Consider the following 576,716-nt stretch of genomic DNA (forward strand, 5'->3'; position numbering starts at 1 on the left):
TGTGTTTGTGCCTAGTTTCCATCTAAATGTCTATCATGAGAATAGCTGAAATACTGTGGTATTTGTAGTCTGTGGAATACTCTGCTGCCTAGAGTAGTTTGCTAGGGCTGCCATGACAAAGAACCACAGACTGGGTGGCTTAAACTACAGACATTAATTTTCTGACAGTTCTGAAATCTTGAAGGCTGTGGTCAAGGTGTCAGCAGGGCTGGTTTCTTCTGAGGCCTCTCTCCTTGTCGTACACATGGCCACATTTTCCGTGTTCTCACGTGGTCTTCCCTCTGCATGTATCTGTGTCTTAATCTGCCCTTCTTATAAAGATACCAGTTATATTGGGTTACAGCCCACCCTTGTGACCTCATTTTAACCTAATTGCCTCTTTAAAGACCCTGTCTCCAAATACAGTCACATTCTGAAGTACTGTGAGGTTAGGACTTCTACATACAAATTTTGAGGGGGACACAGTCTAGCTCATACACTGCCCCTACAAGCAATGAGTGAGATCCACGTGGAACAATGTGTCTCCATCTCAGAAAGCAACGTTGAAAGTGCATGAGGCATAACGGTACATGCCATATGATACCACTTCCCGCTTACAGGCATGAAACACACATCACACACACAAACCCACACGTATAAACATTTAACTGCTCTGAAAGGATCAATTCAAACTCATTAGAGATTGCTTCTATGTTGGCTGGTTCGACAAGACTTTAGCTATAGTGTTATTTCTTTTAAAAAAAATTGGAAGCAAATACAGTGAAATGTGAATGGTTTCTAATTTTGAGAAGTAGAATACGCAACTTTGTTTATAATATTTTTTGTATTTTTCTGTATATCTTAAATTTTTAAAGAAGTTATGAAAGCCAACTCACCCACTCTGGGAGATACTTTAAATTTACTTTGGGGTGAAGTCAAACCATGAAAGAGCTGCACAGTGGGGCTTCATTTCACCTTGATCTTCCTAGAAAACTGTTGCTCCTTCTTGCTGCATTTTGGGTTCATGCACCTTTGGGATGCTATATGGATCAACTCTATTCCCTTTGAATTTGTTATAGAAAAGTGGTCGATGATCTTGTCTACTACCTCACACTATTTCTCCCTTTCCAGCACTAATTTATTCTGGAGGTATTTTTATGAGCTGACTAAAATCCTTTTAGAATGAGGAGGAGCATAAATAAATAAATGAGCATAATATCAAAAGCAATAAACATTTCTCTGCTGGTGGATAACAGGCTTGTGCCTATGAAGGATGAAAGCAACTTTTACTGAATTCCTACCCTACACCAGGCCCTCTGCTAGAGGCTTTAGACATTGTCGTCTGAACTTTATTTTATTTTATTTTATTTTAATTTTATTTTTTAGAGACAAGGTCTTGCTCTGTCACCCAGGCTGGAGTGCAGTGACATGATCATAGCTCACTGCAACCTCAAACTCCTGGGCTCAAGAGATCCTCCTGCCCCAGCATGGCTGTGTTTTTTTGTTTGTTTGTTTGTTTGTTTGTCTGTTAGGAGACTGGGTCTCACTATGTTGCCCAGGCTGCGAATTTTAATTTTCACAATCTTATGAAACAGGCTGTGAGAAGGTTAGACAACTGAAGCCACAGTATTTTATGATTGTACAGAGAATGGAAGAGGGAAGGAGAGAAGTTTGTGTTAATTTGTTGAGAATCTACTTCCAGTGCAACAATACCATGAACCAAGTATTTTCCAATCCAATTTAGAAATGAGGAGACTAAAGCCCAGGGAAGTTAAAAAAAATTATTTATTTGCTCAAGATGACCTAATGGATGAATCTAATAGGTAGGTCTACTTCTAGAATGAGAGGAACATTCAAGAAAAGTAGCTTCCATGGGAAATCCATAAGCTGGCCCTAATTCTTTTGCCCCACTGTATTAGTTTGCTAGGGCTGCTATAACAAAGTACCACAGACTGGGTGGGTTAAACAACAGAAATTTATTTTCTCACTATTCTGTAGCCAGAAGTCTGAGTTCAAGGTGTGAGCAGGATTGGCTTCTGAAGACTCCCTCCTTGGCTTGGAGATGGCTCCTCTGTGTGTGTGTCTATGTCCTAATATTCTCTTCTTATAAGGATACCAGTCATATTGGATTAGGACCCACCCATATGCCTTTAACTTAATTACCTCTTTAAAGACCCTGCCTCTGAATACTGTCACATTATGAGGCACTAAGGGGTTAGGATTCCAACATATGAATTTTGGGGAGACAAAATTCAGCCTGTAATATTCATTGTTTACAGCTAGGCTCACTCCCTGCTCACCCCAAGCTACTCAAGAGCTTGATGTTTTTAGGAAGCTTCTGTGATCTGGAAAGGTACCTGGTAGTCAAGAATAAAAAGAGCCCTAAGTCATAGGTTCCAGAGGAATGATTAGGAAAAGAGCTGCCCTTTTCATGATGAATAATTCCTTATGGACTAGTCTCCATTTCATTCGATTCAAGTTGCATCTTACTTCAGTTATCCCACTGTTAAAACGTTCAAACACAGCTGAGAATAGAGAACCTATTTCTTCACTGCGTGAATGAAATTATGGAGCACCCAGATGAAAGCAACTTGTTTCCTGCCCAAATTTAACACCAGACTTGAAAAGGACAATCAAGTGTCAGCTTGAATTGGTGGTTCTCTTAGATATTATTTACTAACGTGATCTATTGGTGGTGGTGGTGGGGTCTTCCACAAAGTAAATGGAATAACTTCCTATTTCTTTGTAATACAAATCTCACAGAAAAACCACTCTTTGTTCAACACTCGGGCCCCTCTGTGACTATCCACAGAGGATGTGAGCCTTTCTTGCAAGTGATCTTTATCTGTTTTTGAGATCATTCAGCAGGAAAGAAAATCTCGCCCCCACCACCTTAAAAAAAAAATAAATCTCCATTTCAGAAGTAACACGTGGCTTGGGACACTGTTGTTCTTCATTTTTATTGACTTTCTCTCTTGGCACGTATTGAGTCTCACAGCTTTAATTATCACTTATATACAGATGATATTCAAATTTACACTTCATTTCCAGCCCTTTCAGATGATGTCACCCTCGCCCCAAATTTTGGCTCACGTCTTGTCTTGGATAAGCCACAATTTTCTCTGATTGAATATGGATGAGATCGAGGCTTTGCAGTTTAGTTGTAAATAAACTCTAAATGCATTGGAGTTAATTTACCTCATTGATATCCTGCCACCACCCCCCAAGCTATGAGCAAGGGCGTTCAGTGTCTCCGAGTTATTCTCCTCCATTCATCAGAGACTACTCAGCCAAGGGATTAATCTTCACAAAATATCTAAAGACATTTGACAGTTTCCATCACTCCCAATTTTGGCCAGAATTCTGGTTATCTCACGGCTGAAATTTGGCCATGATCTTTGGAAAGGCCTCAAATATACCTCCTGTTTATTGTCTACTTGGAATGTGGCTGCCCTTTGGCCTTGCGCTGTGTACACAATCCCAAGACCTTATTTTCCTTCAGGCAGCTGTGCTAGTTTCTTGTGCACTGAATAAAATGCAATTTGTTAAGATCTTGGCCAGATTCTCCGCCTTCACATAAACTAGCTTTTGAAATAACTTAAAATGATGGTCTCTCTCTTTCAAGAGTTGCTTGCTGTTTTGTTTCATCCTGTGGTTGGAAATATACTCTGCTAACACTTGGATACCCATAGAACATGCTGTCTGAAACAAAAATGTATATTTGAAAACACTAGGATGATTTCATCACAGGCATTAGTCCGTGAGAGCCTGACACGTAATAAACGGTCAGCACTCAATAAATACTTGTTGAATAAAGACAGAGAAAATGAATTTATAATCCTTTGACCCATTTGTGGTTTTTGCTGCTATAGTAATTTATATTTTTATCTACCTCTTAGATGATTATGTAACTGTGTCATTATTATTTCAGCTAGAACATATTGGAAATCTCCATTAACATAACTGAAGGGTATAAAATAGAATGTTTGGAGTTGTCAATTAGCCGATTTGTCTTGTGTTGCTTTTCTTCATTATTTCAGTGCTGCTAACGGTTCATTCAGCACATTTTAATTAAAAACAAACATATGTGGGTCTGCTAAGAACTCTAGTGTCTACGAGCGTAGTTAGGCAGGGCTGGCAAATATTTCTAGCAGTGACCATATGATATCTTCTATTCATCTCAGCAATAATCCTCCAAATCTAATTATTGGGAGGATGGCAGCTGCACTCGGTTAGGCTTTTCTTTATTTTTACAGAGATGTATTTTTTTCAGCCTGTTATATTGTAGAAAATCAGCTGCCGCTGGGGTCCTTTCCAATGCTTAAACCCCACCATCTACAGGACTTTCTCCCAGTTGTCTTCCATTTTTCCACTACCCATTTGTTCCTGCCTACATGCTTCTGGCCTGAAGTTGTTCTTAGGCAATGCATAGTCTTCCGACAAAATCTCTGTCTCTGTTTATATGAATACGTCAGGTGTATTATTGTGGCTTGAAGGAATAACCCTGGAGCAGGTGTCAGCAGAGAGGCTTTGTTGGTGGGTTGGCATTACCTGCATGAAGTTACTATGTATTAGGGTCTGGTCTTCAGCTTTGTAGACTCAGAGGCATGATTCTGTCAGTGTTAAAAAAATAGCATAGTCTCTTACTAACTGAAGACACAGAGGAGAATGTATTCACCTAAAATGAAAATTGTAGCTACTGAAAAATATTCACTCACACTGAGTGGCCCAATGTTGTACTAACTGAGAAGGAGGACTCTGGAGTCAGACTGCTTGGGGTCAAATCCTGTTTGTGCTGCTCACTAGCTATGTGACCTGGAGCAACACTGCTTCATTTTACTAAGTATGGCAGACAGACTTTCAGGTGGCTCCCATAGTCCCTGCTTCTTTCTATTCACCCCTTGTGTCACAAGTGTGGGTGGGACCTGTGACTTGCTTCCAAGCAATGGAAGGCAGCAAAGGTGATGGGAAGTACATGACTGTGTAAGAGCATAGCACCCACCTTGTTAGAGCCTCTCTCTCTCTCTCTTTCTGTGTCTCTCTCCTAGGACACATGCCTTCGGAGCCCTGAGCTGCCATGTAAGAGTCCAGCTACACTGAAGCCACCATATTGAAGTGACCACATGGAGAGACCAAACAGAAACAGAGAGAGATACCCAAGGAGCCACCTCACTTCCCGCTCCAGCCCCCAACTATTTGAGTCTTCCTGGTCCAGACCCTAGACATGTGTGTGAAAGAGGCTTTCCAGTTGATTCTAGCATCACCCATGTGTTGACTGCAACCATAGAAAGACCCCTGTGAGAACAGCCTAGCTAAGCTCAGTCAATTCCTAGAAATGTGTGCAAGAAGAAGATGAAATGATTGTTGTCTTAAGCCATTGTTTTGAGGTTGCGTCTTATTTATTAGCAAGGGAGAATGTGAAAATATATACATATCCAAACTCACATTTGTAAACGTGTATTATATGTGCATACAGACAGATATTCTGCTTTATACACACATGGTCACATGGGCTTGGCAAATAGTAGGATCAATGCTATTGTCACATTTACCTATTATATCATAGACACTTGCCTTCCCTAGGATCAGCATGCATGGTTTTGATTATTTGCAAATTCAAGATCTGCAATATACAGTCATTTGTAATTTTGCTGAGCCATGAATTAGAGTCACAGGCTTGTGGGTGGGAGTGAGTTTCTCAGCTAGTGAGTGATCCTAGCTGACTACCAGCATAAACAGAATTTTGTTCTCTTCTTATACTTCCTTATGCAGTAAATTTTATGATATGATTTTTTTAAATAGATTGAGTCTTTCTGTGTTGCACAAGCTGGATTTGAACTCCTGGGCTCTCAAGTGATCCTCCCACCGCAGCTTCCTGATTAGCTGGGACTACAGGCACGTGCCACCATGCCCAGCTTGATGTGATTTTTTTTTAAATGCTTTGTTCCTTTGTCAAAAAAAAAAACAAAACAGTTCTGCTAGTCCTAGTATTAGAAATAAAGAGAAAATAAAGAGGCCTGAGAAAGACAGATTTCCAGCCTAATAGCAATTTTAAAGAACAGAATGTCAAAAGTGATGGTGACTTGATTTTATGGTGTGAGAACAATTGGAGGATGTGATCCCAGAACAAGGAAGCATAATTCATTAAGCCATTTTGGTAAGAATCTGACCAGAATATGGTAGCTTTTAAAGTCAGTAGAAGCTTCAAGGCATCATGCATATTTTTCAGTTAAAATATACCAGATTTGGGGAGGAAATGACATTCTGTAGTTATTTAATATATTCACAAATGTGTGGGGTATTTGAAGGTGTAGGGACATACAGCTCTTGAATGTCAACAGAATGTAGTTCTTAAATTTTATAAATGAGATGCTCTCCTAGGCTTGTGCAGCATCGAGAAAAGTATGTCATTGTCCTTGCCCTTGAGATGCGTGCAGTTTGTCCAGGTGATGGGTGTGGGGAAGGAGAGACAATAAACAAACGACACGTGAAATAATACCACATGCCACATATGGTGGTAAGCATAGCCTGTGATTACTTGGTGCAGAAAACAGGGCTGTTAGTTGAGAGAAGAAAGAGAAAGAACCTGAGATCTCACAAAGGATAAAGTCCAAGCTCTTTGGCCTGGCATTTGAAGGCCTTCTGACAACCTGGTCCCAACTTTATCTCCAACCTTCTCTTTTAATATCTGTGTAAAACAGCTCTTCGAAAGGGTTCTTTCAGAGACAGAGAACCAAAAGGATATCTATTTATCAATATACATACACACACACACATATATTTTTAAAAAGAGAGAGGGCGAGCAATTGGCTCATATGATTGTGAAGACTTGGCAAAATCTGCTGGGGGTGGCTGGCAGCCTGGAGGCCCAGGAAAGAGTCAAAATTCAAGTCCAAAAGCTGGCTGCTGGTGAACCAGGAAGGGCTGATGCTGCAGATGGAGTCCGAAGGCCGTCTGCTGGCAGAATCTCCTCTTGCTTGGGGGAGGTCATCCTGTTGTTCTATTCAGGCCTTCTCCTGATTGGATGGGGGCCACCCACAGTATGGAGGACAATCGGCTTTACTCAACGTCTAATGACTTAAATGTAAATCTCATCCAAAAACACTCTCACAGAAACATCCAAAATATCTGGACATCGAGCCCAGCCAAGTTGATGCATGAAAGTAACCATCACAGGAAGTTACTCAATCTCTTAGTGCTTTAGTTCCCAACAGAACCTTCCTACTGGGTGAAAATGAAGATGAAATGAGTCACTGAGTATGTTTAGAGCAGTGCCTGCACGGAGCACTCAGGGTTTGCTCTTAATTACTATGATCATTGAGATCTTTGGCTGTAGGCTTTCCCCCTGATGAAAATGCTAAGAACAAATTTAAGCAGGGCCAGCAAGAATGACAGGGGTGTTCGGCTGGGAGCACCACTAATATGATGACAGACTTCATACATTCGAATTCTCGTAGTGTAGCAAATGGAGACTTGCATACCACTGTTTGCAGGATATACTGGCCAATGCTCCATCAGTCAGTGGCTATTTTTTTCTTGTTGGTATTCCATGAATAAATTTTAATATATTCAATTTTCTCCATAAACTGTTTATTTACTGCACATATTAATGCAATATGGCAAAATAATTTACATGACTGGAATCTTTTGCAACTTACTCGAGCATTTCTCCTGCTTTGCTTTCCCTTCATTTCTTGTGAGAAAATTCATTTTTGCTGTACATGTTTTTGAATTAACTAGCACTTCTCAGGAATGTAACATCAGCATAAATCAAGAGGCTGATGTAGAGTAGAGGGATTAAGAATCTGGTTGAGTTTGGCTAGAATGGGCTGTGAACCTTTCTGGGACCTGGCTCCTTTGCCCAGGGTCATTGTAAGGAATGAATGGGGACCCTCCACACATCACCTGCTGCTCAGGATGTACTCAATGAATGCAGACTAGGGTGATGCCTTCTGTCATAATTCCCTATATCGTTGTTAAATTTCCTTCTTGCTCTGGGGAGACCTAGCAGCCTGGGTCCCTGAATGACTGTGGAGGAAGTCATCTAGCAACCAAGATCACCCCTTTCAAACTGTTATATAGGCAAGAAGTAAACTTTTGTGGTTAGCCTTTGACATTTGGGGTTTGTTATTCCAGCACCGAGCTTCTTAGATATTTTGTGTCGCCCTAACCAATATAGTCAGTTAGTGTTGCAGATGCAAGAGAACGTCACTGGCCATTTGTTATGTCCTCTCCACCTCCACAGGCTTCAGAGGCTCTGACTTCAGAGGTGCTTTCCTTTAGAAAGTGTCTGCTACACAGTTTGTTCACCTTCAGTCTCTATTAGCCTATGTCAACACTTCTCTTTTTAAGGAAATGTCCAACCGCCGCAATTAGACAATACCATGGGTATTGATTTCAGGATGTAAGAAATGTATTTATTGAATTTCTTTCTTGAGTTCCTTTGCCACTAGGATAGCAGAAAAGAAATTCTAGTTAATTTGGGGGTTCCCAATTTTTTTGATTTTGAACCTTGGTTCTGGGTTGTGGGATGAGCAACTGGTCTTCAGTGTCATGGTCTGACGGTGACATCCTCATTTCTGTTTGATATTTCATTGTCAGTTGACTGTGAAATTTTCGCTCAATCTTGATTCTAAGGCTTTCCTCCATTAGTTCAGGTCTCAGCTACCTCCATGCCCTTTATAGGTGTATGCAAGTATAAAGCGGCTTATGTGAGAGTCCATAATGTGTAACAATCTGTCTGTGGGTCAATGGGTAGAGGAAAGGACTAAGGACAAAAAAAATTAGTTAAAATTTTTGTGTTTCAAAAATATAATCCCACCACAAAAAGTAAGCACCTTAAGGCAAGAACTGTATCCTGACTATATCCTGGTACCTCGTCCCACAAATCAAGTTTATCTTATTAAATATTTGCTGCTGCTATTAAATAAGAAAGAACAGTCAATGGGCCATGAAAACAGAAGAAAAGACTCCTGATCTTTTTTACATGAAATAGTAACTTCAAGTATGAAAAGGCACCATTATGGGCTAAATTGTGTCCCTCTAAAATTCCTATGTTGAAGGACCCCCAGTATCTCAAAATGTGACTATATTTGGAGATAGCATCTTTAAAGAAGTAATTAAGTTAAAATGAGCTCATTGGGTGGGCACTAAACCAGTATATAATAACTGGTGTCCTTAAAAGAAGAGATTGATACTCAGACACACATGGAGGGAAGGCCGTGTGAAGACATAAGGAATTCCTTTTATCATCAGTGGTGGCTGCCGAGACCAAAAGAGGGCAGTGCTATAACTGGGCAGGGTAGAACTGAGATGAGTCCTTGGCTCTGTGTTGAAGGAAGTTTTTTAAAAAGTCATACTCTATAAATTTATTTCTCAATATGCAAAATTGAACATATTACTTCTGCTTCTAGCAATGCTGGAATAACCAGTACCACTTGTTTCCTTCCTGGCTGTAAACAACTAGACAACTGAAAAAAAGACATGATACAATTGTTTTCTGACATGGGACGTCAGAACTATTATCCCTGAGAGAAAGGAAACAAAACAGAGTGAAAGAACCAGCAAAGAGCTCTACACTGGAGCATTCTCAGCATCCACAATGGTCTGGGAAATAATTCAGTCCACCCAGTCAGTGTGGAGAAATCTCACTGACCACTGTATGGCTGCTGTAATAAATTACCATCAATTTAGTAGTTTAAAACAACACAAATTTATTATCTCACAGTTCTATAGATCAGAAGTCTGACACAGATATCACTGGGCTAAGATCAAGGTGTTGCCATGGTGCATTCCTTTTTGGAAGATCTAGGGAAGAGTCCATTTCTACTCCTTTTTCACCTTCCAGAGGCTACTTACTCTCCTTAACTCATGGCCTCCTTCCCCAATCTTCAAATCCAACAACACCGAGCCAAGTTCTTCTCATGCTACTTTCTGTCTGATTCTCTCTTCTACCTCCCCCTTCTGCTTTTAAGGACCCTTGGGCCCACTTGGACAATCCAGCATAAATTCTCTATTTTAAGGTCATCTGATTAGCAACATTATTTCCAGTTGCTACTTTAATTCCCCACTGTTATGTAACCTGACAGATTCTCAGGTTCTGGGGATTAGGATAAACATCTTTCGGGGGTGGGGGATGTGGTGTGATAATTTTGCTTACTATAACCACTGAGACATTTATTAGAGACCTCAGAACAGTCATGCCATAGTAATAACAATAAACTAGTCCTAAAGTAATGGCTACTAACCCTAACCCTAACCCAACCTAAGGAAGTTTAAAAACAAGCTCAAAAGGATTAAACTGATCCACAAGTAAATTAATGCTCACCAAAATAAACTTCAATACTCTTTAAAGAAAGACAACAAAATCCAGACACAAAACAATGTGATGTTTATAATCACAAGGAATGGAATTTCAATGGAACCAAATGAAATGAAAAATTAACTGGAAAACTTTAATAAGAGATTGGACACTGCAGAAGAAAATGTCAGTGAACTTGAAGAAATCGTGAAAGAAACTGTCTAGACTGAAGCATATAGCAAAAAGAAAACTCTGGCAGTAGGGCGGCGGGGTGGCGGGGAGCTTTAGTGAGCAGTGGGAGAATAGTAAATGTGTTAATGTATATAAAATAAGAGTCCCAGAAAAGGGAGAACAAAAAATCTATTTGAAGAAATAATGGCTAAAATTTCCCCAAATTTAATGGAAACTGTAAACATACAAATCCAAGAAGCTTAATGTACCCCAAGCAGAAAAAAAGCAAATGAAACACATCATAGTACATCATAATCAAATTGCTGAAAGCCAGTGATAAAAAAAGGAGGCAATTCACAATACTAAAAGGATTGATTCATTAAGAAAACATAACAGTCCTACATGTGTATGCACCTGTTCATAGAGCTTCAAAATACACAAAGCAAACACTAAAAAAGAACTTCAAAGAGAAAAATTTTAAAGCCACAGTTATAGGCAATTTCCAAACTCAACATTCCTCCCCCAAGGTCATTAAATATTAAATATCCAATTTTGAATCAAAAGTGTTGTTTATTATATGTCAAACAAGAAGCAGTACAATTAATCAAAGTATGTGCCTAAACTATCGACACAGTTTTACCATCTTAACGCTAGCTTGTTTACACCAGCAGCGAAGAAGCTAGAGAGTGAATGGCAGTGAAATCACAAAAGGCATTTTCCACAGCTTGTGGAGAATTGAGTATTTTCCCTTGCAAGAAGTGATCCAAAGCCTGGAAGAAGTGGTAGTTAGTTGGTGCAGTCTGGCAAATACAGTGGATGACAGAGAGTTTCCAAGTCCAGCTGCTGTAATTTGAGCAGCATATGGTCGAGCGTTGTCTTGCAAGAGGATTGGCCTGTCTCTGTTGACCAATCTTGGCTGCTTAATCACAAGCATCCTCATCATTTCGTCCAGTTAGTCGCAGGAGACATCCGCTGTAGTCGATTGACCAGGTTTCATGAAGCTGTAGTTGATAATACCAGCACTGGACCACCAAACAAACACCATTAGCTTTTTTTTGATGAATATTTGGTTTTAGACTGTGTTTTGGCACTTCACTTTATCCAACCATTGTGCCAAACACTTGGGATTGTCAAAAGGAATCCATTTTTCATAACATGTAATAATACAATGTAGAAATGGTTCGCTTTTATGTTGTGACAGCAAAGAAAGGCAAGCTTTCAGACGATTTCTCTGCTAATGCTCATTTAATTCATGTGGTACCCATCTATCCAGCTTCTTTACCTTGCCAATTTGTTTCAAATTGTCCAATATTGTTGGAATAGTAATGTCAAACCTTGCTGCTAATTCACACATAGGTTAAGACGGATTCGCTTCCACTACAGCTTTTAGCTCATCCTTATCTACCTTAGTCTCGGGTCACCTATGTGGCTTATTTTCAAGATTAAAATAACCAGAATGGAACTTCTCAAATCATCAGCATACTGTGCATTCATTAGCCACATCCTTCCCAAACACTTCACTGATATTTTGAGCTGTCTGCGCTGCCTTGGTTCCATGATGGAACTCATATTTGAAAATATCACGAATGTTTTACTTATCCATGGTTTCACAAAAATTGCTCTAAAAAAAATTTGAAAGATAATCACAAGCCAAAACGTGTGTTTGAAAGACTGAGTATGTACCTTCACAATAAACATAAAACAAGAAGTGTTACACTTAGTACTTAAGGAAATCAGACATTTTATATTTAATAACCTAAATAGCATTGGAAAACTGGCTATCCACATGCAAAAGAAAGACGTTGGACCCTTACCTTACACCATCTGCAAAAATTAACTCAAAGTGGATCAAAGACCTAAATATAAGAGCTAAAATTATAAAACTCTTAGAAGAAAGCATAGAGAAAAAGCTTCATGACATTGGATTTGACAAAGATTTCTTGGACATTCCATCAAAAGTATAGGCAACAAGAGAAAAAAATCGATAATTTGAACTACATCAAAATTAAAAATTTCTGTTTATGAAGATACACTATTAAGAGAGTGAAAAGGCAACCCATAGAATGGGAGAAAATATTTGCAAATCATATATCTGATAAGGTATTAATATCCAGACTCTATAAAGAACTACAACTCAAGGATTAAAAAAACCAAACAACCTAATTAAAAAATAGGCAAAGGACTTGAATAGACATTTCGCCAAAGAAGATATGCGAATGGCCAAGAAAAGCAGAAAAAGATGCTCAAAACCACTAATCATTAGGGAAATGCAAATCAAAACCACAATTACCTCATACCCATTCAGATGGCCATTACCAAAAACACAGAAAATAACAAGTGTTGGTGAGGGTGTGGAGAAATTGGGAGCCTTGTGCTCTGCTGGTGGGAATGTAAAATGGAGCAGCTACTGTGGAAAAAAGTATGACAGTTCTTCAATAATGAAACGTAGGATTAGCACATGATCCAGCAAATCCACTTCTGGGTGTAGCCCCAGAAGAACTGAAAGCAGAGACTTGAGCAGATATTTGTGCACCCTTGTGCACAGCGGCATTATTTGCAATGGCCAAAAGGTGGAACAACCCAAGTGCCCCCTGATGGTTGAATGAATGAACAAGATTTAGTATAGACATACAATGGAATATTCTCCAGTATTATAAAGGAATACAATTTTAATACATGCTAAACACAGATAGACCTCAAAAACATTATGCTAAGGTAAATAAGCCAGTCACAAAAGAACAAATACTGTGTGACTCCTTTCATACAAGTTTCCTGGAGTAGTCAGATTTATAAAAACAGGAAATAGAATGCTGGCTGCCAGGCACTTGGGGGAGGAGGGGAAGGGGCTTAATGGGTACAGAGTTTCAGTTGGAGACGATGAAAAAATTCCAGAGATGGGCCGGGTGCGGTGGCTCACGCCTGTAATCCTAGCCCTCTGGGAGGCCGAGGCGGGTGGATTGCTCGAGGTCAGGGGTTCGAGACCAGCCTCAGCAAGACCAAGATCCCGTCTCTACTAAAAATAGAAAAAAATTATCTGGCCAACTAAAATATATATATAGAAAAAAAATTAGCCGGGCATGGTGGCGCATGTCTGTAGTCCCAGCTACTGGGGAGGCTGAGGCAGTAGGATCGCTTAAGCCCAGGAGTTTGAGGTTGCTGTGAGCTAGGCTGGCGCCACGGCACTCACTCTAGCCCGGGCAACACAGTGAGACTCTGTCTCAAAAAAAAAAAAAAAAAAAAATTCCAGAGATGGACGGTGGCAATGGTTGCGCAACAATGTGAATGTATTAATATTTAACATCACTGAAGTGTATACTTAAAAATGGCTATAGTGATAAATTTTATGTTATGTATATTTTACCCAGGGGAAAAGAAGAGAGAAAATAGGAGGAGGGGGAGAAGAAATAATAATAAACATATCTTTGACCAAGATGATTCAATTTCTTTTTATTTTTTCCCACATCAGAGGGAAATTCTTAAGTTGCAGCCTGGCCCGGTTTCCCAGTTCCCTCTAAGAGAACTCCTTCCTGTGTGCTAGAAATCTGTGGCCAAGTGGGCCTGTGGGGCTGTGTGCTGGCATGTGAACTAGGTTTTTCTTACTTCCCAGTTTAATTTAAGGGAAGGCACTTCACCAAAGTGCTTAAACAGGAAGGAGAAATTACAAACACTGTTATTTTCCCTTCTGACAGCCTCAAGATTCAAGCTAAAGCTACCATTATCCTTTTCCCTCAGTTCCTCTAAAAATACTCATCTCCCTGTTGGATTCCACGGAGGAGGGAACTTTGGCTGGTTCTACAGGTGTGGATGCTGCCACAGGTCCCCTGGTCCTGTGCCGTGATAAGGTGTATCTTGTTTGTCCAGGGGTGCTCCCTGTGGATTAAGGTGTCAGCCCAGATCCTAGACTGGGATATGGACTTCCTTTTTGAATGACTGAATGAATAATCAATTTATCCAGTAAGGAATAGATCTCATGGGCAGTTATTTCAACTTGGTACCAATTCAAATCTGATGCCAATGTGATACCCTCACATAGAGCAACAGAACTCTGACACTGACATCATAATTTTTAAAATGGGAATAACTAACAATAATAACAACAACATTGGCTAACATTTGGGGTAATTTTCATATATATTTATATATGTATTTAAAAAAAAAGAAAAAACAGGATCTCACTCTGTTGCCCCAGCTAGAGTGCAATGGTGTCATCATAGCTTACTGCAACCTCAAACTCCTGAGCTGAAGCGATCCCCCTGCCTCAGCCTCCTCAGTAGCTGGGACTACAGCCACACGCCACCACACTCACCTAATTTTTTATTTTTAGTAGAGATGGGGTCTCGCCCTTGCTCAGGCTGGTCTTGAACTCCTGACATCAAGTGGTCCTCCTGCCTCAGCCTCCCAGAATGCTAGGATTACAGGCATGAGCCACCTCACCCAGCCTGATTTTCATATATTGACTTGTTTAATCATCGCAATAAGCTATAAGGCAGGTTTTATTATTATCCCCATTTCACAGATGGAGAAACTCAGGTGCAGAAATTTAAGGTAACTAATCAGTTACAGGCTCATCCATAAATTTTGACTCCTTTTTCTTGACAACTATTTTCATCATGGGATGTTCCACTGAGAAGCAGACTAATTTGAGGCTGGCTCTGTGTTGCTGCATCATTCAGATTATTTTGCTAGCATGCCACAGGAAACCAGCTCAAATCTGCTGAAGCAAGTACAGGCAATTATTGGTGATTAACCAAGATGATTGGGTGTGTCCAGTTTCAGGCATGGCTGTATTCAAATGACCAAATGGTAGTTCTCTTTTATTCTGTCTTCTCTCTCTCTCTCTCTCTCTCTCTCTCTCTCTCTCACACACACACACACACACACACACACACACACACACACAAACACACACACACACAGGCACTTTCTCCACCCCGAGTCTGCTGACATCTCTGCTGACATGGTTAAACTGAGTAACATCAGGCCCACATCCAAAAGTTTAAAATCCTGTAGAAAGAGAGGGCTTTCCTCCCACCCCCTAAAGTCCCAGCACAAGTCCTGGATTGAGTCTTACGGCCCTGATACCTAATACCCCTAAGCCAATCCCTGTGGTCAAGAGGAAAGAAACCTCAGCCCGGCCTGGCCTCTGCCACTTCCCATCTTCATGCTTGGGGGTGGGGAAGGGGTTTGGCTCCACCTACACTGTGTGAACCAAGAACGTGGAAAATTGAGGTGCTATTACCCGAAGAAGGAGACAGCCAGGAAGACAAACATAACAGACATTCCTTGCTGTTGCCAGACACTGGATATTATCCATGTCAAGGTTGAATGTGAGGAATCCTGTGTCATTGGATTGGATGTCCCGTAGCCTGTTTTTCCCCTACAAAGCTTGCTAACCAAGTCCTCTTAAAGATTTTAACAGCTCTGAATTCACGATTCATGGATCACTTAAGAAACTGAGCCATGGGTGTTACATTTCTGGAGTGCTGCCATATGTTTATTTTTATTTTGATATTTTTCTGTTCATTCAAAAAATATTAATGGAGCACTAACTATATGTAAGGATTTTGAAATACAGGGGGAGTCAGTGCCATGGCCCTAGATGACATTCCAGCCAGAGGCTGAATGTCCAATGCCATTTAATATAGATTTGCTTGTATATAATGTTGGATTTTCATATAACACCATGGATAAAATTTCAAGTAGTAGCAGGTAGTCAATACATACTTGCTGATTTATTATACAATAGTAAAGATTCATCCTTCTGTATCATTTTTAATTTTTCTCTATTGTTTATCTACTCCTAGACCAATCAGATCATGAGTGATGGAAGCTACCAGCTATATTTCCAAGAACAGTGATGTAATGCTATTCCTTATCGCTGTGGGAAATGGAAATTATTTGCTATGGGAGCCCCTTGTCTATTCATCATTTGCATGGTGTTAAACGTGTGTGGGAATGCGAAGTCTTAGAATTGCCTTTCTTCTCTTTCTTTATTTTTGCTACCTTTGATCTGGAATTTTAATCTTATTTGGTTAAATTATTTCTAGTGAGGTGTTCAAAGACTTTAAAGTATCTCTGCCTTTTGAACGTTAGCTTCTTTGTGGTTTCTTTTCCTAATTATTCCAAATATAGTATAATGACCATGAAAGCAGAAAAAATATTATATTCTTGAACTTGATTTCATATTCACAGCTTCCACTTAGTGCCTCTCTACTTATTAGGTTTATTTCAATGTCATTTACGAGGTACCTGCCAGGATTATAGTCATTTCAATACAAGTTACTATACATTTAGGAAACAAGTTGGTTCATTTGATTTAAACTTCAATATCTGTGTTTATACGCTGCTCAAAGCTCTCATTATAGTTATTGTAGAGCCGGCTACTGTGCATTGTTTAATATATATTTAGTAATGCGTTAATCAAATATTTATTGAACACCTACTATGTGTTGGGTACTACTTTAGACATCGGGAATACAACAGCGAACAAGACAAAGTGCCTGCTCTCAAAGAGCTTCCATTGCAGAGGGGAGATAGATAATAAATGTACAAATAAATAGCTACATATTGTCATAGGCTATGAAGAGACATACAGAGGATACAGGGTAGAATCAGGGCAGGGATTCTTAGGTTGGGAGGGTGTGTTTGTTTCTTAGCTCAGGTAGCTTAAACCACAGAAATTTATTTTCTCACAGTTCTGGAGTCTAGAAGTCCAAGATCAAGGTGTTGGCAGGATTGGTTCTTTCTGACGCCTCCCTCCTTGGCAGAAGGCTGCCTCCTTGTTGTGTGTTTACTTGGCTGTTGTCTCCCTGTGTGTGCATGTGTCTCCTGTCTCTGTGTTCTAATTTCTTCTTCTTGAAAGGGCACCAGTCTTACTGGATTAGGGCCCACCCCAACGAACCCATCAGGGTTCATTCTTAGGTGGGGGTGAGTGGGTTAGGACTTCAGCATATGAATTTGTGGGGGACATGATTTAGCCCTAACAGGGAGTCAGGGAAGACCTCTCTGAGGAGGAAAGACATCTGAGCAGAGCCCTGAATAAGGGAAGAGTCATGGTGACAGGGCTAGTCATTTGGGGAAGACGTCCCCGGCAGGGGGACAGTGAGTGCACAGGCTCTAGGCTGGATTGAGGGAGCCCAGCCAGAGAGGGCAAGGATGCTACAGGTTAAGGATCTTGGAGGCATGGTGAGGACTGTATTTTCCTCTGAATGTCATAGAAAGTCATTGAGTGTTTTCAGCAGGGCAGAGAAATAATCTCATATTTTTTTAAAGAATAATTTTTAAATTTACAATAGATTTTCTATAGACTCCCAAGAATTCAGCAGGCAAAATCACACTGATCATGAAACCCAGAAACATTTCTTAGAATAGTTAAGATGCAGGCCACAGAGGTTACTCTCTGTTTTCTAGGAAACGGTTAAGATACCAGCTAATATTAATGGTTATTTGGAATACTGGATTACTGCTGAAGTTTCTCCTCCACATTCAATGATGCTGAGTCTATGACAAGAGGAATACCTGGTTCAATTTACGTATACTGAAGAGCACTCTTTTCTTGAAGAATATCTTTGGTTATGATGATCTGGTCTGTAGTAATTTATTTATAAGGAGTAGAGTTAAATTGACATCACTTGGGACAGCTGGGGTCAGGGAAAACTCTGAAATGTCTTTTCCACTTGTGACAAATGCCATGTCTAGATTACTTGAAGTAATAAGAGGGTGAATAACAAATAGTCTGGAAGCTTTGAGCAATTTGTTCCAAAAGGTAAGGGATCTCCACAAAGCCATACGCACACATCATACCTAGACCCTGTTCAGAATGAACTGAGGACTTAGCATTCTAAAGCCCCAGAAACAGGAAGGCTGCCTGACACTGACCGGATCAGACCACAGACCATCAGTATGTTTTGCAAGTTGCTTAAAATGGTTATGTCCATTTTTACAGAGTATTTATGTGGTGTTCAGATACAAGCACTAGCCCCAACATAAAACCCATTCCTTGACTAGACTGGTAGGCATTTTCATGGGAACTTGTAAATACGTACAAGCCATCAATTTTCCCTGTGTATCTCCTTTAAACTTCGTGATTGAGGACTGCTTTCTAGGACCTATAAAAAGCTTCATCGTATAGAAGAGTATAATGGTATCAGACACAGACACAGACACACACACACTCACACATATATACACACAGAAATTTCAACTGTAATGTCCTGATTAGAGTTAGTAAGATTTTAGGTGAGATCAGTTACATTTCAGAAATAAAAATAGGTCACTTTTTTAGTCTTTATTTTTTAAACACAGTATGTGTTTTCATGATTTGCCATGGAAATCATTTGGAGATCATCAGAAACAACTTTATTTTATTTTATTTTATTTTATTTTTTTGACACAGAGTCTCACTCTGTTGCCCAGGCTAGAGTGCCACGGTGTCATCATAGTTCATAGCAACCTCAAACTCCTGGCTCAAGCAATCCTTCTGCCTCAGCCTCCCAAGTAGCTGGGATTACAGGCATGCGTCACCACGCCTGGCTAATTTTTGTATATATTTTTAGTTGTTCAGCTAATTTCTATTTTTAGTAGAGACGGGGTCTCGCTCTTGCTGAGGCTGGTCTCGAACTCCTGACCTCAAGCAATCCACCCGCCTCGGCCTTCCAGAGTGCTAGGATTACAGGTGTGAGCCAACGTGCAGAAACTTTAACATGAATATGAAATCTTCCCTTGCTCCCACAGGGAGACAAAATGGACTAACCAATTCTGCCCAAATAAGTAGACTTATATATATGTGAATAAAGTCCTTAGAAACAATCTAATATGGATTTTGGATATCTGTATCCAAAGCATGTGTAGAACATTCCTCTAAATATTGTCTTCAGACACCTGAAGAAACCAAATGCCGTAGGACACAACACATTTTTCATAGAATCTTGACACTGAAGGATAAAATGCAAAGCTGAACCCAGAATGTCTCAGCCAGATGTTTCATATTTTGAGACTATGCTTGGTGGCTGAATTAAAAAGGATAGCGTGGTGTTAAAGTAATGTTGCATTTACTTTAATAAGCAAAGTTAGAGATTATTTATGATAACACAGTCATCAGTGGGATGTGTTGCCGTGCATTCTGAAAACAGGAAGCCTCACTTTGAGTCTTACCATTAAGTCCTTGCTGTGAAGGGGTGGCAAGTGTTATTAAGTTGTTAGATTAGCGAGGTTCTACTGCATTTTCGCTCTAAGCCAGAGTGCTTTCACAGCTGAGCTGTAATGCTCTGAAAATGCCTACATAACAAGATCCAGACGTGGAGTGGAATCCCAAATGGTAAGCGGCCAATGGCATTTATACACTATTACCTTGCTGAAGCCGTAAAAAGTCAGCACATCTGAGAAGACACTATGCCTAGATCCAAAAGCAGAGAGGAAGCCAGTGCAGGAAATAGGTGGCTCTTTCAATAGTAACATACTTCTACAGGGTGGGAAGGTAGTTCCGTTTTCCAGAGAATACCAGCGTGAACTCCAATCCCTTCTTAAGAAGGCAAGTGGAAGGAATGAACCTAAATTATCCTATTGATGACTAAATGTTGCATTTAGGTCCCCAGAGTTCATCCTTGGAACAGAATTTCAAGGAATCACATTGAGCCTTCTGGCCAGCTGGGACTTGCTGCATACTTGAGTAAACACAGGGTTTCCTAATAAACTGCCTTTCTTAGAAACCTAAAGTACTAAAACCTTAAGTTCAGGAAAACTTGAATTTCTCAGGGAGGCAGGAAAAGGGATCACGTTGCAGAACAGCAGAATTATAAAGGAAACCCAAATGCACCATAGGGCAGACAGTTAAAGAAGTTTGAGAAATTACATTTCAGAAAATTGCATTTCAGTTGCCAATTTAGGCTCTCGTTTGCGAAGATACTTGGACCTATGAATAGGTTGAATCTGGTACAAACCCTGTTTGCCTGGCTTGATTCAAAGTCGTCTGTGACTTTTACTTCCCATGTGACTGATGGATTTGACAGGTTTGCCCCTGGCCCTGTACAGAGCACTAGAGGCACAAAGAACTAGAAGACCCGGAATGGGGCTTGGGGTGGGGGGTGGGGTAGGGAGTAAACGGGCACAGCGGTAGCAAAGGTGGCAGCTTGACGTTGGGGTTTTAGGGAGAGGTTTTAATAAAGTTAGGTAAAGTTCAGTGATGTGTGATCTGGGACAGAAGGGTCATTTTCTCCTTTGCTTAGACTCAAGATAGTCTATGAGAGAGCTTGGGGCAAGGCCAGTGATGTGGAAGCATTCTTGAGCTACAATATCAAGAATGCAGGATCTAGAAGGATGAATGAAATCCATCCCTAACTCCCTTGGCAGCATCCAAAGTCACACAGAGGAAAGGGACTCCTGTTTGCCAGGAGGATGAATGATGACATTTAATTTGTAATCTAGATAAATAAAAATAAGTTTCTGACTATGTATCTATCATCACATCCCCTGAGAAGGGCTGGGTGGATTTTCACTGTATTGGAGGACACATTTGTACTTAAAAAACGGACCTTAAATATGAACTGGTGGGTGGGTGGGGGGGGGGTGGTGATGGTGGTGGGGGTGGAGAAACTACCAATGAAGGGACACACCGTATATATTACCCTATCTGAGGTTCTCCCAGAAACAGGCTTGGAGACGAGGATTCCCGTGCAAGGGTTTATTAAGGAAGTGCACTAGGGAAATCAGTCGGGGAGTGGGGTGGAGGGGAAAGGAGCAGCAGCCCAGCCAGGGAGCTACTTTAGACCACGTCCCAGCCTCAGCCTGACCCCTGGAAAGCAGTGGGGTGTAAGGTATGTCTCAGACTTTGTTTCAACTCCAGGCAGAGAGCTGGGCTTTCTTATTCTGCACGCGTTCTTGACTCCCCCAGGGAAGACCTAAGCTGCCAGGTGCATCTGGCTCCAGTTTTCTGAAGGGTCACTGGTGCCGGCCACCGGAAGCAAACATAGAAGCCAAGGGAAGCACACCTGCAAAAGGAAAAAGGGTTTTGAGGGGACGGTGCAGAACCGCAACAGTGTTCCTCATACGTGTTAAGACTGGTGGGCAGAACAAGAAATAGATGTTTCAGATATCAGTCCGAATTCCGAGGACAGACCCTTCAAATTGCAGAAGCTGGTTTACAGTTGAGCTACTTTCTCACACGGGCAACTAACTCCATGCAGCTGGCAGCAGAGGTTTGTAACACTTTGTAATGTTTTTAAGCAGGCGAGTGATTCCCCCTGGCAGTGCCAGCTTCTGTGCGGCCGGCAGGTGCCTGCTGAGCTGGTCTGTCCTCCTGCTGCCCTCAGAGGAGCCCAGGGTGCGGGACTGCTCTGCCCTGAGCAGCTAACAAGTCCCTTCCTCGTGCAACCCGCTGACCGATGACCGGGGAGACTGAGACAGCTCTTATCCAGAAGACTTCACAATCAAAGGCTATTTTCTGTGCTACAAATTCTCTAAGAGTGTCATGAAAATGGAGGTTAATTAGGACTAGAGGCACCATGGAAGGCTTTTTGGAGGACATGTGACTTCATTTTGGCCTTGAAAAGCAGCAGAGCTAGGGTAGGTGGAACAGAGAAGCCAGGGCGTCCTGGCAGAGGAGAACAAATTGAGCAAAGGCACAGGGGTGACACGTGACGTGGACTTTTACCGCAGGAGTTGAAGACTGGCGTCGCCGAAGTGAAGAATCGCACGCGGAAGGCTGACTGTTGGTCACCCTGGCTCTGAAAACTGGGTCATGGTCTTCCACCGTCTCCCCGCTCCTGCTCGCTTCAGCCTCTTCCCGACTCCCGCGCAGACTGGCTCCCCACCAAGCTGTGGGGCGCTCTGAACCAGCCTCCTAATTAATACATGCCAGGTCCCCTGAGTTGACAAGCTTTCAATACAAAGAAACAAGTGATACCAGCCAGGGCGAAAAGCAGAACAAAATAAAGATAGCAGGGGGTGTTTTGAGTGAACAGTATCATGGAACGGGCACATTTCAGAGACTTTTCGGAAAAGCAGAAACCTGATGTGTTAATTAGAAGTCTATTTCCATAATGAGCCTGCTCAAAGGAAGGTAATGTGAGAAACAAAAGGGGCAGTGGAGAGGATTATCCAGGTGGAATAGAAGTGACAGCATAAGACGGGGGAGAGAGTTTCTTATTCTCTGTTGTCTTCTGTATGTCTGCGGTCTGTTGGCTCCATAAGACTGGGGACTGTCCCTTTTGTGTTTTGTGAAGCACCATGAATAAAGAGCCTCTAGTATAAATGACAATGTGGTTTCTGCCCCCAGGACCCAATTCAACAGGAAGTTTTGCAACCTTACCAGCTCCAGCTGGTGGTGGATTTTGACTTTTCGTGCATATTCTATTCAGAGGAACTGTCTGCTGCTGAGCTGAGCCAATGTAGGGGTTCAAAACAAGAGGAAGTGCAGCAAGGAAATGAGGCCCCAAAGCACCCACAGGGAAGAAAGGGAGCTGGTGGAGGTGAAAGCCTCCATCCGGCATCAGGCAGCCGGGCTGCGGGGGTCTGAGCACGAGCAAACAGCCATGGGTTCTAACCCCAGCTCTGCCACTGGTGACTCTGTGGTCAGGCCTTCCAACTGGTGCTGCTGAGCTGAGAAAAGACAGTCTATCTTCTTCACTGCTTCCAGGTTGATTTTCCAAAAGCACCGCTTTGAACATACCTTTGTGTGGTTTAGAAATGGCAATGGAGGTGGGCGAGGTGGTTCACACCTGTAATCCCAGCACTTTGGGAGGTCAAGGTGGGAGGATTGCTTGAGGCCAGAAGTTCGAGGCCAGATGGGGCAACATAGTGAGACCCCATCTCTAGAAAAAATTTTAAAATTTAGCTGGACAAGATCAAGGAAGCTGAGGGGTAGGAGCGAAGGGCCAGAGAACAGCCAGCTGAGTCCGAGTGGAGGGAAGGAACTCGGTCATGTAAGGGAGGAGCAGACAGCACAAGGCGATGACACTGGTTACGGTGCATACGGATGAGGACCTACATAACCTTCTATGTGGTGGCACAAATTTGGTAAATCACTACTTAGCTGTGCTGAGCCAATTAAATAAAAACTACTCAAAGTATCTCAATCATAAAGGGCAGTGTCAGCTTTGGATTCACACAGCCCTGGGCTCAGGGCCAGCTTTGGGACATTCTATAAGAGCTGAGTGACAGTAAGAGAGTTATTTGACATCTCTGAGCCTAAGTTTCCATTTCTGAACCATAGGAATAAATTATTATTCCTCACATAATAGGTGATGATGCTACTATTTTATTCAAGTGAGAGAATGCAAAAACACCAGCAGCTCCGTGCCAAAAGTACAAAACACATTGGACGTGTGCACAAAGAATCAGACATAGAAGAAAAAACATTTGCGAATGTGTGTTGTCTATAAAAAAGTGTTGGCTTACACGCATGTTATTGAAACCATGGGAACACAAATCCTGAAAACTGTCCAGGTAGTGAAAAGTGGGAAATGGAAAAATATGCAGTGCTTTTTATTACTAATTTTCAACCTATAAAATATTCATACTATTTTTATTTATTTTGCAATTTTTGTGCTCTTATTTTAGTAAAAATGTTTTAAGAAGTTTTATGAGAGTACTTTTTCCTGCTAGGCATTCTGCCTCTCTGTCATATATTAGCTGCTTCGGGGCTCTAGCTAGCAAGTGGGACCCAGAGTCGAGGGTGGTGGTCTTCTCTCATTTCCTTCCCAGGACAGTGCAGTGGTCTGATGGGGACTGGGAAGTAGCAACACCGTTGTGGCCACTAGAGTATCAAGAAAACAAGGTCCTCTGGGTTGGCGCTAACAGTGATGGTTAAGTCTTCTCCTGTGTTAGTCGGAGGTCTCCAGAGAAACAGAGCCGATAGGATGTGCACAGAGGTGGGAGAGATTGATTTTAGGGAATTGGCCCATGTGATTGCACAGGCTGGCAAGTCCAAGTCCAAAACCCGTAGAGTAGGCTGGCTGGGTGGGGACCCGGGGAAGAGTGGCAGTTAGAGTGTGAAGGCCAAGTCTACTGCCAGAATTTCTTCTTCCTCCGGACAGGTCAGCCTTTCTCTCCATTAAGGCCTTCACTTGAGCAGGTGAGGCCCTCATTAAGGAGGGTGATCTGCTTTGCTCAAAGTCTACTGATCTCAATGCTAATCTTACCTAAAAAAAAATCTTCACAGAAACATCCACAATAATGTTTGACCAAATAGTGGAGTTGACATTTATAATTAACCATCACACCTCCTCAAATGGAGGGTTGTTGACTTTCCAAATAGGCCCCGTGAGGAACATGAGCAGAACTGCTGCTGAGTAAAGATAACCACCAGCGAACTCCAAACTCTTACATCTCTGTCTTGGGACTCCCTGAGATATTCAGGGGGAAATTTGTGAGGTTGTTGAAATTCCAGGACAGCAGCTGAGAACTCCCATCATGGAGAACTGGATCTTTATATTAAAATGGCCTCATCTGCATGCACAACCTGGCTAGGCCTGGGACATTTAGATTGCAGTCTCTGCTTATCTAGGAAGCATCCCGAAGATGTACCATAAAGATCCGTCTTTATGTACCCAGTGACCAGCGTGATGCCTGGGACAGGGAACAGATTTTTTGTAATGGTTTTATGAATGTCGTACATCTAGTAGTGGCTAGATAAATGGCTTACTCCTTAGAAATTGAACTGGAAATAGACACAATAGACACTATAACTTGTGTTAGTCCAGTGGTCCCTGCACAAGACCTTGACAGCAGCCACCTGCAGTAATGGAGGAAGCCCCACCTAGGAAATGCAATTCCTAGGGTTTGGTCTCAGCTCTACTTCTGTCCATGGGGCCTTGGAGAGATGTTCCCCTCTCTAGGGTTTGTAAGGAGGTTAGGCCAGATGATCTGTGTGGTTTCTTTCAGCTCTCACATCTACGATTTGGTAAGATCATCCAGACAGTGGCCAAACCCTAGGACATGGCATGTGAAAGTTGTAGTGATAAAGGGAGATTCAGGGAAAAATGCCAGCTGACTCCTGTCCCAACTCCTCTACTTGACTCAAAGCAAGTGCCTCTTGGAAAGACCAGACCTAGGTGAACAATCGTTTGACTAACTGGGTGCTATGGTCTGAATGTTTGTGTCTCTGAAAAGCTTATATGTTGAAACCTAATCACCAACATGCAGGTATTAGGAGGTGATAGGCCCATTGGGAGGTGATTAGGTTATGAGGACACACCCCTCATTAATGGGATGAGTGCCCTTATAAAAGAGGCCCTTGGCCAGGTACAGTGACTCAATCCTGTAATCCTAGCACTTTGGGAGCCGAGGCTAGAAGATTGCTTGAAGGTAGGAGTTCGAGTCCAGCCTGGGCAACATAGTGAGACGCTGTATCTACCAAAAAAGAAAATTAACCAGGTGTGGTGGTATGCACCTGTAGTCCCAGCTGCTTGGGAGGCTGAGAAGGAGGATCGCTTGAGCCCAGGAATATGAGGTTGCAGTGAGCTATGATGACACCACTGTTTTCTAGTCTGGACAACAAAGTGAGACCCTGTCTCAAAAAAATAAATACAATAAATTTAAAAATAAAAATAAATAAATAAAAGAGGCCCTAGGGGGCTGCTTTGCCTCTGCTGTCTTGTGAGGACACAGCAAAAGGCACCATCTATGAAGCAGAGAGTGAGCCTTCACCAGACACCAAATCCGTTAGCACCTTGACCTCAGGCTTCCGGCCTCCAGAACTGTGAGAAGTAAGTTTCTGTTGTTTAAAAGCCACCCAATTATGGTATTTTGTTAAAGTAGCCCAAATAGACTAAGACACCAGGATTTTATTATCTTTTAATAAGCAATTGGTTCTAGTGTTTAAAGAGATGTATTTAAATTACATAAAATTAGAAAATATAAATACATATAAAGAAGGAATTTAAGATCCCATAATCCCCAAACCCAGTGGTTTACCTCTGTTAACTTTTTGGTATATATCTTTCCAACATTTTCTATAAACTTATATGCAATTTTAAAATTTTTTGTCAAAAATGAGTTGATGTCATATATACATCACTTGTTTCATATTTTGATCTTTTTGGATTTTAAGACCCATTTTCCTTCCTTGTTTATTGGTTATTTTTCTCTTTTTCAGTCTCCAGCAATATCTCAGAGTCTGGTTTTAATGCAAACATCCCCAGAAGCAGGGGATTGCCTCAGTGGTTAGAGGAGAAAGTTCAGAAGGTCAAAGCATGGAGAGTTCTGGGAAACATCAAAGCAGAAAGGATTTTTTACCTAGGTGAACTCTCCTGCTGTAGTGGGTTCAGTTATGTTAACTCTCCACCCCCCAAAAAAGACATGTCCATGTCCTAGCCTCTGGTACCTGTGAATGTGACCTTGTTTGGAAATAGAGTACTTGCTGATGTAATTAAGGATCTTGAAATAAGGTCATCCTGGATTTAGGGTAAGGACAGATGTCCTTACAAGAGAAAGGGGAGGGAGACTGGAGACATGCAGGGGGGTCGTGTGAAGACAGAGGTGAGGCAGAGAGCAGAGTAATGCCTCTACAAGCCAAAGCATGACAATGACCAGAAGCAGGAAAGAGGTATAGAATGAATTCTCCCTCATAATCTCCCAAAGGAACCGATTCTGCCAACACTTTGATTTTGGACTTCTGGCCTGCAAAACTATGAGAGAATAGGTTTCTCTTGTTGTAAATACCAAGTCTGTGGTCATTTGTTATGGCAGCCCTAGGAAGCTAATACACCCTTTCTATGTCTGTGTGCCCCCAAAATTTATATGTTGAAAGCTAACCCCCACAGTGATGGTATTAAGAGGTGAAGCATGTGGGAAGTGACTAAGTCATGGGATTAGTGCCATTGTAAGAGGCCCAAGGGAGCTTGTTTGCCCCTTTTGGCATGTGAGGACACATAGAAAGCACCATCCATGAGGACTGAGCCCTCACCAGACACCAGATCTGCTGGCACCGCGATCTTGGACTTCCCAGCCTTCAGAACTGTGAGCAATAAATTTCTATTGTTGCTAAGTCAACCAGTTATGGTATTTGGTTATAGCAGCCTGAACAGAGTAAAATACCCTTTTCATCTTATGCTCTCTTTTTTTCTTGTTTTGTTGATGTTTCCTGACTTGCCTGGTGAACCACTGAATGTCTTTTCAGCAGACCTAAAAAGTTATTCCTGGTAAGTCAAGTCAGGCCTACATCACTTTACTGAACAGAATGTCATTGGAGTTTTTCCCAGAATAAGAACTATATGACATACACTAATAGCAAACTGAGCCCCCTGGCTCTAAAAATTCAAACTGATAAAGGCAGCTTAAGACTCTAAGCCAAATTCCAATAGTGATTTAGTTTACAAAGTGTTTAGAACAAAGTCCATCAGAACCTTTAAAATAAAAATAAAGCCATGACTCCATCGACTTCCAGTATCAGTTTCATACGCAACTCCACACAGGAGATCACTGGGGTCTAATTAGGAACACTCCTAAATTGTTAAAGTCCCTCCTCTTTGATCCAGCTGTTATTGCTGCTGATAATACCTGGGGAGATACCAAAGACAGCAGTGTGCACTGCACAGAGAAAATTCTGTTCTAAATAAATATCAATTTGTTCATAAACACCCTATTTTAGAAGAATTCTTTAGGCCTTCTTAGCTATTTTTCTGTTCTATCCTAGCACTACATGAAGCAAAATCTTACTATATTTACCCTTCCTTTTATTATTATGCCAGCAGAAAAAAAATGCGTGTCACACTTTCTAAGAAAAGTTGCGAGGGAGGGTGAGAGGCAGCATCGCTGTGTGGGCTCATTCCCATACAATGATGGAAGTCTGTAAGAATTGAAAATAGATTGACTTAAAAGCAGTACTAGGGTTTAAGACTTGAGAAACTGGTTTCCAAATTTATGTTTTAAATTATAGAAATTAACTTCATGTGATTTAAATTTCAAAAGTTAATTTAATTTTGTTTTCAGGAAATTTTCTATTGTGCTAACAGCTTTTGTTTTACTTAAACTGTCATTCATTCTGAATGAAATTTACAAACTTTCCAAACTATACTAATTGCAGTTTAGATCTACCCGAAATGAAGGTTATAGGAAAGTAATGTAAACATTCATTCAACGGATTTTTCTTTTACGTTTTTTTCATTTCTTCCATGAACTAGACTCCTGTGCTGGGTGCTGAGACACCAGAGACAAAGAGTGCAGGGTCCCAGTGAGCTCCTAGAGGAGTCAGACAATGCTAATGCAATGGGACCTTCATGGGGTGTGTGCTGGGAGCCACTGAGGAGGGCACCCAGCCTCAGCTACGGTAATGCTTCAGAGGCAGCAGCAGCGACATCTTAGCAGGAAGCTCAAGAGTGAGTCAGGGCCAGGGGAGTGGACAAGAAAGGTAAACAAGTCAGAGGGAACTGCATATGCAAAGGTTTAGAGGCTTTGGAGAGCACAGAAAATTTAAGGAACTGAAACTAGGGCAGAAGGGTGGTAATGTGGAGGCTGGGAAGTGGGTGAAATCTTTGGGAGATGTAGTTCATGAGAGGAGCATGGGCTACATGACAAAGGCCATGGATGTCAGGCCAAGGAGCGTGCCCTTTCTCTTAAGGGGACCAGGAGATTAGTAAAAGGTTTTAACAAGAGTATGACCAGCTCTGTGTGTGTAGCTAGGATTGCAATAAAAGAGCAGATAGAGAAGAGCAAAAGAAAGACTAAGAACATGCAGCTCAGTCGCACCTCGTCTTCTTAGGGAGCAGAATGTGCCACCTAAGCCATCAGAGTCCACTTTTACTGAGTAAAGGATGACCACATAGTTAGTGGAACTCTACCGTACATACTGTGTCTGTATTAAGCAACCAAAGCACCTTAATCATATAAATTGTTAATAAATAAAATTATGATCCTAACTCTAGTACCTGAAATAGGAATGAAATATGAGATAAGACTTTAGTTTCTTCCCTTACTCTAAAATCATCGTGTGGCTAAGGGACCTGGCATTGAAAGGAACCATCTTTCATTTCACATACTTGTAGGCAGGCCTAATGAGAGGTGATGTTTAAACGTTTCAAACCAAATTCCCTCAGTGTAAGGTGTTAAGTAACTTGTTATTTTAAGCAATTTAAACAGGTATTTGCATATACAAGCAAGCATATTCTTTGAACTAGCCCATTATATAACCTCACTTATCCCTGCAGGTAATAAACGACTATGAATGCAGAATCAGATATATCCAGGGTTCTCAGTGTGTGCACATGTGTCTAGACCAATAAGAAACAGACACACTTGTTAGGGACAATAACTGCCTTCCACTTCACTTACCTCTCATGAATTATTTCTGCTCTCAATTTCAAATTAAGAAAAATGCATCATATTTCCTAACTCATGCCATCAGATAAGTACTAGGAGAGCTAATATTGATAACAGCTGTACAGGAATGTGTAGGAGTGAGCCATGTGATTCTGCTGCTGTAATATCTGGAAACAGAGCATTCAATCTGTTCCCTTTTCTTTTCACCCCACATCCTACTAGAGGCATCTCATTCATTCATTCATTCACTCATTCAACCAACTTGTTAAGGCTCCCAATATATCCATGTTTTGAATATTCATGGTGGGCTTTCATGTCAAATAAGGTACAATCCTGCCCTCCAACAGCTGTCAAGTGGCTGAGGACTTGAAATTCTTAATGGTGCTTCAGAAAAGGACGATGTTTGTGTTCTAAGAGGCTGCATGGCCTCTGAAGCTGGGCTCTCCAGGCCTTAAATCCCAGCTCAGCCGTGCACAATGTCAGACCTTGGCAAGTTCTTTGTCTACTATGAGCCTTATGTTTCTCATCAAAATGGAAATCCTAATAGCATCTACCTAATATGATTGTTGTGAGGATTAAAATAAATTAAGATTTGTAAAGGGCTTGAAACAAGACTTGGCAGATAGTAGGGGCTCAGTCAATTTGTATTATTATTATCATCATCATCATTATTATTTTTTAAGACAAGATCTCACTCTGTTGCCTGGAGTGCAATGGCGTCATCATAGCTCACTGCAACCTCAAACTCCTGAGCTCAAGCCATCCTCCTGCCTCAGCCTCTTGAGTAGCTGGAACTACAGGTGCATGCCACTGTGCCCAGCTAATTTTTCTATTTTTTGTAAAGACGGGGTCTCACTCTTGCTCAGGCTGGTCTCAAACTCCTGACCTCAAGCAATCCTCCTGCCTTGGCCTCTTAAAATGTTAGGATTACAGGCATGAGCTACCATGCCCAGCCTGTTATTATTATTATTATTATTACAAATGCCTGGTATTTAGGCCTGGAGTTCCTTGTCAGAAATGACTTCAAAGGAATCCTTTATTGTGTGCCTACTATGTTCAGGATAACACTCTCACTGCTACAGGGGGACCCAAAGGTGGGCATTATATTCTAGCAGGTAGATAAGACCTTCACACTGATAACCACACACAGGGTGGATGTGCTCAGTCCTACAGGTCAGCTGATTATCTTGTAGTTCCTCCGTATAGATCAGAGATCTGAGCATGGTTTAGCTAGATTCTCTGCTTCACAGTCTCTCACAGGCTGAAGTCAAGTTATTGACCACGGCTGTTTTCTCATTTGAAGCCTCAAATGGAAGAGGATCCTCTTCCAAACTCATGTTGGCAGAATTCCATTTCCTGAGGGTTGTTGGACCGAGGGCCTCAGTTCCTTGCGGGCTATTGGCTGGAGGCCTCTCGCAGTGCTTTGCCATGTGGGCCTCCCCAACATGGCAGCTCACTTTATCAAAGCATGCTACTCCAATAACGCCATAACCAGATTTTGAAGGGATAGCTAGGCACTAACTTAGAAATGACACCCTGTGAAGTTGGGTGCTGTATCTTTCAGGATATGGCATATGCCTTAAACCAGTGGCTATTATACTGTATTGTGTCTCCAGTGAGTTGAATACATGGGTCTGGGGGTGGAAATAGGAGTAGCCTGGCTCATCGTCAACTCTCAGAGACCCTCTTGGGGGAATGTATGCTTCTTGTCCTCACAAATGTAGGACACTGGGTCTAGAGGTTCTAGTTCCCAGAGGGAGAATGCTTTGCACCAGGGGACACAAGAAGAGTCACACTAAACTTAAAGCCACAGCTGTGGTCCTATCATTTTGGACTCCACGATGGCAAAAAAAGCAATTGCCATACTGGCAGGGGTAACCAACTCTTGTCATCACGAGCAGGCAGGGCTGCTGCTTCGTAAAGAGGCCCGGAGGAGTACGTTTGCACTCAGCAGATTCACTGGAGTGTCTCTTGCTGCTCCCATGCCCAGTTGTTACTGAAAATCATCAATTACGGCAACCACTAGATGATAAAGACATGGTAGTAAGGAGTTTAGATCCCTCAACGATGAAGATTTGGGTCACTTCATCAGACAAACTGCCTAGACTGGCAAAAGGGCTAATTGATGAAGAGAATCTAGAATGGATGGTAGAGAAAAGAGATAATGAATATTAGCTATTGTTGGGACCAGGTATGGTAGCTCATGCCTATAATCCCAGCACTTTGGGAGGCTGAGAGGAGAGGATCACTTGAGGCCAGGAGTTCGAGACCAGCCTCGGCAACATAGTGACACCTCATCTCTACAAAAAATTTTTAAAAATCAGACAGTTGTGTATACTTGTAATCATAGCTACTTGGGAGGCTGAGGTGGGAGGATTGCTTGAGGCCAGGAGTTCAAGGTTACAGGGAGCAGTGATCACACCATTGCACTCCAGCCTGGGTGAGACAGAGTGAGCCTCTGTCTCTTAAAAAAAAACAAAATTAGTCCTTGCTGTGGTTTGTCCCACTAGATCTGTGAACAATTAGAATCTTGAATAATCTGTGACAGGATGAAGTGGGCTTAATGGGAGAAGCATGTGAATCCGTCCTGGGTGCTGTTGGGACTCTGCCCAGATCCCTTTGGATCCCCCTTTCCAGGTCACTGCCCCCTGCCCTGGATTATAGGTGGTTTACAACTAAAGGTTCATGCCTCCTACTTCCTTCAGAGAACTTCTTTCCCTCAATCTACAGGAGCCGCTTCACCTAGACTCACCTCAGAACCAGAAGTGCTCGTTGTTTATGTCCTCCTACCCTTTCCAGGAAGGACCATTGCCAATGACTAACTGATACAGGGGTATAAAAAAAAAAACCCAGCTTCCTTGCCTCAAGGTGGGATAAACTCTGTGTAATTTATGCTCCGGAGCTACTCTGGGTCAAGCTGGGGCTGGAACCTCACTTTAAATTGCTCCCTTGGCTTCTTGTCCTTCCCTATTCTGCTCCCCTTTCTCCCTTCCTAGTTTCTCCTGGAAGCACTTCCTTAATAAATTGCTTGCACACAAGTCCTTGGCAACCCAAGACAGTTCCCTAGTTAGAAAATAAACTCTTAGTGAACCAATCCTGTAGACGAGAAAAATTTTTTTAATCTTTCACAGTATCTAGCCCACCATGGGATACCTACCATGAGTCAATACAAGTGGTTTAGATTTTATTTAGTAAGATTTGATGATCCTAAGTGGTGGTTCTGGTAGTACATTGCAGAGTGGGACATCTGTAAATTATCAGTGATATGTGAACGTATGGCCCAGATTTTTTGGACAACCCTATTTCGTTTTCAATCCCCTTGTCAGACCATGTTCCAGACAGTGTGTCCCAGTTGGTGTGGGAGTGGGTGTGTTTGGACAGTGGAAGGGATGATGTGCTGGCCCAGAGTCAGCTGAGAGGAGGGAACGAGCATTATAAAAAGTCAAGGACCTTGAAGTTAAGCAAAACTGGACCTTAAGTCTTGGCTGCATCCCAACCAGCTGTACGACCTTGGCCGCATTGTATTCGTGTTAAAATGAAGTTCCCAGCTCGTGCCTCACAGGATTGAAAGTGAGATGGTGTGTACAAAGTGCTTAGCATTGCTCCTGGATATAGTAAAGTTCAAGAAATGTTTCCTTTCGGAGAGAGGAAGAGCCCTCGGTGGAGTTTGGGGACTTTACTGTCCTTATAGAGCCAGCAGGCGCAATGGGGACGAGGAGAGAGACTATGTTGAAGCGTTTTCGTTCATTTAAATTTGCTGAGCGCTGTTTTCCTCCCAGGGCACAGGACACAGTCCTTTGTGCGCCAAAGGGAAAAGGGACATTATTTCGACCCGGAAGGGACAGCGCAGCGCATAACGATCCCTGAGCCCCTGGGCCACCATGTGGCTTCCGACCGCCTCTCTCGACCCTCCCCCACCGCCATCTTCGCGGGGCAGAAGTAGGTGAAGGGTGGAAGCCGGGAGACCGCGCCGCGGAGGCGGACGCCCGCCGCCGGTTTCCTAGCAACGCCCGCCCCGCCCCGCCCTGCTGGCGCGCCGGCGCCGGGGAGCGGGGCTGGGGGCAGTGGGCGGGCCGCCGTTGCCATGGCAGCGCGGCCGCCGCGCCCGACGCCGGTGGCGCCTGAGGGAAGCATCGGCCCCAGTCCCGCGTGGGCGGCCGGGTGGCGTCTACGCCTGGTTCCCGCTCCCGCCGGGACAAAACCTCGCTCCCGCGGAGGAACCGAGTCGCCCCTTAACGTGGCCGGGCCGCATGGCCGCTTTGCTCCGACTCAGTCCCTCGCGGACTGTGGCCGGCTGACGGCTTGGAGACTTTCCAGTTTGTCTCGCGGGGACCGAGGTGGTTAGTCGTCGGGGCTGGGTGCAAGCTGAGGGCCTTTTTTTGGTTTTGGAACGTCGTCGGCCTTTTTTCCCCCCAGCCTACGCAGGAGTGTGCGCGTGTGCACGCACACACGTCTGCGGCCCGGTGGCCCGTCCTTTTCCCTGGAATGGTCTCACCTGAAGGATCTTTAATCTTGGAACAAGAATATGCAGAAAACTGAGCGGCTTCCAAAATCTGCCTTTTAAAACAACACTGAAAATAAGTATCATATTTCTCAAGGGCCATTTTAAACTGAAAACGTCCATGCCTGGAAGGGTATTTTGGATTCTGGACTCGAATTTGCATTCTTCTAAACCCCTTTTTGCAGTGAGCTGCAATTGGAGAAATCCGTTGTGGTGCATTAAATTTAAGCGTATTCCCCTCTAGCTAAGGTCAGTGATCTCTCTGCCCGAGGACCCCCTCCCAAAGACAAAGCCACGCGCTTCTCAGTCATTCTCAGGCTTGAGAGTATTTTTAACAGAGGCAGAGTCTGTCACGTGTTTGTGAGTTTAATCAAATTGACAAGGGCTCTGAGCGAGAAAAGCTTGCTATCTAATTCGAAGAAAACATTAGGTACCTAGAGATGCATTTTCTTTGGACTTATTTGAATCAGAGCTTCTCAAATGGAATCTTCTGCATATATTTTTCTCGATCTGATGCAACTGGAAAATTTAAATCAAAATCCTATCTCTCATATATGGCAAATGTGCTGGTAAATGTATCTGGGCTGAGATTATGCCTTTTCTTGATCAACAAGAAAATGCGCAGCAATCACTGTGAATTGAGCACCTTGCTGATTGAGCAACACTTGAACCTAGAGGCATGAACGACCATAATCTTAGAATGAGAATACTCCATAGTATATTTCAAAAGCATATTCACAGCTAACCTTTTTCCGCTCCAAAGGATCATTTGCTTGGAACTACTTACTACTCCTTCACTTTGCCAGGGTATTTAATGTCTTCCCAAACCACTTTCACACACTTTTTAGTTTGAAAATGTGATTGTGGTTGGGCAAGTGACCGTATGAAAGTTATATATGTATTTATTTATTTATTTATGTACATATATATCCCTTTACTCTGAGATCAATTTTTGCCCAGTATCAAAGAGAACTTTTAATTTGCGTAGAACCTTTAATTTGCGTAGACCTTTTAATTTGAGAGTAAATTCTGAAAGCTGAATCAAGAGTCTGAAAATAATAGTTTCATGTTTAGCACTATTGAAAAATAGAAAAGAACCTATAAAACTATCTCTAATGACTTTTTTGTGTAAAGGGCAAATCACTAAATTAATTTGCTTGAGATGGAGTTTAAATGTTATAATAGCAGAAAACAACAGTAAATTTTATAATAAAATATTAACATTTGAAACGTTAATTTTCACAATCTCTCTGATTATTCATTCGTTATCCTAAAGTTCTTTCCACAGAGCTTATTATCAGTTTGAGCCCAGAGCAACTTGACTCCAGGACACTGTTAAGGGCCCACAGTGTCTGGCAAACAGAACTGTCCAGATCAGCTATTTAACTGGTTGGTCTCTCTAGTTAGAGGTTTAGTTATGCACATGAGTTAGCCCAAACTTCACTCATTACACGTCCTTGACTACTTCGAAGAGTTAAATAGACACCAGAGCAGCCCATAGGATTTATGCATCCCCTACTTTATTGATAATGTTGGAATGCTGAGAACCTCACTAGATTTTCCACATAATTTCCTGATGTGAAATGATCTCCATACAGCCATTCCAGTTAGTTTCCAAGATTACAAGGTTTCTGCCTTATCATTTATGGTTATTGTTACCTCGGGAACCTAATATTTATCAAACACGAGATCCATTTTGCATGCTCACCTTTTCCTCTTTTTCAAATAATCAGTGACCTTAAGCTTTAAGCATCTTATCGTTATTTCAGACTACCAGCCTCTTATCTAATCCTGCATTAAACTCGATTTAGTGCTTTATCTATACCACTTTAATCTTTTAGAAGCTTATCATAATATGGACTCTTTAATGAAATATTTTTATCATAAGAATAAACTAACCTTTCTCCATCTTTCCAGACTTCTCTACTTTTGTTCATTTACCTATATGCCTTTATCCTTCTTTAAATATTCATGTTTCCCCGTTTCATTTTGTATATGCAGTGAAATAAACCAAAATGCTTATCTTGTTACCACAGAAATGGTTGTTACCGGAAAATATGGAATCTTTTTGTTTAACTCTTAATGTGTTATATTTAGCTCTTCTGATCTCAGTAAAATATAAATGCTTCTGTTGGTAGAAGACTCCCCCATCCTGAAATCTTAAAATTTTTTTTTCCATCTAGCTGTAAGTCCACCTAACATTATCAGATCATTCCTTTGCATTCAAAGGGGCAATATTGTGTGGTAGTTAAGAGACTAGACTCTGAACACAGCCCTGGATTCAAGTCCTGGTTCTAACACTTACTAGTTGTGTGACTTGAATCATGGTTTTTAACCTCTCTAGACCTCAGTTTTCTTATCTGTAAAATGGGGATAACAACACTTGTTGAGTTTGGGTATTTTTAAGGATTATAGTAGATAGTTCTTATAAATTGCTTGGCATGCAGTCAACACTTCATAAATGTCTGCAGTGGCTGTCATCATCATTATTATCATCAATATTAAAACAGTACTTCCACGGTCACCAATTAACTCAGGCTGCATTCGTTTATTAGATTAGACTATCTACAGAGGAACAGGATTCGGACAGGACATAAAACATACATTCTGATGAAGGAGAGAAGGGGTACAAGGAGAAGGGAGGAGTCCGGAGCGTGGGCCAGCAGCTAGAGGGGAGTGCACGTGGATATCTTGGGAAGCGAAAGCACAGTCATTGGGCACCTGAGATGATACAGTGCTGACAGTGGAATAATGTTTATAAAATTAGTCTTGACATAGATAAAGCTGTGAGAGATAAGATTTTTAAATACATGTAAGATAGTGAGACCTATTATATAGGAAAAACATGACAAAATGGAGGAGTCTGATGAATTCAAAAGACTAAGACCTAGATGGGAAGATGGTTTTCATCGGTTGGGGTCCCCTGGCAGAGATGAGAAGCTACTCCAGGGAATTTAAGCAGAGGGAAATTTGTTATAGGGTGATAAATGGCTTCCAGACTTGTTTTTAGGGTTGAAGAAACACTCTAGGGGACCAAACCATCACAAAGAACCAGGTCAGTGCAGGAGCTGCTGGCTTTTGTGCAACAGGAAACTACCTGCCAAGTTGTGAAGCTGCCACTATAGCAGTTGGCTTGGGAGCCACACTGCCGCGGCCATGATCAGAAATCTGCCACCATTAGAAATCTACCAACATTAGGAAGGCACTGTAATGGGGAAGTCTCCAGTGCAACTGCCAGCTTCAGAGCTATGGCACCCTCATGAAATCTACAGCAGCAAAACAGGTGCCTCATGTCCTCCTTTGCACCTGCCAGGCTGGTGACTCCACACTAGAACCTTTGAAGAAACACTCAATGACTCCTTGACCATCCTTGCCAGTAGAAACAGCAGAAGCAGCCGAAGTGAAGCTGGAACCAAGCTAGTGCATCGTGAGAACCGAAATTATATTCAGAACTTTGTTTCAAGGAAGTGTGAAAAGTGAGTGTGTGGTGTTCCACCTCCGCAGTAGAGGGAGTCATACTGAAAGGAGGTTGGAATGGCTATTGGGCACAAATCCACCTTGTCTGCTACAGACCACACCTTTGGCTGTTAAATGTTCATATACACTCTTTTTCCTAAACTTAAGTTTCCAGGTAATAGCAAGAACAACAGGCCCTCACTGACATCCCAGTGCACTTGCCTTCTCCCCAAGGAGTGCCCAGCTCTTCTCCGTATCCATCTCTGGGTAATGTTTATTTTTTTTTTTTAGCCCAGTCAAAACCCAGTCTTGATGTTCCACAACCTGTGGGCTGAAAGATCAAGTAAATCATGACCAAAAAACACTTTATGAAATATTAGGGCAATGGAGAAGGAATAAAAAGGAAAGGAGTTAATATGTGTAAATAACACATGGAGAGCAAGGAAAAAATACTAGTAGCCACTGCAATCCTCATTTTTGCTATTGATCACAAGTCAAAGTTGATATTTGTAACTTCCTTCCTCTGCTACACATTCCCTGTAGTCTTTGCTCCCAGCCAATTGCTCAGCAGGTCAGATTTCTTTGCCTGGTGACAGGCCTGAAACCTTCCTTCCTGAGGTGTCTGAGTTCTAGGGTTGCTAGAGTCTTCTCTAACGTTGGCCACTGGTTGTGGCAGTACCAGGAGGCCCTCCGGAGAATGTACTGGCCCTCACTGTGTAGCAGCACCTTTAATTCTCCCTGACGTGAGGAGCCCAGTGATCAGAGGGTAAGCCCCAACTTCCATCCTCGTGCAACCACGTGTTCCCTCATGGAAACATGCCTCCCTTGGGTTCAGAAACTTCTAAATCAACCTAAACCCAAAGTTTGAGATGAATTAAATTTAAGCATAGAAACACATTAGAAGATCAAGCCTATAATGTTTATATTGTATGTCGAGAAGGAACCTGTATATATTGGTTAATTTTGGTTTAAGAGAATTTTAACATCTTGGCTAAACAGGTCAGTTGTTATGCTGAATAAAAATTATAATTGATTTAGGTTTGTGATTTCTAAATTGAAGTCTTCCCACATTTATACAAAGTACTGGAACACTTGAGAGATCTTAAGACTCAAAATAGTTATAAAATTATAGTTATAAATTATATATATAGTTATAAGATTCAACATGGCTTATTCAATTTACGAGAATAATACAAGTAATTGGGAGGGGTTTTTTTGCTGTTGTTAAGAAAGACACCTGAGTTATGTTAAAAGGAAATCTAATACATCAAATATATAAATGTAGTTAAAAATGTTTAAAGGAGCTTTAACTGAATTTATAAAAGCCTCCTTACACATGATTGTCAAATTTTGCTGTCTTTACACGTAGAATAATAAGATCTATAAGCTGAATCTAAGACAGGGGTTGGCAGATTTTTTTTATGAAGAGCCAGATATTAGTAAATATCGTAAGCTTTGTGGGCTCTGTGGTCTCTGTTGTAAACGCTCTGCTCAGCCACCGTACCACAGAAACAACCAGAGACAATATGTAAATGAACAGATGTGGCTGTGTTCTAATAAAACTTTATTTACACAAACAGGCAGCCAGCCAGATTCGGCCCACAGGCAGTTTGCCAACCTCTGATCGAAAAGACTGAAGATTTTTAAATGTGTAAGTTTTTAAATTTATAACTTCAATAAGTCAAATATTAAATATAATAACCACGGAATAATCTTTGCTGTACACAAAAGCCACCCTCAAGGGTATCTAAAAACTCGAGTTTAAATGAGCTTCATGGCCTTGGAGACAATGTTATGTAGCAGAAAGAAGACGAGTTTTGGAGTTTGAGACCTAGTTTCCAGTCCTGGCTCTTCTACTCAAGTAACTACACTATTTGGGGAAAATAGTTTAGTCTTTGATCTTTGCAAAGAGAAGAATATAATCAAACATACACTCATAGATTTGTTGTGCTATTCAAATGAGGCATAAAAATGTACATTGAAACTAGAAAGTGTCTCAAAAATAGAGTACTATTATTGCAACCCAAGTATAAATGCATTTGTACAAATTGTAGGTCCACAAAAAGTAACAAGAATTTTGAATAGTTTCTTACCATACTTATCACTTGGATAATTTAAATCTTGGTTATAACCAATCTATGATGTTCTGGTAATCAGAATTTGAATTAATATACCACTCAGCAATTTGTCTCTTTAACATTGAAATATTAACGTAGGCATTTTATCATTTTAACAGTTTCAATATAGATTCTTATTTTTTTTTTTTTTGAGACAGAGTCTCACTTTGTTGCCCAGGCTAGAGTGAGTGCCATGGCGTCAGCCTAGCTCACAGCAACCTCAAACTCCTGGGCTTAAGTGATCCTACTGCCTCAGCCTCCCAAGTAGCTGGGACTACAGGCATGCGCCACCATGCCCGGCTAATTTTTTTTTATATATATATATTTTTAGTTGTCCAGATAATTTTTATTTCTATTTTTAGTAGAGACGGAGTCTCACTCAGGCTGGTCTCGAACTCCTGACCTCGAGCGATCCACCCGCCTCGGCCTCCCAGAGGGCTAGGATTACAGGCGTGAGCTCCCGCGCCCAGCCTCAATATAGATTCTTAATAAGGCTAACTTCTTTCCAAGGAAAAGCCCAATTTTTAAAATTTAATTCATGTTTTTGTGCCATAGTTTGCTGTATAGCTTTAGAGTTAGGAAGAGTCTTAGAAATCATTCCATTCAATCCTACATGTTTACAAATGAGTATATTGAGGATTTAATAGTTTAAGTGACTTGTCCAAAGAGCATGTTATTTGGAACACTTTTATAATTTATGTTATAAATTAAAGCACAAAAACAATAATGATGGATTCTTTATATTTGTAGAACCTGTTGACGTGTATGTTCTGAATCTTTCACAAGTAATGTATAACTAGAAAGAATAGGTAGGTGACTTACAGCTGAGAATGCATCCTGCAGTCTTTTCAAAGTCTGTTAGAGTGAACTATTTGGAATCATATGGGTAGGATTGTGAACACTCACTCCTTTGTGTTCTTTATTTTTCTCATTTGTACTATAATTCCTCTGTAGGTTTCCTAAGATATATTGATAGAGGAAAATAGTAAACAAATCAACTCTAACATTCTTTTCCAGTGTTTGTCCATGGAGGGTTTGCCTATTTAGTTTACTACTTTATTTTATTTACTCTAATCAGCTCCCCATAAGAAATACCACTGAGGACGATTGTCTAAGGTATATGTTTTCATGCTGGCATTGAAAAGCATTAATAGAAGTTAAATATGGAAGTCCTAACATGCTGAGATAAACTTACAACTATAAAATATAATTTCCTTTCACGTCTTTTCAAACCTAGAAGGTAGAGAATGGCTTGTTAAACTCAAATACTTATGTCATTTTGATAGTATCAGAAAAAGGAACCAATTTTTATTCTTTCTTTTATCTTAATCTTGTTATAGAGTTTACAACACAATCCACTGAACTGGTTTTTCCTCTGTTTAGGGGACAGGGATTTCCCAGAGACATGCATGGATTTATGTTGGAAGTCCTGTCCTTCCTTCCCACCAAATTGCCATCTAGTACTTTCTAGATGTATGGAATACATACATGTATATGTTTTATTATAAAATTGGCATTATGCTTACATATTGCTGTGTAACTTGCTTTTGTCACTCGGTATGGATGTTTTCTCAGATGATTAAGTGTTCTTTTGCAGCATGATATTTAATGGCAACACAGTATTCCATCAACCAGATGAACCATCATTTATTTACCCATCCATTGTTGGACGTTTGCGTTTACAATTTTTCACTATTATAAATAATGTTCTGATGAATATCCATGTCCATAAATCTTTGTGCCCAGTTCTGATCATTTCTGTAAGATAAATTCCTGGACATGAAATTACTGGGCCAATGAATGTGAATATTTGTAAAACTGTTTATATATAATTATCATGATAATACTGTTTATTGGACTCTCTATAATGTGGGCACTGTGCTAAAGGCTCTATAAACATAATCTCATTTAATCCTTACAGCAAATTTATGAGGTAAGTGCTATTAGTATCCACAATTTCCAGAGGAAACCGAGACTTGTGCCCAGAAAATGGTTAATAAGTGACAGAAGTTGACAGAACTAGCATTTAAACCTGAGTGTATCTGACCTCAAGGCTGATGTTCTTAACTACTCTACTATATTGCCACTTCCATATTGCCAAAATATCTTCCACGAAAGATTATTAAATTTAGGTTTCTCCCAGCCGTACATGAGTGGGAGAAATGTATATTCCCCAATGCTATTGAGGATTCTTTGATTATGAGCGAAGTGGAACAAAATTTTTTCATGTTTGTTAGCTGTTTGTACTTCCTTTGTGGATTGTCTATTCATGTCCTCTGCATGTCTGAAATGTTTCCTTTTGAGCTTGAGAGTCAGATGATCTGAATTCTAATCACAGCTCTATCCCTAATTAGCTATGCGATGTCAGGAAAAATCACTGTGGAGTTCTGGGTCTCCATTTCCTCTTGTGGAAAATTAGATGGTTAAATTAAATAACCCCATGGCCCATCCCTACAATTTTTTTGATTCCATCCATCAGCCAATTTACCCATTGTCAATCTTTTTCACCAGGCAATGTGGGAGGAAGTAGGTAGTCACCTATTTGAGTCCTTAAGAGATGCTCCAAAACATCTCTCCCAGCTCTTGGGATCCATGTGTCTGAAATCCCACCCTCCACTGCCTGGGGGCTTGAAGGCTTCCCTTCTTCATTCTGCTAAGTCTTTCCTTCCTGCTTGAAGGTTTCCTATCCTTGGCTTCAATGGCATCCCTTTTTTGTGATTTGGGCCTACTCAGATTCCTTCTCAGGCACCTCTTTGCCCCTTTACCCCAAATGTTGGGATTCCTTGGGCTTGCCCTTGGCCCCCTGCTCTTTCCTGTAGACCACTCCACCATATATTGTAGGTGGGGTTCCTTGAACACACCATGACTCTTGCCTCTGAACCCTTGAACATACTTTTCCTCCACATGGAATGCTATTCCTCCCTTTATCTACTGAACTGAGTTTGATACAGGCCAAAACTTGACATATGGGTTTGGAGTCAGCCAGGTAAGGATTCAAGTCCAGGTTCTACCCTGTACAAACCAGGTGACCTTGGGTTAGTTATGTATCCTTCCTCACCTCTATTTCCTCATCTGTGTAATGGGAGTAATGATATTATCCACCTCTTAGGATTGTTGAGAGAAGGAAATGAGATAATGCATGCAAAGCTTGGCACAAAATACTTAATCTTTTTAGCTTTCGTGGCACCTCAGGCGTACACATCCACCATAGCATTAACATGCTGTATTCTGAACATTGTTTCATTTTTATTAATCAGCACCATGTCTCACACTGTGGGCACTCAGCAGCCATTTACTGAAGGAATAAATGAATCACGTTGCAAATACCTTTAGGAGACTTTTTTTTTTGTATGGTAGTGGTTTTGATTTTTTGTTCTTACTGTAGTTTGTTATTTGTTTGTTTTACCAGCACCCTATCAGGAATTCGTTTCCAGACTGACATGTAAGGAAACAAAATTAGCTCTCTGAAACAGTTAGATGTTTAGGCTTGGAGAATGAGGATGCCCACCCCAAAGAGACAGAATGGCATCCAAGAGGGAGGTGCAACTGTGTTGAAGACAAATTTACTTCTTTGTAATTTCACTGTGGATATTCTAAGAAGACATCCTAACTGCCCTGCTTTTCTCCCTAATTCTAGCAGAAACTTTGGTCATCTTAGCTAATCACTATGGGCAGGTTCAGGTCTACTACTATACAGAGATAGCTGATGTTACCTGTTTATCCCTGGATGTCTCCAATTCAATATCACAGAGCAACTGGGCAATAAAATATCTCAAACCAGTTATTGTCACTACAATAAAAGAACATACATGTTTGGAAAATGGACTGTCTGGGAAGGTGGCCAGAGGGCAGAGAGAGCAGAGAAAGCAAGGAGAAGATTGTATGGTAAGAGGGAGGTCTCGAGGCTTATTGAAAATTGAGATGTCTTTGGGGGAAGAAAAATCAATATGGGCTATGAATCTTTTAGCATAGGCTGATGGTGAAAAGCATCACAACAGTTTTTTTTTTAAGGATTTAAAAATAATTATCCAGGTACATTAGCTGGTGTTTCTATAAAGAAAAAAACCTCACAAGTACTATATTTCAAAAAAATTTTTAAAAGAGCAAAGTTGCCTCTCGTGCAAACCAAAGCCTAAAGTGCTGCATGAGTTTATCGTTACTTCTAAGAGACTTCAACACAGGGTTCTCATTAAGATCAATTCTGGAACTCACTAACAGTAAATGCCTAGTCAGGTTTGCAAAAATAACATCTACCTTTCCTCCACGGCCCTTCACACCTTCCCAGAAACCCAACCAATCTTTCTAATGCCGCTAAAGATTGGTTTTGTTGGATTGTAGAAATGCAATGCCCTTTTGTTATCTGTGGCCTTCCTGTCTCCCTCATGGTTTCCATTAGGTCTTCATTGTCACATTACCAATACCTTGAATGGTAACTCAAGACATTCACGGAAGATAGAGAACAAAGAGAGTACGATGGCAGAGGCAGGTCATCTACTGTGCACATAGTACGTAAATTTCTGGATTGAGAAATGAGAACTCATTACCGCATGGTGTAGAAAAACACAGCCCAGGCTTCCTCAGACACACGTTCTTTATCAGTGCACATAGAGGTACAAATTCTTTTGGCATTGGACAAAAGCATTTTCAAAAATACTTTTTTTTGCTACTTTCTGTTGTTTCTCCCTCCACATTTATCCAGTTTGGAGGAACAATTTTTTAAAAGCTAAATATAATTGATGGGGGTGGCAGAAAAGAGTTTGAAAGGGACAAGAGGAAATGTATCTCCTTGCCTCTGCCTAGAATTCCCTCTTCTTGATGTTCCGAGCATTGACTCATCTTTAAGACCCAGCTCCGGTACCAGTTCCCCTGGGAATTGCTGCCGAGTCCTCTGAATTTCTGCGGCCCCCTCCCTGCCTCCATCACATCCTCTCCCCGACTAGACTGTGCTGGACCTTTCCTGTCTCTGTCCCCAGTACAGCACCTGGCATACGGTACACCTGCACCACCACGGGTTACACAAACAACTGAACGAATGAATGAATGAATGAATGTGTCAAATGGATATTCAAAGAAGGAAAGGAAAGAAGGTGGCAGGTGGTAAGCAGGTTTCAGGAAGTAAGAAACAAGAGCTAATACTCATGCAAACAATGTAAACAGGGAGAAATCCTGGAGTGAAATCTATTTTTCAGCCTTCACTGAGAGATCTGCTGTAAGATTCTTGCCCAAAATATATGTCAATTTTGAGTGGATCCCATCCCAGTAAAAACTGAAATGTGGAGAATCTGAGAGCCACATTGAAGCATACAGTTATAGCAACTTGATTTAAATACAGTAAAAGTTATGTTTTCCAGAGATTTGCCCCAGAAAAAAAAGTTGTTATTTTTAAATGCAAACTTCAAGTGAGCACCCTATCCCATACAGCAGCGAATCTACCTGCGGGATCTGTAGCAGTGAAAGACTACCTGGATGGCAACAGCAAAGGCTGACTTACTTGGTGGTGGCTTTGGCACAAAATGTTTTCCTTGCCCCCAAAATGTTTTCTCCTCCTTCCCCTCTCCTAGAACTTGAAACATCCTCCTTAAGAAAGCTAGTTTTTTGGAGGGTCGTCATTACATTTCTAGGGACTATTCAATTCAATTGAAGTTTAATTAAATTGACTTTTATTAGTGACTAGGTATAAATCACTAAGATGCCCATTATAATGCATATCACCCTTGGATGGATTAAAGGAAAGTAGGTAAGTTTTGTTGAGATAACACATGTGAATGGTCTAAACCTTCCTTCCTATTACTATTGAAATTCTCTTAAATTACAAAACTGATCAAATCACACCCCACTCAATTGCTTTTGATGACTCTTATTTCCTACAGAATAAATATAAAATTCCCTAATATAAGGGATATTTGTCTGGCTTACCCGAACAGGAATGCCCCCTGCCCTACCTCACCTTGCCCCCACCCGCTGCTTAGAAGGCAAATTCTTTCAAGCATTTTTACCAGGACAAGAAGATGGAGACCATACTGGTCGATTAGATATCTCTTCTTTAAAAATCTGAAAGAATTCATAAAGAGAATTATTCAGAGAGATAATAAACAGGGATTATTTCAAAATTTCTAAAGAAATACTATGGCTGATCTCTGTACATAATCACTGAACAGCGTGTTAACAAGCACACACTGGAAGAAAGCATGTTACTAACATGGTCTATGGGTGCCCAGTAATGCCACGCCATGCTGACACCTTCAGCAACTTCAGCCAGCAGTGGACACGGGAGTGACCACTGGATCCTCTAATTATGTGGTCATTCTTCTTCACTCTCATCATTCAACACCGTCTATAGCTCACTTCTGGAAACTTACATGTCCCCATGAAATTCACTACCCCCTTTTGTACTCATGTTGAAATGAACCTATTCGTTGAGAGCTTTCAAACTATCTTGTCTGCAGGTTCTAAGATCTCAGTTCTTAACATACAGTCTTTCTTCCTCAACTACGGAGGGTTCATCAAGCACCATTAACATATCTGTATAATGTGCTCCTACTTTTTATTGTTCTTGATTCTGACAAATCCTGAGAGGCCCTGAAACAGTGGGTTCTGCCTTCCAGGCTCCTGGGAAATGGAGGACTTGGCTAAGATTTTGCTGTTTGACAGTTTTGTGCCCACTGCACGTGGGCTGCCTGGACAAGGCCTGCAATGTTCTACTCCTCCTGCTGTTCCATCCTGTCTCCAGCTACCCCCTCTTCATCCAACAGCCCTTGGGCACGTAGGCATGATAATTGTTGGTGTTCCACATTTATATCTATAATAACAGCCACTTATTAAAGGCTTATTTTATGCCCTCTGCTTTCAGGTAGGCTACTCAGGGGTAGATGTAGACTTGGATTTGAAATTGGGCTCTGTTACCTAATATCCTAGTGACCTTGGGCAAGCCTTTCAGTGCTTTCAGTTTCACCTTTCAGAGGTCCCATATTCTTGCCTGAAAAGCTCAAATAACAACTACCTCATGGTATTGGGATATGTGTGTGTGCGTGTGTGTGCACACATGTGTATGTGTCATAATTGTGCATCTCTTCCCTTCATGTTTAGAGTCTTTGCTTTTACTGTTTCTTCTTCCTTCTGGAATGCAGTTTGCCTCCATCCTCCACCTGCCAAAACCCTACTCATATTTCAAAGCTCAGTTAAAATGCTACCTTTTCTAAGATGCCTTCCCAGGTCTCAAAAGTCAGATTCCCATGGGCTCCCACGGCTCCCTGTTTATGTATTTTGCAACCTAGGTTTTCCAGGGCATGCAGACTTGGAGTAATGGCACTGAGCCCCCCAAAACAGTCACAACCAGCTTTTTCTCCAGTCCTGTCCTCTACCTGTGACTGGAGAGACTTCTCCATCTAACTCCCTTTGCCTGGGAAAATAGCTCCTCAGACTACCTTGCCACTTACTTCTTCATACTTTCCCAGTCTTGTACCTTTCCTTCATAGCACTTCCCCAGTGAAATAATCATTTATGCAAGTATGAGTTAACCTCTGTTTGCACTGAGCAGACCAAAGTCACTTGAAGCAGGGGCCAGTGTCTGGCTGGTTGGTCGTTGTGTCTCCAGTGTGTAGCCCAGGGCCCAACACATAGGTGATGCCCAAAAAACATCTGGGCCAGCAGTGAACACAGGCTCCATGAGGTGCCTCCGGTTTGTTCATCCGCAGAAGCCCTGTGCCACTGTGTCTCTCCTTTCCCTCCCTCTCATCCCGCTACCTGTGACGCCTCCTGTGGCTGTGAGGGTGATATAGTTGACACCTACCACACAGAAGCCTTTCAAATGAGCTTCCAGCTGCTGAGGCTGCCCAGACGCCACTGGTGATCACCATGGCAGACATACGGGGTCCTCGCATACATCTCCTTTGATCCTACTTCTGGTTGGACTGTCCCGCTGACTAGAACACTGCGTCAGAGCCATATTCTCATGGGCTCCAAAAATAACCCAAAGGGAGATGAACCTGTTCCACCAGCAAGGAAACAGTGTGACCTTAGGTGCTGGATGCCCGTGGGCATGATATTGCTGGAAGGATTTTGTCCATCTGGGCCTCCCCCCTTAAGACTCAGGGATGTGGCTGAATCTGTCTCTTCTACTCTGACCTAGAAACACCAAATTAGCAACCATCTTATGCATCTCTACTGTCTCCCCTGTCAGGATTACCGCTTTCCAAAACGCATTGACTTACACCGGGCATCCCCTACAGGACCTCCCAGCACTCGGAGACAAAGCCTGTCCTAAAGACATTATTCTGGTTTTATGCCACACTATCGAAACACTCGATACACTCAGTATTTTATGACAACCGTCACATCCATCTCCCTAGACCTTAAATTCCTTTGGAAAGTTCTTGTGTCTTGTTTGCCTTTGCATCTCTCTCTCTCTCTTTCTCCTGCCATGGGCTCTGTCCCCCAGCACCTAGCTCAGACTTGCACATTTTAGTTACTTAATAAATATGTGTTGTGTGGATCAATGAATCAGGGGATGAGAAGTTAGCAGAGATGTGCAGAGTCCCCATGGAACCTCGAGAGGGACATGGTAAGAGGGGAGGGCAGGGAGCAAAGGTGCAGACTGAGGAGATGCTCTCCTACTGATAGTTGTGTCTGTCAGAATGTTTTTCTCATTCCTCTTGTTTCTGGGAATGAAAAGGAAGGAAGGAAGCGGTAGATTTGTGCCTCACAGGGCTTCTGCAAAAACCGATACTTTCTGTTTCCAAATTATTTCCCTTCCATTTTTATATAGGTCTTACAAAGAGAAAAGGAAGTAAAAAGGGAGAGAAATCACTTGAGACTTACAGCTGAAGAGAGGTCAAGGGGAATGAGCCCGATCTGTTGGCCAGATTTTGGGACTAGCCAATGTCCCCCCATTTCCCCGAAATCAGGGAGCAAAGCTTTTACTCCACTCATGTAGCCACATATTTTTCTTTCTGCTGAATATTTAAAAAATAAATTTGTCTGGAATGGTAGCTATTTTTTTCATTTTATGTTTGCATGCATAGTCATTCTGTTCTAGTAGACACAGTTTACCACCGTTATGCAATAAGTCTTTCACTTCTTCAGAAACATATAGTCTATTTTTACAGTTCCCACTGTCTGCAGTGAATGTTAAAGTCCCAGAAGGAGCGTGCAGAGAAAGTAAGGATTTATGTACCAGCCACGCTTGCTCCCTCTCCGGGGCTCACAGTGTGCTTCCTTCTTTATGGCTTTGCAGGTGACGTGGGTGGTGGAAACTTCTTTAACTTATGCTTGATCTGAGCTTTCTAATTAGAACATGGTCTTTATCTCCTTCACCAAGAGGATGCTAATAAAGTGGGCAGTTAAAGGCTTGGAGGTTTGGATTTCTACACAGTAGAAAAAATAAATTTCTCTCTCCCCTCCTTTTTTTTTTTTTAATATTGAAATCATTTTTTCCCACTGGTTGCAGCCGTTGCCCTTAATGAGTTGCATTTGATGACTGCTTTAGAAGCCAAGCCTATTTCTTCTGAAAGATGGGTAAAAAAATACATTTTCAACATTGAGTGCATTTGAATTATTGTGTTGTTTTTTAACCTTCTTGAGAAACTGAAGACCTGAAATTAAAATGACGAAATTTGAGTCCCATACAGCCTTAGCCAGCCTTCTGATTTACTGGGGTGCTTATACCTTAATCTATACTTTATGGCTCTCCACCTGAAAAAAGGTGCTGGATTTCAAGGTAGGTAGTGATCTCACATAAATTCTCAAGCACAATAATGTTCTTTTTCTTCTTGGGGCTAGAAATAGCAAGTATATATTGGAAGCAGGACTAAAAATTTGACCCAGAATTCCGTAGTGCCGTCTCAAACAGTGTCATAATCCTACATACCAGAGGGAGAAGGTTTGAGGAAGAGATAGATTATCCTTGAGATTCAGATTGGCAGCTCACGGTTTCAAGTAGTTGGGTGTGTTCCCCTCCACCTATGCAACATGGTGGCGATTTGTTGTGCATTTTCCTGGCATTCTGGACCTCAGTGTGGAACAGGAGGTTGCGTTACAAAATTTGTCTCATGAACTCTGCAAAATTTTGATGTGTTTGTAGCTTGCCCACCTCTTCTCATTCCCTGTACCCTTTTCCCTTCTCCAGCACCTGATTTAGAACTTCATGATCTAGCCCAGAGGTTTCCAATAAAAATACAATGTGTGCCACATATGTCATTTTCAATTTTCTAGTAGCCACATTAAAAACAGTACAAACAGGTCAAATTAATTTTAATAATATATACTATTGAATAATTAGTATATCTGAAAGATGATCATTTCAACAGGTAATCAATATAAACATGTTACGTGATATTTTACATTCTTTTGTTTGGACTAAGTCTTGGAAATCTGCTGTGTATTTTACTCTTACAGCACATCTCAATTCAGGTTACCTACCTTTCAAGTGTTGAATAGCAGCATGGGACTAGTTGCTACCTCACTGGACAGCAGAAATAGGGAACATTTTCATCACTGTGGAAAGTTCTATCAGATAGCACATATCTAGCTCATTCATGAGGATTTTTATCTAGAAATTTGTCTTTCTGAAGAAGGCATCACCTGTCATCTTTACTTTCCAAAGAGCCTTAGGCAATGTCTTTGTAGTCAGCAGAGTAACAAGAAAGCCCATTTCTGCCTATTTGGACCTGTTTTTCCTCGGAGTTCAAATTCTATTAGAGTCCCCAGAAAACAAACACAGCCAAATGCTTTCCACATTCCATGGCTTATCTGCTCCCTAGAGCTCCTGGGATGCCTCTCTGTTGCTCCCCTGTGAAGCTTTCTGCTGGTATAAATGTTAATTTGCATATCATTCCTTAAAGTTCCCAAGCCTCTTTTAAAAAGGGCTTGCCTTCTATCCACCCTTAAAACTTCTCAGAGAAGTGGTGTGCTAGCAAATGTTTAACAAGCAACTCTCTAGAGGAAGAAACCCTGATTTGCAGCATTAGCCAATTTCTGTGGTGTAAATATTCCCATTGTGGCCAATGATTTTGAGCAACCAACGTGAAGTCTCTGAACGAGGAGGTAGAAAGAGAAGCTACAATCTGGTAGAGATGGCTCCAACACATTACTGGAGCATGTGTGGATTTTGGTTTCTATTTCCAGGAACCTACAGAATGTATCATAGAATATCTTTCGCAATACAAAGCAAAAATGTCCAAAGGCCTCAGTGTGTTGGGTAAAAATGTTATTTTGAGCATAGTTGAATTTAGTAACAAGGCACACATGTTAGCTTTATAGATGATTATAAATTTACCTTTTTTTTTTTTTTTTTTTTTTTTAGAGACATGGTCTTGCTGTTACCCAGGCTGGAGTGCACTGGTGCAATCACAGCTCACTGCAACCTCCAACCCCCAGGCTCAAGTGATCCTCCTGCCTCACCCTCCCAAGTAGCTGGGACTATAGGCATGTGCCACCAGGCCCAACTAACTTTTCTCTTTTTTGTAGAAATGAGGTCTCACTATTTTGTTCAGGCTGGTCTTGAACTTCTGGGCTCAAGTGATCCTGCCACCTTAGCCTCCCAAAGTGCTGGGATTACAGGCATGAATCACTGCACCCTGGCCAAATTTATCATTCTTATATTCCACATCTCTCCCTATAATTAACAATGCAGATCTAATCAATATTACTCTGTTTAAATATAGCTGAAAATGAGATCAGCTTTCATTAGCACCTTTTTATTCTGGTCAGATGACAACTGTACCACCATCATTCCATAAAAAGAAACAACATTAAATACACAAATAGCTTGAGAATTCTTCTGAATTTTCCCATTGATCCATACTTCTGGGAAAAAGCCCATATGCTTTGTGAGGCTGAAGGCAAGATGGACGATCCTAACTGCAATACATAGAGTGTGGGACTCTAAGTTATAGAGTCTGTTCTACCCCTGACAAGCCGTAGGATCTTGGGTAAACCTTTAAAACTACTCAGGGCCTCATTTTCCTCACCTACAAAATTTGGGGTTGGGCTAGGTCAATATTTTCTAAATTTTAGTCCTTCTTATATACAACCATCACCATTTTTGTCATTTCCTTAAGCTACCTGCTCTATTATTTTCTTAATATTTTTTTAATCAACTCACTTTTAACTTAACCATTTGAGCCTTTTCTTAAATAACATCCATGAAATCATAACTTTCAATATGCTTATTGTGTTGTTCTAATGCCCATTGATATACAAACAAAACTATACATTTAAGCAGCGTGTGTGTACTTCCCAAAATTATCTTGTATACCACACAGAGCTAGCTAGCATCCTACCTTCTGGGAAACATCAGGCAAGGTGATCTCTGAGGGTCCCACGGCACTGTTGGTCTGAGAGCTGTCATTATCTCAGCCACTTTAGTGCTTACTGTGGAAATTTCAGGATAGATTCACGTTGCAGTGATACTTGTCAGTCAGGATGAGTGAAACTAATGGATCATCTAGCCATACTGTGGTACAGATGAACTTGGCTTGAGACTTCTATTCTGAAATGTATCTGCTCCTAGACCGATATAACTTGCTTGCTCCATCAAGCAGCAGAAAGATCTGATCAAAAATTCAAATGAACGCATTTTGCATATAATATTTTGTCTCTTACTATTAAGCTCGGTAAATAGGTTGAAATCTGCATATAAATCACTTATATTTGCCTAGTTGTCTCTATGGGGTTGCAGCGATGGTGCTTTAAAGATCATGTGAAATTTTTAAGAGATTGCTGGGCATGGGAGAGAATATGGAATTATTTTTATTAAAAAAAATTAGGACTTAGTGTGCAGGACTTTCTTTAGAGTTGATGTGGCTTAAATAATTTCAACCAGATGAACCGTTGTCAACAATTTGCATTTAAAATATAATTAATTATGTTAGTGGGCCTGCTATTATACTAGGAAATTAAGATACCATACATGTTTATAATAGGAAATTTCTCAATTGTCTTTTTTAATCCACTATAAAGCTGCATATTTATTTCCACCAGAGGAAAGAAAAACATATTATGCTGCCAAAGTAATACCAGTCTTTTCTAGGATTAGGAATCAGTGGATGGTTTGTGGGATTTGTGATTTCTATTCTCAAATAGAAACCAGATGGGCTAACCCAACAGCATAAACAGTTGAGGAAAAAAAATTGGCAGAAAAAGTCACATTTGATAATTAAATTTTTTGTTACACCTTCTCTTATTTAATAAGACAGGCAGAGACTTCGTTTGCAAGATAATGTAACTCCAAGCTCTGATGTAACCTAATAAAAGTTCAAGCTCTATTTTGTTCCAGGATAATTAGGTAACAATATGATAATCAAGTGGATCTTTTTATTAGAAACAGAAAATTCTTCCCCATAAAAAACTTTCAGGAAATGTTCATACTGTTGTTCATTTAAATGTAGACAAAGGTGTACATTTGGTATATATTTATACATAAAAAATGAGGTAAACAAATTTAGTGTATATCCTTTATTATACATGTATTAGGAATATCTCTGTAATTACTAACTGCGTTTTAGTAATATTTGGTGTTGTAGCACAGATTCAAGGAACTAATTTACATCTGCTTTATGAAGTAGAGAGCAGAAATGGTTATGTTGATCACTCAGTATTTTAGAGAACATGATACCAAAGACATAATGCGCATTTTGCTATCTAATCTAGGCAATTTGTCTAGCATCCTGGAAACATTAGTTCATACATTCATCCACATTCCAGGAGAGCTGTGGCTCTGTGTTCAACTCTTTGCAAACATCATCTCATTATCACCCCCACTTTTCAGAGGAGGAAACTGAGGCTCTGAGGGATTAAGGTAATTGTCCAGGTTTGTACAGCCAACAAGGTGCACAGCTGGGTTTGAGTGTAGAAACCCCACAGCAGGGCTGCATTCCTGAGTTCCCGTTGCTTTCCAAACCATGGGCTGGGTGCTGGAAACACAAAGATGAACAAGATGCAGGTGCTGAGTGTAAGGAGGTCAGGCTGCCCATTACATAGAACCTCAGAAACTTAGAGTTAAAAGACATCATGGGGCCGGGCGCCAGGGCTCACGCCTGTAATCCTAGCCCTCTGGGAGGCCGAGGCAGGTGGATCGTTTGAGCTCAGGAGTTCGAGACCACCTGAGTAAGAGTGAGACCCCCGTCTCTACTAAAAAAAATAGAAAGAAATTAGCTGGACAACTAAAAATACATAGAAAAAAAAATTAGCCAGGCATGGTGGCGCATGCCTGTAGTCCCAGCTACTCGGGAGGCTGAGGCAGAAGGATCGCTTGAGCCCAGGAGTTTGAGGTTGCTGTGAGCTAGGCTGATGCCACGGCACTCTAGCCTGGGCCACAGAGTGAGACTCTGTCTTAAAAAAAAATAAAAGGCACCATGGAAACTGTCTGGCCAACCTCCCTTTCATTACAGATAAGAAAACAGTGGCCTAAATGCCTTATCCTAGTGTATATGGTAGATAAGAATATAGATAAAAATGTAAAGATAAAAATGATGAATTGGTTATTTAAAATGCTGATAATGTCATTTACTAAATATGGCTGTATCTTTGTGGCTGGAATATGTGTCAGTTAGTACTTAGGCCTAGTCTTTGCTCAAACGTGGTAAGAATATGTATGGATGTCAGCGAATATTATAACTATGGCTAAAATAGAGATTAAGAAAATAAAATAACAATTCTGGTTAATTCAGTTCAACAAATATTAATCCCACGCCTGTGTGCCAGGCGAAGATAAGTGCTGGATAAATGAGGCTGCACAGGACGTGCAGGGTCATTACCAGGTGCTGAGAGAGAAGATAACTCACGTCATTACTCTACAGCGTGACACCGGGAGGTTCGGGGTATTGCTGGCACAAGCAGGGACGCCTAACTCAACGCAGAGCACATCAGAGTTGGAGGGAGTGTTGGGAAATGTCAGAAAGGAGAAATGTGATCCACACAGAAGGAAGTTCATGTGCCAAGCCCCTGAGAGATAGCCGGGTCTGTCGCAGGCACCTGTGCCAGGTCCTTTCATTTGCTCCTCAAGGTCTACTGTCTACCGTCTCCCTCCCCTGCTCCCTGTGGATGGGGATGGAGAGAGGCAGGTGGGATAGATTCAGAAGGAGGTTTCTAATCTAGGGTTAACAGAGTCTGCAATGTAGCTCGAGGGTAGCTAGGGCCTAGATCAAGGGGAACCTTGTGGGCAGAGGAGGACATTGGATTTTATTCCTCATGGACTGGAAGGACACTGGAGGATCTTCAACAGGGGAGTGACAAGATCTGAGTTATGTTTTTTAAATATCACTCTGGCTGGATGGAGAATGGACTGTAGGAACCAGGATAGAGCCCATGAGACCACATGGGAGGTTATAGTCATGGCCTTGATGCCAGATTGGGACGCAACTGGTAAGGTCACAAGAAAAGGTTAGATCCTGGGTCTGTGTGGGGGTCCAGCTGGCAGGGCATCCTTTTAGATCAGATGTGGTGTTGGGTGCTAGGGATGTGGCAACCTAAAATAGACCTGACTGTTGCCTTAATGGAGCTTTTATTATAGTCGTGTGTCAGACGTTTGTCAAATAATCACTCACATAGATGTAAAGTTCTGTTTAAGTGCTCGGAAGAAAAACACACCAGGCCTAATTGGGTGTCTGAAGTGATCCCACACGGACAGGGGATGGGTGTTGTCGAGAGAAAGTTCCCTGTGGGTGCAAAGGATCCACGTGCCTGACAGGCTGGCTGTGAGGTGGGAGGAGAGCAAACAGCATGTGTGGATGTCCCAGGGATGGCGGAGGATGACTTGGGGCATCTAACACAAGTCCGGGCAGGACAGTCAAAGGGAACCTGGCGGAGCCTAGCCTGTGAGAAAGAGCAGTTAAACTCCCGGGCAGTGCTCCTGAGAAATGGAGGTCACACGGAGACTGAGATAACAGCCTATCTAAATAATTCACAGCTCGCCTAATGCGGAACTAGCAGTGGGTCGTGGGCAGGAGGCGTGAGACTCAGTTTTCGCTATTGGTAAACCACCAATACCATTGCGTCGACTCTGTATTGATGACATTGCTTTCAATGAGCATGCTTTACTTGTTAGAAAAAAAAAGGAGAACATTTAAAGACAAACTGATGTTAAAATGAAGCAGTTTTGACAAGGAGGCTTGTTTGCCTGTGAGTTGTAGAGTCATCTCAAGAGGATGCTGATGGGATGGTGGATGGGGTCCACTCTGAGGCCCTGTCTCCTCCCCTGGGTGGGTTGTGTTGTTGCCCTCCCTCCCGTTAAGAGGTCACTCGGTGCGGTTGGTGCTGCTGATGTCCACCACATCCTTATGGCTTCTTCCCACTTCCAGGCTCTGCACCCCCTTGCTGAGGACTTTCTTTGGCCACTAAAGCCCACTCTTCCTCAGGAGGCTGGAAGTGCCCTCCCTGCCCCCCAGAGCCCTGCTCTGCAATGACTGGAGTCTCTCTGGGGATGCGGGTTCTCCGCTGGCCCCCTAAGTTCCCAGCCGTCCACAGTGGTAACCTGCTTGGCAAGACTCCTCTTGCTGGCTTCCTTCCCTTCCCTGCACCGCCTGCCCACACCCCTGCCGGGCCTCCTGCATGTCCGTATAAGCCACTTGGCCCTGAATCTGAATCCTTGCTTCAGCTTCTGCTTTTGGGGTCCCAAACTAAGACAGCGTGATGGATAACTGCTTTTTTCTTTCTTTCTTTTTTTAAACTCCATGTAGCTGAAGAAGTGATGGTTAATTTCATGTGTCAAGTTGTCTGGGCCACGATGTCCAGATATTTCAGATATTTGGTCAAACATTACTCTGGGTTTTTCTGTAAAAGTGTTTTTTTTTGTTTGTTTGTTTGTTTTTGGGGTTTTTTTTTTTTTTTGATGAGAATAACATTTAAATCAGCAGATTTTGAGAAAAAACATATTATCCTGGATGGGCCTCATTCAATTCACTGAAGGCCTTAATAGAACAAAGACTGACCTGTCCCCCAGCAGATGGCCTTTGGACTTGAACTGTAACTCTTCGCTGGGTCTCCAGCCTGCCAGCCTACCCCGTAGATTTGGGACTTAACAAACCTTCACAGTCACATGAGCCAATTCCTTAAAAGAAATCTCTTTGTGTTTGTATATATGTCTGTGTGTGTGTGTGTGTGTGTGTATGTGTTTGTGTGTGTGTATGGTGTGTGTGTACAGGGAAGTGGGATGAATAGGGTTTAAAATTGAGCCTATTGAATTTGCAGTATTTATGGGAAACCTAAATAATACTATACAAGGGAACTCCACATTGAGATATAGGCTGGAAACATAGATGCTAATAAAAGCAGCTAACATTTCAATGTGTTGCCCCATGCGCCAGACACTGTACTAAGCATGTTACATGCATGATTTCATTCAATCATTAAATAGTCCTGTGCTATCAGTCCTTTTATTATACCCTTTCCCAAGATTCTACAGCTAGAATGTGGTTCATGTGGGGTTGCAACCCAAACAGGCTGGCTGAAAGTTTTCAGTTTATAGGCAACAAATAAAAGGACAGGGATAAGTAACCTTGCTTAGGCAGAGTGTGTAGTTTACGCAGAGGGCAGACAGTGGAACTCTAGGGAACAAGAACATTTACCTGTAAAGCATGAGCAGAGATTTCCTTGGAAAAGATGGAAAGGGAGAGTTCAGAGAGTGAAGGAAAGCCGCATAGAAGTTGGGTTGGTGATTCCAAGGGAGAAGCATGTTTCCAGAGGAGGAGCGGTTAGAAGCCCAGTGCAAGAGAGTGATGAATGTATTAATATGTTGGAGTTTGCATTAGAGGCGGGGGTGGGGCACCGACTACTGCAAGAAGAGCTTCCGCAGGTGAGTAGCTGTGTAAGGGATTCAGGCTCAGGAGGAGTGATGGGCTTTAACCTGGCCAGGGTCACCTGAACTCTCCCGGGCTGAAGGAGAGTATCACACCGCATCCCCTGATTTCCCTGATAAAGGAATTTTGCCACTAGTTCATTTTTTTTTTCTGAGCAATCTGTCATTTGCTTTGTTTGGTTTTGCCAGCTTCCCATTTCCTCTGCAATAATGTGACGTGGCTCTGACATGTGCGACTCTGAATGATGTTTCTGTATTTCTTCCTACTTTCAGTAACTTTCATTTGATGCTAGACAGAAGAGGTAATGCAGATAAATCTAAGAGTGGATATCAGGAAATTGAGGCAGTTCTCAATCTGTTTATCTTTGGAAATTATTATATAGTGGAAAAGTTTTTCATTGTTGGTGGTTGCTGCATATATCCCAATATAATTCAAAGTGTTTCTCTATCCGTCTCCTACTCTGATATAGTCTCTCAGAAAAGTTGTTGACTTAAGTTAGAATCTTTACAAAGTCATTCATATTACACGGTGCCCTCTTAGTTATTTTATTTAGAACAATAAATACCATTGGGAGAAGACATTACTGCTTTTATATTCTTAGAATGGTAAGTTATGGCTTACCAAGGTTAAAAAAAAAGGAAGAAAACTTTAATGTAGATTTAGTAATTATTAATGGGACGATGATCTCCAATTACAGATGCTAAAAATTGTTGAGAATAAGTCTTTTAAAAACGTTTTAAGGCTGGCACGAGTGCAATAGTGTTTACAAGTAATTGATCACAACCAGTTACAGATTGCTTGGTTCCTTCCCCACTCCCACTGCTTCACTCGACCAGCCTGTAGGAGAAAAACACAGTTTAAGATGCAATAAAATAAGTGATTATATTGTGGGGTTCACAAATAGCTTAAGATACAATTTCCAAGGTCATCATGATAGAGAGATTCCAAAATTGCTATATCTTAAACAACTTAGGCGAAAATAAAGATGACGTGTTCTGAAAAACTCCAGAAGAGTTAAAAAGTGGTTCTGATGATGACTGATATGATAAAACATATGAAGACTGAATAAAATTATTGCATGAAATCTGAGTTTATAACATGAGATTCTAAATATATATAATTCAGTGAATATTTTAAGTAGACATTTGGCTATTTCATCTACATTCCAAAAAATAAATAAATAAATATTTAAATTGTCCAAAAGGCTTTTGTTTTATATTTTCTCTTGAGGGTATTATCTTTTATTAATATATATGCTTGCCTTATGTTCGGGCATATAAGACACTCCAGAAGCCATGATGTGGACGGACTGGGAAAGGTAGTCTAGGCTCAGTAGTTGTAGATCACCTCCTATAATTATGCTAAGGAAAGAGTTGGACTACTCGGTTAAAAGAAGTTCCTAAAGGCTAGTTCAAGTGCTGCTGTACCCAGAGAGCACAGCGCACGATGAGTGACAAGAATCAAACCTCTGGAACTTGATGCATTTGCTGGAGCTGCTGCGCCCCATTGCCCAGATACCCCCCTTTAAGACCGAAGGATCTTTCTCCCAGCTGCCGGGAAGGTTGTTGGCCGACAGCTCTCAGCTGTCAGTCCTCTTTGAGAATGGCCTAGCCTTAGGCTGAAGACAGCTACCTTGCCCAAGGTTATACCCCTTCTCCAGAACAGTTCACAACCAATGACTGGTCACCATTGTGTAGAGGCCCAACCCAATGCCCCAATTCAGAGCAATCCTGAATGAACTCCCTGCAGGGTAGACCTTGTAGAGATACGCTGCAGCTCAGTTTTCCGTCTTCCCATTCTTCCATCCTTCTCTTCCCTCTACAGGTGTTAATCTCAAGAGCACTGCCCACATAAATCCCACACATGTCAATTTCTGCCTCAAAGGAGCAAGGGAACTCTATTGCAGTTTTGATTAATCTTTCAAAACCCAATTCACCTATAATTAAAATCCACATGAACCAGATAGCCATAAAGTTGTTTGTAGATATCAAAATTCAGAGAAACACTGAGGAAGATGCTTTAATAGGGAGAAAGGTAAAGACATTCAAGAACTGATTGGGAATGAACTTTAAGAACTCTTAAATTTTTAGAAAGTATAGTGCTGTAGGTGTTGTGCAACTTAGTACACTCGTGAGCGTGGACCTAACAGCCACTGGAATAGAGGTGTGAGAAAAAGGCAAGGATTGTAAACAGGTTACCCACTTAGGAACTGAAGACCCTTAAAATGACTCTGGGACCAGTGATGGAGGCGAAAGCTGAACCATCTCTGATGAATACAGGAAATGAGTAAGAATCATATTGATTATTTTATGAATTTTTTTTTACTATTTATGAAGTGCTCCTACCATGCTGCCTCTGTAGATGACAGCCACGAGAAGCAGTAAGATGGTGTGGTTGAATGGTACATGGCTCAGAGAGGAAGGGAAGTCCACACGAAGGTAAAGAAGTGATGATTTGGAGCCCTCACTCCAACTCCAGCTCCTTTGAGGGTCCCCTAAAGAGCATCCATGTCCTCGAGGGAGAGCAGTTTTCAGTTATAACTAGGAGGCAGGAGGGACATTTTGTAAAGCTACAGAATATGTTAGGAAATTTGCTTAGCATTAGACAGGGATTCTGGAGGATGAAATGGAGGGTTTGGGAGAGAAAAGGGTACCCTTAAGAACACTTCCCTGCTATGTGAAGAATGTGCTGGTGAAGTTAGGGCTGACATATTCTAGCAATCAATATTGAGACCAGTGATGTTTATTCATATTAGTGTGACAGTAACCTGAAAAATGGTTGCTGACAATCCAGCATTCTTCAGATGACTTAGAGCCAAAGAGATCTGCAGATGGACCTAACCCAATTAGGAAAATGAGTGACACGATAGCAGGCATAATTTTTATGAAGTAAGCACACTGATAGGAATGACTGAGAGTATAATGATTTACTTATTCAACTTGAATTGCTGTAAGAGTAGCCCTTTAAAGAAAAGGATACCGTTATAACATTTGTCATGATGCGACACTATGGTGTTATGAGACTCAAGTATTGAAGACAAATGACAGACCAAGCTAAAAAGAGAAACTACAGTATTACAAACATTCTGAACTCCATTAGACAAAAATGGATGACATTTCCATCTCTAGTAAGTAACAAATAGGAAAACAAGAAAGGACAAGACAATGAAGATACTAGGGTAACATTAAGAGAGAGAAAGTTTTCAAAAAAAAAAAACTATTGTTAAATGAAAATGTAGCATTGAGCAAGAAGTATGTTTGGAAAAAGTGATCACCTTTAGGAAGTTTCTAATGGATGGGATCTTATTTAAGTAGACATTCTCAAGCTTAAGACCATCACTTTGCCTTTGAAATGCCAAGGGCCAAAATGGTGTCTCTAGAACAGATGTGATACATGAATACAAAAATATAAAAAGTGTAATGCATCGTTACATTTTTCCCCTATCTTTGTATACCATCAAATTGGTAATTTTCAGGGTAATAAGTCATAGCTGAGAGTGGACACAGAGTGGACACATAAAAGCTATCTTGATAACATTTTACATATTCTATGCATAGAATATTCTAGCATATTCTATGCATAGAATATTCTAGCATATTCTATGATTTTTTTCTTTTTTTACTTTTTAGATCATGCTTCAACTTTTATTCCTAGAATTTTTTTTGCCCCTGTGCAAGTTATCTTTAAATAATAAAATTCCTTTTCTTCCTAGTATGCAATGCTTGTAATGACTTCAATGAAACATTTAGGTCATTTGGAGCACAGGACTGTTTTGTGATTCACATCATTACAAAATATGTCCCATTAAGATGATGCACAAGCTGAACTGGAGTTAATGAACCTGCATTCTTGCAGGATAATTCAAACTTTAAGGGTGATATTAACTTAAATAAAATAAGAAAGGGAAGAAAAATCAGGTTCATTGTACACTAGAGATCATGATCTTTATCCTCTCAGTTCATAAAAGTATTGCTCAGTTACTCTCATACCATTATTAGAGGGATTATAGAGCACATATATATGTATAATTAAGTACCCCTCTGTGGCCATTAAAGGACTACATGTGTTTCCACAGGAAGTGCATGTGGAACTTGATTCTCAAGCCTAAAGAGAGCATCAGTGCCTTTAACCTTTTTGGTTTGCTGCATGGAAATGTGTGGCATCTTCCACTTAGTATCCAAAGCAAGGGTGGGGGAACTATGACCACGGCCAAATCCAGCCCACCACCTGTTTTGTAAATAAAGTTTTATTGGAACAGAGCCACATCCATTTATTATTTGCATACTGTCTATGGCTGTTTTAGCCCTGCAACAGCAGAACTGAGTAATTGCAGTGGAGATTGTAAATGGTCCACAAAGCCTACAATATTTACTATCTTGCTTTTTAAAGAAAAGTTTTCACCGCCTTTTGAGCTAAAGGAAAACCTTTGTTCCATACCTGTTGACCGTAATACGTGATTGATTGTAAAATGAGTAAAACAGATATTAAATTAGTCAAATATTATTTCAGAGCACACTCTTTATATTACTTACAATAGCAAGGTTCTAGGAGTCACTTGACCTACTTAGGAATATGTCTTTTTTAAAAAGCTTACATTTGGTATTTTAAGCTCTTTTTCCGTTGTCGAGAAATTAAATAAATAAATAAAAACAATAGCCACGGGTTTAGTAAACCCTCCTGAAACACAATGTCTCGTGTTCCCCTTCTGGCTCCGTGGCAGCTGTTAACTATCAAATACTATTTCTAGAACTGTGCTGACATCAGTCGATGATCATACACAAAGCTGTTTGGCATGACACACACTGTGCAAGTTGAGGCTGTTAAAATGAAACAGCTCTGTTAAAATTAACTCTATTCACATCACAGGGAAAATATCTAAGTTTGCCAAATCAATTCCTTCCTATACCAGTGGGGAAGAACCGTTTTCCAACCTCTAAAAAGGTGATTCAGACACAGGAGAGCTAAAAAAAAAAAAAAACCCTCTGAAATTAAAATGATAAAACAAAAATTTGCTTGACAGCAAAAGTACTTCCAAATGGATGAAATTGAATCCAAAACTGAGCCTGCAACAAATTTAACTGACAAGAAACTCTGCATAATGGACTTGGTTTTATTATTAATGCTAATATGGGTACATTTTCATTCTATTGTGCTGATGGCAAGAAGATAAATGCCCACCGAAGGCACTAAAATATCTCCACTACGTTGAAACACTGATTATAGCTAGAATGCAAACACTTATTCTTCACTTGTAAGAAAAAAAAACCATTTTTTAAAGGAAGTACTACTATAGAGGCCATTTCAGAATCAAGTATAGCTCTGAAATAGAATTTCTTAAAATAATTAAATGCAACACTTAAAAAACAGTTTCTTCGTGGAACTTAAAATTATGTAGATACAAATTTATCACAATGATAAAAATATTCCTTACATGATTTTAAATTAGCACATCTTTAAAATTAATAATTAGCCTCACAGAGGCCTCCTAATCAGTGGCTGAAGTTTACACTCAGGGCAACCAAGTCAAATGGTGTAAATGATTTTTTTTCTGCCAGCTCACCTCCCCTTGAAAATTAGTACTTAAGGTCCTCTCCTTCCCTGAACCCAAGTCATGGGCAGCAGCCAAACAGGGATTGTGAGAGGCAGAGACTGTACCCAAGAGTATCTGGCCCTTTTCAGGTTCAAGTGCCAAGAGCTGAAGCTCCACAGTTGTTTGCAATCATGATGGCCAAGGGTCTGGAAGTCAGCGAGTTCGGACCAAAGCCAGGGTGTGTCAAGCCAGTAAATCAGTTAATCTGAGAAGCAGCAATTGGGTTTTGGAGATCAAGACTAGCATAAGATCAGAAACTCCAGGAGGTTAGTAACAGCAAGCAAATAGAACAGAAGAATGTCAGCCCTTAAGGTAATGTCTATTTGTGTTTGCTTTTAAGGGTTTTGTTTATCCTCTTGCATGGTGGCATGCAGAGGAGTGGTTGCAGCTACTTTGAGAGTGAAACTACTGTATTATAGATAAACTTTGATCCTAGCTGAAGCCAGCCATCAATGACAAGGAGGCTGTTACAGACCTCAGTAATATAGAGATTATTTCAATAGCAATTACCCTGTGATCTAAGCCCATACTAATCATTCTAAATTCTCCCACCACTTGCCTTCTCCATTTATTAGTTCATTGAACCTTTTTCTACTTTCTAGATCGGCGCTGTCTATGGTAGACAGAATTTTAGGATGGGCTGCAAGACCCCCTGGTGTGTGGGTCCTGAATAATCCCTTACCCTTGAGTGTGGGTGGGACCAATCAATGTGATGGGCTGCCACTCCCTTGATTAGGTCACCCATCAGTTGACTTTGAGTTAATCAAAAGGGAATTTATCCCAGCTGGACCTGATCTTATCAGGCAAGCCCTTTAGAAGAAGGTGAAGGTCAGAATCTATCTTGCTGGCCTCAAGTGAAATGAAGCAAACTATCATGTTGTGAGAAGGGGCCACATGGGAAGGACACGAAGGCAGCCTCTAGGAGTTGCAAGCTGTCGCTTGGTCATACCCATGCAAGAAAATGAATTCTGCCAACAGCTAGTGAGCTTGGAAAAGGACCCCAACCCTCAGAGGAGACCCCCCAGTCTACCCCTTGATTTCAGCTTGCTGAGACGGTGTACCCAGGTGACCTGTACCCAGACTCCTGACCTATGGACACTGAGATAATACGTTTATGCTATTTGAAGCCACTAAGGTTGTAGTAATTCACTGTGCAGTAATCAGAAATGAATGCACTGTCCAACAGAACTTTCTGTGATAAAGGAAAAGTTCTATATTTGCTTGCTAATATGGTAGCCACTAGCCATGTGGGGCTACTGAGCATTTAAAATGAAGCCAGTGCAACTAAGGAACTGAATTTTTAATTTAGTTTTAATTAATTTAAACTTAGGTAGCTATATATGTGGCTAGTGTCTACCCTATGGGACAGCACAATTCTAGATTAATATTAATGATAATGAAGATGACTGTCCTTTGATTTTAATGTTCCTAATCACAGATAGCTGTCCTCTGAGTTCAATTTTTGAAGTTTAACCTTAAATAAAATCTCTAACAGGACGATATGAGAAGCCATGCGTGATCTTAGCCCTGCTTTCATTCCAGCTTCAGCTCGTTCCCGTCTCCAAACCACAGAGCTTCTTCCAGTCACCTGAATGTATCAAGTTCTTTCTCACCTGAAGTCTTTCACACAGCCCTTTCCTTCCATCAGGACACTCTTCCCTTCATTCTTCAGCTGTCTCATACCTACTTGATGTTTTAGTCTCAGCCCAAATGTTACTTTCTTGGAAAAGAATTTCCTGATGCCCTGGTGCCCTGCATCAGTTAGCTATTGCTGTGTAACAAACTATGCCAAAACTCTGTGGCTCAGAACAATAATTATATATTATTGGAGTTCATGCATCTAGTGGACAGCTGGATTGTCTGATAGAAGCCTGGCTCATACCTGGGCCTGTGGATGTATGGGATGGCTGGAGGCTCTGCTTTTTTTTTTTAAGAGAAAGGTCTTGCTATGTTGCCCAGGCTGCATTTGAACACCTGGGCTCAACATATCCTCCTGCCTCAACCTTCCAAGAAGCTGGGACTACAAGGCATGCACCACCATCATTTAACCCAGGATCAGCTGGAGCATATTAGCAGGGACAGGTCAGTCCTGTATGTCTCTCATCCTCCCCGAGAGCAGCAGGCTAGCCTAGACAGATTCTTCTAAGGGCAATAGCAAAAGTGCAATAGGCAGGTATAAACACACATGCACTCTTGAGGCCTAGGCTCAAGATGGGCCCAACATCATTTTTGCCATTTTTTATCAGTCAAATCAAGCCACAAGGCCAAAGCCAGAGTTAAAGGGCAGGGATAGATACTCCACCCTTTTTGTGGGAGGGACTGCAGCACTCACATGGCAAACTTGGACACAGGGGAGGGTGAAGAATTGGGGTCAGTGGTAGAATCTTTCATGTTTCCTTCATTCAAATGAGATCCCTCATTCCTAATATCTCATAGGAAAGACTTTTCTTTCAAGGCACTTGTACATGGTAATTACGTATTTATTGTGGAGATTACTTGTTTAGTGACTGTTTCTTCCACAAGGCTGTGAGTTCAGTGAGGTCAGGAATCACATTTATTTTGTTCTGTGCTGTGTCACCAGTACGTATGACACTCAATTATTAAATAAATGAGTGAATAAGATGTCTGAAGAACATTTTTTAAAGCTGAATGTGTTCTGATGAACAGGATCTGATGACAGATTGTTAAAGGTTGAGCAAAATTTGGGAGCTATTATCAGAGCATGAGGAGGTATCATTTAACAAATTAATTTATGAAAGTCAAGAGAAGTAGTTGAAGAATGGGAGGATGTGTATGTGTACACGTATTAAAAAATTTGTATTAATATATGAAGGCAGGGGAGTTGGAAGAAAGGAAGGAAGAGAGAGAGTGAAGGGAGAGAAGGGAGAGGAGGAGGGAGGGAGGGGGGTGCAGGAATTGACAGCTTATAGCAATGGTAGATCAGGTATCTTAAGACCTATCCTTAGAACTATAATACAAAAATCTTTTAATAGTCAATGAGTATCAACCAGAATATACCTCACGTGGGAGCCAATAATAGAATGATAGACTCTGTATGTAGAATACGGTATTGTTTACATTTGAAGATGCTGCTTTTCGACTTTGCAGGTATCTCTCTGGAGGCCGCTATATGACAAATAGTCTGGTACACATGAAGTCCACCTTTTACTTGCAGTTACATCAGATGATCTTAAAGACTCTCCTTTTTCTCTTTACCTCATGGGCTATGCAAAATCTCCAAAATGTAAAAAACCCATCCTTATTGCCAACTCCAATTACCCTGTTATTTGGGAATTCTCAGCTGTGTTTGTAAAACACGTATGGAAAGCATAACTGAAATCTTGTTGCCCTTGCTTTAATGCTGTGTTGATGGGATAAATGTGGAACCATCTTTGATTGTCACTGAACCATATGGGATTTCAGAGACAAACAAAAGTTTTTGGTTTGTTGTCAGTCTAGTTAGCACTGGATTCCAATTAAGATTTTCTATGTTTCTTAATTTTATTTGCATGTTTGACATATGTAGACATACGTCCTCTAAAGCAGGATCACAAAGAGCTGCAGGGTGCTAACAACATATTACTTTCTTTGCTACAAGCAGCATCTTGAACTGACAGCACTGTAATCCTAGGGATATGAGCCAACAGGGTGCAAGGTTTCCAACTGCCTTAGAGACATTGTCTTTAAAAGTCATACACTTGCTATTTATATGGATTGAAAAGCATGTGGAAATGAGTACTGAAAGCCTGGTATATTCTGGTAGTGGGAACACTAAGAGGGATGACTAGATCCTTGTCTTCATGGAGCACGCATCTAGTGGGCAAGGCAGATGTGTGTAAGCGAGTGATTACAAACAGAAGGGAAGGCATGCTGTAAGAGAAAGATGGGTCCTAAGTCAGTGGGAACATGAAAGATGGCTTAATTAATTTTCCTGGAGGGTGCTCTGAGAGAAGGGTGGTGCTTAAGCTTAGGATGAGTAGAAATTTGACAAGTGATTAAGGGGTAAAGGGCAAATCAGGCAGGAGACAAAATTTGAGAGACGTCAGGATCCAAACCATGAAGCACCTACTTTATGTTAGACTAAGAAGTCTGGGTTTTATGCTCTAGGACAGTGGTTCTCAAAGTGGGGTCCCTAGACCAGCACCATCACCTTCACCCACAAACTTGTTAGAAAGGCAAATCTTTAGTCCCTACCTCAGACTTACTGAGTCAGAAATGCTAGGAATGGAGCCCCATAATCTGCATTTTAACAAGTCTTCCGAGGCAGTCTGATGCATGCTCAAGTTTGAGAAGGCTGCCCTCGGTGATGAGAAACCATGGACGAGTTTGAGTGGGGAAGTGGCTTGGGCAGATGTAGATCTAGAACGGTGACTCTGCCATGACGTGGAGGATGAATTAGAATTGGGAGAGGGAGTGGAGATGAGTGGAGATAGTGAGGCCAGTTGGAAAGCCATGATAAGTAATGGAGGCGTGCGGCCCCGCCTAGCCGTGGGATCCAGAGGGAGGAGCTTGCATTTGCTGTAAGATGCAGAGTCCTTTAAAGAGTATAGGGGCCAGACACAGTTGCTCACGCCTGTAATCCCAGCACTTTGGGAGGCCAAGGCAGGAGGATCACTTGAGGCCATGAGTTCAAGACTAGTCTGGGCAACATAGTGGGACTCTATTTCTACAAAAAATAGTAGAATATAAAATAAATTAGCCAGGCGTGGTGGCATGCACTTGTAGTCCCAGCTACTCAGGAGGCTGAGGCAGGAGGATCACTTGAGCCCAGGAGTTTGAGGGTGCAGTGAGCTATGATCACACCACTGTACTCCATCATGGGCAGCAGAGTGAGACCCTGTCTCTAAAACAACAACAGAAAAAAAGAGTATAGGTTGTTGAGAGTCTTCACATCCCATTATCTAAATCAGTGCTAAAAAGCCTGATGCTATCAAGGAATTACTACAAGGGGCTTATGAATCCATGTATACACCAAGACTAAATTAATCGTAGAGCTCACACATATATGAGCTCTCAACCTATGCAGTTTTTTAAATGAGTAATACATTATGCATTCATTTAAAATAACTTCCAAATTTTATTACTTTTTCTCATTAAGTATTTTTGCATCAGATACTAAAGTATAGCTGCCACTCTATAGGGGATCCTGGAAACTCTGAAAATATTATAAGGGGGTCCTCATACTTGAAAAAGTTCAAAACTATTGATCTGGTGCCTTGAATGACACTTTGTTATATTTATCGTTAACGTTTGACAGTGTCAGGAGATTCACTACCACATTTGAAGTTCATACACATATGAAAATTTTAATACTGCTATTTCTTTCTCTTTACTGGGGTTGAATTTGTAAGCTCAGCACTCAGGAGATTGTCTGTTTCCTCTGTGAACTTTGCACAGAATTAGGGTAGTGGCCACCAAGTAAGTGACAATTCTCACATTAGAGCTTTTCCGTCTAAAAAGCCTGGCTCTTCCAAAGGTATGATTAGTTGAAAGATTAATTTATTTTACAATCTAATTATAATTTCTGTTACAAAGGCAAGATCTCTTTATTAAAGCAGATAACAAACATTAAAAGCAAAGCAGATAGCCCCACAGAGCCCATTACTAAAGAAAATACGCACCTAAGCACATTTGCTACGTTTCTCACCCATCCTTAAATCTTATCAATCATTGTTTAAGCTTTGCTTTTCCTTAAAGCTGTGTAGAAAATTTCTTTTTGGTCATTGGAATCGTTATACTTGCAATCACACCCCTGGCTGCTCCGTCTGGCTGGAGCTGCGACTTTGCCACCATCTCCTGGCTCTCTGGGTGGCCAGGATGGGACCCGCTTGTGTGGCTGGTGGGGTCAACTACAGAAAGGGACTTTCCGGTACAGAGGGCTCCTCTGCTCCCACTTACCCACTGCAAGGCTGAGACCATCAGGTTCATCTCTCCTTTGACTAAAACTCTAAAACCCATCGTGAATTTTCTTCCGTAAGGGGATGGGATGCCACTTACAAGGAGGGCCTTTCCTCTGACTGCTGCACCCACCAGACGCCCGGCTGGTCCTCAAGCTTTGAGTGGCACCATCTTTCTTTCCCTGTAACAACAGTGCTTTATAAAGAGCACTTATGGACTGGTGGGATGTGTTTGTATCAGCACCACAATGTGACTTTATTTTGTGTTTGTATCAATCAGGGTTCTCCAGAGAAACAGAACTGATAGCATGTGTATGTACATATACACATACACACACACATATAGATGAGATACGTGTGTGTGTGTGTGTGTGTGTGTGTGTGTGTGTGTGTGTGTGGAAGGAGAGAGAGAGATTTTAGAGAATCGGCTTAAGTGACTGCGGACATTGGCAAATCCAAAATCAAATCTGCAGGGTGAGCCTGCAGGCGGGCGCCCCAAGGGAGAGGTGACATTGCAGCTTGAGTCCAAAACAGTTTAGAGGCAAAAGTCCCTCTTCCTTGGAGGACCTCTGTCATTTTTTTTTAAAAAAAACAGGCTTTATTTTTTAGAGCAGTTTTGAGTTCACAGCAAAACTGAGTGGAAAGTACAGAGAGTCCCCACAAATCTCCTGCCCCCACACGTGAACGGCTTCCGCAGTACCCACATCCTGCGCCAGAGTGTACACTTGTTACGACTAATGAACCTCCACTGACATGTCATCATCACCCAGAGTCCTGGTTTATGTTAGTGTTCACTCCTAGTGTTATACGTTCTACGGGTTTGGACAAATGTCCAGTGACATGCACCCACCACTGCAGTATCACACAGAAGAGTTTCACTGTCCTAAAAACCCTCTGTGCTCCACCTGTTCATCCCTCCCTTTCCCCCAATCCCTGGCAACAACTGATCTTTTTACTGTCTCCATAGCTTTGCCTTTTCCATAATGTCTTATAGTTGGAATCACACAGCATGTAGCTTTTTCAGATTGGCTTCCTTCACTTAATAGCATGCATTTAAGATTCCTCTGTGTCTTTTCCTGGCTTGATAACTCATTTCTTTTTAGTACTGAATAATATCCCATTGTCTGGATGTACCACGACCTCAGTCTTTTTTCTCTTAAGGCCTTCCACTGATTGCACGGGGCCCACCCACACCTGCTTTACTCAAAGTCTATTGACTTAAATGTTAGACTTATCTGAAAAGTACTTTCACAGCAACATCTACACTGGTGTTTGACCAAATATCCAGGCGCTGTGGCCTAGCCAAGTTGATATATAAAATTAACCACCACAAGTTCACCCCTTGTCAGCTTGGCACCCATGCACATCTCCTTAAAGTATACTTAATCTATGAATAAAGATGGTAACAGGTTATGCTTCATCTACCTAAATGATGCAATTATCCTGCATACAACTGAAAACGTACTAACTCTTCCCCCAGAAGAGGATGCAAAGTCCTTGGGTGATGTTTATTTTTTTTTCTCTTTGATATCCTGTAACTTAAATACTATAACATAAAGTTAACAATACTGAGATACTATGATATAAGTCAATACATCTTATGTTACATGATAAAGGGATAACAGAGGGAAGAAAACAAATATATTTGATATATATATATGCATACATATACATACACAAACATATTGATAACAAAATAAGGAAAAAATACTCATGACAATTATAGTCCTTGTTTGTGGCACTGGTCACCCGGTTGCAGTTGTATTTATGATGACCCTGTCCCACTACTCAGTCCATATTCCCTTTGCTCTCAGCAAGCACCTTGGCTGGTCATGGCTTTTTACCCCAACTTGTGACCCCAACTTTCATTGCCGATGGGCCATGAGTAGCCTGTCTGAATTGGGTTGTTGTAGTTTCTCTTTGAGTTTAGTTATGGCACGTGGTAATATTTAGAGATACCCAAAGGGATCTCCTGTGTTTCAAACATGCTCTTCCTCACCTCTGTTGTGGAATACCAGTTCAATATCCCTTTGATGGCCAGACTGAGGTTCAGTCACCCCAGACAGCACACTCCCTCTGCCTGCTGCATCTGAGGAGTCCAGAGTGGCCAGGCGACAGTCTTAACTTCCAATTCAATGGATTCATAGTTGCGTCTCCTGGTGGAAGCATTTCTCTCTTTGGAACCAAGATCTCTAGGCCAGCAGAACACAAGCATGTTGGTGGAGAAAGCAAAATTTTGCTAGTGGGTTACTAGGGATAATAGTGAGTGGTGACACTCACATTTCCACCTCTTGATAACTGGACTCTTGAATTCTGGCTATGAGAAAAAAAAAAAGCATCACTGGACACTCATTCAGTGCATATAAAACCTTCTGGAGAACCTTCCCCAGCCCTGCAAGGTATTGCCACCTAGCTGGGGCTGTAACTGAGTTTTCCAAAGGCCATTCCACCGTTCTATTAAGCCAGCTGCTTCAAGGTGGTGGAGAACATGGTAAGATCAGTGAATTCCATGAACATGGGCCCTTGCTGCACTTCCTTTGCTGTGAATCGAGTTCCTTGGTCAGAAGCAATGCTGCATGGAATGCCATGATGGTGGGTGAGGCATTCTGTAAGTCTGTAGATGACAGTTTGGGCAGAAACATTGCATGTAGGGAAGGCAAATCTGTATCCAGAGTAAGTGTCTACTAGAGTATGAACACAATACACTGCCCTCCCATGATGGAAGTGGTTCAAGCTGCTACAGGTAGCTGGCTGATCACCTGGGGCATTGGTGCCATATTGGGGGCTCAGTGTTGGTCTCTCCTGCTGGCAGAATAGGCACACAGTAGTGGCTGTAGCCAGATCAACCTTGGTGAGTAGAAGTCCATGTTGCTGAGCCCATGCATAACCTCTATCCCTGCCACCATGGCCACTTTGTTCATGAGTCCATTGGGCAGTAACAGAGGTGGCTGGTGAAAGAGGCTGACTGCTATCCATAGAACAGGTCATCCTATCCACTTGGTATTAAAGTCTGCTGAGGTCACCCTTTGGTGAGATTTCATATGAGACAAAATATCTTCAGATTTTTCACCCATTCAGACAGATATATCCACATACCTCTTCCCTAGACTTCTTGTGACCAATTTTTCAGTCATGTTTCTTCCAAGTCTCTGGCCATCCAGCCAAACCATTGGCTATAGCTCATGAATTGGTATATAATCGCAGGTCTGGCTGTTTCTCCTCCTAAACGAAATGAACAACCAGGAGCAACCAGGCTCAAAGTTGTGCCCACTGGAAGGATTTCCCTTCACCACTGGCCTTCAACGGTGCCCCCAAAAGGGGTGTCTACTTCTGGGTGGTGCCTGCATATCCCACAAAACCACAGCAATCCAGTTTGAGTTTTCTCTTCCTCCAACTGATCATAAGAAATGTCCCATGAGGTCATAGGTGTCAGCTGGAGAGAGAAGGTATTAATAGTATAGCAGGAGTGGGGACCCAGGGAAGAGCTGATGCTACAGTTTGACTCCAAAGCCAGTTTTCTGGCAGAATTCCCTCTTCCTAGGAGGAGGTCAGTTTTTTTCTATTAGGGCTTCAACTGCTTGGCTAAAGCCCACCTACACTACGGGGAGTAATCTGTTTTACTCAGTCTACTAATTTAAATGTTAATTTCATCTCAAAAATACCTTCACAGAAACACCCAGAACAATATTTGAGCAAATATCTGGGTACAGTGGTCTACTCAAGTTAACCCATAAAATTAACCATCACAATATTTTTTCCTAAGAAGAGAAAGTCTGTCCTTCCTCCCCTCCTTCCTTTCATCTTTCCTTTTTTCTTTCTTTCCTTCTTTTTCCTTCTACAAATATTTCCTGAGAGCCCACTATATTCCCGATCCTAGAAGCCTACCGATGAAGTTGAGTGGTCTCCTTGGTAACCATCTCTAACCCAGAATGGAATACAAACTGCTTTCTGAAGCAGACTATCTTCTCTAAAGGGATCATATATCCCTTTCCAATTTTAAACCCTAACTTACAAGAACATAATTTTTACTATCTCTTTTAAACAGAAAAATAAGTTTTACAAAGAGATTAATGACAGATGCTGCTGTTTAGCTGGTGGGTGCTCTAATTTAGATGGTGCCGATTTAGAATTTGTCATGATTTGGTCAGAGATTGGCGGAGAGATTACTTCTGTATTACAGGGTTTGTCATGGAAATGAATGGTTTAAACATACTTCAGAGGAAAAGATTAAACCCACTTTAGAAAATAACCTGTTTTCAAGATATTTAGATGGTTGAATATATAATGCATGAGACTTGTAAGTTATACTACATGTAAAAATAGGTTTATTAAAACAGGGCCAACGATTTCCTATTTATCAAAACAAACTGGGAGAAAAGTCTCATTTGCATTACTGTATTGCACATAACTTATTTATCATGGGAGATGCATTTCTAGAAATGGGACCACTACCCAAGCCAATACTGCAGTGGCCTGTTAAAGGCCAGTCCTTGTGGAGTGGTGTGCACGGCATCCACTTGCCATGTTGCCAGTGTCGTGTCTATTTTCAATTCCCCAGAAAGGGCGCAAGCCTCTCACTGCTGTTGCTCCCCAGCCCGGGCTGCAGAGGGGTTAGTTTTGCCCTTCACAGTATCCGAGGATTCCTGCGAATCCCAATCATCTGCTGATTTTCACTCTTCTCAACTATGTCCATGCAGGTGAGAGCGATCATAAAACTTTTAAAACCTCTTGTGATACTCTTCCCTTGAAGTCAAGTCCACTCTTATCACACGTACACTTTTGTCAGTCATTTATGGGTCAGAACTGTTAGCCAGAACACAAAATACGTGTGGAAAAGAGAGGCCATTGCAAACTAAACAATACATTACAAACCCACTTAAATAACACAGCAGAGAGCTGATTGGTTGAGAGTGTATGCTTTGTAGTACAGTAATGCTCATTGGACAGCAGCACACAGCACAGTCTGTCACATTCTCTCTCATTGGCTGAGAGCACATGATCTCAAAGTTTGGGGAAAACAGACATTTCGGTAGACTGCAATGGATTATGTACAGAGATAGTTGTTTTTCTTTAAAAATTATACATAGTAAATGACTTTAGAGACAAGTAGCTTTATATAACAAATTAATGCTACATGGGGTGGTACAAAATGTAGTGTACATAAACTTGAAAAATTATTTTGTATTAAAATATTAACCTTTTTAAATACAGACTTTTCATGGTTTTAGGCCTAGTGTCTCTCCTATGGCAAATTAGTCCTATAATTGGTAAATATGACAATGTATGTTTTTGAACGGGATTTGACCACTTGTGTCAAATTTACCATTTGCGTCAACTTTTCTTATCTTTTGGGGTATTTTTGTCCTATCTATATAACTGTGTACTAAGAAATTCCTAGTGTCTGATTGCATGGCCACCTGATTTTATAAATAAAGTTTTATTGGAAAACAGTCACACTCCTAGGTCTTGGCTGTGGCTGCTTTCACACTGTGAAAATAGAGTTGAATGTACTTATTATCTGTCCCTGTAGAGGAAAAGTTTGTGACCCACCTGCTGTAGACAGTCACACTTTGTGTCCTTTCAGAAAGATAGAGGGGGATTTTCTGGGCTCAAAGCATGAATAAACTATGCTACCATCCATCTTGAATGTTTGAAGGAAAGAATTGCCTAGAGCAGCGCTATTCTATAAAAGTATAATGCACGCCACTTAGGTGATTTTAATTTATCTGGTAGCCACACTAAAAGGGTAAAAAGAAACAGGTAAAATTAATTTTAATAAGATATTTTGTTTAGCCCATACAGCAAAAATTATCATTTCAACATGTAATCAATAGCATATTTTATGTTCTCTCTTTTGTTTTTCTTTTAGAGACGGTGTCTCGCTCTGTCAACCAAGGTAGAGTGCAGTGGCATGATCAGAGCTCACTGCAAGCCTTGAAATCCTGGGCTCAAGCAATCCTCCTGCCTCAGCCTCCTGAGTCACTGGTACTACAGGTGTGTGCCACCAGGCCCAGAGGACTTTATTATTTTTCATAGAAATAGGGTCTGGATATGTTGCCCAGGCTTGTCTCAAACTTCTGGCCTCAAGCAGTCCTCCCACCTCAGGCTCCCAAAGTGCTGGGATTACAGGCATGAGCCACTGTGCCCAGCTCTTTTTGTTCTAAGCGTTCAAAATCCAAGGTGTATTTTATATTTATAGCACACCTCAATTCAGACTAGCCACATTTCCAGTGCTCAGTAGACACATGTTGCTAGTTGCTATTGTATCGGACAGTGCAGGCCTGAAGTGAAGGAAAAGCCCATGACCACCTTCATTCTTTTTAATTTGTTTCCATTTCTTCATTCATCTATCATTCAACTTTAAAAATTACATAAATCATACAAAGGTAATACAGAGACTCTGTTCTGAAGGAGTTTATTTTTCTTAAATATTTATATACTTGTGTAGTTATTTTGTACTTTTCTGAGTATCCAAAGGTGTGATGATAGTAGACATTAGGAACAGTTGCTGGCTAGACTTCTAGAGGAACTTCCACTCATCAGAACATAGATAAGATTATGAACGGGACTACCAAAGAAGGTAGCAGGAGATTTCAATCTTAAAACAACTGTGTTTGCCTGTTCGTTTTTTTTTTTTTAACCAGAAAAAGTCAACATCCACTAGCTGGTAGTTCTTCACATGTGGCCCAGATACATGTATGCACAATCTAAATTATTATTTTTTTTTTTTTTGAGACAGAGTCTCACTTTGTTGCCCGGGCTAGAGTGAGTGCCCTGGCGTCTGCCTGGCTCACAGCAACCTCAGACTCCTGGGCTTAAGCGATCCTCCTGCCTCAGCCTCCTGAGTAGCTGGGACTACAGGCATGCGCCACCATGCCCGGCTAATTTTTTGCTATATATATTTTTAGTTGACCAGATAATTTCTTTCTATTTTTAGTAGAGATGGGGTCTCACTCAGGCTGGTCTCGAACTCCTGACCTCGAGCGATCCACCCGCCTCGGCCTCCTAGAGGGCTAGGATTGTAGGCGTGAGCCACCGTGCCGGCCTCAATCTAAATTATTTTTTTTCTTTTATTTCAGCATATTGCAGGGGTACAAGTGATTATGTTATGTATATTGCCCTTGCAACCCCACCCATTCAAGCGTGTCCATCCCCCAACGGTGCACAATCTAAATTACACCGTAAGCTCTTCGAGGGAGGAGCCCAACATTCCTTGAATGACTGAATATCTGAATGTAACATTTCTTCTTCTTTCTCTTTCTTTCCTCCTCTGATTTATTCTAAAGAGCTTCCCCCCTTCCATTTACTTCTCAGTAAAAATACCTTCAAGTTTATTAAATTATATAATAATTTGTGACTATGCCCTGAATCATAGTATTTCCTGTCGATCAATGTTGTCAATCTTTTGCCTTCTAGATAATCGGGTTAAAAACTTGCTTTCTTTTGCTTAATTTTTAAAAAATAGAAGAAAGAGATTCTGACTATATCAGGAGCTAGGTTAAGAAAAGCCTTTATTGGGAGATAATTTTTTGTTCTCTCTCTGCTACAGTGTGTGTGGGGGGGGGGGGTGGGGTTGATCATAGTGAAAGCATGTTTGTGTTAAATACTCTTCAAACACCTTAAATTATTTCCATAATTCAAATAACCCACTCACCCAGTAGGCAACAAACAAATCCATACACACTCCATACTTTTCAAATACAGAAAGAAAATACTTGGATATTCCACACGCAGGTATTGGATACAGGTAGCAGAGCCAGTGCCAAAGAAAGAAATTTAGCAGGACCCAGGTGTCTCTTGATTCACTGCAGGCAGGATGTAGGAGAGGGATGGTAATTTTCTGGCGTACATATTTCCATCACCTCTCTCCTGCCCATGGCAGACATTGTTGATCATCTTCCTGCCAAGCACAAATGTGAGTTCAGAAGCGTTCTAAACACAACACTCTAGGAAGGCACAATCAAATGACAGGAGCTGGCACACGAGATAAAACCTCCTTAACACCTCTGGTGTGCAAACTAGGGTTAGAGTCCAAGATAGTGTTTAAAAGATAAGAAGGCGCTTATATTCGTCAATAAAATATCCTTTATCCTTTATGGCTGCCTGAAGATAGTCTTAAGAAGCTCTGAAGGGCAGGGGAAAAGGAGATACGTTGTCAGGAGGCAGATGACGAATGGAAAGCATTAGAACCAGATAAAGGCCCTTAAATCTTTATTAAACAATTATCGGCCGGGCGTGGTGGCTCACGCCTGTAATCCTAGCACTCTGGGAGGCCGAGGTGGGCGGATGGCTCGAGGTCAAGAGTTTGAGACCAGCCTGAGCAAGAGCGAGACCCTGTCTCTACTAAAAATAGAAAGAAATTATCTGGCCAACTAAAATATATATGGAAAAAATTAGCCGGGCATGGTGGCGCATGCCTGTAGTCCCAGCTACTCGGGAGGCTGAGGCAGTAGGATCGCTGAAGCCCAGGAGTTTGAGGTTGCTGTGAGCTAGGCTGACGCCACGGCACTCACTCTAGCCCGGGCAACAAAGTGACACTCTGTCTCACAAAAAAAAAAAAAAATCTTTATTAAACAATTATCAAGAGTATAAAGATCTGAGTTTTTAAGAGGTTCCCCCCCACCATTTTGGTGTTCTAAATATTTTTGCCAGCAGTTTCCATTTTCAAATTCCTAAACTTTAAACTGCAGAATTTATGTAAATATTGGGACCTACTCAGCATAAAGGAGCCCCCCACTTATCCTCTCCATTAATAAGCTATTGATGTTTCATGAATACGTTTTACAAATCTATTTGTACACCATTTGTTCACCTGCAGATGGGACCCTGTAGGCATTGTGTTTACTGCTCTTGCTTTGTTTTGCCTGGGTGTTGTTTTTTAATTACCAAGGGCACCTAAATGAATATTGGCCCTGTTGCTTTGACGTTCATTTGCTGCTTATTGACTTTTCAGTGTTATAAGCAAAACAACATTTATTTTCCTATCAACTGAACTATTCATATAATGTGACTCACTTTAGGCCTTCTTTCCTAGAGTATATTGCTCCACCTTTTTTTTATTGTTGGGCTTTCTGTTCCCTTGTTTTTAAACAAAGAATTCATTCTACAAAGAACAAGGGATACAGTATTAGCTGCCATTCTTATTCATTTTAAAGGAAACAATGCCTTTTTTGCAGCAATAACTCACCTACCCAGAGGTCATTTTTCCAATCATCTCAGCTGTAGGAAACATAGCTCAAAGAAAAAGGCCTCTGAGAAGTTAAAATAAATGCCAGAGAGCTCATTCACTAAGCTCACGCACTTTATTGCCATCAACTTTGTCATTCAGCAACTGTCTTCGCCCATTTTACACACAATCCTAATAAATCTGGTTAGCTGGTTTCTCAGCCCACAGAAGATTAGGAACAACTAATTCAGAGGAAAGCAAGAGCTTGCAAGAAATTGACAAGAAGGCTGGCAATGAAGAAGACAAAAAAAAAAAAAAAAAGAAACAGATACAAGGATTCAAAAATCGTAGCGTCTAGGGGCCGTTTTGTGTTGGGTCAAACAGTCCTACGTGCTGTATAATCTCCATTTCTCTGGATATCACATTCCTCGTGACGTTTCTGGAACGAGGTTCTTCCATGTTCAGTCTTTTCTATCTGAGAAGAGGTGAGGATAACATTTACTTTAGGAAGCTTCTGGATGATGAGGAGAGGATAGGATGAAATGGACAGAGGACAGGCTTTCCTACTCTTTTCTACTTCCTGTGGGACCCGGCATGTCTTAGTCTAATTTTCTTTACTTATAAATAAAATAGAGAAAATAATTAATGAGATAATGTTCATAGAACACCTGCCTGGATACAGGTGGGCTCTAGAATCCCCCAAACAGTTTGAAATACCAGGTCTAAAGCTGTGAGTAGAGAGGAAAGAGCAGAATCCAAAGAAGGGTTGTGACAACAGAAGGGTGAGATGCAGTGGTGGTTGCAGAGGGAAAGCGATGGGAGAGTGTTGAAAGGCCACGATGCACAAGAGGCGGAGGAGGAGCTCCTGGAACCAGAGGGAACAAATAGGGGCACTGGCCAGCAAGAAGATTTTCAAGTGAACTAAATGCAGTCCCCACCCCCCCCACCCCCTGCCCCACGTTCAGGTCACATGAAGTTCCTCACCATACTATAAGGGTGTCTGGTCACTCATTCACTTGCTCAGCTGTCAGCAAAGACTGTGCCTACTACCTATCAGGCTATTATGCACTGAGCTAGTTGCTGGGGATACAATAGTAAAGTAACTGTGGTTGTTATAATAATAATAATAGTAATAGTAATAATAATAATATCAGGACTGTTTCCTGTTCTACCACCACCCAAATCCTAAAATCCTGGAAAATATGGAAGCTCCCCATTATAACAGGTGTCAAACTTGAGTTGACATTAAATTGAGTCAATACTTGGTGGCAATAGAGGGTTGATTGAGGGTGGCTGTTGAGTTGAAATTTTTCCCAAATGCAGAGAATCCGCTGAACTAAGGAAGATACGGGAAGAGAGGCCTTAGCCTGGAGTGGGCAGTCAGCCAGCAGCAGGCTTCACTGATGTGGCATCATCTCCTGCAAAGACCTCACAGTCTGGTATTAGGCCAAGGGGAGATAGAGGACCCCTCTCTGAAAAGGGGGCACTTGTCTGCTGACCTAATATTAGACAAGGTGTTTACATTAGGCTAGTCTTCTACCATCTCTTAAGAATTCATCTGAGATCACATTTGAAAGATCGATTTATATCGATCATCGGTCATAGTTACTAGAGAAGATGACTTTTATTTATAAAATGGTGCTTACTACTGACTGCTTTAAAGATTCAATAGAATGCCAAAGATAAGATACTTTAATATGGGGCAGAAAGAAAGGGGGTCCGAGTCCTATATAGGTTCTAGGTGGCCGGGCACAGCTCTGCCCAAGCATAGAAAAAAAAAAAAAGTTAGTCTCGCTTTATCTTAAAATGTATTTTCTTCTTTTTATTGATTTGGGCTTTGGAAAATCTTAGAATTATGATTTCAAAGACTGTGGTGATTCAAGTGATCACTTGCTTCATTTTACTGATCAGGAAATCGAGGCTCCAAGAGGTGAAATGATGCTTACAGTTGTCTAGCATTATAGCAGGGAGTTTAATGGACACGGGCACAGCTGTTGCTTCTTTTTCAGAAAAGACTCGCATGCAGAACAACATCTGGAATATGATATTTGGAATATCTTTTAATGCTATCAAGAGTTTCATAAACAAGTCAGCAATACTTTCATAAAAGGAATTATCGATCAGTTATTGCCACATCCTTTTATTTGCAGTACCTAGATTAGCTCTTTTCTGCTAAATCTGATAGTAGTCTTAATATCAGTTTCAACCTTTGCCTCTTCCACGTTACTCTGTGCCAACGTAAAAAGCACAGGGTTGTTTCCTCGACTCTCACAGCTTCCTCCTGTACCACTTTGCTTTAGCAGCAGGACACCCACTTGCTGTTTATCTAACAAAATCGTAAATGTGTGCATGCGTGTGTGTGTGTGTGTGTGTGTGTGTGTGTGTGTGTGTGTGTGTGTAAAACCCAGGTCTAGGGAATTTTACTACCCTATTTAACAACTCGGTAAATGAGATTTTACATTACGCTTTTTTTCCCCTCTATATGATTAAGAAACGATTGGTCTTTTAATTTAAAACATTCTTTTGAAAAGATGGTTGCATCAGCTACAATAAATTCTGGATAAAAATGTTTCTGTTAATTCATTTTTCACTGAGCCAACCAGTCTGCCAATAAAGCTGCTTCTTTATTTGAGTTCAAATTGATAGTGAAATATTTTTAAGCAATGCATTTGCTTAAATACTTCTTTTACTTTTTTGATCACTTAAAATCCAATATTGCACAGGGTGTAATTATTTCTTTCAACAAATATTTACTATAACTTTGAAGCTAAGTTGTACTATTTTAGAAGCAGAAGGTAGATGGGAATGCACCAAACCAAGTAAGGAAATCCTAGATTCTGATGGACTATATGAAGAAAGCATTTAGCCTCAGTAGGCCTCAATTTCCCTATTTAGAAAAAAAATGGATTGAACTAGATAATCTTTAATTTCTCTTCCAGTTCCAAGGTGTCATGTTTCTATATATTTGACTTGGCCAAAAAATACAGAGTCTTATTTAGTCCCAAGGCTCCAAATAGCATCTACATGCCAATGATTTCCAAACCTAGAGGTTCACTACCATTACCCTCATCCAGGCTCTCACCATCCTTCTCCTGGACCTACAATTAACACCTCACTTGTCTCTCAGCTTCCAATGTTGTCCTTCTGCAAACCAATTTCCACACAAAAGCTAAAGTGATGTTTTAAAAATAGAAACCAGACCCTGTTCCTCTCTTGCTTAAAATGCTTCAGTGGCTTCTTATCACACTTAGGATAAATCTGAACTCCTTACTCTGACTTATAAAGCCCTAAATAATCAGATCCCTCTCTCTGCCTATTGCCTCACTTCTTTTGCTCTTAATCTCCTTGATCCAGCAGCTCTGAACTTGTTTCCTTTCCTTTAACCTTATAACCTTATTCCTCTCTTAGGGCTTTGCACTAGTTCTCCCTTCTGTCTCAATTGCTCTTCCCGTAATCACATGGCTAATTCCTTCTTGTTATTCAATTATCACCTTAGTAGTCACCTTCCCTGAAAGAATCCTTCCCCAACAATCCAATGTAAAGTAGTCATCAAGTTACTCTTCGTCATGTTGTTCTATTTTAATTATTAGCACAGCACTCATGACTACTTGATAGTTTTCTTGCTACTTGTTTGTTTATTCTTTGCTGTCTTTCCCCAAGCAAATGCAAGTTGCATTAGGATAGAGACCTTATCTTGATCAGAATAGTGCTGACACAAAATAGGATCTCAAATACTCATTGAATGAATGCCGAATGAAGTAAATCCCTCAGAGTCTAAAGAACCTCAGATGGTGTAAACTAGATACTGATTTTTCCCCTTATAAATTTGTTCATAAGTAAATATCTTCGTGATTTTGGAAAGAAACATCTTCCTTATGGACATATTATAAATACCTGGAGATCTCTTAAGGATTTTCTAATTGAGTTGGTCTCAAAATGATACAGCTATTACACACCTTATATGAAGTACCATATGATTGGAAACCAAGAGAAAAAATAGGCAATAGAAACAGACCCATGGGTAGTTCAGACATTGGAAATAATAGGCATTTTTAAATGACTATGACTAATACATCCAAGAAAATAGAAAACAGATGGATATTTTTACCAGAGACTTGGAATCTACAAAAAAGAGTAATATGGAAATTCTAGAATGGAAAACCCTGCTATCTGGTATTAAGAACCTATTAAATGAGTTTAATAGCAGATTAAATGCAGAAGAAGACAAGTTAGTGACTGAAAGACAAGTTAATAGAAAATTGTTCAATGAAGCACAGGTAAAAGAATAGGAAAAAATAGAAAAGAGGATAAAATACATGTGAGACAGTGAAAAGATCTAATTAGGCACTTGGAGAGGAGAGAGATAATAAGGCAGAAGAAATATATGAGGAGTGGTGGCCAAGTATTTTCCGAAACTGTTGAAAAACATCAACCCACAGATTCAAGAAGTTCAGTGAACCCCAAACGAGATAAATACAAAGAAATCACACCTAGGAATAGCATATTAAACTACTGAAAACTGAAAACCCAAGAAAAATGAAAAAATACTAAAATCTGTCAGGGTTGTGAAACTGGAGATGAAGTTGTAAAGGACTCAGATAACACAGAAACTGGGGAGTTTGTTCTTGAATAACCTAGGACACAATAGGAATCCATTTTAGTTGTAGATATAGCTATAATCTTATGTTTTGCGTTTAAGTTTTTTTACATTAGGATTCACTCTTGGTGTTGCACATTTTATGGGTTTGGACAAATGTATAATGACATGTGTTCACCGTTGTAGTATCCTACAGAACAGTTTCACTGTCTTAAAAATTGCCTGTGCTCTGCCTATTCAGCCCTCCCTTTGCTCTAACCCCCAGAGACCACTGATCTTTCTACTGACTCCATAGTTTTGCCTTTTTCAAAAGGTCATATAATTGGAGTCATGTAGCAAGTAGTTTTGTCAGATTGGCTTCTTTCGCTTAATGATAGGCACTTAAGGTTCTTCCATTTCTTTGCAGGGCTTGATAGCTTATTTATTTTTAGGGATGAATAATATTACATTGTCTAAATGTACCGGAGCTTATACACTCACTTACTGAAGGATATCTTAGCAACTTCCCAAGTTTGGGCAATTATGAATAAAGCTGCTACGAACATTTGTGTGTAGGTTTTTGTGTGGACATAGGTTTTCGATTCCTTTGGGTAAATACTAAGGAGCATGATTACTGGATTTGATGGTAAGAATATGTTTAGTTTTGTAAGAATGTGTTTAGTTTTGTAAGAAACTGCCAAACTGTCTTCCAAAATGACTGCACCATTTTGCCTTCCCACCAGCAATAAATGAGAGTTCCTGTTGCTCCACGTCCTCACCAGCATTTGGTGGTGTTAGCATTCTGGATTTTGGCCATTGTAATAGGTATGTACTGGCATCTCATTGTTATTTTAATTTATATTAATATTTCCCTGATGACATATGATGGGGAACATCTTTTCATATGCTTGTTTGCCATCTGTATATCTTCTTTGGTCAGGTGTCTGGGATGGTCTTTGGCCCATTTTTAATTGGATTTTTTTTTCTTGTTGATTTTTAAGAGTTCTCTGTGTATTTGGGGTAACAGTCCTTTATCAGATATGTGTTTTGAAAATATTTTCTCCCAGTCTGTGGTTTATCTTTTCATTCTCTTGATACAATTTGATTTTATAACAATATGTTTGAAAAAAGAAATTGTATATTGCCACACATCAGATTCATCATTATTGTCTACTCAGCAGTTTTTTACTCACTCACTCATTCATTCATTCATTCAACCATTCTTGCAGATATTTATCAAGCACCTGGTATGTGCCAGCTCCTGGGTTATGCTCTTGAGACGTGGTAGCAAAAAAGAGAGATGTAGTTTTGCCTTATAGGCACTGCCTCAGGTACTTTTAAAAAATTATCTAATTTATTACTCCTATCCATTCTATAAAAATGCCCATTTTACAGACAATGAATCTGAAAGTCAGGGATAGTAAATAAATTTAGCATGGTTACACAGCCTCTAAGGGACAGAGTGGTGATTCAGACCCAGATGTACCAGATGTTGAAGCTCATATTCTCTCTCCTGAATCATGTTGTCTTAGTGGAATGTTATCACATTTCCCTTCTGTTTATCTAAGTCCCAGCGATCCCTTCAAGTACAAATGAAATCCTTCTTTATGAAATTTTCTTTAACTAAACCATTGACTCACCTCTCCTGAAGGCCTGCAACACTCTTCATCTATAGCACACAATTTAGCACTAAACTCTGCACTATCTTGTTTAAAATTACCCTGCGGGAGTTGTGTAGTCTTCCTCAAAGCCCTGGAGGGCAGGGATGAGCTCTTATAATTTTTCTGGGTTCTTCTGTACCTAGCACAAACTGAGCATAATTATAGTTGACCTTTGAACAATGGGAGGATTAGGGGTACAGGCCCCCTGTTCAGTTGAAAATCTGCATATAACTTTTGACTCCCCCAAAACTTAACTACTAATAGCCTACCGTTGACCGGAAGCCTTATGGATAACATAAATAGTCAATTAACACATATTTTGTATGTTATATGTACTATATATACTGTATTCTTACAATAAAGCAAGCTAAAGAAAGAAAATATTAAAATCCTAAGGAAGAGAAAATATATTTACTATTCATTAAGTGGAAGTGGAGCATCATAAAGGTCTTCATCCTCATCATCTTCACACTGAGTGGGCTGAGGAGGAGGAGGAAGAGGAAAAGGAGGGGTTGGTCTTGCTGTCTCAGGGGGGGCAGAGGCAGAAGAAAATCCACATACAGATGGACCATGGAGTTCAAACCTGTGTTGTTCAAGGATCAACAGTGTATATTTGCTGTTTCATTGGAATCTAAATTCCATCCATTTATTCTAACTTCTGAATTAAGTTTGAACCCAAAGGATGGAGAAAACACTTTAATGACCCCATAGGATTTCTTAACTCGAGGGCCATGCAATGCACAATTCCCCTAAAATAGTTGCCGTATTCTGTATGTCTTTGTGTATATGTGTGTTTGCCTCAAGTTCTCTCAACGGAGTGTGAGATCCACCAGAGGTTAAGAAGCACTCGAAGCAGACCTAGAGGTCCGCTCATGAATTCTCCATCTCACTTTGCTCCCCATCTTCCTTTTCATCTAGAAAATTAGAATTTACATTTTACAAGGCATCGCAGGTCATTTCCCCTTTGACACCCAGCCTTGCAGCCTGGCAGAGAAAAATTGCCTTTCTTCACGTAGGAACAGCAACCACCACCACAACAAAGTTCAATCCTAATCATTCCAAGGCAATTATGAGACGTAAGACACGCACCACTACATTTCTGACAGGCTTTTACAATCTAGTTTTATTATTCAGCTCTTACTCAAATGCTAATCCCCTGAGAGAGAGAGGGAAAAAAAAATCTCTGTATGAGTTCTTCAGCATAAACAAATATCTTAAAGGAAATGGGAAGCAAATACCACATTGATATAATTTCAAAGATACAGTAGGGAAAGGAACAACTAGAAACCTCTATTGTCACTGTGCAGGGAAGGGGCGACGGGAGTGGGTGACTTATGTAAACCAGGGTGAGCAGAATGGCCAGTGGGAAGGTAGGCCTACCTTCCTAAATCCATGGGCCATGTGACAACACAGTATGCCACCAAAGAGAGCTGATGCTGGGCTTTTCAGGTGATATCGACCCTAGCGTGATAGCCCAGCAATAATTTTTAGAGCAATATTAGAATACATCCACCCAAATAAATTAACATTCCTCCCTCATGTTAACAAAAGCAAATCCCACCACCCGATCTAGCCTGTATGACCTCCTGCCAATAAAACATAGAAAGCATATCGTGGGGTTTTCATCGATAACGTCCAGGAAATGATGAGCTTTTTCTATTTTTAATTTTCCTTGGAAATATCAGTAGACCTGCCCCTACCTAGAATTCCTTTCTAGAAATTAAAATAATGGCTTCTATAGCATCCTAGCTAACATCAGTGAGATGGACTAGAAGAGTGGTTCTAAAGGTTCTCACCTCCACTAAATTCCTGTAAAAAACAAACATTAACTTTGTTTCTAATCCCATTTCCCCATTTTGTTTAGCAGGTATTCTGAAGAGGCTCACACAGTGATTAATTCCAGTTTTTAGATCGCATAAACCAGGACACGTGAGTATGCAGAAGGATGCCATTTGTATAGTAAAGAGATGTTGTAATGTTTAAGGCCATGGTTGACCTTTGGCCCAGGAGAGTCCTCAGGGCTGCCTGGGTTACCCTCTCTGGGTTTTACATCAGCCCTGGGATGGGGCATTGTTTACCCATCTGAATCCTATAAAGAGAATCACAGAAGGGGGTGATTTCCGGAGCCCATCTCCAAACCTCAGCTCTCTTCCTTCTAGTTTTTTTCAAATGTCAAAACTTGTTCTGCTCAGAAGCCATAGTATGTTCCTTGACCTACAGATCTGATAACTGCATTCTTGTTTTGCTTCCCTATTCTGCTAAATCAGCCAGCGGCACAGTCCCTCTAAGGAAAGGTCCTCACACTCAGCCCAGGGACTAGAGACTCTTCATGCGCCAATGGACTGTCTTAATTCTGTCTGACTGTATCTCTGGGTCCCTGCTGCTTTGCTTGGTCCGTACCTGAGCACGGACTAGGGCATGCGGGCATGTCCTGTGATGATGGCACCTGCTGCAGTAGGCGCCATCACAGCACCTGTGACTCGTTGGGCTCTGTCCTTGTCCACTTCTGGGTCCAACTTTACATCTGGCTCTGGGTCCCGATGCTTTCCAACCTTCCCTGTCCTGTCACAGTCACTAGGCTGCATCCCATTGGGTCCTGAACTATAAAATATGCCTTATTCAAAACCAGATTCTTTGCCCAAGATTTGGACTTGTTCTAGACCCTAGAACAAGAACTTTCTAGAATGTAAAAATTGGAGGAGACCTAATGCCACACAGAGTTGGTGGTTTCAGCTGTGCGGAGAGGCTGCTGCAAAAGCTGGGGAAGGAGAACTCTCAGGGAGTAGCAAATAAGAGAGAGCAGTAGTCCTAGTTTAAATTTCCTCTTTTATTCTCTTCCAGTGATTCCAGGCCCAACTAGGACTCAGGTTTGCTGTCTGGTCTGGGAAATACAACCGTGTAGTTTGTAACAACCCGTGGCCCAGGGCATGCAGCCTCACAGGGGCAGTTAAGCTCATACCTAGAAAAGGATCCAGTCCGAGCAGAGAGAGGGCAGGCCCAAACCCACGTGGTGGGGACCTGCATCTCAGTACGGCAGCTCCAGGGTGGTGCCTGAGGTCCTGTCGCCTTCTCAGGCAGGTGCTGTCAGACACGGTGCCCTGGTGGAGGCTGCATGCAAGGAAGGCAGACTTCTCCAGCCAGGAATCTCGGGATCCTTGGCCTTCCCCCTCCATTTTCATGAAAAGCCACTAAAAACACCTGTTCGAAAGAATGGTTTGTCACAGCTGTTCTGCAGGAGATCAGATCTGACTTTAAAGAACACTATCCTTGAAGGCCCAATGGTGCCTTTCCAAAACATTTACTTAGCATCCTGTGGGTGCAGCCATAGCATCCCTGAGCTGGTCTCTGCTGCAGGCCCCCATCTTCACTGCCCCACGTGAGGGGCGTGGGACTCTGGGACACAACAGCAACCACCACGCCCTTGTCACTGGTACCTCTTAGCCTCTCAGCAGCATGTTCTCAGATCAATCTCTCTTTTTTTGAAAAAAAAAAAAGAAAAGAAAGAAAAGGTAAATTGTGACAGTAATATGCAGTTATAAGTATTTAAAACCCAAAAATGACTATATTAAAATAGTTAAGGAGTTTTTAAGCCATACATGAAAGCATGGAGACTACAAGGAAGTATCCATACGTTGCACAATGAATGCTTCAGCAATGTTTTTTCTGTTCTTTCTTTCTTTCTTTTTTTGTTTTTTTGAGACAGAGTCTCACTCTGTTGCTCGGGCTGGAATGATCATAGCTCACTGTAACCTCAAACTCCTGTGTTCAAGCGATCCTCCTGCCTCAGCTTACTGAGTAACTGGGACTACAGGCACGTGCCACCACACCTGGCTAATTTTTCTTATTTTTTGTAGAGGTGGGGTCTCACTATGTTGCCCAGGCTGGTCTCAAACTCCTGGGCTCAAATGATCCTTTTGCCTTGGCCTCCTGAAGCGCTGGGATTACAGGCATGAGGCAATGGGCCTGGCCAGCAATGTTTTTCCAAGTGTGACCTGTAGCCCTATTTTATTAGAATCACTGAGGGGTTTATTAAAAATATTTATTCCTAGGCCTGAGCCCAGACCTACTGAATCAGAATATCTGGAACTGAAACCTTGGAAAGTGTGAGATAAAGAAGCACCGCAGATTAATCTTTGCACTTGATCTTAGCTGAACGGCTGAGAAGTGATCCAGATGAATCTTTGCATAACAAATTTGAGGACCATAGCCTTGGAGCTTTCAGAAGACAGGAAATGGTTCCTCTGTAAGTTAATGAGAACATCCCTATGATGATGAGATTTGAGAGATTCCCTGACAGTTGTTCCAGGGACATTATATGGTAGCACCATTGTAGAACTTATCACATTGTAATGCAAATTCCTTTTCCTCGTTCATCTTTTCCAGTGGATTAGGTACTCCTCACAGGAAGAGATCTAGTCTTCTCTGCTGGAATTCACTTGGCCCCTTGTTGGCTCATAATAAATGTTAGTTGAACAAATGAAAAGTCATGTAGGACCTAAACAAACTGGTTTGAAGAATTATAGGACAGGGTTCTTGGAGGAGAAAAGGCATGGGCGAAGTTTCAGAGATCAGGAAAGCAAGGTCAGGACTTAAGTGTGACAGAGGAGAAAGGCTGATTTAGGCGAGTAAGCAGAGGGCAAATCTGTGTGAGCAGTTACAGGGTCTTAGAATGCTCACTGGGGGCAGAAACTGTACTCTGAGGAGTCTGCTGCCAGGCGCAGTGGCTTATGCCTGTAATCCTAGCACTCTGGGAGGCCGAGGTGGAAGGATCCCTTGAGCTCAGGAGTTTGAGACCAGCCTGAGCAAGAGTGAGACCTCGTCTCTACTAAAAATAAAAAAATTATCCGGGCGTGGTGGTGCACCTGTAGTCCCAGCTACTCGGGAGGTTGAGGCAGAAGGATCACTTGAGCCCAGGAGTTTGAGGTTGCAGTGAGCTATGATCACTCCATTGCACTCTACCCCAGGCAACAGAGCAAGACTCTGTCTCAAAAAAAAAAAAAAGTCTGCAGATTATAGGGAGTCACCAGAGATTGGGGACTGGGAAGTGATGGAATCAAAGTGGCATTTTAGGCCAACTAATTCTATGGCTATGGGCAGCTCCTCCCGGAGTAGGAAATGAGTGGCGGCCGGCAGCCACGTGCAAATCCTCAGGGTAGCTAGGCATCCGCTTGGTTGCTGTCAGAGGCCGGACTTGCTGAGACCCCATGACTGCATCTTCCATTCAAGCCTCAGAGTCATCCAGGGTCCTGACCCCCAGTGAGCCCTTTGTTCTCTCCCTGGCTCCCATCTGCTTGGAGTCCCAGGTCTGATTGACTTTGCTCCCTTGGCTGCCCAAGCGGTCTGCGTCATCTGGCGCAGGACAACTGGGCAGCAGTGTGGGACACGTGCTGGGGGCAGCGGCCTGAAGAGAGGAAGGGACTTCCCTGAGACAGAGGCCACGGGGATGGAGAGGGGGCCCGGCTTGAAAACAGTCTCTGAGAAGGAATCTAGAGTTTTGTGCATGAAGGTAGAGCCAGAGGGAGGGGCGTGCTGAGGATGCCTTTGAGCTTTCTGGGCAGTGAATATGGGTTTGGAGAAGGGCACTAAGAAATTCCGATTGGGCCATAGTGAATTTGAATTTGAGGTGACAGCAAAATACCCAGGTGGAGGGGTCCAGGAGCTCGCTGGAGATAGGGACTGGGAACTCAGGAGGTACGTGGGTGGTAGTTATTGGTTACTGGCAATCATTAGAAGGCAAGAAGAGGACGTGATCCCAGAGAGAGAACACATGGAATGCAAAGAGAAAAGAGCTGATGGCAGAACCCAGCAGCAGTGCGGGGTGGAGGAGGGCGGCCAGCGGCAGAGACTGAGGACTGGCCTGAAAGGAAGGCGGAAAACCGGAACAAGGCAGAGCTCCCTGAAGGCAAGAGTTTCAAGCAAACGACAGTCGCTGTGCTCCACTGCGTAGACAGGTAGATTAAGCTGTTGAGGATTGACTGATTTCGTACCTTCTCCCCATGGTTGCAAGAGCCTCCTCTTCTGGCTGAAATGACTTCCGAGGGATTATTTGTTTTTAATTTTTCAGTTTCACAAGATGAAAAGAGGAATGGGGGTGGATGGCTGTGATGGTGGCCCAGCACGGTGAGTGTATTGAATAACAGCGAACAGTTTACTTGAAAATCGTTAAGACGGCAAATGTTATGTGTATTTTACTAAGACTAATGAAAAATTGAAAAAAATAACAGATGAAAGATATCAGTATATAAGGATCCATGAACTAAGGCGTTTCTTGCAGCCATAGGTGTAGTGGTAAAGTAGCTGGTCACGACCTCAAAATGTCTAAACACAAGTTAATGTTTGAATGGATTATGGCACTTCTGCACTAAAGTTGAAAAAAAATATTGGTGCCTTAGTAGTCATAGAATGTCCCCAAAATGAATTGGGTTTTCCTAGGGAGAGGGCACGGCCCCCAGCAGCTCTGGTCCTGTAGGCTGTCCATCCCCACCCCTCCTCCCCCCTCCCCCCAGGCCAGGGTCAAGGTGGAAAGGGCCAGAAGGAAGGTGCCCCTAGAACAAGTCTCATCTATCCCCACATAATCTCGCCACTGAGACCGCTTTGCCCAAGATGCCAAATCGTGCCTCTCCCTCACATGAGTCCCAGCGGACTCAGAGCCTAGCTCGCTGCGCAGGAGAAAACCCCCAGCCTCGGTCCCCCTGGGGATTTTTAGTGCATTAGTAAAAGCAATTTTGGTGGAAGCCAGATTGACAAAGACAGGGGAGGAAAGGAGGTGGAAACCGCGGCCCCACTCTTTACAGCCATGTGCCGGATGGCCACCCTCTTCACTGAGTCGCAGAGTCTCTGGATAACTGGCAGAAACATTCAGAATGAAAGGCAGAGGGCTTTTCGCTGTGACCTCCGCTGCAATTCTTTTAAACCCAACTCCGCTTTCATTTAAGACCCTGAGCATTTGTTCCTGGGCTTATTCTCGTGGCTGCTAAAAGTAGTGTAATTGAAAGGATTAATGATATCTTTGCCTTCCTGTTTTGTAAGAAATTGTTCCACTTCCATGTTTAACTTGCTAGGAGAAGAATATGAAAAACCTGAATTCCTGGTTTTTATCAATGGAAGTTCATGTTTTCTCAATCTTTTCAGGAATCAGTTCTTTGCTCTTTGAAACAAGATGATCCTTCTCACATTGAAAGTTCCTTATTGTCAAGTTCAATGCTGTCAAGAAAAGCCAATGCATGAATTATAATTTATTTACCACAATGGGATTTCTACAAGACAAAGAGAGGAGGCTGAATAAAGAAGATGAACTGAATATTGAAATTGTTTCTTTTCTTTAAAAAAAATAGCAAAAATGGTGGTTCCTCTGTAACTGTGGAGGTTTTTGTTTGTTTGTTTGTTTTTTTGTTGCTGTTGTCCTTGTTCTTTCTTTGGGCCAAAACTCTAGTGTATTAATCACATCATTTAGTGTCACAGAAAAGACCCTATTCTGCTGGTGGTACCAGAAACATGTATACAACACATTTTACCCATGCAGAAAGGTATCCGAGGTTAAATTTGTTTACATTTCTGGTTGATTCACTTAGCACCAGTAGCCAAGGCAACTAGTTAAATCTTATTCCATGGCCACAGACGGCCCTTTACCTAAGTGTGTGTTGTGATGACAAGTGGAGTCTGGCGAGAGAGTGAGGGGTCAAGGTGAACCCAATGCTACTGCTAGAAAAACAATGGCCGGTTGGTAGAACTGGTATCCAAGAAGACGACCACAGGACAAGGCTCATGTGTCAGCCAACAGAAGCCGACCCTGGCTGATCTAAGCAGAAAGGGCATTTATTCATAGGATGGTGAGTGGCTCACAAGAATCCTCAGGAAACCTGGGGGAGCAGCTCCGAGGCAATGCAGCTTGGATCAAGGCCTAAAGTCATGATGGAGACAGGTCAGGTGAGGGCTCTGCTGTGGACACCAATGAAGCTGCTATGCTGTAGAAGCTGCTGTGCTCCGGGTTCTACACTGTCCCACTCCTTCCTATTACTAGCTGCTGTGGGGGCGGGGTGACCTAGGGTATGCCCCTCCCCACAACTATGAGATAGGCTGGGCAGGTGGTCTCTGGTGTTTCCAGGTTGTTTTTCTCTTTGGAGACAGGGTCTCATTCTGTCACCCAAGCTGGAGTGCAACGGCATCATCACAGCTCACTGCAACCTCAAACTCCTGGGCTCAAGCAATCCTCCTGCCTCAGCCTCCTGAGTAGCTGGGACTACAGGTACATGCCACCACACCAGAATAATTTTTCTTTCTTGCTCTTGCTCAGGCTGGTCTGGAACTCCTGAGCTCACGTGATCCCCCTGTCTTGGCCTCCCAGAATGCTGGGATTACAGGCCTGAGCCACCTCGTCCAGCCTCCGTTTCTAGTCGGCTTTGGTGATACCCTGGGCAACTAAAAAGAATGACAAATGTCATTCTCACACTTAAGAACTGGAACTATGTCTTAATCTTTATAGGCTGAGACCCAGTAAAATGCCCCTGCAAGTAGTAGCTGCCAACCAGACTTCTGATTATGAATGCTCTGCCAGCGTACCTTCAGGAGTTACAACTGACAGATTAATGACCACCTGGAGAGCTGAGCAACTTGACCAGACAGAGTCTTTACTTTTTAAAATTGTGGCTCTTTTTAAAACCCATTGTAACGCAGCCATATTATATTCACGTTCGTTGATGAGATCTATGTCAAGGCTCTTAACAAAACTCACCATCCACTCAATGAAAATCTCCTCCTGACCTCCATGAGTACAATTTGCATGGTATAAAAAAAATAAGGGCAAAAAGCATTTAAATCCTTTGTTCTCTATTAAGTTAGAGAGAGAAAGGATATCCTCAGCATTTTAAGATGAACATCTTGAAAACTGTACTCAGAGTGGCAAGCAGGTATAATCTAGTGCTATTTGACAAGATTGTTCTTCCTAGTGACTACCCACCAAAAGGGAAAGCTTGGAACTGATTGACTAGCAAGCTATCCATTTACTGTGAAATAAGGAAAGCTCTGGGGCTTAAATGGTAAGGTTATCAAATATCTTACATCCAAACAACCACCTTAAAATGACTGCCACACAGGCAAAGGTTTTCTCCCAGTGGTAGTGTTTGCTATTTTAACGTACAATATGGTGCCTTGCAGACACTGGAAACTCAATGAATTTTTCTTGGTGGTGATAACAGCTACAGATAACATAAATTGCCTCTTACTTTGGTAACAAAGGCTTGGTATGTTTTTGGCCAGTGTGGAGGTATTTTAACATAGTACAGTAAAAATACAGGTGAAGTATTACAGCTACTGTGTAGCCATTGTGAATTTTGATGCATTTTAATAAGATTATTATTATTCTTAGATGAGCATTTGTTGTAAAGATGGAACAGAGGAGTTCCTGTAAACCATTTACCTACCTTCTTGTAATGTTAATATCTCAAATAACCATGACACATTTATCAAAACTAAGAAATTTACACTGGTACAAACTATTAACTAAACTACAGACTTCATTTGGATTTCCCTGCCATTTCTTGTGAGTGAGAGACTTTAGCACCAATTTGAGCTAGAGTGTCCATAAGGCCATAGCTGAACTACATGAATATGAACTCACAGGGACTAGACATAGAGATGGCTGAGAAAGACTATGACATCTACCACTGATTGTGCTCAAAATACTTTGCATGCATGATCTGATTTCATCCTCCCTAGAAATCAGTGGAGGAGGGGCATAGTGGATACTATCGTATCCACTTTACAGATGAGAAAGTGGGGCTTAGGAAACCATGCAATATTCACAAGACAGTTGAGTTGGGAAGTGGCAGAGCCAGGATGCGAACTCAAGCTTCTCTGATTCCAAAGCCCGAGACCGTGACCATGTGTGACCATGATCACAACAGCCCAGACTGAAGCACACCTGTCACAGGTACAATGGAGATACTGCCACTCTCCATCAGCAGCCTTGCCCAGGATGCACCTTCCAAAGCTCACCTGGACCAACTGTGGCAGGTGACCCCAATGTGGGAGGTTGTCCTGTAGCAATGACATGTGACTCTACATGGAACGGGGTTTTCTGTGGTGTATGGAATCAGTTTCGACCCTGGACACTCGAACTCTGCCTGAGGGTAGGAGACATTCTCCCCATCTGTGGCCACCTCTGCCGCTCTTCTGCCTTGTGGGGCGAGCTTGGGGACCCCCGCTGCTGGCCTGGGAAGAGCACAGTGCAAACATCCCCACACGCCTTTTGCTCTGCTTTCCTGAGTGGTTTAAGGCTTCATTAACGTGTGTAAAGTGACCTGAAATGTGGGAATGAAAAGAGCTGGGGAATTCAGAGTGTGGATGACTATCTGAGGTGAGACAGCTGAGAAAGGGGGGCTGAGGCAGACAAAGGGGGTCCGGAAAGGCTGGGGAGGCCCTTGTCTCTGCAGCCAGCTGCCTGGCCCACAGCCAGATGGGGCTGTTTCTGGCAGCATTCTGCCCTGCGCCTCCCTCTCAAGGCCTGCGTCGCAGCTCCGCTCAGGGGCCAGACCCCAGGGTAAATAATTCCTAAAAGGCCTGGGCAGGAGCTGAGGAACAGGCCTGAGGACACAAACTGTGGCCAGTCCCATGACTGGCCCTATGGAGAAGGGAATGAGACGCCATCCATTATCCACTTTCGCCAAAGCAAAACCATCTGCAAATGACTGGGTTTGGTCAATGAAGGAATAAATGGGATGGATATTTAATGGCAAAGATACGAATGAATCAGAACGAGTTTTGTTCATTCCTTTTGACAAGCATGGATTCATCGTAGTGATTTAGTACTGTCACTTGTGGGAAGCAATAAATCCTTTATAAAATGGTGGGTAAAGGTAATGACATCCAGGTCACGTGCTATTTCACCATCTCCTCAGTGTGTGTTAGTAAAAGGGTGAGGCTATCGGTTTCATGGAGAATGTTAAAGCTTCTGACTCCATAGGGTGAAGGCGGGTGGCATTTTATTGCAATTTGAAGCATACAGAGAAGCAAGTGGAAAATCTTTCAGTATAACCTGATACCACCTATATCTAGCAAGTTAGCATTACGGGGTTGTTTCCAGCACAGTGAGGATTTCTGTGCATCTCTATGTGTATATAAACGGTGGCTATATATACAGCCTATTCTAAACTGTTTATGATGATGGAGAGGGAAAAAGTTTGTTTAGATAATCTGAAGTTTATATGGGGCTTTCATCATGTTTTAACATCCTGCTTGGGCTAATAGTTACATGGTTATCCATCCCCTGAGCCCACAGACTGAGGATGTGGCTGCTGGCTGCACCCTACAGCTTGAGTGAGCATCAGTTAGAGAATTCCAGAGACTCTAATCAGCCTGGCATGGGGCCAGGTGCCCACCCTGGGGCCAATCCTCTGGTCACACTGTAAGATGCTTGTTCCCGAAATGGAACGTCAGCTCTTCCTGCATCCCAAGCCTGCTGGCCCCAAATGACAGTTTCTTTTGACTGGTACCTCTTCTGGTGTGCTCTGGCTTTGAGAAATTGCTCACCACCAGCATTTCTTTTCAGCTTCTCATCGCCTCCTCTTGGTGCTAAGATTGCTTTGAGCCTAGCACATGCAACATTTGAAGGCCACATGCATGGTGTGACTATAAAGTAATTAGACCAGTTTTCAACAAAGGGATCAAATGAATTCATCAAGTAAGTTTTGCACGAGTCCTTCCAAGTATTTCCCCAGGAAGGTCGTACCATTTTCCAATTTTATTGCCATACCTGGCCCCTTTCCTTATGAATTGCACAAGAAAAGGAATGAATCACTTTTTGGAATACAATGTTTTTGTCTTTTCAGTTAAATGTCACCCAGCCCTTCATCTGGTGGAATTTCGGTGGGTTGGGAGGCATCAGAGAAGTTATGTTTCCTTTCGGCAGAGAGGAGGAGGGAAAGGATGGCCACAAACAGAACTGAGTGGTGACTCTACCATGGGTGCAGGAGGGCTGAGACCCTTCAGAGCTCCCATGGTCACGAGGTCTAGACAGAGACTCCATGGATCAGGCCCATCCTATATTTGAAATGCCTTGAGTTTCCAGGGTTTTCAGGGCTTTTAAGCACTGGGGCTGCACATAAAAACCCAAGTTCAACTTGAGAAAACCTTACTCCTCCATGTGTAAAGTTCTTAATCTCTGATAAAAAGCAAAAAGGTGTATGTGTGGCAGGGGCATTGCTCAGCCTCAGAGTTTTACGTCTTCTGCCTGCCAGGGGGCCCTGGACGGCCCCAGGACAGAAACCTGACCCGTTTGTGTCTCACTCGCCATCTTTCTCATTTCATGGAGATTAAAATTTTTTCCAACAAACTTCATATTTCTATGCTGATGACTTGCTGCTGAAGAAACCTACCTGCATTTTTGTTTTGGATACTTCACTTTCCACAATACTTACAGAGAAATAGTTGGGAGGCCAGGTGGTGTACTCAAAAAAGCAGGGCTTGTTGCGAGTGGAGAACAAGGTAGGGATTCCAGCTGCTCTGCTCATCAGCTGTGCGATTCTGCACAAGTCACTTCACCTTTCAGGACCTCCACTTTCCCATCTGAAAATTGGGAATATGTATTTCCTCACAGACGTGGTGTAGAGATCACATGAGATGTATGTGTGAGTGCTTGGAAGATTGACAAGTATAGCATATTACAACTAGTCCTTTGCATGGATAAAAGGCATCAGACAAGGTGCCTTTGATGTTTAATTAATACTAAAAATCTTCCATTACATTTATTTAGCTAAAATTGGAAAGGGGGAGAGCAAGGGTACTTTTCAAAGGGACTTTTTCTGCTCCAAAAATAGAATTCAGAAAGCACATATTTGATTTTCCTTTTGGTGTAAACCACAGCACCATTGTCATTAGCAGTTTTACAGAATTGTGACCTTCAAACTTGGTGATATCAAAGACTGAGAGAACGCTCCCAGTCTTGAAGCCTTTCAAACAGGCTTTTCAAACTCAAGCACTTTTATTTTGAATTAAGAGCTAATAGAATTGTCCTCTTAATTGAGCACTTGCAAGATTAAAAGTTGCTTTCCAGGTGGGCTGCAGTAAATGAACGTGCCAAGAGGTTGCTGAAAGCCCTTTTGGGGGCAAAGGAGGGAGAGACTGATCCAAGTCCTTGTAACAAACACCCTTTGCTCTGTTGTGAAAGAGAAACCTAGAACATACAGTCTTCCTAATTGTACACGAGCTGATTTGTGTATAAATCTGAGATCATAATTTACTTTCACTTTACTGATTTTGTGAATTTTCGCATTTGTTTTAATTTGTAATTAAGTTTTCTCTATGAGGCACACCATATGCCACCATTAATTCTTTCTCGTTGATTTCTTAGGCGATACATGAGTGCATATTTTGATGCAATTTTTGAGGTCTTTTGAAAATCAAATGACGACGTGTTTAGCCATATGGGGCTTTGTTATTTAAAATAGCATATTATAATGTAAGAGAAAGCAAAATGCAAAAGGACCTGTCAACAGGGGGGGAAATATTGGAAAACTGTTTAAAACATTGTTTTGAACCCACAAATTTTCAACCCTTTTTTCTTTTCCTGTGTTCTAATTTTGAGATCTGTCTTTACTGATCCCATACGGTGCCTTAACCTCCCGCGAACGGCCAGTATCCCAAGTGCACCGGGCAGGGCTGTGTGTGCCAGTGACTCCCTGCGTTACACACTGGGGCTGCACCTCCTAACATCTGCCTTCTGAGTTCAGTTGTAGCCAGTGGCTTTCTTTTCATACCTTGTGCAAGGATTTGCAATCAAGCTCCAGTTCCCCCGCGCAAATCGTGGCCGCTTTTGAAAGGGACCGACGGGTGTGCCGGCGTGCCCGGGGCTTCGCGCGGCTCCCGCGCTGCCGGCCGTACGTGCGGGCTGCAGACCGGGCCGCGGGGCGGGCGCGCGGCGCGCACTAGGACCCAGCAGGGCTCCGGGCCCGGGTGGGAGCCGCGCCGCCGACCCCGGGCGGGCGCCGGGCGCAGGAGCCGGGGTTCCGGCCGCGATCGGCTGCAGCTCGGCCGGGAGACGGCGCGACCCGGCGGCGGGGCCACTCGCGAGTCCAGCGTCGCTGCAGCCCCCCAATGCGGCCGCGAGAAGCAGCGGGGGGGGCAGGCGATCGAAGGTAACGAAAATGGGGCTCATTTCCTGCCTCCCGATCCGCTCTTGTTTAGCATTGTCATGAGAAGCCCTCCGCGTTCAGCCTGCTGCATTTGGGGGCACCCTTTGATTTTTTTTAAGGTGTCCGCCCCCTTATTTCCACCTGGTTTCAGATTGATTTATAGCCTGCAGCCCAAATGAGAAAGCTCCAGGAATGGCAAGTTGCTTATTTTCATTAGTTTTGTCTCAAAAGTAAGTTCATTAAAAAAAAAAAAAAAGTTTCTCAGGAATTTGTGGGTAGTTGTTTTTTTAAAAAAATTTTTTTTTAAAATTGCAGACAAATGGATATTTATAAAAATTATCAAATAATTGATGTAATTCTGTTAATTACTTCTAGGGAAGCCCACTTTTGTGGGCTGCCCAGGCGTTACTTTTATTTTCAAGGAAGAAACGTGTTAAATGTGGAGTTTGGGTGGGCAGAGTTTACAGCATTGCTGTCGCAACTGTTTTGCTATCAATTATAAACAGAGTGTCAAATCTACAGGCAGTTTAAACCTCTTTTCAAATTCGTAACTGGTTATCCTGATATGACATATACAGATGAGAGTTTCTGTTGAGGGCAGTAAGAATATTTCTCTTTTTGGAGAAACATTGTTTTGAGGAGAAAACCGTGATTACCGGCTGGGAAGGCTAAAGAGACTATTTTTCATGCTTTGTTTATACTCCGGGAATGACATTTGGGGAAGGGAAACGTAATCTTTCTCAGGAGCTTTTAATTGTGGGGTTATTCATTTATTTAATTTATTAGTTTCAATTGGTTGGGCTCAGGGAGCCCTTCGTCACAGGCTGTGCTTAAGGTGACACATTTGCTAGCAGTTGGGACACATGATTGCAAATGTAAAATGTGCCTCAGCTGAAAGGACTGGTCTGCTGGAAGCTCCCATGTGGAGCTGTTGTAGGCAGGGTGCGACCGGCTCATTGAGGAAAAAGGGAATCGTTCTCCTTAGCTAAGGAAGACATCCTGTTATATTCCTTTTGTTCCCTGTTTTTCATTGATCGCCAGCTCTGCCTTAGAGAGGAGAGCAGCTCAGAGGGTGCAGAGCTCTGAAGACTGCACAAATGCCTAGAGCCCACTTTAACTCTCCTACTGATTGGTCAGTTAGATTGAGACTTACGAAAACAGTCTCCCAAACCCTTTTTAAAAAATTGTGCTGTAATTTCACATTAGCCTTCTCGTGCACAGATTTCTTCAAGGTCGATTTTTAATTCTGGTGCAGTTGGCTCGAGATATCTTTATGTTTAATTTTTTTGTTGTTGTTTCTATCCAGATAAAGTAGGCCATTTTGGTGACAAATTTCTTTGCAGATGTCAGCTACTAGCTTACATGTATAGACCTATCACTTCACAATACATTCTCAATGATTTCTGCTCTTAAGTTGTAGAATGCAAAGTTGTTCAACTTAGAATAATTTTTCCTAACCATTTTTTGATCTGAGTATTTAAATAGCACCATCAGCAGATGGATGCTTAACTGTATCATTACTTTGATAATTTAAGTGCCTTGTGCATTAGCATGTTTCATGCACTAAATCTAAGTGTGTGACAGAGATAGAACAAGACAATAAAGAGCAAACAATCAAAATCAGCTTGCACACTATTACAAGAAATTGTGGCATCTGCTTTGAGGAGAATGCATTTTACATCCAAGAAAAAGGGCATTTTCACCATGTAAGAATATGAATTAGTAAACATTTTGAAATGTTATATCTATAAGACAAAATATAAAGCCCGTGAACATTTTCATTTGAGCCTTTAAAGTGCTTTCATTAAAGAAGCACTGTCCCAGAAGTTGTTAAATGTATAAACACTTTTCTGATTGGCTTAAAAATTTAGACACAGGAAGTGGATTGTATCTAATAACCCTGGAGTGGAGACATGGTTGTCATGGAAACCGAGAGGAGTAACCCCACCCCCCCACCACACATACATACTCTACCATGACCACCACTTAAAAAAAAAAAGCAAAAACAAAACCTGCATGTCATCACAGATGCCTGGAGAACATGTTGGCTTCTGTAAGCTTTCCCGCAGCATCTGTTGAAACCTGAGACCGTGCCTGTCAAATCAAGGTCATTTTACAACAACAACCAAAAATGTAGTCTCTTGGATTTCATAACTGTATTTGTGTTGAAAATGTTTGAGGAAAGAGCCTTAAAGCAAGGATGAACACCCTTGCTTACTTTGCATTTTGCAACCTCTGAGTTTGTGCGAGGGAAGGCTTAGATGAATGTATTTGAGCACTTAATTGTGGAATCAAACTGACTAGTATGTCTGCTGGTAGAACAAAACTCTTCTTAGGGCCATAAAGAATAGAATGTTACCTGTGGATGAAGAGTCATCAGGGGAAGGTATAATGAGGCATTTCTGTTTGTAAGAAGGTTCAAAGTTGAACTGAAGCAATTGAACTTAAGCACTTGCGCATTTTGGAACCCTGCTCTGAGGCTGCAAGTGTGGGGAAAACTGAAGACTGGTGCTTTGGGAAGTCTAAGGCAGGGTGTTTTCAGTAGCTGAGCAGGGAAAGGAAAAACTCCTAAATGGAAATAAGAGCTGTTTCAAAACTGCAATTTTTCTTATTATTCAGTTGACTTAGAAAAGTTTCCTCTTTCGTGGATGAGGAAGAGTGCTTTAGTTTTTAGAATAATCGAGAGGTTTCCAAAATCAAAGTTGCAAATATTTCCACTATTTTGGTAATGGTTTCCCTCAGGAATGTAAAGAAAGAAGAAAAGTTTGGAGGCCGCCCCACCCCCACCCCATTCATTTTACTAACTGGAAAGTAACCAGAGGCCCTGTCCTAGATTTTGACTTTAAGGATCAACATTGAACCTTGTAAATATAAAGCAAATGCATTTCTTACACTTACTTTTCTAATCTTGTCAATAGCAATCTTCAAATTTTAAGTTCTTGATATTTATTTAGAAATGTCTTCCTTCCAACCCTGGTGATTTCTAGCATTGTATTGCTTTATCTTAATTGAAAATGGTCAGTTTTAAAACTTATTCAATTAACAGTTTGATCTTTCTTAAAAGCAGCAAATTTCCCTTGTTTTCATCAACTAATTGCATGGGGATGGGGAGGAGTCCTAACTATTTTAATGTTTATTTAATAACCTGCATCTACATCATAGGAAATATAGACTTAGAGGCTACATAGCATTGTTCGGATGATTTAGCATATATTTCATTATCCCATGTTGTCAAATATTTAACTGATTGGGACTTGGTGAAGAAGATAAGTTTAATGGCATACTGGTCTCTTTTAGCAAAGGATTTCCTGTAGGGAGCTTTCTTATCTGCAAGTGTGTTCATTGGCAGGAAATATGTCAGTTGCTTGTTTTTACAAACCGAAGGAAATGAATGGGATTTGTTGGTTTCTAGAATCTACCCTCATTCTCTATTGTCTTTCAGATAATTTGCTCAGAAAATTTTGTTTCTAAAGGGACTTTTTTGGAGTGCAATTAATTCACTCTAAATCTTTGGCATTGCTGTTTATTTCTTTTTGACTTTGGGATTAGGAAAACTTATTGTTATACTACCATGTACAACTTATTTTACCAATGCAAATTAACAAGATGTTCAATAAAATTCCAATTCATTTTCACTTGTCAGATGGTTACTCACATATTTACCGAAGCTGGCATTTTTGGATGGCTATGCCAAATTTCTAATAATTGTTCTGGAATACTAACCAAATGTCAGTGTCGATTTTGGATTAGCATGGAGAAGTAAAGGGAGAGAGGCAGCTTTATTCTTCTCTTTGCTTGTAACAAAAGGTCCATAAAGAATACATGTCAGGTATATACCAACCTTGCTGAGGGCAAAAATAAATGAATGAATGAATGCATGAATAAATAAATCAAAATTGGGGGTGAGTAGGCTAACACCACTTTAGAGTACATATGAGAAAAAGAAATCTTAACTTTGAAAGGATTTACTGTGCAAAAGTCTGGATTATTTTTTGGATGTTGAAGATAAGTGTATTTAATTGCTTCAATTCATGTATGTTTCAAAACCAGGAAGAGGGAAAAAGGGCAAGCTTCTTTAAAGAAAAATAAGTACATAAACTTCCATTTGCAGGGAACCCTGGTTAGAGCGGTTAGGAGTGCCTGAGGGAGAGAGAACCATTTATTGCAATGGTTTTCACACATTTTTGTAGACATCGTTTTTGTTTTATACTTAGCACCAAATGAAATCTTATGCAAGACCCTAATATGTGAGTCAAATAAAAACAGAACTTCTCTGGAGGAGCTAGGAGCCTACAGCCTGCTCTATTTCCCTGGGCTGTGCCTGGGGCACACCCTAGAACCCCGGTACCCCTGTGAGCACAGTCTGAAAACCTTTGCTTTAAAAATATTCTCTAAAGAAGACCCGAGGGAATTGCTTGCAGAGTCCTGGAGCCTCTTAGCTAAAGAGAGAACTTTTGCCTTGACGATTTATGAGGACACTTGTGCTCATAGTGAGTAGGAAAAAGGTAGCAATTAGGTATATAATGCAGTGTACCCTAAGAAGCTGATATGCATATAGAAAAAGATATGTCCACTTACAAGTGTGAAAAAGCCCTGGTCCAGTCCATAATGGGAAAAGGAGAAAGGGTATTTTTAGGGGTTACTTATAAACCAGGACTCTGTTTCCTTATAAATTATAGGAACATCACATGGCCGTGTTTGAGATTAGTTGGCCACAATCTTACTGGAATGCACCACCTTAGGATCTGTTCTATCACTGTTTTTCTATTAGTCAGTGAAAATAATTTCATATTAAGTATCGTTTGTAAAATGAAAGTGTGCCAAGCTATATAAATCTGCTTGGCAGACTCAGTAGTGTTTTGAGTGTTGAGTAAAATGATAACACACAGATGATATTTGAATGTCATCAAATATATTCACATTATCTCCTCTGTTACAAGATCGTACTGAAATGGCAGTATTGAGATTGTGCCCGGTTCTTCTCTTTACATCTCAGAAGCTACCAGTATTAAGGATTTCTAGGGGTGGCAGACAGAGGAATCCCATTTAGTTCCACTCTTGATTTTCATGATCACTAGATTCATGTATGCATGAGTATGGAGATAAGCAACAGAGACTTCAGGCAAACTGTGGAGAATTATGCTGCTTATGGCCACAGCCAAACTCCCTGCATTGTTTCTTGGAGGCTGCCCGGTTGAGAAGTCTATGGAAGTAGAAAGGATAGACCCCTGTCTACATTCTCCTACTGCTTTCATTGTGCTTGCTGTGTTTCCACTACCTGCATGGGGTTAGAGACGGAGATTAGAATAGTATAATAAGTATTCCAGGAAGCCACAGATCCTGCAATGATTTGTGCTGAGGCTGAAACTTCTATAAGCACAAAATAGTTGTGATAGTAGATGAAAATGATTATGGTTAACTTTATTTATTGAATTGTGTAGACTGAAGCTTTTCATGTTTAGGCTGTGTAAAGCTATCTCATTCCTCCTCCCGCCTGCATTTCAAAGAACAAGTGTGTACAGCCATAGAAAGCCAACAGAACCATCCCAAGGCATATTCAGGATAATAGAGCAGCATTTCTTTGGGAGTGAGCATTAAACGCCCATGTTCTTGGGGACTGTCTTTTTGAACTGAAGGGCACATGCCAGTTACCAGGACATTGCTGAAGTTGCTAATGGAGGACTTCTCCACATGTTGTACAGTGTGTGCCCAGTACCTTTGCAGAGATTCAGAGAGTAGCAAGTCCCACTTGGAGAGGGATTTTAGTATATTATGCAAGTTTAGATTTTAGATAATCTAAGAGTGCAATTTCTTTGCACTCTGAAATGTTCTGATTCAGCAGACTTAATACTTTTGTAGCCTTTAAAATGAAAACAATTACTATATAATGACTACTTAATAAATGTCTCTAAATTAAGACCATCATATTGTTTCTTATGACCATAATAGATTTAGCACTTAGAATGGTCTCTTGAAAAAGAAATTAAGTTGCTCTGAGTAAGTTTGGCAATGTTGGGTGATATAGACAAATCACATCTTACATTATTTTATTTGATTCTCAATTTAATAATATTACTGATAATAACTATGATAATTTACATTAATGTCCCATTCTACAGTTAAAGAAATCGAGGTAACCACGTTCCTAGAGCCACACATTCCTTGGTAGCTGACTAGTTCTCACCCTCAAGTCCCCTGACTCCAAATTCCAGGCATTTTCTACCCCACTTACCACCTCATGACTGTTCCTCTGCCTGTGTGTATTCTAGGGTTGGACACTTCCCCTTCCACATTGGAAATGGAGTACCCTCCTGGGAAAATCGCAGGGTGGCATGGGAAATATTTGCTGTGATTCTGGCCAGGAATAGGATTTTGCTTCTTGACATTCTGTGTCCCCCATCAGGCTATTAGTGATGACAGGGACTTTTTGGTCCCTTGTCAGTGATTGTTGTACTTCATTTGTCTTCATCTTTTGAATTTCCCTTCATCCACCTCTGAGCACATTCACCTACTTGGTAAATGAAAGGTCCTAACCACAGGGATATGATTTTCCTGAATTACCCAAATATTATACTAAGTCTAACTGTTGGTGGCATCGCTAACTCACAAACACGGATTTCCTAGACAACATTCACTTTTATAATTGGTATGAACTACTCAACAAACTCAAGCGTGCAATTACAGTGACATCTCCTTGATTTCTTTCAGAATAAAAACAACTGTCTTAACTCATCAGATTAGCAGGATGTCCAGGATCTCCCTTTGGGGCCTCTCATAGCCCTAAACCACAAATCCCATATGGGTTTATAGCAACCAAGTTGGGGAGGGCTTCAGTTTACTTCCACATCTAGGCAGGGAGCTCTGCTCTTGCACTAGTGTGGGAGGAGATTCTGAGTTAAATCATCAGCTGGGCATCCCACTCTGCCTAGTACATACAACCAGTTGGAACTAGCAATGGAACAGATGTAGACCCATTCTGTGAAGTATGCCTGGTACTTTCTAATTCTCTTGAGGAGTTCAGGTGAATGATGAACTTGATGGAACTAATTCATATTTCATGGGTATGATTTCACATATTTCACATGTATGAAATCATTTTAAAGAATTGAGTGAAGGAAGTGCTAAAGACATATGTACAAATTTGGGAAAACAAATCCTCCACGCATTCATTCAGTGAACAGTTATTGACCACCTACTGTATACCAGGAACTGGTGATAGGGATACAAGGATGAAGAAATCACTCCCAGGCAGCCTACCACCTGTTCTGTAACTCCAACTGGCTTCTTGACTGGAAATATCCCCGAATGTGACTCTTTTGAAGTTCATATTCTAAGTGGATATAGACAGATTAAAGTGACACCCTCCTGAGCTCCTTCCTGGGAGTATTATGTTTTGTTTTAGTTGGGAAGCAGACCCTGCAAGGAGGATTCAAGGGTGGATAGTTTAATTGGGTTGAGGGTCCTAGGAAGATACCAGTAGGGGGATAGGGTGGGAGATGAGGAAGAGAAGTCAGCCGGTAGTGTGTTGTCCTGCCAGATATCACTGTGGGTAGCAGAGCTCAGCCCCACTAGGACGTGTCAATTGTAGTCACTGGTTGAGGACTGCTCACTGAGGGCATTGATCCTAGTACTTGAGGTCTGCATGTGAGCTGGTAGAGCAGATTTCAGCCAGAGAAGGTTCTTGGCGACTTCTTGATGTCCTTGGTGGCAGTTGGGGGTTGGGCTGGTGTGCACTTTCAGGCAAGGCCTGAAAGCGACGTGGCCAGGGCATCAGCAGCTTCTGCTGCCACTCTGTGTTCTTTAGGTCCTTCTACAGTCTGGGAGCTATGTATGTTTTAGAATAATCATCATCTTTTAATAATTCTTTTAGCCTCAAAACGAATGAAGAGTGGTTTTTCAGTCTAAAAAAATATGGGCGTAAGTTCAGAAGTCGAAATACTCAAGCACAAATTTTCAATAAGGGCACTCACTTTTTGTTTTTTTTCTCCATCTTTGTTACAACCATTACCCCTGTTTCCCAGGTTAGAAAACTTGGACACCCAATAGTTTTACATCCCACGTATCTAATTTTTCAGCAGGGCTCCTTGTTATTTTTTGAAATCCACCTTATTTTCATCTTGATTCTGAAGCTTCACTCCAAGAATACTGCAAGTGACCTTGAGGCTGCTCTGTCCCCTCTGGCTCCTTTCCTCTATATCCCTGAAGACTTCTGTCCCTAAAACATGCTCACAATATGGGCTTGGAAGCTGGACTTCCTGTTTTCAAATGCTGCCCATGCCATTTACAGCTGTGTGACTTTAGGCGAGTTACTTAAGCTAAGACTTGAGTCTTAGGTAATATTTCCATAAGTACTGTGGAAATAAAACTCAGTAATGTGGAAATCCTGAAAGGATTATTGGGAGGGCTAAATCATAGAGTCCCTGAAAAGCACTTGGCACAGAGCCTGGCATGTAGTTACAGCTCAGATTGTTGTAGCTATTTTTATTGTTGTTAGTGTTGTTATGTCCCTCATCTACTAAGAACCTAGGACGGCTCCCTGTTGCCCACCTTACCAAGTCTGCCCGTCTCTGCCTAAGTTGCAAGTTCTTTTATAACCTGGTCCTACTCATTCCTGCTTAGGGAATGCCCCAGAATCTGCTCAGGGTTTATTCACCCCTGAACTTGCCAGGGCCCTTCCGGCTCCCCTGCCTTTGTGTGTATTGTCCCCTGGCCACAACCTTCTTCCTCCATGTTGTGGAGTCACTCCTTTCATCCACTTAAAAACTATTTGTTTATTTTGTCTACCTGCTGACCCGGAGTCACCTCAGCTTGCATTGGCAGCAAACCGAGTGGTAGCCACTGCCTCCGTCAAGCTGCTGGCCTGGTGGCCTCTGGGTGCGGTCCCCTCCACTGGCCACAGCAGATCCTGAGGCAGGCTCACTTCTCCCCAGCATCCTCATGCTTTTTGTTGTTTCCAAAACTGACTGTTCCAATTTATACTCTCATGTGTAGTGAATAAATGTTTCGTTTCATATTCTTACTGATGTTTAATATTGTCAGACTTTAACATTTTTGTCAATTAAGTGTGAAATAATCTCATTCTTATTTTCATTTTTCCTTTTCTTGGTTATTCATAAGCTTGAGTACCTCTTCATATGTTTACTGGCCATACACGTTTGTTCATTTGTGAAGTGTCTGTTTGCCTGTTACATTGTAGTCTGGAGTCCACTAAGAATTGTTTTTTGTGTATAGTGTGACGTAGGTGTGCAGTTATTTTTTATACTACACATACCCCCCAAATATAATACATGTGTTATAGATGCACGTATTATAGCTATACAAATATTGTATTAATATATATACATCTATTATGTATGTATATGTATTATGTATATATGTATCTCTATAGATATCTATATGTAGGCCTATAGCTACATCTATGTTCTTGGAGAATTGAATCTTTTTATTTTTGTGAAGTCATGCTCTTCAACTCTTACAATACTTTTTGTCTTATGGTATATTTTGCCTAATGTGAATATAACTAACAATATTAGACAACAGTAGGACATAATCAGCTTCCCTTTGATTAGTTTTTGATGGTATTTGTTGGTTTTTTTTTTGTCCCCACCCCTCGGTATTTGTTTTTTCATCGTTTGTTTTTTTCAAGCTGTTTGTATCTTACTATTTAAGGGGTGTCTTTTACATATGACATACAGCTGGATATTGTTTTTATGCAGTCTATAAATAATTATCTTTTAAATGAAATATGTAATGCATTTATATTTATTATAATTACAGATATAATTTGATTTATACCTTCATTTTAGTTTTCCTTTCTATTTTTCCTGCCTCTTCCATCTTTCTTTTCCTTTTATTTCTTGCTTTATTTTGAACTGATTAGTTTATTTTTCCTCATTTCATATATTATTCTGTAGTAGTTTAGAAATTTTACACTCTATTACGATTCTTTTAGTGGCTCTCTAGAAATTTTATTTATAGATTCTTTTCTACCATCCAAGTACTAACCAGCCTGACCCTGCTTAGCTTTCGAGATCAGACGAGATTGGACATGTTCAGGGTGGTATGGCTGTAGACTATTTCTAGATCCTTTTCTAGTGGTTCTCTAGAAATTTTAGCATGCATACTTATCTAAGCCTAAAGCTAATTAACATCTTTCCTCTCCTCCTCAACAATGTAATGACCTTAGACCACTTAATTCCAATCACAGCTCCCTTGACTTAGGTATCATTTTTGCCTACTGTGTTAGTTCTATCTTCTTGATTTTTTTTTCATACCACAGATTAAACATCATCATTATCATTTTAAACTGGAAGTGTTTATTCAGATTTACCCATATATTTACTACATTATTTGTTTATAATTCCTCCCCACCCACCCCTCTTCATTACTTCTCCTCTTAAGACTTCATTTAGTGGGGATAAATTGATGGAGAAAACTTTCAGTTACTGTTAATTGGAAAATTTCTACTTTCCCTTTGTTCTTAAAAAAGAATCTTGCTAAGTATAAAATATATTTTTGCTAGGTATAAAATTGTAGTTATTTTCTCTCAGCATATTAAAGATATTCAATTGTTTTCTGACTTCTGCTGCTGAAAAATCAATGCTAAGTTTTTTTTTTAATTGTCATTTGTATTGAAGGTACTCTTTCTTCAAGTGTACTTTATCACTATTTTAAGATATTCTCTTTAGTTTTGGTTTTTTGCAATTTTATTATAGAATGTCCAGATGTCAATTTCTTTTTATATATTTATTTTGGTTGGGAGTTTAGGGCTTTGTGAATTGGCTTTTTCATTAGTTCTGGGAGATTCTCAGACTATTGTCTCTGCTCTATAGTCTTTCTCTTCTAATTCTGGATTTCAGATTAAGCATATGTTAGATTTTTGTTCTTGTCTTCTCTATGTTTTAACCTCTCTTTCATGTTTTCTGTCTCTCTATATCACTATGTGCTACAATCTTGATAATTTATTGAGTCTTCTCTCTGGTTTCCTGTGTCTACTCTGTCTAATTTCACTCCTTATATAATTGTTTCCTATTACTTAAACATTTATCTTATATTCTGTCTGATAATTTTAAAATTTGAAGTCTTTTTTGGTTTAGTTCTACTATCATTTCTGCTGGTTGTTGTTCATGGTGCTTTGTTTCTTTGTGTGTGTATGTGTCTCTTGTTTTCCCTTGTTTTATTTTACTGTGACTTTTTTTTGGAGACTTTATCAGTGGGTTTGAGTTGAAGGTGAGTTTCTCTAGAAGTTGCATTTGTTTTTGCCAGGTTCCTGGGATCATTACCAACCTGCAAAGCCAGGACTTAAAATTATCAGCTTGAGGTTTGGGGGACAAAATAGGCAATCAATCCATCCTCCAAACCCCTGTGAAGGCTGCCATGTGATTATAAACTTTTTTTTTTGAGACACAGTCTCACTTTGTTGCCCGGGCTAGAGTGAGTGCCGTAGCATCAGCCTAGCTCACAGCAACCTCAAACTCCTGGGCTTAAGCGATCCTTCTGCCTCAGCCTCCCGAGTAGCTGGGACTACAGGCATGTGCCACCATGCCCAGCTAATTTTTTCTATGTATACTTTTAGTTGTCCAGATAACTTCTTTCTATTTTTAGTAGAGACGGGGTCTCACTCAGGCTGGTCTCAAACTCCTGACCTCGAGCGATCCACCCGCCTCGGCCTCCCAGAGGGCTAGGATTACAGGCGTGAGCCACCGCGCCCGGCCGATTATAAACTTTTAGTAAAGACTTTCCCCATTTTACTTAGCACTAATGTTTGAGACAGGCAGTTTTGGCAGCCTTTTAGAGTCCTGTCTTTACCTGGGTGCCTCTTACGGTACACTCTACCTTGGTGTGTCCTGGCTTTGTCAGTTTCACCAAGTTTGTCTGCTGTCCTCCATGTCCTGCTAAGTTGTATAAACAGAAGCTCACCTTCTCCCAGTTTGTTAAATGCCTTCAAGGTGAAAACTGCTGTGAGTGTTCTGTTCTGAGTATGCCTTATTTTCTTATTGGCTCATGAATACATTTCAAACTGTTTTTGAGGAAATATTTTGTCTAGCATTTTTGGTTGTTTTCAGTGGGAGGACTTGGACAGGTATTTATTCTGCCATACTGCCAGAAAAGGAACTTCGATCCTTCTTTAGTAATATTAATATTCCCTGAAACACATGAATGCCTTTGGCCATCTAGAGTAAAGATCGTATGTGCAGAAAGCAATAGAGAAAAAGCATAATCATTATTTTCAAAATATCACTTCCTTCCACACATATTCAGGGGTATTTTCAGTCCTTACTTATGTTAGTTAAGGTAACACTAGCTGCTTCAACAAACCCAAAATAGTGCAGTGAATCAAAACAATAGTTTATTTCTTACATATCCAAAGTGGGTGACCTGATTAGTGGATGCCTCTCTTTCAGGTGATGATTTAGGGAACCAAGCACTTTCCATTTTAGGACTCTGTTATTTGCAACCCATGGCTCCAAGGTCACTGTGCTTGTTTGGATCATACCAGCAAAAAAGGCCAAGGACATGGAGACCCGTGAGTAGCTGGTTTTTATTGGCCAGGCTCAGATGCAGCGTGGTTCACTTCCCTTCCTGTTCCATCTGCTGGCACCTGGAAAGGCGGCCACATCTGACTGCAGTGACGGGTGCCGGGAAGGTGGTCTAAGTGTTTGCCCAGGAAGAAAAAACAGGTCTGATGAATAGCCAGTCAGTCTCCGCCATAGATTTCTTCTCCGAAACTTCAGCCTACCCTGGCTTCTCACTTCTCTGAACTCCTGCTTCACTTACAATCAGCACCATCAAGTTTAGGACTTAATTATCCTGAATTAGTTCATGTTTGTACACTCTAAATCACTAACTGCATAATAAATTCCTTGAAGGTGTGAATGTTGTGCTGGACTTTTGAAAATGTCACCTACCACTCAGTTTTGAATGCACAGTATAGTCTAAAAAATAATTCAATCTCTGAATGAAGGAGACTATTCTTGTTCTAAAGAGATACCTGCTAACATATTGAGGGGTGCAGTGTTACAGTCTGCCACGTATTCATTGTATTATTGTTTCAGCTTTTCTTTAGGTTTGAAATTTGCCAAAATAAAAATTTGGAAGGAAAAGCTAAATCTCTGAAGCGGATCAGAGGGGGCCCTACGAACAATATTGGCATCTCCACAAGGGATCAGATGAACACGTCTCAGTTGTCTCTTCTGAAATGTTGTGTTGAAGTGAGCTCTTTCTGCTGTCTCTGGGTCGTTAAGAGAATTCATTCAGCCAGTCTGGAAATATTTGTTGAGGTCTACAGAGTGCTAGTGCTGTTGAGGGGCTGGGTGCAGGGAGTTGAGCAACACAGATAACACCCTGCCCTTGAGAGGATTAGGTGAGGCAGTGTAGACAAACTACTCTGAGTGGGCAAAGACCTTTGTAGTTGACTTTGTGACTGATACAGTGGTAGTGTGGCTCTAGGTTATTTGTATGATATGAAAGAAAAAGGTGAGGTGCTGTGTCTAAAATCCTTCAGTAGAGACCTTGCACTTATTGTGTGTGTGTGTGTGTGTGTGTGTGTGTGTTTTAGGCCTCACGTGAGGAGGCTGACCTATCTGTAGGCCAGTGTTGAGCAAATCAACAGGCAGAGGAGTTTAGCTCTTGAATATTCCCCAGGGCTATACGTAATCTCAGCTGAACTGGACCCTAGGTTACTGGCCTTGGTATCACCCTGTGCTTGAGTTTAACTCATTACTCTGTTGCTAGGCTCAATGTTTTCAATGTTCCATTTTTATTTTCTGTTGCTGTTGATCTCAGTAAATGACAATGACATATGGACCTAAGTTAAATTGTTGGGATCATATTATGTTTTTTTTCTCATTGAGTAGTTTTCTTTCTCTACTGCAGTGTACTGTGGATGGGAAAATACACTGACATAATCTGTTATCCACCTGCTGGGATGCAAACACAATGCATGTGGCAAATTACTTTATATGCTGATAAAGACTGTGTTTTGGAAAAATGTTGGACTGTTTGTATCCAAAACATTGTTTTGAATCAAGCCATCTCAAATATGCAGATTAAGAATAGGAAGTGGGATCCTGAATAGCATCATCAAAATTCCAGGAAGGGTCAGGCTGCAAAATGCAAGACGTGGTGAGTCTATAATTAGGCATCAACGCTGCTTTATTTGATTGAGCATCTCCTTGGGCTTAGCTCTGGCATCAATCAGAGAACATTTTGCCAACCCAGAGGAGTTCACTTGAGAAGATGACCCAGGAGGCAAATCCTCTCTCAAAAGCCAAGACAGAGCAAGCCCTTCACTTATTATGTTGTTTCCTTCATGGAATGAGGGATAGATGAGAGCAAAACACAGCACATCGGCCGGGCGCGGTGGTTCATACCTGTAATCCTAGCCCTCTGGGAGGCCGAGGCGGGTGGATCGCTCGAGGTCAGGAGTTCGAGACCAGCCTGAGCGAGACCCCGTCTCTACTAAAAAAATAGAAATAAAAATTATCTGGACAACTAAAAATATATATAGAAAAAATTAGCCAGGCATGGTGGTACATGCCTGTAGTCCCAGCTACTCGGGAGGCTGAGGCAGGAGGATCGCTTAAGCCCAGGAGTTTGAGGTTGCTGTGAGCTAGGCTGATGCCACGGCACTCACTGTAGCCAGGGCAACAAAGTGAGACTCTGTCTCAAAAACAAAACAAAACAAAACAAAACAAAAAAAACCCCACAGCACATCTAATGAAATAGATGAAGGGAATGGAATTTACTCTTCTTGCAAATGGTGCTCACTTTCAAGTCTAAGGCTTCGCTCTCATATATTTTAGAAAAAATTTCTCTCTTACTTGAAAGGTTTCCCAAACTCTGCTAAGGCACTAAGTTTTACCCAAGGGCATTAATAAGATATAGGGTCCTGTTCCACCTGGCAGGCTGGGTGTAGTAGTTAACTCCCTCTGTCGATGCAGTGAGCTGCAGTAGTGTCTTCCCACAATGAGTAAGGGTTCATTTCTGTCCTTAATACCAAATATGCAGTCACCACAAAGGCAAGAGACAAAACCTTCATATTCTTGATATGGCTAATGTGAGTTTGAAATTAATTTCTATTTTTAGCAAAGTACTCCATGTGTTATTATTAGGGTGACCATACAATCTGACTTGTTTATTTGGGTTTATGCCTACTGCCCCAATGTAATCACTAATAGGGCCTATTTTTATTTTCAAGAGCATTTGGTTTATATGATAAATTGTGGTCACTTAGCTTACAATAGTAGTCAATATGTTCAGCAGTAGTAGATCAGGTTTGTTCTGATCAACTCTTCTGTTGAGAAAAGCTGCTCAAAATTAAAAAGAAAAAAAAAATTCAACTTGGACACACCTGGGAGCCATTAAGGCAATAAGGAAATGCAGAACCAACATCTGGGGTGGTGTGCTGAGGAGGGTGTGGCAGAAAGCCCAGAGAGGTTGGCTGAGCTTTGGGGTCATCTTTTTGAGAAAGTGTTCAGTTCTAAAAGTAGAGGTTAAGAGATTGAGAAACTTAGCAGAGCTTTCAACAAACTCATGGGGTTGAGGGCGTGGTAATTTTATTCAGGTTCCACCAAGGAGTAGAAGCCCTGGTAAACAACCTAGGCTTTCATTTGGAGTCTAGGTAAACCATAAATAGAACGACTTTCATAGGTACAGAAGCCAAAACCCAAATAATTTCAGATCAATGCCCCTAACCTAGGAGCCAAAGCAAAAAAATCCTCTTTGGAGGAGATACATATTCCAGAACCTCATGTTATCACTATAGTTTTTCATGTATTATATCTGTCACTCAGTGAAAAATAATTGGACATATAAGAAGACAAGACATGATCAAAAACCAAGAGAAAAAATACGCAAATGAGATATACCTACAAGGGATCTAGATAGTGGATTAATCAGATATGGTCTCTATAATAACTGTGATTAATATGTTTAAAGAATTTAAAAATAAGATTGAAAAATTTGCCAGAGAACTAAAATTATAAGTAAGAACCAAATGGACCTTCTAGAACTGAAAAATAGTTAAAACCTAAATAGGAGAATTTTTGAGAATGATGGAAATGCTCAGAGATTGGATTGTGGTGATGGTTATGGTTGCACAACTGAATTAATTACTAAAACCGTTGAATGCACACTTACAATGAGTGAATTTTATGGAATATAATGGTATGTAAATTATACTTTAATAAAATTGTTTGAAAAGCCAAATGGATAGAGTCAACAGAGTAGATGCAGTTGAGGAGACAGTTAGTGAACTAGAAGATAGAGCAGAAGAAAATAACAAAAATAAAGCATGTAGAGGTAAAAGGATGAAAAGTAAATACCTGATTGTGAAAGACATACGAAATATGATAAATGGCTTAATATACATGTAATTGGAGGTTCCATAGGAAAGGAGAGAAAAAAATGGGACAGCAAAAATAATTGGAAAGAATGAGAATGTTCCAAAACTAACACATGACACAAAGCCATAGACTCAGAAAGCCCTGGGGCACCGAGCAGAATAAGTGCAAAGATTCAACATAGCAAAATTTCTGAAAACAAAAATAAAGAGAGAAGCAGAAAAGCAGTTAGGGTTGGGGGAATGGATGCCTCTTGTCTTTAAAGGAGCAACAATAAGATAGACAACTGACTCCTCTGAAACAATAGACATGAGAAGAAAGTGGAATGCTATCTTCAAATTGCTGAAGGAAAATTACTGTGAACCAATAAATTCTATATTGACCAAAAAGATTTCTCAGAAATGAAGATGAATCAGAGGTATTAAAAATTATCATTTGCAGATCTGTACTTAAGGAAATACTAAAAGGTATTCTTTGAACAGAAGGAAAATTACCCCAGATGAAAGCTCAGAGATGCAGGGAGGATTGAAGAGTAATAGAAATAATAATTAGATGGCTAAATATAAATAAATATTGGCTGTATAAGATAATAATAATAATTATGTCCTGTGGAGTTTAAGATATATAGGAAATAAAATAAGTGATAAAAGTAGAAAATAAGTCTGAATTGGATTTAAAAACCTATATACTACCATAAAGAGGCATACCTTACTTGCTGTAAAGATACAGAAGGGCCAGATTAAAAGGATATGGAAAGATATACCATGCAAAAGAAAGACTGTATAGCTATACTAACAATCAGATAAAGTAGACTCTAAGGCAAGAAACGCTGTTAGAGATAAAGAGATATTTAGTAAAGATAGACATTTTAAAACACCTCTCTCAGTATCTGCCACAACCTGCAGACAATTAAAATCGGTAAGGATATAGAAAATTTGAACAAAGTTAATTGACAAACATCATCTAATTATAAAATATTGCAGTAGCAAATATAGAATAGACATTCCTTCCAAGTGCACATAGAATATGTGCCAATGTTTTCTGTTTGCTGAGTCATAAAGCAACTCTTACCACACTTCAAAGAATTGATATCGTACAGAGTATATTTTCTGACCACAGTGACCTTAAGCTAGAAATCGATAACAAAAAAGATAACTGAAAAATCTCCATGTTTAAAAATTAAGCAGTCATGAGTCAAAGAAGAAATGGCAATGAAAAGTAGAAAATGTTTAGAAATTAATGACAGTGAAAACATGACTTACCAAAAATTGTGGAATGCATCTAAAGCAATGCTTAGAGGGATATTTATAGCCTCAAATAAATATATTAGAAAAGAAGAGAGGCTTCAAAATAAATAATCCAGCATTAATTTCGAGAAGTTAAACAAAGAACACCAATTAAATTTTTTTAAAAGATGGAAGGAAGGAAATAATAAAGATAAAGGGAGAAGAGAGTAATGAAATAGAAAACAAACAGAATCAATAGAGCCAAAGGACAAATAAAATCAATAAATCCTGGTGAGACTCATCAAGAACAGCACAAGTGACTAAGATCAGGAATGAAAAGGGGGTAAAACTATATTTAAAAGATAGTAAGGGAATAGTGTGAAAAATCTTATGATAGTATATTTGAAATTTTAGAGGAAATGGACAAATTTTTTAAGTGCTACTTACCAAACTGCTATAAGGAAAATGACAGTCTGAGTAGCTCTGTATCTACTCATATAAACATGTAATTAAAAACCTTCCTATAAGGAAAACTTCAGACCCAAATAGTTTTACTGTTGAATTCACCAAATATTTAAGGAATAAAGAACATACATTTTCCATAAACTCTCCCAGAGAATAGAGAAAGACGGAACATTGCCCACTTGTTTCAGTGGGCCAGCAGAATTTTGATACTAAAGCCTGACAAAAATGTTACAAGAAAGGAAAATTCCAGGCCAATTTCACTCATGAATATAAATTCAGAAATCCTGAACAAAATACTGGCATTGTGAATGCATCAATAAATTACTACATTATGATCAAGTTGGCAATCTTCCAGAAATGAAAGGTTAGGGTAATATATTTGAAATTAGTCAATATAACTTAGTTTATTAAGAGAATAAAGAAAAAAGTTATATAATCATCTCAGTAGATACAGAAAATATATGTGATATAATCTAATGTTTATTCTTGATTTTTTAAAAAAAGACTCTTAGCAAACTAAGAAGAAATTTTTTTTACTCTAAAAAAGAGTTTATACAAAAAATAGCTCACATCATTAAAAAGTAAGAAATGCTATACTTAATGGGTAAAATGGTCAAACTTTACCTTCTGAGAGGAGGGGAATAGACAAGTCTGCCATCTCCCACCACTTCTGTTCATCATTGCATAGCAGGCCTGAGCTAGTGTAATGAGGCAAGCCAGAGAAATAAGGGTATTAGGATTAGAAAGGAATAAATGAAACTATAATTATTGGGAGATCAAATTACTGTGTATGCAGAAAATTCAAAAGAAATTTCAATTAAATTGTTAGAACTAAAAAATGAATTTAGCAAGTTTGCTGGATACAAGGTAAACATTAAAAAATAAATTGTGTTTCTCTGTATCACTAATAAACATAAAAGGAATTTACATTAGAATAAAAAGAATCAAATACCCAGGAATAAATCTAACAAAAGGCATGAAGACCTCTATATTTAAAACCATTGAGCATTATTGAGAGAAATTAAAGACCTAAATAAATGGAGGGATATATCATGTTCATGGAACAGAAGACTCAATTTTTAAAAGATATCAGTTCATCTCAAAGTGATATATAGAGTCAATGCAATCGCAATCAAAACAGCAAGAGGATTTTTGTGAAAATTGACAAGCTGATCCTAAAATTTATATAGAAACACAAAGGGCCAAAATAGACAACGTACTGTTGAAGGAGAATAAGGTAAGAGCACTGGCTCCACCAGATGCTGAGATTTGTTGCTATGTTAGGATAACTACGGCAGGATAGCTTTGGTGCAAGGATAGATAAATAGACTAGTGGAAAAGAGTAGAGTCCAAAACCAGACTTGTACATACACAAACACACTATTAAGACAAAAATGACACTGCAGAGGAGTGAGAATAGGATAATTTTTTAAGTAAACTGGGACAATTGGATGTCAATATAGAAAAATAATAAAACTTGACCCTAAGCTTACACTATACACCAAAACTCATTCCAGGTGAATTCTAGATCTCAATGTGAAAAACAAAATAATAAAATATCCAGAAGACAATATAGGATAATATACTCATGACTTTGGTTAGGCGAATTCCTACACAGGACCCAAAAGAACCAATTAAAAAGGAAAAGACAGATAAAATTGTACTATGTTAAAATAAAGAAATTTTGTTCATCAAAACACACAATTAAGAGAGTGAAAGGCAAATTAAGAGATATTTACAACATCTATAATTTACCAAAGGCATATATGGAGAAAATACAAATAATTCCTACAAATCAGTAAAATAAAGGCAAAATAGCCTAATAGAAAAATGGACAAGAGGCTTAAACAGGGACTTCACTAAAGAGACTATCCAAATGTTGAATAAACAGGTGAAAAGTTGCTCAACTTTATATGTCTTGAGGGAAATATAAATTGGAAACCACATGAAACGTGAGTGCATGTCCACCACAATGCCTAAAATTAAAAGTGACTTACAATAACAGGATTTGCTGAGGATTTGGAGAAATGAGAATTCTCATACTCTGGTGGTGGGAGCATAAATTCATGTAACCACTATGGAAAACTAGTTAGCATTATCTAATAAAATTGAGCATACGTGTATTCTGTGAGTCAGCAGTTCTTTCCTGATGTGTAGACACAATGGAAAGGTAAATATGTACACACCCAAAATTATGGATAGAAACGTTCGTAGCAGCATTATTCATAATAGCTCAAAGCTGAAAACTACCCAGTGTCCGTCAGGAGTATAGTATAATGTGCATGTTTGTGCTTGTGCGCATGCGGGAACACACACACACACACACACACACACACACACACACACCCCTTATAAGTGTATTTATATAAATGAAAAAGGATATACCTATAAAAACAAACTATAGCTACACAACCTGGATGTCTCATTAACATTGATGTGTGAGAGAAGCCTCTCCGTCCCCCCCAAATACCTGAATTCCATTTATTGATACATAAAGCTGAAAAAACAAGCCTATGAAACTGTAGTCTTTAGGCATGCATGCTTAGGTAGTGAAACTATAAGGAAAGTGATTACTGTAGAAGTTAGGGTAATAGTGGTGGGGGAGAACAGAAATGTTAACGGAGAGAAAACGGTGAGGGTTTCACAGGTGCTGCCGATGTTCTCCTTTTTGACTCGAGTGGTGATTACGTGGATGTCTGCTTTGTGATAGGTCACTGAGCAGTCCATTTTTGTTTTGTGCACTTTATGCATGTTACATTTTACAATGTATACATTTTATAAGTTAAAAATCACCCCTTAGACTATTTTCTTGATTTTTTTAATCAATTTAAAATTATCCATTGACTTACTATTGTAAGAATTTAGACCTTTCCCCATTCACTTCCTTTGAATTGACTCTCTGTTTATATGATGTGAACACTGTTCATCCGTGAGCCAAAGCTATGCTATGATTACAGACCCTTTCTTGTGCAACTTTTAGTTTTTTTCCTATTAATAAACATTCTCTCTTTTTGATTTGTGTATATATGTATGTAAGCGTACCTCTGCCTGCCTGCTTTCTCTTCCTGTGCTTCCCAACCAACACTCAGTCCAATTTTGCTTTTGCCCAATATGTCAGATAATGCACAACTTCCATTTTATTTTCCCTGTTCTAATTTGGCCTGGTTGCTCTGTAAGCCTATTCTGGCACAGCTTTTGTACAAGGATTTCTTTTCATCTGTTTTCTGTAATGTTCCCATTTCCTGGATCTCATGTTTTCTTCTGTTTTGATTTGCTGCTTTTGGTGTTTCGGTAGAGAACACCCTCTAATAGTTTATCAGGTAAGCACTGGAAGTCAATTTTCCAAGAACTTCATCTCTGAAAATATTATTATCTTTAATCTATGTCCCTCCCTTGGTCAGTAGTTTGGTTAGGTATATAATTATAGGTTGCAGATAATTTTTCCTCAGTATTCCAAGGCAATACTCAATGGACTTCTAGCTTCTGTTGCTGCTGTTGAGAAGTCCTATGCCATTTGGTAGTTCATCTTTTCTATGTGAATATATATATTTTTTCCTCTCTGGAAGCTTTTAGAATTTTAATTTTATCCCTGGTGTGAAATTTTATGATATGATGCCTTTGTTGTGTCTTTATATATCATTCTGCTGTGGATTTCATCAGATCTTTCAATCAGAAGATTTATGCTCCTGCTCTTGTGGATTTTGTGGTTTTGGGTGTTTATTTGCTTGTTTTTATGATTGCTTTTAATCATTTTCTCTGAACACTTAGAAACTCTATTAGCTGAACATTGGGCTGATCCTTTTGTTTTCTTACTTATTTATTTATTTTTCTTTTCTTGATCATCTCTTTGTCTTATTGCCTTACTTTCTGGATGGGTTTCTTCAGTGTATTTCCAAATCCTCTATTGAGGTTTTTTTCTTCATGTTTTTTATTTCCAAGAGCTTTTAATTTTATCCTGAGTATTTCTTTTCACAGCATCTTGTTCTTTTAACAAAAGTAATGCCTTCTCTTCTCCTATAGGGAATATTAATTAGATTTTTTGATAGTTTCTTCTGTTTCCTGCATTATCTGTTTCCTCCTTGTTTTTCCTATTTGTTTGGAGGTCTGACTTTCACAGTGTAGATTTGCCTCAAATTCCTGGTGACGCTTGGGTGTCCTTTCATATTGAATGAGCCTTCCAAGGCTCAGAAGAGCCTACCGGAAGCCTCCTGCTTGAGTAGGCCCCAGGAGCCTTCCCTGCGGAGGGCTTGGGTGGTTGAGCAAGCAGTTCCCTCAAATTTCAGTATCTCCCGGGAGATTGTCCTCTGGGGCCACTCCATCGCTTCAGAGAAGGATCTCCTAATCTGCTGTGTAAAGAACAGAGGACATAAACCTGGGTGCTGGTATTCTGAGAGCCACGTGCGCAAGGGAGCAAAGGCCCTCAGTGTTCGGTTAGCAGAGCTTAGCTTTTGCCCTCTGCTGCTGGTCCGATGTCTTATCTCTGCTGTCTCCTGAGCTGTGGCTCCCAGGCCTGAGCTTCTCCTTTTAACCCTGACTCCTGTGGGGGAACGGAACGGGGAATTGCCTGGAAGCGGTGAGAACATGAGGGTCTCACTTTTCCTTGTACAGTCTGCAGGGGTGGAGAGGGGTGATCCCTTTCCTTCCCATTGTGAGGGTCACGGCCAACACCCCTATAACAAAAGACAGATTCACAGGAGAAAACTGTAACAAATTTATTTAATCATAGTTCTATGTGATACAAGAAACTTTGGATTGAAGACCCAAAGATAGAGGGAAAAGCATCCATTTTTATGCTTAGGTTCAAGGAAGAAAGGACAGCCTTTTGTTTGGACACAAGGGAGTGATCTAATAGTAATAGACTGGGGGGGGACCCAGCAAGGCCTGTCTGTTCAGATTCTTCTCGGTCTCCCTGTGTGGCATTCTTTCAGCCCGGGTGTGGGCCAGGACCTTTTCCGGAATGAGGGTCTCCTGACCTACTATCAGACAAGGCAGGTCAGAGAATTTCTTTGTGGCCAGCTCTTACACAGAAAGGTGGCGGCAGGTTAGAGTAATATTTGTAGGTTTTATGGCTGCTTTGGGGACAGAGGGCTTCTGGTATCTATTACCGGCCTTGGGGAAGAATGATTCTAATTTCTCTGGCTTGCCCGGAGGAGAGTGAGGGGCGAGAGACAGGAGAACAGGGGAAGATGAGAGAGACTTTGCTTCTGAGGCCTTCACTCTGGGGTATTGTTTTCTGAGCCCCAACAAGTCTAACTAAGTGCCCACACCTCATTCCGACCTTTCACTGTATCTGATGCCCCTAATACCTGAGCCTTGCTAGGATTCCATGGGGCTGTCATACTTGCCGCTGATCCTCTGCTGCAATTCACGTGTCACCTTTCTTCCTTATGTCCAAGCTCAGCTATTGCTCCTCCATATGCCCTCAATGTTCCAGAAATTGCTTGGTATCTTTCATCTGTTGTCTTCTCTCCTTCTCATTGTCCTTGGGGGTTTATGTTAACTCTGTGAGGGCAGAAATGATGACTGGCACATCTTCAGTTTACTTACAGGGTCAAGCATGAGGGCTTAAGAAGCATTTCTTGATTGACGCCCACCTCCATAATCTTTGAACTACTCTGCCCTTCTTCCTTTCATGAACTTTTAAAATAGTCTCTATCATTTGCCATTTGCAGATGGGTAGGTCCAAACAGTAACATCTACTTGGGTGCTAGATCCAACTCTTGGTGGGTTCCCTCTCCTTTCTGCTGCTTCGGTGCCCAGCAAACCTGGCCTCTGCCAGGCATCGGCCCATCCCCTGTGCCAAGCAGCCTGCCCCCTTTGGCCAAGCTGCCTTGCTTCCAAATTGTCCGGCAAGGAGGAGAAGGGAGGGGAGAGGGGACATCTCTGAGGTGCCTGAAGGGGCTGAGTTTCTCTTCCTCTCCTGAGCAGAAGCAGGATGCTCTCAAAATAGCCATTGGAGCTTTGTGATGTGAATATAGTCACACAGCCCTTCGCAGGATTGGCTTATTGTGGAAAATAAAAATCTCCAGGAATATGCACCCCCCACTTCATTCTCATGGCAGAGTTTAAGAAGCTGCATCTTGACTGCTGTTGCTAAGTGGTTTCAAGGTAGAAAGCAGCCAACTTCCAGCCCTAGGCGGCTTTCCCTGCATCTCTGATTTATGCTGCATGGTGCTGCGACTGTTTGCTGTGGACCTCAGCTGAGTCTGTTTTCTCCCTACTCCTCTCATGCGTTCGAAGCTGGGACCATGACACATTCCTAAGGCCTGCGTGGGCCCCGGGATCCTGGAACACGAGGGGTACAAAGACCATGCTCAGGGGTCAATAGAGCCCTTCTCCCTCTCCGTCCTCCTCAGTAACCAGAAAATTCTTCAAGCATGGTCAGTTTCTTTTGCCATCTTGAGATTTGTTTTTTTTTTTTAATGAGACTTATTTGACTTTTATTAGTAATTTGATTCTAGCATTACTAAAGGTTCTGACAAGATTATTGTGTTTTTAAGTGGCCCGTACCTGTAGGTAAACTTGAAATGCTTCAGCAAGTCTGATTTCACAGTGGTCTGCAGAGAAGAGTGCATCTTCTCTAGAGACTAGAATGTCGTCTTATATGAAGACAGTATCATTGTAGTCTCATGATTTGGGAGTGCACGTGGTAAACAGTTCTGCTACTTAGTTATTACCAGGAAAAAAATGGCTGCAATTCAAATATTCTTAGACTATTTAAATTTTTTTTTTTTTTGGTAGATGTTTCCCAACCTTACACTGGTTTATAGTTAATAATACCGTACGGCAGGTCACTGAATTTGTGGCACGTTTCGCAACTGCTGTACATAGTTAATCTTGGAGGGCACGCTAAGAAGTCGCATGATTGGAAGCTAGGCATTGTATACCTTTTCAAAGATGTATGTTTGCTTATGTTTTGCAAAATTCCAGGCTAGAAGCATTTCAGTTGTGGACACTTGATGGCCCGGTTGTCTGTGTATTACAGTGTCCTGAAATCATTGTTTATTCAGAGGAGTGTTGGCTTGGCCCGTGGGTACTGAATGCCTTTTATGTGGGCTTACGTCCTTGCCAAGCCCGTCTTCGTGAAGACAGCAGCCCTGCTCCTGCCGTCCTAAATCACATGTCTTCATACTTAACTAGCAACGCAGGGCAGCTACGTGACAGGTGTCCACCAGGAGTTTAACCTCAAGCATACTGCCACCCAATACCGATGGGACGTTTGGTTGAGCAAGGCAATGTCTGTGAGGGGTTGCTGGTTGTCCGAACGGTTCCTGCATTTAACCGACCGTTAGGGAGCTCTGATGTAGCACGATGTTAGCTTGGAGCTTTCACTGAATTGCGCTTTATCTTGGTGCCTTCGGGCAGTGTTGATGGATGCCCGAAACAGCCCCCAAGCGCCCATTGCTGTATTTGGTACTTTACTCAAACCATAATTTCTGGGCTTTTTTTTTTTGGCCAGACCATGAAGATTGCTTCTCCCAAACAGTAGTTTAAAAATTTTGAATTGGATTGTCCTGAGAGGAGGCACACACCCTCTAGTCGAACCCAGTCCCTACTGTTCTTTGTCATCTGCCGGCTGGCTTTACTCAGTTACTTTTCCTGCCTGGGGGCATTTGAGTTTGCAAACTGTGTTTTACACAGTGTGTTGGTTAATTTTGTGTGTCCACTTGGCTAGGCCACAACACTCAGATATTTGGTCAAACGCCAGTCTAGATGTCTCTGCAAATTTATTTTCTAGATGAGATGAGCATTTGAATTGGTAGACTTTGAAAAAGCAGATTACCCTCCATAATGTGGGTGGGCCTTCCCTAATCAGTGAAAGATCTTAAGGGAAGAAGACAGAGGTGCCCTGAGAAGGAGGAATTCTGCCTTCACACAGCCTCTGGAATTGAACTGGATCGTCAGCTCTTCCCTGGGTCTCCAGCCTGCCAGAGTACCTTACAGGTTTTGGAGTTGCCAGCCCCCATAACTGTGTGAGCCAAATACTTAAAATAAATCTCACTATATGTCTGTATATCCCTTGGTTCTGTTTCTCTGGAGAACCCTGACTAATACATATAATGAGCTCTTTATAGAGATTTTTCAGGAGCAAATCGCTGAGTCACGTAATCGACAATGTTTCCCCCTTTGTGTTGACTTTAAAAGCTTAGAACCAAATCTGTGTCTTCGGTAGTTAGAGGGACGCTAAAGCAATGATGGTAGGGAACACCAGAATCCGGGGCTATGCCAGGGAGAGCTTTGGCTAGGGTATTTAGTTCAAACCTACCACCCTGCACCACCTGCATTTGGTAAGTCATCTTAAATAGTAAATATTTTCTAAGATAGAGGCATAAGCAAATAAAAAATAGTATAAGTTTTCATCCGTCTATTTCAAGATAGCACGTACTTTTTGAATCAATTGCAACCCTAGTGTAGTTGCAATTGAGCAGTTTAATAGCTTGTTGCTGGAGATAGTATCAAGTCCTCAATAGCCTTGATCCATCCTAAGCATGGTGGACCACATCGTCTTCTGACACCGGTTTGGAATCAGAAACCTAAAACCTCCAAGGAGTCTGTAATAAGGTTTCCACTGTGAGAGGGGTTTTGGTAGCTTTTTCTTTGTTTTTTTCCTTTTTAACCTCAGCTTTTTACATCTTGTTTCTCATATTAACCTTTCTCTTCTCTTTTCTTACATCTTGCTTTTGCTTTATTTTTCATGTTTGGATATTTTTCCAGTGGATTTGAAGCCTGTCCATTCATTCATTCATTCATTCACCATACAACAGATACTTTTGACCTTCTTTGCTGGGCCAGACATTGGTGCTAGGTAATTTGAGAGGGAAGACAACAAGCAGGATCAGATAGAGATTCTGCCTCGAGACCTGTAGTCTGTAGACTAGAGGAAGATTATAAGGCATGAAAAACAAGTAAGTAGCCCCAGGTAGCCTCATGGCTGCTATCTCATATCACTCAAGCTTTTGCTTAAATGTTACTTCTCATTGAAACCTACCCTGACCACCCTGTTTGAAATTTCTACCAGCTCTACCCCCACAGGTCTCCCTCAGCCCGCTCTACCTTTTCTTTCTGCCAGCCACTCTTCATTTGTTAGCATACCATATAATTTATGTATTTGTTATGTCTTCCTTTCTTCCCTCTTTTGGCTAGCGAGTGAAGCAGTGGGAATGGAGAAGAAACAAAGAAATCTGTAAATGGTTGTGATCAGTTAGTTGTAAACATCACTGCACTCTTATTTCTTTACTATTATTGTTTTCTGTCTCCCTCTGCTAGAACGTCAACTCTGCAAAGGCAGGGAGCTTTTTGTATCTTTTTTCCTCATTGATGTACGTACGCCAAGGGCCTTGAATAATTCCTGGCCCTTGAATCAGCTGGATAGACACCATGCAGGTAGCCCTGGGAGCTGAAGACCGCCCACCCTTCCCCTATTCTCCGGGTACCGTGTAAGCCCTCAAGATGTTCCTCTGACCCTAGAAAGGGAGAAAGGTCCCTAAAAACATAATTGAAATTAAATTTCCATTAAGTGAGGCCTTGGGATCCAGATTTAATTGGATTTAGAAGACATAAAGTAATGTGATGTCCCTTGCACTCAACTTGCATCAATTATGGAGCAAATGTATTCCCACTGAAATAAAACCAGCTCAAGATCCTTAAGGACCACATATTTGAGGGAGATATGTCTTAGTTCTGGAGGGTGGTCAGGTGTTTGTTAGTACAAAGAACCGCACCGGTGGGGATTGGCATGGAGGTGAGGGCCTATCTAGAAATCACATCTTTCCTTCGTTTGCCTAAAATTTTCCAATAGGATGAGATCATATCTCCTTTAAAGAGTTTGAGGAAAGTGAATCCATATTTGGCATTATTATGTGGTCCTTAACTCTTGAGGACTGCATTTATACAATTACCCAGTTTGACTGCAAGATGGTTTCCTTTGAGCACAGAATGGGTTTTGGTTAGAGTTACTTGGCATCATGGTCCTACAAAGCCATCTTCTGAGAGTTTACAAAACATTTTGTAATCTGGAAGGAAATTATTTCTCCTGACACCTCTGTTAGAAACTAATTTTGGGCTGGGCATGGTGGCTCACACCTGTAATCCTAGCACTTTGGGAGGCCAAAGCCGGAGGATTGCTTCAGCCCAGCGGTTTGAGACCAGCCTGAGCAACAGAGGGAGACCCTGTCTCTACAACAAATAAAAAAAGTAGCCAGGCATGGTGGTACGTACCTGTAGTGCCAGTTACTTGGGAGGCTGAGGCAGGAGGATCGCTTGAGCCCAGGAGTTTGAGGTTGCAGTGAGCTAGGCTGATGCCACTGTACTCTACCTGGGGCGACAGAGCGAGACTCTGTCTAAAAAATAAAGAAAACTCATTTTGTTCACTCATTTTATAGATGAGAAAACTGTGGATGAAGAAGAAATGCTGAGCCTAATACAAGTTCCCAGCAATTTGTTTCTGGAAAATCTTAGGAGCAGAGTTACTATACTTGATTGATTTTTCTAGACCCTGGTAAAAATATCAATCTGGTGTTTGGAAGGATGAGTGCTGGAGTCAAATAGATTCAGGTTCAAATTCTGGCTTTGTCTCCAATTACCTGATGACTTTGCATTTAACCCTGGGAACCTTAATTTTTCCTCTTCGGGATAGGAATAATCTACCTTATACAGTTAGAAAAAATATAGGAAAATAAATTGATGTATTCCTTTATGTAGCTATTGAGTAAATATTATTGGGCATCTTACTTTGTAGCAGTAAGATGGTTATAGTTCCTGCTACTGTTTGATTGAAGGGACAAGGAAATAATAAACAGCTAACAAAACTAAATACACAAGGTACTGTTGGGTATGAAATAAGCATACAGGGTAAAAATGATAAAGAATGACAATGGGACCGCCTGGATAAGGGTGGCTAGAGCAAAGTCTCTCCAGAGAAGGGGTGACCTTAAGGGCACGGTACATGCAGAGGCCCCGCAGGAAGGACCAGTGTGGCTGCAGTTGGTGGGTTGTGGAGTGACCGGGAGATGAAATGGCAGGGCCCCATCACCTCAGGTCCTATGGGCAAGAGAAGGACAGGTTTTACTCCAGGTATCATGGGAAACTGCTAGAAGATTTAAGCAAATAAGTCACTGAGTTAGATTTATATTTTTAAAAGAACATTCTGGCTACCATGTGGAGGATGGAAGCAGAGCGGAGAGACCAGTTACGTGGTATGACAGTGTCTGGGAGAGAAGAAGGGGACTTCGGCTGGAGTGGTGACGTGGGATGGTGAGAAGTAGAAAGATTCAGGGTGTGTTTTGGCAGCAGAGCCAACAGGACTTGCTGAGGGATGGGAAGCGGGGGGTGAGAGAAAGGGAGCGATGGAGGATTATTTTAAGATTTTGGAAGGTGGTGTCATTTCCTGAGATTGGAAAGACTTGGGGTGAACAGATTTGGGGTGGGGGAGTGGAGACCAAGAGTCCCATGTCAGACAGCTCACGTTGGAGATGCCTGTTGCACAAGTCAGGAGGGCAGCTGGATGTTTCTGGAGCTCAGGGGGAGAGTCAGGAATTTGAGTCATCAGCATGTAGGTGGCATCTGCAGCTACAATGCTGGGTAAGAGAGAAGGGCAGAGAAGAGAGATGGCCCCAGACAGTGTCCCCAGCACTAAAATGTAAAGATTGGACCAAAGAAGATGAGCTAGCAAAAATAATTGAGAAGGAGTTCATTGAAGTTGAAGGAGAATTGGGCAGAAGCCAAGAAAAGAATCACATTGACTATGGACGCGCGGTAGACACTCAATGAGTGTCAGTCTCCCCTTTAATGGAAATAGTATCATTCATTCATTTTTAGGTCTTTCAGAGGATATAATATTACCTTTCATCCCAGCGTAAATTCAATTTGCAATGGCATTTTTTTCCCCTTTCATATGTCTTTCAAGGTTGAAATATAGAGCCCCGAAGAGCCATGGGTTGGTCACCTCTCTTCAAAAGCATACATTACACTAGTCTGCAAATCCACCAAGGGAAGACTCCTCTTTTTCCTCCGTAAGTTCATATGATTTAATTTGCCTGAGTAACCTGCTGTCATAGGTTTTCATAGAGTCCTGACATCTAACAGAGTAATTAATGCTTTAGGCTTTTAGGAACTGTTTCAGGTTTTTATTAATCACCGTTGTGATTGCACATATGAATTATGAAAGAGTTATTTTGGTAGTTGAATTTCCCCCTCAGAAAAATTTCCATATTTGTTCATTATGAACTGATAGCCCGAAGAAGAAGAAGAAGAAAATGGAGACTGTTCCCTGGGTCCTAGGCAGACGTTCCAAATCACCCACAGTAAGGATTGTTTCATAGTAAACAGGAGTGTGAGTCGTTTGTATTGGCAGTTAAATGTCGTCTCTTTCCCTCACCATAATTTAATTAGAAATTCTCTGTGGCTGCCCCCAAATATATGGATTTTGTGAACTTTGTAAAAACGCGTGAGCATCAAAAGGAACTGGTGGGTTTTGCTCCATCCCTCTAGGATTTTGCCATTAGAGGAATCACTCCCAGGACCTTCATGATTCTTATGCTGGTCTTTCTGGGGTTTTCCAGGAGAGAGAGGTGTCTAGGTAACAGGAAAGAAATAGAAAAACCTATCCATACAATTTTATTTAGGGACCATATCATGGATTTTCAGAATTACGCGATTGTGTTTGAGATCAGTGTTTGAAAAGGGAATGTGATGGGTGGAGTCTAGTCTTTAAGATTCAATTCTGAAGTGTGAAAAAATGAAACACAATAACTGTTTTCCTGACAACTCCTCCCTTCAGGCGTCCATCACACCCCAGACATCTGCAGGTTCTCGGCATAAATGCCGGTGTGGCTGCCTGTGGCTCCTGCTAGCCATTTTCCTTGGCAAGGGGGTAAATGTAGGTTTCCCTGTGTTTACAGGAAATTTTACTACAAGCCTTTTACTCTGACAAGGGAAGACTTGCTGCTTTACTTGGCACAGGGCTCTTTTCAATGATTAGAGTGATTTTCCGTGATTCTACTATTCTTGGGGAAGACTTTTGAGACTGCAAATAAAAGACAAGGTAGTTATATCAGTGTATGGATGGAGGCAGCCACTCTGCTGGTATCCGGTGCCTTGACTATTGAGTGAAAATACCTGTTATTGCTCTAACTGCCATTTTTACTCTTGTAAGTGGCCAGTTGGGAGGGGTAGGGGAGGAAGGGAAGGAGCTGGGTTGGGTGGAGGAGGTCCATTTGCAAAGCCAGCGGCGGAAGTGTTCGGGCTTAGCCTCAGACATCTGATCTTAATTCTGTATAGATAAGGGAAGGATCCGATACCCAGCAGATGGGCCACCCTTCTAATTCTGCAGTAGCTTGCTGTGACAGACTTCTAATCTGATGGTATTTTCATCTTAATTTACTTGCAACCTGTTTTTTGTAGGTAACAGCATTTCTGACAAAGGTGATAAATTTGCTAAAGCTTAACATTCAAATTCTTTCCTCATATGAGTGTTATGTAATTATATATACATTTGGGCTCAAAGGTCCCAGTCTAACAAATTCCCTCCACAGGAATACCATTTGAGGGCCCATTCTCTCATTAATTTTATTTGACATTTATGTCAACATTACATTCCTAGCCTAAAAGGAGAAATCACATGAGTACGCAGGGGTGTATTTTAAAGTGGAGTATTTAGTTTGGCGGTGAAAAGCAGCCAGCTAAGTCTGCTAAAGCGAAATTTTCTAAATTAGCTAATATAAAGTGGTCTAAATGCACTAAATTTAAATTGTTCTACAAAGTGCCAAATGCTGGAGCACGTGGCTGTTTTGATATTTCTAACGTTTTTTCCTCGGGGGCTCCCAGAGTTGCCTAAAATGGGTGTCTCTGGAAAATTAACTTGGGAGCCATCAGAGGTGTCAGAAAACAAGTCGCTCATGGTGTCAGGAGTGGAATTTGCTTCCTTGAGACCTTGTGTAAAAATCAAAGACCTGATTCTTCTTCTCCCACTTACCCTGACTTCAGAGCGACCCCATCGGTTCAACGTGGGAGCGCCCAGTCCCGGTTCTGCCGAATGAAGTTTCCCCAACTCGGCAGTGAAGGTGGGAGGGCAGTTGGGAGCATCCTGAGCTACATTGTTTCTCTGACCAGTTGATCACATGGCCAGGGTATTGCGTAGTGCTTCGGAAAGGAGACGGAAGCATGCATGGATAAATAAGAAACAATTGTTAGATAACATCGCTGTATTCTCTGACTTCGTGGTGTAGGTTGGATTTTGAATCAGTAGATGCCACGAGAGAGGAAAGGAGCTATCCCTAAGCAGCCCCCAGGGGCCTGAGCGTGGCAGTTTCTTTTGGTTCTAAACTGCTGACTTTTACATACTTTGTGGTTTGTACGCTCTGGAACTGTGCTTTGTGTTTGGCTCTAACGATGAGTTGCAGACTGGGCTTCTGTTTTGCAGAGAACTCAGCAGCATTGGAGAGGACCTGCCTTTAGCAAAAGTGGGGAGTGGGCAGCTTGTCCAGCCCCCGCACCCATGTTTATTCTAATGTTCACCCCTACTCCCCACAGCCCCCCACCCCAGCCAAGTCCCCTTCATGCCATCTTCATCGTGAATCTGAAGTGTCAAGTGGTTGGGTACCAGCTGGCCTGTGTGCCTATGCCGATGGCAAGATCCTTTAAGGTCATCACTAGAGTGATTTTAACTATGACCTTCTGGAGTCGGTATAGCTTAAGGGTCCCCTTGGTGGGCTGGCAGATAGGTGGGGGTTTTATCAGGGAAAATAGAGAAGGAAGGATGATTGCAGTTTATGAAGAAGAAACTGAGTCTGGATTAGCTTTCCTCGAAGCCAGTGTAGACAACCTCGTTCTCACACCTCACTTTGGCTTAGAGGACTTTGTGATTTTTCTTAGCTGACCTCATCTTCTTAAGCTTCCTGCTGGCTTTGTCAGGTGTGATTATGGACAGGGTTGGTTGGTGGGGCTAGTGGCAGGGTGTTTTGTTTCAGAGTTCCAGTACACCCTTCCTGTACCATAAGGGTGCAATATGCAGAAGACGAGAAATTCATGGTTTTTTTAAGCTGTAGAGGCAATTCTGAGTATTTTAGGGAAGAGACTTTGAGAGCTGGAAGAGCCTCAGAGGCCTTTGCATGTAGAGATAAGCCCAGAGAGATTGAGAGCCAGGTCTCCTGACAGCCACCCAGTCCTCTCTTCCTGTTCCAGCCACTGCCTGCGGGTTGGTCAGGGAAGCTGCCCATCGAGCTGCCGGTGTGGGGATGGAAAGTGGTAGGAAATCCCTCTGCTGAGACCTGATAACAGTTACGTTCCAGCATCTTGGACTAGAAGGGCCTTCCAGACGGTGGAGGCGAATCCTGGGGCCATAGCTCGGGGTGGCAGAGCTGGGCTGGCACCAAGCTCTCAGTTCCATTATCCCTTCACCGTTTCCTGGCTGGAAGACGATTAGAGGCACTTGTTGGTTCTCTCGCTCTGCCCTCTCCCTGCCAGCCACCAGTGTATCCCTGCGGGGCTTTTATCACCCCCAAAAGAAGGCCCAAAGCCTTATTTGGGATGTGTCTACCATGGAACTAATCTGTCCTTATGAGGCCACGCCTGTGTTTTTAACTCACTTACGTGAACTTCCATTGTCTTAGAAAACATCTATTCTCTAGAACCCTTGTTGCCGGCGCCTGCTGCCCAGGGGTGACACTTTTCAGCCAAATGAGGAGCAGTTCTGCTTTGGAGTAGACTGAATGAATGATTGAGTAGGGGCTGAAGGGGGACTGGCTCAGACTAACACTAATTGCAGACAGTGGCCATGAGGATCATTCCCTTTGCCTCCTAATACCTTAAAAAATGACTCCTTTTTGCTATTAAAGACTTGGATTTAATCATACGCCCCCTTTTCTTGTGACCTTCAAGCCCAGCATGCACAGTCTGGTGGGGACCTAATTCTCACCTCCGGTACTTATGCAAGTGGAATCGGACACGTTGCTTGGCCTGGGAATGGGGGCTCAGGTAATGTCTGTATGCAAACTTTCTTCTCCAGCGCGGTCTGGCAATCGCTAGTGGGCCAGCTCTGTGGGTGGAGGCCCTGTCCCTTCTTTAATGGAATATTCGGAAAGCAACAAGCGCAGCTAGTCCTCTAAGTGCAGCTTTATTGGCATTTGGCTTCTTGCAATATATTTTTAATATACTATGTATGCCGTATCTGAGTAAATCAGTAGGTATGTTTTGAAATTAAATATTTGCTAAGGGCTAGGCCCATCTCGTGTTAAATTATTGATAACAAACTTCACACTGTATGAGACTTGATGATATATGATTTTTGAGTGACCTGCCATTTATTAGACTTTATCTGCCCATGAAATCTATTTCCAATTCAGACCATATCTACTTGGGGATTGCTTGCCAGAAATCTATTCCCAGGTTTCTCCTTATTTCAGTGAAATGTCTCTGGCTCAGCACCTTTCCCAAGGTGGCTGATCTAATCGGGGCCTTATCACTTATCGCTGCTCATTTCCTTCAGCAGGACTGTCACACTAGAAGTGCATCCCGGGGACACTCAGGAGACCCACCCCTTCTCCCTTTTCCTGTATGGCAGAAGGTGGGAAGAGGTGAACTCCCCACGCCAGAGCCCTGCTCTAGGGGACTCTAAATGGAAACAGGCCACCTTCGTGGTCAGACTGGCAGAGGTAGTCTCCCTGCCTTCCCCTCTGCCAGGAGCTGTCAGGAACCACTCCACACTGAACCCTGTTCAATGACCCCGAGCAATTTGAGCTCATTTGCATGGCATGGAAGGCCAGGGGGCCCCAGTGGCTTTTCTAGCTCCCCCTTCCTCCCTGACTCCTCTGTAGACAGGTGCATGCTTCTGGCTTTGCAAGGGCCAGCTGGCAGGAGGACTCTAACTTGTCATCACAGAAATAAAATGTGTCACCTCTGTGTTCCCAACCTCTGTTCTTTCATGTTTAACCAGCACTCTGAATCTTTATAAACATGTCAGGGTTTCTATTTTTATTTCCTAATTAATTCAGAAAAGGAGCAAAAGGCATTGCTAATGATAGAAAAGAGAAAGGGACAGGTAGGACCGAGGGTGGCTTTTGGTTTTCAGTTGGATAACGCAGTTGAATGAATACGGGGCCTCCAGCAATTGAAAAATTACTTAGGGCAGCCAAGGTCTGGGTGACTCTTGGGCTGCCCTGAGACTGGGCAGAATTTATGAACATGTCCAAACTTATCAGATATAATGGCAAGCTTTTCTTCTCATGCTAATAGACAGTGATACCTCATTTTCCCACATAAGAGGGAGAATAAGAATTTCCACATATATTAACTTTTTAATTAGTTGAAATTTATTTTTTTTAGTAGTACTTCTAAAATTATATTCTCTGAGTACATTAAACCTAATTTAACCTTTGTCCTCATGATTCAAAATCATCGTTATAAATATCTGGAACTATGTACTTTACTGATTCCAGAATGTTAACAATCTCAAGGGTGTAGTGTTTTCATTAAATGAGCATTTCCTCCATTCCATTGTTACTGAAAAGGATAAAATAATAGACATGGAATAATGGAAAGAGTTCTAAGTTTAGAATGAAAACTCTAGTTCTAATTTAAGTTTAATCATTAATTAGCTGCGTGACCTTTAGCAAACCTCTTAACCTCTCTGAGCAATTATTTCTTTATAAAAAGGACTCATTGGACCCATAAGACTCCTAATGTTGTTTAGATTTCTAAAATTCTATAATTTTATGATCAAAACCATGCTACTGAGTAATACCAGATGTCCTAAGGACTTTTGAGGTTAGGATTATTTGTTTCTTAATGATATGGCTCCAAATTATTAACATCGTGTTGGCTTTGAAGCTTTCCTGTATTTCGTGGGTAGACAAACTATAGCCTGTGGGCCAAATCTGGCTCTCCACGGTTTTTGTAAATAAAGTTATATTGGCACGGAGCCCCACGCATTTGTTTACATATTGCCTATGGCTGCTTTTGAGCTACAATGATAGAGTTGAGTTCTTGCAACAAAGCTGGGGTGGTACATGATGCCTAAAATATTTACTCTCCGATCTTCATCTTTACAGAAAAATCTTGCCAACCTCTACTTTATTCTTTTTAAAAATTCTCAGTCTATTACTTTTCATGCAATCACTCTCTCTCCCTCCAGGAATCCATTTTAACTTATTGCGTCTACCTTACTAGGGCTAAGAAGCCAGACAGCACAACTAATTAGAATCATGTTCAAAGTCAGTCAGTAGGTTTGAAACAAAAGTTTAAGGGGGACAGTCTTTGAGTGTAGTGCTGAGTACATGGGCTTTTAGCTACTTAGTGGTCCTTCTTTCTTATTTAAATCTCTGGGTCATTCTGGATAGTTATAGTTGAAATCTTTTTATAATTTGAAATGTCTAGAAACACTTGCTTTGATTTTGCTGACAGTGGTTATGGATTTGCTATAAAATCCACTTCCTCCATGTGGGATTGCGTACATGGTTATGCTGAAGGCAAAGGTAGTGAACTTGAGATCAAAAGAAGTGGGTTTAGATCCTACTCAGTTGTCCCAGGGCTGTATGACCTTAGGCAATCTAATCCTCCCATTTTCCCAAGCCTGTTTCTTCATCTGTAAAATGGGAGAGATAGTGCATCATAGGGTTTACTACAAGGGACACCATGTATTTCAGATCTACCCCTCAACTGCCATCCACGCCACTTGGGTGGAACAGTTGTGAAACTGATCTGCCAAATTATAGAACACGAAACGGGCCACCAACAATGGTGGGCAAGATCACCGTGCCTTGAAAATTACCCTGTGACTCTATACGTGTTTCCTTTCTTCACTATGGCCTGGTGAGCAAGCCTTGCCAGAGCTCTATACTTGGCTCAGCTCTTGGTAAAGTCAAACTTTGATTCCTATACCGAGGGGAAAGGGGGAGAAGTTAGGGTGATGGGTAGGAGCAAGATGCAGATACCTACAGGTTCCTGGTCATAATAGCATCAACCCCAACTCCTATCAGTTATTTATTGATCATGGCGCTACTTGGCAGGCATGGATCTGAGGCCATGTATGTATAGATGTTGTTGCATAGATGACTGCCTCTCACTGTGGTCTGTAAGTCCCTTAAAGGCAGGAACTATCTTTTAATTTTAGCTGTAATTCTCCATTGCCTAGAACAATGTCTGTATTCAACAAATATATGTTGAATTGGTTTGTCATAACCAAGATTTTCTGGTGGCTTCAAGGTTTCTTTGAGGTTGACTGTCGATGCTAACTGTGTGTCTAGGTATAGACCTCTATAGTAGGCATACATTTTAAATTGGTTCACTGTACAGCATTCAGGGAAAAAAGACAGGCACCTCGTGGAGGAAGTAGTCCTTCCTTTAGGAGATGAAAATAGAAGGCAGGCAGCAGCTGCAGCTCAGCAGAGCTGGGCTAAAATGTTACTGGCAAGACTTAGCCCACTGTTGCCCGAGAGCACCATGGCTTTCTACCACCTGTGTACTTCCCCTGTCGGAGACGGGCACCCACCCCTCACTTCCATCCTTTCTGCCCTTCTGTTGTCGGTAGGTAATCTGAGTCAGATAGTGGGAATCGAAAAAAATGCCAAATCAAAGGATGGCATATTTTAAACATAAGGTGCAACTCAACCTGAAGGTTATCGAAGAAAGGGCCAAAGCATCCAAGATACAAACCATGTGTAAATACATACAGGAGTTTCCTCCTCTTGCATATACTTTCTTGGGAAATAAATAACAAATCCTCTATTCATTCAATTTTTAAAATATTGAATTTCTCATTTGTGTTGGACATTATTCTATTTGTTGGGGTTCCAGGAGCAAGGACAGAGGGGGCCCTTGCCAGCAAGGAATTTCTATATAATTAGCAAGTAAACAAACAAGTGAAATAATTGCAAATTGTGAAAAGAAGCAATGAAGGACGCAAATGCTAGGGGTCAGCCCTGAGGAAGTGACATTTACAGAGTCCTAAAAACCCAGAAGGAGCTCACTGTGCAGATGGTGGAAAGACCCATGCTAAGGACAGGGCCTGTGCAAAGGCCCTGAGGCTGTTGGAGAGAAGGAATGTGTGGGTAAGTGTGGCCCAGATGGAGGCCCAGGAAGTGGTCAGGGGCAGGCTGCTCTTAGAGGAAGAGGGAGGATGAGGATGGGGAGGAGGAAAGGGAAAGGCAGAGGGAGGAGAAGGGGAAGGATACAGGCTTCATTCAAGTGTCATAGCAGCAGGAGGTGTTTGAAGTATGTATTTGCTGTCAGACAGGAACACGAATGAGTCCCTAGTAACCTCATCTCCCAAAAACCAGCACAATGAACATAATTTTCACTTTGTAGTTTCAGTGTCCTGGAAGATTGAAGCTAGCGATTGTAGTACCATTTATATTAGCCTAAAAGTGCATTTCCTTGATATGTGCAACGTCCTGAATTAGTAATTTTTGACAAAGCAAAATAATAAAGGCAGAATCTTGTGACTTTAAAAGCTAAGCATTTGTTGCATTTAAAAAAAAAAATTTAAGTTTTTTCTTCCCTGTAGGAAAGTAAAGAAATCCATGATAAAATAATAATTAAATGCTGACAGTGCTAAATTTCTACCCAGTGTGAGCTGGCAGCCCCGTTTCATACCAAAACATTAGGTCATTTGAAGAAAAAAATCTGATTAAATACCTCTGTAGGCTTTTCTGATTAGCCGTTCTTAAAAGACTCAGTGACAGTAATGAAAGGGTGTAATTTGACAGCCACAATTTACTTTTGAAGAAAAGGTAAAATAGTGTAGCATGTATGGGTGAGGTTTTCGCAGGAATTTCTTGTTGGTCTTTACTAGCAGGGTTTGTTTTACTAATCATCAGTTTCTAGCCGTTCCGAAGAGCCCACCAGCCAGGAATTATGTGAGATGAAAAGTATGTTATGTGCTGCGGTGAGAGTGACGGGGAGGCCTTAAGTGCCAGGCTTTCTTTCCTTTCTTTTTTCTCCTTCTCCACACAGCGGGTCTCGTATTTCCGGGGTTAAATGACCTTGACACAGGCAGGTTTGGGCAATGAAGTGCGGTTGCAGAGACTCTCCTCGCATCCCATGTATTCATTTTCTGCATTTGGCAGCTCCCAGCGTCTCTTTGTATTAACTCGCGGTGGCACGAGGGCTGCAGGCCAGACTTGACGTGAAGATGGAATGATCGTGTGGCACGCGGTAAACGCAGCCGCCACCACTAATTACTCTTTCTTTTCAGTTTCTCCTTCACTTCTGCGTGTGAGCGGAGGTTGCTTGAGTTTGCAAGTGTTTTCCCTTTTTCAGCTCCAGGAGGGCTTCCCCTTCAGTAGATAGGCGAGCACACAACTATTTTGGCAATAGTGTGATGGAATCGTGGAGTCTCAAACCTGAAAGAGGCCTGAGGAATCATCCAGCCCAAGTACTTCTTGTCTAAGATGAGGACAGTGGGTCCAGCCTGGGAGGGGGCCGCAGAACGGAGCCTGGGATGCAATCGCGTCGCCCAAGTCCCAGATGAGCCTGTGATTTTTCTTCTGTCTCCTCCCTCTGGAAAGTGGAAATGAAGCCAGTGGATTTGTTTCCTAGGGCTGCCATAACAAAGCACCCTGAGCTGGGTGGCTCATTCTCTTACATGTTCTGGAGGCAAGAAAGCCAAAATCAAGGTGTTGGCAGGGTGTGCAGACTGAAGGCTCTGCGGGAGGATCTGGTCTGTGCCTTGCTCTCGGCATCTGGTGTTGCTGGCCATCCTTGGCGTTCCCTGGCTTGCAGCCGCATAACTCCAATCTCTGCTGCCATCGTCACATGACGTTCTGCCTGCATGTTTCTATCTGTGTCTCTTCTCCTCTTCTTATAAGGACACCAGTCATGTTGGATTTAGGGCCCACCTTACTCCAGGATGACTTCCTCTTAACATACTGTATCTGCAAGGTCCTGTTTCCGAATAAGGTCACATTCTGAGGTTCTGGGAGTTAAGACTTCAACACGTCTTTTTGGGGGACACAACGCAATGCATAACAGGCGATGTGGGGTAAGGTTTTTCACGAAGGGTTTTGGAGACATTTTACTGCGATGAGTCACTGCCACCTTCAACTGTACCTTGAGAGCTAGCGCTGTCCTCACGCCTTTCCTGTCAAGTGAGGAACCTGAGTCCCTTCCATTCATTATTCATGATGATGGTGTGTAGCTTCCCCTTTTAGCTCGGAGCGAGAGCATGTGTGCCGATCTGAGGAATAGCCATAAGAAAAAAAAAAAACGTGAGTTAGAGATAATTCGGAGACAAGATTCGAGTTGTAGACATTTATTTGAAGAGGTTCTCTGGGTCCTCACAAAAGCGTTAAAGCCTTTGAACTTGGAGAGTTGATTCTATTTATTTTTATATTTATTCTATAATTTAGAAAAATTGTAATTTAGGTCATTCTATATTATTTATTCTATAGCTTATTCAGCAATCCAGCGGTCCTACTGTTCTCCTTAACTATTACTTTTTTACCACCCCTGCACTCTAAATTGGCCTTCTGGGAAGCACAACCATTCTAGTTTCTTTGGTGCTGTCCCACTCTGTGCAAAGTCCCCAATGCCACCCCATTTCTTGGCACTGTTGTCTCCTGCAGCTGCCCCGAGGAGCCCCCCTCAAACCAAGCAGACCTACTTCCTGACCCCCACATGCACCTTGCGCCTACCCACCTCCGTGCTCGCTCTGGCTTCTCTTGCCATCTGAGATGGGGTCCCTTTCCCTCTCTGCCCATCTGATGCGCCTACCCTGGGGGGCTTGCATCTGTCACCTCTCCTCCCTTCTTCCCTCTTTCCTGGGTGCCGCTCGGACAACCCAAATAGGAAGCGATCTCCTCCCCAGTGAAGTTCTGTAGAATTCCTTGTCTGCACCTCGTTCAGATCCCACCACACTGCCTTTTAATGCCACCTGTAGAAGCCTTCTACTCGTGGTCTGCTGTTGTCATTTTGTGTGCCTGTCTCACTGTGGTGCTGAGAAGCAGAGGAGATAGAGTATCACAATTATTTGAAATTCATCTATGAGAAGTACTATCCAAATATTTATTATTTAATTGCCTTTATTTACTCACCTGTTAAATGGGCCTATTAATAATAGTACTTGGTGAGGATTAATTTCGTTAAGCACATAGAACAGTACCTGGCTTACAGTAAGTCATCAATAATAGTTGGTTGTCATCACCGTATCATTAACTTCATTGTCAGTGTCTTTGCAGAGAGGGTTGTAAGCCTCCTTAGGACAGGCTGTGTTTTGGAATCTCCTCCATGCATAGGATGGAACCTTATAGTAGCTGCTCGGTATACACTTGCTGGATGAATGAAGAGTTCCATTCTTGTTGCCGTGTGCAGTATTTAGACTCTCTGTTTTCTCCCTTTTCCTAAGACATTAAATTTTTAGTGATCACTCTTTAGCCTGGAAGTTCCTAAATGAATAGAAATAAACTCTCTGACAGCGTGTTGATTTTGGCTCTAAACCTAAATTAGTCTGATAGGTGAATCGCTGCAGTAATGCAGATGGCATCATTCAAAAGTGGTCCAAATTCATTTTCTTTTGATATCTCCTCATCAGCATGTAACATGGGCATGTTTTGAAATGGAACATCCTCTATTAGTTTAATTGAGAATAGTTTTGACAGCATCAAGGTTTGTGTAATATGCTCATAATAACCCTTGAAGGTGTGCATGAGGGCAGAATTGTGCTACAGGTGCCAGGGCGATACCTTTCTGATGTAGCTTTCTGTTCCACCCCGCTGGGTAGGGTAGCTGGGTAAACGAGAGTGGATAATGAGAAGAAACAGGAAAACCCTGTATGACAACTTGGAAGCCAAATTTTAATATTAATATATTGCCTAAAATACTTGGCACAATCTGCTTACACACATCCCCAAATTTGCCAATTATATGCTGTTTGATACTAGCACAATTTTTTAATTCCTTTTGACTTTGGTCTATTCCTTTTGACTTTGGGCAATACTTACCAGTACACTTACGTCACCAAGTCCAAGTCTACCCATCCCTCTTTTTGACATGGATATGGAGATAGAGATCTTTTTTGAGGATAATATGAGTATGTATTAGTGCATTTGCATTGCTATAAAGAAAATACCCGCAGCTGAGTAATTTGTAAAGAAAAGAGGTTTATTTGGCCCACGGTTCTGCAGACTGTACAAGAAGTGTGGCATCAGCATCTGCCTCAGTGAGGGCTTCAGGGAGCTTCCAGTTAAGGTGGAAGGTGAAGGGGGAGCAGGTGTGTTGCATGGCAAGAGCAGGAGAGAAGAGGGAGGAGGTGGTGCCAGGCTCCTTCCAACAACCAGCTCTCGTGTGAACTAATAAAGCAAGAACCCCCTTGTTATCACAGGGAGGGCACCAGGCCATCCACGAGGGATCCCATCGTGACCCAGACCCCTCCCCTCAGACCCCACGTTCAACACTGGGATCAAATTTCAACATGAGATTTGGAGGGGCCAAACATCCAAACCACATCGAATATTATTTCTTTTCTCTCCAGATGCCAGTCTGATGCCCAGAATGGCACTGATGCTCAAATTCTGTTGACAACTGACTCTCTTCCTAGGACATGTGATTTGGGTAATTTTACTGAGAATTGATGATATGGCAGCAAAATTAGTGATGTTTATTTAGGAGTAGTTTTCATGTAAGAGGTCGAATGGGGAAATGTAAAACTCCTACTTCCTAGATACAAGTTGAGAAAGGGAAGTAGTATAGATACAGCTACAGAGAGGAGACAAAATAACAAAGTCTTGTCATTTTGATGTGATTGTAAATTAACATTATCACACAAGGAACCCCTTTCTCTACACACACACACACACACACACACACACACACACACACACACACACACACACACACACACACACGTTCCTTCCTCAGGGTCATGCCAACCTAAAGGTAAAACCAGAGCAATAGATAACTGACCGTCTTTCTCACAAATGCCACTGTTCACAATTGCACATGTAAGTCTGTGTCAGGCGTTTTTGGAAGACCTCCCCACCTCCCACATTTCCCTAATGCCTGTGAAACTAGGCGTTGCCTTTGAAAGTGCCCAAAGCCATCAGGGCTACTCGAGGCCGCTGCAAGTCCTCACAGCTTCATCACGGGGACCACTCCTTGGCGATGTCACCAGCCATGCGTCTTCCTTCACTTTCTCTCCAGGGCCGGAGTAGAGCCCTGTCTTCTGTCAAGCTGGGGTGGCCATTCTGCATTCCCAGTAATCTCAGCCGAGCCCACACCTGCAGAAGGCCCCCAAACTCCCTCACCTGTCCTTGACTGCCAGCCACCTTTCCAATTGGTCTAGGTGTGGGTATGGTGGGTATTACCTGTTTTAAATAATCTGGAGCACATTTCTGGGAAATGTTGGACCTGGGGCTACACGTAGAGGCCGTAAAGCAGAATTACCAAAGGGAGACCTGCTGTCCAACGTCAGCTTGTTTACCGACTGGTAGATTTCTAGAGAGTGTGAGTGACCTCCTCTGAGAGCCACATGGATGTATGTCCAGTGCTCAAATTCTTTGGTAACCAATTCCACTTCTTGACATTTGTCCTACAGATATACTTGCACTTGTACAGAATAAGGCAGCTCAATAGGTACTGACATGGAATGATTTCAAAGATATGGTAAGTGAAAAATGCAAAGTGCATAACAGTTACAAAAAACATTGTTTTAAACAAAGGAATGAAATGCTAGTATTTGCATAGGTTATATTTGAAAGAATATGCCAGATTTAGGTAATTGTTTTAGTTTTTTTCTCTTTATTTTGGATATTATTTATTGTTTGTTCTTTTTTTGCTGTTGAGGAGTGGAACTCAGTGGCTGGTGGGGATGAGAGACTTTTCATTGCATATCCTTGTGAGCTTTTTGATTTTTGTTCCATATGCAGATATTACCAATTTTTTAAAAAGAATTAAAACAGCAAAAGTAAATAAAAAACCAAAGTGAACAAGAAAAAAAAAGCCCTACTCCCCTTCTTCCCTCCCATTTGGGAGGGAAGATAAAAATGAAGGAAAGTCACTTTAGTGTAATTATGCAGTATTTTCTTTTTGTTCTCTATCTTGCCTTTTTGTTTGTTAGAGTATTTTTCTTTTAGTATTTCAGCCCTGGAAAACTAACTTGACTTGACTCCTTACAACTGCAAAAAGTGGTTTTATTTTCTCCATTCTAATGAACCAAACAGTCATGAATGTGCTTTTCCCTTGATCTGCCAATCTTTATCCCTGAGATCTGAGTAACCCTTGAAAAGTTGTGAGCATCAGACTTAACTGAGACACTCATTTTCCCTGACTTCCCGATGAGCAACAGAGTTGGTTGGAAAGGACCCATGGGGCCTGCCGCCCAGGGAATTAATCTCTGGGGTAATTAGATGGTTGTTCAGGGGCTGCCGATCCTAATTGGGGTATTGAACATCTTGAGATGTGACTCGGGTTCTGCCTTCCTGCTTTATTAGAAATTAAAAATTAGTGTTTGGCGATTTTACCTCCCGAGTTGTGCTTTCTAAATTTATTTTACTCTTTCCACTTTCATATTATTTAAGGCAAGGGCTCATTCTATTAGACTTGTCTTTTAACTCGATTAACCCACAAGCACTGCTTTATAGTTTTTACCAAATTGTCCTCTTTCTGTAATTTGGGGGAACTGCGTGGCTTTTTTGCTAGGAAGGCCAAATACAGCCCCAGACCAGGCGTGGTTTCTTGACAATTTTCAAATGAAGAGGTCCACTATGAACGCATGCCCAGTGGGGCATTTGAGAGAGCCCATTCCTGCTGACTCACGATCGCCTGCCATTAGGAGAATTCACCACAGCCTGTGTAGGTAGAGACACCCTCCCAGCCCTAGCAGAGAGTCTGTTTTATTCTACATATAGACAATTTGGAGTGAAAGGCCAACTTAAACCAAGGGTCATGTTTATGCTTCTATTGTGAACTGAAATCACTTGCTTGTTTGAATGGGGCTCAGTTTGTTTATACATTATTCATACCTGTAAGTCAGAGATAATGCACGTGATTGTGACACGTGTGTGACTCGCATGCTCGTGTTTGCTGGTGGAGACTTGAGTTGAGCTGACATTTCCACAGAACTTTTCTAGCAATCCTTGCAGCCTCACTTAAGCAAACAAATAGTTATAGCCTTCGCAAAACAACCGAACGCACACTTCTGAGTGGTTTTTCAGATGCTCTTTACAATGATTGGCCCAAGGCCTATCTTAACATCATGTACTGTAGAAGCAACCGTGAAGTTCTTCTTTGAAGAAGGAATATAAATCTCAAGGCAACAGATTTCCTTCTGTTTTCCTTCAAGTGTTTGGCTCCAAGTCAGTAATTAGTTTGACGGAGATCATCAAATCAGGATAATAACAGCATATAGTAGTCTTACTTTTTCTTAGGTGATCATTGCTGGGTTCCCAGAATCTCAGCTTTTTGGAGTATTGCACATGAACTTTTGCTGTGACGTGAGATGAAAACAAAAACAAGCAAACCAAACAGCACTGGCAAGACAGAGTTGTGGTGTCTAGGATTGAGTCATAGACTCGTACACTCCATAGAAATGGAGTGTACCCCCAGATGGGAAGATATCTAGCAGAAAGGAAAGAGAAAGGGAGGTGGAGGTGACCAGGCCTTTGTTCCACAAGCATGTCGTGAGTACCCAATGTATACTCAACACTGTGCTGGCTGGGGACACAGTGTGCAGGGATAGAGTGGTGCACCAGATAGACAGGACTACCCAGAGAACTGTGTGGAGGCAGTAGCTGGCACAACGACCCCTCTGTCCCCCTGTTCCTTGTGGAAAATGACACCGGCACCATGAACTGCCTGGAGCTGAGTGTGGTGCCTTTTGTTGGAAGGACTGAGATGGATTACGGAGATACAGTGGTGTTGGTAGAAAGGACAGGTGTTGGTAAGACAGGTTGGATCAGGGATGGGATGGAGGGAGAGTGGAAGCGACAGAACCTACTTCTGCTTCTAGGACTTTGGCTTCAGTCCCACAAAACTGATGTGATCGCGCAGAAGATTTACAGCAAAGGAGATTAGCCCCCGAAGTCAGACCCACAGCTCTTGAGCGTCTTAGCACAGAGAGGTGCCCCATATAAAGGATGTCTTCCTCCACCTCACCGTCTTATCACTTGAGGTTTAAAAAATCAGCTCTTTTGCTTTGTGCTGCAGTGAAAACATTTCTACAATTCTTAGTAAGTAAATGGAGTCTTAAAGCTTAAACCTCTGCCCCGGGCAAGGAACCAAAGGATGTCATTGTGCATAACTTCAAAGGCTGATAAGATGTTTAAGGTCTCTGCTCTTTGAAAGGGTTTCTTTCTTTTAAGGCCAGCCAGAAACATTCCTGTGCGTGTCCCACCATTATTCCAATGAGAAGTGGAAGACTGTTTCTTCCCTGTGTGTCCGTGGAGGCTCCAGTGTGCATGTCCCTACCCCGTAGAACAGAGTCTCTCTCTGCCTTGCAGCGACCGCATTGTGTTTTGGAGGATGGATGTCCAGCAAGCATGGTATTAAAAGCAGTACCTTTTCCGTCTGGAGGAGACAAAGAACAGTGGACTCAAATGCATCATTTCTGTGTTTGCATGAAGCAGTCTGCCCAGGACTCAGGAGTTCCTGATTTCTTTTGGATTAGGACCCATGTGATACGAGCTGGTGAAAAATAAGCGAGTTGCTTTCTCTCCCTCTCTGATCATCTGCTGTTGAAGACGTCTTGGTGACAAGTCACACAGGTGTAGTGCCGAGACTGCTGTTTGTCAAGGACACCTCTGTCTCTTTTTTTCAAGTTTATCCCTTGGCAATGCAGAAGCTGTTTGTTTTTCTCTGTCGCCAGCAATTTGGCCCAGAAGATACCCTCAACCTATGAAAGAATGAGTGGAAGATTTTCAGTAGATTGTTCGGGATGTAGGGAAATACTGGCAGGGCTGCCGGAAATGTTTGCTATTGACTGCACGTTCTGCCATGCAGAGTGTCTTGCAGCTATAAGTTTTTTATACATTTTGATTTTGAAAATGAAGGCCTGCCCTGTCCAGTCTAGGAGGAGAGGCCTTGGAATAGAGAGGCATGGGGTCCTTGAAAGGAGTCATTTACCCCAGTGATGGGTGGTAGACCGAGGATGTTTTTGCTGGCTAAAGACCATGGAGCTTTCTTTGTGTCTCACAGCATGGTGTTTGGAACTCACAGGTGCGCAGTCGATGTCTGTGGGCTGCTTAATGAAAGTATAATTTAGGGTATTGGTGTTTGCTTGTAGTTTCTTGTCCTTCACTTGAGTGCATGGCCTGGAGGTTGGAGACAAAGCTCTCTAGTCCTGCCGTGTGATGGCTCAAGGCATCACACCAAAGGAACAGTAGCCAGCTTGCCAGAAATAAATGCAATGTGAATGAAGACCTGGGAACCTCACAGTGTGAAGCTCCCATCCTCGCATTCCAGACTGACGCCCTCGGGCAAACTGGAGATAGCTTAATACAAGCATATTTGTAACACTCTGGTTCCATCCAGATCAAAGGGCAGAGAGCCCGCCTGGGTTGCAGCCTCCAAGATGAAAACTGGACCCTGAAGTGAGCCTGCGCAGCTCGGCCACCCCTTGAATCCAAAAAGAAATACCAATTCTGTTATGGATGTTTGAACCATCAGATGCAGACTTTGAAGTCTCTTTGCCTCTAATACATTGGATTCGATTCCTCCCTCACCCTGCCCCCACCTTGGTCTCATTTAAGATTTGAAGTTTTTTCTAAAGTGGCACTTCTTGTGGGGACTGTTGGAAAAATGACGCGAACACATAGAAGCCCATAGGTGCCAGGGAGGGCTCTGCTCAGGGGATGGATCCTTCGGGGGTTTCTCAATGTCATTGTCATTGGGATTGCTAACGGTGAAGAGGAGCCTTGCTTTCTTTCCTCAAACAGAATATGGACATGGCACTTTTGTTGCCTGATTTAGCTTTTCCAGACTTAGATTCCATGGATTAGTTATCATTTAAAAAAAAATAATTCCTTTTTTTCTTTTTCTGGCAAATAAGGACTTTAAAAATCACCATTTGTTATCACGATAATTTCATAAAACAAAGAAAACATTAGTAAGAATTTAATTTCAGAATAAAGAGCATTTTAAAAAATATAATCAATTCAAGGCCGGGCGCGGTGGCTCATGCCTGTAATCTTAGCGCTCTGGGAGGCTGAGGCAGGAGGATCGCTTGAGCTCAGGAGTTGGAGACCAGCCTGAGCAAGAGTGAGACCTCTCTCTACCAAAAATAGAAAAACCAGCTGGGCATCAGGGCTTGCACCTGTAGTCCCAGCTACTCCAGAGGCTGAGGCAGGAGGATTGCTTGAGCCAAAGAGTGTGAGGTTGTAGTGAGCTACCCAAGGTGACAGAGCGGGACTCTGTCTGAAAAAAAAAAAAAAAATATATATATATATATATAAATCAATTTAGTGTTATAGAAAACTTAACACATTATTCTGATATTTCTCATTTTGCAAACTTTGTCATTGACCAGTATTGGGCTGTGAACAGGTGTTTGAAAACTATTGTGTTAGACTATATAGATTATGTATAGATATACGTACATACATATATATTTAAATTGAAAAGAAAAACCATAATTATTATGGTAATAACTTACATTTACATCAGGCTTTTAATCATAGAACACTTTTACATACATTATCTCATAAGATTAGTTAGTATATGCCTTTGAAACATAAATTAGTCTTAATAGCCTAAGCTAAATAGAATTAAGACTGGAAGGGAAGTGTAGTGTTTAAATAAACTGTTAGTGTCCTAGAGTCAAATAGGACTAATTTTTTAAATTATCTACCGCTTTGATTTTTCCTTGTCTGTGTTACCCTGCTATATTAGCAAGAGTAAATAAACAGATAACATGGTGACGGTAGGCACACACCTTTACAACCATATATATAGCCTAGCTGCATACATGCATATATTTATGATTTTTTTTTCTGAATAAAAAATCAAGGCATATATTCTGGAAAACATGCATGTGGGGAATAATATGGAAATTATTTGGAATACAGTATGAGAAAAACTTAGGAATGTGTAGGGCAGGGATTAAGGGTGGGGGAGAGAGAGAGCACTCGAGAGTGAGCAAGTGAGAGAATTTATACTCTAAGTGAGTGGGGTGTTTCCTGTCCCAAACCTGTATTTAGAAACACATATATGTGTTCGACTTTAACTCAAGTGTCCTATCATGAATATTGAACTATGTCCAACTTTGAATGTTCTCTTCAAACAAGAAAATAACAAAGTATTTTCCGTTTGCCACTTCCTCCTTCCACGTCCCATCCACCTCCTGCTTTCTTTCCTAGGGTTAAAGGCTGCTTCCCTGAGACTCCCTATCTGGCTTCTGTATTCTGGTTCACAAAGTTTCTCTGAAACAAAATCCCTTGCAAGACCAGCAAAATCTACTGCAAGTGGCTAAATTGCCAGCCTTATTTTAAAGACACTCAACCAAGCTAGAACTCCAATTAAGTATTAATTAATGAACCAATTAATAAATTCAGGCAGTGATCATTCAACAAGTATTTACTGGCTGTCTCATCCCTATTAGCCTTGACACTGGGCACTGGGGATTCAGGAGAGGGGAAGATAGAAATAGTTGCTACCCATGGAGAACTCATAGTCTTCAGGGAGACAAACAATGTAATAACAAATAATTAATTATAAAAATGATGCATCTGGGTAGGAAACAAATGGGGTGCTATTATTGATAAACCAGAAAGAAGCAATCTTGCAAACTCATCAGACAAAAAGAAAATTCATTTGTTAATCAACAGTTGGCAATTGACATTGTGTATGTATGTGTATGTATGTGTGTGGTGTTTGTGTGCATATGTAGATACATGTGTGAATATACATGTATATGAAAAGGGCAAAGGTTACATAAGAAATATGTTTTGCTTTTGTAACGCTATGGAAAAAATCATTAGCTCTTAATTTTCTCATGGCCTCTACTTACAGGAATCATTATTCCTCTGCAAAATAACTATTTGGTGGATTATTTACAGGGAGCAAAGGGCACTCCGGTAGGAAGAGTAAAGCTGTTTGGCTGACTTAACACTCGTACCAAAGACTCTTCCTTCCATGTCCTGGAGCTAACAATTTGACCAGATAGCCCCGATCATCCAGGAACTGAAAAAGTTTTAGTTTTTCAGGGATTATGTTTATATGCCATTTTATTCTCCTCCAGTGAAAAACAAAATCATCTGACATTAACCAAGCATCTATTCTGTGAACAGGACCCTGAGCCTGCACCCAGGAGCATGGACTTGGTAGAAGAGAGGACAGTTATATGCAAAGAGTTACTTTAAAGTAGAAAAGGTTCAGTGCAGAGACAGAGCTACAGGTAGCAGGCAGGAGATTAGTTTGGGAAGAAGGGGTTCAGCAAAGGATTTCTGGGTGGCGTTTGGACTAGACCTTGAAGGGCAGCAAGTGTTAGACTTGAGACTGGCTGTGCCATGCACCTCATGGGTTACCCTTACAAGTTCCTGAGAATACCCATGGAGCCTCTTTTTCTTATTAAAACTAACAACTGTTTGTTTCCTGAGGGCATATGTCTTGTTAGGGAGCAATAATAATATATCAATTTCCATCAAGTTGCATTTTATCATCATAGTGGTTTCAGAGGAGGCTGCTTTTAGCTCCTGCAGTGCATTTTAATGTGTTGCAGGAAACACGGAAACTGACTAAAGGCATAATGGATCCATAATGGACGGGGAGCTGGCGAGGCCACAAATGGGACATGCCACGGCTGGAATGTGAAAGTGCTTCTCCAGAAACTGTATGCATTCTCCGCAGGAGAAGGAGCTAAGAGGCACACTTTGGCCTCACCTGACACTCCTAGATGTGTGGGCACAATTGTCTCCTTGATCTGGTTGCATTTGTCCTCAGTCTCCCCTCTGGTGGCCCGTATCTGCTAGGGATCACAGGTTCAGGGGTGCACGAGAGGAGGAAGTGTCCTGTCAGTGGAAGTGTGTGCAGTTTCTGAAAAGGCTACCACTGGAGGCGATGATTCATTATGAATGCGGTAAAGGATGTTTTCCTCAAAGAGAAAGAGAAGTTAGAGATCGGGCGTGCGTGCACCTGTGGCACTCAGAGCCCTGGCAGGTAGGCCGTCTTCACTCCAGAGCCCTGGGGGGAGAGGAGGGCTCAGCGTTTCCCCGTCAACCCAACCACATTCGGAGTCCAGTGAGTTCAGTCAGTATCTCTTAGAGGAGGCGGCCTTCGTAAATGAACACAATAAATGCCAAACTAACCTTTTGAGGAGGAACTTACAGGAGTCCCCTTTAGTCACAGTTTCAGTTACCCAAGGTCAACCACAGTCTGAAAATATTAAACGGAACATTCCAGAAATAATCATAAGTTTCAAATTGCACTCTGTTCTGAGTATTGTGATGAAATCTCACACCATCCTGCTCTGTCCTGCCCAGGGTGTGAAACGTGCCTTTGTCCAGCATCTCCGTGCTGTGCATGCTACTCCCCGCTTTAGTCACTCAGTACCCATCTCCTTATCACATGGAAAAATACATAGTAAATATAGGGTTTGGTACTATCTGTGGTTTTGGGCATCTGCTGGGGGTCTTGGAATGTATCCCCCGAGGATAAGGGGGGACTACTTGAGAAGAAGCCATTTTACTTTATGTTCTGGTAGTAAATGTATTCGAAATGAGGCCTGGCCCAAATACTTAACCTTTTCCTATAGCCCCTACCACATAAGGATGGGACCTCAGTAAGGGCATGCTGATTATTGACTAATGTCCTCAGATGTTTGCAGAAGGCGTTGCTAAAGAATTTTGGCAAAAAAAAAAAAAAATTGTGCCAGCCATAAAGATGCATTAGAATCCAGAACTCCTCATACTGTAGAGCCTTCATCTTTATAACACTAATATTTTTCCAAAATGTTCTTAAATGCTATTTTTTCCCATTGCCTTTGGATAGTCAGGTCTTAAAACAAAGTCATTTTGTACACTAGAACGCATAAGATATTTATCAGCCAGTAGAACAAACTTTAGTGAATCCTGGTATTGCTGATAAGTTAGTGTTTAGTTGGATGTTGGGATATTTTCTGTCTCTCCCTGATTTCTGAATTGGGAAGTGAGTGAGGTGCAGTACATTTTGATTCAGTTTTAATCCATCAAAATCAAGTTAGTTGTAAGTGATGGAAGAGCTTACTTTGTGGAGTCCGGGCTGCCTGGAGACATCAGCCACATGCCAAAAGCTTGCTCGTTGCCCAGCAACCTTGCCGGAGGAATAGATTTTCTGCCACTGCCTCCCTTTTTAGTCGAGGCAGAATCTATTAACACTACTATTCTAGCTCAGGGAACCGGAGCCAGAGTTTAGCTGAAAAGAATGGTTGGGGGTTTTTTGTTTTTGTTTTTTTAATAACCCAGTACCATGTTTCTGGCTTCTAAACCCTACTGCTAATTTCATTGACTTCTACATAAGGACTTAGAGCTTATTAATATTACTTAAAACTGTTGAAGCTAAAGAAGTCAGTCTTGTGCCTCCTTGTCTCCGAAAGAAGCTCACTGTTTCATTTCTGGAGAAACTACCACAGAGGGAATGGGTAGGGACCATGACCATTCAAGTTGAAGGTGGAGCAGATAAGAATGACCTCATTTGTCCCCAAACTTTTTCTGAGTCCTCACTCACCAGGTGCACTTGCCGGCTCGTGCTTTCCAGAGGCAAACTTATCATCTGGCTGTTGAGGCTAGTGTTTCTTCAAGTATATGCGATCCAGCTCTGATTGAAAAGTGCCTGTGTATGCCTTCCTCTTATCCTTCAATCAAAGAATGTCTTTTCTCCTTTTGTAGCTAAATACTTCACCGCCAGGATTGATGGTTTCCTTCTACCATGGGAGTTGCGCTGCTGTCAGCCCTATTGTTTTGCTCATGCTCTTAATGTAATAGCTTTCGGTTGTAGCAAAGGAAGCCCAGCATCAGGTGGCGGGAGTTATTCGCCACTGCTGAAATGCAATTTTAATAATGGACTGTATCAGCTAAATGTGTTTCCTTGCCCCTTTGTAAAACAAAGGAAGATTGCAGCACATTAACCCATTGATGGCAGGGAAAAAAAAATCAAAATCTTCAAGAATGCCATTTACTTAATTAGAAATCTGTTTACCAGGCTTCAGAAATTCTCTGGATAGGAAAGGAAGGGGTTGCTCCTGTTTTAGTGAATGGACACTAGCCACCTCCCACTCTTTCTAAAGCCTAAAAGAAGAAAAATAGTCTGTGATTTGGTAGAGAGATGATCTACTTGACAAAACCATGACTAACTTGATAAAACAACCTCAAAATGCATTTGTTGATTTGTTCTGTTCAATCGGAACCTTCTTAATGGTGATAACTCAGATAGTTGGGGATATGTTTTCCTAAGTAATCTTAGAATCTATTGCTGATGCAAGGGACCTTTGAGATTGTAGTTTAAGTATCCAGTTTTACATATAAGGAAACCTGAGAATGAGAAAGTTTGCTCAAGGATGTACAGTTATGGTCGAGTGTGGCAGAGCAAGGACCAGAATCCCAGCCAGCTGAGTCTTAATCACAGTGACAGTCAAGGAGTCTTTGAAATGAACTGAGGAAGGAAAACCACCTGCTTCCACAGCTCTGATTTCATTTGTATAGCCAACAAATATTTAATGCACACGTATCTCGTGTGTGTGTGTGTGTGTGTGTGTGTGTGTGTGTGCAGATCTTTACCTTCATGAAGTTACATCTTGGAGGTGGGACAACCCCAGTCAACAATGAGATGAGTAAAAAAATCACAGGTTGTGACGAGTACTTAGCTAAGATGTACGGTGAACACAGGAATATTAGTGAAAATTAGATAACAAAGTGTTATCTGCTAAAGTCCTGGAGTTATCTCTTGGAATACTTGCATTCTTATTGCTAACAGAAAAAATGTTGGACAAATTGAAGCCTCTGAAAGTGATTCATTGTTACCCATAAAGTTGCATTACAATGGAGAGGGATTTGTCTGGTGAGGTGGTGAGCTTCCGAAGACATAGCGTACAAACTAAAATCTAAATTGGTAGGAATCGTAGAACTTTTCCAATTCTGAGATACTGTGGCTCAGCCACTTCATTCATTCGTTTGTTCATGCAATTTGTCCGTGTTGCAAATACTTATTAGACATTTCCTATTTACTTTTTTTTTTTTTAAGACAGTGTCTCCCTCTGTTGCCCTCGGTAGAGTGCAGTGGTGTCATCATAGCTCACTGCAACCTCAAACTCTGGGCTCAAGTGATCCTCCTGCCTCAGCCTCCCGAGTTGCTGAGACTACAGGTGCCTGCCACCATGCCCGGCCAATTTTTCTATTTTTAGTAGAGACTGGGTCTCGTTCTTGCTCAGGCTGATCTCCTGCACTCAAGCAATCCTCCCACCTCTGCCTCCCAGAATGCTAGGATTACAGGCGTGAGCCAGCTCCTATTTAGTATGGAAAGTCTTTACTTACACAACAAAGGTATTTCCAAGACCCAATTTGACTCACTTGTATTGAGGAATATTACATACAAGACTGTTAGCAGCAGTCTTTGGGTATTTTATCCTAACAAAATTTGATATTTAAAGTCATATGGTTCATTCTTTTTCTTTCTCACTGGTTGCTTTAGGTCCTCAGGCAACTTTACGTGTAACTTTTTTTTTTTTTTTTTTTTACTGTGTACTATGAAACCCTAGTGCGAGGATTTGCTTTTGTTTTAGATCTGTATTAAGCAAATTTTTTTAGAGGATAGTGGTAAAATTGATTTACTTGGCTGGGTGGAGCATCTGTTTTCAAGGTCTTGATCTATCCATATACCCCATGGTCACTGGCTTTGCTACTGCCTCTATATATTTGCTCAGAAAAATCCCAAATCTGCCGTAAATTTAACATGGATGTTGTATTTCCTTCCACCACCATGCTGCAAACACCAATTTGAAGGAATGGAGGGAGAAAACAACTAAAAGTATTTATCCTGCTGTTCTTGGCATTTTCCTTGTTCTCCTGATACATTGTGCTATCTGGATATCAGATTGCATAGAAAAGTAGAAACAGCCGAAGGCACTGTTTTTGTAATTTCATATTAAACTCATTTCCTTGAAAATCTGGCTTGAGATGAGTTTTCTTCAGACTTTTCTTCCATTTTGGTGTGTTTCTTTTTTCTTTTTCCACATGGCCTACATTGAGTCTTTTAATTGTGTTTCAGTGGAGTATATTTTTGTTTTAGCGTAAGAAGACATAGCTTCAATGGACTAACCCTAATGAGCTTCCCTCTGTCTCATGCAGTGATTCCTGAACATCAAAATTGTGCTCTGTGCTAAGTACTCTGTTGGATGACTTGACTTGCGTTTCTCAATAAATATTCCCACTCACCCCAAGAGGGAGGTGATGCCATTATTCCCATTTGACTGATGTGAAAACTGAAGCCGAAAAGGTTTAAGCAATTTTTAAGCCAAGGTCACATGGTGTAAGGGGTGAGCAGGACCCAAAGTTAGGTTTATATAATTTTAAAATCCGTCTATTGCTATAGGTGCTAGTTATAACATACCTTTTATTTCTCCATTATAGGCAGCCTCTTTTTTTCCTTTAAACTGTAACAAAGACCTTAAAATGAGAAAGGAGAGTGATTTATTTATCATTTTCACTGAACTAATACTTTCTTTTTTGTTTGTTTTTTGAGATAGGGTCTTGCTCTGTCACCCAGGCTAGAGTGTAGTGGCATCATCATAGCTCACTACAACCTCCAACTCCTGGGCTCAAGTGATCCTCCTGCCTCAGCCTCCTGAGTAGCTCAGACCACAGGTGCATGCCACCACACCTGGTTAATTTATCTATTTTTTGTAGAGAGGAGGTCTTGCTCTTGTTCAAGCTGGTCTCCAACTCCTGAGCTTGAGCAATCCTTCTGCCTTGGCCTTCCATAGTGCTAGGATTATAGGTGTGAGCCCCCATGCCTGGCCTGGACTAGTATTTCCTATATGTTTTTCAGAACCCTAGCCAGCAAGATGTTCCTAAAAAACAAACATTAAATTAATTTGGTTAAAACTGCACATTATATTCCCTTCTAGGAGATTCTGAATTCACCTTAGCATATTAAGAGATCTGAGCTGTCTTTTAGCAAAAAAAAAAAAAAAAAAAATTATGAGCATTCTTATTAAAGAATTTTCTATTTTAATTTTTAATTTAATTTTAATTTTTATTTAATTTTCCCAAATTTCCATTTGATCACAGAAGCTTTTCCCCCCCCCCGAGTCCCTTTAAAAGCACAGTTTGGAAAAAGGCTTTGATTAAAAGACAAGTGAAGAACTTGGTGCCTTCCACTACACAACTGAATTTTTAAAAAGAAAAGAAAATGGAATGTTCTCAGCCCCCTAGAGAAGGCAGCCTCCTGCTTTGTCCTGCCTCCACTTTAAGATTCTGTTTTTATGTTTTATGCAGACTCCTGCAAGATAGGAACTGAGTCCCCTGTTTCTTATCTCCTCCCCTCAGACTTCTGTTTATTTATCCAAGTCATGACTACTAAGTTTTAAGTTTTGCGCCATCTGTGCACTTCTCCGCCCACCTGGGGGCACTAAGCTCATTGAGGGAAGGAACTGAGTTTGATCATCTTTGTGGCCTTATAGTGGCCAAGTAACTACTTAGAAAATACATGAATTAACTGCATTTTGAATAAAAGAACAAATGCATTATGTGGATCTGTTTTTCTGACTTAACTCCAGCTAAGTGAATAACCTCCTCTTTGGGTGACAGTGAGGAATTTGAGAAGCTGCAGTAACTCATTTATATCACTAGGGTTCCATTTGGAAAATGATACCTCCTGTTGTCTAATTTAATTAGTAATTGTGTTTTCAGTTCCAATTGAAAGCCTCCGAAGAAAGGATTGTAATAAACTGTGGAATATGGTATTATTATTGTTATCTAATTATATTTACTATTGTGACAATTTTAGATTAAGGCACTTTTTGAGAAGGAACCTGTCAATATTATCTAATAGGTTTCTCTCTTGTTCCTCCCTCACCTCTCATGTATTCTGAAGTTCAGTATTAAGTATGAGCCTCTTTTATAGGCATGTAAATTGATATACACAGTTCTGTCATTGTTTGTTTATGGTTTTTAAACCCATAGCCTAAGGTTGTTTGGCAAGTCCATTCTGGATCCAGAGGTTGACTTCTTTTCTGAGATGTCACCCACACATTGGCAAAGGCAGTGGGGGAACCAAGGGAACGATGGCCCGATAAGAAGCTGGAAGATGTGGGGTCTGCATTGGCTCTGCCATTTACTTGTTGCATAGCTTTGGACAATCCATTCATTCACCCATCAGCATTTTATGGGATCCACCAGGAATCCTCCATTTTATGGAGTCTCACCAGGTTAGATGCTGGGACTACAAAGATAAATGGGACGTTGTCCTTGTTCGCAAGGAACTTCCTGTTTAGAGTGTGGAGTCAGACACATAAACCAACACCCTCAGAGAAATGCCGTGGGTGCTTTGTTAGACGTGAGCAATGCTACTGGTGGCACTGTGCAAAGGCTTTGTGGTGAAATTGACTTTGGGTTGAGTTTTGGGGGTAAAAGAAGATATCATCGAGGGACTATGCCATGATAAGAATTTAGACTTGATGCTTCTTTGTAATTTCCTGATGATGGGAGCCACTGAAAAATAAAACAGGGAACAGTGCAGTCATTTTTATGTTTTTCGAAGTATAATCTGGGTAAGCCTCACTTTTCTCACCTGTAAGATAGACACAAATAATACATACCCACTCTTCTTGCTCATGGGTTTGGGTTGCATTTGACTAACATGCATTCATTACTTTCTAAATACTTCAATCCTCCCAGCAACCTCATGAAGGTAACTATTGCTATTACTTGCATTTTAAGAGATGCGGATAGTAGTTACAGAGGCTGAATATCTGACCTAAGGATACACAGCTAGGACTAGTGACACAGTCAGGATTTGAACCCAGATCTACCAGATTCTGGAGCCCTCATGCCTATAGCCATCATACAGTGCTATTGATATGTTGGCAGGTCTTTTCATCTGCCCCTCATTTCTCACCTGAAACATCTCGGCTGGTGGCTTTGTTTTGCCTCCAGTGACCTTTGCAGAGAGTGTTGATGTATTGGCAAGACTCAAGATCAGCACCAAAACATGTGTCAGTATTTACAACTATTTAACCTTTGTCTTTAATAATATTGCCTTTTATCATTAAATAGAATGAAATTTATGGATTAGAATATATAACTTTAATTCTTTTGTACTCACTAGGTGTTACAAACAACATATGTTTCTATGGGCATATACATAAATCTTCTTTCCAACATTAACAGAAAATCAATTGTGACTCTGACTCCATCCTTTTTGGGAGTTCCTTTGAAGATCCATATTATGAATAGGTAAGTGTGAAATTGAAGAGGACGTAATGAGATGGATTAGAGCAGGGGAAAGATCTTGAATGGGGTAGGCTTGTTAAGAGGAGTTGCCAAAGAACAGAATAGACAAAGGTGAGGAAGTAGGTTTGGCAAACTCAGCAAGCTCTGCTTGTTGAAAAGACAGTCTGGAAAATATTCTAGAAGTTCACACACAGGCAGTTGCGATCCAAGGACAAGTTAACAGCACTTCTTTGGTAAAAAGTTTATTCACTGTATTTTCTCTGTACTAGGTCACTGCAGGGTGAAAAAAGGCTGCATTATCTGCTCACCATGAATGGGTGTCTTTAAGGATTGCTGCTTGGCGATTCAGGAGGCTCAAGAATAATAATTAAAATAAAATTTTGTTCCATGTCTTGACCTGTGTTCAGTGTGCCAAAAAATAGTCCCGAAAAATGCCAGGGTTACACATTTTGTGGCTTGGGAGGAACGTTTTGATCAGCCTTCAGCTGCTCATAAGAAATAAATACTGCCGTGTTCTTATATGGATTGTTTCTTGAAGATCTTTTAGAGTAGATTTCCTGCTGAAATTCCACAGTAACTTTAAAAAAGAGGGGGAAGAAAAGGAAGGCTGTGCCTTATTTAAGACATTAGGCATGTCATGCCAGAGTGAAATAATGGAATCATAGACAATGCTCCATTGAGATAAAACATCTGTCCTTTAGAGTCACTGCTTAAGTTTAATTCATCTGCTGTTTGTAGGTTATGCCTTCATGGGAAGGAATATTAAGGGAATGAGAAAAAAATTTTTTATTAAATGGAAGAGCATTGCAGAAAAAAAAAAATGTATCCCCAATTGAAGCAGCTGTTTTAGCAGAGCAGATTCTGAGATGTGGGCAGAAATATATCCCCCCGAGATTCTGCTCTGGCATGCAGGAAAAATGGTGTAAGCGTAGGATCAGTGGAGCCATGGATAGAACTGGCCTCAGGGCACTGGTGTGAGATTTAGTGGGGGTCGTCACCTAGCTTATTGGTTCTCATACCTGGGTGCACGTTGGCATCGCCTGGGGAGTTCGGAAAAGTTCGACGCCTGATTCCATACCCAGAAATTTTGACTTAATTGTTCTGTGGTGTCACCTGGCCATAGGGAGTTTTAAAAGCTCCGCAGGGGATTCTAATGTACAGCAAAATTTGAGCATTGGCCTAGACAATGACTAATTTCTTTCTTTTCACGTGTTCTTTGCAGCTAGGACAGTTTGCAGTAGGGACTGAGGTTGGGAGGCTCCAACTACATGTGCCAGGAGGCTGGTGCAGAAACCTAAGCCAGACTTGGAGAGCCCTGGACTCAGTCTAGTTAGAAAGCTTCCTCTCTTGAAGGGCTTTAAAGTAAGATTCCAGTGTTTCTTTGAAAAATGAGTGCCGAGATTTTTTTCCATCAAAAAGAAAACATGGGTATATTCTATCTAAATTCCATAGTAGGGGGAAAAAAGAAAAGAAAGAAAACATTCATGTGCAGGCAACATTCCCAGTAAGGGGATGATGAGTGAGGTGATACTTATCAAAGCATTTTGGGGAATGTGAGCGGTTGTAAAAATCAAAACCCAAAACCAACGGAATAAAAAACAATGCGGCAAAAGAAGAAAAAAAAAACTAGAGCTCCATTCTGGGTTCTAGGTCTGAGCCACACAGCGTACCAGAGAGCTTTCCTCTTTCCTTTCCAGGATTTCCAAGGAAGGCTGGACAGACAGCGTGGTGTCCCATAAATAAGAAGAAATGTGGCTTGTAGTCAGGACTTTGCTGATAATAAGCTTTGACCTTAAATAATTCAGTTAACTTTCATGAGACTGGCTTTTTTTCTCAATGTGTGAACCGGGAGTAGTACCGTCCCTTCCACCTTCGTCTCCAAAATAAGGTACAATTTGATAAAAGGACGTTAAATTCCTTGGAAGGAACTTCTTCCCAAGCCACTGTGTCAGCTGGGGGTGACTTAGAGTGAGTGTCTGCAGCTCAGCATCACATCCGTGGAGCAGCAAAGCCCAGCCAGGGAGATGGCTCCCGGTTCAAAGGGCCAGAACCCAAGTTGGGAAGCCCGAGGGGTGCGGGGTCCTCCAGGCGCATCCAGGAGACACAAGGCAGGCCTGAGCAGTGCTGCTCAAGCTGCACGTGCCCGCAGATCTCCTGGACTTGTTAAAATGCAGATTCTGATTCCATAGGCACAGGGTGGGGCCCAAGAGAGCCTGCGTTTCTGACAAAGTGCATCTCCAGGTACGTGTGCTGGTCCTTGGAGAGGCAGGGCAGTGAATCGGTACCCTCTGCTGGTTTCATGGTTTTCTTAGGTCAGCTGGGAGAGAGTCCAGGGGAGAGAGGGCATGGACAGAGGGGACTGGCGGGGGGCTTTCCTCTGTGCACGACATGAATGAAGCCAAAGCAAAAATAGTAATTGTTTGGCTTTGAGTTTATGTGGCCCCAAGCAACTTGATATGATCAGTGTCTCTTTACATTCTCAACTGCCCTTTTCGATAGAGACCAATTTTTATATACTGTCCATTCTCTGCATGACCTCTGGGGGAGCCTGAGTATAAAAATGTAGTTTTTCCCTATCAATTTCTTTCCACTTTTATTGAATTCTAGCATGTCAGCCTCTTCCCTTTCTCTGTTTGTGATTCAATTGAACGTATCTCTTGAGTCTTTGTTACCTACATAGATAGCTATACAGACCTCTTTTATCTGGTGCCTGCAATAGTGGTTTTTTTTTTTTCATCTCTACATTAAGTGGCAAAATTATTCAAAATAATCGTCTGGTTGACCTCATTCTCATCGGGTGATCAGTGGAAAATGTTGGTTAAACTTGGGGTGAAATCAACTTGCCAACATCATTCTCAATAGGATCCTCTAATTATACTGTTTGCCCAACTGATAGTTTTTTTTTTTGCCACTATAAATCCGTGGCTGTGTTGTGTTTTTCTGATCATTCTGTAATGTTCTCACACATTATTTAAGGTTTGTAAAGTTTAAGAATAGATGTAGTTTTATGTGTTCTCATTTAAACAGTTTGGAGAGGAAAGAGGTTTTAAAAAATATGGTTGTGACATGTTTATTATAAACATGTGAAAATGGAGCCCGTGATTATGCTGGTGGCATATATATTGTACCTTGTCAACAAGAAAGCTTTTATGTTTGTGTATTTACTGTGGTATTTTCTTTCTTTTTTAAAAAAAATTAGAACTGATGATGTCTCTTGGAAGACTTAAATACATTCTGGTTAAAATAGTCCTCCATAACTAGGCTTCTTCCTGAAGTTTCCATGGCTCTCTCTTAGAACTGCGTACCTTTGGAAATCGAGCTGTTTTTCAGCAGCTGCAGTCAGTTATTCCTCATTCTCTAAGCCAGTGGTTCTTGAATATCAGTGTGCATCAGAATCACCTGGAAGGCTTTTTTAACACATAGCCTGCTGGGCTCTACCAACACAGATTGGGCCCGAAAACTTACCATTTCTCCCAAGTTCCCAAGTGATGCTGTGCTGCTGGTCCGGGTACCACACTTTGAGACCCACTGCAGTTTAAGCCTATGCTAAGTGTGGTTTAGAACCAGCAGCATATATACCGTACCTTGCTCATGCATCGCTGGGGAGCCTGTCAGACATGCAGAATCTTAGGCTCCAGTTCAGACCTACTGAATACGAATCTGCATTTTAACAAGATCCCCCATGTGATTTGTTTGCACATTGAAGTTTGAGACACCTTGCTTTAAACTACTTGCAGCATCTTGAATGCTCCAAAGATAGCATTGAGATTTCACAAGTGCACAAGAGTTCCTAAAGAAATTAGAACTCTTAAGTACTTACTTAATCTTTCGGACAACAACCTCTCTGGTAAGCTGAGGTCAATTTGGCCTTATTTGAACTTTCTTAGATGAGTTAAATTCTGTACTATTCAAAAAGTAATTTTTTAATTAGTTCCTTAATTCTGGAGACAATGAAATGTATATGTATTTATTTTAAACCACTTACCTATAAAATTGCAAATTGTTTATCAAAGTAGCAGATTTATAATCCTGAAGCATTGTATAATCCAGTGGAAAAGAAATAAGAAAAAAAGATTTTCTGTAATATCTAGAATATTCAATTAATAAGGACCAAAAATGCCCCCTTCCTGGATAAAAGAAGAGTCTAATGCATTTTTTGTTTGTTTTAGATCATTTAAATGTCAAACATTGGGAATTCTTAAGTGTTGCTTCCTTAAAATAGGAGAGTAGTGTCTAATGTTGACAAATATATTTTCTGCCCCATTTTTCCAGTAATTACAAGTAGAAAAAAAATAGAGTGGGGAGAGAGAAACACAGGAAGATAGTAAAAGCATTTAGACTTGCAATTTTACCACTAAAATGTTTTTATACTCCTCTTAGTTGTATGCCTGGGGTAAGCAAAGCCACAGAGAAAACAGGGAATGTCCTCTTGTGCTATCTATTCAACCTAAAATTTTGTGGGGAAAAATGTTATACAGTTTAATTAATAATTAATATTAAACTATATATCTCTCTTTTTCATGAGACTTAAAGAAATTTGGGTTTTGTGACATTGTGGCTGGTGGCTTATATCCTAAGACCTCTAGAGTTTTATTCCTGTTATTCAGCAGGGATACTTTGGTGGAAAACTTTAAGAAGCATGTGTTAAGATATCAGGTAATCTTTTTAAAAAAATACCTTTATTGATATATAATGCACTGTACATATTCAAAGTGTGCAATTTGGTAAGTTCTGACGTATGTATACACCTGTGACTCCATTATAACAATCAAAGTAATGAAGATATCTATCACCTGCAAAAGCTTCTTCATTCCTGCTTTGCAAACTCTCCCTTCATTCCTTCTCACCCTCTAACAAGCAGACAAGTAACCTCTGTTCTGCCTCTGTTACTATAGATTACTTTGCACCATCTAGAATTTTATGTAATAGAATCATATAGTATGTACTTTTTTGAGGGGTGTGTGTGTCTAGCTTCCTTTTTTCAGCATAATTTTCAAAGATTCATCTATGTTGTAGTACGGGTTGACACTTCGATCCTCTTTATGGCTGAGTAGTAATTCATTGTATGGATATATCACAATTTGTTTTTTCTGTTCACCTTTTGATGGACGTTTGAATTATTTCCAGTTTATGGCTAGCACAAATAAAGCTGCTGTGAACATTTGTGTACAAATCTCTGTATGGATATATGCTTTCATTTCTCTTGGATAAATACCTATGACTGGAATGGCTGGGTCATATAGTCGGTGTATATTTCACTTTTTTAGAAACTGCCAAAATGTTTCTCACAATATTTTTACTATTATGCATTCCTACCAGCAGTATATAAGAGTTCCAGTTGTATCATATCATTGCCAAAACTTGGTAAAATCAGGCTTTTAAAATTCTAGCGATTGTAATAGGTATGTAGTGGTAGTATCTCACTGTAGACTTAATTGGCATTTCCTTAATGGCTATTGTTATTGAGGAGCTTTTTACGTTCTTATTTGCCGTTAATATACCTTCTTTAGTGAAGTGCCTGCTCAAGCCTTTTGCCTGTTATATTGTTGGTTTGGTTATTTACTCATTCGGTTTTATATATTCTAGATAAAAGTTCTTTGTCAGATGTGCGTTATAAAAACACTTTATCACAATCTGTGATTTGTCTTTGTATTCTCTTAACAGTGTCTTTCGAAGAGCAGACATTCTTAATTTTGAAGTCAAATTTATCCATTTTTTTTTTTAAATTTATGGATTGTACTTTTGGTGTTTTACCTAAGATGTATTTGCCTTATACAAGCTCACAACAATTTTCTCCTATATTTTCCTCTTAATAGTTTCATAGTTTTACATTTAGTTCTGTGGTCCATTTTGAATTAATTTTTGTATATGTTACAAGGTATGTATTGAAGTTCTTTCTTTCTTTTTTTTTTTTTTGCATCAGGATTTCAAATTCTTACAGAGCCATTTGTTGAAAAAACTTCCTTTCTTCTCTAAATTACTTTCGTACTTTTGTTTAAAATCAGCTGACCAAATATAAGTGAGTCTGTTTCTGGACTCTATTTTGTTCCATTAATCTATTTGTCTATATTGATGCCTATACTGCACTGTCTTGATTGCTGCAGTGTTATAATAAGTCTTAGAGTCCTGTAGTATAAGTCCTCTAATTTTATTCTTTTTGAAGTTGTTTTGACTATTCTGGGTCCTTTGTATTTACATATGAATTGTTAGCTTGGCAAGAGGAAAGCCTGATGGGATTTTTATTGGGATAACTTTGAATCTTTAGATCAATTTGAGGAAAATTAACATCTTAACGATACTGAGTCTTCCAATCCATGAACATGGTGTATCTCTCCACTTATTTAGGTCTTTAATTTCTCTCAGTAATATTTTGCAGTTTTTAGCATACAGGTTGTGCATATCTTTTGTCTGATTTATCTCTCAGTATTTCATTTGGTTATGTTATTATAAATTGTATTTTTTATTTTAATTTCTGATTGTTATTTGCCAAGATATAGAAACATTATACTACTGATTTTTGTGTATTGATGTTGTTTCTTGCAATCTTGCTGAACTCACTTGTTAGTTCTAAGATCTTTTCTGTATATTCTCTGGGATTTTCTACAAAGATATTGACATAATCTGCAAATACAGTTTTGCTTCTTCCTATCCAATTTGATTAACTTTTATTTCTTTTTCTTGCCTGATTGAGTGACTAGAACTTGCAATACAATGTCAAATAGAAGTGGTAAGAGCAAAGAACCTTGTCTTGTTCCTAATCTTAGGGGGAAAGCATTCAGGCTTGATATGATGTTAATAATAACTGTAGTGGTTTTTCTTGTAAATGCTCATTATCAAGTTGAAGAAGTTCCTTTCTATTCCTCATTTGCTGACAGAGTTTACCAAGAACAGGTGTTGTATTTTGTCACATGTGTTTTCTGTGTCTATTGAGATAATCATATGATGTTTCTTTTTTAGTTGTTAATATGGTGAATTATATTTATTGATTTTTTTAATGTTAAATCAACCCTGCATTCCTGGAATAAACCTCTCTTGGTCGTGTTTTATCTTTTACATTTATTATTGGATTGGATTTGCTAAACTCTTTTTGTTAAGAATTTTTACCTGTGTATTTATGAGGGATATTGGTCTTTAGTTTTCTTGTATATCTTTGTCTGGTTTGGTATTGGTATGATCCTGGTCTCATAGATAAAGTGGAAAGCACTCTGTCTTCTTCAATTTCCTGGAAGCATTTGTGTAGAATTAGTATTATTTGTCCTTAAATGTTTGGTAGAATCCAGCATTGAAACTGTCTGGGCCTGGAGTCTTCTTTGTGTGAAGGTGTTTATCTACAAATTCAATTTTTTTTAATAGATGTAAGCCTATTTAGAGTATCTATTTCTTTTTTGATTGATCTTTACTAGTTTTTTTCTTTCAGATGAGATCAGGCACTTTCATGTGGTATGGTTGTAGACTCGTTTGTGTCTTTCAGAGAATTTGTCAACTTAATTTAAATATTGAGTTTATTAGCATAAAGTTGTTTATAATGTCCCCTTATACTTTAATATCTGTAGATTATAGTGACATCACTTTTCTCATTCCTGATAGTTGTAATTTTTCCTCTTCTTTTTTCCTAATAATACTTACTGACTAGAGTTTTATCAGTTTTATTGATCTTCTCAAAAAACTAGCTTTTGATTTCATTGACTTTTTCCCCTATTTTTGTCTTATATTTACTTGATTTCCACTGTATTATTTCCTTCTGCTTGCTTTGGATTTCATTTGCTATTCTTTTTCTAATTTCTTAAGGTGAAAGAAACTGAAGTTATTGATTTAAGACCTTTTTTCTTTTTGAATATAGGCATTTAAATTTTCCTCTAAGTCTGCTTTAGTACTGCCCCACAAATTTGAATATGTTGTGTTTTCATTTTAATCCTGTTAAAATTACTTTCTAATTTTCCTTTTGAGTTCTTCTTTGTCCCATTGATTATTTGGAGATATGTTATTTAGTTTTCAAATATTGAAGAATTTTCTAATATCATGCCGTTATTGATTTCTAATTTAATTCCACTGTGTTTAGAGAACATCCTTTGTATGCCTTGAAAACCTTTTTTTTTTTTTTTTGAGACAGAGTCTCGCTGTGTTGCCCGGGCTAGAGTGAGTGCCGTGGCATCAGCCTAGCTCACAGCAACCTCAAACTCCTGGGCTTAAGCGATCCTACTGCCTCAGCCTCCCCAGTAGCTGGGACTATAGGCATGTACCACCATGCCCGGCTAATTTTTTTCTGTATATATATTTTAGTTGGCCAGATAATTTCTTTCTATTTTTTAGTAGAGACAGGGTCTCGCTCTTGCTGAGGCTGGTCTCAAACTCCTGACCTCGAGCAATCCACCTGCCTCAGCCTCCCAGAGTGCTAGGATTACAGGCGTGAGCCACTGTGCCCCGGCCTTAGAGTAATTTTTTTGTAAGCAGCATATGGTTTGGTCTTGTGTTTTTAATCTCATCTGATAATCTATGCCTTTTAATTGAGATATTTAGGGCATTTACATATAATGTGATTATTGATTTGGTTGAGTTTATACTGACTAACTTATTTGTTTTATTAATATATTGGCTCAATCTATCTTCTGTTACCTTTCTTTTCTGCCTCCTTTTGGATTGAATATTCTTTTTTTACTCTATTTTATCTCTTTTATTTACTTAATAGCTATATACCTTTGTGGTTGCTTTAGCATTTATTGTATACATCTTTAACTTATCACTGTCTATCTACCTTCAAATTATATTAGTTAATGTATACTAAAAGAATCTTAAAAGAATATACTGCTATTTTTCTGCCATTCATGCTGTTGTTGTCATACATCTTACTTCTATATTTCTTATAACTTCTATGATTCATGCTATTATTTGTACTTTAAACAGCCAATTGTCTTTTAAAGTGACTTAAATAATAAGAAAGAAAAATCTTTTATATTAACGTACATAGTTATTTCTCATGCTTTTCATTCTTTTGTGTACATGCAGATTTCCATCTGGTATCTGTTTCTTTTTGCCTGAAGGACTTCTTTTAACATTTTTCATAGTGCAGGTCTACTGGTGATTAATTCGTTTAGCTTTTGTGTGTTGAAAATATTTATTTCACTTTGTTTTTGAAAGCTATTTTCACTAGGTATAAAATTCTAATTTTACAGATTTTTCTCAGCACTTTAAAGATACAGCTCCACTTTCTTTTGATTTACATTGTTTCTGATGAGAAATCTGCTGTCGTCTTTGTCTTTGGTCTTCCCATTCATAATGTTTCTATCCCCTCTGGGTGCATTCATCATGGTTTTGTTTTGATTTTTAACCTTTGTTTTTCAGAAGTTTGACTCTGATGTGGTTAGGTATATTTTTCTTTGTATGTATGTGTCTTGCTTAGTGTTTAAAGAGCTTCTTAAACATGAAAATGTCTTTAAATTGGGGAAGTTTGTGGTCATTATTTCTTCACATAATCTTGGTATCTCATTCTTTCCCTTTCTGTCCTCTTTCCTCTTCTTCTCAGACTTTAATTGCTGTATGTTGATAGCCAGATAGTCTGTCTCATGGATTCGTAAGGTTCTTATTTTTTCCAGACTTTATTTTTCTGTTTTAAAGATTGGGTAAGTCTTTGTTTAGTCTTCAAGTTTGTAGACTCTCTTCTGTCCTTTCCATTATGTTCTTAAACCCATTCAAGAAATTTTAAAATTTCAGCTTTTTATATTTCAATTCAGATTTTCCAGTTACTTCTTGTTTATTATGACCATTTTTTAATGTCATATGCAGTTTTTTTGTGTGTGGTAAAAATATCATGTGCACGGTTTTAATGGGTTTTTAAAATTCTTGTCTGTTAATTATAATATTTGGGTCATCTTGGCATTAATCTTTCTGATTGCTTCTGGCTTTTCTCTTGAGTACAGGCTGTTTTTTCCTAATTTTTTACACGTCTAGTCATTTTGCATAGTAACTTGGATGTTGTGAATGATACATTGTAAAGATTCTGGATTCTGTTATTCTTGAAAAATATTGATTTGTTTTGTTTCAGCAGGCAGATATGTTTAGTAAACTCTAATTCCAAGCCCCATCTTTCTTGCAGTGGGAAGCTGCTAAATCTCTTTTTAGTTTTTTTAGCCTTTGCTTGTAATCTTCCCTACATGTGTATAGCCCAATTTGAGCAATTTTTACACAAAACTGGGGCTTTCCCCTCTCAGACTCTCCTTTCTGGGATTTTACCTTTCACTTTCTAGCTTTTGTGGTTGCCTCAAAGTCTGTCTTTTGGTTCTTCAAGCCAGTGAGACCTTGGGTTTCTACCCAAATCTTAAATGCCCCATGTGGCACTGACTATTGAAAAATCTTAAAAACAAAAAACCCAGATATTTCACCCATTGCTTTTCCTTTCTTTTGACTCCTCTATAGTTTTTGCTGCTTTTGTGCGCCTCACTGCCTTCAGGTATTAATGTTTGTTTATTTACTCATTTGACTATTTTTAAAACTAAGTTGGTAGTTATCTGTAAAAGGAGTGGTCTATGAGAAACTACTCTGCTATTACCAGAAGGAAAACTCTCCTCTCTCCTAACTTTTAAAATTTTAGCCCTGGCCCTAAGTTCTTAAATCTCCCTCAGCTTCACCCCTAGAGTCTGAAGGCATTGCTGTCCCCTGCCACCCTAGTCAGTCCCAGCCTGACTCCTCTTTCTCCTTGAGGGACTGTGGGCACTAGTCTCTTTCTTCCCATTGGTGACATCATCATCTCAGGCTTTTGTCCCTCCACACCTGACCTTGTGGTCTGGACTCTACTCCTCCAAACCATCTTGAACACCTTTGCCCAAAACTTCCTAAAATACCACCTCGCTCAGACAGCTTCGGTGGCTCTCCATTGACTATGATGGGGGGGGAGGGTGTCCTCATTTATAAATGATGATACATCAGTATTTACAGAAGCCAGCCGCCCTCATGCTACTTTTCACAACCCTTCCCCCACAGCTTCCCAGCCTCCCCAGAGGTAAGGGAGGCAGCATGAACAGAGGTGTGTCGCCTCAGCTCCACTCCAGGACTTTACTTTCAGCATGTACCACAAATACCTCAGAACGTCAGAGAAATGGAAACCATGGTTTCCTTCAGCTATATTGGGATCCCACAGGCAGCCACGGTTGGGCCTCAGCCTACCTGTGTGACCTCTGTCTCTCCTCACCCCTCTAGCGTGACCATGTCTGGCTCAGCTTCCCTGTGAGCAGGCACGCCACGCTTGCTCACTCCTCTGTGGATGGGTGCTTGTGAAGAACTCGGCGTTTAAGGGCCAATTCCAATTCCTAGTTCCTTTCTTACATGAAATCTTCCCTCATCACCAGTGGTTGAAATGCCTCTCTCCCTATGCTGAGCCCTTTTATTTAACTTTTTAAATTAGTTAACATGGTTTTCTTGCAGGTAACAGAGACCCCTCCAAACAAACTTAGTGTTTCTTGACAGGGGTGGGGAGGGAGGAGGGAGAACATATTCGAGGATACTGGGATGTCTAACTTGCTGTTAACACTCTCTACATCTCAATTCGATATTCCCAAGAAAGATAATCTGGCCTAGCTTGGGTCGGATGTATACCTCCTCCTCCAGTCAGCCTCGCCAGCAAGGTCACATGACTATAAACATGGCAGCCTGGTGTAGGGGGTTCGAGAGATGTGGGGGCTGATCAAAGAAAAGATGTGACCACAAAGTGGCAGAAGCACATGGAAGCTTTGTTGGGTGATGCTCTTTGACAGATTTGTACTCGGGAAAGTCCCTCATGGCAGGAGTCTGACAAAAGTCACAGGGAGGACAAGGGAACTCCCAGGGAAGAGGGGGATTGTGCCGGGGGGCTTATGTACGTGTGTCTGGGTGATGTCTGTCGCTCAGCAGCATGGCAGGGAGTCTCCGGGTCAGACTGCTCAGGAGGCAGTAACTGCTTAGGGTCGTGTAAACACAAGGCTCTACCTTGTCAATGGCCAGCAGATGCTGGTGGTAGTTTTGTGGGATGTGCAAAGCAGGCAGCCTCTAAATGGCTAAAGATCTGATTGCTTTGACTATTTTAAAAATAACTGGACTTGTAAAAATTTGAGTTTGGCACCAGCAGAGCTGACATGTTTCAGCATTCAGTGAATAAATAAACAGCACAGGGGCCAAATACATGGGCCGTCTTTGGCTCACTTGTATAACACCTGGGTTCACCCCTGTTGATCTTGGCAGCAGGGAGGGGAGTTGAAAGGAGGAGGAGACAATTTCCACAGAAAGTTGGGGCTTCTACACTCGCTCTTCTGGCCCTCATCAGAATCGTCTAAGCACTATAGATGCTGGTGTGTGTGCCATCTCCTATCAGCTCCTGGGTGTCCATGTTTATCCTGTATTACCCAAAGTGCCCTGTACCTTACTGCACGTGGTAAATGTGAAATCGTGTTTGCAAAATGCATGAATGTGTTTCTTCTCTCGGAAACGCCCTGCACCTGTCTAGAACCCACCCAGGCAAGATCCTCTCTTCGTGTGCTCTTCCTGACCGCTCTGCACCTTCTTCTCCTCCGGCTCCAGTGCACTCCTTCATGTGACTCCTTTGACATGTGCCATCTTATGTGGCTATGATTGTAGCCCTACCAAGATCATCAACTTCTGGAAGGCTTGGGACATGACATCCATTTCTTTAACCTTTTGCATCTTTAGAGTCCTGTGCTGTCCGGGGAGTGGGGAGCGGTAACCCATTTGGTTGGAGAGCATGCTAGGTGGGAGAGCCCGGTCCTCAGGTTGAGCAGAGTATAGAACTGCAGTCACTTTCCAGGAAAGTCTTGGTTGTGGGTAAGAAGACAACCAAATGTGACCAATCCTAGAGACACAGTGCACAGAGGAGGTCGCATGATCAAGTCAGCCCTGGGGAGAGTGTGGAGGAGAGAAGCCAAGCTTTTTTGGACAGAGGGGTCAAAGTGAGAAGTTCAGGACTGAGGCTAAGAACAGTGACTATTGGCTAGAGCATCTTTTCCACAGGATGTTTCCTTTAAAAAGCTACTGGAACCCTGACACTGGGTGCCTAGCACAGAGCTTTGCATGCACTGGGAAGTCACTGAATATCATGTGTTTTCCTGAGTCCTAAGTGACCTTTTAATCACGGAAGTCAGAACTTATGTTACAGCAGAAAGACAAATTATTGCATGTAGAATACTGTGTGTATCCATCCCTAAAGTTTTGTTGGTTTATTTACTTCTACACCTTAGATGAGTAGAAGCTTCCATTTCCATCTGGCCTATGTAAGGACATAAAAGATTAAAGCAACAGAGAGAGCAGAGAGAGGGAGAAACTTTAGCCAGATCCCATTTTTCTAAAGCTCAAAGTCCCTGAAGCATTTATCTGCCCAGATAGCCATCTCTGCACGTAGAGTGTCTGCACGCAAATAAAATGCCCTTCTGTGTGTTGGTGCTTCACAAACAATAATGCTGTGTACTCTGCTTCCCCGAGACACACGACTTGTTGATGAAATAAACTATTATTCTTTAACAATTTGGATGTTTAATTGCTGGGTTTTTTTTCTGCACCTGGTGGCATTTTGAAAACCCTACGGCCATTTCAAGTGGTGTGGCTTATGACCAAGGCTCTGGCGGAGATGAGGAACGCACCTGCTCCTGGGTTCCAAAGGCAACCACGCTGTCACAATTGGTCCTTTAAATGCTCCTCAGGTACCGAGGGCTGCAGGACTGGTTCATGCTGCAGCTGGGCACCGTCAGCAGTTATTATTTGGCAGTCTGAAAACCGAGCCTTCAACTTTTCATTACACATGTTATTTTAACAATTGTGCATATTTGAATACATTCTGACTGGTTGGTTTCCATCCCCCCAAACAGTCTTAACTGTATTTAAAGCACTTCTGAAAAGTAAAACCTAATACTTTTCTAAATGACGGTGTGTGCTACAAGTTGACAATGGTGGCCTTATTCTTCATGGCTGTAAATCCTTTTTGTGCCCTTGCGCAAGGTGGAGTGTAGATCTGGAACCGGCCCTTCAGAAGAAGATGGAGCACTCTCAGCTGTAGATGTTTCAGCTGCCGCTATGCTGTCAAGATGACAAACAGATGGCCATCAGTTTAAACTCTTGGACCTCTCCTCTTCTTTTGAGGACGGTGCACCAGATCCATGGGAAGCACCGAATAAAGTAAAGCTAGTGGAATGGCAAGATGCACAGATGGAGTGGGGACTATAAAATTCCTCGAAAGCGCAAGCTGAATGTGTGATGAGCTAAAATTAAATGTAGTTGTGCTAGGCAGCGCGAGTAGCGGAAAGAGTGCGTCCTCACGCTTGGTGCAAGCTCTGCTCCTAATAATGTACCTGACCTTGACCAACCTCGCTGGGCCTCAGTTTCCGTATCAGTCAAGTCTGGTGACAGTGGAGGATGTCTGTTTCTAAGATCGAAGACTGTAGCTGTAAGGTTCTGTGATAAGGAACATTCCTTGGCAATTTAATTGCACGTAACCGAGGTAGCATTGCTGTTGTCTTGGCGTGTGGTGCACACCGAGGCTCACCCCGGGGAGAAGCTGAGGACAGACATCAGTTTACAGTCGCAGACGCCAAGGTCTCCTGACGTCTGACTGATGCTGAGGCCAAGGGCAAATCCATTTACAATAGCCGGTTGCCTTTGAGACCCGCAGCAGAAAAGCACAATGAGGAGCGGGATGTCGCTCCATTGTTCTGGCGCGCTCTGGGCTGTGCCAGCCGTTAGGACAGCTTCTCCCCACTCTCCACCCTCCCTTTCCCTCACTCACCACTTTCTTCTTTTTCTGGCGTCTCCTCTGCTCTAGCTTGTCCCGTCATTATCTTGTCTTTCGTGATCAGCGTCATCACCTAGTTCTCGGCAGCCCTTCTACTTTAGCCACTTGCATCCTGCAAGAAACAAAGACGGAGCCACGTTTCCCTTCCCTTCCAGGTCACATGGAAATACTGTCGGCTTTTCTCTAAGTGTAGGAGAGGGCTCGTGTGTGTGTGTGTGTGTGTGTGTGTGTGTGTGTGTGTGTGTGTGTGTGCGCGCGCGCGTGTGTAAGAAAGAGAGAGAAGGAAGGAGAAAGAGAGAGACTGTTAGAGTTGGTGTAACCATGCATAGGGCTTTGAGATTAAAAACAAACTCAGAAATGCTAGTATTAGAAACAGGATGAGACATTGGGAGCCACGTTTGGGAAGTAGTTTGGGAAAGCTGTGACTGCTTAGTTTCCTTCTTACATTTATTTCATTCTGATCACTCTTGACGTGTGGAAGTGTTTTCCCCGTGCCACCTGACAGTGCTTGCTTCACAGTCCTGAAAGGGAACAGAACATGCCACCCCAAAACATGTCATTTTGGGCATTTTGATTGTTTTGAGCTGAAGTTGAGAAACAGCAGATGCACGAAGCGGAAGGGCTCTCTGCCCTCCTCCTCTCTACCTAAAAGCGAGGCGTCAATTTCCCATGGGAAAGGTACCTTGTCTGTACCAGGAAGAGAACATTCTTATGACTGGAGACAGGGAGTGGATGCAGATGAGTCTGTACAAACAAACCTTACTGGAATAACCCTTATCTTCCATAGGTTTCTCTCCTATATTTCCTAGTAACTGTCCCACAATTTTCCACCCCAAATCCAAACCACCTTCTCCTTTGTCTTGTCCAGTCTCCACAATGTATTGCTCTTTGTTAAAATGGTATATTTAATTAACTTCTTTTTGGGGTTCTCACTTCTTTCCATGAAGCACCCCAAGCCATGTAAAAATATTAACATCAAATAAAAAAAATTTTTTTTTTCTTTTCAGTTCACAGGCCCCAGGCACAGAACCCAGAGGAACAGTCTTTCTTCCCCTTCAATTCCCAAGCAGCTGGTCATACTGCCACTCACTATGGCTTCATGCCCTGCTCTGAAGGGATGCAGACAAAGTGACTGTGTTCATGGCTCCTTGGGAGCCAAGGTGGAGCTGCCTGTGTCCCCACACTGGTTCTGTGTGTGATTGCAGGCGTGCACTGGTGCCGTGCACGGTCAGGGTAGAGGCGGCTTACAGTGGGCACACAGTCCCCTCTGCTTAGCTGTCGCCACCCTCAGCGCATAGCAGGACTGGCTCCTGGGAAGGTCACACTTCCTCTGGTTCTGTGGATATCATGAGACGTATTCAGGATCCCCGTCGTGAGTTTTGGAGCTGAAGCCATTCTCAAATCAGAACCTGGATTCTTGCAAAGAGTGTTGGCAGTTAGCAGCCAGGGCTGGTGTGGGAACCAGCAATTGGCAGTGACACTCTGTGCAAGTCACTTAACTTCTCTGAGCCTTCGGGTCTCCATGTGCACACTAAGGAATTCCCCAATCTGTGTCCTGCTTTTCTCAAATCATTCCCACTGTGCATAGGAGAGGGAGGCCCCTCTTGGAGGGATCAGCCCGCTGAGTCCGATCTGCTCGTCTGTGGGGTCCCATGAGGGGGCAGGAGCAGGAATCCCGTCGGGCTGAATGGTGAATGAGCGCTGGAACACCTGGGGAGTGCCTTTCTCCACGGAGCCCTTACTTACATGATGGGATAAAAATATCTCCTGCAATCTGCAACAACGGATCCTTTTGATATCTTAAAGAAATAGTTTCTTCGGATGAAAAAAATACTATTCCTATCAGACATAAGCAAACAATTCATTGGAGTCCTTGAGGGTGATGGTTGGCACTTTGAAAATTTCATTAAAAATTAAATTCTTTATTCAATAAATATTTAAGTGCCTATCATGTGCCACACATTGGGATATGGCCGTGAACAAGGCAGACACAATCCTTGCCTTCTTGGGGCCGACATGCTAGTGGGGCGGTGGACAAGGAGCAGAATGAATAATGCGTGTAATTTGCAAACAGGCGTGAGTGCCGTGGAGACAGATGAAGCTGAGAAGGACGTCCTGAAGAGGCAAGGGTGGGTGCTATAACTGTAAACCAGAGGGGCAGGGCAGGCTTCCCGCACCGAAGGAGGGAGGGCTAGTTGATATTTAACGAGCAGGAATAGAGCCAGGAGGCTGGGGTGGGTGGAAGAGAGTGAGCGAGGGGAGAGAAGCAGGGGGTGAGCTCAGAGCAGTAACACTGGTGCCGGGGTGGACAGCAGATGATGCGAAACCTGGTGAGAGGGTCCTGAGGGACATGATGTGACATCCTTCGATAGGGCCAATCAATAGCCAATATCTTATTCCTTGCCACGTGCAGACCCTCTCGTTTGGAAGGGGGAAAAGCCTAAACTCATAAGGGCCCAGAATGTCATGATGCTCTGGATTCTGCTGTTCAGTGTGTGGTCCAGGGGCCGGCAGCGTGGGCGTCCCCTGGGCACCTGTTAGAAATGCAGAGTCTCGGCCCCACCCCAGGCCTGCTGGCTCAGAGCCTGCCTCTCACAGGGCCCGCAGGTGCTCCGCGGCATGTGGACGTTTGAGACACACTGATCCACAGTTGGCTGTGGCTTTGGGTAAAAGAAACCCTAGGGGCTGCTCAGAGCAAGTCCATTTATAATCTGGGTGACCTTGGGCAGGTGCTTCACTGCCCGTTGCCCTCAGTTTTCTCATAGCTTTACCTGCAAGGAGATCAGAATGATGCTGACATTCTCTGCTCTGCCCGAGCTCTTCTGTTTTTCTGGGCGCCACCTTCAACGTCACTGTCCCCGTTCATCAGGCCTGACTCTCTGTGTTGCTGCGCAGATCTGGAAGGTACATCTGGGAGCCGACACTCTGGGCTCTGTGGAATTTCTAGGCTACCTCTTCAGTGTGCTCAGAGATGTTCTTTCCTCTTAGCAGAGTATTTCAAAGGCACAAAGTGTGTATCACAACAGGGAACAGTGCTGCCTTCCCTGTGTTCATGTGATGCTACTCACCCAGCTTCAGCAGGGGAGATGCTTTGAGCTGAGCCACAAGCCTGGTGACTCACCCATAGACCAAGCTCCTAATATATTTTGCCAGGTCCCTTATGGGCCCAGGGGTTCCAGATACAGGAAGGCTGATTGCTTTGAGGGTACATGGAAATGTCAGCCATGACGAATATAGACATTGCATTGGATTGACCGGTCCGTGCTAGGATTGCGCATCAAATACTCAGCCTACCCTTCCTAAACAAAGCACACAGCTCTGTGGCCCGGGTACAGAGCCCGGAGTCTCCACGTCTAGTTTTGGCTTAACTATTATTAACTTCTGAGGGACTTTGGGCGAATCACTTCAAATGCATGAATATTAGGCTGTTTATTGGTAAAATGGAGTTATAGTCATTGCTACTTCACAGGCAGGTTATTGAGGCTTCGTTATCTAAATGCTTTTGAGAGCTGTCCTTACCCGTGTGCTTCGCAGCCTTACTTCCCTACACACTAGCACACCTTTGCTTTTTTTTTTTTAATGAGTGTGAAACCATCTCCCTCCTTCTGTTCATTTAACGACTGCAGCAGTGGGAAGCAGATCGAGGCAAATGCCGATTCACGGTACTCACGCACGGATTACCGTGGGTTAAGAAATAAGCGAGGCATTGACCTTTCCTTGCTGTTTCTGAATGAGTCACACTCTTCCCATTGTTTGTGGATGTCAATGGCACGACCTAAATAAAGTTAGGGTTGATCCCTTTCAGAATACGTTTTGAATTTCTCCTTACAATAAAGTTAAGGCAAGTTGATGTATGGTTTGCAATCAAATAGAAAGACCTTTTTAGCAAAGCCCTTGCTCAACTGTGGAGTTATTATTGAACACTGGTTTCTGGATGTGGTCAAATTCTCAAATTTCTCAAGTGTTACCTAGCCTGCTAAGGACTCCCGTAGGAAGCAGTCTCCATTTGTCACTGCCACTTTCCATTGGTGGGGCAACCTGGTAGCTCCAATTGCCTGCTTCTTACCTTACCATCTTAGAATTCTGGGTTAGCCTGGTGCCTGCCGGGCTCAGGTATTTTTCAGATCTTTGCCATTGTGCTGTTACGTGGCTTTCTGGGCTAAACTGACCCCACTGCTTAATTAGCTGCAGTTCATGCTGTGAAGAGCAGGTGGATTCAGAGACAGTGTTTCATTAGCTGTGTCATTTTAGGCAACCTACAGACTAAAGGAAACATACAACCACAACAGCAACCAAAACCGCTTTGGTCGTGCTGTAGCTCTGATCTAGTTTATGCTGCAGAGATAAGATTTGATCGTCACAACTCAGCCAGGCAGAAAGCACATAGGGAGCTAATCCACGGAGCTTGTGTCTTTTCCAACTCTTGTCCCACCTTATATTTATTGTATTTCACTGCCAGGGAGGGAGATCATCCTAGACCTCTGGGATGCATGAAATTCTGTTGAGGAAGAAAGTGCTTCATGACAAGCTCATGTCTGGTTCAGAAGCTGCTGGGGTGAGTGAGGGCTGGGTCCAAGAGCCCTGGTGTCAGGTCTCTAGATGGGCTAATTGGGTTAGGGAAGTGGTAACGACCTGTCCTATGGGCCATGGTTGTTGTTAGAGGGAGTTGGCTTTGGTAATGGTGGTAAGATTGTGATGTGTCATCTTACAAACAGTCTATACCAAGAAAAGGGCCTCTCCTAACCGTGTGAAGCCATTCCTTAGAGATTTCGCCCAGACCTGGGGTTTTGATGAAGGTTAAGGTCTGGACTTGGGTGGTGGGGGACGAGGGTAGAGACATGGGTTCCTGGACACTCCAGTGCTCTCCTCGGCAGCACTGTGGCTCTTGGCCCAACTCTGGCCCTCTCTGATGCCCCTGGGAAGAACACAAATCTATACAAACTGGGGCAGACTGAGGGATGAGTCCACTGTGAATTCTTGCTAGGACAGATCCAGAAGAAATGCTATTGCTTCGTTCTCCCATCTTACCCCAGGGAGGTCAAAGATTGCTCACTTCTCTCACAAGTCTTGCCATCCACTTCCCATTGCCAAATGCGTAGGAATCAGCACGTTCGGGATTTGGACGTAGCCATCCTGCAAACACATGGGCTGGATTCCTGACGCGTGGCTTGGAAAGCGAGCTAGCATAATGCTACAGATTTCAGTCTGCTGCGGGTTGGTGTCCCCTGAATGCACGTGACCACTTGGTTTGTATATTCTCTGACTGAGTGACCCAGTTAGAGTCCTGGCCCAGAGGCAGGGTGAGAAAAGCTGGCTGGGCACTGTCAGGGAACTCTCTCCTAGCTGGGGCACAGGGCCTCCTGCCTTCCTAGGTGGGGGGGCAAACAAGTGTCAGAGTGAGGGGGAAGAGTCCGCACTGTTGGTCTGGCTCTGGTCATTTCCTTGCTGGCCGTGTAGATAAATAGAAGGAAGCAAGGAGCAAATCGGATGGGCTTGACATTAGAGCTGCTTTCACCGTGTTGCACGTATCTTTTGGGAGCAGCCATTATGCAGGGTCTTTTGGCTTTTCATCCAATTGCCAACCAAACGTGAATATTTTAGAAACTCTCTTATGGGTTAATATGCCTGGTGAGGCATGAGTTATTATTTCTCCCTCCCCGGTGACCAAACAGAGCTGCAGAGTTGTCCGGTGACCTAGTGAAAACCACACACTCGTAACTAGTCCCTGACTCTGCCCTACTATTGTCTCTCGGAGGGGGAAGTGGCTCTGTCTATAAAACGTGTGGTTGCTATGAATTACTGTTGTTGGTAAGGAAAATTGGAAGCATTCTCATTTCTAGATTACCTTTCAAATATTCAAATTCATGCACCAGGAGCATATGGCTAGAACTTTTATTTTTTCACTCAGATGTCTTCCAATGTGCTTCATTGAATTCCAAATCCACATCAGGTTTTGAATTTTGAAAATGCCAACTGTATACTAACCGAATGTGAGAAAGGAAGAAAACTTTTACAAATGTTTTTTTTAAAAATAAATGGCGATTTATTTTTATTTGTTCAGATAAACCAGCTGTAGGGATTTATTTATTTATTTATTTTCATTTGGGTTCATTTGCATCTTGATACTATCGAGGGAACAATGTTACCAGTTCTTCCTAGCTGATTTTCTACGAGAGAGTTCCACAATAGCATGGATCAGACATCAGAGGACAGTGGCTCACGGGGGTCTTTCTGGTCACTTCTGCTGGCCAGGATCATGACTTAGCTCTGGGTAGGGGGAGAAGCCCGTGTCATCCTCAGATAGCTGTATCTGCTGCGTTTTCTCAGCCTGTGCAAAATTTTGGTCCAGAAATTATCTGACTCCATTTTTTTCCACTTCGGGGTGGGTTGAGTTTGACAGTACCATTCATTGCTTTTGTTTCTTCCCAGGTAAGAGATTCTCAAGCACTTTAGAACTAATAAAAGAGGGCTTTTATCTGCTCTGTTTTCCTCAGTTGCAAAGAAAATAAGTCTGAGTGTGGGTGCTCTACATGATCTCATCAGAGGCACCGACACAGTGGAAAGGACATTGGCCTGGAAGTCAGACAACCGCCCAGTGGGGGAAGGCCCTTTCCCTGGGTCACTTGAAGCTCTAAGAGCTTCAGCAGCCTTGGGATGCCCCGTTGTGAGACACCTCTCCCCTGCCCCCATACACATTGCAATACACGACCATCCACATGAAATACGATTTATACATTGTACATCTTCAAATCTAAGTCACCATCAGTTGTAAAATATAATATTATTTTTTGTACCCGCGTGAGAAAAAAATGCTGCCTAATATAATTAGATGCACTCATTTCAGAGAGTTCATATGTAGAAAAATGTGCATTTTAGAATTGGTGACATACACTTTTACGATGAGTTGAGTTGCACTTGGGTAGTTGAGATAATGCCAAATGTTGTTGATTTTAAAAAAGTGATCTATTTCTAACATAGGAAAAGCTACAATGCCCATGTACCTGCTACCCAGCTTTGGCAGAGCTCAACATCTTGCTATGTTTGCTTCAAATATTTTTAAAAAATAAAACATTGAAGATACAATGGAAGGTCCCTGTGCACTTCCCTAATCCCGGGACTCATCTCTCCCTCGTGTTCCCACGGAAATAACTTCTTCAATTGGGTGCTTAACATTCCCAAGCATGTTTGTAAAGTTTCACTGTGTATCTTTGTATCCATAAATATATATTTAGTGTTTTTAAAACACTGCTGGTTGTCCACCAGTGTCCAGTCCCTGCTTCTTCATTTCAACAGTGGAGCCCCCGAGCTTTGTGTGGACAGCGTTGGCCAGCGATGGCCTGGTGGCTTAACTGCTAGCTCGTAGATGGACATGGACCCGTTGGGTACAGCTTCTGGATTTTGTCTTTAAAATGAAGGAGCAAGTCTATCATGTCCTCCCTCCTCCTTGCTTGTGATTAGGACAGGGACAAGGTTGTTGTGAGCTACTTATGATCATACACATGTGGGAAACACTAGGGGATAGCAGAGCAACAAGATAGAAAAATCTTTGGTTTCTGCCTTCACTGTGCCCACAACACCCCCACCTGACCACCTATCATCACAAGCTATTACAGGAGAGATAAACAAACAAACGTATTTTTATTTAAGCCAGTATTACTTGGTTTCTATTAAAACAGCAAAAAAACAAAAAACAAAAAACAAAACAAAAAAACAAACTAATACAAATGGTTTACATTTTGATCATGCACATTACCAGTGACTTCCTGTATTTAAAAAACTTACATTTTTCCTAAGTAGGGAAGATTAGGACAAAATATATTTGTATAGTTCATCACATCCTCAGATTTAGAAAAAGGAAAAAGGAAAGAATACATTTTACAGCTTCCTCAATGCCTCGGTCTTCGTGTCCAGTCCTCCAGGGGACATGGCCGCATTGAGGGCATATTGATTTGAGCCCATGCATCGCCCTCCATACAGAGATAGAGGAAAGTCATACCCATGAGGACAGTTTGCTGCTCTGTCCCCAATGGGAGACATTGAAGGCAAACTTCACAATGATAATTTCAGGATGAAAAGGAGAAGTTTCCATTCCCAGAATTTTCTTCCTGAATCCAGATTGAGCATTCATGTGAACATCACAAGAGTGAGGCCTTCCTGGTTATTTCCTTTCTCTGAGAGCTGGGCCAGTGACTCCCCAGTCTGCTGACAAACAGCAGGACCGCTGCTCCAGGGAGAAAGCCCCCCTCACCGGCTGGCAGACCTTCTTGCTAGGTCAGGGTACCAGGCTGGCTGCAGTACTTGCTCCCTGTGGAGTGGTTAAGTGGCTCAGGGCCTCTTCCCAGAGGGACAGCATCTGGGTCAGAGCCACTGGTGGGAAACCAGGATCATCTCCAATTTTTTTCCTGTCCCACTTTACAGCCCCGGTGCTGTTGGATAGGAGCATACCCCTAGCTTGGTCCTGGTCTCACAGGTCAATGGCTTCTGGCTTAAAGGTGGGCCTGGTCCTTGGTTTCCCTCTCAAAGGGCACTTGGAACAGAGTGCAGTAAGGTACCTGAATGAGGCTGATGTCATCGGTCCCAATCATGCTGGATACTCCTTGACCTTGGGCCTTCCCCCACCCCCCTGCCTTAAGAATTGGGTTTTCCGGTGAGTGGTCCTCAGACTCTGCAGTCCGTGCATTGCTTTGGTGCAAAGGATCATGGGAGCCTGTTAGGCCAACTGTGCCGACTACTTCTAAACTTGCAATGGAGGCTCCTGGAAGGAGTGGGAAGGTGAGCACGGCTCTGGGTGAGACTCAGCAAGCTGAGCTTTGCTCAGTAGTGCCCATAAATTGAATTCATGGTGGAAAAATACAAAGCCAAACAGTGCAAAGTGACTTCCCTTCAGAGAAGGCTGCAACCTCAACTGGGAGAGTCTTGAGCAATCATAAGACAAGAAAGAGAAAGAGACATAGGCACCGTGAAATCCAGCAGGTGCATTCTAGTCTGACTAGATATCACATTTCCCCTGGCAGTTTTTAGGTTTTGTAACCTAAAAAGTGAAAATTAGCTGTAAAAGTTTCCTTAAAGCCAGTTCTCGTATTGATTTGCCTAATAACCGGTTCATCAGAAATTCACTTCTATTTTGAGTGTTTTTTTTACATTCCTTGTCAGTATCTCAAAAATTAATTTAGAAATTAAAATTAAGCATAAACTAAATCTTAAAAACAAGCTGGGTGTGTCCTTAGAAGGCTTGATTTTAAAACCTTATACTGCCAATGAGATGATAAAAAAAAATTAAAGGCTATTGCCCATGTAAAAACACTCAAAAAGGTTTTAAATTATAGGCAAATTGCTCATTAGGTGACTGGCTTTAGGCTAATTGACCTAAAGTCAGTGGCATCCAAAAGTCGGCACTTTAGCGCTCAGGGACACTTTCTCAGGCCTGTATTCATCTTATTTCAGACAAAATTCTAATCAACTCTATTATTTGGTTTCTCAGCCCCTGGCATATTAGATGTGAATCAAAACAGGAGGGAACTGTGTGCGCCAGGCCACTCTGTGCAGCGAGAAGACCAGCTGATACCCTGACAGCCAGGGAGGAGCAGGAGGAGGCCAGAGGAAATTAAAATGTAAATACGATGATTAGAAAATCACCCTAGTGTGGGGCCTTTTCCTGTACCAGTGACCTCTTCTCCCTCCTGCCCTACGCTTCCACGGCTTCTGAGAGCACCTCTCTGTCATAATGGGCAGAGGTTCATGACACCAGCCAAGTGGTGAAAAATATTTACAACAGGCTAAATCATGAGCCATGGACTTTGCCCAGTTGTGGTTTTCTTATACAATCCATTTTGGAAAGCTTTTTACCAAAGGGGATCAAATCATGGAGTCTTGAGTTGGAGCATCCTTTTGAAGGCACTCGGTTCCCCTCTGCCGTGTGAAGCCTGCCCTGAACACTGCCCACAGGCTGCCTCTGCTGCTCCAAGAACCCCCTAGACCAACTTAGAAATGATTCTGTGGTCTGGAAAAATTCGCTTCTAGGAAGTCTTCTTTCACCAAAATGTAGCTTGACCAAATCCATGTAATTCTTGATATTTGGGGTAATTTGGGGAGGAGGTCGTGAATAACCCAAATCATGATGAAATCCACTTTCCATTATCTGGTGGGTGTAAGTGTGGTTAAGAAGCAACCAGGGGCTGGGCACAGTGGCTCATGCCTGTAATCCTAGCACTTTGGGAGGTTGAGGCAGGAGGATGGCTTGAGCCCAGGAGTTTGCGGTTACAGTAAGCTGTGATGACACCACTGCATTCTAGCCCAGGTGACAGAGTGAGACCCTGTCTCAAGAAAAAGGAAAAGCAACCACAACCAGGTAAAAAGGCAACCCAGAGAATAGGAGAGAGTATTTGGAAATCAAATATCTGATGAGATTAATATCCAGAATATATAGAGAACTAAAATGTGACCCCAAAAAAACCTGATTCAAAAATGGGCAAAGAACTTGAACAGATATTTCTCAAAAGAAGATATAAAAATGGCCAAGTGCATGAAAAGTGCTCCACATCACTAATCGTTAGGGACATGCATATCAAAATTATAAGGAGATACTACCTCAAACCCATTAGGATTGCTGCTATTTAAAAAACCTAGAAAATAACAAGTGTTGGTGAGGATGTGGAGAAATTGGAACCCTTACACACTCTTGGTGGGAATGTAAAATGGTACAGCTGCTGTGAAAATAGTATGACAGTTCCTAAAAAACCTAAAAATGGAATTACCATATGATCCAGCAATTCTACCCAAAAGAATTGAAAGCAGGGTCTTGTAGAGATATTTATACACTCATGTTTATAGCAGTATCATTTACAGTAGCTAAAACATGGAGGCAACCCAAGCGTCCACTGACAGATGAATGGATAAAGAAAATGTGGTATATTCATACCGTGGAATATTACCCAGCCTTAAAAAGAAAGAAAATTCTGACACATGCCACGACACAGATGAACCTTGAGGACATTATGCTAAGTGAAATAAGCCTGTCACAAAAAGACAAATACCATATGATTCCACTTACATTTGGTAGAGTAGTTAAAATCATAGAGACACAAAGTAGAATCATGCATTGCCAGGGATTGGGAGCTGAGGGAGGTGAGAATGGGGAGTGATTGTGTAATGGGTATAGAGTTTAGTTGGAGAAGATGAAAAGAGTTTTGGAGAGGGATGGTGGTGCACAGCATTATGAGTATTTTAATACCACTGAACTTAATACCACTTAAAAGTGATTAAGATGGTCAATTTTAGGTCAATAATTGGGGTGGGGGGATAGGCAGCCAGGATCTGGAATGGCTCCCTTCCTTGGGGAAGCTAATTACTGCCTCTTCTTGCTGTTCCCAATCCCCCTTTCACCTCCAAAGCCCAAGGACCTCCCAACCATCTCTCTACTCCAAGCCCGCCTTTGAGGGTGTGTCCCAGGGCTGGGACGCCTGGGAAGGAAGGGGGCTCGGGGTCTTGTGAGTAGGCTGAGATGATCTGCTCTGGGGCAGGTGCTAAACTCAGCCCAAAGGCTGGGCCCTGTTCTCCCATCCTTGGGAGAAGAGAATGGGTGCAGGAGAACAAGGAGGAGCATCAGCCTAACCTCAACCAGCAGCCATAATTAATCCCCACACCAACTAATCTGATTTTTAGTACCTGTCCTTTTTGAGTGTTGATGCTATAGTTATTTTAAGTCCTTTATAACCAACTACACTTAGGGGCAGCATGACACATGGAAGAGCATTAGACCAGGTGACAGAGACAAGGTTCAGACACTTAATGTATGACCTTGCACCAGTTGCTGATTTTTCAGAGCCTCAGAAGTGTGTCTTCTGTGAGATGAGATTGGTGACACCTGCCAAGCTAATTCATGGAATGCTTGTGATAGTCAGATGTGAAAATGCTGGGAAATGCTAGGGGAATGTGGAGACAGAACTGCCACGTTAATGGGAGGGACTCCCATTTTCACTGCTGTGGTTCTGCTCCGGAAGTTCCTAAGTACTGGTCACCATGAGTTAAAAGGTAACCTCTATCTGCCCTACTCATACTTGAACACTAGACTTTATGCTGGACCCTAATGTCATCTTGAGATTGCTTTTAAAAAATGACATCTTTTCTTAGCCAGTAAGGTGTATGTATCTGTTTTCTGTTTTGCTTTATCTTAGGGATGAGTTGGTTATTATTATCACAGTAAATAGCTGAGAATGATTCAATTTAGAAAAATAACAGAAAGGTTTTGCTCATCTTTTGTAGGATAATTTTGCCATAATCTCCACAGATAAAGTAGTGGTTTCTTTAAAACATGCCAGTTCAGGGTCACGGATCTGCACTTTTAAAGCCTACAATTGATTGTTTAGTGCGGAAATTGTATTCAAGTAAAGCACATCAGCATGCAGATCTACAATGTGGCCATTTTCATCCAGATTGAGTATTATTAACCAGCCCAAGGGATATGATGTAATTAAGATTTTAAACAGCTTACGTTTGTCTACTGTGATGAGTATAACACCAATATTTAAAGTGGCTTACTGGTTTGAATAATGGGAAGATGGCCCAATGTGCCAATAACCACACATTTTAGGTGCAATGAAAGGGTTTGACATTTCTCCACAGGTCCAAGACATTTATAAGGGCAGAGATTTGAACTTGAAGCAAATAAGAATATGTTCAGATTCCAGGAAAATCACATTTCTTCCCGAATGATGGCAGATTTCCATCTCATTACCTACTCATTCATTCTAATATCTTCTTGCCTGGGTTTGGAAACAAAGACCAAGTAGGGACAGATGAAGCACTTGTTGAGGGTTTATGCTTTTGCCTAATTAAAACTGTTGGCTTTACAGCCTGTTAATGCAGCCTAGTTGGAAGGGAGAACAATTCGTAGCTTGCATCCACTTCAGAAAGTTTGCAAGGCCTCCCTCTGCCTTTCAAAGAACTGGTAAGACTCATCTCTGGCAGGGTCTTTATTCCAGTGCAATTCCATGATAACTGTTCTTAGGTGAGACAAGGTGCTCACCTTTTCTGTCCTACCCACACCATTTTAAAAGAAAGACAAAGTTCTCCATTTCTCCCAGGAGAAGTTAGTAAAAGGATCCATTGCAGAGCTGCACCACCTTAAGCAGACACCCGGCAGGCTAGGTTGGTACCACGGCTCATTTCAGCTGTCCGTATTTTCAGGTGTACCATATGTATTTAGTACATCATTTGATAATGCTAAAAAAATATTAAAGCAGTGTGAGACTAAAGGAGAAAGAAGATGAATGTTAGCATTCCCCTGGGGTTCATGGGTGAAGGAATTAACACAGCGTGGCACTCTACCCTAGCTGTGTTTGTTTCCATGGCAACAGCTACGTACATGTTTCAGACTATCTACAGTGACACAGTTGCAGAAATAGTAGCTTGCAGGTTTCTGATATCGCATCAGTGGACAGGCGGCACGCACTATATTAAGTAAATGTAAAAGAATTTAAAATATAGCTCCGGATTCAGATGTGTATTAGCTCAGCTGAGCGATGTATTGGGGTTGCGGCATTCCCCTTCTGCACGACAGCAAAATCTGGGCAAAGTTGAAAGTTGCAAGATTCCAATCAAACAATTGTCCTTGCTTGGGTAAATATCATCAAATGAAACAAATGTGAGTGAGTTACAAAGGTAAGAAAATGGCCTTGGCAGATGACATATTGAAGAAGGATATTGTCAGTGAAGCTAATTTTTTGGAGGGGGGGGGTAGTGGTGGGTAAGGAATGAAAGCTTTGGTTGAAAATAGCTGAGTCTTAAAGCAAATCTAATGTGCAACAGAATCTTTAACAGCTGCTGAGTTTATGGCAACTAAGGTCTTTGAATGTATCGTTGTAGAAATTGCTTTTATATAAAAATGATCAGGTGAGGAGCAGAGAGGTTGATTAGGTGTGCAGTTAAAGGGAAATTGGGGCTCCATTGTCTTTTCTGAATGCTTATGTAAATATCTCTCTTCTCTCCACGATGACCCTGGCTTGTCTTTGACATTTGCTGCTACTTTTTAGTACCATTTGCTGATGTCTGCGTTTATGTTATGCCGCTACATTGTAGCCTTACATGACTTCAGTGTTGGTTAGGAAGCAACCAAGTAAAGATGATAGACTTTGTAAGTGTGTGACTTTGCAACCAAATTGTACAGTAATTTAGGAGGAGTGTTCAAATGGGCATTTATTTGCGTGCTAGATCCCTACTTTTGAATAGCAGCCTAGGTATTAGGTTAATGGATTTCAGTGTGCACATTGTGATTGTGGGAGCTTTCAAGTATGTTGTAGTCCAATTTATACTGAGTTTTTAATGTCAAAATATTTTTATTTGTGCCCATTATTCAGTTTAAGCCTACATTTACCTTATAGTTTTATTATTCATGTATCAGTGAAGAGAATGTAAAATGGCATCGTGATTTAAGCTAATCTATTCATTTGAAGCAAATTAGTTTTCTGACCATAGGTGGACTTTTACAAAAAGTGATGTATACAACTCTTTTGGTCTCTATGAGACTATTTTTTTTTTTATGTGCACAGGGAACTATCTACAGCACCTACTGCATATTATTCTTTGTAGTAATTATTTGATTAGATGTTAAGAGAACACCTCTGGGAGGCTCACAGCTCCTGAACACCTGGGCTTGTGGAGGGCTGGGACAGCTTTTGAATTATGCATCAGGGACTTGAACCCTGGAATGTTACCCCAGTGAGTAAATACAATGTGCCTTTCTAAATAAGGTGATCCAAAATGAAGCTAATGTTGAAGTTTCTCGTTTATGCCCATGTGTAGTCTGAGCAATCCAGAGAGGGGAAGTGTTTATCCTCTATGAGCATTTTGTTTTGTTTTGTTTTTTGTTTTTGAGACAGAGTGTCACTCTGTTGCCCAGGCTAGAGTGCTGTGGTGTCAGCTTAGCTGAACAACCTCAAACTCCTGGCTCAAGCAATCCTCCTGCCTCAGCCTCCTGAGGAGCTGGGACTACTGGTCGGTGCTCGTCACAATGCCCGGCTAATTTTTTTTTTTTTTGAGACAGAGTGTCGCTTTGTTGCCTGGGCTAGAGTGAGTGCCGTGGCGTCAGCCTAGCTCACAGCAACCTCAAACTCCTGGGCTTAAGCGATCCTACTGCCTCAGCCTCCCGAGTAGCTGGGACTACAGGCATGCGCCACCATGCCCGGCTAATTTTTTTTTTCTATATATATTTTAGTTGGCCAGATAATTTGCTTCTATTTTTAGTAGAGACGGGGTCTCACTCTTGCTCAGGCTGGTCTCGAACTCCTGACCTCAAGCGATCCACCCACCTCGGCCTCCCAGAGTGCTAGGATTACAGGCGTGAGCCACCGCGCCCGGCCCCGGCTAATTTTTTGTTTCTATTTTTAGTTGCCCAGCTTATTTTTTCTATTTTTGCTAGAGAAGGGGTCTTGTTCTTGCTCAGGCTGGTCTGGAACTCCTGACTTCAAGCAATCTTTCCACTTTGGCCTCCCAGAGTGCTAGGATTACAGGCGTGAGCCATGGCACCTGGCCTATGGGCAATTTTTTTAATGGTGGTTCATATCAAAGGCAGCTCCTTTCACGGAGGATGAGCTCTGCCGCCCACTCCCACCCTCACTTTGGTGGAGTCTCAAAACACCAGCTCGTCTGGGGGCTGATGGGAGGCAGATTTGCAGCCCCCCATTCCCCATGCCCTGGCTTGCCTGGTACAAGCCCCACATATCGTGGTGGGCAGCTTCTTCCTGTGATAGCTGCATGATGCTCCCGGCACTTGCCCTGCCAAGGCCAAGGGACCAAATGCCGTTGGTAAGAGAGTCCACGTGATGTTCTGTTATTGCATTTGAGAGACCCTGGAAACCTTGAGCTCATTGACGTGGGACTCTGAAACTGGAAATCAAAAAGTTGTTTCAGTGCACAATTCGGATGACTAGTTCAACTTTTGTCTGTTTGGGAATGCTAGAGCAGGCCCTTCCAACAGGTGGAATGTTTGTGTATTTTTTTCATCATCCAGAAGTATTTTCCAGTGTAGAAACAAACCAAAACAAAACACCAGTCTATGTCATGTTATTGTAACTCTTTCATAAGAATAGAAAAACACATAAACCTAAATGTAAAGCTCCAAGCCCAGCCAGTCACTGGAATGTAAAATCTTGGCAGTACTTATAGGAAAGTTCATTGCTTCCATTCAAAGGGCCAGGAAATTGATTTAGAAAAAAAAAAAACTAATTTGAGAGATTCCCAAATAGTGGCAGTGTGGAATGAATAAGAGAAAAATGAAGGTACAGACTGATCTTATTCCCAGTCTTAAATGGTAATAGAATTGTCAGAATAAACTTCCTGAAGCTGAGCTCATTTGGAGTCTCCACTGCCCAGTAACTTCCGAAGGTTCCCGGTGACCACTGACTGGCGGTCAGGGCTTTCCACCATTAGTCCCTTTCCAGCCTCCCCTCTCACTACGTCTTTTCTTCCTTGGCCTCCTGTGCCCTGCCCTAGGCTCCTGAATGCTGTGTCCCAACCACACTTGGAAGCTTCTAAGCCTTTGCCCTTGAGATTGCCTCTGCCGGATGCCTTTGTTCCCATCGCTACTTTGCAAGGCCCGGCTTAAATGACGATTCCTCCAGAAAACCGTGCAGATCTCCCCTTCTCACTAGAATGGTTTCTCCACCCTCCATGTTCTTATAACTGCTTCTTTGTGTTTGATTATAGCACACATTTCATTCCATTAAGAGTAGCCGTGTATCTCCTTAACCAAGATGTAAGTGTACTAAAGGCAAGGGTCATGACTTTGGTAGGTTTGCCATACCTAGAACGATACTATGATCAAACTGTTGTATCTAACTGAATTCTTAAAACCCTGTAAAGATACGTATTGTTGAGCAATCCTCAAACGCTTATGTTCTTTGCTTGAAGAGAATGTATTGGCCACTGAGATTCCTAAGGCATCTGTATCTGTCACAGCACCTGGACCACGTCAGCCTCTTTCAGATGCTTCAAAACTTCCTGCTGTTTGGCATTGGCCAAATGCAGTAACCAGGTGAATGGCTGATTTTTTTTTCATATTCGTAGAATCATAAGATTTTAGAGCCAGAAGGACCCTTAGAGAGTTAAACTATTACAAAGAAGGGAATTTTGAACGTCAGTGGTTAATGGTTAAGTGACTTTTCCAAAGCCACATAGTTGGTCAGTGCCTCAAGTGTGTGATATCTCTACATGGGCCTGTCTGCAGAGCCTTCCCGGCAGTGGCCCTGGGTTCCACCTAAGGCGTCACCGATCAGGGGGTGCTTTCTCCCCGTGTTTGGATTGGCTCGCTTTCTACATGTAAACACTGCTGTCCAACCACAATTCCATTAACCACTTCTTACTAAAGGCTGCTATCCCTGGGATAGAATTAAAAACAAAAGTGGCCTGAGAGTTGAGCTCAGGGGAACTGGGAGCTAAGCTAACAAACAATTCATTAGCCATCGCCTCGCTGGGGACACGGCAGCTGCTGAATTCAGTCAAGTTCAGACCCTTAAAAAGAGTGGAAAAAAGAAAGCACATACTTTCCAGTGCCCGGGCACCGCATAGTCGGGCCAGCTGGGCGCAGCACTGTGGCAAAAAGATCTCTTCAGCTTCAGAAATCCGAGCCCCCGACCTTGCAGACAGGGAGGGGAACGGGGCTGCGGCTGTACCTGATTTGGCCTTATGTTTCTGAGCTCACTCCTGCCTGCAGTTGTGTCTGACACGGGGCCTATGTGAAGTCTATGAGGACATAAAGAACCAGCCCTCTAAGTTGACATAAGGAGCAAGCCGTCTCAAGAAAGGGGTGTGTGTTTGTGTGTGTGCGTGTGTGCGCGTGCAAGAGGCTTATGTCTGAGGCTGACAGGCTTTTTAACAGGAGCTCTTGGTTTCTGTGTAAACGTCGTGAGCTTCCTTTTGCCCAGAGTTAGCCTGTTAAGGCAAGAAAGCACAAGTCAGGTTGCTGAGTTGGAAGCCTGATTAATCTCTCTTCCGGTTACATATGGAAATAAATTAGTAAATGGTTCATCTGGGACTACACTACTGCAGAGATGATAAATTATTGCCATCGTATATGTCGGTGTTGCTGAAGACTGAGTTGTGCTCACCAGGACCTGCTGAAAGATAACCGGATGCTCTATCGTGGTCAGAGGAATAACATTAAAAAAAAAAAAATTTACAAGTAAAAGATTTACCTTGAAATGTTTCTTGGGAGAATGATTTGGTTGATGCCAAGTTTGTTCCTCAGAACTGCTGTCTCTGCAGATATTTTAAGAGGAGAGTGTCAAGGGCATTGGAAACATTTCACTTTTATATTTTCAGAGGCCAGTCAGGTGACAAGTGTTCATGAGCACCCCAAAGTCTCAATGACGGGGATAATTCCGTGCCTTTGGATAGTTTTGCACTTTATAATTTTCACAGCAATTTCGCCTCTGTTTTCTTACTTAAATTTCAAAGAAGGTGGGGCAGGCCGGTGCCTCTTTTTCTTGATAGATGGAAAACTGATATTTAAGGGGTCGAGGGCATTGCCCGAGTGACTCAGGCAGAGCTGGGACAGGCAAACAGATAGTGAGTCTGGAATCCAGCGTCATCCAATCGGAGCCTTGCTATGCCATCCAAAACAGTTTCGGCTCCCATTATTCACCTACCCACATCAGGAAATAAAGCCTTCTATTTATGTCTGCTTTCTAGAAGCAAAAGCCATACCTTCTTGGTCATGAAAGGAATTTTTTCTGTAATTGGAGATGTGGAGTATTAAATTAACCTTTTTTGTGGCTAAGTCACACCGCTATCAACTTGAGGCACAGTATCTTCCAAAGCTAAAAATCAGAGATGTCCTCAGGGGCTTTTGAGGTGTGGTAACATTTTGCCCTTTTGCAGAATGGCCTGAGGCTACTGTGACTTCCAGTTTCTTATGCCTACTTTAAAAATTTTTTGTGTGTTCTTCCTCCTGGGCAAACCTTCAACCGTTTGTTGAAGCTGCTGAGGCTCTCCCCTCGGGAAAATGCAGTGCAGAAAGTACAGGAAAGTAAATGGGATGTAGAAATCTTTAAGTCACCTAGTTTATCAGAGATCAGTTTCTAAACATAAGCCATGGGTGCCGGCTGGGTAGTTTTTACACAAGAAAGAGGAGCCCTAGCTTTTACCTGTCTGGAAGTAACCTCGTCTCACCCAGATCACCTTGAAGTTTCTCTTGTAGCAGACCCAGTTGCTCGGTGCCCCTGAATAGCCCTCTTGCTCCCTCACCTCCCGGCCTTTCGCTTTGGCTGTTACTTGTTTCTTCCCGTCAAAGTCCTGTCCCAATCTCAAGGCCCGTTATTATTGTCATTGCCTTCAGGATGCTGTCCCTTACTGGCGTCCCCACCCCTGACCCCAACTAGAAACAAGCGTCACCTCTGAAACCCCTCTAACCATTAGAAGAAACAACACAGTTCTGGTCTGTGGGTTGCTTGCGCAGTGTCTTATCTTCCGTAGTGGATGATACGCTTCTTGAGGGTGGGGACTTCATCACCTTTCTTCTCTGACTCTTCAGCCTTCCCCGGTCCCTAGCACAATGCTTTGTCCTTCACTGGAGCTTAAATGTGAAGTAGAGTAGGGTAATTTTGTTTTATGACAATAGAACAAATATCTTTCTATGGGGGGATAAATTAATGACCTGAGGTGTATCAGAATCACACAGAGGGCTTGTTGAAACACGGATTCCTGGCCCCACCTCCAGACATAGTAGATTTGGGGTTAGGGCAAAGCATTTGCAAACTCTCGGGTGATGCTGATGCTGCTATTCCAGGGACTGCAGTTTGGGAACCACTGCTCCATAGTTCCTAACATTGTCACACTAAAGCTCAGAGGACAATACCATTCTTTTCATTAGAGAGTTTATTGATTTATCATCCCTGAGGCCTGGGCTAAAAAAAGTGTCTTCCATCAGAAGTTATTATGCAATCTATCTCGCGTACCAACTTTCGTATTTTGCAAGATTATTGGTTCATTGTGCCCCAATAACTTGCAGTCCATTTAGTGAATGAGGCCCCAGGACTAGAGCCAGAGGAATTTCATTTTACGACAGCAGGATAGAGAGGTATGGACTTTGCGGCCTGTGCTCTCGGTCTACCCCGTGGGTCAAGGCTGGTCTGTGGGGTGGAACGCCGGCCTCCAACGCTCGTTGGAGCTCTGATGTTTTTCCTTTATGGAGACAAGTGTTTGAGCAGCAGCTGTAGGAAGAGAAAATGATCTCAATGTCAGTTGCGGTAAAATAAATGAATCCCACAATGTCTATGGCATGTATTTTCAAATTTCTGGCTCCTCATATGCCCTGCGAGGCAGTTTCAAAAACACTCCATCATGAAAGACTCAGTCTTTTATTAATGATCCAAGAAAGAAAGAGGTACTGTTACAATTGGCTTTTTCACTGAAGTGCGTCATTTTCTAGAGTCAGGCCAGAGATGACACCCATGGTGGTTGCGAGGGCTCTCTCTGCTGCTTCTGCCTGGATTCTGACTTCACTGCTCTTCCCCGCCAGCCTCGAGGAGACCAGCGTGATGATGGGGGCCCCTCTGTCGTGCCTGTGACGGAGCGATGCTGACCGCGGTTTCCTGGACCCATTCCGACTCAGGTAATCACACTGCCTTCCCCAGCCCGCCACACCTTGCCTAGATTGCATTGGATACAGGAAATGCCAAAGCTATATTTAAATGCAAATGCTAAATTGATTGTTTCTCCATCAACTCGGACCCTCCCCGCCTTCTCCCAATCTTCTTAATGATCAATTTGTGCAGCTGATCAGACTTGACAATGTGGTCAATCCAATTTAGGCATTAAGATGATTGAAAACATTGAATCACATCTTTATTTAAAATTCTAGTGAGAGTCGGAGACACACAAAGCCACCGGGAACATTGCTGGGAGTTTTCATGTACAAACTCGCTTCTACCGTAGTGCCTCTACATTATTTTCTTTTCCAGAATCCCATATTTTTCCTCAATTGTATTAATCTTTCTAGTGATGTACCTTTTAGTTGAGCTCAATAAGTACTACTGAGTATCTGTTATGTGTTCTCCTGCCCTCTGGGAGCTCACAGTTTAGCCAAAGATCAGGACTCACTCACAAGAGAATGGCAGATGGTGGCACCAGGCTTAGGACCAGGTCTGAGTACTAATGGTAGTTCTCCAGTTCAGGGAATGGAGAGACTTTGAGGATTGGGATTGAAATAATTAGGGAAGAATCCATGGACCAGAAAGGGCCTCAGCTGGGCTTTGTTGCTGTGGATCGATTGGCCAGGCAGAGGGCAGAGGGGTGGCATGGCGCCTTGACAAGAAGGCGGAATGAGCCCACTGTGAGCCCGTGCAGTGGGGGTCTGGCTGCCCAGGTTCGGAGGACCCTGAGCCCCTGTCCCACCCAGAGCCAGACTCTCCCTCAGGGATCCCTTAAGGATCCTGGAGTAGAGCCAGTTGGGGAGGCCCCACCTGCCCTGTCACCAAGGGACCTTGGCTGGCAGTGTCTTTCTGAGGGCAGTGGTCACTGCTGCTCTGCCCTGGCTGGGATTCCTGCTTCTCTGGGCCTGGCCGCATCCTGTTTCTACCTGTCTACCCGATTCTTTACTCTTCTCTTACACACCTGCTATCTTCCCCTCTGAGCTCTGCCTGGCTTTGGTGGCTTGTGAAGGTCCCGGGATGAGCCAGAGGCTTTGTGAGGTCAGTACCTGGTGATTCCCGAGGTGCGATTCTGAGAAGTGGAGTTGAAGGGAGGAAACATAAGCCAAGAACATGAGTTTGTAAGTTGATACCAGGAGCAGATCAAGACAGTTCCGAAAGCCGGAATTCAGGGAGGGTCTCAGGGCTGAAGCTGAGGCTGCAGACAGGGGTGGGGGCCCCAGGGCCCTGATTCAGTTGGGGATGACCCAGCAAATCCTGCCCACCCCCGGCTCTTTTCCTGCTCAGCCTTTTATCAAGCTGGATAAAGTTATGTGGCTCTTGCTGCCCCAGAGTCTTAAAGGTGCTACTGAGAGTTGCCAGGCAGGGCTCCTGCTCTTCCTGTCGGGCCGTGCCCTGGCCACATGCCACCTGCCTCAGCATGCTTCATGCACAGGAGCTGAGGCCCTCGCCAACTGTGGAGCTCGGGCCTTCTGGAATCATAGCCCTGGATCACCAGCCACCAGGAAGTGAAGAACTACAACAACAGTATTTGTGTTCTCCTCCCACTGCAGTAATTGCCTAATATGTTGTCGCCACCTCTGCTAAGCCCAGGCCAGGGGTCAGTAAACTACAGAGGGCCTGTGGGCCAAGTCCAGCCTGCTGCCCGTTTGTGTACCACAAACTAGCTAAGAATGGTTTTTACATTTTTAAAGGTTAGGAAAAAATTAAAAGAAAAATTAAATTTTGTACCTTATGAAATTTATATGGAATTCCAATTTCACTGTCCCTCAATAAAGTTTTATTGGGACAGAGCCACATTCATTCATTTCGGGATTATCTATGGCTGTTTTGGCCCTTGCAGTGGCAGAGCTGAGGAGGTACGATGGAGACCATGAAATATTTGCTCTATGGCATTTTAAAGAAAAAGTTTGCCAACCCCTGGCCTAAGCAATCTTGTGACCCACGTGTTTGCAAAATTTGATGTGTGCAGCTTTTCCCCCATTAAGAAAATAAGATTGATGGATGAGTAGGATTAGAATAGGAAAGAAAGGGAGAAATGGATTTTCTAGGTTGAGATAGCAAACTAGTCACACTCTACTTGGATTTTTCCATTTGTCCCTTTAACTTTCAATTAAATCTAGATGCAACATCAAGGCAATTTCATGTTAGGATTGTCTTTAAAATGAGGCCTTCAGACTTCGTGCATTAACCTAAATATTGGAACAAATCAGCACCCAATTAAAACAAACCTTGCATTTTGGAACTTTTTTATTTTTACTTGGCTCTGGGTGTGAACTGTTTTATTTTAAACCAAATAAATATTTTGTTTTAAATCCAGTTAAGCATTGAAGGCTGACCATGAGTAAGCTATGGCATTTAATCTTGGATATCTTTTTTCCCAATCTGGTAGGATTATACGATACTGTTGAATAAAAACTACAGTAAAAGTTGGCGATGTGGGTTCTAGTCTTACTAACTGGCTGAGCCAGGGCAGGCTGTAGTATACTAGGGTGAAACGTACACCCCAAATCTCAGGGGCTTAGTACAACAAAAGTGTCTCATTCGCCCAGAGTTGACTTGGGCCAGTGTGTCTCTCCTGCATCCAGTGTTTGAGGTTCCGGGCATCTTCCATCTTGTGATACCTGCATCTCAAAACACGGCTTCCTGATTGCTGCAACATGTGAGGAAAAGGGTTGAGAACTCACAGCCATTGTTAAGTGCCTTAGACTAGAAGTGACTCAGGCTACTTCCACACCCACAGTCCATTGGCCAGAACTAGTCACATGACCCTGCCTCTCTGCCAGCAGGCTGGGACGTATGGAGGAGCTCACAGGGTTCTTGGAGTCCCCGTCACCCTGCCACACTGGGTCACTATGGGAAAGTTTGTAGTTTCCTGTGCCTTTGTTTGCTCATTATTAAAGAGTAATTGATGCAGTCCTACATTTTCCCACATAACTTTATGAAAAGTTCAAATAAGTGATATGGAGACTTTAAAAGGTATAATGAATTGTAAAATAGGTAAGATATAATTGTTACCTAAAAATTAATTTCTTTATTGAGTCTTGGATGGTGATGGGCTGGAGGCAGGGTTGTCACACAGGTCCCAGTGTGCCTGGGACAGTCCTGGCATACGCCAGTGGACCCGACGTGATTATCACACAGTTCTCTCTTTCACACCGGAGATGTCCTGGGTTGGGCCATCCATGATATCATCACCCTGGTTTGACCCCAGTGGTCACCCTTTAAGGTAAATTTTAGCGGCTGTTTCTTGAGCCTTTTGTAAGACTCACATGTTGCTCTAAGATGTTTTTCACATTGCTTCATTTAATCTCCAAAAGAAGCTTGCAAGGGAGGTACACATAATCTCTTCCTTGTAAGATGAGGTAACAGAGACACAGAAAGGTTTGGCTTCTTCACAATCACACTGCCAAGCAAGTGGCTTTGCCTTGGCGTGTTGATTTGAACCTGGTCTGTGCGACTCTGTGCTCTGAGGCGCTCCATGGGGCTGCCTCGCTCCACCTTTGCGAGTATTGCACCCTTGACCACGTGGGGCCCAACTTCCTTGACATAGGCCTGGGAATCTGTTCTCCGACCGCACATTGGTAGAAAGTGGCAGCCCTGAGTGGTGAGTCCAGCCCTTGGTGACACCAGTGAGAAGGCGAGGCTCAGAGTCACCATGCGCTTCTCCAGAGCCAGCAAGTAGCAGGCCCAGGGCTGACTGCACGTCTCCGGGCTTCCCGTTCAGTCCCTTCCCACCTCCCTCTACCGTGACGTTGACAAGTACAGCTTGTTTTAAAACTGGGCACTGTATTTTACATAGGGAGAAATGATTTTATTTTGCAATCTAGGGTGGAGTAAAACTCTAGCCAGTGAAGACTTGCCATGTGCTGTGCAGTTAATCCAAACAGGCACCTTCCCAACACAAACAGCCAGGAGAAACTGAGTTCAGGGAGTTTATTTGCAAATTTGTTTATTTTTTTTTTTTTTAAAAGTTTGACCACAATCAAAGAACAGTTTGCTCGTGGAATATTATCCAACAAAAAGCCATCTACTCATGAGGCTGTATCGTGACTTCCCTGGTTCCTGGCCTTCCTAATCAGTGTTTAAAACCAAACCCACGAAATCAAAGGGACGGTCACTGAAAAATGAAGCGAACATGGCACAGTCATCTCTTGTGTGGCTTGCTTCAGGAAACCCCCTGGAAAATTATATATGTGGTTTCCAAATGTACAAAGAAAAGCTAAAGGAATTCCATTATGAAAGAAAAATTAGATGGAAATTTCTAATCCTGTCTCATAAACAATATAGGAATAACTTTAAAATATTCTGCTTTAAGCATGCATTTAATTTGTGCTCTGGGAACCAAATAATGTTGCCAAGATAAAACATTCTAATAATGATTTATGTAAATTTATTTGTACAAAGTAATGGTGTAGTTGCCTATAGCAAATTGCTTGGAATATGAAATGACATTTATGAGCTCTTTTTTTCCCTCTGAATGAATACAATGGAGAAAATGAGAGACTCCAGAAAGGAAAAAAGAAATTCACGTTCAAAATGGAGTCTGATGCCCTGCACGTCAGAGACGGCTGGACAGGTGACAGGGTGTCAACAGTCAACAAACTCAATTCACTATGGTTTCCTGTAATGTTTTCATTATTGAAGTCATTTTCAAGGACAAGAGAGTCTTAGAAGGCTAGAACCCTGTATTTTAGTGATCATAAACAGCTCCGACACCAAAGCTTTTTCAGAATGGCCAGTGACAGATCCTGTTCTTACAGTGCCCTGATGGGGAGCTTACCACATGGTCTGCAGACAAGCCAAATGTAATTAAAAATTGGGCAATTAATCTCAGTTCCTAGTTACTTAAGCCAAGGAAAGTTATGCTTGAGTCATAAGTGGGGCCCACATATTAAAAGACAAAACAAAACAAAAAATTCTCCCAAGGCCTGATTCATAGACCCACAGGGAGTTTTCCTGTCGGCTGCCCAGTTAGCACCTTGGATAATGGCTCTAGGTGTTTCCCGGAAACATTTAATTAAATGAAAATCCCCATATATGTGACAGACAGAGTTTCTGGATCCATGCTTTGGCCTTGTAAATGCTCAGTAGAATTTTCCATAACCTGTACTATTTGGGAAAAGTATAATGTTAATATCTTAGGTTTAGGAGGCATTTCGGTTTTTTTTTCCGCAAAGTATTTTTACTGTCCCGCTTGGTTGTCACAAGCATTTTTGTGAGGTAGGTGAGAGTTTGTATTCTAAATAGAGGGAAACTGAGGACGCAGAGGTCACAGAGCAAGACATCGGCTGAATGGGAGGACAGCTTCCACCCCAGTGTTTGTCCCACTGTCACCACCAACCGCAGTGGACGAGAGGGCTTTGTGATTCCAGAGAGCTTGCTTTATTAGAAACAAGTTCAGCATTTTGGCCCATCCTGTGCCATTTTGGAATTGCACTAACTACCCTGAGAGAAATGGGTTTGTCTAATTGAGCAGAATGACTGTGCAGTTGCTTCCTCAGCTGCAGTGGGGCCAAGGCCCGAGGGCTGAAGTTAGAGCTTTTCAGAGAGAAAGTATAAAGGCTGAGCAGGACTTTAAAACTGAATGAAAACAACACAGACTTCTTGGAAAGAGGGAAGGCCTGGGTTTGCAGCAGCACCGGTTCCAGCGCGTGTCCCTTCAAAGCTGTAGCTTATGGCAGGGCTGGTTTCAATGAAGTGGCCCAGGCCCCCTGGCTGAGGCAGAGGATGGCAGGGGAGGCCATCAGCTGTAGTTTCAGACCTCAGCCCTTCCTCTCCCTAGTTGCCTGACTTCAGCATGATTTCTAAGCTGCAGATTCTTAGAAAATAATGTAACGTATCTGAGCCTCCATTTCCCCATCTGTAAAATAGGGATAAAGAATATTTACCTTCATAGAGGTGGTGTGAGCATTAAACAAAATAATCCTTATAAAGTACTTGGCATAGTGCTTGGCAGATTGTAAACAGTCTATGGCAGCTCTTAAAATTATTAGTCTAGTTGTTATTCCCTAAGAATGTCTGGTCCTGACTGATAATTGAAAGTGAGATTCAGATCTCCCTTTGATTTAAGTGAGCATTAATCTAAAAGATTTCTAACTCAGTTGTTTTTGTGCACCAAGATAACAAGGTGAGTGGAAGATTTCATTCATTGCTCATTCAACAAACAGCTCTTGGTGTCAAAGACCCTTTGTAAGCTGTGAGGGTGGAGGGGGTGGAGTTCGAGACACACTCTCTTCTTAAGGGATAAGGGAGTTTGGTTATTTCTTGTCTGTTTCAGGATTTTTTTTTTCTCTCATTGTTTTTTTCAACATTATCATGATTGCCATAAAAAATCAACTAGACACCGATTTACACATGGCAAATAAGCACTGTGCGGGCCACTTTAATATACATGGTCTTTGTCTTCCAAGGATTCAGAAATTAAGCTGGTCTCAATCCTTATTTGTTGCTGAAAGCCCAGAGCCTGCGAGTTGATCCCTCGGACCAGTCCTGCCGGCTGGCTGTAGGGTAGGTTCAGGGCAGGATGAATGGATGGAAAGTCTTTGGTCTCAAGGCCTTTTCTTCTGCTGTGTTCTTGGCTGTTGTAGGTCAGGCCTCCAGGCTGAAAGTGTGAATGCTCCCTTTTGTTAGAATTTATTTCCATTAGAAGCATTTATAGGACTTTCTTATCAAGGGTTGAAATGAATCCTATGTAGAATGTGTTCATTTTTTTTTTTTTTTTTGAGATGGCTAGAAAAGGTGTTTCACAGAAATTCTCTGAAGGAAGATAAGGAAATGTAAAACATTCTCAAGTAAAAGGAGAAAGAAGTAATAATTCTCGGACTGTGGATCCAGTCTGGTGTGTTTCAGTGGTTTCTGGACACCCTCTGTGCGGGCGGCAGAGGGAATCCCGAGTGCCGGAGCTCACCGTCTACTGGGGACAGGCGTTACACAAATATGCACAAGTAAGTGTTCAGAGATGAACTTGTCCCCGGTATAAGGCCAAATGAGAAAAGTAAGCTCCAGATAGTGATTCAGTACCCTTATTTGGCAAAACGAAAAGTTGGCAATGTACCCCTGTCCTGAAACTATTTTTGAAATTTTACTGCTATGTGAAACCGGGATCCAGGAGGCTCCTTGCCTCGGGTCCCCTCGCCCCTCTCCTTGGCGCTGTCCTCCCCTGGTGGAAATCTGGCAGACCCCAGCCCTGCAAGGGCAGAGGGTGAGCTGTTCTCAGTCGACACAGAAAATGCGATACTGGGATGTTCCCTGCAGTGGATATATTTCTGTGTCCACGATGGTTTCACCGTGACTCTGGCGTGTGCACATGAACTCCCAAAATGGATATTTGAGCGTTAACTGGGATTAGGTCATTTGGGCCCAAACTCCTAACTGTGCTCAAAGCCCATAGCTCATCAAGGATGGTATCAACATAGCACACGTGAGAGCCTTTTGGTTTCATCGGGCAGAATCAGGCTCCGAGGAACCACTGGGCGTCAGAGCAGGGGCATAGACCCGGGCATCGGGGGAGGACGAGCTGTTCTGAAGTTGATACCTATTGAAAGAGAGTGGCATTCAGGTTGGCCCGGTCTGTAGGACAAATGTGTCAGCTCACAGCGAAGGAGGGGAGAGGCTTCTGGAAAGGACATGATTTCACCCCACAGCCCGGCCAGATGACCTGTGAGCAGCTGGACTTGCACCTAGCAGGCAGGGCCCGGCACCGCAGGCGTGTGTTTGTGAGAGGAACACGTCCAACAGCAGATAGTTTAAGCCGTTCTTCAGCCTGACTTTATTCCTGCTGGAAGCTGAGGAGACTGCACTGCTCTTGCCTCTTTTTCCTCCTCTGAATTCCAGAGGAAATCCTTACCCACAGTGATATGTAGTTTTGCAGGTGAACACAAAGAGGCAGGAAGTTGCTCATAGCGGCTATTGGAAGGTCCGAATTACTTACCAGTTGGAGTTTAATAGATTTTCTCTCTGATGAGTTTGATCTGGTGAATGGACACATTCTTTCTGGAATCAGTCTTGGGTAAACTGATAGGGAATGGGGCAATACAGAGTTGAGGACTGTGTGATTCTAGAGTGTCCCAACAGGGACCCTGTAAGGCAAAAGCGATTGTTCATTTACAGAGTGGGGTGAGGCTGTGCCGTAGGTACCTAGGTGCTTAATAACTGCTTATGATAATAATAGCGATGGCCTATTATTATAGCATATAACTTTATTCCTCACATGAATGTAACTGAAACCTTATAGTGGTTACAATCGTCCATTGTTTTATGTCTATACATGTCTATTCACGTAATGCGTATGTGTCTGTAAATATATGAGTCTAATGTATAGCATGCGTGTATAAATAAATAAATTCTGTCATTTGATCCTGGGGCACTTTATGGGATTCATAAGGTTTCCTTAAGATATGTAAATATCTAAATTACCACCATTAGAACTAGTTCCACTTCTATATCATTGGGTCTCACTCCTTTCTTAGCTCTTCCGCCCAGGACACATAAGTAGCCTCTGGATGTCTGTGTGCTTAACTGAACAAAAATGTCAACAAGCTGCTATTTATTTTATTAAACAGCTTGAGCAGAGATGTTTGGTCTGATTGCTGCAAATTGTTAGCTTATCACCAAACTGTCCTGATGATTCTTATTATTCAATTTGCATTGCTTACGATAATAATTATTACTACATAAAAGAGCATGATGCTTTTATTTGTACAGTTCTTTCATTAATAATTTAATTGACTATTACATCCAAGTGGTTCTGCCACGTACACATCAAGGTGCTCAGAGATTGGCCCTCGGCACCTTGGGAAATCAGGATGTAGGTGTAAATTGGAAGGCGTGAGGTGAGGTGGGAGGTGGGTCCTTTAGCCTTGACATCCAGTTGGTTGGCTATACCTTTCCTCCCATGTTTATTTCCAAGCGTTTTATGGATTCACCAGCAGTGACTCTGATCTGGTCATTTTAACAACCTAAGTAACTGGATCATGACATAGTTATTTTGGCTGCTAAAATGGCTAGATTGGTACTAGTTTCTAGTAACGATGACTAAAACAGTAAATCTGACCCAAAATGATTGAATCAGTAGGTTTGCGTAAACAGCATCTGTGTCTATGGGGTCTGTTCTGTAGAAATGGTGAAGATTTTATCGGTCACAGCTTAGCTGACTCTCTCAGACTGCATTGCAACTGTGTAAGACATATGTGTTTTGATATATTTTGCTATAGAAAAACTTAGTTTGTGGATTTTTTTTTTTTTTAGTGTAGGAGAGTACTACCAGTTTTGCCCTGAATTCATGTTTTATATATTAAATGAAATGAACTGAAATATGCCTTTGGAGAAATGAGATAATGGTGCTGAACTTGACTCTGGTGGGTGCCAACCCATAGTGATGTTCAAGGAGATGCATTTTAAAACTTTGGATTCAACAGGGAAAATAAAATGACCAAAAGAACTCCCATTTGACCAGGCCCATCCTAACTTCTGGAAGGATGAACGCATCTGTTAGTCAAGAGTGTCACGGAGTCAATCTTCCAGATCAGAATCGGAGGTTATTAAGATGATTGCCTTTCCCTCCGCTGGTGGATGGTCCATTTGGAGCAGTTTACGAGGTCCAGCCTTTGCACCTGGGAACGTGTTCCCTGGGCTCAGGAAAGGAATGAGTGGGGGTAAATTAACCTCACAGAGGGGTTATGGAAATTGGTAGAGAGCTCAGTTTTATAATTTACCTTTTAGAAAGAAGTTTGTTCTGTCATAATTAAAAATTCTGTCTACACCTGTGATGACCGACTGAGTTCCTAGTACTATGAACTCTATGGGTGCCCAGTGTATTTTAATACAATGGAACACTTGGCAATGAATTACCAGTTGGGAAGAAAAAGGTCACATCCTGGTGGCTAAGTTGTGTACATATATATATATATATATATATATATATATATATATATACACATATATATATACATATATATATATATGTATATATATATCGCTCAGAGTTGGCTAGGTTATGGGATAACAGACAACCCCTAAAACTCAGTGGTATAAAATAGTGATGTTTTATTTCTTGTTCACTCAACATGTCCGTTGGAGATCGGCTGGGACTCCCCTCTGTGTCGTCTTTGTCCCCATTCCTGGTTGAGGATGATGGGATATTTCCCATCACCAAGGCTGAGGGAAAGGAGAACATGGCAAAGCAGGTGTTGGCTCTTAAGGTTGTCCAGTAGTGACACAGGTCACTTCCACTCACATTTCATTGGCCAAAGCTAGTCGCATGGCCACACCTAACTTTGGGTAGGTGGGGAAATGTAATACCACTGTGTACTTGAAGGAGAGAGCTCTGAAATATTTATAAATAGCCCTATGATGTCTGCTGCGTATGCCTTCAATATAATAGATCAAACTCTGGATGCCTAACGAAACAGAAGCAAGTGAGTAGAATTTATGAGAATTCTTTATGTCTTTCTGAGGAAGACAGACTCATCTCCTGAAGTAGGGTTGCTTCATCTCTGCAGTACTGTACCTTCTAGGGGCTGAACCAAGGGGTGGGTTGGGGCTCTAGGCCTCCAAATCTGCATCTCAGTCCCAGATCCGAGCCACTCGGTGTGCTTGCTGTGCAGGTGCTGCACCACCTGGCATCCCCCGGCCTTCTGCTTTCTGGCCAGCCAGAGGGCCCCTTTTCACACATTACCTGCCATGTGAGTTGTATTTAACTCACACTAGTTTTGAGCCTGGGGCCTGGTGAAGCTTATGAAGACTCAATTCTCCAAAGCAAATTCAATAAGTGTGTCGTGAGTCACCTACAACCCAAGTGACATGCAGCATAAAAATTGATTCTAGCACCTCATGAGTTGCACATAGCTCACGTGTAGAAAACAATAAAAAAATAACAAATTTTTCATTAAATTGGATCGTTTTGTTTTCGAAGTTTTTATTCTACTTTCATAATAAAACACTGTGGCCCCAGGAAAAAAATTTTTTTCAAGTGTGGCAGTCAATGTGTTAAGCTCCTTCCAGATGGAAATCTGGAACAGGCATGGTTCCTTAGTTTCCCCTTCTGAGTGTTCACTGTGGACTGTCCCAGTGTTTTAAGTCATCGTGTATGTGTCATCTTCTAAGTGGGCAGCTGTACATTTCATTTCTTCTTACAAGGACAAACCCCAGTTGGTTTGGGCATCAGTCTCTGCTTGCTGCTAGCCGGTAGAGAAAGTTTCCCTCAATCATGAAGGTCAAGGTAGCGTCTGTTTTCCTTGGCTGGGTCCTCTCTGTTCACTTCTGTTAGTCTCTACTGGGCTGCTCCAAGGCACTTGCTGAAGTCTCCCTGCTTGGAACAGAATACATAGGTCCGGGCTCAGGTTCTGTCAGGGCCTCGGTTATATTCTTCAAGGCCCCAAAAGGAACTTACGTCCACACAAGAGAGTCTCACTTTGCTGGCAAATTCAGCTATCTGGAATGTAGCCAGGAGTTGGATAGGAACAAAAAATATCTCGGAGGACAAAACAGTTATCTCCAAATCCACGTGCTAAACTTTAAGTAGATCCTTGCTGGGTTTGTGTTCTTAATGCAGCCACCCTCCTAATTAACTCAGTTTTCTGAGCCTCTTTTATAGATGAGAAAACTGAGGCACAAAGAGGCTAAATGATTTGCCTAGAGTCTCGGAAGGCATGAGTGGTAGAACAGGTTCCTGTGATTCTAAACTCAGTAGGATAATCAGTGTTTATGGTGGCAGTGAGATAAGGAAGAAGGTTGAACTGTCCTTAATGCTGTCTCCTTTTTGGAAAGTAGGAGAGAAATATGTAATAATAGTAGGACGATTGCCTTCAAAATAGCCAGTTTTGTTTTTTTAATTCTAATGCGTGATGAGTATCAGTTGGCTGAGAAATTCCACTAAGTGGAACTGTGCTCCCAGATTCTGCCAAAGAATGAGGAGTTGCTGAACATCGGGTTTAGCTAGTGTATAAATAGACGCTTATGAAATGCTTTTATGCACAATAAAGATGAAACCACGACTCAGTCTGTGTCATGATGATCAGCTTGGTGCCGGCATGCTTGGGTGGGAGGTGGAGGGCTTCAGGAATATCTCAAAACAGGGGCAGGCCCCGCCTGCGCAACCGAGGACGGCTGCTTCGGAAAGGGACATACCCACGTGGACGCCGACGGTGACCAGCTCGCCGATGTTCACCCAGATCCTCCATCTGGACCCACCTCGCAGTTTTCAAAGCACACTCGTGTGCTCAGAACAGTCCTGCATGTCGGGCAAGGCAGGTCTCAGTGCCATTTCTGTCGTTCAGGTGAGGACAGTGAGACTTGGTGGGATTTACCCAAGGCCACAGCTCCAGGGAGTAGCAGAGGCAGGTGGAGCTCCTCACCTACACCTCGTTCTCTTCCCGGCAGTGCTCTCTGTCAGCTCCCGCTCTGTTCGTACATTGGAGGAAGGCACCCAAAGCTGATCTCTTCCGTACTCCGAGAGTTTTCTTTCCTAGTTAAAAATGTCCAGGTCCACAAAGAAGGTAGAGAAGGAAAGCGAAGGCCTAGTCACAACATGAACTAGAGAAAACACACCCTTGGACCTCAGGCAGTTTGGAGACAAGGCTTTCTTTATCTGCTTGTTGCAGGCAGCAGCCTTCACTGCCTGGGCCCAGGACGGGCCTAAGACGTCCCCAAGCCTTGGGACTGCTGGTCACCCTAACCCAGGCAGTGGAGCGACCCACATCCTCCCCAGCCTGGATGTGCCCTGGAGAGGGGAAGAGGAGGGGGTTGGCTGATGGACAGACACTCCTCCTGGAGCTGTGGTTCTGGGCACCTTGGGGTGGTCCCAGACAGCAGCTCTGACCTCAGGCTTGACTGTGCTACTAACTAGCTCAGGGCCAGGCTTGAAGCCAGTTAGGGGAACCCTGGGTCTCAATTTTTCTCATCTGCAAATTAAAGAGTTCACACCCTCACTCATAATGAAAGAGGTTCAAATCAAAACAAGGAGTACTGTTTGTCACTTGTCTGACTGGTAAATATTTAAAAATTTGAGACTATCCAGTTTTGGAGAGGGGCTGGAGAAAGGCATCCTCACTCACTCAGCTTTTGGGTTAGGGCACTAGCAGAGCGTCTTGGGAGGGCATTTGGCATTATCTATCAAAGTTTATGATGCACAGACCCAGAAAATTCACCCTTAGGAATATGGATTTTCTCACCAACGTATTAACAACTGGTGCATAAGGCTATCTTAATATTGTTAGTAATAGCAGTAACTAACTGCTCAATATCTATCCTCAATATCTATCACCACAGGGGACCGGTTCCATGCACAGATGGTATGTTCTGACGCACTGGAAAGCATTTAAACAGGAAGATATGGAAAGGGTGCAAAGATATAACAGTAATAAGTAATAACAGTACATGTTTATGAGTGCCATCTACATTCTAAGAAGTTTGCATGTATTAATTCATCTATCCCCATCATACAGATGAAAAAATCAAGGCACAGCGAGGTTATATAACCTGCTCAAGGTCATAATGTAGTTAGAAGGTGGCATGGGGGTGGCGGGGGCACACCAAGTATTCTGGCTTCAGAACTTTGCTCATTGCCTTACTAAGTAAAAACAGCAAGTTGCAGAATAATGGGGTCCTATTTATGTAAAAAACTCAAATAACATGTGTATCTGTATATGTAGATATATGCTCATATTTTTATAATTTTGGCAGGATACACAAGAAGAAAGTAGGAAGGACTGGGGGTTCAAGGCAGGAGGGAAAGAAATTTTTTCCTTTGTTTTTGTACCTTCCTGTGATGTTTTGCCTTTTTTTTAAAAGAGTATATTTATCACTTTTTAAAATTTTCTTAAACATTTACATCTGTTTAGGTGGTTAAGAACTAGGGACCATTTAAATTTTCTTTAAATCTTTCATGTTTAAAAAATAGCTAGTAAATAAATGTATTTTTAAATGGAAAAAGTTGGACAATGCCCCTCTCCAAGAGCCCCTTCCAGATTAGAAATTTCCCGTGTACTCTGCCCTGTTTCTCTAACATGTAATGAAACCATGTTCCCTGCCCACAAGGCACTCGAGTTAGGGCAGGTGGTGGTGGACAGTGACATGCACCTCAGGAGATGAAGCTCGGGGGTCACACCACTGTCTGCGGGAGGTGGCCTTGTCTTGCTGGGCTGGCCCTCACTTGCTTCTCCAGTGGACAGTTGTGTGTGAGTCCCGGGTGCTGAGAGCTGCTGGGAGAAGGGGCGAGTGATGTGCAGCTGCCTGTGCTTGGGAGTCCCGGGCAGGTTCCAGCAGGTTCCATTGGGCCTGGATCTTTCTGAGTTCCTGGTTATTACCATGGCCAGCCGTGGTGAGTACCAACAACGAAAGCTGACACTTCTTCTGTGCCAGGCACTGTGACTGTCTCTTCATGGGAAGGCAGTGTGCCCCCACCATGCTGTATGCCCTGGGGATCAGCGTGGTGACTGGAACAGTGATTGAACTGAGAAGACCCCTAAGAGAAGGGAAACACTCAAAGGGAATGGTCAAGGTTTCTGGTCAGCTGCCCCAAGCCCCCCTAAAATTTTCTACGCCTTGTTAAAGGTTTGCTTTAGTGAGGGAGGCCTTGTGTCTTGCAATCCCTTATGAAAGTGTGTTCGTACTTAGAGCACTCACCCCACCGCATTGTCACTGCTGCTATGGTGTGTCCATCACTCGGCTGGGGGCTCCTGGTGGGCAGGGTCTTGGTTCATCTCTCTAATCCAAGTGGCTAGAACTGGCCCTTAATTCGGACTCCAGGTATGTTTCCAACATGGATTGGGTTTGTGCTCATGGGCAAAACAGTTATCTGGGCAGTCAAGAGGCAGTAGAAAGCAAATGGCACAAAAAACATATCCCCTGCACTTGCCATCACTTGGAAGAGAGATGAGAAAGAGGAGAAACCAGTGGAGCTCCATTTTAGTTGTATTTGGTAGCAAAATGGCAGCCCCCGGGAGGGCTGGATGTACTGGTTACTCACATCTCGGTTTGCTTTCAGCAGATTAATTCGTATGCCTTAGTCAATTAAGTTGTAATTTAGGAGGGGACAGATACTAATGGAAAAGAGCTGGAAAGGAAGAAAAATAAGTGGAAGTGATAGAGCAGAGGCACTCGGAAGTCGCTGGAGGCTGGAGCACCGGGAGGTTCCTGGAGGGTCAGCCCTGTGTTTGCTCACCGGCTTCTCCCTGCACTGATCACACTGTGACTCACTGGGGGGCAGCTGGTAGAAACTTGTGGTGTGTGTGTGTGTGTGTGTGTGTGTGTGTGTGTGTGTGTGTGTGCACGCGTGTGTTTGTGTGTGTGAGTGCATAATTTATACAAGTGAATACAGCTAATGAGATGGAGGTGGGAATGACCCTAATATTCTGTACAAATAATCAGCTTGGAAAAGAATACTGTTCACCTAATCCTGAAAACTGGAATAAACATTTCAATTAATTTTACAATACAGTCCAGAATGATGTCCTAGCTTACTGTATTTCGACAGTTCCAGAGTTGAGATTTAAGTGGAAAATTCTAGGAGTGTCTTCCCCCTCAGTCAGTGGCAGCAACAAATCTTCATCTCCTGGAGAGAATGTAATGTGCCTCTCAGTACCTGGAATGATAAATCGCTCAGGTTGGAGGTGTTAGATCGCTCTTCATCTTCTTTGCAGTGCTTAAACCTGCAGGTTTCAGGGAGTCCCTTTTGCACGTGGTAAATGGTACAGAACGCAACTTGTGTAGTATGTATGGCCGTGTTGAAAACTCCCTGCCAGATATTACTGATGAGTGAAACAGAAGGATAGAGCCCACTTCATAAACTAAGTTAAGGAAGTTTTCACAGCAAAGGTTTCAGAGAAGGGAGAGTCATTGAAAAGTTTTCCAGCTGTTGCTGGAAAGGTCGGTTGACACTATAGCGGTGTGTATATGACACCAGGACTACTTCTCCGTGGGCTACAGAGGATGGATGCTCTTGGCCATGATCCTGAGGAAGGCTATCTCCAGGAGGAGTAGGCACTTCTGCTCCCTCTGTACTCCAGGTTGGCTTAGGGAGTCCCAGGAAATGGGGCACGTCTGGGAAACAGTAAGAAGGTTGGAGCATCGCGTGGCCCCTCCCCCATACATGACACCTCTTTATTCCTTTGTGCCACATCACTGAACTGATGAATCTGGAAAAGACTGGGATCTGCTCCCTCTTACAACCTTGGCAGGGGATAGTGGGCTGGGAGACAAGCACCCCTGTGTATCTCTGATGCCCCAGGTATTGGTGCACAGCCAGGCCATCAGGGGAGCCCCAACATCTTATGGCCCTGCAGCAATGATGTCATGTCTGGGGCACCCCGGCTGAGGCGGTAATGCAGGGGCATCAGGGTCCAGATGCATCTGTGGGATAAAGATTTTTTTTTTGAAATACACTTTATCCCTGCTCTAGAAGAACCAAAGGCAATGGGAGTAACTTGAACCCAGTGCACTTGGCTAGGAAGACCTGTTGTGGGTAAGAAAGAATGAGTTGTGTCAAAATTGCCCAGTCTGCAGCCTTGTGAATCTTTACTTTTAAGCTGATTGCTGTGGTTTGAAGGTGTCCCCCAAATTCCATGTGTTGGAAACTTAATCCCCAGTGTGGCAGTATTGAAAGGTGGGGCCTTTAAGAGCTGATTGGATCATGAGGGCTCTGCCCCTATGTATGTATTAATGTATTCGTGGATTAATAGGTTATCTCAGGGGTGGAACTGGCGGCTTTGTAAGAAGAGGAAGAGAGACCTGAGAAAGCGTGTTAGCATACTCAGCCCCTCACCTTCTCCCTGCACTCACTGCCTTGGGGCTCTGTAGAGAGTCCCCACCAGGAAGGAGCCCTCACCAGATGTGGCCCATCAACCTTGGACTTTCCGGCCCTTATAACTGTAAGAAGTAAATTCCTTTTCCTTATAATTTACCCAGTTTCAGGTATTCTGTTATAAGCAACAGAAAATGGAGAAAGATATCTATACTCCTAGAATTTCCTAATAACTTGCTCAGTTAGGTGGGGGCACAATAGATAAAAGAAATTGCATAGGAATGTGCCCCTGGTGAGATGGCTTTTGACAGCATTAGCCAGAGTCCTTATGTCTTGCAGTCTGATGTGTTTAACCTTCGATGACTTTACCAATATCAGGGGTTCCCCTAAGGAAGAGGAGGAGGAATTTGACTTTTATCTGCACGATCAGGAGAGCTCACCAAAGTGACCCTTCCTACAATAGAGAGGTTGACCCCAAAGGCAGATTTCTACTTTCTCCTTAAAGTCCACTTTCTCATCAATTTTTAAATAGCTTTCTGGACTTTCTTCCAGCCAGCAAGAATTCAGAGCTCCCACCGTATAATCAGGAAACGTTTATTAACGCAAAAGTCAACATTTACAGATCTTATTTTACTAGCCAGAAAGCTAATTATGGAGAGCGGAGGCTCCCGTGGGATGGTCCTGTTGCATTCACTGCCATGACCCGGTGCCCAGCACTGCCCCTGAGGGACGGTCACCAGCTTCCTAGGAATGCGGATGCCTGGGTGCCATCAAGGTTTTCTTCCATACTGGTCCTTAGGTTCTGGAACATCTTTTCTCTCCTTCCCTAGTTTGCCCTCTGTTTGAATCCTACCTGTCTTTCAATGTCTGTCAAGACAGTTGCCACTAGATGCTCTCCCCAAGGGTGTCATCTTCCTTCTGCCTTCTACCCCAAATAGCATGTTGCATATTTCAAGTAATTTCCTACAAATCATAGTTAATGTGCTATATTTTGCAAAGGACTTGCTTTTTGTTATTGTGTTTCAAATTGGAACAGACTCAAGGATGCTTCTCTCGGCACTAGTGTTCTGATACATTGCCCTCATTTGTTAATTCGTTAATGTATTTGTTATTCATTCAAAAAAATATTCTTTAAGTGTCATGGGCTGGGATATGCCCTAGTGGGATGCGGTGTGAAACAAGCAGCTGAGGTCCCTCCCCTCGTGGTGTCTGCGTGCTGGTGGGGGAAGACAGACAGCAAACAGAGGTTTCTGATGGTGGATCATGGACTGCAGGGAGTGGATAAACTGTGCAAGCAAGTGCCCGGGTGCGGGTGATCTGGGAAGACATCACAGAGGGGAGGATGTTTCGCTGAGACCCGAGGACGCAAAGGCAGTGGGAAGGAAAGCTTGGGAGTCACCCCTCACCTGGGAGTGTGGTGGGTATGTGAACACAGCGGGGGTCTCCACAGTGGGGAAGCTGAATATCCCTTCCCTGGGCTGCTCATTTGGCATCGGGAACATCTTGCTTTTTTGGTTTGTTTGTTTTATTTGTCTTTTGAAACTTTTAATTTTGACTCAGAAGTTGCAAAAATAGTACAGAGAGGACCCTGTACTATTTCCTGGGTTTCCTGCAGCTTCCTCCAATGATAACATCTTATGTAACTGTAGTACGTGGTCAAAACCTGGAGATTGACACTGATTGACACTAGTACGATACTAGTAAGTAGACTACAGACCTTACGTAGAGGACTTCACCAGTTTTTATGTGCCCCCATCACGTGTGTGTGAGTATGGTTGGTACATTTTTAGTGTGTACATTTCTTCATCTCTCTTAAACTTAGTTTGCAAATTGTTTCAGGAATGTCTGAGTTATTTATCCCACACATGTTAATTGAATAGCTACTACATAGCCATGCTGTGTTGCAGATACAAGGATGGTTAATAATGACAAAGGTGTATTTATTTATTTAACCAAAGAGATGCCTTTGGTGGATTCCCCAATGCCTGGCCAAGGTAGGAGTGTGTAGAGTAATTGATTGATTGATTGATTGATTGATAACTCTACTGAATTTATTTTCTCCACGTTCCATCCTTTCAAGTGATAAAGGTAGTGCCTCCTATGTGCAGATCTGACCTGGGAGCAACTCCTGGATTTAGCCAAACAGTGTTCCTTCTCCCAGGCAGAGTGAGAGTTACAAGAAGCAAGAAAAGTGGAAGCCAGGGGGCTGGGTAAACTCACAACTAATGGAGATGGGACGATTCTAGCCCTGGTTTGGGTGAGGCAAAGCTGTTACATGCAAACAAAATGTTTGTACCCCCATACTATTCTGAAATAAAAAAAAAGCGGAGCCCGCTCACCATGCACTCTGACAAACCAGTGTTTCACTGCCAAGTGCCTGTGTTTGCATATCATTGGCATTTGTTATACAGGAGGAAAGCTAGGTGTGGGATGTTATTTAGATGTTTCCTTCAGTTTTCTGAAGAGAGGGATTCCTGTTGGTTACTTGATCCCATACAGATTAAATAGCACCCATGCACCAAAAAAGGAATGTTCACATTTAATCGAAGCACTTAGTATTTGGTTCTGACCTTTCGAGAATGTCGTTTTGGGGCAGCAGCCCTGTTAGACACAGCCTGCAAGGCTTCACTGGAACGCTCAGGAAAAGAGATGTAACTGGGATGTCCCTGTCTTTTAGAACAAAATGCAAGAAAAAGAAGCTCTTCTCTTCCCCCACATGGAGGAGTAGCTTGGCTTTCTAGAGAAAGGAAAGTGAATAGCGGATTCCAGATACGTGTGTTGCGCTATCCCGGGAGGATTCTGGCACAGACTGAGCTGCCAGGGGCACGTCATGGTGTTCCTGTTCCTTAGCAGCTGTTGGGCAGGGTTTATATTTTCTTCCCCTCTAGCTGTCCTGAGCTCTTGTTGTCCCGTGCAGATGTGCACCTCACTGTCCCCTTTGAGCTGCTCCAGGCACCCATGGTGAGAATGCAGCCCTCGGTAGGCAATTGCCTTCCTAGCACAGGGTTCTGGGTTTCATCATGCACCTGGCTTCTAAATCCACTTGTCACTTGCAAAGGCAGGGGAGGCAGGGAAAGCCGTGGCTGAAGGGACTGAGGATGGACGTACTCCCAGCTGTCACACAGCCTCTTCTGTGGGAACATCCCCCTTGCCCTGCTGGATGAGAGAGAAGCCAGTTGCATTAGCAAAAGTACTCATTCTCCGCTGCTGCCTAGACAGGGGGTGTGCTGTATTCTAGTCTTGACTCTGCCAAGTCCACTAAATGTGCTAGATCAACTCCTTTAATCTCACTGGACCTCATTTTTCCCATCTGTAAAGCAACCTCTATGGACTAGGTGATGCTAAGGTTCCTTCTAATGCTAATATGTTGTCCTTGTACCCAAATGGCTAATGGTTTGGGTGCAGATTGAAATTCACTCTGCTTCCAAGGGCTTTTTTAATGACCCAGCTCCTCAGTGGATTGTCAAAAAATAGTGTGACCTTTTAGTTGTTCTCTTTCTAAGATTTCCCAAGCCTCTGCTGAAGTAGTAACAGTGTCATAATGTTGTCATTTTAAGTCATTATAAAGTCATATATATTTTTTTTTGAGACAAAGTCTCACTCTGTTGCCCAGACTAGCATACAGTGGCGTCATCATAGCTCACTGCAACCTCTAACTACTAGGCTCAAGTGATCCTCCTGCCTCAGCCTCCCAAGTGTAATAGCTGGGACTATAGGCCTGTGTCACCACATCTGGCTAATTTTTCTACTTTTTGTAGAGATGCGGTTTCATTATGTTGCTCAAGCTGATCTCGAACTCCTGCCTCAAGCGATCCTTCTACGTCAGCCTCCCAAAGTGCTGGGATAACAGGCATGAGCCACTGTGCCTGGCCCATTATAAAGTCATTGAAAATGGCCCTATTTCTTTATTAAAGGATGCATGCTGCACTTCTCTCTGAACACCTTATTCGGTGAGCCAACTGCTAGTTTGTGATTCAGAGACCAAAGTGTTGAGATTCTCTCAAAATAAGGACATATTAGCTTAACCTTCTTACAAGAGGACGGGGTAAACAGTAGAGAATTACTTTTTCTAGTTTGTTTGGAGAGCTTGCAAACGAATTTGTTTCCTTTTGTCCTTTTCCACTCAGCAAATATCGACTTTGACTCTTGGCCAGAGTCAAAGGGAGTGGAGCTGGACTGAACGTGGCGAATCTTTATTTAAGGGCTTTATCTTCCCCAGTGCAGGACCAGCCAAACCTGTGGCTGCAGTCCTTGACCGGGACCTTTAGGGGGTCTCGATTGCTCCATTCGCTGGGGCGCACATGGAACCAGCAGAGAGGGCTCCGCACCCAAGACAAAGTAGCAGGGGGAGTTGGGAGGGCAGCTGGATAACTTTTTGGTAATCATTTGTTTTCAGGCATGGCAAGACTACACTTGAAACCCAAATTATTCACAAGCATAATAGCCAGGCTCCCAGTTCACATCGTACCTCCCTGCCGAGTACAGAAGGAATGGGGTCATTTTCCTGAGAACGGCATCGTAAAATACTGGGTAAAGGGCATTGCAGAGACAGGTGGTATCCACAGATTATCCACATGCTGCATTTTGGAGGAGAACAATGTGCTAATCCCAGGAAAGGAAAGCCCTTCACTAGAGAGCCCAGGGCACACAAGGAGGGGATGCTCAAGTGGCTGTCTCCAAAAGCGTACCTTGTGTGTTTCTGATATAAGGGTAAGGCAGGTGGAGCTGAGCTCGCGAGGTCCCGAGAGCAGAAGCCCTGGGCAGGGCCGAGGGAAATGATTCAGATGACAAGAGACAGAGAAGGTGATGGATTTTTTTTAAAGGGAAAAAACCTTGGAAGTCCTGGGTGAGAAATGCTAGGAGCCCACTCCTCTCTCATCTGGTGTTTGACCCACTGCCTTCCTTCCTCCAATCTCCTGATCACTCTGACGTCAACAGCCACGTTCACGCAGACAAGGCCGATGCCCTGGTTTAGCTACACAGCCCTCCACAAACCATATCCACTTCTTATTCCTCCCAGCCCTCCCAAATGATTGTGTGAGTAATAAAAATGGAAAAACACGGGAAGGATGGTCTTCATGGCAAGGATTCCTCCTGGCAGGGTTTCTGCAGATGGGCTGGTCCATGTCTGTGATTGCCCACAAAACAGGAGAAACACAATCTCCTGCTTCCTTGCCTCCCTTCCTCAGGTAGGTGCTTATTGTTGGCCCCATTTTCCAGATGAGAACACTGAGGCTTAAGTGGTTAAGTAACTTGCCCCACGTCACACTAAGAGTGATAGAGCCAGGATTTGAACGTAGGCATTTGGCTACAGATTCCGCGTTTGCAGCCACGATACCATATTGGATTTTCCTAAGTAAACAGGCCCAGGCAGCAGGAAGCTGAATCAGAATCAACCCTCAGCAGTTTGGGCCAGGGCTGAACCAGCTGCTTGTGAACCCGCTGGTTCTCCACGGCTGGTCTTCACGTCCTTCCGCCACACACACCTTTGCATGCACTTGATGAAGGTCTCTGAAAACAGTGAACCGACTGGTAATGTTCTGAGTAAATCTGCTTTGAAGGAGAAACAGGAGTACCACTGTGTTTAAAGAAGAGGCTATTACAATGTTGGTTATTAACTTGTAGCTTCCAAAGGGCAAGTTGTAGACTCGAATTGTGGAACTTTATGTGACACTTGTGATTAGAAGACATGAATGGGCTCCAGTGTGGGTTTGAGTTATTAATAATGATGATACAAATTTACCTCCTGTTTTCTGTGGATAAGGTAGCCCATGGCAGGTGTTTCTCATACTTTATTCCAGTCTTCCCCAAAGCCCTGGAAGGTGGTGGGTTTTCTTGTTTGTTTGTTTGTTTTCTTCATAGATGGAGAACCAGGGCTCAGAAAGGGTAAGTGACCTGCCCAGGGCCACGTAAGTTAACCCAGTTCTGACCAGCTCTTCAGCCTAGCTTCTTTCCTCTACACCTTCCATTCATTTATTCATTCAAAAACTACTTACTGAGCACCTACTATGTGCCAGACATTGTTCTTGTTGCTGAAGATGCTGTGGGGAATACTGTAGATGAGGTCTCTGTTTTCTGGAGTTTACACCTGGTAACAGTGGCCTGCTGCAGCCTGGGACACCCACTTACGCTGGGAGAGTGGGAGCACATGCCTGAGACCCCAAGTTGGAAGCCTTGAACCTGCGGGGCGCAGAGCCTCTTTTGTGGATTTAATCAGGCATGTAACTGTAGAGATTTGGATCCTTTAAGGAAGTTTAATTATTTATCAGTGTTTGTTAAAGGTAAAGTATGATTATAGCAGAAGATCCAGAATGGGCCATGTGGGGGTTAGGCAATGGCACTTTCAAGACTCGGGATGACTTGGGGGCAGGCTGCAGAGTGGGCTGTGTCCCTGAGATCCTGGTGGTCTTGCCTCCTTGCCTACCTTCGCCTTCCACCCAGCCAGCCCCCAGCCCCCAGCCCAGGCCCCGTCCTGCTCTCAGATAAGGAAGCCCTGACTGCCCAGACTGTGTGCCACCTGCCGTGCTACCTGCCCAGCTCACTCAGCTGGCTGTTAATCTAGTGGGCGTCCGGGACTTGTGTGCAACCTACCCGTTCTCTGAGGCAAGTTTAACATCTCTGTCCCCACCCATTAGACGGTGGTGCATCTGCACCCCGCTCCTTCCCAGCCATCCCTGGATGACAGACATTCAGTTCCCTGCATTTTCCCTTCCATTGAAATCCCCTGTGTTCTTTTTTTTTCTTTTTTCCTGAGACAGAGTCTTGCTCTGTTGCTTGGGCTAGAGTGAGTGGCTCACAGCAACCCCAAACTCCTGGGCTCAAGCGATCCTCCTGCCTCAGCCTCCCAAGTAGCTGGGACTACAGGCATGTGCCACCATGCCCAGCTAATTTTTTCTATATATTTTTAGTTGTCCAGCTAGTTTCTTTCTATTTTTAGTAGAGACGGGGTCTCGCTCTTGCTCAGGCTGGTCTCGAACTCCTGACCTCGAGCAATCCACCCACCTCGGCCTCCCAGAGTGCTAGGATTATAGGTGTGAGCCACTGTGCCTGGCCAAACCCCTTTTGCTTTTTCCCCCTGGCTGACGCTGACTCAGGACTAGTCCTGGTAGGGGCTTTTCTTAAATTTTCCTTTCTCGCCGTTTCCAACTTCGGGCCTGTCTCTACCTCCAGGATTTCAACAAATGCCGACTGAGTAGCCCTGCCATGGGGGCCTTGGTGAGGAGGGGTTGGGGTCTTCTCTGAAGAACTGGGGAGATGATTTCCATTAGGCCCTTAATCTCACTGATGTGGAAACTGGAACACAGGAAGAAAACATGCTCCAGATGACACTCCAGAGTCACCGTCCTGCATTCTGTCCACCACGCTGGCCGCTTCTCAGGCACAAAATACCTTTAGTGTGGGGTGTTTGAAGAGTTGGGATTTTGAGCCATTTATCAAATGGAATTACTGGGATTAAATACACAGCCCATAGCCACTATTCTCTAGAACGTGTAAGAACCAGATCTCCACCGTTTCTCCAAGAGAAGGGCAAAGAATTACCTTGGGTCAGGGATGGGTTGGAAGGTAATGAAACAACATGAAGTTGGAGGAGTTCATTTTTTTCCTTCTGATTACAAGTTGTTGTTTAATGTTAAAAATAAAACCATTAAAATATTAACCAATGTAGAAGTACTTATTGTGGAAAGTTTAAAGTCTGTAATGATCTACCCATCAAAGATTTTTTTATGCATGTGTTAACACATCTAATACTATTTTAGAAAAAAAAACAGACTCTGTATATAGTTCTGCAACCTATTTTTCTCCCTAAACGCCTTTCCCCATCAGCAGCTCAGTTTACCTTGTTCTCATAAAAGCTGCTGAGTTTCCATTATATGAATGGACCAGGATTTAGCTAACCGATCTCTTGTTGACGGACATGGAGTCCCTTCCAGTTTTTCTCTCTTATGCTGAAATAAGCCTTATCGATGCATATTTTTGCACAACTGTGTATATCTTAGCTCAGGCTGCCATAACAAAATAGCATAAATGGGTGGCTTGAGCAACAAACATATATTTCTCATAGTTCTGGAAGCTGGGAAGTCCAAGATCAAAGTGCCAGACAATTTGCTTCCTGGTGAGGGCTCTCTCCCTGGTTTGCTGATGTCACAGCCACCTTCCTGTCTTCTTAGAGGACACTAATCCCCTCACGGCGGCTGATCTAAACCTAATTACCTCTCAGAAGCCCCACCTCCAAATTACATCACACTGGGCTTCCACATATGAATTTTGGGGGACACAAACATTCAATCTGTAACAGCATATTTCTGGGCAATGAATGCCGGCGAGGGGAATTGCTGGGTCAAAGCTGATGTGCATTTTAAATTTTAATAGACATTGTCAAATATGCCCCCAAAATGATGGGACCCACTAACCTTCCCATTAATACTGAAAAGAGTGCCTATTTCTTTACACTTCACCCATACTGGGTTTTTAGCCATCTTTTAAATTTTATAGCTAATTACTTTTTTAAAGAGTCAACCTTATTGTTTGGTACAATTTAAGTTTGTTTTTGAATGTTAGTTGTCTACATAGGGCACAAAGAATTTAAAGGTATGGTGGTTGCACTTTTAGATAGACATGTTTTAAAAGGTTTTATTTCTGGTTTATAGTTTTTGGTTTTTGGGAACTCGAAACTAAAATCTAGACCCCTTCCCAACATTTTTTTCCAGTGTTTCCTGTTGGAGCCGATTTATTTCCTGGACCCTTGCCCATACGCTTTTGGGTGGATGCATCAGTTTTCTCAGGGCTGCATAAGGGGAAATAGCAAATTTCCAAAGCCCCCATCTTAGTGGGGGCCAGGGCTGAGGAAACTTCTGGAAGGTAGCTGATTTTAAGCTAAGCTCCCATCAAAACGAGCTTCCCCCAGCAGGCTTTACAGCACGCACTTCCTAACCCAGATGGCCTCGCCAGCCTGGACACCTGGCTGGGAGAATGAGCCTGCACCTCCTGTGTCCGCATTAGTGCCGCTCCCGTGATGGCCGATGACGGTCTCAGCTGTGCTCATTCCGGCCCTCCCCTGGAATGCCGGGGAGATGGGGATGGACTTGGCGAGGGAGCCTTTCCACAGCGGCTCCAGTCAGGTACCAGGAAAGCCAAGGGTGGATAAAGCGTCCTTCCTTGGAAGGACATGCACGTTAGTTCCAAACCAAATTAGGAAGCACCAAGATCATCTCAGGGAAGATGGCGCTGGGGCCTGCGGAATCTTAGTGCCCTCTGCTTCGTCTTTCTGCCCCTTAGGACACACCCCGGCAATACACCTTTACATCCTGGGGCACAGGGATCCCTGCCTTTCCTCCAGCCTGTTCTAGGGAGTGACGCTGGTATCAGTCATTTACACACTAGTGTGAATATAGGATACTGTGTTTTAGACTCCAGGAAATAGTGGGTGACAATGAGCTTCAGATAGGGGCTTTTAAGTTGTGGTTCCTTCTCAGTCTCTGAATTCACCCCATGACATGATCCTCTCCTGATGTGGACCCAGGGAGCTGAGACATTTAGACAGGGCAGGAGGCAGAATAATAGTGTCCCCCTCTGGGATCCAAATGATTCTGGAAACTTTGCAGTCCCCTATCACCAATGTTGGAGTGATGGCTTTCAAAAGTATGCTTGGTGTCTTTCAAAAGCTTTTAAAATTTAAACTATATAATACACACACACACACGTCCAAAAATTTTCAAATGGGGAGTGAGTGAATACAGTCGAAGATGAAAAAGGGAATCTGCAGTGTTAAGACAGGCAGGCAGGGGTGATGAAGATTTAACTTGTGGGGCTGTCACCCTCAAGCTACAGTAATTCTTCAGAATGAACACAGAGACATGGCAGTGTCCCCGTCATCCTGACCAGTTCTCAGGCTGACATCTGCAAGGTGACAAGTTACTGACAGGTAACACGAAGAACTGGAAACATATCAATCCAGGGGCCAGCCCAAGGAAAGCCTTCGTAAATTTTAACATGCTCGGGAAACTCCGTTTCCAGAATGGTTGACTGAAGGGCAGTATGCAGGTAGCCAGCAGGCAATTTTAGGCCCAGGGCCCTGGTTCAAGGAATTACGTTTCCTGACAATCATGTTAGCAAACTGTCTTGGTCTTACCTGATGGTAACTGGTCCCATCAGGTGTCCCCGGGGCTGGGTTGAGGGTCGAGAACTGACTAACTAAGCCCACACCTCTATGGGTGTCATCAACGTCCTTGAATCAGTAGCAAAATGAGCAGCAGCTAAAGTATGTTTCTGATTTGAGGTGTTTAATCGACGCTGGCTTTTCTTTCTTCCTTCCCTGGTCCTTGCTGGTTAGCGTGAGAGTTCTACTTTCAGAGTCCTGGGCTCTTCACTCTGAAAGAGACCTTAGGATTCATCCATTCTGCCTTACTGATTGCAGACGGGGAAACTGAGGCCATCGTTATTTAAACCAATGGTGCAAGGATGTTACCTCCAGGCTGTGCAATGTCCCATGGATACCTAGGAAGGAAGGGCTAGCCCTGGGGGACTTCCCTGGCATGCTCCATGTTTCAGATTAGTTTGACAGGCAGGCCTTAAAGTTTTTTCTGTCCAAGGCACAGGGAACAAAGTTTTAAGAAGATAAAGTCAAGAATATTAATTTTCTGACCTGGAAGGGACTTTAGAGAAGAGCTACTCCTGCCCCTCGTTGACAGATGAAGACACTGAAGTCCAGAGTGGTTCCAGGGCTCCTCCAGTGGAATTGAGCTCCATGGCAGACTTACAGTGGGTTGTCAGGCTCCGGGGTGTTGCTGAAGGTTCAGGAAAGGGTGCCAAGCAAGACCTGGAGGAAAGAGGAAATGGGATAGAAAACAGACTCCATCAGGAACTCCCACAGGTGGGAGCAGAGGCAGGCAACTGTCTCAGCACAGTGGTCCCCTTGCTGCCCATCCCCAGCTCAGTAATGCAAAAGTGGAGGGTGTCAAGAGCTGCAGGGTGACTCCAGTGACCCCCGCTAGGTCCACTGCAACTGCGCCTACAGGGTAGAAAATGGAGTGGACAGGAGCCATCAGCTCTGCCCCCATGTAACAATTGGGTCCTGCTATCGAGGTAGCACCATCAGTGGCTTAGGAGCAAGGAGACGTGGCTAGTGAGACTTGAGTGACAGGGATGCCCTTGTCTTCCTTTTCTGCTGTGTCCTCTTGCTGGACCACCCACTCCCACCCCTAGTCCCCGTTGTCTGTTCCACTTAACTCGAGTAATCTGACCTCAGGCCAACTGGGTTTCTTTAGAGGGCAGGCTTTCTGGCTCTCCCGTGAGCTCACCTCCCCGAGAGGCTGGCTGAGAGCAAGCTCCCCTTCAGTTGCTCAGGGAGGGAGGCGAAGCTGTCAGACCTCCGTGGTGAGTTGGCTGAATTGTATGCACAGGGGCTTGTGGACCTGGCAAGGCTACCCAGCCAGCGCTCCAAAAGGGAATGCAAAATGTCCTATAAGTTGGCCTCCTGCCCCCCACAAACGTGGTAATTCCAAATGTCACCTTGGCATTTTCTTCTCAAATAAATTCTGTCTTGTTCATATCACAAGAAAACGGGAAACATGGACTTCAGAACTTCTTCTGTGTTTACTTCTCAGCCCTCTGATTGACTTGCTGTGTGACATGTTGAACTATTAAATTTCTTTCATGGATAAATGTGAACATAGGCTTTGAGATTTTTATCTTTTGAGTACTGGAGACTTGGGATTTATTTTGAGTCAAAGTAAAGAATTTGAACCTCCATATTGTGTGAGAGTGCATGTGTGTATAGATAGGAAGGGATACAAGGTAAGGGGTAGCTAATATTAATTGATTTTGAAGAGCCATATGGGTTTTCAAAACATCACAGATGGTTCAAAAGGTCAGGAGATACCCTGCTAACATTGCCATCAGAAACCCAGGTATGGGGAAGATTTGGCTAGAAGAGCTGTGTTCCATCAGTAATTCCAGAAGGCAGACCTTGTTAACAAAGGGTATTGAATGTAGAGAGGCGCTTTGCCTCAAGAACACATGAAAGAGTGCCTTGTAAAGTTCTAGTAAAACACACAAGAGAGATGCAGAAATCACCTTGTTTTGAAAACAGAGAAGTGAAGACCTGGGCAGTAACGTTGCCACAATAATTTTGGGACAGAGGTGGGATTTGAATCCAGGGTTTCTTGTGTAGAGAATATAAATAACTTTCCATCCTTTGCTCTGTCTGACGGGGCCTTGGAGGGAGGGAGGCCAGTGATTTCCCCGGGGCAGTCAACTCTCAGCCTTGTGGGAGGCGGGAGGGAGGCCCAGGGAGGGAGGAAGATCAAGCTCATTACCATCATCACATTGGTGTCTTGGTGTACAGTGTGGCGCGGTGCAAGGAGAGAGAGTGTGTGGATGTTGGAGCCTCTGCCTCACCCAGATGGTTCTGCCGGCTTCCCAGGGGACACCAGCCGTGCAGGTGGCATGGGCTGGAGGCTTTCTGGACCGGAATCTACACAGCTCCTTACAAATGACCTCCTTGACCTATAGGAAAAAAAATCAATTAGAACCCTTTGATAGATATATTCATTGGGAATTTATGTAGCTGATTTTATATGAGGAAGAACCAAAGTTTTTCTAGGAAACAAATATGGAAAGTGTGTTTTTGAGGTTAGCAGTGTATCTTTAATGTGTACGTGTAAGAAAAAAGACACCGGGAAACCGCTGTGGGTATTTACTTTTGACTGCAGATATTTATAGATGAGACTTGGTGCCAGAGAGACACAGATTTGGTGCGGGTCACTGTTTATTTGGAAAGGTTGGGTTTTCTGTGCTGGGCCCTGGGGAACCCACTACTGAGCTCCTGCGACATGGGAGTATGTATGTGCTATATATAGTACAGTACGTACTGCGGTGGTGGGAGTTGGTGCTTCTCCTTGTGGCAATATTAGGTATTTTTCAACAGAGGGGGTGTCGGAGGGAGGCTGGTGAAGTTCAGAAAGACACTTTATACTCCATGGGGCTGTTAGATGTCAGAGTGAGCTTTAAGTCCAGCCCTCCATTTTTCACTAAAACACCTACTGAAGAATTCTACAATTTCCTCCCTAACTCAAATACTCATCTCTATGGAGAAAACTAGGCTTTTTGCTCTCATGTATCATCGTGGAGGATATAAATGAGAATTACCTTTCTGGAGAGCAATTTGGCATTAGGTGTCCAAGGCCTTATCGCATGAGTACTCTTGGACCCGGCAATTCTGCTTTTAGGAATTTCATTTTAAAGAAATAGAGGTCGGCACACGGCGTATGGATCTGGCTATCCATCTGGCCTCATTCACAGTGGCAGGAAACTGGGAGTAACCTAAACATGCAAAAGGGAAAGGGTAGCCAAGTCATTGGTCCTAGCACGCGGTACTGTGCAATCGTTGATTCACTCTGCGCTCTGCTAAGAGCCTACTACGTACTAGGCACGTGGTAGGTGTGACGTGGATAGTGCCAACCAAGACTGATACGGCCTCTGCCCACCTGGAGCACACAATTTTGTTGTAGGAATAGGTTTCATACCATGAGACATGGAAAAAAGCAGAGTACTGAGTGTATTTATGGTGTGATACCATTTTTTTGTTATGAAAATAGAAAAACCCTAGAAGAGAGTTTGAATTGTTAACAGAGGTCTAGAAGCTTTGGGCAATGAGAATATATGTTAATACATGCTCCCCTACTCTATCTTTTTTTTTTTTCTTTTTTTTTACCTTTTTATAGTTTCCAAGTTTTCCACAATGGCCGTTATGATTTTTGTAATTAAAAAAAAAAAGGCTTTCACGAAAAAGAGAAAAAAAAAGTCATCAGACCTGGGTTCTCGACCCAACTCTTCCTTAAGCTTGTGGGGAGACCCTGAGTGAGTCAGAGGACCACCCTGAGTCTCCTCCGCACGGTGGGGGAGAGGTCTCTGGGTTTCTAACTCATATTTTTGAGATCTCAAGCTCTGGTCTTTTCGGAGGCCCCCGGGGATTTTGCTGCAGCAGGAAAAGGCCTGGAGCTTTTCCCGGGAGGCAGGAGGCCTGCCACACTGAAGCCCCAATCTCTGGGCACTTTTGGTCCCCAGGGCCCTGGTACTCCAGGAATCTGGGGATGTGCACAAAAGGGGAAATGAGTTTCTGTATTAGGCATGTGATAATTAAATTAAGGAAGTGCCTCTTACCTAACAAATAAAAACAAGTCGTGATTGATTTACCTGGACTAACTGGGCCAAATCTCACTGCACCCCAAGCAAACAAAATGACGGCCGCTCCATTGATCGAGCCTTACAGGGGGGCCTGTCGCAGTATTTTGCAGTCATTTTCCTAGTTAAGGCTCACGACACTCTGAAGTAGGTCCTCATCATCCCCATATCACAGGAGGGGAACCTGAGCTCAGCAGTCAGGTAACCTGAGGAGGTCACGCAGGCAGGAGAGGCTGGAATTCAAACCCTCATCCGTCTTCCCTGCTCTGCCTCCCAGTCCAAGAAGCAAGCTCTACTGTAACCTAAAAACAGATGTCTGTATCCAGGGAACGTGCGAGGGACACAGGAATCCATCAGGTGTCAGAACATTGGGAACCTGAGGAATTCAGGGATTTTTAGGACCAGCGGAATCTTATTTCTGATAAAACCCGTCATAGAGAAAGGTACTTCAGCTGCCTTTCTGGGAGGTCGTAAATGATAAAATTGGGTTTTGACGGAGAGAAACAACCACCTTCATGCTCACTATAATAACCTTTTCTCCTGCTTGTGATCTGAAATCAGAGGCCAACTATTACACTTTATAAACCTGCATCTCTCGGAAGAGTGATAACTTACATGAGGACCTGACTTTGTTGTTTGACTTTTTTTTTTCTTGAAATATTTTACTTGATGGGCTCCAGTTTTGCTTATTTAGCAGGTAGTAACTGGTAGTAAGACATATAGGAAATGCCAGGGATACATAGGAAAATTTAAGTTAAAATAAAGATGAAGAATTCTTTCTGGCTGGGTGAGGTGGCTCATGTCTGTAATCCTAGTATTTTGGGAGGCCAGGAGTTCCCAGACCAGCCTGAGCAAGGGAGAGACCCCTTCTCTACAAAAACTAGAAAATTTAGCCAGGTGTGGTGGCACATACCTGTAGTCCCAGCTACTCCAGAGGCTGAGGCAGGAGGATCTCGTGAGCCCAGGAATTTGAGGCTGCAGTGAACTATGACAATGCCACTGCACTCTAGACCTGATGACAGAGCGAGACCCTGTCTCCAAAAAAAAAAAAAAAAGAAAAGAAAAGAAAGAAAAAAAAACCAACAAATTGTTTCATTTCCCCATTGAAAGACTGTCCCAATATGACAGCTACTATTTCCCGTGTTTCAATTCCAGTTGCTCTATATGTCAGTTTCTTCTGATGCAGCTTCTATAGGATGGCCAGATTAATCTGTCTAAAATACCCCTTTCATGATGTCATCTCCTACATTCCCTGGAACATTCAAGTGCTCCCCATTGTCTAGGATGAAATACAAACTTGTCGATTTGGAATTCAGATTCCTTCCGAGTCTGGCTCCAGCTTTACCTTTCCAGGTCGTCTTCCCACGAGGGACCCTTTTGCTCAGATGATTGGTCTATTCCATGGTTCTCTGAATACGCTCTTGACTTTCCTCACCCCGAGCACTTGCTTTACTGCACCTTCTAGTAAAGAACAAAGTGGAATGTTCTCCCTTCTCCTTTCCTTTTTCCAAAGTTCTGACCCATTTTCTCAGGTACTGTTCCTTTTTTAAAAAACCAAAACATTCCTTGAATATCTCAGCCTGTGGCGATGATCTCAGTTTTCCCCACCACACACTATCTTCAGCTGGAGTCCCGTGTCGTGTAGGGCTATAACTAGCTCGGTGCATTGCCTCTCACAGGGCTCAAGAATGAACTGAAATGAAAACAACATGCACAGTGCAGCTGGCTGAGAAGGAGCACTTCCTGTTCCAGCCCTAGAATACTGCTATACCAAGAGGACCTCTTACCCTTCAGAAAACAAATAGCCGGTTCTTCCTGTTGAACGTTTAAATGCATATTCTGGTGTATTAGCTAATTATTTGTCATGCAGTTGCCACCCATGACTAATCCTATTTTATGAATGGAAGCGGAGAGATGGAAGTACTTGCATGGCCTCACAAAGCTGAGCCGTTGGTAGCAACAGCACTTGAACCCAAGTTTCCTTCTGCTATTGTTACCCTCTCTTCTTTAGAGCAGGGGTCGGGAAACCTTTTCTGTAATCAGAGAGTAACTATTTTAGGCTTCACAGGCTCTGTGGTCTCTGTTGCAACCACAGTACTCAACTCTGCCACGGTAGTGCAAAAGCAGCCGTAGACAATGCCCAAATGAAGGGGTGTGGCTGTGCTCCCGTAAAATGTTATTTACAAAAACAGGCAGTGGGCTGGGTTTGGCCTGAAGATTGGAGCTTGCTGACCCCCTACTTTAGAGGGTTCCCTCCTCTCTGTCCCTCACGTTGGGTTGGAAAGCCACGTTAGCCATAAGACTATTGGCCATTTTCAGTCTCAACACTGAGCAGGCCCTCTAGGTGGGTGTAGGCTAATGTATAAATTATTTCCATGGCTGGGAAAGACTGGCTGGTTGTGATAAAATTGGGAAGTTGTGGATCTTCAAGCAATAGACTGTGTACCTGAACAAGCAATAGACAGGACAGTCATCCTGTGAACATGGGCCTTGGTTACAAAGGAGACATGGAGACATATTGGGGAGACTCTGTAGAACTCAGCGATCTATTGCTTCCCAGAGCAGACCGATCACTCCCTCCCTTGGCAAAGATTTCTAAGGCTCACTGGCTGCTGGGCAGACTATGCCTGTTCAGCTTGCTGAGAAGATAGGGGTGTTTCACAGTGGGTCTGTGGCCAACGGCAGCGTTGGGTGCAGTGAAGGAGACCTCCCCATGTGACATTCTTTTTTTTTTTTTTTTTTTTTTTTTGAGACAGAGTCTCACTTTGTTGCCCGGGCTAGAGTGAGTGCCGTGGCATTAGCCTAGCTCACAGCAACCTCAGACTCCTGGGCTTAAGCGATCCTACTGCCTCAGCCTCCCGAGTAGCTGGGACTACAGGCATGAGCCACCATGCCCGGCTAATTTTTTTGTATATATATTTTTAGTTGGCCAGATAATTTCTTTCTATTTTTAGTAGAGACGGGGGTCTCACTCTTGCTCAGGCTAGTCTCGAACTCCTGACCTCGAGCGATCCACCCGCCTCGGCCTCCCAGAGCTAGGATTACAGGCGTGAGCCACCGCGCCCGGCCCCCATGTGACATTCATCTCCATGAACTGTCTTCAGCCCAGAGAGCACACCTGTTTCCTAAGGGAAACTAAGTTCAGGGCAGGTGTAGCCAATCAGAAAGCCCGCACATTAATTTATAGTGAGAACTGTTACTGCCTCACCGTGAGCATGGCAGTAGGGAAGGAAGGTTGAATGTTGAGTGGTCTCAGCACCAGCGTAACTAGATACCCTTGTTGCTAAGACCCCAACCTCAAAGCCAGAGTTAATGCTGCTCTCACCTGTGTGGAATCTGCTGGGACCCCCCCAGGATCTAGACCACCTACCCGTTTCCACCCACCTCTTCCTTTCAGGAGGACCCTTTATTTCTTTAAATATGTTAACACAATCCACCTTGCTGGTTGGGTAGAAGCTGGGTGTGTGTTTCTCTCTCTCCCTCCCTCCCTTTCTCTTTCTCTCTCTCTCTGCATATCTATACCTCAGTTGGGTACCTGTTGGTCTATCCTGGAGCAGGATGCTGGCCTTTTGTATTCAAGCTAGTGGGGAGTCTAGGGTGGAGCCAAGACCCTGAGAGAGATTAAGAGCACCAGTAAGCATCAGTGATGCTATTTTAATAGTAAAGACAAAGGCCACGTGTTCCATTGGTTCCCTGTGTTCCTCTTGGCTCAACTAATCACTGCCCCAGGAAGGTAAATCACAACCCGCCTGCCTTTCAATTTCATCACTTTTTACATGAGTGGTACAAAAAAATAGCAGGTCCAGTCCTCTGCAGGGAAGATGGATAGCCAAGGGTTCAGGAAGTTGGGAAGGCAGGCCTCTGAGAAGGGACTGGCTCTGGTGAATTGAGTCCCTGGGGAGTTCTCTAGCCTCCAGGCGTTATGCAGATACAGTCGTTGTTATTCTGAATGGAGGCACAAAGGAGGGTCGGCGCCTCTGGGGGAGGGTCCTGGAGGCTGGGATCAGCCCCTGGGGAAGGCAGGGGTGGGAGGAGGGGAAGCTGGAGCCCCAGCCACACCCCCACACTGGATTCGGGGACTAGTGCCTGGTCTTGTCTCCCTGTGTTCCTCCTAAACAGTTCATCATCCAGCCCTTACCATGGCTCAAACATGTGGACCCATTGTCACCATGGTGTCTGTCTTGCTGCAGCCTAATCAGCATAACCCGAACCATAAATAACATCAAAGGAAAGAGCCTGTCCCTGACCAAGAGGCTGTGGCTTACAGGTGTTGCCCACTGACAGGGGGTGAACGCTCAGCTTTGCAGTGAACTGAAACGGGTCTCTGCTCCATCGGTCTGCGATGTCCCCTTATTCCCAAGGCCTATGTGTGCTACCAGGACGCTGCTGCAGCAGCCAGAGGCATCCGACATCAGGGAAGGAGTGGTGCTTTCCTTTCTTGCCTTAGTGGGGTGGCAGGCCAAGATGCAGAACTGGTGTGAGAGGATGACTCCCTGGCTCTGCCTCTTAGCTGGGTAGCCTTGGCAGGTCATTTTAACCTGCTTGAAGCCCAGATCCCTCACCTGTAAAATGGGGATAGTACTACTCACCTCAAAGAGCTATTGGCAGAGTTAGTGGAGACAGTCCATGTGAAGCTCTGAGCCCAGCACAGGGGTGGATGCAGGCTCTGGTGGCCTGAAGCCTATTCAGCTGGGGAGCGGAGGATGGGGGGGCTCTTTAAGAGAAGAATGTAAATTTACAAATACAAAACCAGACATAGGAGTGAGCAATTATTTCAAATGATGAAAGAAAATACAAAAAAGTATATGTTTAAAAAAATCTGACAACCCTAACATCACAAAACCCAGATACAATAACAATACTGTTACTAATCAGCTGTTTTATATATGTCTATTATTCTTTTTCTTACATTTTTTAGGCTGCGTACTCTCATCATTACTTCATATGGATCTGGATAATGATCTGGAATGCCATTATCTCTAGAGAGAATAGCAAGATAATTTGCTCATTCCTCTAGCATGGTTGGTTGGGATTTGTTTTTCTTTATTGATAGCTTAGGAAAAAATGTCTTAGCTTTACAACTGGTTATTGGTAATGTCATGTAAATCTTTAGAACAATTGTCAAATTTGGGAAAACCTTTCTCAAGTTTCTCTCACATATAAGCAGTGAGGTTTGATGGCATTTTAAGTGTTCTTGCCCAGTGACTAATCTTACACCCTGAAGATCTCATTCAGCACATTGCTGGGGCCCCACCCAGGGCCGCACAAGGGGCCTGTGAGGGTGACAGGCCCTGAGCCTTAAGCGTCAGCGTTTCATGGTAAATCCTCCTGTGAGTGCTCAATAAATGTTAACTAGTCTGCATTTTACTTATTGACACTCATCTTTATAATTTTCTAATTTTGGAATTGTTGAAGAATGTGTTCTCATTCACATGAAATATAACTTTTGTTAAGTTTGTACAACAGTCATTCATTTGATATCATTTGTTACCTGTCTACTTTGATCCACCCACCTCACACTGATCGTTGGGAGCTTCCTATGACATGAAGCAGGTAAAACACCTTGCTCATGGTCATGTAGTAACTGTCCAGTAAACTTGGCCATTATGACTGGCATCCCCCTCCTGTAGCAGCTGCTCTCGGACTGGGCACTTGGGCATATAAAGTGATACTGTTCCCCCCAGGAGGAAGGAAGGGGCCCAGCTTTGGGTTACGCTCTGAGACCTCAGTGGGAATCTTGTTTTGCGTCAGGTTCTACATAGAGCTGTTCTCCTCCATTAACCGTGGGTTCCCTGCAATTAATCTCCGTTCATGAATTCGTCACTCATCAGTAATACTCTATTAACATGGCCACGTTCGTGCAGGAAGCCATACTTTTAGAGTGCTCAATGATAATGTATAATTTAGTACTTTTCTCCCAGATGTTTTTATTCCTGTCAAGTCCAGCTACTAAACTTGTCAAAATATGGTTTTCTCAATTTTTTTTATGTTAGTGGCTTTGTTATGGTAGAAACATACGTGGGCAGAAAGTGAAGAAACTGAATCGACCACTAACTCTCCATGGGTATCTCTTGGGATGGTTTGGTTGCAAGTGACAGAAGAGCCAACTCCAGCTGTGTCAACAACAGAGCAAATGTGTTGGGCGGAGCACAGAGTCATAGATGGACCTGCCCATTCGTCAGCTGATCCAGCGCCTCTGGAGCGGAGGATGGGGTCAGTCTAACCCACACCACAAGGCTGGGAAATTTGGGGTGCTGTTGGCAAGAGAGAGGATAGACATGGGAGATGAAATGACAACATGCATTCCAACACGTGGCCCTAAGTCACTTCACTTCCCTGGACCTCCGTTGGTTCATTAAATTGGGGGCCTGTGTGACACTATTATTAAAAGTCTTCCTAAGACGAACCTCTTAGATTTTATTTTCTTTTCAAATTAACTGGTTTTTGTAATGAATAAACACAAGTTTTCTGGCCAGTGCTATAAAGCTAAGAATGTCATTAGTAAATAAATAGGTCTGTTTAGATTAAATGATAAGTCAGGACAGTCGCCATTAGTAACTTTCTTCCTACCCATGAGTTTGTAGATGTTGATCAAGAAAAATGAGTGATAGAGGGTGTGAGGGGACGTGCCCTGGAAAACAGAGTCTGTAAAACCTGCTGTGCTTAGTAAACGTGCCTTCTGCTCAGCCGGCCCAACTTGGTTGTGTGTTCAGAGGAGACCCAGGGAGGCCTGAGCAGAGCTCGTCTTTGTTGCCATAACCATCGGGGGCTTTGCTGTCAGGCTGGTGTCACACGGAACCCGTGAGAGGTTTAATTTGGATTCAGAGGGAGCTGGCGTTGGCAGAGGCCGGAGTTACTCTAAATGGCAGTGGAATCAGATCCCTGTGGATAGCTGAGGGTTTCTCAAGAGTGAAACCACAGACCTCAGCCTTCTCCTTCGTCCACTTTTTATGGAGCCTTTGGCTGGTCTTGAGATGAGATTCTAGAACTGGCACCAGGAAAGCTTTCAAGGAAGCATCTAGGGGTGGTTCGTGGGGGAATGAACGCTTTGGCCGTGGTGCTGGTGTCTATATGGGAGTGTGACAGACGTGAAGGTGACGTGGGTGCGGGAGGTGGCAGGGAGCTAAGGGGGCACATTGCCATGTCCTGTATAGAGCGCTGGGGCCAAGCCTCCCAGGGCCTGTGGGCTGGGCTGCCGCAGTGAGCCAGTCACGCCCCCCTGTCTAGGATGCAGGGGGGAAGTTAGCCTGAGTAGTAGTATCATCGGTGCCTTTTCATCATGGTCAGCCAATTTTTGAATGTGTTATATTTACAGAACTGGCAATGGTTGAACTGTGCCTTTATTTAATTCTCTGTAGTATGGCTTTTGGAAAATAGTTCTGCTGTGGTCAATAGTGTTTCTAAACTGGCAGACAATAGCCGCCTAATTGAGTGCAAAGAACAAGAGAAATAGTTTGAAAATGGTTTCTAGTCAAATGTCTGTGCTTTGGAGGTATTGGCTTAAGTGAAACCATCAGACCTTTGTCCTTGCGGTAGTGAGATATTGAGAGAGGGTTTATTTGGTGGATTGCAGGGTAGAGCGAGGATTGGAGAAACAGTAGATTGTTCTGTGAGTTGCCAAACCGGGCACTTTTACAGCTGCTCCTTCCTTCTGAGGATCCAGATGGGAGGTGGGGACAGGCATGGAGTTTCAGGCCTGTCCTCTGGAGTTGTCCATTCTCATGAGCTTTTAAAAAAATCTTTGTGTTTTCAGGTTCTGATAAGAACACAGTGCCCTGGATATTTTGGTGTCTTGTAGACATGTTTGTCCATGCAATGAATGTGTCCATTTTTACATGAACCTCAGCAGCTGAGAGAGCAGAAAGGATGTGTATGTTTAGTAGCCCGTTGAAAAATGCTATGCAAAACCCAAACCAGGCAAATGCAGAAAAAAAACCAACAAAACAACCTGTGAAGAAGCAGCCTTTTAAGGTAGATTGCCAGCAGCAAGTTACATTCTACAGTCTGCAATCTTGGAGAGTATCAATAGAGAAGAGGTTGTAAAGTCAAGAGGGTGGGCTCTGCAGGCCAAAGAGACTTGGGGTCTTAACTTTTCATCTCTCCTCTGGCAAATGACTTAACTTCTTAAGCCTCAGTGTCCTCATCTGTAAATGAGGATGACAGCACCTACCTTGTAAGGGTACTGGAAGGATGAAATAAATAATGCAGGTAAAGCTCTTGGCACGGTGCCTGGCCTGTGGGAAGCATTTGAGCACTTTTGTTGTTATGTATGTTTTATAAGTCTTTGGATTGCAGTAATTGGGTACTTGGCGTTCATTGTTTTCACTGTTGTTGTTCTGGTGCCTTGAATATCCTCGGGCAAGATTGACATCACCTTTGGTCCTCCTTAGGCACATTAGGAGCAGAGTGGTGTTTGGACTATCTCTGGACATGCCGGGTCTTCCAGCGATAAAGGGAGAGGTGAACTCTGCCTGTCAGACACATTGCTAGGAAAGGCTGGATGCACGGCTCAGTTTCAAAGTATGTTCTGTCCACATCCTTCCACAGAGAGGTGACAGAAATCCAGTTAGTGGAGAGTTCCAGAATAGCTGAAACTTCAGCGTGATGCCATTTAAGTCTCTTCCATTTCTGTGGTTGGAATTGGGTTTTTACATCACACATTTGATTAAAACGTGTGCACACACACACACATACCCCATCATGCATAGGTAGAGGCAGGAGGTAGATAGGAAATCTCTGTACCCTCTGCTCAATTTTGCTATGAACCTAGAACTGCTCTCAAAAATAAACTCTACCAAAGCAAAACAACTGCAAGGATCCTGCACAGAGGATTGAAAAAATGGCTTCTTACTAGGTACAGAAACATGGATAAAAAACGTGCTAAACACGTGGAGACCAACCAGATTGCTGTCGGTAGGTGGCAAAGTACTTTCCTATAAATATTGCAAGACTCCTCTTTCTCTACTTAAAAAAAAAAATTGCTTTGCATTTCAGACAACAGAAATGGCTGGACAAGCCTTTAGTTCATGTGCAAGAAACTGTGAAAACAATGTGAAAGATTCTCCTTAAATGGAGATGGAGCTTGGCCCAGTCTCAGGATGAAGTTAACGCCGGGGTCTTAATTTGCCTTCCACGCATTAGTTCTCAGACCTTTACCAAGATCCCCGGCCCAAGATCATTCATTTCCCCCCACAGGCTCGAGGTGTGTGCCCCGCACCATTCAGCTTCAAACTTTTCTGCTTTCACTTTTGGTTAGTCAGAACCTCCATCTGGTGTTATTTGAATATGAGTGTTTTCTGTGGCTTTTCTGTGGCTCCTTTTCAAAGTATTCAAAGTAATTTAAAAATACATAATGTTCAGCGATCTGACCAAGAGTTAATGTAAGTACTTACTCGGGGACAATTTTTAAAGAAAATCTATTAAACAGATTTAAAAGTCTTAACTCTTACAATGTCTTGGAAATAGATACTGATTTTAAAAAAAAGATTTAAAATATATGGGACTACTTACCACCCCATCATAACGCTTTTAGTAGCGACAGTCGTAGCAAATAGCACAGTTTAGGAAAACAGAAGAGCTAAAATTCTTTATTTAATATTAAACAGGAAACTGAAAGTAGTCTGCAGCAACGTGGTGGGTTTTCAACAAACCTGCTGCTGTGTTTATCTGTGCCGAAAAAGCCTAACCGAGACAGTCCTTCTTTTATTGGCATAGGACTGTAAGTTTTACTGAAAATCTTAACCAAAACATGACCACTGTAAGCAGGTTCTGTATTGTAAGGTTTTGAAGCAACCTGTTTCCACTAGAACCAAAGAAAATTTGGAAGCAAATTGCAAAGCTCTCAAAGAGCAGAAAATGCTTTGCACTTTTATTTTGCCTGTGTGCATTGCTGTCACTCGTCCAGCACGTGCATATGAATGTTCTTGCTGAAGACCTGGGCTTCATTTTAAGGTCAGCCTTCAATTTCTAGAGAATATAATTTGCTGCTATTTTTAGAGCCTCATGATTGCTCGTAATAACTAATGGAAAAAAACTCAAAAGAGAAATAAATGTGTAACAGCTGTGTCTGCTTAAACTTGATTAAAGGCAGTAAAAAAAAGTAAACAGAAGAATGAATGTGACAATGGACGAGGGAGAGACAAGTATCCCTCTCATTGTGAAAAGTTTTACAGACATAACCCGCTCCACTTTGGAAGGCTGGCGATGTCTGTGTTTAAAGTTTACTTTACTGTTTGTCTTGAGTGGGATCAGTGTTGTAGTGAATAATTTATAGCCAGCATGAATGAGCTCATTAGTCACCTTTTCAGACTTTAAATGAGTTTTGTGGTTGTCATTACTCGAGCTTTCTGTTCAGCCACTGAGCAAAATGACAGTTTGGCAGTTGGCTGCCTTGTTGTCGGGGCGCCTGTTCCCCTTCAGGTCTGTGTTGGCTTTTGTGTTTCATTGAAACCTTCCCTTGCTAACCCTGTGCTGGTCCAGGAATTCTCACACTTCAGCTGCCTTTTGCACCCCAAGTTTACATGAGAAGTTTTTCAAGGATTTAAAAAAAATCTTTCACTTGTGTCTGCCAGAGAAAATGAAGTGTATGACATGAATGTTTTCCAGCAACTCCTGGGTATTATTCCCTTTGTGCTTGGTTTGATATTCAAGTTACTCAAAAGCAAAAGGCAAGCTAGGGAACTGTGAAGGGGCTGAACCAGACTCTCTGTGGTGGGAGGCATTTTAGGCGGGGGACGCCGTTGGAGTCTGGAGGGAGATGCATGTTTCCGAGTAGATTTGTGTTGTTTCGATTCTGAACATCAATATGATGTGCATGAAGAAACTCGCTATGGCAAATCTCCAGGGCCAAAGAAAACCACATTGTTTGCACAAAGGGGTTGACAAGATGACGGTTCAAGATCCCAGCCAACAAACTGAGGTCCAGGATCAATGGGAATGGCCATTACCTCTTCCCGCTCTCTCCTTCTCCCCAGTCTGAATCATTAAGAGAAAGTGAACTGTTGCAGCTGCCTCCTCACCGTGCCCTTGGAGACTTGCCTGGGAGGCTGGTATGTGGGGAAGACGAGCCTGCACATGCCAGTAGCAGGTGGGATTTCTTTGGAACGGATGTCATGAAGTTCATCTCTCCCTTTGAACCTGGCCTAGACAGGCTCCGGAGAGCTCTGACATTCACTCGCTGGGGCTGGACTCCATCCGGAAGTCCAGGACACTGTGGCATGCCCACCTTGGTCCTTGGGTAGCCTCTGCAGGCACTCATGGTGCATGGATGCTTGCCCGGGCTGTCTCAGCCAAGTGCCTGGACCCCTGCTCTGAGGTCTCTCTGACGTTTGCTATGAGCAACAGGCACTCATGGCTGCCGTCACCAACGTGGGCAGCACCCCCTTCCGGGATCCATATTGTTAGACAGCTGGGCCAGCACCGTGTGAGGCATGTAGGAAAGATGCTCCGTTATTCCTCTCTGGAAGAAATGCCAACTTAAAAAGGATGCCTGGTTGTTTGGGGGCCAAGTCTTTGAAACCAGTCAGAGTCACATGTCTTTGAGTACAGAGAAATGAAATGCAGTTGAACGTACCCACAGACAGAGCTTTAGCAACTCATTTGGCTACTTCCTTTCCAGCCCCCACTCCTTGTGCGATCGAGCACTCGCGTGCAGTCATAGGTTGAATAAGTTGCTAATCTCCAAAAAATAACTTTGTATGGCAGGGAAGTATGTTGGTCATATTTTCATCCCTGTACTGTTTCCCACAGAGTTCATCAAATTCGGAGCTTTTATTTGTTTTAAAAAGACCATAATAGAGAGAAGAATTGATTGTTTTCTTTCACATCTGTCTGAAAAAGTAAAATGAGAAAAGTTATTTCTTGGCATGGGGAGGACTTTGGCAGACTTAGCCACCAAAACCCATGAGACTGTGGGACTTGGTGTACTCACTGATGAGAAGAAAACAATAAAATCTCTTAAAAGCTTTGGAGGAAGAAAATGTTGATGGTGCTACTTTTCTTTGACTAATCTGTAGAGTTAGGAGATACCAGCTTGAGAGAGGGACAAAAAGGAGCATTTTTTTCCGCATTAAGCAATCAATATTTTTGATTACCACAGTGCCACATGCTATGAGCAGAAGAGAAGTATATGACAAGGTCCTGCCTCTCAAGGCACTTACAGTCTGTTTGCCGTTCAGTATCTAGTTGATTTATTTTTTATTACAAAGATACACCATACTGTATTGATTATGACATAGAAGCTGAACTTTGGCTTTTTGCAAGTCGTGCCTTTTCATTGAGTTTACAAGTCCCCCTTTCCTTCCTCCTCCTTTATTTTCTGGTCACAATTTTTTTGTCCCTTGAGCCCTCCTGCTCTTATCCTTCATAGCCCTTGACCCCAAAGAGGTTCTCTAAAAAGAAGCCAAATATTCTGGATTGATGTGAAGTTTTCCTTGGTTCCTACCTGGAACATGGCTCCAAATTCTGTGGACTGTGTGGATTCAAATCCCAGCCCCATCACTTACCATCTGTGTGACCTTAGGCAGGTAGCCAAACATCTCTGTGCCTCAGGTTCCTCATTTTTATAAAATGGGAATAATAGCACCTACCTCACATGATTAATGTCACACTGAAATGAGTGAATATTTTCAGAATTTTAGGGTACCTGCACTGTGTTAAGTGCTATGTAAGTATTTGTTAAATACAGTCAATTCTCATTATTGGTAGATTTTGTATTTATGAATTCGTCTACTTGCTAAAATTTATTTATCATCCCCAAATCAATACTCCTGGTGCTTTTTGTGGTCATTCGTGGACATGTGCACAGATGAGTCACCTAACATGCACTTTCACAGCTGAGATGGCCTTCTCGTTTCAGCTCTCATCCGTACACGAGAGTCCTTTTCATGATCTATTGAGTGCCACATTTTTGCAGTTTTGTGCTTTTTGTTGATTTCGCTGTTTAAAATGGTGCCCAAGCACAATGCTGAAGCGCTATCTAGTATTCCTAAGAGCAAGACTTCTGTGATGTGCCTTATGGAGAAAATCGGCGTGTTAGACACACTTCATTCAAGCAAGAGTCATAACGCTGTTGGCCGTGAGTTCATTGTTAATGAATCAATAATATGTATTCAATAAGGTTACTTTAAATGGAAACACAGGTAAAATAATGTGTCAATAAAATTATGTATTGATTGGTTGATGAAAATGTGACCAGAGGCTGGCAGGAACCTAACCCTGTATTTTTCCTAGGAGCAATGGTTCAGGATTTGCTGAGTGTTTGTGGTACATTACAGAACATAACTACCATGAATAACAAGAATCCACTGTGCATCCATGAAGTCCAGGAACTCAGAGAGGCAGCCTCTCTTGGACAAGCTCCCAACTACGGGGAGCATCCCTGAGTGGGGGGCAGGAAAAGTCTCAGCTGGGTACAGATTTTCTACAAGATCTAGAAAAAAAGAAAAAGTTGTAACCACATTTGGTTTCTTATAAGCATAAATTGTTACAGAAGATCAATCGAGAAATACAGAGCAAATGTTCTCCCTCCCCCACAAACTCTAAATTCGAGGGTATTTTGAACTCTTGAATCTTGGAGCCTACGTAAGAGTTTGTAGAGAAAGTTTGTTATTCCAAACCTAGGAACCAAAAGCCTTCCCACCGCCAGAGGACAGGCCTCAAAACGCAGGATGTCATGTTTGTTATACTGAGCGATGCTCCTCTTTGCTCAGAGTACCAGCCTTTTCAGAGGGGGATCATTTTATCCCTCCTGATTGGAAAGATCACAAAATGTTTTAATTTGGTGAAAACCTCTGCCAACATATTTATTTTCCCCTACACTCCTACTTTATGAAGTATTTGCAAATTGTTTCACACATACAGTCTATGAGAATGTGAAAATGATTCAGAAAAGGGAAAGCTTCACTTAAAACTGCCGGAAAATGCAAACAGAAGCCAACAAAAGAAACATGGGGCCTTTGTAGCCCACAGACTGTAGCAATATGTCTCTAGCCTCTTCAGCAATTTCCAAGTTTTCTTGATCTTAAACAATGTCCCAGCAAAACCTTTCTAAATACATTGTTGCATCCTTCAGTTAATTTATTTGATACATACTTATGGAGTGTCTTCTGTGCGTGGCAGGCGCTGGCATAAATGCCAGGTGTATGCTGCTGAGTAGAATAGACATGAGTCCTGCTTTCACGGAGCTAATTGCCTATGGGGGTTGGCAGTCTGGTGGGGAAGTTAACCGTCTTGTTATGGTATCTCCCTAGGATAAAATCCTGGAAGTTGGAAATTTAGGATCCATGGCTGTGCTCACTTAAATTTTAATTCATTTTGTCACACTGCCCTCTTGAAAAGCTGCACCAAGCCACATTCCCACCGACACCTGCACCAACATCAGCACGGTTATTCCTTTTAAGCCTGTGCCAATCTGATAGATGAAATATTACCATTGCATTAATTTGTGTTTCTTTCATTTTGACTGAGGTGGCACATCTTTTCATGGGGATAGTCCCATTTTTGTTTCTCTTTTTGTGAATTTGCTCCTTTTCTTATTAAGGTGAGAAGTTTTCTCCTCATTGAGTTGTAAGAGTTACAAATTAAAAATATTAACCCTTTTTCACATGTATGGCAAATATTTCCTCATTTTTTGATCTTTTAATTTTATGATCCCTGATACTATACATACATTCTAAATTGTTATGTAGTCAAACATGTCAATATTTTCATTTTTATTTATTTACTTAACAAAAATAGCACTTGCTGGGTGCCAGGGCACCATTTTATGTTCGTTACAAATATTATTTCATTTAATCTTCATCACAGCCCTATAAAGTGGGTATTACTATATTCCCTTTCCTTTTCTTTCTTTCTTTTTTTTTTTTAAAGATGAGGAAACTAGATAGAAAGAAGTTAAGTGCCTTAACTGAAGTTAACACCCTAGTAAGAGTGGTAAAGTCAGAGTATGAACCTAGTCTGTGTCTAACCACTATGCAACACCACCTCTGGGCTTGGAATGAAGCTCTGTGTGTGTTTATTTGTGGTTGCTTCATACATGCTTGCAGACCTCCTCCCATCCTTCAGGGCAGGTGCCTCATTTTTTATTTCCCCTGGTTCCTTCCCAGTCCCCTCCACTCAGTACAGGGCATAGAGTAGCTAGATACTTAATACATACCATTGACTGAATGAATTGACTAAAATCGGGATTCTGCATCATCAGCTCACACTTGTATTTATGCTCGAAGAGGAGTTGACAGGTCCTATATTTTCATTTTGCCTCCAGTTGGCGACTTGACAAGCGCAGGTTTGGCTGGGGCACCTGAGCTAATGAACTTCACTCCACCGGTTCAGCTGTACTCTTCATTACCACACACCCCTCCTCCCCCCCCCTCAAGTGAGCCTCCTGGCTCTGTTCCCTGCTGGAGACATTTTAATAAGCCTTTTCCCAGGCTCCACCCTTCAGAATCTGTCGCGTAAACACCAAGAATGCACAGGAGGAAAGCTCCAAGAGAAGATGACCAGAACGCTCACATGATGCTTCATCAAGCCTTTAAACTCACCAACAGGTTAAGGGTCTTCCCGCTGAGGGGCTCTCTCTTCTCCGCAGAAGAAAAGGAAGCGAGGAGCTGTCTTACTACTACAAATGGCATTCTCATACGTTATCTCAAAGAGACTCTTAGTCAACCCACGATTAAGGAGTTATCTTCGACCATAATCTCTCTCCCTCTTCTCATATTCAATCATTTGACAAATCCTCTTGGTTCCTCCTTTGAAGACTCCCATGCATTCATTTTTTCCAGCCTCATTGACTGCTCTCTAATTCAGTGGGTCTCAAAGTGTGGTCCCCAGCCCAGCAGCAGAACCATCACCTGGGAACTTGCTAGAGAAGCACATTCTCAGGCCCAGCCCACACCTCTTGAACCAGGAACTCTGGGGGTGGAGGCCAGCAAGCTGCATTTTAATAAGCGCTTCAGGTAATTCTAATGCACACTGAAGTTTGCAAACCACTGCCCCAATGGAACCCTCTCCCTCTTATCATTAGAACATTATAAATGTGATGGGTATTTGTTATAGAACATTTGGAAAATACAGACAAGTATGGAAGAAGCAGGTGGCAAAAAAGTACTCTATAACCCCAACGCTCAGAGGGAACCACTATTTTAACATTTTTCTCCAATTTTTAAAAACACATTTATTCTTTATTCCCTTTTGTATGGATTATTGCAATGATTTCTGAGTTGTGCTGGCTTTTGGTCTTCCATTTTCTGCCGCCTTCTCCCAAAATTCATCCTGGATCCACCATCCCTCTCATCTTTTTAACTGTATCTCTGACAGTGCACCTTTTGGGCTCAAAAATATCCAGTGACCCACCTTTGCCCCCTGAACTTAGTGCATATAAACTGTTTATCCTGGTATTGAGGAATTCTGTGATCTGGTGCCTGTACTCTTATCCACTGACATGTATGCTTCTTAGGGACAAAGACCTTGTATTTCTGGCACCTAACCTAATGCCATGTATTTGGTAGGCACTCAGTAAATACTCATTCAGTGAACGAGTGCATCTTCCAATATAGTCAAGTCATATTTGATAAATCTGTCTGTGTCTTCATTTCTCCTGCCTAGAACAGCAGTTTGTGAGCAGAATCATCCCATGGTGCTTTCTCAAAATGCACCGGCCCGGGCACCACTTAGGAGAGCCTGATTTATCAGGTGTGGCTTCCTGGGTGGTTTTGATGGGCATCCCCAGTTGAGAAGCTCGGGTCCAGAACACCCCTTTCCCATTTCCACAGGTTAAGCACAGACTTATCTTTATTAGATATCCTCCTTCCAGAGTCATTGCCTGTCCCTTCCCCAGGCCTGTTGTACCAGATGTTTCACCTTGTCTCCGCTGTCCACAGTGGGTAGTGACAGACGAGGAGTCATCTGACTCAGACCAGGCCAGTCAGATTATTTCCCTGAGAATTTGAAGACAGTCTAAAGGTGGTGGGTGCTAAAAGTCAGAAGGCCTCAGGACTGGGTGCTGGCAGCCATGTGTGGCCATCAGCGAGCAGAGGAAGCCAACGTGCAGGGGGGAAAGTGGAGCAGACATATTGAGGGAAGCGGGATAGACATGTGGCCTCAGAGGGAAGGAGAGATGGAAAGAAAAACTGCCCGATGCCTCTCCAGTTCCGTGCAGCCCAGCTTTGCTGCCTGCCCGGGCTTATGCTAGTTTCCTCGTATGTGTCCTCTTTACTGGAGTTTGTTTGAAGGATCCCTGACCAGGAGACCATTTCCAGGCCTGCCTCAGACTTTTCCTTATTTTTGAAAGTCTCTCTGGTCTTCCCACCTGCACCTGCTCACCTACTCAAGTTGTTACAGCCTTGAGGGGGAGTATTGGGCTTTACACTTCACTGTTCCATAAATAAATAGTCATGTTGCTCTAATAACCAACGGTGTTCCTGACCAGAGAAACATTTGGCAGAAGAATGCACAAAACACCAAGGGAGGGGCATTCCCAGGGAGGAACTAAGGGCGCACACTGACAGGGCTGATGGGCCTAGAATTCAGGCCTTCCAGCTCCCAGATACTGATAACGTGCTCTCCTGCCCATGCCCAGATGGGGCTGTGGAATGGTCCCCTAAGGTCCCCAATCAGGAAATATTAATAAGTGTTTCCCAAAATGAGTTCTAGGGCACACATAGGATTCTGCTATCAAATATGTTTTGTAAAACAATGTGAACAAGACAGTGCTCTAAAGAGTTCAACTTATTTCTTTGAGACCCTCAGGGTCTATGATGTAAGGGTCCTTTTGGAATGTTCATGAGGAGAACTGAGTATGGAGTTGTTTCTAAATGAATCTTCCCCTGAACCCTTATGTTGGGGAGCATGTCCCAGAGCTGAGGTTTTTTATGGAATAACAAGGTGGAAAAGGCCACACTAAGCCCTCCTTTGGCTTTCAGCAAAGGTCTGGATCCCCCATTTCAGACGGACAGACAGGCAAACGTGTACCCTGCTCTCCATGTCGGGCAGGCTGATCCGCCACTTCCTCTTCAGGGTGACACCTTTTTACATCTCTTGCCTTATCTGTAATGGAACAGAGAAACTAAGAAATATATCTGAGAATGCAAGAAACCAAAAACACACAGAGAGAAAGAAAGGCAAGCTAATAAAAGGCAGACTTCCTTCACCAAACTCCCATACTTCCCCCTCTGCTTCTGGCATCTTCTGACCAAGGCTGGCTATGTCTTTCCATTTTTGTTCACCTAGGATGACTGGTTCAGACACTGGAGGCTAAGAGCTTGCAGCTTTAAGAATGACGTAGTTCATGTGCAATAACCTTCCGCTCACATTCCCTCTTTTTGAACTCTGAGGGGGAAAGAAAGGGCTGGGTGAAAATAATGTGCCACCTCTACTTAATGTTAAGAGATTTCTAGCTATGGTGTGAATGTGGCTGGGGAACTGGGAGGGCTGGGAGCTGGTGATGGAAGGGAAGGTGGAAAGGGATGGCTCCTTCCTTTCCAGGCCAGCAAGGGGCTTAGCCAAAGGTCTCTGGCCCTGGTGAGAGTAAGTACCAGGCTGATGGACGGGCTGGACCTGCACTAGCCTGAGCCACAGGACACCAAGCTTGTCTTGCTCTGGCTTTATTACCAGTTCTGACCCTGACAGTCTCTGGTGTGAGACTTCAGAGATGATCTAATTTGTCCGTGCCCTTGTACCTTTTGCTTAGTGACTTTGGGTAGGTCCCATCAAGTGCTCAGTAATAGAAGGGGTGGGGCTGGATGACCTCAGGCTACCCCTGTGGCTCCCACCTCTGAACTGTCTCCTGAGTGGGAGATGCCATACAACCTGGAGGTAGTAAGGTCTCCAGTGAGTCTGAAAGGCTTGTCCTTGCTGATGAGTGGCCACTCACCATCTTGAAGCTTTGTTAAAAGGAATGACTCTCAGATGTCGGGGGAGGGTGAGGGATAGGGAGGGTCCTTATATTTTAAAATAGAAAAAATTATCAGAACCCCAGCGTGGGGTTTCCGTTCACTCCTCTCTTTGACTAAGTTAAAAGGTACTTCGTGCTAGAGGGGTTTCCCTCCAGGCCTTCTGGCTGGTTTTCCTGCCGTGTTCAAATAGCTCACCACGGCCTGTCCATTGGCTCAGGTGGGGGTGGCAGGAAGAGTGCTCTAGGCCCCCCCTCTGTAGAGGAACCCACCGATGTGGCGACCTGGGAGTGTTGTGCAATTAGATTTTTATTTTTGTCATCACTGGCGTGTCCTGTTGGACTCTCTCCTTTCCTCCTCTCCAAAGGCAGCTGGTTGGTGTGGCTTCAGCAGTGGGTGCCTGTTCTTTGGAGGTGCCTGGAGACCTGGAGTGGTGGCTGCAGCATTCGCTGGGTGGCTGGGGAATTGTCAGGTCCGGTTCCCGAGAGCTCAAACTGCGAAGGAGATGAGACTTGCTTTCGGCCGCGGCGTTCAGCACAGTGCACTGCCACTGGCGAAGCCCCACTGGCGTGGCCTCTAGGACGTCGCTCTTGCTCTGTAATGGCCACCCTCCCTCCTTTGGCAGAGGCGCGGCCACCTGGGCGGGAGGCTGCCGTGCCTTCCCTCCCCGGGCACGAGGTGGGCACTGGGGGTTGGCCAGACGGCCCTGGGAGTCCCGCCAGGACGCAGTAGTTGGGGAGAAGTGGAATCTCCTTTTCTCACCCTCACAAGCCTCACCCGCATCGTAATTCTTTTTATTTTTACTTTCGAGCCATGTAAGGCATGCGGATGGGGTTAGAGCGTTCCCGCGACACGTTGCCAGCGGCGCAGCGCCGGCCCGCCCGCGTGGCCGGAGCCCGGGGAGGGGACAGGCCACGCGCCGCCCGCCCCACCTGCCCCGCCGCCCCCGGTCGCGGCCGCCTCGGGTCGCGGGGCCCGCGCCGGCCCCCCTGCCCCGCGGTGCCGCAGGAGGCGAGTCCGCGCTGCCCACCCGGCCTCGGCCCCGCTGCGCCTCCGGAGCGCCCGGGCCGGGGCGCGGGGCAGGCCAGGGCGGGGGGCGCGGGCAGGGGCCGCCCCGGCGGGTCCGCGCCCGGCGCCGCAGGCCGCCGGCGGCCAGGCCCACGTTTTCCCTCTCTCCGGCTCCCTCCGCCCCCTCCGCTCCGTCCCTCCCCTCCGCTCTCCTCCCTCCCCGCGCTTCCCCTCCTCCTGCCTGGTCATGTGTCGCCTTTTTTTGTTTGCAGTGGAAACAATTTCTCGCCGCTCGGCGCGCCCCGGCCCGACGCGCCGCGGCGGAGGCGAGCGGGAGGCGGGACGGGGCGGGGAGAGCGGCGGGGCCGGCGGGAGGACGCGCGGCGCGCCCGGCGGACGCCGCAGGTCCCATGCCGCGCCGCGACCCCCGCGCCCCTGCCGCCCGCGCCCGCGGCCGCCCCCCGCCCGCCGCTCCGGGCTCGCCGCGCCGCGCCCGCGCGTCCCTCGCCGGGCCACCAAGCGATGTCCGCTGGGCGCCCGCGAAAGTTTGTCTGCTCCCGCTGAAGGGCAGCGGCGCCCCCGCGCTCCCGCGCCCCGCTCCGGCCAGGTGAGTTTGCGCCCCGCGCCCGCCAGCTCCGAGTGGGCCGGGGGCGACTCGCGGCGAGGGATCGTCCCGGCGGCCCCGGAGACGACCTCGCCGCTCTCGGACGACGCGGGGCTCGCGGCTCCCGGGGGAGGGTCCGGGGTGGGCGCCACGGGGGCCCCGAGCGGGGAAGTTGCAGGTCCGAAGAGTTTCCTGCCCCGACGTGCGGGCTGTTCCCCGGTGCCTCGATTTCCGAAGAGACGCCCGAGAGGAACAGAGTTGGTATTGTCCGCGGAGGACGGATCCCCGCCGTTCTGGGACGAGGGAGGGGTGCCGATCTGGTGAGACCCCAAGATGAGAAACAGGCTCCTAACAAAGATCCGCCCCCCCCCCCCCAAACTGTGCAGACTTGGCACCGGCATTGAACGTCTCCTGAGACCCCCGAGGCCCGACCCCTCCTCACCCCGACCCTCTTTGAAACCCTCCCTGGGCCCTGGATAAGTTGGGGGACGGCGGGCTTTTATTGATTTGTTTTTAAGCCTCGCCGCGGTGCGGCCAATAAAAGGTTTATGACATCTGACCGGCAGTGAAGGTATGCGAGCTCCCAATTGCCCTGTATACGCGGAGAAGAGCAGTTTCCCCGTTGCCCGGCAACGCCGCTGATTGACGCGGGGCGCAGCCAATCGCCGCTCCCACAGGTCCCCTTGAAATGTTTTTGACAAGTACAGTAGACGGGAGTGGGGCGCGTGCGTGTGCGCGCGCGCGTGCAGGGGGAGGGTTACCCGGCCCCCCAGACTCGCGGCTGCCGTGCTCGGCTTGGGGAGGATTTCCCAACTTTCCGAAGTTCACATCGAACATCTGTTCAGAGCTGCCAGTCATGTCCTTGTCAGTTATTTGGAGACCTGAGACTACACAAGAAACTAAGCTTTCCTGCAGCATTTTCTCCGTTTAAAAAGAAAAAGAAAAATAACAAAACAGTGCAAGTCATAAAAAAACAAAAAGAGGTGTGTGTGTGTGTGTGTGTGTGTGTGTGTAGGGAACATAACCAATAACAAACCGAGAAGTTGTAAGGAGGTCACCAGTTAATAACTATTTGCGTCTCTGGTGGAGCAACCTTGTTGGCAGCAGATTAAAAATGTTTGCTTAACTGCGGGCTCACATGATGCAGATTCTTTTTTTCCCCTCTAAAACAGGAGGAAAAAAAGATTTGGCGGATTCTGTCGAGTATAATAATGGAAAACTCCTCAGCTGTGGTTTCTGGGAACTGCTTTTTTAAATGGAACTGTAGTGATCAGCAGCTCTTCATACTGTTGCCATAAAATGCAGGGTTTGTCGGGATGCAGTTAGCGGAAAGCATGGGGGACCGAGGCACAAAGCAGATGCAGGAGCCAAGGGTGCTGAACCCCCATAACCCTCTTTTCTGGACAGTGTCATTTTCCCAATAAAACCATATTGCTCGCAGTGTTTGTTTAAAACAAAAGAAAACATGGAGAATAGCGTGTTAGTTCCTTTGGGAAGCTACTGACAAATAAGCAAATTAAAAAGAAAGAGAGCAGCATGTTGTCATAGCAACAGTGCAATTAAATTACTTTACTGTCAGCCATGATATAATTTTCCTGTTTGGAAGCTCAGGAGACATAAAACTTTCATTTGGAGCTAAAGTTGACTTTAGTGGCTGGGTAGTTCTCTTTTGTATTCTACTGTATGGATCTGTTGGTAGCTGAGCAAATTTTCTGATGCGATGGGAGGAAACTTTGAGACAAGCCTAGCTTTGATTTATTCACGAAGTGAAAAGCAGTATCAGTCTGTACTCGGTCATATCCCCACACTTAAAGACACTAGGTTGTTTTTTCTTGTAAATATGTCATGTACTACTCAGGGGTAACTTCCTCACTGGACAGGAAGAAATATTCCTTGTGCATGAACCTGAGGCATCGAGATTGTCCTGCTTGGGTTGGACTGTGATGCCCCATGGAAGTTTTCTCTACTTAGGGTTGGGCATCTCACAGGAGCTCATGAGAGCACCCCTTCAGGCCTTGTGTCCAGCAGGTTCTATCTGTTTCCTTTTGGAAGAGGGAAAGTGCTGCAGTCCACTGGCACCCTTGGCTGGCTATTTAGGGCCCCACATTATGCTTTCTAGAAGCCCATTCTAGAGCTTCCCCAGATGCAATGGTGGTTGTTTTAGATGTAGTGTTTATGGACGTTAGGAGACTTAGAAAGATCATGTCTCTGCTTCTGATGTGTTTGTTCATTTTTCTAGGTAGATTGCTTGGTCTTTTTTACTGGGGCAGGGGGATTAAAACCGGACACACTTAACCTAAGCACATTGTTTTAGGACTGCAAATGGAGAGTGGGAGACCCTTTTCCTTATCTTTACTGTTCTTTCTGTCTTACATTGCATGCTGGAGAGTCGAACATGGTTTGTATCTGTAGGGGACATTCTGTTTGTGGACTTGACACTGCCTCCTTTTCTCAACAGATATTATTTTACTCCCTGTTCTAGGTCATTGATAAAAATGAAGATGGTATTGGGAGGGGGATAAAATTTTGTGGCAATTTTTGTTGAATTTGTCTTCCTGTCTTGAAGCTGGCGGTTGCTCTCTTGACTCTTTTGACCAATTCTGATTACAGTTAATGCCTTATCTTACATTCCCATTTACTTGTGCGGTGCATGAAGTTACTTGCTTTTTCTTTCTGGATATAGTGTCACAGTCAAATTTAACATACTTCTTCCTCCAGTTTGAATCCACAGGACTCCTTGTCGCTCATTAGAATTCCAGGTGGAATTAAAGTTGCACAGTTTTGGGTCATGATTTTTGTGGGAAAAAATCAACTAAAATATTATAACCAAATTGATGACGTTCACTGGGGTCACATCACACTGAGGTCCTTGTGATGGTCCTGATATGGAAACACCTGAATTTAATGTGAAACAATTGGCTGTAAACTTACAGGTATTTTGTGTTTTTGAGAAGGATAAACAATGAGACAAATAATACAATGTGATACGAGTTCTGCATTGTGCTTATTTTGTAGTGTTTGTCATGAAGCTTGAAAGAATTTTACATGTGTATTCATGTATTACAGAGAAACTGAGGCACCAAGAAACAACTGATTTTTCTCAGGGTCACACTGAGAGTCTTCGTAGATCTAGGAAGGAGGCATTGTGAAGTTTCCCATTCTTTTAATAATGCATTTGCACATTAAAGGTGCTGTAAATATTTGCAGTCTTGTTTTATTTAAGGGGCATCAGTTCACCTCGCTGTATGAATAGCAGACTGATTTCTCTTATTAGCGTATCTGTATGTGGTGAAATTGTGGGCTTGTGTTGCTCAGTGTGGGAGTCATCTGGTGGTGTTCCTGTGTAGCAGGGGGTCTGTAGAGGTGGCAGGGGGAGGTGAGAGAATTAAGGGGGCAGCAGCTGCCTTTCTGCTTTGGGGTGCACTAGCTGATCAATTTCTTTGTGATGTCTTTACTAGGAGCCTTCACGTAAATGGGTCCAGTCATGCCTCCCAGTAAGAAGCCAGAAAGCTCAGGAATCAGTGTCTCCAGTGGACTGAGTCAGTGTTACCGGGGCAGCGGTTTCTCCAAGGCCCTTCAGGAAGACGATGACCTCGACTTTTCTCTGCCTGACATCAGATTAGAAGAGGGGGCCATGGAAGATGAAGAGCTGACCAACCTGAACTGGCTGCACGAGAGCAAGAACTTGCTGAAGAGCTTTGGGGAGTCAGTCCTCAGGAGTGTCAGCCCCGTCCAGGACCTGGACGATGACACCCCCCCGTCCCCTGCCCACTCTGACATGCCCTATGATGCCAGGCAGAACCCCAACTGCAAACCCCCATACTCCTTTAGCTGCCTCATATTTATGGCCATCGAGGACTCTCCAAGCAAGCGTCTGCCAGTAAAGGATATCTACAACTGGATCTTGGAACATTTTCCATATTTTGCAAATGCACCTACTGGGTGGAAAAACTCAGTGAGACATAATTTGTCATTGAATAAGTGTTTTAAGAAAGTGGACAAAGAGAGGAGTCAGGTAAGCCTCTGTGTCTGGAACTCAAGTTTGTTTTAATTTTTAATTTTTCACCATTAAAAAATGAATTTCTAGTTTCCATACTGAAGTAGCAGTTGTAAATGGATTTTATTCTGTTTAATTCATTTACATAATTGTAAAGAACTTCCTTTTCCTAAGTGTGTTGGGTATGTACTATTTTTAACGCTTGTGCTGTTTGAGGATTTCCCACTGATGGGGTTTCCCTAATCACATGATGGTGGTTTGCAGGCTCGATTGTTCCCAGTATCATCCCTCAATGTGGGTGGACCACTTTGGTTTTAGAGTTCAAACAAAGATCTGTATTCCAAGGGCATCCATTAACCATGAGCGGAGTGTGTGTATTTATATATATTTATATATTTGAGGAAAATTGCCACCAAGGGGTAAAGAAAAATGCCATTTCTTTTCTTTCTGATTATTAACTTGGAGAAAGGCAACTTCTCCAGTGTTCTGGAATAAATGGACAGCAATGGCCGTTGGGTAGCATACGTACATATATATGCCAAGACCAAATAGACGAGTTGCCCCGGTGACTTTCATGAAACCTGGTGTGGCTATGTAAGCGTTTGACAACTTTGGAACTCCCTGAGTATGAAAAATTGGCTTAGGGTAAGTTTTTCATTAGAGACTAACTTTAAAAATTTTGAATTTTGACTCTCAAGAGTTAGTTCATACTTCAAGGTTGACTAAGACAGTTTTAATAATTTGCTTTACCTTTCTTTTAAGGCATTCTAGGCACAGTAGAATAGGGTCGACTGTTAGAGGTGGAAAACAAAATTGTGATCTGACTCTGCGTTCTGAAAAGTAGCACAGTCACAGTTAAAATTGCCAAAAAATGTTCCCTCCACCAAGATTTCGTGTGCCTGTGTTTTCCAGCTTTGTTTTTCTTATTAATAATGCTGCTGTGTGCAGCTGGAGTTCTGTTTTAAACTCTTTTTGAAGTTCAGGTTTGGGTGCAGGACCACTGTTGTGTGAGGTCAGAGGCTATGCAGGGTTGGGGCCTTTAACTTCTTTCTGCCCAGAAACATGTTTCTGTTTTAAGTAGAATCTTGAGCCTGAGAATATTCGACTTGTCACCGGCATGGAAGAATATGCGTGAGGAGGTGGCGAAGCCATATTTCTCCTTGCTCGAACTGGACATACTTATCTGCAAATGCTGTTCCCCCTTATGAAGATAAGGGGTGGGGATGTGGGGTTTGGGGAGGGGTGTTGCCTGGGAAGAGGACTAAGGAGCTTTACTTTGATCTCTGGTGCAGATGATGCCTGGACCAAGTGTGCAAATGTGAATGTTCATAAGTTTCTGGGCCTCTCCTTACTTCTGTGTAGCTATGACAATCAAAGTGTGCCACTTTTAATCAGGAAGGGGGAGTTCCATGACAGTTAAGCTGTTGTCTCTGTACTACCCTTTCTCCTTCCCTCCACATTTCAGTTTGGGCATTTGGAGACCAACCTCTGTACTTGGCTCAGTTGAGGGCTTTAAGATCATCCTTTGAGCTTGGAGGAGATTCGTTACTTGCCAGTAGAGACCCATGTCTGTGGTATTAAAAGCTTCTGTATAGGTGGGTCCTTGTGGCAAGAAAAGGAAGGTCTTAGAAAGCAATTGCAGACTTAGAATGTGGAGAAGAAAGTGCTGTTCAGGTCCCTCAAAGCCACATGTCACAGATAAAGCAACAAACAGGGCATTTAGTTTGGCATGCATGGAGTCTGCAAGTTGCCGCATGCCTGAGTCTCGGTGTTTGACATAATGCTGGTGCACATAAAAGTAATTTAGCAAATGCACACTCTGAAATGTTAGACAAGACCAACTGTAAAGGGTGCAGCAAGACTTGGGAGGATTATTCATCAGTCAGCCTTGGGGGGTGACAAGTGGGTGTTGGGTGCTGTGTGCTAAGGCCCACTGGGGCCCCCCACCACTGGATTCTGGGAGTCGTGTTTTCCAGGGGTGAAAGTTGTCAGTCTGGATAAACACGGATATTGCCTGTCGAAAGAGAATGGTTTTAAGGATTTGAGATCGTTAATCTTATGAAATGTTGAGTTCTGGCTTCCTAGCCATCCTGACCTGTACTGACATGTTTCGGATCAAATGCCAGTCAGTTTTGTGGTGGGGAGTTTGTTCCCAGTGTTTATGATGCTGTGGGAACAAAGGCAAAGGGTATGAGTTTTTCCTCTTTTCTCCTCTTTCCTTGGGTGACCCTGGGGCCGGCTGGGGGCTGCTGTGGGAGGCATAGACTCCCCGGTATGCCCAGATGCTTCCACCCTGCTGGCCTGGCCCAGTCACTTGGGGTTTTCTGCTATGGCTGGCTGAGTAAAAGGAAGGCATTTCCTCTGATACTTTGCCCAGTGAAAGCCCCTTTGGCTCTACAGGTAAACTTGTTTTTTTCCCAGGGGATTTTATTTGGCAGTAGCTCCCACAGAGGTTGGCCTCAACACAATGACTAAATGCACCTGAGTGTTGTTGAGAAATACATGAGATGAAGGCCCTGCAAGTTCATGCACTGAGTTAGCCATTCCACTTTTTGTTTCTTCTGAAAGTGTAGAATACCACTAGGCTTGACATAGCAGTGAGAATGCGGAATGCTGTGTGATCTTGTCCCTGAGGGCTTGGAACTATACCCTGTTAGGCGGGGATGTTGGAGAGTTAATGTACTTGACTGCATCAGAATCACCTGTGGCACTTAAACATAATTACCATTTCTGGGGCCCTCCTTGGAGAATCTGATTTGGTAGGTCTGAGGTGGGTTGGGGGAAACTGGTAGTTCTGATAAGCTTCATAGGAGTTTCTGACATGCAGCCAGCTTTGAGAATCCCTGAACTAGGTGCCCTTTTGGGTTCTTTCCAACTGCTGAGATTTCATCAAGAACACATTCTCATGAATGAGTAAGTCAGGGGAAAGAGACAGTTTTGCTTCCGTTTTATCTCTTAAAGGACTTCAAAAGATAAGAGCTTTATTTTTATTTTCTAATCATGGAAATTTTCAAACCTACCCGGAAGTAGAGAACAGTATAATGAATCTATATACCCATCACCCCTGTGACCCACATCCAGATTCAGTAGTTGACAAAGGTTCGCTTCGCTTACTTCATTCATTCATTTTTGTTGTTGCTAATGCTGAAGTATTTAGAAGCAAATCCTAGATCTCGTCATTTTATTCCAACCTACTTCAGTGTGCATCAGACTAGTTGATAATTTCTTATATAACCACCATGCCAGTGTCCCCACTAGCAAAATGAATAGTTTTTTGGTGTCACCTAATACGGGGTCCATGTCCCTGATTGTTTACAAAATGTTTGTTTGAATTAGAATCCAAACATGGCTCATGTGTTGCATTTTGTTGTGATATTTCTTAAGTCTGTTTTAATCTATAGCACTGCTCTGCCCTCTTCCCAGTTTCATGCCTTTCGCTGTTAAAGAGACACCTCCGCTGGGCTCAAGAGTGCCCCACATTCTGTTTGCCTCCTGCTGATTTCATTTAACATGTTTCTCTCCCTCCTCACGTACCCTGTCAAATGGAAGTAAGCACTAAAGTCTAGATCACATTTTGGAGTGTCGTGTGTCCTTCCTGACACATCACTTTGAGAAGCCTGGTTGACCCACTGTTGGGGACACTGTGATTGAGCCATGTGGGGTCAGATGTACCCTACTCTGTAATGTTCCTCATTAGCCTTTGCTTTGACGGTTTCATCTATTGATGATCTTTGCCTTACTCAATTAAGGTGCAGTTTTAAAGCCCGGGATTAAGTTTTATACCTCTGAAATATAGGTCTTAAGTTTAGGACTGTAAGATTAGCATGTGCTAACCTCCCTGAGTATTTGTAAATGAGAAGTACAGTACAGTTATTTTTTTATAGATTGGATTATAGTGGCCCAGATATGTGTGTTTCTATTTCTGTGCCTTTTTTTTTTTTATAACTTCCCCTCTTACTACTTTACCAAAAAACATTGCCCTAAGAGGGTTTACAAAGGAAACACTGTACAAAAGTATGTTTATTATATCCATAGCTGAGTGGTGCTTTGAATACAATTTCAGCTTATAAATCTAGACAACTTGACTTGGTTGAAAGAAGACTGCATTGGAAGGCAGGATACCTGGTTCTAGTTTTGATGCTGGCAATCCTTGGATGTCTTAGCAAGAGTTTGTAGTTAACCTGGTAGTCTTTTCATATCAGGGGCTCTGTGGACCACCTAAAATTATTGATAACCTGTCATGTGACTATGCATATTGCATTCTTCTAGGGAGAGGATCCCAATGTTTTGTTTGTTGACTTTCTAGATTCTTCTTCTTCTTTTTTTTTTTTTTTAAGAGGTGAGGGTCTTGCTATGTTGCCCAGCCTCCTCTTGAACTCCTGGGCTGAAGTGTTCCTCCCTCCTCAGCTCCTCGAGTAGCTGGGACTACAGGTGTGTGCCACCATACCTGGCTGAGTTTCTAGATTCTTAATGGGAACGGTGAGAACCACTGGTATTTTATAATAACAACAGTGAACATGTATGGGATACTTGCTTTGTGCTTTCCATTTGCAGTGTCCCATTTCTTCCTCACCTCAACCCTATGAATAAAGCCCTGTTATTTTCCTTCATAAAATAGAAGAGGAGTTAAGCTCTGGGTAGCTAAGTAACTTGCTGGAAGTCACACAGCCTTCCCTGTTGGGCTGAAGAGGCTTTGAGATTTCCCTCTGAAATCACTTTAGTTGCAGGATAATTCTCTGCCGTGAATAATATGGGAAGCTGGCACACTGACTTTCTGTTTGAAAGTTATGGGTTTTGCTTTTTCACAAAAAGTGATGGGTTGTTCGGATTAATCGTACTCTTTCATGGAGCCCTGGCTCATCTTAATGCTCTTTAGCTTGGGCAAGATGGTGCGACATTTTAGAAACTTCCACCACTTTTCCAATGGACTTTTTTTGCACTTGAAACAGAAGATGCACACACACACACACACACATTTATTTAAAGGCTAATATAATGATTATTTTGGTGCCACTTTGTTTATTAGGTGTGTCTTGTTGATAGATTTTGGTTTCATGGACCCCTTGAAGTGTTTTATTCCTGTTACCCACCCTTGTCACTTTTAACCTATTCGCCACTTCATTTCAGTGAATGTATCTAAATAACCCCGTAAGGACTTACTAACCCTTGGCCACATTGGCTTCAACACTGACCTGAAGTTTTCAGACCATAGGAATGTGTTCAAGGTGTTCCTGTGGAATGCCTTCTTATTAATAGGCCATCAATGTCTCGTTTCCTATAATTTTGGGGACTTTGAGGTTCCTTTGCTTATTAGTTAGTGTATCTAATAGAATTATTAATATTTGATGATGTCAAAAGTTAAAATGAAATGTGAGATTTGGTTCTTGCCTTCTAGGAGCTTACATTCTAGGGAAACAAAATGAAAAAAGAATAAGCCACCATTAAGTATTGGAAGTATGCCTGATCAATGAGTGACTGGAATCGTTGGCAGTTCGCCAGGGAGGCCTCCCTTCCCCAGAGAGGGGCATTCGGAGCTGAGGGAAAAGATAATGATGAGCAAGTTTTGAATGTTGTTTGTATTTGTTTGAATAAATTAACAAAGTATTCTTTGTGGGAATGAACATGCGACCCCCAAAATGGATTAGTCAGAATGAGGCTTAACTGTTGATTATAGAAAACCAAATAACATCACGAGAAATAGGTCTTGAGGAACTGGACAGAGACACACGTTCTGTCTGTCTTTCTGCCCTACCGTTCTTGTTCTTAGGGCATTGCTGGTTTCCGTTCTGGGTCGTTTTGTGGTCCAAGATGGCATCCACTAGCATGTCTCATTTTAGAAAGCAGGAAGGGGTGTGCAGGGAAGGACAATAGGGGCTTTCCCAAAAACCCCATACTCTGCTTCCATCTCACTGGCTAGAGCCTGGTCACCTGACCTTTTTGCTGCAAGGAAGGCTGGGAAATGTGGTCTTTTGCTGGGCCCATTGCAACCCCAAATAAAATGTTGATTCTGTTACTAAGCAAGCATGGAATTTTCTGCCACAAAGTTCTAGATGCTTAGGAGACAAATGTTGCTGGACCCAGGAGATGTGTTGGAGAAGTGTCAGAGAAAAGGGAGGAGAGAGATAGTGTTTGGAGGATTATGTAAATAAGAATGAGGACTTGTAGGAGCTGGGATGCCAAGAAGAAAACTTTAAATTGCTGTAGTAACTGAAGTAAAGCAGAGATGCGAACCCATTTTTTAAACATTCCAGTTAACCAAGGTTTTGCTTCAAGATATTCTGGTTAGATTGCATTTAATATCTTCAGAACCAATAGCTTGATTGAGGTGAAGATGTAGTCTGTGCCAAGTACGATAAGAAGAAAAGCAAGGAAATATATGGTTGAAGATAGAGAGTAGTGTGAAGTTGTCCTTTTAGTAATGACTTGATGGGTTGCTCTGTAAGATTACAGACATTTCTATGAACAGAATGAAGTGTTTGATTTTTGTGTGTGTGTGCGCTCATGCTTGTTTGAGTACCTTTGCTTGTGAACTCAGCAGGAGACAGTAAATACAGGCAGAGTGACTATGCTGCTTCTCAGGGGGAAAGGCTTTCCAATTACCCTTCTTTCTCTTCCTTTCATCCTCATGGGGTGTGTGGGATTTCCCTCTGGGCCCCATGGGGTTGAGTTCATTGTCTCCTTCCATTTATTGAAGTTCTGTGAAGTGCCTCATAGAAGGCTGTGACTGTCCTCCTCTAGGGACAGGACCGATAAGTGACTTAACTAATGTCATTAGACAGAAAACATCCAGCTAGCAGAACGTTTGCACGTGCTTTGTTTTTTAGAAGTAAAGGCCAAGTTATGTGAGCACCGAGGCTAATCATGGCTCTAGTAGAGGGGAAAAGTCCAGAGTTTCCGGGAATTGGAGTACAGGCAGCCTGGCACCGAGTGGAGGCACAGTCCCACTAGGTACTTCCAGAATACTTCACCAAATGCTGAGTTCCTACAGACCTCATAGATGGAGTCATGTAAAGTGAGAACTGGCATTTGCCGCCAGGGTTCTGAGGCCTTGCAGAATACCTAGTTTGAACAGTAAAGATTAGACCCTGCACTTACAAAAGGAAGTGGCATCAGTCATTTTAGAAGCATTTTTAGCAGTGGTTCATTCATGCTACACATGTTTGTGGAGTGCCAGGCACTGTTCTGGGTGCTGGGGATACAGCGGTGACCTGTGACAAGTCCCTGGCTATTTTCCTGGACCATCTATAAGGTGGGGGTGGGGTTGGGGGTGGATGATGAGGAGGCACATGTTAAACAGTAGTTCCATATATGGACAGGGTAGGTAATGTATCAGATCATGATACATGCAGTGAACAAAATAAAACAGGATGGTGTAGTAGAGAGGGGTGGGGAGGAGGATGGGAGGTTTCCAAGAGGAATCAACTATGGCAAGAGGGATGCAGCCATGCAAAGTTCTGGGCAGAGAGAAAAGCAAGTGCCAGGGCCCTAAGGTGGCAAGGGTTTGAAATATATCCAAGGAACAGAACAAAGATCAGCAGGAAGTGTATTAAAAAGGGGAGAATGATGTGCGTAAAAATACAGGAGGAGAAAATATCTATCTGGGGCTTGTTCTGATGGTACAAGTGAGAGATGCTGGAAATGATGCTGGCATGGACCAGGGTCAGGGGTTGCAGATGAAGGTGTGTGGTCAGATTTGGGTTGGGAGGTGGGATGGGGGTTAGAGCAAAAATTCTGGTTTTTTGTTTTGTTTTGTTTTGTTTTTTTAAGACACAGGGTCTTGCCATGTTGCCCAGGCTGCTCTTGAACTCTTGGCTTCAAGTAATCCTCCTGCCTTGGCCTGCCAAAGCACTGGGATTACAGGCATGAGCCACCGCTCTCAGCCCTAAAAATTTCTTTTTGATCATGTTAAATTTGAGATGGGTTTTGGACACCTAAGTGAAACTATGAAGTAGGAAGTTTGATACGTGAGTTTCAAGCTCAGTGGAGAAATTAGGGTGGAGGTATAAGTCTGGGACACATTAATGCATGAGTGGTAGAAACTAATAAGCAGATTTCTGGATTACCTCTCAATCAGAAAGGAGGAGAAATCAAACCTCTATTTTAGTTCTTCTAGGAAATTGTATTTCCATCAGTGTTTGACTAGAGAATTCATATATTTTTACTCAGCATAGTGAATAAAAACAAAAGAGGTTGACATTTGGAGGGAGAAACTCTCAGAATTATTTCAACAATGACTTGCCTGTAGTTATTGGCTGTAGTTTTGCAGGCAAAATAGAACACACCTTCGCTTTTGGACCAAGGATGCCACTTCCAAATGTGTTCAGGGACAGTCACATCTCTGATATGACGAGAGAAATGTACTCCAGTAACGTCTCACTTAGCAAAGCACCCCTAACCCATGGCTTCTGCGAGTTCCCTGCCATCTGGTCCCTGGCTAGAAAGAGGAATTTTTCTTGTATATGTGTCTCCATAGCAACGAGTTTGCAGTTGATATGGAAAGTAAGCAGTTGCCCTAGCAACGGAGTTACTGATGTGGTGGCTCCCTTGCTCTCAGGGAATGGGTAAGCTGACCGAACTGGTTTAGATGCATCGTGTAAGGCGCTGTAATGTAGGGCTGCACACGCTGGCCCTGCCAGTGTAAAATCAGTCCAGCTTTAAAAGAGATCGCAGCCCTCCCCCCTTCCAGAAGGAAGGGCTTGCAGCAGTAATAAATCAGACAAAAGTAGTTGCTGTCAGTTGAAATCGATTATAAGAGGGATCTCCTGGCGGAAGTTATTTAGTTTAGCTTAAAGAAGAATGTCGTAGTCAGGGAACATTTGGTTGCAAGGACAAGAAAGCCACCTGAGTTGGCTTAAGTAAACGAGTGCTTGTCCCAAGGACATAATAATCAGTCCTTTGGAGCAGTGACAAAGAGCAACAAAGCACATCTCAGGTCCACGGCAATTGCAAATGCTCCTTCTGTCCCTCTGCCACCACATGGACTCTCATCTCTGCCTGTCTCTGGGGAGGTGTTTCAGTCTCCTCTTTGCACCTGGCTTCCTCTATGTGGCTCTTGAGTTCAGCCTCCTCACACTGTTGGCTTGCTCTGCTGGCATGTTGGTGCCAGCCCCTGTGATGTGATCAGCGCCGTGCCCAGCAGCGTCGACACTGTGTCTCTGTGCAGTGTCTTTGTCATCGTTCCAGACACTTGGGCTTGTTCTCTTCCTGGGTCACGTGTTCAGCCCTGGTCCAAACAGGGGCAGGTCTCCCCAATGAAGATCACTGCTCGGACCTTCCCTTCATCCCTTGGGGCTGGGCAGGGGCTGGGCTTGAAACATACCTGCAACAAAAACATTTCTGGAAAGCCTTGGATCTTTTGAAAACATTTTACTAATGAAAATAAAAAGGAACTTTGGAGTATTTTGTGCTTTTGTCTTCTCTTTGTGCCCCCTCAAAATATCTCTTACAGGTGATGGGGGATTAACATGCCAGGGAACTTCGATTCTGTCCTGAGTCCTTTTTCTGTTCTTTGTCATCACCACGATGCCTTCATCTTTCTTTCATTTCCATAGATTTGGGGCTGGCAGTTCCCAAACTAGCAAAGTTTTTCTTTGGTGGCTACTTCTTCCTGCCAGCTGCCCTCAAATTGCCTGTAATCACAGGGTTGAGTGATTACCAGAAATTATGAACTCTAGCCCTCCGATCCAGACAGGAATGAATGTCAGCTATCCAACACAAGTTGTCCTAATTTTCAAGATCAAGAGATTGAGTAATAGTTCTTGCTAAGCATTGGGTACCAGCCCATGTCATCGCACTGATATTTTGAAAGTGGGGGGGGGGGATGTAATTACTCTATGCCAAGGACTGGAGATGTGAAGAGGCTATAAAACTCTGGTGGAGGACCCTGGGCAAGAATAAAAAGAGACCAGGAAAGCTACAAAATGGCTTTTGCTAGTTGCCCAGGGATTGGCCAGTGGCCAGAATTACACGGTTCAGGAATCCAAAGGAGAAAATGATCCCTAAAGGTTAGCTGTGCCACCGGGGGAATCCTGGAGAGAAGACAGTTTTATTAGCTGGTTCCTTCAGGATGGCCAGGACTGGGGCTGGTGGCAGGGAGAGAAGAGGTCCCTTGGGTCATCAGAGTTGGCTTGGACACAGAGGTGAAGATGCATATGGTGGAAGACTGAGAAATGGGAACTGACATAGTCACAGGGACTGTTGGGTGCTGTTGGGAATTGTGCAAGGCATTTGTATCCATGGCCTTATAGCTCTCCAGCAACTGTAAAGTAGACATTATGTGCTTTCTACAGATGAGGAAACTGAGGCTCAAAGTTTAGTGGTTTGCTCAGATGACACAGCCAGGTGTTGAGCCAAGGTCTGAGACCTCTTTGCTTTTCCTTTACGCCGATTGGCTGAAGCAGAGGGTCACTGTGGGATCGAGAGGGAAGTAGGTTTGGGGAGCTAGACTGTGGGATCTTGAATGCCAAGGAGCTTTGCTCCAGAGGTGATAGGGAGCCCTTAGACATTTCTGAGCCCAGGCATGACACACAGAAAGTGTGAGTCAAGTGACTCTTTCTGATACCTTAGAGTTTCTTGCATCAGCAGCCCTGGTCTCTACAGCAGAAATTCTTGCTCTCTACAGATATATGGAGAAAAATTCTCAGCCGAAACTAAATGACATTCCATAGATTTAACTGACTTGGACCAGATTTGTGCACTGACAGACAAGCAAAGGGGAAAAAAAAAGCCTACTGCAGCATATTTCTCATTTTAAGCGTTTTGCTCTTATTTTTATTTAATGACTCTTGTTTTAATTGACCATGGTGTTTATTTGTTGGTGCCACCAATTCCTGTTAACATCTTGACTCTTCCAGAATTTGAACAGTTTGCAGAGAAATAATGAAATGAGTGATGCCCCCCCTCGGCGCGGCCCTTTGGATTTGGTAATGTTTTGGCGTTGGGGTGTGTTTTTCCCTCTTCCTGTTTGAAATGGTGACTGAGGTCTTTTTTCCTTTGGCATTGTCGAAGCACAGTGATATTCACCCTTTTCTGTAGGAAACAGAGTCAAGGAGGTGGTTTCACTCATTCCTTTGTTTGCTCAACCCCATTTATCGAGTTCTTGGAATGTAGACGCTTTTGCGCCAGGTGCTGTGGGAACACAAAGAGGCATAAAGGTGGGTCCCTGGGGGACACTTTGGGATTGTTCCTGATGCTTCTGTCTTCAACCTCAGACCTGGTCAGTTACAAAGGTTCTTTGATTCTGCCCCCAAATGACTCTCCATCTGTCCCTTCTTCTATGACACCACTGCCACTGATGTAGGGAGACTCGCCATGGTCTGCCGAGTGGTGCAGGGGCCTCCTGCCCCCTTCCTGCTTTCATTTCCCTGTCGTCTTCTCCAGTGCTGCCAGAGAGGTAATACACACATGGGTTTTGTCACAGGCCTCAGTGGTTCCTATTGCCTGAGGTGGTTTATCTCAAAGGGGGGCTCTAACCACCAGCTTTAGAATAATCTAGAGTGTTTATTAGAATGCAGATTTCAGGGTCTCAGTCCAGACTTACTGAATGAGAATTTCTGGTGATGCTACCTGGCAATCTGCATTTTAGCAAACTCCCCAAATAATTCTTCTTTACACTGAAATTTGAGAAGTGAGGCTTAGAGGATCCAGTATAAAACCTTCACCAGGGCATATAAAATTTTTTTATTATGGAAGATTTCAGTGGTGCAGTATAATGGACTATAATGTACAATGTCACCATCACAAGTATATACAATGTGTAAGTGTGATAGAACCATCACGGGAGTCCACATATCATATGTATCATTAACATGTCATCCTTCTTGTTTCATTCTGTCTCCCCCTGCCTTTCCTCACCCTCCTGGCTGGATTATTTTGAAGTAAATCCCAGGCATCATTGTATCTATAAATACTTCAAAAATGTATCTCTAATACATATGGACTCCTAAAGACACACGCAAACACATAATACCACAAAACCATTATAACACCTAAAAGCAAATTAATCATAATTCCTTATTATCATCTAAAATCCAGTTAGTGCTAGAATTTTTCTGATTTAAAAAAAATCTCTCAATTGTTTGGTCAAATTAGAATCCAGGGAAGGTCTGTCTGCAGCATTTGATTGATGTATCTCTTAATCTCTTTTTGATCTATGCCCCTTGCTCTTTCTGCTTCCTTTGTTTTCCCCAGACCGTTTAAAGGAAGCCGCGTTCCCTTTCATCCTCTGCCCCAGTCATTATTCAGATGCTCCAATCCTGCAGCTACGTCCCAGGACTCGCAGTTCTGCCGAAAGGCCATATGCGATGATACTGACCTTCACTTGCATATCATTCCGTCTGCCTAGAATGCTCTTCTTTTCTCCTGGATGCTGCATCTCAACTTGCAAAACCCAGCCAACCTGCATCTCTGCAAAACCTTCCCCAAACCATCCCTTCCTATTTAAATTTTTGTTCCCCAAACACTTTGCTCATTATTTTACAACACTGTTTTGCAGTATAATTAGCTCTTTCGTATCTATCCCTGCCCAATGTCCTCCCTTCACTTGTCTTGTCACCCTGAGATTGAGGGCGTGGACCACGTCTAATCCATTTTGCATTCCTTGAGACTGGCATGTTGCCTGGCATATGGTAGGTACTCACGAAACATCTTAGAACAGACAAGCAAGCCGTAAGCCACCAATTCAACTATTTTATAATAAACTTAGGTTTGGAATTTTTGGAACACTTATTTACTGTTAATAAGGTTTGTGTACGCTGTATGAATAGCTTTCTGTAAAGAACACTCCTTCCTACATTTTTTCCAGTCCACCGTAATACTGTGAGTTTGCCCAGATAACTACCTCTCTCTACCTTGAGTGGCAGCAGCTGCCTTCCTTCCTGTTGCTTTCACTCCCACCAAAAGGAAGAGAGGACACCTGAGTCTTAGTATCACGTGCTCACCAAGGAGTCTTTTCCAGCTGGGAGACAAAGAGGCGGTTCAAGTGATACACGCTGTGGGAGATTTAGCCCCTGCCTTATGCAACTTTCCTAATTGGAGGTAACCCCGATTGTGTGTAACTTTTGTCAAAGTGGACTTGAGCACAGCGTCTTAGCTTCGTCGCTGATGTGTTACATGGCTAGCGTTCTTCTCCCTGGGGTCCTGGAAGATGATGTTGGTTTTCAGATGAAGAGTATAGGGTCCAGACAGTGAAAGTGACTTTCTAAAACCTGCATGTCTGTGTGGAAATCTCAGTTTGTGCCTCTTGGCTGGATACACTTTTATCTGCATCAGTTAATTGCTTCACCCCTTCCTCAAGGACTCTGATTAATGGGAAATGGACATGAACTTGTGTTATTTACATGGGATTTGTTTTCCTTCATTACGTCTTATTTTGAGTCATTGAACGTACTTTGTTTTTTTAATAAGCGATTTATCATTTCTGTTTGCGACCCCTGAAAATGTGCTTAAATCTTTCAAAATATGCTTAAATCTTTGAAAATATGCTAAAACCTACCAAATGTTTTGTTTCATTAATTACGCAGAATGTCCTTGAGTTTTAGTCTTTGAATGAGTCTGTTGACACTATTTTGCATTTCCTGCTAATTAGTGTTAGCCACTGCTGAAATCCAGGCAGGTCTTTCCTGGTGAGCAAAAGACCCAATCCTGTTTGTTGGTTCTGAGACTATGTGTAGAGTTTGCACATTGCCCAGAAGCAGTGACAAATATGACCAGAACACTCTTAGAGGATTTGCTACTTAAGTATCTGTCTTGATAAAATCTATGTTTACTATCTTTGGTTTTTTGACTTATTTTAAAGGTTTCCCTCCCATCCTTAGATATCAGTTCATATTGGAGGGGGAAGGTTATTTCTCAGAAATAATAATATTTAATAAGTAATAATGTAATGATACCACTCCTTTATGGTACCCTAAACTTTCTCATAACTTGTTTATTCATGTTGATAATATTGATTATCAATAGCCAATGAGCCAGTGTTGATTCCATGCTTATCAACAGGCTTGTGCTGGGCACTAGGGAAACCGGATGATGAAGACATAGTTCCTGCCCTCGAGGAATTTCCAGTCTGGTGGGAGAGGGAACATAGAAAGAAATACTGGCTGTGCAATGTGGCATATGCCGTATATACAAGGTGCTATGGAAGGGCAGAAGAGGGAGTTACTGTCTGTTGGTTTTTGTACATGTTGGTGAGAGAGAAAGCTTGGATGGTGTACAGAACACTAATCCAGGTGTTAGGAGATCTGGGTTCCGGAGCTAACTTGGTTACTCACCAGCTCCGTGACCTTCGGCAAGTCTCTGCACCTCTCTGAACCTTAGATTCCTCCACTGAATTCAATAAACCTTCTCTTGTGGGCCCACTGTTGTCTATTAAATATGTTCATCTGTAAGCTGAGTTGGCCCAGACCCATGGTTCCCAAACTACCTGCCACAGGGGACTCTTGTATTGTCCTCCTCACTGCATGCCTTCGTTAGACACACAGGCTGAGCGTCAGTCACAGGCTCTGGCCAGCATCAGCTAACCAGTGTCAACATGGTCTGCCCAAAGCAAAGGAGCCGCGTGTGGCAGCTTACACAACAGTGTTGTTCAGAAATGTATGATTTCCAAAAGGCTCTGGGGAAATGTTAGAATAAAATCCTGTCTTCAAAATACTAACTCTGCAGAAGACCCTTTCCATATGGGAACAATGCGAATGGGCTGTGTGTGATCTCCAAAGCCCTATCTGTGCCATTGTTAAAATCCTAGGAGGTCACTTAGCTGGGGAGCCACTAACTAGGCTTCAGGTGGGTCTGTTCTCCCTGGAGTCTGCTGGGGCCCTTGTTCTCTCCTGGGTCTCCCGGCAGCAATTGGATCCAGCTCTCCTGACCATTTCCCCAGTTCTCCTGGAACCCCAGGATTAGAGAGCAGTAACTTCAAGTACCCTGTTCCTGCTGCAGTGGCATTCTAGGTGTGTGCGTGGCTATGTGGCACCTTTGGTCCACACATGTATCTGGCTGGGTGTCTTAGGTCAGGCGTGTCCACTTTGAGCTGTTGGTTTTTTCCTTTCTTTCTGTACATTTCTCTGGGCAGTGCCATCTCCTTTATCAAAAAGCTTTAATAAATTCCTGCTGTGGTTTGGACGTGTCTCCTAAAGTTCATATGTTGGAAACTCGACCCCCAGTGTGGTAGTGTTTGGAGGTGAGGCCCAGGTAGAGAGTTTCTTGGGTCCCGGGGGGCACTGCCCTCATGGATCGATTAATGCTGTTATCACAGGAGTGGGTTCCTTATTATAGAAAGACGAGTTCAGCATCCTTCTCCCTCCCTCTCTCTTGCCCTCTCTTTGCCCTTCCACCTCCCACTGTGAGATCACATGGCAAGAAGGCCCTCGCAAGATGCCAGCCCTTTGATCTTGGACTTCTCAGCCTCCAGAACTGTGAGGAAATACATTTCTGTTCTTTATAAATTGCCTACAACTTGCAACGAAGTCGAGGCGGTGAAGAGTACTCGTGATCGTCCCTGTCTTCCTTCCCCAGTTTCCTAGACCACTTGTGGGGTGGGCTCGTTCCCCTCCAGCCTCACCCCTCCGTGGCTGCCACTGTCATTTCTGCCTCACTCTGGATAAGCCTGCTGCCTCTGCAGGTGTGATTTGGTGCCAGATGGTTATTTTGTTAGCAGTGGTTGAGTCTTACGAAATGTAATTCCAACTGATCTTTTTTCCCCCTGTGTAAAATGTGTGGCTTACGTACTTTGTGCCGTTTGTTTACTCTGGTGCTGAGGTGTGGCAGTTTACCCAGAGCTCTGTTCACGGCTGCCTCGTGGCCACAGCCGATTGAGGGCAATGCTCACTCTCAGCGATTCAGAGACAGCGTGAACGTTTTCAGATAATCTGTTCAGAAATGGCAGCTTATCCACAGTCTCATTGTTGGATTTCTCATGGCGCCCTGTACATTTAGCTGTTCAAGCAAGCGTCATCGGCTGAACTTTGCCCCTTAAGAAGATATGTTGAAGTTCTAATCTCTGGTATTGTGAATGTGACCTTATTTGGAAAAGATGTAATCAGGTTAAAATGAGGTCATACTGGATTAGGGTGGCCCCTAATTCAGTATGACTGGTGTCCTTGTAAGAAGAAAAGAGACAAAGACACTCGCAAGGGGACACCACGTGAAGATGAAGAGAGAGGTTGGAGTGATATGTCTACAAGCCAAGGACCACCAAGGATTGCTGGCAGTCCCCAGAAGCTAGGAGCAAGGCATGGAACAGATTCTCTTTCGGAACTTCCAAAAGGAACCAACCTTGCTGACACCTGGATTTCAGACTTCAAGCCTCCAGAATCCTGCAAGAATAAATTTCCGTGGTTTTAAGCCATCCAGTTTGTGTTACTTTGTTACAATAGCCCTGGGAAACAAACAGAGCATCATAAGCAGTAGTAGCGAGTGATGATTTTCTGCCTACACTGAGAGGCTTCAAGAATAAAACCTAATGAAAGGTACTTAGGGATTATGTTGTGGGACCATGTCCTTTTACGGAGGAGGAAACTGAGCCTTAAAGGAGTCCTCACGGCCGACCACACAGCAGGGGCTGGAAATAGATTTGGATCCAGAACCTGGGTCTCCTGATCTTAGAACTTCCCTCACTCCTAATATACCTACTGGAGTACATGTGAAACCTGATTGCATTTGCATTAAAGAAAAAGAAGCCATAAAGTTAGGGGGCAAATTGGCTTGGATTGTTGTTTTCTTCCCCACTTTTTTTTTTTTTTTTTTTTTAAGAGCCAAGGTCTCACTGTGTCACCCCGGCTGGAGTGCATTGGTGCAATCATTGTTCACTATGGCCTCAAACTCCTGGGCTCCAGTGATTCTCCCACCTCAGCCTCCTGAGTAGCTGGGACTACAGGCACACGCCACTATGCCCATCTAATTTGTTATTGTAGAGACGGTGGTTCTCTCTAGTTGCCCAGGCTGGTCTTAAACTCCTGGCCTCAAGCAATCCTCCCACCTTGGCCTCCCAAAGAGCTGGGATTATAGGTGTCAGCCACCACGCCCTGTTCCTCTCCATTTTTTGATGGTGAATGAAGGGACCACAGATCTCGACAACAAAATGGGGATGGTTTGTAGGGTTCCGGTTGTTTTTGCTACACAGCCTGCAAGTGGAGCATGGACCAGTGGGGCTCTATTTGGGGACCTTTGCTTATTTATCATGCACTTGAACTTTTCCTTTCTTCGTTGGAAGTGATTTGTAATAAGTGCCTGTGTGCTCCTTTCCTTCTTCCCTTCTCTCATCTCCTCTCTCCCCTTCTTTTCTCTAAAGGAAAGCATTTTATAAAAGGCTCTTCTCATTGTTTCTATTAGGTGAAGGTGGTCTGGGATGGTGAGTGGGGGAAAGGCTTGGCTTTTTAGATTTATGTGAAAAATTTAAAAGGAGTCATCCTATTTTAAACTCCTGAAACTCATCACAAAATCTGACTTATTCTTCGGAAGGTGCCCTTCCTAAGAGCAATTGACTTTCTTGGCTTTCCACTCCTTACTTCGAGTTTGAGCTGTTTATGGGCCTAGCCTAGTCCTTCTCCCCAGTCCTCTGGTGCTGAGGCTTGAGTTGGCACAACTATGTGTAATACTTGCCTGGTATTTCTTACTCAGGGCTGATCGAAAACCTTGATCCAGGAAGGGGCAGCTCCATGCTCTTCAGCAGAATATCCTTTTTGCTGAAACATGAAATCGTGAGACTCATTATGCACACCTGTGAATGCCCAAGTTAGACAAGTTCTTGCTGCAGGCAGAAACTGGATGGATCTCTTTGAAATTATTAATGCACTGGCCACTGTGTTCACGATGACTCAATGTTTGTATGACCTTGGTTTTACTAAACATCTGAAGGTGCTTTTGTCGAGTGTCTTCCATTTGCCCAATGTAGCAACGTTTTATTTCTGGGAAGCAGTGGTGCCCTTTAACTTGGGCTGCTTTCCGAGGAGGACGTGCTCACTGCCCTTGAAATTGAGGTCAGTCTGGGACTGGTGATGGGCAGTTGGGCTGCTCCTTGGGCTCAAGGTCATTCATTCTCTCTCTCAAAGTTTGCACCCTCTGTAATTGGCCCCAGAAGACCAAACATCAACAGGTAAATAAGTACCTGTTTCCTGTATACCAGTCCTCTTCAGCTCTGGACTCTGGCAGGCTGGAACCACTGTTAACCTTAGCTGCTGGGGAGAGAACTTTCTGGAGATACCTCCTGCATCCACTGTCTTCAGCTTATCCATCCGAGGCTCCAGCTTCCTTCTTCAGTGACCTTGTTTTCTAAGTAACAAGGTGTAAGAACTGTTGAGAGAAACTGGACTGAATGTAAGTCTGGACTTGGCCTTTGCAGTCCCCCTCTTTGCAAGCTGGGGACGGCTCCCTTCCGAGAGGACTTTAGCGGTGATGCCTCGGGGCACTGACCAGAGAGGGTGAGGGACTCCTCCGGAAGGGTTTCTGAAGATTTTGGTCATACGAGTAGATTCAATTACTTTGGCACTTCCTTGGGCCATTTTTATTTTCTTTAATACCTGGTATTTTATTTTGCTAGGCTTTTCCCCCCTAGAATAAAGACACATTCAATAATAAGAATTCTCTAGTATCCAATATAAAATGATACTGCTTGTCAGTTTGAAGAAAAAGCAAATTGTCTGCCCTGTGGGTTGGGATTTCCTTTTTTTTTTTTTTTTTTAAAAGCAGCTTAGAGAAAATCCCTGAACATAGTCTCCTGATTGAAAAATATATTAGTGGATTTCACTGCTTTATCATTTTCTTAAAGTAACAGTTTTCCTTACTTTTAAAAAACTATATTTATGTAGGTATATATATAGCTATCCATTGAAACATATGGCTGAAAACATTCCCAGTGCAGAATTTTTTTATGGTTTACACAACTGAAAAAAAAAATAAGTCTTTATGTCATAAAATTGTGTAGTTGGAAAGAGCCTTGTTGTGCCTTGAGTCCAACCCTCTGCTGTGGGTCATAGGGCAGCAGCCTCCCCTGTAGCCATGGCCAGCTTGGGTCATTTCTGTTAGCCCTCCATGGTGGATTTGCTACAATCCTGTATTGACACCTCCAGACCCCCTTTGTGTGGTGAATTCGGCGACCTACACATCATCCAGTGAATATTTCTAGCCATCCCATCATGGCCTGCCAGCCAACAGATCAATTTCAATCTTTAAAAATTTCAATCATTTTCCATCTTTGTCTTTCATGGCATGCTTTCTTTGTGCAGTCATTTGAATTGTTTATGTACTTTGTCCTTGTTTTATCCAAGTGAAAACGACAAATTTAAAAGATTAATGATAAGAGTTATCAAGAGCATAATTCTCTGGTAACCACATCAATTGAGAAAGAGACGGAAGTCACAGAGCACGAATCTTCCATCTTGTTTGGGTACCAGTAGGGGCCCACGTTGTGAAGGGTAAGGATCAAACAGAAGGACATTGGTGACATGCTGTGAAAGAACTGTGGATGCTTGAGTCTAAAAGTTTAGGTATTTAGAGCTTTTACAATCTTTCTTGTTTTTTTGTTTTAAGCACTTTGTATTTATGAGGTGTGCATCATAACATATAAGTGCGTTGACTTTCATACATTTTATTTTCAAACTCATTTTCAGAAGAGTATTAAAGATGGGAGAAAAAGGATTGTCTGTAAGAGCCCAAAAAGACCTGTGAGCCCCCACCGGCCTCTTCCTGCCCACTGGAATCTGTCTGGATAAAAGCGTTTCCTTTTCAAAAAATAAGCCCTTGGTCTTCAACATCAGCCCTCATGGTATTTCCTCAGGTGTCCCAGTTTCCCCATAGTTTTCTCTTTCTGAACCACCTGACAGGGGACCCCCCATTTCTCTGGGATCGCTTGGTCTCCTGCTGGTGTCGAGGACACTCAGGAGCCAGTGCTCTGCTGAGCCTGGGGAGCTGCTGGTAGCAGCCCTGTCCCTCAGTGTCTCGATGCCTCCAGTTCCATCTCGTCTTCCCGCCTCGCAGGCTTTGCCGTTGGCTTCTGAAGCATCTTATTCTTGATTTTCCCACTTCTAACCCAATCTGGCACCTTACTTTTCAGGTTCCAACTTTAATGACACCTCTCAGAGAGATTTCCTCTGAGCCCTCTGACTGGCCTCCAGCAGGACATTTTCCTCCACAGTGCACTTCGCTCCAGGTGTGTTTGTACGCTTGTTCCTGTCTGTCCCCTCTCCACGTAGGCGTCACAGTCCGTCCATCCCAGTGCTTAGCTCAGCACCGTGCACGGGGGGCTCCAGAGGTTCTGCAGAGTGAGTGAGTGGCGTCTTCATTCTCCTGGTTTTCTAGGCACCGACCCTGAGAGTCGGTGAGAGCAGAGCCGTGGACCACACCCAGCAGCACCCCACACCTTGCTTGTGGTGGCCCTGCCTCCCCCATTCCCGAGTTGCAGGTGCAGCTTTCCATCTCCAGGCTATGTCCCCTGTAGCCTGAGCATTGTCATTATTCCGTCCTCTGCTCAAATGTCCTCACTGGTTGCTGCCACCCGTGGAAGTGAGTCCCCATGTCCTCCCTGACTTTCCAGACCCTGTGGAGTCTGTCTTCTCCCATTTAGCTGTCTTACTTCACGTTGCCTCTCTGCACAGGCCACTGCTGGAGGCAGGTGGGTCCCTGCCCTGCTCTGCAGAATGCACCTTGCACGGTGTATACCCCAAACTGACTCTTTCTTAAGAGCTCGGAACAAGCCCATCTCCTTAATGGAATCTACTGATCTTATTAATCTCTCTCTCTCTCTCTGTCCCTTGGCATGTACAGTCTGTCTATGTGGTTTATAATAAACTTTATAATAAAGTCTGCCATCTAATGAAATAAGGAGCGGAGCAGATGATTTTCGAGAGCATGGAGGTTGGAGTCAGAGAGACCTAGGTCTGAATCTTTGTTTTGCCACTTGCTAGCTGTGTGTCCTTCAGTAAATTAATTACTGTTAATGAGCTTTATGTCCTTGTCTGCGAGATGAGAATAATAATGCCATTCTCACATGGTTGTTTAAAGATTAAATAATGATAATGATAATACAACTCCTGGGATATAGTAGACACTCGTCAATATTATACTGATGGTCATTTCTCTTTTGTCAGTGCTATGGATTGAATTGTGTCTCCCCAAAATTCCTGTGTTGAAGCCCTTACTCGCCCAGGAGACGGTATTTGGAGATTGAGCTTTTAGGAGATGATTAAAGTTAAATGAGACCACAAGGATGGGGTCCTAATCTGATTGGACTGGTGGCCTTATAGGAGGAGGAAGAGAGAGAGATCGCTGTCAATACAGGGCATGCAGAGAGAAGGCAGCCATCTTCATGCCAGGAAGAGAATCCTCACCAGGAACTGAATCTGCTGGCACCTTGGTCTTGGACTTCCCAGCCTCCAAAGCTGTGAAAAATAAATTTTTGTTGTGTTAGCCACTTGTATTTTGTTATGGCAGCCTGATCTGACTAATATAATGTACTTTTGCTCTAATTAGATAACAGTTTGCTAAGCTGATGTTGATTGAGTGCTTATTAGATGTCTGACACTATCTCATTTGACCTTGTGTCTAATCTCTCAATTCTCATAACCACTTTAGAGATTGGTTAAGTAACTTGCTGAGATTCCCATAGGCTAGCAGTGCTAGGATTAGAACTATGACTTCATATTGGAATGGCGCCTCCTGGAGTTGTGCAGTGCACGCCTCTGTGATTGTCCATGACAACCCTGATGGGTGGGAGACCATGTGTCTCCAATTCTAGTGTCCCTGTTTTTCACCAGGGACCAGAGGATGCATTCCTTGGTGTCAGAGGATATATTTTATCTCTAGGGGCACTTAACAAGTGCTGTGTGCACAGGAAACAATTAAAAAATAATTTTTGGTTCGTTAATTTTCCCCAAACACTTAGGTCCTCCTGCATCTGGGTAAAGAGTGAAAATTTCCACCCAGCCACCCCAGCTCCCCAGCGTGCATTCCCTGAGCTGTCTGCTGGCAACTCAGCCATTGGTGTGTCAAACCTACCCATGAACTTGCCGAGCTGAGGAAAGCAAAGGGAGATCGAATTTTCAGTTGTTCGATATTAAACCTTTGCAAGCCTGAGCCTTCAATTCTTTTATTCCCTCTGTGAGTAAAAATGAGTCTTTGTGAGAATGGCCTTAAGGAAGCATCTTTACACATCGCTTATATAAGTAGTTCTGTCTTGTTCTCTTTCTCTTTCACTTTCTTCTGCCTCTCATATACACTGAATTTAAGAGGCCAGAGAGAAAATTAACCACCACTCCCCTTTTGTCCCCCTCAGTTTTTGGAATTCAGAGAGAAATTTGCTTCACCCACTTCAGGATGCAGATGGCTTTACGAATAATTAATTAAGTCCTTTCCTCTGAGAAGTCCATGGGTTTGGGCTTTTGAAAAAGATTAGCCATGTGGAGTCAAACTTAGGTTCCAGGTGATGCAGTTATAGACTTCCAGGACCCCACATGTAGACATTGGCCAATATTCCTTATTAGTGTGTTCATAATTTATACCTAACTTCCTTTTAATAAGAATTACCATAAGACATAGACGTTAAAGGGGAAAGCCAATATTCCAAATTTTTAAGCTAACGTATTTGTTGAGACTGAGTGCCCTGACAGCCAAGGCAAAAATGGAAACTCAGCAGATTCCATAATTCTACTTCTCTGGTAAAATGCCAGCTCAGGTGAGAGACACAGTCCTTAGGTGTCAGTTTCTGAAAAGAATTCATTGTAGGGCTGTTTTTCCACAGGACATAAAACCACATAATTTACAACATGTACAGCAACCTTAGCTCCAGTTCAGGAAGTGAGCAAGGCTTTTGCTCACATCATTAGTCGTGACCTTATCCTTGTCTGCCCCTGGCTAACTCCTGTTCATCCTATAGACTTTGACAGTAGTCACCTCCTCCAAGAAGTCTTCCATGATGCTCCCTTCCTAGGCTGGGTTGTGTCCTTCTTGGCAGTAGAACCATAAGACGGGGCTTATCTTTATCTGTGCGCCTCCATATTGCTTTATATTGGCTTTTAAAACTAGACTTTGTGTTCTTAGGACTCACTCCTGGTATTGTGGTACGTGGGTGGGGGGGGCTAATGTTTGTTGAAGGAAGGAAGTTTTTTGATCTAGGTTAGAGAAATAGTTTTCCAAGTGAATGAAACCATTTTTGTGAAAGTCATCAGCTGATTTTTGGTGTCTGCTCACAGTAAGTAGCTTGGCTGTGACTTAGGAACGTTGTACATCTCATTGTTCCTGTTGCAAGAGCTGGTTGTCAGGTGAGGACTCAGGAGACCCGAGATCTGGTCCTGATTCCGCCAGAGTGGAGGTTCGACTGGAGCGTGGCACAGGCGTGTTGAAGCAGACCAGGGAGGGAGAGCCACGGGCTCACCTCCAGTCCCACGTCCCGCCCAGGGCCATGGCTCCATCCTTCCCTGCTTCTTTGAGCTTCACTCCCAGAAGCCACCACCAGTCCCCTGGGGCTGGTGTCAGAGACGAAACCTGTTTAACATCGTAGAGAAGGTTACCTTCGAGGTTCTTTTAGCTCTAGTGATTTTATAGAAAATTCCCTGATTTTCCTCTGTTATCACTGTGAGGGGACAAAGAGTGTCCCCCACAAAACTCATGTCCACATGGAGCCTTATTTGGTGACCTTATTTGGAAACAGGGTCTTTGCAGATGTGATTAGTTAAGATGAAGTCATACTGGACTAGGTTGGGCACTAAATTCAGTGACTAGTGTCCCTACACGAAGAGGAGAGGACACAGATATGCAGCGAGGAGGCCGTATGACGACTGAGGCAGAGATTGGGCTGATGCAACCACAAGCCAAGCCACGCTACGAGTTGCTGGGAGCCACCAGAAGCCAGAAAGAGGCAAGGAAGGATGTCCCCTAGGCCCTGTGAGCTCTTTGGTTTCGGACTGTGAGAGAATAAATTGCTGTCAGTTTAAGTCACCAAGTTTGTGGTAATTTGTTACGGCAGCCTTAAGAAACTAGTATGCACTCACCTCTTATTTTTATTTAAGTCATCCATCGGGCCTGGCACGGTGGCTCACACCTGTAATCCTAGCACTCTGGGGGGCGGAGGCGGGAGGATCACTTGAGGTCAGGAGTTCGAGATCAGCCTGAGCAAGAGTGAGATCCCGTCTCTACTAAAAATAGAAAAATTAGCCGGGCATGGTGGCGCGTGCCTGTAGTCCCAGCTACTCGGGAGGCTGAGGCAGGAGGATCATTGAGCCCAGGACTTTGAGGTTGCTGTGAGCTAGGCTGACGCCTCTGCACTCTACCCAGGGCAACAGAGTGAGACTCTGTCTCAAAAAACAAAAAAACCAAAAACAAACAAACCCCCACCCCCAAATCATCTATCACGTTTACTCTCTCTGATCATAGTATGTCCCTCACGTCTGTCTAGAGAAGCCTTGCATGTTGAAGAGGTCTTTTTGCCATGCTGTGTATAGTGGAACCTGACATTTCTCTGACTGTTGTAAAAATTTAGACATTGATGAAAAGCTCCTTTTCCCAATTAATAGATGAAAGCATATGAATTACTTTATATTTTTGTGGGACATATGTTTAGTTCAGACTCCCTGAGGTCTGATTCAAATTATCGAAAACCTGGCCTCTGCAGTGTAATTCACAGATGGTACTGACTCTAGCCAAAAATGAAAAAGACAAAAAAAAAAAAAAAAAGACTGTGTTCCAAACACAAAACTACTCGAGTGTTCTGAGCGGTAGGGTGCCAAGGGAACGGTGCTGGTCAAGGCCCTGCTGGGGAGCCTGTGCCCACGTCTCCCACCCGGGATCGGGCAGGGCACCTTCCCTCCAGGCCGACGGTCTTCACTGTCCCTTTCGCATATCTTGCTCAAGGGGCCTCCAAGCTTTTCTCCATGCTTGCCCCGCCTCAGACACCAGCCCCTCTTTGTCAAGTGTTTTCATGTTATTTGTTATTTAATGATCTCAGTGCCCTGTGAAGTAGGAGGTTATTGTCCCATTTTATAGATGAGGAAACTGAGAGACAATTAAGTGGCCTGTCACAGGTGACACAGGTAAGCAGCAGAGCAGAATCTGAACTCAGATCCTTGTGATTCCCAAGCTCAGGTGCCTCCCACCCCACCTCGGAGGGTGTGTATGGGGGGCAGGTAGGGATGGTGGCTGGAGTGGGCAGAGATGCGGCTAGAGAAGAAACCAGTGGAAGAAGACAGCATGAGGGAACAGGTAAGGGAATGACATGAGACAAGGCTGGGAGGATAGGAGAGTGTTGGGCAGAGCTTGGCTTTCAGGCGTACAAGTGAGGATGTTTTCTGTCTATGCCAGGGAGTGGCTAAAGGCTTGGGGCACAGAGAGGGGCACAGTGTGGGAGGGGTGGGCCCTGGGGGAGCAGGAAGCAGAGTGGTGGGTTAGAGTCCGGGCAAGGGCCAGTGGTCCGGCCAGGGCATAATGAGTGATGGCATTAGGTTGGCAGCAGTGGGAAAGGTGTACACCTGGTGACACCAGACCCACTGTCTTAGAGGTAGAATCCACAGGCTCTGACGACAGTTGTGGGGTCGTGAGGTGGGGGCAGACAGGGAAGGGGAGGAGGCGTTCAGGGTTAAGTCTGCCTAGAGGAGGGTAGTGAGATCATGCACTGTGGTAGGGGACGGGGAGGAGAGTGGACTTGATTTGGGGGGCTGTGGAGGAAGGTGATGCGTTATGGTCTGGTCATGGTGGACTCAAGGGACCGAAGGGTCATCTAGACAGGATGACCAGCAGACAGCTGGACATGTGGGCTCCAGACGCACCAGGCAGAGCTTTGGAGTAGTCGAGAGGGCCAAGCACAGGCCTGGGGCAGTGCTGGCCTTACTTTCATTTAAGCCAACATTTCGAGGCCTTTCCTGGGCTGCCGGCTCTGGGCCCGGCTAGAGTAGGCGGCGCCTGTTCCGCGGCCAGGGTGTTGGGCAATGTTAGAATTAGTTGGGGGAGGGCTCTTATGGTCATGTCACCAGATGTTGTTGGAAAGGCTTTAAAAAATTAAAAACAAACCTATAATCCGTGTGGTTTTGTAGGCCTAGGCCTCGGTTCGAGGCCTAATCCTTCTGTGAGTCACCTCAGGATTATTGGCAGTAAATAATCCACAGTGGAGACTTACTGCTGTTGTCAGTAGTACTCGGAGACAACAGTTCAGTTACCTTTGCGGTGATTCTTTTAGGAGGCGGCTTTTCTCCTGGGGTTGCTGAGTTTGATTTCTGCCGTCCGCATAGAGCTCTGGGCATCCCAGGGCTGGGTTTGCTCTCGTTCACGTGGCTGAGTGTCTTCTTGCAGCGATTCTGAATGTGCTTCAGGGACTGTCCATGGTCCTCTTTGTAGGGGGTGGCTGCGGGCACCCTGGCGTGTGGCCTCAGTGTGCTGAGTGAGAGCAGGTGACCGCCTTGTTCATGGGATAGGACTCGTCAGGGATGTGGTTTTGTCACCCTCGCACTGGGTGCCCCGGGAGGGACAGGTGCACGGGCTCACTGCACTGCCCTGTCCATACCGGGCTCTTTCTGAATTGTGCAAAACAGTCTCGGGAAGTTCAACTGCTTTTTGACTAACGCGAGTGAGGCGTTTAGGCTTGGCTGAAGTCCTTCTGTGTCCCTGGAAAATGGGACCTGAACAGGGAGAAGGCTGTGAAGACAGGCCTTGGTCATCTGCAAGGGGTAAGGTCAGTGACGTGGGAAAAGGTATTTGAATTGAGCTTGTGTTTAGGGATTCCCGTTTCTGCGAAAACTTAGTAGTTTATTATGCTCTGCTCTAGTGGTTCTTAACTAGAGGTGATTTTGCCCCACAAGGGACACTTGGCAGGGTGTGGAAACACTTTTGGTTGTCAGATGTTGGGGGATGGGTTCTACTGGCATCTGGTGGGTAGAGGCCAGGGACACTGCTGCACGTCCTAGAGTACACAACACAGCTCCCACACAACCAAGAATTATCCCAAATGCCAATCGGGCCGAGGCTGAGAAACCATGCACAGGGTTCCAGCAGAATCTTTCCATCCTGACCACTGTCTGCCGGGGAGGCTGCAGCACAACCCATGAAGCTATCCGTGGCTCTCAGCACAGCCGGGGAAGGTCGCTGAGTGAAGGTCAGGTGGAGAGAGGCCCGTGTGGCTGGCAGGGAGGAGACGTGTGCCAGGCCCACAGCCGTGTGCTCCCGGGCAAGCTCTTCCCAGTAGCTTCGTTAATGAAGAGAGCCCACCAGGAGATTGCTAAGACCCTTTCCAGAACTCACACTCCAAGATTCTAGAACTGACCCTCTCTTCTCACAACCCGGGCATGTTTCAAGTAATGTGAGAAAGGAAATTTGATGAGAACTCAATATTCTTTGCCTTTCTTCTTAGTTTTTATTTGCCTTTTTTTTTGTTCCAAAAAGGTGGAGATTGCACACTGTGAAAGGAATACTCAGAGTATCCCCTCTCCTGATGATAAGCCTGAGTATGTTTCTTTTATTTCGAGGAGAAATGACTTTAATATATTTGAAACATTTCTGCTCAGTGATGAAAAAGCCGATGTCAAATCACTTACAGCAGACAGACGTGGGTGTTTGAAGTGTCTCTCCCAGGGTACCACGCAGGCTGCAAGGGCTGTCCCCAGACACGTCTGGCTCTGAGAGGAGTCCTGTGGGTGCAGGAGAGAGGGCCCGGGATTCCAGCGTGTCTGGGTGTTCCCCAGCTAATGCTGCAGACGTGAGGTCACCCTGGGTAGCTACCCCAGCTCCCACCGCCTAAACACACTCACACACTCTCTCTCTCCCCCTCCCTCCCTGCCTCCCTCCCCCTCCCTCCCTGCCTCCCTCCCCCTCCCTCCCCCTCCCTCCCTCTCCCTCCTTCTCCTGGGAGCTCTGGATTTTCCATATCAATGAATAGCTAATGTGTACGAGGTAGCAAGTGAAAGCTGTTCCTCCATTTGGATTAGGGGAACAGTCTCTCCTTTTCCTGGAACCCTTTAGTGATGTAACTATTACATTAGTTTCCTGGGACAGACTTAAAAAAAAAAAAAAAAAAAGAGGTACCACAGACTAGGGTGGCTTAAACAACAGGAATCTATTTTCTCACATTTCTGGAGGCCAGATGTCCAGGATCCAAGGTGTCAGCAGGGCTGGTTTCTGTCAGGCCTCTCCCCTTAGCCTGAAGATGGCCACCTTCTCCCTGTGTCTTCACCTGGTCTCCCTGTGTGTGTCTGTGTCCACATTTACCCTTCTTTTTTTTTTTTTTTTTTTTTTTGTTTTTTTTTTTTTTTGAGACAGAGTGTCACTTTGTTGCCCGGGCTAGAGTGAGTGCCGTGGCATCAGCCTAGCTCACAGCAACCTCAGACTCCTGGGCTTAAGTGATCCTACTGCCTCAGCCTCCCTAGTAGCTGGGACTACAGGCATGAGCCACCATGCCCGGCTAATTTTTTTGTATATATATTTTTAGTTGGCCAGATAATTTCTTTCTATTTTTAGTAGAGACGGGGTCTCACTCTTGCTCAGGCTGGTCTCGAACTTCTGACCTCGAGCGATCCACCCGCCTCGGCCTCCCAGAGTGCTAGGATTACAGGCGTGAGCCACCGCGCCCGGCCTACCCTTCTTAAAAGGACACCAGTCATATTGGATTAGGGCCCACCCTCATGACCTCATTTTAACCTAATGACCTCCTTAAGACCACCTGTGAAGGTATGTAGCCTACCGGTTCTGTCTGGGATGAGGCTTCACAGATGGTCATTACGTTATTAATACTTTACCTTCTTTCTTTTCTCTTCTCTTTTTTTAATTATGAAAAAATTCAGACATACCAAAAAGCTGAAAGAATAGTACAGTGACCACCTGTATGTCCACATCTAGAAAATCAGTAATTGTTAACATGTTGTTATAGTTGCTTCTTCCTTAGTGTAGATTCCGTGAGCCATTGGAAAGCACGTTGTCGGCATCGTGACACCTCACCTTTCAAAACTTCAGTGTGAGTCTCCAAAATAAAAACATTCTTCGTATAAACATAACACTATCCTCCATCCAAGAAAATTTAAAATCGTTCTGTCTAGCATCTAGTATCCACTCCATAGTCAGATTTCTCTAGTTGTTCCCCAGAGTCTTCTACAACTTTCTGAATTTTTTCAGCCAGGATCCAGCAAAGATGTGGGCGCTGTAACTGTCTTTCTTATGCCTCCTCAGTCTCTTCAGTCTGGAGTGATCTTCCCATTCTCTCCCCAACGACGCCCCACCCCCCACCCCCATGACTTCCTCCTGATCTTATTCAGTTCGCCCCGTGTCCCCTGGAACTAAGATCCTAATGCTCACGTAGGTTCAGGCTTATTTGAACAGTTGCCTGGCAGTGCCAGGTGCTACTTAAACTGTCACATCCACCAGGTTGTCCCACCAGTGGTGATGTTAAGTCTTATCACTGGCCTAAGGTGGTGATGCCAGGTCTCCACATTAGATGGTCCTTTTTTGGTGCAATTAGCACATAATCTCTGGAGACAGAATTTGGCACTGTGCATGTCCATTGATGATTCTTGCCTGAATTATTTCATTAGGGGTTGCAAAATGGTGATTTTTCTAATTCTATAGTTAGTTGATATTCCTAAAAAGATACTGTAATGACCAATTTTTACAGAAAAGGGTTGGTATAATAATTGCCTCTACTGGTGTTAAACAGATCTACCACTATGGTCTCACAGGTTTTTATTTAATCAGTGTTTTATAGTTAATTACAATCATTGTTTTGATGCTCAGATAATCTCAAATTTGGTCATTGAGACCAAGCTGTCTTTTATGTCCTTTGAACATGTCCCTTTTAGTCTTTAAGTACTTTCTTGCTTTCTTGCACAGAAAATGTCCTAGGGCTCCAGACAGGGGTGCATCCATTTCTGCAGAAAGCCCAGACTCCTTGTAGTGGAGAATGGTATTTAGAAACTGGATCTGGACATTGGGTGTGTTCATTGTGGCTAGAGTGTTGCTATTTTCATGAATTTATATTGATATTTCCAATTTACATTTAATATGACTGCATTTTTTCTTAACCATCTTTGATTTTGTATTTATATCTCTTTGCTTGGTTCCTAATACTGTTACTGCTATGAACGCATTTACTATTTGTTCTATTCTACAATAGACAAAGTAGTTTCAAAATTGTACTATTACTTTAATAATACAATTCTGATTGAAGCATAGTATTTCTTTGTGGTTCATTTTTGTCTTTGTAGTATATGGGTATACATTTACTAGGATATAAAGTCAGTGTTGAGTTCAAGTGCCATGTGAAAGAATTCTTTTTCCTGAGAGGTTCTGTGGCCAACTTACTCCTAGATAGGTTATTTTGTTTCCTTTCTAAATTAATCTTAAATTTATGGTTTGCTCTTTTTTAAAGAAATCAACTGTATTGAGGCATAATTTACATATAATAAAATCCACCCACTGAAAGTATCTTGACTAATACGTGTACACCTGTGTAACCACCACTGTCGTCAAGGTAGGGAACGTTTCCATCACCACAAAAAGTCTCCTTGAGCCCCTGTGTGGTCAGTTTCCTCCCCCTGCCTTCGCCCAAACCCTCAGGCAACCACAGATGTACTTTCTTTCTCTGTAGATTAGTCTTACCTTTTATGAAATTTCAAATTAATGAAATTACAAAATAGTACGCTTTTATATCTAGCGTCTTTTACTCAGCATAGTGTTTTTGAGAATCATGACTGTTGTGCAAATCAGTAGTTCATTCCTTCTTATTGCTGAGTAGTATTCCATCCTACGGACATACTGTAATCTGTCTATCCAGTCACCTTCTGATGCGTTTTGGATTATTTCCAGTTTGGGGATTTTTGGATGTTATGAATAAAGCTGCTTTGCGCATTCTTATACAAGTCTTTGTGTGGATACACAATTCATTTCTCTTGGAGGAAACACCTAGGAGTGGGATTGGTGGCTCACATGATATGTGTGTGTATGACTTTATAAGAAACTGCCAAACCGTTTTCCAAAGTGGTTGTATGAGTTTATATTCTTACCAACAATTTGTGGAGTGTTTCAGTTGCTTCACCTTCTGAACAGCACTTCGTAAAGTGTTCTAATTTCAGACATTCTGATGGGCGTGTAGTCATATCTTTTGTTATTTTATTTTGTATTGTTTACCTTCGACTTGATTTTTAGTTTGAATAATATAACACTTACTAGTTCCAAAGTCAAAATTCTATGAAAAAATAATATATAGTGAGGAATCAAACTTTTGTTTTTCCTCAAAGCTACTATTCAAGGTGTGGTTTAAAAGATTGGAGAATCTATTAATCACCTACTGTGTGCCAGGTACTGTTAGGCTCTGGGTCATAAGGAGAAATGGAGACAGCTTCTCCCTTTGTAGAGCTGATGTATTAGCAAGAAGAGATAGACATTAATCACATAGCCTCACAAGTAAATGTAAAATGGCAACTTTGTGCTGTGTAGGAAAGCTATAGGGAGAGGGCTAAGGCGGTTGTATCTGGATCTCATCATGGTTTCCCAAGAAAAGACATTCTGCTTATGTGCTCCCTCCCTTAATACTTGTTGCAAAATACTTGTTCTAAAATGCTGTAACTCCAGGACCTGTAGCAACAGGCTAAACCCTGGGAAAGTAACCAACACCCCGTGAGAGGAGCCCAGGTCTCTTTGGAAAGCTGGGATAAGCCTTCACTTGATCATTTGGCCTTAGATGAAGTTTTGTAGACTGGTTCCTTACAGAGCCCTGACTGAAACACACACATACTTTTCAGTGTCTTTTAAACATATATTATTATAGTAATACATGGTTTATATTTAATTTGTTGAAAGCCATTTTTAATTTTGTTTTTAACACTGTTATTTGAATAATTCCTTAAGTGATTAAAAAAATCAGTGCATGTTATTAGTGTGGGTTTTTTTTTTTTTTCAGTATCTTGTAGGTTTCTTGGAAATTTTTTTTTCTTTTTTACCCCATGAGACAGTTTATAGTTTTTAAATTGGAAACTTTGGTTCCTGTTTTAATTTCCTGTGTGTTACCTTGACCTCATACAAAACAGCAGTGGTCTTCAGGATGAGGTTGACAGTTAAGTCTTCAATTCTTAGAAAGTTTGATTGCATGGTATTCTTATTATAATAAATGAATTCATAGCATGTAGTTAATGTCCACTCTACACAGTGTCTCAGATAAGATGTAATGTCAATCAGCTGTTGTAAAATTGGAACACTCACTGACACTGTTGTCCTGTTTACAACTTTTGCATGTGGTTAGAGTGACTCCGAAACATAGTCGTAATCATTGATGATGCACTTATAAGGAATTCTACAGAGAATATTTTTAGTAACAACATACTTTCCTAATACTGTAATCGGGTTTTCATGTTTCAAAGCTTACTTCACTTTTTTTAAGAAGACAAATTGTGCTCTTGCAAGGTATGCAATACAGTAAATTATTATGGTTGTATCGGTGGCATAATTTTTCCCCTGATTGTTATCCTCTATGACTTGGGGAAATTGCAAGGAAATTTTTATGCACATGTTGTGGCATGTAAAGTGCAAGTATGAAATTCTAGGGTAATCAATTCTTTTTTTTATTTTGTCACTCACGGCCCTGGCAGGAGACAGATGGCACACTCAAAGAGAAGTTACCAAGGACAGTTTGATAAAGGACTAGTTCACAGTGGTGGACAGGGATAAAAGAAACCAGCAAGGGATGATGCACTCCCCTCCCCTGGTGGGATGTGGGATGGGGTTGGCAGGCCACGCCATGGAACTTTCTTCCCCACCATGTCTGAAGGGGTAAAGGACAGGAGCAGATACTGGATACTGGAGGAGAAAGTAGCTGAGCGTATGGGTGCTTAGTAGGGGCATGGCCTTTGGTAGCAGGCTGCAGCTAACTCACTGCACCCCAGCAGGGAGGAAGCCAGGCATAAATCCCCATCCTCCTTTTCCTCTTCTACCCCTTCATACGCTGGTGCTTCCCTGTGGGGGAACTATACAGGAAGTTAGTGGGCCCGGGAGCCGGTAGGTGCCTCCACAATGTCAGTCTCCTAGGGCTGGGAGCAGGGCGGAGGAGGCAGAGAGGGGCTGTGCAGTGTAAGTGGACTGTATCCAGCACACTTACATAATATGGAATGGGGAGGACCAAGAGCTGGTGCAGTGGTTCCCATGCGCCTTGAATATCTAGCAGATTTATGTGCTTAGCCCTGGCTCATGCGAGATGAGGCTACTGCTGGTCAAGTGGACCACAATGGGAGATGGGACACTTTTTTTTTTTAAATATCTAAAGATCTTTCTTTAATTAAAAAACCTAAACAGAACCCAAAACTCCTTTCAGCTGGGTTTCAATAGTCTTTAGTTTGAAGCCTTTGATAATTACTTTCCCATCCTTGGAAGAGGGTCCAAAATCAGGGAGATCTCTCACAAAGAGGAGCCTCCCTTTTTCGCAGGGTCACCTTTGGGGATAAAGAGGACAGAGCTGGCCTTTCCGGGCACTGGGCATCTTCACACCCCTCCTTGTATATGTAAAGAGCCTCTCTGTGCTGGGTGACCCTTGGGTGCCACGGTCCCGATTCACCAAAGCTTAAATGATCAGAATAAGCTTTTTTATCCCCCCAAACATTGTAAGAAAGCTGCTCACCATCCGGGAATACAGCAAGCTGTAAATTATCCTTAGGGTTACCACATGGGGGAAGAAAGTGCTACTGAAACAGATGCACTGTTTTGTTGTTACTGTTGTCATTTTGGGGAACAGCTGCATACTTGAAACACCCAAAGTAGAACATTTCTTTCCATTGTATCGGAAGGTTGATAACGGTGCCTCATATATACACTTATATGTACTTATTATGCACTTCTAAGGACATAACTTATCAGAAAAGTAAGTCAGGTCCTCACTCTGGTGTTGGACCCCACAGGCCACGTAGACCCTCTCCCAAGAGTTGAATGTAATTTAGGGCTGTGTTTGTTTTGCCAAACAAATCCAGTGCACATAATTCCAAAAGAATGACCATTGGGCTTTAGCTTTCACTCATTTTGGAACACATCCATTAGACCAAAGCTCTTTCTCTGCTTATTGTCTTTAAAAGTTTCTCTAAAGTAACACACAATTATATAGAATCTTTTATTTTTTTCCAAGTGAATTCAGAAACCTTGGGTTGGCTGTGTGTGGTGGCTGAAGCCTGTAATCCTAGCACTTTGAGAGGCCAAGGCAGGAGGATCACTTGAGGTCAGGAGTTCAAGACCAGCCTGAGCAAAAGCGAGACCCAGTCTCTACCAAAAATAGAAAAATTACCTGGGCATTGTGGCGTCACGCACCTATAGTCCCAGCTACTTAGGAGGCTGAGGCGGGATTGCTTAAGCCCAGGACTTTGAGGCTGCAGTGAGCTATGATGACACCACTGCACACTACTCAGGGTGACAGAGCAACACCTTATCTCAAATAAAAAAAAAAAAAAAAAGGAATGTTGGGTCCCACTGGGAGGTGAGAATGTAAGCATTGGCAGAAACGTAGTTGTCCCCACTTTGTGGGATTCTGTCTATCTTGGTACAGCCCTTGGTGCAGATGCGGGAACCCTCTGAATCATACACACGTATTTGAAAGCACTGCGAGAAGGCTGGATTTTCTCATGGAGGCAAACCGGAAGACCCAGGTTAGAATCCTGATTCTGCCTCTTGCTGATTGTAATCCAGGGCAAGCGCCTGTCCTTTTAGAGCCTAGTTTTGTGGCTATAAACGGCCTTAATAATAATATTCTCGGATTCCTTCGCTGAGTTGTTTAATGCCACCTAAGATACTTGATCACCCTTTGAAATTTGCTATTCAGAGGGAAAGGTGTTGTTTTATCAGCAGATGGTCACATGCCAGCAACACAAATCTAAAGTTGTAATAACGAAGCAGCTTTTGACTTTGATTTTTACCTGAAATGATTAAAGAAAATGCATGTATCAGAAAGCATTTGTGTGACACTCCCATTCAAGGATGTACATTACTTAGTACAGTGGGCGATCTAAAAATTTGTGATTTGGCTTGGAAATGTGTCATATGGTTTTTGTTGGAGCTGCCTACCTATTCAATGGTGTTTGTCACGGATGTGTTTTGATGGTGAGACTACTAAGTTCCTGCGTTAAACTGCTTGCATTTGACCTCAAGCAAGTTCAGTAAGCTGCCTGAACCTTACTTCTTTACCTACAGGTCATAATACTGCCTACCTTCTGGGCTTGTTGGGAGAATTAAATAGAATGATGTTTGTAAGATGCTTAGGATGATGACTGGCATGTGGTTGGTTCTCAGTGACCGTTAATGGTTATTGCTGCTGCTGCTTCTACTATCACTACTACTAAAATGTTTGCATATACTCTGAGTTCCAAGCTCGACTGACTTTTAGGCCAGGTGACTCAGCAATATCTTGCATATAAAATTTTCACGGATAATCAACTAATCAACGCCTGGCTGTTTTTGGAAGTCTTATTCACTAATTGAAGCATGGTCTGCGAGTGTGGTTGGTGAGTATCTCTGTGTGTTCCTGGACAACATACCCAGCTTCCCTGTCCCCCCTCCCCCACGGGAGACAGGTGCACTGGCTGTAGGAGTCCTTCCGGAGCTCCAATGACATGGTGATCAGAGAGCACTTGTACCCTGTCAGATGAAACCCACTGTGGTACGGTGTTTGCTAAGCCGAAATCTTGTCCCTTACCCTGGTAATCAGGTAACTCTTAACCCTTGGTGGAGTTTCTCTCTGACAGCCCTCTTGTTGGCCATCACGTTGCCCTGTGTAATTGTCCCTTATTAATCAACTGGGCTCTCGGGAGGACTGTTCTTTGCGTTCTGTGCCTCAGGTTGCAGTACGTTCTCATGCAGCTGAGAAATGTCCAGAAACAGGTGTGCTGTCCTGGTGCCCCACAACCCTGTATAAATCTTCTAGATCACTGTGCTCGTAGCCCAGGTGAATTCCTGAAGTGACCAGAGTTTCGTTTTTGACGTTCAACGCAGCAGTCTGTGGGATAGATGCGCGATGCTGGGGCTGTCAGCTCCTATCTTTTGACTCCACAGGAACATAATTTGTGAGGAGCATGTGCTGATGGGATTGAATAATCACCTTTTCAATTCTCTGTAATGGGCCTCCAGGAGGCTGAGGGTGAGGCCCAGAGGGCAGGTTTCCGAGGCCGGCTGGCCTGCCGTGCCCGGGCTCTCTGCACAGCGCCGGGCTGGGTAGCGCGGGCGTCACTGCCTTCCTACCTGGCTGCTGCAGCTGCTCCAGGGGCCAGCATAGCCGGCCTGTTTGGGTGGACTCTGTTTCTTTGTCTTTTTCCTCAGCCCCCTTGCCCATTTATGGCAGGATTAATTCATTCTCTGTCTCCATCTTCCTTTCCCCCTCTCCCTTCCCACCCTCTGTTTGCCTCGCCCTTGATAAGCCTGTGTCCCCCCTGGAGTTCTAGATTAGCTGCCTCCTACGGCCACGCCCTCTGGCCCCGTGGCCACGCCCCTGCCCCCGTGGCCACGCCCCCTGGCCCCGTGACGCTTTGTCCTTGTCTTAAGAATGTTAAAGGAATCAATAACACAGTTTTGCTTCGTCCTTGCAGCTTCTCGCATTTGGGTCGGGGACGGTTTCAGATTTGTCTTTGGAGCGCGGTGCCATGATATCAGGGGTGCAGTGTGTGCACAAACACCATTTGTTGAAAGGGTCTCCTCTGCTGTTGTAATGCTTGTGCTAGAATTTAGAGGCACCAGAAGGGCAATGTCTCCTTAAAAGCGGAATGAGTCACTTAGGCAGACGCTGTGGCTAAAAGCTGGATTCACCCACCCAGGAACTCCCAGGAAGGTTCCCCGTTGACCACCAGGGAGAGTGGCTGACTGGCGGGACCCCTGACCAATGGCCACTCCTTAAAAAACAAACAATCCAGTGTCCATGTTTGAGAGAGAGAGAGAGAGACTCATGATTTTTTTTTTTTTTTTTTTAAAACCAAAAACCAAAAGGCCATAATTGTGAAGCTGTCTGGCTTAGTACACACACCCTGCAAATGGAACTTTTACCTGGCCAGGTACTTTCAATAACTTTTAGTTATGGAAATACGGTGATCAAATTATATGTGCCAATTAGATAAGATCATATTGGAACACTTAAAAATAGATGAGTAACTACAGACAACCAGAAGATAAAGTAGCACTAGGTGGGCCAGCTGTGATCCAACCAAGGGTGTCTGCGTGCGGCAGACCCACATGTGCCTTTATTACCCCCCATAAAACGTTACTGCATTCGTTATCGTGCGCAGCGTTTGAGCACCTGAACGTAGAGGTGCGGGAAAGAGCCCGAATTCAGTCCCGTGCTAGAGCTGGCCGCCGGCTCTTCCCCTCCCCACCCCACATAATATGTTGAGAAAGTCTCTTACTGGGTCTTGCACTTTTAAAAAGTAAATATTTATTTACTTAAATAAAAATTTATTTATATAGATGTAAAGAAGGGTGAATTTTATTTCCCTTCGTATCTATGAGCTTTAAGTCAGGTTGCCTTTTAAACTTAAAAAGGCATGAAAAAGACAATTTAATAGGCCTTTTATTTTGCCATTTATCTTTGTAATTTGGTTATGCAGTTTTAGCTTTAACATTGTGGGTGTGATACAAACAACTATTACTAAAAAAAAAAAAAAGGAATGTACCCACATTCCAGACAAGTTTATCTCACCATTATACACTCTTGTTTCATATCAGGTGGCAAATAAAACCTTGAATATTTGCATATCTTTTTTCTTTGATAAAGTTATTAGTTAAATCATCATGTAGAATTTTTTATCTATCCATATATCCTGAGTGTGTGCATGTGAATATATGGTTTGATGTTACATGGTATTTTGAATTCATCTGATTAATAGTTTGATTCTTTACAGTGGTATAGTGTGGCTAGTATCAGAAGTATATGAAACAGCCAGCTTTTTATACTTCCTGTGTGTTTTGCCAGCATTTGAAAATTTTTAAAACCCTTCTGTGTCTGTACTATTTTTTTCAGCCTGCCTCTGTAATACTGTGAGGTTTCAGACAGGGGAGAGTAGTTAACCCACATGGATACATAAGATCTAGCTAGATAGTGATTTTAAAGATGCCAACGCTTTGGCCTTCTGACTTGGAGTATAAGAGAGAGAGAGTGTGTGTGTTTTCTTTATTAGAATTTACCAATGTGGAGATTGACAGCATTTCTAAGTAAATATATTTGGATGTTTTAGTGGTCATTTTATTATTGATTGGTGTTAGCATACTAGCTCTTGACTGCTTTTGGTAGTCAGAAAAAATAGTCTAGAGCAGCGGCCCCCAACCTTTTTTGGCACCAGGGACTGGTTTCGTGGAAGATGGTTGGGGGGTGAGGTGAGGGATGGTTTCAGGATGATTCAAGCACATTACATTTACTGTGCAGTCAAACCTCTCTGCTAATGATAATCTGTATTTGCAGCTGCTCCCCAGTGCTAGCCAGCATCACCACCTCAGATCATCAGGCATTAGATTCTTATGTAGGAGCACACAACCTAGATCCCGCACATGCGAGGTTTACAGTAGGGTTCATGCTCTATGAGAATCTAATGCCACCACTGATCTGACAGGAGGCAGAGCTCAGGCGGTGATGCGAGCGATGGGGAGCAGCTGTAAATACAGATGAAGCTTTGCTCAGTTGCCCTCCACTCACCTCCTGCTGTGCAGCCCCGTTTCTAACAGGCTATGAACCAGTAATGGCCTGTGGCCCAGAGTAGTTAAAAAAATAACTCTTTTTCAACCCAAACAAACACTTGCTAGGTCTATCAGGCTCGAGAGGCGACATGCTTTAGAAGAGTGCATCCGATAGCCTCCCCTCTGTGAAGATGACATTGATGTCGATGGAGAGAAGGAGAAAGAAACAGGCTCTATCACTTAGTAACAATGGAGAGATCTGGCAGAGCAGCGGCTTGGGGAGATTCTGATAAATGGGTCTTTTGTGATTCCCACCCCCATCAACTCCACCACAGCAAGTTTCTCCTAGAGATTAACTTGGCTTTAGGCAAATCTTGGGGTTATTTTAGTTTTATATTTAGGTGTTAATGTAAGCAGATTATTGTTTGTTTTCACATAGATTGAAACACATGCACACATATACACAGTCCAACTTCTCCACCATAGGTGAGGTATTTACCAGGGCCCTTATCATTCTACCATATGTCTAAAAAATTCCTTCCCCACCTGTCTCACCCGAGTTCCCTTGTCCCCATGTCCACAGACACTCAGAGGACAGAGGAGCACTCAGAGATGCACTTCTGAAAGACCAGTGGGGCATTAAAATCATCACAGAGCTCATGTATGTGAATATTACACAAATGACGTTAATTGTGATTTCCATCTTTATAGCTTTTAGAACATGTCTGTAAAATAATAGCAAGACTGTTGCAAGAGCAGAGGACTAAATATTGCAATATTTAGAGAACATGCTGTTAGTGGGTTTGAAATAGTCCGTGTCTGGGATTACCAGGGACTCCATGCAGCTCCTAGAAGCAGACGCTGGAGTTGTATGCGAGGCCTTGGGGCCTGTCCTGTCCTCCTGCAGGGGCTGCTCCCAGGAACTGGAGCCACACTGAGGCTGAGGGGCTTGGGTCTTGAAAGAGAAATTATAATTTTTCTTTTCCATCATTTCTGCTGTTTTTGCGGGGGAAAAACCTCTTAGAGAGCAAGGTTGGACATTTAAAACACTGTACATGGTTGTTAGGGAAATCTTTTTTTTTTTTTTTTTTTTTTAATCTTAAACTTCTGGAGTAATTGTCTATTTTGTTTTGGGAATGGACAATGATGTTATCTAGAAAAATTCTTTGTAATCAGTTTTATGCTTTCTTCCTCTCTTCTTCCCTCTTTTGTGTACCTGGTTAGCTCCTTGGATTGTTTTCTTTTTAAACTTTTGAAGTTTAAAAATTTCCCCTGACATTTTTAGACTATAAATGATAGCGTTTGGGCCTTTAGGAATCACTCACTTGCTAAACATTTATTTTGTTGTGGTTCTAATCATAAATTTTCAGGGAGAGGCCATGATGCCGTCTGTGGTCATTTGTTACAATATCTTCTCTCTGTTCTATCTTTTCCCCCCCAGTATCAGCTAACTTCTGTGACTTTCTTTGGTAGAGAGAATTAAGTGGGTGTGGTGTCCGGCGTGTTCCATACGTCATCATCCCATTTAAGCCCAGTGTGACTTTTGGGGAAGATAGTATTATCTCTAATGTGCAGATGAACAAACTGTGAATCTTAGAGAACACTTGATTTGTCCCCAGTAGCACAGCAGGGTAACAGTGCAGACGAGAACCACACAGGTCAGTCCCCTCCTTGGGAGCCATGCGTGGGGATGCTTTCTGGAATGTTCTGGGGGAAAGCCCTGGCATTGCCTGTGGTCCCCCCAAGCATGTAGGCATGAGTTAGTTTGTAATATTTGCTTCTCACCCTCTTGAAAGACAGAAAGAATGAAAGTAAGGGCTGAGACTCCATGCAGGGGGCCTTGGTGGGAAGGTTAGAGGTATGGTGAGAACCCAATCTCTAAGAAGCTGGGGGTATTCCAGCGGGGGTAGCCCAGGTGGGAGCTGGAAGGGCCCCCTGAGTAGGGGGCGTGGACATCAAGTGGGTTCCCAGAATGAGCTGGCACAAGGATGCGTGTGTGTGTGTGTGTGTGTGTGTGTGTGTGTGTGTGCGCGCGCGCGCGCGCGCGCGCAGTTTTAACACCTTCTTCCCCAAGGGGGCTTGTCTTTCTGCTCCTCTGTTGTCTGGTAGCCTTCTGGCCAGCTTATGTAATCCTTCACAATTGCTTCTTGTCTGACTTCCCCTGGAGGTTCTGCACCCTGAGAAAATGGACCCTGCCTTTGTGTCATGGTGCCCTGCCCAACGCCTCCAGCTCTGGCAGCTCTTTACAGGTGGCGTTAAGTGACCTGTTTCAAAATCAGGCCCAAGGCTCATCCTTTCCTTAGGCCCATGGAAGTTTAAATGGGTTTGTGACCCACTGAGGTCTGAATTCTGGCCTGATGGTGGTGGTGGGGACTGAGGATGGGTTTTGTGGACACTGGGCTCTGAGGGTATTAGCTGCCACCTGCCCCCAGCCTCATGTTCGCTCTCTCCCTTTCTCTCCTCCTCCCCCTCTCCTTCCCTCCCTCTGTCCCTCTGTCCTTCCTCCTTTAAGGCCGTCTTGGCCCAGAGGAGCTGAGCAAGGAGCCAGGTCCAAAGTAGAGGAGGAGCCTGCACTGGGGGGACAGATACACAGGACCAGTGTGTGGGGGGCTGTGCCAGGGAGCCCCCAGGAATTAGCTAGCCATCCATAGTGAAACAAACCTAGGCCATTTCCAGAAGACTTTGAGCTTGCCTTCCAGATCTGGGAAAATTTCATATATGTTAGGAAGAATGGCAATTTGATGAAAAATGTCAATTCTAAGGCCCCCTTTCTATAAAGCTGCAAGTGTTTTTTGGTGACAAGTGAGTGGCCCTTATCAGTTCCAGTTTCCACCGTGAGCCCAAGGACCCCAGAGAACAGTGGCCTCAGGGGCCCAGCCCTCCCAGCTGGGGAGCCCGTTCCCTTATCTGAGGCGGGCTCCTTCCGCCTGGTGCCCCCTCTGCCATGCGAGCTTTACTCTGAGTCAGGCTTCTCTCCACCCTGCCCCGGGGCACTGTGGGGACTGGGCCTCTCCCCCTCAAGGAGGAAGGTGGCAGGGAGTTGAGCCCCGGACTTACATACCATCCTGGGCATCTTTCCATGTGCAAGGACGTGACTCAAAGCAAGTGGCTTTCTCAAGTCCCACATCCCTCTTGGCATTACTCAGTGACCAGTTCTTTGCTTTGTTCTATTTTGATCCTTCCATTTCCATCTCCATCTTAATGCATCTGGTACAAAATGCTTCCTTTGGACTAAGGAAAGTAACATCAGACAATGGAAAACAAATAGCCATGTGCAGGTTTTTTTTTAGATGAAATTTGTATCATCTCACAGTTGGACAAGTACCTGCTCCATCAGGGCACAGACTGAATGTTTTAGAGCCTAGTGTCCAGGAAGGCTGGTTATTTAATATTTTTGTTACCATCATTATAATGAGAGCTAATATTTGTGGAGGTGTTTCTGTGTGCCAAGCACACGATTATCTCAGTTAATCCTCACGGCAGTACTGTGAAGCAGGTATTATTACATCACTCCTGTTTTATAGATGAGAAAACTGAAGCTCAGAGCAGTTAAGTGTCTTACCCAAGGTCACACAGCTGGGAAGTTGAAATAAGACATGGACCCAGATCTTTCTGACTCCAATGTCCATGTCACCCAAGTAAGGGCTCCCCTTTGAAAGCACATGATATGTTTCTCACTGACCTCACTGATGCATGGTACTGGGCCAGAACAGAAAGATGGCAGTGTTGATAAGCTGGGAAGGGGGTGGGGAAGTGAGAACCCATCCATGTATACCAATTAATCTATAATGACATGTTCTCAAAGCATAGAATGATGGGCCTTTGGGATGAGTTAGTCTGACCACCTAATTTATAGAGGAGGAAGCTGCGACCCAGAGAGGAAGAATGAACTGCACGTACACAGTGATTTCACAAGGCAGTGATGCTAGGTGCAGCCCGACAAATAATACGAGCTCTTATTACCGATGGACTTACTTATTCCAGTCTGTGTCTATACCTCCTCCTGGTGCCCCCAGAGGGTCCCCCTTTCCTTCCTTGGGATACTTGACTTAGATCATCATCAGCACTCTCCCCAACCCACAGGACCCCATCCAAATCTCTTAGCCCCTAAAGACCCACTACCTGGTTTCTTAGGTTCTAAAAATTTTAGGGGCTTTGAGTCTGAACTGTGGGTACTACTTTGGGAGCTGTACAGCAGAGGGCAGTGAACTATGGACTATGTTTTTGTAAATAAGATCTTAAGAAAGCACAGCCATGTGTATTTGTTTACATCTATGATTGCTATTGTGCTACAATGGCAGAGTTGAGTTGTTGCAACAGAGACCGTGTGACCTACAAAGACTGAAATATTTACTCTGACCCTTTAGGAAAAAGTTTACCAACCCCTGCTATGGAGGAACCACTTAAACCTCTAACGTCAGACCACCCCAGATCTATTGTTACATTCACGAGCTTTTGCTATAAAGGTTGGGGTCATGAGGGTATAGCAGAGGGAAGAGAGATGTGGCTTATGTCCAGTAATTTGTTTCACACACAGTCACGTGTCGCTTAACAATGGGCATATGTTCTGAGAAATGCATTTTGTTAGGTGATTTTGCCATTGGACTAACATCATGGAGTTCATACTTACCCGAGCCTAGATGGTATATATATATATTAAGATATATATTCATGTGGAAAACCAAATTACTGAATATCACTCATGTCTCCTGCTTGATCTGCAATGTCAGTATCAAGTGCCATATATCAGGTTTCTATATATGCTCCATTCTAATCTTACGGGACCATTCTTTATATGCAGTCATTATGTGCCATGTGACTGACTGTACCTTAATCAGTAGATCTGAATAGATAGACAATTTCAAGTTTATATATTCAAAAGAGTGTTAGATTTTCCCCTTCTCCCAGTCTTCAACTTAGTTAATTGCTCAAACCAAACCTTCATTTTTCCCTTTCTTTTACCTGCTACCTCTAATCTGTGGCCTGGTCCGACTGCTTCTCCTAAGTACATTCTGAAGCTGTCCTCCTTTCTCCTTGCCCACTGCTGCCACCTGAGCCAACACCCCCTGGGCATCTCGGGCATGGGCTGTGGCATCACCTCCAAACACATCTCTGCAGGTGCTCTTCCCACTTCCAACTCATTTATTTTTCACACAGCAGCAACTTCCTTTCTTCACTCTATTTCCTTCCTAGCAGGTATTATAGTCTGTCATGATCTTGTTTATTTCTTTACTTACTTACTGATTTTTTTTTTTCCTCTAGAATCCAAGCATCGTAAGGGCAGTCTCCTTTTTGTATTGTTTTGTATTCACTAACGGGTCCTTGGCATAGTGGGTACCGTGGGAATGAGTGAATAAGCAAATGAATGGATGGATGAACAAAAGTGGGTAGTGTTAGAAACAGCCTCAGAAATGGCATATGAGAAACATCAAAAGGCGTCATTTCAGGTTCTCCAAGAACACGTACCCAGCTCCCTGCTCTGTTCTGCTGTGGTTCCAGCAGCACCGCCCCGAGCATCACCGTGAGTGTGCGTGTCCTCGTTACTGCAGGAGAGGGCTTTACCCCTCAAAAGTGGTGAGAAGGGGGAAAATCCTGGATACTATTGTCCTATATCTGTGGTCCCCAATCCCTGGGCCTTGGACTGCTACCGGTCCCCAGCCTGTTAGGGATGAGGTTACAGAGCTCCACCACCCCCGCTGCCCAAGCCCCCATCCGTGGAAAGATTATTTTCTGTGAAACTTAGGAGGGGCTGTGCAAAGCAGGAGGTGAGTGGCGGGAAGCAAGCGGAGCTTCCTCTGTGTTTACAGCTGCTCCCAGTCACTCGCATCACCGCCTGAGCTCCACGTCCCTCCCCGCAATGCGTGTAAGAATTGTCTTCCACCAAACCCAGTCCCTGGTGTCAAAAAGGTTGGGGACCGCTGTCCTAGATGACTGTTCCCCAACCTTTGTTGACCCAGCCTCCCAGTAAGTAGCGCATGTCACCTAGTGATCAGTACACGTGTACGTACACGTATATGTATAGACAAACTTCACATGCATTACTTTACCTCGGATATTTTCTATTCTAGTCTATTCTGTTTGGTTCTGTTCCATTAAAACAATGTTGATTGTGATCAGTTTCATTGATTTCATGAGCCATGAATGGATCATGGCCCACAGTTTGAGTAACAATGTTTAAAATGTGGTGTTTTTCTTCGGGAACTGGAAACCCAGCGAAAGGACGCAAACATGGGGATGCGGGTGGGGCAGACTGATAAATTCCATGGGTACGCGGAGGGGTGCAGATCGTGAGCCTGCGGAGACGGTCCCTGCGTCTAGACCTCTACAGGGGTATAGGGGAAAAATGTTATCTTTAAATGTTAGATTTAATCTAGTTATCTTTTTTCTTTTTTTTTTAACCATTTTTTACTAATCAGTTCTTCCTACAATATAGGATCGTGTTTGTTTTTCCTCTTATGAATGGCTTTTTATTGCTAACAGGGAGTTGTTCATTATTCTCCAGGTGATTTTTAATTTAAAAACAAACAAACTTGGTCTCATCCATATCTTTTGACTCATCTTCCCACTCAGTTTTTCACATTAGTTTTCTCTGGAGGTGTGCGGGTGTAAGTATATAGACCTACACACACATAAAAACGTGTCTAGAAATGAAGATCTTTCTTCCCTTATTATTTTGAATTCCTTACTACTTAATGGTGCACAGCCCTCACGGTTATTTCCATTATAAAGAAAAAATAAAGCACTCCATATTCTTGTCTTCAGATGAGATGCGATATTTCTAGGAAAGCTCTGACTCTCAAACTTATTACACAACTATAATCAAATTACATCCTTCTTTCCCCTGTTAGGGGCATGAAATGAAATTTTTTCTGGCCTAAGAAACTTGAGCATTCTATCCACTGAATATTTCCATTTTAAAAGTTTTCAAGTAAACCATTTTGCTATTCTGAGCTGTTACATGAAACCAAGGAGATTACTTGCAAACGAGGTGCAGTGCCAGCCTGTCTCTGGCTCCTTCCCGGCTGGGCCTGACGTTCTGCACTGTCAGGTCACTAGAGGCATCCACTGGACCCTCAGGGGTGTGTCCTGAAGATGCTTTTTGTTCTTTTTTTTTTTTTTTTTTTTTTTTTACTTCTTTGGAATGCCAACACTTCTAAGTATGAGATATATTGAAATTAGTATCTGATCTGTAAAAAACTTAGCAATTCCAGACCTAATTGTAAAATGCAGAACTGATCAAGGTAGGCGCCATTTCTTGTGGTCCAGAGCCTGAGAAAATGTCTTCAGTTAATTATCGGGAGACGGCCATAGGTGCTGACCGTGTTTGGGAATCATACCTCGGGTTCATGTGCATGTTGGGGAGACCTGGGCAAAAGAAAACTTAAAACAGCTAGTGCGTGAGTCAGTGATAGTGGCTTCCTGAGCGAGAGAGAAGTCCCAGTAGCCAGTGCATTGGGTGCAGGGTGCATGGGAGGCAGACAGAGTGACAAAAATAAAAGGGGGACCTCAGAATGTAGAGAAGCGCTTCCAAGTGAATTTGTTGAGCCGGGACCCCCGGTGCGTACGAGGAGTCTATCATTTTATCTGCACTTGCTGCATCCTTTTCCTGGAGGCCCCGCCCACTGCCTAGGTTGGATTTGAAAATCAATCACACTTGATTTAATGAAAGACATTGTACAGCCAGCTTTGTTCTCTTTCTTCTGTCAAAAAGAGCCCTTCCTGATGCCATCTGCCATTTATGGAGCACCTGTAGCTACGGCCACTGCATTAGATGTTTTATATCACCCCATCTCTGGGCCTCGCACCCATCTCTAAGTGGGTCTGTCTTACCAAGGAGGGTGCCATGGCTGCTGTGGTGCCGTGATCTGTGCAGGGCCACTCGGGAAACGTCCATTTGGCTCCAGACCGGCCGTTCTCACTATTGCTTGGCCTGCCTCTCTGCACCTGCATCGGTTACCTGGTGAAACGTCCTGCACAATCCCAGGGGTTTATTCTGTTTAGTTCTTAATAGTCTAATAAACAAGATACTTAGGTCAGGATTAGGAGAAACCACATTCTTGGCTTATTGTTATTTCCCTGAGAGGGCCAGTTGTCTTTCATTTCTTTGTCATGTTTTTTCCATGTAAGATTAAACGGTCCCACCCTGAAAGCCAGCTCGAAGAAAACAAAAGTCATGAGGTTCCCAGAACTGAGATAATCTCATTGCAGAAATGTTTGGGTTGCACGTGGGCCATGGCCCTCGGGGTGGCTGGTTTGGGGCCTTGTGTACAAGGGATCAGAAAGGCACCTCATCCACTGCCCCGGGGCTCCAGACCCCTACTGTGTACAGGCTTTGGTGGTTTTTTTTACATTATCCAAATTTGGTGGTTACTGATCTACCCTTGCCTCCCCCACACCTATCCACTCCTTAGCTTTTTTGGCTTTTCTTCTAAAAAGTGTCCTGCACAGCTCTTTCGCAAAGGAAAGATTATTGGGTGCCTGCCTGCTTTTCTTGGGAAGTCTCATCAGCCCCTCTGAACTATTCTGGGCTTGCAAATAAATGTGTGCATGAAAGGAAAGACCACATAGGAATGTTGAATTTTCCAAAGTTGCAATCTTTCAGGTCTTTAAACATTCTGTTGATTAAACTGAGAACTTTGATGTTTAGTGTAGACGGGTCAGCCTGACTCAGACCCGTATCTGGGGTCAGGCCTCGCTTCGGGGGTGGATGACTGGGGTGGTCAGAGGTTCCAGCCCCCTGACTGTGGCTTTGAGCAATTCCCCTATTCTCAGTGCACACCAGAAGGAGTTAATTCCAGTTGCACTGCTTGCTGATGTTGTTGATAGTAACGTATTTTAATGAGCTCTGTGAATAAAAGTCTTGTAAGGAAACTATTTGGTGAACTGATGCCTGAAATACAGATTTTTAAAAACTTCTTTAAAGATTTTAGGAGTAACTTATTTTTAGTGCTCCTTCAATGGGATTTTCCTAGAACACTCCTCCCATCCCCCCTGTTAGCTAAACAATTTTTTTGTTTGCTTTCTAAAATGTTGGAGGACAGCACCGGTCTTCCTGTAGAACAATAGTTCTGAGACTGAGGCAGACTGTTGGCTGGAAGCATGGGGTGGGCAGGGGTTTATGTAATTTAACTTCTTTTCTCTCCAAATCAGTAAATATTTACAAATGATCTTATCAAACAGTTTGGGTACATTTGGTCACTTGAAAGCGTGCAGCCAGAGCCGGAACTGCCCAGCTATCTGCTCCAGTTCCAGGGGGCGTCTGAGGAAAAACTTATATTTTTTTAAATATGCTGTCCAGAGACCAAGCGCCTCCAACTGAAAGTGGGCCTCAGAGGAAGTCTCCCTCTCTCTGTGGAACGGTTTTAGAAAATTTGCATTTTAAAGTTTGACTTCTAAAGATTCAACTCTTAAGAGTTGGGGCAGATTGCTGGGAACTGAGGAATCTAAAAAAGTAAATATTGGATTCTGGCTTTTGCTATCTGTTCTTTTGTGTCTTGGAGAAAGTGATTAAAGAATTCCATTCCGAGTGTAAATGTCGTTCTTTTGTGAATAAGTTGGAAAAAACAAGTGGATTATTTGTCCATTTTTGTGAAATGGTACCAATATAATATGGTTTTAAAACATAACTCTCTAATTTTTGGAGAGAAATGGTGTTTTGAGGGTGTCTTAGCCCTCTTTTTCTTTCAATATTTGGAATCTGACAAAGTTACAGCTCATTTTTAGAAGAACATACATAGTTCTTCAGAGTTGACACTGAAAAACAATAAAAGATTCTCATTCTTTTGGTAGTTAGGATATGAAAATTATATTATTGTATCAGCATAATGTGATGATAACATGTTCATTTTGTCTTCCAAACTTAATAGGAGTAAGACTGAAGTGAATTTGTTGGTGTTCTGTTGTCAGAGTACAATATTGAAGGCTGGCAAACAGTCAACAAATAAACAAGAAACTTTTAAAAATAAATAACTATGCATAGCTGTATATCTACTTACTGCAAACTACTTAATACTTCTGTATTAATACTTTTGTATTTTAATTTTTTTTTTTTTACAGAGTATTGGGAAAGGGTCGTTGTGGTGCATAGACCCAGAGTATAGACAAAATCTAATTCAGGCTTTGAAAAAGACACCTTATCACCCACACCCACACGCGTCCAATACACCTCCCATCTCTCCTCAGGCATATCAAAGGTAAGCAATTCAGACTTTTTTTTTTGGGTCTACTGAAATTGCAGTATTTTGGCAGAGACAGGCACTGAAATTAATTTAGTAGGCTGTGTGAGATTTTAAAAATAACTGCAGGTAAATGAGAAAGACATTAAGTATTATTAGGAGGCACATCCACTGTGGTATTTCCTGCAAACCTTACCGCTTCTGCTGCTTCAGAGGAATGTTTCCAGAAGGCTTCGTGGTGGGTGAAATAATGTCTTCCTGGGTAGAAACATTTACAAAGAGAAGTTTACAGCTTTCACGTCTGAACATGGCACGTTTTGTGGGGATAAAAGTACAGGAATGAGTGAAGCAAGCGATTCCGTCTTCCCCTCGTCTGGCCGTCTCTCCAGATGTTCGGGGAGGCTCACTCCATTGTTGTCATTCCCGGTCTCCATGTAGACGGTGCTCCCGAGTGATCATTTTGTTGTGGTTACTTGGTGTTTGCTTCTTCGAGGAGAACAGCAGACAACAATGGAGGCTTTTTTTCCCTCCTCAAATGCCCATTTGGAGACAGTAAGGTCATGGGTACCATTTTTGCAAATATATAATTTGGAGGGGAGGGTCAGTAGCCTGCCATTTTTTAAAAAATCATATTAATGTTAAATTCCCAAAAAGAGGCGTGTAATACAGAACCAAATTTTAAAATAGATTTTATCAATACACAGTGCTTGGGTTTGAAATACATCCCTCAGCCCTACAAAAAAATTTTTTTTTAAAAAATGTATAGAAATGTTTCTATTGTAGCCACCCAGTTAAGAGATATTGGACTACCAGTTGATGTTAATTAGGAATGGCATGATGTCATAGATTTCAGTAGTTTTACAGTCCACTTCTTTGCAGATTCTTTTCCTAGTCTCTGTTTGTTCTGCAGGAGGGAGCACAAAGTGATCCTCTGAAATAGCATTAATGAAGTTCTTGTGCCTCTCAGTTGAGAAGCATTCCATCACAGGCCCTAGACAATCAGTCTTCAGCAAGAGACAGGGAGGAACAGCTGGGCTCTCTGAGAAGACTGCTGTATGTCTGCCTTTGCTAGGCGATTAGCGTGATGGTAGCCATGGCAACTGGAGCGTCTCCATAGTAACGCGTAGCTGAGACAGGTGCAGTTGCATCACAAGGCTGTTTGTTGCCTGGCAAAAGGACAGGCCATTAGTACTTAGATATACGCTGTTGCCTTAGAAACAAATAACCCTACATAGCAACTACAGTTGGTTTGAAAGGTTTGGGGGGAAAAAAAGGTTGTAGTAGCTTTTGTCTGTGTTCATAAAAATCAGTGGAAGCATACTTTATTTGAAATGACAACTTGAGGTCATATAGCTGTAGGAGATAAAATGGGATTTTCCAAAGCAGCCCAGCCAGCACTGTAGAAATGTCCAGAAGGACAGAGCCATATGCTTGGTTTTCTCCTTGTGGTTGTAGCCACTCCTGAAATGGAAGAGAACTAGGATTGCAGTGGAGAATTGCTGATGTGCAAGGCTGGTGGGGAAGGACATGACACTAATTATTAAAATATTTCCCAGAATCTCATGTTCCTTTGTCATTTCACTCCCCCCACCCTCCAAACTTCACAGAATATTCTTTTCTTGCCTCTTCAGTTTGCACCTTGGAAGTATTTTGTCTCTCTTTGCTTCCAGGAAGCTAAGAACATAAGTATAATATTATTCACTGGTTCATTTAGAACAGTATTTGGTTGCCAAATGTGACCCCCAGGGAAACACAGTAATTATTTAATAATTTGAAGGATTATAGTAGAGCTCTGGGAGTTGCAACAGGAATGCCTACTCAGAGGCATTCTGAGCTGGCCTTAGCTTAATGACTTCATTTCATTTTTAATGTAGGCATAAAAATGCAGACAAACTAGAGATTTTATAATGACAATAATTTCCAAACGAATGCTTTAGATCCCGTTCTGTCACCTCCAGCTCCTTTTCTCCCAGTTGACCGAGGGGGAAGAAAGTTTCTGCATCTACTCATGTGGGTACTTAGATTTCACCTCCATAAAGGTCACAGGATGCCTGCCTCTTCCGTGCCTTAGCTCCATGAGAACAAGTCACTTTCTCTTTGCTGGGGACTGCCATCCATTCATCTAAAAGCTTAGCATGTTAGGGATCCTCTAGTGTGTGAAATTGTACCGAAGCCACGAAATACTGGATGATTGTACAGTATTTCTGTGGCTTACAAGTGTATGGTGTTTGGCTCAGTGCTAAGCCATCGGGCCACTTGTTGACGTGACTTAGGGAAGATGGAAGTAGAGCAAAGCGAGTCATTAAACAGGGACCAAAAAATGCCGAATTGACATGATCTGGCTGGGTCCGCTGTGATGCCGGGAATTACCTGTCAGCCCCTTGCGGGATTGCTGTGAGGGGCACCTGGGAAGCGCTTGGCGTTCAGGGAGCTGGTACTTAGCATGCTGAAGAAGAGGGTGATTATGCTAGATGGGCGGTTATTGCTAGTACTTGCAGGTGTGCTTGGCAAGGAGCGCTCTGAACTGAGCTGCAGGTGGCTGGAAACTGCAGAAAAAATGAGGCATTTGAAAACACTGCCCAAACCTTGTGCACGTCCAAATATAATGCTAAATATTGTGATATCAAGACTCATGCCTCTGTTTTCCAGTATGCCCTTTTGGATGTTTGTTGAGATGTTCCTCTACACCTGCTTTTTTTTTCTTGATACTGAATTTATGAGTTGTTTTTAATTGAAATGCAAAAGCTCAATGACATTAGCCCTTCCATTCATTTGCTAGGGCATCCAGAACAAAGTACCTCACTTAAACAGCAGAAATTTATTGTCCCACAGTTCTGGAAACTAGAAGTCTAAGATCAGGGTGTTGGTAGGGTTGCTTCTTTCTGAAGGCTGTGAGGGAGCATCTGTTCCACCCCTGTCCCCTAGCCTCGGGTGCTTTGCTGGCATTTTGCCGGAATGCTTTGGCTCACCTTAATCTCTGCCATGGTCTTCACACGGCATTCTCTCTGTGTGGTGTCTGTGTCCAAATTTCCCTTTTTTATAAGGACACTCTAGTCACATTGGCTTAGAGGCTCACCTTCTGCCATAATGGCCTCATCTTAACTAATTACATCTCCAGTGACCCTAGTCCCAAATAAGGTCACATTCTGATGTACTGGGGGCTAGGACTGCAACATAAGAATTTTAGAGAGACCCAACTCAACCACAGCAGCCCTTTTCTTAAGAGAAGCATTTTGCTGATAAAAAATATGGAGAAGCAGAAAGTAAGGAAATGTTTAAAAAACAAAATAATGGGTGTGTCTCAGAGGGGACACAGGAGCCAACCTGAAATTGCTCCCATTAGCCAAAGCTGGGACAATTCGAGCCACAAAATAAATAACATAGTGTTGGATTATAACCCAAAATGTAAAATAAATGCCTATGAGTGCATGCTGATAGACATAAGTGATTGCGTACATAAATAAATAGATGAGAGATGAGACAAATTTCCCATACAGAGAATTCCAAATAATTTTTGTGGATATTTCTCCACCCAAGGAGGTGGAGCAGAACTGCCCACTGCCTGAGCGACTACACATAATGGCTTACTTCCAAAGGGTAGCATGTGGAAAGGGGTGGAAAAGGAAGCTTATAGTGGAAAAACATGGTAAGTACTACCCCCCAGGTGATGAAAGCTAACGTCCTCAGTGATGTGACGTTGATAACAGATACCTTTCATATGAAGTCATGCACTTGGCACTTCACCACTGTGGTGTTTTCCTCTCCAAAACCTGTAACCACAATCTAGTGACTGGAAAAACATCAAACAATGGTTTTGCGCTCCAGGGAAGACATTCTGTAAAATACCTGCTCAGCAGTCCTCAAAGCTGTCAAGGTTATCACAGACAAGGGCAGTCTGAGAATCTGTTACAGACCAGAGGAGGAATCTAAGGGGACACGATGACTAAACACATCATGTGATATTGTGGATGGGATCTTGGAACAGAAAAAGGATATTAGAGGAAAACTTGTGAGATATGAATAAACTGTGCAGTTCATTTAATAGTTAGGTGCCAGTGTTGGTTCCGTAGTTGTGACAAGTGTCCCATACTAATGTAAGGTGTTGACATTAGGGGGAACGGAGTGAGGGGTGTATGGGAACTCTCTGGGCCATCTTTGTAACTTTTCTGTTTATTAAAAAAGCAGTCCCCAAAACACAGACTTAGTGAGTTTATCAATTTTAAATATCCAAATCATTTTTGGTGGAATGAAAACTAAAGTCACTGCATCACTGAGAGTTGCCTGACCTCCCGTAGAGTCTCTGTCATTGTTACAATACGTTTGAAGAGCTGACTGTCAGGAGCTCTTGCTTCTAGCTCTTCTCTGTAGGATCTGCCGAGCCACAAGAGGGGTATCACTGTAATTTGGATACCATAGTTTTTGGAACTTTATTTTTGTGAAATGGCACTCGACTGTGCTTTGTAGGGTACCCATGGCTGAGCTCAGGGAACTCCGGCAGACCAAGCCAAACAAGCTTGCTTATAGAACCTAAACCTTTGCCAGGGAGGCTTTGGCATGTAGCCTTCAGAATCGAGATCTGGAAAGAGGAAGGAGGGATGGTATGTTTGGCATTTTTGTCCCCCAAAGCCCTTCAGAAAAGTCCAATTAGCTGTGCTAATGGTTATGTTCCATATGCCCCTCCTTCCTAGACATGGCAGTTTTCATTAAAGAATATGCATATTTTTAATGCTTTTGATAGATACTGCCAAACTGCCTTATGATTTCACACTCTGTCACAATCTGCATTCCTACCAATTTTCTAGGAAATTCCCACTTTCTAATGTTCTGCTGGTTAAATGAAAAGACATTTCCCTAGTGGGTGACCTCGACTTTTGTGATTTTGGTACTTTATGGTGCAGGCATTTGAACTTCACAATACTACATTAATGTCCTATAAACAGTAGATACCCCCCATAACAGTGTTTATGACAACAGGCTGCTTTTAAAAAGTGATGTGTGTGTGTATATATATATGGACCTTACGTAGTATCTTCTCTGCTGTAGGCACAAATCCAAAATCAGTTTCCAGAAAAACATTGTAATCCTCTCTCACCATGGGTGGGGAACAGGTTTGCAATTAATCAAACAGTATGGTTTATAGAGGGTTTCCTGGAGGATCAGTTTAGTTTTGTGTTTCCTTGGTAAATCCAAAGAAATCCCAGCATCCTACGTACCTCTGGTCTCCGTGATGGGTCAGCCATGAGTGGGCTCCAGATGGACAGGAACTCGGATTTGAGGCGGTCTTTTGTTCCCCAGCGAGCTTTCCATTTATATTTTAAAAATCCACTCTAAAAATAGCGACATCACGTTTTATATTTTGTGTGAAGTATTATAGCTTAACATGTACAAAGTTAGAAAAATCCCCAAGACTTTCATTGGATGATCTAGGCCTAAAAATTTATTTTTTGGATGACTAACGTTTGCAGAGTCAAAACATTTCAAAAAGTTTCTTTTGCTCTCATCTTTTTTTTTTCTTTAAAATAAACTCCAGACATTTAAACTTATCATTTAACTGTCTGTTTCTCTTTGCTTCTTCCGAGCATTTAATGAGCCACAAAAAAATACATTAATGGCCTTTCCAAAGATTTTGGTCTTTTAGATATTGAGGTTCTTAATGAAATTGGCTGATTTTAGTGCTGACGCAGCAAGTTTTATTTTATCCTGCCTGCTGCCTTACTCATGTGCTTTGTCTTTATAATTTCTTAAATGCCTACATAGAGTAATACTGCTAAGGATAGAGGAATTGTACAGAGTGGGTCATTGGATCTTCAAATTAAAATCATCAGTTCCTCTCTACCAGGTAAATAATCTGAGGCTGTCATGGCAGATGGGAGAATTGCCTTGGGAGGAGGTGGTGGAAGTACTGAGGTGTTTGGAGAACTCATCCTTTTAGACATCAGAAGATTAGCTTTTAAAATCCTTAAAATGTTAAGCTTGTTAACATAACGGTGTTAATTCCTCCACTCAATATGCTGAATTTGCACACAGTGAGACGTAGCTTATTCATTGCTTGGATGGAATCCAGTAATTTTTTAAGTTATAAGACATCTTTCATTCTAGTTATTCAAAGTGTTGTACATTTAATAGTTGGCAGAAGAGCTGCAAAGCCGCAGTAAAATCAGTTTTGACTTGCACTGAAGGAGTTTAATTGTTAGATTGTTGTGTCATTGCAAGTTCTAATTCAGTCAACCACAAAGAAAGAATACAAGGGTTTAGATTAGTCGCCTCATTATTACACTTATATTTACTTGCAAGCAACATATTTGATGGGAACCATTTTTAAATGCCACTCATATTCAATTCACTTATTTATATAAGTTTAATGAGGGTGAGATAGTAAGTATTTTGAAAGATTATGTTTAAACAGCAACTTTTTGCTTAGAGTAATTTTAACAAAATCAATATGAAGCTTCATTGTGTTAAATATGTAGAAGAGTGTGCTAAATCAATGTGGTAAAATAGAACAGGGTTGAATAACAAGGGTTTCTAATAGCATTTCTAAAGATAAATTTTATTTTGTTCAAAAATTGGAAGGGTCAGTTCATAGAAAGGCTTAAATTGTAGTGGCACACTCTAAAAAAATACAGTGCTCATTTACAGTATGAGCTTTAGAAATCCATTAGTTGGCTCTAATTTTATTTTCATATCAAATCATATTATCTATTGACTTCCATTATATTTTCTGAGTTGGTCTCATAGAATATTTTTGATCCCAGCATTTTGCCTTCAGTATGCTGTTCCTTGTACATTTAATTCCCATTCAATCCTATGTTGTTTTATTTAAATGGAAAACAGTCCCTGTTATCTTCGAGCACTTTGTACCAGGCAAAGCTCATGAATATTGTGCCCAGTCATCCAATCTCATTCTGTTTTCACACTCACTTTGAAAGTGGAATGTTTAAGCAGCCAGGCTGATTATATCTGTTTTACTCAGGTACTGAGTAAAACTCACGGCTGAGAGAACCACCCAGGGTTAGGTTTTCATCATCTGACCTCTCTGGGTGCCTGCCCTCAACCCCTCAGTTCCCGGTGTGTATTCTAGTGGAAGTGTTAGGAGCTCTTTAAATCTGCTACAGATAAATTTCTGTTGATCTAACTCCTGAGATGATGGATACCAAAGAGGTTCTGTGTTTCTAATGCGGCATGAGAAGAAAGTTGAAGTGTTGATGGACCCAGCGGGGGTCTGGAGTCTTTGCAGATTTGCTTAGTGTTTATTTGCTTCTCTGAATAGCCAGCTGAAGACCTGGCCGATTCCTGATCACAGCACTTTAGGCATTGTTAGAGTGGGGAAATGGCTGCAAAGTGGGGCTCCCCTGCATTCTGCATATTTGTCAAACTCCTCACCTTCCCAGAGGGGGAGAAATTGATCTTTGTGTTAGAAATATGAAAGAACTGTCAAAAATGCATGAGATCAATGATGTACAATGTGAAACAACAGGCATTGTTTTCTTTGTCTTGCAGCAGTGTAAAAATGGCAAATTTTTCATCACAGTAGAAAATAAAAAACTACCACTGCCTCACGTAAGCCTCCCCTCTCTCCAGCTTCTGTTTCCACTAAGTATTTCTGGATTCTATAGATTAACAAAGGAGGCAGATTAAGAAGTAGAGGTGTCATATAATTAGATGGGACAGTGGAACTCATCACTCATAAAAGATTTGAGGAAGATAGAATGGGGGAAGAATTAGTTTATTCTAACTATGTCAGCAGTGAATTAAGTTGGTCAGAAGGATACTGTGTTGTAAGTAATATTCATGAAAGGTAAGTATTTGAGCAAGTGATGTGATGACCAGGAATTCCCACTTGGGATCAGTCCTCTCTTGGAAGTTTTTGTGCAGATGGCAGGGGCACCCTGAGACAATAAGGAGAGTGATCAGGCTGGCAAGGGGATCCGTGTGTAAATCTTGAAGAACTGGGAATGTGTAACATGGAGAAGACCTTCAGAAGGCCGGCCATCCTCACCATCAGCTAGGAGGGATTTGGATTCAATGGGTAGAAGTTATAGGAAGAAAGATTAGGGCTTGATTTTAGAAGAAAGTTCTAGCACGATGCCAGACGTATAACAGAAGCTGGGTAAGTGCTCTGGTGGATGTGTGGATGGACAGACGCAGGGGGTGGAGGCTGAACCTGGGGACGCTGGTCAGGGATGGACAACCAGGTGCCAGAGGTGTCCCCAGGGGGTTGAGCTATTGCTGGAAGGTATCCTTCCAGCTCTTGAGATGTTGTGTTTCTAAGTCTGTTGAGCTACACGACAGTCAAGTGATGGAATATCCCTCTATAGCATGGTGTTTGTAGTTCTCCAAGCCCACAGTATAAGGAGGAAACAAAATATTAGGGAAAATATATGCATGGCTTTGTTACTCAGAAATGAGAGGTCAGGCCCTTCTCTTGAAATTAAGTCCAGATTTGAAGACCCTGATGGAACTAATTTAGTTACTCTTCCTTCTGTGTCATCCAGCGTTTTGATTCATGCCCTGCAATTACCTCCCTTGTTTTAGTGACACTTCTTTGCATTTCCTTCCGTGTGAATAAAATTATCACGGCAGTGTTTTGCCAAGCAGAAGATCATTTCCAAAAGCTGTCCATCAAATCCTCCAGCCCTCCCCCTATTGTTTATCCACGGAATTAATGAGAATAACACCCACCCTTTGCATAAATCTCCATGGAAGAACCAAACTGATGTCCCTGTTGTGTAAAATCCCGTGTTTTTGGCCAGAGTCTCTGATCACATTCGTAACCTTTTGTTTTTCTTATGTAAAGTCCATGTTGGATTATTTGTCAAACCATCTCTGAGATTCTGCTGTGAAAGGCGCAGAGTGTGGAAAGTGTCAGAAATTCCACATTCACTGTTAACTTTTGCTGATTTTTAAGTCATCTGGAGGAAAAAAAAATCCGTAAGCCATTTAGACACATTTTTAATCCTTATCTTTTTAGGTTCGGTTGCTTAATCACAGCAGTCCGAGTTGAGACATGTTCCCTGGGTGTTTGCTTTTAAATGGAAACTTTTGGTCAAGGTCTGTTTGTGCTCCGCTTATTCCAGCCCATGTCTCCGAGTGCCCTCCCCCCACCAGCACACGCTCCCGGTCCACTTTGGCAAGAATAAAAGTGAATGGGAAAAAACACATTCAGAGGAAAAAAAGGCAACAAAGTTTTAGTCACTTTTTTCCTCCTTTCTCCTCCTCTTCCTCTTCCTCTTCCTCCTCTCCCTGTCGCTCTTCCCTCTGCAACTGTGGGGCTGCTGAGTGAAAGGAACTTTCTTGACTATAAGGAGAGCAGGGGTGCTTACCTTAGGATTCATCTGGACTAGAAATTGCCCCCCACCCTCCTTTTCTTTTCCACTTAACGAGAAACACAGATATCCCCACTTTGCGAACTCTGCAGCAGTCGCGGGTGCTCTGGCCGGGCTTTGGACGGTCCACCTGGCCCACAGGCCTCCCTCCCGGGCATCTCTGCACCTGCACTTGCTGTGGAGGGGACCCAGGTTGGTCCCGCAGAGGGGACACAGCCGCTGTGTTATCCTCAGGCGGAAGAGGCCGACCTGAGGGAACAGTGAGGAAGCAGGAAAGTGAAACAGATCTAACAGTCTCTCGTTCCCAAAGCGTGACTCTGGCTTCCCCGTCCCCACCCCGCACTCCTGCCCCTTAGTAGACCAGGGGTCACACAGGGCACCTCTCCTGGGCCTGTCTCCCCTTGGCTTTAGTGCTCTTGGGCGCTTTGATCCTTTCTGTGTCCCCGGCACATGGAGGAGCAGGACCTGAGAGCACGCGCCTGCCCCGGCACAGCCTGGGACTAGAGCAAACCTCAGTGCGTCTCAGAGAGGGACCAGGTTAGAACCTCACTGGGGCCCCTCACTAGCTGCATGACCGTGGACAAGTCTCCAGGATTCTCTGAGCCTCTGTTTCTCGTTATTCCCATTGTAGCATGAGAGTGCCTGTCTCAAAGAAGTGCTTAAAGGATTCAATTAAGTAAAATGAGGTATCAAACCCTTAGCACATGTGCCTGGCCCACAGAAGATGGATGAATTTGATTTCTCCTTCTTCACCGTCACCTGGACTGGACTCTCTTTGCTAATCACCTAGTCTTGTTTTTGCATACACTGCATAACAGTTTGACCCTTTACATTGAAAGGTATATTTTTATACTTTATGTTCTGTACTTTCCACTTGATTTAAGATCTTTGAAAACCAGGACCCTTTGTTAAGTTCTCTCTCCCTGTGCTTTGAACAGAACTTTGCATGTTAGGTGTTCTTCAAAAGATATTTATCAGCATAGCACAGATAATGAGAGTAGTGTAGTATATTTTCTTCTAGTTACTCAGGGATGGCAGGAGTCATTGGCCACCCTTCTCTGCGTTGCAGTCACAAGTCCAGGACGTTTGGAGGGGGATGGAGAACCCAGCTCTGTGTCCCTTCCCTCTAAAGATAATTTAGCAATGTTGCAGTGTTGTTGTTTCTGACCCTCCATCTCCTTCCCCATCCGTCTGCCAGGGCCCTGGTGTCCCTCTGGGAATGCACCAGGCCTGACTCTTTGGACCTGGTCATTCTGGAAGCCTAAGAGACCCATGAGGCTGCCCTGGGATGGAAGGGTTATAAATCCCAGGCTGTTGACTCCAAGGCACCAAATAGCATCAGAGGAGGAAACATTTTGCAGCTGCCGTAGAAAATGCAAATGTGCTTTAGGTGGTGCAGGCCAGGAATTGCTCCAGCTTTGTCTCATTCATTATTCCTTTGAAAAGAAGCCTCCCTCTGCTCTTCTGTATGTTCCGCGGAGCAGGCACATGAAAGGTAAGGCTGGAGCTCTCCCTCGCCTAATCATAATGGGAAAAGTTTTCACTGCAGGCCGGCCCAAACACTCAATTGTGTTCTTTCTCTACCAGATACATAATCCGTGTTTAAATCTCTTGGCAGTGACTCATTAGTCCTTTTCCTTACATTCTTTTCTTCTTTGAGGAGAACAAAGCCCAGAGCCTCCCTGCTCCCCATCTTGCTTTTCTCTCCCAGGAAATCTCTCTGCTGTGCTTTGATCCCTTAGGAAGAAAGTCACCCAAATGTTATCCTTCCCTACCTGCTAAAGAGGAAGATCTTGATTCTTTGTACTTGCAAATCTGTGTTCAGAACTCATGAATCTGTGCTGCCAAGGGCCCTGGATTCCCAGAAGTGTCCTGGCCACATACCAGGGCCTGACTAGCTAAGGCCCCCCTGCCCCTCCCTGGCTTGGGCATCTCCCCCTCCCGGCTCTTTAATGGGCCATTCTCGAGAAAGGAAGGGTTGGACATATGGTAACTCCAGTGGAATTTTATCCTTATTAAAGCCCTTTGAAGTTCCCTCTTTCTAACACCACTCCTCCTACCCTCACCTCTTAGATGTGGCATGTTCCGTCATCAGGGTTGTTAAAGTCAAAGTTACGGGAAAACCAACCTGAATTTCTCCAATACAACTCTTTGATGTAGAGTAAAACAAAAATCCATTTCCATCTGATATGCTAGACTTCTAAGAAATGAACTATGAAAGTAAGCTCTTTAGCACTATAGGATTGTAAAGAATTTTAAATTTATTTCATTTGTCCTGCTTTGGGCCCTAAACCATTCTGGGTTTTGTTTGGGAGGCAGAAAACCGAGCATGTATTGAACACTTAGTATGTGTCAGGCTTCGTGTAACACACATCATATATGCAATGGCTCCTAATTCTTCTGAGAATCCTATGAGACAGATTTTATCACTGTTTCACATGTAAGAAAACTGAAGCTAAGAGAAGTAGTCACATGCTTGCAAATGGCAGGTCACCCAGCTTGCAAATGACTGAGCTGGGATCTGAGCCAGCCTGCTCTTGCTCCTGTGGTAATTTGCCACCTCGTGGTCACTGTCTTCTGTGGAAACATTCTCCAGAATCTAATAGTCGAAGAGGTGAGCTTTGGAAAGGAGGAACGACATACCACTTTTTAAAAGGCATTTACGAGTTGTAGCGTAGTGAAGGTAAGAGAGAACGGTGTGGGAGGTGGGTGAAGGCATAGTCGAGGGGAATGCGGAGGAGGGTGACAGAGGATCATGGCTGTGTGTGTGCATGTGTATAAGGATCACTCCTGTGTCAGACACAATAGAATGTGGGGTGGGGAAAAATCACACAGTATTTTCTCAAACTAGTGATTTGAGTTTTATGATTTTGGGGATTATTGATACTGTTTAATAAGAAAAAAGAAAGTCAAATATTAAAAAGCTTCCTTGTCCATGAATTCTACTATTAATTAGGGTTTTGTTTTGTGTTTTCCTCTTAAATACTCAAGATTGGAGTAGCTAATAAACTGCAGTTAATAGTATTATTAACTATAGTCACCATGCTATACATTACGTCTCCAGAAACTACTGATTTTGTAACTACAAGTTTGTACCTTTTGACCAAAATCATCCCGTTTCCCTCAAACCCCCATCTACCCCCAACCCCGACACCTGGCAACCACCCTTCTACACTCAGTTTCTATGAGTTTGGACTTTTGTAGATTCCACATGTAAGTGAAATTCTGCGCTGTTTGTCTTTCTGTGTCTGGCTTATTTCACTTAACATTATGTCCTCCAGGTTCATCCATGTTGTCAAAAATGGCAGGATTTCCTTCTTTTTAAAGGATGAATAATATTCCATTGTGTACATAGGCCCCATTTTCTTCATGCATTCCTCTGTCAGTGCACATTTCGGTGGTTTCCATATCTTGGCTACTGTGAGTAATGCTGCAGTAAACATGGGAGTGTAGATACAGTGTCTCCTTGAGATTGTGACTTTATTTGCTTTGGATATACACCCTGGATCATGTGGTAGTTGTATGTTTTATTTTTTGAGGAATCCCCATACTGTTTTCCATAATGGGTGCTGTACCATTTTACATTTCCACCAACAGTGTGTAAGGGTTTCCTTTTCTCCACATCCTCACCAATGCTTAACCATCTTTTGACTTTTTGATAAGAGCCATTCTAACATGTGGAGGTGATATCTCATTGTTGTTTTGATTTGCATTTCCCTGATGATTACTGATGTTGAACACCTTTTCATACACCTGTTGGGTATTTGTGTGTTGTCTTTGGAAAAATGTGTATTCAGGTTCTTTGTCCATTTTTTAATCGGGTTATTATCCTTTGTTTGCTATTGAGTTGTATGAATGCCTCTTATATTTTGGATATTAACCTCTTGTCAGACATGTGGTTTGCAAATATTTTCTCCATTTTGTAGTTTGCCTTTTTCATTTCATAGATTAATCCTTTTGCTCTGCAGAAACTTTTTAGTTTGATGTAGTCCCACTTATTTTTGCTTTTTTTGCCTGTGCTTTTTGGTGTCATATTCAAGAAATCATTGCCAAGACTACTGTCATGGAGTTTTTCCCCTTTGTTTTCTTCTAGGAGTCTTATGGTTTCAGGTTTTACATTGAATAACGTTTTTAATCCATTTTGGGTTGATTTTTGTTTGGAAAATTTGATTTTAACACAGCCTTTAGATCAGCATTAAGGGGCCAGGGTGGGGTATCAGAATCACTGGAGAGTTTTAAAGAAATTATATACGATGTGGTTGGGGGCAGTGTGTGTGTCAGGGGAGGGGATATGGCAGTTGCTATACTTTCTGCTCAGTTTGGTTGTGAACCGAAAATTTATCTAAAAAATGAAGTCTGTTATTTAAAAAAAAAAAAAGCTATATATATCATTTTCCTGACCCCAGAGAGTTGGATATGGTATTTAAAATCACTGCCTTAGTAGAGCCATAGTTACCGTGCAGGGTGTTTGCCCCTTAGTATAGTGCAACAGGAAAACCACATTGAGAATTACTGTCCTATATCATAGAACATTGAAGCAGAAAAGAACCTAAAATAACCCACTTTAATATTCCCCAGATGGATACTACAGTAAACAGTTCCCAGGAGATGTTAGGACTTTACTTTTGAGTATACATGAGGTTTTTCGTGGTCAATAAATTTGGGAAACATTATAACATCTTTGTAGTAAGCTAATTCATATGTTTCCCGCATTTTATTAAGCAGACACCTTTTTTTTTTTTTAATTGTGGCACACTTATTCAACATATTCCAAGGAACGTCACTTTGGGAAACAGTGATCTAAAATAAGGGTGTTTCAAGGAGTGGGTTGCTGTTTAATAATGGGTTGTGAAATCAGTGTAGGGGTTGCAACCATCTTTTTTTTTTTTTAAATGAAAAATAATAGAGTGGAATAGAAAATACCAGAGTGAGTTGCACTTAGGAGGATAAATATTATTTTGTGAAACTTTTGTTTCAGTTATGTATGCATGTTTGTGTCAACTCAATCATAATGAAAAGTCTGTTTCTTACTCTAGATGGTGGCCAAGAAAATTTTGGAGAACACTGGTCTGATCCAGTTCCTCAATTTTACTACTGAAAACAGAAACTCGTGTAGGTCCTAAGATCACGTAGGGAGTTAATGACAGATTGAATCTGAGTCTATTCATCATCCTGCTTCACCAGTGCTCTACGAAGTACATAAATCACCCTGTTTAAAAAGCAACACTGGTGGAAACAGCCCAAATGTCCATGTACCGATGATGAATAAACAAAGTGTGGTTTACACATATGATGAAATATTATTCAGCCTGCAAAAGGAATGAAGTTCCGGCACGTGCTGCAACATAGACGAACCTTGAACATTATGCATTAGGAAAGAAGCCAGACACAAAAGGACAAATATTGCATGACTCTACTTATATGAGGTTCCTAGAATAGGCAAATACGTAAAGACAAAAAGTGAATTAGAGGTTGTCAGAGGCTAGGGGAAGGTGGGAACAGGGAATTAGTGTTTAATGGGTACTGAGTTTCTGTTTGGGATGATGAAGACATTCTGGAAATAAATAGTGATGATAGTTGCACAACAGTGTGAATGTACTAAATGCCACTCGACTGTACACTTAAAAATGGTTAAAATGGCAAATTTAGGTTATGGATATTTTATCACACACCTACACACAAATCTAGGCACAAGAGAATAATAAAAAGAGAAACACAGCATTTCTTTTAGACAGACCTCATTTCACATTCTAACATCCATTTATTCCTCAGCCCTAACCCTGTGCAGCCAGGCCCAGGCACTGAGGATTCCGGGGCAAACAAGACAGGCTCCCTGCTCTTAGGAATCCCTGGAGCAGAGTGTGGCCAAGTGTGGCCTTGGTTCTAGAATCCCTGGCAGGTGATGACTGCTAGCATTTCCACAGGTGATGCATTTTACAGCAGCAAGTGATGCTTAGCAAATGACCTTTCATGTGCTAATAGCTCTGATTTTCCAATTGCAGTATTTGGATAAACCAACAATTTGCTCTTGGAAGGCCAAGCAGAAACATATTTCATGGTTTTTTCCTTGGTTTCACCCCTTTCATCAGTTGGTCTTTAGCCTTAACCCGTAGACAAATAGCCTTTTCTCTTTTTTACTCTTCCCTCTTTCTTCACAAGACCTCCAGGCTCTCCACAAATAGCAATTTCAGAGACGTGCCCCTACCCGTGAGTCAGTTACAGTGATTCACGCTGTCTCCATTCACGTGTTTGGGTATGAGCGTAAGTAGACTCAGGTGAACCAGAAATGAGGACAGGGGCAGCTGGATAGCAGAAGTGGGATGTCTGTTTCCTCCTTGTTGCTAAGATTTTTGGAACTCTCAGTGCAAGGCAATTTCTGCACTTACAAGTTGCAGCAGGTGGAGGTCTCCCATTGGCTCTGTGTGAGGACTTTTTGGAGATCACTTACTGCCAAGCATCCTTTCGCCTCTGCTTCCTCCGCTGCTATTAACAAACAGGTCTGTGCTCAAGTCAGTAACCGCGTTAAAGGCAACCTGGAGAACATGCCTGTAACTCAGCCAGTGAAAATGTTTAACTGGGTTTGCTGGGTGCTAAGGAAGTGCTTCAAAATAGTTTCTGTGTTACCCTGAAATTTGCCACAAATGAGGGGAAGACAGGGATGGCTGGTAGAATCTTCCTGAATTGGGTCAACACCCTGTTGATCTTGAAACTCTTAACGTAATCTTGTGAGTTTTAGGTCTACCGCAGGGTTTTTCCACCTCGGCACTGTTGACACTTTGGGGCCAGGGAATTCTTTGTTGTGAGGGGCTGCCTGTGCATTGTAGAATGTTTAGAAACATCCCTGACCTCTACCCACCAAATGCCAGTAGCACCCCTCAAGTTGTGATGATCAAAATGTCTGCAGATATTGTTGGATGTACCCTGGGGTGCAAAATCACCCCTGGTTGGGAACCACTGGTACCCCCTAAATCCCTTCTGCTGTGTTCTGAATTTTAAGTGTTGAGGACTTTGTCAGCTGTTATTCTGGAAATAATAATGGAAAAGGGCTTAGGATTTTTTGTTTCATTCCTGCTTTATTAGCACAAAACTCAAATCTTTAATTAAAGAGTGTGCAAAGTGTCATAGACGGGGAGAAATGAATACCTAGCACTGGTGTCAGAAGGACCCGTTACCCATGCAATAGGCGTGTCTGTGAGGGGTGTTTAGTTACAGCTCAGGCGACATGATTTCAGGCGTGGCCTGTCTCCTGGAGAATTGCATTATGGGGAGGGTCTGTGACCTCTTTTTTCAGCTTTGCTGCTTCTCCTGGGTGGCGTGGTGAGGTCCCACATGGTCACAAGCTGAGCAGGAACAGGTAAGCTGAGGCGGAGGAACCCTGCATCAGCAGCACCTGAGTAGCACCTGTCATCCTCTTTTCCTGCCTGTGCCAGTCACATGGCTAAATGATGGGGACGAGTTACTGAATTCCTCTTCCTCCTCCACATCTTAACGGAGGGTGGTACCTGCTCTTCATCTTATTAAATGGCTGATCCTGATGTGGCCACAGTCATCTCTCGAGCTTACCTCATGTGGTAGTGTCAGTTGTTTGAGATCATGAACTTCTTTGTGGTTTAATTACCTGTTTCAGAGCCCCAGGTGCATTGCCAAGTGCCAGCCTGCAAAAACCAAAGCATCCCTCCCTTCCCGTAGGCGGCTCAGCTGGGGTGCTCTTTGTCCATCCTCGTGTGGCGGGGGCTCCCGTGCGCTGTGCTTTGTGTAAGTTACTTAGGATCCCTGGGTGACTGGGCCAGGTTTCCTGTCATTAGAGCATTTGCACCAGTTAGAAAGATGGACTTACAAATAAATTGAATGTTATATGAGAATTGTTTTCTGTCACCTACTCAGAAGTGCTGTGGTTTAACATTCCTGCCTATTTCGAAGCTCTTCCCAAGTCCTAAAGAACTGAAACACGCTGGTGACATTTTGGAAGGCAATGGCCTGTGGTCTGGGAGAACATGATTCCGGGAGTCTGAAAACCTGGGATTTTTATGTCGACACCGGCCCTGGTTAGCTGTGTGCTAATTCCGGTAAACCCACGTCACTTCATCTCAGTGGACTTCACTTCCTAGGTTTGTAGCGTGACATGATTGGGCTGTCATCTCCAAGGTTCCTTCTGACTCTGCCAGTCTCTGCTTATTATAATGTCTGAGGGCTGGAAACCTCGTGATGAGTCAGTCTTTGTGAGGAGGATTTATTGGAAGTTTTTTAAAAGATGGCTTTCCTGCTTACTTATGCCTTTGGGGAGACTTGGACAGCCCTGGTATGGTCAGAAGCCTAGCGACACTTTGAGGCCCCATCTGCGGGGTAAACCAGTAGTCCAAAAGCCTAAACAGATGCCTCGTCCTGAAGCTCCATAAGAAAGATACTATCTGTAAATAGCCCCATCAATCTCAGAGGGCATCTTTCCATAGGGCTTTTTGTGGGTAGAGGTGCCTTTTACCATTGTCATTCTGTTGACCTGTGGAATAGTATAAAGCCATTAGGTTTGCTGCCCATTTAAACTTTGTCTGGATACCTGTCACTTCTCAGACCCCTCAGCTCCATCCTCAGCACTCTGGGGCTGGTGACCCCAAAGCTGGCTGCAGCCAAGCTCATGGCAAGGGGTGCCCAGCCAGGCATAAGGTCCATAGTCATCAAGCATGTCATGTAATAATACAGAAATGTTCAGAGCATTAGTCTGTCTTTTTTTGAGACAATTTAGCATACTTATTCATATTTCAGTTGCTGTTTTGTAGTTAAATCTCACCGTATCCAAGAAACCATCACAGGATCTCTCATTGCACATCAGAATAAATTTCCTGTACCACCTGGATGATACTTGGCATTTATGGCCTTGTACCATGATCCAATGTGTACATGTGCTATTTCTCTTACAAGACTGTAATCATCTCCCAGAGCCGGTCATTGTATTGAACCACTTAGAAAGACCTCCACGGCCAGGTCGGGCAGTGTGTGCGTGAGCGTGCGGGTGTGTGCATATTAGAGACCCGGGAGATGTTGGTGGAATGGATGGATCACTGTGTCAGGCACTGGGAAGCACTCAATAAATAGTTGTTGAATTGGACCAAATTATAAGTGGCTAAATATTTCATGGTTCTCTATTCTTCCTACTCTATGCCATTTGCTATGGGTTAGAAAATAAGGAAGCTGTGTGTTTGCACTGAAGAGTGATAAGTGGTTGCTGGTTATCTGAAGAGCCATAGAGCTTTTAGCAGTTTTACAGCTCTGATTCTTTCTTTTTTTTTTTTAAAGCAATGTTTACTATTTCTGGCCATTATGTACACTAATATAAAAATTTAATTAGACTCTTTCTTTTCAATTAATTATTACAGCCCTGTTTATTTGCTCTCTTGACAGAGCCTGCTTTATGGGAACAAGAGAGATCAATTTTCTATCACAAAATTCATTACTTTTGACCAAAGTCCAGTGCGCCTGTGAGTGTATGCACCACTCTTGATGACACCCCAGGCAGCCCGGGGATTGTGGATTGTGAAATGGACAAGTATTAAAGTCGGCTCAGTGAAAGGATGCTTTTGATTCAAGAGAAGTTTTGATTTGCTCATTGTCCTTCTCAGAGCAGCCCATGCAGCAAAGTTAAAATTCTGTACAACTCCTGGGATTGAAAATATACATGTGTCTTACTCATTCCTCATTGTCTAATATTTTTATAGAATCCAGAGAGTTGAAGTTGGGTGTAGAATATTAAATACTTCTGCCTTAGGAGAGTTGTTTTCTTTGACAGCACTTATAAAGGAAGGCGTGTGCTCTAGGAGGGCAAGGACCCGGAGGGTTTGTTCTTTATTTTCCTCCAGAGCCCACACGGTGCCTGGCACATGGTGGCTGTTCCATAAATATTTGTTGAATGAGAATGCATGAGATTAGTAGCTAGTTTTGTTTTTTGTCATTGGTAAAAATGTTTTCTGAATTAAAGGTTCTCTGTGCTGGTGTCTTTAACACGTCCCCATGTTTAATGTCTCGGATGGAGCTGTTTGCAGCACTGGGAGGTATGTGCTACTCTGGTGTGCAAGAGCTGCCAAAACAATATTTTACTTTGCAGGGCAGGGGCTCGGTCTGGTCCCCAAGGGTCACAGGTAATGCCCAGTGCAGTGCACCCAGCCCCCAAGGACAGAGCATGGGCTTGAGAATGATACACACCTAGTGCAAAGCCACCTGCCACCATCACTAGCTCTGTGACGTTGGGGTGTGGAGCATCACCTCTGCTGTTCTCTGTTCAGTCATCTATAAAACTGGGCTAGTAATACCTACCACACAGGGTGGATGGTGGGTATTAAGTGAGATCACCACAAGCAATGTTTTCTATGCAGAGATAGTTCAATAAATGTATCCATTTACAATTCCTTTACCTTCTAGTGGCATTTTCCTTTAATAGAGAGTGGTTCTCCACGCTCCTCTGTACTGAACTGAACTCTTTTACCTCTTATTCTTGCATAAAATGAGGAAGATGGGAGAAGGAGCCCCCGGAGCCTTGGTTCCCCGGTCCCTGATATGACATGGTGCAGTTAGAGGCTAAGCCTGAGTGCAGGAGAGACTCGTCCCGTGTGGCAGTGGTGGCGGTGGGGTGTGTGTGTGTGTATGTGTGTTGGGGCGGCCATGAAAGCCGGAGCTCCAAGAATAGCACAGTCCCATAGAACTTTCTGCAGTGGTGTGAATACTCTGTATCTGCACCGTCCCAGTGCGTAGTCACAAGCCACGCGTGGCTGTTGAGCACCTGAGATGCAGCTGATGTGCATGAGGAACTGAATTCTTAATTTCCTTTAGTATTAGTGTAACTGATCACACGTGGCCAGTGGCTGCCGTGTTGCACAGCGCTGCCCTGGCGTCTTGCTGCAGCTCCAGACTCACAGCCGTGCGTTTCCTGGGAGCTTGGGAGAAATTCAGAATCTCACACATCACCCAGACCTACTGGATCGGAATCTTCTTTTTAACAAGATCCCCAGGTGGTTCCTGTTTAAGAAGCACTGGGGTAGCCCTCAGTCTGCCCAGTTCTCCTCCAGGGTCGTCGTGCAGTTGTGCTGCTTGTCATGGACGGAAGGCTCTTGCCAGCTGTGTTGCCTTCTCAGCTGCTCTCACAACCTGCCGTGGTCTTCAGGGACCCATGTGTGTGGGTCTCTGTGTGTCCTTGTGGTTAAGAGATCAAAGAAAAAATTTCTGGAGCTTTCATCGCAGGATTAAACGCTATTTTGCCTTTTCTTCCTCGTAAACCTCCTTAATCTTTGTATTCCTATGTTTTCTCCCCAAAAGGTACCTCTGCTTTTATCTTCTCATTCATCCCACTACAGCTTTGTTTTGTCTACTGCTTTTGCCTTAAACTGGTAAAGGTGCGGGTGTACACACACACACACACACACACACACACACACGCTCGCACTTTTAGATGTTTCAAACCAAATCAGGCTGTGGTTGCCTTAATGCTTCCTAGCACTCTGGCGAGTGATAAATATTTCAAAAGCATAAGTAGCATTTTCTCCTTAAGTGAAATGAGAGAAATGTCCCCTCACCTCCCTGAAAGTATTAATATTTTCTATTCTGTAATGGTGCTAATTTAACCAAACAAAAACAGTGACCTCAGAAACCTGCCGATTTCTTTGCTGTCCATCGGTCACGTCATTCTGGCTGACGTGCATGTTGCGTGGGGATTGCTGGAGGTAGCCAAAGTTAGCTGTTTCCACGGCTAACAGACATGGCGTGGCAATGGCTTGTTGTCTATGCGATGTCTATAGCAGGTTGCAGCCTCGTTAAGCTGCATCTGAGGGGTTGCCAAGGGCACCATTAGGAAACTGAGGCACGAAGGCATCGGGCTAGAGTTCCATGCTCTCATAACGAGTCCCTAAAATAGACCCAAGGTCACAGCACCTAGGAAGTGACAGAGTCAAAACTATAGCGCTTGCAGTTTGGTTCCAGCGTATACACACGTCAGCACCCACCACCCTCGACTGCCGTTGCTCTCTGCTGGGAACGGCCCCCCGACATCCACAGTGGTTTCTCTTCTGGATCTGTGCTGTCATTGCAGCGGGTCCTCTCCTTCCTCAGGTCTGTGCTCACACGTCACCTTCCCCGGCCACCCCATCAAAAGCGGCATCCCCTACTCCACTTTCATTCGTCATTCCCATTGCCCCTCCTTAGTTTTCTCGTTAACTTTTATTACCACCTGCATATTTTATATTTATTTTATGTAAATTCCATGACAGGGTATCCTTTGGGTCTAGAACAGTGCCCAGCCCAAAGTAGTCCTAGGTCAGTCTTTTTGCATAAATGAATGAATGAATGACCTGGATAGCTGCCGTCACCTCCCTCTTGGTCTCCTTCTTCCCTCTTTCCTGGTTGGCTCCTGCTGTACCCAGTGAGGATTCAGTGAGTCCTCTGGCGAGTGATGTCTCAGAAACATCTGTCTGCCCCTGACAACTCCCTGCAGAAGCTTCCTGTTTTTACGGTTCCTGACTACCGCCGCCCCATCCCCTTCTCCTCAGCCTTATGAAATGTCCCTCATGTTTTGACTGTGCCTCCGTGGTGTTCTCCTTTCTCCAGCCTTCCCCCTGCAGCCCTCTCCAGACCAGAGCGCCGAGTCCCTGCCTGGCCCAAGCTTCGTCTGTCCTGGCGTTTACACTTCACAGCCCTCTCTTCCTCCTAGAGTCCAAGTTGTGTGAGGACAGGAGCCACATCTCTCCTGTTCCTTTTCACGTCCCCATCTTTAGCTCGGCACCTGGCACGGAGGAGGTGCTTACTCACTGTTTATTGAGAGGTGAACGCAGCCATTTGATTCTATGGGCAGATTCACGTAGCAAATGTTGGAAGCAAGTCTCACTTCTCTAGAATTAAGTGTTTCTTTGGCACTACAAGATCTTACTGTTCAAGCTGTGAGATTTAAAGGCAAAATGCTTCCTGCTAATTATGAGCAGTTGCCCTGTAAGAACAGAGCCAGTGAGGGGTCCTGAACCCTGGCACACTGCCCCTCCCGGCAGTGAGCAGTGCCACCGGGCGGGGAGGGAAGCAAAGGCCCCTGCAGCCCTGGCACCCGGGAGACCTCAGATTACCCAAAGAGGATTGCGATATCAGGGCCAGAGGAGTAGGGAGTGGGTAAAAGGATTTGAAATGAGATTATAGGACCTAAAAGATCCTGCTTTTGTTCAGGAAATAATTTACCAGTTGTCTTCAAGGCAGCGAGACAATCCACTTAGGGCCTGGGGTGGTGGATCAGGGTCCGGAGGTTCTTCAGATACTTAAAAATAAGTTGGTCTGTGGTTGTGCTTGTTGGGCTTCTTGTTTGTTTGTTTTCGAAAGGAAGAAGAAGGAGAGGAATGGAAAGAAATAAGCACACAAAGTACTCTAAACAAACAAAATTGAACATAAGATCTATTAAGAGAATACAAAGACAGCCTCCCTTTAAAGAACATCTTCTTTGGTCAGTGTTTCTTTAAGGCAAAGTCTAGAAAGTAGTTGAGTGATCGCAGTACAATTTTTTTATTTTTATTTTTTTAAAGGCAGGGTCTTACTCTGTCACCCAGGCTAGCAGGCAGAAGTGCAGTGGCACAATCATAGCTCCCTGCAGCCTCGAACTCCTGGGCTCAAGTGATCCTCCTGCCTCAGCCTCCCTACTAGCTGGGACTAAAGGTTGGCACCACCATGTCCAGCTAACTTTATTTTTTACTGTTTTTAGAGATGGGGCCTTGTTGTGTTGCCCAGGCAGGTCTTGAGCTCCTGGCCTCAAGCGATCCTCCTGCTTCTGCTTCCTGAGTAAGAATACAGTTTCTTTATTCTGAACCCTGAGAAGAGGAGTCCCTTCTCTCAGACCCCAGCTCCCCACGTGCCAGACTATTCATTAAAACCCCTGCGTGGTCGAATCAAGCCAGTGTGCTATCTACCATTGTGTTGGGTTTTGTAGCTGGCGTAACAGTTCTTTTAATACTTTAAGGCCTTTTTCACATTTGATGCTTCCTGGAGGTGTATTTTGATTGGCTCTTAGCCCAGATGCCTCTTAACCCTAAATCTCAGCGTCTCCTTACACTATCGGCCTCCCTGCTCTATCTGAAGTTTTTATTGACATGAAGTGGCTTTTTGCCCGTATTGGAGGAGGACTACCTATTCCCTGAGTGTGGTGAGGAGACCCATGTGGGATTTGTCTTACTGCTGATAATGTGCCTGATTCCTGCCCGTTGGCTGGGGAGTAGCCACCTCTCCAAAGTGTGCCAGAGACTGCCAGGTGTGTGAAACTCGGCTCAAAGGATAACAGGTTTATTTCACCTCCAGCGAGGAGACCAGTTTGTGGGTGATTCTGAAGAAAACATTGGAGAGATTTTCATGCTATGGAATCCTGAATTAACACCAAGTTTGGGCAACAGGGATACCCTGGTTACAGAATTTATTGCCAGGCTTCTATTAGGAAAAATCCATTCTAAATCTGTGGGCCTGTTTTCCACCAATAGAGAGAATACGCCGGCTGAATATTTGATGTGGTGGAGGACACTGAAATTTTGCCCTTCAGTGTTCACTATATAATTATGTTGATGTAAAATATGTGCCCACCCTTGGGAGGCTGCAGGAAGTGATTATTTTGAATAAATTCCAGATACGAGCTTCTGACTTGCCGCTTTTTCTTAAAAGTGAAGTACTGTAACCTCTATCCTCGCCTTACCCAGTGCCTGCAAATGTTTTTTATTTGAAGATGGGGCTAGTTGGGTTTCAGTTAATTAAAGTTTTAATTGTGTTTGATTCTGCAGCAGACCTAATGTTTACTTGTCTTAATAATGAAATGCAAAGCGTCATCTTTGAGCTCACGCTCTTACTGGACAGCAAGGGAAGGGCCAGCAACCTCGAAACCTGCTAACCCTGCCTGGTGATTTGTATTTGCTGCTTACTTTTGGCCTTATATGCAGATTTGAGAAAAGCATTGACTTAAGTTCCATCATTGGAACATTATTCAAGAATTGCTGTCCTGTAGAAAATTCGAGCACTTGTGTGTTGGGTATTAGACATCACCTGAACAACACTTAACTACTTCTCGTCCTTCTGTGCAGAAAAGCGTTAACGTAGCCGGCCTGAAACTGCTCTCCATAGAGGTTGGTCCTTGGCTGGCGTCTGCAAACTTGGATTTCGGGAGGGTTCCTACCATTCCCGGACCTAGAGGAGCAGCTCACGGTACCTACGTCGCTTGTGTAAACAATGTGGTTGGTGGAAGAAATCTGGCATTTTGGAATGCTCTAGGCACAGGGTGCCAATGTGAGTTCGTCTCCAAAAAAGCCCTGGGCGCTGAGTCTCTGACGTGCTTCCCTTGGGGACAACACTCCACACGTGTTGTCGGACCTGTTGCTGGCGAAATTAAGCACATCCTGTGTGATTCCACTGGGAGAGGACTCTGGGAAGCCTGTGCCTGGTTTCCCCTGGACTTTGTCCCACGTGCCTTTCCCTTTGCTGATTGTGCATCGTGTCCTTTTGCTGAGATACATTGTAGCTGTGAGCGTGACTGTATACTGAGTGGGTCCTGTGGGTCCCCCTAGTGAATTATTGAACCCACGGGTGGTCTTGGCGACCCATGACACCCCTTCCAAATCTGTTCTGCCTCTTGAATTTTCTATCTCAGCAGGTCTTTCCCTTCAACCCAATATCCAAAGTCAGAAACTCAGAATCATCTTTGATTCTTCCCTTGACTCAGGCACCAAATCCTGGTGATTTTGTCTCGAGGTGTCCCCTTGAACCTAGCCTTCCTAGGGTTTTTGCCATTGTCCCAGTCTGGGCCCTCCCCACCTTGTCCCTGCACTTACTGCAGTAGCTCCTCTGTCTGGTGTTTCTGCCTCTGTTCTCCACTCTAGCCCATCTTTCATGTCACCTTGCTCCAAAACCAAGGCTGAGTCACCGTTGCCCATGAAGTAGCGCACAGAAGTGTCGGGTCGGCAGCTCGCCTGGCCACAGCACGGGAAGGGGGTGAGGCCCAGATTTGAATTGTCACCTCTGCCACTCACTAGCTGTTGCACACAGCCAATGACATCACCTCTCTGTGCTGTAGTGTCCGTATCTGTATATGCAGATAAAATAGTGCCTTCCTCGTAGGATTGGTGCAAGGATTAGATGAGTAATTGTTTAAAACTAGTGCCTTCTTCATAGGATGAATGCAGGGATTAGGTGAGTGAGTGTTTAAAATCCTTAGACTAGTGTCCGGCACATAAAAGGTTCTTGGTAACTGTTAGCTGAGATTTTTTATTATTTTCTCCTGGCACGTTTTCCTGTGGCCTTTGAGCTACTCCCTGGTATTGTGCCTGGCTGTGGCTCTTTAATAATCAATTGCTGAATAAAGGAATGAATGAGTTGGAGAAAGAGAGAGGAAGGGAGAGAAGGTTAAAATGGTTCATGCTCTCAAGAACCTTCTTGGTTGGGGGATACCAGATGCCCTAACAGGTGACACTGGCAGTCCACGAGCTATATGGGTCCGCTAGGGGCACGCTGAGTAGAGGGTTCAGAGAAGGAATCTGTGCGGGGTGGGAAAAGAGGCAAATCCAGTTGTTTAAGCAAAGTTACCAAAGTCATGCGTGTCACCATTTCAGATCCCAGAGAAAGAGGCAGGGAAGTGTCAGGATTCGGTGTGCACCTAAGAGACAGTCGTACAAGTGAGATCTTCCCTCGGGACCCTTAGACTCTACCCCTGCTGAAACTTGCCTTTCTCTCAGGTGACATTCTGAGGTACTTAACAGGGAGCAGGTACTTCCAAGAGTACAATTACTATATAATGATTTCTGAAGGAGCCTCTCCAGGGTGTCTAGATTTCTTCCTGGCTCTCCGAGGTAGGAAGAACTCTTGGAGAGAGAACAACACACGTCAGCTGCAGCACTGACTCCCAGAACCTTGCTCCTAACGCTTGTGTGAGGAAGTGGGGTGGCTGTTACCGCATCTTGCATCCCTGAGTTGGTAGGGAGGGTCAGCTTGAGTAACCTGCTGTCAGACATAAGGGAGCTGTGCCTGTGTAGACAATTTTGTCCCATGAGTTTCCTCAGTAACTCCTAGAGGCCAGATTGTATGAAGTGTTATCAAAATTGCTTTCACTGTTTTACTTTTTTTGCATTAGGTACCCCCCTGAAGTTATCATACCAAGCTACATCTTGAGGCCACATTGCAGCCCTGGGATCGTGGTTTGTTGTGCAGGTTCTATTGCATACAGAACGTTCTACAAGTTAGCTTCTGCTGCGTAACAAACATTCCAAACCAAGTAGCTTAAAAGAATAACCTTTTACTTGCTTGCCATTCTGTGTGCTGGCAGTTTGGGGGGCTGAGCTTGAATGTCTCTATTCCTTGTACCATCTGGGTGGGCTCCCTTGTGCATCTGGGTCTTAGCTGGAATGGCTGGGACAACTGGGACCACCCTCCATGGGTCTCACATCCTTTAGGAGCCTGTTCCAAGCTCATTCATATGGTGGCAGGAGGGTTCCCACCGAGGAGAGAAAGCAAGCCCCAGTATGTAAACACTTCCAGTTTCTGCTTTTGTCTTATTTGCTGACAGCCCATTGGCCATGGCAAGTCACGAGGCCAAGTGAGAGTCACTGTTGGTGGGGACAACAGTGGATATAGGAGACTGTGGTTGTTGTGGGCCTTTGCTGGAGTGGTTCATGACAAGGAGCTTATGTGGGATCTTACCAGACATGAAAGCAGCATCATTCTTCTTTAGACAGTTGCCTGGGGTAGGTGCAGGCAGTGGGTTAGTGCACTCTGCTCACCATCCGCGCGGGGTCCCTTAGCACCACTTCCCTCTGTCACCAGCAGCTACACACAAACTTAAGCCATATGGCTCACAGATTGACGGCCACTCAGCCCCAGAGGAGCCACCAGGAGAATGTGGCTGGATCAGCACAAATCTGATGTTAAGGCTAGAAAAGGAACTCCAAGCTGGTATCAAATATAGCCCACGCCGATAGTCCTGACGGATGACATCTAAAATCCCCTACACTTTCCTCGGCCTGCCCCAAGTCTGGGCTGCATCTTCCCTCCTTTCTTGAGCACCTTGCAGAAAATGCGAGGAATCCTGGCATCTGCCTGCTCTTTGTTCCTCTGACAGTGCTGTGGACGGCATCCAGAGGACAGCAGAGCCATGCGGGAGAGTGTGAAAAGTGGGAGAGACAGACACACGCCTGGGAGAACAGACTCCTAGGTCCTTTAGCTGGTTTGCTGCCATTGACTTTGGTCTCGTGGGCAAGAGGAAAAGTGAGCCGATGGACTAGATGACGTCTGGTTTCATCGCAATTGTAATCATATTATTTTATGTTGTGTGTCCGTTCAGGGTTATGCTGACGTTAAAGATTATATTTAGCAATTAATCGTGCTGCCTTATCAAAATATTGCCTTGTGATGCACCAAGAGACAATAATAATTGAGGGAATGATTTTAAGATCAGATAGATGTTTGGATGTGGTCTAGAATGAGTAGGGCAAGGGGTAAGAAGGATGGATGGTCTTTGGGCCTCATAATGAGGCTGGGCCCTGGGCATCAAAGACACTTTTATCACCCTTCTCTTTGTTTGGCCGAGCTGGGTGATTGGGAGGGGGCCGATCAGGTATCGGAGAAATCCACCAAGTGCATTTAGGGAAATAATTCACGGAGCTGACTAGGTTTTCTGAGGCATGATTATTGGGAGGTGAATTTTGCTGCAAGCAGGAAAGAATAATTAAATTTGAGCAAGAATGAAATTTCCATTCTTTTAGGTTGAGATTATGACAGTCTCGGTTGAGCAAATTCAACTGTCTTGGTCACTGAAAGTCTCTTACTACATTGGGATCTTGGAAGGTTCTAGGTTGAGTAATATCAGACATCATCGAGTGTGTAAGGAGGTTCATGTGACCATGTGTCTGGGTGTTTGTATGTGTGTGCATGTGCCTGTGTGTTTGTGGCCTGACAAGGAAACAAGCCCAGCACCACACCAACCTGTCCCTCTCTCGTCTGTCTTCCCTAAGTGCTGGGAGCCTCATCGTGGCCACCACTGGGTCCCCAAGATTTTATGTGTGTTGCCCAGTTAAGAAATATTTATTGAATGAATGAATCAAGAAAATATGGAACGGAAATTTTTTTTAGCATCTTAGTTCACAATTTTTATGGAATCAGCCTAGACCTTTTCATGTTCACAGAACAATGACTGTTGATGTCATTTCAGGTCTTTGGTAGGGCTGAGATAAGAAATGAAAGGAAACTGACAAAACAAGTGACCAAATTTAAATTCATACACTATTAAAAACAAACACACACTGACTGCCAAAGACCCAAACCCCTAAGTTATTTAGGTTACCAGCCTAGGGTATTACAGCATGTATCTTTTTGTAGTGTATTTCTATTTTTCCAGAATTAAAATAGCTTTATTGTATTTTTGATTCTTAAGCTAATATATACTCATGTAGAATGGTCAAACAGTAAAACAGTATAAAGAACTCAATAAAAGTACCGCTATTTCTGTGTGGTTAACATTTTAGGAAAACTTATTTTTTAATTTTTCTTTTTAATTGTGGTAAAATACTTATAAAATTTACTGTGTTAACAATTTTTAAGTATACAATTCAGTAATGTTAAGTATATTCACATTATTGTGCAACCCATCTCCAGAACTTTTTTATTTTGCAAAACTGATACCAGGCCGGGCGTGGTGGCTCACACCTGTAATCCTAGCACTCTGGGAGGCCGAGGTGGGAGGATCGCTTGAGCTCAGGAGTTTGAGACCAGCCTGAGCAAGAGTGAGACCCCATCGCTACTACAAAATAGAAATATTAGCCGGCATGCTGGCACGTGCCTGTGGTCCCAGCTACTCGGGAGGCTGAGGCAGAAGGATCCCTTGAGCCCAGGAGTTTGAGGTTGCTGTGAGCTGGGCTGACGCCACAGCACTCTAGCCTGGGCAACGGAGCGAGACTCTGTCTTGGGGGAGAAAAAAAAAAACTGATGCTCTATACTACTCATTTAACAACTCCCATTTCTCCCTCTCTCCTGAGCCGGCATCTACCAGTCTTGTTTCTGTCTCCTGAATTTGACTACTCTAGGTACCTCATATAAGTGGAATCATACAGTATTTGTTCTTTTGTGACTGGCTTCCTTCACTTAGCGTAATGTCCCCAGGGTTCAACAATGTTGTAGCATATGTCAGAATTTCCTTCCCTTTTAAGGCAGAGTGATACTCCTCTGTATGTGTAGACCACATTTTGTGTATCTGCTTATCTGCTGAGGGCCACTTGGGCCGCCTCCACCTGTTGGCCACTGTGAGTGACGCTGCCGTGCACACGGGTGCTGGGACATTTTCTAGCACGTTACTTCACCCACACACACCGTACTCGCATAAGAGCTCATGCCGCACATGCTGCCTTCTGATGTACGTTGTACTCAACAGTGTGCCATGTGCATCTTCTCTTGTCAATTAATGTTGATATTTTCAAACCATTCAATATGTGCATAATGTCCCTTTGTATGGATTTATCTATTTGTGCTTGAACATTCAGGTTGTTTTCCATTTCTTGATATTATGCCTCTGTAAACATGCGGAGACTTAGACCTTTGCACCTTGCCTAGTAATAAAAATCCCTGCGGTTGGGTCTTACTTAGCCTGGGTTCTCTAGAGCAGAGTCTGAGACAGGGGGTTGGGTGTCAGTGATTTGCTGAGGGGCTGTTCTCAGGAGGAAGAGGGGGAAGGAGGCAGGATGAGGAAGGGGCCAAGCAAAGAAGTCCTGCAGTCTGGCCTTGGCCTCATGGAGCATAGTCACACTGCCAGAGTGTCCTCCTTGACGCAAAGGGGCCTGGCTTTTATGCTGTTGGTCATTTGTCCCATAATGCCCAGGCCTCTTGGGACCCTCAGTCAAGAGCAGTTCTGCAGAAGGTGGTGAGTGTGACCTGTTAGCCCAGCCCTCGGGGAAGCCGGGGGTGGGGACAGCCCCTGGTACAGAGGATATGGGTGGGGCACCACCACAGGTGCTAGTAACCCTTGTGGTCCTGTCTTCAGGCTCGGTGCTGTGCTGAGGACATAAATGGGTTCTCACAGTCCTATGTTCTAGGTGAAAAAGTAACTTTCCCAGGGTCCCACAGCTAGTAAGGGGTGCGAGGGGGATTTGTAAGGCCCACTCATGTCTGTCCGGTACTGGAGCCCGAGTTCTTCACTGTAGAATGTAACATTTAATTCCTAGAAGCTGAATTGGTGGCCCAAAGACATGTACATATTTATCCAAGTTTCTCTCCCTGCCTCTTCCCCAAGTTATATCAATTTATATGTCCCATTATATTATATTTGACTGTTCTTCTACCATCCCTGGGTCTTGTCACTCTTTTAAATATCTGCTAATCCAATTGATGGAGATGTTTTTGGCTTGATTTTTCTTATTGTTATTATTGCTGAGGTTGACATACCCTTGCCGGTATGTGTTGGCCAGCCACGTTTTTGATGGTCCTTTGCACTAGGGTTTGAATTGTCCAAATCTCCCCCCACAGATTTGAATGCTGCCTTTATAATGTACTTGTTTCACATCAATACTTTGTTCTATTTCTAGACTAGTCTATTCTATTTCTGTCTAGTCTTGTGCTAGGACCCCACTCTTACCATATACTGTATTTTTTTTTTTAAGATATAAGTTTGTAGGATTTGTCTTGACAGCTAGATGTTGACTAAAGGGTGGCCAAGTATAGACATTGATAGGCCATCTGGCCCCAAATAAGAATAGGTAAGGCCCTTTTATTAGCAGTTAATTGTGTGTATGGTGCTCTAGGGCCAGCAGGTACTTTTCTTAAGTGGAGGCACCATTTCTCTCTTCAGCCTTGTTGATAACACTTCCATTTGCATGGCAGACCATTTCCTTAAAGGCAGAGCGAGAGGTAATCTTCAGCTTAGTCTCCATTTGTGAATTATCAGTGGCTCAGTTAGTAGTCGTCTTTGCAATTGAGAGAAAATTTGACTCAGGGTGGCTCGAGTGCAAATGAAAATCTGTTAGCTCTATCTAATTGGAAATTCCAAGGGTAGGTCTAACTTCAGGCAAAGTCGTGAAGCCTGTGACTTCATGGTTCAAAGTCATCAGAGCCCAGTTTCTCCGTCTTTGCAATTCCCTCTCTGTGCTGGCTCCGCTCTCGGGCGAGCGTTTGCCTCCTGGAGGCGGGTGGCTGCCCGATCCCACGTGAACCCTTGCAGGGTCAAGTCCACTGGCAAAAGAGAGGTTCTCCTTCCCCAGAATTTGGACCCGTCTGCCACTGGCCTAAAAATATTCCTCTTTCCTGAGCTATTGTAGCAGAGGACGGTGTATACTTTTTGACTTATGCCTGGCAATATCCCCACCTTGCACTAGGGTGCTGGCCTCCAGGGGGCTTTCGGGAGCTATTGCTGAAGAAGAGGGAATGGATGCTAGCTGGCCGTGAACACCAGTCCGCGCCCCTACACCCACATTGGCAGGGTGGGACTTAATGATGTTTTACTTTCCCATTGAGAAGAGCTCATACTGTCAGGCTTAGATAGATAGAGAACCACTTTTAGAGAGCTGGGCTTGCCTGGGTTCTGGTGACTTGAGGAGTTGGAACTTCCCCTTTTAGGTAATTCTGTGACTATGGACCATCTAGAGAGCCCGAGGAGGCCGAGGCCATCGGTGACCCCTGGCAGAGCTGAGTTGGGTTCTCATCGCTAAGCCTGCCATTTCAGGATTGAACCAGCCCATGGTTCCTCAGCTCCGCTGTGGGCACCCTGCTGCAGGGCCAGGCCTCAGCTGCCTGTGGAGGGGTTAAACGGCACCCCCATAGGGCAGATGGCAGGCTCCAGAGACTCTCCACCCACCCCTTGACTAATGTGCATCCCCTCCCCAGCCTCTGGCTTGGTGTTGCTGTGACCTAAATGGTTAGCTATACCCAGTTAATGACAGTTTTGAATTCCTTTTTCTCTGCTTAAAGCACAGACTTTGCAGTGTATTCCCCACCTCCACCCCCTTTTGTTCCCCTGTTTTATAAATTTTTAATTCTAATACCAGAGGCAACCTGTGCAGTGGCCTGGCTTCCAGGTATCCCTCTGCCCCTGCCCCGTGCATGACTGTGGTGAGCCCCAGACTCTCCGAGCCCTGCGTTCCAGGGTGTAAAGTGAAGTGGTGGCTTGTGATGGCTCCCGGAAGCATGGATGTGGGTCCTGGAATATTACTCCAAAGTGGCCGCAGGGCACACCGCGTCCAGCCCTCACACCTAACAGAGGAGAAGTCCTAGAGAGACTGAGTGACCCATAAGGGTGAATTTGGAAGGAGACCCTCAACCCTGGTATTACAGTTTAGATTCTTGAATACAAAGAACATGTAAACTACTCAAGAAAAAAAAAAAAGAGAGGGTTTTGTAGCCATCAAGGAAACCCCACACGCAGGCCTGGGGACCACCGGACAGCCAGGCCTCGAGGGAACCAGTGCCGGGAACAGGAATCCCCCAGGCTCCTGTGGGCACTCCCAGGGTTTCAGACACCTGTTCCTCTTCCTCCCCCTCCTCCTCCTCAGTGTCCTCCTCGGTGTGCTCCTCTGCCCGGGGCTCCTCCGGCTCCCTGTGCCCGCTCTCCTTCCTGCCCTCACCGCTGCCTTCAGTGTGTCCATGGTGCACTGGCCGCCCGGCAGCTTCTCCTTCCTCCTCAGAGTCTGTCCGTGGAATTCCAGTCTTAAGGACTGAAGGGCTCACTTCCTCTTGTTGAGCCAGGACAAGTAGGCCATTGGTCACTTGGAACTCGAGTCCCTTGTGTTCCCGGTGGGCTCTGGCCGTGGACGTGGCTCGCGTGACGGAAGCCTGGCCGTGGGCCTCCGCGCGCCGTGGAGGGGCGTTTTCCCGAGGACGGTGGGGACCAGCGGCCGCAGCAGGCCGGTGAGCTCACAGGTGTCCCCCCTCCCCGAGCAGCGCCTTCCCCGCTCCCAGCCTGAAAATACCGTGACGATTTTCAGAGCGGACTGCGGGCCTAGAGTGGCCGTAGCAAGTGTGGTCATCTGCGGAGAACAGTGCAGGACATCCTGAGCTAATTCCAGAAGATTCAAGCTCGTTTTAGGAGAGCTGATTCTATCCTGAAGGAGCAGGGGCATAAATATTAATAGAATTTTTTTTTTAATTTTTCATTTTGAAATTAATTACTCTCACGCTCTTCTTCCAAAAGTGCTACAGCCTTCAATACTGACAAAACTTGAAGATCTTTCTTCTCTTTGTTACCCTGGTGCAGAGTGTCCAAAAGTTACTTTTGTCTGGCGTACACTTAGATTTTTGATTAATGAAGATTGCTTTAGGACTTTTTTATGAGTGATTCTGGAAGGCTTAAAAAAAAAAGGCACTTTTTCTAAGCTTTGATTGACAGCGGACTTGGGAAAGACGGTTAGCCTCACCATGGTTATGCAAAAACTATGGGTTGCAATACGATGCAAAATGTGTGTCTCCCAAGAATAAGCAGAGGTGCGGGCTGCCAGTGAGCTTCAAGAAACACTGTGGCTTGGTCGATGCAGAACCCAAGGGAGAGGTTAGCAAAAGCAAAGAGACCTGCGGTGGTTTCAGACTTAGCAAGAGCATGTCCAGATGTTAATCTGGATCAGCACTTTTCTAACAAAGTTCATGGGCCGTCCGGCATTATCTGGTGGGCGGGCTTATCTGTCCGTGAAAGATAATTGATTCCATGTTCCTTTCATACCGAAAAACACTCCTCAGGTTTGTTTTTAATAATCAAAATCATTTCAGCTTAAAAATTGGTGTAGATTTACATAGACAATCTGATGAGTTCCTCAGATTTGTTCCATTAATAACAACACAGAGGAGAAAACTAAGAAATGTAAGAAAAACATTTGAATTTGTGTGTGCGGAGGTGGAGGGAGGATTGCATTAGCTGAAATCAGAAAGCTTCCAAGTAATGATTATTATATTCAATAATAATTAAATTAGCATTCCACAGGGACTGTTTTCTGGAAATTTTGGTAGTGCAGTCACTGAACAATACATACTCAGAGCAACCGGGGCGCCAGGCCATTTGGAGGGAAATGGCTTATTTGCTTTGTTTTGGATGTGTTTAATGTTAATCCAAAATCAATTTCATTTTCAAAAACTAAAATGTCACTAGTCTTTCTTCCACTTTAAGCTTCTGCAAATTTTTTCTGAAAAGGGTCACATAGTAAATATTTGGTACAAAATAGAGGCGTGCGTAAACAAATGAGCCTGTTGTGTCCCAAAAAACTTTTATTTATGGGCACTAAAATTTGAATTTCATACAGTTTTCACGTGTCATGAAATATTATTGTTCTTTTTATTCCCCCCACCCACCTAACCATTTAAAAATGTAAAAGCCACATTTAGCTCCTGGGCAGCATAGTTTGGCTCATGGTTTCCCAGAGCCTGTTCTAGCCCCTACTCTACCTCTGCACTTAAAGGCTTTTCTTTTGGGGGAGAATACTCCTGCACCTTGCATACGAAAGGGAGCCCAACTCGTGTGTGTGTGTGTGTGTGTGTGTGTGTGTGTGTGTGTGTGTGTGTGTGTGTGTGTTTTGAGCTCTTCTGCTTCTCCAGCTGCCCTCTTGTGTGTGTGTGTGTGTGTGTGTGTGTGTGTGTGTGTGTGTGTGTGTGTTTTGAGCTCTTCTGCTTCTCCAGCTGCCCTCTTTGGGACGAAACAGGGTTTCCAGACATTAGAACTTTGGTCGTTCAGGACTTTGCCACCAGCAATATAGCCCCAGTGGCAGGGAGGCCAGCTTAGAGACCCTGAAACAACTCTAGACTTGTTCTCCATACACAAAACGCTCAGTGACTCCTGAAATAGAGTGAATTTCATGCCTACAAGCCTAGCACTCTGGGAGCCCGAGGTGGGAGGATCACTTGAGCTCAGGAGTTCAAGACCAGCCTGAGCAAGAGCTACACCCTATCTCTACTAAAAAGAGAAAAATTAGCTGCTGGTGGTGGTGGGGGTGCATGCCTGTAGTCCCAGCTACTCAGGAGGCTGAGGCAGGAGGATTGCTTGAGCCCAGGAGTTTGAGGTTGCTGTGAGCTGTGCTGATGCACGGCACTTGCCCGGGCAACAGAGTGAGACTCTGTCTCAAAAAAGAGAGAAGAGTAGAGAAGAGAGGAGAGGAGGGGAGGGGAGGGGAGGGGAGGAGAGGAGAAATAGAGTGAATTGGTAAATTGACAACACCAACTCAGGTAGAAACCTGAGGGTCAAGCTGTTGAGTTTCATATCCACATAGTTCTGGCAGGGCTATGAAAATGGTGGTGATGTCCTCATAATTTCTTTGCAGATATAAATAGGTATATTTTAAAAGGCTTAGGTCTCTCAGGTGATTCTTTTCATTCTTATTCTTAGAGGATCAGGCCAAAGATATGCTTCTATAAATTGGAAACGGCTGGTTTTGTTTAGTATAATGTTGAGGGAAATTAGGAAAGTTGCAAAAACACTCCGTTTTCTAAAATTGTTCTACATAACTGGGAACAGTGAACCAAAGACAGATATGCATTTTATTTAGTTAGATCTGTTTAATGGGACCCTCCCAATCCTTCATAAATATAAAGCTTTTCAATATTTGTCCCATTTTGTAATTAGTCTAGATTTAGCAGTGGCTCTTCCTGATTTGGGAGGAAGCATGCTTCATGGTTGCCAGGCAACAGCTAATCGTGTATTAGCTGCCAACAAGCTGTTGGCAGTAACTGTAAATTCTTTTGTCTTGTTAACAAAAACTGAGTGTTAAAGACACAGCGATATATAAAGTCTGCTCTGTTGTTCAAATATGTATAACTTAGGTGATAAATTCCTATACTAATATAACATCGATGTGCTGCTAAAATTTGCAGCGGGTTTGGAGAACCTGCTCACTCTTGTACTTGAGTCACATGTCATCTGCTCATTGCCCTGAAGCTCTTGTCTGGGACAATGATGTAATAGAGGCGTTGTTTTCTCAAGGTCTCTTAAAAAGACTGTGAGGGATCTGTTAAATCATGGGCTGTGAAATGTATATGAAGCTCTTGCATAAAATGTCCCAAGTAAGGACTCTGGTGCATAAGCAGGAGCCACCAGGTCCCCGCAGTTGACCTCAGTTCCTATCTCCCAGAGTGAGTACAGCGAACAACACCCAGCCCAAGTGACAAGTGCTGCTGCAGCCAGGGCCCTCCCGCCACCCCCTCCAGATCAGCCAGACTCAGTGTGAGTTTTCTAGGACAAAACTTCATAAAATGAATTCGTATTTCATAAGCAAATATGGTGTGAGTCATCCTTTGGACACATAGAATTAAGAAGGAAGAAAAAAATGCTATTTGGTTGGTGCCTTTTTTTTTTTTTTTTTTAAAGAAACTTGCACTGTATCCCAAACTTGTCCCCAGATCATCGCCAGCATTCTCTCTTCTGGTTACATGTTTTTAAAGGACGTTGTCTATTAGGCGTCACGTACTACATCAGGCACTTGGTCGTATAGTTTCTCAATTAACCCCCAACTCTGTGCAGAAGGTAGGAGAGTCTCACAGGGGGCCAGATGGGGGACGGGGAGCTGGGGGGAGAGCCCTGGTTTCCAGGGCCGGACTCTGTGCTTGATCCTCAGTTTGGGGCCTGGTTTTCAGAAGACATCCAGAATCATCCCGTTGTCCAGTGAACCAGTATAAGGCATTAAGTGGATGGCCAAGATGTCGAATGTGTCCCATTCTTTGTTTCTTTGATTTCTGAAAACAGCTCTTAGATGTTTTTAACAGGATAAAGAAGGCATCCCCCTGTTTATATGTCCTCTTCTCCTTAGGAACATTTTCCTTCTCACACCTCTCTGCCTCCCACCTCTGGCATAGTCGGAAATCTCACCAATCAGTTTCTCCTTGGAGCGGGACATTTTGGATTTTCCCTGCCAACCCCCTGCCCCTCCCGAGGCTCCAGCGCAGCAGAAAGAAGTGTTGTCAGCGGAGGCTGCAAACCCAACTCTCTCCCTTTTCAGTGGTATTTTTACTACGAGCCGAATTACTTCGGCATCATGTAAACATGCTGGAGTGTGTTAACAGCTGCCTCTCTTTCAAAGTTGAACCAGCTCAGAACTAAAAGGGGAACTGCTTTCAGGTTCTGCTCAAGTTTGCATGTGACAGCATCAAAGCTATTTTTAGCAGAGTGATCACCGGCAAGAAGCTGAAAACTGCTTCTTTCAACTCTCCACAGTGGAAAGAAAGGATCGTTTATGCACTGCTGCAGCTCTTGAGCCCATTTATGTGGGAGACAAAGGGGTGTGTAAATCTCTTCTTCAAAGTTACACAGGCATCTTGTCCCTGTTCAGAGCCCCATCACCTTTGCGGAGACAGAGTAATGTTAATTTTGCGCTTGGCTGCCCGGGCTCTGAGTTAAACGAGATGCACTGATAATAGTGAATTACAGGACTGTCCTTCTAAATGTCCACTCGGAAAAGAAGGCAATGTGTAAATGCTCAGAAACATCCACTAAACTTTTAAAGTGTCTGTCGTTCCTCAGTTTTCCTTTTATTTTCTGTAGATCACAAAACTCGAGAGACAACAGGAAATGGGAGGTGGTTATATAAGCAGCATAGCCCAGTAGAGAGAATATGAGTCACCTACTAGCCATGCGACCCTCATAAGTGACTTAACCTTTCTGAATTAAGTGTTCTTAGCTGCAAAATGAGGATCACGATACCAGCTCTATATACTTGCTAGTTTTATCAGCAGACATTTGTTGAACCACCACACAGATACTGAGGACATTAGACGAATAAAACAGTCAGTGTCCTTAGAGAGCTCAGAGTCTCGCTTCTTACATACATAAATTACAATTCTGTGTGATGCATGTAAAGGAAATAGCATAAGAGACACAGGATCTGCTCTGGGCATGGAGGGAGGCAGGAAGACAGGAGGAGCGGATTTTCAAGAATGCCTAAGAGTTTGCAAAGATGGCAAGGGAGAGAGGGGCATTCCAAGCAGGGGCAACTGAATGAGCAAAGACAGGTATGTGGCATTCTGGTATGCCCAAGGGACCAGAGCAACTTGATATTGTCAGAACAAAAAACAACAAGACAAAGGACAGCAGGAGATAAAACTGGAGCTTAAGGCAATCATTTAGAGCTGAGGAACTTGGAAGTGACATAGGCCACACAGGAGCAGGAGTGGTTTTGAGCACACAATTATGCAAAAATTAAAGTGGAATCATTGCTAGCAAAAGTCTGTGCGTCTGCATCTATGAAGCGGTAGCAGTTTACTGCAAGCAAAAGGTGCCCTAACCATACAGTATCTTTTCCAGAAAGGCTAAGGCTGCAACAGGTATCCAGAACTGGGTGGCATGTGACTCCTTTGAGCATTGCCTTTGAAGAGGGTGAAGTGGACAGGGGGAAGGTGAAAGGTACAGAAGTGGCATACTGGCTGGGTGCGGTGGCTCACGCCTGTAATCCTAGCACTGGAGGCAGGTGGATTGCTTGAGCTCAGAAGTTCGAGACCAGCCTGAGCAAGAGCAAGAGCAAGAGCAAGACCCTATCTCTTTAAAAAAAAAAAAAAGAAGAAGAAGAAAAAGAAGAAGAAGTGGCATACTATGAATGCCTTTTCAGACCTCATTTGGTGCTGGGCTCTGCAAGTGGGTTTGGAGGATGAGTCCCATCCTGTAGGCGCTTTCAGGCCAGGTAGCACTGACAAGGAAGTGAGCCCAGGTGGTGAAGCACGGGCCCGTGTGTGGCCAGCAGACTGGCACAGGTGAGCTTAATGACCTGGCACCAGGAAGCACAGTCCGTGCAGGCAAATCAGGCTCCCCCAGAGGTTTCAGGAGACTAAGGTTTTCCTGACTGTGTTTAAAGCTTCAATTGTCTGGTCATTCTCATATGCCATAGGAATTCAAAGAAGAAGGAAATACAAAACAAACAAGCCAAAAAACCCCTCACAACCATATGTGTCTGTTTATACCCGGGAAGAAATGTGCTGAGAAGTCACTGCATACTACCGCATGTTGTAATGCTCAATCCACACACCCCCATGTCTTTATAAATGTGGCCAAGAAGTGAAATTACTTTTGAAATTATGTTCTCTTTAATACCATCATGGAAGTTTAGCAACATTATTTGCTTCATTGTACTTTAAGGAGAAGAATGGATGTTTCTGTAGGTTTTCTAGAAGAATCATGTGGGTATTAGGTACCAGGTGTGTAAGAGTCAGTTACACAGGCCCCCGCCCATGTGACGTTGGAAGAGGACCAATGTACTTAGGCTTCCTAACCGTATACTTTTTGTTCTTTCTGAGCTACATTACATGGGGAGGGTACACGTGGGACAATTTGAGAACAGGAGAGAGTCATAAGCAAGCAATGGCCTGGCATACGTGGTGGGAGGTGGCCAGAGATCACATGGAAAGCAAGGAGTAGAGGGAGTGTCTTTGGGGCAGGGCCAGCTCTCTATGCCCAGCTGGGAATGTCAGGACAAATACAGAGTTAAGGTGCTGATGCTGCCAAGGTGGTCGGATCGCTTGAGGTCAGGAGTTCGAGACCAGCCTGAACCAAGAGCGAGACCCTATCTCTACAAAAAAAATAGAAAAATTACCAGGGCACGATTGTACGCACCTGTAGTCTCACGTACTCAGGAAGCTGAGGCAGGAGGATCACTTGAGCCCAGGAGTTTGAGGTTGCAGTGAGCTGTGATGATGTCACTGCACTCTAGCCCAGGCAACAGAGCAAGACCCTGTCTCAAAAAAAAAAAAAAAATGCAAATGCCAATCACAGTCATCTGTTGCCTTGGCAGACATAATTTACTTTTTGGGATTTAAAATAGCTTTTTGTCACATTGAAGCCAACCATAAATAGATCCACTAAACCATAGGAAAAACGTTTTTTCTTAAAAAACAAACTTCTGCATTGTTACATACAATTTCAGCATCTGAGTGCCTGGAATTGGTCCTTCTGATACAGCATTTGCACAGAGGTGTCCCCCTCTGTGTCATCAGCTTTCCAAAATCAGCATTTGTGTCTCCCATCTTCATAGTGGGCTGTGGGATGGGCCTGGCTCTCAGAGGGAGGAAATGAATAATCAAGGGCAATCACAATTTTCCCACAAATAGGTTATTTTCTGGTCTGTGACTGGTTTTCAGCATCCTAGGAAGTACCAGGAATCAGACTGCATCAAAATTTGGATTAAATATTTACATCTCTTGATCTCTAAAAGCCTGAAAGATAAATAGGTCATAGTGACTTTGTCTCTATTATTGAAGTATTGCATTCGTTCATGGAGTAATGAGGGGGTGATGTTATTAGCATTATCTGATGAGCAGTGTGTAGTTGTCACCACCTCAAAACGACACAGTGGTCACAGGACAGAAGATGCAGATGTGGCTGGCCTTCTTGGATAGAGGTTTTATCACTTGTATCAGAGCACTCCAGCCACACTAGCATGGTCTAAAGTCCCCCACGGCTTCCTGTTAAGCTGGAGCCCTTTGCACTGTTGTCAAGGCCTCCGTGAAACCATTGCCAAGGAAAGGAGAGAGGGGCTGGAGTTCCTCAGTCTCAGAGTTCCCCCCCACCCCAGACTGGTCCAGACCCAGTTCCCTTCTGGGGCCAGCACAGCCAGAGGAGAGGACATAGGAGCTGTCCCAATGCCACCTTTGGCCATCTCCCTCTCAGAGGCTTGCCAGCATCCCACAAGCTGCTCCTTGAGGGACTTGGCTTCTGTATTTGTGGGTGAGTGAAGCTGAAATGGAGAATTCCATGGGGTGGAGCAAAGCCTCCAGGGTTCAGCCCCCCAGGAGTACATCAAAGAGAGCATGTTGAAGGGCTTACTCGCTGCGCTGTGGGCATAGCCAGCATTTATTGAGCACATACTGGGTACAAGGCCCTGTGCTGAGCATCTAAGGTAGATGATACCTTTGGAGGATCTGTAGTTTTTCGGGGAGGCAGCTGGAGAACTGGCAGCACAGGTGGCATGGAAGCCCTGGGCAGCACTGCTGGGGCTCAGAGAAGAGTCAGACTAGGTCAAGGAGTCAGGGTAGGCCTCATGGAAGAGGGGATCGCCAACGGTTTCTACTCAACAAGAGGGCCATTGTCCAGAAGTTTCTAGCGTCTTCTTTCATACACTGATACTCATAAAGGGATCCAAAGGCCATGGTCTCACAGCAGCACCCAGAGCTGTGTGTCATCCTCCGTATAACCCAGAATCCTTTATCTATTTGCCATCCACATCCTATTAGAGGACAGGACTGTCACGTTGTTGCTGTGTCCCCTACAGCAGCGTGATAGCATATTTGTTTAGTGAATGGATGAGTGAGATGAAAGAGAGTGGGCAAACCAGCCCTTATTTCCAGACTCTTGAAAAGGAGGAGCAGGGGTATTACCTGCCCTATGAACTGTCTGACCGGCCACTAGGGAGTGTCTTTATTTATCCATCTGTCTGGCTGTCTGCCTGTCTGCCTATTATTTATTTATTAAATTGTGGTAAAATACATTTGGAAAAAAATTTATTATCGCAAGCATTTTTAAGCATGTAGTTCAGTGGCATTAAGTACATTTATATTATTGTAAAACCATCACCACTATCCAACTCCAAAATTTTTTTCATCTTGCAGAACTGAAACTCTACACTCATGAAACAACCACTCCCCATTCCCTCCCTGCCCCCAGCCCCTGGAAACCACCATTCTATGAATTTGACTATGCTAGATCTGTGGTCTCCAACCCCGAGGCCGAGGACCAGTCCTGTGGCCGGTTAGGAACTGGGCAGCACAGCAGCAGTTGAGCAAGCGAAGCTTCATCTGTATTTATAGCTGCTCCCCGTCACCCGCATCACGGCCTGAGCTCCACCTCCTGTCAGATAAGCAGGGGGCATTAGATTCTCGTAGGAGCACGGCAACCCTGCGGTAAACTGCACATGTGAGGGATCTAGGTTGCAGCTCCTTATGAGAATCTAATGCCTGATGATCTGCGGTGGGGCTGAGGTGGTGATGCTAGCACTGGGGAGCAGCTGCAAATATAGATTATCATTAGCAGAGAGGTCTGACTGCACAATAAATGTAATGCACTTGAATCATCCCGAAACCATCCCCTGCCCCCCAACCTCCATCCCCAGACTATAGAAAAATTGTCTTCCATGAAACTGGTCTCTGGTGCTAAAAGGTTGGGGACCACTTACTGCCCTACATACCTCATATAAGTGGAATCATACAGTATTTGTCTTTTTGTGACTAGCTTACTGCTCTTAGCTTAATGTCCTCAGGGTTTATCTATGTTTCAGTGTATGTTGGCATCTCCTTCCTTTTAAAGGCTGAATAATATTCCCTTGCATGTGTTATATATCTACATTTTGTTTATCCATTCATCCATTGAGGCACACTTGGGTTGCTTCCACCTCTTGGGTATTGAGAATAATGTTTCCATAAACATGGGTGTACAAGTATCTCTTCGAGTCCCTGCTTTCAGTTCTTTTGAGTATATACCCAGACATAGAACTATAGGATCATATGTTTAATTTTTTGAGGAGCCATCATGCTGTTTTTCAGAGTGGCCGCACCATTTTAAGGGGATGTCTCAGGTATTGTCTTCAACAGTTACTTACTTAGCTTTGCCTGTGTGTGTCTTGCCTTTCCTCTGTCAGTTTTACAAATGCAATTCTCCTTCCTACTACTTCACTTATGTCCTTTGAACTGGGTCACTTAAAATCTGGCCCTGTGGATAGGTTTGGGATAACGGACGCCATAGATAGGCCTGGCCACACTGGCACGGTTGGCCCAGAGTCCGGAGCTGTTTCTCCTTTCTCCCAGCCCCTTTGGAAATACTGAGTTTATCCCTGGGGCCACTGCACAGATGTCCTCTGGGGAAGTCCCAGGCTGCTGCTCCAGGGATTAAGCTAGAACCACACTGGCCCTACTACACTTGTAGCTCTTGGAACAGCTGCTCCGCTTCCCTCTACTCCACCATTTTAATTGTGATTAGTAGGTTCATTTGCATCTAAAAGGAGTAGTTTTCTTATCAGCACCATTGAGTTGAGAACCAGTGTGCTCCATTTATATAGAGTGGCCCATTTAAACCAGGGCCCATTAAGCAGTAAAAGTAAATGTGGGTGTTTTACAAATGCAAATATATCATGCAAATAATGTACTTTATGCTGAATGATGCCTTGGTTTTCATATGTAAAATTAGAAACTGTGTAGCACAAAGATAATGTTAAACACCTTTGCATCTGTTGGTAAGATGTATCATGAGCTGTATGCATCTAAAATTGTAGCCACGGTTTTAAGCAGAATTTCTTCAGTATATACCTAAACATGCATTCTGCGCTATCAAAAATATACACGTACTTATCTAGTTATTTATATATTCCTAAGTAATCAAGAAATCACAGAAAAGAGGAATCCAAATTACCTAACCTCTTACTTACCATCAATGATGACATTTATAATTTTGTTTCCATTTGTAAAGATTTTTGAGTTTTTGTTAGAGATGATGATAGTGGAAGAAGATATGTTACTACATACGCTAGTTCCTTTGTCAAAGATTTAATTATGTCCAGAAGAGATTTTTCTTTTTAGTTCTTAGTGTTTGAAATAACTCCCTTTTGGACATGCACATAGCATTCCTGCTATTTTCAAAATCACTTAGTGAATAATGACAACTGTCTTCTGTGTTCAGTGAACTTGGCCAAGTTTTAGGAGGGGAATCACCATTGGCCTCTGCCCACATGATGTCTGCCATGGTAAGGTGAGACACACACATACCTGTGGACAATGAATTAGAGGTATAAGGCATGGGAATGGGAAAACACCACAGAGTGTGATTAATTCCCAAATGAGCTACAGGGACAGTAATTGCCAGAAGGATTCAGACCAGGGAGAGGTTGCAGGGTGGAAATGGCTAGATAAAGTGTCCTTGGGAACTGGGATTTGAATTGAACTTTACAGGATGGATGGGACGTGAACAGGCAAAGAGAACACATTGTAAGCAGAGAGGGAGAGAACGGGCTCAGATGGACCCAAGAAATATGCAGGGTACATGTGGGTTCTGGAAACCAGGGTCAGCTGACATTGGAGGACAGGAGGAACATGTTAGGAATGAATAGAAGAGTTTCTGAGGGGCCCTGCCCTATAAGCTTCCACACATTTTTAGCCACCAAACCCTTCCAATGATGAATTACATGAACACTCAATATGTAAGACACATGAAAAATGAGATGCTTTGTTGACACGGAGGCCAGGGCTCTCGTGGACATGAAGGCAGATATCAGGATGATGCTTCCACATGCCAAGGAACACCAGAGATGGCCAGCAAACCACCAGAGGCTAGGAGAGAGGCCGGGACAGAACTTTCTCACAGCCTCTGAAGGAACCAGCCCTGCCGACACCCTGACCTCAGACTTCTGGCCTCCAGAACTGTGAGATGATAAATTTCTGCTGCTTGCATCGCCCCGTGTGTAGTTACTTTGTTATGGCAGCCCTAGGAAACCAGTGCAGACACTGACAAATCCAGGGCCCTTTGGAAAGGGCCCTGGGGACCAGCAGAGGCAGGAAGCTGCCCCTGGTTTCAGTGGATGGGACATAGGGGCAGCTGAATGCTGTGTGGGGACCCGGTAGGAGATGCATTCCAGAGTCTGGAGATGAGATCAGCTAGAGGTAGAGAAATGGAAAGCCCAGAGTTTCCATGGACTCTCCTGGGAAGAGAGCATGAGTGGAAAGGCGGGAAGGGCTGAAACTCTGAGAACACTGGTGACTGTGGGGCCGAGACTGGACGGAGAGCTGGCAGACTGTGCAGACAGGACAGTGCAGGAGTGGGGCGGGCTAGGAGGGTACGTTGAGTCTGACAGTGGGATGGACTGTAAAGAGATCAGTCAAAAGTAACAGAAAGTGTATACACTGGGGAGAAAAAGCCTCTTACGTGGGTGTGGGAGGGCATGCAGTGGGGAGGGGATAGTGGTGGTAGCACCATCAAGGGCAGTAACCCCTCATCTTAGTCTATTTGTGCTACTATAACAAAATTATGTAAAAATTTATATTGTTTATACCTTGCCTGGGTAATTTATAAATAACAGAAATGTATCTCTCGTGGTTCTGGAGGTTGGGAAGTCCAAGATCAAGGTGCTGGTAGGTTCGTTGCCTGGTGAGGTCTGCTTCTGAGATGGCGCCTTGAGCACTGCCTCCCCCAGAGGAGACAGACACTGTGTCCTCCTGTGGCAGAAGGCAGAGGACAGAAGGGCTTGATGCCCTCCTTCAGCTCCTTTATAAGGGCACCAATCCCGTTCATGAGCAAGGAGCCCTCATGGCCTGATCACCTCTTGAGGGCCCCACCTCTTAGTACTGTCACATTGGCAACACCTGAATTTTGGAGGGGACACAAGCAAACCACAGCACCCTTGAATGGCCAAGTGGTTGGATGACTCTAGTGACCCCTGCCAGGAAGGTGACTGTGGCCATGACATGAAGGAGTAGAGACCAGACTCGCAGCCCCCACCCCTCGGGCTGTGTTGAGGCAGGGCCGTGGGAGTTGGGAGAAACCCATGGATGCCAATTGATGTTTGGTGATGATTAAGATAAGAAGCTATTAATCCTGGGAAAGGGGAGGTGAGCGTGAGACAGGAGGTGATGGAGGGAGGACAGTTTCCAGAAAAAAAGGAAGGCAATAGAGATGTTACTCAAGGAAGAAGGTGCAGATGTGGGCAGAGATAGCAGCTAGCGAACTTAGGTGGAATGGAACGTCTGTGGTTTAGAAATAGGGAGGTGATGTTGCCTGCTAGAATGTGGAGGAGGTTTGGGACTTGATGAGTGGAGAGAGGGGGCCAGCTTCGTTGGGCCCTCACTGGGGGGCAGTTTTATCCCCTGGTCGATGCACAGCAACATCTGGAGGCATTTTTGGTTATCACAGCTGGTGAGGTGGGTGCCACTGGTATCTAGTGGGTAGAAGCCAGGGAGGCTGCTGAAGATCCTACCGTGCACAGGGCAGCACCCCGGGACAAGAATTATCCAGCCCAAAATGTCAGTAATGCTGAGGTTAAGAAACCCTGCCACAGGTCAATGGCAGTTCTCAAACATGTTCGAGGAATGAAGCCTCAACTTCATAGCATGCTTTGTGGAACATGACGAAACATCAGTGTATTTAAAATAACACAATAGATCTGGCCCCAGCGCAGCTGCCACCTGTGGCCGATCCTGAAAGCCATTTCAGCCCCCGGCACATCCAGGGCTTCAGTGGCAACGGGCACATGAGAAATATTTGCAGGCCGATCCTGTTGAGAGCAGCACGAGTTTCCAGTTTCAACATTGGTTGAGATGACAGAGCGATTCCATTTCTTACCATGACTGGTGTATTGCCCTCAGAACAATCTTGTCACTCTCTCAGTGATAGTTTTTGTGGTCCTAGATGGTTGTTGTCTGATCACTTCAGTAATGCCCCCCACCCCAAAGGTTGTCAGCCTCTGAAATGGGCCAGTCCTGGTAGGTTTCCACCTGATCTCTTCTGCTTCTTGATTGCTTGCCAGTTTGCATGTGTGCAGGACTTTATGTGGAGTTGTCCTTTAGAGTAGGTGGCATCTGTAAAGCTGCTTCTTCCAGCCCATTGAGTTTTAGAAACTGTTTGTTCCTACTTTGGACTAAGGATCATATGCAATCTCAAACCAAAGATCGCAAACCATTCTTAAAAGAAAGAGGAAGATAGATGGGAGGTGTAGACACTTCGTCCATCAAGGAATAGAGAAAAGAGCCAAGTGACAATGTCTACAACGAAGTGTGACACCCAGCTACGAACTCCCACCATGTTGCTCTGTGGCTTTGTGCACATCGCTTAACTTCTCTGAACTGCAGTTTTCTTGTAATCAAGACTACCAGGGGTATTTCTGCCCTTTACGGAGCATCTTCTTTTTACCCATCATCTTGTTTCATTTTCACACACTAGATACTTGTTTACAGGCATGGAATTGAGACTTGGACAAGTTAAAAGACTTTCAGTCTGTGTTTTGAGCGAATTTCCCCAGTCCAAATTCTGTGCTCTCTCTCCCCTACACTGTGGATTGGACCAGGTGGCCACTGAGATCCCTTTTCATTGCGAAGGTGCTCAAGTTTGATTATTTGGAAGGTTATGAAAGTGTCGAGAGTGTCCCTGAGAACTCTGAACTTTCACCTGTGCTCTTTGTGATGCTTCTGAAGTTGTGAGTGACGTTCTGTGAAGTTCAAAACCTTCCCACTCGTGTCTTTGTCCCACTTGCTCCAGTTCTGCGTTCTGAATGTCCATGACCGGCATTCTTCACCGAGGGGTCCGTATTAGGGTGTGGCGTAGATCTGATTCGTTTTTATTTCCTGGTGATTAGCCACAGTAAGATGGTAAAACAATAGAATTCCAAGGATTTTTTTTTTCAGGGATTCCCCTTCTTGACAACTGCTCTGAGTGTTTTATTCCTGGGAGAACACAGTCTGATGGCAGATGTCACGCATTCAAGGGGATTGCCAGGGGATAGCACTGGTTTCCAGTGCTAAGAATATGACAGGAATCTGTGATCCGTTGCTTAAGGAGTAGTGGCCCAGCTCCGCCTTCCCTGAGTACTAGTTAGGATGGGCTGGTCTCGCTAAGTACTTCTTCCAGAGTCCTTCCTATTCTCTCTCTCCCTTCTTTCTTTCTCCTTCCCCCCCCATCCCCACCCCACTCTCATTCCCTCCCTCCCTTCTCTACCTCCCTCTTTTCTTTATACATTAAAAAAAATTTTAACTGTGGTAAAACACACATAAACTTTACCATCTTAACCATTTTTCAAGCGTGCAGTTCAGTAGTGTTAAGAACATTTACAAGGTTGTGCAACCAACCCCCAGAACTCTTTGCATCTTGCAAAACCAAACTTCTGTACTCATTAACCTCCCATTTCCCCCCACCTCCCGGCCTCTGGCAGCCACCCTTCTGCTTTCTGTCCCTAGGAATTGGACTGCTCCAGGTGCCTCATGTAGGTGGAATCAGATGGCATTTGTCTTCTTTATGCTGGTTTATTTCAGTTAGCATACTTTCAAGCTCATCCGTGTTATGGCGTCCTAGTCTCTCTTTTAGAGATTCCATTTCACGTTTGGCCGCTGGGTGCTCAGGAAAAAGTTGTTAATTTGCTTCTCCTTAGAACCACAGAAGGGTGCAGGCTTATGAACACAGGTGTGGGCTTTGCCAGAACCTCCCAGGGTCTAGGTTTACAATCCAGCTGGTTCTCACAATGATTAAGGCTCACAGCGATTGTGGGTGTAGAGAAAGCACATGACAGATCACATCACTATGCTGAAAGCCACCTTTGGGCTGTGTGACCTGTTGACTCGAGTGTGCCCTTGGGAGCTGGAAGTAGTGCAGCTGAGAGTGTGGGGCCCAGGGAGTGATCCAGGCGCGCGAGTCTCTGGTGGATGCCCGGGGTGCTGTTGAGGAAGGTATCACTCATCTCTCGGGACTCGCTGGCTCAGTGCTGGTTTTGCCAATTAACTGGATCGGTGTTCTCAAATGCCAGTTCACAAACTGCCTTTCTGGCAGGCAAGGCCCCCTTAACCTGTTGGTCTGCTTCCTTTGTCATGAAGTTGGTTTGGCTTATACTTCTGAAGGTCATGGGATTCTGTTAGTGCATTATTGAAATGAGACATTTGTGGCGCCAACGTTGTATTGTTTCTGCTAATGTGAGCCTGTGCGTGTTTCACATATGGTTAGTCTGATTGCTTTTTCCAGCCTGGGACTTTGCCTTGGAGAGATTCCTAGCAAAATACCATCCATAGCCTTCTTCCATGGGGAAGTACTTAGAGTCTAGTGCTGGAAGATCAGAAATGAAATTGGGGCCATTGATGTGTGTGTCCCTGTGGTAGTGGGCTGGCACGAGAAGCCCTGGTCTTGTCTTGTGTGATGCCTTGGGCAGGTCCCTTCACCTCTCAGGACCTCTGTCTCTTCATCTGTAGAACATGGAAAGGTGGTTTCTGCCCTGTCCACTCCATAGAATTGGAGGATCCCATGGAAAAGTGTTGGTTACCGTGCTCAGTAAATGGTAACTTGATCCCAGTGTCAAGCAATGTGAGCGCCATTGTAGGGTGATTAAAACCCACTCAGTTAGGGTTAAGGGTGCCCTTGTGGCCATTTCCCATAAGTCACTGGCATTTATGTGGCTGCCTGTGCAGAGTACCCCACTCTCCCCTCCTCCCGGCTTGCCACGTGAGTGGGTAGTTTGCAGCTCCTCCCACAGAGACTTCAGCCTCTAGCCTCTTCTCTGAATTACCGTCGTTAAGCAAGTTCTTAGAAGTCAAAAAATATGGTTTTTAATTTCCCCCCAAGTCTTTCTCAATGCCAAGCACAGTTCTCAACAGAGGCTTAATAGGTCTTTGAGTCTCCCAACCATTAGAAGATACCATTCTGAGGGACCAGCCCAAAGAAGAGTGTAGAATATGGGACTGAGGAGTTCAAAAGCTTTGCAGTTAGCACAGCAGGGACTGGCCTATCTTGAGCTGGAAAGAGACCACAGTGAATGCCTCAGTTATAACAAGGGCCGGACAAGAGATGGTGGTGGCCTGTCCATGTCTCCCTCCACTCCTGGAGAGGTGAGATCCACAACTCCGCAGAATGACTGTAGAATGGTGATGAGCGACTTAAGTACATTAGGAGGATGTTGTAGGAATCTTTAGGTAGATTTCTATCATACAGAGAATTTCCCTTATTTAAATCACTGGATTTACCCATCGTTCTTTCCTCACATTTGCGCCATCCCTGGTGTCTACTCAGTTTTCAGCCAAATCACGGTCAGGATAAAGAGGAGATTTGGATGGAAGTAAGCTGGATATTGAGGCTCCTGCAGTAATACTCAATTATTGAATTCTCTAGAAGCACCAACTCCTCCATAATGAAGTCCTCAGTTTTTAAATATCTTTATAAATCATGTGATTTGGTGTTGGCAACAGCCAGCTTGCTGTTTCCTGCTTTGTTATAAAAATAAGATGGTAAAATCCTGAGAGCTTGCTGGGATTGTTAAAAGATAATCTCAAGTATTTTAATGCACATTATTCTTCATGCAACTTTGAGCCTTAAAAGCCCCCAAACGGAATAGGATAGGAATCAGATGGAAGAGCAATCTGCTTGCTGCTGTCATCCTGAGACCCAGCCAGGTCTTCCGATGTCTGTGCAACTCCTGGCCACTTAGAGGTCACACCTGCAGGGCTGAGAATCAGGGCTGCAGGAAAACGGTAGCTGAGATGCATCATTCTAGTTTAATTTTAGTCAAGTGGCTCCAAAACAAAAAGCTTCATTAAGATCAAGGTTCACTGTATGTGTATTCTAACACGTTTGATGCTGTTTTGATGTGTAATGGTATTTTTCTGCTATAGCTCTTTTCTTCTTCCCTCCCTACTCCTCAATCATGTAATGTGTCCGTAGGGACACACCTGCTACACTGTTTGTACCTCTGGTAATGAAATTCCAGTCGCAGAATGTGTCGTTGGCATTTCTCCTTGCTAACAGTATCGCTCGCTGTCCTACATAACTAGAGACCCCGGTTGACTGATGAAGCATTCATTGTGTAGCCTTCAGATTTCTTTGTGTGTGTATGTGTCTGTCTGCCGAACTTACAAATGTATTTCTCAGACCAATTATTTATTTTTTTAATGTTCAAGATGATTGATAATGCATTAACCAATATCATTTGCCATATACTATTTTGGTGAAAGTAATTTATGTTGCCTCTTGGGCTGAATGTAGTAACAGTTTTGACTAAGTGCATTCTAACATTAATCTAAACCAATCCTTGATTTAGAATAACCTATTTTCCACTCTAAGGTTATTTCCCTAAGACTAGCTTGGTTATAAAGTTTTCCACTGAATGTCTTAAAACAGTGAAAATGCCCGTCTGTAGATGCAGTAAGTGTCTTTGTGATATATTGATCTTTCTTATTCTCTTGCCTCTCCTGTTACCAGACTGTGGGTGGCAACATAGCTGCAAAATGTTTTATAGGGTATGGAGTGCAACATTTTAAGCCAAGAAATTGAAAACAGGATACGAAACAAGAGAAGTGGGGGAAGGAGGAAGTTGGTCAAGGTCATATCTGTGTATTAAGGATTTAGTGGCAGAAATGCCGAGAAAGGCAAGTTTGCATGTGTAGCAAGCAAACGGCACCAGGAAGTGTCAGAAAACACACTTGGTCTCAGAAGACACAGACAGGAGTTCTTTGTCACGTAAATTCATGAAATTATGAAACAGGTTAGCAGACATTCTCAAGCTATAAGCTATGCCATCAAACCGTAGGAATTTGCCATTCTGTTTAGGTTGCCTACAGGTGACTTCAGTGCCCAGGTGTGAGCAGGATGAAGACGCGTAGTCAGAATGCTCACACAGGGATAGGTCCTGCACTGTGAAATAGGAAGCCCGTTTGTAATAAAGCCAACCTGAAGGTTTTTAAAGAGCAGCTGTCAAGAATTCCTACTTGGGGAAATGGCGTGAGGGCAATTTGAGGGTGAGTGAGTGTAAAGGAGCCCACCCTGACGTCAGTTTCTCTTGTCTTTCAGCACATCAGGTCCACCCATCTGGCCGGGCAGTACCTTCTTCAAGAGAAACGGAGCCCTTCTCCAAGGTAGGTCTCTAGGAGCACCTCCTCCTCTCCCTCACCCCCTGTCACCACTCCTCTGTGCTTGGTGTCAGCCAGGAGAGTTCTGTCCTGTTTAGGAATGGTTGCTCTTTGGAGAAGTGTGACCGTTGTGGGTAGGGTCTGTTTGTCCACTTCTCTTTATTTCTTCCTACTCAGGTCTCTCGGTTGCTGTAAATTGTGAGTTTGAAACGAGGCCTCTAAGGACCGCTTCTTTGGCCCGCTGTCAAAAGTCTAGAAGCGATCGGCTTGCGTTGGTGAAATTGGAGTTACGTGGCGATTAGGACGTGACGGTAGCATAAACTGGGCTGATAAAAGCAAACGCCTTTTCCTATTTCGAATGCGTGGGCTAACAAAGGATGGTTTGGATGTCCTGGCACTTTTGTCACCGTGGAGGTGCACGCATTCCTTGCTGTCCCCTGATGTCCACATGTGCCTGGAAGGTTGGCCGAGGTTTGTTCTGAGGCTCCGAGTGCAGTCACCCCTCATTGGTCCCTACAAGTGCCATCTGCGGTGACACACTTGCTGTTGTCCAGCCCATCTTCAGCTGCCTGTACTGCCGTCCCTATGCAGTGTGCTCAAGGAATTCAAATTGCCTTTGATTTCTCTTTTTGCTATTACGTTTCTTTTGAAATGATCAAAGCTGAAGAGGAATAAATGGTTAAAAAATAGCAAAAAGATGCGTTTTAAATACTTTTAGAAATCACTTTTGGGTTATCACTGTCTTGGATATCTCTTCTGTAGATAAACTCGGATTGACTGGCTCCCAGGGGTCTTCTAGTTTTCTGTCCCCTCCGGCCTCCGTAGGTTGGCTCAGAGAGTCAGACTGGCACCACGGGCCAAAAGCAAATGGATTTGGCTGTATGAAGAGCTTTAGAACTATATTGGGCTGATGGTGAGGGATTTTAGTGCCTTTTGGTTGGTTTAGAGCCACTTTACCTCTTTCCCTTAAAAGTACACGTCGAGGGCCAGCCGTGTGAGAAGGAGTAGAATATAAATGTGGTTAAGAAGAGAGACATTTATTATCTTCAGGTTTCCAGAGTAGCTCAAACAATTGTGAGGGACGTCATCACATCTCTTTTGTTGATTTAGAGGCCACACAATTGCATATTGTCTTTTTAATAGCCTGTGAAATTGAGAACTTAAGAATTTCATTGTAGTTTTGCTTAGTACAGGTAAAATTTAGTCAGGCAAGTTTGGTTAATCCTAATTTAATAACCACCGTAGATATCCTAAATGTTTAAGAAAATAAAAGGAACTCCCTCTGCTCTCAAAAATTAATACGTAATTTAAAAAAATCTGTTCTCCCTTCAGATAGTGTAAGTGGAATCTGATTATAATCAGCCTTTGGGTTCTTTTCAAGTGAGTTTCAAAGTTATGTGCATCATCATTTCTCCTCTGGAACTACAGCAGTGATATGAAGATCATTTGTGTTGGGATTATTTTGAGAAAAGGAATTTTGTTTTCTTAGAGCCTTTTAGGATTTTTATTGAGTTCTGCATTAGGTAAGATTTGCTGTAAGCATATTAGGTTTTTTGTTTGTGTGGGGCAAAAACAGGAGGGAAATATGAGTGTCAATAAAGTTCCTGAAGTTGAGTAATGGCGTGTGAGACCCTGTCTCTGTGTGTACTGCTCTCCCTGACAGGGTTAAAAATTACCCTCATTGCTGTAGACACAGGGAATTGAACTAGTACAGATTTCAGATGCTTATTGAATCTACATCTAATTAAATACAACTCATTCTTTTTTTTTTTTTTTTTTTTGTACATTTGAAAATCAGAAGAAACTGGGTGAGAGCTTGGGAGTGTGGGTGGGGATTTGTTAACGTTAGTTCTTTTCCGTGATGTTTCTTTATTTGCTATATCTGTATAGAGTTCTTGAGACACTTTTGTTGTGATAAGATTTTTCGAACTATAAGGGTGTTCATCCTAATTAATATTTTCGTGTTCCTTTGCTGGATGGTACTGGGCCATCAAGAAGTTGCTAATGCCCTCGAGCAAAAGTTTTGAGAATAAAGATACGGATATGTAAGAAGGGAACCGCCTGGTCATGGCAGTGGAAGGTTTAGGTTAGAATCAAGTAGAAGAAAATGTACCTGAGTTATGCTCACTTTCTAATCTTTGTATTTTACGTTTTCAAAATTGTGCACTCCTTTCTTCTTTTTCCCTGTAGCAAGTCGAAGGAAATTTTTCTAGATAATCAGACCAGGAAAGAACTCTGTTAACAGGTTCCACCTCAGGGATTTGGGTTGAGGGCAGGTAGGACCGGGATACCTGTCCCCAAAGAGCCCAATTCCTAGAAGTAGGGGAAAAGCAGTTCTGTCATGTGGGGGTGACACAGGAGCCTCTTTAGGATGCTGGGGGCCCAGGGACTGACCAGCAGAAGCCTGCCTGAGTTCTGGGTCACACGCAGGACTGCCTAAACCAGGCTGGGAGAAAACTTGCTGTGTGGAGTGGCCCTGGGGATTGAGACTATAAGAATGCAGGATGGGAAAATGACCAGATATGCCCTGAAGTAGAGAGGAAGGAGACTTATTTTTGTCAGGAGGGTGGGAGCAGAGGGGCTGTCCCTTCTTGGAAGAACAGATACTTGAGCAAGACCTTGAAAAACAGATAGATGTGGGTGTGTGGAAACAGGGAAAAAATGGCATCTCAAGAGAAGGGAACAGCCAGAGCACGTAGCGTCTCAGAGAGCACTGCCGCAGAGACTAGAGGAGGTAGGTGCAGAATGTGAGTGTGGCATAGACACCTGTGGATAATGCCATCATGTGCTCCACAATATGTTTAAGATGAATAATGCAGTGTCTGGAGCGGAAAGAATGGAAGTTAAAACCTGAAATGAAGTTGAAATCAAAATGACATAATAGTTACAATGGGGAACCAGTTTATGTGGCCTAATAGTTGTTTGGTTTGGAGTGGAAACGGAGTACACTTATTTTTTCCAGCACAAAACCAATTGCAAGAATTAACTGCAAGTACTCGAGGTCCTTCTTGGACGTCGAGTGCGGCGCCTGTATTTTGGTTCAGAATCACTGGCAAGAGGGGCTGCTGAATCACCTCTCAGTTTTGAGGATAATGGGGTAAGATTTGGTTTGGATTACACCAGGCATGGGTACTTAACATAATTGGCCATTTCATCAATTCGCAGTATTTATTTTAAATGCCATTTAGGCGGCTAGAGACAGTTTCAGCAGACTAGAGAGCACTTCAGTTCCTGTACAATGGAAACCAAGCAGAGCATCACGAGGGGACAAGCTTATTGTTCAAAGGGGACCCAGGGTGGATCCAAACAGAAGAGTGTGGCTTATTCAGAGCCCTGCAAGAGTGGCCAGCTGACAGGTGTCCCCAAATGTCCCTTCTACATGTATCTGTGTATCCCTGTGTTATGGTCTCTATGTGTTTGAAATACATTTTTTGTTTTATCAGTTTAATTAGTTTAATAATCTCTCTTATTTTCTTCATGAATGAAGTCTTTTTTTTATATTTTCCCTTTTCCAAGCTCCCTATCCTCCTCTCCTCTCCCACATTCTATTCACCCATCAAACTTAAATTTAGGTTATGTTATTTAAACATCATCCTCGGATGAATTATTTTAATGAGTCAGTGATTCATAATTAAAGACATTCTTCACCCCTGGTCTGACCCTTCATCTGGTCCCTGATGGTTTCATCCTGGTACAACTAAGGCATCTCTGCCCTTGTCAGCTTCACGCCTTCTATTAAAATTTGCTACAAGCCATGCCGATCTTTCCTTCCACTTCTACCCTCTTGGCCGTTACAGGCCCTGTAGGTCTCAGAGCCCCCATGCAGTTTTGTTCAGAGAGGTGCTGCTGCCTTTACAACTCTGCGCTGGCTGACCGTGTTGGCCCACTTTTATTTCCAGCTCTTGCTCTGAGCAGGCCTTCCTGGGCCTGCCTGCACTGCCCCACCTGCAAGCGTCTCTTCATTGTACATCTCTGTGTGTCCGGCACTGGGCTAGGCTGGAGATAGCCAGGGGAGGCCCAGGGCCTCTTGTGGCCCATTCTGTGGTCAGGCCACACGTCCCAGCCCTTCTCGGAAAAGGCTGCTCAGGCTGCCTCCTCCAGGAAGCCCAACCGCCACCAGCACTGATGAGGCCACTGGTTTTACAGACCTTCCCAGCCACTGAGCTGACACCCTGTGCCCTTCTGTTCTTCCCTCCACCCTCCTTTTCTCCATCACTCCAGTATTGGGGCCCCTAATTATGACCAACTCTGTTGCCCTATGATGCAGTGGTAGAATTAAAAACTTCTGTAACATGCATAACAGGTTTTTATTTCCATTCACTTCTGATGACCCACTGGACAAGCTCACGCAATGGAAAGAAATCCTTAAAGGCATTTTCAATGCACAGAGTGAGGTCGTATTGCCCATGTCCTCCTCCCCCCCCCAAAAAATGAGGGAAACGGAAACCAGCTCCTTTGCCGTTAGGTGTATGTTGTTCCTACGTGTGTACAAATGTGCGTGCAATCCGTAGAACGTGCATGAAGTCAGTTATGGTTGTTAGATGAGTCGTTTTGGGGAAGGCTAGTTTCCCATGTTCTCTGTCGGCTTCATGTCCAGACTTTCCTGGGAGTAATATTGCGTGTCACCCACTCTCCACAACCCTAACCCACTCCCATAACTCTGCTATATATCTTTACTGCTGAAACGTATGAGACGCCTCACGTTGGTTGTATTTCGTGCCATGCAAGGCTCAAGAGCAAGTGCTCGGTATATCGTTGGAAGGAACACTGGATTACCAGTCAGGGGACCTGGGTTCTGGTCTCAACTCTGCTACTTGGTGAACTTTGTGACCTTGGGCAAGCCACATGGCATCCCCGGGGCTTCATTTTCCTCACCTGTAAGTTAAGGAGTGGACCTCAGGGATGGCAGAGCCTCCTTATTGAATACCAGCTCTGATCCATTCTAGCAACTTCCGTAAAAATAGGTGGAAATGGATTCTGCGGCTTAGCTGTGCTCAGTGGAGAATGAGTGTTACCTTCAGCCGGCCGTGTCTGCTGTGGGTCCAAGGAGGGGACGGAGGGTCATAGCAGGCTGGCTGGACATCCCCATCCTCAAACAGGACGATGTTTAAAGGTCTCATGGATCCTAGGGAGGCGATATAGTACAGTATAGATTTGGACAACCTGGAAACAGACCCTGTCTAGCTTCTTGGGTGATTGGTTTAACCTCTCTGTGGGAATTTGGTGAATTCAGGTTAATAAAGCACGTAGAATAGTTCATGGTAAATTCTCAGTCAAGGTTAGCTATTATAACATTTTTACAAAACTGCAAATCTTACAAATATAGGGCTAAAATCCTCTGAATGGGATTTCCTTGTGCTCTTTCCCCTTGCTGGGGCAATTCTCAGGATGGGGCAAGAGACTGGGGCGCAGATCCTGTTGGATTTGTACATAAATGTGAGAGAGAGTTTGTTCATATCTTTGTCTCAGACGCCTTTGATTCCTCATAAATAGGACTGCTTCCTTGCGGGTCACCCCGCTCACAAACCCCAAGCCATACTCCTTACCCGAAAGTACCTGTACACAGCAGGCGCACACATGGCTGCGTGACAGAGCACAGGATTCAGTGCCACGTCAAGCCAGGGTTGGATCCCTCCCTCTCGGGACACCGGCTCTGGGACCTTGGGCCTCAGGTTTGATTGTCTGTAAAATGGGGGTACAAGATGTGTTTCCCAGAATCTTTGTGAAGATTAAAGGCCAGTGAAGGTGAAAACATCCAGTCCAGTGCCTGGCACCTCGCAAATGCTCTCTAAAAGCTAAGTTTTTTAACCTTTAATGTTCCGTGCCATCATTAATCCTTGCAGGTATATGCCCGGTGAAAAGTTCCAGAACTCTTCAAAGGAGAGTGATTGCCATTCTTTTGCTTGCTCTTTTGCGTGATTGCCATTCCCAATGCCAGCTCAGTGGCGTTTCCTTTCGGATATAACCAGGATGTCACCCCTGGACTTGCGTGTCTGGCCACAGCCTCTGGTCTTGAGTCCAGGCGATCTTTCCCTCTCTGCGCAGAGGCGGTGGGTCCCGGGCTTTGTGCGGATTTGCTGCGCACGGCCTTCCCCACCGGCCGCCTCCCCATTGGTCGACCCTGCAGCCCTGGGCTCTTTGGCTTCTTGCGTCTAATCTGCTCCACAAGCTGACTCTTTTGTCCCTTTGGAAACGAGGACATCCACCTAATGCAAGAGTCTTCTGGTTCTTGCCCTCAGGCACACCCATTAAAAAAAATTAGTAATAACAGAAAAGGGAAAAAAGAAAACCTCTCTGCATTTCCCCCCTCAAGCCCTAATTGCCTTCTGTCCTTGTTTGGCCGTGGAGGCCCTTTGGTTTGGGGCGGGGGTCTTTATTCTTGGCATCATTTGTCTTATTGTTCTGCACTGAGTTCTTTGTAAAGATATTTATGTAACTGCAACAATGAAGTCAGCTAGCTGCTTTTGCTTACAGGCAGAGGTGAATTTAAAGGGTACTGTTCAACTTTTCTGATATCTCAGGTTTTATGAGGTCACTGAGAACATGCTCTTTAGTTAAAAAATGTACAAGAAAATGCAATTTTAAAAGAAGACTTGGGTTAATTCTGATCTTCACCATCTCCTAGAATCCAAATTTGCCCAATCTCCAGTCACCTCCTTCCCCAGTGGCGACAGCCTGACCTGGAATCAGCAAACATCAGTCAGATGTCCTGTATTTTGCTGTCTGACTTTATCTTCAGCTGTTCCCTCTACCACTGTCTATAGTGACCATCCAGTGTCACACACAGAGAAAATGGCAGTCCCATGGACGGAAACAGAGGCATCTGAAGGAGCTGCCAGCTTGGTTGGAGGAATGAAACCTAGTACCTTAGGAGCTGCCTCCCCGTCAGGCCCCTGCTAGGTGTGTGGGGCCCAATCTCGTGTTTCAGGGGAACTGTCCCGTAGGAGATGGAAACTGAGGCTGGCCGTTGGAAGAGGAAGGGCAGGCCCGAGAGGAAGTTTTGGAAGTTGTTACTCCAGAAATGACCATTGAAGTTACAGGCACAGATGAGATTTCTGGGGAGTGTAGAACAAAATAGTGGGGAAAGGTTCAGGGAATTGACCCCCGTGTAGAAGACCTGGATTTATAGTAAGAGAATGGTAGCCATCAGCAACAGCAACGAAGCAGCTGCCGCGTAGTCAGAAACTGGGGAAAATCACTGAAATAAGAGGCACAGAGTTTCAGGACCAGGGAAGAGGCAGGAGCCCCCTCATAGAAGGATATGAGGCAAATTTTGGCAAAGGGTTTTTTGTTTTTTTAAATTTTATTTTTTATTCTTATTTTTTAAATAGAGGCAGGGTCTCACTCTTGCTCAGACTGGTCTTGAACTCCTGACCTCGAGCAATCCACCCGCCTCAGCCTCCCAGAGTGCTAGGATTACAGGCATGAGCCACCGAGCCCGGCTGCAAAGAAGTTTCAGGGATCTGTGGTTTTGTATTAGCATGCCCCTTTCTCTCTCCTTGAATTTGTCAGGATATTTTAATTTTTTTCCCTAGCATCAATTCTTCCTCCCCCCAAATAACATCTACTGCTTTTTACTATCAAAATAATATGTTTTGTTAGAGAAAACAGACAATATAAAGATGCAAATAAAAATTACTCATAATTTTACCATCTATCTGTAATACCTATTAGTTTTATTTAATTGAGGTGAAATTCCTGTAACATAAAATGAACGATTTTACGGTGTGCTTGTCAGTGGCGTTTTACTTGGTTCCAAAATCGTTTCTTCACCCGCAGAGGAGACCCCACACCAGCCGTGCAGTCAGTCCCTCCCCATTCCTCGCCTCCCAGCCCCTGGCAGCCACCAGTCTCCTTCTTGTCTCTGTGGATTTACCTGTTGTGGGTGTTTTGTATGAATAGAATCATATAAGATGACTGTTTATGTTTGGCTGGATATATTCTTTATATTATTGTTTATTCCAGTCCTATGTGTTATTACTCCCATTTTGCAGGTGGGAGAAATAAGACCTGAAGCAATTGCCCTGCTCAAGGTCTCAGAGCCAGGGTCAGAAACCTGGACTCACCCCAATCTTTGGTTCAGAATGACAAAAAATATTTCTAAACAATTTTCCATCTTAGATATTTAGATGTCCTACGGTGTTTTGCAGGCTGGGGCTGAGGGAGAATCCTGTTATAACACTTAAAAGCAATTTACAACAAGACAAAAAGATGGAAATGAATACTTAACGTTGTCTTCTTTCATTTAAGTAATTAAGGTGCTACAGTTTTCCTCCTTGTTCCCACATGTGACTATTTTAAACAGTTCATTTTATGATTTTTAAAGACTGGATAGAGAAAAGGGGAAATCTTAAAATTAGTCATTCAAAGATTAATACAAAGAGAGAAACCCACCCCTTAATAGAATGAATATTTTATTTTAGTCTACATGAATTTTGTATTAGTAGATATAATTTTATACCAATTATAATTCATCAATAGGAATATTTCCTTATCGTTTAATTTTTTGAGCATTTAAAAATATTTTTCTAGTCTATTAAATCATATCAGTTAGATGATAAATAAAGATTCAACAACCTTAGATCACATTGCACTGGGAGCTGGCTTTTATCAGAGTGCTCCGTCTTAAAACACAATTGGAAAAGTCATTCTCCTTGAAGTTGGGTTTTACCGTGCTTGGATGGAAGTCTGGAAATATTTTTCTGCAATTGCCCAGAGACTTAATGATGAAGAAGAATTTTTTTTAAATATATTCTGAGCAAGCTGTTCACATTACATCAGAAGTGGACTTAAAATCATCCACTTGTAAACTGCAGGAGGTCAAGTTTGTGTTCTTGTTTGGTTCCCCTGACGACCAGAAGATAGAGCTCAGAGCTTCCGGGTAGTACCTGCTGCAGTGCACGTGAAAGGTTGGGCGTGCCTGCATGCATGCAGGTGTGTGTGCACATGCACGAGTGAATGTGGCCGATGCACTCAGGTTTTACCACCGCCCAGTGTGAGGTTCCAGAATAAATCTCTCCTGCCACCCCTCTGCCTCTCTTTTTCTGGTGTTTCCACTTACCCAGCTCTCCTGTCGGCCTTTCTGAATGATGGCACACAGGCATAGGATAAATGACCTCAGCTTTCCAATCAGGCATACTTGAGTTCATCCCCTGCCTTTGCTGCCTAATTGCTCTCTGACTTTGGAAGGGTTTTGTAAACTTCTTTGAACTACTGTAAAAATGCAGAATATACCAGTCTTGCTGTAATTATTATGAGGACTGATGGAAATGATGATCTGTGTAGCATCTTTGGAACTTAGCAGGTGCTCCAACAGCAGGTGTGGTGGCCCCTGACTTCACTGCAGGGGTGGGCAACATGACTGGGAGAGAAGAGCTTGGAGCTGGCGAGCCTTGGGTTCAAGGCCAACCTCTACCATCCATCAGCTAAGTGACCTTGAGCAACTCATCTGATCAGTTTGAACCTTCGTTTGCTGGTCAGTCAAATACATAGTAGTGCTCACTTCATGGGATTTTGTGAGATTTAAAAGATAACATATGTACATAGACGTGTATAGTGCCTGGTGATTGTTGGGTGTTCAATAAATAGAATTATGTTTAAGATAACATTTCTGCAGTGTCCTGCAATTTCCTAACGTGTTCAGTACCTTCCACCCCCAAACAACAGCAGATGAAGCAACAATAACAAAAAAAATCCTTCCTTAGTTGAACTGAAGTTATACCTTTAGGAATGCTTAAGACTGTTTTTAGTCTCTCTGAAGCTCCTGACACGTGAAGGCAGATACCTGTGGGATGCCCATGGGAGAACTTGAGTCCTGACTAACTGTTCTCCCTGACACTTCTTAGTGACTAAGACCCTGCAGAAATGTGGCAGAAAGAGAAGGTTCCTGTGGATGGATTGGAATTGCTTGTGATCGAATATCCTGTTTCTTCGTCTTAGTTCTCCAGATTGTGCCAAAATACAAACAAAGCTGAGATATTTTCAAATATTAGTTTCAAAGACCAGCAGGAGGGGAGAGAGAGAGGCAGAGAGATAGTGAGACAGCCAGCTGTACTTGCAGTGACAAGGAACTTTAGAAAATCACTGAAGGGATCATGTTGAACTTGTCCTTACCTCCTGGTCACCATAACACACATTGGTTGGTCCCCTTTTCCTTGGCCTGTGATTTTTATATGTGGCATGATCAGGCTGATCTGATTCTGCTTATTTGACACAAATTGCAGCGAGGAGTTAGAACCACAGGTCTTGACATCTGCCAGTAGAGATGCTCTACCTCAGTATCTTGGTTGTAGGTTCATTTCCCACACTTTGAGCAATTTTATGAGGATGTCATGGTAAGAGTTGAGAAGCCTGTGACGTGTACAATGGCCAATTCTGTGTCAATCACTTGTGTATTGTATTTCTCAGTCTCTACATTTTGCCACGGTTTTGGAAATGAAATGGTTATGGATGAAGTGTTCGCTTTTAAACTTTTACAGCCATCATGGGTCCAAGTTGGGGTGGCTCATGGGGATGATGAGTACCAGTAGCCATATCAGGGTATCCTTTTCCTCGGTGGTACCCACAGCTTGTCCCAAGTGAGAGGTGCCAACTTCCTATGGGAACTCCCCGGCTTTAGTGATTAGTGGTGGGTTGAGGGATGGGCAAGTGGCTCAGCCCAGGCCAGAGTTCTGCCCTGTACTTCTCATCCTAGATCTAGGAGCTCTAAAGGATAGTCTGGCCTCAAAAACCAGACCACTGGAGAATCCACCAGCGTACAAGAAGTGGCACCAACGCAAAGAAGCAGAGTCCAGGGGCCACCCTACACCTGCCCTACCCATGGTTGGATTAGAAGAGCTCATACATTCTCCTTTTTACCTAAGCCAACTTAGGTTGGATTTTTCTTGTGTACAACCGAGAGTCCTACTTAATAAAGTGTCTCTGAATAAACAGTGTCAGTTGAAATATATATCACAGATGTTTTTGTATGTCGATGAAACATCAGCCTCTGTGTTGTCCTAGGAGGCCTATTTAGCGGTTTGGCTGTCCCTTGGAAGAAGAGAGGGTGAGCTTGGAGAGCTTTTCAGAGATGGTGACTTGGCTTAAACAAACAAAGTAGGATCTTGGTAATACTACTACCTACCATTCGTACACCCCCTTAGAGCCACAAAGCACTGGCTTACACATAATTTCATTTACTACTTGAGAGGTAGGTGGTATCTTCCTGACTGTACAGATGAAGAAACAGAAGCTCAAAGTCGAGCATTTGACTTGGCCAAGCAGCATACATGTATATATGCAAATTAACGTGTGTCGGTATGTATAGCTGCATATATGTATAAGTGTGTGTGCACGTGCATACGTGTGTGTGTGTGTGTGTTATTATGAGGGATTGTCAGAGTCAGGATTCAAAGCCAGGTGCCTCAAATGCCAAATTCAGGTCTACAGCACAAAAGCTGTTTTAGGGAATCCCCATTTCCTCCAAATTCATACTCACATGTCCAACAAATGCCATTTATAGTTAAATAGCCTTGTATAGTGAAGAGCTATATGCACCCCCCTCACGGCTCCCAGCCCCCACCACACACGCATGGGCTGATAGTTTTTGAAATAGAACGCATTTTCTCATTTAGCATCTGATCTTCCCCTCACTGCATTTTGGATTCATTGTGAACAACCTCGTGTCTCATTAGAGGTGTCTTAATTTTAAAAATTAAGTTGGGAACTAGCAAGTGAGATTGAAGAGGCTATATCTTTGGTTCTGAACTGGGTTTTCATTACTCAATTACTCTTCAAATTATACTGATTTAAGATGTGATTATTATTATTTTTCGCAAGTCAGTGGGGAAATGAGAGAAATGCAAAGGCATCCTCGCCTAATGGAAATCTGAGTTTCTCAGACCTCGCTCATCTGCCCAGCCCCCAGCACCCCCCCTTCCCCCACTCCCTGGTCTGCCTGATGGGCTGCTCCCCTCACCCAGTCATGCAGCCACTTGCATTCTTCCTGGTGCCAGCCTGGCTGTGACCACGGCAGTGCCAGTGCTCCTGGCCACCTTGCACGGTGATCACGTGATGCCATGCCTACCCTCCTGCAGCAGTTCCCATGTTTATGGGCATGAGCTGTTAGTTCTTTACTCTTCCTTAGATGTCTGATTTAAATACAAGATTTAAATTGCACCATCTACCCCAAGTCCCCACTATCTAGCTACCCTGAGAGTCAAACACACTCACCACAACTCTGCCTGGAACACTTTTCCTTCTTCTTCCCGTCTCCTTTCCTGCAGGGAATAAGATAAGCTGCCTAAAAGGGAGTTGGTGACTTTTCGCATCCGCATCCTCCTTCATCGTATTTCTCCTTTGCTTTTGCACATCCGTGCATCACACGCTGATGTACTTGCTGTGCACTTGCTTGTGGCCTGTGCCTTTGGTGTCGGCCCCATCACTTGGTGAGCTGGGCCAGCTGAATGTTGTTGCCATTGCTGCAAATGTAATGGCGCCTTTTTTGTTTGGAGGGTGGAGCGACATTGTGATTGCGGAGTGCACAGTTGACCGTATGGCCGCAGGTCAGGAGGGGTAGAGTTAGGAGATGCAGCCACAGCAACCTCGCACCGCACAGGCAGCAGGGTCTTCCCTGACTCCTCATTTCCTTCCCCTGGGATCAGAGCCCTTCTGCCGTGGCAGGAGCCAAGGAGACTGTTTGGTTATCCCTTCACTTCCGCCTGCCAGCTAGACTGTCATCTCCCTGAGGGTGGAGGTTTCCTTACCTCTACTCCAGCCCCTCACAGGGTACTTCGCACAGGGCAGGAAATCAATGACGATTTATGAAAAGTATGCCTGGAAGTCACTGTTATGGACAGAATTGTGTCCCCTTCAGAATTCATATGTTGAAGCCTTCATTCCCAGTGTGACTTAATTTGGAGATAGAGCCATTAAAGAAATAATAATGGTTAAATGAGGACATAAAGGAAGAGCCCTAATCCAACTTGTGTCCTTAAAAGAAGAGACACCAGGACCATGTACATACTGAGGAAGGATCACATGAGGACACAGCAAGAAGTCGGCCACCTGCATGCCAAGGAGAGTGGCCTCAAGGGAAACCAAACCTGCCAATTCTGTGATCTTGGACTTCTAGGCTCCAGAACTGTGAGAAAGTAAATTTTTATTGTCTGAAATGCACTAAGGCTATCACTCTTGTCGTGGTAGCCCTAGCTGACTGATACATTCACCCGCTGTCTGAGCATCTTGTACCCCAAAGTTGGGTGTCTAGGGGTCAAATTTGGCAGCTAAGGGCCCACGGTTGTTTGCCTGGGGTTAATCTGCAGTAGTGGGCCATTGCGTCCATCTCCCATCCCTCTTCCACCACCAGTGAGGTGGGTCTAGCTAAGGCTCTCTGTTTCAGCAGTTCCTGCTCTGCCAGGGAAAGTGAATGTCATCATTAACTAAGATTCTGGGCCTCTGGGAGATTATTTTAACTTGACCGACATCAGCGTCTGCCCTGAGACTGTGGCAGTTCTCTATACCCATGGATAATGGCAATTATGATGAAAAGAAAGCTAGAAGAATCTCAGGAAGCTGTGCATTCTAGCCTTGGACCTCCACTGACTGGCTCTGTATATGTGCATGTCTGACCTTACGTTTTTGTATCTGTGGCTTTGTGTTCTGAAGCAGCTATGCTGCTGTCACGGACAACTTCTTTTCCCTTCCTTGGGAACGGACCCTGACTTGCACCTAGAGAGCCCTCCTTCCCCCAGTCCACCCACCCAAGTGCTTCCAAGTGATGTTCCCACCCTCAGTTTAAGCCAGTGCGCCCCTCCCATTCCTCTGGCCACAGTGATGTTTCTGGGTGGTCACACGATTGAGGCTGTTCTAATTATAGTGATTCTCAGACTTTGTCCTGGGAACGCCAAGGAAGTGCTAGATTCAAAGCTGGTATTTGTAGCTTGAGGGGCTTCTGGCAGCCACCGGTGAACAGAGGAGCTCCCCAAGCCTATTTCAATGAGAGACGAAGCTGATTGGGGGTGGACAGAGAATAGGTCTCAGTCAATGCTATTTGGAAGGCATCACCACCCCTGGTTTTCCCAGTCACGGCGGATAATAAAGTCTTTTTTAGTATCTCTTAAGACGGAAAGATTCCCAGCTGCAAGAGCTATTAACTCCTGCCCTGGACACCATATAGGATCTTCACAATGCAATTTCTAAGTGAAATAACAAATGCAAAGATTGTGACGTGTAGTTTGAACACAAGGAGTTATTATTTGGAAAATCCCCAGTGACTGGTGCATCGTAGACTCAATGTCAAACTCTCTGAGTATCTGCCAGGAGACGTGTACATCCGTATCACAGTGTCACCTTGTAAGTAATGAACAAATGGAAGCTGTTGTTATCATCATCAGTAAGAATTAATGCAGCAAAGATATGAGAGAGATATAGAAGTCTTTGAGAATTTTGATTTGATGGTGAAGACACCTGCATGGAATCCTACTTGAGAAGGAGTTTATTCTATTGGGGTTAGGTGAGAACCAACACCTTTATGGTTTGGAAAGGCACTTGTTTGCTGAAACTGAGCAGAGCTCATGTAGCTAATTTCCTGATGGGGGCAGCTCACGGGGAACCCTTTGCTTGTGAGCCCACCCTAGGGTTTTCTCTTGGGTCCAATTCTCACCTGATCGCCATGGCTCGGTGTTGTCCTGGCCAGGGACTGTGTACAACGACAAGCCAAGGTTCTGGTTATCCTTGGGGTGCAAGTTAATGACCATGGAGGACAGAAGGGGAGGCTTGTGAGCTCCTGAAAACCGTCTGTTTGTTCATCCAGGTTGTGATTCAAAGGTAAATAGCTTGGGAAAATTTATTGAACTGTACCCATAAGAAGACTTGGCTGGATATAGGTAAAAAGTTTCAAAAATGATTGGGCACTAACAATTTTATTACACCTATTTGATTTCAGATTTTTATTATGCACATGTAGTGAACCTCAGAATTCTTACATGATTAAAAAATAGGATTGTCATAGATTTTATTAAATCAATGTGGTAATTTAGAGCTGGGTGAAACACAAAATAACAAGGGTTTCTCTCACAATTGAAGCGTGTTTTATTAAGACCCTCCAAACCTGCTTGTTATTGATATTGTTAATACAATATTTAGATTCCATTTTGAGCATGCCAGCTGGCAAAAATGACTGAAATGTCAATCTCCCCTAAGAATGGATTTTTTAAAAAAAAAATTCATGGCCAGAGAGTTAGGTTCACAGATATAGGTTAAGATGAACTTACGTGAGTGTAAGTGAAATCAGAGAAAAAAAGAAAACTCTTTAGGAAAAACTTTGAGAAGGTCTTTGGCAAAGTGCATTGGTGAATCATACAGGCTTTGAAATTTTAGGTAGACGAAAGTGGTTTCTCATTCCCTCATAGTATAATATCTTGATGGATAAATATGTTGCTGATGTAATTGTTTTAGAAATTATTTAAACCTTGAAACTTCATAGCAAGCGTTTTGCTAGTGAAGAAAAAACATTGTGCTTAAAAACTTTTGAGATTTAAAAACAAAGCAGGCCAATTTCACTGAGATTTGTAATTCCCAATGGAATATGGACTAACCAAGATCTTTTTCATCCTGGAACATATGTAATTATAGTTGTACCTTGGAGATTGACTTAGAAAAGAGTACCCTTTCTCTGCAGAATTTGTCAAAATGATTAAGGTGTTCAGTAAAGCCTGTCACATCAGTGAACCGTTTGTTGTCTTCAATTAAACAGCACGATTCCATACATCAGACCTTTGTAAATACTAAGTGGTTAAGGCTGCCTCTTAAGTGTTCAGATCTCTTAAGAATGTATTCTAATAAAAAAAAGAAACCTTTGCATTATTTTTATATTAAGATGTGGATTTTATGTTGAAGGTGTCCCTGAGCCAAAGGCTCTGATCTATCCATATTTCAGAGGCGAATATGTCTGTGTTTGTTTTTCCAGAAGATTTAAGACAATATTACAATATGTTCTCTCTTTTTAGCTAAGGTTATGTACCCACAAGTCCTGATTTTGACTAGTTTAACTAGTTCTTCCTGCTTAGCATATTTTGCCTGTTTGAATTCATCTAACCAAAAGGTACTCACTGTTTTTCTTGGAACAAGGCAATTTACACAGTATTTCCATGTGTCTAGGATCATTATCTTTGTGATAGCAGCGGAGTCCCCAAATCACACTGGCCTCTAGTTTGTACATGTTGTGTGTGTGCAGGGACTAACTAGAGTCCTAGAATTTCAGAGCTGGGATGTTTCTTAGACTCTGGCCACATCCTTAATGCACGGACAAGTCAATGAGGCTCAGCGAGTCAGGGCTCGCCCTGGGTCACAGGCAAAGTGGTAGCAAAATCAGCCCCTCCCCAGGCCAGTGTGGCTCTTCTTTCCTGCCATCCTTTCAAATTGGAGTAAACTCTCCTTCTCCTCTTGGTATATTCAGGAATATGGAAGGGAAGAAAAGAAACCCCAAACCTGAGTATTTATTGTAACAGAAAGCAGGAATTTAAAACTGATACTTCTTTTTCATCCTACTGAGACCCGTCCCTGACCTTGAATCCCGGCGTCTCTACTTACTAGCAGTCTTGGGTCTTTCCAGGTCTCTGTTTCTCTGTGTATGAAGTGGGAAGTAAGACCCAGCGTTGAGGTCGTAGGGAAGGTTTCGATGGTTTTGCTTCACTGCCTCGCGCACGAGTAAGCACTCCGTACTTAGAAGAAGCTACCACGTAACTCTGGCGGGTCTGGCTTTTCCTAGGTTCCTCTTGGGAGATCGCAGGTCCTAGCCAGGCCTGGGCTTGGTCCCAACACGCTAATTCTACGCGTGGTCCAGAGTCTGACCGAGGCTGACCCCAACCCCAGGGTCAAGTTAAGATTTTCCAAACACAACGTGCACATACACAGGCAAAAGACTGGAGAGGTATATGCAGAAATGTTAATTGTGGTTATTTTGAGATGTGGAATTATGGATAGTTTTTTAATTCACTTTGTGCTTGTCGCAGTGAGAATGTATTGGTTATGCAACTAAATTACATAAAAGAACAAAATTAAATGTTATAGCTGCTAGTTTATGTTCATTAGAATATTATTAAGGGTTAGCTCTTTAAAGATCTGAGCAGTCCTTGCAAACATGTGAAAAGGCAGGGTGATTAAGACACGTAAATATTAGGGGGTAGGGAAGTTTTAATTTGCACCCCTCCTGCGCCTAGTGCCTTTGCCTGAGAGTTCCTAACTTTTTAATAAGTACAATCTGTATCCTTAAACTGTTATGTGAAAGAAATAGCAACTAACAGCAAACGATGAAAACAGTCAGCCTTCAGGCCCCATTGCCCACACAGGTGCGGCCCGGGACGGAGCCGGATGCACCCAGCCCAGGCCGGCCAGGCGTCCTTCCACTGGTCCCTACCCTCCCGGTGCAGATGGGCTGAGTTAGTGCTAGCAAGGAGAGGGAGCCCCTCTCACCGGTCACCGCAAGCACAGGGGTCTCTCCTGCCTGCCCAGAGCCCTGGTCCAGGCTGCCGCCCTCCCAGAGTCTCCCAGAGTCCTGGGGGCGTCAGGAGTGGTCCTCGCTCTGTGCCCAGGGGAGCAGATCCTCAGATACAGGAAGGCACTTCAATGGCAGGTGACAGCCTTTTTGATCACATTTGGAAACAGGTAGTAGCATTTGGGTAGTTAGTTTAGTTTAAAAGTGTGGAGGAGGGCTATGTATTATACATTCCATAGTATGCAGGCTTTTTGGAGTTCCCAGGACTTTAAAAATCATTACATGTTTTTAAACAGCTCGAGTAATGTTCGAATATCTTAAACGATCCATTCACGTGGTCTGTTCCAGGAGGCTGCAGACTTCCACTGTCTCCGGTTCCTTACGTACAGTTCCACAGACGAACCTGATACGTTTCTCTAAGGACCAGAATGGTAGAAGTTCTGTGTGTGGATATGCCGGGTGAGAGTAGATTCAGAATTGAATGTCAGGGTTCCAGATTTTGAGTGTGTATGGCTATTTTTATTTTACTTAAAATTTTTCATAGTCTTAAAACATATTTAATATGCAGTTCAGACAGGCTTCCAGATGTTCTGTGACAACTGGAGATGGAAGGAAGTTTTCTGTAGGGGGAGATGACCCCAAAGCCAAAAAGTTTCCACAGAGCCCGTCGTCTCTACTTTGTGTTCGTTACCATCTGCTTTCGAGCCGTTCTGCTGCGAAGGGCTGCATGTCAGTGACTATATTTAATTAATTTGTCTAACGTATCCCACCTCGTTCCAGAAAGAATCTGCAATAGCTTACGAAAATGCTGTGTAACTAGAATTTGTTTTAAAAAGGAAATGCAGAAATCATGACAAAGGGAAAATACAGGTAGGAAACCCAAGATAGAAGTTAGGGGGTAACAATATCTAAAATTAATATTATAAGTTCTATGTATTGGTTTAAGAAGTGGGTTGGTCAGTCATGAGTTTGGCTCTGAGCTTCCTAGTGGCTGGGGCAAAGAGAGAACATGATCGTTTATATGGTTTAAATGTTCAGAAGATTAAAACTGACTCATTACCCAAGAGAAGCACAGAGGTCCCTGGTACTAAGACCTGAGAAATGTTTATAATTTAGATCCTCGGAGAGAGAGAGAGATCCTTGGTGGTGTAGCAAGATGCATCCTTGAGATTATGCTTAGTTTCATGGGCAGTTTCCTGTAATGTCTGTCCAGGCAGAGCAATGGCAGTAGGCATTTTAGAAGTCAGTTCTTCAGTGACAGGCCCAGGACGTTGCTTTCTTGAGTCTGCATGACGAGGTCTGAGGTAGGGCTGCTGAGCCTGTAGTTCCAAAAGCTCCAGGTGATTCTGCTGTAGAAACGGGCTTGACGCCCCCTGTTTTAGGTAGTAAAGAACATGTAACTAAACTAGGTGAGTGGCCAGCGCTAGAAGCATTGAGTTGGAGAGTTATTGGTAAACAGAAGGAAACCAAGAACGTGAGAGGTGTAGCTCACTGAGGAAGTGCACCTAGGAAGGAAGGAGAGTGAGGATGAATGAGCCTGAAAGGACACCAGAAGACGGGGAGACCTGGGCACAGACCCTTCATGTTCTTCTTAGCCCCTTTTACAAGTATAGTGTGGAAGAAGCAGCAACGTAGTTGGTAAAAGCACATTGAGTGTATCTTTAAATTGGATAACTTCAACTGTTAGTTACATTTATCTTCATTGGAAAAAAGTTGCATTCATTTTAAAAAATAAGATTTAGGTAAGTGTTTTCAGGGGCTTCAGTGGTCCTGGCTATGTCACAATGGCTGCCATTTATTAGCTAACCTCGCCTGTGTGTTCCAGGTATGGACATGGCGCTCGGCACGTGCCTGTGTGCCCTTCCTTGAGCCTCGCCACGGACCTGTGGGGTAAAGACAGCGGCAGCATCTTCATCATCCTCACATCCCTCTGACAGGCAACCAAGGAGGGAAGTGGAGGATTGAGATTTATTCCAAATATGCCCATTCCAAGGGAATTCATACACATGGTGCTCCATTTGTGGTTGTTAAGCTTTCTTTTTTCCTTTCCTTTTTTTTCCCACCTCTCCTTCCTTCCTTCCTTCCTTCCTCCCTTCCTTCCTCCCTCCCTCCCTCCCTCCCTCCCTGCCTCCCTCCCTCCCTGCCTCCCTGCCTTCTAGAAACCTGCCATGGAGCTGAAATAATATAGAACATGATAATCAGAACTGCTCTCTATTCTGGTTGAACTAAGGGAGGTGGGGGCTGAGAGTCCCCTGGCTTAGCCTCCCCCCAAATGCCGCTGTCACCCCCACAGTAAAGCCATAGAAACTCTACTGCTCCAGGATCCGGCTGCCTCCCCAAGCAGTGGCCACAGTGATGTTGTGATGTGACTCTAAGCCTGAATTGCCCTGGCTCGTGTGTGTGTGTGTGTGTGTGTGTGTGTGTGTGTGTGTGTGTGTTCACAGATGTTCTAGTTTTCGATCAAGGATGAATGGTCATTCCCTATTTCATTCTTTGTGATATCTACATTTACAACTATGAAGGCTCTGTTGTGCTATTAGGATATGATCCTCAATGTTTGGTAAAAACACACACGCTGTTGTCTTTGCATCAGTGTGTTCTGAAGAGATGTTGCACATTCAGAGTGCTTACAGACAGACACCCATACCACTCACCTTGCATCGTGCTGAGGTTTGAATCTGCCAGACACCCTGGACCAGGCCAGTCTCACATAAGGACCACAACCAGAAAGTTTGCCTTTCAAACTTTTTATGGTGAAAATTCACCTGGTGGGGAAGCCCAGAGGGGATTTTTGAGATATTTTCTAATCTAGCCTCTTCCTGCAGGATCAGATTATGCACAAATTGGTATTTCCAGGTGGCAATTAGTTCTGTTCTTAAAAAATTTCCCTAGAGGATAATTTGACTACTTTCTGTAGTAGTATGTTTCAGCCTAAATTTCTGGAAGGAATTTCTTCCCACTCTCTAATTTGAACTTCGTCTGGTTTAAATACAACTTCCTTTACTTCTGTCCTCTATGAAGAAGAATATAAACAACAAAACTACGAAACGAGTCCATTCCCTGCATCTTATTATAACACCTTGGAAATGTCACCTTGCCATCAAACACCAGTGGGCCTCGTGGGAAGATGGTGGAGCTCGGCCTCCTGCAGTGGAATAGAGTTGTGTCCATGTGTCCGTCCATAGGGGGTAAGAGGAGTTGGTGATGCTGATGGATGGGAGCCACCTCCTCCTGCCACAGCCCCGGGAGGCCCAACCGCAACCTGCCAGATGGGTGGCCAAGGAGGGATTCATTTTCCAGATAAACAGTGGAGTGTTTCTCTGCTCAAGAATAACTGGTTTACACAGGGATTGAATCTTTGGCATCAGAATCATTTCATTAACTCTTTTTTTTCCCCTACTGCTACTAAGAAGATAATCCATTTTTCATAATGACCAAGGCTTAAATGAATATCTTGAGGGGTCTAACTGTACTCCTTTTTGTAGGCTCTGATTCTTTAAAAAGTGGATTTGCAGAGGTCCCACCTGCTCAGGCTCCCATCGGCAGGGTATCAGACTGTAGTCTCATAGCCAGATTTTCCCTGAATAATGAATGAGCCGGTGTCAAGCAAGTCAGAAATAGAAATCAATAAAGCTAAATTCCACCAAGCAGAGGCAGCCTTGCGGTAGGGTGATGGAGATTGTCGAGGCCAGCGGGTGCCAAGCCCAGGAATGCACATCCCTAAACTCTCAGGATTGGGGATGGCACAGAAGAAAGCCTGTGACTTGGGAAGAGTCATGGGGGATCAGAGAGTGTGCCTGTGCTCCCCTGGAGCGAGGAAGGACGGGCAAACAGTCAGACGTCCGGCTTCTTCCCAGCTGGTACGGCAACGGCTTGACGCACACATCTCCTGGGAGCCAAGCGCCAAATGTCTTCATAAATCATATGTTTGCAGCTGTGTGACCAAAATAGATGTCCACACAGCCTGTGTGTCCTGGCCTTGTGGAAAGCCGCGAGACCACGAGACGTCCGTGATTCCTGCCCTGCTTCCGGTGCTCAGCCGTCCGTCAGCCGTCTCTCCCCTTTGACCCCTGGTGACATGATCTCACTGATGGATCAATTTTGATTTGAGGGAAATTGAAGCACATTGTGTAGAGAGCATTTTTCATGCCAATTGTTCTATGAATGTCTCCTCAATTTCCCCTTTGAAAATGACAACAGGTGTCCCTAAGGAGGCAGGGCAGCGTGAGGACAGACGGTGGGCAGGGCAAGGCTGTGCCTTTTTGGGGCGTGTCCCACCTCCACCCTGCCCTGCAGACGCACCGTGACCCTCTGGCACTCACAGGGAGGCATCTTGTTCCTGAGGCGCGTTGGGACTTTTTTTTTTAAAGTGTGAGAACCACTTGAGACCGGTTCCAGAGGGGTGGTTGGAGGGGTCTCTGTGCAGAGTGGCACTCCTGCTTCTTATCCTCATAAAGACCTTTTTTTTTTTAAAAGACAGCGATGAACAGTGTACACAGGGGTGTCTCCTTGAAGGTCGCAGTTTGCGACCTCTGAGCCGGGTGCCGGGCCTTGTTAATGGTTTAGTTGGAATCTTATTTAGAATGTTCCGCAGGGTGCTCTGAAACGAGCCCTGGTCCAGGAGCAAAAGGACTCAGGGCTGATCTTTGTGTACCCCTCTTTCATAGCCAAACAGACGTGCAGTTTGTGGTCGCTCTCTGGGCCTCGTGTCCTCACCAGGGTAGGCGTGTTGGGTGGGATCATTTCTGAAGATCCCGTCCAGCCTCTGGCATTCTGTGTTTGCAGGAGTAGACGTCTTTCACAGGACTTTCTGCACTTAATTTTTCTTGCCCATCCCAGAGCCTAGGACTGCCGTCCCTGACACCAAGTGGGCCAATGCTTGTGGCATGAATGAGTGAGCGAATGGATGCGTGAATGAATACAGACCACAGAAACTCATCTTGGCAGCCTGTGCCTGATCTGCATGTGGAGAGCCCGGTCTCCTTGTGTTCGAGTCACGTCTGCACAGTTGGAGATTTGGGCACCAGTGGAAACACTGCGTTTGTGGAAATGAGACCAGAAAATGGCAACGTGAGCTCATGGCTGGTGCAGAAAGAAGTGTTAACGTGTGAGTTTCCCCAAAAAGACATTTAGCAGTGCGCTGTGTCCTTCGGGTGCTCAGCCTTCATCAGAAGAAGGGCTCGCTGACGCTGAGGTACACGCTCCCTGTGTTCAGGGAGAGCTTCGCAGAGCAGCCCCTGGCCTCTGGGAACTTAGCCTCTAAGCACGTGTACTGCCGCAGATGCACCATGTACGGGAAGTCCACGTGGGGGAATAAAAAAAGCTCTAAATCGATACACAAGTGTCATTAAAGCACTTAGCTTTCCTACAGATCCCTGCTAAGTGCCTCTAAGTGCATCGTTAGTGGGGGAGGGAGCAACAGAAGGTCCGTGCTTGGGCCGCAGCGGCGAGGGTGTGGTCAGAGAGGGTGGCCTTGAGGGCTCTGGGTCCGAGGAGGTGAGAGGGACAAGTAGCTCTTCTTGGGCCACCCGGGAAGGCCTTGTGGAGGAGACGTGTGTCCAGAAGCAGAATTTGTAGGAGATCTCACCCCAGCAGGTAGAGGGCACAGACTGGCAGCCTGTGGGGCAGACCAGGCACACTGGTGAACAGATGGGTTTTGTTTGTTGCACAGAATGATTTTGAACTTTTGAATTTATTGCCAGTACTTAAAAAATCAGGAAATTTCACATCAGTATCTGGATCTCTGGCTTCTCTTGACAACCAAGAGCTGCCTTGCTGTGGTCAGCAACTAGCCAGACCTGAGGAGCCATGCTCTGAGCTGTCCAGGCGCATAGTTCTGACCGCTCCCCCATTTCCCTGCTCCCCCCACTTCACTCAGGCACTTGAGTTGAGTCCCTGTTAGGGAGCAAGCTTGCTGAGCTCCTGTTGGGGCGGAGTTACAGGTTTGGACAATTCGAGCAGCTCTGCAGAAAACAGGATAGGGTGGTGCTAATGGCGATGACAGTGGTGATGCAGCTGGAACGCATGAAACTGACCACTGTGTGCAGACCCCCTTCCAAGGACTCTCCTTGCTTTAACTCATTCATCCCACAAACACCTGCGAGGGAGGGGCTGTTAGGATCCTGCTTTGCAGATGGGGAAAAATGAAGCACAGGTTTCGTAGGAATAAATAACTGTCCCATGTCATGTAGTTAACATGTAACAGAGCTAAGATTTGCACCCAAGTGGACCAGCTGCAGAAACCATGCTCTTGACCAGGGATAAAAAGATAATAGTCATGGAGCGCTGCTGCAGGTGCCTCATGTGGGCCATTGTTGTAGATCCTTGCAGCAGCCATTGGGACAGGTGCCATGTACAGGTGAGGAAACCAGGCTTGGAGGGGACAAGGACTTGCTCAGGGACTCAGCTGGAGTCCTAGAGGAGGGTGTCAGAACCAGAAAACCTGGGGGATTTCTAGAAGAAAACTGAGGACTTGGAAAACACAACGGCTAGGGAGAGGGGTACAGATAGACAGCAAAGAGGAAGGAGGAGACGACAGATTTATTAGAAGTCCCTAATAGTCAAGAAACATTCCCCTTTTTTGGAAACAGGGCCGAATTTTGGTTCTCTTCTGTTAATTTGGCATATGTTTTCTTCGTGCTCCAGCCCAGAGAAATTAGCTCCCACTAGCCAAATGTTTACCTTAAATGACCCTGGGGATAAAATAAAATCTGTTCTGTGCTTGCAAATGAGGTTTCTTCAACCCAGTCTGTGTCTTGGGAAAGAGCTGTTTGATGTTCCACGTGGGCAGTATCACGGCAAACAAGAGGGTCCAAAGCCTAACGGGGTGATGAAAACTTGAACCGAAGCTCCACCTTGAAGCAGCACAAAGATGTGCTGGTGCTGGGCAGCTGTCTCTGGGGAGCTCCTTGGATTCACTCTTCCAGAACCCTCATGCCCTAGAGCAAATGCCAGCTCTCTGCCAGAGGCTCTTTTCTGCAGTGCCCATGAATGAGGCAAGAGGATGCTTCTAAATGCACACTCCCTCCATTTTTGGTCCCCCCAGGCGCAGGCCATCTTGCATTATGCCCTTGATGAGCATTGACAACCTGGGGCAGGAGGGGAGCCATTTATAGCTGAACTGTGGTGGCTGCGGGCTGGCCGACACGAGGCAGCGCATTCTTCTCCCTGGCACAGTCCTCTGAGATCAGCGAGGAGACAAAACACCAGACGCTTAATGTCCTTGACAACCCCTTTCCAAGCTCCCTGTCTGACCTTGTCTCGTGTCTCTCTATAAAGTGACTGCCCTCCCCAGGTAAATCATGTGGCTCCCACAGTCCCTTTGGGACAGCACCTGCACTGCTGTGTTTTCCAGATGCTCGACTGAAAACCCGTGCAAATGGTATATCCTCTTTCACGTTAGATTTGTTTCTTTTAATACAACAGATTTTTTGCTTTCTTTTATCTCTTTATCCCTAAAATTTCATGTAGTACTGAGCCTCGGGTAAAATGTACCATTTTTATCTTAGCTTCTCAGATATCTTCATGCATCTCCAGGGCAGCCTGTGGCCCACTTGGATAAGCTCACGTGATAAAAGTAATCCTAGCTCTATGGTCTGGGTTCGGCTTGTAGTTTACCAGTTTATTACCTGAGTAACCTTTGCCAAGTTACTTAATCTCGGTTCTCTCATCTGTTAAATGGGCACAAGGATCACTACTTTGTAGGGTGGTCATTGTGAGGATTCAAGACGATCATTTAAATGGCTAAGTATGTAAGTGGCACCTGGTAGGCACATTTAACAATAAATGGTTGTCCAAGATACAGTTCTTCCAAAGAACTTTCCCTGTTTGAGCCAGACCTTACAGTCTGAAGTTTTAACTACTGTATCACAAAGCTACTTTATACCTTTGAATTCTTTAACTTTGGATTTGTTATGTAACTGTGTTTTTTTCATGATGTCCCATTGTTTGTAAATCTCTGAGGTCATGGACCACATGTAAAGACTACTTTGCATTTCCCATAGCGCATGCTTGGTATTCTGTAAGTATGTTGCTTGTATATAAAAATGATTTTATGGGCCCAAAGCAGCATGTTGTATTACAGTACAAAGAAAACAACTTGGAAATGAAGAAATACTTTATAAAGGAGATGACAGTTGAATGAGATCTCTATATAGAAGGAAAACAGGACATCTTAAGTACTTGATTAACTCTGAGCACTTTTAATATTTGGAGAGTCCACCCTAAATCAGTAAGCTAACTGAAGTATACCCACGTTCCACATTGAATATCATTATATGCAAGCTATGTAAGAGTTGAATTGAATTGCTCTTGATTGGTTAACATATGTTTATAGATATTTAACCGAGCATTTATTTCAGCTGTGCAAGGTGCGTTTGGAATGAGTTTTGTTTTTCGGTCTCATGTTTTCATAGACTTCAGAAAGCTTTGAAGCCTAAGTAGTAGAATTGGGGAACTTGATGAATCAAAGAACTCAGAAAGGATTACAGGCGGAAGGGTGGTTTTATGAGTCAGGTCAGGTAACCTGTGATGTGTTTCAGAACCAGTTCTTCAACAGGTGTGCCATGGCTGTAGGAGGCATCTGGAAAATGTAGGATATATAGAAGTAAGAAGATTGGCAGCTGGATAAGGAGGAAATGGTGAGTTCTGAGTCACCAGTGGTTCATGAGTAGGGGCGTTTTGTTAGAAAAAAACATAAAACATAAATCCAGCTCTTTCAAATCCTAACCTTTTCCTTCAGACATTTCTCAGTCAAGATTTTTTCTTTTTTCAGCCAGTGCCATGGAACATGTATGAGTTTGGGGACAGCAGAGGCAATTTCTTGACTGGACCATTTTCTGTAGCCCTGGCAGACAGAATAACTCAATTTCTCTGGATCCAGTTCCTCATCTGTAAGGTGTGAGAGGGGGTCTAGGAGGCAAAGCTGCTTTCCTTTATAACCGACAGGTGTTTTATGGATTCTCTCAAAAGCGTTCCATCGCTATCACATGGTAAACTAGGGTTAGACAGTTTCTTGTATGGTTATATGCCGCTTTAGAAAACAAAAACAAAAACCCTCAGTCATATTCAGTTGAATTAATTCAGGGGTTGGTACAGTTTTTCTAGCAAAGACCAGATAGTACATACTGTAGACTTTGCAGGCCTCACAGTCCGTCTCACGTCTCAACTCTGCCACTGCGGTGCCAAAGCAGACACAGGCAGTGTGCAAACTAACAGGCATGGCTGCGTCCCAAAAAGGTTTATTTATGGACATTGAAATTTGAATTTCATATAATAGTCATATGTCTCAAGATATTTTTCTTTTGATTTTTTTCCCATAATTAAAAAATGTACCACACCATCATCAGCTCTCGGGCCATACAAAACAAGGCGGATTCAGCTCACGGGCTGTAGTTTGCAGCCTCCTCCTCTGCAGCCGTAGGATTTCATCCAAGTTCCTGTTGTAGTCCTCTACACCGCTGTGCCTTCTATGGCATTGTCCCATCACTGAATTTTTGTCTATTTCTCCTGCATGCGCAGGGACTAGGAGACCTTCCTCTACTGCCACACAGTCCCTGGCGTGTAATAGTGCTTGCTGAATGCTTTCCAAATGAATGGTGTAGTAATTATCCCACTTGCAGGATAACGGTGTCTACATGAAAAATTTGGAGGTTATTGTTTTATTCCTAGAATGCAACATCTGTTTGGATAGATCCGTACTGGAAGGTATGCCGCCTCGCAGCGTCTGCCTCGCTGAGTTGCCCTCTCAGCATTTCAAAGGCTGCGATGCTTGTAAATAAATTCTCCTTACCTGACAGCCAGCTCTGAGAATTACTCAGCTGTGTGCCTGTGAGTGCGAGCAAGTGAAGACTGTCAGATGAAAACAGACAGGGAAGGAGGATGGAGAAGACACAGGTGAGACAGCCACAGAGGCCATTACTGCTACAGGTGGTCTATAAATATACTGTGTAGTTCCACAGGAATTTCTAGAACGTTTCTTTCCACTGTTGGCAAGCTTTAGAGAATACAGTGTATCTGTGGAGTCCAGACTCTCAAGAGATGGATTTGAATGAGCCCCTGAAATACTTATTTTATTCCTTGTTTATAATTTTAAGGCAAGAGCTTTCTTTATAATTTCAACTAAGCAACGGTGTTTGGTAATCAGGTATCTGGGTGTTTGCACTGGCTGCTACTTTCCCGTGAGAGGTGCCGGGTACTTGGGGAAGATAACCGTGCCCCGAGTTGTATACGTGGAGGACGTAATGCTAGCACGCACAAAGGAGAAATTGCAACCATTTACTTGTGTATTATTTTCTCAATTTGAAGCACTTGAATTCCAGAGCTCTTAAATCAAGAGGTTGAATTCCTGGCATTTTTAAGTATTCCACTTGAATAAGCTGTTTAAACCATTAGAATGGCTTTTTAAAAAATTCACCCGTTTCTGGGATCATTTGCTCTTGAGATTTACTTAATTGAAGTTTTCGCCTTTTCATTTTACTGCGAATCAAAATCATTTCTATAGTAAAGGAAGTTTCAATTCTATTCCTTTGGGTGGAGATTTCATACTTCAGCCTGTTCCCCACCAGGTGAGAGCAGGCAGTTGTCGACATGCCTCAAAGAGCGCAGTACATGTGCGCACATACTTATCTTTTCTTCCAGAAGAAATCCTTAAACCCTGACTTTTTCCCCCAGGGCATCATATTTGTAAATACAGCAGCTTCTGTATTTTCGGTGTCTCGGGTCCATGTCAGCTCAAAGGGGAATTTCACTAAAACCAGCCATCAGGGAAGCGGGGCGTGGGTGTGGGGTGGGGTTGGGGGCAAAGTAGTAATGAAGTTACAGAATTCTTCTGCTGGACATTTATTACATATCATTTGCTTCTGTTGATGGAAAGCAAAATAATAACTAAGATGCAAAAGTGTGGAGCGTGCAGCTGAGACCGAAATCATTTATTGGCATATTTGTAGAATGCATATTTTGTGTCAGTCACTGTATTAGCCCCTGAGAAACAGCAGTGAGTAAGTGATGAGGTCTTTGCCTTTGTGGCATTTTATATTGTATTGGAAAGCAAACAAGTAGAGAAACAGGCCCAGCTCAGTGCCTTAAAGAAGAATAAAGGAGGGCAGGGGTGGAGTGGTGGTGGTGGACTGGTACTGTAGGTAAAGTGGTCAGGGAAGGCCTTTCTGAAGAATTGCTATAGAGACCTAAATGACGAGAGGGTACCAGTTATGCTACTATGAAGAGGAAGAGCTTTCTAGGTAGAGGGCAAGTGCAAAGGCCCTGTGGTAGGAGTAAACCCAGCTTGTTGAAAGAACAGCAAAGTCAGAGGAATGAGCAAGACAAAAGGTGATGGGAGAGGAGTTGGGAGTGGTAAACAGATCATTGTTAGTCATGAAAAAGAGACTGAATTTTATTCTAATTGTGATGGGAAACCAGTGGAAGGCTTTGAGGAGGGGCAGGGCTTAAACTGGTCCACTTTTTATAAAGATCACTCTAGAGGGCGGAGAACAGAGGAGATGGGCAGAGGGACGGGGGTGTGAGTGGAATCCAGTTATAAAGCTCTTATCTTGACCCAGATGAGGATGATGATGGTGCTTTGACCAGGGCTGTGGTGGTAGAGGTGGTGAGATTTGGTTGTTTATCATAAACTCTTAGAGAGTAGAGACCTTGGGCCTATATCTATTCTTGTCCCCTTCACACAATTCTGGCCCATAGTAGAAGCATATTGAATTTTCTGTTTTATTGAGCCTAGAAGTAAGATCTCTTCTCTGGCTTCTCATAGCTCTCCTGGATTCCAGAAAGCTCTACCAGCAACACAGTTTTTTGGTTGAAGTTTTCTCATTTGCCAGGTTGGCGTATGTAATAACCTTTTTGACTGGTTGGGATGCGGGAGAGAGATTAAAAAAAAAAGGATAACCTTTAGTTTTATTACAATAATCATACTTAAGCTTTGTATAGCACTTTGTGATTTACAGAAATTATTTTATTTGTATCCCTGTTTCTACATGGGAGAATCTTAAGAAGTGATGGAATGGATGGATGGATGGACTATTGGGTGGATGGATGTTTGATGACAGGCAGGGAGAGGAGTCTCTCTCTCTCTCTCTCTCTCTCTCTCTCTCTCTTCTACCCCTGAATTGGAGGCATGAATTGGGGGAGGGGTTATTATTCATGTAATTTGATTTTCTCAGTAATCCAGATCTGAGCTTTTCCAAACATGTCAGACTTTCTCTTTTCTTCAGCCCTATAGCTCCATTCCCCAAATAACATGAGACAGAAGGTGAGGGACTAAGACAAGAGTCTCTGCCCACCCTATATATTCATAGTTGTCCTTTACTGTGGCTCTCAGAACACGGAGCAGGTGAAACCCGTTATTTCGGGTTAAAGGACCTGAACCCTGGGCTGCCCTCCTAATAGACTTTTGACCCACCGTAGTGCAGGAAATCATGCCCTGGGAAAGGAGATCTTTTAACTTAAAAGATGTGACACAATTAAAACGTAAACAATTCTCAACTTTAGCCCTCCACTGTGAGGGAGGTTGTAATCAGAAAGGCCATTGATGCTTTGGGGCTGACGGAAATGATGACTTTCTTGGGTAAGAGTTTTATTGAGATATAATTCACATACCTACATACCATACAATTTACCCATTTAAAGTGTACAGTTCAGTGGTTTTTTGTGTAGTCACAGAGTTGTGCAATCGTCAGCTTAATCAATTTTAGAATATTTTCATCATCTAGAAGAAAGAAAACAAAGCCTTATATCCTTTAGCCATTATCCTTCCCCCACCAAACGATGACTTATTAGATCAAGTTTGCAAGTCATGGACCTGCTGGAATGTGAGCTCCGATTCTAAACACTCAGAGCACCAAGCAGGGGCTGGGAGCTGGGATATGGGTCCACTCACTGCTTCCCCTGCCAGGTGTCCTCAGAAGTTTGTTTGTTTACGAAGCCACTGACCAAGCACACACAGAGAAGGCGCCACTTTTTTGGAGAAGGAAGAAAAATGTGAATTATGAAGCATTCTATTACGTCTCTTTTACCTGAAAATTTCTTCTTTCTCAGGGAACCATTTTTCTAAATGATGGTTCTGGTGGGTGGAATAGGCTTCTCGAACTCTGCTTTATTTCACAAATGGTTTACAACCCTTAGGCTGAGGAGCTGTACATAAGGGGGGAAGAAAGCGTGCTACAAGAAATATCCAGTTAAGGAACAGGAAACTCGAGCAACCAAGCTCCTCTTCCTTGCTTTTTTCCCTCCAATGCCTTTGGGAAGCACAAAAAGGCCAAGAAATTTTGAACTGAGAAACCTACAGTGAAACATTGTTTCTCGTTTTCAAACAAAGAAAACATTTCGTGCTCTGGGGTATTTTGTACCCAGAAACACCTCCTTGATGTTTGCAGTTTCAGGGTGAGAATGAGCAGCTTGGTGGGTAGATCAGTGCAGCTTTCCGGGGATGGAAAGAATACCGAATGCTGCCCACCTGTGTGTCTTCCGCATGTGCCCCCCAAAATATGTTTGTTTGTTCATCCTACTTGATTTTTCCTGTGTCTTCATTCACGTTTTAGCATTGCATTGCTGAAGAAAAAATAAAAAAGACCCTGACAGGTTATCTAGTCCTGCTGCTGCCTTCAAACTAACTTTGCAACTGGAAGCTTCACTTTGCTCATCTGTAAAATTCATTCAGCAGCACCCGCTGTGTGTTCGTAGCACGTCCGCCCACCCGACAATGTATATCTTTGTTATTTTGCATCTTCCCATCACACCCCTACAATAGAAGCTCTTAGGGCAGAGACTTTATTCTTCGTTCCTTGTGGCATCCCCAGCATTTAGAATAGTGCTTGGCATGTGGCGGGTTCTGGGTTAATCTAAGTTGGAGAAAATGGACACACAGGTGCTCAAGGCAGAGAAGAAGCTGGACTTCGGTGATGCTTAAGGACCCTGCTGGCTTTAACATTACATCATCCTCACCGTAGCCTCTCTCCAGAAACTGTTCTGACACCTTTTTTTACATGTACGAAGGTTAACTGGATTTTCACATGCCCTGATCTTAACTTTTTGTGTGTTTCCCTCCTCTGTAATCTTAAGAAGAAAGTTAAGTATGGGGAAGCTTCATTCTTGTAGCTGTAAGAAGACAAGGTAAGTGGTTTTCTTCAGTCTCCTTTGAAGTGAAATTCTTATACATGTCTTATCCTGAAGGGCAAATTTCTTTTTGTATATGTATTTTAGCTTACATATTAGCACATGCCCAGAGCCTATCGGAAATCAGACAGCAGACCTAGAAAAAGTCTAAAAGCTTTGCCTTTTAATACTCTTCACACTTTGCAAGGTTTTCGTGACAGTTGGTAGGTGAACTCTGAGCAGATTTGGCCGCAGGCAGATTCCTATGTCTCTTTGCTTACTGCAAATACAATAGAGGGGCTTGTAGATGACATTTGTAGGTATGGGTTAGACAGGGGAAAATATTTAAAGACTCCTGGATTATTTTGGGAACTTGCCTGGGGTAGCATTTGTATTATGAGGTCAAATTTAAAGACTGGAAAGGCTATTACCAATATATTGTATTTGTGTCTAAGGAAATATTTTGTCTTTTGCAGGAACTTGATTTCATTTCGCTTGGTTTCTTAGGGGTGATTTTGCCTCAGTACTTTTCTGTACGAAAAGGATTTCTCGGTAGCTAGTGTTAAGATTAAATGCATGTCTTGATGGTTGACTATGAGTTGGGTTGGGGGGAGGTTGTTTGTTTATTATAACTCTTTCCTCGGAGCATCCATTAGCATCAGTGCAACGAGAGTTTCTTGTGTAGCCAGGGCTGAATATAGCTTTTTATTGTTTTCATTCTCCTGTGAGATGGAGCTTAGGGGAGCCCTTATGTGAACTGATGCATCCTAGGGAGAGTGCTCACGCAGTTCCATTGGCAGCTGTGAAGCCAACGCAGCTATATTTAGATTCTTCCCTCCAAGTTACCAGGTGCCCATTCACGGCGCTCCCTCACCTCCACAGGTCATGGGAAATGGTGCAAATAGGATTGTTGAGGTAATTTTCTGAAGTAGTGTTATTGTGGTTGACATTGATCATTTGCCACTTCAATTGTATTCCATGATGTCAGATTTCCTGTATTTACCTGTAGAAGAAGGAAAATAAACCCTGTCAGGAAATAAAAGGGCAGCATTATTGTGTGTTCATGAAGTCGTCCTGTGCCTCATTGGCTATCATCTAGGATGTATTCTTTAGAAAATCACACAATAAGGCCAATGCATAGAGGTCATGGGTTGCCAAAACTCTATCTAGGTTAAAAAAATGTTGCTGTCTTCCCCGCCCTCCTTAAAAGAGGCTATTTATAATACAATGCGGGTGTTTGTGCTGCTTGCATCGGGCGCATCCTGAATGAAGAATTAGCTCTTTAAAAAGAACATTAAAAATAAAACTCATGTTGTAAAAATCTGACTTAGACAGCCAGAAGAGATTGCGGCTGTTGTAAATGACTGCTCATTTCCCAGGGTTGCTGAGATACTTCCTCTTGGTCATGAGATATTTTGATGTGGCATCTGGACTTTGCCTCTTAAAAAAAAAAAAATTAAATGTTCTAGATGTGACTATACATGCATGCTTCATAGCAGTCATTTGGCAGGCCCTTGTGGGGTGTGAGCTCCCACCCCCGCTGTCCAGGTGGGCCACACCCCAGCCCCTTAGCCCACCAGGTTCTGGCTTCCTGCTTGGGCCTTTCCACTTCCGTCTCCCATCAGGGGAAAGCCCTGGTGGAAGAAAGTCTTGAGTAAAGAAAGTATGAATTATACCTTAATAAAGCTGTTAAAAAATAAAAAAGCACCCTGATTAATGGTCTGTGTCACCGTTATGTGAATATTGTAAGTGGTTTTTAAAAATAGCTCTTTTGCTCGAGTGTTTTGGTTTGGGGTGTGTATTCTTGAATTGTTTTTATTATTTTTATGCATAGCCTTGATAGGAAAATGTGGAACTCTCTTATCGTAATCCGTGCAGTATTTAGATTGGATACGCTTCTTCCTGCCCTTGCCTTGATTTCCTGCTTTTCTCCTTTGCCTTTTCCTGGTACTTAAGCATCAAGTCTCGGGCATTTTCCCAGTGTAATTGTTGATTAAGTGCCACATATCCCACGATGATTATGAGAAGATTACTGTATTCAGCTTTTAATCTTGTGAGTGTCAAATATTTTACTTGAATGGTATCTTTATTATTATTATTCATAGCTCTTTCGGTTTGAGTAATGCAATCAGGCAAAATAAAGGTAATGCCACAAATTCAGCATTTTTATAATAATCCTTTGTCTCAGAATGCAAAGTGCCATCTGCAGGCCGTTGTCAGAGGCTGCTGGAGATCTGTACAGACGGGATTAGGAATATTTTAGGCTTCTTTCGGTTGCAAGTAACAGAAAGCAACTAGCTTAAGAAGAAATATATATACAGAAAGAGGGAGAGAAAGGACCTACTGAAGACAGTGCTGAGGGTCTCTCAGGACCCCGAGGCCGGGTGTGTACCCAGAGATCGTGGAGACCGGGAACCAGAAGGCTGCCAAGAACGCGGTCGCTGCTGGTGCCACCTTCTCTCTGTCCCTTTGTGTGTGTCCTCTCTGCCTTCTCTAACCACCATGCACAGGTGGTTTAGTTCCAGCTAAACGTCCTCTGCGGGAGAGAGCAGCCCAGGTGGGCTGGCCGTCTCCCAGGTCCGGTGCCCGGTTCTCAGGAGCAATGGAAGTTCTGACCAGAGTCACTGAAGTCATGTGACCACCCTGGTCCGGTCACCTTGTCCAGGATAGCAGCGTCCTGGAGTAAAAATATGGTGACCCAAGGCTCTCCCCATGAGGGAGGGAAGGGGCAGCTCCGAGAGGAAGAGGCTCACTGTCAGTGGAGCAGAGACCCCTAATAGGGCTCTATTTGTTCTTGTGAGAAGGATGGAGGCCCGGCCTTCTCACCTAGTCTTCTGTGAAGACTTCTCTCTCTTCTCCAGGTTTCTGCTTGACTTATGCCAGAGCGGCGACCCTGAGGGCAAGAGCATGGGATTCTGAAGGGAATCCCAAAAACTATTTATAATCAGCAGCCTGTTGCTTAGCGGGATAAAAGGAATCATTGGTATGAATAACTCCAGTTACTGTTTCCGCAGAACCTCTAGACTTTCTGGTTCTTTCCTTAGGCGCTGATGTCTCTGCTTGACAGATGAGGAAACTGAGGTTGGGAGGTAAATGCATTCCCTGATGTCACACAGCCAGAAAGCAGAAAACTGGGTCACTTGTTCTGGCTGACTCTAAAATGCAGGACCCACCTCTGTCTCCTTCAGCCACCACGGCAGGCTTGGGTCACATTTCCACAAGCTCAGGGTGGCTACCTCAGGGCTGTGTGCAGAAAGCCTCTGTGGTTAATAGGGAAGTGGCTGAGTAGAAGTTGAAAATTTTGCTGGGAATCATTCACAGACTGTGTAATATTTGTGCAGTCACAGGGGACTTAAGCTTGGCATGAAGTATCTGTACAGAAACCTAAAGTCCATTGCACTTGGACTTGGAGCCACAGGCCATTGAGGAGCAATGCCATTGTGCCACCTTGGGTAGAGCGTGTCACAGGGACTGGCCCAGCTGCTGTCATCCGCCAACGTCAGTGACATGGAGGGTGGCACTAATTGGAAAATTGAGGCTTATCAGAGTCACTGCTCACTAACAAAATCACGGAGCCAGGGAATTGGGTGCAGTTTTTCTAAGAGTGATTATGGTGGGTGGCAAGTATTGAGTGAGGTGTAGAGGGAAGAATATCAAACTGTCTACATGGATGTCACAGCAGGGGAAGGAGCCCTGGGCTAGGAGCTGGGAGTCCAGGGAGCCAGGCCCAGCCCCACCCCTGGCCATCTGTGGGACCACCCCGGGCAGGTGGCTGCACCACTCAGGCCCATTCTCCTTTTCTTCTTAGAGTGTTGTTTTTTTAAAAAAAAATCATAAAGTACAAAAAATATATAGTGAAAAGTAAGTCATTCTTCTATCAAAGAAATACAATTCCCTGGCTCCCCTACCCAGAGGTAACCACCATGACCAGTTTCTTTGTCTTTGACTTTTTTTTTTTTTTTTTTTTTTTTTTGAGACAGGGTCTCATTCTGTCACCCTGGCTAAGGTGCCTTGGCATGATCATAGCTCACTGCAACCTCAAATTCCTGGGCTCAAGCGATCCTCCTGTCTCAGCCCCTTGAGTAGCTGGGACTACAGGTACACGTCACCATGCCTGGCTAATTTTTCTATTTTTGGTAGAGATGGGGTCTCCCTCTTATTCAGGCTGGTCTCAAAACTCCTGATCTCAAGCAGTTCTCCTGCCTTGGCCTCCCTGAGTGCTAGGATTACAGGCATGAGCTACAGTGCCCGGCCCCATCACCAATTTCTTAAGGGTCATTTGATAGCTGATACCTTTACACAGCTTTGGGGGACTGTGCATATTTACCCAGCTGGGCATATACCATGTGCATTATTCTGACCTTTTGTTTAAATCATGAAGATTGTTCTGTGTCTGTGCATACAGATTTATTTATCCTTGTTACCTGCTGCAGAGTGTTTCACTGTGTGGATCTGCCACATGTATTAAAGCAACCCCTGATAGTGGATGTTACACAATGTTGCTGTGAACACTGTTGTGCATGTCTTTGCACAAATGTCTTCACAGTCTTGTTGGTTAAAAAGTGATATTTTGTTGCTATTTATTTCCCTAACTGAAGTGAGTTTCAAGGCCATTTGTATTTCTTTTTCTGTATATTTTTTGTTCATACCCTGTGCTCATTTTTTTCCCTGTTGAATTGGTCTTTTACTCACTGCATCTCATTTTCCAAAGAGATAATGATCCAAGTGCTGGTCTGTTCTGCTTTCCCATTTCAGACGAATAATCTGATAGATATTTACTGAGAACCACCATGTGTCCATCGAGAAGCCAGGGTACCCTGTAGTAAAAGTCCTTGCACCAGCAGGGGAGGCTGGCTCAGTTTACCTCTTCTTCCCCATGCTGCTGAGGTGGGGCCATAGCAAGTTCCTCAGCAAGCCTCATTCTGTACTTAGCCTTTTGATACTTAGTAAAAGGAAATGTCTGCACTCCAGAGTGGGGGCTTGACCAATTTTTGGTGGATGAACAAAAGAAAGAAGACGGCCTCATGGGACAAGATTATCTTTGGGATCACTAGTCCTCCAGACATAAACCTGGGTTAAAATCCTCTTGGCACCAGAATTTATGAGCCATATGACCTTTTCTGAACCTCAGTTTCCTCCTTTATGAAATAGGAAAGTAAGACTGGTGTTGCAAGGTTGTTGTGAGCAATAGAAAGAAGATATATTTAAAGTAACTAGCACGTGATAGCTGTTCAATAATCAGTAGTTTCTAATATTAGCGTCATTATTGTTATCACTGTTACCATCACCATAAATAAAGTGAATGGCAGTAGAGGTGAGGACTAAGACTAAACAATTGATTCATTAGGCAGCCGTGTTACATTGGACTTTGACTTCACGAACCTGCTCCAGAGGATGCAGTTTTTCCTGCAGACCATCTGCATCTTTGCAATAAAAGCTCCTTTGCACCTATGTCGATTTTATTTGCCTTGTGACTCTATCATTTTCTTTCAGGCCTTGTGCCTCTGTTGCTAGACATAGTACATAAATCCCATCCAGTTTCCTGGCCTTGAAAAGGGAGAGTGACTTGAAAGTACTCCACTTGAATTCTAAGTGGGAAAGATGTAAAAACTACCTCCCCAAGAAATCTGAGGGATAGAAAATAGATCTTCCTCTCTGGATCCCTTAAACCCCGCTCACAAAATTAACAAAGGAAGATGGATGGCTGAAATAAGACTTCCAAAGAAGGGATGGGAACCTCCTAATTGATTCCCACAAAGCTGCTGGTTATTTACAACTAGGAAAATTGCCTGTTTGGAGACACCAATTCAGCTCTGTGGTTCCGCTGGCCTGACAGGAAACACTCTGCTCCTTGCTGAAAAAGCTCTTAAGGAGAAGAGTGGAGTGAATTACATCTAACTGTTTTAACACCATCTCATTCATAGATTTCTGCCTTTTCCCCCCAGTTGATGGTTCGCAGTCTCTTTTTTAGTATATAATTGTTCATTTTAAATGTTCGTGTTTGCTATAGCTGGGTGTATGTTAATTACCGGCAGTCTGCAATTATGTTGTCTATTTGTCATTTCTGTGGCGGCAGGGGTGGTGAGCTAGAATTCTTCCGACAGCAAGAATTTTAATTCATAATCTCCCCCCAAAACCATTTAGAAATGGATACATTTCACTTGCACTCTTGATGTAGTTGAGTAAATGCATTGTTACTGATATTCATTATCAGGTTTTATGCTCAGAAATGCCGTTGTACTCTCACTGAAAGACACCCAGTATTTTGGTTGATTTGTTGAGCCCGTAGCCATTTATTGAGCATCCTGTATGTACTAGGTACTGTGAATAAAACAGACAAGATACTCTGCAGTTCTCTGTGTAACTAAAGGACTGCCCAGGTGACCCCTAAAGCCACTGTCTGGTTAGTGGCAATGAGCATGTGTCCCCTGGCTTTTTCATTACCAGGACTGTAACAATGAGGGATATGGTAAGAAGTTAGAAGCTGGTGGCAGTTAAAGTTATTATTTAACATTTAAGACCCACCCCATATAATAATGGCAGCTGACACATACTTGGAAAACTTTATAATTTGAAGACTATCAGATTAATTCCAGACACCCCTAGGATCTGTGTGCAAATTAAATTAGAGCTACCTCCAATCAAAAAACAGGGTGGGGTTGGGAGACATGTTTGTGCTGTGTGGACCAGTTGAACAGAGCAACTCTTGATGTTACAGACTGTAACTGACCCACAGGGACTGCCAGGGTTGGGCTCAGTTTTGGTGCCATGAGGGTAGAAGGATGGAAATTTAGAAACGGGGCAGAGTAGAGCTTGAAGACTAAAGGTTCCTGCTTCAAAGACAGATAGTGCTGAAGAGCAGCTCCTTAGAGGAGGTAGGATTTAAGGGAAGTTAGGCGTTAGGAATTACACTTACTTAAAAGGGACCAGGAACATTTATTAAGTTCCTTATATTCATTCAGCAACTTTTTTGCGCCTATAATGTGCTAGAGCGTGAACAAGATGGAGGCCCTGCCCTTGTGGAGCACACATTTCAATGGGGGAAATGAGGCAGACAGATAGCCAGATGTGATGTCATATAATGTAATGCAATATAATATCATACAGCTCGGGGAGCTACAAAGAATTATAAAGCAGGTAAAGAAATAGCATGATTAAAGTACTACTGTATTAATCCCTTCTAGGGCTTTACTAGTTCTACTCAGTATGAGAAGAAAACATGGGGGAGAGCCAGTTTTTGCTTTCTAATTGAGCCTTTTATTTTGAGATGATTATAGATTCGCATGCAGCTGCAAGGAATAATACAGAGAGAGCCTGTGTACCCATTACTCAGTTTCTCCCTATGGTAATATATCTTGCAACACTATAATACAATATCACAACCAGCATATTGACATTGATATTGTCAAGACACAGAACATTTCCATCATTTACAGGGACTCTTCATGTTGCTCTTTTATAGCTACGCTCGCCTTTCCATCTCCCCCACTGCCTGCTTAACTCCTGGCAGCCACTAATCTGTTCCCCACGTATGTAATTGTGTAAGTTCAGGAATATCATATACATAGAATCATAGTATATACAACCCTTTGGATCAGCTCTCAGCATAATTCTCTGGTAAATGAGAGCTGATAAATGGTGGCGTTCATGTGGCTGGAATTGCCCAAGGTCCCTTCCCAGAATCTGGATGCAGTGCTTGTGGTCAGAAGATGGAATTCATGAGGAAGTAGAATTCCAGTCCAGAAAACAAGGCTGTGAGTGTCCCCATCGCTAGAGCATTTTTAATCTTGGGGGAGGGGACATTAGGCCACCCTGTCGGGATAACTAAAGGCTCAGCTTCTAACCAGCATGTGCAGATTGGGAACAGACAACCAGAAACCCTTTCTTCTGGCTTCTACTGTCAGCTCCCCATGGCCCGTTGGCAAGATGCGGGACCTCTCCAGAGCTCCAGAATCCTCACTGGGAAAGGAGGTGCTGGCTGTTTGCTCCTCCCAAAGGCTCCTTCCAACTCCCATGTCCAGTCACTCCTGTAACCCTGCCAGACTTTTGAGAAGGCTGGCTTGCAGGGTGGCTGCTTGGTATGTCTGCTTCTCCTCCTCTGAGAGCCAGGGGGCCTGGTGACTGTACCCAAGAAAGGAACACATCATAAAGCAAAACTCACTCCACTCAGAGCCAGAGACACAGCCCTGAATGCCACCTCCGCTGCTCCTTCGCTGTGTGACCTCAGGCCAAAAGATGTCTTGACCTGCCTGGGCTTCGGTTTCCCCATCTGGAGGAGGAATAGATGATCTCTGTATTAGTTTCCTATTGCTGCTATAACAAATTACCACAAACTTAGTGGCTTGACACAAATTTATTATCTTGCGGTTTTGGAGGTCAGAAGTCCAAAATGGGTCTTCTAGGGCTAAAATGAAGGGGTGGGCAAGCCTCTGTCCCTTCTGGAGGCTCTAGGGGGAAATCTGCTTTCTTCTTCGAGGTTCCAGGAGCCACCCGCGTCTCGTGGCTTGTGGCCCCTTCCTCCCTCTTCAAAGCCAGCAACAGCAGGTCAGGTTCTTCTCCCGTGAAATCTCTCTGACCTCCCTCTCTCACTGGCAAGGACCTCTGCGATTACACTGGCCCCACCCAGGTAATTCAGGGCAGTCTCCCATCTTAATTCAGCTGCAACCTGAACCCCCCATGCTAGGTAACCTAACAAGTGCTGGAGATTAGGGTGTGAACATCTTTTGGGGGAGACATTATTCTGCCTGCCGCAATCTTTAAGACGCCTTCCGACTGAATCATTTCACAGTCCCGAAGACCTGCTGGGCGCTCAAGGGTTGTCCTCTGTCAGAAACCTCCAGGGTCGCAGTGACTGACTCGGCTTCCAGGAGCTGCTGGTACCAATTGTGGTTGGCCTAAGCCCCTCACATGGGCACACTCCTGTTCTTTAATTTGCAGTTAGCTTCTCTTCGGGGCTTTCTTATGATTTCAAAGCAACATGGCACAGGGAGAGAGGTCACAGAGACTCAGTGAGGGAATCGATAGGCCACGAGGCTCTAATCGTCCCTCGTTTCAAAGGTCCCTCTCCATGGTGATGTTTTCCAAACAGCAGGTATTTCTCTCCATTCTCTTCTTTCCTTCCTGCTGGTTTACTTTAGCAAATAGTTACAGTCACCTACTGTGGGCACTGGGACTGAGTTAGAAACAGCCTCTGCTCTCAGGGAGTGGTCATCAGAGAGAGGGCACAGATGGCCATAGTTAAAGGCGTGAAGGTACACGTGTCTTCAAGGAGCAAAGTGCCGTCAAAGGTTAGAGGCAGGTGACTTCATTTCTTGCTGGGAGAAGGGGGGTGGGGGGACTGCGAGGATGGGGTGAAATTTGAGCCAGCACTTACAGAGTGAGGAGGGGTTCAACGGCTGGGGATGGTGGGGGCAGGACCATTGGCAACCAGGACTGGGTGGGCCAAGACAAGGACACATAGGCACGTCCAGGTGAGCACAGCACAGGGGCATGGAGGGCTTGCTTGACTGGGGAGAGAATTCCACTTTCCTCATCAGCTCACACCTGCCCAACCCTTGAAAAATGAGTATCTTCTCCCTCGAGCCATAATGCCTCTCCAGGTGATTTTCTTTTACCTTTACCTAAAGTGAGCTTTCGTCATTCCCTCATGCATTTGTTTACTTGAGTTCAGTCGTTAAACGTGATTGCCTGTGGGTTGAATTGTGTCCCCCGCACCCCACCCCAAATATGTTGAAATCCTAACCCACCTCTAGTACCTGCAAAGGTGACCTTATTTGGATATAGGGTGTTTGCAGATGTAATCAAGTTGAGATGAGGTCATTAGGGTGGACCCCAATCCGACATGACTGGAGTCCTTATAAGAAGAGGGAAATTTGGCCAGAGGTACACACGGAAAGAACAGCACGTGACGAACACAGAGATGAGAGTGATGCCGCTGCAAGCCAAGGGATGCCAAAGAGTGACACCGGCAGCCAGAAAAAGCAAACGGTGATTCTCCTCTGGGGGGTTCAGCGTGAGCGTGGCCCTGGCAACACCCTGCTTTTGGACTTCCAGCCTCCAGAGCGATGAGTCAATAAAGTTCTGTTGTTTTTAAGGCACCCAGTTTGTGGTACTTTGTTACAGCAGCCCCGGGGACTACAACACATAGGACATAGCCTGTATTAGGGGAATTTGACTTGGATTCTCCTTGGTCTGTCAGGGAATTCAGAGGTGCCTGTTGAAGTCGCATCAATGCTATTATGAGGTGACCCTTGGGGAAAATCTGATGATCACAGGGGCAGCTCAGCTTCTGACCTGGAGGTCGAGGTCTCTGGGATCTACATGAGGGACGGAGGCAGGTGAGGGAGGGTGGGATGAGCAGACACAGCCTCTTTCTGCTTCCTCCAGGGGACTCCCTGGTCCAGCCGATTGTGACATGATTCCCATCAGAAAATGGGGAGCTGGACTGCAGTCACCGGGCTTTAGGCCAAGGGACTTGAGTTCATTCATTCCAACTCCTCCTCTTGACAGATGATAAACTGTCCGGGAAGCATCATGGAACTGGTCCAAGGTCACTCTGCTGGTAGCAGAGTCAGGGCTTGAACTCAGATCTTAAGTCTCAACATCCAGAGCGCCAAGATTTCTAGGGACTCCAAATTCTGTGGTTCTGCCTGCTGAAAGCTTTCCTGGGCACAGAATCTTAAATCATTATACTGAGTTTGGAGGGTGGGGGCGGGGGAACAGATTTTAAAACAGAAAAAGCAACAAGAGGAACCTATTGACCTTCAGGAAAGGGATTTGAAAGAATGATTAAGTCTACATGACTTCAAAAATCCCATAGATACTTAGTTTTACTATATCATTGAAAAAAGAAATTTTCCCCCAGTTGGATGGGAAATTCTAGCTGCTAGCCTCATTCATTGATTGACTCATCACAGATAGGTATTACGGAGTATAGGATTTATACAATCAGCAGCCGTTATGTGACCTCAGACACCACCAAGTATCACTTTTTGCCCTGTTCTGACTTTTTTGCCCTTCTTCTGCAGAGTGAAGTAGAACAACTAATGTTGTTTCAATTAGATCCCAGCTTTCCAGGCTTGCTGTAAATCACACGTGCGGAATGCCGGGTAGGTTCATTGTGGCAGCAGCCTTGCATACACAGCATCTTGGTAGCTTTAAATCAATATCTCTCCCAAAGGTTCAGAAGAAATGTCATCTACAAGGCACATTGCTCGCACAAGTATCCTTTGTGTTGGGTGCCCCTAAATGTAATTTCTATCAGCGAGACACAGGAGACAGGAGGAGGGATCATTTTGCTTGGTAGCACACACGGAAAGCAAGGGGCGGGCAGGGCGGTGGGGGAGCGGGTGTTGTTATTTTTCATTGTTACTGTTATTGTTTCTTGGGTTCCGCCAACAACAACAACAACAAAATGCTATATGGCTTTCAATATCTCTCAGTGCAAATGTTTCCTGTCACAAGTGATCAGTGTCCTGCCATTTTGAAATGGCAGAAGAGGCTTTCGCAGCATTACGAAATTATCTTGCCACGCTGGGCGCTGGAGACCAGCCTCTCAGAGAAATTGACGCTTTCGCTTTTTTCCCCCGAGTTCTGTCTTGTCATAGCTGGTGCACTGTCGCTTTAACAAACTGTCACCCTGAAATGGGGGGTTGCTCCATCCAGTGCTGTGGAAAAACAAGGTTAGAAGAACAGGGGACCTTTAGTCGATGGTGAGCAAGTGGGATTAGTTAAACCAATATTGAAAAATGGTTTGCACAACTCTTGGCGACTCATGTTACCTCTGGAAAGATGTGCTCTTTCAGCCCGTGTTGGCACAGATACAGTTAAAGTTGGATCAGGACCTTTGTTATATAATCCTTCCCGGTTATATAATTAAGGGTCCTGTTTTTTCTTGCCCTGGTTTTTACATCGATTGAAATGGGGATAGAAGATCGCAACAGTTCACAGTCACAGTAATAGCTGAGGCAAGAATCTCATTGATTAAAGCACTTGGGGTCTGTGGGGCATCAGTAATCCTATATGCAGGAGGAACTGTGTATATGTGCACAGTTTGTGTTTGAAGGCTCAGACGCATATATCATCCTACAGATGAGCAGTTTGAAAGAACTGACCTTCAGATTCTGGTTAACAGGAACCTTCTGGTTTCTGCCCATGTCACTAATGGGTCAGAAACCTGGAGGGGACCTCGATGTGGAAAAGCACAATGAAGTAGTGAGTTTTATGGCTGCCACAAGGCAGCTCCTATAGCTTTTTCCAGTCTTGGCCCAGGTACAATTAGGATACATTACACCCTAAGGGCAGATAGCATTCTTGAGACTTAGTTCCCTACTTACCTGCCATGATGCTGAGCTCACCTGTCTCTGAAATGGCGGCTGCTGGCGCCTGCTCCCATTTGGGCCCCTCCCAGTTCTCGCGAATGTCAACTCATGGCCTTAATTTGCTGCCGCACCCTGCCCCCCCGCCTATTGATTTAGCAAACCTAGAAATCAGTTACCTCTGTGTCCCCCCTCTCTCCCGCTTCTATCTGCCTGGTCTTGGAAGGACCGGGGCGTAGGCACCGCTGTCCTGTGCCCCAGCCTAGAGGCGCCACAGGTGCAGGTCCAATGCGGAGTCCAGTGTCTGTCGCCTGGAGCAGCTGTGCTGTTGCTTCTCCTCCTTTGGTCTCCCTCCCTCCCTGGTACCACCAGGCAGGTCAGATCCGATCTGCCGCTTCCCACCGTCTGGGACCTAGACCCACTGCGTTCTTCTTCAGCCTCAGCTGCCCTCCCGTGGGTCCCCTCACTTGTCACCCCCCTCCACTCCTCGGGCCTGGCCTACTCTTGACTCTTAGAATTCCATGCAGCCACCAGGCCATGCTAACGTCGCTTTTGGCAAAACAGGAATCACTGGTTGCAAATATTTCTTACAAAGCAAGTTTTCTAACATTCTGTAGGGTTGTGAGTAATTTTGATTTTCTTCTTTATACTCTTTTCTGTACACTCTTCTTGTTTTTACTCAGGTTTTCTATGGCAAACATGTACTGATTTTTTTTCTCATTGGAAAGAAAAAAATATTTTACAAGAGCAGTTTGGGACAAAGAAAATAAAAACAAGTCTTTTTTTTTTTTTTTTTTTTTTTTTTTTTTTGGTATTCAATAGAACAACAACAAAATCACCCCAGGTAAATCAATGCAAAAAAATTAGGCAGGCCTGCTCCTGCTCATCAAGCAATAAATGGCCCATCGCAGGCCGGGTGGGCGGGCGTCCTCCTCGGCAGCAACAGCAGCAGCCACGAGTCCTGATGCTTTTGCAGAGCTGCTGGGCACATGCCCTCCAGTAGACGCCAGAGGGGTTCATTACAGGGTCGTCGTGATGCTCAAGTGAGAAAATAGATGTGAAAGTACTTTCTTTATAAATGGAAGCTATTATTTTCAACAAAAAGTAGAAAACTTTCATCTACATTGAGAGACAAGGCAGAAAACTGTAAGAACAGTTATGCAATTTCACCAAAAGAAAGATGCAGCCTGTACTAGTTACGCGCTTAAGTTCATCTCTTCGTTTAATAAATAGTGTCTGGGGCCAACCATGTGCCTGACGCAGTTCTCCATGTCTGGGAGTCATCAGTGAGGGAAACAGTGTGTCTGTCAATAATACTATATGCAGGATGAACAATGTATTTCTGCCTTTGGGGGACCTTGTGAGGGAGACCGATAAGAAGCAACAAATATAGTAAATAAAAAACAAGTTGTCAAAATAATAACAGTAGCTAGGACTTAAATAGTGCCTACTTAGTGTCAGGCACGGTTCTAAGCCCTTTATGTATATTGAATCCCATACACCCTATAAGGTAGACGATATCAATAGTGTGCTGGGGAGAAGTGACCCCTACAGAGGTGAAGTGACTTGCCTAAGGTCACACAGCCAGTGAGTGCTGGAGCTGGAATTCCATCTCAGACAGCCTGCCTTTCACTATGGCGGATGTCAGGTAGAGGATCGTAGAGGTGGCCAGCCTGTGGGGAAATAAACAGTTGGGTAGGAGAGAGTGTCCATTCAGGAGGCATTTTCTGAGTGCTCTGTCCCTGGCATTGCATTAGATCCCTGGGGTGCAGAAATGAAAGGGCCATTATCCCTCTGTGGAGGGGGTTATGGTCTTCTTGGGGACACAGACAGAGGGATACACACACATATTAGCAAACCACATGGTAACATGGTGGGACAGACCTTCCTCCTTGGTTTCCTATAGAGATACCATATTGGAAAATCAACGGTTTCTGTGACACTTTGGTTTCGGACTAGTGAATTCATGGTGTTGAGTGTCTTCCTTTTTCTGAAAGTCATTGATCAATGTTGCTGTACCCTCTGTCACTGCAGAGCTTCAAGGGCAAGAGGCCAATGGAGCCGTTTGCTAATTTTTGAGACTCTGGGCCACGAGGCCAGCGACTTTGGCCATCCTGAGCTGGTCTTCTCTGTCTGTGCCTGTAGCGCTGGTTCAGTTCCTGGTGACATCTTTCTATTCACTTGGAGCCTGTGCCGTAGCTCATTTTCACTCTTTTGAGTATCACCCTACCTCCTTTCATCCCTCATTGGCTTCGGTGAGTGTCACACAGAGGGACAACCCTTTGTATCCTGCCACCTGTACCCAGCCCTGCACAGGGTCCTCCACCCCAAGACTGGCACGAGGATTAGCCAGGGAAAGCGCATGCCTGCAAAAGAAAAGCTATTGAAAGTTTATTTCCTGGAGTGAGGGGTCAGTAGCATTTAGTTCCTGCCCAAACAGTGGCACATTTATTCCCACTACCCATCTAACCTCGGCAACTAAGGTGTCAGCTGCAGTGTGTACTTGGGCGAGGACAGAGCCCGACTACCTTGTGGCAAACTTTGGTTTTCTCTCCCCTTGTGTGATCCCACAGCCACCGGGCTAGGAGGGTGTTCTGGCTGATGAGCTCCTTTAATCCCGTGGTCAGAGTGGTAAGAGCTTAATAAATACTTTGTCCAGTAGAATTTCTTGTTTGTTTTAGGTTTACATTTGTTTCTCTGTTCTTTTGTCCAACAAAATCCTTGACTAAGTCTGAATTGTCTTTAGCATTGCGCACCATTCAGTTGATGAGCATTGTCTTTGGGGACACTGTCACCTGTTTTAGTCCCTGCAACTACCACTCTTCCTCTAGGCACAAGTGCTGGAGAGTGTCTGTCCTCCCTGTCATCCACCATCTGTTCCCTTCCCCTCTTTGGGACGATTGAATGAACCTCCTTCCTTAGGGCTATAGTGGTGGTTTTGGTTGCTTATGACAAAGCCAGTGAGGTTCTTTCATGACTATGATTTCATCCAGTCCTCAAAACAACCCATTTTATGGTTAAGGAAACCCAGGCTCAGAGAAATAGGGTAACTTCCTCCCAAGGACACAGCTAGGAAGTAAGAGAACAAGAACTGAAAACCCAGAGTTTTTATTTGTTTGTCCTCTTTCTAATATATCAGCCCAAAGGACGTCTTAGTTAGGAAATAAATTTCTTCCAGGTGTTATATTAGTTCTGAACAAGTTCTCTTTTGTGGAGAAGTGAACTGAGCCCATCTTCCTAATCATGTCCTTTCTAAAACACTTCCAGCTTTCTGCAAACCATGGCTTTTTTTGTTCCTATAATTAATCTAGAAGAGGCAGGATTGAAGACACTTTCCTAATAAAATAAGAATTGGCCTTCTCTTAAAATCGATGCTTTTTATAGCTCTAAACAAGTTGAATATGATGCAATATTAAAATGTGGCTCTATCTTACAGATTAAGAATGAGACAGAAATTACGTAAATTTACATTTTAAAACTGTTGAGATGGTCTAGCAGGCCATCCTTGCCGGACACTACCAAGTTTTGCAGTAGGTTTTATTGACTAGACAAAAAGGAAAGTTCATCACCCAGAGTCCAGGAACATCTTGGGGGCTCACTGATGAGTTCTAGGGGTCTGACAAATCTGTAAAAGTATATTTAAAACATGTGTCTTCCTGAGCTTTTGCTAATGAGAGAGTTCCCTCATTTTCATCAGATCACCAAAGGACATTGTCACTCTATTAGTTTTCTTTGTTGCGTAACAACTACTGCAAACAGCAGCTTAGAATAACACACTTTAATCATCTAAGTTTCTGTGGGTTAGGCGTCTGGGCACAGCTTAGCTGGGTCCTCTGGTTAGCATCTCACCAAGCTGCAAACAAGTGTCAGCCGGCTGCATTCCTTTCTGGAGCTTGGGTCTTCATTTAAGCTCATACGGTTGTTGGCAGAATTCAGTTCCCTGCAGTCGTTGGGACTGAGGTCCCTGTTTTCTTGAAGGCTGTCGGCTGGGGGCTGTTCTCAGCTGCTAGAGCACCTGCCCTCACCGGCCCTCTGATTCCATCAAGGCCGTAGGAGAATCTCTTGTTCCAGTCCACCTTGTGTGATGTAAGGTAATCCTGGAAGAGACTGTCCATCATCTGTGCTGTATTTTATTACTAGAGGACAGGCACAAGTTCCATCTGCGGTCAAGGAGAGGGAGGCCATACAAGGTCATGACTCACTGGGGGTCACCTTAGCATTTGCCTGCCACAGTCACCCCCGAAAAGCTCGGAAGCACCACTACTCTGGAACCTTTGAAAGCAGCATGATTGACATTCTGCATCGCATTAGTGCACTGACTAGTTTCATGACATCCATGGGAAGGAAGCTGATATGACCGTATTTTATCGAGATGGAGTGGGCACCATGGAATCCATTGATAAAGTAGCAAAAGAGAGAAAAGAGCTTTTCGCTCCAGGCTGTGGAGAAGCAGCTCCACAGCAAACACGTGTTGCAGTGTGTGTCAGCGTCGCAGCCTCATTCCCTCTCTTCTTTGAGACATGGACGATCACCGTTTGGACAAATGGGAGTCAGCCAGAGCCCGGACCAGCTTAAACTCCTCCTTCTTGGGTGCTGAAGCGGGTGCCAGCGTACTGACCGAGATCATTCTTGTTTTAATTGGCATCTAATTTGGAGTGTATAAAAGTCTGAAGTTGAATGAGTTGGTCTGTGGTAGAATGTAATAGGCTATCCCCAAACTTTGCTTTTTTCTGGGTCTGTTTCCATAGTGGTTAGTTTGCTAGGGTTGCTGTGACAATGGACCACAACCTGAGTGGCCTAAGTAACAGAAGCTTATCGGCTCACAGTTCTGCAGATCAGAAGTCTGAAATCAAGGCTTGGACAGGGTCCTGCCAGGCGCCAGGGAAGGGTCTGTTCCAGGCCTCTCTCCAAGCTTCTGGGAGTTCCTCGGCTTGTGTCTGTGTCCAAGTTTCCATTTTTGAGTCAGGGGCTCATCCTACTTCAGAATGACCATCTCCACTATTTATATTTGCAACAACCCTATTTCCAAATAATGTCACATTCTAAAGTACTGGATAAGACTGCGATGTATGGATGGGGAATGGGGCGCAGTTCAACCCATAACCCTTAATGAAGAATAATTTAAAATTTTCCTGATAGTCATAGTATTCTAGCAAGTAAATCAAAGTCTCCCTGGTTGACTGATGGTCAGAAACAACCAGATTTCCCTCCCTCCCCCAACCCCTATCACTTGGGAATTTACTCTTTTCTCGCCAGAAAGGCATCCTTGCCTTTTGGACTTAATTTTACAAATAAAGCTGCACCTATTCTCCATCTAAAATCGGTCAGTCATTAGCCTATTTATGGTAGAAGAATACTTGTCCAGAGGCCAGTTCTCTGGTGTGGAGTGGAGAAGCAAGGTCACAAAGGAAACAGAATTCTGAGCAAAGGTGTTACGACATTCATGCAATAAACTCTTTAAGACAGCCCGATGAACCTTCACTCGCATCCTATTAATCTTTGCTTTACACGTAATTCTAATAGACTTTTAAAATCTGCATTTCCAGTTAACAGGATAGTAGGAGAATGCATCCATGTGTAAGACAAACTCAGGGCTGCAGGCCATAGGGGGCCATGGGTTTGGAGGAGTAGAGACTCACAGACCCTAAAAAGCAAATTTCAAGCTAGATCCAGTTCAAAATTACTTCCATTATGATGCCTTCATTGTTACCCTTCCTCTGAACTTCTGTAGCACTTTGTAGTTTCCTTAGTCAGTTGTCACCTGTGTTGTATTCAGCAGTTATTTGTAGAGTTCGTATTGTAATCTCCCCTACCATAGGATCAGATGATTATAAAAGCTACAACATACCTAGTTGTGCCTAGCATAATACCTGACACATAGTAGATGTGTCAATAAATTATTATTGAAGACTGAGTAACTAAAAAAGATAATGTCAGTATGGACAGGGTGGGGTTTCAAAACATTTTGGGCAGAAAAGATTATTCTGATATTTACTTTAAAATTAACTTTTATTAAAGTTGGAAAATCTAAAACCTCACCTCCTCTTTAGGTTTTTAAGAGCTATTCACAGATCTCATTATTTTATAAGCCTAGCAGTTTTTAACAATCACTTTTAAGGGGGCCTTTTATTAATGTTTGGTCTAATTTGCAAACTTAGTTAATTAAACTCTGTTAAACATTTTAAACTGCATTTGTAAAGGAAATCGAACGTATTAAATTTATAAGTACTCAATCGCCTGACTCAACAAACAAGCCTCCCAGAGCACTTAAGCAATTCTTATAAGTCTAATTAAGCTTATAAGTATGTTACACCTTATGGTCTTTTACGTTTTCTTATACTGTATATGACCTTAGTGAGATTTCCACGTCAAATCAAAGTCTAAAGTCGATTATTTAATTCTATGTTTTAAGTTAATGTTTCAACACTGATCTGTTTTTCTAACTGGCCAATTCTCTTAATTGTAACAAATATTTAAAATAGTAGATCTGCATTGATTTCTTATTTAAAAAATAAATTCTGCAGAACCGATTTTTAAAAACATTTCTATGCTGTATTCTAAATTTTCCTGGGGTTAGAAGATGCTCACCCAAATTGTCCATGAATAGAAAGACCTGCTTCCCATGAGGACGCCTCTTCTCTGTCTGCCACAAGTCAGAGATCTTTAGAAACTTCCCTTCACCAGCATCCAGCACGGTACACACCCCCGTCCCGCCCTTGACCGCCCAGGGAGAATTGCCTTAAATCTCCGTCAGGTGCTCCTTGAAGGGCCGTAGCAGGGGTTTCTGGCAGCTTTGAGGGAGAAAGTCTTGGCACTTTGAGGCTTCCGCAGGCTGCCCGGGAGCACAGTTCAGCCCTGTGGATTTCTGAATTTTCTTTACCCTGAGGAAGTGCACAAAGCTGGACAGACAAGCTGCATCTGAGCTGCCTGCACCCTGGACGGTCTCCCAGGAGAGCCTGTGCATCGTCCTCGCGGTGCCTTCACGGTGGGCCAGGGGAGACGGAAGCAGTGGGGTCTGGCCCTGGAACCGCAGTGGGTGGTCTGGACCCCGCCCATCCCGGGAGGGCCAAGCGCTCTTTCTGCTGGAGGCCAGACGTCAGGCCCACCCCAGGTTCCTTTCTGACCTCCGCCTTGCGTTCCCTCTCCCCATGCAGAGGTCCAGCCAGTGGGCCCTCGCTCAAAGACTGAACTCGGAGCACGGGCCTCAGAAGCTTTGCCACCATGCAGATTCCTGGAAATATCAGACCAGTATGCAAATCTGACTCTTCGCATTTTAAAAAATTTGAGCCCAAATGGTTTCTTCTCCTACAGAAACACTGAGGGCACATTCCGTAGTTCAAATACTCTCAGCAGGACTTTTGCCCCCACACAACATGCCCTAAAAATAGACACTTGAACACTTGTTTACATTTTCCTTTTAAAAAAGGAAGGACTGAGGAAAGGAGGAGAGAAAAACAAAATGATGCATATTCCACTAAAGAAGCAATTAGTTGTGTCATCTCAGATCATTTTGGGCGTTGCCTTCCTAGGTGAATGTGTGTGGGGAGCGGGGCCTTCTCAGCCTGCTGAGGAGTCTTAATGCCCAGTGGGTGACCTTGAGCTCCACTGAGTATCTGTGTTCCTGACACTTGGGCTGGGCCCCATGTCATAGTCAGCTCCTGGATGAGGGTACAACTCAAACAGGCAGGTTCCGCGTGGCCCACATTCCTTAGATTCAAAGTAAACAGTGCTGGATTTTTCTGTCCACTTGCATAAGCCTGCGCCCCCTACCCTCTGGCTGTCACTAGACTGGATTTTATATTTTTTAAATCTTAATACATGTAGGTGTCTTTCCATTAAAGTCCAAAGACCTTGAAACTCTTTGGGACCTGCATGATTTTCACATATTTCCTGTCTCGTGGGACCAGCCAGCGCTGACAGATGTTAAAGTGAGCTGGTATAACCCCAGCTTTGGCTGACTCTCTGGCACGAGCGGCTAAGCCCCAGCGGGTGGACGCAGGGCAACTCCCAGGTGACATCAGCCCTGGAGAGCATCATGTGCTACGGCAATGCCCAGGGATGGGTTTCCATGGTGACCCATGGTGAAGTCCTCAAGAAAAGATTGTGTAGACAGGGAAATCAGTGTATGATATAATTTTTTAATTTTGTTAAAATATTTAAAATGAAAAAAAAATAGATATTTTAAGAGGCGTTGCTTCACATATTGGAAAATTCTCCTAGAGAGGATACACTATTTCCCAACAGTGTCAGTGAGAAAGTTCTTGCTGCATGAGACAAACATTTACAAAACTCTGACAAAGGCCTTTGATCCAATGAGGAAGTTGGTGAAAGCAAGTTCTTTATAACTGTGTTGGAGAAAAACCAGAATAATACAGCTTAGTTATCCTTTAGTTGTTAGAAAATGTTAAGGGATTTGCAAGGTTTCCTGGCTTTTGCTTCGTATATCATGAATCTGACTGTAACCAAAGGTTATATATAATATGGTGTGGGGAATAATGCATGGGGAGTGATAACAGACTTTAAAAGAGAGAGAGAGAGAAAAGAAGGTGGCTTTTAAGTACAGTATGGCATTTCCTTTTCTGCCATGGTGATACATGATATAGTGCTCTGTGGTGTGCAAAATGTTATTGGTTGTCATAGCAATAGAACACCATCCTGGAGAAAGGAAGAAACGCTAGCCTAAGACACTTTGCTGGAATAGAATTACAGTTATAACAAAATAATCATTGTTACCACTATATTTACTGTCAAATAATAAAATCCATGCTACATTTAGTGGTAATTCTGAGTGGCCCTGACACCATGCTAGGGCTTGTATTGCACACACAGGGTTCTGCCTTCGTCTGAGAGTTTTGTTCCTATGGCTTCTCTTGCTCGTTGGTATAAAAATAGGTTATGTTTTTAATGCATCCCTGAACTCAGTTTTAGCCACTGGCCTGATGCCATAGGCTTCAGGGTTTGAACACCTTCTCCGTAGAGCTCTGTAATTAATTTCCGTGTTTCTCCTTGTTGTCAAGGTTGCCTCCTCTTGGTCATTTTTTTAGTCATTTTTCTATCCTGTTAGGCCTTGAGTGAACAGCTCTTGTAGCAGAGCTGCCTGACCTGCAGCTGATCTTTGCCCTGCTGGTTCTCAGGGCAGTCTTCTGGTCGAGCCTTCAACATGTCTGTCCCATCTTTCAAAGCGTGTACTTGGATGGATACAATTGAGAAATTCCTCTGATACGACTGCTGATGTTCATTTGCTGGGCAGGTTAGCTCCAGAGGGCTCCTAGCGGGCCAAGGCCAGGAGTATCGTTTGGGTCCAGATCGGTCGTCTTTGCAACCATCAAGGCTGCGTGTCTCCTCCCAGTTGTCCAGCCCATGCGTACCTATAGGGCGTCTAACCCAGCGAGGCATAGGATAGGCAGTGTGGAAAGAGGTGTGTGTGTGTGTGTGTGTGTGTGTGTGTGTGTGTGTGTGTGTGTGTGCGCGCGCGCGCAGCCCAGAAGACCCATCGTATCACCTGCACACAGCTCACATTGCGGGTCCTTAAGGTGGTGCTACATGAGTTGTGTCATTTTGATTTGATGATGTACGGCACTCCTGAGCACTTGAGTGCCGGGTGCTTGCCTACATGCCTTCTACATACCAGCTGATGTAATCCTCCCCACAGCCCATTTTACAGACAAGGAAGCTGGCGCACGGAGAGGTTACATATCTTGACTAAGGTCCCGCTGCTGGTAATTACCGGAGCTGGGATTTGAACCCATGCCACCTGGCTCCAGAGCCTGAGTTCTCAAATGCTTTGCTACTTCCCATGATCTGAATTGAAACCAAGGGAGGCCTCAGATGAATCCAGAGCATTTGGCTTCTCCTGGGAGAACTGCTGGGGATTAACGGTGCAAAAGGAAGAAGAAAAATGTGATGAGAAGAAAGGAGGGAGGGACTTTGAAACTAAATGAGAAGGTATCGCTTGCAAAAAGCAAAACAAAACAGACCAAAGCAAACAAGAAGTCCTGTTCATCAATTGATATCAATGTAGAATTATACATCATTATAATAAAAGGAACAGTAAACTGCAAACCATGCTATTAGTACTGTGAGTGGCAAGGAGCCTGCCTCATACTTCTCTCCTACAGCTTCTGGCTGCCAGCTCAATAGTATCTCAGCGCTGCACCCCAGCAATCGCTGGGCACAATATCCCATTGTTCAAGTAGAATATCCAGTTAACGCAAGTTTTAGTGACAACTGTAACAAGGGCTAACATTAATTGACAAGTCTGTGTACTACGCACTGTTCTAAGGGTTTTGCATGTATCAATGTGTTTGTAAGAGAGGGAGGTGCAATTATCATGTTTCCTAGGTGAGGAAACTGAGGCACGGAGAGGTTCGGCCAGCTTGCCCCAGGCTGTCCTCCTACACATGGCAAGAGGAGCAGCCATCCCTTCCCAAGCTCTTTGGTGAGCGCCTGCTGTGTGCAGTGCTCTGCTCCTGGTTCCTGGGATATGGTGATGAGGAAACAGAAGAGGCCCTTCCTTCAAGGGGTTGACATTCGCGGGAACATGTGTGTGCATGCACACAAGTTAGGAGCTCCGAGCATCTTCATGGTGCCTGTCAGATGTTCAAGAGAAGCAGGAATTTCTTAGGGGAGGAAGAGAGTTCACAAAGATACTGGATTGGGAGTAACTAGATGTGTTACATAAGAGCAGAAAATAAGAATAAATGAGCTCAGCTTAGGGAAGGTCTTAGCGAGTACTAAATTGGGAATAGAGTTTGTGTGTAGAAACAAAGGCTTCTTACACTGGCCCCACAGCATGGAGGTAGGGTCACAACGGATGACTTTTCGGTCCAGCCTTCTCATTTTGCAGATGAGGGAAGCAAGACCCAGAAAGTCTCTTTGAGGCACGTTCCTTGGAAGAGCAATTTCACGTGTACACAGCCAGACACGTGCTGGGAGGCTTGCCACAGCATTCTCTGCAAAAGCCAAAAATTGGAAGCAACCTAAATGTTCCCGACCAGGGAAATGTCGAAATAGATTGATGTTTCTATCCTGCGCGGCAGTGAGAAGGCCTGAGCCACGTCCCTCCGTTCCCCAGATGAACAGAGGCCAGAACTTACTGTTGAATGAAAAAAACAAGTTGTAAAACCATGTATGTCTTCGTATATGTAAAACACAAACGTAGCAAAGCTGTATGAAAGACACAGATGCTTATGTGTGTAGAAAAATCTCTGGACAGGTACACACCAAGCTTGTAGGTGAGATCACCTTGAGGGAAAGCTCATAGGATTGGGTGACTTTTTTGTATTGGCCTAATTTTTAAAATAAGCAACTATATTCTTGTCTTAATCATGTGATTAAAAGTTAAGTTTAATCACATGATTAATAAAGAAATACACCTTAAAAGATTGTTTTTTCCTTAAAAACAAATTGACTTGTCCGATCATACCTGTTGAATTAGTTGAAAAGGCAGGTCTAGGACCCGTCAAGTCTCCTGGCCCCCGATCCCCACCCAAACCCCCAAATATTGCACAGGTAGGTGCAAGCGTGGAGGGAGCGTAGGGGGAATTGAGAGCTCGCTAACGAGCGATGTTTGCCAAGGAATCCCAAGAACTGTGAAAACAGTCAATGAGTTAAACAGGGTTTTGCTAAATGAGTATGTGTTTTTCAAAAAAGACTCCAGTTTCTAATGGCATTAGTATTCCAAGCAGCTGTATCCCCGGCTGGAGAAAGGTACAAATGATGATTGCTCATTAGGAAATAGAATACAGATGTTAGGTTCATTCTGCCCGAGTGCATCGGCACCTCGGGGAGCCACCGGCGAGCCAGGCCGGCTGGGCTCGCACGGGGGAGGTTCCTGCAAAGCGGAGGGGAAGCAGGCGGCCTGGTCGCTTTCAGGGACTGGACTGTTCCCCCCGCCCCCAACCTTTTTTTTTTTTTTTTTTTTTGTCGTTTGTTGGGACTGACTAGTGGGTATGGGGAACTAATATTTCTAAAAGAACTATCAAAAAAATCTTTTTTAATATATTCTTTTATTTTACTTTTTAAAAAATTTAATTCTTCAGCACCACCCCATGAACTAGGGTGCATGGTCCCCTTTGGAGAGGAAACTCAAGTGCAGAGAAGTGAAGTGGCTTGCCCAAGTCACACGGCGACTGAATGGCGATTTTGAATCCAGATGCGTTTGGCTCCAGGACTCTGAGTCTTTGGTGCTCTTCTTACTAGCGATTAGGGGAGGGCAGAGAACACATGAAAACATTTTGGGATCTCACCCTCCTGTCCTTTTCCAAAAACAACTGCTCCTTTCTGAGCAGCTTCCAGGATTTCTACATCTCATTTGCTCAGAATCTTCATAAAAGATAAAGAGTTCTCGTCAACAAAATCAGCATGGCACAGGACCTGGCTGGGGAAGGGTAGATACAGAGTAACAAATGCTGATTCAACACACCTTGCCCTCAAGAAGCATCGGGCTGGTTGTGGAGGAATAAAGATTAAAACTGCAGTGGTCATGGAGGGTTTTGGCGATGGCCCCACACAACAGGGACCAATGAGGATTTGGGGTTGTAATAGTCGATTTTTCATTAAAGGATGGGAACCATTTCCTTAGGAAAAAAGGATGGGCAAGATTCCAGATTGGTGGCAATGTGCATAAAAAATGTCCACAAGAAAACCAAGACAAGTGGGAATCTGGCTATAGGGGCAGGATCATTCCGGTGAGGGCCACAAGCCGCTTGGCTTTGGATGCCAGACAGCAAGGCTGGACCAGCTTGTAGGATGGAGAAGAGCTGCTGGAGGTTAGAAGAAAGGGACGCCTGAGACTGGCCCCCTGAGGAGCGGGGGTCAGCAGGGAGAGAGCTCCAGGCAGGAAGACCTGTTTGAAGGTAGTTCCAGAGGTTCTGGTACCAGATGCTGAGCACCCAGGTTAGGGTGTGGGGTGCTGGCCTGGATACATTCTAAATGCGTTCATAATATGATTGTGTTATAAACTCCTTACCAGCCAAGACCTTTTCCCCTTTGACTTATCCCTTGCAGATGATTCTACCTTGGGTAAAAAGTCTGGGTTTTTGTGTTTATTTGTTTTTATTTTTTGTTAAGCAGGGATGATGGAAAGTTTATATCTGATAAGGGCAGAGTGCCTTGTATTTCTCAAGCGCTGTTCCTCCCTGCCCTGTCCCCACGCCCCACCTGTGATTCTGTCTACAGGAAATGCTCTGTAAATGCCTGTTAACCAACTTTCATATCGACGGAGCACATCAGCCTAGGTGCCTCTGGCGCCACGGGGCCTCGGGCCGCTCACCTCACTTCTTTGCTCCTTGGCAAAAATGCCCACTTCTGACTTTTGATCTGAAAAGATGGGCGTGCCTCTAGAGCAACTTGCAGCAAGTTAATAAACTTTATCAAGGGCTCTCTGAGGCTATTTTCTTTTCTTAAGAAGATGCTGGTCTATCTTCAAGGTGAGATAAAGAGTCTCTAGATACAAGGAGCCATTTCATTATTCCATCAGCATCTGCCCAGCTGTTCAAATTTTAAGACAGCAAGTCATCAAATTTTTCAGCTGTCTCACCACCACCACCACCAGACTCAGGAATGTCACCGTAAGTCTCTTGGTCTGGCAAATTCCCTCGACTGCCACACAGCAGAAATTGCCCAGAAAAACCACATTTTTTTCTGCATTTAATCTGACAGGGATACATAACTAGGGACACGCCATAGGACAAACAAAACCAAGCTTCCAGAAACAACCGACTTTAACTTCTTGTTCTGAAGATTAAAAGTTTTTCTGCCACTTTCACTAAGTCCTTGTCCAAGAACTTTTCCCACCTTATTTAAATGGATAGAATTCAGTGTGATCAGATACATTCTGCCTCAGGGGTATAAAATTAATTTAGAAATGACATTTTAAATAGGGAAAGCCTTTTATATAATGATGTGAAATTGTTCTGCTTTTGAAAATCAAAATCAAACATGAAACAGTATGTATCTCCGTAAAGAAGTCAGATATTTTGCTGGGATATTACTTTGGCTTTCTGCCAAAAAAAAACCAAAAACCTCTATTTATTCTCCTAACCCTGAAGAAATGAAGCAAAAAGGTATTTGAGAAAGGAGGAGGGGACTGTGATTGTTTTATTAAAACTAGAACCCAGACTTGCAAAGCAGCACTTATTTTATTTTTTAACTCCAATCCAGACTAGAAAAACTGGACTCTTTCCCCAAATAGAATCTCTAAACTGTACCTAATGAAAGCTTGAATAACTAGTTTGCATTTTGAAAGATGAAAGACCCTGCCCATTGCTAACTGTAGTTTAATTACATAATGAACTGACCAGTCCTGTTTTTATCTGGCTGAGACGCCCTGAAAAATAATTTTCCATAGAGTACACTACCCCTGCCTCTCCTACCTTCACCATTTTTTTTTTTTTTTTTTTGGTCAACCGTCTGCTGGTAAATTCTTTTAAGTCTCTTGCTTTTTTAAAGCACTTGGCTTGCTTTACCTTACCGGATAACAGTGTCACGGTCAGAAGCCCATTGGGCCTTTGATAAGGATCAGAAAATGGAATTGTATTACTACCAAGGAGCTGGTCGTAGCCTGTGTTTTCTCTTTTAAGAAAATCCTCTGCTTAGATAGAAGGTGTCCACATTACTTGGTCCCCACTGGGCTGATGGGAAAAAAAAAACCAATCCAACAAAATGCAGAAAATACGGTTAGTGCCCATCAAAGTTGAACCCCCTCCTGGGACGGATGCAATGAAAGGAAACTTGGGCAGGGGGTCAGCGTGAAGTGTGGGCTCTGGAAGGTCCTTTCCACCTCGCCGTCTTTTTCACAGCCATAATTGAGGGAAGAATATCACCAACTTGACTTACAAAAGCTGCTGTTTGCTCCCTCCTTGTGACCCAAAGCAAACAAAATAGGCAGGTTCCCAATTTGGAGCAGGCGGGCCCGGGCCTTTGTTTGCTGTTAAGTTGTCAGGGCAGCAGAGCAAATAGATGTGAAGAGATTAGCAAAACAAGAAGGCCCAGCAAGGGTGGCCCTTCCTGGCCAGCCTGGAAAGTGCAGCCAGTGGGTCCATCCTTCAGGTGCAGAAGGCAGGGAGCCTAGTCCCCAGGAGGGACTTGCACACATAAACCTCATCCTCATCCTCGCTGGGCATCGGGTGGGGCTGAGCAAGGTGGAGCTTGCTTCATAGGTGATAGACTCAAATCTTAGAGATTCAGTGCAACTCCCTTATTTTACAGATGAGGAAACTCCCTCATTTAACAGATAAGGAAACAGAGGCCATTGTACTAGGTAACCTGCTGAGACCAGTGGGTGGATAATAAAAAGAAGATACACTATCAAAGCTGAGAGAGAGAGAGTGTGTGTGTACATTGATTTATTTGTTAATCTTTGGGAATTTTCTAACTTCTTCTAAAACATTTTGCTACTCTTTTGTTTGCACATTGCCCCAAGAGACAGTTTTTTTTAAATCTTCAGGGATCCATGAGAAAGCTGATATGTCAACAATGTGCATGATAGTATTCTCTTTGTTACTATTAGAGCAAAGCACTAGCTTAATAAATTATTAGGTATGCCCTTGAGCAACTGCACCACGATTTTTAGTATTTATTATTTCTCGTCAGTATTTTCCATGTAAGTGACCCGGAAGGGTCATATCCTCAGGCCAGAGGCTTGCCCAAAACAAATTTTTAAATCTTGTTTATCTGTACATTTTACCTATTTCCAAAAAAAGAAGGGAGGTAACTTACAATAATAAGAAACAGCATTATCAACTCTCCCTAATGTAGGATTTTTTAAAAAGTAGCTATGTGGGAGAAAACGGGAGAGAGGCACTTTGTAGGGTCTAAGCAAGCTATAGTGACAGATTCAAAACCCAACTTAGAGTTTCCTAGCAGCAAAGGCAAAAAGAGAAATGTGGTGGTAAACACAGCTTTCATTTCTAGTACAAGCACACATATCAATGAAGTGCCTGTCTCTAAGAACAAGGGCTACTTGTCTCAGGGTTTTATATGAGAAGGGTAAGAAATAATGTCTTTGACAGAATTTAATGATACTTGCAAAGGTTTCACGGATACTCACTTCATAGAAGGCCCTTAGTGAAAAGCAACGATTGAGTACTGAGCTGAGGTTTGTCTCAAGGCCATGCTGTGTGGAAGGAGGAGAGGGATGGGCAACAGGTATGTGGTCACATCCCATCCATCTGCTCTGGCACTTCCCCGAGCCTCAGAAGAATGCTGAATGGGGAGGCCTTAGCTGGTGCCCAGGCGTGTGCCCAGACTGCATCTGTCTATGAACCCGGAAGAGAAAGTGAGGAGATTGCCCCTCCTTCTGCTAACCTTGTAAAACTGCAGAGGCCTGGTCTACCTTTGAGTGTCTTTTTGAAATTGTATCAGTTCAAATGACCCGAGTTTCTTAACTTACCTCTTTAAAAACAGAAAGCTCTAGAGAACAACTGCTCCTTAGCTGTTTCAGCCCTAGTCCTCCTTTGACCAACTGAGCTATGCAGCCACAGCTCTTCTGGAGGCAAACAGCTCTTTGGGCCCTGCAGACATGGAGGATTTTAGTGATGCCCCCGGTTCTTTGGCCTGGGGTACAAAGCAAGCAATGACAAGTGGTCTAGGTGATTGAAGCAGAAAGGGAGGGAATATAAGGAATTAAGTATTTATAAAATTGTTGGGAGAGCCAAAGGACGGGAATCCAGGTCAGCTCTTCAGGAATGATTTCCAGAATTCTATAGAACTGACTACCAGGGAGGTCACCGTCACTGAATCTATGAGGCCTCATGGCTGTAAGCCAGAGACCCTGGCCACCCCTGCCACTGCCTCTTACACCCAGGCGCTGAAAAATGGACATTGGAATGCCACTGCAGGAAAACCCATCATGTCCACAGCATTGCGCGCCCACTCGAACAGCCAGAGAGGGCCTCACCTTCCCTCGACCTGACTTCATCTAATTGGCAGAACTGGATTTGCACCCAGAACCCTAGCTGCAAGGGAGTCTGGAAGATGAAGGCTTTAGCTTCCCAACCTCTCCAACTTGAAGGAGAATGGACTAAAGGTTGAACAATCCAGTGTCCACTGCATGCAACCTTTGTGAATTGGTGAATTCTGATAGCACAACTCTGGCCAAAGAGTGTGTCTTAGTCAACTCTGGCTGCCATAACAAAATACCACAGACTAAGTGGCTTAAACCAGAGGTCCCTGACCTTTTTGGCACCAGGGATCAGTTTCATGGAAGACAGTTTTTCCATGGATGGGGTGCGAGGGGTTCAGTAGAGCTCTGCAGTCCGGTCCCTAACATGCCACTGCCAGAGGGTTGGGGACCGCAGGCTTAACCAACAGAAATGTATTTCTTCACAGTTCTGGAGGCTTGGAAACCCAGGGTCAAGGTCCAGCAGGGTGCAGTTTCTAGTGAGGTCTCTCTGGCTTGTAGACGGCCTCTCTGGGTGTCTCTTCATGTATCCTCTTCTCTGTGCTTGCATTGATGGGGGGGGACATCTCTCTTATAAGGCCACTGTCATGAGGGCCTCACCCTTAAGACCTCATCTAACCCTATTACATCCCACAGGCCCTCCAGATACCGTCACACTGAGGGCTAGGACTTCAACATGTAAAGTTTACAAGGACAGAAACCTTCAGTTCATAACAGAATGCATCTTTCCTAATGTCAAAACCGCAAGGGGGTTTCGGTCTAGGTCTATTTGCTTGTCACACGAAGATCCAATTATTGAGACAATGAGGGTTGCCAAGGAATACGACAGATGTGTTATTGAGAGAACAGCAGAAGCTGCCTCAGATCCATCTCTCCAACTGATGGAGGTCATGGGCTTTTTAAGGAGGGGCCAAGGGGGTGGAGAGTCCTGGCAGCAGGAGGTCTGCCCTGGGGGCTGCAGAATCTCAACTCCCTTGTCTTGCAGAAAATCTGTCATTTCTGGGAAACAAGTCAAAAAGTCAAGTAGTTAGTTAAAGGAGAGGATTATGTAGGGGTCACTGAAATTTGTTCAATGGTCCCATTACACTAACATTGCAAAGATTTTAAAATCATCCCAAACCAAAGAATCACCATGCTTCCTTTAGTAAGGGGAAAGCATTTAGTCCTGTTTTGTCGATGCACTGAGGGGTGATCTCTGATGAGTGAATCTCAAGCCAGTGATAACCTTTTCTGTATAATTTGCCTCCTAAGAGAACTGGATAAAAGCTATGGATCCTTTCCAGAAACATCCACAAAGTCCCTGTGGTTTGCGTGCACTTGCCGTAGGTTCTGTAAGTCATCCTGTGGACTGACAACCTACCCCAGATCTGTCCTTCTAGTCTGTTGCCTGCTCTGTCTTTGGTATGAGCAACTCTTTTCCTTCCTCACAAACTGCTTTTGTTTGGGTGGTCATCAAGAAGCCATGGTACTGCTAATCCGGTCCCAGGACACTAATGAGATTCAGTGGTTGGAGTTGAGAACTGTCAGTCCACGTTCAGAGAGAGAATTGGTTTGTGCAGTTGCATACACTGAAGCTCCGATTAGGATCTTTCCTATTACCTTTAGTTAATAAACATGACCAAGATGACTTGGTTACTTTGGAACATGAAGATTGTGATAAAAATGAATTTACTCGCAAAGCTTAATCTCCAAAATTGCTTCAAGTTTGGGCTCTCGTGCCTCCAGGAGTGAAAACTGCCAAGAGAGAAACGTGTAGAATGACATCAGCTGGGTTGGGTAGCACGTGGTACATTCCAGATGAAAGGTAATGAAATAATTTTTTTAAAAGTTTAAGAATTGAATAAATTAACATTTTTATGTGACATGGAATCAATAAAATTAAATCTACTTTGGATTCATTAGCTATTCTGTTTTGGTTTTTATATTTTGCAAAGTGCTTAGATGGAGAAAATTAGAGACTAAATAGTGGAGAAATATAAAAATTGTGTTCTGTAGCCCAAAGTATATAGTTTCTTCTGAGGATAAAATAAAGCAAAACAGAGTGAGCTGAATTTGCTACTCAGCAGATGCCAGGATTTTACCAAATGGATGGAATGTTTTACTGTGAAACCCACTCAGTCTGATGAACCGCCAAAGAAAGAGGCTGACCCGATAGCACCCCTGTTGTTAACCCTTTTAGTCACTAGGTGCTGAGGTTTGCCCATATTCCAACAAATAACTAAATGAAGTTGTGCAGTTCAGAACCAAAATCTAATTGAAATAGGAAATGATGGTCTTTAAGTTGTGGCTTGTTTGTGTAAACTAAAGCAGCAGATGACACTTAGGGATAAATATGGTAGATACTGATCTACTCAGCAGTAAAGCAAAGCTCTAGAGAATCAACCTTTTATTTGAATCAGATCTTTGAGTGACAATAGTGTGTGAGGTGCTGTGTCAAGCCACAGTTCTGGGACTGTGACAAACAGCCACTTATTTTGCAAAATACTTGTAAAGCATAGAATTGAAATTTCTCCACCAAGTAGCTACATGAAATGTAAACTTGAAGAATTAACCACTGAAAAGTTCCCCCTTACCTATTACAATGGTAGAATGAACTTTATCAATGCATTTGCATTGGTGTATCATGCAGTAACTTTACATTGAGATGCAAATACACTGGTCTCAATTAAATATCTTTGTTGCAATGTATTTAGACTTGTTCCTTTGCTTTATTTTACTGGACCAAAAGAAAATAGTAGTAAGGTCGTATTTCTTAGTAGTGACATGTCTCGGAAAGGAGTAAGGCAATTATTCTTTTATTTAAACTCTAGTTTTGGAGACCTCTGAATAATGGTTAAGTTCTGCTTTTCTGAATAAAAAAGCTTTTACAAGTATAGGGAACCATCATTCACTCCTAAGCTGTTCTACTCAAGAAAAGTATATTGATAAAAACTATATTCCTCAGGGCTATTTATTCGAAGCTCATGCCTCCAAGCGAGAATCATCCCTTGGCTGTGTAAATGTTGTGGCTTGACATTGCCTGCTATCCATTTGAAACTGCTTCTATCAAACTTTGGAATTTTCTATCCCTCTTTTCAGCCAGGAAGAGATTAGCTGGTGTTGCTGTATTCTCTGTTTCCAAATATTCAAGCATTTGAAATATTGAGGATTTACAATACTGTTGGAAAGAAGTTGGCTATTTGTCAGGGTTATTTAATGGCTCCTGGAGGGAAAGGTAAGGAAGCAGCAGTTGCTCCTAGCAAGTAAAGGAATGTGAGAGATACAGATTAGCTGCTTGGGCTTTGTGTTGGAAGCAAGAACTGAAATTAACATGGTGCCACCAAATAAGGTGATAACCACAATTTGGTCATAAAATATCTCTGTGAGTTCCTCACCCCCATGATTTTCTGTCATGACATTTGTTTATATCATTTATATTTATGGACTATCCAGTGAGTCTGAAGTGCTTTAGGGATAACAAAAAGTTTACTCTTCCAAGTATCCATGGAAGGTAGGTGGGTACCTAGTTTTGTTCTAGAGTGTTTGCCATTGTAGGGTTAGGAAAGGAGGAATTTGAGAGGACTTGTCTAATGTTGTTAAAAAGGAAAAATGGATAACTCTTGTGTCTTTCTTTGTAAGATATCACAGGATGGAGCCTCTTTGATACTTAAGAGACAGGTAGAGGGGTCAGGCTGATGTGGCTCAAGACCCAGGTTGAACTTGGTCCCTGTCTCAGCCCCCAGCCAGCCAGCCGACCCGGTCAGATCCCTTTCACTCTGTCAGGACCTGCCTCACGCTTTTCATCAGTAAGATGATTTCAGAGAGTCTCTTTTGACTCAAAAATTCTGTTATCCTATGCTTAGAACTGAAAGCAGTCTGTATGAAAATCCAGGTAGGTTTGATTTCCCCAAAGACAATTCGGTTTATATAATCGTTCAGTCTGAATAAACCGGAAATATTATTAGGTGGGGCCAATTATTAGGTATAATAAAATAAGAATAAATCAGCATTTTTAAAGTGAAATAGAGTCTCTGTAGCAACTTTGCAAAATGCTAAAGTGGAAAAATGATCAGAAATTGATCTTTTCAACTTGGTCGTTACGTGGATAATTAGATAGTAGATGCACATAATTACTGGCATATTAATTTGAGTGCTTGCTTTTGCCTTTTCCCCATGGTTTAAAAAACAGTGAACAGCCCCGGCTAGTCTGTGTCTATTTAAAGAAGTAAAATGTTTCTCAGTGAAAAATGATAATTCGTAAACCCCAAACAGATTGAAGTTCCCAGGGGAATAAGTGCAGATGCCTGACCTCAGCAGTCTCAAGGGGACACTGGCTGCCCGTCACTGTTAGGCCCATGGGTAGGGCCTGTACCCGCCTTTTTTGTACTTCCCAGTGTGTAGGCCACGCTGCCACAAGAGGTCAATTTGGATACTGTGGTCACATTTTAAAAAGAGAACCATAATTATGACCTCTAATTATGTACAGTTATGCCTGCTGAGTTAAAGATAATGGCACCTCCTGCATGGAAGTATCGGTTAATTGCCTGCAAGGGTCAGAAGGGTGCTAACGTCTGTCCCCTCCCCCTCACACTCCCCCAGCCCCAACCAGGCATGCACAGAAGACAGACAGAATTGGGCCTGCTGTGCTTATCATGCTGTTTAAGCATTAGGTTTAAGCACTGGTTAACACTTACTGCAGTGGAAGGTCGAATTTAACTCATGTTTAAGAGGGAAATAAACCTTCACTTGAGCCTAGACCTAGTCTGTCTTCCCTAATAGCCTTCCTTGGAATTCAGCGTCACCTGGCGCTCCATGCCATGGGCCCTGGCTTTGTTGAGAAAGGGCATATTCCACATCTGGTACAGTCGGTCTAGTATATTTTGCCACCATTTTTCTCCTAACTATTAAAACTTCTTATAAAATATTTCAAATATACTGCAACAAATAGAGTCACGCAGCTCTGTATAGCTTTCACCCAACAATCATCATTTCTGGTCACGTTCGTTTCATCTGTATCTTCCCCACTTTCTGCCACCTCCTTCACCCCAAGCAATTGGGATTTTGGAGCAAATCCTCAGATATCATATGATTATCTTCTGCATATATTTTTGTATGTGTTTCAAAAATCAAATCAGTATCAGTAGTGTACCTTAAAATTTTAATAATATTAGTATTTTATCAATGTTTACTTTTCCCCAATTGCTTATACTTTTTTGAACCATTTGTTTTTGGGGTTTTGTTTTTGTTTGTTTTGTCACCCTGGGTAGAGTGCAGTGGCATCATCATAGCTCACAGCAATCTCAAACTCCTGGGCTCAAGTGACCCTCCTGCCTCAGCCTCCTCAGTAGGTGGGACTACAGGCATGCGCCACTATGCCTGGCTAATTTTTCTATGTTTAGTAGAGATGGGGTCTTGCTCTTGCTCAGGCTGGTCTCGAACTCCTGACCTCAAATGATCCTTCCACCTCAGCCTCCCAGAGTGCTAGGATGTGTGAGTCACCACATCCAGCTGACCATTTGTTTTTTTAATCTAGGACCAAATAAGGTTCCGTACATTGTAATCGATTGATACATCCTTTTTAAGTCTCTTCTAATCTATAGGTTCTCCTTCAGTATTTATCTCTCTGCCTCTTTTTTTCTTGCTGTGGCTGCTGCTACTATTGACATTCTTATTGTTAGAGAAGAGATTAGGTTGTTTGCTTACAAACAGAGACTCACTTTGATTCCCCTCCTCTCCACCCTCCCAAATCTCTTACCCTAAAAGTTCAGTGGCTGCACCATCCTCGGACACAGCCAAAATCTGAAGGCTCCCAGGCAGGGCGTAGGCTTAACACAAGCTTAGTTTAAAAAAACAAAAGCTATGTTGAAACCCTTCCTAGAAGAATCTTGAAAGGCTGAGAGAAAACCACAGGTGCCGGCATGGTGGCAGTTGGCACTGGTAGATTTTTCCTTCTCTATCTTCCAGTATGCTTTGTTTGGTTTTGCTTGTATGATACTTGCTGTAATTTTTTTTCCTATTGAAAGATGAAATGAGGCTTTCATGGTAAGGGAACCAACTTGGCTGCAGTCAGGAAGTAACCCGATCCACCAGCTTGCCGGGCTAGCCAGCCGCCCTCTCCAGATGTTTTTGTCCTTGCTGCGGCCCCAGCAGGAGGGAAACTTCCTCTGTCCATGCCATCACCTTTTGTCAATTTTGCCTTTCCAGCCTGTCTGGGTCTGTTCATCATATTTTCTGGTGATTGTCAAACCCTCTTCGTTCTTCCGAAAACAAGTATGCCCCAGATAAAAACTGAAAAGCTTTGTCTGGCTTAGCATTTATAGTTCTGGAATGAAGACATAGCATCAGCAAGAGGAAATCAGATTTGGCCTGAACTCTCCCCCTTTAAAAGCGTATTTCCCTGACCACGCTCTTGCCCTCAGCACTCAGGCCTCCTGTGTTCCACATAACACTTGCTTAGCATTTGTGCCTGTGTTCTAGACTGAGTGGCTTATAAACAAGAAATTTGTTTCTCCCAGTTCTGGAGGCTAGGAAGCCCAAGTTCAAGGCACTGTCAGATTCTGTGTCTGGTGAGGGTCCACTTTCTGGTTCATAGATGACACCTTCTCATTGTGTCCTCATCTGGTGGAAGGGGCAAGGAACTCTCTGGGGCCTCTTTTATAAGGGCACTAATCCCATTCATGAGGGCTCCACCCTCATGACCTTATCACCTCCCCAAAGGCCCCACCTCTTGATACCTTCATGTTGGTAATTAAGTCTCAACACATAAATGTTGGAGTACACAAACATTCAGACCATAGCAGACGTATGCCGTGTGGCTGGAAAGTAAGGAGCTCAACTTTTTTTTTCAAATCAAACATATCCAAAAAAGAAGGGTCCTTCAAAGTAGACTCCTTAGACACAAAATACTTATTCCAGGGATACAGCCATTTCCCAAAACCATTCTGGCAGCATATTTGAGGTTTGTCTTCAGAATCCATTTCCCATTCACCCACCGGAAGGTCAGCTCATTGCTTATGGTTAGACTGTATTTTAAACCCAAACTTAATCATTCCCAACTCGCTTGTCAGTTGCGTCTGAGAGGGCAGGGGTCTTCCACCCTTAGAGGTAGAACAGTATTTTCCTTCAGGATTGGGGCAGGGTGGGTACTTTCTCATTTCTCTCCCAGGAGTACAACGTTGTGCTTAAATGTTGTGGGTGACAAACTTACTCTTTTTATGTCCATGATACCTTTCCTTATAGTCTTAATCTTGAATATATATGTCCATGTTTAACTCTATCTAAAATGAAATATTCCTTATCTGTTTAATGATATTTTTGGTTCTCAACGATGGATGGTGCCAGTGTGCCCTATATTAATTGAGTATGCACTCTTCAGTGAAAGCGGAGTTGATGACGATTATATTATCATAGCCTCCTCATTGTACCTACTTCTCGGCAGCCCCTGAGAGATGCAGGACTTCCTGGGAACCTGCTCTGCTTTAGGTTCAAGGCACATGTTAGGTGAAGGTTCCATGTAAGATAAAGGAAAATGCAAGTGCTTTGTTTTGATTTTTCAACTGATATATTTCACAGTGAAGATTGTTTCTGAATAAACACATTTCAGAGAACTATACAAAAGTTAAAAAAAAAAAATCAAGCTGTGGATTTGCTTTTACATATATTTTTTTCTAATCTGTTTTTTGGGAGAAAGATTAGACTAGAAAGAGGAAAAGGCTAAGCATTAAAACCAGGGCCCAGACAGAGTGTAGTGACCAGCACGGAGCCCTGCAGGTAGGATCAGCAGCCTGAATTCGCTTTGGAAGGGTAGCTGAGGAGATGGGCCCAGAAGTATCCACCTTCATTCCGCCATGAAGAACACTCCACTGTCATCCCAAGATCCAGGCAGATCTTTAGTTTGGTGTCTAAGGACTGAGCCAGGAATAAGAGTCCCCCAGTCTTTTATGGGAAATGTGTTTTCATCTCCTTTGGTTCCTCTTTGTATCTGAAGCTCAGGTCTCCAAGGGAGAAAGAAAGAGATCGTGTCTGTGGGTGGTTGTAGGGGCGGTGTGTGTGTGTGTTTAGGGGAGGGGGCCAGGTTATATCTATGCTTCCATCTGATCTTTTGATAAGATTCCCCACAAAGGATTTAAGTAACCAAATTTTAATAGTTAATTCATTTCTCCTGTGACCTTGTGACTTTTAATCCAGGAGCAAGGTGACCTAAGAACACCGACATTTGCTTTCTTAGGGCTAAAAACATGCAGGAGTCCTTGTCCTGTTGGTACACTCCCATCAGCTTCCCATCCTTGGGGTGCTCTGGATGGGTAACCCACCAAACTGGCTAGAGGAAAACCATAGAGGATTATGAGCCTTAGGTTAAAATAAGGAGTTCCAGGATCCAAAGAAATGAGTAACATTTTCAGACTCTCCCTTGTCCTCCACCAACTGTCCACCTGGCCTAGGCCTAGCCCAGCAGCCCATCGGCCTGCCCTATGCACGTACTGTGACATGAACTCCGTGCCACACACGTCAGTCCTTCCTGATACTCACTCTGACCCCTCTGCACGTGACATCGGTAGGGCAGCCTGGTCGGGCACTGGTTCTTCCACCCTCGATCCTCACCTCCCATCCCCAGAGGATGGTGTGTGCACCTGGGAGACCTGGCTGGGGGGCCTCCCTCAGGTGCTTCAGACGTAGGGCTTGGTGCTCTGTATGGGACAGAAAAGAGATTTGGACCTTGGTGCATATCTAGGGCCTCTCTCCAGAGAACACCCTACACTTCGATTTGGAAGTCAGTTGCAGCAAAGTGAGGGGGTTCTGCAGTGTGTGCATGAACTGTTCTCAAAGCCTGTGGTATGGGCACAAAGAGTCAAGGTGGGACACCTCATGTCCCTCTGAAGTCCCTTCCCCTGGGCACCTCACCTGGCTGTAAATCTCTGCTGGCTGCATTCTCTGGCCTCACCCTCCTGGGGCACCCCTTTCTGGGGATGCTGTAAGTGGTGAGCTGTAAAGAGGTGAATTATTTTATTTTCAATGTGTTCTCCTCACTCCGACCTACATCCTCTGGCTGCAGACAGGTTCTCAGAGGACCCTCTGGCCCGTCTTGAAGTGAAAAAGGGAAATGTTGGCGTCACTGTGGTTGTAGAGAGTAACCATCGTCCCAGAGCCACAGCCTCTCACAGCTGCAGAACTAACATGATGTTCAAGGTTTGGGCTCCAGAGTTCTGTGGTTCCCCCTTCCAGATGTGCGAGAAGCAGCTTTCTAGTAAAGAAGGCGAAAGGCAAAACCTTTTTCAAGGAAGAGATCATCTCAACGGCGTAGTTGTCTATGGCATGGTGCGTTGCGTGGCCCAGTGTGTGATTCACTATAGCAGACGTCTGTGCAGGAAGAGCAGGGCGAGGTTTTGTTCTAACGTATATCTCTATAGTGACTGTCAACTGTCAGATATGGGAAAATCGTACCTGGTCCATGGTCTCTTTTGAAATTCTTGTGAGTCAGCATAAGACGTCCATCCCCAGACAAAGTGAGCCTGTGCAGAGCAATCCCCTCCCGGTCGTCACTGCTGGAACATTAGGGAGGAGAGCCGGGCAAGCCGTCAATTCGTGCCTCGAAGCCCTCGTGTCAGGGTTGTGAGTGATATTTGCTCTCACTAACACACCTGCCAGTGTCACTCTGCGATGGCATCTTTGCCCCTGGAAGAGTCTTCACACGTCTACCTAGTTGAAGACGGAGCTAATGAAGATGCCATGCAAATGAAAATATTCAATTGTCAGCACCGACTGTGCTAGAGTGCCTGCTGGGGGCCGGGCCACCACGGGCACCCCTGGAGCCGTGGGAGAGTTGGTGCAGGAGTTGTCAGCAGTCCAGAGCCCTGTACTAGAGGAGGAAGTGGCTTTGGGGTGGGGACTGGGCAGGGGCCCATCTTCCAGTAAGTGAGGAGAAGTGCTGGTTGGGGAAAACGGTCGCTAGGGAAGATGACCTTACAGCGCAGAGAGGGGGAAACAGACCGAAGGCAGACACACTGCTACTCTCTTGGCTCTCCCTGCCCTGTATTTGCCCAGGCGCCCTGGGGGCCTCCTGCTTCCACCTCTGGCTTCTGGACGTGGCACATCATGTTTCTCCCTGGGCACCAGTGTAGCCAGGCTCTGAGGTTCTCAGGGCTCTCATGGGAGTCCCCATTCCCCTTCCTGCCCCATGGAAGCCCTCTTGAACCCCAGCCCGGTTTCTGTCCCCTCCTGGGTGGTGAGCTCTGGCTGCATCACTGGTTGAAGAAGCCAGGAGCAAGCAAGGAGTGTTCAAAGCAAAGGACTCCAGAGTCTAGAGGGCTTCAGCATTTATCCCTGTCTCTCCTGCATCCCGCCCAGGGTCAGAATCCCATCCGCAACATCCCCGATGTCCCCTTGCTCATGGCTCTCAGTTACAGCATCCCCAGAGAGGGGCGACCCAGCAGGCGGAAATCAGAGGATGCAGTAAGTAGAGATTATAGCCAGATGAGATTCAAAGCAGAATATACAGTTTCTCAGTTGCGTACAAGAAGTTAAAAATTTTTTAAAAACAAACAAAAAAGCAAACCAAAAAACCCAGAACCCACCCCAGACAATCACAATACAGTTTAACAAACCAAACAGAACCCAACAAAAATAATGGCCCCGTCCTATGACCCATGTGACAGAAGGCCTAACTCGTTCTGGGTCACCTGTCACCTTTGCTGTGGGCATCAAGTTCTAGAATTTTAGATTCTTCCATACTCTGTTTTAGCTTACTTGGGTCCTTTCAGGTTGCTCAGGCGACTGCTAGAGAGATTTCCGTCAACTGGTCAAAGACACTAAAGAGCTAAATGTTCACCAGTGGGAAGATTGAGAGCGCCAGATGAAAGAGGTGTGTGGGGTGACAGTGTCTTGGCAAAGGGCTGGAGGCGACGTGTTCACTTGCTTTGGAAACACAGATTGGGAAGTGTGACGGCAACGTGACGCAGACCTGTCTGCTGAGGCGAAGAGGACATTGGAACTAAGGGACTCAGAAGACATCAAAGCTAAAGCGTTTCTTGTTACCCAGAGAAAACAGATATCTGCAAGCCCGTCTGCCTGGGGAGCATCGACCTGCTCCTTTTATGTCTCAAGCAGAGAAGCAGCAGGGACGTTGACCGGCTGGGAGGGGCTAGAGCCCCTGAGCAAGCTTCCAGCCCAGCCACCCTTGTGCTGCGCCAGAGATGGGGCGTCTGGGACCCGGAGAGATGGCAGCCCTCAGCCTTGCACTCCCCACCCGGGACATACTCTGAGCTCTGTGCTCATCTCCCGGAGCCTTTTCCTGGAGTCCCCTTCCCTGTGAAATGGAATTAGGGGTAATAGATGGGCAGGTGACGCAAGTTAGAAAGATGCCCCGGACTGGGGAGCTAATGCGGATAAATGTCTCCCTGATTTACAGAATTGGTTGTGACACTGCTCCTGACAGCCAGTTCTTCACTTAGAGTTCACCAGTCACGATTTTTACACTGAGACAGACTTAGAAGATGTGTGACTGGGAGCCTAATGACACCCACAAGTGCGCATGCAATCGTCTGTCTTTGCCCCACACCCCCAGTTTAGATTGTCTTTTGTTCCAACAAACAACTGTTAGTTTCGGCTTGCTTTATTGTTGGTTTTAACTGGCCTCATTTGTTTAGAGCAGCAAGGGTTTGGGGTGTTCTTCAGCTCATTTGTTTGGTGGGGGAGAAGAAAGGTCACTGTTGGTGTTCTCTGTCCCCCTGTCTCCAACTCCCAGCATAGAGTTGATGTGTCAAGTCACGACTTGGCGTCCCACTGTGTGTGAGGTTTTTATTCCCTAAAGTCCTGCCAGTCGAGACGCTTGTCCACTGGGCTCAGTGGCGTCACTTTCTCCCCGGTCTCACTGTGCTGAGAACCCCTCAGATGTTTGCAGTTCACGTCCACAGAGAATCCCATCTCCTGTTTCCCGCCTCACCCCTGCTGCTCCTCACTTCTGGCAACTTCTTTCTCAATAACCTTCAGCCAAAAGGGAGGTGGAAGAAATATCCATGACGAATGATGTCAGGAGAGCTGACGGCACCCCCCGTCCCGCTGCCTTCAAGATCAGAGGCGGCCGTTTTAGATATCTCGGCTGATCGCAACAGAACCCAAAGGGCAGGACTCGTACTTCTGCAGTTTCAGAGCAACAAACGTAGATACCCGATCTCTCTCAACCTACGCCTAGGGATCGTGCAAAAAAGGAGAAAAAGAAGATGTCAGCCACACAGGGAATTTTGTATCTATTTGTTTACTTTTGAAGTGTTCTGTTTGAGATGATTTGCTTTTCTTGACCGTAGCGCACGTGTGTGTAAGCTTAGTATGGGGTTTCTCAGCCTTAGCACCGTTCATTCACCTTTTGGCCTGATGGCTCTTTGAGGTGGGGCTGTCCTCACAGAGGTTGCTGAGCAGCATCCCAGCCGCTGCCCACGAGATGACAGTGGGACCCTCCTGCCCCACCCAGTCATGCCAATCAAACCTGTTCCTAGGCATTGCCATATGTCCGGGAGGGAAAGGAGTACAGAACTGCCCCAGTTGAGAATCCTGGCATGGTATGTGGGGTGGGCATAAATGCAACCACGCAGATCTGCTCAGAACTCCCCCAGGAGACGGGCAGCTTTCTGTTTATTTGTTTACTGCCTGTTTTCACCTGTATCTTATCCCCTTAGTCCTAAAAGTTACCTGAGTACTGTCTTCCTTCTGTATCCACAAGGGCTGGTGCCAGGAGCCCCTAAGATACCAAAATCCATGGATGCTCAGTCCCTTAAATAAAATGGTGTAGCATTTGCATATCCTTCTGTATAAAGTACTTTAAATCACCTCTAGGTTACTTATAATACCTAAGGCAATGTAAATGCTATGTACATATTGTTTAAGGAATAATGACAAGAAAAAGTAGTACAGCAGATACAAGCATTGTAGACCTAACTATGTAGTATACACTCCAGCAACAACATAACATTTTCTGGAAATTTTTTTCCTAATATTTTGGATCCACAGTTGGCAGAATCCGAGAATGTAGAAGCTGTGGATATGCAGGGCCGACTGTATTTTTTTTTTTCTCCATTTTTAGGATTAACCAAATACTTTCAGATGTGTCACTTTCCCATAGAGTTACAGAAATTGGATAAAAATATTTCTAAGCAAAGAGATCTAGTACAGTTATAGAAGATAAAGAATTTCTGGGGAGCACTAGTCTTTCTCGATGGGCTTCTTTGGATGGCATTCGCAGACCCTTGGTTTACCATACCCGAGTGGATCTTCACCTTGCCTACACTTCAGAACCCCCAATGAGGTTTTACAGAACCCGTCGGACGTTTGGTTTCCGGGTGTTCCTGTGGGCTTCCACCGCACATCTGGAGGCTCGAGCCCTGGTGGTCATCAGACACTTCTCCCCCCAGCTGGGTGCTGAGCCTCAGACAGCTGGATTCACCCAAGCAGCAGACTGGACAAGCCTTCCATCCTCTCGTTCAGTAACTGCCTCGCAGGCCCTGTGTTCCAGGCACTGTTCTAGGTGCTGGGGACACGGCAGTGAGCACAGCAAGCAAGGAGGTGCCCTCGTGGCAAGACTCACTTTCCAGTGGAGAATGTGAGAGAGAAATGAGCACTTAGTGCATGTATCTGACTGAGCATGTGCCTGTGTTGCTTATACCTGATCATTTCTGTCCACATGGTGTCGTCCATTATTTGGTAGTTTTTGCTTGGTTCTTGAATCTCTTTTATTCAGTTACAGAGGTTTCATCATCCCGTAAACCATTTTAGGTGTGAGGGGGAGCAGAGAGAGATGGAGACACACATTAGTCCTGTGGAAAATTAAACGATTTCTAATAAGGTAATGGTTGTAATTCTCAGGCTTTCCGTATGGGAAAAGTTTCATTGTTGTCATTTTGTTAGGTCATCACTGCAGGGATGCCAAAGGTGGCACTCACATTTTTGCAGCAGGTCTGTGGCAGTGAGGATTGTACCAGGGGCTTCCTGTTGGCCTTCGTTTTCTTCGTTTGTTAAAACAGATGGCCTCTGCAAGTCACTTCCCTCTGGCACCAAATCCCAGAGGAAGGGGAGCAAACATAGACAGCAGCCATACCAGGAACCCACAAAATACACATACCAGGCTGCATGGATTGCTCTGACGTGGACCTGGCAGGTCAGGACAGGTCTCAGCCCTCCAGGGCCAATACTAAGAGTGTCCGCTGCCCTCAAAGGATTTGGAACAGATGCCCCATTTGGCAGGTGCTCCTTGGAGTCCATGGTCCTGGCAGCCATGAGTCAGAAAAGGAGAAAGAAGTCAAGGGACATTAGAGGCAGAACTAGGAACTGTGGGGAAAGGGATGAAAAGCCAAACTGGCTCCTCCCAAGTCTGCAGCCGCCACCACCTACCATTTTAAAATGAGCGAACTCAGGCCCAGCAAATTGAAAGCAAAGTCGCATGTTAATTAGCACAGGCCCAGGACCTAAACCCAGGAATCCTCACGCCTGGTCTAGTGCTTTTCTCCTCTAATCCACAGGAGAAAATCCTCCTCCACCCATGTCCAAAAGGAACCATCTGTACATTTTGGAAAAATGAGGCTCGATATTTTTCTTAATCCAAACAGCTGGACCATTGATTCTGGAAGCTTGGTTACCTATTTCTCTCACTGTAGCATAATAAAGTTGTGTGTGTACATTCAAGGGAAGAGGATTTGAAAACGTCTTTAAGATGTGTGACCGTTTTTCAGTCTTGTACTCCAGAGAAGAGGCAATGTGATAAGACAACTGCATTAAAGATGAAAATTGAAATGGGCTGCTGGGAACCAGTCCAGAGAAGTAATGTTTGTTACTGAAGCATGAGCAAAGGAAGATATTTTTTTTAATATGGGATTTGAGATTGGCTCAGTTTTAATGATGGTCATAGCTCTATTAAGCACCATGACAGCCTGCTTGGTGTTACACTGAATTAACCAGTAGTAAGTGATTTCAGTTCCTGTATTGGGACACAAAATAAGTTACCTTTGGGAGGACCCTCCCCATCTAAAAATCAAAAAGGTGGTGCTGCCTTATCTGCTGCATCCTCTGGCTCTTGCCCAGTGGATCTTCATTCCTCAGAAGAGTTCCTGGCCCTCTGCTTCTTATGTGGAAAAGACAGTCCATCACTCCCCTCCTGAGATCCTGTCCCAGGCCCTTTATCTTCAGTATCAGCTGTGCCTCCAAAGCAGACCCATCTATCTCCTAGCTCTGAAACACCCACCCAGTCCTCTAAAATGCCTCCAGCCCCAAAGCTCCAAAACAAGTATCCTTGATTAAAAATATCCTACCACAAAAGGGTGCTTCCATCAGAAAGTCTCTCTGCTGCCTAAAGCATTAAATCACCACTAGTCCCTCCTGACTGAAGAGAATTTCAGGTTTTCTAGGGAGACCCAGAGTGTGCTCATGCAACATAGCATCTTACCCAAAGTGAAAAGTGGGGGTGAACCCCAGAGAGAGTAAGAGCTGGGAGCAGGCATGGGAGGGAGAGAATGGGGCTGTCCTGGGCCCTCATCCGGAGGCGAGGAGTCGGGGTACAGAAGGGAGGGGTATCTGGATGAGGGCAGGAAGCTCTGTGTCCTCGGAGGCAGTATCTGTGGGGAGGAGCAGTGTGTCTGGCACAAGTTACATAATCAGCCCAAACGCTTTCTTTCTGCCTTCTGGTAGAAAGTGGAATGCATGTACAAATGATGTGGTCTGTTTTTATACCCCAAAAATTCATGATAGAAAAAACTTTAGATAATGTATACTAATGTGAAAGGTTGCCAAGATAGGCTACTAAGAGAAAATTTTTTTAAAAAGTTGTAGAAAGCTATTGTCCACACATACTCATTTTTTAAAAATAGATACCTGTACATGAGTAAATATATGTGTTGGTATTTCAATGAATATATATAAGTGCTTATTTTGACAATTTCTAGACATATACAAGAAAATATGAGTCTGGGTGTGGATCTGTGGGGAAGGCGTTTATTTCTTAAATTATATCCACCTAATGTATTTTTTTATAGTGAGGACACATTACTTTCATGATTTTTAAAAAGGGGGAAAAACTTAGGCATTTTAATAATAGATAAGAATAGCATCTTAAGTATAAGTGCAGCATCTCTTTGGAGACGAGAGATGGGAGGTTATTGGCTCTGAAGACTGAAGCACACACAGGGTGTCAGAGTGTGACAAGCAGGACATTTCTCCATGGAAACATGCCTGACTAAGGCTTCTCTTGGGCTACCTGGTGTTCACACCAGGAGCCAGCGAGGGTCCTACTGGTATTGATCTCTACAATTCTAGGAGATCTATGTCTAAACAGCTTACTGGATGAGGAAAGAGGTCTGGTTAGTTACTTCCATTTTCATTTACCTATAAATCTGGGTATTGAACTTGGAAAATATTACAGTACACTAATAAATGAAAACTAAAAACAATGTCACTTAGGAGAAAATCTTTGCAACTTTGGGAAAGGCTGAGATTTCTTAGGACACAAAAGACACTCAGCTATACAAGAACAAATTGGTAAATTGGACCTCATAAAAATTAAAGGCTTCTACTTATTCAAAGTGACTGTTAAGAAACCGAATAGGTAAACCCTGGACTAAGAAAAAATACATCTTACACAGGACTTATATTCAGAATATTTAAAGAAAACTTGGAACTGAATTAATAGAAAGTTGAACCACCCAATTAAAAAATGGGCAAAACAGGAGTTTGAGGTTGCAGTAAGTAATGATGGTACCACTGTACACTGGCCTGGGCAGCAGAGCAAGACCCTTGTTCCCTCCACAAGAAAAAAAAAATGGACAAAAGACTTTAACAGACTTTTCACATAAGATATGCAAATGACCATTAAGCACATGAAAAGATGCTCACATTATTTGTCCTTAGAGAAACAGAAATGAAAACTACAATGAATATCACTACACATCCATTACATGGCTAAAATTTTAAAAGATTAATGATTTCAAGTGTTGGCAAAAATACAAAGCAACTGAAACTCTCATACGTGGTACACCCTCTTTGGGAAACAGTTTAGCAATTCACTATAAAGTTAAACATGTATTTATCAGCAATTACCCAAGAGAATTGAAAACATATGTTCCCAAGACTGGTACAAAAGTTCAAGCAGCTTTTTTATAATATCCAAAACTGGAAGCAATCCAAATGCCCATCTGCAGGTGAATGGATAAACAGATTGTGGTATATCCATTCAGTGGACTACTATGCAATAATAGCTCTGAGGAATGAACTACTGATACTACATCATGCATGAATAACAAAGCAAATCAGTGGTTGCCAAGCCCGGGGTGGGGGTTAGGGGTGTGTCTGCAAAGGGACTTGTGGAAACTTTGGGCTGACACAAGTCTGTGTCTTGGTTGTGCTGTTTATCTTGATTTTGGTAGTGGTAACACTGCTGTAAAATTTGCCAGAACTCATCAAGTTCTACACTTGAAACAGGCACATTTTATTGTATGTAAATCGTCCCTCAATAAAGTATATTTTTAAAAGGATGGCGCTCACTAACCCCATGGGGAAGGACTGGCGCTATAGTGTGCCAGTGTGCACAAACACGTAATGACATTTTACATTTTCTCCCGCCGTTTGCAGTTCTTGTGTTTGCCAGTTCGCTTGCCAAGATGTCAAGAAGGGAGAATCCCAAGCCTTGCTCTCTGCTCCATTCTGCCCACAGCCCTACTTATTCAGAAACTGATGCCTTCGGAGTGGAGAGCAGGGCTGCAGGAATGCATTCTGAACGAGATCATGAGAAGGCTGGATGTTGCGCCTGCCCAAAATGCCTGGAGACCAGCCTGAGCTCCGTGATAGCATCAGAATTTTTATCCGTGGAGGCAGCAGGCAGGGCAGATCTGGTTAGAAGGAAAGACTGGTGGATTTGTCCTTCAGCATCTTTGTTTTGTTTCACAGTTTATGTGTTTATTTGGCTTGGGTGGGGGTGAAGTTCGTGGTTGGATGTTCTGTGGATCCAAAGCATTCCCCCCGACTGCATTTTGGGGCTGTCCCACTTAGGTTCTCCTAGATTTTTGAGCGTTGATGGTACACTCTTCCTTTAAGGTTCTCTTTCTCGTCCTTCTTTTTTCTTTCTTTCATTATATCTTCTTTTTATCTGTGGCCCTCTACACCTTCCTCCTGAGGTTGTTCCTCCTGAGAATATGGAACTACTTTTTTAAAATTTTCTGGCAAAATAACTAGGAAAAGACTCCTGACTTCTCACCTGTGTTTCCTCTTGTCCTGGCCCCAGCAAACCTCTGGGTATGAGTCACCTGGAGAAGTGGGGACCATCTAGCCAGGCCAACCACCTGTAGTGCTCACAGTCTCAGAGCTGGCAAAGAATCTTTGCTTGGTGAGAAGAAATAGTGTGTTTTCTTGGTTGCTCCCTGAGCAAGGAAAAGGCTCTTTGCAAAAGGAGGAGTAGGAAGGAAAGGCTCAGAGGCCCCGACAGCACTTCTGGGGAACTGCTGACCCTCGTGGTTTGTGCGGTGCCAGCAACAATGCTGGGACTGAGAGTCCCTGCTTCCTGGCAACGGCCCCTGTGGGGAGAACAAGGGGTGGGGGGAACCCCAGAAGCAGTGAGGAAAACTTCAAGTTTTTCAGTTAATCATTCAACTAATATATACTAATACACCAGTGGGGAATGATGACTGTTGTAGGAATATCACCCCAGGAGTTGCCAACTAAGTTAATTTACCTGTTTCTCAGACATGTACTTATTAAAATAAACTTTTACTCCATTGTCGAGTGTAAATAACAGGCCTCCTGCAGGCAACATAGAAAAAACAACCTGCAGAGTCAAGTTCTTTTACTTTTTTCCTTTTCGAGACCTTGTCTTCTGGAACCAGCGTCATCCGTATTATTAATCGCTTGTGGGCCTTTATACTGCATCACATTACTCCCTTGGAATTAAACTGCACATATAAAGTATGAAAAATGTACTTTTTTAAACAGTAAAGAAGTAATTTTCTAGCATAATACCCAAAATAAAGTGCCATGGAGCCATTAGTAGTAAATTGAATTTTTTGGTATGTAATTTGTACAAAAACTGACAAGTGTGAGCCCCCCTCCCCCATCATTAGTCACTGGGTTTAGCGGACACAGAGGCAGTAGTCTGCAAGGGGAGGCATTTTGATGTCGACTTCAATTGCACACTTCATTTATTTGGACAGGGCACAGGCGGCAGCTTCTGTCACAAGGCATCACCGCACTATTAGTGAATTTCGCCCCAGGGCAGCTGGGACGCTGGCTGGGGCAGATGTTCTTTTCAGCCTATTCAGTGACCATTCTTGGGGGTTGTTTACCGTTGCCATGGTGACCTTCATTTCCATAGCAGCAGCGCTGCTGTTTCTCAGAGGAAAATGAATTTAGTTATAAAGGGATAATATTTTTCTCTGTCTCTATATAACCTGCCATCTGTCAACTGGTGGATCAGTAAGGATTCAGAAACCTATTAAGAATTACAGCAATGAAGTGATGAGTATTTATTTCCCGCCCATATTAAAAACAATAATAGATATGGAAGCAGACATTGTGCCCCCAGCATCAGAACTTTAGTTTTTTTTCTTTATATTTTAAGTGCTTGTTTGAAAAAAAAAAAAACAAAAGAAACACCTTCATCACCGCCACCACCGCTGTTACAAGTGCAGAACCTCATAAGACACAGTTTACATTCTGCCGACAAATGGAAATGACCAAATGTCTTGTTTGTATCTCACTAGATGCAGGTGTATTTAGTGCGTTCTCTTCTTGACACTGTGAGCTTTCCCCAGTTCATTAAAGATTCCTGTGGTTGAAGTTCCTATTGTCACTGACTCTTCTGCTCCTCACCCCAGGGTAAAAGCTGTAGGGGTGCAGAGATCAGCAACTTATCAGCAACATACAGTGCAAATTATGAAATTAACAAAACGAGAAGAGACCGTGCTTGTCTGATGAACAACTCACTAACTTGCCCCTCAGATCTCCTTCTAGAATGCTGTTTCTTCCTCTCAAATCCAAATCAGAAGAAAGTCACCTTTGGGATAGCTCATCTGGTTCCTGGATTTTTTTTTTCTCTATTGCTTCATAAACTATAACTTACAGGGGGAAAAACACACACACACACACACCAGCCCCGTTGTAAATAATGTTATTTATTGGTTGATTTTTCCAGATCCTGACATTGATGCTGCCAGTGCCATGATGCTTTTGAATACTCCCCCTGAGATACAAGCAGGTTGTGAGTAGATATTTCTATAGCCTACAGCACCATAGTTTGTGAACTTAACCTTCTCATTTATATACCAGGTCATAGGAAGAACTAATGCTCAAGTAGAACTTCCCTTCTAGAATCACTTTAAAAACTACACAAGTGCATGATTACATGCATATGCATATCGACACGCATTCATGCATATGTATGAATGAATGCATAGGTGTGTTTCCAAGATGAGAAAGTTCTAATACCATTTCAGGGCTTAAGAGTTGGGGGAAGGGAGGCAGGCCCTATAATGAGTCCCAGCGGAGAGACCTCCTTTTCTCTTGCAGGAATTGTTCCTGTGAGTTCGTAGTTTCTGCTAGAAGAGGCTATGTGGGGCCAGCTTAACTGTAATGGGGCTGAGCAGTATCCGTTTTTAGAAATTTTTTCCCTTCTGGGACCTCATTAATACCAGGCTGCCATTTTGGAAGAGAAGTCTAGGGAGGAAGGCCTGCCAGCACCTGCAATGGCCTTGAGATAAAACCATGGTACCCCGTGTCTTCTCCACCCGGCCCCCCAGGCTGCCATAGATAGGGGGCAGAGCGGGGCTCCCACCCTCACCTTCTGTTGGCCAGTGGACAATGTCAAGTTTGAGACAGCTCTTTTCTGTACTTGGACTTCTTCTATCCACCATCTGATGTTTTTCCTCACGTCTGGAGCTAGCCTACTGTGGTTTTAGAAATGTCTGCTTCCCCAAGGATGAGAAATGACCTTAAACAGAGGTACCTGTCCCTTCCTCCTTGAGATTAGTGCCTGTGCCCACATCCCACACCCCTCCAGGACCCTGTTGAGCAGACAGAGAGTGAGTCTACCCGGGTCTTCTCAGCTTGCTGTCAGGACATTGCTGCGTTAACAGCCTCTTATTGAGGAAACACACTGGTCTGGAGATGGTGACATGAAGTGGCACATGCCACCATGCCACCACCACTAGGGGCTGGGCCTTCAGCTCGTTTGGGGATCTGGCTCTCTGAGGGCTGTGTAGACTCCTAAGTGCTGGGAATTCCTCGCTTTTGGAGATGATCATATTTTCCGCAGGAAAGCATCCATGCTCAGACACACAACAGGTGTCTTTTGTCAGTAATGGACTGGCGTGGAGGTCCACACTATCCTTCATTCCCCGACCCCTGCTTGTCCCAGCCTTCCTGACAGCTTTAGGAAGTTTGACTCCATCCTTTCTTATTTGTTCCTTTTTTAAAAGACCCAAGAGATGCAGCCGAATGCTCTCAGGGAGATTTATTCCTCTGCCTGGAGCTGCCATTACCTGCTCCCAACAGTACAGAATCCTCATCCTCTCTCTTCGCTACACTGAGATTGCCAGCACTCGCAATGTTAGGCTGCCCACACCGCTGCCAGGCAGACACCACTGCTACGCAAATGGGTAACTGGTGCAGTTCTGCAACCAGCAGTTAACCTGGAATGTGGTTTTTAAATGATGTTTGAAGTTTCAGAGAAATATATACATATTTTTTTAAAAACCTCCATTCCTAGATGGTATGGCAGGAAATGTGCAGACCAGATTGTAATCAATTTACAAGGGTTTCTAATATAAGTTGCATAGCTCATCATGGTGGAAGGAGACTGATTTCATCAGAGCCATGTAAGATTGGCACACCTTCCTTTGCACTGTACACGGTGATCATTAGTTTAAAAAAAAATACTTCTGATGAACTGGTTACTGGGTTTCAGAGGGAAAATGGAGTTTATAGAAAAGGCAAGGAGATTGATTGATCATTGAGAGATCCTTAGCATCTTCCATAAAAGTCCATTATTACTGGATTCTTGACTGCAGGTAGAAAAGAAAAAGGGTCACTCCTGGTTAGTTGCCCAGTTAGTTTTTAATGCTCTCGTGGCTAAATGAACTTCTCCCCTCTCTATCACTATAACACTCAAACTGTAAATAATTCTTTTTCCAAGGTATCCATAGCCCTTTTTATATTGAAATGCTGAATTTGAGTTTTAAGAATTCAGTGTTCATGTTTTGAAGCCATAGGATGACTTTTAGAAGTCTATTACTACTGTGTGAGAAACTCAGCCACAGCTGAGTTTGAAGGCCCCAGGCCAAGAGGGGGCCCCAAGGCCCTGGAAGGAAAGAACCAGGGTGCCTACAAAAGTCACAGAAGGAGACGCTCATTGGCAGGAGCAGCAGAGAAATAAATGCAAGGACTGGGCAGAGGGTAGGGACACCAGGTTTGTATTCACTTTCCCGTTTGACCCCCACCCCTTGTATTAGTACAATTCCCTGGAGGTCAAGTGCAAGCACAGTCAATGAGCAGGTCGTAAAGCCCCTCAGGGTTGGAGCGTAGGAAGGGCATGAAGATGCATCAAATGTCTGCTCTGTGCACCTGGAAGCCAGGTGGCCCATCCTCCCAATAAGCAGCCAGAGGTATGTATCTCCAGCACGGGCCGCAGCTTTCCGCTAGCTCTTCCTTGCCCCCTCCCGCCCCCCACACACGCCTTTATTTTCATCTTACATCACATAATGTTTCTTGCCTTGGGAGTTGAGGCGATGTTTTGCCTTCTTAAGGGAGAAGCATTACAAACATGGAGTGATTAAGCCACCATCCCCCGCCCTGCCAGCGTTCCCCAAGGCCTGGAAGAAGAGTGAGACATGATTCTGGGGCAAAAAATGGTTAAAGGCCACAGCTAGCCGGCCTCCGTGATGGTGTGTGGGTGGCCTGCAGAGTGCTATCTGCGTGCACGTGTGCAGTGTGGTTCTATTCGGGCCTTCTCCTATTCAGGGGTCCTGCCACTGCCCACGAGTGGGGAGCGTGGCTTCCGAGAGCACAGGCTTCCTGTCTGCGCAGGGCCTGCCTGTGTTTCCCTCGGGCTGGTGCCGTGGCCGGGCTCTGTCTATAGAGCTTCCTCGTGCAGTGCTATTCATAGCCTCTGTTTTCACCTCCTGGGGTGCCTGGTGCCCTGCTTGCACGGGGGCTGCCACCCTAGTGTCTCTGCCGATGTTCGCTTTCAGCAGTTATGGGCTGGCCTGGATGGCTTGAAAGGCTTTTCCTTTGTCATCGCCCTTCGTGGCCACTCCACTTCAGGTCACCAGATGGCAGCCACTTAGATCTTTTCCTCTCCTCCTTCCCTTGCTCAGCATCTGTGGAGCTAGCTCAGGGCTGGCAGGCTGGCCGCCGTCCAGGGTCTGAGGCTGAGCAGGCCACACGGAGAACACTGCTCAGAAGCTGGTGAGAACCCCAGTGGGCGCCAGCCTCTCTGTCTCCCGGGGGGTCCTCGTTGCCCCAGGGGAGCCCAGCACACCCTGTCTTCCTTGGGCTGGAGTCTCCACGGAGCCCTCCACGTCTCACTTCAGTCCGATGCTTCCCCTTCAAGGAGGCAGCAGTGTGCACCTAATAAATACTTCAGGCTGCAACATTTTGTACCCCTGGCAGCACCTGCAGTGCATGTGACGTTAGCCTCTTCAGACTTTGCCAGCTTGGGGAAGAGTCTGCAAGGAGAACCATCGGGTGTCACGCGCTCTCTGGGATGCTAGTTCCAGAACAGTCAGCTCAGGGCATGGCTGCCTCGTTACCTCCTGACCTTGGGAGTACGCTTCTAGTCAAACCCATCCACCTCCCCTTCCCTCCCCCAGAAAGTGGCTGCATAGACTAATTCCAGCTTCTACTATCTCCTTAAGTACCTGCTTTGTAGTTCCCCTTTGACAAGCCCCGTGAGTCATCTTTAACCCCAATGGAGGAATTGTTAGGAAGTCAGGAGAAGCCAGATCACCATTACTCATCTTCAAAGGCTTATATAACCCCTGGTTGGAAGGTTCCCAGAGAGGAACTGTAGATAATAAACAGAACAACAAAATGGAACAAGGGGAGGCCGGGTAGGGGGAGGCGTTTCTCCCCTGCCTGGAGCTGGGGTGTATGACAGACACACCGGGCACAGTAGAAGAAAGGCCACCAGGAAGTAGGCCGTGTCCTCCCAGGCCGGCCCCCTCGGCAGCATGCTTCCAAGTGGGCAGGTGGAAAGGCCGCCTTTAGGAAAGGGAAGGATTATCGGAATCACCTGCTGCTCGGCTTATGGCCTGGGAGAGAGTTAGCCAGGGCCGGCCTCCAACAGCAGCGGTAGGGGCTCAGAGGTTAATTTTAGACATTGTGAAAAATCAAGGAAGCTAAGCATGAGGAGGGAGGCAGGGGGAGGGCTGAGGGACAGTGCAGCGTGGAGGAGAATTTGTCTTAAACCTGAGACTTTATTTTTTAACGGTTCTCAGGATTACCTATCACACTCAGATCGCAGCATCTACAGTGACCGGTGCGGCTTGATTTGGCTCTTGTTTTACGTGTGAGGGTTGCTTTCTTGCTAGTTGAAATCCGAAAGTTTGGAGTCACTCTCTACCTTGAGAGAGCGCGGTTGATCAGCAAGTGTTGGGAACTCTGGCGCGGATGTCCCTGGCACCTTATCCCAGCAACCTGAGAGCCTCAGACATGGGTCTTCTCTTCCCGATATTCAACTGGCCTAACAAACAGTTAGACCTGTGCCTTTTCTAGTGACAGCCACAAATCTGAGCGGGAGGTTGATCTCAAATGTCCAGTTTCTTATGTCTGTTACTGGCTGGGCCCAGGTGCATTTCAGTACATCGGGTAGGGTGGATTGGCTGTAAACGTGGTGGTCTCTAAGTGTCTCAGCAGGCTTTGAGGGAAAGAGCAAAAGGAAGGGGACGAGTCAATGTGCCCATAGAGAAAGGGCTGAAGAATGCGCTAGCGTCCTGCCGAGCCCCATCATCTCAAAAGTCATGAACTGTGGACCTGGGGATGCCTTTCTCAGACAGAGCCATTTTAGACTGGCCGTGACTTGTTTTTCGGAGGCCACATTCCTGACACTTGGGGATGGAGACAGAAAGGAGAAAAGATGGGGGTACAGTGAAGTGTCACAGCTGGCTTCTGGCAGCCGGTGAGCAAATATGAACACATCCACCATCTCAACACAGAGAGTATTGCCAGTGATGAGGACTGAGAAATGCCAGGGTTGGCAGAGGCAGCGTTTAGTTGCAGCTCATTTGAGAACAGGCTGCAGGATTCAGGGGAAGAGCCGAGCTTCCGTGCCAGAAGTCTTGTGAGGTTCAGGAAATAGCTCAGGGAAAGCCTGTTAATGCTGCAGGATAGCTGTGTCCGTGAGATTCTCTTTGAAGTGACTGTGGTTCATTAACCAGGAAGATCCTTTCACAGGTAAGTGCAGAGTTAGGGATAACTACGTGAAGCCTGATAGGCTGGAGGAATTTCCCCATGTCCTGACCCCACAAAGCCCGGTGCCTTGTAGATAATTGACAAGGGGGTGCTGGGGAGGTGATACGGGGATGCTGGAAGAAGTGTGGCGATGACCCTGACAGTGATGATGGTGACGAGCCTACATAATGGGCCAGACACTGAGCCAAGCAGTGTACATAGCTTATCTTATGTAATCCTCGCAACAATCCTACGAGGCTTGCGTATGCCTGCCTTACCCTGAGGAAACAGGTGCAGAAAGGTGAAGGTGCGAGGCCAAAGCCACAGAGCGAGCGATGGGGCAGGACTGGACTGAGGCCATGTTGCTTAGAGCTCACACTCTGATCCACCGTGTACACTTCCTCCCTCAGGTCCCTTAAGACAAGGAGCATCTAGAGAATGTGGTCTCTGGGGGGTCCTTGGGGGGAACTGGCTTCCTTTCCGAGTTTCCCTTTCTGCTGGTCTTGCCCCTGGTGCTCCAAGGTCCTGGGCATTTGGGCAGAGGACTCTGCCATGGGACTCTGTCCTCAGGGCTGCTTTTCTTCCTTGGTGGCAAACGACGCAGTGGCTGTGGCAGAGTTAGGAAGAATGCATGCTCTCTGGCTTCCATTCGCTGTCCTCCTGCACCAGGGCTCCCAAGTCTTTATCCAATTTTAGGTGTTTTGGGTGTTTTCGCCACAGGGATGACTCTGATATGATACACACAAGGGAGTAGAAGCGCCACAAGAGCAACTCTGTCACCGGAAAGATGGCTGAGTTCTCTGTCCTGGTCTGGGTTTCGTCTCATTCTGTTCTTGCAGGTTTTCAGCCCACCTGAAGTAGAGAAAGCACAGGCCGCCTCAGGGTCACTGTTTGGATGTTGATCAGTGATGACAATGATATTGATAACTCACATGCATTTTCTAAATACCAGTGTCTTATCTATTGCAGTTAAGCCTCCAAATACCCTACGAGGTAAATGTCATTTTTGTCCCCCGTTTTTGCTCAGGGGGACACTATCAGTGATTGACAGAGATAGGACGCAGACCCAGGTTGGTCTGACACCAGACTCTGGCTCCCAGCTGCTGCAGGACAGGGCAGTTCCCTGCTTAAAACCCCTTAATGGTTTTTCCAATACTGATGGGATAAATTCCAAATGCATCTTATTCCATCTGGGATCATATGCAGTAGCAAAATAACTGTAGTTCCTTGTGCACACTGTGCTTTTCTTTTTCTTTTATTTTTTCTTCCAGGTCTTTGTATGTGCTATTCCCCTGCCTCTGAATTCCAACTTAGATGGCTCTTCCCATCGGAAGCCTTCCCAGGCAGCCCTCAGTTTGGGTCAGGTGTCCCCATCCTTTCTGCCTGTAGCCCCGTCCTAGCATTTACCGTGGTCTAGTTTTGTAGCCTCCTTCATTCTCTAGCTCTCCCACTTAACTGTAGTTATCTTATATCCCCATCACCTAAGCCACAGTTATCTTATAGCCCCATCACCTAATCCATAGGCAAGGATTAAAAGTTTTAATTAATTGATATAACCTGTATATGAGACTGTAATAATTTTTACAAGTATTAGAGCTGTGATGCAGTTTTTAAATATTGACATTATTTATCAGTGTTGTTCATTACATCAGATTTATTTGCTGTTGTCCATGAGATCCCTGTGGCAGATATATTAGATCAGAATTAAACTGAACCTGTAGCTCTCTGACCATTCCTAAGAGAATACCATGCAGCAAAATTATTGAAACCCTCTCTCCCACGATCCTCAAAACAGACAAACAAAAAGCCCGTCTTCTTAGGCAACATACATAAATATAATAGACTGAAGCACCTATCTATAAACTCCAGAGTTCTGCTGGTCTTTTGCATATGTCTGTTTTTGAGAATTATTGGTATTTGATATTTTTCCTCCTCTGTTTTCTTCTAGAAGTTTTACAAATCTTAGTTCTTACCTTTAGGTCTATGATCCATTTCTAATTAATTTTCATATAGGGTGTGAGGTAAGGGTCAAGATTCATTTTTTTTCCAAATGGATCTCCGGTTGTTCTAACACTCCCCTTTCCCCCATCGCATTGTCTTGGTACCTTTGTCAAAAATCAGTTGACTACGGATGTGCAGGTCTATTTCTGGATTCTGTCTTGCTCCATCATTCTGTGTCTGTACTTATGCCAATGCCGCATAGTCTTGGTTCCTGTAACTTTATAGGAAGTCTTGAAATCAGATAATATAAATTTTAGACATTCTTCCTTATAGAGAACTCATCAACTGAGCAAGATATGATAGTTAGCTGTATACCATATTATAACAGTTCCATGTTTTTAAGGTATTTGGTAAGTTTTCTGCCTCAGGTAATCTGATCTAAAATCAGCCTGGGTAAGCAAGATGGTTCCACCTACTCTCATAATTAATTACAGGAAGAGACTGGGGAGATTGTGAAACTATAGACTGTACCAGTAGTACTGACTTAGGCAAAAGTTTCAATTTTATCTCGCGTCTCACCTTTTGTAAGACCTAGTCACGAGGGCCTTACACAAATCCAAAAGAGAAATGGCAAAATTATTAGCAGGAGGAACAGAATGCCCAAGGAATCCATAGTCTATAAAATTATCCCGTATTCAAAAGAAGACATTCACCCTGCATGAAGGACCTTTGATTAAAGGGTTGAAAACATGTTCTTAGAGACCTGAAAATTATGTACGTAAAAAGTATGTGTAGGCTGGGTGTGGTGGTTCACACCTGTGATCCCAGCACTCTGGGAGGCCAAGGCAAGAGGATCGTTTTAGCTCAGGAGTTCGAGACCAGCCTGAGCAAGAGTGAGACCCTGTCTCTACTAAAAATAGAAAAAATTAACTGGTCATGGTGGTACATACCTATAATCCCAGCCACTCAGAGGCTGAGGCAGGAGGATCACTTGAGCCCGGGAGTTTGAGGTTGCTGTGAGCTAGGCTGACACCACGGCACTCTAGCCTGGGCAACAGAGTGAGACACTCTCTCAAAAAAAAAAAGTATGTGTAGGCAATATGTTTTGTAAGCAGTATTTATTCTGTACAAATAATATTGGCTTTAGAATTAGAAACTCAATATCCAGAGTGGTTTTCATTTTCGAATGAATAATTTTCTAGAGCTTTTCCAGTGGTCATGGTTTGAAAAAGCACGGTTTATCCACCTTGCCTTTGTATGAGACTGTGCAGGGGCTACACGGGCTCAGGGCTCAGGGGAGTGTTAGAACCGAGGCAGCATAAGGGGGTCTTGGAAGAACACTCTTCAGAGAAGGCAGCAGAGATTCGGACTTGCACAAAGTCACACCAGAAGAACTAAGATTAAAACCTACCAGTGTTCTCACTTTGTGATGCTCGCCTGGCCCCATAGACACATAGAGGGGTGTTGGTAGGTGCAGCAAGAGACAGAATATTAGTTTGAACCAGATGAAATTGCTGTTCAGGAGATCAAAAAAGGTCGACTATCAGAGTTTCCCTGTGGTTCTCCTGTTATGTAAATCCTCAAGCAAAGTCAGGTTGGTGTCAAGCTACTTGGAGTTTGCATGGAAAACGAACAGCATCTTATGGTCACTGGCAAGAAGTTGGGTTAGGGCTACTCCAGGGATGAGTGTGCTTCGGAGAAGGTGGGATGAAGAAAGACCTCCTGGGAGACTTGCTTGGGGGAACTTTGGGGAAGGAGGCATTTGCAAGAGTCTGAGCAGTGTCACTCCCAGTGACGCTGAGGAGGGGGCGTTTCCCCAGGTGACAAAGATCATTGTGAGGGTGAACTGTGTTGTGAGTGCTGAGGCTGCCAAGTAACTTGTAAGATAGACTTTCTCTTATTTTTGACTATATTTTTCCCTTGTGGTGAATGAAGGACAGGTAGAAAGATGTTCTCAGCTTCTGACCGTGGCCAGAGAAGCATGGGGAAGTGCTTTTGGTTGGTCACCTGCTGTCTGTCTTACGGTGTCACGGTTTTTGAGGTGTCATTAGGGTCTGACCGAAGGTAAAAGGGTATATTTAATAAATGCAAGAAGATAATATTTGAAGCCCACTTTTTAAAACTTGCCTTTTTTTTTTTAAACCTAGGCATCAATAATTTGGTCGTAAGCTATTGGTCTGACTTTGCTGACCGAATTATCCTTCCGGCTATCTGTCTTGTTCTCTTGGCATCTTTTTCTGTTACTCTCTCCATGTGTGTGTGTGTGTGTGTGTGTGTGTGTGTGTGTGTGTGTGAGAGAGAGAGAGAGAGAGAGAGAGAGAGAGAGAGAGAGAGAGAGAGAGAGAGAACATGTTTTTCTTTCTTTCTCTGCTGTGTGTGTGTCCCCTTCTCTCTCCCCTTTCTCTCTCTGGTATATCCAAAATTTCAGACTTTGAACAGAGATGTGTGCACTTGAATTCACATATGGTGTCTTTTTCCTTTTTGCCTTTCCAGTTCCTCCAGGAGTGATACAGAACGGAGCGCGGGTTCTGAGCCGAGGCCTGTTTCCTGGCGTGCGGCCCCTGCCCATCACGCCCATCGGGATGACGGCCGCCATGAGGTAAGGGAGCCGCGGGCCGGCAGCATCTGTCGGCGGTGGGGGGGGGCGCCCTTCCAGGGACGGAGAGGACCAAGCTCAAGCTAGTTAGTGGTCTGGGTGTTCAAAAATGCTAAAGTAACCCCAGAACCCCCAGTGCAAATGCCAGCTTCTTCTAGGGCCACCAAGTTATCCTGGTCTCTTTGCAGATGAGGGGACGGGGACAAGTTAAAGTAAGTTTTTCTTCCAAGAAGGCAGGGTAACGTGGGTAGAAGGAAACGGCAGGCCGGTTGTTAGTTAGATGCCAAGCTAACGGGTCTAGCTCTAGACCCAGCCTGTTACGTCCCCATCCTGTGTCCTTGGGCTGGTGCCTGACCTCTCTGGAGCTCAGCTCTCTCATCCGTGAAACCCCTGTGCCTCCTAGGAGGGGCTGCAGTGAAATCAAGTGCAAAATCACGTGCGGAGCGTGCTTTGGTAAGTGGTCTATAAATAGCAGGTGGCATCGTTCCCCTGCTTCCGAGAATCAGGCCGGTTGCCAAACCACATGAACTCATCCTTGGGACATTTCTTTCCTCCATGCTCATCTCCGCTGCCAGCCCCAGACCCGGGTCCACTGCTAGCTTGGACCCTCACGTGCACTATCACTGGAGCCTCCTCCCATTTGCCGGCTGCTCCTGCTGCCCTCGCTTGCCCCATCCATCCGCCACCGCCAGGCCAGCTTCCCAAAACGTGCCTCTCCAGCCATCTGCAAAACTGCCTGCTGTGACTCCTACTGCATCACCCTGACATTCCCCCGATCTTCCCTTCTCCTCGAGCCAAGTTTGCTCCCCAATTCATACGTGCATACGAATGTGTACTCGTACAGTTTCCTGTGTGTCGATTTCCCTCTGCCTTCACATGCAAGGCGGCAGGGCCCTGAAGACCCATCACAAAGATGAGTCCTTCCCAGCGCTTTTCTGAATGTGGCCTCTGAGCTAGCGTCAGACGCATTTCTCTTTGCTGTGAACTCATCAGCCCTACGCTTCACTTGTGGCCCTTTGATGTGTGGCCCTGGATGGTAGCAGTTTCCCTGCATGTCCCTGTCTGTCCTCAGTGGTCTGCTTACTGAGGATGGGGGCTGATGCCTCATCAGTCATCGTGCAGTCCCAGGCCTGGGCTAGTCATGTAGGAAGGAGCTGAGCTGCTTCCCTTCCCAGCAATACCCCCTTCCTGTCTTCTGCGTGTCTGGATCGAGTCTGAACCTGAAGGCCGTTTTGCTGTCATAGTGTTTCATGCCCCGAAGGAAGCCATCCCCGGAAGTCTGTGTAGCCGGGCCTGAGGGAGCTGCAGAATCAGACTTCCTTGTGTGAACAGCCATGTAGAGCTTCTCCATGAGCTTGTGTCTTTTAACTCTTCCAGCAAACCAGCCTACTTTTGCCAGGACGGAAGTCACTGAGTCTTCAGGGCAGACTTTGGTGTGTAGGACAGGAAAAGGAGGGACATTGTTAGGAATTAGAACAAGTATAGGTTATAAAACCTCATATCATTTCTTCTAACCTGACAAGGGAATACTTGCCAAAAATTCATGGGGTCTTTTTCTTGTACTTCTCCACTGTCTGTTCTGGTTACTCTTAGATCGATAATTCTTGAGTTCCTAAGTGGTACGCCCCTTCCAGGAAGCCGAAACACCAGTGCCCTTGCCTCACATCATGAAAGAGACAGATTCTGATTTTCATTCTTTCTTAGGCTCTTCCCTGCCTCACCTCCTAGTTTACCTTTCTGGTTGATAAGACTTTGAGACCATAGACTGCTTGCGCTTGGAGCAACAGTGTGTTTCATTATCAGATTCTAAATGTAGACCTCCAGTTTATCGTCTTCACCATTCTTTTAGCGCCTGCAAGAGTCGCTTTCACTAGGGGTCCCGCCATTCTTGGGGAAGGACACAGAAGAGCCAGGCAGACCACGGGTTGACATTCAGCAGGAGCTGCCTCCTAATTGCAGTTATTACTCTCATGGCATATATTGTGGCACAGTGTACTGATTAGTACCCTCTAGAGACCTTATTTCCAATATTGATGGTTTTTCTGGTTATGATCTGGTTAGAAGATAACAAAGCACTATAACAAAACCACGAAGTCATGTTTCTGTTTAAAGAGTTGCCACTCACCCGACCCAGTGAGCCCCTCCGTTGTTCTCCCTCCAAAGTGAAAGGCCACAGAACAGTTTCTGGAATAGACTTGTGCATCAGTTGGGTCCAGTCAGGAGACAGAAACCATACCACGTATGAGAGACTTTAATGTAAAGAACTGTTAAGCAGGTAGAAAGTTATTAAGTAGGTAACTGAAAGGGTAAAAAGAGAACTCAGGATATCATGGAGGGAACAACTGCAGGAAGCAGCTACCACCTGGAGGGTAGAGGAGACAAAGGGAAGAGGTTGGAGTGATTGCACCATGGAGCTGAAACTCAGACCTCTGCGGAGGGTAGGAGGTTGGAGTCCAGACCTCTGGGGAGGAGGCCCCAATGGTGCTGGTGTCTCCAAGGCAACATGGTTCTGCAAGTGTTGGAAAAACTGCAAACTGGATACAGCAGCTACTGCAGGAGTGAATGCTGCTGTCACTGAGGTGCATAGGCATTACTGGGGTGGCACAGGGACAGGAAACAGGCAGGAGCTAGTAGTCCCTGCTTCACCCTCACAGTCTCTCTATGGCACCCCCTGGTGGCAGAGACTAACATGGAGCCAAGTGGTAAAGCAAAATGTGGCTTGCACAGCCCAGCCCCCGCCCCGGCTCCAGCATAGGAAAGGGCATTTCGGCTGGGTTTGAGGCTGAGTGACAATAGCTTTGTAATTGCACGGTTTGCCCGGTGTCTGTCCAAAAGCATGCACGGTCTAATTAAAGAGTGACTTTCCTGGACCTGATAGGAGTTCTGAGCAAAATTATTTTGGTAAAATGTGCAACCACAGTTTGCAGAAACTAGACAAGTTATCATCTGCATAAATGGAGATAACCAGTAAAGAAAACCATTGTGCATTCCCAGTCAGTTGTCCAAAATACCAATTCTGTACTTGCCCCCTTAGTTTTAAGGGAAATTATGGGGAGAAGGTTAGTAAACTCTGTGAGATTAGGGATACGTGCTCATAATATCTTTGCCTTCTTTTTGTAGGGCAAAGAGTAGGCCCTGAGATGGTTTCAGAAAGAACAAACACAAGCATAGCTATGTGGGCATTTACATAATCAGTGCCGATGTAAAACCCACTAAGAAATGTTTGGGGGAAAAAAATTTGTCTTGCTCTTTCACATTCATTGTATTTTAATAATTTTTTCATTTGACCACATGTCAGTTGAACCTAAACTCAGCCAAGGTTAAAGGGAAAACAGTCCAGTGGAGAACAGAACAACACCGAATATTGTCTGCCGGAACACGTGGCAGTGCCCAGGGATCCTGTGGGTGTTCGCGTGTTTACACGGGCTGCCACCCCCCTCTGTTCAGCAGAGGCCTAGGGAGGGTGGGGAGAGTCATTAGCACCCACTAAAGACCAATTTCCTACTCTCCTTTGTGTGACAGGTTTTCTGTGTGAGTCTAAGTGACTTCTCCTTAAGTGAAAATATTTATCTTTCGGGGATTTTTTTTTTTCCTCCACTGAGTGGCAAAGGCCATGTTTGTTTGTCTTAACTCTGAAACTGTTATTGACATAGATGAAGTGTTACTTTTATTAGCTGATCATTACACAGCTTCTATTTGCTGGGTTCCTTTGCATATAATTATGATGTGAAATCTCCTTGTAAGAGTATCTGTCAATAGTGTAATTGACTTTACGGTGTTGACTTTTTACTCAATAACCTCAGAGATTGGCCCATCCTTAGATGTTGGAAACCTGCTTATTTTTAAATTTGTCTGGGCGTCAAATCCTCAAGACACATCATCCTCAAAATAACTACCCACACGTCTTAAAGCACACAGCTGCTTTCCCAGTAAAATCCCTTGCAGAGATTACATTGAATGGAACAAATGATTATAGCCCTGCGAAAACTGTTGCTGGCCTTCCTGGGAAGCAGGAGCCCCAAGTTTCTTACATTTGCAGTAGTAAGGGCTACAGTGGTAAGGTGTCAGGCCATTGCAGCTCTCCTGGGTCTGCAACCCCCACCCCCCCAACCCCGCTTTTAACTATTTAGGGCTCTTTTTGACCCCCATGTGCTGACTCAGATGGCAGAGAAGAATGAAATGTCCAGGGCTTGCCGGAGAGGATTGGGAGAGAGCTGATGGGAGGCAGGCTCTTCATATGGCAACAGAGCCCAAAAGTTATGAGCATGAACTCGGGAACCAAGTTTCCTGGGTCTGTATCCTGTAGCTATGTGACCTTGGGCAAGGGCACACGGGCTCATGGATTATCATAACACACAGTTATGTGCCTTGCACACAGCATTATGCAGGTGTTTGATAAACAAATAATGTGGCTTCGCCCAGCCTACCCTCTGTGGACACATGCCCTTCCTGAGCACCTGAAGCTAAGCCCCAGACCTCAGGAGAAGGTTTAGACTGAACTTCTTATGCCCACCTGCAGCACAATGTACGTGTGTTGGCAAAGCCATCAGCTTTGAGGGGTGACAGCCATTGTCTAGACTACAAAGTCTAGACCACAGAATGTTATAAAATTATAAGAAAGTTGCATTTAATCAGCAGCTAAAACTGCTTAATTTTATTTGCATGTCCAAGGACCTCAAGTGAAAACTGCAATGCCCATGGACCATGAAGCAAGTCAGGCATTGATGGTCCTATTGCAATCAAAAACATTAATTCTTAAGGTCATGTCAAAATAGAATCATCAGGAAAACCCGTCTCTCTGCCTAAATTCTGTTCCTGGTCAACTGTCTTGTTTGTCTTCCTCCTTGAGAAGATGCTTACAGCAGGAGTTAAGAAGCCAGCAACCTTCAGTTTGAGATAGGGTTGTGCTCTGATTATACGACTTGAGGGAAGATTTGCCACTGATCTTTTCTTGTGTTGTATTTTGTTTTGTCTTTAAAGACCAAGCACCTGTTGGCCTTTGTCTTCTGAAATCCTGGTCTTGGAGGGCAATTACAAAACTAAGTATTAGATTTTGCTTTGTAATGGGAGGAGAGGAGAAAATACTAAAGAGCTAGGTTTAAGGGAAAAGGAAAAAAAGAAACCCAGTCAGACAGAGGATACACTGAGTCCCCTCCAGGGCCCCTATCTCAGCAAAGCATAGTCCTTGCTTTCGGCTCTTCTGGTCCCAGAATCCAAACAGTGGCCAGCAAACTGTGAAATTTGATCAGCGTTCTAGAGTTGCTCTTCGTACTTCAAATCCATGGCATTGGCTAATGCCTTGTAAAGTCCTGGTGGCTCTTTTTCCTATTGTATCTAAAAATCCTCTGAACTCCTGATGATTTTGGACTATGTCAAATGCAAAACAGTTCATGGAGGAGAATTTAGGATCGTTCCTATTTGTGTTAGGTGATCTTGTGCAGAGAGGAAATCACGTTTATCTCAGTACTTTAGGGGAACAATCTGCAGCTCATGGGAGAGAATCGTGGTCCCCCTGGAGATTCCCACTGAGGCAGAATTTGTGGAGTTGTAGGACCTGGATGCTTCCAGGAAGGGTTGGCCACCTGCCCCTGGACCTCCTGCACCTTTGCTGCCATGCACCCACTGGATCATGGAATCCTGCGGTTGGTGGAAGGGATCTTAAACCTCATCTTGATTTTACAGCTGAGGCCCAGGTAGAATTAGACTGAATCTTATAAGAAATGTTGAGGAAGAATTTTAAAGCAACAGATTAAATTGACCCCAATAACAACCTCTTCTAGGTAAAACTGAACACCAGGTAAGAAGCAATTTTATACACAATTTTATTAAACAATTCTCTGCATGCTCCTTAGTATTCCCCGTCATTCTTTGTACTGTTAATCATCTTCTCGGGTTTTGGGGGCTACTCATTTGAAAACACATTTTTATGCAATATTGGGTTCATACACAAGAACGAATGAAACATATGAGAGTTACTAAGCAAGTAACTATTGGACACTTAGGAATCTACCACCCAACGTAAAAAGGAAAACATAACTGATACCTTTGTCTTCCCTGAATGGTAATCACAATCCCAAATTTTATATTCATTGTTCCTATCCTTTTAAAAGTATTCTTGGTATATATAAACAGTATATCATTAAATTTTGCTTGATTTTGAGGGTTTTTTTTTTTAAACTGGACTGATACTGTATGTCTTTTCTAACTTGCTTTTTTTTTTTGCTCATTCAGTTCATTGGTTTTGCTGCATGTAGCTGTAATTGAATCATTTTCACTGCTGTATAATATTCCACCATGTGCCTGGACCACAATTTTTAAAAAAAAAAAAAAACATTTGGATTATTTATAATTCTTTGCTATTATAAACAATGGTGCTATGGAAATTCTTGCACACGTCTCCAGATTTAAGATGTTCGGGAGGGAAACTGTTGGCTTGTAGGGTGTTTGCAAGCTCAACAAGGTAATGCGAAGTTGTTTTGTAAAGTACTTGTATCCATTTACACTCCCACCAGCAGAGTATGATAGTTCCTATTCCTCTACATCTTCATACACAACTAGAATCGTCATACTTTGCAATTTCCACCAATCTAGTGAGTATGTAACGGTATCTCATTGTGCTTTAGTTTGTGTTTCTCTTGTTATTAAAAATGTACAGTTTTTCATATATTTAACTAGCTGTTTGTACTCTTTTTGGATTGTCTGTTCAACATTTTTCCTGTTTTTCTATTAGGTTCTCTTTTTCTTATCTTTGTAGGAGTTCTTGATATATTCTGAACATTAGTATTTTTTCACTATATATGTTGTAAATTTTCTAAGTTTGTGGATGGTCTTTTCACTCTCTTTAACAGTATCTTTTGATGAACAAAAACTCTTAATTTTCTTGCTGATTAATCACATTCATCAATCATTTTCTTTATGAAATCTGGTGTCTAAAAACACCTCTACTCTGTGGTCATGTAGCCTAAAAGATTTAAAAGTTTTTTCTTTCACTTTTATAATTAATAATAATTACAGACTTATTATTTAAGTCTGGAATCTTTCTGGAGTTATGGTGTGAGGTAGAGATACATTTAAATATTTTTCAAATGATACTGAGTTATCCCAGCATCATTTATTAAGTAGACCTTCCTTTCCCCACTGATATGAAGTGCAAGTTCTGATATATTTCAGGTTTCTTTCTATTAGTGAGTTTGTTTTGGGGGTTCTCAGTCTTATTTCATATTTGTCTTGTCCTGTGGGAATAGCACACTGTCTGAATTACTATATATCTTTATAGTAAGTCATAAGTCTGGTAGCACATGTTCTCTCACCATGTTATTTTTAAGTGTCTTTGCTATTCTTGGCTCTTTGCACTTGCAGTAAATTTTACATATAAATAATGATGTATTTTCTGTTTGCTGCTGATCTATAGAAATGCAATTGATTTCTCATTATTGATTTTTTTCCAGCAACCTTGTTAAATGAACTGCCTTAATAATTCTAACAATTTATAGATTCTCTTCTGTGCAAAGTCATATCTTCTATAAATAATGGTGGGGAGGGGGTTTCTTCCTAATTCTCATATCTTTTCTTTTTCCTATCCTATTACACAGTCCAGGACCTCTGTGTAGAAGTAATGACAATAGACATCTTTGTGTTGTCTCTTACTTTAAAGGGAGCCATGTTAGGGATTCAAGATTGATTGGATGTTTGTTGAAGATTTTGGGGGGAACTATACTGTATTATAACAAAAAATTGCTTCTATTCCTAGTTTGCTGTGATATTTTATCATGAATGGTTATTGAGTTTCATCAAAAATGTTTACATCATTTAAGATAACTATAAAATTTTTCTTTCTTTTTTTTACTGTGGTGAATTATATTGTAGAGTTGCCATTTTTAACAAAACTTGCATTTCTGAATATGCTTGTTCATGATACATTATATTTTTTACATATTACTAGAGTTGGTGAGCTAATATTTTATGTATAAAATTGTGCATTTTTGTTCATGACGCATTTTTTTCTAGTTCTCTTTATTTAGTTTTAGTATCAAGATTAAATTAGCCTCATAAAATGAGTTGAGGAGTATTCACTTTCTTAGATAACCCAGAAAGAGTTTATTTTGGTAACTCTAGAAATTTATCCATTTCATGTAAGTTTTCAAATTTATCAGCATAGAGTTATTCATGATATATCTTGTCATCTTTTAAAATATCTTTTGTAGCTATATCCCTTTTTTATTTTTTATTTCATTTGTACTATCTCTTTTTTTGCTTAATCTTGCCACAGGTTTTTTTTTCAAAGAATCAACTTTTTTTATTAGTTCTACTTTGCATTTTTTTCTCTATTCCATTGATTTCTGCTGTTTATAATTTCCTTTCTTTTTTTGGATTCATTTCATTTTTCTTTGTCTAGATTGGATACGTTTAAAACTTTTTGTCTTTTTTTAATAAAAATTTAAGATTATAATTTCCTTCAAACTACTGCTTATGGCATCCCATAACTTTTGGTATCTTTTATTTTCATTATTGTTAAGTTCCAAGTATTTTCTAATTCTCATTTTGATTTCTTTTTTGACCCATGGGTATTTTTAAAAGTGTATTTTAAAATTTCCAAACTGTAGCCTGAGAATGCATTTTGGGAGAAAGGAAAACAAACAAACAAACAAACAAAAACAACAACAACAAAATATATATATATATAAAACAAAAAGTAAAAAAAAAAAATTCCAAGCGGAAGAAGATGTGGTTGTTTTTTATTTTTGTTTTTAGTTATCTCTTCAACATTGACTATTAACTTCAGTGCATTGTGGTCAGAGAATTTATCTGTACAATACTGCTGCTTTGAAATTTCTTGAGATTTGGTATATGGTCTAGTATAAATCAGTTTTTTAAAAAAGTATTCCCTGTGTGCTTCAAAAGAATATGACTTTTCATTATTGTGTATATTTTATGATCTGTACCATTTAGCTGACAATTTTTAGCCCCTTAAACATATATATATATATATATACACATACATACACACACACACACACACACGCACACATGCATATATATTACGTCAAATTGTCTCCATACTAACCTGTGTGTGTGTCTACATGTTATGTGTATGTGAGAGAAAGAGCTTGATCAGTTAAATACTGAGAATAATGTCTTCAAATATCCCATTACAATGTAGATTTGACTATTTCTTCTTGTAGCTCTTTCAATTTTTGAAGCTATTTTATTAGAAGTGTGCACATTTAGAATTGTTTTATGTTCCTGGCGAGTTGAACCTTCATGAATGTTTAATGACTTTATCTGTGTAATGATTTTTGCCTTAAAATATATCTTACCTCATTTTAATATCACTGTACCAGCACAATACAACTTTTTCCATCCTTTTAACCTTTCTTTGTCCTTTTGCTTAGGTTTGTCTCTAATAAACAGCATATGGCTTTTTTTTTTTTTTAAATCTGGGCTAATGATCTGTACCTTTTAACTGAAGAGTTTTAGCCTGTTTTTATTAACATGTTTGGATTTGTTTTTGTCATCTTATTTTGCATTTCTGTTTGTCTCACTTTTTCCAAATTCTTTTTATTTTCTAGCATTATTTTAAATTGATCCTTCTACTCCTTATTTTTCTTTTTTCCCCTTCTAATGGTTTGGAAATCATCATTCTGTTTCTCTTCTTTTAGTGTTGATCCTAGAACTTTTAACATGAATATTTAAAAATGTTTAAAGTTAATCAATATCTTTAACCTCCTGATCAATACAAGGCTCTGGGAATGCTTTGACTTCTCTTCACCTCCCAAGTAATATGTTACATTTGTTCAGTACTTTGGCTCTATTTCGGTTTTGGGTTTTTTGTTTTTGTTTTAGCCACTTATTACTATTGTTGTGTTGTATAGTCAATACTTACATTTTCATTGCTGATTATTTCTTTTTACATCTCAGACCTTCCATTTTGATTCATTTTCCTCTTCTCTGAAATACATTTTTAAGAAGTTCCTATGGTGAGGGTCTATGTGTAGTTAAAGCCCTGAATTTTTGCTTGAGAATGTATGTATTTTGCCCTCATTCATAGAAGAGAGTGTTACTGGATATAAAATTCTAGGCTGACAGTTACTTTTTCTGTCTCCCTTTGAGATTATAGTTCTGTTTTCATCTGCTTTACTTGTTTTATCTTAATTAATACTCTCCTTTAGGTAATATGTTTCCTTTCTGCTACTCTTATATCATCTTTGTGTCCTTTTTTTAAATACTCTAAAGTTTGGCTATGATGTGTCTAGGTGTGGGTTTCATTTTATTTATCTTACATAGGATTTGTTGGCTTTTAAATCTGAAGAATGTTATCTTTCATCAAAACGAGAAAATTCTCAGCCATTTTCTATTCAAATATTAGATCATCCCCATATTTTCTTTTCACTGAAAATCCAGTTAGATTTATATTGGTTCTTCTTACTATGCTTCATCTTGTCCAACCTTTCTTCCATATATTCCATCTCTTTGTCTCTCTCTGCCACATTTTGTGTAGTAGCATCAGATCCAACTTCCAATTCACTAATTGGGAGCCTGGGGGACCAATATCCCTGAGGCCACTTTAACTCCCTCTGAGGGTCACCGGTAACTATGGAGCTGCCAAAATCAATCTTCCTGGTGCTCCCTTCCCCCTTCCCCTGCACGAGTTTGGGCTCTTGTTCCAGTGCTAGGCTAGACGTTTGCTCTGGAGAAACCCTGGCTTTCTTGGTTGCCTACTGCTCACATTTCAGATTATTGTAAAATGTTTCATTTGTGTGTGGGTCTCTGAAATTCCTCTTATTTTCTGGTGAACCTAGCAATGGCTTTAAAATATGTTGTTGCACTTTATCTAGAATCTTTGATACTATTGTCAGAAGAGTACCTTCCAAATGTCTCTCCTGCCACCTGGCTGGAAGTAGAAGTCCCCGGTCATCTCTTTTCTTCCATGTCTTTCTACTTGTGCATGGTTTTGGACAGAAGCATTGAACTCGCTCCAGTTCCCTGCTTCTACAATCCCATTAATTCCATCTGCTTTTTACATTTGGCAAAAGATCAGAGTCCTCAAGTAAATCCCTTGGAAGGACGACTACCCTAAATGATAGCCTCTAGGTTTAAAGCCATCAGTTCCAGAGAGAACCCTAAGTGCACCATGTAAGAGGTGGAGGTGACACATGCTCATTATACTGTAATGGAACAAGTAATTAATTGGTAGGAAAAAAACCAGCAAAATGGCCATGTCATAAGCTTACACCTCAACTTGTTTGATGCAAGCGTTGCTCGTTCTCAGCTTGAACTAATGTGATTTCCTCACTTTTTATATTTGCTATTTCCCATTATTTGATGAGAGAATGAATACCAGGTTTTATTTGAGATTAATAGCATGTGATTTTGTTGAGCCATGTCTTTTTTTTCGAGACAGGGTCTCGGTCTGTTGCCCGAGCTAGAGTGCAATGGCATCATCATCGCTCACTGCAGCTTCCAACTCCTGCGTCGGCCTCCCAAGTAGCTGGGACTATAGGCACATGCCACTATGTCCAGCTAATTATTATTGTTACTTTTTTTTTTTTTAAGACAGAGTGTCACTTTGTTGCCTGGCTAGAGTGAGTGCCGTGGCATCAGCCTAGCTCACAGCAACCTCAAACTCCTGGGCTGAAGCGATCCTACTGCCTCAGCCTCCTGAGTAGCTGGGACTACAGGCACGCGCCACCATGCCCGGCTAATTTTTTTCTATATATATTTTAGTTGGCCAGCTAATTTGTTTCTATTTTTAGTAGAGACGGGGTCTCGCTCTTGCTCAGGCTGGTCTCTAACTCCTGACCTCGAGTGATCCACCCACCTCAGCCTCCCAGAGTGCTAGGATTACAGGCGTGAGCCACCACGCCCGGCCTGTTACTTTTTATTTGGTAGAGATAGGGTCTCCCTCTTGCCTAGGCTGGTCTCGAACTGCAGGGCTCAAGCGATGCTCCCACCTCAGCCTCCCAAAGTGCTAGGATTACAGGCGTGAGCCACTGCTCCTGGCCTGAGCCATGTGCTTTAAACTTTTAGAGGCCTAGTAAAATCAGGTGGCTTTAATTTTATGCTAATTTATGATAATTGTGACTATCATTACACGTAAATTCAGCTAAAACTGAAAAATTGCAGGCATTTCAGATATATCACATGTTCGTTTTAATGAATGATTTTTGAGGAGGTGGTTAGAAATTTACCTTCCGACATGTTCAGGATGGCTGGTTTCTTTTAAGCATTTGGCGTCCTGTAATGACAACCCCTGCAGCGGGGAGCGTTTGACACCAAGTCAGTGCAGCTGGCTTGCAGCAGCACGGATAACATTGCACCAAGTTATTAATAATTGAAGGAGCTTGTCACCTCCTGCTGAGTTTTGTTTATAATTTATGGATTATAAGCCCATGCTAAAAATCTCAGGGAAAGTTAATTTCATCAGATAAGTAAGAGATATGTTTATGTTTTAATTCTCACTCCCTGAAGTTATGTCTGTGTATCTATTTCCATCCAGAAATTTCAGTGATGAGTGTATTGGTTTTGTTTCTTCATCATAGTAAACTTCCTTCTTTGGGGGTAACAGGGAGATATTTTAAATTCCTGCTTGAACCATCTCTGAGAACTAGCTGGGCTACCTCAGACAAGTCATGAGGCCCTCTGAGTTTCTGTTTGTCTTTCAAAGGGTTGGTGGAGGCCAGGGTTCCCAGGAGTGGGTCTCGGGATCTCTGTGGACATGCAGTGTTGTTGTAGGTGGTGCCAGAGACTCTGCCCGACACGGCATCCAATCAGGGGCTGGGGAATAATTTTCTTTTCTATTCTCCTTTTAATCCATGGGGTCTCTTTAAGAAGAAAGTTTCAGTTTGGACCTACTGTGTGCTTAGCACCTCTCTAGTGCTGCTTGTCTCCCTGTTTAAGAAAGAGAGAAAAGTTCTCAGGGTTAAAACCTTTCCTCTTGTGATTGTACGGAGCTAAAATTTAATATCCTCGCTTTGGTTCTAGTGTATTTCTCCCCGTCCCTCAAACTTCTTATTTAAAAATTTGTCAAACTTACAGAAAAAGAGGAAAGAAAAGCACAGTGGACGTCACGTACCCTTCATCTCCACTCACTAGGAACGAACACGGCGAGGTGCCGGCCCTGTCGCCCACTCGCTTGCTCCCGTGGCCGTCTCCCCACCGTGTGCGCGCAGACGGGCCTCCTGTCCTGCTTCGCTGTGGAGAAGTGAATCAGAAGCCCCAAGTTATTTTAAAAAAGAAGGATTCAGAACTGAATTGATTTGTTAGAAGCCAAACATAGCCCAGGCTACTCATCCAAGTGTAGTTCACCATAAAACTGTTCAATGCTAGTTCAGCAGACTAATTATTTTTGTATTTTACATCAGTTATCTTACACAACAAAGATCACAAGAACTGTCATAGGAGACTTGCATTTTCATTGGCTTTAGTAACCGTTAATAGCTAGCTGTACACTTAATTATATTTACCAAGCTTCCTACTTGGGAGCAACTCAAAGTAATTTTATTCCAGCCATTTTTCTGCACCCAAGACACGGCCACAAAACAGGGGTCCGTGGCAGACAGGTGTGGAGGAGGCCGGTCCCCAGAGCTGGGGGCTGCGTTTGCAGGCAGCCTGTGGGATTCCTCATTAGGGGCCTCTTCACTCTTACTTTACGCCGGGTTCCCGTGTGCCTCCGGGCCCAGAGTAGGAGGAGAAAACAAGGCTGTGCAGGACGAGCACGTCCCAGCAGCAGGAAGTGGCAGGAACCCGCCAGCACGCAGAGCAGACACCGTCAGGCACCACTAAGAACCTTCCTCTGCGCTCGGGCGTTTTAATTCATCCTCACACAGCCCAGGGTGGTCGCTGAGGAAGCTGAGGGTCCAAGAGGGATAACAGCCTGCTCAAAGCCACCCATAAGCAACACTGGGATACGAGCACAGGTCTGTCCGGCTTGAAAACCAGGCTCTCTCTCTGTAAGGGTCGGGGGAGGTGGCGCGGATCTGGGATCACAGAGCGTAGGGCGCACACTGGGACCTTCTGGAACACACGAGGGCCTCGTTGCTCACATGCACGCGTGGCGATTGGGAGGGTCAGCATGAGGCCCTTGGGCATCCAGCAAAGGTTAAATTGTGATAAAGGCCTTCAGGCGTTCTGCTGGTAGGCATCACAGTAAGGACTGTCTCCGCCAGCTTAAACTGAGCAGAGTACCACAGGCCCTGGAAGCCCAGGAGGAGAGAGATTCCTTCACATCCCTCCCTGCTCTGCCGTTTTCATCAGCGGCTGTTTCCTGCCTTGTCACTTTCTGTGTGAGATGCCACCGAAGTCTCCCTGAGCCTCGAGGCCCACCGGGGTGGTGGTGGAGGGTCACTCCTGTGTCCCATTGCTAGTCCTGACCTCACAGCCTTCCCGCCAGGGCCATATCCTCAAGGAGGGTCTGCTAAGTCACGGCGCTGGAGACCCACCATCCCTGCCCAGACTCTCTGCCACACAGTCCCACCTGCTGCTGAGTTCCCGCAGTATGTCTGCTGGGTGTCCACTGTGCTGGCACAGTGCCAGCTAGTCCCTGGGACGTAGCAGTGACCGGGCCCTGTCTTAGGGAGCTGGCACTCCAGTGGGAAGCACAGATGTTGAACAAGTCACCACCCAGTTAATGATGATGGTAGGAAGTGCTCTCTATGGAGAGGAAATTAGGAGTCCTTATAGGAATTAGGAAATTTCCCTATGGAGGGAAATTAGGAGTCCTTATAGTTGGGGTCATCTAGGCAGGAAAAGGGTGGCTGTGCTCCCCTGACTCTTAGAAGTGTATCATGAGGTCAATGAGCTTACAGGAAATGCACCGGCCGGGTATCATAGAACATCTCTCAGCCCTGCCCAAATCCTTCAGCCCTCATGTCCAAGGTCAGGTGCCACATCTTCCACAGAACTTTCCCTGGTGCCCTCTCTCCATCCTCTCCAGGTATAAGTCACCACCCTTCTGAGCGCCTGCCGTGTGCCAGGCACAGTCAGGTGTATGGCTGCTGCCCGGACACAAGGAGTGTGTGGCCTAACCAGGAGTAAGCAGCACAGCGGTCGTTTTCATGCCAGTCACCTGCAGGCATTAACTGAGTCCTCAGCCCAACAAGCCCAGGAAGTGGGTGTCCCTACTATTCACTTTGCCAAGAAGGCAACACGAGGGAGGTCAGTGCATTGCCCAGACGTAAAGATACAAAGTGATCAGGTATGTTGGGTGCTATAGAGGCCTGATAGGAATGTGTAGCAGGGACCTCGTTCTAGGGAAGCCACCAAGGAGAGTCGGGATGACGGTGACGCTAGGAGCTCAACCTTGAGAGTCAGACTTTGGTTCCAGTCCCCGCTGTGCCACTGATTAATTGTGGGGCTTGAAGTAAGTCACTGAACTTCTCCAGACCTCACTTCAGCCACCGTAAAAGAAGGGTGGTGACATCCCCAGGATCACCTGGGCATACTTAGCAGGTGCCTGGCAGGTGGCGAATTCAGGCAATGGTAACTTACTGCTCTCTCACTATGATCTGTCTATGAGTTGATTCTTTGTCAGACTGCAGCATCTTTGTGGCAGCGTGTGTGTCTGATCCAACCCCATGTCCCTCCCCTGGGACCCTCCCTAAGGTCACGCGTTTCTATTAGGCGCTCAGTGAACATTTGTAGTTTGCATGAATGAGGGAGGGAATGCGTGAGTGAGGAGCTGTCGCCACATGGCAGGTATCTTTTTGCTGAGCGCTGGATTGAGTCCTCTGACAAAAGCCTCCTAATGTAGCAGCTTCAGAAGAGAGCGAGCTTTTTTCTCTGAAGTATCCAGCCAGCGTCGTCTGGCGGTGTCTGGCTCCGCGGTGTTGGCGGGGATGCGAGGCAGGCACAGCTTGATTTTTATGGTTTAACGGAAGAGATTGAGCTTCCACCGCTGTCACTTCAGAAGAGTGTTGTTTTGACGTCTGAGCCACACAAATTGAGTGAAAAATGCCAATGATATCAGCCAAGCGGGGAGGACCAAGGTGTCAGGATTTGGGATCCCGCCTTCGAAGCAGAGCCACGTGTTGGCCCGAGGTCTGCGAGTGGCTCGATGGAGGGCAGGTGGGCCTCCGGGTGCCTGCGTCTGACGGGGTCTAACCGTGTCCTCTCTCTGTCCCCCCTCCCTCCCCACTGTCCTCGCCCTGCAGGAATGGCATCACCAGCTGCCGCATGCGGACTGAGAGCGAGCCGTCCTGCGGCTCCCCGGTGGTCAGCGGAGACCCCAAGGAGGATCACAACTATAGCAGTGCCAAGTCCTCCAACGCCCGGAGCACCTCTCCCGCCAGTGACTCCGTGTCCTCCTCCTCCTCCTCCTCCTCGGCCGACGACCACTACGAGTTTGCCGCCAAGGGGGGCAGCCGGGAGGGCAGCGAGGGCAGCTTCCAGAGCCACGGGAGCCACAGCGAGGCGGAAGAGGACGACAGGAAACACAGCCAGAAGGAGCCCAAGGATGCGCTGGGGGACAGCGGGTACGCATCCCAGCACAAGAAGCGCCAGCACTTCGCCAAGGCCAGGAAGGTCCCCAGCGACACCCTGCCCCTCAAAAAGAGACGCACCGAAAAGCCCCCCGAGAGCGACGACGAGGAGATGAAAGAAGCGGCCGGGTCACTCCTGCACTTGGCAGGGATTCGGTCCTGTTTGAATAACATCACCAATCGGACGGCAAAGGGGCAGAAAGAGCAAAAGGAAACCACAAAAAATTAAAAACAAGTCACTGATTTGTTTTGAACTTACGGCCATTTGGTTTCAGCATGTCAGGAGATTTCTAATGATTTGTGGCAATATCAGCAATTTTTTTTCCTTTTTTCTTTTTCTTCTTCTTTTTTTTTTTGGTTTGGTTTTCTTTCTTTTCTTTTCCTTTTTTTTTTTTTAATTTGCCCCCCTCTCCTTTGTTTTGGACCCTTAAGAATTTTATTTTTAAAGGAGATTGAAGCCATAGAACTCATATTGACACTCAGCTGTTTTACAAAAGCTTTTCATTATCTGAAGACATAACTGAAAAAGCCAAAATGACCATTGCTTCCTCCAGCTTGTCAGAGAACATGTGGCTGAACCCACAGATGTCAACGCTAATGCCACAGGAACACATACTTGGCACCTAGAAGGCACGTGTGCAAAGTCCTCATCGTTCAGGTCCAACCCTTAGGTTTACAGAGTCAGGATGTCCATCCAGTGGGGTTCACTGAGTGAAAGGCACATAAAGCGATTGGGGAGAAGGAAGAACTCCTCGTCCCGCTAGGAGCAGACCCAAGTTTGTGGCACCAGGCATCCAGGTGTGCCAGCAAAGCCCTTGGCATTGTCACGCGGCGGGCACAGGGGCCGGCCACTGGTCCTCTGTGCTTCTTAGCCCTAAAGCCTGGTATCGTCTCATGAGGTGGACACTGGATCATTCGTATGCATCAGGTGTCAGTGATTAATGAGAAGAAATGGGGTAAATTTTTAGTGATGTTGCTAATCATTGAATTCTGTTCAATATTAAATTAAGAAAATGTTCCAAAAGCCATAAGCCTGAAGGTTGGCCCTGTGCACTCACACACACACACACACACACACACACACACGCACGCACGCACGCGCGCACACACACACACACACACATACACACAAAGGACAATAAGAGAAAAGTGATGCAGAAAACAAGCTATGTCTTCTTAACTGCCCACGTGAAAAGCGACCAAGTCCAGGAAATCACAGTAGCTGTTAAGGAAGGAAATAATGGTACTGATCTTTTTCTGTCTGTCAAAACTATTTGATCCAAGTGAAAAAAAAAACAAACAAACAGAAAGCTATGGACCCTGCCATTAGTATTGTGGTGTATTTTTAAAAGATTAAAGGCACATTGATGGAAAAAAAAAAAAGAGTAAAACATGGCAAAAAAATAAAATAACTCCTATTCTGCCCTCAAAATGGAGTTTGCAATTCATATCAGTCAGGATTCATCCTTGCGAAAATCATTGATTTCCACATTCAGCCAGTGTAGCCAGCAGAAATTTCTGATCCACAATGCATGGATTCCTTTGAAGAAAAAAAAGAAAAAGAAAAAAAAATCACAAAAACAAACTTTTTTTATTCAAAAATAACAAAGTTCTTGTAAGGTAAATAATGTATTTAGCATGAAGCATGAATTATTTTCATATAAATATAGAAAATAGAGAAAAGGCTATGCCTCTAATTTTTAAGCCCTTAGGCTTAGAGGTTCTTTTGGTTTTCTTTCTTTTTCTTTTCTTTCTTTTGTTTTTTTTTTTTTTTGTTTGTTTGTTTGTTTTTGGTTTTTTTTTTTTTCTTTTTTTTTTGGTTTTTTCTTTCAGGTTGTTTTGGTTTTTTGAAGCAGGTGTTTAAGGTTTAACCTTCTTCAGGGACAAACTCTGACTGTTGGGGAACTTACTCTGCAATATAAAAATATCTTCATGCTCTGGTAGGGCTTGGATGGTTGAACTCTGTACCGCCTTGCGTGCACTTCAGCCCCGACCCCCTCTGATTCTCTGTTGAAGTGTGTCCTTTCTCTTTGTCTGTACATGTTTAACATGACGCAATAATTTGAGGGCAAACTTAGTAGTGAGTGTGTATGATAGAATCAAGAGAATTATGGGACGCTTACTTGAGAAAATCATTACCGTGATTTGGTTCTAGGAAAAAGACAGTGAATAATTATGCAAATTAGCCAGAAGAAGGGGAAACATGCTAATGGGCCTTATTGGGTGAGGGTACGAGATAGGGTACACGTGAAGGAGGAAGTGACACACAGGTTGGGAAGGCCAGCCCCAGGTATTTTATTGCGACAATGCCATTTCGCAATAGGAAGGAGAGGTTGGCCATTGCTACCACCTCAGCACACTAACCAACCTGGAATTAAGACCACCTAGATTGTGAGAGCTGAACTTAGACAACTGGATGATGTCACACAGACCAGAAACTCCTGTTATCTTTGCCTAAAAAAGAAAAAAAAAATTTTTTTGTGTGTGTAGGGGGGAATCCAAAGAGAAATATCTAGAAGAATATGATCTTCCATCCAAATGGAGGGAAGCTTTAAAACACAAACAAAAACACCCACTACCGTGGCTCAGGATATGAGGGTGGGGGGAGAGGGAGGGGACTGAGGTGACCTTGAGTTTTTAAAAAGGGACAGTCGTGGGCCAAAGCCAAGCCCATCTGCCAGGACCAGGTATGTCAGAAGCTCCATCAGCCAGGACGGACAGTGGTGCATTTCCCAGACTTACCTTCCTGTGCGCTGCTGATGAGAGAACCTCAAAAAAAATCAACACCTCTACACCAGGTCAGATTCATGACCTGAACCTGAATACTTCCAGCATTTTTGTTCAGGGTATGGAGGGGAATAAAGATGTATTTTTGCAGTGCTTTTTGTTCCCTCCGTCTCCCAAACGTCTGACACCCTAAAGCCATCCACAGCTATGGAATCTGCACAACACCTTGATCTGTGTTGTCACCTGACCAAGCCCAAAAGACCACCACCTCAATCCCCCGCCCTCACTCCACCCCCAAGATGATAAAACCCAGACTTCTCTCCTGAAAGGCAGAGGTAAACATTCAGGACTATTTCTGGCAGAGGACTTCTTCCAATTCAAACCCCACAGTGGGCTGTCTCCCCTCATTTCATTTTTCTAAAGGGGCAGAGTCCTTTTTTAGAAAAGAATAAAATGCAATGTGTGTGATTTACTTTTCTGATCTCTTTGAGAAATAGAGAAATATCTTATAAAAGTGTGTTCTTAACTCCAGAACCACTCTTTTTGCATAAATACCTCATCAGGCAGCTTTCTAAGTGTTATTTTCCTGAGTCTCCCTTGCCACCTTCGTTGGATCTGCTGGAAGACTTGTTGGGGAACCTTTAGTGAGGGTAATTTTTTCTATTTTTCTTCTGTTTTTGGAGGCATACACATTATGCATAACCAAAACAATGGCTCAATTGTGTTTGACTTTGTATTTTGACTGTTGAGAAAAAAAAAAAAAAAAACAAATGTATCAATGTGTATGTGGCTGTCTGTAGTGAATTCATTGCGGAATGAGGTTGTCCATGTCCTTAACAAGCCAAGGGGCAGGAGGCACCCTCTCTTATCCCCTCCTCCAAGAGCAGTAGAGACTTTAAGCACAAGCCTATTTGTGAAAGAATATTTTGCTTAAGTGTCATTCACTTTAGTCTTGGAATTCCTTCCCAAAACGTCAGGTGTTCTTTTAGCTTCCAAACTAGCATATGTATCCATTAGTCCGACAGATCGCTTGAGCACCATTAAGGGGTGTGGTGTTTTTGCTTTCATTTCTCCTGCTGGGAGAAGTGGTGGTTCATGTGTCATTCCAGTATCTCACATACTCACACGGGGCGGGGGGAGGGGGAAACGGGGAATTATAGCAATATTTAAAGATGCTTTGGAAACCAACGGTGAACACATCAGCACCATGACATCTACGATTACTGGCTATTGGCCCTCAGACACATTTAAGAGAAAGAGACTGTCACTCTTTTTTTCTTAAATGATATACACATAGACAGTTATTTTTATCCTACTATAATTGTCTTTTATCTTTATCTACTACTATGTGGAAAGGGTTCGCATCATAGATTTTTCCCAGCCTTATAATATACCATAAGCTCCTACTTCCCTTCCCCCTCTCTAAACAGTATACTTTCAAGAGTTCTTTGGTAAAACCATCTATCTGAAACTAAAAATGAACCAAACCCACGTTTAGATAATGGTTCGAGAAAACCATAGCCAAGACATCTGTGGCAGGTTTCAATCTTGGGGCTGAGTTTTTGAGGAGTATACCAGAGGCCTTTCCCAAAAATGGATTTTTTTTTTATTATTTTATTTTGTTTTACTTTATTTTTTTGTAGAGGTATTCAACATGTCTAGTGCTTGCTGGCCACAGCAGTTACTACCACAGGGCGTTGTGGAAGAGGGCGTTGTGTTGGAGGCTCCTGCCTGAGGACATTTCAGGCAAGGGGCTCCGTAGCGTAGAAACCATGAGGATGGCTTTTGTGCCCAGCTCAGAGTCCTGTGACACACCCGGACTGCTCAGCACCAAGTGCTACTGACTCAAGTTCCAGTGAGTCCACTGTGTGCGGGGGCCTTTAGCCTCTCACGGAAGAAGGGCTTTGAGAAGGAATCAGAGTTTTGTACAAGTGACCTAAATGCGAGGGTTTTCTCTATGAGATTGGATTCAATTCAGTGTGATTTCTCTTTCCCTTTAAACTTTATTCAGGTTGGGACTGGTTTCTTTCTGGTGGATCACAGCTGCCCAGATGTTGCGACTTATTTTTTATGTTTCTGTAGAGAAGTATTTTTCTTTCATCTTCAGGATTTTTGCCACCAAAAGAAAACATTGGAACTCTGTGTCCCCTCTTGATTGTGACTTACCAGTGTTGACAGTTAAGTCCTTGGTGTCGTAGGTCCCAGCCCACCAATACTATATCAAACACTGTTATGCACATAATGCAGCACTGTGATCTAATTTAAATAATACTTTTTTATTATTTATACTACTATATATAATATACATCAACACTTTTGCTATATAACCTAAGTGATAACCCTCTTTTAGTTACCTGCCAAACTCTGGACTTCGGTTTATATTGCAGTTAACACAGTTACCAAGTTGTAATGGTGTCTTTTTTTCCTTTGTAATGGAATGTGTAAATCAAAGTATATACATTGTGTGGTGTTCCTGTTTCTGAAGTTTCATGAGGATTTACACATGGCATTCAGTGTTCTGTATAGATCTGCCTACCTTTGTGAATTCACCCGTTCACCCCTCTTTGGGAGAGCACCAGCGATGGTGGTTAGCTCCTTGTGTTTTCTCTCTCTCCTACTGGTTATTCTTGAATTAAGCACAGACTCGTCAGCTCGGTTGCTTTATCATGAATAATGTGTGTGACCTTGCAATTCTTCCACAGTTCAGCAAACAAGTGCTAGCTTCACTGACCAAAAATTAAGGAAGGAAAACACAATTTTTAAACCGATCCATCTTTTAACGGCCGAAACTGATGTGTCTATGGTGCTGCATCTTGCTGTTGTATTTCTGAAATCAGACCCATGTGAAAGATCATTTCTGACTTGACTGTGAGATGCTCACAAGTACCCTGCCTGTTTTGTTAGCATTGAAATCAAGACTATTTATTTGAAATATATACAACTGTGTTTTTCCACTGTATTCCATTTGCAAGAGTTGAGAACAGCCTTCTCCACCTTTTGCAAATAATTGATATTCCATATTGGATTCTCAAAGACTTCGATATGGTGAACCTGTCAAACCCAGAAATTGTGTTTCATCCTTTCATGACTGTGGCCTGAGTTCCCCGGCCCCTCCCCACCTTTTCTTTAGATGAAACATAGCACACTTTCAGTTATTTAAACATGCAACGACGTTTCTTGAATATGTGTGTTGAGGCCATCTGAGCTCATAGCTGATTCAGTAACCAGCTTCATGCTGTGTCATTCACACTCACTACTTATACTGCCATGGTGAAAATGTAGAGGAAAAAAGTATCCATGTGTGTCTGGGAAGCATATACACTTGTACATTTTTTTAATACTCTGATTCTGTAACATTTCTGAGTTTTGTTTGTGTTTTACAGAAAAAAAAAAAGTGATAAAGCAATCAGAAGACCAAGAGGTTTACTATTGATGCTTAGGGTCATCTGACCTTTGCCGGCCAATAGACCTACACGGCCAAATTAATTTCCAAGAGTAATAATTTTTCAAAAGCCAATTTTTTTTTCTGTATTTTATGTATGAAACTGCCAATATCATGAATAGAAAGGGAGAACCATAAAGGAGAAAGAAAGTGATGTTCAGTTATGTTTGTGTTGACCTAGAGGAACAATTGTGGAGGCAGGCGCAATCAGCCAAACCTGATGGTGTTGCTTTGGAAGCATCCTTACTTGCATTTTGCATTCTTCGTATGTAATCATATTGCCAAAGACAAACTATTTCATCATTTATTGTAAATAACACTTTTCCCCAGACCTACCATAAAGTTTCTGTGATGTATTGTCTTCCAGTTGCAATAAAAATTACTGAGTTGCATCAATTGAAAAACACCACGTGGTATTGTGTGTGTCTCCATATGCAAATGCTGAGCAGTAAAATAATTTCTGTTTCTTACCTACAGTAGGGTGTGTGTGCGGTTTTTTGTAGTCTGGTTGTAGGGTCTCAGCTGCACTTATTGTACCCATCCTCGTGCATGCTTTCATGTTGGTGGAAAATAACACACTTCTCTGCAAATACACAAATGTGCATTCAGAGGCTGGGCTCACCCGTGGGCCTCAAGAGTTCCAGCTGTGGTGTAAAGACCTGGTGGACGGACGGCCTCCCACCACGGGCTTTAGGACTTGGTAGGTTAAGATGAAGTTTGCCTTTTATTTGGAAGTTGTCAAGGAACAAACTGAATTTGTAGCCTGCCAACATATCCCGGGTCTTGAAGGTTTCTTTTGATGACATTCCTAGCCCTAAGACTTTCATCTTCCAGGATCTAGTCCAACACAAGTACCTGTCTCAGCCCACTGTGCATGTGTGTGTGCACGCGCACACACACCCCAAGAGCCCGCAAGGAGCTGATGAGAAAGGGGAATGGGAATAAAGGCACAGACCACAAGGCACCACTCACCACGCCAGAGAAGCAGAAAGATGATGTTCTCAAGAGTTTTCTGGTTCCATTTGTGACAGTTTTGGTTTTTAGGGTGCCCTACCCACAGGTCCCACCAGCAGCAGTAACCCCAACTGAGTTGGCCTCAGCCACCATCCTTTTGCTGGGCCCCCACATTCCACCAGTGTCTTTGTTTACTAGGATGCTCCTGTCCCCCAGTGGTCATGGTGTCACTGTAAGGTCACAGGCCCGTCTGTTCTGGTCACACTGAGGTAAATTCCTCCCAATGAGGGTTCTCAAAGTGGGCACCTGAGCATCCTCTGTGTTTAGCCCGGTTGCTGCCGTCTCCATTCCCACTGTTGCAATCACCTTCAAAGCTGTGGTGTGGCCTCCCCGAGGACAAAACAATATTGCAGGAGACTTGACTGGGAGGAAGAGCCAAAATCATTCAGAACCAACCAGATCTGATGAATCAGGTAGTCGCCCAAAGTGGGTAATGCTTGAGACCAAATATAAGATGTGGCCGCCGCTAAACAGCACACACCTTTTTCAATCAGTGATTCTCAAGGGAGCTGGAAGAGAGACACCACTTAGATGATCGGAGCACCTGAGGGAGCCCTGTCAAAGTCCTATGAATTCTCAGAGCAGGGACATTCCCCCTGAGGTATCTCAGGGCCTGCGAAGGCCATTTGGGGGCATCGATGCTGGGCATGGTGGGCAAAAGGGAGGGATGCTGTTGCCCCTGGCAACTTCAGAAAGTTCTGAACAGATGAAGGCATTTTCAGAGGGAGTCTGGTACCATTTTGTTTATGAGCTGAAAGCTCATGTTTTGTCACCCTACTTCCAGATCCCCTAGAAAATAGGGATCCTACATGTGCACAACGTAAGTGTTTTGACCTTTTTTTTTTCATTGATACGAATACAAAAGGGGAGCTGGATAAGGACACTTTTAAAAAAGACTCAAGTACAAGTGAATAAATTAATTTATTAAATGTTTGCCCCTTTGTTTTGTGTGATGAAACCTTTCCAGAACAGTGTGTTGTTGTTTGTTTTTTAAACAATGCTCATAGAAGTAGTACCTTAATTTGAAATCATTATTGGGCATTTTTAGATAAAGTATCCTTCGTGACTTAAGAACTACTTTATGTTGCTTTATAATAAAGTACTTTTGGAGTATATATGGCTAAATCTCCCTCAAATACAGCAGTTTATTTGAGAAAGACCCAGAATTCTCTTTTTTCTCATCTGCTACATATTTCAAACTGAATTCTAAAAAAATATACATGTATAACATGGAGGAAGTGAAGCATGGTGGTGAAAGTCTGAAAACAAGATACTTGGCTGACACGGTTTCTTCATTAAATGGGTCCATTCTATTCACATCTTCATACTAGAAGGGACCTGAGAGACCATTGGAGCCAAACTCCCCATTTGATGGACCAGGCAGCTGAGGCAGAGGGAAGTTAAGGGATTTGCTCAGGGTAACGCAGCTAGCTAGGAGCACAGCTGGACTTAAAAGAGAGGAAATTTTCTGTCTTATCTATTGTCACATCCATCTATTTGGTATGTAATTGTAATCATCAGATTTGTAGGATTTCATAGCTGGCGATTCCCAGCACGCACATGCTGTCCAGTGGGTGGCCTGCCATCGTCAGCTGTTACCTTACCTTTCCACGTTCAAGTTCCTTCCAGTTTCTCTATTATAGGTAATACTGCAATGAACGTCTTCAGACATGTGGCAATTTACATAGTTTCAACTTTACATAGTTTCTTTTGGTTACATAGTCGATTGGACTGTTGACACAAAAGTATGATCAATAGTGTAGCTGTTTATACACAGGCTTTCCAAAAGACATCAGTGCCAGCAGCAATGATTGCAAACCCCAATTTCATTGCACTCTCACCAGTATTGGATATGATTTTCCTTTACCTTTTGCTAGCAGACAAAAATAGTACTTTGTTGCCATTTTCATTTCTAGTAAAGTTACATTACTTTCCATATATTTACTGGCCATTTATTATTTTCTTTTTTCTGAATCATTTGTAACTGACTCTCCATGAGTTCAAAAGAGAGAAATCAGATTCATAAACTTTTTTTCTATGAGTTCAATGTGAATCAGTGGTTTGGTTACGTTAATAGAAATAGAGGATCTAGGCCGGGTGCGGTGGCCAACGCCTGTAATCCTAGCACTTTGAGAGGTCGAGGCAGGAGGATCACTTGAAGCCAAGAGTTCAAGACCAGCCCAGGCAACATAGTAAGACCCCATCTCTACAAAAATCCAGACTTGATAGTATGCTCCTGTAGTCCCAGCTACTTGGGAGACTGAGGCAGGAGGATCTCTTGAGCCCAGGAGTTTGAGGCTGTGGTGAGCTATGATCATGCCACTTTACTCCAGGCTGGGTGACAGAGTGAGACCATATCTCAAAAAGAAAAAAAGAAAAGAAAGAAGGAAGGAAGGAAGGAAGGAAGGGAAGGGAAGGGAAGGGAAGGGAAGGGAAGGGAGGGGAAGGGAGGGGAGGGAGGAAGAAAAGAAGGAAGGGAGGGAGGGAGGGGGAGAAGGAAGGAAGGGAAAGAAAGAAAGAAGAAAGAAAGAGAAATAGAGGATCTAGAATGGAGAAAGTGACAGTTTCTCCCAATTAGCCATTAAATGGAGTCAGGATGACCAAACACACAACCTGCCCTCAGAGATTTTTTCATATTCTAATACTTCTAATCGTCCTTATATTGACACAAAATCCTACTCCCTAAAACTTTTACCGGAAGCTTCTTGGACTAGCCTAAAAGACCACAAAAATGCAAACCTAAATCATCTCATACATGGCAACCATTTATTTGTTTGAAAACAACAATAATTTCTTCCCTAAGTCTTTTCTAGAATAAATATTCCAATTTCTGCCTACTGTTTCTCTCCTCTGGACATGTTCCAGTTCGTGCTCAGAACTAAGAACTGGTTACAGAACTTCAGGTACAGTTTGGTGATGAGAAACTATCACCTCCTCCATTCTAGGTTCTCTATTTCTATTAATGTAACCAAACCACTGATTTTAGTGCTATTAACTGAAACAACTAAGTACTAGCTAAGGATGTACTTCTCCAGATATTCATTTTGGATCACAGCACAGGACTTTATGTTTATCTCTATTAAATCTTCCCTCCTTAGATTTAGTCCATTGTTCTAAGCCAGTTCAGACTGGCAGTAGGGTGAGGGTGTGAGGGTCTGGATTTTGTCATCCCAAATCCTCCAGGTATCATTCAATCTCTTTTGTATAACGTATTGATTAGGACAAAGCTAGAGCCAGGTGGCTTGGCTCTGGAGACCCCTTTGTAGGTCAACTGTCATCTCAGTCTACATCCTTTGTGGCCAGTCATTCAACTAGTTATGCATGCATCAGGTTTTCTGAAGATGTAGCCTACATTTCTCCATCCAATCAAAAATTTGTCAAATACGTCGTTGATCTCCAGGTGTAAGTCCCTAGTCTTTCTTTATAAGAAAGGAAATGAAGTCACACTCTATGCTAATATGAGTTTGGCAAATTTTAAATAAAGCAATGGAAAAGAATAATAAAATTTCACTTATTATACAAAACTTGAAATAAGGTAAATCCTACTTTATTCCTATGGGGGAATTAGTGTTGATTCATGCAAGTATTAAATTATATGAGGTCTTAAGAAACATAAAAAGAAACCACCATTCATTCATTCACTCACTTACTCTAGCTTAGTAAGCCCAAGCTGCCTCCCTTGCCAAGATCTTACAAACCATTCTTGTAGTAATCCATCCAAGATTCTCACCCAGAGGGTAACATTGAGGCTATGGATCTACAGTGTGCAGACTCTTCTCCTGTTTATAACCTGGAAGTTTCAGCATAATGCTTAGTAGTATTTCTTCACTCTATGTGCAAGCCTATTTAAGGGTCTGCCATATCTAGCATATATACAGCCTCTAAATGTAGTCAAAGGCATTTAAAATAATTGGTTTCCTTTAAAAAAAAATACTCAGAAGTCGAGTTTGGTTGCTTCTGGCACCTATTTATTTTTAAATACTTGGCCCTTTACCCAATATGGCATATATATTTAAGCATCCAGAATTTCAATAGCCTAAAAAGGCAGTCCAAAAACATGAAAGGATAGAGAAGAAAGAAGAAATATATTGGAAAGTTTTTTAGATTCTCTCCTTCGTGGTCACAGTCAACCTACCCTGGTGTTTCAGCAACTGCTATGTGACAATCCTGATGGGTGTTGAGAATGAAGATTAAAAAAAATTTGGCTCCTACCTTTAGGCATGATCACGTCCAAAAATCCAGCCATGTTGGTTAATGGGTATTTCACCAGCAGCTGGTATATCCTTCCCCAAACTTCTCAGTAGCCGTTGTCTTTTCTAGATATAAGAATGTTGGTTGCAAAGATCAATCCAGCCTTTGTCTTCCTCTCTCTCCAGTCTCTCCTCGTCTCACCTCTGTCAGCTGATGAGGAGTTGGACAAGAGCCTGTTCACCATCTGCAGACACGGCTACCCCTCCCATGGGTGAATTATTTCTTAATGAACTAATCTTTGCCGCCTGGTACCAGCTCTGTGATAAAAATAATTTGGGACATTTCTTCCCTTCTGCATAATGCTTGAAGTTCTCAACTTATAAACAAGCATTTGTCTCCCATCTCTGCCTTGCTCCCTGCTTTTTCCCCATCGCCTATCTCAAAATTCATCACTCCCTTCTCAAAATTGCTCTAAGAGCAAAAGATTAGAGAAGCCAAGTGGTCCAGGATGCTCTTGCATTATCTTAATCACTCTCCTAGCAACCTCATAGGTGAACAAGGGTATGCAGGCAGATGCATGAAGCATTCTGTGGATTACCAGGCTAGTCCTTTCCCCAAAACTCTTATTCACTGAACATGGTACAGACATGCAAGGGTTCATCATGTCCCGCCTCCTGCCTGAAGGTGGACCATGGCAGCGAATTCCACTCTGAGCTCAGAGAGAATGTGCTCATATATGCTGCTTTTGTACTGTTGCATAATGCAAAAGGCATGACTTTTTGATGCTTAATCTTTTCTATCAGACCATTTCTTTTAGCCTAGAAATTTCATCTAACCCATCTGAACAATTAGTTGGGAAACAACTCTGTTTTCCCATCTTTATTGGCAAGAACTAATTTGGGAGTGAAAAGGTCAATTGGCAACTAAGAAAATTCAGGAGGGATATATATTTCATGCCTAAGTTAACTTCCTTACACTGCAAAGGTAGAAGTCCTCTTCTATATCTAAGGACTTGTAATTAATAATAATATAAGCACATTGTATGTAATATTAATCTTTAGTGTTTACAAGGTGTTGTCAAGAAGCCAACCTGTTCATCCCAAATCAACCCCACTAAGAACCCCCAAGTCATCCTGAATCACTCCTGTCATTTCTCAGACCCACCTAGAATGTGGCTGTCCTCAATGACTCCAGCCACCAAACTCTTCAGGCTCTTGGGGGCTCAGAGCCTGGTCACATTCTTTCCCTCTCCCTGAAACACTCTCCTTACCCGCCTTTCCTCCTGAAAAATCCCTCTCTGTCCTGTAAGGCCCAAGTCAAATTGTTCTCTTACCTAGTCCCTGACCACCAAAGTCCTACCTCTATTGGTGGCTCTCAACACAGGGAATTACAATTCTGAATCTACCTGTTGGATCCTTCCTAGAGGTGAGCTCCTTCAGGGCAAGCAGGCCTCAGATCGTATTTTATGCTGAACCCCCAGGTCACGGCTGCCACATTTTTATTTAATTCAGCATCATCTCATTTTATCGACTTGATGTTTCCAATGTCCTGCTGTTGGGTTCACATGGCACATTCCATGGAAGACAAGTATGGACCCAGGAGGGTAACTTCTCTCACCTTGGGGCCTGCACAGCTGCTGATGGGTCTTGTTTGCTGGTCCGCGATTACCCGTAGGCTATCTAAACTAGAAAGTTAAACTCCGTCGTTATTTTGCCACATGAGCTACAGTGAAACTGACAACTCACCGATAATCAGCCAGTTTATTTTATGAGAGTTGTTACTTGGTGAGTCAGGAAAGCAAGCTGTGACTCCACCTCCACCAATAATTCCCTGTGCAGCTTTGGGAAAGCCACTTAACTTGTCTGGGGCGGCCTAGTTCTGAATGCAGGTTGGTAAGTCAGCACCAGCCCCTGACTAAGTTTTTGGCAGTTGGCAAAATGAGAATAGTTGAATGATGTAGGGAATTTTTTTTTAATTTTAAATTATACCATTCAAAGGGCGATCCTTTCATCTGAGATTATGTTCCTCCTGTTCTTTTGGTGTTGCAATGACCTGCCTTATATAAAATTGTGGTGATCATAGATGAAGGTGTGTGTTTGCTTTTAATGTCCTCAGTTGGCTAAACAGGCAGTTGGCAATGATACATCGGTCTCCCCAAAGTGTTCTTTGATTCTGAGCCAGTGCTATATCTGTCTCTTTTCCACAAGAAAGTTGCCTGATATTCACCCTAGCCAAGCTGTAAAGCAAAGTCGTTCCGTGGAAAGTGTTCTGTGAGATGACGTTGGTCTCGTTTTCTAGTTGGTGAATTAATTCAGGAGTCCAAAGCCCACGTTGTGTCATTGTCAGACCAGAATCTCGATGATGTATGTTCTTGGGCGTAGATATGAAGATTAGATCACCAAGTCACCTCTTCTCTCCCACAGCTCCCCAGAGACCTCCAAAACACACAGCATTTAGGCCCCATCTCTGCATGAATCTGCATGAATCTCTGCACAGATCTGCATGAAGATAAAATGACTCATTTATTTATTCAACAAGCACATACTGGGTGTGGACACGAGGGCCAGGTGCATGCTTAGCCCTGGGCATGCAGAATGACTAAGACAAGATGCAGTAAGGTAGGATTTCCACGTGGAAGTCATTTACATTCCATTGCCTCAAGTCCCTTCAGGTAAGATACCGGGTACAGAGAAGGAACAGTGCGCCCTTTCCCAGGGAGTTTCCAGCTTCACACTTGGCTCCACCCATCTGAGGATGCCTCCCCCCGTCATACCTTAGAGCGAGCCTCTTTGCCCGTGATTCGATTCACATGGATGTTTCACAAGCGTCTGCAACTCAGCACAGCTGAAACAGCTTTGTTGGCAGAGACCTTCAGTTGCTTATCCAACGTCAATTCACCCTTTCTTTCTTAACAACAGAGCTCTGTTGGGTGGGGCAACGTGCCCATCGGAAAGACTAATACCCCAGCTTCGCTTGCAGAGGGAGGCCAGTGGGATGGAAAGGGAAGTTGTTGGGTGGGACTTTTGGGTTGGCTTTCTGGAAAGCTCTTTAAAAGAGGACTGACACAACTTGGAGGGCATCTGTTTCTTGCCATTCCTCTCCACCTTCTCCATCTTTCCTTCTTTCTACAATGTGAAATTCTATGTGAAAGCTGGGATTCCAATGTGAAAGCTGGAGGGTAGAAGCCTTTTTGTGACCATGAGGTAACCTTGAGGTGACTTTGAAAATGAAAACCAGGGATTAGGGATGGTGGAAAAGAAAGTTAGCAGGAACCTGAGACACTATTGGCACCAAGAAACTACCGTATCAGCTCTGGATCTCCTACCTCCAGAATTTATTATGAGAAAAAAATAAACTTTAATCTTCTTTAAGTCATACTTACTTCAGATCTGTTACTTGCAGTCAAGCACAATTCCGAATTCACACAGGACTCATTGTTATCTAGCTCCCAACCGTCCTCTTTTTTTTTTTTTTTTTTTATTTCAGCTCATCATGGGGGTACATAAGTTCAGGTCATATACATTGTCCCTGTCCCGCCCATCCCCCCGAGTCAGAGTCCCAAGCGCGTCCGCTCCCACTCTCCAGACAGTGCGCCTGGCACTCACCATGTATTCATACCTCGATCCCCTCCCCCCCCACCTCCCCGGGTCTGCCCCCTCAAGCATGACCATTCCCCAGAGGGTGCGCAACGCACTCATCATGTAGGCATACACCCATCCCCTCCCCCCACCCCCCCATCCCAGTCTGATATCCAATTGGTATCCTTCCCTGATGTACATTTAGGTGATGATCAGGGAAACCAGTTTTCTGGTGAGTACATGTGATGCTTGTTTTTCCATTCTTTGGATACTTCACTTGGTATAATGGGTTCCAGCTCTCTCCAGGAGAACCAAAGAGATGTCGTGTCATCGTTATTTCTTATAGCTGAGTAGTACTCCATGGTATACATATACCACAGTTTACTAATCCATTCGTGGATTGATGGGCACTTGGGTTGTTTCCACATCTTTGCAATTGTGAATTGTGCTGCTATAAACATTCGGGTACAGGTGTCTTTGTTAAAGAATGACTTTTGTTCTTCTGGTCCCAAATCAGTTCTTTCTGGATTCCCTATTTTGTTCATATCACAATTACTGTCCTTTCAGCCACCCAAACCATTCATTGACTCTAGGGTCAGCAAGCTATGGCTGGAAGACCAATTCCAGGCCAATAGCTGGTTTTGAAAAATGAAGTTTTTTGGGACACAGCCATGCATGCTCCTTTACATGTTGTCCATGACTGCTTTTGCACAAAAACAGCAGAGTTTCTGAGACAGAAAACCGTATGACCTACACAGCCTAAAATATTTACCATGAAGCCTTTTACAGAAAAAGTGTGTTGATCCCTGCATTCACCTAAAGTCATGCACAATTTCTTTCAGCCCTCACTCTCCACATTTTGTCAACAAGCCCTCCTCATTCTACCTCTTGAGTCTCTCTAAGTTCCATCCCCACTGCTGCAGTAACCTCTGTTCAGACTTTTGTTGTTGCTCCTTTGCATTTTGGCAGTCAGAGAACTTGTAGTAACTGCTGCCCCTTTCTCAGCTTGTATCAGTCAGCCCCAACCAGGGAAACAGAGACACTCTAAATACATTAAGTGGGGTTCTCCAGAGAAACAGAACCAACAGGAGACAGACAGAGAAAGACAGATAAGAGGAGATTTATTATGGTACTTGGCTCATGTGGTTATGGCTGCCAAGAACATGTTCCATGATACATACGCCGTCTGCAGCTGGAGGACCAGGAAAGCCAGGGGTGTAATTCAGACCAACCCTGAGGACCTGAGAACAAGGGTTGGAGGTGCTGGTGTAAGTCCTTGAGTCCGAGAACCAAGAATTCGACGTCTTAGAACAGGAGAAGATAGATGTCCCAGCCCAAGAAGAGAGAGGGAGAGTTTGCCCTTCCTGTTGTTCTGTTCCTGCCTCATCAGATTGGGTGGTGCCCACCTGGGTGAGGGCGGCTCTTCTGTGATCAGCCTACTGATTCAAACACTGATCTCTCCCACAAACACCTTCACAGACACACCCAGAAACAATGTTTTGCCAGCTGTCTGGGTACCCTTTAGCCCAGTCAAGTTGACATATAAAATTAATCCCCTTTCTCATACATCATTTCGTTTATTGGGCTGCCCTGTTTAAAATAAAAGAAATTGAATCCAGGGAACTGGTTACATAGGCAATGAAGGAGCAGAGAAGCCAAACACGGGGGCCGGGGAGGCAGGCCAGGGAGGCACGCCAGAGCTTCGCAACAGCAAGAAGCCCGAGGTGGGAGGATGAGGGAGGAGGTGGGTGATTAGACGGTGGCGCTGCAGCAGGCCTGCCCAGTGGGAGCCAGAGCCACGGAGGAGACGAAATCCTCCTGCCCTCCGATCATCCGTCGCTGCTTCCCACTGGACAGCCCCAGAGGGAAGGGAGCTGCTGTGAGAGCAGGAAACACACTGTCCTGGGGTCAGCCTGGCCGCCATGCAGAGCTGAGCCTGGCCAAGCAGGGGAAGGGCAAGGAAGGAAACCGAGGACACCAGGCACCCCCGGCCAGCACACTGGTCCTGCCCCTCTCCTACCCATCCCCTCCACTGCAGCCGGGGTGACCACCCCAATCACCCATCTGACTCTTTGCCTCTGCCCAAAATCTTCTGATGCTCCCTATGCTCTGGCTGAGGTCCCCATTCCTTAGTGTGGCACATGAGCCTTCCACACCTGGTCTCTGCAAGCCCTGCAGCCTGACCTCCCACCCCTCCCATGCCCACCCTGAGCGCCAGCTGCTTGGTAAGTAAGGTGCAGTTCCTGGGATGTTCCTGGTGTCTTCTGTCCCTTTGTGTGGACCGTCCTCTCCGTCTTTAAGGAATGTCTCCACATCTTCCCTCTGTGTTCAACCTCTACACTCTCTGCTACCAAGGTAACTTGTAGTTCATATCCATACATTCTAGCATTTACCGTGTTTCTTTATAGCTGTTGGTTTCCCAGGCTGTGCCATGTTCTCCTAAAGGGCAGGCCTTTTGCCCCGCATATCGGCCTGCTGTAGCGTCTGGCATGAAGCCGTCACTCGGCATTTCTTGGATGGACAGATGGATGAACTCAGATCCCAGCCTTCATGCCTTGCATGAGAGTCTTGCATCCTCCTCAGCCGTGGCAAGACGCAGGACGGTGGGGCAGCTGCCTTCAGGAGCTTTTGAGAACATAGTATTCCTCCCCGCCTAGGAGAGCTCCCCTCCCCGCCTAGGAGAGCTCCCCAACCTGCTGGGGTCTCAGGGATGGATAGGGGATGATTTGGCTTGGCTTGTCCAGGGCACATCCATGGGCAGGTCCATTGTCTCCAGAGGGCGCTGCAGCTGTGGCCAGTAGTGCGAGGAAACCATCTTCTTCCCACTGAACCCCGGGCCCATAATGCCACAGCTCCAAGGGCTCCTAGAGTGTCTGGACAAAGAGGACCAAAGGGAAGGGACAGCCCCTCCCACAGGCCCCACAGGACCTCCTGTCTCCCGCCAGCCCGTCCTCCTCTCTCGCCTTCTGTCTACGTGGAGTGGACGTGAAGAAGGGGCAGAGCTTGGGCTGCCCTGTCCTTTGGCCAGGCCTTGGCCCCATGCTTGTTTTCTGCTGACTGGCCATGCCGGAGCCCATGAGAAATCACATCACAAATGTCTCTGCACCAACGCTTGTGGCATGGCTAAGTCAAAATTCTCAAATTATCACCGGGGATGGGAATGATCAGTGTTCTTGTCCTGCTTTTAATGACAATCGATTCTCTCCCCAGCTCTTTGCCACACGTGATCGAGAACAATTGCATCTGTGAACCTGGTCGCCGGCCTTGAATCTGCAGCTTCCTCCAGTCGATGAGAGTCGGAGCATCTCGCTGCTGCTCTGCTCTCAGTCAGCCACACAGTATGCTCAGCTGTACAGTTAACGTTCTTTCCAGTCTGGCTTTTCAGGCAGTGTGGCAGCTTCGGCTAACGAGGAGACAAAGTCAACCTTCGCGCAAGTGCTCTAAGGAAGGGGCTGGGAAGCTGCTGGCCGGCCTCTTTGCTCGCCCTAAGTTATTGAGAAAACATGGGTGGCGACAGAAAAACTAGGTTTCCAGTCTCAGCTCAGCTACTTACCGGCTGTGTGACCTTGGGCAAATCACTCACCCTCTCTGAGGCTCTGTTTCTGCATCTGTAGAATGGGATAGTAATAGCACCCACCATGTAGGTTAAGAGGATTAAACGAAATGATGTATGAGAAAGGGGATTAATATAACACATGACACATCTAAGACGCTCAATAAATGACTGTTATTATTATTATTATTATTATTTTAGCCACTAGCCATATGTGGCTGCTACGGAGCTGTTAAAATGTAGAGTCCAAATTGAGATGTGCTCTAAATGTCAAATAGATACTGGATTTTAAAGACTTACTATGAAAAAGAGATTGTGAAATATATCAGTCCGTTTTCAAATGTGCAAGGCAGCTAACTGTATTAGCCCCGTTTTACAGATGAGGAGACTAAGCTCAGACAGTCCAAGCAACTTGCCCAAGAAGACAGAGATGGAAGTGGAGGAGCCGAGATTTGAACCCGGTTTGTGGCTCCCAGGCTGCCTGAGAGCTCAGAGAAGGTGCCCGGCGCTGCTTTGCGTCTACTGTCAACTCACCTTGCTGGTCACGCAGTGACCAGGGACATCCTGGAGCTCCCCGTTCTCTGTGGTCTCTCCTCTCTTCTCCTCGTCCCACATCCTACTCTGGCTTTATTAGGTGTCCAGGCTTCTTCCTGGTGGAGTTTTACACGACAAACACATCGTTCTTCTGTTAATATTGACCTCTCATCGGAGCAGAACTCCCATGCTTTATTAAGCCAGCAATCTGGCACTTGATCCGTTTTACTAAAGAACCCCTGTCCCCTGAGTTGGAAAGTAAATACAGTGGGAAGGAGAGTGCATATCCTGTTCTTCCACGGTGGAAACCACACCTCGCACGCACTGCGCATTGCCCGAAAGCAGAGCCTGGACTGAGTGCTTTGCCAGCGATATCTCACCAAAAACCTTGCGATAGGAGGACTGTTATTCCCATTTTACAGATGATGACAGCTGCTCAGTGGCAGAGCTAAGACATGAACCCAGGTCTTTTGGTGCCCAACTAAAGAAAAGCAGCCGAGTCATTTTTTAAGGGCAGGGAGGCAGTGAGGGGGCGTAACCCCAGCTGTCCCCACTGCCTCACAGCCAGTGCCAAGGAGCTTTCCAAGAAGGTCCCAGTTCTCTTACCTGCAGGCTCAGCACTGCCCCATCCGCTGCCCAGGGCCAAAGAGATGCAAAGCCCTGCAGGACTGTGTCCAGGGATTCTGGCTGAGGCCCTCCTGAGCCCCACACCGATCACTGGAGGGTTTAAAAAGCTGCCCGCCCCCTGGCTGGGCACAGTGGCTCACACCTGTAATCCTAGCACTTTGCGAGGCTGAAGCGGGAGGATTGCTTGAGGTCAGGAGTTCAAGACCAGCCTGAGCAAGAGTGATGAGATGCCCCTGTCTCTACAAAAAATTGAAAAATTGGCCGGAGATCATGGCATGCACCTGTAGTTGCAGCTACTCAGGAGGCTGAGGCAGGAGGATCACCTGAGCCCAGGAGTTTGAGGTTGCAGTGAGCTGTGATGACACCACTGCACTCTAGCCCAGGCAACAGATTAAAGCCCTGTCTCAGGAACAAAAAGAAAAAAAACCTCCCCCCCATCCCCAGCCTCTCTGTCCAAGAGTGACTGAGAAGTAGGAGGAACCCCACTCAGGGATCCAGGGGGCTAGACTGGACTTAGGTTTTCTCAGGACACTGCCAGGGGCCCCTGCTGGGAAGTGGCTCTCGACTGGCTCAGCTGCCCTCAGCATGTACCCAGGGCACACTAGGCTTCCCTCTCACAGAGTGGGGGGCAGGAGCCTTGGGCTGGGGGGATGGTGTGACCGGGACAATCCCGCGGTGGAGTAGGAGCTGTGGGTGCCCTCCCAGGCCCCTTGGTGCTCACATTCCAGTGAGTGTGGCCAACAGGACCACCAGCCGCGCCGCAGCCTGCCTGAGGGCCTCTCCAGGCAGGCCTGGCCAGGCCAGGGGGGCAGAGGAGTAAATGCCCCACCCTCAGCATCTCACAGTCAAGGACAGATGGCAGCTGGAGTCTTGGGACACTTCTGAGGTGTGTGCTACACCCCTGCTACTCGAGCGTGGTCCAGAGACCAGCAGCATGACATCCCGGGGGCTTGTTAGAGATGCAGAGTCTTGGGCCCCACCCTGACCTTCTGGATCAGAACCTGCACGATGCCAGGACCCCAGGAGACTCATGTGCAGGCTCACGTTTGAGAAGCACTGCCCTGTGCTGTTTCCCAAAGACCTGCAGAGTGATAAAGTCCCCATTGCCCGGAGTAGCAACCTGCTCCTACACTTTCCTGTTTCACTTCCCTGATTCAGTGCTTCCTGGGACCCCTCCCAACTAAACTACACTGTCTCCAGGCTCGTTCCTGGAGGAACAACCTGAGATTCGTGGCTTCTTTGGGACAAAGTACTGGATCTACTGCAAAACCCAGCCCACTCTTTCCAAGCTATGAGAAGCTGGACAAGTGAAATGGGGAGAACACTAGCATTTAGTTCTCAGGATTCCCTGTGGATGAATGAGAAATGAATGAGAAAGTCCTTGGGAGGAGCTAGGCAGCGGCAGGCACACAGCAGCCCTTCCACGTGACCTGTGGGGACTCCTGCCTCTGCTTCTGCAGTCCCCTTAGTCCCCGGTGCCCTGTGAGTATCTGTGCATCCAGGGCATGCAGGAACGGGGACATGGAGATTCAAAAAGGACTTTGGACTTGAGGTGGGAGAAAAGGGCCCGAATCCAGCTGTGTAATGGGGTAGTCGCCCCTCCTCCCGTACAGATGGAAGGGCAATCCTGAGAGTGGGGAATGTGTAACAGAGGGAATGGCCTAAACAACAACAACAACAAAAGAAACGGCAAAATGTCACTTTAAAACTCCCCCCACCTTTTGAACCTGCATCCCTGCCTCAGGCCAGGGGTAGGGAAGAGGGGAGAAGACCTTTTGTTCTTATCCCAGGTGGCCCCGGCCCCCCAAGTGGGCGCTGGCAGAATCCACAGGCTTTGTCTTTGGCAGAGATGGGAGGATTAGGATAATTAACTACAGTAATTGCTGCAAGCTGAGAACCCTCCTTTTAAAAGCTCTGTATTTCTGCCTATGTTTAGGAAATTTGGATTTTGAGAAGAGAAGGTCTGCCACTTTTCCTCCTTTGTCAGCAAAGTAATAAAAATGTCTTTCCTTCCTCCCCAAACCACTTGTCCTCATTCTTCTGATCTGGCCTCATGGACAAGTGGCAGAGCTTTCGGTAACAGCTGTGCCACCAATTGGCAGTTTCACCTCCCTGAGCCTTAGTTTCCATATCTGTGAAATGGGAATGCAAATACCAACCTCACAGGGCTTTCTTGAGGAAGAAATCAGACAATGCGTAGAAAGCACCTGGCAGTGAGTCGGTGCATAGTGGGGGCTCAGCAACCGTTTGTGGAAGGGAAGGCAAGAGGGACAGTGTTCTGAACACTCTGCTAGGGTGGTGATGACTCTCCCAGCCCGGGGCATGACCCCAGCATGACTCACGCCTCCCAAACCTCAAACTCGGGCCTGGCCCTCTGCCCACTGGCGCAGTCACCCCAGTGCTGCCTTGGCCTGAGCAGACAGGAAGAGCTCAGAGGCGGAAAGGCCTGGCTTGCTGCCACTCTGAATGAGGCTCAACTCCTCGTTTCATGCCCAGCCAGGAAAGAGTGTGATTCCAAGAACCCAAATCCTTCACTGAGCAAGACAACACGAACAAGAACACTGGGGTACTGTGGTTTTTGGTGAGATGATTAGGCAGGAGTATCTGGTGAGCTTCATCAGAATATGGGATTGTATTGAGGGGGAAGATATGTTCTCAGGGAATCTCTCTCACCCCCAAGGATGGAGGGAGAGTCCCCTGTGAGGGAGAATGAGGACACAGACCTGCTGCCTCGGAAGCAGACTTTAGCATCTACATCAGCTGGGCAGGCCTCAAAGTCACCATGAGAAGCTGTTTCCTTGGGAGGGACTGCAAAACAGAAACAAGACCAATGATGTTTATATACTGCTTTTAATTTCACAAAGGGTTTTGTTTTATTAGCTTACTTTATCATATTATTTCCTATTTGACAAGTGAGGAAAATAGACACTCTAAATGACAGGAGGAAGAGAACCTCTACTTTAGTCTTTAAAGATACTTTAAAAGTAAGGGAAAAAGTTTTTTTATATTTGCTCAGATACCATTCCTAGTGCTCTTCATTCCTTTATGTTTCCATCTGGTATCATATTTTTGTCTAGTATCATTTTTTTTTCAATGCAAAGGACTTCCTGTAACATTTTCTTCATGTCTTGTAATGCAGGTTTGCTGGAGATGAATTCATTCAGCTTTTAGTTTGTCAGCTTTTGTTTTTTGAAAGATGTTTCTGCTGGGTATAGAATTCTAGGTTGACAGCTGTTTTCTTTCAGTATCTTAAAAACATATCTCCCCTGTCTTTTAACTTACATTATTTCTGGTAAGAAAGCTAATGTCATCCTTTTCCTTGCTCCTCTTTGGGTAAAGTGTACCTCCTTCCACCCCTCCTTCTGGCTGCTTTTAAGATTTTCTGTTTATTATTGGTTTTAGGCAATTCTACTTTTCTTATGTCTTGGTGTTATTTTCTTCATTTTTCTTGTACCTGGGATTCCCTAAGCTTCTCAAATCTGTGAGGTTATAGTTTTCTCCAAATTTGGAAGATTTTTGGCCATGACTTCTGCAAATATTTTTTCTGTTCTTCCCCACTCTTCTTCACGGACTCCAATTACACATATATTATGCTGCTCAAAGTTCCACAGCTCACTGATGCTTTACTCATATTACTTAAGTTATTTTTCTCTCCATTTTATTTTGAATAATTTCAATTGCTAAGTCTTTAAATTTAGTAATTTTTTTTCCTGCAATGTTTAATCTGTTGTTAATCCCACCCAGTGTTTGTTTTTTTTTTTTTTTTAATTTTAGACATTGTATTTTCATCTCTAGTAATTCTATTTTGGTCTTTTTTTTTTTTTAAATATATCCTCTGTCTCTCCTTAGCATGCTCATGCTTTCTTTCACTTTCTTGAGTGTATGGGAAATAGTTATAATAACTGGTTTAATGTTTTTGTCTACTAATTATATCATCAGTGTCATATTTGGGTCTGCTTCTATTGGCTGATTTTTCTCTTCATTTGTGTCATATTTTCTTGCTTTTTTGCATGCCTCATAGTTTTTCTTATTGTATACTAGATGTGTTGTTAGGTGCTGGATATTTTTGTTTCCCTTTAAATATCCTTGACATTTGGTCTGGAAGGCAGTTAAATTACTTTAATCCTTTTGAGGATTGCTTTTAAGCTTTATTAGGTGGGACCAGAGCAGACTTTAGTCTAAGTCTAACTTTTTCCTACTACCGAGACCATATCTTTCTGAGGACTTTATTAATGCCCTGTGTAATATGACGTTTTCTATTCTGGCTGGTGGGAACATGAACTATTCCTAGCCCTGAGTGAGCCCCAGGGGATTGTTCAGCCTGTTCCTTTTGTTGGTTCTTTTTCTAGCCTGAGGTTGTTTCCTCACATGCATGCACTGTCAGTAGCCAATCAAGGGAAACCCTCTGCAGATATTCAGAGCCTTCTCTCTCTGTAGCTCTCTCCTCTCCATGCAGCACTCTCTCTCAGCTATTCTGTCTTGTGAATTCTAGCTGCCTTGGCCTGCTCAAATCCTCGACTCTTCTCCTCTACTCAGGAAGGCGAGCAGACTCTGTGTGTGGTCTCCCTCCCTGTGCTATAGCTTGGAAATTACTTCTCCTTGTTTTTCTCCTCCCAGGGGTTACTTTCTGCACTGCATGCTTTCTAATATCTGAAAAGTATAGTTTTGTGTGTTTTGTCCAGGGTTTTAGATGGTAAAGGCAGGAGACTAAATCTAATCCCTATTATTTCATCATGGCTCCAATTATAATTCCCCATAAGTTTTTTAATTTTCAAAAAATGTTTTGTTGTAACAACATATACATAACATAAACTTTACCATTTTTAAGTGTGCAATTCAGTGGCATTAATTACATTCCTTTTGCCATAGTTTATGTGAAGAAAATTGTGTTATTTTTCTTCTAACCATTATTAATTACTTACTAAGTGCTAAGTGTTAAAGTAGATATTATGATTACACTCATTTTACAGACAAAGAACATGAAGCTTAGAATGTAACTTGCCTTAGGGTAGTTGGGGGGTATTGTCAGGATCTAGTCCTACAGAGCCAGGCTATGAACTACGTAAAGAAATAATCCCCAAGTCACACTGCCTACACCTGTCTGTAAGGACTTCTGCTGAAAGGCTATTTCTTGATCTGGAGCAGATATTCCAGAAATCAGCACCTCAGACCACGGCTGCTGGAGCCTATTGGTCCAAATACCAGAGGAACAAGGCTTGGGGCCAAACCAATATCTAAGTGGTAGAGTTCCTGCCACCTGTGAGCCCGGACAGGGCTGGACCAGGCCTGGTGCACAGACCCATTGAGAGGCTCCAACCTCAAAGTATTGTGCAGGGCAGGAGCATGCCAGGGGTCTGTGTGCATCTGGTACTAGTGGGACCCGGAGACCACAATTCACAGTCAGCCACTTGGAAGTAAATGTCAGCCTCATTTGCATCACTGGCTTATCTTAAATTACAATTACAAATCTTTTTAACTTCTTACCAGCTCCGAACAGGCACGTTAGCAGCCATTGATCCAGCACATCAGGGATTCTTGGCTTCAAGGAGCTGATCCCTTTTTGTAGGTGAATAAAACAAGACTTGTCTCAGAAATATTCTGGCAGTCTCTTTGCAAAGGCTATAGGTCATTTACTCCCAGCCTTTCACAAGAAAGCTCTAGAAGCACATTCCTTTGTATGGTTTTGATTTGTGTCTAATGCACTTTGGGTTTCACAAGCGTAGCAACCTATCAAGCTTGGAGCACTTTACAAATGCTCCTTTTACAGATGGGAGTATCAAGGCCAAGTGATGTTCACTGTCTCAGCCTCTCCCATCCAATCAAGGCTTGCACCTGAGCCAGGCTGCTCCTCCCAGCAGTAAGGAGCATGCTCAGTCCCGCGGGACAGGACAGTACTTCTTGGTCTTTGCTTCCCTCCTTTATCTGGGACTTGGAGCCCAGTATGCACTCCAATAAAGATAAGTGACCCATTGCTTTATTTTCAAATAGTTGCAGTTTTATGGCTTCCAAGCCACCTTGAGGGCTTTCCTGCAATGGTGTGCAAAGAGGTGAGGAGGCCAAACTTTACCCCTCTGTTTTCAGTACAGATTCAGCATAAAACTCAGTCCCAAAGAGACTCTAGACAAGAAAACAACCATCTAGTAGTTCATTTTCCCAGAGAGTCGAATAAGGAATATTCATTAGGTAAAATAATGGTTTTTCAAAAAGATCTGGGAGAAGGCAGTTCTGGGAAACAAACTTTTCTGGTGAGCTGAGTTTCACAGTTGTCTTAGTGCATTGGTGTGGCTTGGGGAGCTGGACCTGACTTTATCTGTGGGGCTTTGGGGCCATTGTGCTGAGCAGCAGCTCTTTGCTGATGGGATGGAGCAGCTGCAGCTATAACAGCCTCACCTGGAGTCAAGAAGGGGAACTTTTAAAACATTCAATGTTAACGATAGCCTACACTGCTAAGAATTTAGAGCTGCTTGTGGAAATATGACAATGTGGCAAAATGCTGAAAATACATGTCCTTTGACCTAGAAATTTTGCTTCAAAGATTTTAGTCTAAATAGATCATCACAGGTGTACTCAGTAAAGACATTCATCATAGTATTGCTTATAAGAATGACAACTGGAAATAAATAAATTGATTAAATAAATTATGGTACATCCATGCATTAGAATGGCCACCAAATAAAATAACGCTGTTTAAGAGTATTTAGTGTTATGGAAAAATTCCCATCATATATTCTTAAATGAAACAATCAGGTTATAAAACATAATGTATCATATGCCCCCTCTTTTAAAAAATACATATTATTAGTACATGCCACCTACTTTCCAGCTGGAGCACAAAATAAGTTCACATTTTTTTAATATCCAAATTATAATGATTCTAAACTCCTTCCCCCAAAGATCACAGAAAACCCATTCTTCTTCCAGTTCCCACCCAAGGTCATTCTGGGAAGCACTGGGGAATGCTTGGCGGTTTCACAAATCCTGCTTGCTGTCACTCTAGCAGTCCTTGCTTGGCTGCAGTGCAGCCCTGAAGCCCTGCAGGCCACCTCCAGCTGTCTTGGGGAGTAGCTCTCTTTTCTAGGCTGCTTGCTCCTTAGCTGCCTTAAACTCACCTAAATCCCAGCTCAGATATTTAGCAAATTTTTGCTGAATGCTTAGGGAAATAACTCAGAATCAAGTGCTGTGAATGACTTTGTGTCTAATGACTCTACAACCCTTTGGAACTCAGGCCCAAAGCCACCCTCACTCACTTGGAGCCAGCCTAGAAGGCCCCCGCAGGGCAGTGACCAGGCCAGCCCTTGTCTAGACCCAGTGAGGCAAGGCAGCCCTTTCCTGCTCCAAGAGGTGACCTTCATACCCACCCAGGATGACTGGAAGGGGGAAGATCTATTTCCTTCAGGCAAAACCCTCCCTACCAACTCACCCACAGATACCCTATCACCACCACATGCCTGTGGGCACCCAGGGTTTGGTCTGGCCTCTCTGACCTAGAATAAGCAAAAGCAGTAGTTGTCAATCCAATTCCCAAAGCCAATTGTAAAGAACTGTAAATAACACAACATAGGGAACACCACCAGTCCAACCCAAATTTTTGTTTAGATAAAAACTATTTCTCCAGCTCATGAAGGGCATGGTCAGGCAAAAGAACAGCCCTATTTCCACTAGTAACTATGTCAGACTGAACAGCTGTGTTCAAATTTATGGTGACTTTTTTTCTGTCCATATAGTAGGTATGTCCTTTACATTTGTGTAATTAATTAAAAGAGCCCGGACTAAGACTGTTTCTAAAAACAGTACAGATCTGTCCCAAAGGAGAAGTGGTGTCTCTACCTCCAGAAACTAAGTATTGTCAACACATTTCAAATATTATTACTCCAGTTACAAACCTCTATGTGGAAGGGAACACCCTCAGCAATCACTCAGCAATCACTAGGCCTGTGTTTGTGTGCTTGTATGTGCATGTGTTTTGTATGTGCTTTAAAGCCTGGTAGCATATGCACAGAAAACATAAACAGTGCCCAAATCAAGGTGATGAGATCATGGGCAATGTTAATTTTCTTCTATTTGCTTTTTGGGATTTCTAGTTGATGGATTTTAAGATTAGTTTGAAAGTAAAACAGGCATAAACCATGTAGACAAAATTGAGCTTTAGTGTTTCTTGTTGTTTTTAAGCTCCTAATAGTTTATTTGTTCTTCCCTTGATCCTCTTCTTAAAAAAACAAAGCCCAAAAATGTCTGATTAATTAAGGGTTTCAGTTAATCGTGCTTTATTATGTATTTTACAAGTTTTATAGGCGATTGTCCATAAGCCGGCCTGACACAAATTGGTAGGTGGGACCTGTCTAATCACAGGGAAGAGCCTGATTAAAAGAACAGGACTGAAAAGCCAAGGTGTTCATTTAAAGTGGCGTGATTTGGAATCTGCAGAGTTTGTTTTAAAAAACATTCATTTTCGCAAATAGCGAGTTGAAAGTAGTGATGTTTATTTAAAACTACACTACAGTTTTGAAACCCCAGGGCACCTTGATTAACTTGTCTATAGTTCACTTTTTGGAGTCAAATCTGATTTTTTAAAAAAATATTAACTTCGATTTTAAAACTTTAACGTGATTATTTTTCCCTGTGCTTGAGCAGTTTCCCATCTGTCAGGTGGCAAATGGGCTGGTACTTTTTTAAACATTTTTTTAATTTCAAATTACCAAAGTAATACATATTCATTGATGAAAATATGATAAATACAGAAGAGCCCAAAGAAAAACATTCATCTGTAATCTCACCCTGCTGTTCATGAGCAAGCTGCTCATTTGAGACATGTACCTCCCGCCTAACACACACAAACACACTCATACACATACACACATACAGACGTGTAGATGCACCTGCCCACACACATTTGCAGATATGTAATAATAGCATTGTACTGGACACACTGCTCTGTAATCTGTATATTGTTACTTAGCAATATGTTGTAAACATGTATCTTTACATATTCTTATTTAACATCTTTTTAACAGCTACATTGTGTTCCATCATGTTGTTGGATATGTAAATTATTTCTAATTCTTTGCTATCATAATGAATGCTTCAGCGTACATTTTTGTTGTTTGTTCCCTATTTCCTTAAAATAATTTCCTTAGGTAGAATTGCTAAAACAAAGGATATGTGTATTTCCAAGGTTTTTGATACATATTGACAAATATCCTTCGAGAAAAGTTGTGCTAATGTGCACTTCCTCAAGCCAAATATAAGAGCACCAGTTTCCCACATGCGCACCACAATATTGGGTATGCTAATTTTTTTTAAACATCTTTGGCTGATAGGCTAAAACATTAGTATGTTAAGATGTGATTCTGACTCAACTGCTCTAGAAAGGAAATAACAACACTATCAAAGTACAAGGCAGTATTATGTGGCTGCCTCACTGCCTGATGCTTGACACGTTCTCCCTACTCTACATCTCATTGTATCACGGCCCGAGCAACAGAATGCTGGGCAAAACGGCAAAAAAGGATGGTTAACAAAGAGACTTACACACACACACACACACACACACACACACACACACACACACACACACACGAGGTCTGTCTGGAAAGTATCCATCCATTGTTAATATAACGAGAACTGTTTCCACGATGTTTGCACACAGCACGATGTAACCTGGCAGCTGAGAAGAGTGGCCTGGGATGCCCATGTCATGTGCATGCGCACGACAACGGCACTGTACTCGTCAGTGGGGCGCTAGAGCCATTGAGTGAACATGTGTCCTGCGTGGCTGTCACATTCAAAACGATTGAGCGAGTAGAGCAACAAATGTGCATCAGATTTTGTGTTAAGCTTGAACATTCCTCCTCAGAAACTATTAGGATGATTCAGAAGGCTTTCGGGGATGAGGACGGTGCAAATAAAAGTGTGGCACAAATGCTTCAAAGATGGTCGAGAATCTGCTGAAAGTGATCCACATTCCGGAAGGCTTGCAACAAGCAGAACACCTGAGAATGTTGAACATGTACAGGTTAGGGTAAGAGATGCTGGGAGAACTGTGTGAGGTCCCACGGTGCCTATTTTGCAGGGGACTGAGGCATCATTGTCCTATGTACAAGGTTTCTTGTATCTTGTATCTTCTTCAATAAATATCTCTATTTTTCATATTATATGGCTGGATACTTTCCAGACAGACCTCACATATATCCTGAGTTTTGTTAGAATATGTATGTGTTTATGTACACCCACTCATATACACCTGCCCCCCACCAAAAGATATAAAAATTATAAACCAAACTGTTAAAATTGGTTATTTCTGGGAGGTAAGGTTACAAATGGTTTTGTTTTTACTTTTTGATGTTTTCAAATTTTCTACAGTGACCATCAATTAGTTTTGAAAATACATATAGCCAAACAATAAATATGATTTTTTTCCTAAGCAAACAAACTTCATACGGGTGTTCTAGGCAATAACTTAGCACCTGCTGTTATTCACCCTTTCCTTCCCCTTTCCTGCCCCACCTGGCTCTCGGTTTGGAAGCCAGTGTGGGGAACGGGGGTCTCAGTCATCAGACTGTCCAAGTGCTGGGACCAGACTGCAATGAACCATCTGAAACAAATCTCTGGGCTCCAGTTTTCTCATCTTTGAAATAAGAAATTAGGGATGGCATTAGGTTCCAATTCAAGTGTCAACTCTGCCACAGTGGTGCATTGTGTTGGGAAAATTTGGAAGCTTAGTCCAAAATTGAAGCTGGAACATTCCAAAGACTTCTGTGATTAACCAATTATGTCTGCTACAGGAAGAAATGCAGCAATTGACTACTTATGTCTGTCATGGGACTGGGCGCAGAAATCCTCCAGTGAAGTGCAACCTAGTTGCCATGCCTGGACCAGGCATCTCCAGTATCTCTTTCCAATCTTAAATTCTACCCTCTTGTGCTTTTTTATTCATCTTGCTTTTCCACATTATGTTTTGCTCTTTCTAAATGCCTCACTTCTGAAAGATTATCCAAAATTTAATGTGGTTCAATACATATTTACTCTGGAAATGCAAAGATAAGTAGGATTTGGTCCTTGCCCCTGAGGAACGCCCAGTCTTGGGGGTGCTGAAGTAGGGAGTCTGAACTACATTTCACCAAAAGATTTTCCTGGATTGGAAAGGAGGCTCAGCCTGGTGATGGCTGAGGGGTTCACCCAAAGGAGAAGGACAGGGCTGCAGGGACCAGGTGTGTTGGAAAGAAAGGCCGCCATGCAGAGGAGGGAGGGCACCAGTTGGGTCTCTGGCCAGCTCTGAGCCCATCCTTGCAGGTGGCCCAGTTCAGCTTCACCTGTCTCCACTTGCCTGCATGTGACCCCTCAGGGCTGGTGAGGGGAGAGCTGGCTGTGCATTAGAACGAGCACTTGCTGCCGTGCTGGGCCCTGCTAGTGCCAGATTAGTGTGGAAGGGACATGGTTAGGAATGGGGGACCTGGCGAATTGTTGGTGATGGCAGGGTCCTTTCAGTGTGCAGGAACTGGGTTGGGTTAAACTCTCCCCATTCCAGGAGTGTGGGGCCTTGACCCAGGGACACCTGCCTTCTCAGCAGGTATGAGAAAAGAGAAATAGCAAATGCGGAGCTTTCATTGGGAGGTTGGCCTCGGGCCTGCTATGCTGGGTGCTTTCCTGCTTTGCGAAGTGTTTGGTCCTGAGCATGTATCTCCTGCTGGACGATATGCAGTTCACTCAGTAGATGGTGGAAACTTCTGACTCATAAAGGCATCTGAAATGGGGACATCAAGCCTTAGTGGGAAATTGACCCAGATATTCTCAAAGATTCCATCCAACCCTGAGACTCTGTTTCCCTCCCCTCAAAGGGCCACCTCGAAAGCCAGGTATCAGTCACCTGATAATAGATGAAAATGCTCTGTTTATATGAAGTATTGGAAGGCTGTCTGGCTCCAATCCCAGCTTCTCCACTTACCATCCATGTGATCTTGGGCAAATTAATAACTCTCTGCCTCAGGTTCCTCATCTTTTAAATGGGAATACGACTACTATGTATCTACTACTACTATTACCTCCTAGAGTTTTTGTGAAGACTAAAAGAGCTAATATGTGCTTGATAATTTGTTGAATGTTCAATAAATGTGTCTGTGTCTCCCTCTAGACAAACTATGTATACCATCATGCTTCTTTGTGTCTCTAGTAGCTGAACATAGATTGTCCCAGAAATTTCAGCCATGAACATTTTCCTCAGCCTTCCTCTTTCAGAGGAAGATACAAGTAATAAAAAACGCAGACGCATGGGATTTGGAAATCAAAGGAAATTTCCTATGGACCACCAAAGTCAGTAGAACTTCATGTAATCTCCTGTATCTTCTCAGGCAACATTTCTGTGCAGATTACCATGATTTGGAGGACAGGCAGGAGCCTCACCCAGCAACACGAACTGCAGGACAGAGCATCATGTTAATGGTTTCAGTATCAGGGCTTTTAGGGGGCAGGAAGAAGAGAAATAAGAAGTCAAGAGTTCTAATCTTGGCTTCCCCATGAGTGAGCTGGGGAACCTCTTTGTGCCTCTGGGCTTTTTTCTCTGTAAGAGGAGATTGGGAAACGGTTTTGTGGTTCCTCAAAAAGTCAAAGATAAAGTTACCACTCCTAGGTATATATCCAAAAGAATTGAAAACTGGTACTTAAACAAATACGTCTAAGCCTAAAAAACATGCTACGTGAAAGAAGCCAGACACAAATGGTCACAAGTTATATGATTCCAAATACATAAAATGTGCAGAATAGATACATCCATAGAGACAAAAAGTGGATTGGTGGTTGCCATGGGCTGGGGACAGAAGGAATGGGGAGTAACTACTTAATGGGATAGAATTTTCTTTTGGGGTGATGGAAATGTTTTGGAGCTAGATAGAGGTGGTGGTTGCACAACATCGTGAATGTACTAAAAGCCATTGAATTGTTCGCTTTAAAATGGTCCATTTTATGTTATGTGAATTTCACTTCAATAAAAAAATAAAAATTTAAAAGGTGGATTGTTGGGTAGGGAGAAAATAGGTGCTATACAACTGGAGGGATGTTAGATTTCAGAAACTGCTTTCCTTTCACCGTGAGACAGTCTCTCCTGGTGACGAGCCTGGATCTTTCTGCTTGGGCCCCTCCTCTGGATCAGGGTGGCTAAGGACTTCATCTGCCAGACTCCAGAGGGCAGGGAGTGGAGCCTCAAGGCCAGAACAGGAGAAAAGTGCCAGTGCCCCTGGCCGGGTGGTAAACTGACCTGAGGTGTGGATGTCACACTCTTTCTGCTCTGTGGGATTTTCTAGCCACTGTCCCAGCATTTCAGACTCCCTGCCTCAAGAGGTATTTAGTGTCATAGCATTGTCATTATTTTCCTTTGGCTCAGCCCTCACTGAAGAGTGTGTTTCACTTCCTCACTAGTTTACAAGTTGAGACTTATTTATGGGAGTGCATGTAATCGAGAAGGTAAAATAACAAAAATATAGTTAAATTAAAAATATAATACATATATTTACCTTTATAATTCATTATACTTAATACAACATAAATGTATTTATAGTTTATAAAAAACAAAGTATAATAAAAAATGAATGAAACTACACATTGTAACCTTCCCACAAAATAATTTGTATTCATAAGCATCATTTTCACTGCAAGTGGAGTCATTCCAAGGATTGTGGGGAGTTAAGGGGGGTTCTGACAAGTGAGACTCGGCCCCCAAGTCCCTCCCTGTCACCTGCTGACTGAGAATTGGTGGAACCATTTCTAACCCCTAGAGCAGTGGGCTCAACCTCAGCCGCTGCAAACGGGAATCACGTGGGGAGTTTTAAAAAATACTGATGATCAGGTGAGTTAAATGCACAGTCAAGGCTGTGAACCACGGGTCCCAGCACCTCAGCCTCAGGCAGAGGTTTTCACTGTAGAAGGTAAGTGAAGGAGGGGCCCCTCCTGCCTGTGTTGCGTGGGTTCTTAGAGCCTTTCTGTGGAGAGGGCCTGTCACGTGACGGAGAGGTGTCGGGCACAAGGTTGCCACATCACTCTGCTCACAGGGCCTTCTGTGGATAATGAAAAAGGGATGGAAAAAATGGAAATAGTTGTTCTGTTAAAAGACTGAGCGCACAGGGAGAGTTTTAAAATTTGGAAATGCTTTAAAGCTGATTCTGATAAATTAAAATTTAAATACCCCTTGTTGCCTTTCTTTTTAAAGTGTTCTTTTAGAGACTCTGAAAATGTGATTCTGAGCTGTCGACAGTCCACGCTGGCTGTCCTCAGCTGCCATGGAAAACCCCTGGGAAGGGACACAGGGCGCACGTGTCCCAGGGAGAGGTCTCTGGGCTGCAGCTTCTCTGCTCGGGTGTTTAAGGAGACCTGGGGGCGGGGATAAAGTGGGGAAGGTCGACTCTGCAGAGGGGACTTTAGAGGAGGTGTGACAAACAGGAGGCGTGTAGGTTCCAGATTGTCTGAACTCCCGTGTGGCAGGAGCCAGGGAGCTGTGTGCTGCTCTCCACAGACAAGGCATGGGACAAATCATGTGACCTGCCCGGCTTTACTGTCCTCCTCTGCAAAATGGGGGAGGAAATGCGGACATGGTCTGGAGTAGATGACACCTGAGGCTCTGTCCCGTTCAGATATCCTGGGAAATAAGTTTGAAAAGTAGGTCACTAACTGGCTGCTGGGAGGGAGAAGAGAGGAGACCTCTGCTGAGGGAATAGTGTTCAGGAGGGTTTGGAGAAGGAACAGAGGAGGTCAGGTGACACCAAGAGGAACAAGGGGACCTCAGGACCGAAGTGAGCCTGGGTACTTGGGCAGCTCTGTCCCCGATTTTCCCTGTCACCGAGAGGCTGCCACTCCGAGCTGTTAGGCAGAAAATGGCAGCAGTAGCAGCTTCCTCTTCCCGGCTGCACAGGGCCGTTGCTGTTACCATGGTGATGGCCAGGCCGTGTGATGTGCGGCTTTGTGCTGTGACCACCTCCTTCTTTGTTCTCCTCCAAACTAGAGGTACTACCTCTGGGGCTGTAAGAAAGGGCCCGAGTAGGGAATTTATGTGCTTGTTTGACTCACCTCAGGAGCAAATCTCTTCCTCCCCTACCACTGCTTCTACCCTGCAAGGGATCCAGTTTCCTGATTGTAAGTTCTGAGTCACTTGGATCCTATTTCTTGAGGGAGGCAGAGACCAAAACCTTTGAAATATAAGACCCAGTAAATGAGCACAGAATAAAGTTTGGTCTGTCCCTTTGTTCTGCCTCTGACAGTAGTAGCAAGAGATGCTTTATGGGAAGAACACAGTAGTTGCCTTCCGTGAAGTCAATTTCTAAAGGTTAGGGATGTGAGCCTCTTTGACTTGCCCCGTAATAACTCATTCTGGCTCCATCATTCATGTGAGCTCCTCTAAGCCCTTCTGGAACTTATTTATACTTTCAGCCTTTATTGGATTCCAGAGGAGAGAGGCAACCCCTGAGACTTGTGGTTGAGTTGTGCCCTCATCCATCAGCTGTGGACTCCAGTGGTGAATTAATGTTCTCTGTAGCAAATTCTCTGCTGGGGTTCTTTCCTTGGCTCTGCCACTAAAAAGCTATGACCCTGAGCAAAGTCCTTCAATCTCTCCAAGTCTAGGTTTCCTAGTCTAGAAAACAGAAGCAGGAGCATCTGGCAACCCCTAGCTCATGGGGTGGCGGCATTCTCCAGGCAGGGACGGCACCCTATGCATCCCTGCTTCCCCAGGGCCCGACACGGTCTCTGGCACATCACAGCAATTCAGTGAGTGGCTGTCAAATGGCATAGATAAAAGGAGACAACATCAGTGGTGCTACTTCTGTACCAGTGGGAACTCTTGGTGGCAAATGAGAGAAACCGACTTAAACTAAATCAAGCAAACACAAGGAGTTTCCAGCTCACATGGCCAGGAAGTCCAGGGGCGGAGCAGCTTTCACCTGTGGCTGGATTCCAAGGATTCTAGGAAACCACAAAGGCACAAACCATTAGAGCTCAAACCAATTTTGCTTGTTTGGGGCCCACACCTCTGCAGGGACGGATGGGAGCTACATTTCCCTATAAAGACACCTGGGATTTTAATCCTGCCCTGCCCTTCCAAATTATTTGACCTTGGGCAAGTTGTTTTTTTCCTAAGCCCTAGATTTCAACTCTCTTAAGACAGGGATAATCGTATTTGCTTTGCACAGGGTGGGTTGTGTCCTGAACATTTGTGTTCCCCTAAAATTCATATAGCAAAATTTTAACCCCCAAAGGGATGGTGTTAGAAGGTGGGGCCTTTGGGAGGCAATTAAGTCTCGAGGGCAGAACCCTCATAAATAGGATTAGTGCCCTTATAAAACAGGCTGAAGGGGGCTCATTTGCTCCTTCTTTTATGTGAAGACACAGAGAGAAGGCACTCTCTGTGAATCAGGAAATAGGTCCTTAGCACATACCAAATCTGCTGCTGCCTTGATCTTGGACTTCCAGCCTTCAGAACCATGAAAGATAAATTTCTGTAGTTGAGAAGTTACCCAGTCTATGATATTTTGTTATAGCAGCCTAGATGGACTAAGGGTAATTGAAAAGCTCAAAAGAGGTGAAAATGTGAAAAATTACTACCAGTCTTAAAATGTAACTTAAATGCAAGGTGGGTGGCATAATATTACTATTGTTTTAAGTGAGCATGAAAGCCTAATTTGCTTTTCAGGAATTCATTCTAGAATGAATAAGTCTATTCCCATGCTGACTTAGATCTGATATTTATTAAGTTCTTTACACGGATTATTTCAGGTAATCTTTACCTGACTCCATGTAATAGATACTACTATTAGTTCCATTTTAAAGAGGAGGAAACTGAGGCTTTATGAGGTAAGTAACCTCACCAAGGAACACAGACAGTGGATATTGAAGGCAGGAGGACTAAACGCAGGTCTGACTGCAGCACCTGCCCGTCACACCTGGGGATGCTGCCCCTGTTCTGGAGGTTTCCCTTGCCTGTCACAGCATGTAGGTGCAAATGGGACTCAGAGACTGTAGAGTCCAACTGCCCCATCTTACTGAGGCCCAGCAGAGCCAGGACTTTGTCCCAGCTTTCTGGCTTTTGTTCTGCATCTGCCAGAGCTCCTAAGAGGAAACTACAGGAATGTAAACCAAAGGAATGCATTAAAGGAGGGCCACAGAATCGCTGCAGAGGCTGGAGAACACAGCTGGGGTCACACACATGCTGCAGAACTGGCCTGCAGGACACCCCCTCCACCAATGGTGAGCACCAAATGCAACAGCTGGCGTGACCAACACCGCCAGCACTGTATGCCATCCCTAGACCCAGCCACTGTCACCCCTGTCCCCCTGTAATTCCATCTTGCTGCATCTTCTACTGTTCTTGCTTCCTTATGTTGCTAACCCTGGATCCAGACTTTGGTTTGGTACATCTGATGGATGGAGCCCTATGTCACATGTCCATGTCCTAGCTGCAAGGGAGGCTGGGAAAGCAAGTGCCCAGCAATTTCAGCTTTTAGAGTGGGAAGCAATGGTACCTCGCACCAGTACTCCAAAAGGTGGTGAGTTTCCCAAAGGCTGAAAGGGGATTTGATGGCCAAAATGAATGTTCTTGAAACTCTAAATGAGAGTAAATGAGATCTCAGGAAATATTAGTTCACTCCCCACGCCCATCCAAGTAGCCAACATGCAAGTGCTGTCAGTCCCTTGCCTGCTTCCCGTGAGTTGGGCCATGTGTCCTCCACTGAGTTTTCTGAAGCCTGTTCTCAGCTCAGCTCCTCTGGGAAGTGAATCCTCAGACTCTATACTGGGTCTGATTCATGGGCATATGGCGCTGTGTCATGTTGTTGTAACATAAATAAAAATATTTTACGTGAAAACTTAAGGGAGGGAGGCTTCTGGAGCCCCCACACTGTATCAGTTGCCTCAAGCTGTGAAGGGAAGAATGTGTTTGGTGTCCAGACTGCCTCAGTGGGAGGCTTGCCGGGAAGGCTGCCTTTCCTTCCGCCCCCCACCCACCCCAGCCCTGTCCCTTGGGGGCAATTGGGCTCGTAGAAAGGAAAAGGCAAGAGGCTCCCGGGTTTCATGCAGAGAATTCAGAATTGAGGTGTGAACCTTCTAGGAATCCATGAGGAGAGAGAACACCTAGGAAGGGGGAAACCCCAACCCTGGGCTGGTGGAGGGCCCCTCTCCCTTGGTCAGTTGGTCTCTGGACTGTGCCGCAGCTCATACCCTGGGTTGCCATGACGTCATAGAGAGTTTTCTGCTCCTTTAAAGGAGATGAGCTTTGGGCCCATCTGATTTACATATTTTAAATAGATTTGTGTGTGTGTGTCAGAGGCCTCCTCCCTCTGACGTCTCATTTGCTGCTGCCACGCAGACAGGTGGGCAGCATGATCCCACATCCCGTGAATGATTGAATGCAGCAGAGTGGTGACATGATTGCCCCTGTCACACGGCTGGTTGACATTGCAGAGACTGAAACCCAGGCTGCCTGACTCCCGAGCCAGAGTTATTCTAGACCAAAGATTTTGAGTCAGAGAGAGCCTTAGGATCCCTCTCACTTTACAGTTGAGAGAGCCGTGGTCCACACTGGCTACATGACTTGCAAATGCTCACACCGGAATTAGTGGCCGAATGGAGACCAGAACGGGCACAGGGGATGGCTTTCAGAATCAGGAAGATCTGGGTTCAGGTTCTGCCTTTCCCACCTTCCCAGCCAGCACCGCTCCCCCCACCTCCAAGAAAAAGGCCACAGTGGCATCCATTTAATGGCATTGCTAACAATCAAATGAAATAAAAAGGTTAAACTCCTAGGGTGGTACCGAGCACATAGTAGGTATGTGACACTTGTCACTTCCTCCCTCTCCATCTGTTATGGACACCTAGTCAGCTCCTGCTGCTGACTGGGATGTCCGCCCCTGGTATTGGAGATGCCACTCATCCCGCCTTGTGAGGGCCAGCTGGTCAACCCCCTCATTAAACACAACTTTGATTAAGTGCCAGCCTGTAATCCTAAAAATGTCACATTATTGGGAACTAATAGTTTTGCCCAGTCGCAACCTGGGAATCCACCCTCAAAACAGCCAGATCACCGAGATTTTCCTCTCATGCCTTGTGCGCCAAGATTTCATAAGCAGTGATTGCTACCTTTATTTTTTTCCCAGCTTCTCGTTTTTGGGGATTATTTATGCACATATTCTGCAAATATATGTCCCCTGTATTCCCAGGGTGGTGACTTGAGTGACTGTCCCTCCTCCCTCCGTCCTGCCCTCGATTTTGGCTCTGTGATATCTCATTATGTTCTAAAGAGTTATCTGCAAGGCAGGGCACCATGGATGCAATTAAATCTGCTTCTGTAGCAACACTGCTCTTAAGCAAAATATATTGATCGCCGAAGCTTTGGACCCACTTTAATCAAGTAATCTAAACAGGGCTTAAGCTTCAAAAGCCGAGCGATGTGCCCGGCTTCAAAGCGCTTACTTACACTGAATTAATTTATCCGGGATGTACTAATGCTCCCTGCAACCCTGTGGATTATAATGTTAGAGGTTGCAATCAGGGCTCTGATAATATCCCCAAAGCCTGGCCTCTATTGATTGTCATGTAAAAAGGCACAAAGGGGAGCCGGGTGGAGGGGAGGGGGAACAAAGGGATTGGGGTGGATAGAGACAGCCTGAGACATCCCTGTCCATGCAGGGCCCTGCTGGGCAGCTGGTGGACTCAGCCCTACCCCTGGCTCCGGGGCTAGTTTGGGGGATGGGACCGGGAGGCAGCAGGGTCTGCTCCCAGAGGTGTCACATTAACAAGGGGAATTGCCTTAGGAAGCTCCAGCTGTGACTCTGAGGTGGAAGCCAGAGGGATGGGGACAAGGAGGAGAATTGGACATCTGTTCCAGAGGCCACGTCACTCTCCCACTGGCAGTTACCTCTCCTCCCCACTCACTCAGGGAACTGCTTCTCCTTGACCCCAGTCCCTGGCTTTTGAGTGGGGCCCCTATCCACATCCCAGTCTGGAGCCTATGATCTTGCTATTCATTCATTCAACAATTTACCGAGAGCTTTCTATGTGCCAGACATTATTCTAGGTCCTGGGGATACAGCAGTGAAGAAGATAGACAAAAGTCCCCGGCCTCAAGGAATTTATTTTCTACCGGTGGGGGGTGGCGGGAGCCCGGCACACTGTCTGTTTCACTGATTTGTTCAGTTAAAGTCTGATGGTGAAATGTGCTCTAGAGCAGTGGTCCCCAACCTTCTTAGCACTAGGGGCCAGTTTCATGGAAGACTATTTCTCCATGGACTGGGGTGGGCTGGGGGGTGCGAGCTCAGGCAGTGATGTGAGTGATGGGGAACGGCTGCAAATACAGATGAAGCTTCACTTACTTGCCTGCCGCTCACCTCCTGCTGTGTGCCCCCCACCCCTGTTTCCTAAGTTTCATAGAAGACAATTTTTCCATGGACAGGGAAGGAGGGGGCAGGGGTGTCGGTGGAGCTCTGTGGCCTCGTCCCTAACAGGCCATGGACCCGTGGGTTGGGGACCACAGCTCTAGAGAAACAAGGCAGGAGACAAGGATTGGGAATATGCATGCAGGGAGTGGTATCAGTGAGTTCAATTTTAAATCCAGTGGTCCTCATGGGAAGGTGACATCTGAGCAGAGACCTGAAGGATGTGTGGGAAAGGGCTACACAGACTTCTGAGGGAAGGGCACTCTAGGAAGAGGGAAGAGCAAGTGCAAAGGCCCTGTGGTGGGGCATGTCTAGAATGTTGGAGGAAGAAGAAGATGGTGTGCATTCAGAGAGGATGGATGTGCCGGATGAAGACCAAAGCGAATCAGTGTCTTTAGCTCCCTTGGCCACAGTGATTGGTTCAGGCCAGTGACGTGAACCATGAAGGACATGGACTGGGTGACGGGCAGCTGTCTTGTCTCCGCAGGGAGCCTGAGCTTAGAGCCAAATGGAGGACAGGGGAGCCCAGAGATGGGTGACATGGTTTGAGCCCCTGAATCCTACTGAACCTGAACACTTCACAGCCCTCAGCATTTTCATGATAGGAGCCAGTGACGCCTCCTTTTTGCCTCCACTATTTTGGATTGTTTTTTTCTAAACAGATCTTGCAATCATAAAAGTCCCGCCTCTTGCCGCTGACTTCAGAGGCAGGACATATAACCCAAGCATCCATCTTCTCTCTGTGTCCTGCTGGAAGCCCAGCCTGACCCCCTCTCCCATGGGAGTGGGGAGGGTCCCCTTTTCCTCTGCCTCGAACACGCACCTGTGTCAGCAGGGATGGAGGGTGGCAGAACCATGAACTCCTTCCAAATTCTATTGTGCCCTCTCCCACCCCATCTCCCTCGAATTGTTGGAACCTGTTGACCATTTCCTACCTGAAGTAGAAGAAAGTTTTCATGTTTTAGGACCTGTATGTGCTAAATTTTATGTATGTTGAATTTTTACATATGTCATTGTATTTTTGCAATTTTTGTACCTCTGTGAGGTAGGTGTTGGTGGTTCTGATGTTTGTCATATCGCTACGGTGGTGAATATGCCAGCGTCCCATTCCAGTGGTGACCCTTGGGTATCAATATCTTCTTGTACCCCAGATGTCAGCAGAGGCCCCCTGCCCTCTGAATTCAAATTAAGTTGATTCCAATGCTGCTGCACGGGCAGTGACAGCAGCCTTGTTTCCTGCAGTGTCTCTGGAGATGCGTGTGGGCTGGCGGCGTATGTTACCCTATTCTCCCCTGGCTGTGTGCTCCTCTGAATTACTGCAGGTTCTCTTGCTGTCCCTGTCATGCTGCTGTCCCTTTCTGATGACATTACCCCAGGCATGGAACAGCCTCCACCGCCCATCACATATTAGCTCAAGGCATTCGTATGTAGCAGGCTTTGCTGGAGGTTTAGAATGTTGCCGGGGGGATGCACTATGAAGTTGAGCCTCACACATCCGTCTACTGGCATTTAGCTGGCCATTTCCAGCAAGAAGACTCCTTGTGCTCTTTCTCCTCCCAGCCTTGTCACTAAGCCCTCCATCCCCCCCACCTACACTTTTCCAGGTCCCCTTCCTTTCCCGCCTTTTCCTCTCCTCTTTCCCACTCAATCCCCAGTCACTTTTGCAAAACAAAACTGTGACTTCTCCAGCCCTACTCAGCTCTGGGCTTCTCCGGAGGCTCGTTGACACATTTGCTCATCGGTGGGACGTTCGCTCTGATGCCCTCGTTAGAGCAGCACAGAGGAGCACGCTTGGCTTTGCAGTCTGGTCCTTCCCTTCTCCCAAATTGAAGTGCAGAGGTAAAACAACGTCCTCCAGGTCACGGAGACATTTTGTGGCAGAGGTAGGAATGGAAGCAGGTCTGGGGTGCCGGTGCAGGTTGTTTCTATACTGCATGGCCCACCTGAGGGCTGAGAGCGCACAGGAAACACTGCCGGGAAAGCTTGTTCATGGAAAAGGTGGCTTTGATTTTGAGTGGTGTAGACTGTATTAAGTAATGGATGCTAAGGAAGGGGGATGTGACAAAAACGAGTAGTCATTCACCAAAACCCATTCTTCTCATTTTCCATGGTGATAGAGATGTGGCAGCCACATGCTGCCTGGTGAGGGGCTACATTTCCCAGCTTCCCACGTGCTAGCTACAGAATTGTCCAGAAAGATTAGCAGACCCTACGGCAGAGTTCCTCAAACTAATAACATGCATGTTGAAGAGCTCTGTTTCCACCCCACTCCAAGCGCACTCTATCGTGGACCAAACTGTTGGTCTGCAACCTATTCCATGAGATGAATGCACTGGTCAGGTGCTTGTACGTCATGAAAGTGTCAAATTGTGGTGAAAGTTTCTAAAAGCTTATTCTCTATGTCACAACTTAATTCGTGGGGACTGTTACCAAGAGATTTGGGGACTGGTACTTGTCTGTGGTCCACACTCCAAGCAGCACTGCCCCAGGGGATGCAGAGACAAGATGGAAGGTCCCAGGGTTCCTGAGGGCTGCATGGGGCAGAGTGGCCGGCTAGCCTGGAATGTTCAAGTCAGACACTTACACTAGACAGAAAATAAAAACCATATCCTTCAACCACTGTGCCTTAAGATTGCTTTCTTAGAGAGTCATGCTTTACCCTAATGCAGACGGGTCACGCCACGTATTAAAAAGAAGAATGGGGCTGGGCGCTGTGGCTCATGCCTATAATCCTAGCACTTTGGAAGGCCCAGGCAGGAGGACTGCTTGACGCCAGGAGTTTGAGACCAGCCTGAGCAAGAGTGAGACCCCATCTCTTTGAAAAATAGAAAAATTACCCAGGCGTGGTGGTGAGCACCTGTAGTCCCAGCTACTCGGGAGGCTGACGCAGAAGGATTGCTTGAGCCCAGGAGTTGGAAGTTGCTTTGAGCTATGGAGCCACTGCACTGTAACCCAGCTGACAGAGCAAGACCCTGTCTCAAAATAAATAAATAAATAAATAAAAATAACCAACAACAACAAAGAATGGACTTTGAACTAGGTAAAATGACAAAATGACCCCTGCTATAGCCCAAGCTATAGGCATGTTGGCTTTACTTGCTGTGACAGTGTCATGCCTCACACGATGTCCCTGAGGACCCACTGTGTGCCACACGCCAAAGGATGATACAAGGCCACCGATTCCCTACCAACAGGTCCCTTGCTGGATGCCTTTAAATTCATAGGTTCTTGGTATGTTTGGGAATGATTTGGATCCAAGCAAATCCGTGTTCTGAGGCTCAAGCGAAATCAGGGTGTTGAAGTGCTTTGGTACAAAGGGTGGTAAGTGAATTTAGTCCATGAAGCAGCTAGAGCCGACAGAAGATTGAGGTAAGGATTTAGAGACCCCTGTGAGGTCTAAGAGACCCTACGAGGCAGTGGGCAGGGCCTAAACTTGGAAGTGAGACTGAAACGCTTCTGATGCTAGAGTCACAAATTCCAGCTGAGTGACCCTGGGTAAGTCACGTAGCATCTTCCCTGTAAGGAGGATTATTATGATGACATGTGAGATTGAAGGTCTCTAAGAAGGTACAGAAAAATCTGCATGCACCTGGGTGACAGCCAGGGCCCAGCAAGGAACAGATGGCACATGCAAGCTGGGTGACTGGAGGAGAGGAAAATTGAGAGGCCATTTACAAAGGTGCTGCAGGGATGCAGACAGCACAGGCCCTGGCAGGCGATGGTGCGTGGGGGGTGGGGGAGTGGGGGTAGCGTTACTTCCTGTAGCCTGGAGGGCAGAGGAGTGAGCAGGTGTCAGAATCCAGAACCCATGTGACATCTGGGGACCATGACAGAGAGGGTCACCCAAGGGGAATGGGGGCTGGTGCCAGGACATGTACCGCCAACCCCTGGTGGAATCTCTGTCCGAGGGCAAGGGAACCTTCCAGGCAGGTGGGCTCCTGGGCTCAGAGGAGGGTGGGGAGGCCGGAAAGAGGATCCAGGGGGGCCAGTGACTATCCCCCAAACCCAGCATTATAGGAGTGGCTCAACTTACAGCAGCCCCCTTAAAAAAAAAAAAAAAAGAATTGATAGTCTCTGGATGTAGCTGCAAGTGAGAAGGTCACATGCTTCCTCCAAGGTGCCACTTCACTGAAAATTGGACCTCCCGAATGCCAGGCATGCAGGTCTGTGCTCACCTGGAGCAGAGAGGACGAGCAAATGGGTCCTTCTGTGCTGGCCTCCTGCCAGATCCTCCCCCACCTCTTATCCCTCATTTTCCGTTGTCCTTGCCCGGGAAACCGCCATCTGGCTGCAAGCCGCCTAAGGAAGGTATTGGTGAGTCGAGAACCTGGGGTACGTCCCCTGCTGCCTTAAGAGGTGATTAGTGGCTGCTCGTCGGCAGATGTAGCTCAGTGGCATTTTAATATCCAAATATCCCCCCCACCTCATGAGGGAGGCCACGAACTGTTGAAGGCGTTTCACACAGAGAGCCCTGATTGCTGTGGCAATAATTTCTTCAACAGCCATTAAAACACTTCTGAATGTGTTATTAAAAAAGAAAAAAAGAAGAGGAGAAAACGGGGGCGAGGAGGGCAGACTTCCTTCCTATTTCCTGGAGAATATCAGCGTTCACAGGGTGAGCTTTGACTAATCAGATGGGATTTTAATGTCAGCGTGTTTGCGGCTGTTAGCGTGTCGTCAGTCCCGGTTCTCAGCCTGCGCTCAGCCCGGGGTGTGAGTGGGGGTGAGACCCCAAGGCAAGGCGTAGGCACAGCCCAACTCTCCTTGGGGTGCCTCAGGCCTGGACTGCCCCCCACCCCCACATCCTCTGACGGCCAGCATTTGCGGGTGCTCTTATCCAACTCACTCATCAAGTATGTATGTGAAGGGTCCCCCACGTGCCAGGCACAGCTCTGGATGCTGGGGCCCCAGCTGGGACACTCTGCAGCAGATCAATAGCTGGCAGGACTCCAGCAATGACCAGCCAGGCCAGATGTCAGGCAAGGGGCTGGAACAGGTCCTGCAGTCCCCCAGTGCCCCTCATCCCCCGTGTGTCTGCCTTCCTTCAGAGAACATTCTCCCCACAGAAATCACACAGCTCCAGGTACTGACCCTTCCTGTGAGTGGTTGGTCATTTCCAGGCCCTTGCTCAGGACAGGGCGTGTTAATTGGTCTGGAAGGATATCAGGATTTTACCAACTGTCGTAGTCGTGCTGACATGTGCCAGCTAAACAAAACATAACCGTCTCTCCCATATGGAGTTTACCTTCTTACAAGCACTGAGAAGCAATCAGCTTTCCTCTTCCATCCTTGTTGTAGGAATGCTTTAAAGTCTTGCTGAAAAACAGGGACATCTCCGTTTTCTGTGCTAGGCCTATTTAGACTCTACAAATCAATGAAGCCAACGTTTCAGGCCACCGGGCAACAGGGGTTGTTTGGGGCAAGCCTGTGGTCTTCATTTAAGGCAAGGCTGAGTGACACTTCAGAGTGACTGCGCGGTTTCTGCTGGAGGTTCACCTAGACAGCTGTCACAAGCACACTCTCCTCCAGTCCCAAAGGGGTCCGTGAAGAGGCGTTTGCCCACATATACAGGGACACAAAGCAATGGCTTCGAAAAGGAGATGGATTCTGTCCTCTTTTGGTGCCTCTCTTGGGATCAAAACAATGGCTCTGATGATATCCAGCCGCAACTTCCTGACATCATTTGGTGTACACAGGGGCTGGCTCTCTCCGATAGATCTCTTTCTGGATAGGAAGCTCATTCTCACAGCTCATACAGAGCCTGATGGCTCCTCACTTTGGAATAATGGTCACAGATTACAAGTCCAGTTTTGTTCCTGGAAAGGAAGAACTATCACGTGGTTACTGTTAATGTCCCTGGTTCATAAAAAGGATTTTGCAAGCACTATTTAGAGCCATCATCCACCAATCAAGCTTGGATTTCTGGGTATCTTCTGTTCTGAGGATTGTTAATGCTACCAAGAAGGCAAAAATACAAAGACAAGATGGGAGGGAGTGAAGAATGCAGTTTATCAGTTACAAAGATAGACATTGCAGCATTATTTTTCCTTAAAATTACCAGAAGGGAGAATGGACGCCATCTATGCTCTTCTGGGTGACTCTTAGATCAAGACTGCCGAAAGTTTTCATAAGATCTGTATGTGACAACATGCTAGTAAAAAGGAAAACAAGTTTCAGAAGAGCAAATACAGTATGATTCCGTTTGTATAAAAAGGAAGATATGTACAAATGCATCCTAAGTGACACAAGGAGTATGCGCATGCACACACAGCTGCACAGAAATGCTGGAAGAATACACATTTTAGTGATTTCCTGCAGACTTTAGAGACAGAAAAACCTTTCCCACCTTTGAGACAATGTACATTATGAAACTCATCAAGTTTCCCTTTTTGCTTCCACTGCTGGGAAGCTCACAACTAAAATCTGTGTTCTCATTTTAATAACGGTGAGCTCCACTTAGACCAGTGGTTCTCAACCTTGTCTGCAAGTTAGAATCACTTAGACAGCTTTAAAAAATCCCAATGCCCGGCCCACATCCTAGACTCAGTCAGAATCTGGGAAGTGGGATGCAGACATCCATTTTTAAAGATCCTCAAGTGATTCCAATGTGCAGCTGTGACTGAGAACCATCCCTGCAGACTGTATCTCTGAATTCTCACTTTTTTTTTTTGGTCCCCGTGCCGCCCCCCCCCCCCACCCACCCCCACCCCCGGTCGCTTATCTTTATTTACATTTTCCTGCAATCTGATTTTTATTTACATGTAATTTTTCAATTTGGTTTTGTGTATTCTTGTAAATTGCTTCAAGTCCTCTCTATAACAACATATAACATAGAGAAAAATGATAAACTTGTGTTTAAACCACGTGACAGTCAGGCTGGAGCTGCGTGATTTCTGTCGGGGAGAATATTCCCGGAAGGAGGGCAGACACACAGGGAATGGAGGGGCACTGAGGGCCAGTCACGCACCTGGGCATGGGGCTGAGTCTGCCCCAGAGGAAAGCTCACTTCCCAAGTTTGAAGAAAGATGCCTTTTTGGACTAGTAGCTGCCCTGAGAGATGCCTACCTTATTTGTGGGTGGGAGCAGGTCAGTGTGCAGAATTCAAATTCTGTAAGAAATAAGTTCTAGCAATGTGCCGGTATAATTTCTTCCTCATCATCTGAGCGAAACTTGACCTGCTAAATAAAGCTGTGTGTACATCCAGGGGACCAAGAGAAGAGAGATCTGATTCCCTCCTGGGGTGGGGAAGGGGGTGGGGCTGATTGGGATAATTACCTCCCAGTGGAATTGTGTTAACTGCTTCCAGGGTGGTTGCCAGGTGGGGCTAGTCCCAGGGTAGGGGAGGCGAGTGGACAATCCCTCTCTCCACCCAGATTGTCCCTTTTTTAATTTTCACCCTCTACGTCTGCCCCTGGTGCTTAACCAGGCGGATCACCTGTGTATGAATAGGACTGAGGGTGGCAGGAAGGTGGGGTATTGTCTTGAACCCCAGCTGCATATTCGAATGGAGGTGGGACTAGCCTTAGGGTGGAGGAGGAGCAGGGGTGGGGGACTATGAGGAACAAGTCAGGGGGCATTTGACAGATGTGCAGCCTCACACTAAAAGGGAGGGCTTGGAAAGTGGGGCTGGGGTGGGCGGGGAGTTTGAGGGGAACAAGTGGGGTGATAGGAGAGAAGCTTGAGGAGAAAAGATCCCCCAAATGGAGATGATGCCACCAATGAATAACCTCAGCCACTTTGAACTTCAGCTCAAGGGCATCAGCCTTCCCCTGGCTCAGGTGGAAACTTTACACTCAGAACCACAGTACCTGAGTGTCTTTGGTCACAAGCAAATAGCCCAACAGCTACTAGGGAAAGAGAGGCAGAGTCTCTTGTTAGCAACAGGACTCTGCCCACAAGCTTGCACACCCTTGACAGTCCCACCTTGGATTAGGAGGGTCTTCTTGCCCCTGCAAAGTGTGGCACCCCCTTGGCATCCAGCTCTTGGATGAGTCCTGGGCAGAAGCTTCCAGAGGCAGCTGAGGAAGTCAAGGCACACAGTAGTGGGAGCAGAAGCTTCTGGAATCTGTAGGGCTGATGTCAGCCGTCTTACTGCCCAGGAGACCATACGAGAGAACTTAAAAATAGCATTTTCTATAATTGCTTGAGTCTCTGGGTGTTTAGTAACCATGTCTGGCAGTCTATACCCAAGACAGACTGGCTGTGGGGAAAGGCATTGTTAAAATAAAATCATTAGCTTAATAGGCTTGATGAAAAGGGTGGTGAGATGGGAATTTCCCTTTGCAATATGTTCTCCACTTGAAACAATCCCGGAAACCGTAGGCCATAGTAATTATTGACTAAAATGCCCCAATATCACTCATGTTGTTTTTGTTTTCTTACGGACTTAATAAACATTACCTCTGAAATCTGTTTCAAGTCCCAGAATTTGTAGTATCAGATGAGACTGCATGTCACCTGGTCCTCGAGTCATTTCTTCCCTGATTTATCATTTGCTTTGTTCCCCAGTGACTACACATACACGTATGTACACACTTGCACACACATGCCTGCACATGTACACACATGTGCACACACACACACATACAATGCACATGCTTTGCCATCTTCCAAGGAAGAGAAATGGCAGCTGATGAACTGAAGGCTTGCAGTAGTGAAGCCGGTTAGCAAGGCCAAGTGCTCAGTAACGTCAACATACTAGAGAACAAATATTTAACATTAATGCAAGAATGAGAATGCAACCCAAGAAAAATATGCTCAAGCACGAAGGACCAGGAGTAGGTGACATCCGCTGCAGAAGAGTGTTGCAAAGCAAGTCCTTCCAAATTCTACCTGTGGTGGCTTAAAGAAGGCCAGAACTTCTTTGTCAGTCGCCGTCTCCCCACACCTTCATGAAGAGGTGGAATTCATTTCCCCTCTCCCGGACTGCCCTGGGACTGCCTTAGCCTGCAAAAGTGGCAGCGTGCTGGTTCTGAGCCTGAGCTCTCAGTTGGGCTGGTAGTGTCTTAGTTCAGGCTTGCGTAACAAAATAACATGAGCTGGGTAGCATTTAAACAATAGAAATGTATCGCTCCAGTTCTGGATTCATGATCAAGATCAAGGCACCAGCAGATTCCATGTCTGGTGAGGGCCTCCTTGTTCATAGATGGCTCCTTCTTGCTGTGTCCTCACACGGTGGAACATACGATCAAGCTCCTTTGGCCTCTTTTATAAGGGCACTAATCCGCTTCGTGAGATCTAATCACTTCCCCAAAGGCCCCACCTCTTAATACTATCACACTGGGGAATAAGTTTCAACATGAATTTTGGGGGGACACACACATTCAGACTATAGCCAGCAGCTCCCCTTTCTGCTTTCTGGGAGCCCTGAACTGCCAGATAAAAAGTCCAGCTCCCTGGCTGGAGAGGCCCGGTGGGAAGGAGGGGACCGGAGGCTCTGCTGGAGAAGGAGGGGGCCCAGCATCCCAGGGCCGAGCACCCAGAGGACTCTCGCCCCGGCTGCCATCTGCTGCAAACACACCAGAGGTCACAAACACAACTGGCAGAAGAGCCAGCCGCCTGGTCAACCCTCAGAAGTGACAGAGAGAAACATCACATGATTGCTATTGTTTTAAGCTGCTAAATGTTGGGGTGGTTTGTTGTGTAGAAAGAGACGACCGAAACGCTGCTCAGGGAGAAACACAGGCCGCCCTGCCTAGGAGATGGCTCCCAGGTGCCATCCCGCGGGGGTTCTCATACTGACTGCGCCCTCCCGTGGTTTTCCATGTGTTGCCCTTTCTCAGTGAATGGCATTCGCAGCAGGGGGAGAGGCGTCAAGGCCCAAGAGGAGAAGCCTCTTTTTCAAAACTGCTGTGTCTTTGGATTAACTGGGTGGCACATCCCAAGAACTGAGGCCGCCAGCGTGGGCTGGCAGTCGTGTGCAGTGGTGGGCAAAGCCAGAGGGCCTTTGCCAAGCAGGAGAAACAAAGGTGCCAGATTCTAAGCCAATGGGCCCAAAGAGAGTCTTGGGAAGACAGGTGATTGTTTTACTGGCTTTACGATCATTTTGCTGGCCAGCGTCTCAAGACAGAGCTGCGACCCTAATCCCAGTTCCTGCTCAGACGGAAAGGAAGCGAATGTTCAATGAATGTTCACGGAGCAGGGACTATGGGCCTGGCACTCTCTGGTGCACTATCTCCTACACATCTACAGAGACATATTGGGCCACCAGGCTGGCTTTTGGTCGCTTGAAATCCTTGATTTTATACTTATAGTTATCAATTGGAGCCTTGAGTCTCATGTTATATTTATTTTAATTAAGTCCCCTTTTAATTCAAGATAGAAAGAATATGTCAAAAATAATAGAAGGACCTGGGCGCGGTGGCTCACGCCTGTAATCCTAGCACTCTGGGAGGCCGAGGCAGGAGGATCACTTGAGGTCAGGAGTTCTAGACCAGCCTGAGCAAAAATGAGACACCCCCCACCCCAGTCTCCACTAAAAATAGAAATCTTAGCAGGGCGTGGTGGTGTGCACCTGTAATCCTAGCTACCAGGGAGGCTGAGGCAGGAGGGTCGCTTGAACCTGGAGTTTGAGGTTGCTGTGAGTTAGGCTGACGCCACCGCACTCTAGCCCAGGTGACAGAGAGAGACTCCATCTCAAAAATAAATAAATAAAACTACAAGGCAAATGTGGAAGAATCTACTTGAAGTATTTATTACCTTTGGTAGAACTGGCAATATAGCAACATATATGTTTGAACAAGTACATTCTCCCCCTTCACATATGAATGCACCAAGAGGCACTTAAAATGTCCTTTCTCCTTGATTTTCTGATTCCCATTTCACCCTGACATCTGAGCAGCTTCCACATAAGATCACAGTAAACTGCTCCCTTCTTATTTAATAAGTCAGGATTTAAGGCATCAATTGTATTTGAATACACCAAAAGCTTGCAGAGAGAGGAGAGAGAGAGACTTTTAAGTACTTAGTTACTGGTCTATAGAAGAAATCAGCCGCTGTCACTTACGAGGCACATAAAGGTGATTCTAAGAAAGTGTTCATGAAGGATGACCTGTTGTTTTCTGTGTCTACTGAGAAAGACTTAAACTGCTGAGAGATGAAAGGACTTCTTATCTCTGAGAATCGCTAAGCAGCAGAAGCAGCTTGAGCAATGATGAAATGCTTTTGCATGTGTGTGTGTTTTCTAGAATGGGTTTCAGCATGGCAATATTTGAAGACAGGAAGTCTCAGCTTCATTATTCCTGCTACATTTATTAATGAGTCACAATTCATTTATTTTTAAAAGGAGCTGTAAATAAAGCCATGGCATGGTTCCAACACTGTTTAGATGGAAAGATTTTTTTGTTTTGTTTTGTTTTTTTGTAAATCACTGCAGCAATTAATGAAATACTCTATATACATTAGAGTTCATATGTTGACAATGCCCCCACCCTCAGGATTTCTCTATCTTTAAATATTCTGCTTTTGGAAGACAATATGATTAATGTGAAACATATATTACATACATATGTAATATTTAATTTATATATGGAGCAAAAAGTCAGGATGGGAATACAATAGATTGCCCTATTTTTTCACAATTCTTCTATTCTTGCCAAGGTTCACTGGAGCAGAGTCCTTCTTCATCTCACAAGGCCACACTGCTTTGGCCAACAGAAAGTGAATGGTGCCGACACACACCACACCCGAGTAGAGAGTTTAACTGTGCTCACATGCATTGGCTTGACTGTTTGCACTCCTGTCCAGCACCAGGAGAAGAATCCACCCCAGGTAGTAGCTGATCTTTTAGTCTAGGTCTTGGCAAAAGATTTATGTCAGGTCTGAAATAAACCTGAAGGCCAAAGCCAAGGCACTATACCTGATTCATGTTGAGTGAGACATAAACATTTGTTGTTGCAAGTCACTGAGATTTAGGGGGCATGTTTGTTACACAGCATTAACTCAGCAATAGCTGATTAATATAAGGGATTAGAGATGATTTTAAAAAATTCATTTCTTTTTATATATCTATAATTTCAATTTTTCTACAACCAACACATGTTATTTAATTTATTCAGCCAATAGTTATGTGGTGAGAAGCTACTGTATGCCTGCTCCTGTGCTAGATATTGGGAATAAGGTAGTAAAAATAATGATGTGTGTACCTGCCCTCGTGAAACCTAGAGTCTAATGAGGGAGACAGGATTCATGCCATCATCATACATGCAAATGTAAAACTGCATCCGTGATGTGTTACTCATGGGGAATTTGTGGGGCTAGAAGAATAGAGAAAACAGAAATGCAGAAATATAGGCAGAGATATATCAAGAAAGGCTCCACTGAGAATGTAATGACTGGGATGAGATCTGGAAAATGACGAGGAGCTAAGCAGGTAAAGTGGTAATAATAAAAAGTAGTTTTTAGGAAAAATAGTATTGTTTTTACTTTTCAGATTTTGGCTGACTTCCATAACTTGAGCAGGTTATATTTAGCCTGAGGACCAAGTTACTATTGAACTTGATATTAGCCAGCCTCTCTATATAGCAGGGACACCTAGCTGTCCATCCAAGTCCATGGTCCTCCTCTCACGGTATGCGACTGTGGTTGGGAAGTGACTGCCCAAACAGGGACTCACTTCCCAGACTCCCTGGTGTCCGCTGGTCGTTGTTCTTGTCTGTAGGATGGAGCCCCAGGGATGGGCGTTATTTCCGGGCCAGGTTTGTTAGGAAGCAGGCGTGCCTTCTCCACACAGGCCCTCTCCCTTCCACCAGCGGATGAAGCTAACAGCAATGAATCCTTCTTATGGTGGAGCCACGGAGGGAAGGAGGCTGGGACCATGAATGACCACATGGAAGAAAGCTGTCCACCAACCAAGAACACCCACCTTGGAACACCCGTTCATTGTCCTGTGAGCAAGAAATAAACTATCATGTCAAGCTACCGAAATCTGGAGGCCTATTTGTTGAAGCAGCTGTGTCATCCTGATTAATAGGACATACATTTAAAAAGTAGATTCAGTGCTTTCCTGGCTCACACGTGTACCCATTAACTGGGTGGAATGTTTCCTTTGTGTGGATTGAACTTCCGGCTCAATTTTCTTTTTCCCCCATCTGGTAGGAAGGACCTGTGCTGTACGGGTGCTGCACATCACCGTCCTTGGTGAGTTTGGTGTCCCTGCTTGCTCTTACATACCATTCGTTTTGTTTGCTTCTCTATGTTCATGAGTTCTTACGGGTGATGCTGACATTTTCAGCATGAGAAATGTTTTACGCAAATCAGAAGTGCTTTGCTGCAACTGGAAACACATTGGCTGGAAAGGAATACCATATTCACTCACATAAATCTAAGAGGCCATGTTCGTAAGGGTGGAGGTCAGACGGAGGAGCCTGATCGGGAAGGCAATAGGGAGCCATTGGAGGTTCTCTAGAAGGAGAATGATACGACTGAAGAGGTATTTTACAAAGATGAATCTGTTAGTAGCACATAGAAAAAACAAAAAGGAAAATGGCTCAGAGGCCAAGGGACAAACTGTTGCAACAATCTGGCCATGGAATAAAGGGGCCCGGTCTGGGATGGCGCCAGCGGGAATAGAAAGAAACAGGTAGTAAGTGAGGCTGAAGAAACAAAAGAGCAACTGGACCACTGTTCACAGCTCAGCAACTGCTCTTACCAAACTTCAGACTTTCTATGTGCCAGTTTATCCAGATGATTCCATGAGCCCATCAGCCCTGCAAAAATAACAATACTGACCAGATTATTAAAGTTGTGGCATTGTATTTTAAAGAATGTGTGTAAGAAAAAAAGAGTACTTGCTCCAATATGTAGCTATGAGACAAATGAATGATTTTTCCAAAATCTTTGCCAGTAGCTGACTACTCCTGGGAAGGAAAGGATTGCATCTCTTAGTCAGAGGGGGAAATGTCTTAAACACATTTTTATGCTGGAAAAAAAAAAAAAAACAAAACCAACAGCTAGGAGACTAGCATGACAGGAAAGAGAATGCCTGAAAATGCTTTTTGGAAGCATTAGAAAGTCGCTTCTGTGTATGTTTTGCTAGAGTAACAGTCAGACTGCCAGGGTTGAATCCTGCTCGCTGCGGGAGTTCAGGCAACTCAGTTAACTTGTTTGTGTTCAGTTTGCTAAATGGAAATTGAAATGGAGTTGAAAATAGTAATTCCTACACCGTGAGGTTATTGGGAGTATTCAGTAAGGAAATTCACGTAAAGTACTTAGCATCGTGCCTGGTACAAATCAATCACTCTGTAAATATTAGCTCTAATAGTTATTATCACATTTTAAGCAAAGGCAAAGGTCGCCATGAAGAAAGACGTGAAGTTTCCCAACAACCTGGCCCGTGGTGGGGGAAATGAGATAGACATCTCTGCAGGACAGGGGTTAGCAAACTTTAACCCGCAGGCCAAGTCCGGCCTGCCCACAGCCTATACTTGTAAATCGTTTTATTGCAACACACTCACACTCCTTTGTTTGTCTATGGCTGCTTTTGTGCTACAATAGCAGAGTTGCATAGCATGGCAAAGATCATCCAGCCTGCAAAGCCTGACATATTTTCTGTGGAGCGCTGTGCTAATTTGCTAGGGCTGCCATAACACAGTGCCACAGACTGGGTGGCTTCAACAACAGAAACCTGTTGTCTCTCAGTTCTGGAAGATGGAAATCCAAGATCAAGGTGTCAGCAGGGTTGTTTCCTTCTGGGGGCTGGAGAATCTGTTCCAGGCCTCTCCGCTAGTTTCCGAGGGTTTGCTGGCCCCCTTTGGCATTCGTTGGCTTGTAGGAGCGCTACCCTGATCTGTGCCTTGATGACTTACCCCGTGTGCGGTTCATGTCCACGTTTCGCATTTTATCAGGATACCAGTCATATTGGCTGAGGGGCCCACCCTCCTTCCGTATGACCTCATCTTAACTTATTATGTCTACAATAACCCTATTCCCAAATAAATTCCCAAATAAAGTCACATTCTGAGATCCTGGGGGTTGGGACTTCAACATATGAATTTTGGAGGTTTACAATTCAACCCATAACAGGCCCTTCATAGAAAATGCTTGCAAAATCCTGCTGTGGAGAAACTGTGCAATTTTGTCACTCATCCTGTGAGCTGGATTTGATCCCAAGGTGCAGATATTGCACTTGGCGAGGTTGTCTAAAGTCTCACTGCTGGTAGGTGGGGGTTGCTGAGCTTTGGAGCCAAGCAGTCGGGCTCTTTAGCCTCTGTGCTCACACAGGCAAGTGTTATGCAGAACAAGATCCTGCTCAGAAACTTCCAGTGGCTTCCCTTACACTTGGAGCAAACCTGGCTCCTTACCCTGGCCTATGAGGCTCTACGCATGATCTGCTCTTGGCCTTTCCTGACCTTGCCCCCTGCCCCTCTGCCCTGCAGAAACAGTCTTCTTCTTTCTGTTCCTCAAACTCACACACTCATCCGGACCTTGAGGCCCATAAACCAGCTCTCCCTTCATCCGGAACACTCTTCCCGCTGACTTCTCGTCACTTAGATGTCACCTTAAACATCAGCCACTCAGAGAGATTTTGCTGACTACCTAATCTAATGCAGCTGCCTCTACCTCCCGTTATCCCTATCTCATCGCCTTATTTTCATTCTGTCAGAGCGTTTATTTCTCTCTGATCCTCTGTCATCCATCTGTTTGCTTATTGTCAGTCTCCCTGTGAGAGTGTAAGCCACATGAGAGAGCACCTTGTCAGCCTTGTCTGCCACAGTATCCGCAGCATCTAGAACAGTCCCTGCATTTAGTAGGAGCTCAAAAAATATCTGTACTTCATTGAATGACCAAGATAGTGACTAATGAAGAAAACGTTTAATGAGATACCCTGAAAATAAGCTCTTTGTCCTCAGAGGAGTTTATTCAATGAAAGGTTTTTCCACCTGTGGTTGCATTTGATTAAAAAATATATTTTCACAATTATGCCTGAATTTTTCCAATCTGTGTTTTACATCAGACAACTAGACTCTAGGAAAATGTAAAGTTCCTAATCAAGGGTGGAAAAAAAAAATACCCAAACATGTTTAAAATCATCTCTGGGAGAAGTACAACCCTAAATGCAAGTCATGAGTTTTATGCATGGCTGTCTCTGCTTCTGATTAGCCTCGTCTCCCTTCTTTAAGTCACAGTGTCTTCTTGGTGCATCTAGCACGGTGTTTTACACACATTCAAAATTCAGGAAATATTGAGTCAAAGATGAGGAGACCCTGTCTGTGTATAGAAGTCCAAGATACACTGTTTGTCACCACCTCTGAGAAGCCTTTTCTGATTTTCCCAGACAGAACTGAATTATTTCTTTCTCTTCTCTCATGGCACTATTCACTTGACTCTACAATCACTCTAGTGTCCAACACCAATGAGACACTTCATAGGCGCTGTCTTAGTCCACTTTCTTCTGCTATAACTGAATACCATAGACTGGGTAATTTATAAAGAAATTTATTTCATACAGTTCTGGAGGCTGTGAAGTCCAAGACCATGGCACCAATGTCTGGTGAGGGCCTCCTTGTTGCATTATAACATGGTAGAAGGGCCAGCAAGTACATGAGACACAGAGAGAAAATCAGTGGAACTCGTCCTTTCATTAGGACCTCACTCCCAAGATAACTAACCCATTCTGGAGATAACAGCATCAATCTATTCATGAGAGCCCTCATGGCTTAATCACCTCCTAAAGGCCCCACCACTTAATACTGTTACAATGGCAATTATGTTTCCAGCACGTGAACTTTGGGGGATATATTCAGACTGTAGTAGACACTCAATTAAATGGATGCATAAATGAATACAATTAAAAGTGTATAAGATAAATCTATAAGAATTAGGACAGCTTTAGACATTACCCAGGCAATGTTTTCCAAAATTCAGTCATTTGCATCTCCCATTACAATTTTTGGGATACTATTAATTCTTATATTTTTCTTTAAGTCTTTCTACTACTACTTAAATAATTTATATTCTAAGAGAAATTTGCATCACAATCATAAATGGAAAATTGGCATGGCTTGCCATAAGTAGAATGCAATACCTACCACTCTGAAAACAAAGGAAAAACAAATAGTGTCTTAAACATCTAGCTGGGTGTTATGGGCTGAATTGTGTTCCTCAAAATGCATGTTGAACCCCTAACCCCCAGGACCTCTGAATGTGACTATATTTGGATATAGGGTCTTTAAAGAGGTAATCAAGTTAAAATGGGTTTGTTAGGGTGGGCTCTAATCTGATATGACCGGTATCCTTGTAAAAAGAGAAGATTGGGGCAGGGGAAGGGGACGTGCATGCACAGAGGAAAGACCACGTGAGGACACAGCAGAAGGTGGCCATCTGTAAGCCAAAGAGACACGCCTCAGAAGAAACCTGCCAACACCTTGGTCTTGGACTTCTAGCCTCCAGAACTATAAAAAAATAAATTTCCATTTAAACCAACCAGTCTGTGGTATTTTGTTATGGCAGCCCTAACAAACAAAATACACTGGATATTATTGCCTGCTGGAAAATGCCAAGCCCAAAGTCTCCTCTGTTTTAGTTGAATAGTGAGATTATAAGAACAAGAGAAGCGTTAAAGACCTACTATCACTAACAGAGACTTTCTCCTTGACAGAATCAGGAGAATTAGGTAGAATTTGAAAGGAAATGACTTTTCCACTATGAGATTGATAATCAGTCAGGCTGGAATATAGCATATTAAAAAAAAATCCCAGTGTCTTAAATGTTTATTTCTCATTCATGCTATGTGTTCTGCACAAGTTGGCAGGAACTCTCCTCCACCCAACCACTCAGGGGACTAGGCTGATGAAGGCTCCACCATCTTGGTGTTGTGCCATCTGGAATACACAGCACTCTCTGTCACCACGTGTGAGGAAGAGAGAGTTTGGAGAATTGCATATGGGCTTCCCACTGTCTCAGACTGGAAGTGATGCGCATAATTTCTGCTTACATTTCATTGGTCAGAACCAGTCACTTGGCCTCACCTAACAGCAAGAGGGCTATGTGAGTGAGTGAATGGATTCTTTGGGGTGTGCTTCTGTCTCTTTCACAAGATCTGATGCTAGTTAATATTATATTTCTGTACTTTTAAAATCATCTTGAGTGTATCTCAAGAATGCATCCCATACTTTGGGGGAAAAATGATCTGGGCCAATCTCTTAATTGCATAGCTGAGAATACTGAAGTGGACAGTGTAAGTGCTTCTTTGCCATGACACACCCTCTTCATGGTACATTTGCAGCCAGATCTCCTGTCTCATGAGGTCTATACTTAGGCTCTTTCTACTCGACCCTGTGAGCACACAATGGTAGCAGCTAGAATAATCTGGACGTCTATTTTTGGTGCAAGAACCTTTCATTGTTCATTTCAAGTAAGATCATAACTGGGGAAATATTCTAAAGGCCAATACTCATATTGAAGAACGTGAGGGCAACTTGTTCCATTTAACATTTCATCCGGAACATGCAGAGACCTTTCCTACTCATGTTGGAGGCGAATACATCTGCGAAATCAATGAGAAAGTGTGATTGCTCAGTGTTGTCTGGTTAGCATCCAATTATGTACAGTGTATTTATTTTAAATTTAGAAGACGCACACAAGAGATTTCCAGGAACAAAATGAGAAGAAATTGGCAGTGCACTGAATGGAAAAAATTAATGACTTGAATTACACAGCCTGCGAATCGAAGCTGACGAGACGGGGAGAGAGAGAGAGAAAGGAGACTGCAGTTATTCACACCGAGCTGTGCCGATAGTCCTGAGCAGTGCTTGAAAAGCAGTCACCCTCTACGTGGTTGTCACATACTTTATCTTCACGGTGAGGCTGGGCTTCACAGGTCACAAATGTGTCATGGTTTGCAGAGTACAAAAGCAATGCCCCCAAACAGACTTCAGCAGCAAGCTGCCTTTTGGAGAATAGATTCGATGCTTAAGTTTAAGCTTGATCACTTTGTCAGTTTTACTGGGTAAGAGGGAGGAGGAGTGTGTGCAAGGCCATGAGTGAGGATTGGGGCTTTGGCATCTTTGCAGCTAGTCCCTGACGGAAGGATAGCGCTTGCTCTGTGCTGGTGCCTGTTATGTGCTAGCGACTGTCACACACAATGCCCCATTTATCCCTCTACAGTATCCCTAATGTTGGAGGCACAGAAACTAAGGTAAGGAAGGTTGATTACCTTGACCCAGGTCACACGTGTCATGGGTTAAATTGTGTCCCCCCCAAATTCCTATATTGAAGTCCCTGCCCCTAGTATCTCAGACTGTAACCTTATTTGGGAATAGGGCCCTTGTAGATATAATTACTAAGATGAGGTCCTTCCAGAGTAGGGTAGGTCTTAAATCCAATATGACTGGTGTCCTGATTAAAAAAGGGGAATTTGGGCACAGACGACACACACAGGGAGAACGCATGTGAACATGAAAGCAGAAATCAGGGTGATGCTCCTACAAGCCCAGGAACACCAAGTGTGGCCAAAAAAACCCAGAAGCTGAGAGAGAGGCCGGGGATAGATTCTCCCTTATAGCTCTGGGAAGGAAGCAACCCTGCTGACACCTTGATCTTGGACTTCCAGCCTCCAGAACTGTGAGGCAATAAATTCCTGTGTGTAAGCCACCCAGGCTATGGGACCTTGTCATGGCAGCCTGGGAGACTCACACAACATGGTTAGGAAGCAGCAAGCACCTGTTGTCTCTCTAGCACATGGCCCACCTGACAACCAAGCATTTCCCCTCATTTTATAAAAGGAGGAAACCAAGGGCCAGCGATTAGACTGTTCTGTCCAAGGCCACATGGCCAGTTATTTATGAGCCCAGACAAGTCCTTTCTGCATTTCTTCCTACACTAAGTCATGATCCATGACGCCACTGAAATTTCAGAGTATTCTGGGCCAGCTTCTTGGGTTCCTGGTACATCAGGAACAGAAAGTGGGAAATGAATGTTCCTGGCCTGGCAGTGCCTAAAACCTTTTCTGAGGGAGGGTTGGGAGGAGAGGTTTACATTTCTAACTTTCAATTAGACCTTAGGATGCCAAATACAGAGCAGGGGCTAATGGAGATTAGGGGTCTGACAAAGTGGACCAGTTCTCCCTGGCTGCCCATGTGGGAATTCAAGCCCATGGGGTAGCTCCTGTATCCCAGGCCATGTGAGAGGGGCTAAATGTGACTTTCACCATTTGTTCTGCCTTATGAGTTAAGTCTTACTATTCCCACCTTACAGATGAGAAAACTGAGACTCAGAGAGGTTAAAACTTGCCCAAAGTTGTGCAGATTGTGCAGTAATGAGGATTTGAACCCCAGCCTTGCAGACTCCAAAGGCTGATCTGTTCCCACCATGCACTCTGTCCTGCCAAAGCCCTTGGATGTACTGCCTGCCGGACCCCTCTCTCAGGCTCGTTGGCCATCCATCTTTTCTGTGGCCCCCTCTGGGTTCCAGTAAGTGACAGTGTCACACGTGAATAGCACCATAGACCACAGATACCATATTCCAGGGCCACCATGGAGGACTTGTAAAAGGCCAATGACAAACCAGTTTGTGTCACTTTGATGACTGTTGCTGCCTCCAAAAGAGGGGCTGGGCTGGGGAAAGGATTTCTTTGAAGAGCACCACCCTGTGGAGATGGTGGGGGCGGGGTTTTACCCTTGCCTCTCCTCTGGTGAGAGAGGCTCCAGGGTATACTTGCAGGGCTTGGGGAGAGCCTGTTGGAGCTTGGGGGGACACGGTGGACTGGTGCCCAACTCACCCCTAAGAGGGCTGGAGTAGGAACGCTGTGCTATGGGAAGCGTCTTAGTCTGTTCTCAGCCAGGCTGCTACAACAAAATACCATAGGCTGGGTGGGCACAGAACGGACATACAGCAGAAATGTACTGCTCACGGTTCTGGAGGGCCTCCTGGTGCCTGGTGGGAACCCTCCTCATAGACGGCCATCTTTTTGCTGTGCCTCATGTGGCAAAAGCCAGCTGTCTCAGGACTGTTGTTAAGGGCACTAATAATGTTCAAAAGGGCTTACCCTCGTGACCTAATCACCTCCCAAAGGCCCCACCTTCGATACCTTCACTTTGGAGGTTTCAACATAGGAGTTTGGGGGGGACACAAACATGGGACCAGAGCAGGAAGAAACTCTGCCCCGGGGGCCCCAGGTGGGCCCAGCCGGGCGGGCCAGGTGAGAGGAGCAGCGCGTCGCACCCTCTCGTCTCCCACCGCGAGCTCCGTGGGGCTGCACCGGCTGGAGTGCACTGGGCGCGGGGCCCGGTCTGTCCCCAGCTTCTCCCGCAACACCTTTCCTCCCGGCTCCTCCCCGCCGACTCGAACCACCCCTCCAACCCGGGCTGGCACGGCACTTTCTCTGGGACTCCAACAGCCGGGTCCGTTAGCGCCCTGGGCGCACTGGGATTCGGGCGTCCCTCTACAGACAGCCCTTGCACTGCCCTGGGACGCGCCAGGTGCAGGGCAGATTCCCGTCCACCGCCTCCCCCCGGAGCCCACCGCGGCGTCTCTGATGGGGGTGCCTGGGGGCTCCCCGATGGGGTCATTTCGGGGGCAGTCACACTCCACGATGGCTGTGGACTGGTCAGTCCTTTCGCAGCCCGGCTGCCCCGAAGCCAGGCGATGGGTGAGCTGCGGGCAAACAGGGCGGAGGGGACAGCAGGGGGGCGCAGCTTCGCGCAGGGAGTCCAGGGCCCCTAACACCCGCTGGGGGCGCCACTCGGCTGCTCTTTGTCGCCCCCTGTTGGCTACCCTGGTCACCGACATCAGCCTTGCCACAGGAGAGGGGCGGGGACATTTATTTTGTGTGTGTTTCACGATTGGCAAGGAGTTAAGCATGATGGTGCCAATAAAAGAATAACTCCTGGGAGAAGGAGCCCAGTGGCATGGAAAGGACAGCCAGTTTGCGCTCTGATGGTCTGAATTCAAGTCCCACTAATCCCATTTACCGACTGGCTACCCAGAAGTTTTGCCCCTTCCTTAAAATTCCATTTCTTCATTGGCAAAATGGGCTTTACCACATACTCTCCTCCCTGGCTTGGTGTGAGAACTGAGTGCAGTTACACGTGTGACAATATTGTGAGGCTGTGGAGCTGGGTGCGGGAGCTGGGGCTGTCACAAGGCAGTGCCAGCTGGCGGGTGTGCTCTGAGGGTAGAGTGTGTCAGGTGTTGTGAGTATGTGGTCAGCCCCTCCATCTCAGAGAGGTATATTCGTTCCAGACCCGGCTCTCGGGTTCCTGGAAGACACCAGGATAAATATGCAGTTTTTGCCTTCAAGGTTCTTATAATTAAGTAGCAGAGTTAAGATATTTAATAGCTACTTAAAGGTACTAATGCATGACCCTGGTGTCAGCCATGATCTTTTAGCCCTTTAAAATCCAAATAAAATTTGCTTCAAGTTCTTAGGCTGTCTTCCCTGCAAGTATAAAACCATCCTGGGAGGATCAGAGCCCCATAGTGACCCCACTGCCTCCGCCTGAAGATCAGTTTAAGGACTGGTCACTGTCCCAGTTACCACTTCAGTGGCCCATACTCACAGCTCAGTCTCTTCCTGGACTCCCAACAAAAATCCCACTTGGACAAGGTGTGTGTGTGTGTGTGTGTGTGTGTGTGTGTGTGTGTGTGTGTTTGTGTGTGTGGAGACTTTATTGGAGGTTTGGGGGAAGGGGACCCACAGGGGATTCCATTGTAAAAATGCAGCAAGTACAAATTGAATATTCACATCTCAAAGTCTCCTGGCCACCCTGACACTGGGGATGTCACCACAGTGGTGCCCCAGCTGCATCCATCATGCTCAATCTTAATTCCCTTTGTGCTTCGCACTGTTCTTCCTCACCCACTTCCTCTGGGTTATCTCCTAGGATCCAGATGTTTCACTCTCCTCTCTGCAGAGCAATTCTTTCCTTGGTCTCTTCCCACACTGGCTTCCAGAGTCCCCTCTGCAGCTTCTAACTCACCAGGACTGGGTGGGACTTTCTGGACTTCCGGAGGCTGACTGTTTGCAGCAGCCAGCATCTCCATCACATGGGGTTGGGGCCTTCAGAGGCAGGAGAGGCAGATCCCAGTAGGGGGGATCCCGGGAGAAAGGAAGTAAGCCTGGGGGTCTGCCACGTTCAAGAAAGAAGGGACCCCCCTGCTGCTGCCTGAGTGCCACACAGGCCTCTGGTTTTTTGTTTGCTTGTTTGACTTTTCATTGAAGTGTAATATACATACAGAGAAATGCACCTGCCATGAGTGTGCAGCACAGTGGGTTTTCCCAGCTAAATATGCCTGTGTAAGCAGCTCCCAGACCAAGAAGCAGAGCATGCCCGCCCCGCCCAGCCTCTATGCCCACCGTAAGGTGAAGCACTATCCTGACTGCTAACTCCATACATTTGTTTCACCAGGTTTTGTTCCTTATATAAATGGAATCCTATAGCCTATAATCCTTTGTGTCTGGCATCTTTTGTTCAACATTTTATTTGTGAAATGCATCCACACTTGGGGGTATAGTTATAGATATTTCACCCCTTTATAGTTTTTACTATGTGAATATGCCACAATATATTTATATCTATTCTATTATTGATGGGAGTTTCCAGTTAAGAGCTACAATGTGGCCTTTGTTTTTGAACCAGATATTTGCAGAGTCAGTTACCCTGAAAGAGATGCTGAACACAAAAGAGAGTCATTCATTCATTCAGCAAACATCTGTGGAATACCTCCAATGTGCCAGGCATGTAGACAAACCCTGGGGCAGGACAGTGGGCAAAGTCAACATGTCCCAGCCCTCACAGGGCCTGCTGCCTGTTAGGGAGATGGGGTGTAGACAGACATAGAACACAGCCAGCTCGGAGCTCCCTCGGGCTGGAGAGAAACTCAGCAGAGTGTGGGCTTGAAGCTTCAGGCAAAGGAGGCTACAGAGAGCGTTCAGGTAGAAGGAACAGGTTATGCAAAAGGCACATTTGCAAAACTTGACTGTTTCTGGTACTGGGGTGGGCAGTGGGTGAGACCAAGCTGCAGGGGTAGGCAGGGGCTGGGTTTTGAAGGGCCCAGAAAGCCATTTTATGGAGTTGGAACTTTACTTGAAGACAAAAGGCTCCATCTAAATAGAGGAGTGGCAAGAACCACTTTGCCTTTTAGAAGCCCCTCTGGGTAGGGTGTGGGTGCCGGCAGGGGGCACGCCGGGAGGCAGGGTTGCAGGGTTCAGGCAGGGCAGTGCTTGACCAGGGCAGAGCTGGTGGCCTGAGCACCCCACGATTCTGCCTGAAGACGTGGACCTCACAACATCACCTACAGGAGGATTCTTTCGCCATTAACCAAGTCAAAGGGCCCTTCACAGGATACATTGGCTTAGGGAATCCTACAGTTTATATTATGCCTCCACTACCCTTCTATCCTGTGTAGTCTGGAATCTTCCAAAATAAATTCCCCTTTGACCTCTGTTCCTGGACCTCTCTCTTCCCTTTCCAAGTTCTGACCCTCAGAGGTTGTTTTATGGGTCTGAGGTCTTTGGCTGTGGGGGTTTGGGGTCTCCTGGCTCTGCTCCTTTGAGGCAAGGAGTCAGGGAAGGGACGACTGGATCTTGCCTCGTGGGGAAGGAGGCAGCTGCTGGGCCACGTTTCCTCTGCCTTGCTTGTTCTGCATTTTTGGGTGAGCTGTTTTTGTTTAATGTAAGCAGAGCAAATCCATCCATAGCAAAATCAGAGAAAATAACTTGTTGATGTGTAAACCGGGATGTCACAAATAACCCTGTTTGTTTAATTATAGCAGGCTGAGTGCGTGGAGCCGGCGAGGGGGTGCTGGTGGCGGTGGGGCTCCGGGAGGGAAATTCAGGATATCATCGCAGGCGTCCCAGCGGCCTGCGGATGGGACCTGGAGGAACATGTGAGTGCCTGGAACCACGTGGATAAACTAGGGCACATCTGGTGCCTGAGTCAAGCCCAACCGAGTGGGTAGACAGCTTTCGGTGCTAATAGGAGCTTGCTGTAGAGCCGCTAGACAGAAAAATTAAATCATAGGTGAAAGGATAAAAAAGAATCCCGTGGAAATAATAAGGCTGTGAGTGGAGCAAACTTCAACTTTATGGGTAATTGCTTCACGAGGAAGTTTGTTCTTCGTCACGAAATGCATCGGTGTGGTGAAAGCAGAGAGCACTGGGCATGGTAAGAGGGTCTTCCCCCGCCCCCAGCCCACCTCCTCTTCCATTTCAGGAAGAACATGAAACCCCAAGGACTTTAAGAAGATAGAAGCCATGTAGTGTAGCATTTAAGATCACAGTTGTGGGACTTAGGTAGACTTGAGTTCAAGTCTGCATTCAGACCACACAGCACAGGAGGATAGTGAAACTATAATATTAAAAATAGGATTCCCTAAGCAAACATACCCTGTGAAGGGCCCTTTGACTTGGTTAATGGCAAAGGAATCCTCCTGTAGATGACATTGTGAGGTCCATGTCTGTAGGCAGAATCGTGCGGTGCTCAGGCCACCAGCTCTGCCCTGGTTAAGCACCGCCCTGCCTGAACCCTACCTCCAGGACAGCACCCATACCCTAGCCAAGAAAGGGCTTCTAAAAGGCAAAGTGGTTCATACCACTCCTCTATTTAGGTGGAGCTTTTTGTCCTCAAGAAAAGTCCCCAAGTCCATAAAATGGCTCTCTGGGCCCTTCAAGACCCAGCCCGTGCCCACCTCTGCAGCATGGTCTCCCCCGCTGCCCACCCCATGCTCTAGGGGGCAAGTCTCCCTTCTTCCTTGGATCCAGTTATACCCGAAGCCATTTACCCTTGGGATTTTCAGTTATGGGAGCCAATAACCCACTTTCTTGTTTAAGTTTATTTAGATTTAATTGTTTTTTCCTATTTTTGTCAACTGAAACCAAGAATTCTGTCTAATATAGGTGGCAACACCAGAATTTTTTAAATGTTTTATGAAATGTACATGTGAATGTCAGAGAATGAGTGTTTTGTGCCCAAGCGGGTTAAGAGAAGGCTATTCCTAGGCACATTCAACCGGGATTTCCACTTAAATGACCTGGCTGCTTTCTGTACCATCCTCCTCTTCCTTTTCTTTCTTTCTTTTTTTTTTTCTTTAACTTAAGAAAAAGGTACTTCAGGGATTTCTTCATCAGCAATAGGTTTCCTTGAAAGACACTTTTCTCAATCAAAAATAACTTCTTCCCGGTAATCAGAAACAGGTACAACAGGCCTTGCCTGCACTGGGTCCCAGCTTGTGCTGCTTGATAACTTCCTCCAAAGAAGAAAGTCAATGTGTTGGTGGGCAGGTTCATGCACTCTGGGCAGTGGTTCTTAGTGTGTGGTCCCGGGACCACAGCATCAGCACCAACCGGAACTTGTTAGAAATGCAAATCCCCAGGCCCCACCCCGGGCTCACTGAGTCACTGACTCTGAGGGTGGGGCCCAGCAAGCTCTATTTTGACAAACCCTGCAGGGAATTTTGATGCTCACCAGAATTTGAGAACCACTGGCACAGGGCTTCCTTTTTCATTTTTACTGGAGGCACAGATATGTTAAGGGAAAATAACCCCAAGTCTGTAAAATAATTTAAAGAGGTTTATTCTGAGCCAAGTATGGGGACCATGGCCCAAAGCCACGCCAAGAAACCTTGGGCAAGTAGTCTCACTGTGGTTGGGTTACAGTGTGGTTTTATAATCAATGTGTGGAAGGTGTACATTGGTTTGGCCCGAAAAGGCAGGACATCTCAAAGGGGGGAGTTATAGGTTATAGAGGGGTTTAAAGATTCTTTGATTTGTAATTGGTTAAAGAAATGAAGCTTCATCTAAACACTTGGATTATCAAGCATGTTTTTAAACATTTTACTCAACATATTTAAATATGTACATCTCTATCAATGTTAAGAATTAATCAGTACCTATTACTATCTTGACACTTTATCCCTCTCCATGTACCAGCCCTCTCCACCTACTCTCAAGTTTTGTTGAAATGTTCTGGAACTTAATTAACAGTTCCTTAAGCTTCATAGCCATATTTTCAGTGGTCATTTGGGATCAAGTTCTACTAGTTTCTTTGCATACCATTGTTATTTCTATCCTATTTTCCTCTTTCTTCAATTCATTTTTCCTATCATCGGCGTATATCCTATAGAGTCTTTCAAAAAGGGTTCATGGAGAGAAATTTTCTGAGCTCTTGTCTCTCTAAAAATAATTTCTATTTTTCACTTAAATAACTTTTTGCCTGAGTACAGAATTCTAGATTAAAAATTATTTTTTCTGCAAACTTTATGGTACTATGTCCTCTGGAATTATATATTTATTGCATTTGTTTCTTCTTCCTTTGAAATTAAACTAGTGGGGATTTTTTTTCTCTCTGAATTTTTTTTCTTTATTCCTGCCTTTATTCCTTATTTTTATTCTTTATTTTATCAGTACATCTAGTGCTGAATCCTCCTTACCTCCCTACCATATTTCTATTCTATGCTTTGTGGGCCCTTTTGATATGAAGAATTGAGACTTTTTTTTAGCTTTGAAAGTTTTTTGTATAATTCATATGATTATTTTCTCTATCCATTCGCCTTCTGAATATACCTTGAGGTGGAGATTGGACTCCTTATTCTGTTTGCTTGTATTCACTTTTTTATCTTCCAGATTTCAACTTTTGGAGTTTTGTGCTGTGTTCTAGGTGGATCACTTGCTTCAATGTTCCAGTTTATTAATGCACTCTTCAGTTATATGCATTTTATTCATCAATCCATCTACTGTAGGAGTTTTTTTGCAAAAGCTATAAACCATAGAAAATTGCAAAGGATGATAAACAACCATTTGCCAATTATTCAGAAAAAACAAACATTAACATAGTGTCATATTTGCTTTGGTTCCTTCTTAATAAAATAAATAAAATATAAATTACTGATAGAATTACAGTCCCTTTTGTCCCCTCTCTACTACTCTTTATCCATTGTCCCCAAAGGAATTAGTTTCATAAACATTATGTATGCTTTTCTATTTATTTTGGCTATAGCATATAAATATACATTTATATTCCACTATCCTCCAGTCTTTCATAGTTTTTTAAAAAACATTTTAAGATAAATTGTGTCATATTGCATTTATCTTTCTGGAGCTAACTTTTTCACTCAACAATAAGTTTTGGGAAATTTACCTAGGTTGTGGCATATCTAGTTCGTTCATTTTAACCACTGGGTAATACACCATTGTAGGAATATGTTCATTGCATTTATCTCTCCCACTAATGATGGACATCAAAGTTATTTCTAAGTCTTTTGCCATTAGAAGCGGCACAGCAGAGAACACAATGTGCACGCCTGCTTGTGTGAGCATTTCTCTAAGGCTTATACCTGGAGAAGGAACTGCTGAGTCAAATAATATGCAATTTCTAATTTGTTAGAAAAAGTATTAAGTTGTTCTCCACAGATGGTTGTACTTGTTTGTACTTTCACCAACAGTGTTCAAGAATCTGTAGCTCCCCACAACTTCACCAACCCTAGATATTATCAAACTTTTTAATTTGGGCAAACTGATGAGTGGAAATTGTATCTTATGTTGGGCTTTAAGTTTTATTAATCACAATTTTAGTTTTCATGAACTCTGATTACTACTCTTTATAGAAGTTTATCTATCTATCCATCTGTCTACCCATCCATCCACCCATCTATCCATCCATCCATTCATCCATCTATCTATGCATCCATCTATCTCACTGGATATGCTGCTATTTCAAATGTCTCTGATGATACTAATTATATTTATTTTCATGTGTTCCCACCCCAACTCCTACCCACTTCCCCATTTTTTGAATTCTGCTTCTTCAAATGTACATTTTTCTGGAGGTGGAGTTGGTGCTTCCCTTTCCTTCTGTTAGTTTTTCTAAAAGTTTTGGCGATTCTCAGCTGCCTACTTGCCCAGGTTGCTGTGGCTGGAAGGGACCCCTCAGCCCACGTGAGAATCCCTGTGCGTTTGGCCAGACATGCAGGTGCTGGGCAGAGGAACCTGGCTCTGCTGCCTGTGTGGGGCGAGGGAGAGGCGTATGCATGGGGCTTGTGTTGGGAGCGTGAGGTCTCCCATCCACTGTGGTGGCCGTGGACGACTGGGGCCCTGCCTGGCTCTTCCTGCCATGAAGCTCCTCGGAGGGTCTCCCTTCGTCAGAGGCCCCCGCAAGTCTGGTCACCCTCCATGGCCCAGCTCTTCCTCCTCTGCCTGCTGTTTCTAGTCTTGGTGCTTGTATTGGGTTGCTAGGACTGCAGAACAAATCCCACAGGCTGGGTGGCTTTCACAACAGAAATTATTTTCTCACAATCCTGGAGGCTAGATGTCTGAGATCAAGGTGTTGGTAGGGTTAATTTCTTCTGAGGTCTTTCTCCTTAGCTTGCAGATGGCGCCTTTGTGTCTTCACATGATCGTCTTCTGTGTGTGTCTGTGTCCTAATCTCCTCTTCTCAGAGGGAAACCAGTCATATTGGATTACAGTCCACCCTAATGACCTCATTTTAACTTATCCACCTCTTTAAAGACCATTTCTCCAAATACAGTCACATTCTGAGTTACTGGGGGTTCGGACTTCAGTGTATGAATGTAAGGGGGACATGTCAGCCCATAACAGTGCTAGCCTAGGGTTCTGATAGAATAAACGATCTCTTTTTCTGGAAGGCCTCTCCTTTTCCTATATTAGCCATGCCATAGGACACAAACCAGTCAGTTTCATATGAATGTTAGCTAATTTGTTTAACCAGATCCTGTGATTAGGCATTTAGTAAACTTTTTGTGGCCAAATACATATCCATAATTATTTCCTCCTATACAAATTTTCATAATTCACATTAGATATAACGTGATAGATGAATTGAGGAAAATTATTTGCATTATAGATATTTCTATTGGTTAGAACTCAAATACTTACTGAGAATTAGCACCAGGCGAGGTGCCATAAGTAGCTCACGCCTGCAATCCTAGCACTTTGGGAGGCCAAGGTGGGAGGATCACTTGAGCCCAGGAGATGGAGGCTGCAGTGAGTTACGATGACACCACTGTACTCTAGTCTAGGTGACAGAGCAACACCCTGTCTCCAAGGAAAAAAAAAGAATTAGCACCAAGTACATAGTGGGGAAAACTGCTGAACAATCGGAATGAACAAAGCAATAGCTGGGGTGCTGGTAATATTGTTTCTTGATGTGAATGCTGGTGAAATGGCTATGTCCAGTTGGTAAAAATGCATTGAGCTATATGCTTATGCTATGCATATGTTTCCATATGGATGCTATATTTCAACAAAAATTAAAAGAAGGAGAACCTGTTGAGCTGGCAGTATGGAAACACAGTGCCTCTGAGTACTGGTTGCTCAGTTAGCATTGCATTTTTTAAAGACAGTTATGAATTATGTGCTATGTGGCAATTTATTTCAATGGTCTGGTGGTTTTCAACTCTGGCTGCACATTAGAATCGTCTGGAGATGTGTTTTAAAAAATACTGCTGTCCGGCCCTGCTCCAGATCAGCTCAATCAGACTCCCCTGGGCCGGGGCCCGGCACCAGGATCTTTACAAAGCTCCGAGTGAGTCTAATGTGCAGCCGGCTGCAGCACCATTGGCCTAGAAATGGAATTATTTTGATTGCCTGTATTCTGTTCAGATTTCATCTGTGATTTTAGGGGTTTTTTTGGTCAATGTAGATCAACTGCTTTATTTTGCAATAATAAAAATGCACATATAGTGAATATATACTGTATAATCAAAAGTCCTGCAAGAAAAAAACATTTTATTGTGATTGTAAAACTTTTTAGTATCTATCTGCCTCCTTTTTAAGGTATAAATCATTGAAACAACTCCTTTAATAAGGCAATTTTTGTAAAATCAGGAATGTGATTATTGTGTTGTAACAGGATGGAGAGTATTTCCTTAGGACACATTCCTGGGTGTAAGCTTGCTGGTTCAAATGGATGTTTTATCTTACAGCTTCTGGTGTTGCTTCACTGCCCACTGGGATTTCAACTGATAACATAAAGGTAAGTAAGGGTGTTCCTTCTGTCCTGCTCCCATCTTTCTAAAGGAAAAATGTGTTCATTGGAAAATTCCATCTGTACATAAAATATTAAGGAGAAAATTAAAACTATCTGAAATTCTACCATCCAGATAACCATTCTTAACATGTTAGCGACCCACCATCTTGGGTGTAGACAGATTTATGCCAAGCTCTTTCAAGCTTCTGTGTCTTCGCAGGGTGGACCGTACAGCTTGAAATGCCCTTTCTTACCTGGAGAAATCATCCTGATCTTAAGTCCTCGTTCAGATATCACCTATTTGGGGACATTTTTCTTCACTCCCCTCTACCTCGTAGGACCAACCACGGTGAGGGGTGGGAGGTGGAGGGCAGGAGGCTCACATTCAGAAATGGTCTCAGATTCGAACTTGTGATGTTATCAGAATGATGCATGTGCACACATACGCACACAGGATAGCACGCTGACCGCATTGAAAAGCAAGAAGATTCATCATTTGCCTTTAAATATGCCCCGTTACCTGACCACACTGGCCACAGTGCCCCGTAAATGTGTGGTTATTTTAAAAATAACAAACTGTGATTACACAATGACTGACACAATCACATATCATATTACTCGTTAAAATCATTAATTTGCTAAATGTACATATTTGAAGCATCCCACAAATTTTGTCTCTTTTTCTTGGCATTTTGGGTGCATTTTTTCCTTCTTTTTTTAAAAAATAATAATAGTTATTTTTTTTAGTAGACCAAGAGAAGAGACATCTATGTAACTCCCTGCCTGGTCTCTTGCAGAAGTCCAGATGCTTCCATCACGCTGCTTACTGTGTGGGGTTGCAGGGAAACCGGGTTCTCCAACAGGCTGAGCTCCATGGAGTTCAAAGGCAAAGAGCTTTACTTTCTCCCTAGACTGCCTCCTGACATATCTCCTGGTCTCTCTCCTCCCTGCTGCTTAGCCCCATCTCACGCAGATCCATAGCTTTCACTCACTTTCAGCCAGGAGAACAGTGTTATTTAAGGGCTAATAAAAAGGCCAGGCCAGTATAGACCAGAACGTCAATCTCAATCCAGTTCTGTGAATCTCCCCTCCCAGTTCGGCCTGGCAGTGGTTGGAGGAAGCCCTGGGGATGAGAACATGCCTGGCTCTTTCTTTCCCTGGGTTGCTCTTCTCTTCCTTCCCTCCCTTTTGGGAAGCGGGGAGGGGATAAGAGGAACAGCGTGAGTCTCGCAGGGTGGGCGCTCTGGTGATCCACATGGCAGCCCTTTTTCAAGGGGCTCCTTTGTGGAAGTTTTGGAGACTTCCCGGCTACGTGCAGGGCTGATCCACACTCTCTCTGACCCCCAGTGCCCCTTGCAGTGCTTATGCTCCCCTCTCTTGCACCCACGGGATACTTGGGGTGAGGGTCCCTGGACCACACAGCAGCCCTTGGGAAGGGTCTTTTCAAGACACCTCCTTCCCAGGACCCCTCTGGGCCCTGCTTCCACAGCTGCCTTCTCTGTGGTCTCTGTCCCCTCGGGCAGCCTCCTGTCATCATCACCCACCAGCAACAGGGAGACAGCAGGCTCCATGTCCACGTCACCCAGACTCCAGGGGGTGCAGCAGATTCTCCGGAGAACTGTCTTCCTGTGCCTCAGGCCAGTGGCCTCCTTGAGATGGGCCTTCAAGTCTCTCTGCTCAGCAACGAAGGACAAGGGCTCAGCTCCCTTCCTGCAGCCTCTGCCAGGGTCCAGGAGCAGTTCTCCAGGGGCTCCCATTTGGTTAGGGATGGGAGTTCCCCTCAAAAATCCAAAGTGCTGGCTGGGCACAGTGGCTCATGTATATAATTCCAGCACTTTGAGAGGCCAAGGTGGGAGGATTGCTTGAGGCTAGGAGTTCGAGACCAGTCTGGACAATATAGCAAGACCCTGTCTCTACCAAAAAACAAAAAAAAAAAAAGAAAAATTAAAAATTAGCCAGGTGAGTTGGCTCACACCTGTTATCCTGCTACTCAGGAGGCTGAGGCAAGAGGATCACTTGAGCCCAGGAGTTCCAGCCTGGGCAACAGAGTGAGCCCCTGTCTCTATTAGAAAAAATTAAACTGAATTAAATTAAATTAGGAAAAAATTATCTCTTTAAAAAAAGAAATCCAAAGTGCTCTTTTCTCCTACAAACTCCCTGTGTTTATTTTCTATTGCTGCTGTAACAAACTCCACAAAGTTTGTCACTTAATTTAAAACAACATGGATTTATTAGCTTACATTTCTGTAGAGCAGAAGTTTGACAAGGATGTCACCAGGCTAAAATCCAAATATCAGCAGGGCTGTGCTCCTCTCCGGAAGTTCCAGGGGAGAATCCATTGCCTTCCCTTTTCCGGCGCTAGAAGCTGCCCACACTCCTGGGCTGTGGCCTCTCCACCGGGCCTGTCTGCGAAGCCAGCAGTGTTGCCTCTCTCTGGCCATTCTTCCGTAGTCACATCTCCCGCTCTGACAACAGCCAGGAGTGGTTCTCCAGTGTTAAGGACTCATGTGATTAGATTGGGTCCACTTGAATAATCCAGGATAATCTCCCTGTCTTAAACTCCTTAACCTTAATCACATCCGCAAAGTCCCTTTTGCCATGTAAGGTGACTTACTCACAGGGTCCAGGGATCAAGACATGGACATCTTTGCGGGCTGGGGAGGCGTTATTCTGTCTACCACAAACCATTGCTTACACAAACCCTCCTTTGGATTTCCAGTCTTGTCTTACGCGGGCTGGAGGAGGGCGATGGGGTTAACAGCGGTAGGACGGGCTCTGCTGTATTTCAGTGACGCCTTCAGTGAAGCCTGCAGCTGTCTTTAGAATATGGGGTACTCACTGCCTGTTGCCTCCAGCCTTAAGGCTTTTAAACCAGAATGCCAAACACCCAGAAGTCACATTCTACACACCAGCTGTGTGTGTGTTCCTCTCCCGTGCTAGGCTGTGAGATCCTTAAGGCTGGGTCCGTTTCTCGTAGTACCTGGAGCCAGCGAGCCTTCTGTAGGACACAAGAGAAAAAACAGTTGTCTAATTTATTGCTTAAAGGAATTAGGGGTATATGACACATGTCAAAACTCTGTTGGATAAAGTGGCTTAATACATCTATTTAAAAGAATAGGTGGACTATAGACAACTATTAGGCCACATTTAACTTGCCAAGAGGGAAAGGAACCTGTGACCCTCCTGGATTGATGGTGCTATCTTTGTTATTTCAATTAACACATCAAATGTGGGAGAGCACCCAATGGAATTCCAGCCACCCTGTGCAGAAAAGCTTTGCTACATAGTCCAGACCAGTTTGCTGCAGACACATTCTCAGGCTCCCGGTGCTGCCTTAAGAGCTACGGCATTAAATCCTATTTCTCCTCTTAAACATCAGCAAAGTTTATTGCGGGTAGATTTTTTTTTCAGTGCTGCCTTCGGGGTACTAGGAATGTTGGGGACCCTTTACGTATGCTAACTTGCAATGGAATTAGGCATCAGTGTATTCAGACAAACTCATTCGCACCCTTCTATTGACAGTATTGGACACACTCAAGTAACAGAGTCATTTAAGCTACTCTGACTGCTACCTCTTGTTTACCCATTTGGTCCCCAGGCAACGTGAAATTCCTCCTGTGACTTCTAAACCACACCCCCTTGGGTGGGAGGTGTCTTCTTTGAGAAACATGAGCTGGGCGGATGGGCATGGAGTTGGCCTTTCACACTCTGGCCTCCTTATTTTAAATGCTATGAATACTGGAAATTTAGTCACACCCAGATTTAAAACAGTGGAAATCTCCAAATAACTCTGTGCATGTATGTATTTATTAATGTCATTGTTCATCTTTGTTTTGTGGAGTAGGTTGCATCATGGCTCCCAAAGATATCAGGTCCTAATTCCTGCAACCTGTACGTGTTATCCTACATAGTTTTAAAAAGAGGACTTTGCAGGTGTGATTAGGTTAAGGATCTTGCAATGGGGAGATTATTGCCCCAGATTTGCAGCGTGAGCTCTAAATGCAGTCAGACGTATTCTCGTAAGAGGGAGGCAGAGGGGATTCCATTGCCAGTGAAGAGAAGGCAGTACGACCATGAAGCAGAGACTGGAGTGATGTGGCCACAAGCCAAGGATGACAGGAGCCCCCAGAAGCTTGAAGAAGCCAGGAGTGGATTCTACCCTAGAGTCTGCAGACAGAATTTGTCCCTGTCACCTTGATTTCAGCCCAGAGATACCGGTTTTGAGGTTTTGAACATCTGTCCTGCAGAATTGTCAGAGAATAAATCTCTGCATTTTAAGCTATCAAATCTGTGGTGGTTTGTTACAGCAGCCTTAGGGAATGTCTATGTTTGGTATACAGCTGAGAACTGATCATATATGTTATTCATTCAACAAATACTTACTATAGGGCAGGCACATTAGAATCAGGGCGGCAGGCAGGAGAGGGCTGGGCTATGTTCACAATTCCCACATCCCCACCTCCTATCATATGCAAAATGTTCCAAATGTGTATGTTTTTATAGTTTGCATCAGGCTCTAAAGTGGTCCATGCCATCCAAAGTTGGGAACCCTTGATGTAAATACTGATGGTCAAAGTTTCCTCCTTGGCCAAGTGACTCCTAAGGTAAAACCTTGAGGACAACGTTGACAAAGGGAGAAAATTAATGGCATGAAGCAAAAGTGCATTTCTTACCTGTCTTGGAAGAATAGGCAAAGAGAAGTAATTTAAATATTGAATCTTATTGTTTAAATTTTCAAGATCATTTATTTACACAAATATTTCTGAGCACTTGTTATGTGCTGGCTGTGACTAAGCCACTTGGGGATTTAGTAGGGAACAAAACAGACCAAGAAGTCCTGTTCTCATGAAGCTGACATTCTAGTTAAGGGGGCAGACAAAAACCAAATCAATATATATGACTCAGGTGGCATTAAGTGAAAGGCAAAGGGGACAGAGGCTCGTTGGTGGGCCTCGGGGACAGGTTTTCCTAACAGACTCATCAGGGGAGATTCTCTGCAAAGGTGACTCACGAGCAGTGACCTGAAGGAGGAGAGGGAATGAGCCATAATGACCCATGAGAAGGAGTTCCAGGCAGAGGGAAAAGCTAGTGCACAGGCCTGGAGAGGAGAGCTTGGCTGCTTGGGGAACAGCAAGGAGGCAAACTGATTAGTTGCTAATTTAGTTTAGCTGGTAAGTGGAATGGCAATAAACAGAGGGAAACCACACCAATTAAAGGGAATTTTTTTTCTAGTAATATTAGATACCAGTGACACTCATTAGATGGTGAATTGTCACCCAAAGGAAGAAAAGGAAGTTCTGTTGAATTGTTTAGAATTTTTCTTGGGGAAGGAAGAAACACACGCACGCGTGCGCGCGCACACACACACACACACACACATGTTGATAGGCAAAGTGCAAGCCAGAAAACAAAATGGGACTTGGGTTTTTAGGCATATGTGAAGGGATAATGAATAGGCCCAATACGAGAGGTGGAATAAGGTTGGTTGAATGTTTTGTTGGAGTTTTTTTGTTTTATCTTTAGCATTTTGTAACTGAGCCTCTGCACCACGTTCCACTTCCCTTTTCAACGCCAATACATAGATAACAAGCAACTGTTCGCATCTGGGAGTTTCAGATAGACACAGGCCCTTGAAGCTCAGGTGGGGAAGGTGAGATGGAAGAAGTGCCTGCAAGCCTGCAGGCCGGCCTTCGGAGGACCAACGCCAAGGGTCTGGAGCAGAGTGTGAGAAACGCTAATCCCTGGAGGGCCTGCACCAGCAGAAATGAGATTTCCAGGGCCCTGGTCCCTGAAATGCTGTTAGGATGTTGTGCCCAGCCATTTGAAGGTAATAAAACGGATTCAATTCCACAAATGGAGACACCGAGAGTCAGTAAAGGGAGATAATCGAGAGCTGTGCTTGGAGGCAGAACAGATGTGGGCGGGATCCTCGTCTCCCAGCCTCTCCTTTAGTCTGAGACCTGGGAGTTACTCTTCCCACCTCAGTGTCTGTGCTGGGATGGAGAGTGTCCCACCGAAACTCATGCCACCCAGAACCTCAGAATGTGACCCTGTTTGGAAACAGGAACTTTGCAAATGTGATTAGTTCAGATGAGGCCATATTAAATTAGGGTGGGTCCTAAACCCAGTGACTAGGGTCTTTATAAGAGGAAAAAGAGGGAGGTTGAGATAGAGTCACAGACACTCACTGGGAAGGCCATGGGACAACAGAATCGGAGATCGGAGTGGTGCAGCTACAAGCCAAGGAACGCCCAGGATTGGCGACAACCACCAGAAGCCAGGAAGAGGCAAGGAGGACTCTCCCTTAGAGCCTTCAGGGGAGCGTGGCCCTCCCGACACCTTGATTTTGGACTTCTGGCCTTCAGAACGGAGAGAGAACACACATTTCCATTGCTTTAAGCAACTGCACGTGTGGTAACTGGCTCCAGCGGCCCTGGGAAACTATACAGGATCTTCATCTGTAAATTGAGGAAGAGAAGCCGACACCACGTGCCTCCCCCGCGCCCTGCAGGGTGGCGCAGAGTTCCCAGAGCACGGTGGTGCTGACTGGCAGACAAGGGCACATGGCGCAGGCCCCGCACACAGTGGGCACTCAGCAAACGGCAGCCCAAAGCCCACAGCTGCAGCGTGGCACGGTCAGCCAGCTGGCCCGGGGCCCAGCTGCAGGGGTCAGCAGGCTCACAGTCTATGGGGACTCTGACAGTAAAGTACACTACATAAATATAATTTGGGATCAGGTAGTGATTAGTGCTGTGAAGGAAAATTAGAGTTAGGAAGAAGAGGGAAATGGAGAGCAGGGTCCATGCTGTGTTTAGGTAGGATGGTCAAGCCTCTCCGAGAAGGTGACATTTGAACAAGGACCTGACCGTCAAGTGGGCATCACACGGGGAGACCTCCACCAGTGTGAGCTGGCATTATTCATATTATTAGCTTGATCACTATCATAAAACAGGCAGGTGTGATGTAGAAATTGTGGTTCAAGGCCAGCCTCTGTGAATGAACAACATCGTGGCCTTCCCAGAGTCTTCTGGAAAAGGAAGATGGTGACCAAAAGTAAGATGAACAGCCATCCTGATTTGTCTGGGCTGGAGAGGTCTCCCAGGATGTGGGACTTCAGTGCTGCATGGGGACAGCCCAGGCTGGGCAGCCGCAGGTCGCCCTGGCACAGTTGTCTCATGAAGCACTGAGGGGGTGGACAGGATGGCCCCTGGGGCTGGCTTCACCCTACCCTGCCTGGGGCACACACACGCACCCTCTGTTTGAGGCTGACTAGGGTGGAGGCTTCCACAGGGGAAGTGAGGGGATTTGCCGCTAGGCTATGTGCCTGTCTGGTCTGTTTTCTGACCTCAGACCAACAGAGGCTGCTGCAGAGTCAGAAGGGCCCTCTATTCTGTTTTAGGAAACAGCTTCTCAGAAGGAATCTGGAGATGGAAAACCACCACTGCCAGTACCCTGGGGCACCCCCTCTCTGCCACCCCTGGAGAGGATCGCGATATGGCTGATTCTGGGAACATTACCAAACTTCCCTGAGCCTCAGGTTATGCATCTGCAAAAAGAGATAATGACACTTACCTCTCTCTCTCTCTTTTTTTTTTTTTTTTGGTAGGGGGCTTGAATGAAATATGTCATCTGCCTAACAAATATGTATCAAACAGCCATAAAGTGCCAGGCGTTCGTTATACTAGCTGGATACATAGGTTCAACAAAGTACTCTTATCCTTGCCCTCAAGCCCAGCACAGTTTAGTGGGGTGAGCAGAGTCAAACAAGTAAATTACAAACCAGGGTGAGTGCAGCAAAGGAAAAAATGCGGAGAAGAACAGGGAGAGTATGCTTTGGGCTGAGCACTGAGTGCAGGAAAAGTCTCTCTGAGAACTGAAAGCTGAAACGAGCCAACTTTTTCTGTTTTTAGTAGGAGCCCATTAAATGTGCAGATTAATGGAGGGACAAGGACTTTATAATAGGGCAAGCTTTTCCATTAATTCGGCCTTCCTTCATGCTAAAGGGGGTTCTGTTTGTCATGTTCTAATTTTTGTTTTTACTAATTCACTATTTCATTCATATAAAAAATAAATAAGATGAACAATCAAGTATTCCCCACCACCCATGGACGCCCCCTGCAGGCCTCTAGATATCACAAGACCCTGCCTCCCGCCTCCATCCCAAGGGAAGAGTCGAACCCTGAAGACTGTATTTATGATTCTCTTGTCTTCACTTATAACTTAACACGTTTCTATATATATCTGAATAATGTATTGTTTACTTTTACTTTTCGTTTTTTAAGAGCAGTTTTAGGTTTGCAACAAAATTAAAAGGAAAGTACAGAGTTTCCCATATACCTCCTGCCCCCACAAATGCTTAGCCTCTTCACACATTATCAACATTCCCCACCAGAATGGGATATTTTTTGTAGTTGATGATGCTACATTGACACATTATTGTCACCCAAAGTCTATAGTTTACATTAGAGTTCCCTTTTGATGTTGTACATTCTATGGGTTTGGACAAATGTATAAATGACACGTATCCATCATTATAGTATCATACAGAGTAGTTTTCTTGACCTAAAAATCCTCTGTGCTCTGCCTATTCATCCTTTCTTCCCTCTAACCCGTGGTGACAACTGATCTTTTTACTGTGTCCATAGTTTTGCCTTTTCCAGAATGTCATATAGTTGGAATCATATAGTGTGTAGCCTTTTCAGATTGGCTTCCTTCACTTAGTGTCAGGCATTTGAGGTTCTTCCATGTCTTTTCATGGCTTGACAGCTCCTTTTTTTTAGTGCTGAATAATATTGCATTGTCTGGATGTGCTACAGTTTATCCGTTCACCTCCTGAAGGGCATCTTGGCAGCTTCCAAGGTTTGGCAATTATAAACAAAGCTGCTATAAATACCCATGTGCAGGTTTTTGACATAAATTTTCAACTCCTTTGAGTAAATACTAAGGAGGGTGATTGTTGGATCATATGGTAAGAGTATGTTTAGTTTTGCAATTAACCACCAAACCGTTCTTCCAAAGTGGCTGCACCATTCCCACCAGCAATGAATGAGAGTTCCTGTTGTTCCACATCTTTGTCAGTATTTGGTATTGTCAGTGTTCTGGATTTGGGCTATGCTAACAGGTGTGTGGTGAAATCTCATTGTTGTTCTAATTTGCATTTCCCTGATAACATATGATGTGGAGCATCTTTTTATGTGCTTATTTACCATCTGTATATTTTCTCTAGTGAGGTGCCTGTTGAGATCTTTAGTCCATATTTTAACTGGGTTGTTTTCTTATTGTTGAATTTTAAGAGTTCTTTGCATATTTTGGCTAACAGTCCTTTATTGGATATGTCTTTTGCAAATATTTTCTCCCAGACTATGACTTGTCTTTTCATTCTTTTGACAGTGTTTTTTGCAGAGCAGAACTTTTTAATTTTAATGAACTCTAGCTTATGAATTATTTCATGGATTGTACCTCTGGTGTCTTATCTAAAAAGTCATTGCCAAACCCAAGGTCATGTAGTTTATAGTTTTGTGTTTTCTTCTATGCTATCTTCTAGTTTATAGTTTTGTGTTTTACATTTAGGTCTATGATCCATTTTAAGTTAATTTTTGTGAGTAGTATAATAATGTCTATCTTTAGATTCATTTTTGCATGTGGATGTCCATTATTCCAGCAATATTTGTTAAAAAAGACTATCTTTCCTCCATTGTATTGCCTTCATTCCTTTGTCAAAGATCAGTTGACTACATTTATGTGGGTTTGTTTCTGGGCTCTCTATTCTAGTCCATTGATCTATTTGTCTATTCTCTCACCAATATCACTGTTTTAATTACTGTAGCTTTACAATAAGTCTTGAAGTCAGGTACTATCAGTCCTCCAACTTTATTTCTTCACCATTGTGTTGGCCTTTCTGAGTCCTTTGCCTCTACATATAAACTTTAGAGTCCGTTTGTTGATATCTACAAAATAACTTGCTGGAAATTTGATTGGGATTGCATTGAATATATAGTTTAATTTGGGGAGAACTGACATCTTGACAATATTGAGCTTTCCTATCCATAACCATGGGATATCTTCCCATTTATTTAGTTATTTTTTGATTTCTTTCATCAGAATTTTGTAGTTTTCCTCACATAGAACTCATACAGATTTTGTTAGAGTTATACCTGGGTATATTATTTTTGGTGGTGCTAATGTAAATTGTATGATGTTTTAAATTTTAAATTCTATTTGTTAATTGCTGGTATATACGAAAGCAATTGCCATAATTACTTATGAATTCCAGGATTTTCTTTTTGTCAATTCTTTTGAATTTTCAACATAGACAATCAAGTCATCTGTAAACAAAGATTTATTTTTTTTTCTTCTTGATCAATATACTTTTTATTTGTTCTCGTCTTATTGCATTAGCTAGGACTTCCAGTACAATGTTGGAAATGAGTGACAAGAGGGGACACCTTTGCCTTGTTCCTGATCTTAGTGGGAAAGCTTCTATTTTCTCACCATTAAGTATGATGTTAGCTGTATGGTTTTTGTAGATTATCAAGTTTAAGAAGTTCTCCTCTATTCCTACTTTACTGAGAGTTTTTATCTGAATTTTACTGAGAGTATTTAATTTTGAATAGATACTGGATTTTGTCAAATGCTTTTTCTGCATCTATTGATATGATCATGTGTTTTTCTTCTTTAGTCTGTTGATGTGATGGGTTACATTAATTGACTTTTAAATGTTGAACCAGCTTTGCAGACCTAGGATAACCAAGATCAGAGCAGAACTAAATGAAATTGATAATAAAAGAACTATACAGAAGATTAACAGAACAAAAAGTTGGTGATTTGAAAAGATAAACAAAATTGACACACCTCTCACTAGATTAACCAGAAGCAGAAAAGATTTTTCTGGTTGTGATATTTAGTTCTTTTTATAGATTGTTGGATTCGATCTGCTAATGTTTTGTTGAGGATTTTTGCATCTATGTTCATGAGAGATATTGGTCTGTAATTTTCTTATAATGTCTTTATCTTATTTTGGTATTAAGGTGACACTGGCCTCACAGAATGAGTTAGAAAGCATTCCCTCTGCTTCTAACTTCTGAAAGAGATTGTAAAGAATTGGTATAATTTCTTCCTTAAATGTTTATTAGAATTCACCAGTGAATCCATCTGGGCCGACTGCTTTCTGTTTTGGAAGGTTATTAATTATTGATTCAATTTCTTTAATAGATATAAGCCTATTCACATTATCTCTTTCTTCTTGTATGAGTTTTGGCAGATGATGTCTTTCAAGGAATTGGTCCATTTCTGCTAGGTTATCAAATTTATGGATGTAGGGTTGCTCATATTATTGCTTTATTAGCCTTGAAATGTCCATGGGATCTGTAGTTATGTCCCTCTTCATTTTTGTTATTAGTTAATTGTGTCCTCTCTCTTTTTTTCTTGGTTAGCCTGGCTAAAAGCTTATCAATTTTACTGGTCTTTTCAAAGAACTGGCTTTTGGAGCCACTGATGTTCTCTATTGACTTTCTGATTTCTGCTGTAATTATCATCATTATTACTTTTTTCTTCTGTTTACTTCAGATTTAATTTGCTCTTCTTTTTTCTTCCTGAAGTAGAAGCTTAGAGTATTGATTTTAGATCTTTCTACTTTTCTAATATATCCATTTAAATTTCCCTCTAAGCATTGCTTTTGCTGTATTCCACAAATTTTGGCAAATTGTGTTTATTTTTTTTAGTTAAAAATGTTTTTAATTTCTCTTAAGATTTATTCTTTGATCTTTGTGTTATTTAGAAGTGTGTTGTTTAATCTCCATGTATTTGGGGGGCTTTCCAGTTCTTTCTCTCTTACTGACTTCTAGTTTAATTCCATTGTGGTCTGAGAGCAGACACTGTATGATTTCTATTTTACAAAATATTTTGGCAAAATGCATTTTATGGTGCAGAATGTGATCTATCTTACTGAATGTTCCATATGATCTTGAGAAGAATTGTACATTCTGCTCTTATTGGATGAAATAGTCTATAGATGTTCATCATATCCGGCTGATGGATGGTATTGTTGAGTTCAGTTATGTTCTTACTGATTTTCTGCCTGCTGGATCTGTCCATTTATGATAGAGGGGTGTTGAGGTCTCCAACTATAATAGTGGATTAATCTATTTGTCCCTGAAGTTCTATCAGTTTTTGTCTCATGTATTTTGATGTTCTGTTATTAGGCACACACACATTAAGGATTATTATGTCTTCTTGGAGAACTGGCCCTTTTATCACTAGTAATGCCCTAATAGCTTTCCTTGCTTTGAAGTCTGCTTTGTCTGAAATAAATGTAACTACTTTGGTTTTCTTTTGATTATTGTTACTATGGTATATCTTTCTCAATCCATTTACTTTTAATCTATTTGTGTCTTTATATGTAAAGTGAGCTTCCTGTGGGTAACATATAGTTTGGTCATGTTTTTTGATACACTCTGACAATCTCTATCTTTAATTGGAGTATTTAGACCATCGGCATTCAAAGTGATCATTGATATAGTTGGATTAATATCTACTATATTTATTACTGTTTTCTATTTGTTGCCCTTGTTCATTGTTTCTATTTTTATCTATCACTCTTTTCCTGCCTTTGTGGTTTAATTGAGTATGTTTTATTATTCCATTTTTTTCTCCTTTCTTAGCATTATACATTTTTTTCTTTAACTTTTTTTTGTGTTGCCCTAGAGTTTGCAACATACCTTTACAACTAATCCAAGTCTACTTTCAAATAACACTATACCATTTCACTGGTAGTGTGAGGACCTTAAAATAATCCTAATTGCTTCACCTCATCCCTTGTATCATTGTTGTCATTCATTTTACTTATATATAAGTGCACATATATAAGATATATACATAAGCATACATAATCAAATACATTTCTGCTATTATCATTTTGAATGAACTATTATCTGTTAGATCAATTAATAAGAAAAATGAAAGCTTTTATTTTGCCTTCACTTATTCCTTCTTTGATGCTCTTCCTTTCTTTATGTAGATCTGGATTGCTGGCCTATATTATTTTCCTTCTCTCTATAGAATTTCTTTCAACACTTCTTATAAGGTAGGTCTACTGACACAAATTCCTTCAATTTTTGTTTGAGAAAGTCTTTATTTCTCCTTTCCTTTTGAAGGTTAATATAAAGGTTACAGAATTCTAGGTTGATGGTTTTTTTCTTTCAACACTTACAATATTTCATTCCACTTTCTCCTTGCTTGTATGATTTCTGAGGAGGTTGAATGTAATTCTTATCTTCGCTCCTCTATAGATAAGGTTCTCCTCTCTGCCCCTCTGTCTTTTTTTAGATTTTTTATTTATCTTTGATTTTCTGTAATTGGAAAATGATATGCCTGGTCTAAAGTTTTGTTTTGTCTTGTTTTGGCATTTCTCCAGCTTAGTGTTCTCTGAGCTTCCTGGATCTGTGGTTCCCATTGTGAACATGTTATACCTTTTGTAATTGTCCCACAGTTCTTGAGTATTCTGATTTTTTAAGTCTTTGTTCTCTTTGCTTTTCACTTTTGGAGATTTCTATTGATATGTCCTCAAGCTCAGAAATTCTTTCCTCAGCCACGTCCAGTCTACTAATAAACCTGTCAAAGGCATTCTTCATTTATCGTGTTTTTGATCTCTAGCATTTCTTTTTAATTCTTAGGATTTCTGTCTTTCTGCTTGCATATCTATCTGTTTTTGCACACTGCCTACTTTATCCATTAGAACATCTTCATTAGAGCACATTAGTCACAGTTATTTGAAATTCCCTGTCTGATAATTCCAATATACCTGCCACATCTGGTTCTGACACTTGCTCTGTCTCTTCAAACTATGTTTTTTACCTTTTAGCATCCCTTATAATTTTTTCATGATTGCGAGATATAATGTCCCCAGCACTGGTTCCCATAGAGGTTTTTGCTCTGGTATGTTCTGATTCTCTGTATCCGCCTGTCTCTCCAGTTGTGGGGGCAGCAGTTTGCCCTCTGCTCTCACTTCTGCTACAGATACAAATTCTTGACTTTTCAGTTTCTTCAGTTTTTTACTTGTTAGGAGGGAGTAGCAAGTTCCAAGCTCCTTACATGCAAAACTGGAAAACAGAATTCTTTTTTCCCTATTTTTTGAACTTCATATAAATAGTCACATTGTATGCTTTCTTTTGAAATTTGCCTTCTTCACTCAACGTCATACATGTGAATGGATGTGGCTGTGGTTCCTTTATTGTCACAGCAACATAATGTTACACTCTGTGACTATACCACAATTTATGTATCCATTCTTCCATTGGTGGCAATTTGGGTTGAACATCACTCCTGGTGCACATATGCAAGGGTTTTTTTCCAGGACATTTATCTAGGAGTAGAATTATGGGGTTTGGAGTATGTGTATTCCACTTTAAAGATAATGCCACATTGTTTTCCCAAAAACCAATTTCTATTCCCATTAGCAGCACATAAAAGTTCCCTTAGATCTACATCTTTGCTAACCCTTGGTATTGCCTGACGCATTTTTTATATTCACTTGGGTCAATGTGGGTATTAAATAGTAGCTCTTTGTCTTAAATTAGCATTTCCTGGTATACTGAGGTCGACCATATTTTCAAATATTCATTGGTCATTGTATTATCTTCTGTGAAATGTCTTATATTTTGTTGTCTGTTAAAAGATTGAATTGTCTGCCTTTTCTTTATTGATTTGTAGGAGACTTTAGATAGTCTGGATACTAATCCTTTGTTAAGTAGATGAAGCAGGTATCTTCTCCCAGTTTGTGGCATGTCCTTTAGTTTCTTTATAGTATACTTTGATGGGAAAAATTTATAATTTTAATCTAATCAAATTCATCATTCTTTTCCTTTATGGCTTGTACTTTTGTTTAAGAAATCCTTCTCTACGCTGAGGTCAGATGGATATTCTTCTATAGTATAAGGGGTTTTTTAAAACCATTTTTATTTCATGGACCCTTTGTCATGTTTTTAAATGTATAAAATAAAAGTCATAGAATTGTAAAAAAATAATTATGCTGAAATATAGTTATCAGAATATTAAAAATTGTTATATAATAAATGTGCTTTTTAATGCATTAAATAACAGGATTTAGCAGCATATCTAATAACTGCTGTAAATTTCCAAGTTCTGATGAGCATAAATAATATTATGAGATACCTGCAATAACTGTAATGTGACATAAAAGTATCTACATTTCTATTAGTGACAAGTCTCACATACTGCAAGACTGCTATGTTCATAATTAAATCTCTAATTTTTAGAGGTTAGCAAAAATAAATATAGTTCTTCTTACTATCCATGTTCGTGAACCTACTGAATTCTAGTCACCAACCTATTGGAGGCCTGTGGAACCAAAGTTAAAAACCCCTGTAAGTAGCATTTTCTAAAATTTTAAACTTTATCTTTCGCTTTTTGGTCTTTTATCAATTATAATTTCTTTCTACCCTATAAAGGGTATATATTTCCCTTTTTATTGACTAATTTATCCCTTCCCCTTTTGATTTGCAATATCAGTGCTGGCTTAAATCACACTTATATTTAATAGGTCTATCTGTTCAGGGCTCTTTATTCTATTCTGCTGGACTAGTTATTGATCTGTGTAAATACTGCATTGCCTTAATGACTATGACTGTGAAGTAAGTCTGACACTTAATAGACAAGCATTCCCACTTTGTTGGCTCCTCTTGGTCCTTTATTATTTTATGTTCATTGTTAAAAAGCTTATCAAATTCCACGAAAAAGCCTATTGGAATGTTGATTGGAACTGAATTGAATCTATAAACCATTTATTTATACCTTTTGATGAAATTTTATTTTTTTTCCATGAAAGACTTGTATATCTTTTATTAGATCTACTCCTGGGTTTTTTTTTTCTCTCTCTCTCCCCCTGCCCCACATTTATTTGCTGGTGCTGCAAATAGAAATTGTTTTAAAAATTATATTTTCTAATTCTTTGTTGCTGATGTATAGGAAATCAATTGCTTTTGAATATGTATCTTTTATCCCTTAACCTTAATAAACTCACTTATTAATTCTAATAATTTATCTGTAGAATCCTTGGTATTTTTCTGTGAAAATAGTCTTATCACCTTCAATTAATGTCTGTTTTGCTTTTTTGATTCCAATTCTTACATCTTTTATTTATTTTTTCTTGTTTTATTGCACTGGCTAGTACTTTCAGTATAGTGTTACCAACCTCATGGTTCTTGGTCCCCGAGTCAATAGAAATTGGCACAAGACTGAAAAAGGAATTTATAGAGGCAAGGCTTTATTGGGGGGGTGCTTTTGCTTGAACAACAGGGAGACAGTGCTGGTTACGGAGCAACCAGATGGCTCTCTGAACAAAGGGCTGGGGAACTTTTAAAGGGTAGAGAGAGAAAGTTTGATGCTAGCATTGAAATCATAGCATGCAGACGCAGAGTTTTGTTGGCAGCTGCCCATCCAGCAATCATGCTTCTTTTACATTGATTGTCTCATTAGCATGTTAAATCTCCACCCTTGGGCATCACTTTTAACATTAAAATGAGGCAAAAGGTCTGTGAGCAGTCAACTTTGGGCTTCATCTTGGCATATGAAGTATGCCTTTTTGCCATATAAAGTACTATTCACAGGTTCCAGGGATTAGGGTGTAGATGTCTTTGGGCTTCATCATGCAGCCTGCCATACTCAGTGTGCATTGGATTAAACCATATATGTTCGTTTTGCAGTTCAAAAAGCATTTGATATTGGCAATTCCATGTGATTCCACTTAAAAGTTCTCAACATATAGGAGTTACTATTAATACTAATAACAAAAGAGGAGATGATTTTATCATAAACTGTCGGCCCATACCTGTCCCTGTTGTTTTAGGAACAGAGTGTTGGGCAATTTCCAGCTGACTGTATGTGTTAGCAGAGCCCTGAGTCTTTAGCACTTCCTATACTTCAGCACTTCCTGCACATTAGTACTTCCTGTGTCACTGCTTCTGAAGCATAGGTAGGACCTCCCCTTCCGGAGGCTACTTACCTCCCTGCTGTCTTGAAAGAGGCCTGCTAAAGAACTGCAGAAAGAGACCCTTCCCAAAGATAAGGATATTCTTCTGCCCAGCTTACAAGACCCTCTGCTTCATAGCACCATCACCCTCTTGAGGAAAAAGCAGCTCCCAAGGCCTTCCACGTTGCAGATGTGTTCCATGTAGTAGCAAGGTCTGTGCACTGCTGCCCTGTGCCGTATTAGAGCCTGAAACCAAGGGGGAAAAAAAAATCAGTGATATTGATCTTTATTTAAAATTTTGATATTTTATTTACCGCGAATTTTTTGCACTCATTGTGATTTTTTAAAAACATTGCATTAAACTATAATATTATTTATCCCGATTGCTAAGTTTTTTGGCATCCCCTTAAATTTCGCACCCAAGACTTCACTCTCCTCCCCCTAATTCCTACCCTGGTCTGTGGGTCTGTATGTGTAGACATTTTCTCCAATGATAGTTTTGGAGGAACACTCCCGGCAAAAGTTCAAACCTTATCTGTAGAGGAAAGCAGAAGGCGGTTAGAATTTAACGAGATAACAAGAAAGGAAAGCTACCCCATAACCTCTAAAATGCCCCTCGTCCAAGTGACTCTCTTTGCTGCCAATTGCCTTCTCCAAGTGAGAAAGAATAAACTAATTTCATACCTATTCAGTCCAATAAAGCTCATTGTCCTACCTCTACCTCCAGCGATAAGAGGCAGGAACAGTTCATTTTCCATTGCTAGGCAACGGCGAAAACAGCGCCCGGCGTCTGTGCCCGGCCTAACCGGGTGATAGGGATCACTGTCTAAAGTTCTTGTTTGCATTTTGAAGTCAACAATAATTGCAGTTCTCTATTAGTGTTCATTAAGATGGTTTATGGCTGGACTAACTCCAGTCTCCACTCGGCGGTTTGAATGCGTTGTCCTCCGAGGGAAAGAAATATTTGGCAATAAAAACCCGGTGCTGATTTCCTCGTTTCCCCCTCGGTAGGCTGGGAAACTGTGGTCTCCACGCGCACAAAGCCCCTGTGGAAGGTTCTGGAAGAGAGGGGTGGGGAGGAAGGCGCTGTCCTCGTGGAGCTGGCTTCCTTCCACTCCGCGCTCAAAGGAGGCCAGGGGAGCAGAAGTCTGGGGGGCGAAGCGGGCTCTTGCCACTCCCTGGGGCGCAGGGCACGACCCCGTTTTCCCAAGGTCGGCCCTGAAGTTTGGAAAGAGCCCTCAGAAGCTCTTTCCATGGACGCGGCGCCAGAGGGGGGCGCTGCCCGGGGACGGGAGCAGCTCCTGTCCCCCCAGCCCGGGAACGGGGCAAACAGTGGCCGCAGTGTAACGGGGGAAGACGGCGGCCCGCCTGGAAGAGGCGCCCCGGACGCGCGTCCCGGGTGTTGCCTCGCGGCGGCGGCGGAACGGCTGCCAGCCCCGGCGACGAGCAGGCCTCCGCCTCGCGGAACCCTCCCCCTGCCCGGGCTGCTCTCAAAATAAAGCCCGAACACAGCTTAAAGCAATTCACAGGGACGTCGTGCTCCTTTTTAGACCCCATTCCAAAACGCCCTTCCACGCTCAGCGCCCCTCAGAGAGCGACAGTGACGCCGGCAGTCGCCCCTCGTCCCTTCCTCGCGGGTGAGCGTTTCTCGGGGCCACCCCGGAAAACAAGCCCGCCTGCGCCCCCTAGTGCACGCGGGGGTCAGCACCGCTCCCGGCCGTGGCTGGGCGAGGCCCGGCAGGGGAGTGCGATTGGAGAGAGGTAGCCCAAGACTGGGCGGGTAGGTGTAACTCCGTGAGTTCTGGGGCAGGTAACAGAAAGCCACACTTGCAATCCTGACTCCGTGTATGACTTAGGAAACGGCTCTTCTTGAGTTCTCTCTCGTGTTTTCCTCTGACTCCGATCTATCCTCCCCTGCTTGCTATGGAGCAAGATGCTCTGTGTGCCTCTAACTGGGGGGAAGTGAAGACCAAGTAGTCAACAGACCTTGAGAAACTGTAGAACGAATGAGATTTCTCAAACTCATTGAGAAACTGTAGAACGACCCTATCTTGGGGTTGATACGTGCAGAAGCCTAATCATCAAAACCTGAGAAACTCTGAAAGGCCAAGGTCATTTGTTGTGCTGCTGTTGTTAAAACGTGTACTCACATCTCATGGGTACAGAGACACCCTAGGGCAATGATTCCCAAATGGCAGACAAACTGTGGAAGACTGAGAAGATGTGAACAGCAGGTTCCTCATATCCTGATAATTCTGTGGTTATTTCTCTTTCCATCTTCTTTTTCTCTGAAAAGCAAGCAAAAAAGAGTTCAGGTAAATGTAAGAAAGAATCTATTGTCAAGATAGGCCAAGGCAGGATGGACACTGGAGTATGCTGTGCATATCAACAGCCGTGGAAACCTTTAAAAGAAGAATTGACAACCACTTGCCTAGGATAACTAGGAGGCGTGCCTCCCTAAAACCTTGGGCCCTCAACTGACCAAATGGTCACTTAAAGAACCTTCCTGGGTTGACTGTCTTGATTAAAGAGTCATGAACAGGGATGGCAAATAGATATCACATTCCATACCAATTTTAGTCAACTGAAGAGTCTGAAGCACTGCATTGAGAATGTTCCTGAAGGTTCCATTTGAAGAAAAGCATCGTGATTGATTAGTGATGTCTGCCATAAGCACAGAACACAGGAGTGGTGGCATACATGCCACCAGGCAAGAAGGTAAGAGAGTGTATTATAGGTAACAACACTAAGCCATTGTGCCCTTTGATGCTGTTGTGGGTCATTCTCTTGTATTCAGGGACTGTCCTGATGGTGTGGCTTTTCCAACTTCCTGGATTAGGGTCCAGCGAACTTGTTGTTTCCATCTTCCCCTTCCTAAATTTGTAGAGCCTCTGAGCTAACCTGAAGGCTGATGTGGAATAACAACAGGTGGAGGTGAACAGGCATCTGATTCTTAACTTTGTTGAGATTATAGGGCTCAGTAATCCCCGAGTACTCACTGAATGTTGACTATATGCCCAGGAGGCTGGTAAGTGTGGGGGGCGTGCAGAGAGAGAGAGGGGTACAGAAAGTTTCTAAGTTTACACTCTCCTTAGTTACTCAAACCACGAGAGGCAAATAGAGAACAGCATTGTTGCCTGCACACCACAATCTCTCAGGAAACAGAAGAAGGAGAGGTGGACAGAAGGTGAGGCAGTCGTCTCCCTGTCACCCTGTAGACCCTCACGCAGCCATGCATCAGACGGAGGAGGCTGCTGAGGGTCTGGCTTGGCTCCAAAGCTGCGCAGCATAACCGGAGAGCTCCCATGGGCTGCCACAGAGCACCAGCGAGTCCTCCTGTTCCCTCCAAAATGTACCTTAAACCTTTCCACTTTTCTTCATTGCCACTGCCTCCGTTCCAATCCCAGCCACAACCACTTCTCCCTGGACAATGTATTGGCCTCCTAACAGCACTCCCTGCATCCTGCCTCCCACCTCCCACCTCCCACCCCTTGGTCCACCCTGTCCTCTGGAGTCCACACTGCAAACAGCAGTCTGAGCAGCGTGACCTTTCAAACACAGATGACTCCATCATCACATCCTTCACTCTCCTCTGGGGCTTTTCCTCCTAAAAACTGCGGCGATGGAGCCACAGCCCCCCTCTCCAGCCCATCCTACCCCATCCCTATCCCCTGAGCTCTCACACTGGCCCGTATGTGGCCCCTCAAAGTGGATACTTCTGCCCTGGGACCCTTCCGCAGACCTTTCTCTCCTAAACCTCTTACCCTCCCTCTGCTTCCTGCTTTACTTTGCTGACACTTCCATCTATTCCTCCATCTCTCAGCTTGGGTGTCACCTCCTCAGGGAACACACGCCAGGTTAGGTCCCTTTTGTTTTGGGCTCACATAGTACCTTATGCTCTCCTAAGGGGCATCTATTACAAATGTAGCTAATTATTTTGTAAAATATTTGCATAAAACCTGTTCCCTGCTAGTCTGGAAGGCTCATGAGAGGAGGTCTGGGACATTTTTATTTGCTGCAGTGTCTCAAGGACTTAGCGCGGCCTCTAACACAGTTCCTGGCATGTAGTATATGTTTAATATTTATTGAATGATTACCAAATGGAGGGAAAGAGGAGTGCATGATGGATGAATGGATGGGATGGGGCTTTCTGAAACTAGAGTTGATTTCCACCCCTTGCCGAGCATAGTGGAAGAGATCAAGCCTGTGGCTTTGGTATCATCAGGCAAGGGTGACAGTGGGGAGGGGAGGGGGATTGACCGTGGATACAGAGAGGGAAGTTCAAGGTTGTAGGTTCATCTCCCAGTTATCTGGGGTTTGCCTTTCCAAGACTTTCAGGGACAGGTGTTTCGAATTCCATTTCCCACAAATGTTTAAAAAAGAAAATTCCAAATGAGAACTTAATAGATCAGAGGGAAGGAAATCAAACTTTGAGCACACATTCATGTTGCTGGGAAAGCCATATAAAAATAGGACATGTTTCTGTGCTTTTGTGGCTGCTTTTGAGCCGTTCTAGCCTGCCGCAGCAACCTAATTGCCAAACAGTATGTTGCTTTGCCATGGGACCATCTGAAATCTAAGATAGCAGACAAGTCTAGCAGTTTCACAAGCCTACTTTTTTTTTTTATAGGGCAGACTCCAAAGACTTCTACCCACTAATTGGCTGCATAAATTACTACCTCATGTATCGGTTGCAACACAAGGAGAAATGGAATGTAATACTGTTTTTGGCTCCCTGGATCTATTCGGGCATCTTAGCTCTGTGCTGCCAACGTTTTTGGTGGAGAGAGGGTTAGGGAGCAGTGCTTGAATGAGTCAGCAGCAGAAAAAGCCCAGCAAGGTCTTCCAAACACTAAACTTGGGGACACGGTCTCCCCAGACTCCCTGCTGAGGTCTAGGCGCTTTCTCCCAGTATAGGAGTGTACTCTGCACTTTTTGCTCACTTAAACATACCAGGGGGCATAGGCTCCATTCTGCCATTGAGGTCCACCCAAAGATGGGCTGTTGGACGTGAAGAGCAGAAGACTCATGGACATGATATCTGCAGCCACTCCCCACAAGACTTGTGTGGATGAGGGAGCATCCTTCTCTAGGTTCCTGCAGAAGACAGCTTGGCTGGGACAGGTGCCCCACTCCGTGTTCCCACAGCACCCTGCACACCCCTACCCTGCGTGGTGCTCAGTGGTCCTAGGCAGGGAGCTCTGTGAACAAAGGAAACACATCTGCTTAGTTAGAGTGTGCCCCAGTGCCTAGCACGGTGTCCGGCCCCTAGGCACTGATGGCTAGATGTTTGCTGATGAGGAAAACACACATGAATGAAGCTTCATGTGTAAAGATATGGGCTGAATGATTAGAACTTTCTAATCATTAGAACTGCCTAATGATGGAATGGGCTGGCCTGGGAAGTACCAGCCAAGGTCAGCAGCTCATCAGCATAAATTCAAATGCTATTGGGGCAGCCCCAGAGCATTTGGTGGTGGGAGACAGCATTCCAGAGATGTTGGATCTGGCGGCTCTGGGGTCAGACAAACCTAGTGTGAGTCCTGCCTCTGCCACCTATGGCTGTGAGGTTTCCAGGCATCTTGCCTCAATGTCTGCATCTTTAAAATGGGGGTAATGATCCAGTTTGAGTTCCCCAGAGAAGGACTCAAGACAAGGATTCGAGTGCAGGTAGTTTATTTGGGAGGTGATCCCAGAAGCGGTGGTGAGAATGAGATAGGGAAGGAGGAAAAGCCTACAGGGGTCATTAGTAACCCCTGCCAGCAAGTGGGCCTCAGTCCTGCTGGGGAATCTTGGAGGAATTGCATGGAACGTGCCCTGGAATTATCTGTGTGAAGGGTGAAAGCCCTGCCATGTCTCCCCCACCTCCCATCCCCATCTTTTGAGGCAAACTCCCTGCTCTTCAAGGCTGCACCTACTAGTGGCATCAGGCCCTTCCATCCCTCCCCAAATCTGAGGGCACTGGAGGTGGGAAGCCATCTGTCCCAGCCTCAGCTGAAGGTACAGGTGGGCAGAGGGCATGTGGCACAGGCACTAAGTGTCCACCTCCATGAGCTCCGTGGTCACAGAATGGAATGGGAGCTCCACGAGGGAGGGACTTGTTAAGACTGTCGTCATTCAATAAATTACTTTGAATTAATATAAGAGGATTGAATAATACTCTAAAATGCCTAACACTATACCTGAAAATAAAGTGTCAAATGCTGCTATTCTTGTTATTAATTTCTCTTTATTAGTAGATGATGATACTTTTCAAGAACAGGAATCATTTGGGGTAAATTTGTAACATTGAGGCTTGTGTATTTGCTTGGAGGACTCACTGTTTTGGAGAAGGCTGAAATAGTCTCAGCCTTGACCTACAGAATGGAAACTCTGGCGAGTTGGGCCAGCCTTTCAGACATCTGGGCACACTGGAGTTTATCGTTTGGGTTTTCATGAAGCCACTGCATTTAATACTCCCTGACATGTGGCCTGATAGTTTTCTGAGCTGAACTGACAGTTTTAAAGCAGGAACAATGGGATTGTGTCAGGGAGAATTACCTGGCAACCCCAGGTGTCCTAAAATGGTAGTTTAACTGAGTGACATGAAAAAAAGTGCAAAAAGTTGTGCAGACACCCCCATGCCATTGAGCTCAAACCCTACCCCAAGGTGCAAAAAGAACAAGTAGCTGAAATGTTTTCTCATCCCATAAATCTGCTCTTTGAACCATCGGGGCCAGCTTCAGCTACATTAACCTTCATGCACGTCCTGAATGAAGGCAGAGCCCCACGGCAGAAAAATGGCAACGAAAGTGACAAGTAGGAAGGACGTCTTATTGTCTTGCTAGACAAGGCCTGTACTGTAGAACTGCTTTTTGAAATCTTCAGTCTTGACCTGGATATGTTCACTAAAAGAAATCTCTTCTGTACCCTGAGCAGACTTGGCTTTAGGGAAGAAGGCAGAAGATTCTCCCAGGGGAGGCCCATGTGCCCAGGATACGACGGAGAGAGAAAACAAAAAGTGATGGCTTAGAAGGAAGCAGGTGGGACCGCCCACGGGCACCTTGGCATGGCTTCCCCCAGCTTTAGAATTCCCAGGTGATGGATCTCTTCCTTCAGGGACGGTGGCTTGGATATGAGCCTGTTCTAGCAGCTTCTTTCGGGTTTTCACAATTGCCCAGCTAGTGTTTTCATGCTCTGTGTGTCAACACCCTACTGAATGGCCTCCCCAAAGACTGAAGTTTCTAATTTTCAAGCATTTGATTTCAGGCCTGGAGAGATGGGTGCCAGAAGCCAGCTGTCTATTTTTGTGTGGCATAAGGTGTACGGCCCCCTGCTGACCAGAACAAACGCACCTGGCTCACCCTGGCAAGGTGCAGCGTAAGAAAGGGTTTTAAAAATACATCCACATGGGCTGGCCTGTCGATACTAATGCATTCAGGAAGCAGAAGGTGACTCCCAAGATGGCTATGTCAAGTCTAGCATTCAAATATTTAGTGGCCGAGTAATTACTGTAATAATTAATTTCCGTTGCTTAATCTAGCAATCAGGCATGTTGCTTTACACATGGGAAAATGCTGCTCCCTGTGGGGGTGTGTATGTGTGTGTGTGTGTGCAAAATACAAAGCAGCGATTGCTATTTAGTTAAGATTTGGAGATCAGTTTGCAGAATGAATAAGATGCTTTTAGTTTGTAGTCATAGGTTTGAGAGAAAAGCAGAAAGGTGAACAAAGACAGCTCTAAGTTTCAAATGCCATCGTCATGAGAACTTTTCCATAGTTGGGTTTGATCAAATGTTAGCTTTGTGAATGAAAATTTGAAAACAGCTAATCTTACTCAAATCCTGCCCTGGGCTTTCTATAGCCATATTGTTTAGTAGAAATATACTATCATTTCAAAATATAATCAATAGAAAAATACTAATGGGATATTTTAGAGTCTTTTTGTTTTTAAATGAAGTCTTTGAAATCTACTGTCTATTTATAGCAAATCTACTTACAGCAGATCTCAGTTCACTTAAAACTTCAGTTCCTTGGTCTCACTTGCCACATTTCAAATGCTCAACACCCATGTGGGACTAGAGGCCTCCATGTGGGCCAGCACAGGGACACAGGGTACTGAACAGGTTCACCTCTGGGGAGACGTCACTGAAACAAAATGGTAACACTGTCATAAAACAAACTAACAATGTTGATTTTTGTGTCCAAGGATGATTTGACTCAATTGAAGCATTTCTTGGACACTTTGACAGACTGAGACAGGGACCATATCGTTCCAGTCCTTCAACCTCCCCTTTGTGTTAGTGTGTGTGTGTGTGTGTGTGTGTGTGTGTGTGTGTGTGTGTGTGAGTTTTTATTTTTCCAGAGTGGAGTATACTGTGAGGACCCAGGAAGCATTGAGTGGATGCCCAGCCCCATGTGGTGGGGCATACAGAGAGGAATTGAGCTTGACTCTGAACTCAAGGACTTGCCATCAGGAAGAAGAGGCCATATGGACACAAAATGATGGGAAAGCATCATGTTCAATCGGATGAAATGCCAAAGTGAAAGGGAGTAGTGAGGCCAGTGATAGCTGTATTTACTAGGGATAAATTCTAGGGAACAATGAGGTCCCTAAAGGCTGGCTTGGGTTTGGGCAGGTCCAGCGGCAAGTCATTTAGGGGAGGGGACATGCACTACGATGAGCAGCCTCCCTCCTGCACACGCGTTAAGCTGGATTCATGCCTGCAGTTGCTCTGTTCAAGGCTGGCCAAAAGCCAAAGCTGTTGTATCTCAGGAGCAAGTAGATTTGCCTAATTTTCTGAAAGCCTCTATTTTCCCTTTTTGTCTTTTATTTTAGCCTTTCCTTTCCTCACCCCCTATGGCAGTCATTAGTGCTGTTCCTGAGGATTTCTAGTCTCCCCCCTGGTGGTAGGATTGCACTTCCTGGCCCCCACGTGGGTGGGTGGGGCTGTGCAACTAGTTCTGACCAATGAGCTGAGTGGAAGTGAAGTGAGTCCTTCTGGGCCAAGCATTTAATGGTCAATGCAGGAGCCTCCAGAGCTCTTTCAAGAACTGGCTGGAGGTGGTGGCTGTTGGATCAGCCCAAGCCCTTGAGCAAGTACAATGACCAGAGTGTTTCTGCTGATTTGTAATAGACATGTCATGGGAGACAGAAAAACACATCCCTGGGTTTTTAAATCCCATTCCAGAAATGCAGTTACCACCATTTGACCTGGCCCACACTGACTGATATAGCCCCTCCATCCAGAGAGGACACAATCTTCTTGGGGTGAGTGGGCTTGAAAGAGGGTCAGAAGAGTACTATTTCTCAGTAGACCCTGGAACACTGTGCTCCTCTGCTAAGGGAAACCCTTCTGTGGTCACCAAAGATGTTAGGAGCCCCCTTCTGGGTCAGACCCACCTCCAGTCTCACCCCATCATTAAGCCCATCCCAGGGAAGGTGGGCAAAGTAAGCAACTCAATGGTGGGGTGTTGGAGGTGGAGTGGAAAGGAGACATATGGACCTGTCCCAGAGAGACAGAAAAAGGAGGACAGAGGTCTGGCCCACTGGTGTGCCTTGGAGCCAATGAGTGTCTTGATTGACCATGGACCTGCTGCCCAGACGTCCCTCTTCCTCCACAGCCCTGCAGCTGCATGCTGCTGCCCAGGCCCTCTCTTCCTTTTCTTCACCCCTTCCAGATTGTCCTTCAGTCATATTTTCCCTTAATAGGTGAGTGCCAGGTCTCATACCTTCAGCCAGTCATTCAACAACCATGCATTGAAGGTCTCCCTCTTATGTGCTCCTCTGTAGGACACAAAACCGCACTGGATGTATGCCTGCCCTTAAGCAGTTCCACGTAGTGGGGACGAGGCAAGGAAGGCTAAAACTCCTGAGGTGAGTTTCAAATGCTGGGTGGACAGTCCTGGGGAGGTTACAGGAGCCCCTCACCCAGCCTCAGCAGTCAGGAAAAGCTTCCCGGCAGGGGTGAGGCAGAGTTAAGACAGAGGCAATGCAGGCCAGACAACAAGCAGCAAAACTGAAGGAGCAAAGCCAAGAAAGCTGAGCTGGGCCTGCTTAGAAAGCACAACAAGGCTGGGCAGGATGGCTCACGCCTGCAATCCCAGCACTTTGGGAGGCTGAGGCAGGAGGATCTCTTGAGGCCAGGAGTTTGAGACTAGCCTGGACAACATAGCAAGATTCTGTCTCTACAAAAAAAAAAAAAAAAAAAAAAAAACCTTAAAAGTTAGGCAGGCATGGTGGCATACACCTGTAGTCCCAGCTACTCGGGAAGCTGAGACAGGAACTCAAGGCTGCAGTGAGCTATGATTGCACCACTGCACTCTAGCCTGGCCAACAGGGTAAGACCCTGTTTCTAAAAACTAGAAAGAAACACAAAAGAAAGCACAACATGGCTGGGATGCATGGCACACCATCAGATAGGAGGCTAAACTGGAGGAGGCATGGTCAGGCCACCAAGGGCCTGGTCACCACAGCAATGGTGATACGCACAGGCCGGTGAAGAGATGCTGCAGGGATTTATGCACAGGGATACCTGGATCAGCCTTGTGTGTAGTTGGGGAGGGGAAAGAAGTTATTTGTGAGCTGGCCAGACAGGGAAAGACTTTGCTTGTGCTGATTTGTGTGTTTGAGTGTTTGTTTATGTTAAGTAGAACTCCCCGACAGCACAGGTGATATGGAAAGACAGGCCCTGGAACACAGTACAGAAGGAGGCAGGAGGGCGGTGAGATGATAGCATTTTTTTAGCAAATTGGGGGCACTTGTGTTTTCTGGATAACGGGCAAAGGAGCAGAGGGAGGGTGGGATGGTGGAGGGAGAGAAACCATAGATGTGCAGAGCCAGAGGGAGAGAGACGCCAGCTAAGAAGGAGGCGCACAAGGGAGAAATAGCCTAAAGCGAGGATGGCCACGGACTTCTGAAAATGGGGATGTCCAATGTGAAATCATAAAATAGTCAGCAGCACCACACCCCACCCACTGCCCACCCAGCCTCACCAAAAGTGACTTCCGTGCTGATGTGGGTTGGAGAGAGGGGACAAACGGAGGCATGAGGTCCAAAGCAGTGCCAGAGAAGTCAGGAAAAGAGAGCAGTGCAAGGGTAGAGGCAGGCCCCACTCAGGATTGCTGGAGATAGGGGGGTTTCAGGTGCACCCTTGCCACACTTGAAATGGGGCTTGAGTCAAATTGCTTTAATGTAATGAAGCAAATGTTGAGAGGGGACGCGAATTGTCACTTAGACTATAACAATACTCTGACAAAACACAAAGTAAGATATTGTCTGTATTTCCTTTTAAATATCGGAGGTACATGTGTATGTAAGTTAACTTTAAATGATGTCCAAGGCAGGGGGCCGGAGCAATTAGTAAACATATGAAGAATGTTAAGCTTCAAAAATTGCTTTCTAAATCTTCCCCAGAGGGTTTGTTGATTAAGAACTACTAAAAAGATATTTTTTGTTGGTGAGATGGGTGGTGCTAATGCTATGGGGATGGCTAGAAAGATATATACAGGCATATCTCCATGCTTTCCAGAAAGCAGCATTAGAATCTAATGCCTTAGGTTTAGAACTCTGGTTCCATATTCTCCTTCCCTCCCCCGAGCACCCAGCACCAAAAGCACTTAACAGGATTCTGCTACCTGATCAGGTGAAATAGTTGACTCTGCCATCAGAATATTTGCTTCAGATGACCCTAAATTCATTAGAGTATGCTTCTGTAACAAAGAGATGGCTCCCCCTGCCACCCCCGGCCAATACAGTGATTTAAAGAGGACTATTTCTTTCTCAAATAACCTTGTCTAGGGGAGAGATCCCGGTTGATGGGGTAGCTCTGCTCCATGCAATGATTCAGGGATCCAGGTTCCTGCCATCTTGTTGCTGTAGAGCATTCCCCTGGTGTGCGGAGTTAGAGCTGAGTTATGGGCTTTTCCATTTTCCTACTTGTAGGATAGGAAAAGAGGGAAACTCGGGAGAACTTGGCTTGTATTTTAAGTTGGAGTATAAGCTTTAAGTTGTCTTTTAAGTTGGGGTAAGCTGGGCTATCTCCTGGGAGCTTGCCTAGGATTTGCATAGATCCCTTCTGCTCACATCCTATCGGCTCAAACTTCATTACAGATCCACCCCGGGTGGAAGAAGACTAGGAGGTGATGTCCCTGGCTCAACAGCATCTGCCTTAAATTCTATTACCATGAAAGAAGGACAGAGTGGATCTGGGACACTCTTTGCCTCAGAACCCTTTGTCAAGGTCCTTGTGGAAAGGCTTAGAAGGACAGAGAGTAGGGACCTCACAAGAACAGGCTGAATTTAGTTTTTGTGCCTATTTATTGATAGTTATTTGTATGTATGGCAGACTTTGGTCTCAGAATCACTTTCACCATAACATACTTGATAGAGAGGTTGTGGAAGGAGACTTGGCCGCTCAGAATATGGGTACCGGTCCATGGCCTGTTAGGAACAAGGCCGCACAGCAGGTGAGCAGCGGGTGAGCAAGCAAAACTTCACCTTTATTTACAGCTGCTCCCCATCGCTGGCCTCACTGCCAGAGCGCCACCTCCTGTCAGATCAGTGGCGGGAATGTGAACCCTACTGTAAACTGCAAATGCGAGGGATCTAGGTTGCGGCTCCTTATGAGAATCTAATGCCTGATGATCTGAGGTGGAGCTGAGGTGGTGATGCCAGTGCTGGGGAGTGGCTGCAAATACAGATTATCACTAGCAGAGAGGTTACATTATGGTGAGTTGTATCATTATTTCATTATATATAACAATGTAATAATAATAGAAATAAAGTGCACAATAAATGTAATTTGTTTGCATCATCCCCAAACCATCTCCCACCTTCCCCCCTGTCCATCGAAAAATTGTCTTCCATGAAACTGGTCCCTGATGCCAAAAGCATTGGGGGCCACTGCTTTAACACATCCCCAGGTGATCTGTGGAGAATTGGTCTCCTGGCACCCTTACTTGGTCTCGACTTTGGCCTCTTACAAAGATAGCTTTCCATTGACTTTTACAACTGGAAGACCCCAGACGGCACCTACGATAGTGTTTTTCAAACTCTGACTAAGGACCCACTAGTGAGTAATGATGTCATTTTATCAGATCACATGCAGCATTGAAAGAAAGGTAGAAAAGACATAGTATAGAATTTAAAAAAAGAAAATACAGAGCATCACACTAATTAAGGCTAAGTGTTTTCAATTATATACACGTGTGTAGGGTAGGGATGTAAACTAGAACTCTTACTGTAGGTCACTGTCGAAAACAAATAAGGTGTTTGAAAGCCACGGATGTAGGAGATTGTGACCCGGAGTTCGCAGAGTTGGTGGCAAACAGCCCTGAGGCTGAATGCTACCTCTGAACAGTGCGGCTTTGGCCAATATTGCGCCTCATTTTCTCAAATGCAAACCAGGGTAGCCTTGCCCTCCCCGGTTGTTGTGTGGGTTAGCGGGACAGGCTGGGAATAAATCTCTGCGGCTCCTTCCCTTCCCCTTAGTCATACCCCCCTTTTTTTTTACTGACAGGTGAAAGTGGTTTGCCTGAGGCCTGCCAAGATTCCTAATTCTTCGGGCCTCAGTTTCCCTATTTGTAAAGAAAGGTACGTTTGCCTCGAAGACCTCCAAGCGGCTCAAATGAGCTCTGGGGTGCGCATAAGCGAATGTGTCCAGAAGGCAGGTGGGCCAGGGGAGAGGGGAATGACCCACAGCTGGCCTCGCGACCCTGCCTGCGTCGGGATCCCAGGACCAGCCCCGGGGCGTGGCGGGGGCGGGTCACAGTCGGGCCCCGCCCGCCCAGGGCGCCCCTGGCCCCTCGGCCTCCGCCGGCGGGCGGTGCGGCGGCGCCACCGTGTGGCCGCGCGACATCAAAGCGCCGCGCCTCGCCTGCTCCCGGGTCCTGCGCGGCTGAGCCCTGCGGGTGGGAGGCGACTCGCGGGGAGGGAGGGCGATGGGGAGGGCATCTCGCCCAGCACCCCTGCCCCAATATTTCTTGCACTCCACCCCCCCCCGCCTCCTGCGGAGCTGTTCGCGTCACCGGGCACCGAGTGGACTGAGCAGGGGCGGTGGCCCCTCCCTGCGCCGGGCAGAGGGCACCTCGGCCAGGCGGGGCCCGCCTCCCGAGCGGGGACATCGGGACATGGCGGCTGCGGGGACTTGGCTCACGCACGTACAGCGGCAGAGGGTCCCAGCCAGCCAGCCCCGTATCTCAGAGGTTAGAGGGCTCTGGTCTTGTAAAAAACACCGAGCTCAGGGGTTCGAGTGTCGTCGGGGCCGCGAGGACTTTCGCGCCCCGGTGTCCAGCCACCCGCTTCCCCGTCCTCCTCCCCGACCTTCGCGTCGCCCATCCCGGGTGCGGTTCGGGGAAGCGGGAATAACGCTCAGCTCCCGCAGAGGGCGTCCGGGGGGCGTGGTTAAGGCTGACGGGCAGCAGGGCGCACCTGGGCATCCGCGGCTACCCAGGGGGAGCGGCACAAAGTCCCAGGGCCCGCGATTCTGGGGATCACCCCAGGGGGCTCCTCCCAGCACTAACACCCTCAGACTCCGGAGTTCGCCAGCGCTTTGCCCGTGAGGTCAGGGACTAGGGAACAGCAAAGATAATTCAGCCACCCCTCGAGCCTCCCTCTTTCCTGGGAACACACCCCCTCTTCCCCACCCCCACTTTAAGCTCTTACTTACTGAGGCTCACCCTGGGTCAGGCATGGTGCCAACTCCGCTTGAAAAAGAACATGATGGGCGTCTGGCAATTTAGAGCTGAGGAAAATGAGGCCGAAGAGACTGTTATAATTTGCCCAAGGTCATTGGTTAATGGAAACCCAAGGCTGTCTTCCGGAGCCCATCGCCATTGAGACAAGACGCGGCCTGCGGGTCCCTTTTGTTCCTCCACCCCTGCCCTTCCCAGGGCCAAGAGCTTTATATTGAGCAGGGTCCACAGCTGGGGATTTGGGGAGAGAACTCACACCTACTCCGAGGATGGGCATCCTACAGCTTCCGGTCTTGACAATTTCAACTCTCTCAAGGGAAGGAATAGAGACCGGAGGAGTTTCCACTGAGAGCCTGACATTAATTATCTGGCCGGCTGGGAGGAATCTGGGGTGCTCGTGGGGATAGTGTTCATGATTAAATCTGGACTTAATCTGGTGCAAGTTACTTCCAACTTTCTGAATCCATTCTCTCTTGTGATTACTGATAACAGCTGATGATTTTAAAACACTTGTCAAGTCCAAGCAGCATTCAAGAATTAACAAATTTAGCGCCTACGAAAATATTAGACGTGTCATTATTAGCCACATTGTACAAGGAAACTGAAACTGAAACACAGAGAAATTGTCAGGCCACACAGAGAGAAAGTGGCAGAGCCAGTGTTCACACCCAGGCGTCCTGACTCCAGAAGCCCCTCCGACCACTCTGCTGCTGCGAAAACAAGACATCCAGAGCCTCTCTTAGGGGTTTTCTAGAGCCCAGAGAGAACAAAGGTGTACCCTCAAGGAAATACAGTTTTTGCGAATGTGGTGTCAAAATCCTTGGCTTTGTAGAATCAGGAGAATTTCTTCACACTGTTCAAGAGGAAAAAGTAAAATTTAAAAAGCGATCCTTCTTTGTGTGCTGTTCCTGAGAGGTCTCTATGGGAGGAAGATGTTCTCTGTGCCTAGAAGTAATACCATTTCGTCATACAAATTCATACAGAGACCAATGCAAAGTCCCTATTATATCTTCCTAAACACTTCATTCTTTTTATTCTGCATGGAATTATGTTTTGAGAAAAAATAACCACTCTTTTACAGCTTTTAAAATAACAAAAGCAAATAAACCAAAAGTTTAGTGTATTCATGAGTCCCATACCATGGCAGATTGTATTTTTCAAAAGTGGCCACCACAATACCTCACATCCCACATGCTCTTCTTAAAATGTAACCCTGACACTCTTGAACCTGGGTGGATGGACCTGGGCTGACTTCTCTATGTCTTCCCCCCTTGAACCTGGGTGGACCTTTGTGACTGCCTTGACCAGTTGACTGTGGCAGAAGTGATTATGGTATCATTAAAATGTTGGATTATTAAAATGCATCTGCCTTCTTCTCGTGGGACACTTGCTCCTGGAATTTGGCCGCCATGCTGTGAGGAGGTCAAGCACACACACAGAGAAGCCTCATGTAGGAGCTCTGGCCAACAGCCCCAGCCGAGGTCCTAGCCGACAGCCGGCATCAATCTGCCAACACTGCAGAGAGGGCGTCTCCAGATGATTCTGGCCCCAGCTTTCCAGCCACCCCAGCTAATGCTGCATGGAACAGAGATGAGCTGTCCCTGCCAAGCTCTCCCCCAACTGAAGATTCCTGAGCAGAATAAGTGAGTATTGTTGATTTAAACCACTAAGTTTGGGAAATTTGTTACTTGGCAATAAGATGATTGGAACAGGTTCTCGCCACTTTTTTCACTGTTGTGAACGGTTCTGCAGACACCTAGTCTTTTCAGAAATAAATCTGGGTTAGCATTCACATCGCTAGAGTTCCTGAGCTACTACGTGCTTACTGACTCTGAGGAGCAATTCGTTTCACCTGTGTGCACAGTGGCACAGTTTGTGCAAAATGGCTCACAGCCGTCCTGGTTATTTCTCTAAAACAAAAACAGGAAATCTCCATTCACCTTTCCCGAAGAAACCCAGCGCAAAGGACTGTCTAACCTGAGAATTTAGATTCATAGACAGATATCCTGAAGGCTCCATCAACAGTAATAATAGAACAACAGTGAATGTGTACTGAGCATTTAGCATGTACCAGGGACTGTGCTAAGTGATTTACATATTAATAGATTTGGTTTTGCAAATAAAATTGACTATTGCTTTGTTTTGTCAGTGAGCAGTGTGTTCTGGTTTCTATGTTAGTGATGTCCCAAATCAGAATTTGGAGGCGGGTGTTGAAGGAGTAGATAGGATGTCAACCAAAAGTTTTGTCATGTTATCATCACTGGTGCCAAGATGACTCCTGGCAGTGCATCTTCTCTGAGCCAAGGGTGGCATTTGTCATACCCTGGGGGGCATGTGTGTCAGTGCCATCTAATGATGCCATCATGCCATGCTTTGTCAATATCTCTTTTCAAACTGCATCGGGGAGTGACAGACAATACTGTGTGGAATGATCTGCATCATGACATTAGATATCAACAAAGGCTCTTTTATTAACCTCGCTTTTCTCATGAAGTTTTGAAAGAATGTTGGCATGACACTGTTTCTTTTCTTTCAGCACCACATTCAATTCACTCATTTAAACCTTCCTGTTATGTCTTACACAGAAAGCTGTAAAGCCACACGAGACAGTTGAAACCAGGGATCCAGGTGACCCCAGGGCTCTGTGTCTCAGTTTCTTGTCTCATCTAAGTGTTGACGTCATTCTCTCTCCTCACTGCTGAGCATCCTCCAAACACCAGAAAATGTGGTGGTGGATAGACTGAGTCTCACATGTGATACTTTTGCTAAAAGGTAGAAATTACTAGTAAAGTGTGTTTAGCAAGTCTGTGTTATGTGACAAACATTTTACCTGGTTCTGTGAAAGTTCCAAGAGAAATTTAAGGCTTGGTCTCTGCCTTCAAAGAACTTACTCCCTGACTGCAGAGGCGAAATAGAAACCTATGAAAAACTTACAGAACAGTTAAGTTCAGAGTATGTCTTATGCCCAGGTTCAAATGCCCATGAGTAGGAATTAGAGGAAAATTATGTTCAAGATGAGAAAAAAGCAACTTCCCGTTCTATCCTCCATCCCCCAAAGGGCAAAGAAAGACCCTGATCAGATCGTCATGAAGCTCAATTCTTGATCTTCAAGGCCTTGATAATCCACAGTCATAGTAATCATCCCTTGAGCAGGACAGTTTAACTAGGGGCCATGTGGAAGGTCAGCTGGATTTACAGGTATATGGGAAAGGGTTGCTCATTTCCTTTTAGCTGTCCCACAGTCAGTGACCAGGCAAAACTTAGGTACCTCTTACTTGGGGCTGGTGCTAAAATTAGTGAAATGATCCAAAGCATTTTTCCCCAAGGAAAACATTGGAGAGCTCTCTCAGAAACCATGCCATTATTTCTATAGAAAAAAGCATTTGACAATATCCAACATCGTTTTGTGATAAAAATCCTCAAAAAACTAGGAATAGGAAGGAACTTCCTCAACCCACTGAAGGACATCTATGAAAACCCCATAGCTAACATCATTCAGAATGGTGAAAGACTGATTGCATTCCTCTTAAGACCAGGAACAAGAGGATGTACACTTCTGCCACTTCTATTCCACATTGTACTGGAGGTTCTAGTGAGGGTAATTAGGTAAGAAAGAGAAATAAAAGGTGTCCAGATTGGAAAGGAAGAAGAAACATATGACATGATCTTGTATACAGATAATCCTAAGGAGTCCACTAAAAAACTATTAGAACTAACAAAACAAGTTCAGCAAAGTTGCAGAGTACAAAATCAATATACAAAAATCTATATACTGGCAATGAACAATGAAAATGAAATTGAGAAAACAATTCTATTTACAATAGTGTAAAAAAGAATAAACTGCTTAGGAATAAATTAAACAAAAGAAATGCAAACCTTATACCCTGAAAACTATGAATCATTATTGAAAATAAATTAAAGAAGATCTATGAGATCTTCTAAATCGATGAGAAAATATCCCAAGTTCATGAATCAGAAGAGTTAATATTGTTAAGGTGGCAATATTCCCTAAATGGATCTACAGATTCAACACATTCCCTGTAGAAATTCCAGATGCCTTTTTGGAGATATTGACAAGCTGATCCTAAAATTAATATGGAAACATAAGGGACAGAGAATGGCCAAAACAATCTTGAAGAAGAAGAACAAAGTTGGAGGACTCACTTTTCCTGATTTTGGAGCTAATTACAACACTACGGTGATCAAACAGTGTGGTATTGTCTATATGAGGGTAGACATCCTGATCAGTAGAATAAAAACAAACCCTTACATTATGGTCTATTGATTTTTTAAGATGAGTTCCAAGAAAGTTGAATAGGGAAAGAGTAGTCTTTTCAACCAACATTATTGGGACAACTGGAAATCCACAGGCAAAAGAATGAATCTGGACTCCTACCTCACAATATGTATGAAAATTAACTGAAAATGGGTCATAGCATAGACCTAAATGTAAGAACTAAAATTCTAAAATTCTTAGAAAAAAGTAAATTATCATGACTTTACGTTAGGAAATGATTTCTTAATCATGACACCAAAAGCACAAGTAACAAACAGAAAAATAGACTGTTTAGGCTTTGTCAAAGTTAATATTTGGGATTAAAAGGACACTATCAAGAGAATGAAAAGAAAACCCACAGACTGGGAGAAAATATTTGCAAATCATATATCTAGTAAGGGACTTGTATCTAGAGTATATAAAAAGAAACCCTCTTACAACTAAATAATAAGAAGACAACCCAATTTAAAAATGGACAAAGGATCTAAGGAGACATTTCTCCAAAGAAGATATACAGATGATCAATAGGCAAAGATGCTCAACATCGTTAGTCATCTAGAAAATGCAAATCAAAACTGCAATGAGAGACTACTTCACACTCACCAGGATGGCTATAATAAAAAAAAAAATCAGATAACACGTGTTAGCAAGGATGTAGGGAAACTGGAACCATCATACATACTAAAATGATGCAGACCCTTTGTAAAACAGTCTGGAAGTTCCTCAAAAGGTTAAACGTAGTTACCAAGTTAACATATGACCCAGCAATTCCCCTCTTAGCTATATACCCAAGAAAAATGGTAACATATGTTCACATAAAAACGTGTAAATGAATATTCATAGCAGCTTTATTTATATAAGAGACAATAAGTAGAAACAACCATCAATGGATGAATGGATAAATAAAATGTGGCATATTCATGCAATGGAATATTCATTCAGACATAAAAAGAAATGAAGTACCAATACATGCTACAACATGGATGAACTTAGAAAACATTATGCCAAATGAAAGCAGCTGGTCAGAAAGGACCACATATTGTATAATTCCATGTCTATGAAATGTCCAGAATAGGCAAATCTATAGAGACAGAAAGACTGGGGCTGACAGCTAAAGGGTGTGGGTTTTCTTTTGAAGGTGATGTTCTAAAATTGATTGTGGTGATGGATGCACAACTCTCTGAATATACTAAAAATCACTGAACTGTAAAATTTAAATTGGTTAATTGTATGGCATGTGAATAAAGTTGCTAACGTTAATAAAGCTGTTAGAAAATACCAATGATCTTACAAGAGTCTTTGGGGGAAAAAAAGCAGTAGCAAATTACATATATATTTTAATCATAAGACCCAGCATGATTTCAGAAATGTGGCAGAGTGTCATTTTGGAATTTAGGAAATTTGGTTTTTCATTTGTTTTTATTTCAGCATATTACAGGGGTACAAATGTTTAGGTTACATATATTGCCTTTGCCCCACCCGAGTCAGAGCTTCAAGTGTGCCCATCCCCCAAACAATGCATACCCCACCTGGAAATTTGATATAATACCCATTTTGTAGATGAGGAAATTAAGTCTTTGAGTTTAATAACTTGCCCAAGACCCTAGTTACTAAATGTCAAGACCCACACTCAGGTACAGGGTTGACACACCACTGTAACACCAACTGCAGGGAAAGTGAATTAATTCTTCACTTTAAATTTAGTCTAAGGAAACTGAACAGCATTTATCTTTTTAAGAATACTTGGAGAGTTGTTTTAACATGGCACAATGGGCCGAGGGGGCTTCTAAGAGATGCTGTCATCCTTTGGAGCCTGGGCACACACTGCTTTGGCATTCCGTCCAGGATGGGTACAATGCATCGTGTGATGAGGCCACAGCATCCCATGCTTATGCCCAGGTGGCCCAAGCCCAACCACAGCAGGCATATGGGAAACTCTGAACCGGTCCCCAGGCCTGGCACAGAGCTTGTTTTTCCCATGTGGCTGTGCTTCACCTCCAAGTCACTTTCCTAGCCCTTGGGCCCTCGACCAGGCTGGTTTATATGCCTCATGTTTGTCTTTTGTATTCATTTACCCCTTGACTCTGGGCATGCAGTGGTTTTCACGTTGAGCCTAGAAAGCTGGTTTTGAGTTGGAGCTGTGCTATTGATTCAGCATCAGTAGTCAAGAGACCATGGCTTTCTCACAGCCTTTAAAAACATATTTCTAATTTAAAGAGGTTCTCAATGTGCCACAAGTTTAAGTAAACCCTGCACTGCCTTGTCTATTAACTTGGTGTTTTATGAATTCTCTATTTTATAGACTAGAAATCCAGGTGCACAGACCTTGTGCCTTATGCTGGGTAACATAACAGCCACAAGATCTAAGGTCCTGTACTATTAACTCTGTAGGTTTATGCTCCTCACACCTCTGTCTTCCACCCACCTACATGGTCTGAGCGTGAGGTCAGAACCACCACCAAGGAGGGCATCCACTCTGGGAGTGTCTAGAGCTTCCAAAGCACAATCTCCTATGTTTCGCTTTTAATTTTAATTCTCACCACAATCTTGAGTTTACAACATTGTTCCTATGTTTCAGATGAGGAAACTGAGGTTCAGAATGGTTTAGTGACTTGCTCAAGGTCACATAACCAAGATTTGAACTCTAGCATGTTCAGCTCTAGGCTAAGATTCTTATCCTGCCTCCATCCTCCCAACCTTGGTTTGTGGCCAGAGAAAATTGTTAATATTCTCCCAAACCCATCCAACCCTCAATGCCCCGCTCACATCCCCATTTGAAACCTGGTGAAATCAGTGTGGTTTCAAAGGACACCCGTAGGGGGCTCCGGGGAGAAAGGCAATGGGAGCCTGTGTGGGTGGTGGAAAGAGAGCGGCAATACCTTGGCCTTGGTGATGGGGTTGGGAGTTGGAGAGACAAGACCAAAAGAATGGGTGCATTAGGCAGGCCAATAATTTGTCAGCTCTTCCAGACCAATGTTCTCACTCTCTCTTTTTTCATTAACTGTTTTTTATTTTTATTTTTATTTTATTTTATTTTATTTTTGAGACAGCGTCTCACTTTGTTGCCCAGGCTAGAGTGAGTGCCGTGGCATCAGCCTAGCTCACAGCAACCTCAAACTCCTGGGCGTAAGCGATCCTACTGCCTCAGCCTCCCGAGTAGCTGGGACTACAGGCATGTGCCACCATGCCCGGCTAATTTTTTTTTTTTTGCTATATATATTTTTAGTTGGCCAGATAATTTCTTTCTATTTTTAGTAGAGACGGGGTCTCACTCAGGCTGGTCTCGAACTCCTGACCTCGAGCGATCCACCCGCCTCGGCCTCCCAGAGGGCTAGGATTACAGGCGTGAGCCACTGCGCCCGGCCCATTAACTGTTTTTTAATTGAAAAATTAATAAATGTCCACAGTAAAAATGTAAAACCACTTTTACTCCATACCTCCAACCTCCTAGTCACCCTCTACAGAGGGGATGACCTGTGCTCTGTCTCATACAGGAATGTTCTAGGTATATACAAATACAAATGCACACACACACACATGCACACACTCCTTTTCTCTCCACAAATAGGAATATACTCTGCACACTGTCTTGTAGCTTATTTTATTCCCTTATCTTAAAGAGTCTTCCACGTGAACTCACACAGATCTATCTCATTCTCTTTTACAATTGCACAGTATTTCATGCTGTGGATGTTCCTTAATTTATCCAACCAGCCCCCATAGCTGGGGTCATTTGGTGGTTTACAATTTAGGCTGTTATAAACAATGCTGGAAAAAAAACATCCTTACACATCCATTTTCAAATATATCTCTGTGATGAATTCTTAGAAGCAGAATTGATGAATTCCTAGAAGAAACTGCTGAATCCAAGAGAAAATGTATTTTCCCTTTGATGAAGCTTGCCAAGTCGCCCTGCATCAATTTGAACTCCTACCGTCAGGCTGAGAGTGCCGGCTTCCCCTAATGGGTGAGTGTGACATCATTTTTCAACCTGTATTAAGAAGTGTCATAGGCTGAATAATGACTCCTAAAGATATCAGGTCCTAAACCCGGAGCCTCTAAATGTTGCATTATATGGAATAAGGGTCTTTGCAGATGTGATTGAATTGGGTATTTTGAGATGGGGAAATTATCCAAGTGGTCCCAGTGTAGTCTCTAGTGTTCTCCTAAGAGGGAGCCAGAGGGAGATGTGACTGCAGTCAGAAGAGAAAACCATGTGATGGGGGTGGAAGGAAGGAGTCAGAAAGAGAAGCTGCCACACTGCTGGCTTGGAAGCTAGAAGAAGGGGCTGTGAGTCAAGGATGCAGCTGGGGAAGCTGGAAAAGGTATAGAAACAGATTCTCCCCTAGCACCTCCAGAGGCAGCACAGCTCTGCCCAACACTCACACCTAGATCTTAGCCCAGTAAGACCATTTTGGACTTCTGACCCCTAGAACTTTAAGTGAATACATTTCTGTGGTTTTACGCCACTGAGTTGATGATAATTTGTTATGGCAGCAATAGGTACAAACACTTGAGGGGAGGCAGTGGTGGGTCGGGTGGTGCTGCCTGCACACCCCCACCCCAAGATCCTCAACCATCGATAGCAATTCCCGTCTGGCCTCAGGCCTGCACCCCTCAGCCAGCAGAATAAAAGCCTCACTGCTTATTGGCCCCACACTCTTGGGAGGGCAGCTTCAGCTACCACGGATGGCAAGCAGCTTATTAAAATATTCCTCCCGTGCACACAGATTTCCCTGAGAAGATGCCAACAAATAACATTTTCTTCATCTCACTGTATTCCTAGCACTATTTAGCACCCCTTATAGATTGCCTTTGGGGACCTCATGTGTATGTAAACAGGGGATTTTTGCAGCACTAGTTTTGTGACCACCTGCAGCAGAGCAATAAGGACCCAACTCTGCCAAGGAGGATGTGGGTGGGAGGGGCCTAATTCTCTATAAATTAAGGACAGCTCCTCTATTTGGTCTCTGGGAGCTGAGTGGTCTCTTTCACTCGGAATTCTCTGGGTCTCTGGGGTGAGGAAGATAATCAGCCTTCATGGGGATATCTGTGGACTGGCTGGGAAGAGGTGTAGGTTGGGAGGAATCAAATCTGAAATCTGATACATGCCTTCAAAGGTTCAAATCAGGTCATGGGGGCTCCCTGAGGAAAGGAAAGGAGCATTAATAACTTGCTGGGCAGATAAACTCCATCTCAAATAAGCACCTTGGGGCAGATGAGTTGTGGAAGGTGCCTGCATTTTGCAAACAGATGGGGCTGCTTGATTAAAGTTCACCCTGGCCAATTTTAGATGTCAAGAATGAACACACACACACACACACACACACACACACACACACACACACACACACTAACACTCTCTCTCTCTCTCTCTCTCTCTCTCTCAGCCCCAGTCTCCTGGTTCTGGCATGCCAATCCTTGCTGAGCCCAGTAGGTGAGCATTCAGGGAAGTTTTCTCTCTAAACCACCTGTTAAAATAATCCTGGCTGCTTCCACACCCCATTCCCTGGCAAGCAGATCGGGCCATGCTGCAGGATGACAGTCTAATTATCCCAACCATCAGAAACTTCTTCTGCGTCTTTAATCTACCTTGACAACCCGGTGGTTTGTCATTTCGAGGCCTCTTAATTGGCTGCATGATTGACACAAGTGTGGGGGGCTTTTTATTTTAAGAATTGAGGAGAGCCTATGCCTTCAAAATTAGCTCAGTTATATGATGCCAGAGACCTAGTTTGCACCCAACATGGGCTAGCATCTGATTTTTGCAATCACTCTGATCCTAGGTAGTTAGCAAGAATGACAGGGAGGGAAAACCAAGCAACTTTCTGTGTGTATTATTAATATTTACCTTTCACCAAATGCTTCCTCAGCCCTGGGTTTATCTGTTATTCCCTTTTGAAAATACTGTAAAACAGACCTATGAGTTTCTTGGACAGATGTGCCTTGGCACCCTGTTTTATGTGGACTTTGTACTAGTCAGGATTGTTGTGGCTGCAGGTGGGAAATCTAATCTTTTTTTTTCTCAGTGCATATAACTTAGAAGTCCAACAGTTGAGCTGCTTGCTGTCATAACTGGATTTGGGCGCTTTAATGGTGTGGACAGGGCTCTGTCATTCTCTTTCCAACTCTCACTTCTGCCTTCCTTCTGGAAAGTTCTCTCCGTGGGGTGGGAAAGATAATAGTTCCTGGCAGCGTCCGTCTTACATGACCGTAATAACCCACCATCCCAGCCATACCTCTCTCTCAGGGTTCATACCAGCCTAGCATCCATGATGGCTCTGATTGGTCCTGCTTGGGTCATATGTTCTTCTCAATCCCTAGAGACAGGAGAATGGAGCTCTGTGATTGGCCAGGCCCAGGTCATGTGAGCAGGAGGATGAAGAAGGTGCTGTGATTGGCAGTTCCATAAGAACCACATGCAAGAGCCGCCGTACCTTTCCCCGAGGGAGCCAGCCCGACCGGGAAAACGGACATCTGCCACAGACCAGAATGGAAAATGTTCAAATGGAGTCCCCCTGGTTCCTAGGGGTGACCTTCTCCCTGCCCGGGGTATTTAACGGGCTCTCTAAACTGAAGGAGGGAAGGTAAGCTTCTGGAAGCTTGTTTTAGTGGAAATTGGCCTTTATTTGATTGTTGCCTGCTGCAGTTCTAAAAACTTTAAGGAACATTTGGTTCTTGGCCCTTTAAAGCTTACCGGTCCGTTTTCCCATTGGAGGCTGGAGTCCCGGCCACAGCGTTAAGGAGTCGCTGAGATGGCAGCTTGATGCCTCAGGGCGGGGGGCACTCACTCAGCCTCGCTGGTTGGCTGATTCCTTCACTAGGCATCGCCAGTGTTAGATTGTTCTTCCCATTTGGAAAACAAATCTGCTCGTGTGGTTTTAATTATGGCGCACACAATTTGTCTAACCTTCTTCTGTGGCCATTTAAACATTGGAAGACTGCTTTTATGGTCCCTTTTCTCTCTGTCTTAGCTGATATTTATTGAACCCTTCCTTTGCCTAGTGGTGTGCTAACTGCTTGACGTGCATATGCTCATTTAATTGTCACAACGACCTGATATGTAGGCAGCGTTATGATGCCCTTTTTTTAAGTGGGGAAACTGAGGCACAAGGCGTCACCTGGGTGACTTGTCAGATTGGTCTGATGCCAGCGATCACATTTACAACCCCAGGTGCTCTCCAATTTCTTTAACAAAATAGACCATATAAATTCAATATTCTGAGTAATCTAATACCACTGATGATGGCCTTTTAAATCTCCATGAGGACTGGAGGAAGAGGACAAGCATCATTTGTGACCAGTGAAGAGGAGGTGTGGAGACCACCGTAGGGGATTAGGAGACACAAGATGGGACTTGGGGACCCACTACTGAGGGGGGAGCTGAATTCTTCCAGCCTGCGAGACAGGCATTGTGATGCAGTGATCCTAGGCAGAGTCTCAAGAGACGTGGATTTTATCCTAGAGCATTGCAAAGAATCAGGTTAAGTACTGCACTGCAGACTGACCCTTTGAGAAAAATGAGGTTACCCTTTACCTCCACCCACTTTCCAGAAAAGTTATAGGAACCTGATCAGCTGGTAAAAGATGAGTTTTGAAGCCCTTGAGAAAAAAGATGGTAACAGAAAAAAAATCCAGCTTTTCTTTTAGATAACCAGCCCACATGGGCCAGTTTCTGATCGCAAACTAGACTTCTGAACCCTGCAGAGTAAGCTGGAAGCCTGTGGTGTGATGGATACATTCTGTGACATCCCATGAGGTGGGAATGGTGATGGTCTGAAAGAAAGGAACATTTTGTCAAATGAAAAAACCTTCCCTCCACATTTGTGTAAATAAACATGTTTTGCTATCATTGGCTTTTTTGCGGATTCCCTGAGAGTTAATTTGAGGATGGTTTGTTGTGATTTAATTTATGTGGTTGGAACAGTTAATATCTAGGCTCATTACTATATCTGTTCCCTCTTCTCCCACTGGGCAAATTTAGCTTGCCTCAATCTAACCACTTAGTGCAGCATGTGTATATACTGATCTTTTCCAAGCATTCCTTGCATGCTGGTATTCCATGGTGTTTTACCTGCAGAATAAAGTATAACCTCGTCCACCTTTCAGTCTCTGCAATCTGTTCCTACTCTGCCCCTCCCATGTCATCTTTCCACTTCTCTCCCATAGGAGCTTTTTATTTCAGGCAATCTTCTTCATGAAATTATTTCCTTGCCTCTGAAATCTCAAGTCATTGATCTACAGATGCCAGTATGTCAGAAGAGGAGGGAGAAGGTGTTTGGATATCACCTCTACTGCATACTAGCGACCTTGGGTAATTAGAATGAGGTTGTCAGTTAGGATTAGGATCTGTTCCATAAAAGGGTAAAATCAACAGTAACAGGAACTTAAACAAGACAGAAGTTTGTTTTTAATTTACTTAAAAGAAATCTAGAAGTGAGCAATCCAAGACTGATATGGTGTGACTCCATGGAGTCCTGGAGCTCCTAATTTTCCATCTACCTTTCTCAGCTGTGATTTCCATCCATCCTCAAGGTCAACTCGTGACTCCAAATAGTTGCCAGCCATTATATTTGAGTTCTAGGCCAGCTGCAGAAGGAAATAAAAGAGGACTAAAGAGCAAGTGTTCTAATAGTCAATTCCCTTTAGCCAGCCTTCTGGGATGTCCCACAAAAAATATCTGCTTACATTTTATTGGCCAGAAGTCATAGTCATGGCCACACTCAGCTAGGGAAGCTGGGAAACAGTGCGTTAGTGGAGTGCCTTGAATCAAATGAGTGTTGTGTTATTAGGGAAGAAGGGAATGAATGCTATGTAGCAAATAGCCATTTTTAAAAATAGCTTTATTGAGGTGTAATTCATGTACCATACAATTCACTCATTTAAAGTGTACAGTTCCATGACTTTTAGTATATTCATATAATTGTGCATTCATTACTCAATCAACTTTATAACATTTGTCATTATCCCCCCCACAAAAAGCTCATGGACCCCTTAGGCATTTCCTCCTCACCCCATCCCTTCCACTTCTCCATCCCCTACAGCCCTAGGTAACATCTAATCTACTTTCTGTCTCTATAGATTTGCATACTCTGGATATTTCATGTAAATAGAATTGTGACCGGCTTCATCCACGTAGCCTGACCTCTTCAAAGCTTGTGCATGTGGTGGCATGCATCTGTGAGTACTTCATTCCTTTGCATTGCCCAATAATATTCCATTGCATGGATCGGCCATATTTGTTTATTCATTTGTTAGTTGGTGGACATTTGGGCTGTTTCTACTTTTTAATATTATGAATAATGCTGCTATGAACATTTCTGCACAAGATTTTGTATGGGCATGTTTTTATTTCTCTTGGGTATATAGCTAGGAGTGGGGTTGCTGGATCATACGGTAACTCTGTGCTTGACCTTTTGAGGAACTGTCAGACTGTATTTCAAAGAGATGATACCATTTTACATTCTCACCAGCAGCGTATGAGGGTTCTAATTTCTCCATGTCCTTCTCCACACTGATAATCTGTCCTTTTTATCATAGTGGATATGAAGCAGTATGTCATTGTGGTTTTGTTTTTCATTTCTCTGATGACAAATGATGTTCAAACTCTTTGCTTATTGACAATTTGTGTATCTTCTTTGGAAAAATGCCTCTTCGGGTCATTTGCCTATTTTTAATTGGGTTACTAATCTTTCTATTATTGAGTTGTAAGAATTCTTTATATATTCTAGATACAGATCCATTATCAGATATAAGATTTACAAATATTTTCTCCCATTTTGAATTGTATTTTCATCTTTTTTCTTTTTTAAATTTTTTATTTATTATTTTTATGGGTACATAATAGTTGTATATAGTTATAGCATACATGTGATGTTTTGATACGGGCATACAATGTGAATTAATCAAATCAAGGTAATTGGGGCATCCATCATCTCAGGTATTTATCATTTCTTTGTGTTAGGAACATTCCAATTCTACTCTTTGTTATTTTAAAATACACTCTAACTCTGCAGTACCCAACTCTCAGGTCGTGGATCAGCACTGGTCTGTGGCCCGCCAGGAACCCAACTGCACAGCAGGAGGTGAGCGGTGGGCACCAGAGCGAAACCCCACCTGCACCCACAGCCACTCTGTATTGCTTGCATAGCTTCCCAAGCCCCGCCCCCCGTCAGATCAGCACTGGCATCAGACCCTCATAGGAGTGTGAAGCCCACTGCAAACTGTGCATGTGAGGGATCCAGGTTGTGTGCTCCCCCCAAGAATTCAATGTCTGATGATCTGAGATGCAGCCGAGGTGGCAGCATCTTCCCCCTGGCCCCCCATCAGTGGAAAAACTCTCTTCCATGAAACTGGTCCTGGTTTCAAAAAGGTTGGGGACCTCTGCTCTAAGTTATTGTTGATTATATTAATAGTCACTTTGTTTACTATCAAATATTGTTCATTCTATCTATCTTTTTTGCACTAAGTAACCGTCCCAACTTTATCCTCCCAACCTCCCAGCTACCCTTCCGAGCCTCTAGTAACTATCATCCTACTCTCTGTCTCTATGAGATCTATTGTTTTTAATATTTAGCTCCCATATACATGCAATACTTGTCTTTCTGTGCTTGACGTATTTCACTTAACATAATGTTCTCCAGTTCCATCCATGTTGTTGCAAATGGCAGGATTTCATTCTTTTTATGACTATGTAATATTCTGTTATGTATATGTACTGTGATTTCTTTATCCATTCATCTGTTGATGGACATTTAAGTTGATTCTAAATCTTGGCTATTGTGAATAGTGTTACAATAAACATGGGAGTGCAGATATAATTTTGATATACTTAATTTGCATCCTTTGGATATATACCCAGCAGTAGGATCACTGGGTCATATGGTAGTTCTATTTTTAGTTTTTTGCGGAAACTCCCTACTGTTTCCAATAGTGGTTACGTTAATTTACATTCCTGCCAACAGTGTATGAGGGTTCCCTTTCTCTATATCCTCACTAGCATTCATTATGTTTTCCATAGAGGTTGTATTAATTTGCAGTCCCACCAACAGTGTACAAGCACTCCTTTCTTTCTGCATCTATGTTAGCATCTATTGTTTTGGGACTTTTTCATACAAGCCATTCTAACAGGAGTAAGGTAAGATCTCATTGTGGTTTTAATTTTGCATTTCCTTGATGATTAGTGATGTTGAGCGTTTTTTCATATGCTTATTGGACATTTGTCTATTTTCTTTTGAAAAGCTCTGTTCATGTCTTTTGCCCACTTTTTAATGGAACTGTTTGTTTTTTTCTTGTTGATTTGTTTGAGTTCTTTGTAGATTCTGGATATTAGCCCTTTATCAAATATATAGTTTGAAAATATTTTCTCCCATTCTGTAGGTTGTCTGTTTGCTCTATTATTTCTTTAGCTGTGCAGAATCTTTTCAATTTAATCATGTCCCATTTATTTATTTTGGTTGTTGCTGTAATTGTCATTGGGGTCTTAATCACAAATTCTTTGTGTAGGCCAATATCTAGAAGAATTTTCCCTGCACTTTCTTCTAGAATTCTTACAGTTTTATGCCTTACATTTAAGTCTTTTATCCATCTTGAATTAATTATTGTGAGTGGTGAGAGATATGGATTCTGTTTTATTCTTCTGCATGTGGCTATCCAATTCTCCCAGCACCATTTATTGAATAGGGCTTCTTTTCCAACTTCATTCTTTTGCATGTGTAAATTCAGTTGTCACAGCACTATTTTTTGAAAAAACTATTCTTTCTCCCAGTGAATTGTTATGGCACCTTTGTCAAGCAGCTGGCCATTTCTGTCATAGTATGCTTCTCAGCTATTTTGCCTACAATATGAAAGTGCCACTCTGGCCCTGGCTGATTGGATCATGAAAGGGTGCTGATTCATGTGCCTATTGGCTATTTATATATCTTCTTTGGAGAAATGTTTGTTCAAGTCCTTTGCTCAGTTTTGAATTGGGTTGTTTGCTTTTTTGTTGTTGAGTTGTAGTTCTTTACATATTTTGGATATTATTCTGTCACCAGATGTATGACTTGCAAATATTTCCCCCCATTGAGTAGGTTGCCTTTTCACTCTGTTGATTGTGTCCCCTGATGCACATAAATTTTTAATTTTGATGTAGTCCAATTTTTCTATTTTTTGTTTCCTGTGCTTTTGGTGTCATATCCAATAAATCATTGCCAAAGAGCTGTATTGTCTTTTGAATGACTTTTCAATTCCCAAATTTTGTTCCAATCCCCACAGGGCTTGACCCTTCTGCTTGAGAATCTTTCCTTCCTTATTTCCATGTTTATTCTTTTAATAAATCATCACCTTCTAAGGTGACCTGGACCTGTATTTACTCTTTCCAGAATAAAATATGCAACCAAAACATCCTTCATCTACCAAATAGAGATGCTATAGCTGTGTCACAGGGCAGCATTTTCCAAACCCTTCATTGAAGTTCCTAAATATACACTCTAAGTATACATATAGTCAAATGAGCACAAGAAATGTTCTCTAAAAGTCTTCCTCTTGTAGGTCCAAAATGCATAGTATATTAAAGGCCCTGTGAAATCTTGTGATAAAGAAGCAAGTTTAATTTTGTTTACTGGCAAAATAAGCTCATTTACTCCAGGGAAGACCTTTTTTTCTTCAGCATACTCATTAACGTACCCAGGAAGATTTTTCCTAAACACTACTGGAAAGCTAAGTCTTAAGAAAATTAAGGGTTAGGCCGGGCACGGTGGCTCACGCCTGTAATCCTAGCACTCTGGGAGGCCGAGGCGGGTGGATCATTTGAGTTCAGGAGTTCAAGACCAGCCTGAGCAAGAGCGAGACCCCGTCTCTACTAAAAAATAGAAAGAAATTAGCTGAACAACTAAAGTATATAAAAAAAATTAGCCAGGCATGGTGGCACATGCCTGTAGTCCCAGCTACTTGGGAGGCCAAGGCAGAAGGATCACTTGAACCCAGGAGTTTGAGGTTGCTGTGAGCTGGGCTGACGCCATGACACTCTAGCCCAAGCAACAGAGTGAAACTCTGTCTCAAAAAAAAAAAAAAAAGAGAAAAAGAAAAAGAAAATTGAGGGTTGAATAAGCTAATGCTCATGCAGCTGGCATGTTGTACAAGCATTACTCCTGATCTAACAAAACACACCTTTATTTTTGTCTCCCATATCTCTTTAAATTTTGTTCAGTAGAGGTAACTTCCCTTACTTGCTCTAGCAGGTCCCTTACAGTGAAGCAAGGAGGGAAGGTGAAAAGAAAAAAAAGTGTGTACCCAGGACCCAAATTCCTGTTATAAAGATGTGCAATGTCATCTCTTGGGAAGAGCTTGGATTCTAGAGTTATGCTTGCTCTACCTAACTGCCCTGTAACCTTGGGTAAGTTATTTGAATTGCTTAAGATATCAGTTTAGCTGCCATAACAAAGAGGGCCACAATGGTATAACAGCTTAAACAGTATAGTTGTTTATTTCTCTGCCAGAGACTGGTATGGTGGCTCTGCAATCATCAGGGACCCAGGCTCTCTCTTGTTGCTTTGCCATCCTTAAATGGGTCTTTCATCGTGTGACCCAAACAAGTGCTCTGGCTCCCCTTATGTCTACACTTCTAGCCAGCAGAGAGAAAGAATGAGAGCCAGCCCCTCCCTTTAAGGGCTCAGAAATTGCACTTCTCACTCCCATTCACCTTGGTTAGAACCTAGTCACATGGCCACACCTGACTGCAGAGGAGTCTGGGAAATGAGTCTGTAGGTGAGTAGTCATGTTCCCAGCTAAAAACTTCTATCATCCTAGAAGAGGAAAATGCACATCCTAGAAGAGGAAGTGTCTGCCACATTATTTAACAAACCCCCACTGTCCCTCACCCAACCCAGTCTCCTCAGTTGTAAAACATTGCAACCTCACTAGGTTATAATCAAATGAGATGAGTTATTTGAAATATTTCATAAGCTACAAAGGTTAACTCAGATATAAGTTACTCATTGTAAATGCCATTTGGAATCATAGGACAATGAGTGAGTAATTCTAGCTGGAATGATAGAGAAGAGGTTTGTGGAGCAGATTGTTTTAAAGCTGGACATTGAAGTACGATTTATACGTGTTAAGGGAAGGAATAAAGGTGTGTGGGAATGGAAAGTATCCCAGGTAAAGAGAAAAATAAAATCAAAGGTAAAATAAGGTGAAAATTTCTGTGCATGCATAAGACACTACGTGGAATACAGTTAGAGAGAATTCAAGGACAAGGGAAGGAGGGTGGAGCAGGCAGGGAGGGCCTGATGCCACGAGCAGGAGT

At 43.8% G+C, this 576,716-nt stretch overlaps 1 protein-coding gene and 2 long non-coding RNA genes across 7 annotated transcripts; 2 read left to right on the forward strand and 1 right to left on the reverse strand.

The window, feature by feature from the left end:
- Positions 1–90,285: 90,285 nt before the first annotated feature.
- LOC123645737 lies at positions 90,286–91,729 on the forward strand. Its single transcript, XR_006737690.1, has 3 exons — positions 90,286–90,408; positions 90,522–90,577; positions 91,589–91,729. It is a non-coding gene; the product is annotated as an uncharacterized LOC123645737 (long non-coding RNA).
- A 6,711-nt stretch (positions 91,730–98,440) lies between these two features.
- FOXN3 (forkhead box N3) lies at positions 98,441–462,082 on the forward strand. 4 transcript variants are annotated; one of them, XM_045562186.1, is made up of 8 exons: positions 98,441–98,586; positions 192,231–192,323; positions 247,240–247,796; positions 296,403–296,539; positions 348,263–348,327; positions 429,246–429,311; positions 438,932–439,037; positions 455,183–462,082. In XM_045562186.1, the coding sequence occupies exons 3-8, from the start codon at positions 247,254–247,256 to the stop codon at positions 455,736–455,738; spliced, it is 1,473 nt and encodes a 490-aa protein (XP_045418142.1). In that variant the 5' UTR covers positions 98,441–98,586; positions 192,231–192,323; positions 247,240–247,253; the 3' UTR covers positions 455,739–462,082. The 4 variants fall into 4 exon arrangements, with proteins under 4 accessions (XP_045418142.1, XP_045418135.1, XP_045418152.1 ...); XM_045562179.1 differs by lacking the exon at positions 98,441–98,586 and adding an exon at positions 185,219–185,377; XM_045562196.1 differs by lacking the exons at positions 98,441–98,586; positions 192,231–192,323 and adding an exon at positions 243,548–243,784.
- A 67,381-nt stretch (positions 462,083–529,463) lies between these two features.
- Positions 529,464–544,231, reverse strand: LOC123640158. Of its 2 annotated transcripts, none has more exons than XR_006735885.1 (4): positions 544,197–544,231; positions 543,934–544,016; positions 543,515–543,727; positions 529,464–529,495 (listed from the first exon to the last, which is right to left on the reverse strand). It is a non-coding gene; the product is annotated as an uncharacterized LOC123640158 (long non-coding RNA). The 2 variants fall into 2 exon arrangements; XR_006735884.1 differs by having other exon boundaries at positions 544,166–544,213.
- Between the last annotated feature and the right edge of the window lie 32,485 nt (positions 544,232–576,716).

Source organism: Lemur catta, chromosome 1 (genome assembly GCF_020740605.2).
Source record: "Lemur catta isolate mLemCat1 chromosome 1, mLemCat1.pri, whole genome shotgun sequence".
NCBI classification, from domain to species: domain Eukaryota; kingdom Metazoa; phylum Chordata; class Mammalia; order Primates; family Lemuridae; genus Lemur; species Lemur catta.

Bases quoted from the DNA above. Each gene is read 5' to 3' on its own strand.
- FOXN3 (XM_045562186.1), top strand. From the start codon at position 247,254: ATGGGTCCAGTCATGCCTCCCAGTAAGAAGCCAGAAAGCTCAGGAATC. The intron at 296,540-348,262 runs GTAAGCAATTCA...CTTGTCTTTCAG, and splicing joins TCTCCTCAGGCATATCAAAG to CACATCAGGTCCACCCATCT. The intron at 348,328-429,245 runs GTAGGTCTCTAG...TGATTTTTCCAG, and splicing joins AAACGGAGCCCTTCTCCAAG to ATCCTGACATTGATGCTGCC.